The sequence below is a fragment of the Typopeltis vanoorti genome, chromosome 3 (genome assembly GCF_054136105.1).
Source record: "Typopeltis vanoorti isolate ZY-2024b chromosome 3, IOZ_Tvanoo_1.0, whole genome shotgun sequence".
Classification (NCBI taxonomy): domain Eukaryota; kingdom Metazoa; phylum Arthropoda; class Arachnida; order Uropygi; family Thelyphonidae; genus Typopeltis; species Typopeltis vanoorti.
This window is the reverse complement of record NC_143551.1, coordinates 152,683,256-153,259,971: the sequence shown is the minus strand read 5'-3', so window position 1 is coordinate 153,259,971 and position 576,716 is coordinate 152,683,256. Positions and strand designations below refer to the sequence as shown.

The 576,716-nt window shown below is 34.8% G+C and overlaps 3 protein-coding genes and 1 long non-coding RNA gene across 5 annotated transcripts; 3 read left to right on the top strand and 1 right to left on the bottom strand.

The window, feature by feature from the left end:
* The first annotated feature begins 56,396 nt into the window (after positions 1-56,396).
* Dab (DAB adaptor protein) lies at positions 56,397-256,021 on the top strand. Its single transcript, XM_090390499.1, has 11 exons — positions 56,397-56,574; positions 65,162-65,286; positions 77,489-77,578; positions 109,940-110,071; positions 133,309-133,449; positions 156,960-157,049; positions 161,486-161,629; positions 204,620-204,730; positions 227,292-229,142; positions 249,637-249,694; positions 254,935-256,021. The coding sequence occupies exons 1-10, from the start codon at positions 56,397-56,399 to the stop codon at positions 249,679-249,681; spliced, it is 2,907 nt and encodes a 968-aa protein (XP_090246625.1). The 3' UTR covers positions 249,682-249,694; positions 254,935-256,021.
* Positions 256,022-290,547: 34,526 nt separating this feature from the next.
* On the top strand, positions 290,548-313,534 carry LOC150108666 (uncharacterized). The gene is made up of 4 exons (XM_090416141.1): positions 290,548-290,660; positions 299,860-299,894; positions 308,087-308,329; positions 311,263-313,534. Exons 1-4 carry the CDS (start codon positions 290,657-290,659, stop codon positions 311,359-311,361), a joined length of 381 nt encoding a protein of 126 aa, XP_090272267.1. The 5' UTR covers positions 290,548-290,656; the 3' UTR covers positions 311,362-313,534.
* Positions 310,120-555,792, bottom strand: LOC150108664 (uncharacterized). 2 transcript variants are annotated; one of them, XR_016550676.1, is made up of 3 exons: positions 555,598-555,792; positions 356,670-356,826; positions 310,120-310,479 (listed from the first exon to the last, which is right to left on the bottom strand). It is a non-coding gene; the product is annotated as an uncharacterized LOC150108664 (long non-coding RNA). The 2 variants fall into 2 exon arrangements; XR_016550677.1 differs by lacking the exons at positions 310,120-310,479; positions 356,670-356,826 and adding an exon at positions 510,627-510,862.
* Positions 423,509-424,946, top strand: LOC150108665 (transcription factor Jun-like). Its single transcript, XM_090416140.1, has one exon. It carries the CDS (start codon positions 423,642-423,644, stop codon positions 424,584-424,586), a length of 945 nt encoding a protein of 314 aa, XP_090272266.1. The 5' UTR covers positions 423,509-423,641; the 3' UTR covers positions 424,587-424,946.
* Positions 555,793-576,716: the final 20,924 nt, after the last annotated feature.

Genomic DNA, 576,716 nt, shown 5'->3' with positions numbered 1-576,716 from the left:
AGTTTGGGGTTGGTTTACCTGGAAGAGCAAGCACTGGTAGCGAAATTCTTGGAAATGAAATATCTTTGCTGTCTAGTGCAGAAAAAAATATTACCTGGACATTATCCAAATAACAGTACTTAAAAATGCACGATTAGTGCTCAACTTTTTATGGGCGGGATTTCGAATTTAAAAGATATATCGTTTCAAACATCAGTCAAATTTTTCTGAACCTGTGAGATAAGCTGACCATATTTTGATTTTCCCATACCGGGACGCTTCTATACAAGGCAATATCTGGTATGATAAATATATTACTATTGACTTCAAACTTTAAATTGTTTATTTGGCATCAAAATAATTGTACATTTAAAAACGGTTCTTCCAAGAAAAGTAAACAAAACAGGTTTACTATTAAATTTTTTTAAAAAAAGTGTTTTATTAATTATTGATGTTTTAAATGCCTATTTTGTTTTCTGGAAAAAACTTTTAAGGCTAAAAACGGCCTCGCCTACTCCCTATACTGGAATAAAAAGGCGATAGCGTTTTTTTTTTAACAGTTTAATTTTAAAACTAGTTTTTAGTCTATGAATGTTGATGAGATTAATGATTATTTTAAACAATGTTCGTAATATTTTTATCCACCGTCTTTATTCCTTCTGAGATGTGGTATACCACTCATATTTATCACTTGAGTGAACCTTCTATAAAAATTGTGTTTTTTTTTTTTTTTTTTTTCCTAGAAGTGCAGGTGAGTTCAATATTAATTTTACAATACAACAAACTTTTAACAGTTGATTCCAATATTACACTTTTTTTTTGACGACACATTGTTCATCACTGAAAGTATTCTTTCGACTTGAACAGAATTACCAGGAAAGCAGAATATGTATTCTATGACACGAGAGAGGTTACACAAAATTATCTTTTGGCTCTTGAAATGGGAGAACAATCCAACCCACTTTTCTTCACTGCTCAAGTTTTCTTCTCTTTGGCTCCTATTTTCTTTTAAAAAATTCTTAGCAATCACCAACTCATCAAAAAGATTATCCAAATCTATAGTTTCAAACCCAACTGCCCTCATTAACTTTTTTCTGCAGACTTTTCTACATCACGTCATGATAACGTGTTATTGTTGACCCAACAACGGATTTCCAGTTGCATTCGTTGTCTTTATAGCCAAAATGGTTTCATTGAAGATTTGCAGCTGTCGATGCACAAACCACAGGTACATTTCTTTACACTCCCTGCTGAATAAAATTACTTATAATCACTGGACGGTGCTCTAGTGAGCAGAGGTATGATTACAGACCTTCATACATAACAAGAAGTCGTTCAATAGCTGGAAGGAGGGATAAGAATCTTGTATTTCCATGCTTCTGTAATTTCCTATATTTCACTTGCGCAAAGTGACAAAATTCTTCAGCTGAGTTACGCGAAAGGTATAAATGTAAAAATACTTGTACACTTTAAAGATGAAAGCTTCAATGTCTATTAGAAGAACATCTACTGCAGTTTGTAGACAATTGTGGACAATGTTCCCCACAGCCAACATCAACCATATTTCACTCCAAGTCTTCATGCGAAAACATTATTTTTCACCTTGGCATTTTACACCTCCAAAGTTGGTGTTGCAATTATCGCCACAGAATCCGACAATTTTAGTAGACAGTTTGTGTTTCTTAATGACAGCGTTAAGTGATTCCGTCGCTATTTCCGATGTCTCACCAGGGAGTGTTTCAACATCCAGAAGTTTAACCTTTATTCCATATTCGGGCATGAAGTACCTTACAACGACTGGCAGAAATTTAATTTCTTTCCTGTTTGATGTGTTGTCTATTGTAATTGTGACGAAATTACATTTCTCAAAGTCCTCATATCGAGCTGATTAATTACGTTCAAGACGATAGCCTCACATTTTGTCCTGGCAAGTGCAAATTTTGGTTCAAAAAGTTTCGAAATCAGTTTAGAAGAACAATCAGAGTTTCTGAAACTTACATCATGTGAAACGGAATGGAATGCAAATGTTGCTTCTTTAGCTGCGATTGCTGGATACTTTTCTGCAGGATCACTGTTTTTGAAATACAAATATAAATAATGAAGAACAACCTGCCGCCGCTAACAAACTAGCTTTATGCTTAGCACTTTTCAAGTGGTCTTTAATATCTCCCGCCATGCGCTACAGAGAAAACTAAGGAACAGTGATCGCATCCGATCAACTTCATTACAATACATCTTAAGAAAAGGAAAGACCTTTTGTTGTTCGTGAACTTACAATTCCTTTTAGGCATGACAGGGATAGGAATAAAGCAGAATTTTAACATAAACTAAAACAAAACACTCTTGGCAGCACACGTCAAGTTGGCGTCGTGAATTGCACTTCAATCACTACTAGAATGGACGAACACCGTTTAAACACGCACGACGCTATATCATGGACACGTGATTTGCATGCCTGTATAGATTCTGCGTGCGCATAGTTTCATAGTTAGTAGTGCAAACAATCCATTGCTTCTTTACGTTTTTTATTTATGAAATGGAAGAAATGAAGAAAGCAGTAGAGATTCAAATATTAATGATGCAGCTCAGTGGATGTGGCGTTTGCACACAACAGCGCTTGACCGCACGAAGGAAGACTTTGTTTCGAATCAAGTTGGCGACTAGAAGACATTTTTCTAAGCCTTTTTTCGACTGGTTCCTGAGTTAGTCGATCTCTGGCACGGGAAAGCGGGTTTTTTCTCCCGGAAACTAGGGTTTTTCGTGCCGTAAACTCAAGAAAATCGACCGTAGAATCCACATTATTTCAGACATTAAATATATTGTGTTAGAGTTAGGGACCACGAGATAGCGGCACTTGTTGAGCCATCTCTCTTCACTGCGTGCCGCTTAATTAGTGATAACCTTGGGCCAGCTATTTCTGATTGGGTACCAGTGAAGATTGAACTGCCCACTCAGTCTCCAAAAATTAGTTGGGCTGAAACGGCCTCACCTACTCCCTATATGGAAATAAAAAAGGCGTTAGATTATTTTTCTCTCTTTTTTTTTTAGAAGCGTTAGATATCTAGAGTCTGTAGATAATTGTTGAAGTTAAATTCACTTATAATAAGATCCAGGATTAGCGATTTAGAGTAACTTCATTTAGCATCAGACATGGATTCTTTTTAGAAAGTTACATGCGTAAAAAATTGCTATGGACTCTTTAATATGTGAAATCCAGGTGACTTTGCCCCAGTCAACTGTCGAATTAGTAGTTAAAATGTGAAAACAGGCACAGCTTTCAAGGAACATGTCTCCAACATCCTTGTTCCTTAATTCAAAACTTTGATATGTCTGGCTTACATAGGCTATACAACAGAAACTTAGTATTATATAAGCACTTGGCTAACTGTAGAAAAGAATACTCCTAATTCCTAATTTACGCTCACGTGCAGACCTACACTTTTTACTGTATAGGCATTCGGAACCGAAATCCTACAATATAGACTGGTTACTCCTTATTCCTGGAGGTATCCTATGTCTGTAGAGGGGTGTGTTCACGGGGACGGCTGCTTGCGAGAGAAAAACCCCAGATAAACGGGAGAAAACCCTGTGGTTCACGCCAAAGACCGACTACCGTGGCTATGTCTGAGAAAGATCCTAAGCTTCTCACGTCGGGACAGGAATCTCACGCAGGACACTCCTTTCCCAGGCATATGGTTGCGAAGCGCATAACCACTCGGCTAACCGCGCAGACAGAAAAGAACACTATCCTTCGGAAATCTGAATAGGCTACGAATAGTTCGGATTGGCTTGAAATCTACCTGAATGCTATTATCCTTGAGCACGGTAGCAATTTTGATGGAATAGAGTGGAAATTATCCCCTCTTTATTGATATTCAGTATAGAGGAGATTATCTGAAAAATAATATCCTATTGTCTGTATTTTGGAGCAGCTGTTAGTTGCAAAAATGTAAGACTTGAAGTGTTTTTTTCCCCATTAATTCTATCCTATTCCCTATATGAGAATAAAAGATGTTAGATGATTTTGATTTGATTCATTCTCTAGAATGGAGATGGCCCAGGTTCTTACCAAAAAAAAAAAAAATTCCTAGTTTTTTGGTAAGAATGGTTATGGGATGTAGCACAAACCTCGTTCACTATGGATGAATAATATTCACCTATACTTAACCCATAATACGCAATTATCTGGCTACTTAGTGTCTAGATCATCCAGAAAATAGTGCTTAACTTCTTTCTCTAACTGTAATATGAATTTTAAGTTAGGACGAAACAAATTGAGTCGATATTACCTTTTACTCTCCCAACGAAGTAGAAGAGGATTTAAGGGATGAAACATCCAATTTTTCGGAGGAAAAAACACTTGCCCGTACAGAATTTGTCTAACTCGAGAATGTCGAAAACAATATTTTCTCAAATCGACGACTAGAATCGAACTTTGCTCTCTCTCCTTCCTGACACCTAACATTATGAATGATAATGTCATTTCCAACTACACAGAACCTAAGTTATGGATAGTTTTGCAATTCGTGATCAGTGATCAATGTCAACACAACCATTACTGCTTCTTGTTTTTCGTGCCCCAAAACGTACATACTCACCTCTACATTTATTTTGCCATGCTGGCCTGGTTAGCCAAGTATTTTGCATATCCTCTCTCCAAATCAAAAGCTACGGGTTTGAATCCCGCTGGGGGCATGTATGTTTTTGATTGTCTGTGAAAATACTGGTGTTGGTAGGCAGTAGATGGTGTTGATTATGTGGTTCACTGTAGTTGGTGGATTGAGTGACAACGATTAAGATGGAGACGTAGAGTAGGTGCCCTTTCTCGATGGGTCTCCTTGGAGGTTTCACGTAATAACAATATTATTATTACTTGACACCGCCAGGGAATTCCAGACTCATCGAGGGAGGGCATCTACTCTACAACTCTCTGTCTCAACCACTGAATTCACCAAACCACATCATATACATCAATGCCATTTACTGCTCACCACCACTGCAACTAGTATTTTCACAGATAATTACAAACATCTATGGCCATCGCGGGATTCGAATCGCAGCCTTTTGGCTGGAGAGTGGATACACTAACCACTCAGCCAACCAGGCCGATATAATAATAAAACCTTCTAATCGACGATGATTTTCAATATCACTAATTTTTGAGCATCAGAAATTCATTTACAATCGTCCATAATGTATGCGATGATGCGAGAAATTCAACTATGATCGTACAATGTATGCTGTGTGTGTGTGTGTGTGTGTGTGTGTGTGTGTGTGTGTGTGTGTGTGTGTGTGTGTGTGTGTGTGTGTGTGTGTGTGTGTCGTGTGTGTTTTCTTTCTTTCTTTCTCTCTCTAGTAATGACTGTTATCTTTGGCTAGAAATTTTATTATTACTTATTGCGTATTATTACTTATTGTGTAACGCCTTCAAAAAGCTCAGGTACTCATCAAGAAAAGATATATTAGCGAAATTGGAAGAACGACGGTACGTTGCGCCCTTCGATTAGAAAAGGCCCGAGTTCGATTCTTGTCGTGACTGGAGGAATCTTTATATGGACTTTTTTAATTGAATGTGAGTTAGCCGATCTGATACGGAGGTACAGGGTTTTTTCTCTCGGTAACTTGGGTTTTTCATCCCGCATACAGAAAAATTGCCCCTTTAGAACACACGCAATTTACAGACAAGAAATATTAGTTGTGGTAGTGGGCGGTGGATGGCGTTGATGTAGATGACTGGTAGTAGCTGTTCAGTGTAGTAATAGTGAAGACAGAGAGCTGTGCAGTAGGTGTCCTCCCATGATGAGTCTATGGACACCTTGGAGATGTCACGAATAATAAATAAATAATAAATATTGAAGTTTACTGCACACAGCTCACCATCTTCACTGCTTACTTAATCTACTAACCACACACAAGGGCATCTACTGCCCGCCAGAATAGAATTTTTTTCCTCTAAGGTGCGTGTGTTGTCTTTGCCGATTTGCTTTTATGTGGGATGAAGAAAAATCGACTTTGAGGAGAAAAACAGCCTACTACCTCCGCATGATATCGGCTGACTCACCTTCAATTGAAAAGAAGCCCATATAGAGATTCTTCCAGTCTAGGGTAGGGCATAGAGTGTACTGGCCACCAGTACACTCTATTCCCTACTCTTACGAGAGAGAGGATAGTGAATTGTAGTGTCGTTTTTTTGGGGTGAAGGATGCGAGGTTAAAAACACGAGTGTCATGGAGGAGAAGAAAAAAGTTTACTAGTTCGCACCATTGATAAACTCGGGAACCAGCCAAAGAAAAACTTAATGTGGCCTACGAGTCTGTAGCAGTCTTTCTTCCATACAACTGCAAAGGCTTATAATATATTACTGTGTATGTTATGTTATGTTATATTGTAATATTTTAATCATAGTGCTACCTGTTAATTTTCATTGCAGCTACTGAATGGTTAGATCCGGGTCATTCAACTGTATGGAGGCGTGGTATTCTTGGTAGCATTGTCGTGCTCTGATTCGCGGCGCTGGTGTAGACGTATGTCAACAATTTTTATGTTATGATCGTTGGTTTTGTTGTGCATTGTAAATACCGGTCGTGTGGTTAAAAGCTTTCGAACTGCAATATGTGATAGAATAGTTATTAGACTATTGTAGTTAGTGTTTATCATGATGTATATATAAAGATAACCGTGCAAGTAAGTGAAAGAATAACATTTAATAAGGTGTACCGCGTTATGACTTTGTTTCATTCACAAAAGGTTACTGCAAGGTTACACATGCCAAAGCGAATTAATTGTTAATTAGAACATCTGAATGTAGAATGTTTCGAAGGAATCGACTGTATATTGCTGTTCACTGTTCGAAAACCCAATCGAACAGTTTTGTCGAAATATTTCACATTTATTAAAATTTAGACAAAGTTTGGACGTAGGAAATAATTTTATGTATTCTTTCTCTTGGAATAATTTCTTGTAAATATCAACACATCTGTTCATGGTTGTAGGGACTGGGATGGAGACGGGATCGTGAAGAGCAGTGTTTAGAAATAGCTTCATATTTTATTATTACGTGACATCTCCAAGAATTCAAGGACTCATGGAAGTCTAAAATATGTAATGTGGAAGAAAGCAAAATGAACTGATTGTAAAAATCAAAGAGAAACATAAGCTTGAGAGCATATATCACATGCAAAAGTAGATGACTTGTAAATTTTGGAAGCTAATACAATTCACCATTTTTTTTAAAAAAACATATGGAATATATTGACCAAGAGTTAAATATGTTTTTAAGAGTAAGATTATTTTTCTGAACAACGAGGGTCAAATTACCACTCAGTTTGCAGTTGCGTGTATTTGTGTCGCTTTCCAGTTATAAAAATCATTTTAAATAACATGGGATGTTATATGATAATAAAGTATTTTTTGAGAAACAGATTTCTTAAAACACAGTTTACTTAGAGAAATGCCTTATGCTGTAATCGAAGCACCATACATAAGCTTCTAGTCATCAATACTTATCAATTGGCCTACTGGAACATTTCCAGTAATGCCAGGAATTCTCCAGGGGTGACTCTCTTGTTTAATTTTCTTGCTTTTATTTTAGCATTTAATAAAATTGGAATTAAAAAAATATAATAAAATATAAACTTCTATTATGGCTGTATCCATCTCTGTGAAAGTTGTTGTAATATCAGATGCCATCTTTGGATCCATTTGCAACTTCTTCAACATGGACAAAATGATGTGTGTGTGTGTGTGTGTGCGCAGGAAGTGGTCAGGCGACCAAATGCTGAATGAGGGAAAAGCTCCTTTTTCAGTTCCTTGATTTTTTTTTTTTTTTCATCTAAACTACTGTCTGCATTCTGGCTGTGCCTGATTCGAGGAGTGCTGTTTTTGAGTACCATGAGTTAGAAAATACTTCAGAAAAACTGCATTCATTTGCCATAGTTATTGAGGAATATACACTGCTTGGAAAGGTCAATGGGCACAATAGTGTGAGGAACAAACAGCCATGGCACCAACCTTAATGAGATATAGGCCTTCCTTTTGCTGCAGTGACACTACAAAATCCTACAGGGCATATTTTCCACAAGCATACAATAGCGATCAATGGGAATTTTGGACCATTGTAATGAGCTCCTGGATTGTTGTAGGGTGGATGTCCCATGACCTCACCCAATGCTCCAGTTCATCCCATTGATGTTCAGTAGGGTTGAGATCAGGGCTCTGTGGAGGCCACTCAAGTGTGGTGATGTTCATGTCCACAAACCACACAGATATAACATAGCTTTATAATAAAGTGTATTGTCTTACTGAAAGAGACACTGGTCGTTTCCATAGAAATGCCACAAAGCAAGAAGCATTGCATGGTCCAGAATGTTCAGATACCTCTCAGAGTTCAATGTTTGTGGCACACAGAGGTCTGAGGCCAAAACAGGACCATACCTTCACACTGCCACCTCCAAATTTCATTAGGTGGGGTTACACACTCTGGTAAGAGATGTTCACCAGGAATCTGCCACACCTATCCATCCTGCTTGGTAGCGGGTGTAGCATGATTTCTCATTCCCTAACACAGCTTTCCAAGCCTCTGTGTTCCACTATACATGCTCTTTGCACTACTGAAGAAACTATGCTGCATGTTGATACTGGTAATATGGGGCTTGCATATTGTGGTCCCATCATGGAAGCTTGTGTTGTGAGCCACGGTGCTGAATGATTTTGTTCTGGTTCGTGTTCCAGTCGATTCCCGGAACTCTCCATTCAATGTGTTGGCTGAGAAAGGGCAGTTTTAACATATTGTTCTTCATAGCATTCTACAGTCATATTCAGTAAGTGTGGTGGTTGTCCACTGCAGGTTGCAATTGCATTTGATCCCCTATGCTTCCATCTGATTATGGTATCACTGGCTGTTGACCTGGGATGGCCCAATTAGTTAACAATTCAGAACAGATAGGCCTGCAACATGGCATTCTATCAAAATGCCTCTTTCAAACTCCGTCATTTCCTATCTCACAGCGATTTCACCCAAGTCAGTGCAGCTCTGTACAGTGGCGCATCCAGGGAGGGGGCTTAGGGGGCCCTGGTCCCCCCAAAAGAAAAAGGAAATAGACACTTGAAAATTTTCCAAAAATCTTTTCCTAATTAAAATTTTTATTTTATTTTTTTATTAATGTTGTGTCTTCTATTTCTATACTACTTGTCATGTATTGGCAATTACTGCAGATGCTCAGTCATAGGTTGTATGCAATGCGTAGTGTGTATTATTTGTAAATCGTCTACTCAACTCACCCTCCCCCAAGATTAAATCTTGAGTGCTCGGGCCCCCCTCCAAGATTAAATCCTGAGTGTGCCACTGGCTCTGTACAACAAGTTGCACTGACTTGGCAGCTCATACAGAGGTGAAAGGGTTTTTTTGCTATTTGAGGCTAGAAAAAAAACATGCACTGGCCTTATGGCTTTAGTTGCTTCAACTGTAATTTCAAACAACAGAAACATCATCCAGTTTGATTAGTGTGTTTGGTTGTTTAAATTGCATGTGTTTCATCATCGATAACAGTTTGTTCAAAGATATCATTCGCAAGAAGTGTTGAATAATTCTCTATAGATATGATTTTACTATGATTAGCATGATTTTACTCTTATTCTGGTGCTAGTTTCTATGGAACATATCGCAGCTTTGTTGGAAGCTTTTCCCAATTGGTTATACTATAAATTAAAGATACCAAGAAATTATATGCTTGGTCTAATCCTTTATCCAAGTGCAAGCAAACAAGTTTGCTCCTGAACTATTTTCAGGAGTGGGGCAACTCGTATATAGAAGCTAATGACTTCACGTCACTTGTCTTAATCCCACACTGCAAAGCACCCATCATTATGGGTATGCATAATGCTATGCGTTATGGGAAGGGTCACTACCTAGACCGGTTTCCCTGTTTATGTGCAGGGGGTTACCTCTCCAGAAACTTGCAAAATCCCTAAGATCACCCAACAATGAGCGACCATTTAACTTAGCAGTGGCTCTGACAGGTTTCCCTACCACCAAGCAGAACCGCTCATATTCCAGGGGAAAGCATCTGCCAAGGTAGCCCTAATACAAGCCACTCCAACAGACCCAAATCCCTGGATACCCAAAAGCTCCCCAAGGCAAAACCTTAAGAGAACAAAAAAATCTGCTCCCCCAAATGAAGCTGCCCAGTTTCGACCTTTATTGAGGTGCTCTTTAAGTAAAGATCTCTCTAAATATTAGGCGGTCCCCCAGACCACTCCCTACAAGTGACCAAAGGACCTTCCAACTCGGCAGTGGCCCCACTCAGAGACAGGCAAAAACCTACCCCCAAGCAGAGCCTCTCACATTTCAGGGAAACCACTTCTGCACAAAAGCACATCAGTGGGAGCCTGACCCAGAGGTGATACAAAGGTTGAAGTAATGCAGAAGTCATATTTTCATATACAAGGAGCCAAAAGGTGTCACACCTTATTATTAAAATACTCTGGATCTAAACACACTGGCTAATGAAATTCATCAACTACCTAAAGGTAATTCACAAAACATCCATATCCATGGTGGCCTGCAGCCTGTTGGTTGAATTGCAGATATGGTAACCACTCATCTAATGTGGTCTGCCTTGTATTTCCACACTCCATGAAGTGATTAATCTCATTACAATAGGTCTGTTCACTCAGCCTTGTATGTTGCCTATCACACCTTGCTGTGAACCAGAGGTTCCCATGTTTTCATACCATGCATCCCCACCTCAAAAAATAAAATAAAATAAAAATAATGCAATTGTCATGCTGTTCCCCTTTCAGAGTATACAAATAAAAAGATTCAACTTAAATGAGCTAGAAATATACGTTTCAAAATATACATTTTTCGGAGTACTGTATGAAGTATGGCTGTAAAGAGTTGGCTTCTTGGGTTTTATATTGTTGGCAAATTTAAAAAACATGTTTTTAAATTTTAAATGAAATGTATTTTTAATATATTTTAAAAGCATATTAAATATATATTTACAGTGTTTATAAGAGCATGTATTGTCATTTATTTTTTAGAATTATCAGGCCCCATGAGTTTGAATTCTACATGTATGACATCTAACCTCAGTCAATCAAAGGATTTTAAAAATGTTTCTCTATATGTTTTCAGTTGAAGGTTTTTTCAGTTATTATTAGCACCTCCAGTGGGAGGACACAATACTCCATTATACCCAACTCACTGTTTCCCCTACTTCATTCCTACCATCAACACATAGTTACATAGTTGCATTTACCACCCACCACCACTACAGATAGTATCTTTTTTTTGTTTGTAAATTGCATGTGTTCTCACAGCTGATTTGCCTGTGTATGTGAGATGAATAATCTGAGTTTCAGAGAGAAAAAATCCTGTTACTTTTGTATGAGTTCGGCTAACTCACCTTCAATTGAAAAATCTCATGTAAAGATTCCTCTCATCATGACAAGAATTGAACTTTGGTCGTTTCCAATCAGAGGGCTCAGTGCCCTGTTGTTCTTCCAGTTGCACTATAGAGGCGCTCAGCTGAAGGTGAGTTTGCTTATCTCATATAGCAGGAGCAGAGTTTTTCATCCGCATAATAATATAGACACAAATTGGCAAGAGTACACATGAAATGTAGAGATACAAAATGCAGTTAGTGGGCAGTTGATGACATTGTGTGTAAATGTCATCAACTATTTTATTATAATAATAAAATAGTTGAAGTTTTATACAGTGCCATTTATTTATCTGATTTTCATAGTTTCTATACTGTTTCTTCTCCACTTGTAGTGGTCTGACTGTTAGCACATTCAGGTTCCAAGTGATACTTTTATCATTCATTCTTCTACTTCATTGTGTAATACTATAATTATTCAGTTCTATTTGTGAACATTTTATCTTATTAATTTGTTTATTTATTTCTCTTTTGATTTTCTTATATTATGTGAATTCTCTTATATTTTTCTTTTCTTTTACATTATTAAATGCATAATATTTTATGCTAGAAATCATCATCAACATATTCAATTATTCTTTGTTTTGTTTTTTAATTTATATTCTACATTTTAAATATTGTTTACTTTTTATACTATATTATTTTACCAATCATTACATTATATAAGTTGAGATTTAATGAAGTTGCTTTCTCACTCGTGAGTATTAAGGCTAAGTGCTGGTTTATTATTATTCTTGGTTTATATTATTAACATTTAACTGACATTGTCAGCATCCAGGAATGCGTTAGCAGAGCTAATCTTAGGTGGTATGGTCATTTAAACAGAATGGGCGAGGAAAGATTATCAAAACAAGTGTTCTCTGCCAGGTTGGCAGGAAAACGACCCAGAGGAAGACCAAGATATAGGTGGATTGATACGGTACAAAGTGCTTTAGATGACAGAAATATAAGATCTGATAATATTGGAGTCTTGACAAGTAACAGACTGATCTGGAGGAAAGTTGTAGATAGGAAGTTAGTAATGATGTAAATTTTTCATGTAGTACTATCATATCCTGCACAGGAATTTGATGATGACATCTAACTTACATGGAGTCAGACTCATTGTGGGAGGTACACACTATCACCCACAAAGCTTATGCAGCCATCAACTGATTCAGTGTGTCTACATTTGCAATACACTCAGGCAATGCATTCCACTCACCAACCACTCTCCATACTAAGAACTTGCTTATCACTCCTCTGCTCACACCTTTCTTACATAGTTTCCAGGGATGGCCTCTTGTTCTACCTCCCCATTTCCCATTCTATGAAAAATCTCTTCCATGTCAACCTGATACCAACTCCCGACTAGCATATGTCTCAATCATATCAACCCCCCCCCCCCCACACACACACTCCTATCCATGAGGTTTTGCAATTTACATTCTTCAAATCTGTCTTCATACTCCACATTCCAAAGACCACTGACCATCTTTGTGAATCTTCTATGGACCTTTCTAACATATCCTCATTAGGCTGACAATTAAGCCATTCTCTACACTTGAGTTTCTCATGATTTCACCCTGATGAGAATGGAACACCCTTATAAATAGATCTGAACACCTCAACAATGTCTTCTGCAGCAGTTACCATTCTACCATTTTCATTCATCAACATTACATTGCTATAGTCATTCTTCTTTCTACTTGCCACATATCTAAAAAACTGTAGGGTTTTTCTTGGCCTGATTTGTTAATTTCTTCTCATACTCCACTTTTGTTGTCCTTGCTGTGAGTCCCTCTCTTGGCTTGCTCTTTATACTCTTAATGCAACTGATTGTTATCATTATTCATCTTTTGCTGCCTCCAAAGTGCCTTCTTCCAGATTTCCCCTCATTCATCAATTTTACACCTATCTTAATCAGCCTTTTGACCTTTGGAATACATTCACACACATTGATGCTGTTATGTATTTCTTTGTTAGTTCTCAAGCAGCATTCATTTCCTTACTGGTTCAACTGTTTGTAGAGAGCTCCTGAAAAGATAAGTATTATTTTAAGTAATAATTGGTAAACTTTCTTGAATCTTACGTAGTATTGTTTACTTTTCGTATCTTAGCATGTCTGTGTGATTTTTGTATGTTTTCTGAGTTATTTCAATTAGTAATTTGATAGATACGCTTAATAGCGTGCACATGGCGCTGATAAGAAGGAATACAATGGCGTCCAGATCGCCATCTTTGTTTAAAAATTTTAATATAAAGGAGTTTATTCAGTGTACCATTTGTGAGATGTATGCTTTGAGGAGAGCGGTTGGAGTCTGGTTAGACAATGATAGTGGAGTGAATGTGTGCAGAAAGTGTAAGGAATGTGAGAATTTAAAGTGTGATTCAGGTCGTGAGAGTGATGTTGTTGTTGAAAGTCAGAATGTAGAAAATAGTGATATGAGAGGTATGAATAGTGATATTTGCGAGGTAGTACCAGATAGCTGTGAGAGTGGCATTGAAAGTGAGAATGAAGGTAAAAATACAGAACGAATGAATGGATTAATGGATAATAAAAATGATGAGACGGATGCAATGAGTGAGATCGCAAGGTTGCGCAGAGGGATACATAGGGCGAATCGGCAGCTGGAACGTTGGCAAAAATGTTTACCATATGATAAGAAAAATAAGAGTATGATTGTGAGTGTAAACAAAATGAAAGAGCCAGTGTTGTACGGAAATTCTTTAGTAAGAGGTGACAGATGATAGTTTGACAAAATCGTACCAACCTGGTGCGAATATTAAGGATGTAAGCAAGTCTATTAGAGCGCAAAAGCAGAGGGTGAAAGAATTGATAGTAGTAGTAGCAACGAATGATTTGAAAGGAGACAAAATGGCTATGAGAGAGGATTTGAAGGAATTACTTGAGGTAGCAAAAGAGAAGAGTGAGAGAGTTAGGATGGTGAGTCTGTTACCGTGGTATGACAGTGAAGAGTATAGAAGGAGGGCCATAATTGCTAATTACTTTATGCGTGGATTATGCAGGAGGAGTGGTGTGGAGTGAGTTCGATGGGAGAAAGGATTTATATAAGATGGATAGTTTGCATTTGAATGGATTTGGTGTACGGAGACTTGAAAAGGTGTTGTTGAATGAAGTGGAAGTGGATGTGCAGAATCAGGGAAACTAGAGTTATTAAGGGGGGGGGGAGTAGATATTCAGACTTTAGGGAGACATTTCAGTGTATGAATGTGTGTAATATGCCCGAGCGAGTATGAAGGACAACAAATCAGAATGGGATATAATATAAGTTATATCCCATTCTGATTTGTAAGTGATTTATAAGTATAATATAATATAAGTTAATATAAGGCATCAAAATAGGGATGGGACAAATGGGCTTCTGCAATTCATGTATACTAATGCCAGAAGTATTAGGAACAACAAGGAAGAATTTTTGGCCTTGGTTGGCACTTCCAGGCCACAGGTTATTGGTATTAGTGAAACATGGCTGACAGAAGATGATATAGCTAGTGGGATTGAATGTGAGGGGGGGTATAGTGTGTTCAGGAGTGACAGGGAGAATAAAATGGGGGAGGAGTGTTATTGATGATAGCTGATGAGCTGCAGCCAATGTGATTTTTTAAAGAATTTTTCGATATGTTGCAGGATAGAGAAAAGAGCACATTTGATGTGAGATTGAGGCTAGCAGAAAAAAATATACAATTGGGTGCTGCTATAGACCAGGTGATGGAATAGATGTTGGAGATAGTATGCATAAGCAAATAGAAGAAATGAGTGGAAGGAGGGTAATTATTTTGGGAGATTTCAAATATGGTAACATTGATTGGAGGGAGGAAGGAATTGGATTTTATGCAGTTATTAAGGGATAACTATCTGCGATAGCATGTAATGGAAAATACTAGGGGTCAGAGAGTGCGTTACCTAGTAATTGCATCTCAGAATTTGGCTGTAACGAATATGACCACGTTGCCACCAATTGGTGGGAGTGATCATAGGGTCTTGACTTGGGAGGTGGCTAAAGGTGTGGAATTTACAATTAAGACAGGGTACATGTGGAATTATTGGGCTGGTAAGTATGAAAGCCTAGGAGTTTGATTGGTTCAGTGCCATGGCATGTACAACTGCAAGGGCTGGATGATGGTAGTGCATGGGAGGTGGTTAAGAAGTGTTTGCAGGAGGCAATGGCTGACTGTATACCTAGAGTCCGAATAATAAATCAAGTAGGGGTTAAATGGATGAATAACACCATTAAGCTTGAGCTGCAAAAAAAGAAACAACTCTGGAGGGAATTTAAGGAGAAAGGTGACTGGCACGCACATGAATGGTATAAAGCACAGGCCAGAAGGGTAATGAGTGTGGTGAGAAAAGTGGATTATGAAAGAACATTAGCCATGCAAGCTAAAGAGAATCCCAAACAGTTTTTTCGATATGTTGCAAGTAAAAGAAAAAATGTATACGGCAGAATGATTTCAAAGAATGCCGATGGTAGGGAGGTAACCGAATCAGTTCATATAGTAGAATTACTGAATGAGCACTTTGCAAGAGTATATCATCCAGGTGGTGACATTGCAGGAATGAAAGAACCAACAGCTTATACGGGAATTGTGGTGAATGAAGTGGAGGTGAATGGTCTATTACAAAATCTCAATGTCAATACATTCTGTGGGATTGGATGGTATACCAGCTCATGTCGTACATGAAGCGGCTAAAGAATTGTCAGTGCCCTTGACCATTTTGTTTAATTTGAGTCTCGAGTCTGGGTTAGTCCCAAGGGGTGGAAAGAGGGGAAAATAGTTCCACTGCATAAAGCAGGTTCCAAGACTGCTGTTGTAAATTATCGACCGATCAGCATATCAGGAATCGTTGTCAAGGTCTTAGAGAAAATAGTCAAGAGGAAAATACAGGATTGGATAGATGAAAATGGGATACTGTATGGGGGACAACATGGTTTTGTGAAGGGTAGATCATGCCTCAGTAACTTGCTCACATTTTATAACACAGTGATGGCTGAAATGGATAAGGGTAATGGGTTTACAGTGATTCTACTGGACCTTGCTGAGGCCTTCACATGGAATTCTAATCAGTAAACTGCAGCATATGAGGATGGATATAGGGTTGGTAAGATGGATAGAATGGTGGTTGATGGAGAGATATCAGAGAGTGGTTTATTTAGGAGTAGAGTCCAAAAGACGGCTTGTGACTAGTGGTGTGCCGCAGGGTTCTGTTCTTTCACCACTACTGTTCAGTTTTTTCATTAACAATATAGGAAAGGATCTGAGAGGAACTGTTCATTTGTTTGCTGATGATGCAAAGTTTGGTAGAGCAATAGTGAGTGCACAGGATATCAAAATTTTGCAGGATCATTTGGATAGTTTGGAGGACTGGGCTAAGGAGAATGGATGTCAATTTAATGTGGCAAAATGTAAGGTTATGCATTTTGGGGTGAAAAGATTAGCAGCAGTAAACCACATGGGTGGAACTGTACTCCAAGAGATTCATGAGGCCAGGGATTTGGGAGTGTTGGTGGATAGGGAGTTGAAGTTTAGGGGATACATTGCAAAAGTGGTGAAATCATCTCATCAAATCACTTGGTTGCTGAAAAATACTTTAACAAGCAGAGACAAACAGGTTATTGTTCCTCTGTATCAAGCCTTGATAAGACCCCATCTAGACTACTGTACCCAGATATGGGTGCCAGGGTTTCTTATGGATGGGGAGGAGGTGGAGAGAATCCAGAGACCAGTAACCAAGATGATAGCAGGTCTATGGAATGAACCTTATGAGAACAGGTTGAAGATTTGTTGGTTGCAGAAATTGGTGGATAGGCAGAAAAGAGGTGATATGATTGAGACATTTAGATTACTGAAGGGTTTCTATAACATTAATTCAGAAGATATTTTTGAGAATAGGACTGGTGGTGTGAAAACTAGGGGCCATACATGGAAGCTGGGCAAGAGTGTGGTTAGCAAGGGTATTAGAGCTAGGTTTTTTTATGTGGAGAGTGGTGAATGAGTGGAATAAGCTGCCAGAGTCTGTTGTGGGTGCCATGGCTATAAATGAGTTCTAGGCGAAGTATGATAGATACTGTGTGAATGTCGAATAGTTGTTCTTGACATGATGTTAAGGCCTCCCTTGATGAGTCTATCGACTCCTTGGAGTTGCCCGTAATAATAAAAAAAAAAACTCCTTGTTCCATGCTGTAGCTCCAAGCTGTCTCCTAAGCTTGTCATAATCACCAGCCTTGCACCTTTGCTCGCAGAAGTGCTTGTACTTCCACATATATCCTTTCCTCACAGAAGTGTGCATATGGCTAGCAACAACCCAAGTGATCACTTCATGATCACTCTCACCAACTGGAGGGAAGTGCAAAACCCAACTCACAATTACATCCTCTGATGAAATGATCAGATCTAAAACTCTCGATCCTCATATGCCCTCCTGTACATGATGTTTGAGATTGTTGTCTCTCAAGAAATTCATTTTCCTTATTTCCAAATGCTGTGTCTTCATTCTAGTCAATACTGCCATAATTAAAATTGTCCAAATAATCACCCTTCCATTGTTTACTATCCCAAGTTGTTTACTTCATCACCACCCTCCACATTCCCTGGCAATGTGGGAGGTCCTGTCAACTTCTACCTCACACCTTTGTCGCTATGCCTCAAAACCATTGTCACTAGTTCTGTCTTTCATGTCTACCTCATGTGAACATAATTCTCCTGCCACCATCAGCAGCACTCCTCCTCCACCCATCTTGTCCTTTCTATTCTCACAAAATACACTGTACCTGTCTATTTCTATTCCTGTTAGGATATCATCTTCATTCAACCATGTTTCACTTATTCCAATGTTTTGCGGTGAATAAACTCAGTGAAACCATTTCATCTCCCTTATTTCTGATACTCCTGGCATTTGTAAATAAACACAGCAGTTCACTTTTAGGTCTATAACCAGTCCTACCCAAGCCATTTGTTGGTTGTGATTTCCCCACCAGACCTGCCCTTGCCCAGTCACCTTTATCACTGTTTATCACATATGTCTGCTCAGGCACTCAACTACCCCGCTCACATCCAATCTGTTCCATTTCTATGCTGATCATCCCCATATATACATACACACATTCACTACTACTTCCAATATCTGCTCACCATGTCTCCCTGTCCACCCAGGCTCCCCTCATTTTCCTGTTCTGCTTGCTTTCCCATTCTCTCTTTATTTCCCACACTACTCCTACTACTGTTTCCATTGCCAAGCACTTCAGTCTCTTCAATACCACTCTGTTCTTTCACTTTATCACTTACTTCTGATCTCTTGCTTGCATCACACACTGCATTTCCATCTAGCAAGAGTTTCTCCATTTCACTCACTCCGAAGTCATTCAAATGCACTCAATCACATCTGTATTATTCCATTCTTCACTCAGACACATGCCATACATCCACACACAGCACTCCCTTCTTCTCACACAGTTCCAAGTGTTCTGGAATTCCTATTTTTTCTTAAGATTTTCCATAGAATATCCTAGCTAACACAATCAGAAGCCTTTGTATAATTCACAAAGCACAGATACATAGGGATGTTGAATTCGTGTTTTTTCTATTTTCATGGAGAAATGAATACAGCATAGAGAAATAATTAAACATGGGTGTAGTAGTTCCAACAGTTTGTCTCTTTCACAGAGACATCTTTTGGGATACAATATAAAAATTGTAATACCACACACAAAAAACAAAACAATTAGTAATGTTATACTAAAAGCTTCAAGTCCTAATTAGACAAAACAATTTTCCTTTTGGTTCCTTCCGTAATTCTTTTAGTTACTTTAATTTCTTCAGTTTGTCCTTGTTCTTTATTATTTAGAAATGTTTTGTGTGTGCAGTGGTGCACCCCCAAAGAAAAAGGGAAAAAAAAACACTAGAAAATTTTCCAAAAATCTTTTCCTAATTAAAATTCAATTTTTTTATTTATGTTGTGCCATGTCTTCTATTTCTATACTACTTATAAATTAGCAGTCATTGCAGATGCTCAGTCATATGCAATGCGTGGTGTGTATTCTCAAATCGTCTACTCAATTCCCCCCCCCCCCCCCCCACACACACACTCTCTCAAGATTAAATCCTGAGTGTGCCACTGTGTTCTTCAGGGGCAAATATTCAGGATGTTCTAGGTATGCAGTGCATATCTATGGAATAGCAATATCACTAATATTATATTTTTGAATTTATTCTCATTAAAGACTGTCATAATTGCTTCCTGGCTTCGCGTGATTCCTAAAAATAAACGCAATATATTAATGCTTCATTAAGAGGACACATTTTGATGCAAAAACATTGCATCACATTCATGTTAATAACCTGGATGTGCAGTCACAAATGCATACAACTTTGAGCCCTTTGAACAGACATAGAGATGGGTCAAATTCTTAGCATTCCAGCGGTTTTAAGCTGCACAGAAGGTGAGGCAGTGTGAGCACTGAGACAATAGCACCTAGAAATCAGTGGCTGTGATTGGTTATTTTGTCAGCCAATACAATTGAACATTGTAATTTGTCATAAGTTACTATTTTTGTTTTCTGAGTTTCATCTGTTTTACGTTGAGTGAAGTATGAATTGATGTGTTTAGGACACTGATATAGACAAGTAAATTTTTATAAATAAATTATACCCTTTTGTGCCCATATTTACAGTGGGAAACAATGTTGATGATCTATTGAATGCCCTGTTTTCTGCCAGAGCTTTTGCAGATTGTATGATTGATTATAGTTGCAGGTTGGAACTTGTGTGTAAATAAATAAGTAAAATTAGTTATTTCAGCCTTTCTTTGGTTCAATCTGGAAAAGTAATTTCGCAAGCAATTACTTTTTCTGAATTCTGTGCTTATTATATAGCTGTATTTAAATATCATATCAAAATTCGATTTTTTTTTTTTATTTTGGTTTAACCAATAAGAATACAATTTGGTCGGCTAAATCCCAAATTGCCAGCCCATCCTCGTTCGTTCAGTATCAAAGTAGATACCCAACAGGGTGCACCACGAGAAGGTGAGGATTGGACATTAGGTCAGAAGCCCTGGTCGGTTCTCCGCATTCCTTTAAAGGCTATGTGGAGGTCTCCTCTCAGTTATACAGCTTTGACCCTTAAGCACCTCTTCACTTTACGACAAATAGTCGAGAAAGCATGGGAATATAACAAAGATCTGTATTTAAGTTTTGTCGATTTGGAAAAGGCATATGACAAGGTGCCAAGAGAGAAGCTATTCAATACGCTGCAGTTGTATGGTGTCAATGGGGCATTATATCAAGCAATACTTAGTCTTTATTTGAGTTGTGAGTCAGCAGTTAGAATTGAAGGAAGTACAGGAAGATGGTTTAATGTTAAATCTGGTGTGAGACAAGGATGTACATTATCCCCTTTGTTATTCATTATCTATATGGATCACATTATGAAGGAATGTGGTATTAAACCTGATATCAAAATTGGAGATGTTAATGTCAGCTCTTTGCTTTATGCGGATGATGTTATACTTCTAAATAAATCCGCTACAAGTCTGCAAGATTCTCTGACTAAATTGAATAGCTGTTGTAATAGATATGGTATGAAGGTCAGCAATAAAAAGACAAAGACAATGAAAATAGGCAGAATCATTGAAAATGTCAACTGTGTTGTGAATGGAGAACCTGTGGAACAAGTAAAACATTTCAGCTACTTAGGCACAATTTTTACTGAAGATGGTAAATTAAATATAGAAATAGACAACAGAATCAGCAAAGCTGGTATCGTGGGAAGTCAATTGAATAAATTCATATGGAATAAGAAAGAAATTAGTCGGAACACTAAATTAGCTGTATACAAGACTGTGTTCAAACCAATTTTAACTTATGGATCTGAGAGCTGGGTCAGGAGTAAAACACTTGACCAAAGACTAGAGACCGCAGATATGAGAGTCCTGAGAAAGATTAGAGGCGTGAACAGATGGCATCAATGGCAATATCATATTAAAAATGAGGATATTAGGAAAGAACCTGACATCGTCAGCATCCAGGAATGCGTTAGCAGAGCTAATCTCAGATGGTATGGTCACTTAAATAGAATGGGAGAGGAAAGATTAGCAAAACAAGTGTTCTCTGCCAGGTTGGCAGGAAAACGACCCAGAGGAAGACCAAGATATAGGTGGATTGATACGGTACAAAGTGCCTTAGACGATAGAAATATAAGATCTGATAATGTTGGAGTCTTGACAAGTAACAGACTGATTTGGAGGAAAATTGTAGATAGGAAGTTAGTAATGATGTAATTTTTTCATGTAGTACTGTCATATCCTGTACACCCCTTGAGGGTACATGGCAGGAATTTGATGATGATGATGATGATGATGATGATCAAAATTCGAATTATCCATGTCTCACCCTAGTATTTGCCAATAATAATCTAATCTCACCAAGAAGCATAAATCCTTTGTGCTTCTCACATTAATGGCATGCCTGAAGCATAGCTGTTGTTCATTTGAACTTTATGCGTTCCATATTTAAAATTGTGTTAATTGATAAATTAAAGTATTCAAAGTTATCCTACAATCAATTGCATTGGACCAATTAAGATAAGTGCTGATGCACTCTTAAAACTTTCATATATCAATAAAAATGCAATCATACGGTTCAAACTGGCATTAATTTTGTAGCATGAGTTGCATAAGCCACGACAACACATCCATGTTTGGTATATTTGAATTACTCAAAGGTGTAAAATTTGGAAGAGGAGGGCGAGGCTTACCTCCTTTGACTACAGTACTGTTTCCCATTGTAAATATGGGCAAAAAAAAGTTATAAATTTACTGAAATGGGCATGCAATGCCACTGATATATATATATATATATATATATATATATATGTGAATGGCATCACGTGCCCTAAAATTATGCTACAAAATTCACGTCAATTTGACCATATGATTGCATTTTTATTGATGTATGAAAGTTTTAAGAGTGCATCAGTGCTCATCTTAATTGGTCCAATGCAATTAATTGTAGGTTAACTTTGAATACTTTAATTTATCAATTAATTGTAACCAAATCTATGCATAGTGGGGGATAATGTGTTTGTTTTAAGGTACTGTATATTAGAAACTATAATGAAGGAGAATGCTATATTTGGTTGGTATATTTGAATTACTTAAAGGTGTAAAATTTGAAAGAGGAGGGCAAGGCCTACTTCCTTCGACTACAGTACTGTTTCCCATTGTAAATATGGGCAAAAAAAAAGTTATAAATTTATCGAAAATTATACATTAAAAACTTGTCTATATTATATATAAAAACTTGCCACCACGTCAATTAACATTTCACACATGCAAAACAAATGAATCTCAGAAAACAAAAACAGCAGCTAGCTCATAACAAATGACACTGCTCAATTGGATTGGTTGACACAATAACCAATCACAGCCTCTAGGTGCTATTGTTTCAGAGTTGACCCTGCCTTGCCTTCTGAGCGGTTTAAAACTACTAGAATGCTAAGAATTTGACCCGTTGCACCATCTATACATCTTTTCAAACGGCTCAAAGATGAATGTGTTTTTGAACGCACATCCAGGCTATTAATGCGAATATGATGCAATGTTTACGCATAGAAAAGTACACTAATACCTCTTTGTGAAGTATTAGTGTACTGTGTTTACTTTTAGGAATGATGCATAGTCTGGAAACAATTAGGGGAGTTTTTAACAGGAATAAATGCAAAAATATAATATAGGTGATATTGTTATTCGGTGGACGAGCACTGCACACCTGGAACATTCACCCCTGATACACACACACACACACACCTTAATTACTATTTTTCTCATGTATAACTGTTTTGATTTTCTGATATACCATCACCTACAGACATCATCACTCACCTAACTTCATGTTTTTAAAACCCTAAATTACAGCTACAACAACACAGTTGTCCAGTTATGCTCTCTGTCATCCTTCTGCCACAAGGGTGGTACATGTGCTTTGTTGTAGTCTGATATTCCTTGCCACAGGTTACCAAATTTCTTTATTGGTTTTTTGCTGGCTTAAGTTTCCTTGCTTCATTATTTTTATTTATTTGCTGTTTCTTTTCTACCATTCCTGTAACTAAAAATCACTCTGCAGTCCATCTCCCTAAATAGTGAAGTAATTTGCCTTGGTTTGGTGCCTTTAATAATAATTTCAACTGGCTATTTTTCAGTTCTGTTTACCAAACTGGAAGTGAATCTGAAGTATTTGCTGTAAGTGTTAACCTAAAACAAATTGTTCATTTATCAACTAGAATATCAGACAGCCTCTTCACTCATTGAGTGCTAGTGCTAAATTTGAATCCCTCTGTACAGGTAGTTGTGCATTTGTTAAAACAATTTCCCAAACTTTTGGGATCGTATGGCAATTGTTATAATTAAGGTTTGGGCTATGAAGTAGAGCTTCAGTACTTTTTTTTTGAATAGCCTTTCATATCTGTACCTAGATCTGTGTAAAAGATTTTGTTTTCCCATTGGATCCTATTTTTTGTGTTGTTCTTTTGAATCCATTTAGTAGACCTGTTTGTTTAATGGTTTCCAATCTTGTTTGAGCAGCTCTCGGAAGAACATATCCTATCTTTTGTTTCTTCCTCTGTCTTACAGCTGTACTCTGCCCCACTTTTGCTATGCCCGTATCACTAATGTCATTCCCACTACCATCAAGGCCTTTTCCGCCAGATCACTTGCTCACTTTTTTTTCATTACTTTCTTACTGCTCTTTCAATTATCTTTCTTTGCTATCAGATGAGCACTCATTCATCTTCTTTTTCTTACATTCTCACTACTCACATTCAATCATTGATTCATCATTGCCTGTCAACTCTTCAAGTTGCACTTTGTGCACACTCTCCTGCCATTGCTTTAAAAATTCACAACTTATCCACATAATCCAATGAATACATATAGCTTTTTATTACTTCATATTTTATAAAACTGAAATCCAAATATAATTCAGTAATACAGTACAAAGCAGAATACATTTAGAATACTTTTTGTGTGATAGCAGCTTTAGAAACTGAAGTTTCCTTCCTCACTACAGGCAGTCTAAAAATAACATTATAGATAACATGATTTTTATTATTTTTATTTATTTTCATCTTCTGAGTTTCTTTAGAGAATTCTAGAGCTATTCCTATTAGTATCGATTGTGATATGGACACTTAACTTTCTGAAGCTAACTTTTCCCAACTTGGTCTCCCGAACATTGCTGAAATCCATATTGCGTATTTAATTGAGATGTGTAAGTTGAGAGTAACTATAAAATGGACACTAGAGATGGTTTTTTTTTTTTTTTTTTTTGCATGGTGAATATGTGGAACGTATTGCCTGGAGGGTTGGAGGAGTGTATTGGGAGGGGGGGGGTCTGGAAAGTTCTGATAAACAACTAGAACAAAAGTTAATTAATTTTATGTCTTCATATATATATATCCTAAAAGAAAAAAAAAACAAATGATTACAATGAAAGATGGGGATCAAAGGGTTTTAAGATATTATTATTATTACTATTATTCAGGCCTCCATGGAGTCAAAAGACTCATCGCTGGAGGTCCTTCCTAAGAAACACAAAGTCTATCAAGACTTATCATGAGAGGTCCCTCCTAGGAAACAAAGTCTATCATACCACTCCTTAAACTCATTGACTGTTCTTGTCTCACCAATGCATTCCATGGTTCAACCAACCTCCATGCAATGAAACCACTCCTCACCCTCTTGCTCACAGTGTCCTTCCGTAACTTCCAGGGATGGCCCTTATCATCACTCCTTCCTGCTGTTCAACCAAGTGAAAAAACTCCCTAGTGTCAACCCTGTAACCACCTCTCAACAGTTTAAGTCTCAATCATATCACCTCTCCTTTTTCTATTTACCAAACTCTGCAGTCCATATTCTCTCAGCTGATCCTCTTAACTAACATTGTACAGTCCTGAAACCATCTTTGTACCCTTTCCAGGTTAATTTATCCCCTTCAAATCCTGGGGACCAAATCTGAGAGCAATAGTCTAAGTGCAGTCTGATGAAAGTCATATACAACGGAATGATAACTGTTTTATCTCTGCAGGTCAGTGTCCTTCTCATTATTGCAGCAATCCTCTGTGTTACTTTCACCACCTTTGCAATATGTCCCCTAAATTTCAGATTTCTATCAATCATCAACCCCAGATCTCTTGTCTCTGCTACTTCCTCCAGTATAGCTCCTCCCATAGAGTATGCAGCATCCCATTGATGTGTCCCACACCTCAAGACCTTACATTTTGCTGCATTAAACCGACACCCCCATTCATTTGCCATCTGTCTAGCTTATTAAAATCCTCTTGCAGGGCTACCACATCTGCACTATTACTAATAACCCTTCCCAGCTCCACATCATCTGCAAACAACTGAATATCCCCCTGCAGTCCACTGACAATGTCATTGATATAAAGGTTAAACAGTATAGGTCCTAGTACTGAGCCCTGTGGGACCCCACTTGGTGCCACAAGATACTCTCTGATACCTATCGGACAGCTAATCCTGAATCCATTTGACCAACCTGACATACAGACCCATGTGCTGCAACTTAAATATTGCCAAGAAAATGGCAGTATATGCCTTTCCCTCATCTACTGCTCTTGTGACTTTATTATAAAAGGCTAGCATATTACTAAAACAAGAGTACCCCTTTACAAATTTATGTTGACTCTCGCAGATGACATTACCATCATCTGCCTAATGCTGTATACGGTCCTTCACTAATTTCTCCAAGATCTTAACAACTACTGATGACACACAAACTGGCCTATAATTAGACACTTCCAGTCTGCTACCACCCTTATGCAATGGCACTATCTTACCTTCTTTCTGTTCCTTGGGCACCTTTCTTGCAGCCAGACTTTCATTGAAAAGCCAGGTCAAAGACGCTGTCAGTTCTTTAACACACATTCTCTCAAAACTTGCGGTTGAATACCATCCAGTACCACTGCTTTACTCTCATCCAGAGTACTCAATATTTGGAACACACTCTCCTCCTGCACCTCTAAACCTCAAACCTGCCGTATCCAAAAAGAACATCTCACCCAACGTAGAGCGAGTCTTATGATCTTTCTTGTGGTTATATGAGTTGCTTTAATATCATTTTTATTTATCAGAACTTTCCAGACTTCCCCCTCATAGATGATAAATGAGTTTCAGATGTAGTATTTTTTGTAACTTTTTCAGATGTAACTTTTTTTATCCCTTGGGCAGAACTCCAGCAGTCAATCCATAGCGATCTTTTAATAATAAATTGTTTTCTTGAAAAATCAAATGGATTAAATGCTAGAAAAAAACTTTCATTTTGTACTATACTGTACTGAATTATCTTTTTTTACAAAGTGACATTACCTCTTTATATATTCACTTTTTGTTTACCAAAAAAAAAGCCATACATTTGCTAGATGCTTTTCCGTTTTATAAAAAATAAAGTTTTATAAGCTTACAGACTGAACACTAAGAGAAATGCTACATATGTATGTATGCAAAAAAAAAAAGCCAGGAAATAACTTATGTCTCTATACAAATGCAAGCAGCATCAAAAACAGAGCGATAGTTTGTAGCCTTGGTTGTTTTGTCATCAGATTATTAGCATTAGTGAAACGTGGCTATCAGAGTCAGAGGAAGTAACTGGAATTGGGTGTAAAGAGTATCGTATTTTTGGGAAGGACAGAAGAGATAGACACTAATGATATCAGATAATTTGTGTCTAGTTAGGGTAGAAACTCCTGAAGGTAATAATAAATGGTGGGGTATTGCTACAGGTCTCGTGGTTCAGCTGCTGGAGATGATAAAATGCATCGTTAATTTACCCTGATGGGTACCAAGCAAATAATCATTATGAGTGACTTAAATTATCCAAATATTGATTATGTAAATGAGAAATCTCATGATAAGAATTAAGCTGAATTTATTGAGTTGATCCAGAACAACTTCTTTATCAAACAGCATGTGAAATGAGGCAAAGAGTGCTAAATTTGATCATAACATCAGAAGGGGTCTCAGTTAAGAATGTGAATGTTTTGCCACCAGCTGGTGACAGTGATCATGCCTTCTGTCCTGGGAAGTAGCTAATTATATGGATATTCCAATTAGGACTGGTTACATGTTGAACTACAAAGCTGGAAATTATGACAAACTCAGGAGAATGCTATGCTATATTTAGTTTGATGTATCAATTACTGAATAGGGAAGATATCAGCAATGCATGGGAAGCATCAAAAAGGTGCTTAAATGAGGCAGTTTCTGAGTGTGTCCCTAGAGTTCGAAGAACAAATAGGGTGGGAATGAAATGAATGTGCAATCTTATTTAGCAAGGGATCTATAAAAAGATTATGTGAAAGGAATATCATAAGAATAAGAGTGGGGGGAGTTTATATATATCATAAGCACAGGTCAGAAAAATTACAAATATTGTGTAGCTAAATCCAAGTATGAAAAGAAATTGGCTGTGCAGGGTAAAAGCAATCCAAAAGAATTTTATCATTGTGCTGCGAATAAAAGAAAAAATGAATGTGGAAGAATAACTTTAATGAATGCACACGGTACGCTTATGTCAGAAGCAGATGAGATTATTATTATTATTATTGACACCTCCAAGGAGTCCGAAGACTCATCAAGGGAAGGAACCTACCCTACAACTCTTCGTCTCCACCACTTCATCCACCAACTACACCAAATGACTACTACCATCATCTACACCAATGCCACTGCTCACCACCACCACTAGTATTTTCACAGACAATCACAAACATCAATGCCCATGGCGGGAATTGAACCCACAACCTTTTGCTTGGAGCGGATACGCTAACCACTTGGCCGGCCAGCCAGAACAGCAAAAAACTGAGGTTATCATTGAGTAAATTTTTTGTTATTAGAAGGTGGGGAGAGGACAAGAGGGCATCTGTGGAAGTTAATTTTGCATGTGGTGAAGACAGCTGTGAGAGTTAGATTTTTCTCTCACAGAGCAGTGAGTAAGTGGAATAATTTGCCTGTTGAAGTGTGATTGTGTTTAAGAGAAGGTATGACATCTGGTGTAGTTGGTTACAGCCTCCCTTGATGAGTCCTTGACTCCCTGGAGGTTTCTGATGATAATATGAGGACAGTCTGAAAAGTTCTCGGCCTAACAATGAAAAAACGAATTTATAATTTCAAAATTATTTTTATTTTTCAACATAATCTCCCTTAAGGCTAATACATTTTCTCCAGTGCCATTATCCCGCCCCTGTAGTGGTTCTCAGTAAGATCTACAAAATACCCCTCTACAGCTGCAATCACCTCTTGATTCAAAGAAAAAAGTTGACCAGTGAGGAAGAGTTTTAATTTTTTGGAAGAGATAGAAGTCAGAGAGAGCCAAATTTGGGGAACTTCTGCAAACCAGGTCTTTTCTCACGAATTTTTTCTTCTAGTCTGGTTAAAAGATGGAAATAATATTCCCTGGTTATTGTTTTACCCTTTTCAAGATAATTAATAAACAAAATGCCTTTAGCATCCCAAAACATCGATGCCATGATCTTTCCTGCTGAAAAACCAACTGTCTTCTTTGGTGCTGAACAAACGGCTTCTGTCCACTGTTTTGACTGCTGTTTGGATTCTGGTGTGTAATGGTGAATCCAGGTTTCATCTGTAGTAATAAATCAACACACAAAATCAGTTTTATTCTTGATAAAACGCTCCAAGCACTATTCCCGAGATTTTCATGCGAGTGTGTTTTTGATCTGCTGTGAGCAAGCGATGCACCAATCTTGCGCAAAGCTTTTTCACTTGCAATTTCTTTGCAAAATATATTATTATTATTATTCAGGCCTCCATGGAATCAAAAGACTCATTGTGGGAGGTTCTTCCTAAGAAATGCAAAGTCTATCAAGACTCATCAAGGGGAGGTCCCCCCCCCTAAGAAACACAAAGTCTATCATACCACTCCTTGAACTCATTGACCGGTCTCGCTCTCACCACTCCATCAGGCAATGCATTCCATAGTTCAACCACCCTCCATGCAAAGAAACCACTCCTCACTCTCTTACTCACAGTTTCCTTTCGTAACTTCCAGGGATGGCCTCTTGTCATCACTCCTTCCCACTGTTCAACCAAGTGAAAGAACTTCCCAGTGTCAATCCTGTAACCACCTCTCAACAGTTTAAAAGTCTCAATCATATCACCTCTTCTTCTTCTATCCACCAAACTCTGCAGTCCACATTCCTTCAGCCGATTCTCATAACTATCGTACAGTCCTGAAACCATCTTTGTTTTCCACCTTTGTACCCTTTCCACAGTTAATTTATCCCCTTCAAATCCTGGGGACCAAATCTGAGAACAATAGTCCAAGTGTGGTCTGGACAGGGTCTACAAAGGAATGATAACTGTTTTATCTCTGCAGGTCAGTGCCCTTCTCATTATTGCAGCAATCCTCTGTGTTATCTTTGCCACCTTTGCAATATGTCCCTTAAATTTCAGATTTCTATCAATCATCAACCCCCAGATCTCTTGTCTCCCCTACTTCCTCCAGTATAACTCCTCCCAAAGAGTATCCATAACCTACACATTCTTTTGAAATGCCTATAGGCTCAGCAATTTCATGCACTTTGACTTGCTGGTCATCCAATACCACGGTCATAGGGTCTTGACTTGGGAAGTGGCTAAAGGTGTAGAATTTTCATTTAAGACAGGGTACATGTGGAATTATCGGGCTGGAAAGTATGACAAGCTTAGGAGTTTGATTGGCTCAGTGCCATGGCATGTACAACTGTAAGGACTAGAAGTTGATAGTGCATGGGAGGTAGTTAAGAAGTGCTTGCATGAAGCAATGGCTGACTGTATACCTAGAGTCCGAATAATAAATCAAGTAGGGATTAAATGGATGAATAACACCATTAAGCTTGAGCTGCAAAAAAAGAAACAACTATGGAGGGAATTTAAGGAGAAAGGTGACCGGCAGGCACATGAATGGTATAAAGCGCAGGCCAGAAGGGTGACGAGTGTGGTAAGAAAAGCAAAAAAGGATTACGAAAGAACATTGGCCATGCAGGCTAAAGAGAATCCTAAACAGTTTTTTAGATATGTAGCAAGTAAAAGGAAAAATGTACATGGCAGAATGATTTTAAAGAATGCCAGTGGTAGGGAGGTAACTGAATCAGTTGAGATAGCTGAGTTACTGAGTGAGCACTTTGCAAGAATATATCATCCAGGTGGTGACATTGCAGAAACGAATAAACCAGTAGATTATACGGGAATTGTGGTGAATGAAGTGGAGGTGAGTAGTCTATTGCATAACCTCAATGTCAATACATTTGTGGGATTGGATGGTATACCAGCTCGTGTAGTACGAGAAGCAGCTAAAGAATTGTCAGTACCCTTGACCATTTTGTTTAATTTGAGTCTCGGGTCTGGGTTAGTCCCGAGCGGGTGGAAGGAGGGGAAAATAGTTCCACTGCATAAAGGTGGTTCCAAGACTGCTGTTGTAAATTACCGACCGATTAGCATATCAGGAATCATTGTCAAGGTCTTAGAGAAATTAGTCAAGAAAAGAATACAGGATTGGATAGATGAAAATGGGATATTGTATGGGGGACAACATGGTTTTGTGAAGGGTAGATCATGCCTCAGTAACTTGCTCACGTTTTATAACACAGTGACGGCTGAACTGGATAGGGGTAATGGGTTTACAGTGATACTACTGGACCTTGCCAAGGCCTTTGACAGGATACCACATGGAACCCTAATCAGTAAACTGGAGCAGATGGGGATAGATATAAGGTTGGTAAGATGGATAGAAGGGTGGTTGAAGGAGAGATACCAGAGAGTGGTTTATTCAGGAGTGGAGTCAAAAAGACGTCTTGTGACTAGTGGAGTGCCGCAGGGTTCTGTTCTTGGACCACTGCTTTTCAATTTGTTCATCAATGATATTGGAAAGGATTTGAGAGGAAGTGTTCACTTGTTTGCTGATGATGCAAAGTTGGGTAGAGCAATTGTGAGTGCACAGGATGTCAAAATTTTACAGGATGATTTGGATAGTTTGGAGGACTGGGCTAGGAAAAATGGATGTCAATTTAATGTGGCAAAGTGTAAGGTTATGCACTTTGGGGTGAAAAGAACAGCAGCAGTATATCGCATTGCTAGGAGATTGATGAGGCCAGGGATTTGGGAGTGCTGGTGGATAGGGAGTTGAAGTTTAGGGGGCACATTGCAAAAGTGACTAAAACAGCCCACCAAATCACTTGGCTTATGAAAAATACTTTAACATGCAGAGACATAAAAGTTGTTGTTCCTCTGTATGGAGCCTTGATAAGAACCCATCTGGACTTCTGTGCCCAGTTATGGGCACCAGGGTTTCTTTGTGATGGGGAGGAAGTGGAGAGGGTCCAGAGACGAGTGACCAAGATGATAGCAGGTTTGTGGAATGAACCTTATGAGAATAGGTTGAGGATTTGTGGGTTGCAGAAATTGGACGATAGGCGAAGGAGGGGTGATATGATTGAGACATTCAAATTACTAAAGGGTTTTTATAAGATTGATCCAGAAGATATTTTTGAAAATATGACTGGTGGTGGGAGGACTAGGGGCCATGCATGGAAGCTGGGCAAGAGCGTGGTTGACAAGGGTGTTAGAGCTAGGTTTTTTACTTGGAGAGTGGTGAATGAGTGGAATAAGCTTCCAGAGTCTGTTGTGGGTGCTACGACCGTGAATGAGTTCAAGGCAAGATATGATAGATACTGTGTGAATGTTGAATAGTTGTTCCAGACATGATGTTAGGGCCTCCCTCGATGAGTCTGTCGACTCCTTGGAGTTTCCCGGAACAACAATAATAATAATAATAATATCGTGATCAATGGTTTCTGGTGGTGTTACACTTTTTGGGCGTGCTTCACGTGGATCATCTTCAAGGCTAGTACGGCCATGTTTAAACTCAGCAGCCCATTTCTTAATTGTCGAAAATGAAGGAGAAGAGTGCCCATAAACTTTTATGAACTTCGAATGAATTTCTTTTGGCATTAAATCTTTGTTTACAAAGAATTTTATAACCACACGATACTCAATTTTATATATTTCAAGGAATACATACAACACTTTTGCTTCAGACAGCTGTATAAAACAAACTGCCTGATAGAATGACTTGTAATTTCACATGGATGCTTATGACAGATGTACGAACTTAGAAAAATAAAATCGTGCCGATAGTGTTGCCATTTATGATCGAGGCCGAGAACTTTTCAGTCCACCCTCGTATTTGAGATTTTTGTTCCAGTTACTTCTGCAGAAAAGTAAGATATGAAATAGAATAAAATCTGCAGTATGGTGACTTATGCCCAGAAATGCAAACCAAATTAATGACAGTAGTTCAGTCCTATGGTCTAGACTTTTTTTGGAAAGGCAGAGGTTGTGCTGTTTGCAAAACATTTAATTTTAACTTCTCTTGTTGGATTAATATAATTGATTTTTTGCAAATAATATTAATAGCTTACTTTTCATTTATATTATCATTTAGAAATATATATATACTAAATGATAATATACTGGGATAGCAGCCCAGTATTAACGAGAAACCTAAATTGGATTCACCTCAATAACATATGCTCTCCCTCCCTCCCTCCTTTGGTCTTAATCACACTTTCCATCTTGATGGAATTTTTCATTTTATGGAACGTGGGGAAAAGATGAGAGGGCATTCGTGGAAGCTGAGAGTGAATGCTGTCAAGAAAGGGATGAGATATAGATTTTTCTCACATAGAGTGGTGCATGATTGGAATGGATTGCCATTGGATGTTGTGTGTGCAAGTAGTGTGAATGAATTCGAGAACAAATATGACAGCTGATTAATGTAGTATGTGGCCTCCCTCGATGAGTCTCTGGCTCCCTGGAGGCCTCTCTCAATAACAATAATAATAATAATGAGTCTGATATTTTAGACCATTCTTCTGTCATCATAGCCACCAGTTCATATGTCACTCTTGGACTCTAACCAGCAGACAGCTTTCCAGATCTTCCATAAAGAACATTCTGTTGAGTTAAAATCATGACTGTGTAAAGGTTAGTCAAGTTTTTTCCTTATTTTCCTTAATGTCACAGTAAACCCTTCTGGTATGACACGTACATTATTGTTTTGAAAGAGCTATGGGTCTATTCCATAAAACTGCTTCAATTTAAGATGTAATGCGTTATCCAAAATTATTGCATGTTCACTGGCATTCATTGTTGGCAAGCATTACAGCCAACAAGTCTAAAGTCCACACCAGGATAGACAACTCCAGACCATTACACCTCTACCACCATATTTCAGTTTGGGTGATGTGTTGTATTTAGATGCCTCTTAATCATCTTCCACGACTATGCTTGCCCATTTAATTTGAAAAGGGCATAGCATAATTTGTTGCTTTATTCTCCTAGAATTCCATACTCTGCAAACTAGTCTTGAATTTTCATATTCCATTGTTGTCTTTGCTGTTGATCGTGATTGTTCATGTTCAGATTATGTGTCCTCCAACCAATCTGACGAAACCAATTAAAATGTCCGAAAACTGATTGATTCAATAGATGGGAGAAAAAGGGAAAATATTCTGACAGTCATCAGAAGAAGACAGATGAAATGGTTCGGACATGTGGAGAGGGCTAATGGCATTCCAAAGCAAGCACTAGAAGGAATCATTCCTAGATCAAGGGTTAGGGTCCGACCTCGATTAAAATGGATTGATAACATCAAAAAATGGACAAATTCCTCCCTTTCTCAACTGACATCAAGAAAAAGAGACCAAGATGATTGGAGGAGGCTAACAAAGAATTACCTACCAGCCATGAATGACCCAATGGTCCATTTAGGACTACGGGAGAGAAAGGAGAAAGAACCAATCTGAATTCTTGTAATCTCTGAACTCATCATTTCTACATCAGAATGCTGAGATTTCCATACTGCCTCCCAACTATCTTTGGTCTCTTTGGCATTAGCTTCTTAAGTGCATTTCTTGGTTTAGATGGCACCATCACATTCTATTGGCTGATAATGTGTTCGTGATAAAAGTTTAATGGAGTGAAACAGCCCTAGGAAATTATTAAAAATAATATTTAATGCTTCCAGTATATCATCTCAGTTACAGAAACATTGTCAGGGAATACAAAATGAGACTTGTAACATACACACAATGGCAGCACAAAACTAACTGAAACATGTGGATGAAAGACTAAGAGTCCTAACTAGGTGGGGCACCCTTTACGGACACCAATCAGCACCCTAGGATGTAAACCGGGATATTTCCCATATTTTAGGAAGTTCTATCCAACCATGTTTATTCAAATTAGACTGATTTTTAAGAGCAGCAGCAGATTCTAAAACAGTCTTTCTCTTCTAAATTTATTGCGATGGAACATGATGGTCTTTTTCCAATTGATTCTGTGAGCCGTATCCAAAGCATGGTTTGCATGGACAGATTGGCTATAGTCATAACTGCAGATGTATTTTTTATGTTCTTCGATTCAGATGGTAGCCAATCTTCCTCTGTCCTCAGTAGGCCAACTTGCAGGAATAAGGGACGCTATATACACTTGAAACTGAGATAAGAGAAAGTAGAGAAGAAAAGGTTAGCTAGTTTTAAGTGGGGCTTGAAAGTGGTGCAAAGATTGTATTTCTCCAAGATTCTTGATATTTTTTTCTGATGTGCCTCAGACATAGGGAATGGTTATAGCATTACTAAAATCTTCAGAAAGATTTTAGTAATGCCATGATCATTCCCCATGTCTGAGGCACATCAGAAACACACAGGCTGATAATGGTTATAGTTAATTTTGGGTGATGCACCAAAATTAACTGTACAGATGGCCCGTTGATGTGGCATTGTATATAGCAGGGATCAGCAACCTTTTCAGGCTCGCGGGCCACATTCAACTTTTATTTTTTAATAATAATCGGACTGTAAACTTTTAATTAAGAGAAAATAATGAGTGAAAAAATTACTTAAGTTATCAATTTTTATTATATTAATCTTTAAAAAACACAGAAATATTTAAAATACGAGATGTGAAACAAGCATGAAAATGAAACTCAATGAAAATTATTATCACGTAAAAACAAAGTAATAGAGTTTGTGCATCACGATATGTGTGTCTCCCTGCTTAATGTGACTTTTGTGATTGTTTTTCCTTAGCCAGATTATCTATATCTACTTTATAACCTGAGGTACAAATTCGAATCGAAGCATGCAAATGTTCATCAGTCAGTTGAGAAGAAAATTTATTTTTTCTAAAACTCATGGCAGAAAATGCTTGTTCGCAAATGTATGTGCTTCGAAATTTTGACTATCATCTTCTTTGTGATACTAATTAATCCTTCAAATTTTTTTGGTAAGCATTGATAAAATTTATGGATGTTTTCTAACAAAAATGCGTTCTTTAATGTTTCATTGTGTTGTAATTCCAAAACTTCCATCTGTAATTGGTTTATTACGTCATCAATGTCGACATTAAAAGGGTTCAAAAATAATCACATTTTGATGCTATTTTTATGAAAATCCAGAAATCTTGTTGAAAATTCCATTTGTAAATCTTCAATGACACCAACAAAAGTTTCCTTTTGTGTTTGTCATCCAACTGTAGATGCAGATTTGCAACATATACAATGATTTAGATTTTCTTCTATTATATGTTTCTTCAACAGACATAGTTTGCCTTCAAAAGCTTTTATGTCAGAAAACAGTTCTGCTAGTAATTTACCTTGGCCCTGCAGGTTCAAATTAAGTTGATTAAGGTACATTGTAATATCTACCATAAATGCAAGAGACATAATACATTTTTTATCAGATAGTTGTGTAATGTCCTTATACTCAACCGATTCATTATGAATACTTTGCTTCTTAAATAGGTTTTGCTGAGCAATCAAAGAAGCTTCTAATTTATTAATGATTTTTTCTAGGTTCACAGTTCAAACCCCTGTATCGGCTTTCATGTTCATTCTCGTAATGACGTCTGATATTATATTCTTTCATAACAGCAACACTTTTATGAGAAATAAGACAAAGGGGCTTACCCCCATTTTCAATAAAGAAGTACTTGCTGTTACATTCATTATTAAACCTTCTTCCTTCATCTGCAATTTTACATTTTCTTGAACCCATTTTTGAAATTATTTTTAACAAATATATAAGACGGATCAGGGAACGCGACTGCAAAAGTGCGCCAAACTCTCGGTTGTCGTCAGATGAAGTCGCCTTTGTTATCCCCACTCATGTTGACGGGCACGGTTGACTCGTGCCAAGTTGCAGGGTGATATCACGAAGTATTGGTATCAAATTATTCTTAATTTATTATTCATATTATAAAATGTATTATTTAAATAATTCAACATATGGGCCACATGCGATGTAAGTATGGTCAACCTTTTATGGGCCGCCGACCCTTGGTATATAGCATTTCCTTTAAAGCCAGCAAGTTTTCTTCATGCTATTGACAGTGTTTGTTTGTTTGTTTTATGTAGCATTACAAGCAACATGCAACATCAGGAATGCACATATCATTGTAACAAGGTTTTGTCTGCCTGGTCAGAAAGTATATTAGCATTTTTTTTTCATAAACAGGGTTAGCACCAGGGGGAGAGTGTTCTCCTATAGGTTGTGGATCTCACTGTCATCACAATGTTTTCGAATGCTTTTTTTTATTATTAGTACCAGACCCTCAACAGAGTCAAAAGACTCATCACAGGAGGTCCCCATTGTCACTCAAAAAATTCTTCACACTGCCTTAAACTCATTGTACATTACTACTCTCATCACACTCTCAGGCAGTGCATTCCACTTGCCACCTACTCTCCATGCAAAGAACCTGCTCTTCACCCCCTTTTCTCACAAAGTTTCCAGAGATGGCATCTTGTTCTACCTTTGTCTCCTTCTGTTCTATGAAAAATCTCTTCCACATTAGCCCTTACCAACTTGTTTCTCAATTCTATCTGCTTCCTCCAACTCACAAGTCTCTGCAAATGGCACTTCTTTAATTTGGTCTCATATCCCTCATTCCAAAGACCAGAAATCACCTTAATCGGTCATCTCTGGATCCTTTCCAGTATATTCTCATAACATTCTTGTAAGACATTTGGTGATGTGTCAAGTCCTGTCGCTCACTCTCCATTGGTCAATTTCCATTCTTTTACACTCAAGCTTTTCATAATGTCATGCTTATAAGGATAAAACATCGTGATAATTGCTCACTTGAATACCTTGATTATATCCTCTGCAGCAGTTATCAGTCTACTATTTTCATCCATTAATATTCACATTGGCAATAATCATTTTCTTCTACATGCCACAAATCAAAAGAACTCTTTAGGGTTTTTCTTGCCCTGACTGGATAATTTTTGCTCATACTGTACATTTACTATTCTTACCTTGCTAGCCTGCTCTTTGTACTCTTAATACAACTGATTATCAGTATTCAACTTGTGTTGCCTCCACCATGTCTTCCTCTTCCAGATTGTATGCCTAATCTCTTCATTTGTCCATTTTACACTTATCTTATTCAGCCTTTTGACCTTTGAAATGCTTTCACATATTGTTGCTGTTAAATGGCTCTTAATCAGTTCTCAGGTAGTATTAATCTCCTTTTCACTTAGTCTCTTATTCCATGCAATTGCTCCTGGCTCATCCTAAGTATTTCATAATCACTAGGCTTGTAGTTTTGCATTATATTCTTTACTCACAGATATCGTCTTATGGCTCTTTTTTTTTTAAAATAAATAACAAGTAAAGACATTTAAAATAAAAATAAGTGATTCCAGTAATAATAATTTACAAATGATTACTCTTGTGCCATTCAGATGTGATAACCTATTGACATCCTCTGATTATATAAGATTTAAGACTTGATCCTTGTGTGCCTCTGTTGCATAAGAGTTCTCTCAAGAACTCAAAAAAAAAAAAAAAATCACATTCCCTATTCCCAGATGACTTCTCTTCATTTCTATCTATATTACCATAATTAAAATCACCCATAATGATACCCTTCTCTTTTTCACTAATCCAAATTCAACTTGCCTTTCCATTTCTTAAATCACAACTTTCCACATTCTCTTCTATAGTGTGAATGAATTTAAGGGAAATTATGATAGCTGGTTTGGGTGATTTATAGCCTTCCTCAATGAGTCCTTGACTTCCTGGAGGTCTCAGATAATAATAATAAATATCTCTTCCCATCAACTTCCACCTCACACATGTTATACTGACTCAGAACCACTATTTTCTCTTTGCATCTCCACCTTTATGGACTTAATTCTCCTTCGTGTACTTCCTATCCTCACAAAAAAGATTGTACCCTCCATTTCTATTCCCATTAGTGTATCATCCTTGCTCGACCATGTTTCTCTTATTCCAACAATCTTTGGCACATTAACGCAAAATTTGTCATCCATATTTTTGATGCTCCTGGCATCATAAATACAAATACAATATATCACTTATAGTTATATAACTAGCCCAACCCATGTTACCTCTCATCCGTGATTTCTTTCACAGTTTTGGAAGTCGTATTGTATTAGAAAATGTGTTAAGAACATTTGGGGTAGGTGATTTTCATAATCTAGTGCGAGACTGCCATCATGTTATTGAAGCCTGATTATCTAATCCTTAACATACCAGATAAGAAACGAATAGCACTTAGTTAATCTTTTATGGGTGGATTGACATAAAAAAAAATCATCATCCCCCTTCATCTCCAAATTAACAGAAATTATGCAGTTTAAATTTGCCAGCAAAGGTTGGTAGAGCGTCTGCTACTAATGGCTCACGAAAAAAGTTAAGCGTGGTTAGTAGTTGGAAGGGATGATCGTTCGATGCTGTTGGGACACTCTCCCTCGACGAGTCTTTGGACTCCTTGGATTCCAAATAATATTAATAATACTTTTTTTCTGGCATTATACTAGTTCCACCTTTGACATAGTTGAAGTGACAATCATTTCAAAACCGGGAGTACCCCCCCCCCAAAAAAAAGAGGTGCTAAGTCACATCATTCGTTTCAGTATTATTGATCTTGCTAAATGGTTTCCGCTAGCTCGACGCTAGTACCTTTTCACTATTCGTTTGTTATGATTATCACTGAATTATTATGCATTTTTAATGAAGAAGGATTACTTGGTATGAATTTTATTGAAAGGGAGAATAAAATGCCAATTTTATATTCCAGATACATTAACAGTATTTGCTTCGAAACATTCACCCCCCCCCCTTTTTTTTTCCAGATTAAAAAAAAAAAAAAAAATCGGAATGAGTTCAGAATGAGAGGCCCAGCAATTCGTCTTAACATTTCTTTAAAGCTAGTACAGTACTTGTAAAATAGTAATAATTTAATAATAGCTGTCCGAAGTTTTTTCTTTTTTTTCTGTTAAGGAAAAATCATAATATTCTTATGATTTTTCTACCGATTCAGAACTTATTAATAGCAGTGTATTAAATAACTGCTATTTTAACATTGCGTTAACAAAAAATTATCACCATCCCTCTTTCATTTTTTATGGATTATTTTTGGTGGTTTTATCGTAGGATAATTAAAGTTAAGGCTACTTAAATTGTTTTAGGTTGTGCGAAGTAATATTTTACGTCTTAGCCTTTCATTCATAATTTTAATAAAACTATGAATACAGTAGCGTCTGACGCGCATGCTTGAAGAAAACGCGTAGTAAATTTGGTTATTATTGGAAAAGTAAGTGTTTTGTGGATAAAAAGATGTTTCATTTAAACAGACCGTATTAATCTGCTCTCTGCTTTTTATTACGAAATATGTATATAAAGTTGCGTAAGAATCCTTTAAAGTGTAAAACTTAACTTTGAGTTCTTGTTTAATATATCTGCAAAATTGTGTAAAATATATTATTTTTACATGTGTGCGAAGTTTACAAAGTGTTCACTTAACACGAGTGAGCAAGAACTTGATTAGTTTGTTTCTTTCGTTTATAATTGGAAGAAGTCAGTTCTGAACTGCTGCGTAAGTTCAAGTGGGTTACTTGTGCAAGTACGTGATATTGTTTCATTCTCCCTCTACTTATCCAAATGGTATGATGTTTTTTCTTTGTGTATAATTTTCAGCTCAGATATGTTGCTAAAAATAAATAACAAAAAAGTTCTTGCTTATAAATTTATTGGAACTTTCTATTTTTGTTATATAATATATAAGCGTAAATATAATAAGTGAATTTCGCATCATAATTTCCCTAAACTTCTCACTGAAAATTATTATTATTATTATCATCATTGAATATCCCTGTAACAAAAAACCTATATCTTTTTCTGATTATTGCATTTGAATTAATCGTGGTGGGGGGTATTGCACATTGTTTTATTCCAGACCATGTCACTTTTTCTTTTTTTTAAAAAAAAAAGCTTTGGGACCATGGGTGCCCTGAAGTGTCATAAAAACTTGAAAGGCACCAATTGTACCATTTACTACCAAGCCAACTCCCTCCTTGATCATAGTTGTCTTGTTCGTATTCACGAGGTGGGATTATTTAAAACAATTGCGCGTGGATATCATTATCATCATCAGATCTCCATGGAGTCAAAAGACTAAGTGTAAATCACAATGATGTATTTTACGTATTTCTTAATTAACTTAACCAAAGGCTCATCTCTTTTTCTAATAATTAAATTTTTGAGTTAATCATTAAAAAAAAGGGGGGGGGGAAAGGGAACTGCATATGTATGGTCTGGAATAAATCCAGACTGGAAAACTTTTTAAAACTGTGGGGCCATAACTTCTCTGAAGTTTCAGAAAAACTTTGAAGGTGCATCAGTTGTGCCATTTAATGCCCAACCATCTCCCTCCTTGATCATAGTTGTCTTGGTTGTATTCATGAGTTGGGGGATTAGTTAAAGCAACTGTGCTTGGATATGTAAATCATAGTGATTTGTTGCTGTTTGTTATTTAACCTCTTCTGCTGCAGGCTACATCCTGTGAGCTGCAAATCTGGTATACATTTGTAAACGTTTGGTTTAAAGATTTTTTTTTTTTTAAATTCAAAGATATCAAATTGATTTGTTTTTTCTTTTATGGTTCCAATTTTGAAGAACATTTATTATACAGCTAAGGATATAGAAAAAAATAGCACGATTTATATCAAACCCCGCCTTAACTTATTCACAAACACTGCACATTCATTTTACACTTGTTTACTAGTTTAGCAAAAAAAAAAAAAACTCTCTCCTGAAATCCTTGTTGACTACACATTCTTAGCCAATTTCCAGGGATGACCTCTATTCCCCCCCTCCCAAAAAAAAACATTGAAAAATTTCATAACATAAAATCAATACATTTATTTATTGATTTTACTGATATTTTTCTGGATTTCTAATCAGTATTACAGAGTACAAAATTGCAGATGTGGTAGACATCGCTTAATTAGATAGCTGCAGAAGAATTCAGATTGTAACTGAAAAGGAACTGTCCCTAGAGGGCACCGTCTAGGGGGACCAGGTAAAAATCAAAGTTAATTCAGAAAAGTCAGTCTGAATATCTTAGAATGACAGTTTCCCAGATCTTTGGAAAATGAATGAAGGTACATTTGTTGAGGTTCACGGAGTGCTTTACAGGTGATGCTGAATCTAAAAATAATCTTTCTACCTGTAGTGACTTTTATGCAGACAATTTTTTTTGTTTGTTTGTTTTTATTTCCATTAATCCTGTTATGAAGGAATGTCCAGAGTATGGTCTGCCAGTCCAGACTTGCCATTTAGATGATTCTGGACATAGCTTTTGTGTTCTTCAAGGCAGATGTTGACAGATTTACTAGGCCATTCAAAATAGGCTAAATTGCAAACACAAGGAACTTTTTACACTAAAGAATGTGTAAAACAATGAAGTTGATCCTTAGAAGGATGGATGAAGGTTGCCTGCTTGACGTATAGCGTGACAGCTGTATGGAGATTATATTACAGAGAACTTGAGCTGTCTTTGTCTGAAATACCTTGAATATAAGAGACCAGAATAGTTTTTGATGCGATTGCTCACCCATGGGTTTACAAAATTCAATGTACCAGTAACTTACCTTACATAGGGTGCACATTACAAACAAACAGGAAGCACCATCCCAATCAAAAAAGATTGACACAAATGGCACATTAAATACCTCCACAATTGTGAAACAGGCCTATCAGACCATGCACTCCAAACATAACACAGAATTGACTGGAAAGGCACTAAGTCCCTACACCACACCAAAACCTAGTTTGAAAGAAAATTCAAAGAAGCTTAACTCCTCCGTAGCGCAATTGGAAGAACGACGGCACATTGTGCCCTTCGATTGGAATAGGCCTAAGTTCGATTCTTGTCATGACAGGAGGAATCTTTATGCGGACTTTTTCAATCGAAGGTGAGTTAGCCAATCTCATACAGAGGTAGCAGGGTTTTCCTTCCGGAAACTCAGGTTTTTCATCCCTCATACAGACAAATCTTCCCTTCAGAACACATGCAATTTACAAACAAAAAAATACTAGTTGTGGTGGTGGGCGGTAGATGGCGTTGATGCAGATGAGTGGTGATAGAGGTTCGGTGTAGTGGTGGTGACAGTTGTATGGTAGGTGTCCTCCCGCGATGAGTCTTCGGACTCCTTGGAGGTGTCACGAATAATAATAATAATAATAAGCTTGTGAAATGCTGAAACACCATCCAAATCTGAACAAAAATGATGCATTAATTATTCCAAGAATGTGGAGGACCCATCTTTAACCCATATAGCAATCGGAACAACATCAGAAGGAAGAAAATCTCAATACGAAAGGACTGTAGAAATTGTTTAATGTAGTTCTGTTTTTTTTTTTTTTTCTTTCCTCACTAGAAATCAGGCTAGGATAAATGATTAACAAACATTTAGATTCATTTTACTTTTGTATAATGCAGCAGCATGTAGCTTGTATGTTGTACATATGTATGTTTTTCTGATGATACAGAGGTCAAAACGTTGATTGTTACTTGCTTAATGTTAAGTAATTATTCAAACGTGTGTTGTGTCTCCATAAATTCTTCACTATTAAGCAGTCATATGTTGGTAAATGATGTAAATAGAGCATTTAGTTACATCAGATATGCAAATGAAAAATTTAGAATAATTTTTTCAAATGGAAAAGTCATTCTGAATAGCTTGACTTAGGGAAGAACACATCACCCAGTATAATCATCAATTTATACACCGTTAAAAGTTTTTTTCCATTTTGACAATAAGATTGTCATATTTACATATAATTGTAGTATTAACTATTGTAGCACTTTTCACTTTATCTTTATTTTGAAGAACTATAACAACAGTAGTGCAATTAGTTTAGCCTGCAGCCTGTCTGTGTTCAGTACATCATTGTCACTAAATTTAATCATTTAATCGTAGCATGTAATGCAACAGGTTTACCGATCTTTTTTTTCACTAGAGCAACAGCACCCTTACTTTGACTTTTATCTGCCATTATTATCATCAACAATAAAATCATATAATAGTTGCAAACAGTATTTAAATTAAGGGGATATTAAATCCCAAATTGTTTTAAAACCAAATAAGAAACTCAAAGATTGGAATCAGAGAGTTTCATGCCGAATATATAGTAAACTATAAAAGTATCGGCGATTACTAGCGTGAGCTAATGCAAGTAGTCGTAGTACAATCTTGGGCCTATTTGCCTATTTATTGGCCTGAAGCTTATTGGCTCTTTATATTTAAGTAGTTATAAACAGTTTATAATTCACAGGAAAACACCAAAACACAGAGATGTAGCAAGCAACAATGTCATAAATAAGCTGAGTTCACAAATACTGTGTCAGTTAATTCACAGAAGCAGCATCATGTTGTTATGAATATGAAATTTTCATATGAGTGTGTATTTCATAGTTTGTCTTCTACCTTTTACAATTGGGTCACTTCCAATTTCTCTACTAGTACTCCAGGGCTCTGTACTTTTCAGCCACTTTCTTCCTGCTATGTGCTGGTTACCTCTCACTAACCTCAAATCCTATCCATAGCTATACTGATCATAATACAGTCTATTCCTCATCATTTGACAAACCTTGTAGTGCACAGTCATCAGAAGCTTCAATCCTTTCTTTTAGTGTTACACAGTGAACAGCATTCATTTCGATAAATTATGGAGACTACAACCATGTTGGGAATAATTACTTTAATTTCCCAATGTTTTGACCTTCATATTAAGGTCATCATCTGCTTGCTGCAGTGAGCAAGCGCTTAACACATGAATTATAAGTTATCAGCAATACCTTCCTGAAAAATGGCTGCAGCAAAAATACTATCAATAAAATTCTTCAAGACTCCACTTAAAAACAAACTAGATTAAAATAATATTGTAGCTATTCCATACATTAAAGGAATATCAGATAAAATAAACAGAGTACCACAGAAATACAACCTTAATGTCACCTTTAAACCTGTAAAATTGAAGAACTTATTCAACTCATCCAAGGATCCACTTCTTCCACTAGCCCACCTTGGAATATACTGTATTCATTGCACCCTTAATTTACCATATATTGGTGAAACAGGTTGCTCAATTCCTAATGGATAAAGGAACATAAATGGCACATTAAATTTAATAACTATAGTGAATGTAGCCTTTCTGATCATACTGTGAATACTCTACATAGAATTGAGTGGAAAGGCACCTGTTGTTTACATCACACCAAAACATGGTATGAGCATAAATTTAGAGACCTGTGAAATTCTTACCAACCATCCTAATCTTAATAATAATGGTGAAGGTCTAAAAAAATCTCAAGAATATGGATGGCACATATTTTGCCCACATAACCTTTGGTCTAAGAGTTAATTATAGTTAGCACTGTAGTAATCTATGATCTTAGCTTTAATGTAACAAACACTTGTTAAATTATTGATTGGGCTTCCAATTTTGCTCTATTAAAAGTATTTATATGAATTTGTTCTCTGATGTTGTTATAAATAGGATATAACTTTGATGTTTTTTTTTTTGTTTTTTTTTTCACTAGAGGTCAGGCCAAATAAAATAACAGTTGATCAAATCATTGTCACTTTGGCATGCTGTTTGAAATGTAATATAGCTTGTCTTTGTATATATGTATATATGTGTGTGTATACTCCAGATGATGACCTTAATATGAAGGTCAAAACATTGGGAAATTAAAGTAATTATTCTTAACACAGTTGTAGTTTACATAATTTACAGAAATGAATTAAAATCCCCAGGATCTGTCATAACTAATTTTAAACTGATGTTGCTATCCTTCGGTGGGACAAGGATAACCTTGGAAATTTCAGTGCTACTGAAACACAGTCCTGTCTTCTCTCTCTCTCTCGCTCTTTTAAAAGAAAGATTTCACTTCCCTTTACTCTTAATAATACCCAGATCTCGAAAAGAAAAAATAAATATATATATATATATATATATATATATATATATATATATATATATAAGATTTCTCTTCTTGAGCTGACTTACTCCTCTAACCTCCGTGACACAGATATCTCAGCCCTTTTTCAGCACTCAAAAAAAATAAAGTTGGTATAACTTTTCTACTCAAGACTCCTCTGAACCTGTGCAGCTGGTAACACTATAAATCCCAAAATTGTTGACACATTTTACTTAAAACATCCCTAAAGGTGCTTCATACTATCTAGAAGAAGGCAGTTTAATTAATTGATGATTCCTCACTCACATGTTCACTCTCATAAGATTTTCTGTTTTCTGCCTTGTCTCTTCTGTAAGCATTTACATGGACATATTTTTCCCAAACTGGCTGCTATTGTTCTTCCACCTTTTTTTCAATTCTGATCCATGACTGATCTCTTAGCCTACATCGCCCACCTCCAGACATGTGCCATGGAATGGTTTAGAGAAATATGTGTTGTTATGTTTGACATTTTTAGAAATTTCAGTCATGTTTGTCATCAAGGGCTCCTTTTCAAATTGCGCTTCTTCGGTCTACTTGCCACTCTCTGTAACTGGATAGACAGCTTTCTCTCTCATCATTCACTGAATGTCGTGGGTGGTACCTGCTCTTTGAGTTTTGATACCAATGCAGGAATACTTCAGCGCTCTGTTCTGTCACATATCCCCCCCCCCTCTTATATGTAAACCACCTACTCTCAATCACCACCAAATTTATCCACAGCTTTGATATAACACTCCATTTCTCATGCTCCTTTGACAAACCATGTAGTTTTCAGAAATCCCCTAACATCGGAATCTTCTTCAACCAGTGCCTTAAACAATGATCTCCATATCACCTGTAAGTGGGGCAAGGATAACATGGTCATCAATGCTGCCAAAACACAGTCCTGCTTTTTTTCTTATAAAGGGGACCTCAGCTCACAATCCCTTATTCTCAGTAATACACACATCACCAAATAGGATGAACTCTCTCTCCTTGGACTGACAACATTTACCTTCAGCCTCTCCTGGCAGACACATAACATCAATAGTTTTTTGAGCAATCTTTCCTGCTCAAGAAGCTATTTACATCCAACCAGCTACTAATACTATATAAATCCCAAATCCACCCATCACTAGAATACCATTCACACATCTAGGGTGGTGCACCTAAAATCTCTAAACATTTTGATGCTGTCCAGAAGAGAGCAATTTGGCTCATAGGTGATCCTTCCCTCACAAGCTCACTTCAACCTCTGTCTCACAGATGCAATGTTTTAACTCTGTCTCTTCTATAGGTATTTCCATGGTAACTTCTCCAGCAAATTGACAAACATTCCTACACTTTCTGTTGGACCTGTTAAAACAAGAACAGCTTCCCAACATCCTTTTTCAGTACAAATGCAAATATATCAAACCTGCTTCTCCTCGTCCTCATTTATTCCATCTGCCTCTGGAACAGTCTTCTTCATATTGAGTTTTTCAACAACTTCAACCTGCAGCTCCTTATGAAAAATGTCAATAGATTTCTTCTTTCTCAGTCCTTATCTGCATGCACCTCAGATGTTACCTCTCGTGTGGGATAAATATTTAATAATAATACAGGTCTGTAATTGCTATCTGTTTTCAAATTTCCTTTAAATGGAATAATCTTGTCCTCCTACTCTCATGGGATCCTGCCAGTGCTGAGATTTAAACAGACTGTTCACAGGTACAGTGTCAATTATTACATTTTCTCATAATACAGACCTATTTACATAATACAGTATTCTATTTAATCTCCCATATCTATATCACATTGTCCCGTTCTTCCCTCTCAGGTGTCATATCCATCCAGGAGATTGACTATTATGGATCTCTTCCATCTTACAGTTAATATCCTGTGGCTGTAGATGTGTGTTCATGGGGCCGGTTTGCATGTTTTGAGGGATGAAAAAATCCATGTTTCCGGTAGATAAACCCCCTTCACCCCATATGAGACCAGCTAACACACACACCTTTGAGTGAAAAGCCCTGATAAAGGTTCTTTGAGTCATAGATGGGATTTGAATCCAAGTCTTTCCAACCACAGGGCTCCATCGAAACCCACTGAACTACAACACGTCTGTATATTACATTAAGATTCTAAAATATCCTAAGCATCTCTTGTTCATCTACCTCTGATGCAACAGAGGCTGGTATACAAAGAATTACTGCATTATGTTCACCTGAATGATAGCTGCTCACAGAGTGATCATTCAGTAATCAAACTATTTCTTCTATTCCATTACCTTCTTTCCATCTGTGTTCATTAAAGTTTTCCTTACTTAATCATTCATCCTTTTACTCACAACATAGACACTGTGATCATCCAGAAAGGAAATCCTGGTAGTCCTTCACTACTTTTGTCTCTGCTTCAGCAAGATGGATGGTTCTGGATGGCCCAACTAGGATCATTCAGCTTTGGGCTTACCTACAAAGGTCAACAGCTGTGGCGTATTTAGGTATAGGCCCAGGCCTATAGTGGCAAATTTTGAGGGGTGGCAGAAATTTCTGGGCTCTCATTTTTGTAATTATATTTATATTACGAATTTACGATATAAATAGGTTATGCATGTAAATCAACATGTTCATTGCGGGAAATACCTAAATACGACAGTGGTGCAGTAAGTCTCTTACTCCATGGTCCAGGGCTGCAGCTGAAGGCTGTGGTGTCATTATAGTGTCCAGGGTAGCCCTGCCATTCCATCACAGAGCACTGTCATTGCTTGTTGGTCAGTGGGTGTTCATATTTGGTTCCGTGGTGGGTTGGGAGCTCTTCCACCTAACAAAAATCTCTTGAGGATGAAGAATTCAGTCTCAGATGTTTTTGACGATGAAACATCTATGGTGTAATACCATAGATGCATCATTTGATCACTGGAGTAAGAAACAAAAGACATGATGCCAATATGAATGTACTGGTTTTTCTCATCATCCATGCAATAGGTGAAAAGCCAATAGGGAAAATGTCACCCTTTTTTATTCAGAAGGGTTTAGAAAGACTGGCAGGTTCTCCCAAAGGTTAAAAAATTACACAAAGTGGAAAGAGAAAGATGAAAAAGAAATGCAAAACATTCAGACAAACAAAATACCATATTAGGATGTAAAAAAGAAGTTAGTCACCACCACACCTCTCTTGAGATCTTCTTATGCTGAGGTGGCAGTTAAGAAAATGTCAACAGCAACTCAAACTCGTATGTATATTCCACCATCTGATAATTTCACTATAACTGAACTTTATGATCATGAGAGCTTCTCTGTTGAGTGCATCAGTTGCACACCCTACAGTTTCACTCCAGAAATGGTTCTGTTCAATGAGAACCCACTTGTCAAAAAATTAATGGCAGGCAAGGATATCACTTAAAGTAAACCACCAGACACCTCCACAGACAAAATAGATAATTCAGCATCCACTGAAAAGAAATTGAACTTACCAAATGATCTTGACACACCATATTTTTCCAGAGGAACTGATGGACACTGGCTGTCCATACTTCCCAAAATCAATTGATAAATATAAACCTGACAAAGGGAAGCCCTCAACCTCCCAGAAATTGGAGAAGTCTACAAAGTCAAAACAATAGGAAAATTTTTACAGCGTAACTGTCATGGGTTTCACCAGAATATTAAATATCGACAGTATTAAGATTTTGCTGGAAAAAGCATAAGCCTTTCTGTTTCTATCTGCAGGAGAAACATTTAAAATGCATTGAGGACCCTACCTTAAGGAATTTCACTGTGGTATGCAAGGACAGAACTGGAGATGATCCTGCTTATGGTGGAGTAACTATTGTACTGGGCACTCATACTCTTTCCATCATATCCAGCTTAATACTGCTCTGGAAGCAGTAGCAGTTTGTCTGTCTATGGGATTTCTTATTACAGTATGTTCAATTTATTTATCACTGGGTGCCGAGTTAAATGAAATCAAGATAAGAGCCTTATCTTGCAACCTTCTGAGCCATACTTCTTATGGGTGACTTTAACGGGCACAATTAGGTAGTGCCAAAAGAAATGGATGAGGTCATATCATTGAATGAATCCTTGACAATAATGACTTCTCCCTTTTGAATAATAAATTCACTACTTTCTTTTATTCAGTGAAACCTAACATACCTTCTGGCATATATCTAATTCTGCTCCCATGCTATTTTTCCACTGTTCACATGGAATGTTGAATAGAACATATACAGAAGCAGTCATTTTTCTGGTATTTGCACTCTGTCTTCACAGGAACCATGTTCTCCTACACAGATACCCATGTGAAAATGAACCAGGCTGGAATTTTCCCATCTTGTAAAATTTAATGCTGAAACAGTTAAACACCTACTAACGAAGCACTAAAGCACGCAACAAATTGTATTGTGTGGGCAATAACGGTCTCAATTCCAAAAACATCGTCTTGATTTCCACTGTGTCCAAAGCCTTCTTGGAACTCAGAGTGTCAGGCAGCCATTTTAGTGTATGAAATTTAATAACTTTAAGTGTGCTTGAGCCAAAGACATTATGCAAGATTGAATAATATATGCATGTAAACACAAGAAAGATATTTAATTAACCAAATATTTTGGTCTGGAAATAGCAGACCATCTTAGAAGTAGAACAATTAGTTTTGGCTCTTCTGATAAGACATTTATGATTCTTGTTTTTTGACAAGGATGATGGGCTGATTCTTTAAGAATATAACGACCTGTGAACGTTGGTTTCCTGTAAACTGTAGTTGTAAGAGTATTTGAAGGTGACCGGATGAGGAGAAAAACTTAAAGAATTAAGATGATGGGCTGATTCTTTAAGAATTAAGATGATGGGCTGATTCTTTAAGAATCAGCCCATCATCTTAATTCCCAAACTTAATTCTTTAAGTTTTTCTCCTCATCCGGTCACCTTCAAATACTCTTACAACTACAGTTTACAGGAAACCAACGTTCACAGGTCGTTATATTCTTAAAGAATCAGCCCATCATCCTTGTCAAAAAAACAGGAATCATAAATGTCTTATCAGAAGAGCCAAAACTAATTGTTTTACTTCTAATTTTCTACAGAAAGAACTTTCTACCATCCAACAGCACATGAAACTCAATGGCTTTTCCGAAAAGAGTACTCAACATCTTCTCGATTCTTATAATCCACCACAAAACAACGAAGATTCAATATGTCGAGTTCCAATTCCTTACATCTCTGGGATTTCAGAACCTATCACAAGAATTCTGAAGAAATATGAGTTAACTGCTACGTATTCACCTATTAACAAATTATCTTCCCATTTTCCTTCTCCTAAAGACTATAGCTCAACTATATCTCTTCCTGGAGTTTATCAAATTCCCTGTAACTGTAATCTCTCTCCTATTTTGGACAAACTGGACGTTCTCTTGAAAAAAGAATCCAAGAACATCAATCCTCCATTCACCACAACAAACCTGAAAAATCTGGATTAGCTCAGCATGGGATTGAAACTAACCACAACATCCTTTGGTCATAAACTCGCCTCTTACATAGACCCCATTATAAATTTGAACATTTATTCAAAGAAAGTGTAGAGGCCTTACTCCATCATCCTAACCTGAATCGGAATGACTGTATATCTATATTAAAAATCTGGGAAAGTCTAGTCAGGATAACTCATTAATTTATATTAATTTTATGTTATTTAATATTATTAATTAATATCTTTATTTCAATCATGTCTCTACTTAAAAATATTCCCTTTAATACTTAGTGATATAACATCATGCAGCTTGTTCTATTTTTAAATGATCTATTGTTAGTATTCCACCTTGTATTTTTAAAAAATTTTTTTTTAAACTGTTCTTGTAGTGCCACTGAAGATGGTCTGCTATTTCCAGACCGAAATATTTGGTTAATTAAATATCTTTCTTGTGTTTACATGCATATATTATTCAGTCTTTATGTAACAAGTATCCTTAAAACATCAAATTATGTGAGATGTCAGAGTCAAAACAATCTTGGATCCAATTTACATCATTGATTAATCAAACAACCAATACACAAAATTGTATGGGATAAAATCTGGAAAATTAAAGGAAGATAGAGAGCACGCTGTTTGTCTACCTTGGACAACAATGGATGTGTTGTTGCTGATTCCCAACCTACTGTTGTACACACTGGGAGAAAATTTTGCCAAAATCTCAGCAACAGCTTCCTATCCTTCTGAATTTTTGATATTGAAAGAGCAATAGCAACTAAATTTTTCTGCCAGTGGGCTTGAGCTATACAATCAGCCATTTGTTAAGAACTGAAAAGAACTCTTTTATTGTCTCACCCCTGTTCAGTAGTGTCCTGATAACATCCATTATGAGATAAAACATCTTCACTCATCATCATCCATGGATCTTCTCTTAATATACAACAGAATACTTACATAGGAAAAATTTCTGGATTCTCGGCATAAGTCAGTTGTTATTGCCATCCCAAAACCAGGAAATGGTCCAACGCAAGCAAACAATTATCGACTTGTTGCTCTGAGCAGCTGTTTTTGTAAAATATTGGAGAAAATGGTTAATGCCAGACTTCTCTGGTATTTAAAAAGCAATAATCTTCTCTCCAATACACAACTTGGCTTTCTTAGACATCATTTGAATTTGGACCATTTGGTATGCTTAGAAACATGCAAGAGATGCATTCCAGAAACAAGAACATTTGTTTTGGTGACATGGAAATAGCTTATGATAGGAGCTGGAGATATGGCATATTAAAAGACCTCTATAACCTAGGTCTCAGAGGACACCTTCCTGTATTTATTAAAAACTTTCTGTCTAGCCAAGTCTTCCAAGTGTAAGTGGAAAGCATGCTAACTCAGCCATATCATCAAGAACAGGTGTTCCCTGAAGCTCTGTCTTAATTGTCACACTGTTTGCTATCAAAATTAACTCAATCATTGCACAGCTTCCTCCCACTGTAGACAATGCTGTGTATACACACTAGTAGATGATTTCACAATTTACTGTCACTTTTGTAACACGAGGGTAATTGAAAGACAACTTCAGCAAGCTGTTGATCGTATATCTCCATATGTTGAGGTTTTCAGCAGAAAAAATGTGTCTTTGTACATTTCTGCCGAAAATTCACCCTTTACCTGGATTAAGAATGTGACAAACTGGTATTCCATTTGCAGCAGAACCCAAGTTCTTGGAACTCATCATTGACAGAAAACTTACATTTGTTGCACATATTTGTCAACTTAGAGAAAAGTGTAAGAGAGCATTAAAACTGCTTCACACCATCTTCTACAGAATGAGGTGTGGGCCAGTCTTCTTTGCTTTGTCTTGATCATACACCGATACATTCAAAACTGGATTATGGGGCTCAAGTCCATGGTTCTGCAAGGCAGAGTAGCTTGCAGTGGTTGGATTCCATTGTCAAAGCATACAGATAACTGTTTGTGCCTTTCCCACATTGCCCAGCCAAAGGCTTTATGTTGAAGCAAATGAACCAGCTCTATCACCTAGACAGAAATAGTTCTCTCTCTTAACTATGCACTAAAATAATGTCCCTTCCAGGGCATCCTACCTGGACTAGTCTTTTCTCTACATTGGGAGTCTCGATATCACATATGTCAAACTGCTATATGTCCTTTTGGTATAGTGTGTGTTAAGAAGATTATGCAAACTATTGGCATGAATGTTGACATTACTTGCACCAAACATAACAGCATTCCTCCGCAGCAGGTTTGCACTCCATCCTGCAACCTGTCACTTTGTCAACTATAGAATCTCATATTCCATCTGTCCACCTGCAGTTGTTTAATGCACACACAGAGTAGCCCACTCTCATATCTTTCCCATCTATAATGAGTGGTCAAGATCTAAGACCTCATTTGGCTGTGCTTCTGCATTCCATGATATTACTATATCCAACCAGATCCCACTTGATTGGAGTAATTATATGGTAGAGTTGGATACCATTCAGCTTGCCCTTGTACATATAAAAAAGAGCTGCTACCAAAAGTTTATAATTTATACAGATTCATTAAGTTCTTTACAGGCCATCTCTTCTCCTGTGTATAATCCACATCCAATGCTTTTTGAAGTTTTATAACTGTTGTACAAAATTAAGACTTAATTTTGTTATTTGGTTTTGCTGGATTCCCAACCATATTGGAATTAAGGGAAATGAGACTGCAGCTCTGAGATCAGCTCATAGTTTTAGATTTAGAATGCACTGTTTGACAGTCCAACATACAATCTATAGACATATTGAAATAATGTGGGATTTAATTTAATATCCCCTTTATTTAAATAATAGTCTATAGACAGTTTATAAGATCAAAGCTAATTGCCCAGTGGGAGTCATCATGGCATTAAGCTCTGACAAACAGGGGATTAAGCTTGAAGTTAAGCACTGGTAGTCTAGCCAACAATGAAACAGAAGAGAGGAAATTGTTCTTCCTGGGTTCTGCATAGGCCATCATTGTACACATTCATATTTACTGAAGGCTTATGACCCACCTGTGTGTGTGAATAGTGGAACACATCTCAGCATTTGTGATGTTCTGGTGAAGTGCCAGCACTTCACTCGAAAAAGGAATGAATTTTTTACTAATCTGTCTGAACCATATACTTTCAGGCAGATTAAGTTAAACTGCATGAAGGAATAGCCATTGGTTCGCTGCTTTCTCCACTCATGGCCAGCTACTTCATGGAGACCTTCGAAGAGAAAGCCTTAAACTTTGCCTATATAAGCCCACTGTTTAGCTACGCTATGTGTTCTCCATTTGGCCTCATGACATGGATGCTCTCAACATTTTCTTAACGCGTCTAAACAATCATCCCAGAATCCAGTTCACCTTAGGCAAATAACAGCTGTCTCCTTTTCTTAGACACTGATCACACACAAACCTGATGAATCCCTGGCTTTTGCCTTTTACATACCACACATACACTAGTAGATACATTCACCAAGTTAGCCCCCCAACAATATGGGATTATAAAACTCTGTATAATAGGGCAAAATCAATCAGTGCCAACAACAACACTTCCCTAACTGCTCAATGACCACATTCTCAACACTTGCTTAGCCAATGGTTATAATCACCACCAAATCCAAAAAAAAATTATTAAAACCCCATAACCACAACTTCCTCCCATCCCTCCAGAACAGACTACACAAAATCGATCACCATTTCATATATCCAGGACACATCCAAAAAATTAACAAAAATCCTAAAAAAAATAAAACCTTGCAACCACTTACAGAGCACATAAAAAAGTTGGCATCTCTTATCTGCTCCACCAAAGACCAGCCACAATCCCTAGACCTGCCAGGTATTTACCAGGTTCCTTGCAATTGCAAGCTACTATGACAGCTAATATCAGAATTTCTGAACTTCTGGTTCAGAAATTCAGACTACATCTGGTTCTGCCATTGCAGCTATTCTGGACTTGCTGACCATGCTTTGGACACCTACTGTAGGATTCACTGGAAGAAGGCCACTCTACTCCACTGCAGCAAGTACAAATATGTGAGGCTATTCCTGGAATCTGCCTCAGCCCTGAAAAACTTTCCAGGCTCCAACAAATTTGGGTGCATGAAACCACCCCAAATTTTGGAAGTGCTCATCCTCCGGGGATGCCATTCAGGACTCTGTACCCTGCTTCAGTTGGCTGTCATCAAAATGTCTGCATGCACATGTTATTGTTCTGTGTTCCCTGGTGATGGCAATTTGACTTTTTTAATATTATTTCCAATTTTTAATGTTGTTATAATTAATATTCAGTGTAATACTTGCCTATCTGTTTAACTCCCACCTTTTTTCTCTTTACTCTGGATGCATTCTGCTTCCCTCAAACAAGCCTTGACTGTTTCTCATGCACTGCTAATGGCCATCCTTTGTAGTTTCACATGTTTTCTTATGTCACAGTCTTAACTTTGGAAGTTAAATTTAAGCATATGAAATTTTCAGTTATATGGAACTACGCGGTAGATGATTATGATAGACTTAGGAAGTAGCAGCAGTTCCATATATCTGAAAATTTCATATGCTGAAATTTAACCTCTGAAGTTAAGACTTTGTGATTATTCTCCTCAGTCAGGGACAAATGTAAGGGTTATAGACAAATCATCTAATGTTTTCTCTGGATCCAGCAGTTTGGAAACCAGTGATTTGATTTTATTTTTCTGATAATTTTTGTGCTTTGATTTGCTATTCTGTCAGGCAGTAATAGTTCAATATTTCATAACTAATATCCATACTTTTTTTTGTTTACTTTGAGTTCTTTATTCCTGTAATAATTTTTTATACATTCTTGAATTAGCAGTAATTTAAATTGCAAAATGTTTTGTCTAAATCTGAAACCTAAATATAAAACAAAGAAGTGAAACTCTGAAATTTAACTTGTGCCTAGGACCCAAAAAGCTTAATTATAGTCGGTGACTGCAAATAGTTTATGCATATATTAAATGGTTAATCACTAAATAGCATTTTAAATACTAAGGGTTATCTCTTTATATACACTGATTATTGATACTTGCATGATTGGACCTATGCTTTGTATAATTTTATTTCTTTTTAGTTATAGATTTAATTGCAAGATTTCTATAATCATTATAATGAAAACTAATAAAGAAATACTCAAAAATGTTGAAGATAGGAAGGAACAGGATACTTGTAAAGAACAAATGCAGAAAAAGGATGTCAGTGGATATAAAGACAAAAAGCTCAGAATAAGACTTTATAAGGAACAACGGGATTCAAAACTATCAAGGAAATCAAGAAATAGCAAGAAAGGTAAACTGAATAAAAAATATAGGGTTAAATTTATATTTTATCATATTTCCTTTGTTGATATAAAATGAAACTTGCATTTTAGTGATATCAATATTCTAAATTAATTTCATTTAATCTCAATTAATCTTAGTTTTTAGTGGCAATTACCCATGAACATTAAGAAATCTATACAAGACCCAGTTGTTTTGTAAGCCAAACACTATAGTTTAAGTGTCGTTGTAGGCATCAAGTAATTATGAAAGGTGTTAGTATCATATGAAGCAAAGAAAATATCTTCCACTGACTTCCATGCTACAGTGCAGTATTAGGTTGATGTATCACCATTTTGCCATGTTTTCATTTTATTTATTTATTATTATATTTTTTTTAATGACTTCCATCCATGAAAGGTTGTACATTAGTACTGTAGGTGGACTGTGAATTTTTTTTTACCAATTTAATTAATTTTTATAATTTTCTTGTATTTTTTAATTCACGTTCTCTGTTCAGAAACCTTGTTCGAGAGACCAAACTTGGAACTTTTTGAAACTACTTCAGGCCTCCAGTAAGTGGGATGGCAGGCTTACACCGAACAGTAAAATTTATCTACTACCTAATGAAAATTACATACATTCATGTTCACCACAGGATTCGAATCTGCAGCCTGTTGGCTGGAGAGTGGCAATGCTAACTGCTTGACCAGCAGTTATGAGGATGAATGGAGCTATTAATAGTTATAGTATTTATTTTCTTGTATAAATGTAATATTTATATAAGAAACAGGGAAAAGCAAAGTAACTGATCTATACTTGATATCAATTTGATTGAATGGGAAAGCATCTTCTGGCAGTGATGTAGACATGTTTCAAAATGAAGAATTGATCAGTGCTTTCAGGTGACCAGATCTGTGTATGGTAATCCATATGAGGCCTGATCAAGACCTTGTACAATGGAACCATAACTTTATTTCTGCACATCAATTTGTTGACATCACAACGTGCAGTGTGAGTCCTCAACTTCAGATCCTCATCCACCACCACTCCCAGATCTCTTGTCTTCTCAATCTCCTTCGAAATTTTTCCACTAGATATACTCTTCACATCCCATCATTGCCTACTAAATCTCAGAACCTTACAATTTTCATCATTAAACTGATAGGTTTCACTCACCTGCTTACTCGTACAATCTATTCAGATCCTCCTGTAAGGTCACAAGATGTACTTGATTCTTCATCATTCTTCCCATCTTTGCATGATCTGCAAACACTTTCATATCTCCAGTTAAACTCACTCCAATGTCATTCATATGAGAGTTAAACAGCAATGGCACCAAAACAGATCCCTGTGACACATCACTAGTGACTTTCCTATTTCAATACCCCAATACACAACTTTGCTGATACCTATCTGATAGTCTGTCATCTGTCCAATCCTCTAATCTAGTATCCATTCTCATCCATTGCAATTTAGTTACCAGCTTGCTGTGTGACATTTATCAAAACCCTTTACAAAATCTACGTACACCATTGTATATTCATCTTCCTTGTCTAGTGTATTTGTCACCTTGTTATAGTACATAAATAAATTGGTAAAACATGATTTTCCTTTAACAAACCCATGCTGACAATCACAGGGAATACTGCTATCAACCTACTTCTGCATCTTAGCTCTCACCAATCTCTCCAACACCTTAACTACAACTCCAGATATACATATTTGCCTATAATGTGTAACCTCAGCCTGATCACTACTTTAAGTTGAAAATTTTACTTTCCTTCTACTCCTTTGTGGCTTGGACTGTTGCAAGACTCTTGTCAGACAGGTAAGCTGAGGCTAACACTTCTCTGGACATTCCACTATGACATGTGGTGATTCTGTTGCCTTATTGACATCAAGCTTAACTTCTCATATGTCCCTTGCTTACCCATCAGTAAGTCATCTTCTCCCATTTTTTCCACACTTGAGCTTCTCATGATCTGATGTGGCTCAACATGAAATCATAAGAAGCTCAAGAAACACTTTGAATTATTCACTGAATGCCTTCACTGGCAAAGCAGTTACCAATCTGCCATTTTCATATATATCATCCTTGCCATAATCATTCTTCCTTCTACTGGCACATGTTGAAAAAACTATTTTTCTTGAACTGATTTGCTAATTTCTGCACATACTGCACTTTTACAGTCTTAACCAACTTAGTTAGACTTGCTCTTTAGAATCTTTATGCAACTGATTATTACCATTATTCATCTTGTGTCACTACCACTGTGCCTTCTTCCAGATTTCATGCTATCTTCTCATTTGTCTATTGACACTTACCTTGTTCAACCTTTAGACTTTCAGAATATATTCATACATTGATGCTGTTAAATATTTCGTAGTAAGTGCTCAAGCAGCATTTATCTCCTTCCCACTTAATTTCTCATTCCATGCTATAGCTCTAAGCTATCTTTATAGTTTTTCATAATCACTGGCCTTGTAGTTCCACATATATCCTTTCCTTACAGAAGTCTTCATATGGCTAGTCACCACCACCTAGGTGATCACTTCGTGATCACTCTCACCATCTGAAGCAAAATGTGACCTTCCCCACACTCAATCACATCTGTGATGAAGTGATCAAATCTAAGAGTTGATCTTTGTCTGTCCTCCTTTACGTGCTGTTTGAGATAGTTGTCTCTCAATAAATTCATTTTTGTTATTTCCAAATACTATTCCTTCATTCCTGGGATAGTCTATATTACCATAATTAAAATCACTACATTCCCTGGTCCATAGCAACATCAACTAAATATCTCTTCCCGTCAACCTCTACCTCTTACCATACTGCCTCAAAATCATTACCACTATTTCCCTGTTGCACATCCATCTTTTCTTTCTTTCTTTCTTCTTAAGTAGCTTCCTCAATTTGGAAGTTAGCAATTATTCTACACCACAATGTCCATTCTTCTGCCATTCTTTTGATCTCATAATAGCTCTTGTTACCCATTCATTTCTTTACATCATCATCAACCCAAGAAATTCTTGATCTACCAGCTCCTCTTCCAATATTTCCAGAGACATTTTTCCCACTGATTCTCTTAATGTGTCCTACCATCTTGCACTTTCTCTTTGTAAGGTCTTCCACAAGTTCTCTTTTGGTTCCCATTAACTTCAATACCTCTTAATTTTTTTTTTTTTTTCTCTCCTTCCAAGAAATCTTCATTGCTTGCTTATAGTACCACATCTCAAAGGCCTGCAATTTCCTGATTATGGATTTGTATATATCCATGTCTTGCATCCATAATTCATTGGGGACCATACGTAGGATTTTATTATTCATATTTTAGTCTATTTATTTACCACAGAGGTTGTTAATTGGTTATTCCAAAATGCTTTTTTTTTTTTGCCTTAGCTATTCTTGATTTTATTTCCATAATTGTTGTTCCATTTGCTGTACTCATTACTCCTAAACAATTATAAGCCTTTACGTTTTGAATGAATCATGTCGATACTCTTAAATTTGTATTTTGTTGCTGTTGTTTGCTTATTACCATATACTTGGGTTTAGTTGTATTTAATACTAAGCCATAATTCTGACTCTTTTTGATTAGTATTTCAACCATATTTTGTAAATGGAGATTTGATTTTGCTGTGAACACCAAATCATCAGCAAATCTATTGCCATTTATTTTTATTCTCATTTCAGTTTCTTCATGTTCTTTCATTGTCATTTTGCTTTTCATGGAGATAGAAAGGACAGATAATGATGTTGATGATGGTATAATGAAGGCCACATATAATGAAAAGTATAGGGGATATTATACACCATTGTCTCACTCCTTTTTTTGATCTCTATTGTTTCATTACTAATTTCATTTATAATTTGTGCCTTCTGATTCCAGTATAATTCTGTTGTTATTATTATTCTGAGGTCTTTTGTATCAATTTGAATGTTCTTTTAATATTTCTATTTACTTTTCAGTGCTTACCTGTGTCAAATGCTTCTTGAAGGTCTATAAAACATAGATATGCTATTATTTATTTCTATTGATCTTTCATTAACAGTTTTTAAATGTAAATTGTATTGATTTTACTTTTTCCTGACATGAATATTTTTTGTTGTTCACTTATATGGCATTTAATTCTAGAAAGCATTCTATTTTTTATTGTTTTCATAGTATTTTTAAAGCATGAGATACGATACTAATTGTACTAAAAACTTGGCATTCTGCTGCATTATTCTTTTTTGGTATCAGAATGCAAACAGATTTTATGAAGTCCTCTCGCTCTGTGTGTGTGTGGGTGGGGTGCGTAACACACACACACACACACACACATACATCCATCTTTATGTGGGTGTAATTCCCCTGCCATCATCAGCATCATTATCTGTCCTTTCTATACCCATGAAAAGCATCGTAACCTTCCATTTCTGTTCCTGTTTGAATATCATCTTCATTCAATTACATTTTACTAATTCCAACAATTTTGGGGCAAATAAATCAATCATTGAAAAAATTTCTTCTACTCTTGACATTTGAAAATAAACTGCAGTTCATTTTACCCATGCTATGCTGCCTGTTGATTGTGATTTCCTCACACCTGCTCATGTCCATTTTCCTTTATCACCACTTGTCCTATAGTGGTGATGAAAATATCTCTTTAGACTCAACTATCCCCATTACATTCCAGCCATCTCATTGTTATCATGACCATCCCTGCGTTCGCACGTGCACATACACACTACTGCTACCAATATCCACTCTCTTTATTCATTATCTTCCTGTGTGTCTTCCCCCCCCCCCCCCCCCCCCATTCCCTCTCCATCTTGCACTGCTCTTCTCTCATAATGTATTTCATTTTGATAAATACATAGAAAATAAATGTCATGAAGGTGGCAAATATTCTGGAGGCTATTGATAAAGCTCAGAAATGGAGGAAAGTGTACTGTAAAATTAATCAAAAATAATAAAAGTAACATGAAAACTAAATATAAGGATATACTAGATGCCTATAGTGATTACTTGGAAAGATTACTAAATGAAACACAGTGATAGAAAATATTCAGTAGGAATGCAATCAGAAATATATACAGGGTGTCTGGGCTAAGGTATCCAATAGATAAAGCTAGAGATTTAGGGGGTGGTGGTAGACAGAGAGTTAAAGTTTAGAGGACATGTTGCTAAGGTAGCTCATAAGATTACTTAGCTATTGAAGAACATATTAACAAGTAGAGATAAGGAAATTGTAATTCCTCTTTATAAGGCCTTGATATGCCCTCATCTGGATTAATGTGCTCAAGTCTGATCTCCTGGGTTTCTTGGGGATGAGGAGGTGGTGGAGAGGATTGAGAGGCAAGTGACCAAGATGGTCTGTGGAATGTTCCCTATGAGGATAGATTGAAGGTGTGTAGATTGCAGAAGTTGGTTGATAGGAGAAAAAAGAGGGGGATATGATAGAAACATTTAAGTTGCTTAAGGGATTTTATAGGATTGATGCAAGGGAAATGTTTCAGTACTTGGACATTTTTGCTTTTTGAGATTTTTGCTTGGAGAGTTGTGAACGAGTGGAATGGGTTGCCAGAGTCAGTTGTGAGTGCTTTGTCTGTTAATGGATTCAAGGAGAGGTATGTTAGATTGGGTCTCTCACAATGAGTCTACAGACTCCATGGAGGTTCCCGTATAATAATAATAAATTAATGCTTGAAATATCCCAGTTAAAACAATTTATTAAACAGTCAATGAGAGAACTAGAAAAAGTCAAGAAATATTTAAAGAAACTCGGACAGTACAAGAAACATTAGTGGACCAAGAAGAAGGGAAAATATTGTAGCAAGTAAGCTAATAATGAATAATTTTACTGACAGTAAGGTAAGTCAGCCAGAATATAAGAAAAAATTAAGTAATGTGGTACTGTGATTTGATCATGAAATTTGCACTTGCTGAAGGAGTCTTTAATTTTTTGCTTTAATTAGCAAAAAATTAAAGATATAGAAAATGCAATAGAGAAACAGAAAAGTAAAGAAGATGGTAAGACTTGTTGGAATTAATGATTTAGTAGTGATAAATATAGCATGAAAGAGAATATGAAAGATTTATTGGAAGAAGCAAGAAAACAAAGTGAGAGAATAAAAATTGTTAGCTTATTACATAGATATTACAGAGCTGAGTTAAGAAGGAGGACTCTTAAAGCAAGTGATTCAATGTGTAGGCCATGTAGAAGAAATAGATGTGAGCTTTGGATGTGTGAAGTGAGTTTGATGGTAGAAAAGATTTGTATAAGAGAGACAGCCTGCACTTGAATGGATTTGGCATCAGGTGCCAAGAGAAATTATTAATTGGGTTGAGACCTAATGCAGAGTCAGGGAAACTAGTTCTTCATGGAGGAAAATGATGAGAATGGGTGGGTGTGTGTGAATGCAAAAGAGAAAGGTTCCCACCCGAACAGAGCAGACTGCATGTAAGTATATGAAAAAACCAAGAGATAACTTATGTATATACATCAGCAGTTTTCAACTTTCTTTATCTTACAGCACACTAAAACTAATTACAAAAATTCTACAGGGCACCATTCAAGTCTTAAGACATATATTGACTATTTCAAATAAAGACCCAAACCCATCGCAATCCTCTTTGAAACTACTTCACTTTCATCTAATTTTCGTTTTTTTTAATTAGAAACTTGTCCATGTTAATGGATTCTTATTAAAAATAAATAAATAAAAAAAAATCAAAGTCTAAAAAAAAAAAAAATAATAAAGCATTAACTCTTACCAATTAAAAGAAAATACGGATATCACTTGAAATTACTGGTCTTGTATCGTTTTAAAAGCGCAGCACTCATAGTTTTTACTAAAATCCAACACTGCTGAAACACAACAAAAAACAGATCTTACAGAAATGAAACCGATTCAGCTGTCAACAAAAAAAATGCTCAAAAGATTTCAGTTGTTCACTGATTAAACCTGTCCTCGTCTTTATATGGTGCCGACACTACAGCATAAGTGAAGCATATGCTTATTATTGTCACAGCAACTGCGAGAAACCTGTAAACACACAACGATGCATATCTTTAATAACAGATATAATAAATCTATATTATACCAATATAATCATAAATTTTATTAACTCTTAACAATTCCCTTCGATGCAATATAAACATTATGCTTCCTCATATACTTTGTAGGTAAAATGCACAAAAAACCTTCTTTTATATCAATTTTTATTCCTTTATTTTTATTACCTTTATTATCAAGATCTTGCGCCACACCAGTTGAAAATCACTGCTATACATAAATGCCAGAAACGTTAGAAAAAAGGGGTACAGTTTATTCTGTTGCCTTGGTAAATATATTTTGGCCTAAGATTATTGGCATTAGTGAAACCTGGTTATCAGAGTTAAATGTATTAATTGAAATTAAGTGTAAAGGATATACTATTTTTAGGAAGGACAGAAGAGGTGGGGATACTGCTACTTATAATATCCAAAGATTTGTATTCAGTTAGGGTAGAAACTGGTGAAAGCAGTGTTAATGTCCCATGTAGCAGTGAGTTTGAAGCTATCTGGTCTGAAGTTGAAACTAACAAGATGAACTATATAACATGTAACAAGATGTAACTATGTAACAAGATGGTTACAGACCTGGCAGTCCAGCAGCTGGACTGCCAGGTCTGTAACCACACTAATGAAATGCATTGCCAATTACTCCTCTACCCTAACATTGATTGGGTAGAAGAGAAATTTCATGATAACAATGGACAATTTATGGACCTGTTGCGAGACAGCTGCTTTCTCAAGCAGCATGTTACAGAAGGAACTTGGGATCAAAGACTGTTAGATTTGATCATAGCATCAGAAGGAGTCTCAGTTAAGAATGAGAATGTTTTGCCACCAGCAAAACATTCACATTTTTAACTCACCTCTGAATTTATTGAGCATGTTGTTGACATTATTTTGGTAATGTCTTATTTTCTAAAAATTTATTAACTTGTTTAAATCCAATCCACATTTCATGTTCACCATCTCTCGATATTGTTTCTCACTGTTCATCCAAAGTCAGATTCTGATGATTTCATTAGTTGTCTGATATTTCCTGAATGATTTCGTTACATGGCATTTGCATTGGCAAGAAACCATAGTCCATATCCTTTCATGATTTGAGGAATTGTATTAAGCCTTTTCTAGTCTGCTGTGTTAATTAATTTTAAGCAGAAACAAATTTTTCCACAAAACAATTCTGATTAATATCAGTTGGCATGGTTGAAACTACTAGCACCTTAAATTCTTAAATTTCACTAAGAAATAAAAGTCCTTGGTTAAAACATTCCAGTGAAAATCTTCTGTTTATAATAAAATATAATATATTATAGACAGACACCAAGACACAGACACTAAAAGAAAACTAGGTGGCCTACTTGATGTACCTTCATTGAAAAAGTTTCAAGTACTACTGTCAAACATGGCAAGCAGGACAAGTTTTATTTGTTGTGTATAGCTAGCAAAAGAGGACAGATTATTTTTATTATACGAAATATTTATAAAATATTGACTTCACGATTTAGTCTTCTTTAAGAGGTATTAATTCCTCTTGCAGTTCCTTCTCCACTTCTTTATTAATCTCATTACAGAAAAAACCGATGTTTCTAGATTTTCTGGAGAGGGAATCAGTTTCAAGGCTAAACTTATCGGAATTGATACAGTAAATGATGCAAGAGGAGACAAAATGTGTCAGGAATCATTACAGCGATTAAAAGTAAGTTGATATTTTATCATGACATAGAATTGAAAAGTAACATGAAACTTTCATTTTATTGTTATTATTATTTGACACCTCCAGGGAGTCCAAGGACTCATCAAGGGAGGGCACCTGCTTTACAACTCCGCCTCCACCATTCAATCACCAACTCCATCTACTGCCGACCACCATTGGTATTTCCACAGACAATCGCAAACATCCATGCCCACGGTGGGATTTGAACCGGCAGCTTTTTGGATGGAGAGCAGATATACTATCCACTCGTTCAACCAGGCCGGATTATTAGGCAATCCATATTATTTGTAAACATTCAATACAATGGATATTATTTCAACCTCTCTGCAAGTATCTGAAGTCATACTATGTATCAACTTCCTGCAGGCCCCTTCATGTAGAGCATATGTTCATGATGGAGACCTTCCAAAGAAAGTGCTGATCCTTTTTAGTTTCTGAACTTTCTATCCCATATTCTTCACTCTCTCCTGAGTTTATTTTAATTTCATATTTTTCAGCCCACCATCACTGGAATCTATTGTTCTTCTCCCACTATGCTTTTCATGTAGTGTGGCCCATGGACTTCTGGAAAAAGCAATCCTCTTGATGTGCACGAACTGCTTTGACAAGATGGGCAATCCTGGATAGCTGCCTAGCAAGGTTGGTTGGTGAGTTTTCCTATAAGTATCATTGGTGTCACAGTAAGTCTCCATTCTGTGGTTTGGGAATAGGGTCCAATGTTTGGTGTGGTTTCTACATCATTGCTCGCTAGATTGTGGGCATCCAGGTGTGGCTCTAGGGTTGGGAGTTTGGTACCGAACCTAAAATTATCAGGGCTTTCACTAGGCTCAGACCAAGTTCTGTTACAATAGAAATGCCAACTGACATAACAAGAAAAAAAAAGCATCAGAAACATGCTAACATACCATTTATTTTGAATCATATAGTCAATGTCCTATTGGGAAAATGTTACCTTTCTGGAGATCCTAAATAAAAATAAAATAAATAAATAAAACTCCATTCAGGGAGAAATGCTTGTCAAAACATCTTCCAAGTTCCTGTGTACAACATCCAGGGAGTGGCAACTGTAATGGACAAATCCTTATATTGGAGAAGATAATCTTGTAACAACCAGGAATATCATTATTACAGCCCCTAAACCTTCAGTATCATTAAAAACAGGCTATTTCATTTGCCTTGCCTAGATGTACATCCTGAATCCTCTGAGATGCTTCAAGCACCAGACACAGTCATGCTCATCTGAACATCACAACTGTCTGCCTTGGCTCTGCCATCTATACCCAGTGCATCAGTAAACAGCGTGGAATCAGGGACTGCATGTGCAAAAATACCTAAATGTGTTTTTAAGTGATCACGTTCATCTTAAATTCCCAAACATATCAAAGGTGGAAGAATGAGAAAGGGATCCAGAAGAACAGAGCAGAATATCCCACACTAGGAGACTAGCAGCAAGTTTATCACAACCACATATAATGGTCAATCTTCTCACAGTTATGTCATTCCCGAAGATTATATCAGTTTAGTCTGCTTTTTATCAGAACAGATCAAGGAGTCTAGTGAGTATGACCTCACACCAGAAAACATAACAAAAATGATTCCTTTGAAAATCCTTTAGTTAAAGAAATAATGGCATAAGCAAAAAATTATGACATAGGTATCACTATGTCTAACTACACATCCCTAACTACACAAATTAATCAGTAGAAAAATGAATACTTCTATATTCACAGAAGAATCCAGAATTATTAAAATTACAAGCATCCTGTATGGAATTCCATATGATGATATCTTGGATATATTTCCTTAAAAGGAAGATATGGACTTTGGCCTTCCACATGTCCTCAGAAAGGAAAAGTTCCAAGATTGAGAAAAGTGAAACCCACAAAATCAGAAGCCAGATGGTTCCAGCAAACTAAAAATAATGAGTGCATTTCTACAGTCTTAGATTCCATCACAACAGTGATAACATCCACATCTTCTTTGCATTCAAAAGCATAAGTTTAATGTGGTTTTGTGTGCATGGGACATCTAATACCTGGTGAGTATCCTGTGTTATGGTATGTCACTATTATCTTAAGAACAACATAATAGATGGACCTATTTACAGAGAAGTCGCTCTTTGTGGACCACCATATTGCATAACTACCAACATAAAGGCAGTAGCATGAACTTCTCAGTAGGCTCCATTATCAATTTGCTGCATCTATTTATCACCTCGTGTAGATATATCCCAGGATGACCCTGATGATCTTGTTTTGGAGTTTGCATCCTCTGTACTCACTATGGAATGAGGGATTTAAATGGCTACAACATGCGTGTGTTGTGCAAATGCTAATATTAGGTGATAGGTTTTTGAACACGTGTGACCACAGTGACTTCTCACTCCTAAACTCAAAGTAGCACTTTCTTCCACATGTCCATCTGAACATCAATCTATTCTTCACTTCCCTTTCCACTGCTTTAGTGGGAAGTAGAAAATTACATCTATAGTAGTGATCACTTTACTGTGATACAACTCTTTTACATGGGCATCTGTGTATGCCATTATGGATATTACAATGAGAAACAGCTGAAGCTGAATAGCACATATTCTCATCCTTAGCAGAATTTGATTCTGCAATGTCAGTTTCTCACTTATCAAAGAAATAGCAGATCAAGCTTCCATAATTGTATTACACTAAACATCAAGTTGGTTTCCACTTTTAACTATGCCATGGTGAAATGCAGATTTCACGGTAGTAAAGGAAGCTTAAAACAAAGTTTGGTTTGTCTTCCTCGTATATTTCAGTACATAAAGTTTAATTGCTGTTAAATGTGCTTGAATATGATGTATCCACTGTCAGATGAAAAGGACTTGTGGATTTAATTTATATCTTCTATATCCAAATCAGCCAACATCTCAAAGTGGTTTGGGACAAAATCAAAAAAATGAAGGACAGGTACGTCACCTACCCACTTTTGATCCTCGAGTACAACTCCACCAATACAGTATATAGTCTTACATCTCTGCATTCTAAAGTGTAACACCTTGCATTTATTAATATTAAAACTACAACCCCACTCATTTGTCGAAGCTAAAAGTTTGCATCAGCAGTACTGCTGATAATTCTACCTAACTTTGCATCATCAACAAATATTTGAAGATCTCTAGTCAATCCACATGAAATATCATTAACAAATAAATTAAACAGTATGGGCCCAAGAACTTGCATGCCTCAAGAAACCTTGAGGCATGCCAGTGTCACCTTTCTTTTCTGAGACTGCTCCATCACACACACATCTTGCTGCTGTATTTCAGAAAGCCAATATTCGAACCATCTAACCAATCTGTTATCTAATGTCATCTTCAGCTTATACACCAATCAGTCATATGGTAATCTACCAAATGCCCTTGCAAAGTCCATGAAAATCACTGTATATAAACCCCCTCCCCTTATCCGACACATTCGTCACCTTATCATAAAATGTAAGCAGATTGCTGAAGCAAGACCTGTCCTTCACATACCCATTCTGACCATTATAGAGAATCTTATTTCCATCAATACAATCATGTATTCTATTCTATTCTATTCTATTCCTAACCAATTTCTGTAACACTTTCACCACAACTGCAAATATACAGACTGGTCTATAATTTGAAACTTCTGTCTTAGAACTTGTGGAGAGGTACTAGTTTGCCTCCTTTCCACTCCTTAGGAACCTTCCCTGCTGCAAGACCCTCATTAAATAACCTGTTCAATGGCATGGCTAACTCTTTTGCATATTCTTTAAAACTATATGGTGATATGTCATCCATTCCCACAGATTTATTAATGTCTAACCCAAGCAACACTTGATACACCTTTAATTTTCCTAATACTTGCCTCCCTTCTGCATGTTGCACAGCATTATTCATACCAGTATGATATACATTGATGAAGTGTTCATTAAATAATTCCACTATATCATTTTCTATGGTTACTCTACTACCATAACTCATCAACCTTCCATAATTATTTTTCCTCTTGCTTGCCTGTAACATAGCAGAAAAATTCCCTTGGATTATCTTTGACCTCACTGGCTAATCTTTTCATATACTCTACTTTTTCCTTTTTAATCATGCTGGTCACTTTTCTGGCCTGCAGTTTATATTCTTTGTGTATCTGCTTGCTTAATTTCACTCTTCATCCATCTCACCCACTACTCTGTTTATTCACTTAGCTCTTGGTAAAGTTATGCATTGGTTGTGTCAGATACTGCCTTGCACTATCAACATCTTTTCTGCACAACTCATCAACCCAGTGTATTGATGCTAGTTGACTACAGAGCTTCTCATAATCACCTGCCTTATAGTTCCACATGTATCCATTCTTGATAACAACCTTTTCCTGTTTGAATACCTTCCAAACCAATACTTCATGATCTCTTTCACCAACAGGTGGCAGTGCTGATACCTCATTTACAACCACATCCTGTGATGATATCACCAGATCCAACACTTGAAAATCTCATGTTGCTTCCATCTGCTTCTTAAAATTGTTATCCCACAAAAACTCAATACTCTCCACATTCCTTGGCCTATAACAACATCCTATGAGATATACTATTTGATCTCAACTTCACACCAAATAGCTTCAAAATCTTCACACATACTATTGTTTTCCACTTCCACTCTTGAACGACACATTTCTTCTGCTATCATTAACAGTACTCTCCCTCCTCTCTTCATCTTCCTATCCTTCCAGGAAATTCTACATCCTACCATTTCTAGTCATGACAATATATCATCTTCAGACAACCAAGTTTCATTTACCAATTTGGGCATTTTGACTTGATCATTGCTATAAACTCAGTCCCTTTATTTCTGATACTCCTTACATTAGTTTATAAACATAATTCTCTACTCTTTGATGCCATCCGAGCAACATCTCTGTACACTCTCTCTATTCTAGTACATTTCCTGACTATCTCCATTTCCTTGGTCTTGACTCTGATTTTCATTTATATAATTAACATCCCCACCTTTTTTGCACTTCATCACTCTGCCCTGCCATAATTACTTCCTCAGCATTGTATCCATCTTCCTGTCCTTCCAAAACCTTCTTCTCAACTTTTCTCTGACTCTTCACAGTATTAATTTTGTATGAACCCTGTGTAGCAAACAGCAATCGCTTCAAATGTCTAATGCTAAACTCATTCAAATGCAGTCTGTCAGCTTTAAACCATTTTAACGTCCCTTCAACTTCACTCCATACAAATTGAACACTCTTTGCCTGACACAATTCAGCCATCCTGTCATTCAATATCATTGCTCTCCTTCTCAGTTCATTACTGTTATATCTGAGCAATAAACTAACCACTTTCCCAATGACATTATTATTCTTCGCTTCCTGCAACAACTTCTTCAAATCCCTTTCCACATTCTTTGGAGAAATTTATTGCCTGCTTGGTTGGTCAAGTGGTTAGCTGATCTGAATGTCTTTAGGCGGAAGCTGAATTCATCACCTGGTGAGAAACAACCATTCTACTTATTGGCAACCTCAAGTGGCTCGAGAAAAGTTTCCATGTTTGGCCCTCTAGAACAGATTTTCTGGATTATATAGCCCTTAGCTCACCTAAAGTACTATTACTCATGTGCTATAGGCTAACAGTTTTCTGTAGGTGGATTCATGATAAAAAAAATTCCTCAGAACCTATTTGAATAATTTTTTATGGAACAAGAAATAGAAATCAATCACTGAAAAGACCAAGCAAGTTGTTAGTACAAGAAAGTGTTCACACCAATTTTAGAATATATATATATTTCAAACACTGGGTTAGAAAATTAAGTCTGGAGACTACAGATATGAAGTGATCTGAGGGAAATAGGAGAGTCAAAAGAGAAATAAGGAGAGTCAGCATGATATCAATAATAGAACCATATTGAAAATGAACATATCAGGAAATTAGTGGACATTTTATTACATATTCAAAGATTAGCAAGTGAAAATGATTATGGAAATGGCAATGGCCTACCTTTTTCCAAAAAAGAGAGGAACATCTGATAACATTCAAGAGTGGAAACAATAGATCGGAGATTGATTTTCTTAGCTAGAAGAAAAGCATGAAAGGATTATAAAAATTGCGAAGTCATACATGGAGAATGTCTTGTGGCCCAGCATAGGTTGTTGGTGATGGATATAGTGCTTAAAAGCTAAAATAATAGTATTAAACCATTAACAAAGGCAAAAATAAAATGGTAGAAATTAAAGGGGTAAAAAAAACTGAGTTTAGAGAGAAATTGTCAATAAATGTAAGGTGGAACTGGGATATGGAAATTAATGAAATGTGGGTGCAGATGGTCAAGGTATTACTTTATGTGCAAAAGAAGTTGTTGGAGAAACAAAGGGGAAACAAAGAAAAGACGACGTCAAAGGGAAACATGGCGATGGTGGTAGAGCAAGGCTGATCGAGAGGCAATTAAAAAGAAAAGATGTACTTTCAAACATTGGCAGAGAACTAAAAATGAGACAGACTTTGAAAGATATAAAATAGCTAAGAAGAAATCTGAAAAGGCTCTGAGTGAAGCAAACTTTAACAAGTTTGATGAATTACATAATAGACTAGAAACCCAACCATATGCCTGGGGAAGGAGTGTCCTAGGTTCGATTCCCGTCGGTGACGTGAGGAGCTGAAGGATCTTCCTTAGCCATAGCCAAGTTAGCCAGTCTGGGCGTGGACAGCAGGGTTTTTTCCCCAGTTTATTCTGGGGTTTTTCATCCCACAAAGCAGGCAAACTGGGAAGCCTTGAGAACTCAACACTACAGGCCATAGGATACACCGGGGCATAAGGCTGACCACCTTATCCTGTAAATGGAGTGAGGTCCGATGATCAATGGACCCTTGACACCGCAAGGTAAAAGAGGGTATAAGGAAGATGATGATGATGACTAGAAACCCAAGAAGGAGAGAAGGATATATAGAGATTGGCAAAAGCAAGAGAAAGCAAGACGAGGGACATCCAGCATTATAAATGCATCAAAGATGAAAACGCTTATAAGAAAGGAGGATATAAAGAGTAGGTGGAGAAGGTATTGAATGAGGAGTTTCCAAGAGAACAAGTGGAACAGGAAAAACCTGATATGGGAGTAATTAACAAAGTGTCAGCACTTGAAGTAGAGGCAGCCTTAAAGAAAATGAAACCTCATAAGTCTGTGGGGCCATATGGTGTCATGGCAGAAGTTTGGAAGATGATAGGAAAGACAGGAATTGATTTGTTGAACTTCTTAATAGAATATTAAAAGAAGGAAATATACCAAATTTGTGAAGATAAAGCTACTTGATACCAAATTTTAAAAATATATATCCATGATTGTACAAACTACAGTGGTATCAATCTCATGAGTCACACGATGAAGGTTTGGGAGAAAGTCAAAGAGAAAAGAATTAGGATGGAAACTTCAATATCAGAAATTGTTTGGCTTTATGCCTGGAAGGTCAACAACTGAACCAATTTTTGCATACGACAACTAATGAAGAAGTATAGAGAAAGAAGAAAAGACCTGTACATGATATTCATACAAGGTGTAACAATTTAATTCCCGAAATGTAGTGTCACCCATGTGGTGATTTGGTTGGAGTCACATGAGTAATTGTCTTTGTATATGTTTTAAATAATGTGTGCGTAAACCTCAAGCCGATAAGAGCCGTTTGCTAGTTAGCTATTGCAAAAACAATAGAGATCTGTATGTAAACTTTGGCTTAACAATGTGTGATCGAAATTTAGAGTAGCATGTTAACATCAAATTTTGTGTGAAATCAGCAAAACTGATACTGAGACGTTGGAGCTGTTGAAAGTGGCATATGGTGTGGATGCTCAGAAAAAGTCAAGTGTCTTTGAGTAGCATAAGAGATTCAAACGTGGGAAAGAAAATGTGAACAACGACCCTTGAAGTGGGCAGCCAAAAAGCAAAAATGATGGACGCAAATGTGAACAGTGTGACATTTGGTATGGTCTGACAGACGATTAAGTGTGCAGTTAATGGCTGATGAATTGCAAATGAATCAAAACAATCAGGGTAATTTTAACTGAAGAATTGGGTATGTGAAAGATTTCTGTTTCTGCGAAGTTTGTGCCTCAGATCTTGACGGATGAACAGAAGCAGCGGCGGCTTTAAGTTATGACTGATCTTTTTGTAAATAAGCATGTGTTTCTGAGAGTAATTATTGGTGACAAAACCTTATGCTTCCAGTAAGATCCGGAAACAAAACACCAGAGCATGCAGTGGAAAACCCCGAGTTTTGCACGTCAAAAAAAAAAAAAAAAAGCATGCATGTCATGTTCTCAGTTCAAGACCATGTTGGTGTGTTTCTTTGATCACAAGGGGATAGTGCATTATGAATTCATTGAACATGGACAAATGGTCAACCAACAATGCTATTTAGAGGTGCTGAAAAGATTATGAGATTCTGTTTGGAGAAAAAGACCTGAATTGTGGCCTGACGAGTGGGTCATCCATCACAACAATGCACCAAGCCATAGTGCGCTCATTGTGAGATGGTTTCTGGCCAAAAAATCGATTACTGAATTAGGTCATCCTGCTTATTCACCCGACTTAGCTCCCTATGATTTCTGTCCGTTTCCAAAATTAAAGACTGCTAAAAGAACGAAGATTTTCTGGCATTGCTGATATCCAACATAATGTGATATAAAGGAACTTAACAGTATTTAGGAAAAAGAGTTCCAGGCCTGTTTCCAAAAATGGGAACACCGTCTAAACCAGTGTATGGATGCACAAGGGGACTACTTCGAGGGCGACAGTAGCCACTAATGTATAGTTCTGAACGTAGGTTTTTTACAGGTGCATTTGGGAATTAAATTGTCACACCTCGTAGATCTTGAGAAAGAATATAATAGATGATCTTACTGAATTGGTGCGGGGAGAGGCACCATGATGTATGATATTTGCAGACTATGTAGTTTTGATTGAGCATACAAAAGAGAAGGATAACTCAAGATTGGAAGAGTGGAGGAAGTGAAGTGAAGGCCTTGGAATGTAATAGATTAAGAAAAAAACAGAATATATGGAGTGCTGTTTTAGTGGAGAAAGAAATGAAGAGAATACCTCAGTAATAATCAAAAACTATATTTTTGAGGGAAAAGAAAAGTAGGTATTTAGGCTCAGTATTACAAAGAGATGTTGAGATTGATGAAGAGGTGACTGGTAGAATTAGCACAAAATGGTTAAAGTTGAGACAAGCTAGCACTGTTTTGTGTGACAAGCGTGTGTCCCGATTCATCTAAATGGGAAGTTCTATAAGTCAGTTGTGAGGCCTGCCATGTTGTATGGATCAGAATGTTTTGCTGTTAAGAAAATACATGAGCAAAGGATGAGGAAATGTGGCAGAGATGAGAATGTTAAGGCAGATGTGTGGAATAATGAGAAAGGATAAAATTGGAAATGAATTTATCAGAGGTAGTTTGGGAGTGGTACCTATAGTTTAAAAAATTGGGAAAAACAGGTTAAGATGGTTTGGACATGTTGAACGGGGCTCAGCAGCTGAAAGTATAAACAGGACTGTGGATGAGAAGAGACATGGAACAGTGTGGAGTAACTGAAGAAGTGGCACAAGATAGAAAAGAATGGAATGAAGTTAAGATTTGCTTTAGATCAAGCGTGGCCAACTTCATTCTATATGAGGGCCAATACGTGATGAGTGGTAGCGTCACGGGCTGCACACTTTTAGACAGAACTTAAATAAAAATAAACTGTGCATTTTTTCAAGACAATAGTTATATGTATTGACAGCAGCTGAAAGTATAAACAGGACTGTGGATGAGAAGAGACATGGAACAGTGTGGAGTAACTGAAGAAGTGGCACAAGATAGAAAAGAATGGAATGAAGTTAAGATTTGCTTTAGATCAAGCGTGGCCAACTTCATTCTATACGAGGGCCAATACGTGATGAGTGGTAGCGTCACGGGCTGCACACTTTTAGACAGAACTTAAATAAAAATAAACTGTGCATTTTTTCAAGACAATAGTTATATGTATTGAATTATTATATTTGTTAAATCATTTTGCTACTGGGAGAACAATACAAAATACTTGATTGATTTAAATATAAGTTGTTAAATTAAATTTAATTACATATTTCTGATTTTTTTTTTACATGTAACACAACTTAATAGAACACCGTGGGCGTTCATGTGTGACAACAAGTTCATCAAAGTCGATTTTCAACGATGGTGACGATATTCATAACAAATCCTGAAGTGGTCATTATTCGGCTTCTTTGTGACAATTTAACCCCTCATAGTTGAGAAAGTGCATTCACATATGTATGTGCTTCCAAACATAGATGCAATTCTCAAGCTGAAATCACTCAATGCAGGATATTTTTCCCTTGGTACCAGTTTCCAAAAGTCAATGCCTGTCTCTACCCTTCACTGGAAAAAGGAGTCGCTTTGAAGGTCACACAACTCCAATTGAATAGTCATGCTGCTCTGAAATGTCACATTTCATTGGGTTGTTAAATAATGTCAGTTGTGGTTGCATTTCACTGAAGTCAGAAAATCGCTTACTGAATTGCTCCAAAAGTTGGTCTTCCATAGAAAACTTGATTGTACCAAGTTTCCTCTGACTAGGATGAATTTAAAAACCTTCAGTCGACTTATGAACCCATCTATGTGTCCATCTAAATCTGAGATTGTTTGGTTATGTCCTTGTAACTTCACGTTGAGTTCATTCATGTGGTGTGTGATGTCTGTTAGAAAGGCAAGTAAGCTGTTAAAATGAGGATCACATAGTTTTGTGTTAGTTCTTTGTTTGTCTTGTGTTCCTTTAAAAACTGTTTTATTTCCTTTCTCAAAGCAAAAAACCGTTTCAAACAGTTCCCTCTGCTTAGCCAACGTACTTCTGTGTACAACACTAAATCGTCATATTCTGCCTCCATTTCTGTTAGAAAAGAAAGAAACTTGCAGCGTGTCAAAGCCCGATTTCAGCCCTTAATTAGATTCACACACTTCATTGCAGTTTTCATAACATTCTCTATTTCCAGAATTTTACCATACAAAGCCTCCTGATGTATAATGCAGTGCAATACAGGGCAATTGATTCCAGCCTTCCTTAGTAAGCCTACTAAGCCTGTTTGAGTACCATTCATTGATTTGGCTGCATCTGTCACAATAGCTGTGGGATTGTTGATGTCACCAGTACCATTTACAACCTGCATAACTGCATCATAAATGTCTTGACCTTTAGCTGTGTTATGCAATGACTCTAATTCTAGTAGCTCTTCATTAATAACAAAGTCTTCGGAAACAGTTTGAATGAAAATTAGAAGTTGAGCTGTATCTGTTGTGTCAGTTGATTCGTTCAGGGCCAATGAGAAGTAAGCTGAATCTGTAATAACACTTTTTAATTTATTTAATATGTGAGAACCTATTTCCTCGACTCTTTGTTACAGTTTGTTTTGATAGTGGGATGCTTTCAAACTCGCTGGCAATTTTATCTTCTCCAAATGCATGTGCCATTTTCACAGAACAGTGTTTTACAAATTCACCATCAGATAATGATTTTTTTGCTTTTGCTATCTCTGCACTTACAACAAACGATGCCAAGAGTGAGCTTTTTTGTGTTGATGTTGGTTTAGTAAAAATAGATTTCCGAGCACTAATCTTTCTCTTCAAATTACATACAATTTTAGTATGTACTTGTCCAACTTATTCTTGGTATTTAGCGGCATGGTGTAGTGATGTTTGAGGTTATATTTCTTGTGTACAGACAATACTTGTAAATACACAAGGCACTGTGGTTTGTTGTCGTTATTGTTTATAAACAGAAATTCATTTTCTCATTTCTCCTGAAATGACCTGTTTTCTTCACAAATCTTACGTTTCTTACTCATAGTACACAAAGGCTGAAGTAACTGACCAGGGGATGCAAACTGCAAAAAAGTTTTTTTATTAGACTATCATATCTGGTATATATCTTCAAGGTTTATATTAGAAAATGATTTGTTTAACTTGGGGATAGAAGATCCACTTGCTGTCTACATCCATTGGAATGTTTATAGGAGTTCTCTTTGTTTATGGTTGTAGCACAGAGTTTCTGCTATAACTATAAGCATTACATTATTATACCAAAGTTACACTATAGTTGAAATAATATTTCAGATTGTGATTTACTTTTTGCATTGAAGGTGTGTTACTTTTATTTTATAGGCTGCAGTTAAAAGCTCTGGGGAGCATAAATTGAAGATTACCTTAAATATATCTTTGGATGGAATTAAAATTACAGATGATAAAAGCACTGTAAGTTAGTTAATTTCTTCCTTAAATGGTGAGATTTTTCTTATTTAGCCATTGTGTTTCATATGCTTCGTACCATCATATCACACGTAATCACTGTCAAAGGATATAAGTAATAATTACACTACTTTACAATGTAATACATTCAGCTAATGTGTCATTTTAGTCTAACTCAGGTTTGTCTTGTATCCAAAACTTTTTAATTTTGATTTATGGAATTGTTTCCTCTCAAAATATATATCTGAATGCAAGCTCATTAATTGAGATTGCAGATAAGGACTTCAATGTTGATAACATAATGTTACAAAAAAGAAATTAACACTGGATTTAATAGGTTGTAATAGATTTAATCAAACCTACTAATTTCACCACATATGCTAGTGGCTTTTTCTGGGTTAGGAAGAACAAACAAATATACAATAAGCAATAAACATGACCCATTACATAACTAAAAGTTGAATATGTAAGAACCGTTACACAAAAATAATAAACAGAAACGTTGAGCATGGAAGCTGTCACAGGTCAGTCATTGTTCAGCAGGTGTGCATGATAGTTGGCAGAAAAGTTAATCTGATATGTTGAAAGATCTAATAAGTAACTTCCAAATGTCGCATAAAATCATTCCTTGGTTTCCATTGATAATGCTTTGTGAGTGGATTACCATTGTAGCCTCATTGATGTTGTGAGTGCTGAAGTTGTCTTCTGTGTAAGGCATGGAGCTCTTGTCCCATTCAGTATTGTGGTGAGCGTGTGGGAGAAATGGAACGCCATATCTGAACTGTCTTCTCTCTTCATCTCTTGTAAAAGAAGAATCACATTTTGTTCTCCAACTATTGGTGAGCAATTGATATCCTAACAATCTCTACTCCTTCTCCACAACAGATCGGTAATATTCACTACAATGCCTCAGTTTCCATCCCTTATATTGGCAAACTTTCTCTTAAAATCACCAATTTCCTGAAATCTCATAACATAAGAGTAGCCTTAAATCCATTGTGTCTGTACAATGGATCTATGGACCACAACCCTTTTAACAAACATAGTCTAATTGACAATATTCTTGTGGTCTTGCCAACAGTTCAGGCCTGCTGGCATTCTGTTTCTCCCACATTCACCACAATATTGAATGGGATATGAGCTCCAACCCTTACATAGAAGACAACTTCAGTGCCCGCACATCAAAGTGCTATGTTGGTAATCCACTCACAAACAAGGCACTCTCAACAGAAACCAAGGAATGATTTTATGTGACATTTGAAGTCACTGATTAGATCTTTCTACAGATCAGACTTTAACTTTTCTGCCAGTTATCACTCACACCTGATGAACAATGACTGACCCATGCCAGCTTCCATGCTCTACATGTTTTTATTTTCCATTTTTGTGTATCATCATCAGTGACTTTTTAAACAGGCACTTAAGCACCCATGGCCTTTCAAGTATCCTTGGACTTCACAACCATAATATGAGGATAAGGCTGTTACCCTTATGCCTCTAAGTATTCTTGTCTGTAAATTGTGTGTGTTCTACTGGCCGGTTTGTCTGTTTTGAGGGACGAAAAAGGTTTTTCGAAGGGTTTTTTCTCCTGAGTTTCCAGGAGAAAAAACCCTTCACCTCTGTACTGTACATCCCTGTCTCACAAATCTGGTGTGAGACAGGGATGTACATTATCTCCTCTGTTATTCATTATCTATATGGATCACATTATGAAGGAAAGTGGTATTAAACATGATATCAAAATTGGAGATGTTAATGTCAGCTCTTTGCTTTATGCGGATGATGTTATACTTCTAAATAAATCTGCTACAAGTCTACAAGATTCTCTGACTAAATTGAATTGCTGTTGTAATAGATATGGTATGAAGGTCAGCAATAAAAAGACAAAGACAATGAAAATAGGCAGAATCATTGAAAATGTCAACTGTATTGTGAACGGAGAACCTGTGGAACAAGTGAAACATTTCAGCTACTTAGGCACGATTTTTAATGAAGATGGTAAATTAAATATAGAAATAGACAACAGAATCAGCAAAGCTGGTATGGTATGAAGTCACTGTGTATACAAGACAGTGTTCAAACCAGTTTTAACTTATGGATCTGAGAGCTGGGCCAGAAGTAAAACACTTGACCAAAGACTAGAGACGGCAGATATGAGAGTCTTGAGAAAGATTATAGGTGTGAACAGATAGCATCAATGGCAGTATCATATTAAAAACGAGGATATTAGGAAAGAACTTGACATTGTCAACATCCAGGAATGTGTTAGCAGAGCTAATCTCAGGTGGTATGGTCACTTAAACAGAATGGGCGAAGAAAGATTAGCAAAACAATTGTTCTCTGCCAGGTTGGCAGCAAAATGACCCAGAGGAAGACCAAGATATTGGTGGATTGATACGGTACAAAGTGCCTTAGACGATAGAAATATAAGATCTGATAATGTTGGAGTCTTGACAAGTAACAGACTGATTTGAAGGAAAATTATAAATAGGAAGTTAGTAATGATGTAATTTTTTTCATGTAGTACTATCATATCCTGTACACCCCTTTAGGGTACATGGCAGGAATTTGATGATGATGAGTGCCAAATCGTTTTGCTAATAAAATATTTATCCAAAAACTAGTTGAACCAAATTTACTGCACTAAGACATATCCACAAGACTGATGTAGCTCTCTTATGATTGTTTATGTTCTATGCAACATGAAATGTTTTAGAATTTAATTTTAACATGTTGATATTTCTAATATACAAGTACAGGCAGCCCTTCGTTTACGCCTCATTTCCGTTCCTGAAACAAACGGGCATAAAATGAACCCAATTTTAATGGTACAAAGTTATGTTCTGCACAGTCAAAAAATATGCACATGAAGTATATGTAACATTATTATATTTAAAGCTTTGGTAATACATACATATATATTTGTTAAAAAATAAAATTATTAATAACGACAACAAAACAAAATTATATACAAAAAATATGAAACTTCGAAAAGATATTACATATTTCTATGTTTTGAAGTTCGTTGTTTCGGATCACCTGCATTTTTTTTGAAAAAAGTATCCAGTGTTAACTGCCTAGATTTTCTTCTTCTTTCTTTAAGGAGTTCATTGTAAGGTCAAATAGATGTGATTACACTTTTTACGTTCTCACTCCATTCCCAATTGTGGTCTATTTTGCAGAGTTCATCAGTCAATGTTTCAATGCTTGCAAGGATATGCTGTAAATCGACCATTTTTATATCTTTCAGATGACCACCTTCGTTTTCTTTCTCCTTCTTTGGATGTTGACTTAATTGTTTGGCTAATTCTTTTAAGTCTTCATTGGAAAGCGGTTTTTCATGGCTCTCTAAGACTTTTGTCACATCTTCAGCTGTAATATCATCCAATCCCACCTCGTGCAAGCTTGGTAACATCTTCACTAGCATTCTCCTCTTGCTCTAATTTTTCGAAGTCATGCATAAATGCTTGAAGAAGTTTTCACCATGCTCCTTTTATACACTTTGACATTCCAAGCTGCCTTGATGTTGTTAATTTCCTTCAAAATATCTAATGACCACCACTAGTCTTTAATAATGTTTCCTGAAGTGTCCAAGATGCTTACGATTGATATAATCCCCTGATCCGATGCAAAAGCAATGTTGTGTTTTGGGGGCATGTAAACAACCTTGACATCCAATGGTGTTCTTACTTCAGCAAGGTTTTTAGGGTATCCAGGAGCATTAATCAAGAGAAGCAATGCCTTGGCTGGCAAATAATTTTCTTTACAGAAGCGAAGCACGGTAGGACAAAAATAATTTGTGTACCAATCTATGAAAATGTCTTGTGTAGCCCAAGCTTTCATGTTCCATTTCCAATAAACTAGGATCTTGGCTTTTAGACCTTTGAAGGCACGTGGTGTCTGTGAATGGTACACCAACATTGGTTTTAGCTTCAAAGTTCCGGAGACTTTTGCAGCTTTAAAACCTGGAGCAGAAAGTTCGTCACAGGAAATGAAGGTGCATGATGGCAATTTTTTACCAGTAGAGCCCAATCTCATCAACATTAAAAATGAGATCAGGAGGATAACTTCCTTGTTCTACACGGTCTTGAAATTCTTTAGGAAAAGCAGCCGCTCCCTCACCACATAATTTGACACAATGGCACTTACTTCGAGACTTAAATCTCACGAACCAACCTTTGCTTCCTAAAAATGTTTGTTCTCCTCCATCTGTCTTTTTAAGATCCTCAAAAATTGTTTTTGCTTTCTCAGTTATAACAGCCTGCGTCACAGGAATGTTTTTCTGATTCAAGTCATCCACCCATAATGATAATAATTTTTCTATTTTTTTATGACGTTTACCCTTGCTATAATTTACATATTTTGCATTTAGTACCACTGTAGATTGTTGCACAGACTGTTTTATTCGATCTGCATTTTTAATAATTGTAGTAACAGTCGATAGAGGTAAGTTCATACTTCTACAGACATTAGCACATGTCTGTCCATCTTCCATTCTTCGAATCGCATCCATCTTCTTTTCAAGTGTGATTGATTTCTGCGCCTTCTTCACACCAAGTTCTGCTAGCTTTTCTTTACTTCTTTTATCAGACATTGTATACAATTACATACTTTATCAATTTAAATACATATGTTCTCGTGGAAAGGCTTAGACGTTAGTTATACATGCTTACTAAATAGCTTAAGGAAATTATAATACAATAGAATATATATTAAAATAAATTTTAATACACTTCCAATATTTCGGCAACGTCAAGTTGCCATTTTCACAGGAACTTAGAAACAAGACACATGCATGCAAGCACAATACACAGCAAATGAGGACGAAGCAGGAAACTATTCTTTCTCCTAAAAGTCCTGATGGTGCCCCTTAGCTGTTTGGGCTGATTGTCTTCTGATGTAGGTTTCCCAAATTTGGGGCAGTCTCATGCAACCAAATTTGTTGAGGTTTCGATTGTTTCTTATGGCTGAGGCTGATTCCATGAATAGCCTTTCATATTTGAATTTACTATGGTGTATTATCATGGCCTTCTTCCACCGTATTCTATGGCAGGTATCCAGAGCATGGTCTGCAAGACCGGAGCAGCTATATTAGTGAAACTGGATGTAGTCCTTATGTTCTGAAATTCTGATATTAGCTGTCCTGCCTGTTTGGCCAAAGTAGGACAGCTTACAGCTGCAAGGGATCTGGTATACACCAGGTAGGTCTAGGTGACGAGGTTGGTCTTTAGTGGAGCAGATAAGGGATGCCAATTTTCTATATGGTCTGTAACAAGAAGTCAAGTCATGTTTTTTTAGGATTTTTGTAATTTTTTTCGAGGTGCCTCGGATATAGGGAATGGTGATGGATTTAGAGTAATCCTTGTTGTGAACGGGGGGGGGGTATTCGTTTCAATGTTTTTTGGATTTTTTGGGGGGGGGGGATAGCAATTGGCTGAGAAAGTGTTGAGAATCTGGTTTAGTTCTGTAGTTAGGGCATTGTCATTTGAACAGATAAGTTTAGCCCTGCTGTGTAGCGTCTTAATGACTCCATATTGTTGTGTGTGTGTTGGGGGGGGGGAATTGTTGGTGGATGTATCTGCCTGTGTTGGTGGGTTTTCTATAAACTGAGATGAGATAACCAAGGCTCCATCAGGCTCGCAGGTGACTAGTGTGTCTAAGAAGGGAAGGCAATTGTTTTTTTTCTTCTTCCATGGTGAACTTGATTCTGGGGTGTTGGTTGTTTAAGTGTGTTAGGAAGGATGCATCAGAGCTATGTGGCCAAATAGCGAACACATAATCAACATAGCGAAGCCATATGATTGGTTTTTGTGGGTAAGAGTTTAAGGCTTTCTCTTCAAAAGTCTCCATAAAAAAGTTGGCGAAGGGTGGGGAGAGTGGTGAACCCATGGCTGTCCCCTCTATTTGTTTGTAGACTTTTCCTTGCCAAACAAAATAGTCTGAGTTCATTGTGAACTGAAATAGGGCTGTGATATCAGGAGGGAATTTAGCTTAGATTAGTTCTAAGGATTCTTTGAGTGGGACACTAAAGACCAACCTCCTACCTGGTGTATACCAGGTCCCTTGCAGCTGTAAGCTGTTCTATTTCAGCCAAACAGGCAGGACAGCTAATATCAGAAGAATTTCAGAACACAAGGAATACATCCGGTTTCACCAATATAGCCGCTTTGGTCTTGCAGACCATGCTCTGGATACCTGCCATAGAATACGGTGGAAGAAAGCCACGATAATACACCGTAGTAAATTCAAATACGAAAGGCTATTCATGGAATAGCCCCTAAGAAAAAATCCAAACCTCAACAAATCCTTCAGCCCAAACGGCCAAGAATACCTACATTGCCCGCGAGGGGGCATCATCTGGACGTTTAGGAGAAAGAATAGCTTCCTGCTTCGTCCTCATTTACTGTGTATTGTGCTTGTGTGCACGTGTCTTGTTTCTAAGTTCCTGTAAAAATGGCAATGTGACATTGCCGAAATATTGGAAGGTTATTAAAATTTATTTTAATGTATATTCTATTGTACGTTGAAATTTCCTTAAGCTATTTAGGTAGCATAAATATACATGTATGTAAAAAAAATATAATAGAATAATTAGGTAGATTCAACAGTAAAACTAGGTTTGATACATATACGTCGTAGTAGCTGGTAAACACTCAAACACTAGAGTGCCTGCTAGCATCGTTTCTCAGTCAGACCACACTACAGTTAGAAAGCATGCGCAGGCATCTGCCATTATTGTGAATCGCCGTAAATTGAACCATCGTAAACCGAGGGCTGCCTGTACTGTTGTCACATCTGAGACAAATTTATGATATATTTATGATTATCTCACACATCCACCATCCAATATTTATGCTATATAAATATTGGATGGTAATATTTTTGTAAATAAAAATGAAAAAACTCAACTTTATCAAAGTTAGAGCATAGTTCAGAAAACTTCCATCTAATTTTATGGCTTTGTATATTTATAGATATTATTTTGGTCTCCCTGATTTTGCCACTGCAAATCTAATTCACATTAAATTTGAAATAATTTGACAAGTTGTATAGAGATTCTAAATATTAAAGTTCATCAAGTATATGGAATTATATTGATTTGATTTGCAGTGCTGATAAAAATCCATTTGCAACCAAAATTCAACCGTATGGATATACTTGCACTTGTTTACATCTGAAATATCATCTTTTAGATGCAGACATCTAACACATCCAGCTAGCTTGCAATTATTGCAATACACAATTTTTATGTTTTCACTCTTTGTCCCCCCTCCCAAATGGTCTAATTCAGGGATCTTCAGCGCATGGTCCACGGAGCTCTTTGCCATGGCCTGCCGGCCATTTTGAAAAAATAACTACTTAACATTAAAACGTGATTAAATAAAAATTAATTTTAATGAAGCCCGCAGGCCACTAAGCTATACTGCGGTATTTAGAATTGTAAGATGTTTTCCAGATTCACAAGAAACACTGTGCATTTGATACTTTACATAAAATCCTATAAAAATAAATATTAAATAGACATGCTTCTTCAGCCATCTACCAGCACCAAGTGGTACTTAAGTACTGGTATTAATGTCGCAGGTAGATGGCTGAAGCAGTATTTCATTCGAGTGCACTGTCTAGTGCCTTCCCTTCCAGGTACATCTCGAAGGTTCTCGATACTTTGTTATTTTCATATAAATACAAGAGAATCTCATCCAGTCAGTCAGTCAGTCATGAACAATGTGATATTCATATATAAGCGCATGCAGGTTCATCCTGTCAGCCATAGCCCTTTGTGGTTTTATGTTGCCAAGCTTTTTTCATTAGTGTGAGACATATTCAGTGGATAATAACCGTTACATGGCCATTTTGGATTATGCTTTGGGTTCACCTTCCATCGCTATGGCATCTACAAGTAAAAAGCAATTCTTGTCAGGTTTTTAATAAAAAATGGATCAATTTGTACTTTTTTTGTGCCGATCGATGGTAAGCCAGTGTGTTTAATTTGTCGTGAGTCAGTGTCAAAAGAATACAATATAAAACGACACTATGAGACAAAGCATATGTCATTTCAATCACCTTCAAGGGTGGGTTCGTGTGGACAAAGTGAACAGTCTCCTAATTTATTTAAAATGCCAGCAGGATACGTTTAAACGGCAGAGGGAAGAGAGCAAAGCATGTATTAAAGTAAGTTATGTAATAGCTGAAGAAATTGCTAAAAAAATCAAAAGCCTTCTTTGACGGTGAGTTTGTGAAAGAGTGTCTCATCGCTGCTAGGGATATTCTGTGCCCACATAATAAGGAAGTGTTTAAAAAACCGAGTTTGTCTGTGATAGCTGTAGCACGACATGTCAAAGAACTTGCCAATGACATTGAAGGAACTTTAAAAATAAATGGTAGTCTGAATTTACGTCATCATATTCACTTGCTTTAGATGTGAAGGATACAGCACAACTAGCTATCTTTGTCCGTGTCATTCATCAACAATTCAATGTGACAGAAGAACTGTTAGCGCTCGTACCTATGAAGGGAACGACAAAAGGCACTGATATTCTTGAAGCCGCCAAGAAAACCCTCCAGCGTTTCAACCTCAGCTTAACTAACCTCAAGGATGTGGTAATTGATTGTGCCCCTGGTATGGTGGGAAAGAACAAAGGGTTTGTTGCACTGCTACAGAAAGAACCACAACTAGAAGGAAAAGATTTCGTCCATTACCACTGTTTAATCCACCAGGAGAATTTGTGCTCAAAAACTATTAGATTTGACAATATCATGCAAGTTATTGTGACTGTTGTCAACATTATTAGGGCAAGAGGATTGAATCATTGTCAATTCCAAGAGTTTTTGACCCAAGAGTTCGAAGCGGATCATGGTGATGTGATTTATTATAGTGATGTGCATTGGTTGAGCAGAGGGAAGGTTCTTAAAGGTCTTTGACTTAAGGAGCGAAATACAGCAGTTCATGCAAACTAAGGGGAATCCGATTGCAGAATTTAACGATCCAAAGTGGATGACAGACTTTGCCTTTGTGACTGACATCTCGTTGCATATGAATGACCTAAATACGTGGTTACAATCGAAAGATCAACTGGTGCATACTCTGTTTGATCACATCAAAGCTTTTGTGGCCAAGCTCAAACAACTCGCAAAAAAAGACAACTCATTTTCAGCTTCTCACTAAGTCCAACTTTCGTCTCTTGATGAATATGCTATAAAAATTAGCCGTGTTGCAAAGTGAATTTGAAGAGAGAGATTTAGTGATTTTCATAACCAACAGTCTTCTTTAGATTTATTTTCAATGCCATTCAGTGTCAGTGCTGCTGAAATTCCAGACTCAGTACAAATGGAGCTACTTGAACTCCAAAACAACTCTTCTTTGAGAGAAAAATTATTCAATGTGCCCTTGCTTACATTTTACAAAGACTACATTTCTGAGGATGCATTCCCTAATCTTCACCGGCATGCTTTGAAGATGTGCACTTTGTTAGGAAGCACATACTTAGGTGAGCAGTTCTTCTCCAGAATGAAGCATGTGAAGTCCAAGACAAGAATTCAGATTATGGACCAACATCTCGAGAATACTCTGTGCATAGCGACTTGCAACATTGATGCCAACATCGACAAGCCGGTCAAGGAAAAACATTGCCAAGTTGCCCATTGACATTGTAAAAAATGAATGTTTTCTTCATTAAATTATATTTTTTCAAGTATTGTTATATTTACTTATCATGAACTCGACTCCTATCTATCTATCTAAGAGCATAGATAGGAGTCGAGTCATGAACTCGACTCCTATCTATGCTCTTAAAGCCGAGTTTGTTTATTTTTATAGGATTTTATGTAAAGTATCAAATGCACAGCGTCCCTTGTGAATCTGGAAAACATCTTACAATTCTAAATACCGCAATATAGCTTAGTGGCCCATGGGCTTCATTGAAATTTTTAATTCGTCTGAAAGGTTGAAACAAAACTTGAGAGTCCTGTAGGTTTTTGTTAAGATTCTAAATACTAAATTTCAATAAAATCCATTCAGCTAGAGTCTCATTAACTTATGTAAGACAGATAGATAAAATGAATCTGATAAGTGCATGTGCATTGTTAGGTAATGCAACCTTCATAATAAATAAATTGGTTTGCAACAGTATTAAAGGATAAAAATATTATAATAAATACATTTACTAGTACTTTTTAAAGGGATTTCTACAAAGTAAAAATTTTGAAAGCTGAATAAAATTCTAGAAATGTTAAAATATTTTGAGATAAGAACATTACTTGAAATTATTTTTCAAATTTTTTTTTTTTTCTTATCTAATTATATGTCAACTTTTATGTTTTGTTGATTAAAAGCTTAATTTCTACTCTAGTTAGTTTGATGCATACAGAATTTTAACAAAACTTAACATTCTTCATGAGGTAAATTCACTTCAACATTTAGTTTTTGTTCTAGGAATATTGATAAAATTACAAAAGATACATAATATTATCAAATTCTTGTCCTGAAAGAATTTTCAGTGATATGTTGCAAAGCCGGCCTAGTTGGCTAAATGAAAAGCAGTTATACTCTCTATCCAGTAGATTGTGGTCATTGTCCAGCATGAGAAGTAGACTGAAAAAAGTACCATATTTGGTCTCCAGAGTAGCGATTCCAGATTATGATTATATAACTCTTACCTAGCCGCAGTAAGAGTTATATAATCATAATCTGGAAATCCAGCCTTACAGCCACACTGTAGCTCAGTCAGTATAGATTAAGCCCTTTGGTCAGAAAGCCCTGGGTTTGATTCCTGTCAGTGACGTGAGGAACCTTTATCTGTTCTCATATGGAGGTGGAGGGTTTCTTCTCTAACTCAGGTTTTTCATCTTTCAAAACAGGCAAACCAGTCATATGACCACATGGCTACAGTCATAAAATATACTATGGCAGGGAAGGCAGTGGGGAAAACCACCTTACTCATAATCATCTTCATAGTCTGGTAGCATGTAGCTATCCCCACCATCCATATGGCTGAGGGAATAGGATAGGGCAGGACCCAGCCACAGGAGATAGGTCTGCAATCTTTCATGGATGGAATTCACATAAAACGGTGCCAAACAAAACTATATATATTTGGGATTCAAGGTAAATCATGGAAGGATGTGTATTTAGAGTGCTGCTGAAAGTTAAGTAATTTGTTCATTTTCAAATTTCAGTTAATAATATCAAGTTAAATTGCTGTAGTTTATTGTTTTATATGAGCATGTGATAGATTTAGATGTTTGGATTTAAGAAAAAACTTGTATATTTGTATTCAAGTAGATGTTGTCAATATGTCATCAATGCATAGTAAAACAGTGACCTCCAAGACATGTTTGTTTGATCTGCAATAAGTGTAAGATGTATTTGTCATGAAAGCAGAAAGATTTATGGGATGAAAGTAAGACTGATGAGCTTGTATGTAAGAAATGTTTTGAGAGTAAATGCTAATTGTGTGGATTGAGTAAAAGTGCATGATAGGAGTAGAGAATATTGACAGAAGTCCAGAAAATGTTAGTGTTTGGATTATTGTTGAAAGTTCAGAGATAGAAGGTCAGGAGAATGAAGGAGAGCGTCTTGGGAAAAAAAAAAAAAAGTGTGCTTACATAGAGTTATTCACAGGACAAAGCACAATCAAAAGATTGCAAAAATGTCGGGCAACTGGCATAGCTGAGAAGAGAAAAAAAGCAAGAGGGTAAGAAACAAGAACATGATGAAGCAAGAGGGGGGTAAGGAGAAAATTTTTTACAATAATTCTATGATAAGAATAGTACTTAATGAGAGTGCAACTAAATCTTGTTTCTCCTGATGCACAAATTAATGATTACACTGGCCAACAAAAAAAAAATTTTTTTAGCTGATTATGATCTGACACTTGTTTTTCACTAATTTGGGTGCGCTGATTTCAAATATCAAACCCATTTTTCTCTATCACGTCAGGTTTTTCCTCTATGGCATTTTCTTTTTGCTAATTTGTAAGTTTTTGATAGTTTTAAGAAGGCAGTACTATTTAGAGGATCAAAAAAATCGATTTTTTAATATTATTTTCTGAAAGTATGTACTTTTAAAAATCTGTTCCTAACTTTTTATCAAGAAATTCGAAAAATTCCTGAAGATATAGCCTATTATTCAAAGGGGTGCGCAGATCAGAATCGGAGCGCTCACCGCTCTCACTTGTTAGTAAACGAATAAATGCGTAAGAACCTGCAACGGCACGTACTGGCGCTTTGAATGCGAGAGAGGCCGATAACCGACCTAATACATTTAGGTGATGAAAAGTAGGCGATGACAACTGCCTAAAACAAATGAATGCTATATGCGTCATAGCGGACAAAGAACGATCGAAATCAGTCAATCGTTAATCGATCGTGAAAGTATGATGAGCACTTATAACATTTCAATAAAGTCTCTGGTTTTTTTTGTCTTGTTAATTGCATGTTAGTCGGCAGTGAAGAAAATACATCATGTCTACTACTCAAAATTGTGTCAATAGTGTAGATTCCTTCTGCTACATTTGTGGCTGCTTTACTGTTCCCAGTCAAAGGACAAATATCACTGATTTCGTTAAGAAAGTGTACTTTGCATACTTTGACGTAAAAATTGCAGATCAGGACAAGTCATGGGCTCCAAATAAAGTGTGTAAGTCGTGTAGAAAATTTACGACAGTGGAGCAAGGGAAAATGCCAAAAATTAGCTTTTGGCATTCCAATGATTTGGCGTGAACCGAAAAATCACGTAGATGATTGCTATTTTTGTTTAGTTCAGACTTCTGGTTATAATAAGAAGAATAAGAAAAATTTTGTGTATCCAAATCTCGACTCAGCAATTCGGCCAGTTGCTCATTCCAATGAAATAGCCGTGCCAATTTATAAAGGACTTCCTTTACTTGAGAACGAGCATGATCGGGATGTGCCAGATGTTCTTGAGGAGCAAGACCTGGATGTTGATTTAGACAATGAAAATTTAATTTCTAGTTCTGGACCGCAACGTTTTACTCAACCGAAATTGAATGACTTAGTAAGAGATTTGGGCCTATAAAAGGAGTCATCAGAATTGTTAGCTTCAAGATTAAATGAAAAAAACTTACTGGAGCAAGATACGAAAATAACTTTTTATCATAGCAGGGAAAGTAATCTTGTACAATATTTTAAACACGAGTGTGGGTTTGTTTACTGTAACAATGTGTCAGGTTTACTAACTGAAATGAGTGTTGTACAATATCATCCAAATGAGTGACGTTTATTTATTATTATTATTATTATTTTCGGGCTACTCCAGGGAGTCCTTAGACTCATCGAGAGAGACCCTAAACATCATGTCCACACAATTATACGACATTCTCACAGTATCTATCATACCTTGCCTTGAACTCGCTCACTGTCATAGCACCCACAACAGACGCTGGCAACTTATTCCACTCATTTACCACTCTAAAAGTAAAGAACCCAGCTCTAACACCACTGCGAACCGCACGCTTGCCCAGCTTCCATAGGTGACCCCTAGTTCTCCCACCTGATCCTGATCTCAAAAATATCCTCTGAATTAATCTTATAGAATCCTTTTAGCAATTTGAATGTCTCAATCATATCTCAACTTTTCCACCTATCAACCAGTTTCTGCAACCCACAAATCTTCAACCTGTTCTCATATGGTTCATTCCATAGACCTGCTATCATATTAGTCACTCGCCTCTGGATCCTCTCCACCTCCTCCCCATCAAGAAGGAACCGAGGTGACCAAATCTGGGCACAGTAGTCAAGATGAGGTCTTATCAAGGCTCGGTACAGAGGTACAATAACTTGCTTGTCTCTGCTCGTTAAGTTATTTTTCAACAACCAAGTGAGTTGATGAGCTGATTTAGCTACTTTTGCAATGTGTCCCCTAAACTTCATATCCCTATCCACCAACATCCCCAAGTCCCTGGCCTCATCAATCTCTTGGAGTACAGTTCCACCCATGTGGTTTACTGCTGCTAATCTTTTCACCCCAAAATTACATTTTGTCACATTAAATTGACATCCATTCTCCTTAGCCCAGAACTCCAATCTATCTAAGTCATCCTGCAAGACTGACATCTTCTGCATTCACTATCGCCCTCCCAAACTTTGCATCATCAGCGAACAAATGAACTGTTCCACTTAGATCCTTCCCTATATCATTAATGAGCAGATTAAACAGCAGTGGTCCAAGAACAGAACCCTGCGGCACCCCACTAGTCACAGGCCGTCTTTTGAGCTCCACTCCTGAATAAATCACTCTTTGATATCTCTAAATCAACACACCTATCCATCTCACCAACCCTATATCCATTCCCATATGTTGTAGTTTACGGATTAGAATTGAATAAATCACTGTAAACCCATTTCCCTTATTCAGTTCAGCCGTCACCAGCAAGTTACTCAGGCATGATCTACCCTTTACAAAGCCATGCTGTCCGACCTGTACAGTATCTCATTTTCATCAAGCCATTCCTGTATTTTTCTCTTGACTACTTTCTCCAAGACCTTGACAACAACTCCTGATATACTGATTGGTCGGTAATTTGCAACCATAGTCTTGGATCCTCCTTTATGCAGTGAAACTATTTTCCCCTCTTTCCATGCCTTCGGGACTAAACCAGACCCGAGACTCAGATTAAACAACATGGTCAAGGGCACTGATAATTCCTTAGCCGCTTCACGCAAGACCCGTGCCGGTATACCATCCAAGCCCACAGATATATTCACATTAAGGTTCTGTAATAGACTATTCACCTCCACTTCATTCATCACAATTCCCGTATAAACTAATGGCTCCTTCATTTTTTCAATGTCACCACCTGGATGATATGCTTTGCAAAGTGCACGCTCAGTAACTCCACTATATCGACTGGTTCAGTGACCTCCTTACCATCGTCATTCCTTAAAATCATTTTGCCATGTGCAGTTTTTTCTTGCTTGCAGCATATTGAAAGAACTGTTTGGGATTCTCTTTTGCTTGCATAGCTAGTTTCCTTTCATAATCGGCTTTTGCTGTTTTTACCACATTCGTTACCCTTCTGGCCTGCACTTTATACCGTTCATATGCCTGCAGGTCACCCCTTTCTTTAAATTCCCTCCACAGTTGTTTCTTTTTTTGCATCTCAAGCTTAATGGTGTTATTCAGCCATTTAACCCCTACTTGTTTTACTATTCGGACCCTAGGTATACAATCAGCCATAACCTCCTGTAAATGCTCCTTGACCACTTACCATGCTGTATCGACGTCCAGCCCTTGCAGTTGTACATGCCATGGCACTGATCCAAGCAATCTCCTAAGCTTGTCATACTTGCCAGCACGGTAATTCCACATATACCCTGTCTTAATCAAAAATTCCACACCTTTAGCCACCTCCTAGGTCAAGACCTTATGATCACTCTCACCAATACGTGGCAACATGGTCATATTCATTACAGTCAAATTGTGAGATGCTAGTACCAGGTCAAGCACTCTCACACTCCTAGTATTTTCAATTACATGCTGTCTCAGATAGTTATCCCTTAATAATTGAATAAAATCCATTTCCTTCCTCACATGTGTCCTCTCCTCCTTCCAATCAATGTTACCATAATTAAAATCCCCCATAATAATAACCCTCCTTCCACTCATTCCATCAATTTGTTTATGCATATTATCTCCACCATCTATTCCATCACCTGGTCTATAGCAGCACCCAACTGTATATTTTATTCTGCCAGTCTCAATCTCACACCAAATAGCCTCAAATGAGCTGCTTTCACTATCCTGCAATACAACTTCAATTCTCCTTGGCTGCAGTTCATCAGCTATCATCAATAACACCCCTCCCCCCATTTTATTCTCTCTGTCCCTCCTAAACATACTATAACCTACACATTCTATCCCACTAACTATATCATCTTTCGTCAGCCGTGTTTCACTAATGCCAATAACCTGTAGCCAGGAAGAGCCAATCAAGGCCAAAAATTCTTCCTTCTTGTTCCTAATACTCCTGGCATTAGTATACATGAAATGCAGTGATCCCTTTGTCCCACCCCTATCTTGATGCGTTATTCTAAATGTCCCATTCCCATTTTTTGTCCTTAGTGCTGGTTCAGGTACATTATATACATTTTTACACTCAACTGTCTCACTGATGTCTGCATACCCCCCCCCCCCCATCCTTGGTAGTTCTAGTTTCCCTGGCTCTGCACATCCATTTTCACTTCATTCAGCAACGCTTTTTCCAGTCTTCGCACACCAAGTCCATTGAAATGCAGGCCATCCATCTTGTATAAGTCCTTTCGCCCATCAAACTCATTCCACACGTCCACGAATTCCAAACCACGCCATCTGCATAACCTGCACATAATATCATTTGCGATTATGGCCCTTCTTCGAAACTCCTCTCTGTCATACTACGGCAACAGACTCACCATTCTAACTCTGTCACTCTTTTCTTTCGCTACCTTTAACAATACTTTCAAGTCCTCTCTCATAAAAAATTTATCACCTTTCAATTCATTCGTACCTGCCACAATTATTAATTCTTTCACCCTCTGTTTTTGCACTCTAATACTCTCACTTACATCCTTAAATTTCGCACCCGGTAAGTACGATTTAGTTACACTCCCATCTATCACTCCTCTTAATAATGAGTCACCATACAACACTCTTTCCTTCATTTCAGAAACTCGCCCACTCTTACACTGGTTATTTACGTTAGCCGAATCACTCTGGAAAGAGTTTTGCAGGTGCTCTAATTGCCGCTGCGCATTTTGTATCACTGCACGCAACCTAGCGATCTCACTTCCTACAAATAATTCCTCATTTTTTTTATCATTCAAACCATTTTCTCTCTCTGTATAGTTGCTCTCACTCTTTCTTAGATCACCGTTCTCGTTGCCGTCTTGTACATCGCAATTCCCTATCAAGCCACTATTTTCACTCACATTCTGGCTTTCTTCAACCGTAGCTGTCTCACAACCTGACACATAATTCAACTCCTCACTTTGCTTACACTTTCTGCACATTCTCCCACCACTATCACTTTCAATCCAAACTCCAGCCTCATTCGGGAATGCATACGTTCCACACACATCACATTGAACAAAATCTCTCACATTATAGTTTTTGAACAATGGCGTCGTATTTTTGGACGCCATTATCTTACGTCGCATTGGCGCCATATTCAAATCTATGAAACGTATCGTTAAATATTAAATTAAATAACGGAATTTACACCAAAATCACACAGACACCACAAGCTACCAAAATTAGACAATATTACGTTATGATTTTAACCTATATTCTAATTTTCATTCAAAATTATACTTAGCTTTCGGGAGCTCCCTGAAAACACGACCAACCGTCTGGCCCTCCAATTTATCGACAGTTCAAGCAGAAGTCTCAAGTGTGTCTTACTACACAATGGGAATGTATATGGCTCAATTCCTATTGGCTATTCAGTCCACTTAAAGGAAACATATGAAGACATTAAAAAGGTTCTGAAGTTATTAAAATATACAGACCATAACTGGATCATCTGTGTAGATCTTAAAATGGTGAACTTTTTACTTGACTTTCAAAGAGGATATACAAAGTTTCCGTGTTTTCTATGCTTCTGGGATAGTCGAGCTAGAAACCAACACTGGAGTCAGAAACATTGGCCTCTTAGAATATCCTTAAATGTTGGAGAACAGAATGTTATAAATCAAGCTTTAATCGACAGAAAAAAAATCATTTTTCTACCTCTACACGTCAAACTAGGTCTTATGAAGCAGTATGTTAAAGCTTTAGATTTACAAGGTGACTGTTTCCAATACATATGTGAAAAATTTCCATGACTTAGTTATGAAAAAATTAAAGCCGGTGTATTTGATGGACTGCAAATTAGAACTTTAATGAGAGACCCAAATTTCATCAACTCTATGAATGAAATTGAGAAAGAGGCCTGGACTTCGTTTACGATGGTTGCAAATAATTTTCTTGGAAACAAAAAAGTGTGCAATTACAAAAATCTAGTGGAAACAATGCTTGAAAATTTCCAGCACCTAGGTTGCAACATGAGCATAAAGCTTCATTTCCTATACAGTTATCTTGATAGATTTCCAGAGAATTTAGGTATTGTAAGTGATGAACAAGGCGAAAGATTTCATCAAGACTTAAAAACTATGGAAGATCGGTACCAAGGAAGATGGGATTCTCACATGATGGCCGACTACTGTTGGAGTATTCAAAGGGATTGCCAAAACAGAACACACAACAGAAATTGCTACAAACAAAAATTTATTCCCTGAAACTCATGTGTAAGTAAAATTGTTATTTTTTTATATATATTCTTGTAATTTTTAATGAATATTGTTAAGTAGTTATGTATCTAATTATCAGCCTCTCTTGCATTCAAAGCGCCAGTACGTGCCATTGCAGGTTCTTACGCATTTATTTGTTTACTAACAAGCGAGAGCGGTGAGCGCTCTGATTCTGATCTGCGCACCGCTTTGAATAATAGGCTATATCTTCGGGAATTTTTCGAAATTCTTGATAAAAATTTAGGAACAGATTTTTAAAAGTACATACTTTCAGAAAATAATATTAAAAAATCGATTTTTTTGATTCCTCTAAATAGTACTTCCTCCTTAAAACTATCAAAAACTTACAAATTAGCAAAAAGAAAATGCCATAGAGGAAAAACCTGATGTGATAGAGAAAAATGGGTTTGATATTTGAAATCAGCGCACCCAAATTAGTAAAAAGCAAGTCTCATATAAAAGTCAGCAAAAATTGTGTTGGACTGTGTTATTAAACAATATATTCAAACAATGAAGACCATAAAGCGAAAGAGATTGCGTCAATGTTTAACACTAAATATGACAAGAAAATTCTTGAATTGAAAGACATTTCTAACGGAATGATGTAGACAAACTTCAAAATGAGAAACTGGACGATGCGAGAACGAACATTCTCAGGGGAATTTTTGAGTCATTATCAAGGACGACTGACATAAAGAAAAAGGAAAAACTAATCCTGAGACACTTTTGGAAGAAATAGAAATAGAGAAGTAACTTAAGGAATGGTTTTGATAAAATGGCAGAAATTAATTTTTTTGTCTCAGTGACTATTCCTTACTAGCATCCTGTTCCAGCACAAAGCTGACATAAATTTTCGATGGAATAGTTGTTGACATAGAAATATTTAAATAGATCAGAACAAAGGGCGTGTATGGGGATATAGAATAAAAATATCATCACAACTGTCAGCAAGATAAATATTAAAATTACAGTATGAAAAACGTAAGAAATTAAAAAAATAAAAATAATCAAGAAAGAATTAACTTGGACATCTTTGATTGAAATGCAGAAAGTCAAATGTGAAAACGAAAATACATACAGCAATCAGACAAAAGTTCCAACATTCTCCAGTTCCATGCTTCAAAAGTCATGGGATAAACGATGTCTTTTAATTTAATTGCATTTACTTCTGAAGCAGTAGAAAAGAAAAAAAAAACGTGTCGCTTAAGAATATATTAAAAAGAAAGCATTTATGAATAGTTAGAAATTGTATCCTTCATTATATTAACTTTATTTTATTAAAAGAAATTAAAATGAATGTGTTGATTATACATGAATTCATTATTGCTTTTGTACAGGGCAGAGTTATGTACTTAAGACATAACTTATTCAGAAAGAAGAATATTTAAATAGGAAATAATTCAATTACAATAATCTACATAAGTAATGAGTTAAGAGCCCGTTCGCAACCCCATTAAAAGTTTAAATAAGTAGTTATTATAGATATCATTAGTTGTGCCGAAGTCCCTGCGAGACATAAATTTATTCACTGGAAATTTAATACAGCCATCCACATTGAACTAAGTTAGTATCTTTAATTGCCAGAAAAGAGACTTAAATACTTCCTCTTTGATGGAAGGGTAAAATATCTATATTTCTCATCCGAGTACATAAACTCTCATCTACACTAAGAAATCAAAGTTTCTGAAACTGTAAGCATCACGAGAGTTTGAATTTGTACAACAAAATTGGAACATTCATCTGAATGTTCAAATAGATGTAATAACAATACACTGGCATCAAAAGAAAAAAGGAAAAGTATTACAACCCCTTCCCCTCTGATATGACTACAAAATCTAAACTTTTTTAGCTTTCTTGCATCCAAAAAATAAAAATATAAAATAAATTCATTTATCCTGAAAACTTTATGGAAGCCACAAATTATCCATTGCATTGCAAGCCAATCTCGAGAGCTTCGGATATTCACTTTGATGGACACCAATCCGTACGCAGAAGAAGACAAAAATCGGGATCTCGAATACAATAGTATCTGTTAAAGAAGATCTTTTACGAATGAGACATAATTTTGATGTTTGAAAGAATTAAATTGTGAAAATTGAGCAAATTTGAATTGAAGGCAAAAATCGACGTTAAAAAATGTTAAAAATGTACATTTATTTTTCTTAAAAATGGTTTTAGTCCGAAGATCGTGAGTCAAGGATTTAATATTTTATTTTGTAAAAGAAAATAGGCCTACGTATCAAGTATAGTTGTGATCTCAGGGAATTCTCGAAACTCTTGAGGACTGTGGCATCAGTCTTGAGTGATACCAATTCCCATTCCTAGTAATTAATACTTATATAAATAGTAAATTTGCGACACAATGCAAGTTATGTGTCTCGGGTATTACTGTCAGTGCACAATTCAGTGATTTGTTCTGATTAATTTAATAACAATGATATTTTGTATTTATTAAATTACTCCATAATGAGTAAAAAGTCAAGTCAGAAAATCACACTCTTAAGTTATTTTAAGAAAGATGAAACCGATAAGCATAGTAGCGAAGACACCAAAACAACAACAGAATCGTCGATTTCTGCAGAGGCTCTTTCAAATGTTCAAATGTAAAACATGCGTCTAAACATCGCTTATCGAGTATTAACAGTGAATGGTTTAAAAAATTCCATTGGTTAGTGGTGAAAGATAATGGAATGATGTGTTCCACATGTATGAAATACGAAAAGAGATGACCCACAAACAAGGAAGTGACTTGGGTAACTATGCCATGCACAAGACTTCTAGAAGAAAGCTTGGTTGACCATGAACAAAGCAAGTTACATGCTAATCTTGTTCAGATATAATTGAAAAACGTATACTAGAAGAAACTGGAATAGGGAAAATTGAAAAATCAATTTTAATTTTGAATAACTTGCAGAGAGATGCTTTTCTGGGAGCTTTAAGATCTACGTATTGGTTAGCAAAAAATGAGTTACCACATACTACATTATTTGAAAAATTGCTTGAGCATTGCAAAACTGCTCAAAGATAAAACAGAATGACTCATGATCAGCTGTCAATTGTGTAAACCACTAACTGGCTCTTGCTAGTGCCCAAGCAGCTGCTGAAGTGCCTTATTTAGTCATGTTTAATGAAATCTTAAGGCATTTGTTTTTCTTCTTCCAAAATTCCTCAGTCAGGATGGCTGGTTTAAACCAAATCCAATATATACTGAACAGTCCTCAGATTAAACTTAAAATGGCTAGTGACACTAGATGGCTGTCTCATGATTCTGCAATACAGTCTCTAAGTGAATGCATGGTGAGTGTTATAGCAGCATTGGAAAGAGAGGCTACCGAACGAAATGATATCACAGCTGAAGGTTTAAGTAAATATATCAGAACATACATTTTGTAGCTTCACTAATGATGCTTTCAGATATGTTACCGCATTTATCTAACTTGTCTAGATAATGGCAAAGGCAAGATGTTGACTTAACTGAAATAGAGCCAGTCTTAGAAGCCAGAAAACTATCCATCATGGAATTGAAAGACACTCCTGGCAGTCATTTTCAAAATCTTCATCAGCATCTTTCAGGTGAATGATCAGACCTTCACATTGATTATTCAGATTCTAATGTTATTACGTTTAAGACTACAATATGTGATAAATACATAGGCACAGTTATTAAACACCTAGAAGCAAGATTTCCATATATCCCAATCATTTCCTGCTTTTCAAGACTTTTCAATGCAGAACATGATGATCAACATCAGGCTTCTGAGATTCTTTTTGATTATTATTCTACAAATGGAAGTCCTGAAGTTTTAAATTATGAAAGTACTAAACTAGAATGGGCAGTTGCATCAAAAATGATTAATGGACAGTCATACAAAAATCTAGATCCAAGACAAATACTGCTGAAATTAGCAACAACATCTGAGCTCAAAGAGTTGTTTCCAAATTTAGCAAAACTAGCTGCTGTTTGACTGACCATACCTGTGAGCATAGCTGAATGTGCAAGGGGTTTCTCTGCATTAAAAATGATAAACACCTATATGAGGAATCGCATCAGTCAGAACGCTCTAAATAATCTAATGCTGATTTCATTGGAGGGACCAGATCCAACAGATTTTAATTACGAAAAAGCTGCTGACAACTGGACTTCTAAGAAGAAGAGAAGAATTAATGTATAGAATTTTAAGCTGAGGATTACAAGGTTTTTCATACTTAATGAGAAAATAAGAAAAATCCTAGGCTTGTTTGTTATAATTACTATATAAAATATTATCCTTGTTTGAAGTAATTTCTAATAAAATTACTATTTTAATTTGTTATGAAAAAGGGTCTTTCTTAACTCATTCAAAATTTTTGTACACCCAGCTAATGCTTCATTCCACCCAGCTGGTAAAAATTTCTGGGGAGAACACTATGTATATATAATAGATTCAGAGCTGAGTCGGATCAAGAAAATGACTATAGTGATACTGCTGAATTTTGCAAAGATATTTGATGGGATATCACATGGAACTCTGTTACACAAATTGGAACAAATGGGGATGAATGTGAAACTGGTAATATGGATGCTAAGGTGACTGATAGAAAGATACCAAACAGTAGTGTTTATGGAGGAACAGAATCCAGGACAGAGCATATCTAGCAGTGTACCACAAAGATCTGTGTCTGGATCACTATGTTTAATTTGTACATAAATAATATAGGGAGATTTGATGGGCAATATTGAATTGTTTGCTGAGATGCAAAATTGGGTATTGTAATAGTTAATCAAGGGAAGTAGAGAATTTGCAAGATAATTTAAATAGGCTGAGAGTATGGGCATGAGATAATGGGTGCCAATTGAATGTGGAAAAGTGTAAAGTTGGGATAAAAAGATTACAAGCTTTGTACCACGTTGATGGAACAGTACTCCAAGAAATTGATGAAGATAGGGATTTGGATGTGTTGATAAATAGGGTTGAAGTTCAGAGGGCATACATATTGCTAAGTTTGCCAAGGTAGTTCTTAGGATTACTTGGTTAATGAGGAACACACAAGCAGAGATAGGGAAGTTATCATGTCTGGATTACTGTGCTGTCTGGTCATCTGTGTTTCTTGGAGATGAGGAAATGGAGAGAATCCAGATTCATGCAACCAAGATGAGTAGTCTGTGAAATGCTCCCCTTGATGATAGATTGAAGGTGTTTTAAAAAAGTTGGTTGCTAGGTGGAAAAAAGGAACTGTGATAGAAACATTTAAGTTACTAAAAGGGTTTTATAGGATTGATGGAGAAGAAATATTTCAACACTTGACTAGAGTGGACAGAACAAGAGGTAATCACTGGAAATTAAGTTGATTGTGGTTAGCAAGGGTGTGAAAACTAGATTTTTCTTGGAAAATTGTGAATGTGTGAATAGGTTTTCAGAGTCAGTTGAGAGTATTTTCTTTGTCAGTGAGTTCAAGGAGAGGTATGAGATATTGTGTGGATAGTTTGGGTCTCCCATGATGAATTTTCAGACTCTATGGAGGTACCAGTGCAATAGTAATTTATTTATTTATTCATATGAAGTTTCCTCCCTTTTCTCCCCCATCCCTATTGGGGTAAGTTGAGCCCCCTCATGAGGGTTAAGTTAAGTATTTATGGCTGTAGATCCGTGTGTGTTCACAGGGCCGGTTTGCCTACTTGCAGGATGAAAAACCCCAGGTAAACTGGGGGGGAAAACCCTGCTGTCCATGCCCACGACCGGCTAACTTAGCTATAGCTGAAGAAGATCCTTAAGCTCCTCACGTCGGCGATGGGAATCGAACCCAGGACACTCCTTCCCCGGGCATATGGTTGCGAAGCGCTGAGCCCCTAGGCTAACCGTGCAGACAATGCAATAGTAATAATAATATTTCAGTACTTGAAAATATTCACTTATACTGAATGTGCTTGAAACATATGCATGTTTCAGAAATTTGGCTGGATAGATTATATAAAACCTGTTAAAAAATTCCAATTTTTTTTGTTTCACTCAGATCATTTTCTGAAGAACAAAAGAGTCAAACATGTGAAAGCTATATACTGCAATTACTCTACTCTAGTTGAGTGAAATTTAATGAAATCTAGGACTGTATAGTCTGGAAACCTCATAGTTCAGTTTTAAATTCAGTTTGCATATTTGGCAGAATTGACAAAAATATTCAAACTAATTCCATGTGAACTAGTTGGATGCTAATGAAATTTATCATCTAGGATCTCTCTCTTTTAATAGGTTCCTAAATGAAATCCAAAGAAACGATGAAGTGGCAATAGTATTTAGCACTCAGCATGAAGATAAACTTCTTGATGCAAGGCTGTTTTAAGTCAGATAATGTGGACAAATTGGAAATTGGACACTAATTTGTTGCATAGAAGGTTTTAGTGTTTAAAAAAAAAAATCCATTTGTAATATGTATGTGTGGTAGGGGAGAATAGCTGATGTAATGAAAAATGAAAAGCTGTTTTTTATGGGAGAACTAAGCAACAGAGTGGCAAACGAACTCCAAATGTAATGTTGGAGAAAAGTACAGTCTGGTATTAGAAGGTGCACAAGGTCTGTTTTCCAGGAGGGAGGATGAGCAGGGTGATATATGCTTTGCATATTAGAAGTAAGCAAATGAGGTAGTTAGTGGTGGCACTAGGAATGAATTATTTGGTCAGACATGGGGAGAATGTGAGGATGGCTGTCAGGAGTTTATTGAAGAGAGTGAAAGATAACAGTCTAGTGGGAAAGGATAGTTGGTGTGTTGCCTGTTTATGACAGTGATGAGTTGAGACATTGAGTGAGAATCATGAATGGCATGCTAGCAATATGCGTGAGGAAAAAGGATTGTAGTTTGTTGATTGTGGAATGCATTTGAGAAGTGAATGGAATTGTATAAAAGAGATGGATTTGGTGTGAATCATCTGGAGAGACTGTTGCTAGAAGGTAGGATAATGAGTGATGTGAAGAAGGAATCAAAAGAAGTCAGAGGTGATGTGAACAAGCAGGAGAGTGTATCAGATGAGACTGAAGTATTTATGAATGGGATGAGAATGTGAGAACGGAATACAAGCTGAACAGGGAAGCAGGAGAGTGAGGGGTAGAGTCAGGTGATACAGTTGAGTGCATTCTGAAAGCAATAACGACTGTATGTATGTATGGGAATAATCAGCATGAAAGTGGGATGGCCTGAGATGCATGTTGAGTAGTTGAATTTGAGGAGTGATGAGGTAAAGAGTTATTTGTAGTGGGCTAAGGCTATTTTTTGTTCTATTTTTACCAATTTTATATATATATATATTTTTTTTTTTTACATAGTCTGGAAACCCTGCTCTAGAGACCAAACATATGGAACTTTTTCAAGCCACTTCAGGGCTCCAGTAAGTGGACACTGGTCTTACACCTCGCAATGAAATTCATCTCCCACCTAAAGACAATCACAAACATCCATGCCTGAATTCTAATTCTCAGCCTGTTAGTTGGGTACGCTAACCACTTGGCTAACTAGACCAGCAGTTACGAAAGCCAGAAGTATCAGGAATGAATAAAAAGAGATAAAATTGTTGCATGGATGAAAATGGTATGGATGACTATAATGCTTTCGTGAGGATAAGGAGGGCAAAAGAGGAAGGAATAGCAGCGCTGATGATGATACCAGATGAATTATGTCTGTACAAGGTTGAGATACAAGGAGAAATAGTGGCAGTAGTTTTGAAGCAGTATGGTGTGAGGCAGAAATGTGAAAGGTATTGACAAAGAAATTGTATAGATAAGTTGGCTTAGTGAGTGAAGAGTGATTTTAATTATGGTCCATATTACTAGTCCATAGTGGCCATGTCCTCTTGAAGAGGTAATAGAGCTCATCTCTTATTTTATAAAATGTTTCATTATCATGTTTATCTGCAGTAGTTATACACAGTAAAACCTCCTTATACGAACCTCCAATTATGAAGAAATCGTTTTACGAACTTTTCCATTAAAAAATAATTGTACCAATTGGCGAACGTGAGCCGGCATTATCTCTGCAGTGGTTGATCAGTTCGCGTCAGTGCATGTGAATTCAAGTGCTGTGAATCCACTCTTCAGTATGTATCATAATTTTGATAAATGTACTCTCTAATTAAAAGTGGTTTTTTTTTTTTCAGTTGTGGTGTTTATTTAATAATTAGTTAATACGGCTCTTAAAAAGTGCAGTGATAAAAATAAACAGAAAAAGAGAGTACCCAGACCAACTATTAAAACTCTAGGTGGTAAAATGGAACTCATATTTTTGAACTTCCTAAAAATTATAACATGGCAAAATCAACAATTTGTACTGTTATTAAAAATAGAGACGCAATTAAAAAGGCTGATGAGTCAAAATAAGTGAAAACTTTGTATCCTAAAAGATCTCTGCTTGTTGAGGAAATGAAGAAACTTTTCTTAGTGTGGATTAATGATAAACAAATGGCAAGTGATAGTATTTCGGAGGCAATAATTTGCAAAAAAAAGCTAAGCAACCTTAAGCGTTCAACCCCGCAATCTAGTGACGATTTTAAAGAGAACTGGGATCCATAGTATAGTAAGGCATGGAGCGGCTGTCAGTGCTAACAAAGAGGCTGCTAATCAATTTGCGGATGAATGTAAAACTTGTGTATAGGAGGAGGATTTATTCCTCAGCAAGTGTTTAATTGTGGCGAGACAGGACTTTTCTGGAGAAAAATGCCTCCAGAAAGAAGTGAAAGCACTGCTAGGACACAAACCAATGAAGAAACTGTTAACTCTCTTGTGTACCCAACATTTCTATGGAGAGTGACTAACCTTGAAAACAATTTCCTCCCTCCTCCCCCTCCCTATATATCTTCAGTAAAGGTAAGGTTCATGTTATACAATATTCTGATTTTTATTTTATTATTTTATTTTAATTATGATAATAGGTGAAAATTTTTCATGTGGAACGGATTAATTTATTTTACATTAATTACTGTGGTAAAAATAGTTTCTTATTATGAACTTTTCGTTATATGAACAGCCTTCTGGAACGAATTAAGTTTGCAAAATGAAATTTTACTGTATATATAAATTATCTTTAGTTTTACTGATTCGTCTTTTATTTACATTGGTATACTTATCCAGAACATGAAATAAAGTTCTGGGATATTTGTTGTTCACAACAGTTGAATTTCCTGACAATTTTTGTGGCACTTTCAGTAAATGTTTTTCATCAGTTTCGTGAAAGTGTTCAGAATCTGATTTATCTGACTCTTTGGTATCTCATTTCAAGTATGTGCATTATTAGTGTCTTTGTATCATATGTAATATTTCTTAGCTCACTGAGATAAAGGATGTCTGAATGCTATGTAGCCTGACATCCTTTATCAGGCTAGGTTACATCTTCACTTATTGTTTGATTAGAGTACTAATCAAATTGTCATTTGCTGCCATGGAGTACTTAAAGAACTGCTGCACTCTTGCAAACATGTGAATTAATCTATTCTGTTTTTCAGGTTATCTTGGAAGTAGCAGAATAAGCAACATTTCCGGCTTTTCTTACCATTCGAACTATAGGCTTATGCTGCATAAAATTGTTACTTAAATTTCTTACGTTATCACATCGTGTGATACTTTGTATATAATTATTTTACTACTTCTTTTCTTGCCAATGCTAGAATTATGTTTCATACCATTAAATGGTTACAGGGAATTTTTTTTTGGAAAATGCAATTATCTATTATGTGGTCTCTGCCAACCACTGACTTTACCCTAAACATGGCGGAGATGACTGGTGGTGTTGGCTCTTGTATTTCCACTCATGGTAGTCCTAAATTAGTAACGCATCCTAAAGGCAAACCTCTGAGAAACACTGAAAAGCCCATCATACTAAATGTTTATGCTCGTTTACGGACGAGAAATCCTGATGAAACAGCGGGCAATATTGTGAAGCAAACAGCAGAACTGTCGCCAGTATGCTGCATGTAAAAGGAACTGACCACGACAGGATAACTGTGTATGCTGGGGAAGAAGAGGCCTAGCGACATAGGACTACACACATGCTCGGTGAAATACGACTTAACGCTGTCAGCAATTCATCAGAAAGTGCACGATTTTTTCCAAAAGAACGAAATTCCTATGATATATAAAGTAATGACTTCTGTAAACAGTGAAGATCTCCCTCACATTTCATTAACAACAACTTTACCGTTGTTAAAGGACCTTGGTTTCCTGACAGAATGCAAATACTGGCGTCACCAGTATTTGCATTCTGTCAGGAAATCGTCACAATTGATGAAAAATTTATTATACAGAATCCAGGGTGAATGCCAGTCATACCTGCACTAAAGTTCTCCAGGACATGACAGTAAAAATTGCTCGTCAAGCATTTTTGTTGATCTTAATGACAGGCCTGAAAGCACTGAGTGGAAAGGGATCTCGTATAATCATAACGCATGCTGGCAGCAAAGACGGATTTATACCAGGGCGCCATTGAAATTTTAAGCACAGAAATCACAAGGCGATTATCATAAGGAAATGAATGGAAAGCACTATGAACATTGGTTCATGAACATGTTTTTGCCAAACATTGATCCTGACAGCTGTTATGGACAATGCACCTTACCATTCTGTCCATTTGGGAAATGTTAAGTTTTGAATTTAGCTGAAAATTAATTAATTTACGTTTCCTTCAGACTTAACGTGTTTGCACTTTTGAACATATATTGACATATCAGATGTGCTAAATTACTTGTGACTTACCAGAAACATTACTAAATTCAGGTTATTTATCCATAATTCATTTTGGAATAGAAATATTGTGAATTGTTTGTGATTTAAGCTATGTTACTTTTGTGTAAATACTTGTAAATTTGCTGGGAAAAAAGTTAATCGGATTAGGTGCAATGGCCTGAAGCTGAACATGTGAAATAAGTATGCGTGCACCAAGAACAGCAAGCACGCAGATCCCCCCCCCCTACACACACTCACATCGAGGAGCACTCTAGGGAGAGTGTGTCGCTACGTACTAGGAGATGTAGGGTGACTCAGACAAAGGGGAGGGGGGAAAGCAATCTCATAGAAAGAAAGGATGGCACGCAATTTAAAAAAGGTAGTAGTGCCTAAGAGAGGGCTTTTTTGGTCGCTTTTCGTTAGGTTTTGGAACCTCCTTGTGGCACCTTCTCACCCCATGTTTCGACGAGGTCATCGAGACAAAGACTGAAGGAGCATGCCGTGATGTTCATGAAAGCTTGCCGGTCAACGTTTAGCCCAGCGGAAGGCGGTTTCCGATTCCCCAGGAAATAGCTGAGCCGTGTTGAACCAGTTGACGAGAAAGCAACGGGCAATTATTTTCGGCAGTGGAGATATGTCCTGTCCGGACAACCAGTAGAACACTACAGATAACATAGAATGAGCCTGGAATCAAGAAGAGAAAGTTCAGTCGTGATGAATGAGATGGCCAAGAATAGTCCCCCAGCAAATGGTAATGTAAACCGTATGTCTTGTTAAGTAACTGTGTTATGGGAGAAAGATTGTAAATTTAGGAAGGACATTAATTTTTTTTTGAGGTTATTAATTATGCTAAGGACTTGAGAGATAGTTAGATTTTGAAGTAGCGATAATATATGAAAATTTGAAGGAATTAGTGCAGAAGCATGTGGAGGTTACTTTGTGATTTGATAAGTGATTAATCCTTAGCCTTGAAGTGAAATGTATAAAAGTGCATGGCTGTTCATAGATAGAATTGCATACTTGAATTGTGTTGCATGCTGTGAGAAATCTAGAAGGTTTTGATTATTATATTCATTCTTTGATATTAGTGAAATTATATGTCAGTGTCTATTTATAATGTGTATATGTCTGAATTGAAATTAAATGTTCTTTTCTTTAAGTTTAACTAGTGTCTTGCCTGATTTTATATTTCTATTGCACCTTCTCATAAAATTCGAACCAAAGCAGGAGATAAATTGATAAGGGAGGCTATGACTGCAAAATAAGCTTAAGTGATTTAAGATAGTATACTAAACTGAGTTCTGGTTCCTTGATTTTGTGCTATTCAATAATATAGGATTCAGGGTGGTGCGGTATAATAGAAATTTTCCCTGAATCCGAAGAAGGAATCAGAACCAGTACTGAAACAAAAGGGATCAGCATTGTCCAGTAGTAACCCCTTTATCTTCAAAAACCATGTACACCATTCTTAAGAGTACGGCCCTGAGTGCATCTTAAGAAGGATAGAAAATTAGAGCATATTATATTGATGAAACTAAACCAAGAGATTTAAGAAAAGAATTAAGTAAGAGTTATTCAAAGAAATTAAGTAAAAGTAATTAAAGTAAATAACATATATTAAAAATAAACCATATATTTAACAATGGAGTAAATATAAACCTAACAAAAATGTGCCATCTCAGGCTACATGCAAAAAGGACATTCAGAAGTGGCTGAAGGAAAAAGGAATTGATTTTAGTTCTGATATGGTGAAAACAGAACTCTTGAACTTGGTGACAAATGTCAAGAGTCAGTTTCAAAAATATTACATTGACAGTATTGGCGAACAGAAAGGATACATGCAGTTATTTGTTTTCCATCATACCATTGTGAACTGAACCCCCATCGAACTCATCTGGGCACAAATTAAGGGGCATGTTGCAGCTAAAAATACAACTTTCAAAATTTCAGATGTTGAAAGACTGGTCATGGAAGGATTTCAAAAAAATTACTGAGTGCACATGGAACAGTTGCATAACCCATGTTATTGAAGAAGAAAAATTCTGGGCCCTTGATTGAATGATAGATGAGGTGGTGGAAACGTGTGCTTCACGGTAGATGACAGCTATGAATCTTTATTTAGTGAAGATGCACAATCTGATGATACTACCCACAGCCCGAGTGGTGTTGAGGAGCTTCTTCATTAAATTAATGGAGGGATAAGAGTGTTTATGTATATATTATTATAATAAAATGTCATGTTGGGAAATGTGCGTTGTGGCAAGTGTAGTAACGTAAACAATCGCTGCTTATCTTAAGCCAGTTTATAATAAACTATATGACATCTACTTTGTTACAGCCTATCAATTCCAGAAAATCCAAAGGCACACACGTATAGAGTCATCTTAGCCGTGCAATTTCATATTAGCATGTCATACATAAAATTACATTACACATAATGTAATGTCATACATAAAATAGTGTGATTCAGGCAATGATGGCTTTTAGGGGATTTTCTATGCACCTGTTTAGTTACAAATGCGACGTGCTTCACTGTTGCCATAGTAACAGCGAACTAATATCCCACTGCCTTCGGAAGCGGTACGGCTTGTAGTATATTTCTTTACTTCCAAGATAACCTGAAAAAGAATATAGTCGTATTGCGTCTTCAGCTATCAAGAGGTGGCCCCTGGTAGCTGTAATTTGCTACTATTACTGACAGCTTCTATTTTCCTCATGACATTCAAGTCTGCTATTACAAGATCAGCATCCATGGTATAGAGAACTTTGGAACAAAGTTCAGAAACAAATGTGAATTTCTTTAGGATATAATTTTCATGGAAAGCTTAAAAAGGAGAGCTGTTTCAAAGAATGGAAGTGAATGAACATTTATCAAAGTTAGTGTTGTCAGCTATAAGGAAGCAAGCCAGGAATGTGTAATATTATACTAGATAGAAGACTAGTATTTATTGTAGGGTTGACCTGTACATAATGAAGAACTGGTTCAAGAAAGAGAACAAGTTGGTGTGAAAGAAAAATTTTCTTTATTTTGGTTTATTAGTCAGATACAAATGTAGGTTTTTGCATGAAAAGGGGAGAAAAAAAGAATTATGGTTAAACCTCTTAGATATATGTGCAGTTTTTAATAGACTTTTGTTACAGTCATCTCTCACTGAATTATAAATAAATAAATAAACTGATGAAGATAAAAGTTAGTGGAGAGTTTGCAATAATGAATTTTCTATAGACTATGGAATATATTGAATGAACATTGACTATAGGATTGTGACTGCAATTTTTCAGTAGTTTGCTATATTGATTGTTCACAATGTCATTTGCTAAAGTGAGAAGTGATTGTATGTACTCACATTGATATATGTAAGAAATATGCATATTCACATATCTTGATTAAATATTTTTATAGGAAATCCATCACCATCCTGTTCACAAAATATCATTCATTTCTCAAGACATAAGTGATGCCAGAGCATTTGGCTACGTATATGGTTGTCCACAAACAGGCCATCAGTTCTTTGGAATAAAAACCGAAAGGGCTGTATGTACCAAGTTTATTGTGTCAATAATAAAAATAGGAAGGAAATCAAAAGTCAGAATTTCTGAAATTTGGTTTCTAGTTTTTAATATTTTCTCATTTTTCTGAAATTATTTAGTATTATTTTATTATTATTTTAACATGAATTTTCTGCTTAAAAAAGGAGAAAGATCCATCTTATTTTATAATCCTATATCAAAAAAAAGTCAGTGTTAAACAAGTGGTGTTTGATAATATGTTAAATCAGGTTTATGTTAATGTTTTAATAAAAGCTTCACAAACCATTGCTTGTTTCATTTGCAGCTCTAGTTTTGATATGACTACACTAATTTCTTATATTGTGTTTTTTGTGAATTAAAGCACTGAAGATTTTTTAATATGTTTTAATGTGCTATGCTATTAGCTAGTCATCTGATGAAATGTTTTATAACTGGCTCATGTTTTTTTCAGTGCCACTTTCTTCATTAGTTCTAGTTTCTATTCTTTAGCTGTATAAGAATAATCAGTATGCTTTCTCTTACTTTCCTTTGTAGATTTACAAAAGGCATATGATTTTGTAAATTGCATAAAAGTATATGAAAAGTACTCAAGAGAGAAGCTATTTAAAACACTATAGTAGAAAGAATTTGGAGTGGGGTGTGGAACGAAGCCTTCTTTCCAGCAAGAGTAATTTCTGTAACTTGAACAGGCCAAGTACTTGGACAAGGGAGTGGAAAGAGTATTCTGACTATGAAAGAAAGAGAAGTCATGGAGATTGTTCCACTTGGTAGTGATAAGATTCCATAGGGCATGAGGTCAGAGATTGGCTGAGAGAATGGCACACTATAGAAAGAAACTTGCACAAAACTTGTATGAGTTGCTGAGAAGAGGTCACCTCTTCTCAGTAACTCATACAAATTTTCCTTCCGAGTAGACTGTAGACGCCACGTCCAGTCTACTGAGAAGGAAAATTTGATAAGAAAACATTTAGTTCTGAGAGAGTAGGAAAGTATTCTAGTTGATACTTGAACAATATGTGTGATTTCTTACAGCCAACGTCTCTTCTTTTTCTTCTTATGATGATCTGGTCATTAGAAAAGGGAAAATGACTTCACTATTTCTTTAGTTCTAATGTAGAGAGTGAAGAAAATCAAGCTTCACTGATAGGAAGTTAGGGAAAATGAGTTTTCAGTATTATAGATTTCATTATCTGGCATGTCATATCAGGCTACACAGAGGCATAAATCCTTAAGGCAGAAGGAATTATGTTGAGTGGTTTGATTCAAGATCTATAATAACTGTAGCAGCTGTTTGATGTTCAATCAAATACAAGAAATTAGGCCTAGTTGTATGTAATAACTCGTGGTTGTATTGTATATCATTCATGTTTGCATTTATGCTGTAAATGTTGAAGTTTTGATTTTAAGTGATGAGATTTATTTTGAGGAGGTATTTTTTTTAACTGTAGTGACACATAATTGTTTTTCTTCCTTATTTGTAAATCCCACCCAGGAATGGGCTAAGGGTTAGATAATCCAGAAACCCTACTCTGTTGAAGAAACAATGAAGCTTTTCATGCTTCCATGAAGCACAGAGAGGGGCTTATTCTGAGTGATTCGGTTTATATAACTCTTAAAGACATTTACCAAACATCCACTTAGGGATAGACAATATATTGGTTGGATCATAGATTGGCTCTCTAAACGATACCAACACAGGTTGTGTATGATGGAACAGTGTCTCAAAAAAAGAAGGGTAACCAGTGGTTTGCCCCAGGGTTCTGTTCTTGAAGAACCCTGCTGTTTAACTTGTTTGTAAACAATATATCATGTGGACTGATTGGGGATCTTCAGTTATTTGCTGATGATGCAAAGTTGGGAAGAATTATAAGTAGCACTGCTGATGCTGAATCCCTTCAGGAAGATTTAAATAGACTTTTTACTTGGACAAAAGAGTGGGGTTGTAGTTTTAATATCAATAAGTGCAAGGTGTTGCATTTTGGAAATTTTACATTTTGCAGAAATGTAATTCTGTATACTATATCGATGGTGCTGTACTGCAGGAAGTGGATGAGATTAGAGATTTGGGAGTGATGGTTGACAGTAGACTGAAGTTTAGAGGGCATATTGCTAGGGTTGCAAAGGTTGCACATCGTAGTACTGCTATGATAAGAAGTACTCTAACATGCAAGGATAAGGAAGTGGGTGTGCCACTGTATAAGGCACTGATCAGACCATTTTCCCATTCATGTGTCGTCTCCTATTTAGGAGGCTGACTACCATGATGTGACTCGTCGTTACGCCCATAGTTAACCATATGTGGTGAGGATCCTATCTCTTCCACATATTCTTTTAAGTATTCATGACTGTAATCCGTGTATGTTCATGGGGGGGTGTAGCTTGCCTGTTCTGAGGGACGAAAACCCTTTACCTCCGTATGAGACTGGCTAACTAATCTTTAGTTGCAAGAGACCAGATAAAGGTTCCTCACGTCATAGACGGGAATCGAACCCAGGTCTTTGCGACCAAAGGGCTTCATCTATACCGACTGAGCTACTGGTCAGACCACACTTGGACTATTGTGCTGAGATCTGGTCACCTGTTTTTCAATGTGATGTGGAGACATTGGAGAGGGTTCAGAGATGAGTGACTAAGATCAGGACTTTGGAATGCTGTCTATGGGGAGAGGTTGAAGAGATGTGGATTGCAGAGTTTGGTGGATAGGACGAAGAGAGGTGATATGATACAGATGTTTAAGTTAGTGACAGGATTAATCCAGAGGAGATTATAAAAAGTGTAGAAGGTGAGAGGGGAAGTTCCAAAGGTCATTCCTGAAGTTGTGTAAAAGTGCGGTGAGGAATAGATTTTTTACATGGGGAATTGTCAGTGAATGGAATGCATTGTCAGAATGTGTTGTTAATGCAAGGGTGTTAAGGACTTTAAGATTCTATATGATAAATATGTTGTCAGTTGAATGTACCTCCTACGATGAGTCTGTCGACTCCATGGAGGGTGCAATAATAATAATTACTGTGGATTAAGCATGTATTTAGACTTAAGTGCTGATTGAAGCTCATATGTTATGCTTTAACGAAATAAAGACTTGTTCTGATCAGAAATCATTCTTGCTGGAATGAATCCTTTATTCCACACACACTACTCAAAATTTCTTCTGCTCTCCTTTTGGTTTTCCAGCAACAGATATCTGTGCCAGTTGATGGCAGTGGAGTCTTTGAACATCTTTAGGTGGTAGATAAATTTGCATGGTTTAGATCAATTAAATTGCTTACTAGAGATCTAAAGTAGTTCTGTATTTGGTTTCCAGATTATATAATCCTTATCTTATCCACAGTGATAATGTGTGATAGTTCATAATTTTTCATAGGTGACATTGACATAAAAAAAATTTGACTTCTAGTGTCACTAAAAGGCAACTGGACTCCAATGACAGAAAAAGAAACCAATCAGCAGAGAGAGAGAGAGAGAGAGAGAGAGAAACAGATCAGCAGGGGTTAAACTCCACTGATCTGTTTTTCTCTCTCTCTCTCTCTCTCTGTCATCCAGATGTTATTATAACAACATGTAAGTTGACCTCCTGGCATTATTCTTTTCCTGTAAACCCTGCATGGAGGACCAATGGCAAATCAGTCCTTACTATATCAGAAACAGTGCACCACCTCAAGCAGCCTTTCACTGGAAAGAAATTGGAGGATATTAAATAACCTAAATGTGAAAAGTCTTCCAGTCCACCTCCACCACTACTAAAACTGTAGTTTGTGTGGGCACATGGTTAGAGAAAAAACAGAAATCTGTTAATATGTTTCTTGAAGAACTGAGGGTTCTGATCATTGGGGAAAACAGTGTGGGGAAGACTGTTCCAAAGAGCAAAGGTATAGATAATGAATGTGGAAGATGAGAAGTCAGTTTGATAAGTTTGAACTAAATCATACTGTGTATGGGCATTAACTAGCAGCTGCTTGTGTTTGTACATGAATTTAGGAATGTGGAGTGCTGTTAGTGGCCAGTTCAGTGAAGCATTGCCCATGGATGTAGAAACACCATTTATGAGAAAACACTAGAGGAAATCATTGGGAGGGGGAGAGAGAGAGAGAGAGAGAGAGAAAGGTTATTAGTTAAGTGAATAGCTCTCTTCTAAATATATTCAAGCATTCTGATCAAAGTCTTGGGTGCACCACCCCAAATGTGATAACCTTATTCTAAGGTCAGACAGATCTGAGATTTATAAGTGTTAACAAAATTATATTACTTATGGGAATATCATATTGTATTCCTAAGGTTTAGGAACATAAATAGGAGTGAAAAGAGTGAATCATGAAATTATGCTGGAGCTTCTGAGAAGGAGGATGTTATGGAGTAGATGTAAAGAACAGATTACTCATTAGCAGCATGAGAATTATAAGGTACAGGTTAGGAAGGAGATTGGCTGAATCAGTAAAGCAATCCCTGGAGAATTCTAGGTATGTTGCTAATAGAAAAAAGGACGGTGAATATGGAAGACTGACCGCTCGTGATTGACTTCGTTACTGGAGATGAAACATGAAAAGCTCACATCTGCTGATGTAGTGGAAATCTTCAATGAATATTTCATTAGTGTATTTAAGTAGGGGATTGTGAGTACTGTTGAATAACAATAGGAAAGATGACTGAGGACTGACAGGTAAAAAAATGGAAAGTTGTTCAGAATAAATAGCAAGTAACTTTGATGTTAATAAGGCTGCAGGATTGGATGAATTATCGGCATGTATATTACATGAATATGTGAAAGAGCTGGCAGTGCCTTTGATTTGGTAACAGGAGTCCAGCACTAGGAACAGTCCCTCAAATTGTGGAACAGAGGAAAGGGAAGAATCCAAGTCAGTGGTGTCAAATTATTGGCCTGTATATCAAGTATTGTGGTGAAGGTATTAGAGAGGCTGGTTACACACAGAATACAAACAAACCTTGGATTAATGAGAATGGAAATTATTTGAGAGAGCAGCACGGGTTTGTTGAGTAGAAGCCTTGCTTCGGTAACTTGGTTATGCTTTTTAATAGTGTGACTAGTGTATTGGAGACAGCAGATACTTAATCATTTTGCTGGACTTTGATCAATCATTTAATAGGTACCACATGATTATATATTGTTCAAATTGAGCATGAGGATCGATAGTCATTTGATTCAAAAACACAAGAAAATAAGTAAATAATATTTACTTAAAAGCCATATATTTCAGCCTGAATATTACAGGCCATCATCATCAGTGACAACCTTAGTTAATTATAAGGTAGAATACAAACAGTGGATTGATTTGAAACAGTGAGAGCTGCAGAATGTTATACATAAAACAATGCAAGGGAACTGTATTATGAAACAAAAAAAAACCTTTAATGATGTTTGATTAGATTGACTCTCCTATACCTTATATAGTGAGAGGCAGTTGTTCCAATTTAAGCTCAGATGATGAAGTAAGGCTTCAGTGCTTTCTTTAAATAAACGTTCAAATTTATAATCTTTAAAGGTACCTGTGGCATGACTATAAACAACAACATCGTATGATAACCACAGTAATTAACTTTAATGAAATGAAAGTACAGATATTTCATACTGAAAATAACAGTACATCATCAGTGCATAGAAAAGAAGCAAATCAAACAAACAGGAATACAGGGCATATACAATAATCAGTTTACCAATTAAAAATTGTTGCCATTTGCTAGAAATTAATATATTAATAAATAATGTTATTAGGGATGCTTTAGGGTCAAAGCTGTATAACTGAGAGGAGACCTCCACATAGCCTTTAAAGGAATGCGGAGAACCGACCAGGGCTTCTGACCTAATGTCCAATCCTCACCTTCTCGTGGTGCACCCTGATGGGTATCTACACGGATGCTGAACGAATGAGGATGGGCTGGCAATTTGGTATTAAGCTGACCAAATTGTATTCATATTGGTTAAACCAAAATACAAAATGATGGTACAACATGACAAAATTTCATGCCGGCTGGGGCATTGCCCGGTTAAACAAGGCCCCCGTTGTTTTTGCCAGGGAACCAGGGTGAACAGCGAAAAGTCAGCTACTGGAACAAATCTGAAAACAATACCCAAATCAGCATCACCAGAGTTAAAGATCGGTATTATCAACATAAGAAGCCTGAATGGCAAAGAAATGGAGCTAGCTGAGGAATTAGATAAGTACCAGATCGACATAATAGGGGTGACTGAAACAAAAAAAGACAAAAACTGGTGAGATCTTTCTGAGCAATAAATACAAAATGTTATATATTCAGACAATGACAATCAAGGAAAGGAAGGAGTAGCCATAGTATTCAACACAAAATACAAGGCTAATCTTCTTGAATGGCAGGCAGTGTCAAGTAAAGTGATTTGGGCAAATATGAAAATGGGGAACCTGGACAATGAGACTTATTTGTGCCTATGGTCCCACAGAAGGTTCTACTAAGGTAGAAGTGGAGGAATTTTTTGAGGCTCTAGAGAAAGCTACTGACACAATGAAAAAGGAAAAGTTGGTCCTTGTTGGGGATCTAAATAGCAGAGTAAGAAGTGATTGTCAGACATACAAAAATGTTTTGGGAAAATTTGGAGAATAGAGCAAAGCTAATAATAATGGCAAATACCTGTTGGATTTCTGCTCAGGACATGGACTGGTTATTACCAATACTATGTTACAACATAAAAATGTGCACAAATTCACATGGAGAGAAGAGGCAAGGAATAAGAAAAGTCTCATTGACTATGTTATTGTTGATAGTGATGTTTTCTCCCTGTTGCAGGACACCAGAGTGTACAGAGGATTTGAAAGTGAAAGCAATCACTATTTAGTCTTGAGCAGGATAAAATTGAATTTCATATTGAAAAGAATAACATGTAAGAAAGTTTTAAAGGTAATAAAAGTTGAGCAGCTCTCAGATGTGAACTGTAGACTAAAATACACAAAGATTATTGAAGGAAAAATGAAAGAGTTTTGAGAACAGGAACCAAACCTTTGAGATTCACTGGCAAGCCTTGAAGAAAACCCTGATTGATTCAACAGGAGAGGCATGTGGTGAAGTTGCCTGCAAGGATAGAAAAATTAGAACTCCATGGTGGACACAGGAAGTTAAAGAGGCAGTGAATGAAAAGAAGAGAGCATATCGAAAGTTCCTGGGAAATAAGTCAGCTTGTGCTCTTAGAGAATACAGAGACAAATGTAAGAAAGCTAAACAAAAGTCATGGGAGGACTTTGGCAAGAACATAGAAAATAAATATCAAGAAGGTGGCAAAATATTCTGGAGGTTGTTGAAGAAGCTTAGGAATGGAGGAAAGAGTGCTGTAAAAGGAGTTAGAGATGATAAAGGTGAAACGAAAACAGGAGAAAAAGATATCCTTGAAGTATGCAGTAAATACTTTGAAAAACTGCTAAATGAAAGAAGCAGTGATGACAGCACCGTCTTAAAAAAGCACTGACCATGCATGCAGTCAGGATTACATATCCATACTTGAAGTAGAAAAAAGCCATCAAAGGCTTGAAATGTGGAAAGGCAGCAGGAGTAGATTATATTCGACCAGAAATGCTTAAGTATGGCGGTATAAAAGTCTTACAGTGGCTGCACTGCATAGTTCAGAATGCGTGGACAGAGGGACGAATTCCCAATGATTGGAGTAGAGCTATCATGGTACCTATATATATAAAAAGGGAAATAAAACTGAATGTGAGAATTACAGAGGTATATCCCTACTGATTGTTCATGGTAAGATCTATGCAAGTATACTTGAAACGGTTGAGAAGAATTGTGGAAGAAAAGTTTGGTGAAGAACAAGCTGGATTCAGGTCAAATAGAGGCTGTCAGGATCAGATCTTCACTTTACGACAGATAGTGGAGAAATCATGGGAATATAACAAAGATCTGTATTTAAGTTTTGTAGATTTGGAAAAGGCATATGACAAGGTGCCAAGACAGAAGCTATTCAATACGCTACAGTTATATGGTGTCAATGGGGCATTATATCAAGCAATACTTAGTCTTTATTTGAGTTGTAAGTCAGCAGTTAGAATTGAAAGAAGTACAGGAAGATGGTTTAATGTTAAATCTGGTGTGAGACAAGGATGTACATTATCCCCTCTGTTATTCATTATCTATATGGATCACATTATGAAGGAAGGTGGTATTAAACATGATATCAAAATTGGAGATGTTAATGTCAGCTCTTTGCTTTATGTGGACAATGTTATACTTCTAAATAAATCTGCTACAAGTCTGCAAGATTCTTTGACTAAATTGAATAACTGTTTTAATAGATATGGTATGAAGGCCAGTAATACAAAGACAATGAAAATAACGCAGAATTATTGACAATGTCAACTGTGTTGTGAATGGAGAACCTGTGGAACAAGTAAAACATTTCAGCTACTTAGGCATAATTTTTACTGAAGATGGTAAATTAAATATATAAAAAGACAACAGAATCAGCAAAACTGGTATGGTAGGAAGTCAATTGAATAAATTCATATGGAATAAGAGAGAAATTAGTCGGAACACTAAATTAGCTGTATACAAGACAGTGTTCAAATCAGTTTTAATTTATTGATCTGAGAGCTGGTTCAGAAGTAAAACACTTGACCAAAGACTAGAGACCACAGATATGAGAGTCCTGAATAAGATTATGAGATTGGAAAGATTGGCAAAACAAGTGTTCTCTGCCAAGTTGGCAGGAAAACGACCCAGAGGAAGACCAAGATATAGGTGGATTGATACAGTACAAAGTGCCTTAGAGGACAGAAATCTAAGATCTGATAATGTTGCAGTCTTGACAAGTAACAGACTGATTTGGAGGAAAATTGTAGATAGGAAGTTAGTGATGATGTAAATTTTTCATGTAGTACTATCATATCCTGTACACCCTTTGAGGGTACATAGCAGGAATTTGATGATGATGGTGATAATATTATTAAAACTATTTTTGATGGTTACATAAAATTTTGTTACCATCAAAAATAGTTTTAATATTATTATTTATTAATATGTTAATTTATCGTGTTATTATTGCATAATTTTGGTGTTCAAATTTATAGTAACAAAGATAAAGTAAGTGCATTTCAGACCATAGGATATCATGGTCCATTTCTATTCCTTGCTGTGCCATGCTAGATTTCTTGGATTTCCTGTTGCAGATGTAAGACTGGTGTTCTTGTATTATCATTTTCCACTGAGCGTCCAGTTTGTCTGAGGCAAGAATGGTGACAGTTGTAAGCAACTTGGTAGATGCCAGGAACAGCCAGATGGGAGCATTTATCTTTAGAAGATGGAAACCATAATAATTTATTGACAGGAATAAATGTAGTCACTAAATGTATTTCTTAAGAATTCTGGAAATTGGTTCTGAGATGTCAGAAATGTACGGGATAGGAACTCTACATATTGTTTCCTTGTTATTTGAGCTAGGATTATAGGAATCAAAAAAATATATGGTTCTTTCTAAGAAGCTATTGAATTTCATATATCATTTGATGTTTAAGAGTTCTTGCTGTAATTGTTTAAGCATAGAAAGATTTCTTAAGAATTCTGGAAATTGGTTCTGAGATGTCAGAAATGTACGGGATAGGAACTCTACATATTGTTTCCTTGTTATTTGAGCTAGGATTATAGGAATCAAAAAAATATATGGTTCTTTCTAAGAAGCTATTGAATTTCATATATCATTTGATGTTTAAGAGTTCTTGCTGTAATTGTTTAAGCATAGACCATATAGTGTGAGCACATTGCACTAAAGTTTTTATAATTCCAGTCTTTGGTGAGGGATGTTGAACATGTCGTTGAATATAGCATCCAGTGGAAGTAGGTTTTTGATAAATGGAAGTAATTAGTTCATGTGATTATGATGATGAGCAGAGATGCAGAATATCTAAGAAGGATAATTTGTTGCTAAATTTAATTTGTGGATGTAGTTATGTATATTAAATAAAAAAGCTAGGCAATATTTTTTCTTCGTTATGGGGCCAGATCACAAAACATCATATATATAGCAAACCCAAACTGAAGGCTAATGGTATGGATGAGAACAGGATGTCTTCTAAATGTTATAAAGAGAGAAGGTGGTGAGAGTGGGCTTCCTATGGCAGTTTCCTCAACTTGACTAAAAGTTATTTTGATAAAGAAAATATCCGGAGTGAATAACAAAGTCAAATTTCGTTATATATTGTGGAAAGACTTCTGTAAGAAGATGTAGTGTATTTTCTAGTGGTACATTTGTGGGGGGGGGGGAGAGAGAGAGAGAGAGATGCTATATCAAAGCTAACCATTAAATGAGTGCATTGGAGGGAAACATTTTTCACTTTATTTAGAAAATCAGATGAATTTTTGATGGAGTGGGAATTACCAATCTGAGCTTTTAATAAATGTGCTGAAAATTTGGCTATGTTGTAAGTAGGCAAATCTGTACAGTTGACAATTGGACAAAGAGGATTCTAGAAAATTACGTTTTCAGTTTTTCAGTGTTGTCTGTTGTGATAGGGTTGTGATCCAATTCCTGGTACTTAGATCTATCCCACAGTAAAAGAGAGATTTTTTTGTTTATAACTTGTAGTATCCATAACCACTGTGGCTTCCCCTCAGCTCTTGTAATAATATGATTGTTTCATGTAATGTACCTCTAGAAGATACACAAGATATGCTACATCTGCTTTCACAAGCCTCTCCACAGGATATATAGTGAAATTATTAGACTTTTATTCACTCCAGATATTTTCTTTGTCAAAATAAGTTTTACAGTCAAGTTGAAGGAACAGTCATGGGAAATCCACTCTCACCACCTTCTCTTTAGAACATTTAGAAGACATCATGTTCCCATCCATACACCATCAGCCTTCATTTTGGGTTTGCTATATATACAACATTTTGTAATTGGTTCCATAATGAAGAAAAAACATTACCTGTCTTTTTTATTTAATATAAATAACTACATCCACAAATTAAATTTACCAACAAATTATCCTTCTTAAATATTCTTCTGTCTGCATGGTTAGCCTAGTGGCTTTGCGCTTTGCAACCATATGCCTTGGGAAGGAGTGTTCTATGTTCGATTCCCATCAACGATGTGAGGAGCTTAAGGCTCTTCCTCAGCCATAGCCAAGTTAGCCGGTCTTGGGTGCGGACAGCAGGGTTTTTTTCACCAGTTTATCGGGGGTTTTTCATCCTTCAAGCAGGCAAACCAGCCCTGTGAACACACACGAATTACAGTCATGAACACTACCCATAGGGGATGCAGCAAGGAGTGACGAATCGACCGCATGAATTTCATCGTGAACCCCTCATTACGGGAACTCTACCCATCCTAAAGGGTTGGGTGAGATCAATCAATCAAATATTCTTCTCTGCTCATCTTCACATGAACTAATTACAGTGGTACCTTGAGATACGAGTGCCCCAACATACGAGTTTTTTGAGATATGAGCAGTCACTAGGTCGATTTTTTGCCTTGAGATACGAGCCTGCTTCGGTGACGTCGCAACCACCACTCTGCTCAGATTTCCGAGTCTTGCGCATCATTCAGTTCACATGTTTACCTCACCACAGAAGCATTTCTGTCGTGTTGAGTTTTAATTTTTTTTTTTTTTTTTTTTTTTTTTTTTGTATGTACATTTATTTAGCTAATTTTTTTTGTATAGCCATGAGTCCAAAGATGGTGATAAAAGGAAAAAGGTGATATCAATGGAATTAAAGTGAGATAATAGACAAACATGAGCAATGCGTAAGAATGATAGACTTGGCAACGCAGTACGATCGCACTAGTTCTAAGATATGTACTATTCTGAAGCAGAAGGACTCAATAAAGGCTATAACTCCAGCTAAGGGCTGGAGTTATAGCCTTTATCGAGTCCTTTGAAATATAAAATTATTTTATAGCTACACAACTCTGTCCATGAAAAGATGGAGAACCTGGTGATTTTTTGGTTGACAGGGAAGCAACTCGCAGGAGACACTGTGACAGAGACTATAATTTGCGAGAAAGCACGAGCCATTTACCCAGATTTGCTGCAGCAGACCCCAGATACTTCAGCACAGGAGGCTTCACAAGAGAGCTCTGATTCTAAGGCAGCTGAGGAATTTGTAAAAACCTTTTCTGAATTGATAGAAGCCAAAGGATACATTCCCCAACAAGTTTTCAACTGTGACGAGACAGGGCTCTTCTGGAAGAAGATGCCAAGCAAAACTTACATAACAGCAGAAGAAAAGAAGACGCCAGGTCACAAGCCCATGAAGGATAGGTTGACCTTCTCACTGTGTGCAAATGCGAGTGGCGACTGCAAGATCAAGCCGCTGCTCATATACCTCTCAGAAAACCCCAGAGCCTTCAAGACACATAAGGTTTTAAAAGAAAAACTGCAAGTTATGTGGAGGGCAAACCCAAAGGCATGGGTTACTAGGCAGTTTTTTGTGCAGTGGGTCAACTTGGTCTTTGGTCCTGCCGTTATGGAATACCTCGAGGTCAATGACTTACCCCTGCAAGCCCTTCTCGTCCTCGACAATGCTCCTGCCCACCCACCAAAACCTTGAGGACGACATCCTCAAGGAGTTCAGCATTATAAAGGTTCTCTACTTTCCACCCAACACCACCCCTATCCTACAGCCCATGGACCAACAGGTAATCTCCAATTTCAAGAAACTTTTTACCAAACACATGTTCCGACGCTGCTTTGAGGTTACGGAGAGCACAAACCTCACCCTTCGAGAGTTCTGGAAGGACCACTACAACATTGCCAAATGCCTCAAAATTATTGATATGGCCTGGTAGGGTGTTACAAAAAGGAACTTGACCTCTGCATGGAAAAAGCTGTGGCTGAAAGGGACTTTGAAGGATTTAGACCTGAACAGGAAGTGCTGGAGGAGATTGTGTCCCTCAGAAAGTCCATCAGCCAGGAGGTGGATGAGGGAGACATCAAAGACCTTGTCCCCGCACATTCCGAGGAACTGACGACAGAGGAGTTGACGGAACTACACACGCAGCAACATACAGAGGTTCTGCAGGAGATTGGTACAACTGCAGAGGAGGTTATCTCCTCAAGTGAGATAAAGAAAGTATTGGCAATGTGGGAAAAAGTTTCGGACTTTATTGAAAAGAAACACCCTGAAAAAGTTGCAACTGGTCGTGCAGCGTCGCTATTTAATGACACTTGCCTAACTCATTTCAGAAACATTCTAAAGGGTAGGAAGAAGAAATGCTCCTTGGACAGGTTTCTATTGAAACGCCCTGTGGATGAAAGTGACGAAAGCGTGGCAAAAAAGAAAAAACTAGTGAAGAAGAAAATTAAGTTAAGCAAAAGTGAAGTGAAAGAAAAAATTAATACCATACGCTAATTGGCTCCGCCAACATCTGTTTATTTCTTTAGATTCTCTTTTATATGTTTGTATACAATATTTGTTCATTATAAATACATTATTATAAAAAAATTGGAGTGGTTTTTTGGGAGCTGGTACGAATTAATCTCATTTTAATTAATTTCAATGGGGAAAATTGATTTGAGATAAGAGCATTTTGACTTACGAGCTCGGTCATGGAATGAATTAAACTCGTATCTCAAGGTACTACTGTACTTCCATTTATCAAAAGCCTACTTCTACTGGACACTACATTCAACAACAATCTGCTCACCGAAGACTGAAATTATCAAACCTTTAGTGCAATGTGCTCACACTATGTTATATGCCTCAGCAATTACAGCAAGAACTCTTAAACAATGAGCAATATGTGACACTGAATGGCTTCTCAGAAAGGACATACAACATTTTTGATTCTTATAATCCTAGCTCAAGTAACAAGGAAACAATATGTAGAGTTCTTATCTTTTCAGAACCAGTTTCCAGAATGCCTAAGAAATACAATTATGAGCTACGTTTATTCCTGTCAACGAATTATCATCATGGTTTCCATCTTCTAAAGATAAAGCTCCTATCTAGCTGTTCCTGGCATCTACCAAGTTCCTTGTGACTGTCACAATTCTTACCTCAGACACACTGTATGCTCATTGGAAATGAGAATACAAGAACACCAGTCTTACATTAGCAACAGGAAATGTGATAAATCTAGCTAGGCACAGCCAGAAATAGATATGGACCACAATATCCTATAGCCTGAAATGTGCTTACTTCATCTTTGTCACTATAAATTTGAATGTTTATTTAAAGAAAGCACTGAAGCCTTATTTCAGCATCTGAAGTTAAGTCGAAACAGTTGCCTCTCAACTTCTGAAATATGGGAGAAGACATCTGTGGAGCAGACAAGCTTTAAATATTCAGTTGGATATAAAGCTCGTATTCTCTATAGATGTAGGTTTAAATATGAACACCTTTGCAAAGAAAGTTGCGAAGCCCTTTTACATCGGCCAAATCTGAATTGGAACGATTCTCTCTCTCCCCCCCCCCAAAAAAAAGTTTGGGAGATTCTTATCTTATGTAACCATCAAAAATAGTTTTTAATAATATTATTTACACCTAAACCTCTTTTTATGTGAATTTTTTTACGCGATTGGATACCAAAAATATTTTTTTACGTGATTTTTATTATTCACTTTTACGCGACCAACCTAAAGTCTAAGTTAGGAAAAAAATCCGTAATTCAAGAAAATTCTGAGAATTTTGTAGAATTGCATTCTCGTTTCAATTAAGAAAATACTAAATTCTTACGAATTTCATTTATAGGGAATTCCCCGAATTACATAACTTACTGCGCATAAAACAGCAGTTCTTAGCAGTTTGAATTTGATGTTTGAGTAGACCACACAGTTACTGCATTTTTTGCATTTGCATTTTTTAAGTGGAATCAAAATAAAAATCGCATTATAAAATTAATAATTTTGCCAAGAAATTATAAATGGTAAGCTATATGTAATTTTCAAACTTTCATTTCATTAACCGAAGATTTTAATCCAGCCCTCACATGATGTTGCCGATAACCCAAAAAAAAAAAAAGTAAAGCCTTTCCCTTGGATATAAAAATTCAAATTTTAGATCGTCTTCAAGCGGGTGAAGGTGCGACGTACGTGAATCAACTGTCAGATCTATAAAGAAAAATGAAGAGGCTCTTAGAAAAGTAGTATGTTCTGGTACAAAATCGAGTGCGAAATTATCATCATACACAAGAGATGTTGTTCTAGAAAAGGCCGAAAAAGCTTTAGTGATGTGGATAGAAGATAATGTACAAAAAAGAATTCCAATTGACGGAAATTCCATCAAGCAATCAGCATTGAGATTTTATGAACAGATTAAAAAACTGCAGCCAGATACCTCATCTCAATCAAGGAAAAAATATGAATTTCATGCAAGCAATGGTTGGCTGGCTAAGTTTATTAAAAGACATGCTCTTCATAATATAAAAATTAAAGATGAAATGGCTTCTGCTGATGAAACAGCTGTTAAAGCATTTCCACAAAAACTTGCTAAAATAATTGAAGATGGAGGTTACACTCGTAAACAAGTTTGGAATATGGATGAAATCGGCCTTTTCTGGAAAAAAATGCCAAACAGAACTTACGTATTAAAAAATGCAAAAAACTGTTGGTGGGTTCAAATCAGCAAAGGATCGCATAACACTCCTATTTTGTTCGAACGCTTTAGGAGATCGGATGTTAAAACCACTGCTCATAAATCGATCATTAAGACCACGGCCAATGAAAGGCGTAGATTTTCAAAAATTGCCAGTTCATTGAATGGCCAACAAAAAAAAAGCTTGAGTGACCATTGATATTTTCACTGAGTGGTTCCACAAACATTTTGTGCCAGAAGTTAGACGCTATTTGAATGACAAGGGTCTCGAATTTAAAGTGTTTTTGATTCTGGATAATGCACCTGATCATCTTACCATAGAACACCCAAATGTGCAATTTTTTTTTCTGCCACCCAATACCACAGCATTGCTACCATCTCTGAATCAGGGTATAATTGCAACTTTTAAAACATATTATGTCAGACGAATTTCAGTATGTTTTGAACAAGCTAAATGATGATGTCAGTTATGGATGTGTGGAAAAAATTTTCGATTATGGATTGTATTGATCAGGTTCGATTATCGTTATCTGAATTGAGACCAGAAACTATGAATGCATGATGGAAAGCTATTTGGCCCGCACATGTTAAAGAGAATGCTCCTGTTCCCTTCAATCATACTGCAGAATTCTCCAATATAATAAGTTTGGCGTGTGAAATTGGCAGAGAAGGATTCGATGATCTTACATTGGCAGATATCGAAGAATTATTAATTGATAAACCTCTTAGTGAAGACAATTTAGGCAATTATTTTGCCCGACGTGATCCAAATGAAGAACGTGCTGGGAAGTGTTCACATGAGCTTAAGTTGTTAATGTCTTCATACAGAGAATTATATCGCCACATATCTAAAGCATCAACACAGCGATTAATAACTGAGTTCATGCCTGAAACTACTGAAACAACCAGTGGTACTTTTGTTCAAGACATGACAAAAAGAATTCCACAAGTTGAGGCGGAAGTCGATGACGATAATACCATATCTAGTAGGTCTAGTGATATTACAGTCTCACAAAAATGAAAGCTTTCGCATTTATTGTCAGAAACTGATAGCGAATAACATAATTTTTTTATAGAATCCTTAGCAAACAACTGAAATTAATTACTTAAATATAAAGAGCCAATAGGCTTCATTTCGGCGATATAAACATCGTTTAAATTAAAGGGTTATTACATCCTACATTGTTTTAAAACCGAATACGAAACTCAAAGATTGGAAGCAGAGATTCCAATCTTTGAGTTTCAAAACTGAATATGAAATGAATTGGAAAGTTAATCAGAATTAACTGATTCTGATCATTTAATTCTGAATCAGAGATTCCAATCTTTGGGTTTCATATTCGGTTTTAAAACAATGTGGGATTTAATATCCCATTAATTTAAATGATATTTATATCGCCGAAATGAAGCCTATTGGCTCTTTATATTTAAGTAACTTAATGGGTGCACCTGTTTGACAACTCGTATAGCAGAGTATATAGGTTCTTTTTGCTATACCCTTTGGTATTAATTTGGTCTAGCTACTCACTGATGAAGCCTCAAAAAAGGCTGAAACTGGTCTGGGTAGTCACCTCCCGCCATAATGTAATAACAGCATACATTTCCTAGGAAATGTGTTTTTACATTATGGAAAATACCAAGAATAGCGATCAGAACTTTACCACCTTTGCTGCGAGTTGCCTGGTATTGTACTACGTACTAGGACTACTTGCATTAGCTTACACTAGTAATCGCCAATACTTTTATAGTTTACTATATTCGGCATGAAACTCTCTGATTCCAATCTTTGAGTTTCGTATTTGGTTTTAAAACAATGTGGGATTTAATATCCCCTTAATTTAAATGAAACTGAAATGAATATGTTTTTTTTTTTTTTAAGTTATTAAAATTCATTATATGTATGTGTGTTCTCCATGAAATGTAAATAAAAATCTTATGATCCTAACGAATTTAATGTGTTTTTTTTTTCATTATTTTGCTTATATTTTAGGTTTGGAACCAATTTTCACTTTTTCTATGGAGTCAGTAGTTCTTTTTACGCGCATTCTATTTACGCGTAATTTTTAGGAACATATCTATCGCGTAAAAAGAGGTTTAGGTGTATTAATATTAATTTCTAGCAATCAATCAAATATTCTTCTTCTCTGCTCATCTTTACACGTACTAATTACTTCCATTTATCAAAAGCCTACTTCTACTGTACAACAGTTTTTAATTGGTAAACCACTGACTGTTGTATGTACTTTGCAATCCAGTTCCTTTGCTTTCTTGTTTCTACACACTGATGATGTACTATTATTTTCAGTATGAAATATCTGTAGTTTCATTTCATTAAAGTTAATTACTGTGGTTATCGTGTAATTTATTGTTTATGTCTTTACAGTCTCCAGAAAATATGGGTATTGGTTCAAATTTAAAGAAGGTTTATAATTGTAATGTATCAGGATATGCTATCTGCAGTAGTTCAAAATTGTGACATTCTCCAATCTGATACAGAATTTATGGATAGGGTGATGTTTCATCAGTTTAGGAATGGATTAAAATGGGAGTTAAGAAAGGCTGTTTCTTGTACATAAAGGGATAAACATAATGAGACATGCACTTAAGACAGGGAGAATCTTTCACACAACTTAAGATTTTTTTTTTTTTCTGATTCATACCTTTAGAAAGTATGTTCATTAATACATGTTATAGTAATGGTGATAAAACTAATGAATACCCTTACAAAACTTTGCTGAATAGAGTTTTAGAGAATTTAAGTTCAAATCTACAAAAATATGAGCTTTATGAGTTTATGAAAAGCTGTTTAAAAAATTCCACGTATGCTTTAGAGAGGGAATAAGGGAAACTTGCTTCTCTCCAACAAATATGCTTGCACATTCTGTTATTATAAAAACAAATAAGCTAGTTTATATTAAACAATATCAAACACCATTAAAATATACAGAAACGCTTAAACTTTTGCAGCATTATTTGGAAACAGGTATAATTGAGCATTCACAATCATTTAAACAGTCCTTTCCTCCTATTAGAGAAGCATTTTGGAGAAACAAATGGAGACGTGCATTTTTTGTTTAATGCCAGGTAATAAGATCAGTTTTCTGATTTTCCTTTGAGCAGCATAGAGAAATTCCTAGCTACTTTAAAATGGTGCTAAGTCATTCTCAAAGATTGATCTCAATTCTGTTTACTACCAGATATTCCTGAAAAAGGAACAGAGACTATTTTGCATTTACTACATAGTGGCAAAATTCCATTTAACCTGAATGCCACAGGACACACGCATTTCTGCACAGAGTTTTTAAGCTTTAATGAACAGTGTTTTGTCTAATTTGTTAGGAAATGGCATTCCGACTTTTCAAGATGAGTTGCTGATATATTTTGCAGAATTTCATTTTGAAATCTAGTTTTCTCTATAGGTTATAATTAAGAATTATAATATAATAAAAAGAGCAAATAGTTTGCAAAACTAATATATTTAAATAAATTAGTAGTGGCTATGATATGCCACTACTAATTAGTGATATAATTATTGTGATATAATCATTCTTCCCAATTTTTGTCCATATTTTGTTTTTTATTAAATTTGACAGTAATGAATAATATGACATGCTCCTTTGCTAACCACACTTAGGTCCTCCATCTTGAATTTCTGATTGCATGCTATTACCGAGCAGTTGATTGGTAAATACACTGGTGTCCAAAACCTAAGGACAAACACTATTTCTGAAGATTGCAACTGCAAATTCAGATTAATCAGTTTTGTGGCAATTTGTATAACTGACAATTTTGAGTGAATGCTGGTACACGTTCAAATTTTTGGATCACGTGCAAATGGGTCAACAGTGGTAGCACTCAACAGGATAAAAGGCCAAGCGAATTATGTTTGAAGGAAGCTCTTTTCATGAAATAATAAAGTTACCAACATGGATGTTTTGTAATGTCTCAAAGACATCATCTAGATGATTTCACATGGGAAAGACTTATTGGAAAGCTAGAAGGCTGCATAATTACTGATATTGCCAGAGACTTTGGAATCTCACATGGCATTGTATCCACTCTCTGGACAGTGTTTCAAACCAGTGGAATGTGTTGCAGACATTTGCTAAGAGGTCGCCCTTGCTCTACCCCATAGCATGAAAACAGATACAGTTTGGTTATAACAGCAAAATGTAATTGATGCACCATGGCAGGTCAGCTTACAAGTCAGCTCCATTCAAGCACAGGTACAAGGATATCTCAACAAACTGTGGCAAGACGTCTGCACCAAATAGGCCTATATGCCCAAAGCCCTGTAGTCTGTGTCCTTTATCAACAGCTCATCATAGAGCATGTTTTTGGTGACATTGTATCCATGAAAATTGGACAAGACATCAATAGACTAATGTACTCTTTACAGATGAGTCATTTTAGTTTTTCCCCCGATTCTAGATGGCATTTGATCTGTCATGAAAGTGGTACTGCTTACCATCCTGAGAATGTTCCTCTTGAAAGGGATAGATTGGTAGTGCTAAGGTCATAGTGTGGGGGAGTCATTATGCTTATGGACGCACCGAACTACAACTGCTGGAAAAAGGGACTATCACTGGTGAACAATATTGCAATGAAGTTCTTCAACATCATCATCTATTGTTCCATGGTGCTGTAGGCCAAGAATTCATTTTTATGGATGACAATGCCACACTGCATCATACACAATCAGCGCAGATACTTCTGGAGACAGAGGATATTAATCAAATTGAGTGGCCAACATTCTTCCCAGATCTCAACTGGAAATAGAACACGTTTGGGATGCAATAGGGAGATGCATTGTTGCTTGAAATTCCCCTCTAGAAAACATTCAAGGCCTTATCCTTGCCCTGAAAGAGAAGTAGGAGAAATGAAGAACTTTTGAATCACTTGGTGCTAAGTATGGTGCGACGTTGTGAGAGCTGCATCGCAGTTCGGACAAGACATATTCCATACTGAAATGTCTCTCTGCATAGTAAGCACTGTACATTAATTCCTTAACTTCATCTTTAAGAAAGTTGTAACTTTTGCTAAAAATGTATTGCACTTTTATTTTTATGAAATTTATAACACATTTTTGTGTAATATGATTTATGTCCACATTTGGCTGTAGTCATGAAAGTTTTTTCATATACAGGTAAAAAATGTAGTTCGTCCTTAATCTTTGGGGGGGATGTGTTGCAGAGTCTGCTTGCAAACAGTAAGAGATGATGTTGAGAGCTTTGGTATAAAAGGAGAGAGAGAGTTAAAGAAATACAGGGGAGAAAAAAAGATATGGCAAAGATTGTATAAATATAATTTATTACATTATTTACACTATACTATAATATTATACTAATGAAACTTCATTAATAAAGAATGTAGGAAGTTTCTTTCTTCTGATAATTTAGATGTTGCTTTAATATCTAACGTAGTTTGCTAAATAGAATTTGACATGTTGCCAAATAGAAAGAACATTGTTCTTTTACCAAACAGTTGTCTAAAAGGACTTGATAGGAGTGTCAAACTTCTCTGAAGAAAATATAAGCTTTATTACTTTTGGATATCAAACCTTTAATTCAAGGTACTCAAGTGGAAATTTTTTTCTCTGCTGATTATTTTGAGGTTGAACGAGGACAGATGATAGAAAGGGGGATGGTAAATCCCTTTATGTTTTAATAGCCGGGTACAAAACTTGGATCGAAATCCATAGAGTTCCATGCCGAAAAAAACTATCGGCAGGCCCAAGTATAAATGATCACTTGAGTAGTACAACACCAGGGCAACTCCATGCAAAGGTGGAGCAAGTTCCTTCACTAACTTTAATATTCTATCATAATGTAAAACCCAGCTCCTAAGAGATGTATATATATTGTTTTACATTATGAGAAGAGGTCACTACCCAGACCGGTTTCAACCTTTTTTTTTTTTTGAGGTCTCATCAGTGAGTAGGCAGACCTGGAATATCAAGGTTTTAAGTGAACATGAACTTGCATACCTCTACTATCGAATTGCCAAAGTGGTGTACTCCTATATTTAATGTTAATTACTAATTTAATAAGCCGAAAGGATATTTTACCAGCTTATTAAATTAGTAATTAACATTAAATATAGGAGTACACCACTTCCACAATTCGATAGTAGAGGTATGTAAGTTCATGTTCACTTAAAACCTTGATATTCCAGGTCTACCTACTCACTGATGAGACCTCAAAAAAGGTTGAAACTGGTCTGGGTAGTGACCTCTTCTCATAATGTAAAACAATATATATATATATACATCTCTTAGGAGCTGGGTTTTACATTATGATAGAATCTTAAAGTTAGTGAGGGAGCTTGCTCCACCTTTGCATGGAGTTGCCCTGGTGTTGTACTACCCAAGTGATCATTTATACTTGGGCCTGCCGATAGTTTTTTTCGGCATGAAACTCTATGGATTTCGATCCAAGTTTCATACCCGGCTATTAAAACATAAAGGGATTTACCATCCCCCCTTTCTATTAACATGTTCGCTGGTAAAATAGCCTTTCGCTTATTAAATTAGAGGACAGATGATTGTTTGAGAAAAGAAGATATTGGATCCCTTATTAGTGAATATTCTAATATATTCAAACAGCATAAGTAATCAAGTGAAATGTATAGGCATTTATGCACTTGATTATATTTTAAATTTTTGAATGAAAGAGTGAGTGCAACTTTGGATGGCATTTTAAACCATATAGACAAAAAAAAAAAAAAAAGTTCAATTAACCTTATTTTGGTTGGGGGTGGAAGGGGAAGATTTAGGTGAGGAACTGGAACATTCTTTTTAATGATTTCAGTTAATAAATGGGATTTCATAACTGGTTGGATTGCAAAGCTGTTTCATTCCAACAATCAACCAAACAATTTTCTAAACAAGGAAACTGATTAGTTGGATGTTATTTCCTTAAAGATTGAAATCAGTTTATAATCTAAACATCTCAATTGGTAATTTATTCATTGTTTTCAGAATTTCTAATGATTATTTTAAAATGACAATGTGATTGTTTGGAAACATATTCTGTAGAATTTATTTTCATAATTTTGTACACACACACACACACACATGCATGCTTAATGTTTACTGAAATTTTATGTATAAATATTTTTTTTGATTCACATAAAGTTTGGTAACTTATTTCTTAACAAAGTTGATGATTTGAAGATGAGGTTAAATTTTAGCTTTTTTTCAGTCTCAATGTTTATGTATTTTCTAAACCAGATTTAAAAAAAAAAAAAAAAGATAAGATGCATGCTGGTTTTTAAGTGGCATTTTATTTAGGCACTAAATGCATAGTTCACTAATATGTAATATACATAGTTCACTAATAATATATTGAGAGTTGACTACATTTTTTCTTAATTATAAATAACATATAGTTTACTGAACAAACATGGATTTCTTAAACACTAACATGTAATCCAGTAACATGTTAAAACTTTCACCGTAGTGTAGGAACAATCAGCGTACCTCTTGGAAGCAGGTTTAGCTGTTTTGCAAAAATGGAATTTATATGTCACTCTCTTGTATACAAATCTCACTTTGCATGCATTAGTTATTATTAGTGTTTGAAAAATGACAATAATAGTGATATGCATTTTATGCTAAAATGTTTATTGCTTACACATAACTTGCTAATCAATGTTCAAGTATTTTATTTATATTGGCACTGACTCTCTGCCCCCCCCCCCCCCCCCACCATTCTTTACCAGGCTTCACAGGTAGTAATTGCATTAAGAGATCTCTTTCAAGTAGTATTAGAAATGAAAAAGCAAGAAATTGAAAAAGTAATTCAGCTTCAAAAGGATTGGCAGAATGAACTAAAAGAAATTAAAGAAATGAATGAAGGAAAGGTATATGTGAAATAATTTTCAGATTTTTTTTTCTTTTTCTTTTTTCTATTACTGAAGGATTAATAGTATTATTTTTATGTATTATTATATCAGTGTAAGTAAGCTATAAAAAAAATTTTTTATGCCAATTAATATATAATTCTAGAAAATTGATGGGATTAAAGAAAATGTGTTCTGGTGTTCAAAAGTTAAAAATTAATTGAGGACATAGATATACAAAAGGCATATGATTTTGTAAATTGTATAAAAGCATATGAAAAGTATTCAAGAGAAAAGTTGTTTAAAACACTACAGTTATATGGCAGAACTATAGAATTAAAGAAAATGTGTTCTGGTGTTCAAAAGTTAAAAAGTAATTGAGGACATAGATTTACAAAAGGCATACGATTTTGTAAATTGCATAAAAGCATATGATATGAGAAAGGCATTTTATTTGTATTTGAATTGTACTAATGATAAGTGGATATACAGTTTGAGCTAATTCCTAAACTGAAATAATGTTGTGAAGATACACGAATTCTGAAAGTTTGGGCAATAAGTGAATACTTTGGGCAGTCTGTTTCAGTAGGAGACATGAAAACATCAGATCAAGATCGGGAAAACCACCACAAATGTTGCAGCTGTCCAGAAAGACATATGCATTCCAAAAATAAAATTAAAAAAATAATAATAATAAAATATGAGGAAGACAGTGATTTAAGGATTTATAGATTTCCAAGACATTGCTCCATCAGATTATGAACATGAAATAGAAAATAATAATAATAATATTGGATTGTATCCATGCAAAGTGCAAAATCATGTCGAAACCCTTTTTCTACCTTTAATACTAAAATGAAATGTACTTAACTGTAAGTACATCTCATTATTATTAGAGTACTTCAGTATTACAATTCTAGCACTGTTCTGTTGCTACTTATCTTATTTATTAATTTTTTAAAATAATTCAAAATATCTTCAGTTTTGGTCATTTATTTCACACAATTCCTTTTATGATGCTCTTTTCCTCACTTCTTGTTTAGTTACTTTTCCACATAACTTGCTGAGTTATATATTACCTCTTTTCAGAAAATAAAAGTTGTCATCATCACCATTGAATTCCTGACATGTACCCTCTAGGGGTGTACAGAATATGATAGTACTACATGAAAAATTTACATCATTACTAACTTCCTATCTACAATTTTCCTCCAAATCAGTCTGTTCCTTGTCAAGACTCCATCATTATCAGATCTTAGATTTCTATCGTCTAAGTCACTTTGTACCGTATCAATCCACCTATATCTTGGTCTTCCTCTGGGTCGTTTTCCTGCCAACCTGGCAGAGAACACTTGTTTTGCTAATCTTTCCTTGCCCATTCTGTTTAAGTGACCATACCACCTGAGATGAGCTCTGCTAACTCATTCCTGGCTGCTGACAATGTCAAGTTCTTTCCTAATATCCTCGTTTTTAATATGATATTCCCATTGATGCCATCTGTTCACGCCTCTAATCTTTCTCAGGACTCTCATATCTGCGGTCTCTAGTCTTTGGTCAAGTGTTTTACTTCTGACCCAGCACTCAGATCCATAGGTTAAAACTCGTTTGAACATTGTCTTGTATACAGCTAATTTAGTTTTCCGACTAATTTCTCTCTTATTCCATATGAATTTATTCAATTGGCTGCCTACCATACCAGCTTCGTTGATTCTGTTGTCTATTTCCATATTTAATTTACCATCGTCACTAAAAATCGTGCCTAAGTAGCTGAAATGTTTTACTTGTTCCACAGGTTCCCCGTTCACAACACAGTTGACATTTTCAACAATTCTACCTATTTTCATTGTCTTTGTCTTTTTAATGCTGACCTTCATACCATATCTATTATAGTTATTCAATTTAGTCAGAGAATCTTGCAAGCTTGTAGCAGATTTATTTAGAAGTATAACATCGTCCTCATAAAGCAAAAGGCTGACATTAACATCTCCAATTCTGAAAACATGTTTAATACCTCTTTCCTTCATAATGTGATCCATATAGATAATGAATAACAGAGGGGATAATGTACATCCTTGTCTCACACCAGATTTAACATTAAACCATCTTCCTGTACTTTCTTCAATTCTAACTGCTGACTTACAACTCAAATAAAGACTAAGTATTGCTTGATATAATGCCCCATTGACACCATATAACTGTAGCGTATTGAATAGCTTCTCTCTTGGCACCATATCATATGCCTTTTCCAGATCGACAAAACTTAAATACAGATTTTTGTTATATTCCCATGCTTCAACTATTTGTCGTAAAGTGAAGATCTGATCCTGACAGCATCTATTTGGCCTGAATCCAGCTTTTGTTCTTCACCAAGCTTTTCTTCCACAATTCTTCTCAACCATTTCTCAAGTATACTTGCATAGATTTTGCCAGGAACACTCAGTAGGGAAATACCTCTGTAATTCTCACATTCAGTTTTATTTCCCTTTTTATATATGGGTACTATGAGAGCTCTACTCCAATCATCGGGAATTCGTCCCTCTGTCCAGGCATTCTGACCTATGCAGTGCAGCCACTGTAAGACTTTTATACCACCATGCTTCAGCATTTCTGGTCGAATATCATCTACTCCTGCTGCCTTTCCACATTTCAAACCTTTGATGACTTTTTCTACTTCAAGTATGGATATGTATTCCTGCCTGCATGCCTGGTCAGTGTTTTTTACCACTGTGTTGTCATCACTGCTTGTTTCATTTAGCAGTTTTTCAAATTAATTACTCCATACTTCAAGGATATCTTTTTCTCCAGTTTTCATGTCACCTTTATCATCTCTAACTCCTTTTCCTCTTTCCTCCATTCCTAAGCTTCTTCAACAACCTCCAGAATATTTTGCCACCTTCTTGATATTTATTTTCTATGTTCTTGCCAAAGTCCTCCCATGACTTTTGTTTAGCTAGTTTTACACAGTGTTTAGCTTTCTTATATTAGTCTCTGTATTCTCTAAGAGCACAAGCTGACTTATTTGTCAGGAACTTTTGATATGTTTTCTTCTTTTCATTCACTGCCTCTTTAACTTCCTGTGTCCACCATGGAGTTCTGATTTTTCTATCCTTGCAGACATCCTCACCGCATGCCTCTTTGGCTGAATCAATCAGAATTTTTTTCAAGGCTTGCCACTGAATCTCCAAGGTTTGGTTCCTATTCTCAAACTCTTTCATTTTTTCTTCAATAATCTTTGTGTATTTTAGTCTACAGTTCACATCTGAGAGCTGCTCAACTTTAATTCGCTTTAAAACTTTCTTTCATGTTATTCTTATCAATATGAAATTCAGTTTTATCCTGCTCAAGACTAAATAGTGATTGCTTTCACTTTCAAATCCTCTGTACACTCTGGTGTCCTGCACCAGGTAGAAAACATCACTATCAACAATAACATAGTTAATGAGACTTTTCTTATTCCTTGCATCTTCTTTCCATGTGAATTTGTGTACATTTTTATGTTGGAACATGGTGTTAGTAATAACCAGTCCATGTCCTAAGCAGAAATCCAACAGGTGTTTACCATTATTATTAGCTTTGCTCTTTTCTCCAAATTTTCCCAAAATATTTTTGTATGTCTGACAATCTTTTCCTACTCTGCTATTTAGATCCCCAACAAGGACTAACTTTTCCTTTTTTATTCTGTCAGTTGCTTTTTCTAAAGCATCAAAAAATTCCTCCACTTCTATCTTAGTAGAACCTTCTGTGGGACCATAGGCACAAATAGGTCTCATTGTCCAGTTCCCCATTCTCATATTGGCCCTCATCACTCTACTTGAGACTGAATGCCATTGCTTAGAAAGATCTCACCAGTTTTTGTCTTTTTTGTTTCAGTCACCCCTATTATGTCGATCTGGTACTTATCTGATTATTCAGCTAGCTCCATTTCTTTGCCATTCAGCCTTCTTATGTTGATAGTACCGATCTTTAACTCTGGTGATGTTGAGTTGGGGTGTGTTTTCAGATTTGTTCCAGTAGCTGACTTTTCGTTGTTCACCCTTGTTCCCTGGCAAAAACAACGGGGACCTTGTTTAACCTAGCGACGCCCCTGCCAGCATGAAATTTTGTCATGTTGTACCATCATTTTCTATATTGGTTTAAGCCAATAAGAATACAATTTGGTCGGCTAAATTCCAAATTGTAAGCCTATCCTTCCTCGTTCGTTCATTATCCAGGTAGATACCCAACAGGGTGCACCACGAGACAGTGAGGATTGGACATTAGGTCAGAAGCTGTGGTCGGTTCTCTGCATTCCTTTAAAGGCTATGTGGAGGTCTCCTCTCAGTTATACAGCTTTGACCCTTAAGCACCCCCATAAAAGGTGTTAGCATATTTATTTGATATGCAATATAGATATTTTATTATTATTATTTTATATCAATCACTTAAGCACATTGATCACAAACAGGCTAAATTATTAAGAAACTATTACACATAGAATAAATCTAGGATGGTGTACTATGACCAAACTTACAAATATATGGCAAAAATAACTTAAAATCTTGTCACTGGTACCCCACTGTTCCTTTGTGGTGCTGAGACTTGAGTTTTCAAAGAGAAAGAATAACAAAGATTGACAGGCTTTGAAAACAAGTGTCCAAGGGAAATAAAACATCATAGACTGAATTGAAGACCAGTCAGGGAATCAGAGAAAAACTGCACTACAATATTTCAATAATAACGAGAAACAGAGAAGAATAGTTACATTAGTATTGTAACCGTTCTTCTCTGATCGACTCGTACAGAATGCTTACAACCAGGTTTCCTGAAATTCCCCAAAATGGAAAAGAAGAAGTAAAAGATACTGTTGAAACGACCATGAAGGAAATTGATAATAAACATCAATAATATAAGTAGCCTGAACTCTTATAGACATTTAAATAATAAATAACCTGGTTGCTGATAAATTGGACTGAAAAGTTATTGTTCATGGTAGTCTCAATCCATCTTAGATGGATGAGGAAAATGGTGATTATTATTTTATTATTATTCCCCTCTTCCAACCCTTGCACTACTTTTTTAACTACTTGAGTCCACCATCATGTTATGATTTTCGTATCCTTACTGAGAATGTCACCTCATGCTTCCTAGTCATATTTCCCTAAATCAGTCATATTTTATTCAGATTTTCCCACTTTCAGCTCTCTCTCTCTCCCTCATTTGGTTCTTGTGTTCAGACACTATTATTCCAGTGATATTTGAATTGTGTATCTACAGTGAACTGTAGACTCAGATATACAAATATACACATCTGAGAGTTGAGAAGAATTGTGGAAGAAAAGCTTGGTGAAGAACAAGCTGGACTCAGGTCAAATAGATGCTGTCGTTATCAGATCTTCACTTTACGACAGATAGTGGAGAAATCATGGGAATATAACAAAGATCTGTATTTAAGTTTTGTCGATTTGGAAAAGGCATATGACAAGGTACCAAGAGAGAAGCTATTCAGTACGCTACAGTTATATGGTGTCAATGGGGCATTATATCAAGCAATACTTAGTCTTTATTTGAGTTGTAAGTCAGCAGTTAGAATTCAAGAAAGTACAGGAAGATGGTTTAATGTTAAATCTGGTGTGAGACAAGGATGTACATTATCCCCTCTGTTATTCATTATCTATATGGATCACATTATGAAGGAAAGTGGTATTAAACATGATATCAAACTTGGAGATGTTAATGTCAGCTCTTTGCTTTATGCGGATGATGTTATACTTCTAAATAAATCCGCTACAAGTCTGCAAGATTCTCTGACTAAATTGAATAGCTGTTGTAATAGATATGGTATGAAAGTCAGCAATAAAAAGACAAAGACAATTAAATAGGCAGAATCATTGAAAATGTCAACTGTGTTGTGAATGGAGAACCTGTGGAACAAGTGAAACATTTCAGCTACTTAGGCATGATTTTTACTGAAGATGGCAAATTAAATATATAAAAAGACAACAGAATCAGCAAAACTGGTATGGTAGGAAGTCAATTGAATAAATTCATTTGGAATAAGAGAGAAATTAGTCAGAACACTAAATTAGCTGTATACAAGACAGTGTTCAAACCAGTTTTAACTTATGGATCTGAGAGCTGGGTCAGAAGTAAAACACTTGACCAAAGACTAGAGGCCACAGATATGCGAGTCCTGAGAAAGATTATAGGCGTGAACAGATGGCATCAATGGCAATATCATATTAAAAACTAGGATATTAGGAAAGAACTTGACATTGTCAACATCCAGGAATGCATTAGCAGAGCTAATCTCGGGTGGTATGGTCACTTAACAGAATGGGGGAAGAAAGATTAGCAAAACAAGTGTTCTCTGCCAGGTTGGCAGCAAAACGACCCAGAGGAAGACCAAGATATATTTGGATTGATACGGTACAAATTGCCTTAGACGATAGAAATATAAGGTCTGATAAAGTTGGAGTCTTGACAAATAACAGACTGATTTGGAGGAAAATTGTAGATAGGAAGTTAGTAATGATGTAATTTTTTTCATGTAGTACTATCATATCCTGTACACTTCTTGAGGGTACATGGCAAGAATTTGATGATGATGATAATATCATCAATTGCTTTCGGATAACATGCCCTTGATCAGTATTAGGATACACATAGCAAGATTTGGATTACATTATTATGTGGCACCTCCAAGGACTCATCCTGGCAGGGCACCCTACTCCACATTTCTAATACTGTCATTTTTGAATAAAGCAAATAAAGACCTCTAATGGAAACAATTTAGAAACAAAGTCGACTGAAGTGGTTGTGTCACCAAATTAGGTATCCACCCTTATTTGTGTTCCAGCACCCTCTCTCTCTGTAGACCAGATAATGGACACAAAAGAGGAAGGTCAAGAAAATAATTTTGTAATACATAAATAAAATTATTTTTGAAGATGAGACTTATGAACCATCTTATATTTACTAATTGGCACATTATAGAGTGGTTTGTCCCATCTTCATTTAATGGACTTCACCTCCATGAGTTGTTGATATATGCATATTTCTGTATATACAGTATATTTCTCTATCCGTATAAACTTACTAAACTTTGAATATTCATGCACTGGTCTTATAGTCTTGCTTCAGCCATAATTCAAAATAGCCCAACCCAGGTTCCTTGTCATCTTTGTAACATGAATTACGTCAGCATGGTGTTTCTGTAATTCCTCTGCTAGCTTTTTACATTGATGCAACTTATACTGATGGTACTTATCATTAGTTCTGTCATGGTTTGAGGTTGTTTTAGTAGCTGACTTTTGGCTTCAACCTGATGAAAACTGCAGGGGGGGGGGGGATTGTATTACTTTAACCATGCCTTGCCTGGTTAAAGTAATATTCCTGAATAACTGAATAACTACATCATATGTTACGGAGTAAATGGGTGTTGGGGTTCGCTACTGTTTTTTGCGCCATTCGATATTTTACCATTGTTCTTGTGAGTTAACTGATGTAAAATATATTTTGGCCAGCTAGATTCCAAATTTCCACTCCATCCTTATTTCTTTAATATTCAGGTGAATACTTAATGATAGGTTAGACATTGGATTAGAAGCACAGATCATTTCTCCCCATTCCTTCCAGGTTTTGTACAGATTTATTTATTGAGGTAAGATTTAATGCAATGAGTCATGGAAACTAAATCATCTTGGGTGGAATGCTAATATCAGAATATTTGAGCCCATTTAGGGTAGAAATTTGTTAAAACAAAAGTAACAATGTCCTGAGGCTATCTGTTGTGAAGAGGATGTTAACAGGATGAAATATGTGGTGGGGTGTTTACAGACCTGGCAGTTCACTTGCAATGAAATGCATTGCCAAATTATGGGGGACTTAAATTATCTGAACAGTGTTACCAGAGAAAACTCAAAAATGAAGGATAATTTATTAAACTGTTGCAAGACTGCTTTCTTAAGCAGCATGTGAAAGAAGCAGTTAGAGGCCAAAGAGTGTTTGATTTGATCATAGAAGTAGGAGTGGAAAGAGTATATGATAATCCCATTGCACAAGGCTGATGTGTCTAACTGTTGACCTTTCAGTATCTCTAGTGTGATTGTGAGGATTTTAGAGAAGTTGGTAAGGACTCGCATACAGAAATGGGTGGACAAACAAGGTATACTTGGCAAGAAAAAACATGAATTTACTAAAGGTTGATCATGTATGAGCAATTTGCTCATATTTTATAATAATGTTATGGATGAGTTGGATAAAAGGAATGGATACACTGATGTTATTGGACTTTAAGTTCTTTATAAGCTACCACATGAAGGGCCATTGCTTAAACTGGAGAATATGGGATATTGGAATATATGCTGTTTGTTTGGATAAGTGGGTAGCAAATGGACAAGTATCAGAAAGTGGTATCTGGGGGATCTGAATCTGCCAGATTTAATGTGACCAGTGCTGTGTACCCCCCTGGAATCAGTCCTTGTAGCACTGTTATTTTATCTATATATTAATGATATTGGGAAGAGTCTCACAGGGGATCTTCGACTCTTTGCTGATAATGCAAAGATAAGCAGGACAGTCAGAGTTGCTACTAATACAAGGGTGGTCTGAAAAGTTCTTGGCCTCGACCATAGATGGCAACACTATCGGTAAGATTTTTTTTTCTAAGTTGGTACATCTGTTATAAGCATCCATGTGAAATTGCAAGTCATTCTATCAAGTAGTTTTTTTTATACAGCTGTCTGAAGCAAAAGTGTTGTCTGTATTCCTTGAAATGGATAAAATTGAGTATCGTGCAGTTATAAAATTATTTGTAAAAGAAGGTTTAACGGCAAAAGAAATTCATTCAAAGTTCATAAAAGTTTATGGGCACTCTTCTCCTTCATTTTCGACAATTACAAAATGGGCTGCTGAGTTTAAACGTGGCCATACCAGCCTTGAAGATGATCCACGTGAATGATCTCTAAAAAGTGTAAGAATACCAGAAATCATTGATCAAGTGCACGATATGGTATTGGATGACTGGTGAGTCAAAGTGCATGAAATTGCTGAGACTATAGGTATTTCAAAAGAACGTGTGGGCTATATTTTGCATGAAGAATTGCAAATGAAAAAAATTTTGTGCGAGATGTGTCCGATGCTTGCTCACAGCAAATCAAAAACACACTCACATGAAAATCTCTGAACAGTGCTTGGAGCATTTTAACAAAAATAAAACTGATTTTGTGCATCGATTTCTTACTATGGATGAGACTTGGATTCACCATTACACACACACACACCAGAATACAAACAGCAGTCAAAACAGTGGACAGAAGCCGGTTATTCAGCGTCAAAGAAGACAAAATCAATTCCATTAGCATGAAAGGTCATGGCATCGGTGTTTGGGGGTGCTAAAGGCATTTTCTTTTATTAATTATCTTGAATAGGGTAAAACAATAAACAGGGAATATTAATCCAATCTTTTAACCACACTAGAAGAAAAAATTCATGAAATAAGACCCAGTTTGTAGAAGAAAAAAATCATCTTTCATCAGGACAATGCACCTGCCCACAAAGGTGTTTTGGCAACGGGAAAAGTAAGGGATCTGCACTATGAATTGTTGGAACATCCACCCTATTCCCCAGATTTGGCTCTTTCTGACTTCTATCTCTTCTCAAAACTAAAAATCTTCCTCTCTGGTCAGCGTTTTTCTTCGAATCAAGAGGTGATTGCATTGCTGTAGAGGGGTATTTTGCAGATCCTACTGGGAACCACTACAGTGACGAGATAATGGCGTTGGAGCATCGCTGGAATAAATGTATTAGTCTTAAGGGAGATTATGTTGAAAAATAAAAATAATTTTGAAATTATAAATTCATTTTTTCATTATTAGGCCGAGAGCTTTTCAGACCACCTTCGCATATAGCAGTTACAGGTTAATTTAAATAGGCTGAAAGGTGTGGGCAAATGATAATGACTGTTAACACGTTCATTGTCAAGCTGAAAATTGGAATTTCGTGTGGAGGCCAAATTTTTTTAACTTGATAGCGACGCGATAACGCGTGATCGGCCGTTTGGCTAGAACTCGCAGCACGCGATATCGCGTGGTTGGCAATGAACGTGTTAATTCAGTGTTAGTAAGTTCGAAGTAAATGCTGAATAGGCTATATAGAATAGGTGTTCATTCTGGGATGCAAAGGGTGATTCAGGATAGAAGGATACCATCTGTACCAGGTAACACACTAATTGAAAATTTTTCTGATGTCTTTCTGGTGAATGGTCAAAGGAGCCAAACAGTTTACTGTTCATGGTATATTTGGGAAGTGATTTTCCATAGTCCTACCAAATTGGGAAGGAGGAAATGGAAATGACAGATGCCTTATCTTTGAGTGATGCTGATGCCATCTTCATGTGAAAAGCAAAAGAAGTGTTGAGTAGTCTTTGGCAGCAAAATGTCTGCATTTGGTCCTAAAGTCTGATTTGGATTTCTCGATGTTTTATGCAGATGTTGCAGGCTATATTGTAGACTGAGTGCAGAGCTGTGCTTTTGATCTGAGGCATCTAATAATTGCCAAATTTTTATCATGGTCAGTTTTGGCACACTTATTGGAGAACCAGGGATAGAGGTTTTGTGTGGGGGGAAGGACAAAGGTCCTCATTGCAGCAAGTGCTTTAATTATTCTTGACAGAATAATTGAAGATCAGAGGATTAATCAAACCATTGAAAAGAGATGCAGAAATTATGGAAATCATCCTGTTTAGTAGCATTGATATATCAGAAGATAAGGACTGGGATTGGCTGCATGATGGCTGATTTTTAGAAAAGGAAACATGAACAAGGTTATGGTTGAAGTTATTAGTGAAGACATGACATCTTCAATGTGTTTGTAAGGAGAGCTGGTTAAGAAAGGGTTAGGATGATTAGGATTATTTGGTATTCTGATTAGACACAGTTCTTGTTGTTTCAGTGATACTTGTGCTATAAAGTTTCACAAATTAACACAGTAACATACGGAAAAGAATGTGTAATATATTTAGTAGCTATATTTCAGCCTGAAAATTACATGTCATCATCAGTGGCATCGGACAATTTGAATACAAAGTAGAACATAAGCAGCGAATTATTTAAAATAGTAAGAGCTGTGTGATTTTGTACATTGAATAATGCAAAGATAACAGGAAATATAATATTATTATTTAAAAAAAAAAATGTTAATGTTGTGCAATTAGAATAAGACTCCCACATTTTTGATAGTTAGAAGCCATCTCAGGTTCGAATTCCAGTTCAGGTTTGAATGGGGAAGTAAGGCTAAGGTGCTTTCTTTCTGTTGTAGTTGATATCAACTCCATGTTATTGAATGCCAAATTCTCAGATTTCTGAGAATTTGTGAGGTGATGTAAAATTGGTGTTTTTGTGCTCTTGTTTCTTCTGAATGTTCAGTTTGTCTGAAATAAGAAAGGTGATAGTCACAAGGAACTTGGTAGATGCCAAGAAGAGCCAGAAGGAATTGTTTATCTTTAGAAGATCGGAACCATAAGGATAATTTATTCCATTAAATTCCTCTCTCATTCTATTTCCTATTTTTATTAATCTTTTTTATTTTTGCTAATAACATAGATGGAAGGTTGTGCAGCCTTTACTAACATTAGTACCATGTATGGGCAGATAGTTGATGAGTTAATGGAACTTAATGTTAGATTTGAAAACCTATACTATTGAATAGCTGCTGTTGCATTTGTTTTAACAGATTTAGTAGAGAGTGGGAGAATTATTCAGTGCCAATTTTAAGGAATTGTGTAACTTTGGAAAATATTGATAGACAATGCATGCAACAAAGGCAATGTCTGTATGAGAGTAAAGTAGATCAGTACAAGATAGGAGATGAGTCAGTTACAAATTTAATCGTTCTCTTCTGTATTTTTAGGGAGCACTTAAAAATACCTTTCCAAATGCAAGAACAGTATTTAATGATGGACAGATTTTTTGATTTGTATAGAATTCATAGCTGTTTGGTGCTAAAGTCTTGGAAAGAGAAATCCTAATTTTCTGGATGCCAAAGAGACATTATTTCTGATATATTCATGCCAAGGGAGATGAAAGGTGGAAATCTCATCATCTTTGTCTAGAGACTAGGATATTGTCAATAGTAAGGCTGAAGAATAAAAATTTTTGCATGAAATAAAACAGGATTGAGTTTTACTAGCATTGAAATTAACAAAGTTATTACCTCCCCTCCCCCCCATTAAGTAATGGTCTGGAGATCAGAATATAGGGTTGTAAAGTGTTGATTTCTGTTTGCATGATTTGCAAATGAGAAAGTGGAATACAGTGTACTCTCATCAGAAAATTGGATTAGTAATCAGTAATAGGTCATTGATATTAAAAGTGAGAAAAGATGAATGAAGATGGATTTACCACAATCACACATAACTTGTAATTGGAGAGAATTCTATTAACCCAGTTGCAGAAGCCAGAAGACCTTTGTACCAAACTTGATCAAATACCTCAGAGATCAGCTATTAGAGACTCTCCAAACTTTTGTGTTTGGAGTGAGTGCCATAAGAATGAAGGTCCTCTGTTGATTGACAGTTGCATCATCTATACTGGCAATCATTAAGCAGTCGAGAAGCTTCAAACTAGCATAAATGTTGAATTTTAATGGTGTTCTCTATTACTTTTAGAAACAGTTTCCCAAAGTGGATACATATATTACTGAATATATATGAAAGATCTTTAGGGGTCCTCATGTTGGAGGCTTAATGGATTTTTTACAACACTCACAAAGGATTAAAACAGAATTTAATACTTCCTATATTTCCTCTCAGTCACTGAGACATCTTCAGGGATTACAAAAAAACTAATGTAACATAAACACAAATAACAAACAATACTAAGCCCAACCACATGGGTGACACTAAAGTCCTATCTAGGTGGAGCACCCTCTAAGGGCAGTTGTAGGTGGCCTGGAATGTAGGGTGGGACCTCTGGTGATAAGTGTTTCCCAAATCTTAGGAAGCTTAATGCAACCGAGTTTATTGAGATTTGGTTGATTTCTGAGAGCTGCTGCTGATTCTAAGAATAGTCTCTCTTTTTTGAATTTGCTGTGGTGGAGCATGGTGTTTTTTTTTTTTCCATGAGATCCTATGGGTTGTATCCAAGACATGGTCAAAGAATGAAGGTTCTCTGGCCATAGTCGTGGTTGCAGATGTATGACTTGTGTTCCTCAAGGTGGATGGTTGCTGATCTACCTGTCTGTCCAAAGTACGCCAACTTACAGGAACGGGGTACTATATAAACTCCAGGCACTGAGAGAGAAGGGGGGGGGGCTGATCTTTTGTAGAACGGATAAGGGTAGCAAGTTTGCGGTGGGGCTTAAATTCTGTGTGTAGGTTGTACTTGTTTAAAATCTTGGTTATTTTTTTGGATGTGCTACGGATGTAGGGTATGGTGATGGCATTTCTAAACTCTTTCTGACGAGAAGACTGACCGAGGAATGAGGGAGGAACTGATTATTTTTTTGATAATGTGATCGCTGTAGCCATTGGAGAGGAAAGGGTTGTGTATGTGGTCAAGTTCAGTAGTAAGGGCATTTCCACTGGAACAGAGATTGTCGGTTCTCTTGGTAAGAGTTTTAATAATGCCATATTGTTGAGCAGGGTGGTGGTGGGAGAGTTTGTGAATGTATCTGCCTGTGTGCGTGGGTTTTCTATATACAGTGAAGGAAAGTGTACTGTTAGGAAGGCGTGTAACTAAGGTGTCTAGGATGGATAAACAGTTGTTCTTTTCCCTTTCCATCGTAAACTGGATTCTTGGATGTAGGCTGTTGAGGTGACTGAGGAAGTAGTCTGTGTTTTTTGGCTATGCAAAAAACACATTCAGCCCCTCTCAAACCTTCTATCTTAGCCAGATAGAAGGTTTTTGAGAGGGGCTGAATCTATGGCTCGTTTTTAAAAATTTTCCATATAAAATTTGGCAAGAGGGGGTGAGAGGGGGGGGGACCCATGGCGGTTCCCTCTATCTGCTTGTAGATTTTGTTCTTCCAAAAAAAATACCCATCTATTTCAATGGTGAATTTTGAGACTAGGTTTGTAACACGCCAACAGATGGCAGCACAAGGCTGCACGCACAGGGAGCACCTACCTTCATAAGTCAGTGTGCCAAAAGACATCGTCCTGTGTACATTGGGAGCTGTGCAACTGATACTATTCTGACCACCTACGTTACCACATCTGCGATTTCATCGGGGACAGCAAGTTAGAACAAAGAGCAAATGTTAAATTTTGCATGAAACTGAGCAAATCTGCCACAGAGACGTTTGACATGATTCGGCAAGTTTACGGCGATGCTGCAATGAGTCGTTCAAGGTGTTTTGAGTGGCATGTGTGCTTCAAGAGCGGAAGAACATCACTGGAAGACGATGAGAGATCAGGAAGACTTTCAACGAGCTCAACCCCCAAAAATTATTATTATTATTCAGGCCTCCATGGAGTCAAAAGACTCATCGTGGGAGGTCTTTCCTAAGAAACACAAAGTCTATCAAGACTCATCGAGGGGAGGTCCCCCCCCCCCACCCAAGAAACACAAAGTCTATCATACCACTCCTTGAACTCATTGACTGTTCTCGCTCTCACCACTCCATCAGGCAATGCATTCCATGGTTCAACCACCCTCCATGCAAAGAAACCACTCCTCACCCTCTTGCTCACAGTTTCCTTTCGTAACTTCCAGGGGATGGCCTCTTGTCATCACTCATTCCCACTGTTCAACCAAGCGAAAGAACTCCCCGGTGTCAACCCTGTAACCTCCTCTCAACAGTTTAAAAGTCTCAATCATATCACCTCTCCTCCTTCTATCCACCAAACTTTGCAGTCCACATTCCCTCAGCCAATCCTCATAACTATCATTGTACAGTCCTGAAACCATCTTTGTTATCCTCTTTTGTACTCTTTCCACAGTTAATTTATCCCCTTCAAATCCTGGGGACCAAATCTGAGAACAATAGTCCAAGTGTGGTCTGATCAGGGTCTTATACAATGGAATGATAACTGTTTTATCTCTGCAGGTCAGTGTCCTTCTCATTTGCAGCAATCCTCTGTGTTACCTTCACCACCTTTTGCAGTATGTCCCCTAAATTTCAGGTTTCTATCAATCATCAACCTCAGCTCTCTTGTCTCCCCTTCTTCCTCCAGTATAACTCCTCCCATTGAGTATGCAGTGTCCCATCGAGTCTTTTTTCGGCATTGTGCATCGAGAATTCGTCCTCAGGGGCCAGACCATCAATAGCGAGTTCTACTGCCAGGTTTTAAGGCTTCTGAGGGAGGACATTTGGCGAAATCAACCAGATATGGCACGCGAAAAACTGGATGCTCCATGATGACAATGCACCCTGTCACCGAGCTCTCACATGTGAGTTTCTTGCCAGAAATAACATGATCTCACTTCCGCACCCACCTTACTCGCCAGATTTGGCTCCAGCAGACTTTGACCTCTCCCGAAGATGAAGATCCAGCTCAAAGTTCACCGTTTTGACACCATTGCGGAGATCCAGCGCTAATCGCAGAAGGTGCTTGACATGCTTTGAAAAGAAGACTTCCAGGACACATTCCAGAAGTGGCAAGAATTCTGGGAGCGCTGTATTGATATGGAAAGGGACTATTTTGTAAACGTAGATAAATAAAGTAATTTCTCGTAAACAGAGCTAGTCTCGAAACCTTTTGATACTACCTCATATGTATGTATATTCCAGCTTTGTCCCTTAACAAAATTATGGCATAACATGAGAGTTTCATGCTTAGCTCTGACGTCACCACATTAAACAAGGCTCCCACTGTTTTCATGATGAAAATCAGCTACTAGAACAAACTCTGACTCATCGTCAGCAGAGTTCAAGATTGGTGCCATCAACATAAGAATCATCATTGGAAAAGAAATGGAACTAACAGGAGAATTGGGTAAGTACTTTATGTTGGAGGTTTAATGGATTTTTTACAACACTCAGAAAGAATTAAATTAGAATTTAATACTCCTATATTTCGTCCTAGTCACTAGGACATCTACGGGGATTACAAAAACAATTAATGTAACATGCACACAAAAACTTACAATACTAAGCCCAACCACGTGGGTGACAATAAAGTCCTATCTAGGTGGAGCGCCCTCTAAGGGCGGTAGTAGGTGGCCTGGAATGTAAGGTGGGACCTCTGGTGATGAGTGTTTCCCAAATCTTCGGAAGCTTAATGCAACCGTATTTGTTAAGATTTGGTTGGTTTCTGAGAGCTGCTGCTGCTTCTAAGAAAAGTCTCTCTTTCTTGAATTTGCTGTGGTGGAGCATGGTGGTTTTCTTCCATGATACTATGAGTATCATGGAAGAAAACCACCATGCTCCACCACAGCAAATTCAAGAAAGAGAGACTTTTCTTAGAAGCAGCAGCAGCTCTCAGAAACCAACCAAATCTTAACAAATACGGTTGCATTAAGCTTCCGAAGATTTGGGAAACACTCATCACCAGAGGTCCCACCTTACATTCCAGGCCACCTACTACCGCCCTTAGAGGGCGCTCCACCTAGATAGGACTTTATTGTCACCCACGTGGTTGGGCTTAGTATTGTAAGTTTTTGTGTGCATGTTACATTAATTGTTTTTGTAATCCCCGTAGATGTCCTAGTGACTAGGACGAAATATAGGAGTATTAAATTCTAATTTAATTCTTTCTGAGTGTTGTAAAAAATCCATTCAACCTCCAACATAATGTCCTCACAGCACTTAAGCCTCTACACAAGAATGGGTAAGTACTGTTGCGTCCCTTTTTCATTAATTACTTTGTTAATTATGCTCTATATGTTATGTTCGCCATATGGTGTCACATGGTACTGTCTAAGTATAAAGGAATTGCCTCGAGGTTGAGCCAAAATCCAAATGAAACAAAGCTTCTGAGGTTCTTCTTCTCTTAAGGTCCTAAGACATTCTTTTGTTAATGCTGTGCCACTTAGGACAATTAGTTTAAAAGAGGAAATCTTAAACAAGAAGAGGATACTCAGATATACCTCAATGACTAACAACTTTGCAATTGTGACCATAAATTGACTACTTAAATCTCCTGCCTAGGTTCGTATATTTAACAAGTGGTGCATCGGATAGTACATACAGACAACTGAATTAGAAGAAACAAAAGGTTTATTCAACATACTAACATTTATACGGTGCATGGAAATTTGGTAAAATTCAATTCGATACTACAAGATATTGTGTAAATATTATCAACAAATGTTAGCGTTAAATCACGTAACTCATATAGGATTGACAATCGTGCTGCTCCAAACTATATCACACACAAAGTCTTCAAATTCCTCTCTAATAAAATCTAGTTAACATGCATAAGCTCCTTATAGACACACATCCTTAGTTTAACTCTCTTAAATTTACACTTGTTTCCTTTCACAGTTTATAATATGCTACAGTCCTATTCTATCTCTGTTTAAGCCCTCAGATCTTGAATTACATATCATTCGTTCACATTAATTAACAAGAAAATTTCACGATACCGTTTTTTAGTGGGTTCCTGCGCTTGTTTCTTTCTTTACTCGTCTCTGGATCCTTGAAATGATTTCTTCTTGCTGGGGAAAGTATCTGGGATTTCTTGATCATGTACAGGCCTACTCGTTTCCAGTAGGTCATGCATTTTCTCCTTTGATGTGAAGCATTCTACATAGACTCTGAGCTTTTCCGGAATAATGTTATTTTCCTCGGGTTTGCAATACATAACCCTTCCTATAGATAAGTGGCGCTTTCCGTTCTCTTCTGCTGGGAATTGGGGAGAGATTCCCCTCCCATTCTGGAACTGTACCTCCACTCGCGAAGTCCACACACCGAAGAAAATAACTGAAAAGGCCCTGTGTGTGGGGGGGGTCCTAACCCTTTTATCACCTCATCCTATCAGCACCTTCCGTAACCTCCTTCCTCCCCCCGATGCATAGACAGCCCTCAACATGGTGTCTTTTGGTGGCGGTTTTCTTCTCTTTTTGCTTATTCATCGTGTGCCATGTGCACACGATATGCTTGCGGCAACGTCTTTTGATCCTGTGCTTTGGCCTTGGATCAAGCCCTAATTCTCGCTATCAAAATGTGAGTCATTTAGCCATGCGTTGTCTATCTAAATTTTAGAAATTTTATACTATTTCAATTGTACATTAACGTTCTTTTCCTAGAAATTTCACAGCCAATTCAACTAGCTCAAGTATCCTATTTATATAATGGGATAACAATCTTTTCTTATACATTTTCACAATTATTTTCTCTTTGCTTAAAATATCCTAATTTTGTTCACATATATAATTTACACACTTTGATGCAAGCAATTTTCTTTTATAGGGTCATTGCTTGTTAAATTATGAAGGAATAAATTCTCTTAAGAACTTTATTAATCACAATTTAACAGTACCAATTTGACATAATAGTGGTTGCTGAAACAAAGAAAACAAAAACTGGTACGATGCTTCTAAGTAACAAACATAAGATGTTATTACATTTAGACAGTAATCACTGAAAAGAAGTAGCTAGAGTATATCAAAATGAGAAATTACACAATGTGACTTATTTTTTCTTGTGGTCCTACAGAAGGATCTGAGAAAGAATGGGAGGAATTTTTTTGAGGCATTTAGAAAAGGAAAAGGGAAAGTTGGTCGTAGGAGATCTAAACAGCAGAGTAGGAAATGATTATCAGACATACAAGGGTGGTTTGAAAAGTTTGGCAAAAAAATAAATTAAACACATTTTTTTAGAAAAAATCACCTTGATTTCTCAACATAGTCTCCATCGAGGTCTACACATTTGATACAGCGAGTTTCCAATTTTTTCATCCCATCTAAAAAGTAGGATTTGTCAAATTGTGCAAAACAGTCATTGTGACAGCCTTGATGACATCTTCGTTTGAAGAAAATTTTTTCCCACTGAGCCAAATTTTTAAGTTTGGAACAAGAAGTCACATGGGGCCAAGTCCGAGAATGCCGTGGATGTGGAACCAATTCGAACCTCAATTCATGCAATTTTGCCATTGCGACGGCTGATGTGTGAGACTGTGCATTGTCTTTTTCTACCTTAAATGTTGGTATGTAATCTCAATTGCATTTCACTTGAATGTTTTCTAGCAATTTTTCAAAGCAATTACTCCACACATCTAGAATATCTTTACTTTTCAAGTTATATTTATTATCTAAATGCTTTTACACTTTTCCCCAATATCTACACTTATTGAACAGCCTACAGAATGTTTTGCTACCTTCCCGATATTTATTTTCTCTGTTCTTACCAGTCTTCTCTTCCCATAACTTTTGTCTAGTTTTTTTTACGCACTGCTTCACTGGCTTAAGTTTTTCTCTGTAATCTCTCAGAGCATATGTTGACTTACTTCCCAGAAACTTTCAATATGTGTTCCTTTTTGTGACTGCATCTTTAATTTCCTAAGTCTACCATGGCTTTCTGATTTTTGTATCCTTGCAGACAACCTCATTGCATACCTCTCTCTCTCTCTCCACGTGAATTAATCAATGTTTCCTTCAAGATCAGAAAGTGAATCTCTAAGTTTTGGTTCTTGTTTTCAAATGCTTTCATTTTTTCTTAAACAATATTTGTGTATTTGAGTCTGAAATTCATCTATGAATCTACCTGAGTTTCTTTTTAAAACTTTTTTTGCACACTTTTGAAATAGGCAGTGATTAAAATTGATCACTTCCTATTTCAAATCCTCAATATACTCTTGTGTCCTGAACTGGTGTGAAGATATAGCTATCAACAATAATATAGTCAATGAGACTTTTATTATTTCTTGTGTCTTCTCTTTATGTGTGCATTTTTGCACATCTTATGTTGAAACATGGTGTTAGTTCATGTCTTGAAAAGAAATCCAGCAGGATCTTAGCTCTGCTCATTTCTCAAAATTTCTATACGAGGGTTGTTTGAAAAGTTTGGTAAATTTCCAATAGACAGCAACACGGTTTGCTCATTCATACCAGTGTTGGCACGTATCATCTTTTTCATGACCTCTGGCAAAATTTTAGCCATGTGCAATGTGCAGTTCTCGTGTGGCAAACATTTAAAATTACCATGTTCGCATTTTTCTTAAAAATGGAGAAAAACGAGTTTTGTGCAGTGATAAAATACTTTTATTTAAAGAAGTGGACAGCTCTATACAGATCAAAGCTGAGTTAGATGCAGTTTATGGGGACTCTGCACCAGTATTAAAGACTATTTATTTTTGGATAAATGAGTTTAAATGCAGTCGTAAGTCCATCTAAGATGAAGCACGCTCCGGACGCCCAACTGAGGTTACTACGAAGGAAATGATTGACAAAATCCATTGTATCATTATGGAAGACTTCCGAGTGAAAGAGCATGAGATTGCTGAGACTGTAGGCATCTCAACTGGATAGGAGTATAATATCCTGCATGAAAAATTGCACATGAAAAACCCGTGTATGCGATGGGTGCCATGATTGTTGACTGCTGATCAAAAATGCATGCGAAAAGACATTTCAAAGCAGTGTTTGGTGATGTTTAATTGCAATTCGCAGGAGTTTTTGCATCGATTCGTAACTGTAGACAAAACTTGGATCCAACACTACACACCTGAGTCCAAGCAGCAGTCAAAACAATGGACAATGCCCGGTGAAAGAGCACTGAAAAAAGTGAAGACCGTTTTGTCAGCTGGGAAGGTGATGGCCACTGTTTTTTTTTTGGGATTCCCAAGGAATTATCATGATAGACTATTTGGAAAAGGGCAAGACAATAACAGGAGTCTATTATGCGTCATTGTCGGAGAGTTTATACCAACATTTAAGGTAGAAAAAGCCGTCATAAGCCTTAAATATGGAAAGGCAGCTAGAGAAGGTTATATTTGACCACAAATACTCAAATTTTGAGGTATAAAAGTTTTATAGTGGCTGCATTGCATAATTCAGAAAACTGGTCAGAAAGTCAAATTCCATATGACTGGAGTCTATAAAAAGGGAAATAAATCAGAATGTGATAATTATACAGGAATTTCCATGTTGAGTGTTTCTAGTTAGATTTATGCAAGCATACTTGAGAAAAGGCTGAGAATAATTGTGGAAGTAAAACTTGGAGAAGAACATTCTGGGCTTAGGCCAAAAGGTTGTTAGGATTAGATTTTGGCTTTAAGATAAATAATTGAGAAATCATGATAATGTAACAATTTGTAGATCTGGGAAAGGCATTATGACAAAGTGCAAGTTCCTGGGAAGTAAGTTAACATGTTCTCTGAGAGAATACATAGAAAAGTGTAAGCCAGTGAAGCAGTATGTAATCCAGACAAAAGTTATGGATAGATTTTTATAAGAATATAGAAAATAAATATCAGGAAGGTAACATGTTCTGGAGGCTATTGCAAAATATTAAAAATAGAGGAATGAGTACTGTGAAAGGAATCACAAATGATAAAGACAACACAAAAAGTGAAGATAAAGATATTCTAGATGTCTGGAATAATTACTTTGAAAAATTGCTAAATCTAACAAGCAGTGACAGTATGATGACACAATTATCAAAATCATAAAAAAGGAATGCAATTAGGAGTATATCTCAGTATGTGAGATAGAAAAAGCCATCATAAACCAGAAATATGGAAAGGCAACTAAAGTGATATTTGATTGCAAATAATCAAAACTGAAGGTTTTACAGTGGCTACACTGCATAATTCAGAAGCCTGATCAGAGCGTGGAATTCCAGGTGACTGGAGTAGTTCTCACAATACCTATCTATAAAAATAGAAATAAAACTGAGTGTGAGAATTACAGAGAAATTTTTATGCTGAGTGTTTCTGGTAAGATTTAATCAGGATCATGTTTTCACTTGAAGACAAAGTTGAGATATCATGGAATATATCAAGGATCCGTATTTGAGTTTTGTAGATCTGGATAATGCATATGACAAGAAGCAGAGAGAGAGAGAGAAATGGTCATTGGTGTAAATGGGTCATTATACACAATGAATGTAAATGGGCCAAGTAATATATAGTCTGTATTTGAGTTGTACATCAGCAGTTAGAATTGCAGGAAGTATGCTGGTTTCATGTTAAATCAGGTGGAGACAGGTACTCATTATCTCCACTGTAATTCATCATTTGTATAGATCACATTATGATGGAAAGTGGCATTAGGTCTGATATCAAAATTAATATATTCAATTTAGTTTTTTACTTTATGCAAATGATGTTATACTCTTAAATAAATCTAGCAGAAGTTTGTATGATTCCTTAACTAAATTGAGTTACTGCTGTATTAATTTTTTATGAAAATCTGCAATATAAAAGACAGACCATGAAAACAGGCAGGAACATTGAAGACGTCAACTGCATCCTGAATGGGAAAAACTATAGAACAAGTAAAACATTTCATCTATTTAGATGAAATTTTTAGTGAATATGTCAAATGAAATATGTAAATAGCAGAATTAGGAAAGCTGTATGATAGGAAGTGAACTGAATAAATTTATATGGAATAAAAAAGAAACTACTGAAAACATTGAACTAGCTGTTTATGAGAGTAGTCAAACCAAATTTACCTTGTGGATCTTAGAAATTGGTTAAAAAATAAAAAAACTTGATCAAAGAGTGGAGACTTCGAATGTAAGAGTTCTAAGAATAAGAGAGTGATCAGATTGCATCAGTGGCTGTATCATATTAAAAATAAGGATATTAGGATGGAACTTGATATTGATAGCATTCAGGAGTATGAGCAAAACTAACCTCATAGTATTGTCAGTTAAACAATATATATATATATATATATATATAATTGTAATAATTCTTTCTTGACTCTCTCCAGCATTTTACATGTTCTTGTTGGATATGAAATAATCTAATTAACACAGTCCGTAGCATTTATTTTAGGTTACTTTATTTATAGCACACTTGAGCCCTCTCTAAAGATAAAATGGTGTGTGTGTGTATTCCATTATCACAAAATAAGTGATGATTAACTGAAACTCCTCTGCTGTTTTTTTTTTTCATCATCCAAAAATTCTCACTCATTATGGATGAGCACTTTTTTTTTTTTTTTCAAATACCGATTATTAGTATTGCATATGAGTTGAGTGTTGGTTAATCCTGCTGTAGAGACCAACAGAAATCTTTTTCAAACTGTTTTAAGCCTCCAGTAACCACAGTGGTGGTGGTGGTCACAAAATGGACAGTGAAATTCATCTCCCACTTAAAGACCTTCACAAAGCACCCATGCCTATGGTAGAATGATTTGAACCTGTAGCCTGTTGGTTGGAGAGAAAGCATGCTATACATTCTCAACATACTGTGGGCTCAAATTATCCAACTTGAAGAGCTGGATAATGATCAGCCCTTGATTATTAAAAATTTTAGTCAAGAAAGTTTTGATTACATCTTTTTTTCACAGAGTATTTCAGATTTCAACCCATCATAGAATTAACTGATTCTATTATTTATTTATATATGTATTCATAGACAGAACTTTTACAGTGTATGTTACATACAATTTTGTATATAACATACACTGTAAAAGTCAGTCATTTATGTTTCCTTTCAGGTTAATTCATTTGAAAACAGAATTGTCACCTTTAATGAAGAAATTGCTACAGAAAAGGATCTAAAAATATCAGAAGAACCAATTTATTCTGTAAGTAATAGGTATTGCACTTTAAAAAAAAAAAGTGTGTGTATATATATATAAGTCAGATATTAAGTTTCTAGACCCTTTTCTCTTTAGGTGATAAGTTTTTATTTATAATGCAAATTCAATTTGCATAACATAACATTTTACACAGACACACACAATACAATAAATTGACCTAATATTAATTGGTTGTAAATAAAGATATTATTTTTGAATTTTGTTTGTCTCACTCAACCTCTTAAATTGATTAATTCTATAATATCTCAGATCCGAATCTATGATAGTAACAAAAGGTTTAGTAAACTACTCAGGTACATACAACTCTGGTATATAATGATAACTGGGGATAAGACATATATATGATGAGAATCTCCCAAACTTTCAGGCAGTCATTCTGACTAAGATTAGGATGGTGTAAGAGGGCTTCAGAACTTTCATTGAAAAGACATTCATATTTAAAATTGCTTCTATGGAGAATTCAAGCATTATTCCAGAGAATACTGTGTATTCTCTGGAATAATGCTTGAATACTCTATACTCAAAAGTCAATACAAGACTTGATTTTTGAGTATAGAGCTGAAAGAACAATTAAGTCCATGTATATAATGTAATTGATGTATTTCTTCGAGAGAAACACCAATTTTTTTATCTGCCCTTCCACCACACGAGATCCCAAGACTTTGTACTTTACTACAGATAATATTATGGTTTACTCTCTCTCCTTCTCCCTCCTTCCCTCCCTCCAAGTTTGAAGATGAAATTAGCATATATTGAGTAGTGCAAATACTGTATTCAGTTCTTTATGTGGCATTCAAAAAATGCCTATATATTTTTAATGAATATGTATATAGCAACATCAAAATTATTTTGAATTTTTGTTATTACTAAAAATATATAGGCATTTTTTGAATGACATATCAAGAATTATTCTATATGCTGTCTCTTACCAAACCACTATGCAAGGGTTGTGCTTGATTTTGTGCATCATCTTGTTGTACTGTAGAATCAGTGCTTACACTCCATGAGGTCACTTGTGTGGGAATTCTTTGATCTATGTTTTTATTGTATGAAAATAATAATAATAATGAAATAATATTTCATCATAGTCAAGCATATCAAAGAAACTTCTATAAAGCTGCTTCTTTTTCCTTGAGGCAAACATAAAAATTTGCAAATTGCAAAATGCTGTTGCAAAAAATCACTGTGTATAGCATAATAGTCATATCCAATCAAAATGCCATAGTAGCTGATTAAATTCTATCAAAACCTCTGTTTTGTATATCTAAGTATCAGTACCAAGTGCAGGCTAGAGAGGAAGACTATTTTTGGTCACCTGTAGGTTGTAATATTTGAGAAATACTACATATGCAATTCTATTCTAGAAAATAGAGGTAGACTGGAGGAAAGAGGAAGTAAATTGGTTTGTAATTGTTGGACTGTGTTTTGGGTACTGACCAACTACTGCTCATGTTTTTATAGGCCTAGAGGAATGTGGAAGAATGGCAGATGCTCATTCAGAAGAACAGTATCAGGAACTTTTAGGGAGGTTTTTGCACAACATTCCAAATATATAAGATAAAATATTCTAATAGGCAGATCTGGGTTTTGTTTTACTGTAGAGGTAAGAGGAAATGTCTTTAGTAGAAAAGGAAAGCATATTTTTAGAAGCTGAGATGGATGTTATGTTTGTTTTGTCAGAGAGAGAGAGAGAGAGACAGTGATATTTTTCTTTAACAAGAGATAAGACATGACTGCTTCATTATGTATCTAATAATGACATTAGATGGATGTTATTTACATTTTTTTGCAAGAGATAAGACATGATGTTAAATTGTGAATGAAGAATTTTATGATTATTAATACTTCATTCATGATTTAACATGAATTGTATTTCCTGAGCTAAGTTTGCTCCTAAGTAAATTGTAATTTAAACACTTACTGTTACTTTTTCATTGAAATAATAATTGTAAAAAAAAAAAAAAATCAGCTAACGCCTTTTATTCCCTTATAGGGAGTAGGCGAGGCCTTTTAACCCTATCTAGCTTTTGGAGACTGAGTGGGCAGTTCAATCTCCACCAGTAGCCAATCAGAGATAGTTGGCCCATGTCTATCACTAATTATAGCAGCCATCGATGAAGAGGGTGGCAAACAAGTGCTGCCATCTCTTGGTACCTAACCCTAACAAGATATGTCACTGTCTGAAATAATGTGGGTACCATGGCCGATTTTATTGAGTTTACGGGAGGAAAAACCTGCTTGCCCGTGCCAGAGATCGACTAACTCGGGAATCGGTCGAAGAAAGGCTTAGAAAAAGTTCCTCCAGTCGGCGACTAGACTTGAACTTAAGTCTGACTTCAAGCGACCAAGCGCAGAGGACGCAAGCGCCACTTCCACTGAGCTACACAGGCCTAATAATGATTGTAATTTTTTTTTTTTGTTTTTTTACAGTTCACTTAGGATACATTTACAAGTTATATAAAGAATTTATATAGAATAAATTTAAAAAAAAAAATTGTAATTTTTTTTATTTATTTATTCTATATAAATTCTTTATATAACTTGTAAATGTAACCTAAGTGAACTGTAATATATGCATTTTATTTGTTGTTACTGAAAGTGAAAGTAATTCTAACAGACTCTGCTAATGTGATTTGATTGGTTGCTGTCAGAAAACTAAGTTATTTTTAGATAGCACGTGCCTTAGCATGGGGAACTGTACAACGATCACGTGGGAATTTCATTGTAAACTAAACGAGTGGAGAAAAAACAAGTTTGGGCAGATAAAGGCAGAAGAATTAGGGAATAGAGGAAAAAAGAACCAGAAGGAAAATGGAGAGAGTGTAGGAAGGTCGTGAGATGTGATCTAACCTGGGATCATACGACATAATAAAGATTTGGAAACTTGTTCCGATTTTAATGGATCTTACTTCAAACTCATATTTATTTATAGTTTCCTGTCATCTTGTAAAGGAATTTACCCGAGTGAAAGGATAATAATATGATCGAGATTTATCATAAGATAAGTTATTACAAGTAAGAAAATATATTTTTCCAATCTTAACAAATAAGTTATTGAACTCAGGAATACCATAAGTTTTGTGTTGCCTATAGTGGAAGATTATTGAGTGCTTAGAAGTGTTGTAAGATTTTTCCATAATGTGCAAGCTATTATGATCATACCAGTAAGAATATCTATTCTATAACTAACGTGTGATAGTGTTACTTGTGTCTGGAAAACTTGGATCAAATTTCATGTTGCTGGAGCCAGCTAGTCAAGCTTGAATGAGTGATATTATAAAACATTTCCTTGTGAAACTAATGTGAGAAACTTCATTGAAGAATTAGTTCGTGTTTGAATGTGTTATCTCACTACGTATATGTAAAGTCAAGACTCAGCTTTTTAAGAACTATTTTAATCCTCTGATAAATATTGATGATGCTTGTTAAGTGTTTGATAAATTGAAGTTTACGAATATTTCACTGAGACTAAAAAGAACTATCTTTTGAATGTTTTGCTGAATATTGATATTGTTTAAAGTGAAACTAAGTTGAAATCCTAACGGATGTGAATTGTGAAAGTCATATAAGTTCTAGCAGTAAATGATGCACTCAGCTGAGTAGAATCTTAATACTTTATTGAATGTATAAATTATTTTCTAATTGTATTGATCTTAATAGAGTTCTTGTTTCTTATGTAAGAATAATTTTGTGAGAGAATTAAATATCTTGTTTAACTTGATTTTTCCTTGCCTAATTTCAGTTTCATTCCACTGCTCATTAAAATACGAATCTTGCGGGAAACCTTAACTATAGTTAAGAAATTATCGGCCTGTAGTGCTATTTGATGCTTGATTCCTTCACAATAATTGTGTAATTTCAAACATAGAGTGCTGCAGTATAATAAAAATTTTCTTTTGAAAGTTATAGTGTTGATGACAATATAACTTTATAGCAAATATGAAGTTATTTTGTCTTCAGAACCAGAAGTCATTTTTCAGTATTTAAAATTCAAAATTCTTATATCTTTTTTGATGAAAGACCAAAGGAGATGCATTGCACTGCTTTTATTATGTGAGAAATGATTTTTCTGGATCCTTTAGCACGAATCGAAGGAAAAGAATGATTTGAAGGAGAAAGTTTTCTCTTTAAGAGGTGTTATGATGATGAACCTACGTGGATGCGAGATAAAACATGAGATACAAATGGAAGCATATGTGTGTAAAAATGTGTCTAATTGCCTTTCTAAAGGAGTAGAAGATAGAAGACAGGACCTGTTTTGCAGTCACCTCTCAAGAAAGATTTCTGAACTTTCAAAATGATTCTTGGAAGTTATCATTATTGTTTTCATTCTTTAGAATTTATCTTTTTTTTATTTTCCTTTGAAGAGAGGAATAAAGAAGAGAATTATGTTGTATTAATCATTTCTCTTGTTTTTGTAGGATGTAATATGGAAAATAGATGATCATAAGGCATTGGAAGACGAAGACAAATACGTTCCTGCAGAACATGCTCCAGTACTCAGTGACAGCATGAGCATTGGAAATCTTTTAGATTTACAAGTTGAAATGGATACATTGCAACAGGTATATTTCAGATCTACAGTATCTGCATAATTTGATAATATTCTTAAATATTTTCATTTTAATAAAAGTGTTATACTCTGGTTTTATTTATATTTCATATGAAAAAAAGTCATCCACATATTATCCACAGAAACCTGTAAGATAAAAAAAAATAAAAACCAGCAATAACTTTTTTATATATATGCACAGACACATAAAGGAATGAAACCCACACCCACTTACCAAAATTGTCTTCTTCCTGCTAAGCTTCTTGCTTTGCTTCAGGTCTGATATTCACATTTCACAAAATAATGTAAATTTAATTTCCACATGCTAACCAGCTACTGAATGGATAACATCTCTACTTTCAATCCTATATTTGTTCCCAGTGTTAAATCTGGAACGAACACTAAAATTGTAATTTGGTATTTTATTCAGATTTAACATAAATGCAAAATTTCCCTAAAGAGAATTACTTGTAAATAGATAATATTAGAAATCCTTGTACATATAGTAATAATAGTCCATATAATTTTTCTATGTGAGTATTTTGTAAATGGTCCTTAAATAACTAACAAGAAATAAAGTAATGTAGAGGTGATATTGTAACAAGAAGGTCAGAGTTTAGAATAAACTATTGTAATCTGATTATCAACATGACCTCGGGCAGTTGTTATATGAACCGAAGGGACGTGCAGGCTGCCCACGCAGGAACGCAGTGAGAGGAGAAGGTGCAGTGTGCAAGGAGAATTAATTGGCGTGCAAATCGGTGAGGTATTAGAGAGAACAGACACGGAGCATATAAAAGTCTTAGTGATGTGAGTTCGCAGTCTTTTTTTTTGCCTTTTTCATTCCTAGTTCAGGTTTTGCTGTTTTCCGTGTGATGGGTCGTAGCTTCGAGGCAACGGAGTCCAGCAGGAGTTGTTTAGCGGGTAATATGGTCAAATAACTGGCTTGTCCGAATAGCTATACAAATTCTTGGATATAAGGTAAAGAAGTGATCCATGATTGAGGTCACAAAAATGTCAAGGGAAGGAACAACAGCTCGATAAATAAGGAGATGACCTGAATGAACCCTACAAGAAGACACGATGAAAGTATTTCCTAATGAATTCATCTGGTTGGTAACATAAAGCTTTATTTCTTATTATATTTGTGTAATTCTTAGGCCAGAGTGAGCTACCGTGTAATATTTCCTGTGGATCAGACTTGTTAAGACAGATTTTAGGACTTTAGTACCTATTTCTCTAACAAGGATCTTTGTAGTTATGGAAGGGTAGTGTTAGAAGAATGTCATTAGTTTAAGGTTAGTTTGAATTCGATGTGTTGTATGTGCAATAATTGAGGAAGAAATAAGGCATTCGTCTACATATTTGTGTTATAATCGGCTTTAGGACAGTTTGGATTTGTTAATATCACCTGATGAGAGATACCTATTGTGAACTAGATCTTGTTTGTTAATTTGTGCATAATTGATTTTAGGGACCTTCATTTAGCTTAGTTTTGATTAACATGTATTGTATTTTAGAATGAATAAATTTCTTTGTTTCTTAACCCAAAATATGTATATGATTTTTCAAGCCAATGCACCACCTACTAAAAATATCGAACCTGTATAAGTAAAAATGTGGGAAACGGTTACGACTGCTGTTTAGAATAATTAAGGGCTTGTTTAACGTTGATATTTATTGGAATCGTGATAATCTGTAGGTCAAATCCCTGACAAGAGGTTCTCTCTTGAATAGAAATCAAGATAACACAGCTAAACAAATAAATTTTCTTGATTCCGAAAAGGACTTGACCCCAGAATTTATAGATCAGGGAGAATTCTCCTTGTTTGAAGACTTTGCACATGATTGAAGAAGAAGCCACAAAAGATTACAAAAAAGGTGCAACAAAGCAAGACAAGATTCAGGATTGAAAGAATTTTAAGAGTAGTTAATAATACGAGAAATATAGAATAACACATTAAATAGAAAAACAACGATATAGCACCAGCCTATGGAGGTGGTGCTAGCCTAGTGCAGAGCAAAAGCTGTGTGTTGCATGTGTCTATAGATCAGTCTATTATTTATGTTGATATTAGTAATTTTACAAATTATTTTTAGTTATATTTTAGTTTAGATGGTAAAGTTGAGTGTGTACCAATGCATGTAAGGAAAATGGCATCCGTAGCATGAGGGATCTAGTACGATGTAGTGTATGTTTTTTATATATATATATGCATTACCAAGAGTGAATGGGTTGTGGTACATAATGTGAATAGCAAGAGAATTTGTCGTAAATGTGTTGTGTACTAGGTCAAGAAATGCAAGTCATATGGAAATCAGGAAAATGAATTGACAAATGTTAATGATGTAAGGAAGGATAGCAAAATGGTCTGCCGAAAGCTGGAGTTGTGAATGATAATGCTTGGAATTAGGGTGTGCAAACTTTGTTTGCTTACACCTGGATAACAGATTAAGCCAAATATATAATTTCATCATCATCATCATCATCAAATTCCTGACAGGTACCCTCAAGGAGTGTACAGGATATGATAGTACTACATGAAAAATTTACATCATTACTAATCAGTCTGTTACTTGTCAAGACTCCAACATTATCAGACCTTATATTTCTATCGTCTAAGTCACTTTGTACCGTATCAATCCACCTATATCTTGGTCTTTCTCTGGATCGTTTTCCTGCCAACCTGGCAGAGAACACTTGTTTTGCTAATTTTTCCTCGCCCATTCTGTTTAAGTGACCATACTACCTGAGATTAGCTCTGCTAACACATTCCTGGATGCTGACGATGTCAAGTTCTTTCCTAATATCCTCTTTTTATATGAAATTCCCATTGATGCCATCTGTTCACGCCTCTAATCTTCCTCAGGACTCACATATCTGCGGTTTCTAGTCTTTGGTCAAGTGTTTTACTTCTGACCCAGCACTCAGATCCATATTTTAAAATTGGTTTGAACACTGTCTTGTATACAGCTAATTTAGTGTTCTGACTAATTTCTCTCTTATTCCATATGAATTTATTCAATTGACTTCCTATCATACCAGCTTTGATGATTCTGTTATCTATTTCCATATTTAATTTACCATCTTCGCTAAAAATAGTAGCTGAAATGTTTTACTTGTTCCACAGGTTCTCTGTTCACAACGCAGTTGACCGATTCTACCTATTTTCATTATCTTTGTCTTTTTATTGCTGACCTTCATGCCATATCTATTTAAACAGTTGTTCAATTTAGTCAGGTAATCTTGCAGACTTGTGGCGGATTTATTTAGAAGTATAACATCGTCCGCATAAAGCAAAGAGCTGACATTAACATCTCCAATTCTGATATCATTTTTAATACCACTTTCCTTCATAATGTGATCCATATAGATAATGAATAACAGAGAGGATAATGTATATCCTTGTCTCACACCAGATTTAAAATTAAACCATCTTCCTGTATTTCATACAATTCTAACTGCTGATTTACAACTCAAATAAAGACTAAGTAATGCCTCATTGACACCATATTACAGTAAAGTATTGAATAGCTTCTCTCTTGGCACCTTTTCCAGATCGACAAAACTTAAATACGGATCTTTGTTATATTCACATACTTTCTCAACTATTTGTCAAAATGTGGAGATCTGATCCTGACAGCCTCTATTTGGCCTGAATTTCTGGTTGAATTTCAGTTTGTTCTTCGCCAAGCTTTTCTTTCACAATTCTTCTCAACCGTTTCTCAAGTATACTTGCATATATCTTACCAGAAACACTCAGTAGAGAAATACCTCTGTAATTCTCACATTCAGTTTTATTTCCCTTTTTATATATGGGTGCTATGTGAGCTTTACTCCAATCATCGGGAATTTTATGTTCCTCAGTCCAGGCCTTTTGAACTGTGGTTCATCCCACAGCGCCAGTTCTGCTTACCAAAAGTGGCTCACTGGGCACTCGCATCCTTTCGTCCAGGCTTCGAGTCAAGCAAGCAGGACTTCTCACCCATTTAAAGTAAGTCTTTTATAAGACCATTCGTCAGCATTTCTGGTCGAATATCATCTACTCCTGCTGCCTTTCCACATTTCAAGCCTTTGATGGCTTTTTCTACTTCAAGTATGGATATGTATTCCTGACTGTGTGCTATCACTGTTTGCTTCATTTAGCAATTTTTCGAAGTAGTTACTCCATACTTAAAGGATATCTTTTTCTCCCATTTTCATGTCACCTTTATCATCTCTAACTCCTTTTACAGCACTCTTTACTCTATTTCTAAGCTGCTTCAACAACCTCCAAAATATTTTGCCACCATCTTGATATTTATTTTCTATGTTCTTGCCAAAGTCCTCCCATGACTTTTGTTTAGGGGTGCTTAAGGGTCAAAGCTGTATAACTGAGAGGAGACCTCCACATAGCCTTTTTAGGAATGTGGAGAACCGACCAGGGCTTCTGACCTAATGTCCATTCCTCACATTCTCGTGGTGCACCCTGTTGGGTATCTACTTGGATACCGAACGAATGAGGTCGGACTGGCAATTTGGAATTTAGCCGACCAAATTCTATTCTTATTGGTTAAACCAAAATAAAAAAACGATAGTACAACATGACAAAATTTCATGCCGGCTGGGGCGTCGCCTCGTTAAACAAGGCCCCCGTTGTTTTCGCCAGGGAACCAGGGCGAACAGCGAAAAGTCAGCTACTGGAACAAATCTGAAAACAAACCCCAACTCAACATCACCACCGTTAAAGATCGGTACTATCAATGTAAGAAGCCTGAATTGCAAAGAAATGGAGCTAGCTGAGAAATTAGATAAGTACCAGATCGACATAATAGGGATGATTGAAACAAAAAAGACCAAAACTGGTGAGATCTTTCTGAGCAATAAATACAAACTGCTATATTCAGGCAGTGACAATCAAGGAAAAGAAGGAGTAGCCATAGTATCCAACACAAAATACGATTCTAATCTTCTTGAATGGCAGTCAGTCTCAAGTAGAGTAATGTGGGCAAATATGAGAATGGGGAACTAGACAATGAGACTTATTTGTGCCTATGGTCCCACAGAAGGTTCTACTAAGGTAGAAGTGGAGGAACTTTTTGAGGCTTTAGGAAAAGCAACTGACACAATGAAAAAGAAAAAGTTGGTCCTTGTTGGGGATCTAAATAGCAGAGTAGGAAATGATTGTCAGATATACAAAATATTTTGGGAAAATTTGGAGAAAAGAGCAAAGCTAATAACAATGGCAAAAATCTGTTGGATTTCTGCTCAGGACATGGACTGGTTATTACTAACACCATGTTCCAACATAAAAATGTGCACAAATTCACATGGAGAGAAGACGCTAGGAATAAGAAAAGTCTCATTGACTATGTTATTGTTGATAGTGATGTTTTCTCCCTGGTGCAGGACACTAGAGTGTACAGATGATTTGAAATTGGAAGTGATAACTGTTTACTCTTGAGCAGGATAAAATTGCATTTCATATTGAAAAGAATAACATGTAAGAAAGTTTTAAAGCGAATTAAAGTTGAGCAGCTCTCAGATGTGAACTGTAGACTAAAATACACAAAGATTATTGAAGAAAAAATGAAAGAGTTTGAGAACAGGAACCAAACCTTGGAGATTCAGTGGCAAGCCTTGAAAAAAAATTCTGGTTGATTCAGAAAGAGAGGCATGTGGTGAGGTTGTCTGCAAGGATAGAAAAATCAGAACTCCCTGGTGGACACAGGAAGTTAAAGAGGCAGTGAAGGAAAAGAAGAAAGCATATCAAAAGTTCCTGTCAAATAAGTCAGCTTGTGCTCTTAGAGAATATAGAGACAAATGCAAGAATGCTAAACACTAGCTAAACAAACGTCATGGGAGGACTTTGGCAAGAATATAGAAAATAAATATCAACAAGGTGGCAAAATATTCTGGAGGTTGTTGAAGAAGCTTAGGAATGGAGGAAAGAGTGCTGTAAAAGGAGTTAGAGACGATAAAGGTGACATGAATCATCTTTGCTAAACACTAGCTAAACAAAAGTCATGGGAGGACTTTGGCAAGAATATAGAAAATAAATATCAAGAAGGTGGCAAAATATTCTGGAGGTTGTTGAAGAAGCTTAGGAATGGAGGAAAGAGTGCTCTAAAAGGAGTTAGAGATGATAAAGGTGACATGAAAACTGGAGAAAAAGATATCCTTGAAGTATGGAGTAATTAATTTGAAAAACTGCTAAATGAAACAAGCAGTGATGACAACACAGTGGTAAAAAACACTGACCAGGCATGCAGGCAGGAATACATCTCCATACTTGAAGTAGAAAAAGCCATCAAAGGCTTGAAATGTGGAAAGGCAGCTGGAGTAGATGATATGCAACCAGAAATGCTGAAGTATCGTGGTACAAAGGTCTTACAGTGGCTGCACTGCATAGTTCAGAAAGCCTGGACAGAGGGACGAATTCCCGATGATTGGAGTAGAGCTCTCATAGTATCCATATATAAAAAGGGAAATAAAACTGAATGTGAGAATTACAGAGGTATTTCCCTATTAAGTGTTCCTGGCAAGATCTATGCAAGTATACTTGAGAAACGGTTGAGAAGAATTGTGGAAGAAAAGCTTGGTGAAGAACAAGTTGGATTCAGGCCAAACAGAGGCTGTCAGGATCAGATCTTCACTTTATAACAAATAGTTGAGAAAGCATGGGAATATAACAAAGATCTGTATTTAAGTTTTGTCTATTTGGAAAAGGCATATGATAAGGTCCCAAGAGAGAAGCTATTCAATACGCTACAGTTATATGGTGTCAATGGGGCATTATATTAAGCAATACTTCGTCTTTATTTGAGTTGTAAGTCAGCAGTTAGAATTGATGGAAGTACAGGAAGATGGTTTAATGTTAAATCTGGTGTGAGACAAGGATGTACATTATCCCCTCTGTTATTCATTATCTATATGGATCACATTATGAAGGAAAGAGGTATTAAACATGATATCAAAATTGGAGATTTTAATGTCAGCCCTTTGCTTTATGCAGATGATGTTATACTTCAAAATAAATCCGCTACGTCTGCAAGATTCTCTTACTAAATTGAATAGCTGTTGTAATAGATATGGTATGAAGGTTGGCAATAAAAAGACAAAGACAATGAAAATAGGCAGAATCATTGAAAATGTCAACTGTGTTGTGAATGGAGAACCTGTGGAACAAGTAAAACATTTCAGCTACTTAGGCACGATTTTTACTAAAGATGTTAAATTAAATATAGAAATAGACAACAGAATCAGCAAAGCTGGTATGGTAGGAAATCAATTGAATAAATTCATATGGAATAAGAGAGAAATTAGTCGGAAAACTAAATTAGTTGTATACAAGACAGCGTTCAAACCTGTTTTAACTTATGGATCTGAGAGCTGGGTCAGAAGTAAAACACTTGACCAAAGACTAGAGGCCGCAGATATGCAAGTCCTGAGAAAGATTATAGGCGTGAACAGATGGCATCAATGGCAATATCATATTAAAAATAGGATATTTGAAAAGAACTTGACATTGTCAGCATCCAGGAATGTGTTAGCAGAGCTAATCTCAGGTGGTATGGTCACCTAAAAGAATGGGCGAGGAAAGATTGGCAAAACAAGTGTTCTCTGAAGTATCCAGGTTGGCAGCAAAACGACCTAGAGGAAGACCAAGATATAGGTGGATTGATATGGTACAAAGTGCCTTAGACGATAGAAATATAAGATCTGATAATGTTGGAGTCTTGACAAGTAACAGACTGATTTGGAGGAAAATTGTAGATAAGAAGTTAGTAATGATATAATTTTTTCACATAGTACTATCATATCCTGTACACCCCTTCTGGATACATGCAGAAATTTGATGATGATGATGAGTTTTACACAGTGTTTAGCTTTCTTACTTTTAATATGCTTTCTTCTTTTTCTTCACCGCCTCTTTAACTTCCTGTGTCCACCATGGAGTTCTGATTTTTCTACCCTTGCAGACAACCTTCCCACATGCCTCTCTGGCTGAATCAATCAGGGTTTTCTTCAAGGCTTGCCACTGAATCTCCAAGGTTTGGTTCCTGTTCTCAAACCCTTTCATTTTTTCTTCAATAAGCTTTGTGTATTTTAGTCTACAGTTCACATCTGAGAGCTGCTCAACTTTTATTCGCTTTAAAACTTTCTTACATGTTATTCTTTTTGATTTGAAATTCAATTTTATCCTGCTCAATACTAAATAGTGACCACTTCCAATTTCAGATCCTCTGGACACACTAGTGTCCTGCACCAGGGAGAAAACATCACTATGAACAATAACATAGTCAATGAGACTTTTCTTATTCCTAGCCTCTTCTCTCCATGTAAAATTGTGCACATTTTTATGTTGAAACATGGTGTTTGTAATAACCAGTCCATGTCCTGAGCAGAAATCTAACAGGTATATGCCATTATTATTAGGTTTGCTCTTTTCTCCAAATTTTTCCAAAATATTTTTGTATGTTTGACAATCATTTCCTACTCTGCTATTTAGATCCCCGACAAGGACCAACTTTTCCTTTTTCATTGTGTCAGTTGCTTTTTCTAAAGCATGAAAAATTACCTCCACTTCTACCTTAGTAGATCCTTCTTTGGGACCATAGGCACAAATAAGTCTCTTTGTCCAATTCCCATTCTGATATTTGCCCACATCACTCTAACATTTTATATTTTATATAACATTTTGTATTTATTGCTCAGAAAGATCTCACCAGTTTTTGTCTTTTTTGTTTCAGTCACCCCTATTATGTTGATCTGGTACTTATCTAATTCCTCAGCTAGCTCCATTTCTTTGCCATTAAGGCTTCTTATGTTGATAGTACCAATCTTTAACTCTGGTGATGTTGAGTTCGGGTGTGCCTTCAGATTTGTTCCAGTAGCTGACTTTTCGCTGTTCACTCTGGTTTCCTGGCGAAAACAACGGGGGCCTTTTGTTTACCGGGTGATGCCCCAGTGAGCATGAAATTTTGTCATGTTGTACCATCATTTTGTAAATTGGTTTAAGCCAATAAGAATACAGTTTGGTCGGCTAAATCCCAATTTTCCAGCCCGTCCTTGTTCGTTCTGTATCCAGGTAGGTACCCAACAGGGTGCACCACGAGAAGGTGAGGATTGGACATTAAGTCAGAAGCCCTGGTCAGTTTTCCGCATTCCTTTAAAGGCTATGGGAGGTCTGCTCTCAGTTATACAGCTTTGACCTTTAAGCACCCCCATATATAATTTCTTGGTATCTTTAATTTATAGTACAATCAAGTGGAAAAACTTCCAACAACTATCTCTAATCCATAGTATTTTAATAGTAAGTTGTGATACCTTTTGGCTACTTGTATGTGAAAATATGACTTCTGCATTACTTCAACCTTAGTATGACTTTTTGGTTTGGCTCCCATTGATGAGACCTCAATAAACGTCAAAAGCGGTCTGGGTAGTTACCCTTCCCATAATGCATAACATTATATATCTGTAAGGATATGTGCTTTGCATTATGGCAGTGGTTTCCAAACTTTTCATGTTGGTGACACACTTTTTAGACAAACATAATTTCGTGGCACAGTAATTCAGTCTGATTTGCCTCTCATCGGTCACGTGGCCAGATCAGATGTAGTTTAAGTATATGCTTTTACAATTATATTTTGTATAACTTTTAGAAGGTGTATTTAAAAATCTCTTCCTGTTCATCTGATACTGGGTTAATAAAAATTCACTATTTATAGTAAGTGATTAATCACTTACTACTTTTAAAACTGATCCCATCATTACTGTTACAAGCAACTCCTTTTGATATTTGATAAGATCAAATATATCATATAACTCCTTTAAAGGTTGCCTGATATAGTTAGACTATACTCTTGTCATGAGGGCACGACAACCTATCTCATGAAAACTTTTCATTTTTATTAAAAATATATAATACAGTATGATCGAATAAAAAAACACGTCAAGTGAGCTGAAATGATTCTCTCTTCTTAATTTTTCAATGTAGTTAATATATTCATGTTGGTGACACACTTTTTAGACAAACATAATTTCGTGGCACAGTAATTCAGTCTGATTTGCCTCTCATCGGTCACGTGGCCAGATCAGATGTAGTTTAAGTATATGCTTTTACAATTATATTTTGTATAACTTTTAGAAGGTGTATTTAAAAATCTCTTCCTGTTCATCTGATACTGGGTTAATAAAAATTCACTATTTATAGTAAGTGATTAATCACTTACTACTTTTAAAACTGATCCCATCATTACTGTTACAAGCAACTCCTTTTGATATTTGATAAGATCAAATATATCATATAACTCCTTTAAAGGTTGCCTGATATAGTTAGACTATACTCTTGTCATGAGGGCACGACAACCTATCTCATGAAAACTTTTCATTTTTATTAAAAATATATAATACAGTATGATCGAATAAAAAAACACATCAAGTGAGCTGAAATGATTCTCTCTTCTTAATTTTTCAATGTAGTTAATATAGGGAAAAGAGATTTCATAGCTCGTTTGTTGAGTTTTTTCGATCATACTGTATTTTTATATATAATAAAATATACAAAATAAAAATATATAATATATTTATATTTATTTCCAGGATTAATGTCATTGTTATAAGAAATATATAATAATAGAATTTTAATGAGATATATGAGCTTCATGGGATGAACACAGCTTTTCAATATTTGGTGGAATAGTAGACAAAGACACTCACATTTCGTCATCAAGCATTCTTAAGCTTCCACGTTTCAATTTCTTCAAGTTTGCCATCGTTGAAAAGGATACTTCACACATGTATGTAGTGGAAAACCGCAAAAGAATTTTTAACGCTTTTTTACCTATGTTTGGATGCATTTTTGAAATACGAATCCAAAAGTTGTCTAAATCACTCTCTTCATACATCATTAACAGACTTCGATCATTTTTTATTTCAGCTAATTCTTCTTCTTCAATAAGTGACAAGTTAATTTGCAGTTGAAAAAAATGGATTTCTGATCCAATCATAGCCTTGTATTTAAATATTTGGGAAGTCGTGATGAATTTTTTCTCTGAGCATTGTTAAACGTTCAACAATTAGCGAGCTGATATCACATTTTAGTTCACAATTTGCAGTTTTGGAAAACATTTCAAAATTTCCTTCTTTCACTTTCTTTTTCCAAATTTCTATCTTGTCTCTCATAGCACAAATTTTATCCACAGCTGTTAAGATATTTTCTCCTTTTCCTTGCATACTGGTGTTTATTTTATTCAAGTGTTCAAATATGTCAGCAAGATGCCAATTTTGTGCACCATAATTTGTTTTGAATTAGATCGCAGAATTCATTTTGTTGTATTTCCTCAAAAATTTTAAGCATCATTTCCCTCAATTCATATACACGATAAAGCACTCGATCTCTTGACAGCCAATGAACTTCTGAGTGTAGTATAAGTTTTTAAATTTTGCCCCCATATCTTCACAAATTTTAGCAAATAATCTTGATTTAAGAGGTCTACTTTTAATGTAATTGACCATTTGAACAACTTTGTCCATAACCTTTTTTAATTCATTACCAGTGATTTGCACGACTAGTGCTTTGCAATGTAAAATGCAATGAGTAATTATAATATTTTCATTCTCTTTCTTTGCTAAAGCTTTGAAACCTTTTGTTGAACCAACCATTGAAGGAGTGCCATCTATGCATATTCCTACACAATTTAACCATAGCAAATTATTTTCCTTCATGAAGCAATCTACTGTTTTAAATATATCTTCTCCTCTAGTTTTCATTGGGAGTTCTAGACAACACAAGAATTGCTCAATAATTCTGTTAGTATGAATGAAACGTATAAAAACGAGTAATTGCGTTAACTCACTGACATCTCTTGATTCATCTAACTGCAATGTAAAAATCATATTATCGTCTTGAAAATCTCTTTTATTTGTCAGCAGACATGTCTTGAATACGTCTTTGAATAGTGTAATCTGCCAAAGGGATTTTATTAACTTTTATCTCAAATTTGGACCTAAACATTGTTCGAACAACAGCACAGCAAGATTCCTTTATAGTAGTTTCGGCAGTAGTGTGTGGCTCCTTGTTTTTGGCAATTATTTGAGTAACCAAGTAACTTGCCTTTTGAGCTTTCTCTGATGTCTTCATTCTCTTGGTGAGCGATGTAGACTGCTTCTTTATAGATTTTGAAAGTTCAATAAATTATTCTACTGGCTTTTCTGACAAATGACTGTGTTTCGAGGTAAAATGGCGCTTTAATTTGTTTGGTACCATACTTTCATTTGCAAGTATCACCCCACAAACTAAACACTGGGGACAAGGATGGTTTTCATTACCAGAAAATGTGAACCCCAATTTCATATAATCTTTATTCTATAAACGAAGCGTTGGAAAATTTTTCTTTAAACTTCTTCTGTATTAATGCAGCCCATTCAACATTCTTGCGTAGTTTCCTCTATAGTCGATACATTTTGTTCATCACAAACGTCACCTTCAACTTTTCTTTTATTAATTAGAAACATCCATTTTACGGATAATTCAACACCAATTTGATAAATAAAACTGTGCAAATTTATTGTAAAACTTTAACAGTAACTAAACATAAAATAAAAGCACCAGCTCTTCGTTTATTCATTGCAGTTAGAATAAACATCAATAATAACATTTGTATGAATAAGTGGGGCGCTTTATTTTTATTGGTCGAACAATAATAAAACCGAGCGACTACTACGTGATAAAACCACAGGGATGAATTCGGCTGCATGTATTCTCCATTATTTATCGAAATATATTGATATGAAATATTCTTAAAGGTTAAAAATAATTGAAAGATAGTTTGTATATATAATTTTGAAAGTGAAATTTAAATTCTAGAATGTAAAACATCTTGCAATTACATTCTATTTAAAGTAAAGTATTTTTGGGACTCCTTAGTGCGACTCTGTACAATTTAGCATCTTCTACATTTACTGTCACTCATACTTGAATGAACTATAGAAAACCCCAATGAAACTGATGGTGATGGTTGCATGCAAGTCGGTATAGACTCAGGGAGGGGATTCTGAGCGGTTGACCAAATATCTTCTTTAACGGCGCTAACTAAAAGTCGTACCGGTACTTTGCGAAATGGATTCCGCTGTGGAAATTTTCAGCGATTATTCTGTTTAATGTTTTATGTTCGTGCGACACACCTTCACACTGCAGCCGACACACAGTTTGGAAAGCTCTGCATTATGGGATACTAAGTCAAGTGATGTGAAGTCATTAGCCTCTATATATGAGTTGCCCCAGTCCTGAAAATAGTTCAGGCACACACTTTGTTTGCTTACACTTGGATAAAGGATTAAACCAAGTATATAATTTCTTGGTATCTTTTTATGGATGTCATGTCAGCCTGTTTACTGCATGAATGTGCAAAAAAACGGGCATTGCCCCTAATGAAGTTTTTCAATCTAAGTCTCAACTCTAGGTGGATTCCAGAGGGGTGGAAAGAGGGTAAGATAATTCCATTGCATAAAGATGGCTCCTACTTTTCCATTACGTCAAAGTATTGGATAAGTCGGTTAAAGGTAAAATCCATGATTTGATGGATAGGGATATGATACTCTACAGTGGGCAGAACTTATTTGTAAAGGGCAAGTCCTGTCTTAATAATTTATTCACATTTTATAATAAAGTGATGACAGCAGAATTGGATAAAGGAATGGCTACACCATGATATTGCTGAATTTTGCAAAAACATTTGAAAGAATATCACATGGAAAACTATTACAAAAGTTGGAGCAAATGAGAATGGATATGAAGCTAGTAGCATTGAATGGGGAGTGACTATCAGACAGATGCCAGAGAGTAGTATATGGTGAAGTCGAATCCTAGGAGAATGAGGATGACTAGTGAAGTATCTCAACAGCCCATAACTCTTTAATCTTTACCTATATCAGTAATAAGAATTTAAGTAAGGATTTAAGAGGGAATATTCAGTTTTTTTTTTTTTTTTTTTTTTTTTTTTTTTTTCTGATGATGCAAAACTGGAGGGGGGGGGAGCAATAGCTGGTAAAGGTAATGTAGATATCCTGAGAGATGATTTAAATAAATTGGCATCCTTTAAATGGGCATTATCCTTTGTCCATTTAAATAAATGGGCAAAGGATAATGATTGTGAATTTAATCTTTCAAAATGTAAGGTTATGATGAACTTCAGGTTGAAAAGGTTGTATACAGTGTATCATATTACTGGTACTGGATTGATACAAGAAATTGATGAGGCTAGGGACTTGGGGATATTGGTGGACAGATAATTGAAGTTCAGAGTTTATTGCAAAAGTCGATAAAATGACTCAAAGGATTACTTGGATATTGATAAACATGCTAAAAGTAAAGATAGGGAAGTTATTATCCCTCTTTATGTTTGGCTGCATCTTGACTACTTTGCACAGATTTGGTCACCTTGGTTTCTTAGGGACCAGGAGGTGATAGAGAAAATTAGAGACAAGCGACTAAACTGGTGACAGGTCTGTGGAATGCTCCCTACGAGAGAGCATTCCACAGGTATGATAGGTCGAACGTTTGTGAGTTACAGAGTTTAGTTGATATGTGGAAAAGAGGGGACGTGAAAGAAACTTTGAAGATATTAAAGGAGATTTATAAAATTGATGCATGGGAAAATTTTCAGTGTATGACAAGTAGTAAGAGAACTAGTAGCCATCCATGGAGGTTAAGAGTGTGGTTAGTATGGGTGTGCGGACCAGATTTTTTGCATTCAGACTGGAGAATGAATAGATGGCCAGAATTAGTTGTTAGTTCCCGGACAGTGAATGAGTTTTAGAAGTATGGTGATTGGTTTTGTGTGTGTGTGTGTAATAGTTAGTTTGGGTCTCCCATGATTAGTGTCCAGACTCCATAGAGATACTGTATAATATTAATAGATTGGTACAAATTTCACTGCAGCTTGGATGTTCTTAAAAGCCAGAGGTTTCATCAGCTCATGTGAGGCTACATTCTGTTATTGGAGGCCTGAAGTGGTTTGAAATACAGTTCCATGTTTAGTCTTTAGAACAAGATTCTTTATTATTATTATCACCAAACCTCCATGGAGTCAAGAAACTCATCATGGGAGGTCCCACTCTCACATGCACAGCTCATCATATATACATTGGCTTAAATAAATTATGTATCTTTGTACTCACCACACTCTCAGGCAATGCATTCCAATCACCCATCATTCTCCATATAAAAAATCTACTCTCACACCCACTTTCTCCAGATATTCTATGAAAAAAGGACTAAACACACACACATGTAACCACAGTAGTAAGATTTTTAATAAGTAAATATTTCATCCTAAGTATCATAGGACATCTTCAGTACGGTTAATTCAAACAATACTAGGAATTACATACAGTTTGGGCTCATGCTTACAATGGGATCCCTCTATGCATGTTGTAGAATTAAATTAAAATATATCTGGATTTAAAAAAAAAAATTACTGCATTTTTTCGATAGATAACACGAGTTATCTATAAAAAAATCATTATCATCATCATCAAATTCCTATCATGTACCCTCAAGGGATGTACAGGATATGATAGTACTACATGAAAAATTTACATCATTACTAACTTCCTATCTACAATTTTCCTCCAAATCAGTCTGTTACTTGTCAAGACTCCAACATTATCAGATCTTATATTTCTATCGTCTAAGGCACTTCGTACCGTATCAATCCACCTATATCTTGGTCTTCCTCGGGGTCGTTTTCCTGCCAACTTGGCAGAGAACACTTGTTTTGCTAATCTTTCCTCGCCCATTCTGTTTAAGTGACCATACCACCTGAGATTAGCTCTGCTAACGCATTCCTGGATGCTGACAATGTCAAGTTCTTTCCTAATATTCTTGTTTTTAATATGATATTGCCATTGATGCCATCTGTTCATGCCTCTAATCAGGACTCTCATATCTGCGGTTTCTAGTCAAGTATTTTACTTCTGACCCAGCTCTCAGATCCATAAGTTAAAACTGGTTTGAACACTGTCTTGTATACAACTAATTTAGTGTTCCGACTAATTTCTCTATTATTCCATGTAAATTTATTTAATTGACTTCCTACTATACCAGCTTTGTTGATTCTGTTGTCTATTTCCATATTTAGTTTACCATCTTCACTAAAAATCGTGCCTAAATAGGTGAAATGTTTTACTTGTTCCACAGATTTTCCGTTCAAAATGCAGTTGACATTTTCAACAATTCTGCCTATTTTCATTGTCTTTGTCTTTTTATTGCTGACCTTCATACCATATCTATTACAACAGTTATTCAGTTTAGTCAATCAATCTTGCAGACTCGTAACAGATTTATTGATGCGTATAACATCGTCCACATAAAGCAAAGAGCTGACATTAACATCTCCAATTTTGATATCATGTTTAATACCACTTTCCTTCATAATGTGATCCATATAGATAATGAATAACAGAGGGGATAATGTACATCCTTGTCTCACACCAGATTTAACATTAAACCATCTTCCTGTACTTCCTTCAATTCTAACTGCTGCCTTACAACTCAAATAAAGACTAAGTATTGCTTGATATAATGCCCCATTGACACCATATAACTGTAGCGTATTGAATAGCTTCTGTCTTGGCACCTTGTCATATGCCTTTTCCAAATCGACAAAACTTAAATACAGATCTTTGTTATATTCCCATGCTTTCTCAACTATTTGTTATAAAGTGAAGATCTGATCCTGACAGCCTCTATTTGACCTGAATCCAGCTTGTTCTTCACCAAGCTTTTCTTCCACAATTCTTCTCAATCGTTTCTCAAGTATACTTGCATAGATCTTGCCAGGAATATATACTTCCATAGATCTTTCTCTCAGTAGGGAAATACCTCTGTAATTCTCACATTCAGTTTTATTTCCCTTTTTATATATGGATACTATGAGAGCTCTACTCCAATCGTCTGGAATTTGTCCCTCTGTCCATGCATTCTGAACTATGCAGTGCAGCCACTGTAAGACCTTTGTACCACGATACTTCAGCATTTCTGGTTGCATATCATCTACTCCAGCTGCCTTTCCACATTTCAAGCCTTTGATGGCTTTTTCTACTTCAAGTATGGATATGTATTCCTGCCTGCCTGGTCAGTGTTTTTTACCACTGTGTTGTCATCACTGCTTGTTTCATTTAGCAGTTTTTCAAATTAATTACTCCATACTTCAAGGATATCTTTTTCTCCAGTTTTCATGTCACCTTTATCATCTCTAACTCCTTTTACAACACTCTTTCCTCCATTCTTAAGCTTCTTCAACGACCTCCAGAATATTTTGCCACCTTCTTGATATTTATTTTCTATATTCTTGCCAAAGTCCTCCCATGACTTTTGTTTAGCTAGTGTTTAGCATTCTTGCATTTGTCTCTATATTCTCTAAGAGCACAAGCTGACTTATTTGACAGGAACTTTTGATATGCTTTCTTCTTTTCCTTCACTGCCTCTTTAACTTCCTGTGTCCACCAGGGAGTTCTGATTTTTCTATCCTTGCAGACAACCTCACCACATGCCTCTCTGGCTGAATTAATCAGGGTTTTCTTAAAGGCTTGCCACTAAATCTCCAAGGTTTGGTTCCTGTTCTCAAACTTTTTCAGTTTTCCTTCAATAATCTTTGTGTATTTTAGTCTACAGTTCACATCTGAGAGCTGCTCACCTTTTATTCGCTTTAAAACTTTCTTACATGTCATTCTTTTCGATATGAAAATCAATTTTATCCTGCTCAAGACTAAATAGTGACCACTTCCAATTTCAAATCCTCTGTACACTTGGTGTCGTGCACCAGGGAGGAAACATCACTATCAACAATAACCTAGTCAATGAGACTTTTCTTATTCCTTGCCTCTTCTCTCCATGTGAATTTGTGCACATTTTTAATGTTGGAACAAGGTGTTAGTAATAACCAGTCCATATCCTTAGCAGAAATCCAACAGGTATTTGCCATACAAAAAATCTAAATCGTTAAAAATGAACATGCGCAGTATACATTTGAAAGGTATGAGAGGTAAATCAAATGTAATGACAAAACTAATGTAGAAGTATTACTTAATATTTATTGAACATTACTCTATTCAAATCCAAAAAATTCATCAGACGCAATATTGAAAGAATCAGTTGCATTAAAAATTTCGTTTGGTATTTCTTCAGCTTCATAATCATTGTCACTGGACACCACTGCATTCCCTTGTGCTTTAACGAAACCATTTCTAACACAGTTTTCACTTACAGCAGCCCAACTTTCTACAATCCACGTAACTATATCTTTATATGATGTTCTTTTTATCTGCCCTGTTTTGTTATATTTATGGACCATTCATCATCCACTCTTCCCATTTAGCCCGCAATTTTCTTTGAATGGTTTATTTACTGCAAGATGAAATAGTGAGTTTTTTTGTTAAACTACCTGCAATGACGGCCAGTTTGGAATACTTACAATTGTTTAACTTTTGCTGTCGTGTGTGCCCTACTCGAATCCAACACTAACAAAGATTTTGGGTTGAAAAATGCCATTTTTCTCTTTCGCCACATATTCTCCAACAAAAATTTCATAACCTCGGAATTTATCCAACCTTTATCATTAGCAGTAACAATAATATCTTTGGAATCACAACCTTTTGGAACAGTCTTTCTTTTGAAAATGACCATCGGTGGCAGTTTGGAACCATCTGCAGTTATGCAGAGAACCACAGTAAAGTTAGACCTTTCAATCCCTGTTGTAGCAACTGAAACCTCTTTTGCTCCCTTCATATTCACAGTCCTAGAACTAGGCATGTCAAAACTTACGGGAACCTCATTCCCAAAGTGACAAGCATCAACCCCACACAAGTTTTCTCTCAGAAAGAAATGAAATTTAGCTACTTTCGCTTCCCAGTCACACAGCAAATTTTGTCCAACACTAGTGGAGGAGTGCACACTTAAATTGTTTCTCTCCATAAATTCAAAAATCCAAGATGGGTAGGCCTTGAAATCCTTTATATTATTGTTTTGCGCAATTCTTTTCGATTCCTGCAACACACGGACAGTAGATATTCTCATACCTTTTAGCTCTTTCATTAACAAGCCAATCAATCAGTTTTTTTCCCTATGGTTGGCCACAAGCACCTTCTAAACCTCATAGCACGTTTCCTCGTATGTATACATTTCAGGACTGTTTCAGCCTTATGCTATTCACGAACACTACTCTCTCCAACATTGTACAATCTACCAGCTTCACGATTCCCTTTTTCCTTTGCTACTTCTACCACTTCAAGCTTGAACTGCTCTGTGTAGGATTTTCTCTGAGAAGTACTTTTGTCTTCCATGGGTAATTCAAATCTAATAACAATGCAACTAGTTACAATAGAATGATCACTAGCAATGCACGTGCTTATAAAGAATTCCTCCGTCCTCTGTCTGTACTTTCTAACTCTACTGCTATTGGCACATGTGCATTATCTATACATCAAAAGGAGTGATGAAAATGTTGGGGGTGTGCGTTATCTATCGAAAAATACGGTACATTAAAATGAGATAACATATATAAATATCATTTTACACAATTTAGGATGACAATTTCCTAGACTTTAGGGATAGTAAGAACATTATCACGGTTCAAATTAGGTCTATGGCGTAGGTCTTCAGCACTTTCTTTATATAAACGTTCATGTTTATATGAAGATCTATGTAGAAGTTTGGTTTTCTTCCAATGGATCCTATGGTTTGGGTTTTCAATTCCGTGTTGTGCGAGGCCAGATTTCTGTGGTTTGATAAGACGGATATGGTCTTGATCCGAAATGCGTTTGCTAATGGATCTACCTGTCTGTCCATAGTAGGACAATTTACAGGAGCATGCGACCTCGTACATGCCAGGTAGCATCAGAGGTAAGAGTTTGTCTTTAGGAGAAGGTAACCAATTGTAGATTTGGTTGATTGGTTTGTAGGTAGCAGCCAATTTATATTTCTTCTTGATTTTTGAAAAACATTCGGAGATGCCTTTGATGTAAGGTATGGGAATCCTATGGGTTTGTTCTTGTCTAGGTTGGTGTGTGGGGAAATGGCTAATGATTTTTGGAGTTGTTTTTGGATTGTATCCATTTTGTATGGCCGTATTTTTGATTGTATCCATTTTGTATGGCCGTATTTTTGATTATTTCCAATTCTTGGTTTAAAGATTCTTCGGAGGAGCAGAATCTGTGTGTTCTGGTTACTAATGAAATAATGATGCCAGATTTTTGAGAAGGATGATGAGCTGAAGAATTGTGAATGTAGCGTCCTGAAAAAGTCGGCTTACGATAGACAGAATTGGAGATGGAACTGTCTTCTTTTCTTTGGATGTATATATCCAGGAAGGAGATTAGACAACAAATTCTATGAAAAATCTCTGCCATGTTAATCTTGTAATTACTCCTTACTTATGTCTCTATCATGTCTCCCCTCTTACTTCTATCCACTAGGCTCTGTAATTTACATTCTTTCAATCTGTTGTAATAGGTTTCACGGTATAATATGAACACAGATAGTTAAGAAAATAACTATTTATTAACTTAAAAGCTAATATTTCGCTGGTATTATATCCAGCATCTTCAGAGCACACAACACAAAGTTTGTTACAAAGGCAAGACAACCACAATCCGGTGTAACAGTGGGGCTAGTAAAAGTGATTGCAGCATTCAACCCAAGACTAAAGTCCTAATATGGTGCCATCTAGGTTTTAAAAAAAAAAAAAAAAAAATCAAAGTTTTGAAATAGTAGTCCAAATGATAGTCTTAAAAAGTTTGAAAGTATAAATTAAAAAATAAAAGTAATAAATATTAATTTGGTCTTAGGATGACTGTCTCCCAAATCTTTGGTAGATTAAGGTTTGGAGTATGTTTTAAGGCTTTTGTTGATTCCAGGAATAACCTCTCTGACTTGTAGAAGCTTCTGTGCATTACTTTTGTTTCTTTCCAATTGATCCTGTGTGCAGGGGTATCCAAAGCATGGTCTGCCAGACCTGACTTACCATAGCGAGAGTGTCGGATATATTTTTTGTCTTCACTGAGGCAGATATCCACATTTCTTCCTGTCTGTCCATAGTTGGCTTGATGGCAAGAACCGGGCACTTCATAGACACCTGGATGTGATAAAGGAGTGCATTTGTCCTTAGGTGAACGGATGAGAGTTGCTTATTTTATATAAGGTTTAAATACTGTGTAGTTGGTGTTTGTTAAGCACCCTAGATATCTTTTCAGATGTGCCTTTAATGTATGGGATGGTAATGGTTTTGTTGTATTCTTCTGTGGTAGATGGAGGGGATTTATGGGTAACATTTAGTATGTTATCTATTTTACGGGGATTATAACCATTGATTAAGAAGGTTTGACGTAGGTGAGAGAGTTCAGCAGTGAGAGCAATGTCATTGAAACAGATTGCTCTAGCTCTATGGGTTAGTGTTTTTAAGATACCATATTGTTGAGAAGGGTGATGGTGTGATTGTTTGTGTAAGTATCTCCCTGTATGTGTGGGTTTTCTGTAAACCGAAAATGATAAGGAACCTTCTGGAAGACATGTGATCAGTGTGTCCAATAAGGGCAAGAGTCATTGGCTTCTAGTTCCATTGTAAAGTGGATTTTAGGGTGCTGGCTATTTAGATGCACTAAAAATGTATTCAATGTGTCTGGGCCATGTGGCCAAATAGCAAACACATCAGCAACATAGCGTAGCCAGAGACTAGGTTTGAGAGTGGCTGTGTTGATAGCTAATTTTTCCAGATGTTCTATGTAGAAGTTGGCTTGGGGGGGGGGAGAAAGGGGTGAACCCATAGCTGTCCCATCTAATTGTTTGTATGTTTTCCCTTTCCATGTAAAATAACCTGCCTGTACTGTGAATTTAAATAGCTGGAATATATCTGGGGGAAATTGTGAATTTAGTAAATTAAGTGTTTCAATCAGTGGTACATTAGTGAATAATGAGGTGATATCAAAACTCACCATTAGGTCTGAACTATTTAAGGTGTGGTTTTCTAAAATACTTTTTAGGTGGGTAGAATTTTTAACAAAAGAGGGAGAATTGTTTGTGTAAGTGGTTAGTAATTTTGCTAAATGTTTAGCTAGTTTATATGTAGGGCTGTTTATACTATCTACAATAGGATGCAAAGGTGTGCCTTGTTTGTGTATTTTAGGAGCACCATATATTCTGGGTGCTTTAACGTGCATGGGTTTGAGTTTTTTGACAATTTCTTTAGGCCAGGAAGTGATTTTGTTCAGTAACTTGCACACCTTATTCTTTTGTGAGTTGGTGGGATCTCGATCTATGATTTGATATGTAGACTGGTCTTGGAGCAGTGCATGCATTTTGCTTTCATATTCTGTTGTATCCATTACTATAGTGGTGTTTCCTTTGTCTGATTTGGTTATTGTAATGTGGTTATTATTGCGTAGTTCTTTTAGAGCTATTATTTCTTTATGTGGGATATTATTTTTGGGAGGCTTAGAATGGATAAGGATATTGGCGACGTCTAACCTAATATTATTGGCTATGGCTGGAGGCAAGTGGTAAATCCCTCTTGCCTCCAGCCATATTCAACAGAAGCCATTATTTTGGTTTTAGGCACGTCTTTTGGAGTAACGGCAAAATTGTGTCTAAGACTTAATGCACTCGTGGCCTCTTTGGATAAGGTTGTCGATGATAGGTTCACAACGACGCCATCTTGATGAAATTGCGGCCGCTGTGTAACATTTCTTTGCTGGAGGATTTCAAATTTTTTCCGGTGTCGGTTTTTAACTTTAGCAAATTCTTTATTGACTGCTGAGTCGGAGATTCTATCCAAAATATCCCATAGCTGCGGGTTCAAATTTTTTTTTTTTTTTAACTTAGATGGTGCCATATTAGGACTTTAGTCTTGTGTTGCACGCTCAATCACTTTTACTAGCCCCACTGTTACACCGGATTGTGGTTGTCTTGCCTTTGTAACAAACTTTGTGTTGTGTGCTCTGAAGATGCTGGATATAATACCAGCGAAATATTAGCTTTTAAGTTAATAAATAGTTATTTTCTTAACCATCTGTGTTCTTATTATACCGTGAAACCTATTACAACATGTCTGACGAACACATAAGCCTATCCACACGTATTCTTTCAATCTATCCTCATATTCCACGTTACAGAGACCAGAAACCGAGGTAGTCAGTTTTCATCATCCTTTTGAAAATTAAGTGACCAAATCTGTGCATAGTAATCCATATGCAATATGATCAAAGTCTTTTATAATGGAATCATTACATCCTTTCTATATGTCAGTGTTCTCTGCATCATTCCCATAATCTGCTGTGTTGTCCTCACAATTTTAGCAAAAATGTCCACAAAATTTCATGTTCCTATCCACTGTCACCCTCAAATCTTTCAACTCCTCTAAAATATCCCCACCAATCCTCTGCATCCCATCTTTGCTTCCCAAATTTTAAAACCTTATTCTTTGCTACATTAAATTGACAACCCCCACTCTCACCCATTCAGTCAGTCTATTTAGGTTATTATTGTTATTATTATTTAACACGTCCAGGGAGGTTCTCTTGTAAAGCTACATCTACTTTACTTCTCATAACTCTCCCCAACTTTGCATCGGCTGCAACAACTGTATATCACCATTTAATCCCTTTCAAATGTCAGTCAACAACAACCATAGGTTCATTGCCTGTAGGTATCTGATGCCAGAATGTCATTTACATACAAATTAAATAACAACGGCCCTAGAACAGACCCCTGGCGGACACCACTAGTGACTTTCCTCTTCTGGGATATTACTCCAACATATACAACTGCTGATACCTATCAGACAACCATTCTCCACTCCAGTACACTAATCTACTTTCCAACCCAATCTGTTCCAGTTTAACTACTAGTTTGTTATGTGGCAATCTATCAAAAGCCTTTGCAAAATCTAAATATATTACTGGATGTGCATTCCCCTTGTCCATTGTTACTCCTCATCTGGTTATAATAAGTATGCAGATTGATGAAATGTGATCTTTCTAAATTTAGCAAACCCATGCTGTCCATTAAAGAGCATTCTGCTACTGTCAACCCAGTTCTGAATCCTTGTTCTCACTAGCTTCTCCAGCACCTTGACCATAACTTCAGACAAGTTGATTATTGGCCTATAATATTCTTCAATTATCTATTCCTTGACCTACCAATGGTACTAAGTGTTATAGGTTTCGAGCCTTTTCTGAGTAAAATTATCATGTAAAAACATGAAAAAGAATAACAGTATATAGGCTTCCTTAAATGTTTCTTTAATTTTACATTTTTCAGAATTCAAAGATGAATCTATGGCAGCAAGTGAGCTCCACTCTAAGAAGATTTTTGTAAACAAAACTATTTTGAAATAAAGATTAATAGAGGATTAAACATTTTTATTACACATGTAGCCCTCCAAAGTATTTTGACAAACTAATATTTGACCTATGCATCTTCAGTCTAGTTGTAAACAGCTCATCAGTTATATTAGTAGTTTGATTGGAAAGACATTGCAAATATGTATGCTTCCAAAAAAAACTCAGTTTTCATTATTTGTTGGGGTCATCATTATTTTAACAAGTAATTATTAACACATTTTATTAAAAAAAAATATTATTAATAAAGATTGGTAAAGGCTAATTATTATAAGCAGCTAATAATAATTAGTTATAGTTATTAATATTATAAGTAACTGATTATTATTAAAAGAATTTATTTGTTTATTCTTGTAGTTATAATTAATATAAGTATTAATCATTAATAGCCATGCAGAAGTCCAAAGAATACTCTGCAGACTTGAAAGAAGCTGCAGTTCGTGCTTTGCCAAAATTATCTATCACATTTGCTTATGTGATAGATAAGCAAATGTTGCACAAATGATTTTGGCATATTGCTACAATTTTAAATGTTTAGAATTGACTTTATAAGACTAGAGGAGGTATAAAAAATATAATTAAATATGGGCATCTACAAAATACAAAGGCTGGAAAAGAAAGACCTATTAATATCTACAAAATACAAAGGCTGGAAAAGAAAGACCTATCTAAACAACATCCTCAAAAGTCTGCTACAGCTATTAAAGAATTAAATTATGTGAAAATTTTTGGACTAGAATATATGTTTCAACTTAAAATTACATCTGAAAGAACAGGGTTTATTGGTTTTTCAACCTAACAAGAAGTTACTCATTTCTGCAAGGTAGGGAAAGGCCCAATTTAGCTTTGCTAGAGATAGAAATGGTTAGGAAATTTGCCTTCTGGTTATTCTCTTCATCTCCTGAAGACTTGTAACTGGATAGGCTATCAAATGGTCAAAGATCCTGAGTGGGCAGTCCAATCTCCACTGGTAGCCAATCAGAGATAGCTGGCCCAAGGCTATCACTAATTAAGCGGCACGCAGCGAAGAGGTGGCTCAACAATTGCTGCCATCTTGTGGTCCATAACCCTAACACAATATTTTTAATGTCTGAAATAGTGTGGGTTCTACAGTTGATTTTCTTGAGTTTACGGGACAAAGATCCGAGTTTCCGGGAGAAAAACCCGCTTGCCCGTGCCAGAGATCGACTAACTTGGGAACCAGTTGAAAAATGGCTTAGAAAAATTTCCTCTAGTTGCCGACTAGATTCGAAAGCAAGTCTTCCCTCGTGTGGTCAAGCATCATGGTGTGCAAATGCCACATCCACTGAGCACACAGGCTTTCTATATTTTGGCAAAAGCAAATTTAATTTGATTTCATCTGACTGGATGAAGTATGTTAGAAATCCCAGATATCAGGTGCCTACAAAAGTACGGAGGAGGAAATGAAGAATGGGGATGCTTTCTCGTAAAGGGGGTGGATCTATTGCAACTTATCGAAGCCATTATGGATTGTTTTGTTTATCATGAAATCTTAGATAAGAAAATGCTACCTCATGCAAAAAAGAAATATGTTCAAAGACTGAATTTTCAGCAAGATAATAACCTGAAACAATAAGTGAAGAAAATAAGACTTAGAGTGGCCTAGTCTAGGTCCTGACCTGAATTCTATAGAGCGTTTGTAGGAAGAACTAGTGAGATTTGTGAGACAATTTAAATTCTCAAAAACTTGTATTTAAACATGGCGGCTACCTGTTGTGCCAGCATGCTTTCATCTAAATCAAAACTTTCAAGGTTTGCGTTGCAAATAAATTGGAGAAAATATTATATGTGAGGTTAGTGATTAACATGTTTATTCCTGTTTTTTTATAGACAGGAAACCTTTATGCTGATACTAGTTTTTTTATTTTAATTGTTCTATCCATATACACACTATGTATTAGTATGTTACCAGTAAATATTATTTTGTTTATAGTACTTAATTAGAGTAAATAACTACTAATAACTCGATTGTCTTTAAACAGTTGAAACATAATGTCATTGGAGTGTTTATATGCAAAAAAAAATTAGTTGTGTCCAAGGATTTCTCACATAATTATAAGTTACGAAAATTGTTCTATCTGCTAGCCTGGTTGGCCGAATAGTTAGTGTATCCACTCTCCAGCCAAAAAAGGATATGGGTTTGAATCCCGGCATGGGCATGGATGTTTGTGATTGTCTGTGAAAATACCAGTGGTGGTGGTGGGCAGTAAATTGCATTGATGTAGATGATGCTTGTGGAAAGGCTTAGACGTTGGTTATGCATTTTTTACTAAATAATTTAAGGAAATTACAATGTAAAGTAGGATATACATTAAAATAAATTTTAATATACTTCAATTTTTCGGCAACGTCACGTTGCCATTTTCAAGGAACTTAAGAACAAGACACGTGCACGCAAGCACAACAAACAGTAAGTGAGGAAACAGCAGTAAGCTCTTATTTCTCCTAAAGTCCTGATGGGATGGTGCCCCCTAGCGGGCAATGTTGGTATTCTTGGGCGATTGGACTGAAGGTCTTCTGATGTAGGTTTCCCAAATTTGAGGCAGTCTCGTGCAGCCAAATTTGTTGAGGTTTGGATTGTTTCTTAGGGCTGAAGCTGATTCCATGAAAAACCTTTGATATTTATATTTATTATGGTGTATTATTGTGGCTTTCTTCCACCGTATTCTATGGCAGGTATCCAGCGCATGGTCAGCAAGACCAGAGTGGCTGTATTAGTGAAACCGGGTGTAGTCCTTGTGTTCTGAAATTCTGATATTTGCTGTCCTGCCTGTTTGGCCAAAGTAGGACAGCTTACAGCTGCAAGGGACCTGGTATATACCAGGTAGGTCGGGGGGGGTCTTTAGTAGAGCAGATAAGGGATGCTAATTTTTTATATAGTCTGTAACAAGAAGTTAAATCGTGTTTTTTTAGAATTTTTGTAATTTTTTCCGAGGTGCCTCAGATATAGGGTATGGTGATGGATTTAGAGTAATCCTTGTTGTGGAGGGGTGGGGGGTTGTGGTTTACTGGTTTCAATATTTTTTGGATTTTTTGGGGGGGGGGGGGGTAGCCATTGGCTGAGAAAGTGTTGAGAATGTGGTTTAGTTCTGTGGTTAGGGTATTGTCATTTGAACAGATAAGTTTAGCCCTGTTTTGTAGTGTCTTAATGACTCCATATTGTTGCGAGAGGGGTGATGGGATTGTTGGTGAATGTATCTGCCTGTATGGGTGGGTTTTCTATAGACTGAGAAAACCAAGGTTCCATCAAGCTGGCGGGTGACTAGTGTGTCTGAGAAAGTAAGGTAGTTGTTTTTTTCCTCTTCCAGGGTGAATTTGATTCTGGGGTGTTGGTTGTTTAAATGTGTTAGGAAGGAGAGGAGTGCATCGGAGCCATGTGGCCAAATAGCGAATACATCATCAACATAGCCAAATGGTTGGTTTTTGTGGGACAGAGTTTAAGGCTTTCTCTTCAAAAGTCTCCATATAAAAGTTGGCCAAGGATCGGGAGAGTGGAGAACCCATGGCTGTCCCCTGTATTTGTTTGTAGAATTTTCCTTGCCAAACAAAATAGCCTGAGTTCATTGTGAACTGAAATAGGACTGTGATATCGAGAGGAAATTTAGCTTGTATTAGCTCTAAGGATTCTTTGAGTAAGACATTTGTGAATAAGGAGGAGACATCAAAACTGACCATTATGTCAGTGTGATTGAGTGTAAGGTTCTGTTGTTTCAAGGATACTTGCGACATAAGACTGAATGATATAATCACATAATCACAAGAAAGATATTTATTTAACCAAATATTTCGGTCTGGAAATAGCAGACCATCGTCAGTGGTAATACAAGAACAGTTTAAAAATACAAGCTAGAATACTAACAATAGATCGTTAAAATTATAACACGCTGCGTGATGTTAAATCACTAAGTATGAAATGGAATATTTTGAAGTACAAACATGATTGAATTTGCTATTTAAAAAAAAAAAAATTAATTAATGAGTAATCTTGATTAGACTTTCCCAGATTTTTGATATAGATATACAGTCATTACGATTCAGGTTGGGGCGATGGAGCAAGGCCTCCACAGTTTCCTTGAACAAACGTTCGAACCTATAACAAGATCTATGTAAGAGGCGAGTCTTGGACCAAAGGATGCTGTGGTTAGTTTCAATCCCGTGTTGAGCCAATCCAGACTTTCCAGGTTTGTTGTGAAGAATGGATGATTGATGTTCTTGGATTCTTTTTTCAAGAGAATGTCCAGTTTGTCCAAAATAAAAGAGATCACTGTTGTATGGAATTTGATAAACTCCAGGAAGAGATAAAGTTGAGCTTTTGTCTTTAGGAGAAGGAAAATGAGAAGACAATTTGTTAATAGGTGAATACGTAGTTAAATCATATTTCTTTAAAATTCTCGCGATAGGTTCTGAAATACCAGATATATAAGGAATAGGCACTCGACGTGTTGAAACTTTGTTGTTTTGTAGAGGATTATAAGAATTGAGAAGACGTTGAGTACTTTTTTCAGAAATGCCATCGAGTTTCATGTGTTGTTGGAAAGAAAGAACTTTCTACTATTCAACAACACATGAAACTCAATGGCTTTTCTGAAAAAAGTACTCAACGTCGTCTCAATTCTTATAATCCTCTACAAAACAACAAAGTTTCAACACGTCGAGTGCCTATTCCTTATATATCCAGTATTTCAGAACCTATCGCGAGAATTTTAAAGAAATATGATTTAACAACTACGTATTCACCTATTAACAAATTGTCATCTCATTTTCCTTCTCCTAAAGACAAACGCTCAACTTTATCTCTTCCTGGAGTTTATCAAATTCCATGCAACTGTGATCTCTTTTATTTTGGACAAACTGGACGTTCTCTTGAAAAAAGAATCCAAGAAAATCAATCATCCATTCTTCACAACAAACCTGAAAAGTCTGGATTGGCTCAACACAGGATTGAAACTAACCACAGCATCCTTTGGTCCAAGACTTGCCTCTTACATAGATCCCGTTATAGGTTCGAACGTTTGTTCAAGGAAAGCGTGGAGGCCTTGCTCCATTGCCCCAACCTGAATCGTAATGACTGTATATGTATATCAAAAATCTGGGAAAGTCTAATCAAGATTACTCATTAATTAATTTTTTTTTTTTTTTTTTTTTTTTAATAGCAAATTCAATCATGTTTGTACTTCAAAATATTCCATTTCATACTTAGTGATTTAACATCACGCAGCGTGTTATAATTTTAACGATCTATTGTTGGTATTCTAGCTTGTATTTTTAAACTGTTCTTGTATTACCACTGACAATGGTCAGCTATTTCCAGACTGAAATATTTGGTTAAATAAATATCTTTCTTGTGATTACGTGATTATATCATTCTGAGTGTAAGGTTTTCTATGCTGGCTTTGAAGTGGGCTGAGTTTTTTTATGTTTGAAGGTGTGTTGCCAGTATAGTGTGAGAGATCTTTGGCCAAATGTTTAGCTAGTTTGTATGTGGGGGAATCAATGCCATCCACTATGGGACGTAATGGCACATTTTCCTTATGGGGGGGTATGGAGTTAAATGGTTTTAATTTGTTAGTGATTTCCACGGGCCAAGAAGTGACCTTCTTAAGGAGCCTGTGGGGTTTTCTAATTTGTGAGTTGGTGGGATTGTACTCGATAGGGAGGTAAGTAGTCTGATCTAACAATAGAGCTTTCAGCTTACCTGTGTAATCCTTTTGGTTAAGCAATACTGTGGCGTTCCCTTTATCAGCTTTGGTGATTATTATTTTCTTGTTTTTCTTTAATTCTAGTAGAGATTTAATTTTCTTACTGGGCATGTTGACTTTTGGTTGTTTAGCTTTGGTCAGAACACAGGCCACATCCAGTCTAATATCGTTGGCAACGTGGTTTGGAAGGTGTCGTATCCCACATTCAATTCGTATCATAATATCTTCAGCAGGTATTCTTCTGGGCACAATGGCGAAGTTGTGGCCATGTGTGAGGGTGTCGAGTGCTTCAGGTTTCACACTAAATGACGAAAGGTTGACTACCGTTTCAGTAGGAAGTTGTGGTTTCGAGATCGAATTCTTTTTTAAATTTTCAAATTTTTTGATGTGTCGATCTCATACTTTTTTTTAATTTTCTCCGCTGCAGTGCACGAGATGTCTTATAAAATAGACCAAATTTCGTGGCTTAAGGTGCTTAAAAGGTCATCTTCGAGTGCCCGGATAGCTAAGTTAGCATCATTCAGGAAACGGCGAGTCATGGCGAATTGTTCCCTGAGCAAGGCTTGGCTGGCACGGTTATAAATACGAAGAGCCTTTTGTAAAGAGAAATGGTGCTTGAATTTGACATGGTTAGGAATAACCAGGAGTTACCTGGTTATTCCGGTAGCGTTTTAGGAAGGCGAGACGATTCAGTTGTCTTGATAGCTTTAACTTCATTTTACCGTAATGGCGTGCTTTACGTGTGATATCATCTCCATGGATTATCGTAATTCTCGTGGAAAGACTTAGACGTTGGTTATGCATTTTTTACTAAATAATTTAAGGAAATTACAACGTAACGTAGGATATACATTAAAATAAATTTTAATATACTTCAATATTTTGGCAATGTCACGTTCCCATTTTCAAGGAACTTAAGAACAAGACACGTGCACGCAGGTACAACAAACAGTAAGTGAGGAAGAAGCAGGAAGCTATTATTTCTCCTAAAGTCCTGATGGTGCCTCTTAGCAGGCAATGTTGGTATTCTTGGGCGATTGGGCTGAAGGTCTTCTGATGTAGGTTTCCCAAATTTGAGGCAGTCTCATGCAGCCAAATTTGTTGAAGTTTGGATTGTTTCTTAGGGCTGAAGCTGATTCCATGAAAAACCTTTCATATTTGTATTTACTACGGTGTATGATTGTGGCTTTCTTCCACTGTATTCTATGGCAGGTATCCAGCGCATGGCCAGCAAGACCAGAGTGGCTGTATTGGCGAAACCGGATGTAGTCCTTGTGTTCTGAAATTCTGATATTTGCTGTCCTGCCTGTTTGGCTAAAGTAGGACAGATGTAGATGATGATGGTAGTTGTGGTTCATTGTAGTTGGTGGATTGAGTGACGGAGACAGAGTTGTAGAGTTAGGTGTTTCACTCTCCAGCCAAAAGGCAACAGGTTCGAATCCCGCCATGGGCATGGATGTTCATGATTGTGAAAATACCAGTGGTGGTGGGCAGTAGATGGTGTTGATGTAGATGATGATGGTAGTCATGGTTCATTGTAGTTGGTGGATTGAGCGATGGAGACAGAGTTGTGGAGTAGGTGGATGAGTCCTTTGACTCCCTGGAAGCATTAAGTAATAATAATAATAATGACCAATTCTTTGATGCTTGGAGCAAAGAAAAAAAAAATTGCTCAACTGCATTGCTGAGTTGAATGACCCAATGCCTAAATACTGTACATCTGTGCCAATGGTTATGTTACAAAATATTGATATTCTAGATGATATTGCTTAAAGAATTTTTGTTTCTTAAATAATAAGTGTTATTATGGTGATTCATATTTGTAAATCTTTTTGGTTGCTTTCCAAAGATGATAATGTATTCATACAAAAACAAAACAGTGAAAATTGTTGGTTGTTATTATAAATAATCAACAGAAATTAATAAACATATAAATAATAATAATAATAAACAGAAATATTTCTCTGTTTCTGTTTTCATATTTCATGTTTCAATATTTGAGTAGAAAAGAAAATATTTCTGTTTTCATTTATATGTATAAAATTTTGAAGATATTACAATAAATAAAGTGTAGTACAAAAATCTGTTTGTCAAAATACTTTTGAACACTGCTGTATACTTGAGGAACTGGGTATAAGTGCATTGGATATTATTTAGACATAATGTGGAAATGTATTTCTAAATATTATATATTGATATTTCATCATTGCCAATGTCCATGGGCCCAATGCCTGTTGGGATCTGATGTAGTTTTCACTGTTTTCTGCCATTGCAAGCAGTACAACTCTTGCAACCTCTCTTTCCACCACTCACATCTTGACTGTCCTCTTCTGTTTATGCCATCCATTCTACTAAATTTCAAAGTTTTGATCTTTCGGCCATCGTGCAGGTAGGTCCAAAAAAAAGGTTTTTTTCTTTTAATTATCTTCTCCATTGGATTCTCATTCCAATTTACTTTTCTGTAGCATTCACTATAGCATGGTCTTTCAAATGGCACTATTCACCTCACAGTCTTTGGCCATCATCCATTCTTCACATCCATAGAGAGTACTTATGAATATGCAGATTTCAAGTATCTCTTAGCTTTGTATCATGGTTCATTGCTTTACCTTTCCATATCTTATTGAAGATATGGAAAGATCTTATTTCCTTTTTACAGTATGAATCATGCATCATGTTGCTCCCTAGGTACGTGAAGCTCCTAACCTCTTCCAGCTCATATCCATTGACCCTTATTTTCTTCATCATTCTCTTTTCTCCATATACTAGCATAAGAGCTTATCCTGGTGACCTAAGAGACTTTTTTGAGGCAGATCCTTCAGCTCTTGAACTACACTTAAAATTTTTAGTGATTTTTTTACCTGTTTGTTTATGTACACTACCTGTCTCATTTCTATTGTCTGCACAAATATGTATTTATATATTTTGATGTCATGTATCTTTTTTTATTATGCCATACACTAAATAAATCTTCATATATCATTGTATTTTTTTTAAAAAAAAGTTCATTCATTCATTATCAGCCCATATCTCTTTCTTTCTTCACTTCAGTATTGTTCATCTTCTTCAATACGTCATCTGCAAATCTTAAATTATTGATTCTTGTACATTGAACTGAAATTTCCCTTATATTTTCTTTTATAACATCCATTGTTCTTTCCAAGATCTTAATAAAGATGATTGGAAATATTTGATCTCCTTGTCTCTTGCCTCTCATCCGGAACCATTTTCCTCTTTTTTATTTCTCATAGCTGCCACCCAATTATTGTTATTTCACAATATATATCAGGTTCCTGATCATTTATATGATTCAAGTATAGCCCATTCACTTTCTGATCTATCTTGCTGAATGCTTTCTGAAAGTCACCAAAGCAAACACAAATATTTGAAGAACAGTAATCCTGCCTCTTTTAAATTCTGCTTGCTCATCTTCTAGATTTTCTTCTATTAGTTTCCTTATTCTTTCTGTTAATATCATCATAAGTACTTTTCCCACATGACTTATTGGGATGATTGTTCTGTAATTTCTACATTGCATTTTGCTTCCTTTCTTTTGTAAATATGTATTGGAATTGATCTTGTCCATGCTTTTTGTACTTTTCCTTCATCCCATGCAATGTTACACAACCAGTCTAGTTTGTCTATCATCATCATCATCTCTTCATCATTCCTGATGCTTCTTCAAATGCTTTACTGCCTTTTACAACCAACTCATCTCTTTCTCTGTGTGTGTGCTCATGTGCACTTGGTTGTAATATTTCCTTCATATCATCAGTTAACCTCTTTTCGACGTCAGCATATTTCTCAATGCATTATATAACTGTTTAGCATCTTTGTTTCTTTTATTTTCTCTGTTTCTTTTATTTTCATCATGATTTCACTCTTTTCATCTTTTGTAGTTCTCTGCTTTGGGCTCCATTTCTGATCATCTTGTATGCTTTTTTTATTCTGTATTCACTGTAGTATTTATTGATATTCTCATACTGCTTCTTTAGTCACTTTGATTTGTCCCTTCTGACAGTTTTCTTTACTACATTGCATTTCACTTCATGCTCATTTTTCATTTCCACAGAAACATCTCTCCTGATCTTTAATGGTCATTTTGTTAATTAGCTTTAATGTCTCTTGCAAAATTAACCCTTTTTCTCTAGCTTCTCTTCTCTGGTACTGTTTTTTTTTCTCTGACCATTTTGTTGTTCTTATAGTTATTTTTCAATAATGGATTTCAGTTCTTCAAATACTTTACTTACATTTTCTTATGAGTATCATGGCTACCATGATACTCATATTAGTTACAGCCAAATCCTCAGATGCAATTACTAGGTCAAGCACTCTCTGACCCCTAGTATTTTCCATTACATGCTGTCGCAGATAGTTATCCCTTAATAACCACATAAAATCCAATTCCTTCCTCCCGTGTGTCCTCTCCTCACTCCAATCAATGCTACCATAGTTGAAATCTCATAATAATTATCCTACTTCCACTCATTTCTTCTATTTGCCTGTGCATACTATCTCCACCATCTTTTCCATCATCAACTGGTCTATAGCAGCACCCAATTGTATATTTTGTTCTGTTAGCTGCAATCTCACACCAAATGGCCTCAAATATGCTCTTTTCTCTATCCTGCAATTCAACTTTTATTCTCCTTGGCTGCAGCTCATCAGCTATCATCAACAATACTCCTCCCCCCATTTTATTCTCCCTGTCATTCCTGAACACACTATACCCATCACATTCAATCCCACTAGCTATATCATCTACAGTCAGCCATGTTTCACTAATGCCAATAACCTGTGGTCTGGAAGTGCCAACCAAGGCCAAAAATTCTTCCTTCTTGTTCCTAATACTCCTAGCATTAATGTACGTGAATTGCAGACCCCCGTTAGCCCCATCTCTACCTTGATGCCTTATACTAACTATCCCATTCTGATTTGTTGTCCTTATTCGCTTGGGCATATTATACTCATTCACACAATTAACTGCCTCCCTAAGGTCTGCATATCTACTCTCCCCCCCCCCTCTTAATAAATCTGGTTTCCCTGATTCTGCACATCCACTTCATTCAACAACACTTTTTCAAGTCTCCTTACACCGAATCCATTCAAATGCAAACCATCCATCTTATATAGATCCTTTCACTCATCGAACTCACTCCACACATCCACAAATTCCACACCACTCATCATGCATAACCCACGCATAAAGTCATTTGCAATTATAGTCCTCCTTCTAAACACTTCACTGTCGTACCACAGCAAAAGACTAATCATCATAACTTTCTCACTCTTCTTTTGCTACCTCAAACAATTCATTCAGGTCTATCATTTCCATTTTATCTCCTTTCAAATCATTCATACCTGCCACAACTATCATTTCTTTCACCCTTTCCTTTTGCTCTCTAATAGACTCACTTACGTCCTTGATAGTCGCACCAGATTGGTACAATTTTGTCAAATTCTCTACTAACACACCTCGTACTAGCGAATCTCCATATAGCACTCGCCTCTTCATTTTGTTTACATTCACAAACATACTCTTATTTTTCCTATCATACTTTTTATTATTGGCTGGTACACTCAGTAGACATTTGTGCATACACTCTAGCTGCTGTTTTGCTCTATGTATCGTGAGATCGCTCTGCCCAACAACGCGATCTCACTCATTGCATCTAACTCATCTTTTTTATTAACTGTTAAACCATTAATTTCCTCTGTATTAATACCATCCTTCACACTTTCTACATTCACGCCCTCACAGTTCTCTGGTACAACCTTGCAATTTCTTATCATATTGCTATTATCTTCATTCTGAAATTTGACAAAACTATCACACTCACGACCTGAAATACACTTTAATTCCTCATTTTCCTTACATTTTCTACACATATTCACTCCATTATCATCATCTAATAATACTTCAACTGTATGGTTCTACTAAGGAAGAGGTGGAGGAGTTTTCCTTGTTGGAGAGCTTAACTCATCTTTTTTATTAACTGTTAAACCATTAATTTCCTCTGTATTAATACCATCCTTCACACTTTCTACATTCACGCCCTCACAGTTCTCTGGTACAACCTTGCAATTTCTTATCATATTGCTATTATCTTCATTCTGAAATTTGACAAAACTATCACACTCACGACCTGAAATACACTTTAATTCCTCATTTTCCTTACATTTTCTACACATATTCACTCCATTATCATCATCTAATAATACTTCAACTGTATGGTTCTACTAAGGAAGAGGTGGAGGAGTTTTCCTTGTTGGAGAGCTTAACTGCAGAGTAGGAAATGAATACCAAACATATAAAAAAAAATGTTTTGGGAAAACTTGGTGAAAAGAGCAAAAATAATAATGATAAGTACAAGTACCTGTTGGAGTTCTGTTCCAGACATGCATTAGTCATTGTTAATACATTTTCCTGCATAAAGATGTACACAAATTCATGTCAACACAAGAAATAAGAAAATCTCCTTGAGTAGGTTATTGTTGATAGTTTGATGTTATACTGTGAATTTCCCCATAAGAAATAATAGAAACTCAGATGATTCGTTCCAAAACTCAAAAAATTCATATAAAAATGATTAATATAAAATACATAAAGTAATTGAATTTATTAATTACATTACAATTACATATTACAGTAATTGTATTGGGTAGGACGACTTTCATTGTCACTAACGGAATCACTGCTATCTGTTGACTCTTTTTCTTTTTGTGCGACTTTAACAAGGAACCTATCCAATGACACTTGCTTTTGCCTCCTTTTGAGGATTTCATGGAAATATGACATTGCATTGTCGTTAAACAGATTCATCGCTCGCACTCCACAGCCTTACTCGAGTGGTGCTTTTCTACAAAATTTTGCACCGTTTCCCACATTTTACACACCTCCCTAGACTTCTAGATGTAGATTTCTTATAAAATCTTGCAATGGCGGCCATTGCATGCCTTGTTCGTGCTTCCCGATGAGACCTTAACTTCCACCGTAATCATCTCGAAAGTTTATTCTTCACTTGGTTAGAGTATAATAAATTTAGTTTAATCCTTTATCCAAGTGTGAGCAAACAAAGTTTGCGCCTGAAAGTATCTTCAGGACTGGGTTAAGGTGGTACATACCAGGGCAACTCGTTGCAAAGGTGGAGCAAGCTACCAACACTCCTATCTCAGTATCTCCTATAATGCAAAACACATCTCCTTGCGGATATGTCTAATGTTATGCATTAAGGGAAGGGCCACTACCCAGACTAGTAGAGATGACCTGCTAATGCTTCTGCCTGATATCTCCACTTGGGCCTGGCTCCCACTGAAGAGACCTCAATAAAGGTCGAAACTAGTCTGGGTAGTGGCCCTTCCCTTAATGCATAACATTAGACATATCCGCAAGGAGATGTGTTTTGCATTATAGGAGATACTGAGATAGGAGTGTTGGTAGCTTGCTCCACCTTTGCAACGAGTTGCCCTGGTATGTACCACCTTAACCCAGTCCTGAAGATACTTTCAGGCGCAAACTTTGTTTGCTCACACTTGGATAAAGGATTAAACTAAATTTATCGTAATCATCTCCTTCTTCTTACCGCCTTCCTTTTCAACCCTTTTCTTCATTGGGGGCCATTGTCGTAGTACAGTTAATAAAGAACAGTCACTACATTTGGACACAAAATAAAAAACTGCTTTACACACACACGTGGTCACAATGCTAGCACGAATGTTGACTATATGAATGAGGTATGCCAACTGAGACCATGCATGTGAGACGATTACTCACAATCCCGAGCGACTTGTGATCATGTGACGCTCGGCAGTAAAAGCGTATAGGTAATACAGTACTTGTATTGCAAGACGTTGCTCGTTTATCAAGTTAAAATTTATTAAAAATTTTTGCTTCTCTTGCAAAACACTCGCAGACCAAGTTACTCGCAATCCAAGGTACCACTGTATACAAATTAATTTCAAGAAAAAGTTAAAAAGTTTGAAGATAAGAAACCATGGAGTCTAATTTGCAAACTAACTCTTAAGAAAACATTGACTGATTCAGCCAGAGAAGCATGTGCTATATTGCATGCCTGTAAGGACAGAAAAATCAGAACTATATGATGTACTCAGAATGTTAAAGGGACAATTGTGGTAAAGAAGAAAGCATGTTGAAAGTTTTTCTAGCAAGTAAATCAGCATGACTTACATGCTGATTTACTTGCTAGAATTTACTGCATCAGCATGCACTCTTTTAAGAGTGCATGCTGATGCAGAGGAAAATGTAAGAAAAAAAGCAGTTAAACAAATCTCATTGTGGTGAGAAGACATTAGTAAGAATATAGAAGATAAATATCAGAAGGTGACAAGACTACTTTTACAAAGAGGTTTCTTCTGAAGTAGATGAAATTTGGCCAGAAATACTCATATATAGAGGTATAAAAGTTTTCCAGTTACTGCACTATATAATTCATAAAGAATTGTCAGAAGGTAAAATTTTCAATATTTTGCATAGAGTTCTTATAGTATTCATCTGTGAGAAAGGAAAAACATTGTGAGAATTAGAGTAATTTCTCTGCTCAATGTTTCTGGAAAAATTTATGCAAGCACCATTGAGAAAAGGCTTAGTTCATTCATACTATGGGTGGGCTAAGGTAACTAGAGTTGCCAAAAGAAAAGCTGTTCAGAATGCTATATATGGTGTTTAATGGGACACCACGTTGAGCAATGCATTCTATATATTTGAGTTGTAGGGTAGGTCAGCAGTTAAAATTAAAGGAGGTACAGGAAGATGGTTTGATGTTAAATCATCTGTGTGTCAAGGGTGCATACCATCTCCACTGTTATTCTTCGTCTGTATGAATCGCATCATTATGAAGGAAAGTGGCATTAGGCCACTGATATCAGAATTAGAAATATTCAGTTCATCTTTTTGTACTTTATGCAGGTGATGTTATACTCTTAAATAAATCCCATACAAGTCAGCAGGATCCCCTAACTAAATTCAATAACTTCTGTAATAAATTTGGTATGAAAATCAGTAATAAAAAGACAGACATTGAAAATCAGCTGCATCCTTAATTAGATAACCTATAAACTAAGTAAAACATTTCAATTATTTATGCAAACTTTTTAGTAGAGTTGCTGAATTAAATGGAAATATACAACAGAATTAACAGGCCTGGTATAGTAGGGAATCAGCTGTGAATACATTTATATTGAAAAAGAGAGAAATTTGTCAAAACACTAGCTGTATACATGACATTGTTCAAAACAATTTTAACTTATGAATCTGATGTTGGGTTAGAAAAAAAGCCTTAATCGAAGACTGGAGACTACAAATATGATTATTCTGAGAAAAATTGAGGTTTCGAGTGAACTGATATTCATGCTATCTGTTCACTCCATACTGTATCGTAGTTTGGAGTAAACAGAATTTCTATGCTATGATGAAAGTTTTTACCATAGCATAGAAATTCTAGAGAGAGTCATCCAGAGATGAATAACTAAGGAACAATCAAGACTCTGGAATGTTGGTTATGCGAGATATTGAGGAAATGTAAATTGCAAATTTTGTTGGATAAACAAAAAAGAGGTATATGATAGAAACATTTAAATTACTGAGTAGATGTTATTAGTTAATATAAAGAAGATTATAAAAAGAGTGAAAGGTGAGAGGTCATCTCTGAAAGTTGTTTAAAGCTGGCGAAGGTGGAGGGGGGTAGAACTTTTATGGTAGGCAGGAGCATAAATTATTGAGTCTGATGACTCCATGGAGGTTTCTGGGATAATAATTAACAAATACTAACAGTCATTAAAAGTCTAAAATTTATATTATGCAGCAAAAAAAAATAATAATAATAAAATTGACAGTGCACGTGAAGCAAGCAAGCAACATTGCTTGCTTCATCTTGGTTTTTGAATGAAGTGATGGCCTAGTGGTTAGTGTATCATATCCGTTTGGTCTCTAGAACAGGGTTTTCAGACTATGTAAATTTAAAAAGATACAAAAACATATATAAAATTGATGAAAAAATTAATTTAAAAAAAAAATCCATAGCCTGCCCACAGTACAAATGTACTTATAGTGGTGCATATAACCTTTCATGAGTGGGAGCTACATGAAGAAAAATTTAAAAATTTATCATTTGTGATTAATCTGCATCTTTTTTGGTATTTATATAGGCAATATACAATGTATTATACATGCAATTTTGCATGTACTGTTCATTATAATCTCTCTCTGAAATTGTGTTAATTGATATATTCACACAACTAGCATATGATGAATGACTGTTCTCTAACACGATCTTGTGAAAGAAATTTTATGTATATTCTGACAACACAATAGCTTTCTATGTATAAGCATATTTTTGAAATATTAAAAGCCTTTTAAAATTTTTCATGATATCAGGCAAAAAATATTTTCCCTTCTGGTTAACCCACTTTCCTGGTGGGACTGTATTCAAACCATTCATTGCTTTCATTTATGCTTTCAAAAGGATGAATATACCAAGTTTGATGGCTATCACTTTTACCATTTAGGAGATTACTCATAAATATACCTTTGAGGAATGTACACTCACATAACATTACAGTATAACTACCTGCCTAAGCATAAATACCTGTACCTACTGTGGTATTGATTCACACTGTCTGATATATCACCTGTAAGGCATCTCGTAACATGTTTCACAACATTCTACAGCTGTTAGACTGAGTTGAAACCCAGTGAATTTGCTGGCTATTAAAGATGGATAATGTATTCTTTGTACCTTCATCATCATAACCCTAATTACGGGTATAGACCGTATCCATCCAATATCCTTTTTTGAGGTCTACTCTGCCTTCTCTTTCCATTTGGCTTATTACCTTCTTGTAATATTGGCTTATAATCTTTGCACCTTCCTTGATCTAATTCCTTGCACCATGAATCTGTAACATGGTGCATTATCACCATGACCGAGATGAGGGTATGTGCACTATTGCAGAGTCCATGTTATTGTTACAAGCTACCAGTAGGCCCATTGATCATTCATTGGTGCCATTATGTATACAACAGCAATCTTTCTGACCATTAAAACATGCCATGCTATGATGCTGTCTTTACTGCCCCAGATGCTTAAACCATGAATGTAAAGTCTATTGATTTGTGTTGTTGTTGTTGTTTGCCCCATATTGTAGCTCTGTCTGCATGGTTCAGCAGACCCTTAATTTGCATGCTACTAACATCTCAGTACATATGCAAAGGAGATGACATCATCATAGACACCTTGCTAAATTTATTCCAGGACGTATGGAACACAGAGACTTGGCTTTCTGTCCTTGTACCTATTCCTGAAAAGGGAAACAGTGATAGATGTAGCAACTATAGAACAATAAGACTTATTAGTCATCCAAGCAAAATACTTTTGTCAAGAATCGAAAAAAAAATAGAAAGCAGACTATCAGATGAACAAGCAGGTTTCCAGAAGTACAATTGACCATATTTTTACAATACACATACTAGGCAAAAAATACATTGAACATAACAAAACAATCTGTCACAACGTTTTAGACCTTCAAAAAGCTTTTGACTCAATATAGCACGAGGCATTATGGAAAATTTTAGAACATTATGGTATTGACAACAAAATCATTAGGATTATTAAATCTCTTTATTCCTCATCTGATATGAGAATTGAAATTAAAATTTTCAGCAGTGAACCATTCTGGGCAGAACGGGGGGTAAGACAGGGATGCATCTTGTCCTCTCTTCTTTTTAATTGTTTTCTGGAATATGATATAGATGAAGCTCTTTATGAATAGGACACTGGAATAGTAGTTGGCGGATTAAGAATAAATAACTTACGTTTTGCTGACGATATCGTTCTTCTGGCAGAAAGTGAAGAAGAATTACAAGAGATAACCAGCCGTGTTTTCGGAACATTAAAAAAATATGGATTGTACATAAACCTACAAAAAAAAAAAAACAATGATACCTCAAAATCAGACATTGAATTCTTAAAGATACAAATTGGCAATAAGCAAATTGAGAATGCAAAGAAGTTCACTTATCTAGGAAGCACGGTGAGTCAAGGCGGTTGTTCAAAAATCGACATTAAATGCCAGATTGCTAAGTCAACCGTGTCCCAAAATAAGTTAAAACCATTGTGGGGAGATAACAGAATAGTAATCACAACCAGACTAAGACTAATTGACACCTTGGTGAATTCTGTCCTCTTGTATGGCCTGGACTTTATTGAAGGAAGATGAGAGGAGACTCCTGTCTTTCGAAATGAAAACTTAAAGAAGACTTTTGAAAATTCCCTATATCGCTCATGAAACCAATGAAAATATTCAAAAACTGATTGATTCAATAGATGGGAGAAAAAGGGAAAATATTCTGACAGTCATCAGAAGAAGACAGATGAAATGGTTCGGACATGTGGAGAGGGCTAATGGCATTCCAAAGTAAGCACTAGAAGGAATCATTCCAGGATCAAGGGTTAGGGGCCGACCTCGATTAAAATGGACAAATTCCTCCCTTTCTCAACTGACAAGACAACTGGAGGAGGCTAGCAAAGAGTATCACCTACCAGCCATGAATGACCCAACGGTTTATTTAGGACTACGGGAGAAGAAGAAACATCTCAGTAACCACTTTCAGCAGTGGTCTTATTTGAGGACGAATGTCTTTATGGACCTTTAACACTGGAATACCATATGTGAAAGTGCATTGTTATCTGGGATACTTTTCTTATTCATGTTTTATTTTAAAGCTGGCTGTGGTAATATCTCCTGTCAGTTGTCTATAATTGGATTAGCACTCTTCATTACTTGTAATGTTCGTATAATCTTATGTTCAATATACTCACTAATTGAATTAAATTATTGTTTCTCATTCTTTAGAGTTTTAAGAGTTATAAAAATGTCCTTTTTAATCCAGGGTATTGAGCAAATGGACAACAGTATAGCTGCCTCAGCATCATATGGAATCTCATTTCCTGAAGAAAATGTTTTTTCAAGTGACAGTTCAGTTGTTTTAGCACCATACAAGGTAAATGTGCACTTTATAATTTCATCCACCATAATAAATGTGATGCTTATGATAATATAATGGATGTTATATTATCAAAATGGTGATTATATTATACCTTGATTTAATTGAATGTTGTTGAGGACACCAAGAAACCTTTTATACATCTTGATTTATACAAGAATGCAGTCTTAACTTTGTATGATGATTTCTCATATTTTGAAGAATTATTAACTATCCAATGATCTCAAATACAATTTATTTGAGATTTGGAGTGCTTTTTAACACATTAGAAAAAAACTTCTTGTTGGCTACATAAAATAGACTTGAGTTGCATTTGGCTTTGCATGATTGGTACATATTTACAAAAAGATAAATTGTATCCTTCCTTAAATAGTTTTCTTTCATTTGTTATAAGTAAATCTGTTAATTGTGTTGTGAAATGCTTCAGATTTTCAGAATGCATTTAGCTAGCTTCTTTTATTGTAATCCCATACTCACAAAGTATTGGAAACTTGATATACTAATGTATATTATTCATAATATACATTTATATATAATGTATATTATTAATGTATATAATGTTCCAGGAGTGGTATATTGTTGTTCACTTGGCATTAAATTCCATATAACCAGTGCCATTTTAAGCTCAGTATTTCTAAAGTAGTTCTAAACAAATGTCATGGAAATCCTTTGGTAAGAACATTGAAAATAAATATCAAGAAGATGGTATAATGTTCTGGAGGCTATTGATAAAGCTGAAAAATGGAGGAAAGAGTATGTTAAAAGCAATCAGATAATAAAGGTGACATGAAAAATGAAGATAAAAATATTCTAAATGTCTGGAGCAATTACTTTAAAAGCTTGCTAAATGTAACAAGCAGTAACAGCATGGTTGTAGAAAACATGCAACAGGAATGCAATCAGGAATATATATATATATATATGTATGTATATGTCTGTACTTGAAGTAGAAAAAGCTATCAAAAACCTGAAATGTGGAAAGGCAGCTTTCCACATTTCAGGTTTTTATTTACAACCAAAAATGTTCAAATATGGAGTATTGTAAATGGGAGCGGTGTATATACTTTTACTATTTTATCTTATCCTTTTTCTTTCAATCTTATATTCTTTTTATCTCAGTATCGTTATCCTTGTATACTGTTATCTTTCTTTATCTCATCATCATCAAATTCCTGACATGCACCCTCAAGAGATGTACAGGATATGATAGTACTACTTGAAAAATTTACATCATTACTAACTTCCTATCTACAATTTTCCTCCAGATCAGTCTGTTACTTGTCAAGACTCCAATATTATCAGATCTTATATTTCTGTTGTCTAAGGCTGCTTCCCCCTTGGGACCGTAGGTTTTGTTGGGGGGGGGGATAATGAAAACGAATTTAAAATCTTTTAAGACTAAGTCGTTTTTTTTATCTTAAAAGAAACAGATTTAATTTTTATTATTTCTTTTTTGTTATTTTTTATATTTTAATGGGAAAAAATAACACTTTAGTGCGTGTTCACAAATTTTGCTTCCTGCATATTTCAGAGCTAAATGAATATTAGTAAATATATACTTATTCATATAAGTTTCATTTCAAAGCAGAAATCTAAGAATTGCAGTTACAAATATTTCACCTGATATTGGTGTAGCAGTATTGAAATACATCCATCACATTAAATTGTTATTAAACTTCTTTTATGTTTTTTTTTAATTCTTTCTTTATTACTAATCATTTTACGTTTCATGTGGTTGTACTGGAAATGTACAATAATAATAATATTTCTGTCTATATAAAAATATGAGATAATGTGCCATGTAAGATGCTAAAAATGTAATATTTGCATTTGATTTTTGCGATATTCACTTTTTATGTTTTGTATTGAAATTAAATACAATAAATATTATAATAATATATGCCGATCTTAAGATTTTTTTCGAGGAGGACCATGAAATATTTTAATTTTTCGAAAGGGGGGCCCTGATATCCAGAAGTTTGGGAAGCACTGGTCTAAGGCACTTTTGTACTGTATCAATCCACCTATATCTTGATCTTCCTCTGAGTCATTTCCTGCCAACCTGGTAGAGAACACTTGTTTTGCCAATCTCTCCTCGTCCATTCTGTTTAAATGACCATACCACCTGAGATTAGCTCTGCTAAAGTATTCCTGGATGCTGACAATGCCAAGTTTTTTCCTAATATCCTCATTTTTAATATGATATTGCCATTGATGCCATCTGTTCATGCTTTTAATTTTTTTCAGGATTCTCATATCTGTGGTCTCTAGTCTTTGGTCAAATGTTTTACTTCTGACCCAGCTCTCAGATCCATAAGTTAAAACTGGTTTGAACACTGTCTTGTATACAGCTAATTTAGTGTTCTGACTAATTTCCCTCTTATTCCATAAGAATTTATTCAATTGACTTCCTACTATACCAGCTTTGTTGATTCTGTTGTCTATTTCCATATTTAGTTTACCATCTTCACTAAAAATCGTGCCTAAGTAGGTGAAATGTTTTACTTGTTCCACAGATTCTCCGTTCAAAATGCAGTTGACATTTTCAACAATTCTGCATATTTTCATTGTCTTTGTCTTTTTATTGCTGACCTTCATACCATATCTATTACAACAGTTATTCAATTTAGCCAATCAATCTTACAGACTCGTAGCAGATTTATTGATGCGTATAACATCATCCGCATAAAGCAAAGAGCTGACATTAACATCTCCAATTTTGATATCATGTTTAATACCGCTTTCCTTCATAATGTGATCCATATAGATCATGAATAACAGAGGGGATAATGTACGTCCTTGTCTCACACCAGATTTAACATTAAACCATCTTCCTGTACTTCCTTCAATTCTAACTGCTGACTTACAACTCAAATAAAGACTAAGTATTGCTTGATATAATGCCCCATTGACACCATATAACTGTAGCGTATTGAATAGCTTCTGTCTTGGCACCTTGTCATATGCCTTTTCCAAATCGACAAAACTTAAATACAGATCTTTGTTATATTCCCATTATTTCTCCACTATCTGTCGTAAAGTGAAGATCTGATCCTGACAGCCTCTCTTTGACCTGAATCCAGCTTGTTCTTCACCAAGCTTTTCTTCTACAATTCTTCTCAACCATTTCTCAAGTAAACTTGCATATATCTTACCAGGAACACTCAGTAGGGAAATTCCTCTGTATTTCTCACAATCAGTTTTATTTCCCTTTTTATATATGGGTACTATGAGAGCTCTACTCCAATCATCGGGAATTCGTCCCTCTGTCCAGACTTCCTGTACTATGCAGTGCAGCCACTGCAAGACTTTTATACCACCATACTTCAATATTTCTGGTTGAATATCATCTACTCCTGCTGCCTTTCCACATTTTCAGCCTTTGATAGTATTTTCCACTTCAAGTATGGATATGTATGCCTGTTGAGTGTTTTTTACCACTGTGCTATCACTGCTTGTTTCAATTAGCAATTTCTCGAAGTAATTACTCCATTCTTCAAGGATATCTTTTTCTCTCGTTTTCATGACACCTTTATCATCTCTAACTCCTTTTACAGCACTCTTTCCTCCATTTCTAAGCTTCTTCAACAACCTCCAGAATATCTTACCACCTTCTTGATATTTATTTTCTATGTTCTTGCCAAAGTTCTCCCATGACTTTTGTTTAGCTAGTTTTACACAGTGTTTAGCTTTCTTACATTTGTCTCTGTATTCTCTAAGAGCAAAAGCTGACTTATTTGCCAGGAACTTTCAATATGCTTTCTTCTTTTCCTTCACTGCCTCTTTAACTTCCTGCGTCCAGCATGGAGTTCTGATTTTTCTATCCTTGCAGACAACCTCACCACATTCCTCTCTGGCTGAATCAATCAAGGTTTTCTTCAAGGCTTGCCACTGAATCTCTAAAGTTTGGTTCCTGTTCTCAAACTCTTTCATTTTTTCTTCAATAATCTTTGCGTATTTTAGTCTACAAATCACATCTGAGAGCTGCTCAACTTTTATTCGCTTTAAAACTTTCTTACATGTTATTCTTTTCAATATGGAATTCAATTTGATCCTGCTCAAGACTAAATAGTGATCACTTTCAATTTCAAATCCTCTGTACACTCTGGTGTCCTGCACCAGGGAGAAAACATCACTATCAACAATAACATAGTCAAGGAGACTTTTCTTATTCCTTGCTTCTTCTCTCCATGTGAATTTGTGCACATTTTTATGTTGGAACATGGTGTTAGTAATAATCAGTCCATATCCTGAGCAGAAATCCAGCAGGTATTTGCCATTATTATTAGCTTTGCTCTTTTCTCCAAATTTTCCTAAAATATTTTTGTATGTCTGGCAATCATTTCCTACTCTGCTATTTAGATCCCCAACATGGACCAACTTTTCCTTTTTCATTGTGTCAGTTGCTTTTTCTAAAGCATCAAAAACTTCTTCCACTTCTACGTTAGTAGAACCTTCTGTGTGACCATAGGCACAAATAAGTCTCATTGTCCAATTCCCCATTCTGATATTTGCCGACATCACTCTACTTGAGACTGCCTGCCATTCAAGAAGATTAGCCTCGTTTTTTTGTGTTGAATACTATGGCTACTCCTTTTTTTCCTTGATTGTCATTTCCTGAGTATACCATTTTTGTGTTTATTGCTCAGAAAGATCTCACCAGTTTTTGTCTTTTTTTGTTTCAGTCACCCCTATTATGTCGATCTGGTACTTATCTAATTCCTCAGCTAGCTCCATTTCTTTGTCTTTCAGGCTTCTTATGTTGATTATAGTGATCTTTAACTCTGGTGATGTTGAGTTGGGGTGTTTTTTCAGATTTGTTCCAGTAGCTGACTTTTCGCTGTTCACCCTGGTTCTCTGGTGAAAACATCGGGGACCTTGATTAACCGGGCGACGCCCTTGCCGACATGAAATTTTGTCATCTTTAAGTTTTTGGTTTAAGCCAATAAGAATTACAATTTGGTCGGCTAAATCCCAAATTGCCAGCCCATCCTCGTAGCTACCCAACAGGGTGCACCACGAGAAGGTGAGGGTTGGATATTAGATCAGTAACCCTGGTCCGTTCTCTGCACTCCTTTAAAGGCTATGTAGAGGTTTCCTCTCAGTTATACAGCTCTGACTCTTATTATTTAAATTGTTATCATTTAAAATCATGGAACCAGCAACAAAACAAAGAAAGTATGAATCGTGATTTAAAATAAGGGTAAAATGGCAAAGCAAACTAATAACATAACTGAGAAGATGGTAAGAGAATGGAGGAAGAAAGAAGATATTTTTAAAAAATTGCCAAAAACAAAATGTGCAATGAGAATGGGGATCACCCGATGGCCGCAACTGGAAAATCACGTTGCAGAATGGGTATTCAAACAAAAGCAGAATGGTTATCTTGTTACAAGAAATATGATTAGAGCATATGCACTAAAATGGTCAAGATTGAATCCGGGTGAAGGTATAGAATTTAAAGCTACTTAAGGATGGTGTAATCGTTTTATGAACAAACAAAATCTGGTAATACAACAAAAAACGAAAATTGCTCAAAAACTTACCAGCAAATCTTGACCACAAACTTATCAATTTCCATAAATTTATTATTCAGTTGAGACAAGAACATAAATTTCTATTGTCAAATATTGGAAATATGGATGAAACTCCTATGAGCTTGTGATATGATAAGCAATAAAACAGTGGAGTCTAAAGGTAGTAAAAGTGTGCTCGTTCGAAGTACAGGTCATGAAAAAACAAGGTTTACAGTTGTGTTGTCATGTTTGACTGATGGAACCAAGTTAAAAGCAATGATCATCTTCAAACGTAAAACCAAACCTAAGATAAAATTTCCTTCAGGTGTTTTTGTACATTTTCCCGAAAAGGGATGGATGGATGAAAATGGTGTGAAATAAATAATGTGTGGAACACGCGACCAGATGGTATAATGAAGAAACACAGTTTATTAGTATGGGATATGTTTCGTAATCATTTAACTGAGAATACTAAAAGTCTTCTAGAAAAAAATAGCACAAAAATTGCTGTTATACCAGGTGATTTAACTTCTATATTGCAACCACTAGACGTCTGCTTGAACAAACCAATTAAAGACACGTGAGAAGAGTGGAATAATTGGATGTTGACTGGTGATAAATCATTTACAAACAGTGGATCTACATGCGCTGCATCACTTGATATGTTGTGCAGTTTTGGCATGGAATAAAGTAAAAGTAGAGACTGTAATAAAATCATTTAAAAAGTGTGGTATCTCTAATCTTATGGATGGTACAGAAGATGATCTGTTGTGGGACACTGATGATGAAAATGAAATCAATTCACCAGATTCGAACTGGGATCCATATGACTATCATTTAAACAATGAATCTGAAGAACTATTTTCAACAGATGATGAAGAAAATTAACTTGAAAATTGAGAACTAGCTAAACAAAAGTCATGGGAGGACTTTGGCAAGAACATAGAAAATAAATATCAAGAAGGTGGTAAGATATTCTGGAGGTTGTTGAAGAAGCTTAGAAATGGAGGAAAGAGTGCTGTAAAAGGAGTTAGAGATGATAAAGGTTACATGAAAACAAGAGAAAAAGATATCCTTGAAGTATGGAGTAATTACTTTGAGAAATTGCTAAATGAAACCAGCAGTGATAGCACAGTGGTAAAAAACATTCAACAGGCATACAGTCAGGAATACATATCAATACTTGAAGTAGAAAAATCCATCAAAGGCTTGAAATGTGGAAAGGCAGCAGGAGTAGATGATATTCGACCAGAAATGCTGAAGTATGGTGGTATAAAAGTCTTGCAGTGGCTGCACTGCATAGTTCAGAAAGCCTGGACAGAGGGACGAATTCCCGATGATTGGAGTAGAGCTCTAATAGTACCCATATATAAAAAGGGAAATGCAACTGAATGTGAGAATTACAGAGGTATTTCCCTACTGAGTGTTCCTGGCAAGATCTGTGCAAGCATACTTGAGAAACGGTTGAGAAGAATTGTGGAAGAAAAGCTTGGTGAAGAACAAGCTGGATTCAGGCGAAATGGAGGCTGTCAGGATCAGATCTTCACTTTACGCCAAATAGTTGAGAAAGCATGGGAATATAACAAAGATCTGTATTTAAGTTTTGTCAATCTGGAAAAGGCATATGACAAGGTGCCAAGACAGAAGCTATTCAATACGCTACAGTTATGTGGCGTCAATGGGGCATTATATTAAACAATACTTAGTCTGTATTTGAGTTGTAAGTCGGCAGTTAGAATTGAAGGAAGTACAGGAAGATGTTTTAATGTTAAATCTGGTGTGAGACAAGGATGTACATTATCCCCTCTGTTATTCATTATCTATATGGATCACATTATGAAGGAAAGCGGTATTAAACATGATATCAGAGTTGGAGATGTTAATGTCAGCTCTTTGCTTTATGCGGATGATGTTATACTTCTAAATAAATCCGCTACAAGTTTTCAAGAGGCCCTGACTAAATTGAATAACTGTTGTAATAGATATGGTATGAATGTCAGTATTCATATGAATGACAATATAAAAAGACAAAGACAATGAAAATAGGTAGAATTGTTGAAAATGTCAATTGTGTTGTGAACGGATAACCTGTGGAACAAGTAAAACATTTCAGCTTCTTAGCACGATTTTTACTGAAGATGGCAAATTAAATATGGAAATAGACAACAGAATCAACAAAGCTGGTATGGTAGGAAGTCAATTGAATAAATTCATATGGAATAAGAGAGAAATTAGTCGGAACACTAAATTAGCCGTATACAAGACGGTGTTCAAACCAGTTTTAACTTATGGATCCGAGAGCTGGGTCAGAAGTAAAACACTTGACCACAGACTAGAGATCTGAGAATGAGAGTTCTGAGAAAGATTAGAGGCGTGAACAGATGGCATCAATGGCAATATCATATTAAAAACGAAGATATTAAAAAAGAACTTGGCATTGTCGGCTTCCAGGAATGCATTAGCAGAGCTAATCTCAGGTGGTATGGTCACTTAAACAGAATGGGCGAGGAAAGATTAGCAAAACAAGTGTTCTCTGCCAGGTTGGCAGGAAAACGACCCAGAGGAAGACCAAGATATAGGTGGATTGATATGGTACAATGTGCCTTAGACGATAGAAATATAAGATCTGATAATGATAATATTAGAGTCTTGACAAGTAATAGACTGATTTCGAGGAAAATTGTAGATAGGAAGTTAATAATGATGTAAATTTTTCATGTAGTACTATCATATCCTGTACACCCCTTGAGGGTACATGTCAGGAATTTGATGGTGATGATGATGTAACAAAAAATTAATCTGATTTGTTTATAAACACTGCCTATTTTCTTATATAATGATGTATTGTAACTACCTAAATGTTCATCCAAGAAATTAAGCTTCCCTTTTAATACTCGCCGTATAAAAAGACCCATGATTTCAAGGGGTTTTCCTGTAGTATTTGAGAGTCCTCTTATACGCCGACATATACTGTAATTCTGGTTGATTCTGGTAGATAGGCTTATACGTTGCTTACTCATAACTAGTTTTCATTATTATATTTCAGGAAATAACAATGTATACTAAAATATTAATTATAAAAACCAATTAAATTGGACTAGAAATAAAGCTCTTCAACAAAAACTGGAGACCACAAATATGAGAGTCCTGAGAAAGATTAGGTGTCTGAACAGATGACACCAGTGGCAGTATGATATTAAAAATGATGAAATTAGGAAAGAATTTGACATTGTCAGCATTCTGGAATGTGTTAGCAGAGCCAGTCTCAGGTGGTATGGCCACTTAAACATAATGGAGAGGAAAGGTTAGCCAAAACAAGTGATCCTTGCCAGGATACCAGGGAAAAGACCCAGGGGAAGACCAAGATCTAGGTGGATTGATATAGTAAAAAGTGCTTTAGAAGACAGAAATATAAGATTTAATAATTGTTGGAAGTTTTTCAACTTGGTTATACTCTAAATTAAAGATGACAAGAAATTATATTCTTGGTTTAATCCTTTATCCAAGCAAACAAAGTTTGCATCTGAAGTATTTTCAGGACTGGGCAACTGGTATATAGAGGTTAATGACTTCACATCACTTGCCTTAGTATCCTATAATGCAAAGCTCATATCCTTACGGGCATGTATGATGCTATGCATTATAGCAGGGCTTACTGGGTAGTAATCTTTTACTATTTATTAATTAATTAATAAATGTATTAGGTGACTTTAACAGCCACAGTGTTAACCCCTTAACAAAGAGACGTCTGTGACACGTCTATTGATTTTGAATTTTGGTTTCACATATAAATACAACCGAATATTGATGCTAGACAATCTTGTGCCTATTTCCTTTCAGCCAAGAAAAGTTGTCAACGGCATGTATCGGCTATTTCATTTGCACAAATTCATCATTATTTTTCAAATAATGATGAATTTGATCCAGCAAATCACCCTCACCCAAAAATTGGCAGAAAAACGACCGTTTTCTGATTTTTAATTGGTACGTTAAGGGGTTAACTAGGGTTACACAAAGTCCAACGAAGATGGAGAACTTGTTGAAAATGAGCAAAAACCTTTCTCTAAACCTGATACATAATCCAAAACTCCCTGCATCTTTCAACAGTGACAGATGGAAACAAGGCTATAACCCTGACCTCATATTTGTTAGCTCAAAAATATGCAACATTTGCATTAAAAAGGTCTTAAATCTGATTCCACATACTCAACATAGACCTATAATGCTTCAGTTCAACTCAGCAATTATACCTAACACAGTCCCTTACAGACAACGATTTAATTTCCAAAAAGCTCATTTGAAGGGTTTCATGGAAGATCTCGACCGCTCCATAGAACAAGTCCCTCCAAACCCTCAAGAGTATCCTGAATTCATAAAAATACTGTGGAAAATCTCCACCAAACACATTCCCTGAGGATGCCTCACAATCTACATTCCAGGCCTTTCCAGTGACATGCAAGCCCAGTATGCTGATTATTTACAACTTTACAATACCAACCCCTTCTCAGAAGAGACTATCGAAGTGGGAGAAAAATTATGCTCCAGGATGGCTGAGGAAAGGCATTCCTCATTGAAAAAAGAAATAGAAGTCCTTGATATGACCCATAGCAGCAGAAAGGCATGGAACTTTATCAACAGAATTAGGAAGGATTTCACTAAGCCATATGAGCATCCGCAGGTAACAACTAATAAAATTGCTCACTAGCTGCTGCTGAATAGAAAATTCCCTAAAAAGCACACAAAAAAGAAAAGACTTAGAACCCCAAGTGAGGAACAAAATATGATTAACTCAGATTTCACCATCACTGAACTCAACACTGCCATAAACCTATTAAAACCTAGAAAATCTGCAGGCCTTGATGATGTCTGTAATGAACAAATTAAACATTTTGGAACCAGTACTAAAGAGTGGTTATTAAACCTATACAACACTTGCCTCAGAACCCTATGGATACCAACTATCTGGAGGCACGCCAAAGTGGTGGCCTTTCTGAAACCAGGGAAAACTCCAACAGAAGCAAAAAATTACAGACCTATATCGCTACTCAGCAACCTCTTTAAGCTGTACGGACGATTAATTTTAAATAGGCTACAAACCCTAATCGAACCCCATCTTATAGCTGAGCAGGCTGGCTTTAGACCAGGCAAATCCTGCACATTACAAATTCTCAAACTCTCTCAATGCGTAGAAAATGGTTATGAGCGAAAACTAGCTACAGGAGCAGTCTTTGTAGACCTAACTGCAGCATATGATACCATAAACCATCTCACACTCAGAAATAAAATATACAGAATAACTAGAGACTATCGCCTTGTCCTCCTGATCCAAATACTCTTGGAAAACAGACGCTTTTACGTGGACCTGCGGGGTAGGAAGAGCCGCTGGCACCTCCAAAAAAATGGCCTCCCCCAGGGAAGTGTGTTATCACTGTTACTTTTCAACATCTATGTCAATGATCTCCCCATTTTTCCAGGAACTAAAAATTTTATCTATGCTGATGACCTTGCCATAACTAGTCAATCAAAAAATTTCAAGTCCATTGAAACTACTCTATCACTTGCCTTAAATAGTCTAACCACTTATTATAGCAGTAAACAATTAAAACCAAACCCCTTGAAATCCCGGACTGGCCTTTTCCACCTTAACAATAAGGAAGCCAATGGGAAGCTATAGATTTCTTGGGAAGAACAAAATAGAACATTCCTGGAACCCAATCTACCTCGGTGTGACTCTCGATTGCACCCTCTCAGCTAAAACCCACATAGAAAAAACATAGTCAAAAGTGAATGCAAGAAACAATATACTAAAAAAGCATACCTCTTCCAAATGGGGTGCAGACCCTAACACACTGAGATCTTCTACCTTGGCCCTTTGCTATTCTTCTGCTGAATACGCCTGCCCAGTATGGTCCAGATCCTGCCATGCTGAAAAACTTGATCCAGCATTGAATGAAAGCTGCCGCTTAATTACAGGATGCCTGTAACCCACACCTAAAAGACCTGGATACTTTGGCTGGTATTGCACCCCCTTCAATTCGAAGATCTGCATTCTCAGCTGATGAAAGAAGCAGACAAATGAATAATGAACGCCACCCACTATTCGGTCAGACCGCAGTGCCCCAAAGACTAAGATCCCGACATAGCTTCCTGGCAACTGCTGAAAACCACCTAAAACCACCAGAGACAACACTTCAACAATGTCTTACACTATATCCTGAAAATAATACTGGTATTCCAACAGCTGAACATCTTCCACGTGGTGCCCACTTAGACTGGAATATACTTGGAAATACATGGAAGCCTCAACAGACTGCGAACGACAGGATGCTGCAAACAAAACATCAAATGGGGCTACCTCACTGGCACAGACAATTGTGAGTGTGGGACAACCCAGTCCATGGAACACCTTCTTTCTTGCCCATTTCTTTCATCAGCTTCCACAAAAGAGAACCTTATATCCTGTGCAAAAAGAGCAGTTGATTGTGTGAGATACTGGAGGAACATCTGACCATATTGATTGTATATAAGTTATGTATAGTTTCCTTTTTTTTCATATTTAATTATTATTTCCCTGTATAATTCACCTACTAAATCTAAACTGATCTCATTGTAATGTATCCTAATTTGTTGTAAATCATGTTCTACCACTTACTTACTAATGTACCACTTGTGTTTGGATATGAAATTAAAAAAAAAAAACTATTTAGTCCTCTACACTGAATCAACTGCGCTGTCTCACAAAGCATGCTACACTACGATGTTATTTCCCCTATCTTCCTGCTCTTGCCCTTTGTTCCTACTACACATTTAGCATACTCTAAATATTTATTTAGAGTATGCTAAATGTGTAGTAGGAACTTATTGCCAGCTATATGATTGCAGTTTATTCAATTTCTGACACTCTTTGGTCTGACAAATTTATTTGATTTATGACATCCCCATTCAGACTGAATAATAGAGAGTGAGGAATCGAAAAATGGATTAAAGGCAGTATCTAGTCAAATTTCTCTTAACCATATAGTAGGTCATGGCAATATCTAATTAACACACAGGTTCGTAATTTTTTCAAGATAGTGCATTGGCAATGATCAGATCAGAATGTTGTTCAACAAAGCATTTATTCTAACTAGAACATTGTAATTACATACTAGACAAATAATGGAGAATAACTGTTTCTCCCAGCATAGCTAACTTCAGAAAAATACATTGCACAATAAAACATATACATTTCTGCCTGCATGCAACTCTAACACACTACTCAGTATTTTACAAAATTAGGAGAGACTCTCGACTGACAAATACATACAGTTATACATATTCACAATCCAAGAACATCGATATGATGTGGTTATTTACAGTTTTTTCTTTATAACCAGTCCTTTACCGTGAACAAATCACATAGCAATGGATACTTCTTTCTTTAACTTGAACGTTTCGCTACACTATATACTGTCGTGGTTGTCCTGGTCCAAGTAGCAAACGATTTCCTTCCTTCTTTTTTCTTTCTTCCTCTGTCGGCAGCTGCCTGTTGCTTACACTAGTAGATAACTGGGGAGGCTGTGATTTTGCCTTCGATGTTTATCCATTGGATCCCAGTCAGTTGTGCTTGAGATCGCAGGGAGCACAGCCTGCTATACTGCAGGGTACATCGGCGGACGTGCCTTCGGAACTTCAGGGAGAAGGACTTCGAAAATCTCCAACAATAAACCATGAGTGTACTCTCAGTGTCAAGAGATACAAGCTACAAAACTTCCAGCCAAGAACTCCTAATCCTCTCCGGTTTTTTTTTTTTTTTTTTTTTTTTTTTTTTCCCTCGTCACCCCTTAAAAGTCCTCCTCTTTCTTTGTTTTCTCTCCAAAGTGTCTGCAATCACCCTCCGGCATGATGATGTCACCTGTGTTCTCTTTGCCGAAAGTCTTTGTTTTAGGTGCGTAAATGTTCTCAAGTTGTTGCAAACCTTTCCTTTTTGATGTGGTTATCTTATTTCTTCTTTAATCTAGCCAGCTTAATATCGTTTTTTTTTTTTTTTTTCTGCTGACTGACTATACTAATAAGGCATTATCCCTTTCTTCTGTTTTTAAATACTACAGTTACACAGGTAATATCGAATACATTACACAAAGTAGTTAATTCATATCTTACAAAAAGAAAACAGTATTTCCTATAATATTTTGATTTGACACCCTTGTAAAACCGAGCTCAATAAGTTAACTAAATTAACTGATCGTGCGAGATTTTACAGTGTCCTTCCACCCTTTCTCTTCAACTCCTAAATGAATTCCAGGGAGAAATTTTCCCTTTGACATTCATTGTTTTCCTTTTAAATATTATATAAGGAGTCAACTTTCTTCCATCTGCAGTAATTGCAATTATGATTGTGTATTGTGTTTTTTCAGTTCCAGTTGTGTGCAATATCACACTTTTTTTTTACCATTTTCTGTTGTTTGTTGTGGCATGTTGAAACTGAGGTGTGTTTGATCGGCATTGGCTATTTGTAATAACATATAGTTATTGTTCTTCCTAAGTTGAATCACATAGCAATGAAAATCCATCACTCAAAAATGCTCGAAATCTTATGGCCAATGATTGTTAAGTTGAAATGCTGATTCTCTTCAACCGAATTCACTTTAAGAAACATTCACTGTTTCTTAAAGTTTTAACCTTTTTTTTTTTTTCTGTGCAAGGTATATACGAAACTTTTTAATTTATTTTTTCGTAAAGTAAAATCAGGGATGTGAGATATACATGAAGGCAAGTTATATTTGAGTAAATACGGTAAATGACCTGCTCTCACAGACTTCATGTCCTATCCATGGCTTTGTTCATGACAGTACACTCCATTCCTCCTTTTTCATTTGACAAACCTTGTAATGCTCAACTGTTAAAATCCTGAAGATCCACCATGACTAATATCCTGAACTACAAGATATCCTAGCTATATTTCAATGGGGCAAGGACAACCTTGTAGACTTCAATGCGACCAAAACTTAGTTCTGCATGATCACTCGCAAGAAAGAGCTCACATGCCTTCCACTAACTTTCAGTGATACCCAGATATATAAACACAATCAGATTTCCCTTCTTGGACCAATCTATACCTTCAACCTTTCCTGGCACAAACACATCTCAACCATATCTTCTGCAGCCACCAAAAACTTGGTGTTTTTTTTTTTTTCCATAAGACACTATTTAATACTCTCACAGCTGCTAATGCTATACAAATCCCAAATCCACCCAACCATAGAATATTGGTCACATATTTGGAGCAGTGTACCAAAAGCGTCTCTAAGTTTGCTCGTTTCTATCCTGAAGAGAGAGCAGTGTAGTCAATTAATGATCCCTCTCTCTCATAGACATTCAGTTTTTGCCTTATGCCTCTTCTACTGATACTTATCTGTAGAAGCGGCATGACAACGCATGGATGCAATCATATATCTAGCCCATTCCAAAAAAAAGAGAGTGAAATGGAAGTCTACCATCAAAGCACTGACCAATTACCATCACCACAATCCTCTTCAAAATAATGAAAGAAGTCATCAGTAGTTAATTTCTTCACTACTTTAGAGGCCCACTAAACTAATGACCATCAGCATGGATTCCACTATTCAAGGTCCATGGCTAGCCTCTTAGCCTGCATCTCCCACCACTGGACACGCATACCATGGAAAGATTTGAAGATACATACTGTCGATTTTGATAATCCCAGTGTTTTTGATTACGTCTGGCTTCTTGGCCTGCTAAACAAATTGCAATCCTTTGTTCTTCCTGCTACTCTCCATAATTGGGTAGCCAGCTTTCTCTCTGGGCATTCATTGTGTGTCGGGTGGATGGTTCCCTCTCTCTCTCTATCTCTGAGCTTTTTTACCATTGCAGTAGTGTCTCAGGGCTTTACTCTGTAACCTGTCCTCTTTCTCCTGTATAAAAATGATCTACTCAGAGAGTAGATTGAGAAAAGGCAAGAGTTCAGTTCAATCTTAATTCATAGCTTTGCTGATGATAGTGTATTCATTGTACTCATTTGACAAATCATGCATTACTCAGACATCCCAAGCTTCAAGCTCATCTCCATCCAGGTGCTCTAACATTGGTCTCCATACCATCCTTCAGCGGGCAAGGTTAATCTGTTCATCTTCAATACCACCAAACTGAAATCTTGCCTTTTCTTACAAAAGGATCTCAACTCACTTACCCTCAGTAATACTCAAATCACCATACAGGATTAGATTTCTCTGCTTGGTCTAACAATTACCTCCAGCCTCTCCTGACATAAACACGTGACATCAGTTGCTTCCTCAGCATCTAAAAAACTAGACATTCTCTTCCTCTTGAGATGCTGTTTTTCACTCACCCAGCTAGTCACTACACAAAATCCAGTCCACTTATTCATAGAATACTGCTGACATGTTTGAGGTGGTGCACCTAAAACCTTCAAAATTCTTGATGCTGTCTAGAGAAGAGCATTGGCCCATAGATGATCCCTTCCTTTCAGGCTCACTTCAACTTCTGTTTCTCATATGCAGTGTTTCAGCATTATGTGTTTTAAGGTATTTCCATGGTCACTATTCCATTGAAATGGCAATGAACATTCTCCCATTTTCTCTTGGGCCTGCTAAAACAAGAACAGCAGCAATTGCTTAAACATCCCTTTTCAGTCCAATTGCAAACACACCAAACTTGCTTCTCCTATTCCTCATGAAGTATTTCCAAACAACAGTAGTCTGCAACTCTTCAGAAGAAATGTCAGTAAACATCTTCATTCTCAGTTGTCACCTTCACCTTGCATTTGAATGTGCTGGATTTCAGTTCATGAAAAACTAGCCATGAATTCATTAATAATTATGTGACATGAACTGAAATCCAGTTCAAATTCACTTGGAAAAAAAACAACAAAAATTAAAAATAAGAAAAATCTCATTGATTGTATTATTGTTGATAAGCAATGGCCTGATGCTGGTTCATGATACAAAAGTATATTGCAAATTTGAAATAGAAAGTGATTACCATTTAATTTTCGGCAGGATAAAAATTATTATATCTAATTGAAAAATATGTAAGAAAGTTTTTAAAAGAATCATAACTTGGATGCTACCAAATAAAGATAAAGAAGTTGTTATCCCTCCTTATAAGACTAGAATTTGGCAACATCTTGACTACTATGCACAGATTTCATCACCTGAGTTTCTTAGGTATCTGGAGGTGATAGAAAAGATTCAGAGATGAGTGACTAAGCTGGTGACAGGTCTGTGGAATTCACCCTATGAGGATAGGTTGAAGGTTTGTAGGTTACAAAGTTTAGTTGATAGATAGAAAAGAGGGGACATGATAGAAACTTTTAAGATTAAAGGGGATTTATAAAATTGATGCAAAGGAAATTTTTCAGTATATGACAAATAGTTAAAGAACTAGGAGCCATCCATGGAAGTTGTGTAAGAGCATGGTTAGTGTAGACTAGATTGTTTGCATGGAGAGTGGTGAATAAGTGGAATAGATTACCAAAGTTAGTTGTGTGTTCCCTGGCAGTGAATGAGTTTTAGGAGAGGCATGATAGGTTTGGTGTGTATAATAGTTAGTTTGAATCTCCCATGATGAGTCTCTGGACTCCATGGTGATACCATATTATAATAATAATAATCTTTTGTGAGTACATATCAGAAATCTGATGATGATAATCTAGTAAATAGCGACAACCCTATCTTATACATAATTTAACTTGTATAGCCTTCACTTGTAACTGCTGATTTACAAATAATTTATGGTCTGTGTTGTTCCATATACAGTTTCACTTCATATTTCCATATAGATTTGGTGTTTTGAACAGTTTTTCACACAGGTACCTCATCATCAAATTCCTGATGTGTATCCTCAAGGGGTGTACAGAATGTTTTGATAGTACTACATGAAAAAGTTATATAACTACTAACTTCCTATTGGAAATTTTTCTCCAAATTAATCTGTTATCTGGCAAGACAGCAGATTAATTTGGAGGAAAATTATCTGTCTCGAGTACAGTGTTATCAGATGTTATTTTATTTAATTTAATTTTATTTTTTTGGAACTTTTCATTGCATCAATTCACCACCTATATCTTGGTCTTACTCTGGGTCTTTTTCTTGTCATCCTGTCACAGAACACTTGTTTTGCTAACATTTACTCTCTCATTCTGTTAAAGTGCCCATACCACCTAAGATTAGTTCTTGCTAACAATGGCAAGGTTCTTTCCTCGTATCCTCATTCTTAATATGATACTGCCATTGATGTCATCTGTTCACCCCTGTCTTTGTCAAAACTCTCATATCTGTGGTCTCCAGTCTTTGATCAAGTGTTTTATTACTAACCCAGCTCTCAGATGCATAAATTAAACCTTGTTTGAATAACACTGTCTTATATAGTGTTTAGTGTTTGGCCTAATTTCTTTCTTATTCCATATAAATTTATTCATTTAACTTACTCCCATACCAGCTTGGCTACTCCTGCTGTCTGTTTCATATTTAATTTGCCATCTTCACTAAAACTTGTGCCTAAATAGCTGAAATGGTTTAGTTCTATAGGTTCACTATTCAGGGTGCATTTGATATTTTCAATGTTTCTACCTATTTTCATTGTCTTTGTCTTTTTATTGCTTATTTTCAGACCAGATTTATTATAACAGCTATTCAATTTAGTCAGGGAATCTTGCAGACTTGTACTGGATTTATTTTGAAATATCTTTATAAAGTAAAGAGCTGAGATTAACATCCAATTTTAATATCAGTTTAAATTGCTTTCCTTTGTTATCTGATCTATATAAATGATGAATGACAGTGGCGATGATGCACACTCTTGTTTCATTGTTTTGAATGACTTCTCTCTTATCACATTCTCATATGCCTTTTCCAGATCTACAAAAGATAGATAGTTGAGAAATCATGGAAATATAACAAGAATCTGTATTTAAGTAAACATTTGATCCTGGCAATCTTTGTTTACCCCAAATCCAGCCTGTTCTTCTCCAGGCTTCCCTTCAACAATTTGTCTTAGCTGTTTCTCAAGTATACTTGCATAATTCTTACCAGGAACACTCAATAGGGAAATTCCTTTGTAATTCTCACATTCAATTTTATTTCCCTTTTTATAGATGGGTACTAAGAACTCTACTCCAAACATCTGGAATTCAATTTTCTGAATAACTTCTGAATTATTATTTATTTTATTATTATTACGGGTATCTCCATGGAGTCAGTAGACTCATCGCGGGAGACCCAAACTAGTAAAACAATATCTTTATTATGCAGTGCAAAACTTTTGTACTTACATATTTGAGCATTTCTGGTGAAATATCATCTATCCCAGCCCTTTCCACATTTCAGGTGTTTTTTCTATTTCAAGTATTAATCTGTATTCCTGATTTTATTCTTGTTGAGTGTTTTCTACCACTAGGTTTTTTTGTTCCTGCTTGTTACATTTAGCAATCTTTTGAAGTTATCACTCCAGGCATCTAGAATATCTTTATTTTCAGTTTTCATGGTACGTCTGTTATCTTTCTTTCATTTTAAAGCATTCTTTTCTTCATTTTTGAGAGTTTCAATAGCCTCAAGAATATTTTACCACCATCCTGATATTTATTTTCTGTTCTTACCAAAGCCTTCCCATGACTTTTATTTAGCTTGTTTGACACATTGCTTTGCTCTCTTACAATTTTATCTCTCAGAGGACAGCTACTTACCTGCCAGGAACATTTGATAACCTTGATTCGTTTTAAAACTTTCTTACATATTCTTTTCAATGTGATGTTAAATTTTATCCTGTTCAAGACAATATGGTGATCACTTCCAATTTTAAATCCTCCCTCTACTGGTGTCCAGCATGTGAAGGTATTGCTATCAACAACAACAATAACATGGTCAATGAGATTTCTTATTTCTGATCCTTTTTTTTTTTTTTTTTCCATGTGAATTTGTGACAGGGGGTGCAGAGTCCCCCTAGTGTGTGTGTGTGTGTGTGTGTGTGTGTGTGTGTGTGTGTGTGTGTGTGTGTGTGTGTGTGTGTGTGTGTGTGTGTGTGTATAAAAGATGATGTACACAATGAACCTGTCCATGGTTTGGGTGTAACATGACAGTAACATGCAATGCATAGTCTGAATAACTGGTAAGTAGGTATTGTAATTATATAGCAATTGTAAGTTATTTGGTAATCTAGTAGTGTTCTTTAGAACACTACTAGATTACCAAAATAATTGAAGCACTTTTGAAGCAGACTTTTAGGGTAACAGTTTTTCTTGTTATTGTTATATGTTACTGCTAGATTTTGCATAGTCATTTGTCAGGATACTACATGGAATTCTGGTATGCAAATTAGAACAAATGGGGATGGTTATGAAGCTGATAATATGGATACGAGAGTAGTAGCTGATGGTTGGATACCAAAGAGTATATGGATGAGAATTAAGCAGGTGACTAACATTGTGCCACAAGGTGTACTGTTAGTCTTCTAGGCTTGGACTACTACTTTAAAATTTTTATGTAAATGATATATGACTCATGTTGTGCAGTGGAAGCTTAAATCTAATAATTAATTAACTGAATTTGCTTAGCTAATTAGATTAATAAGCCAATATTTTGCCTTTTCACCAAGGCATCTTCATTGGCATAAAGAAATATATTGAGCGTGTACATGTCCTATATATTGAGCATGTACATATCATGCTCAATATACCATGTTTTTCTGTGTATAAGACAATCCTTTTTTTTCTAAAATTTTTAGACCAAAAATTGGGGGTTGTCTTATATACGGGGGGGGGGGGGGTAACCGGTTGAGGGACCCATGGTTGCCATGGCGAAACTGCCGGTACCTTGTCTCCGCTGACAGGCTTCTGCCAATCACTAGTCTTTGTTAACTCTGTCGATTGATGTCATTAGCAGCTAATTCTGAATAAACCAATCAGAACTCTGAAAAGCATTCATACATCTGCAACTTATTGGCAAGGTAAGTTAATGCATTAACAATATTTTGACCACTACCCCATAAAAATGTCCAAAAATAAAAACGATGAATAAAATGATATGCCCAGAACTTAGAATGATTCATAATTTCTTAGTATGCATCTTAAAAATATTAGCTATTTACTAAATATACTTTTAATATTTAAAAAAATATCAAATGTGTTCTGTTTTATGTTTAAAATATTGATTTTTTAATTTTGCGTTCAAAAACGTAGGGTTCATCTTATACACGAAAAATACAGTATATTTCTTTATGCCACTGAAGATGCCTTGGTGACCAAGGCAAAATATTGGCTTATTAATCTAATTAAATAAATTTAGTTAACTATTAACTTCAGGTGTCTGATATTCCACTAAACAATGAGTAATAATAATCAACATCCAAGCATCCATACCAAAACATAAATAATATAGGAAATATTTGTTTGTCTGATGTTACAAAATTGGATAGTTTAATGGTTAATCAAAGTGATGTAGAGAGCTTGCAGGATGATTTAAATAGGCTAGCTAGCAATATGGAAGAAAGATAATGGTGCCAGCTTAATATGGAAATGTGCAAAGTTATGCATTATGGGATGAAGAGATTACAATCTGTATACCAAGTTGATGGAAACTATACTCCAGGAAATTTATGAAGCTAGGGATTTTAGGGTTGGTAGAGAGTTGAAGTTCAGAGAGCATGTTGCTGAGGTTGTGGAAGTAACTTATAGGCAGGGACAAATTCTCCATGCTTGCTGTGCAAACTCATTACTTGAGAAAGAAGTAATATTTCTTTCTGCAGCACTGTGATTTCATACTTGCACATAGCCATTTCCACTCCATTCACATCATCTTACTCTGTTGCTTAAACACAGGCCATATGCAGTCAAAGTAGCTCTAGATAGTGAGCTTCAGCACCAGCCTTTACAAGTGTGTGTGTGTTGCTTGGGAAAATTAAGTTACAACCAACTTTTTATGATGATGTTATTGACCAGTTCATAAAGAAGAACCGTAGGGTAGAATTTGTATTCAAGTATTTGTATGATTAAATGTACATACATTTCTAAATATATAGTTTAAAATGGTCGGTAATTCATTATTCTACTAATCAGACTTCAATCACACCTCTCCCTCCCTCCCTGAATGATACAAGAGCTTGAATTTCAAGACCAGCATTTGTCCCTGCTTATAGGATTACTTGTTTATTGAAGAGTACACTAACAAGCAGAGATAAGTGACTTATCATTCTTATTTATAATGCCTTGATATGTCCAAATCTGGACTACTGTGCTTAGGTCTGGTCACTTGTGTTTCTTTGGGATGAGAAACTGGTGAAGAGAATCCAGACACAAGTTCCCAAGATGAGTGGTCTATGAAATTCTCTCTTAATTGAGGGTTTGTGGGATAAAAAAAAAAAGTTGGTTGATAGGTGGGAAAAAGGAAATAAGATAGAAACATTTAATTTATTAAAAAGATTTTATAGGGTTGAAGCAGAAGAGATACTTCTTGTCTAGTGGGACAGATAGGAGACAACCCTGGAAATTGGATTACAGTATGGTTAGTAAGGTTGATTTTTTTTTCTTGGAGAGTGGTTAATGATTGAAATTGGCTGATCAGAGTCTGTCTTGAGTACTTTGTTTGTCAATGGAGATCTCTGCAATAATAATAAAAAGCATATGGTCTGCCAGTCTACTTTTTCCATATGAGTTCACAATTATATGAGGATGACAGGGAGACTATCAACCATTTACATCTACAGAAGTACCAGCTGCCTTTGATTGCACTCAGAAAGTGCATTTAAAATATTTGAGCACTTTCTTTGATTTTTTCAAAAATCAAAAACTATTTCTTTCTTCATTGATAATATCAATCTATCTCTTGTTTGATATTTCTCATATTTTTTATCTGGTTAATGAAAGAAAAGAAATCAGAACAAAGGTAGTTAGAAATCTTAAATTTTAATTTTGATATCATTATACTAACAGAAATACATATAGCAAGTTTCTCCTTCTTAATAATTTTCAGAATTATTATTTTACCATTATATTAATTCTTATAAGTGATTAATTTATTTTTCCTTTATAGATGGAATCTGTATCATCATCCTTACAAGAGGCTGTATTATCATCACCATCACAAAAATCTTCAGTTTCAGAGCACTATACAACTTCAGAATCCAAACAAGACTTAGATAGTTTACAGTCATCCTCTGTAACAGAAGCAGTGTCACCACCACCGACTTCTTTGAGCAGTTCTGTGCAAGACAAATATGCAGTTTTTGCTGATGTTAATTCCCTATCCAGTGTGTTTGAAAATCCACTGGTGGTAGATTTTAAATTGCCAAGTTTTTCTGATGAACATTCTCCTGAAAATTCAGTGTGTCCAGAAGACAATATGTTATTAAATATAACATATATCAGTATGAATGATAAATCAGTTGATTTATCAGTATTTGCTGAACTGGATCCACTTGGGAAGGATCATCCATATGTTGATAAAAAGGACTTCTTCCATGAAATCAAAAATCCTCCAAAAAAAGTTCTAAAAGATTTAATTGATAATAATATAGGAAAGCAAGAGAGTTGTTCAGGTACAGATGTGTTTAACTTATCAAGTAATGATGAAAAGAAATTCACAGAAGTATCAGGAAGTTTTCCTCCTATATCTTTCCCTCCTCAGCTTCCTCCTAAACAATGCACAAATCTGTCCTCACAGCCTGCCTCACCTGATCTAAACGAAGCATCTGAAAGAAGTACTTTTAGCAATGATAAATATTCAGCAGACACGCTTGTGACACAAAATCCATTCAATCCATTTAATTCTAATATAAATGATTTAGAATCTCTTAATTCTCCTCCTCCAACACCTCCTAGACTACCAGTGAGAGGGACAGAAATAATGTTTAATCAGCCTCCATCTCCTCCACCCAGACCTCCTAGCAGAACTTGTGCAACACCAACTCCTCCTTTGCCTAGAAGAAAACCTCCATTAGTAACAACTGGAAAAGCGTGGTTCTCATTTGATCAAGATGCTTCTAATCATTGGCATACTGTCTCCATTCATAATGAAATTAAATCTCGGAACTCCAGTCCTCCGCTTCCAGCACCTGCAAGGAGACCACCTTTTCCTAATAGGTGTGAATCGCCATCCTGTATTAGTATCAGTGCCAATAGTAGCCCATTTGTTATCCGACGCCACCTGGAAAAACATCTTTTGAATCCTTCTGAATCAAATCATCATGAGCTTTTTCCACAGTCATTTAAGTCAGAAGATCCAAACAAAATAGCTGTTCCTGTTCTTAATGAAAAGACAAATCCATGGAATGATAATTCATTTAACTTAGATTCTGATGCAAATCATGAAATTACTGCACATAGGAGTAATATACCTCCTAATTTATCATCCTCATTAAATTCATTTGCATGTTTTCCTTCTCCGCCACTTCCGCCAAAATCTAATTTCACTCTTCGATCCAGAGCCACTAATAAACCAGTTTCTGCATCTTGTGATGTTTTTTCTTCAGAACCAACTGTTCAAAATTCAATTGCAGTGATTAGTTCAGAATTTCATACATCTGAGGTATTTATTGAAGGAAACGCCCACACAGAAACTAGATTACCAGTAACAAGTAATGGAAATAGTGATATGAATCTGTTTCCCACTGGTGATGGTCAGGAACACTTATCTCCATGTGAACAAAAAAAGGATATTGGCACAGAATCTGTAAAAGTTGAAAAATCAACAGTGATTAGCCCAACTAGTCCAAACACCATATTTCGGCGCAAGAGTGATCCTTTTGCTGATGATTTTTTCATTTCACTGCCAAAGAAATCTTTGGATTCCAATAATTCTTCATTTGTAGAAAAAACAAACTATTCGGATATTCATCAAAATGGCTTCTTAAATGGGTTTGAAGTAAACTGGCCAAAGTCAAAGGTCTGTATTGTCCCTTCCCCTCCCCCCCTCACCACTTTCCCTAAACTGTAAAGCCTGTTTAAAAATAGATTGAAGCTTTTTAAAATAAGCAGTTTCTATTGAAAGTCTCAATCTCATACCTTCTAACCTCTCCTGTCATCTTTATTTTAAAACAGTTTCGTGTTTCATATGAACTATTTAATTATCATAAGCACAAATTCATGAAATGTACCTTCAAGAAGTATATTTAGATTAATGAGATGTTTTAAAAGTAAGTGTATGTATCAGTGGCATCACATGCCCATTTTGGTTGGGTGTGCTGTCGTGGCTTATGCAATCCACATCAGTTTGACAGTATGATTGCATTTTATTAATGTATGAAAGTTTTAAGAGTGTATAGGCATCAATGCTCATCTTAATTGGCCTAATGCAATTAATTGTAGGATAACTTTGAATAAATACTTTAATTTGCCAATTAATTGTAATCAAATCTGCACAGGGTGGAGGGACAGTGTGTTTTAAGATAAGAGATTTTAAGATAAAAGAGATTTTTTTAAGATAAGAAATGTTTTAAGATCGTATAGTAGAAAACAGTAATGAAGAAGAATGCTATATTTGGTTGGTATATTTGAATTACTGAAAGGTGTAAAATTTGGAAAAGGAGGACGAGACTTACCTCCTTCAACTGCAATACTGCTTCCCATTGTAAATATGGGCAAAAAAGTTATAAATTTATCAAAAATTATATATTATAAACTTGTCTATATTATATATAAAAACTTGTCTACCATGTCAGTTCACACTTCATGCATACAAAACTCAGAAAACAAAAAACAGCAACTCGTGACAATATTCATTTGGATTAATTGACATAATAACCAATCTCAGCTGCTAGGTGCTATTATTTCAGGGCTCACCTTCTGAGTGGTTTTAAAACTACTAGAATGCTAAGAATTTGAGCAGTTGCGCTATCTATACACATCTTTTCAAAGGGTTCAAAGGTGTATGTATCTTGAATGCACACCCAAGCTATTAACGTGAATGTGATGCAATGTTTACCTGTCAAAAAGTGTCCTCTTCATGAAGCATTAGTATATTGTGTCTACTTTTAGGAATCAAGCAAAGTCTGGAAACAATTAGGGAGTCTTTAACAGGAATAAATGCAAACATATATATCAGTGATATTGCTATTCTGTGTAAAATGGCTTTGTTTACTATTGTCAGATCAATGAAGCTGCTTCCTCTGGTATTTTCAAATTATGGGGTATTACTATTGTCAGTTAGTATGTGTAGGGAATTTGATGCTAAAAACCTCTAAATTTATACCTCTTTTTTTGTGTGCTCTCGTTAAACCGTAAAACAAAATGGGCATTGTGAGATTATGAGAGTTATTATTCTCATAATAATTACTATTGTGAGAATTAGACTGATTGATGGTAAAATCCATGATGTTTCCCATTTTTTCTTTGTCTAGATCAGTGGTCGCCAAAGTGGTCGATATCGACCCCCAGGTGTCGATATAACATTATTAGGGGTCAATTGAAAAATATAAAACATCATTGTACGGGTAATGTTTAATTCAGTTAACTTGGATTACCTCCATCCTGAATGACAACACAATTAAGAGTGAATCGTGGGAACAGTGACATTAAATAGGACCTGTAAGATGGAGCAAGGTCATGAAAATAGTTATGGAGGCCAATCAAGTAGGCCAAAATGATGTATTTACCAATAAATGGATTTGAGTGGTTCCCGCGCGGCGGGAGCGAGATTGAATACGTGTAAGTATAAGTAAATAAGAACCGCACACGTGTTGATCCCAGTCTCATTTTTGCGCATCGACATACAAGTGAGTGTTAATGTTCTAAAATTCATCAACATACATATTATAATTCAATTGTTATCCATTAACGAGCTAAACTTCTCTATGTTGAAGAGTTCAGCAGGGCTGATAGTAATAGTAGTAGTAAAAGTAATATAATAATACATACTATATTATACATACAATAAACACTGTAACTATAAAATAAACAATCTAAAAACTCACATAAGCATCTTCTTTGCTTGTCCTATTATAATTACGTAATAGTAAAATAGAGGGGGGTCGATAAAAAGTCAAGGAACTCTTGAAGGGGTCGATGGTCAAAGAAGTTTCGCGACCCTTGGTCTAGATGCATGTTCATTGCAAAAGTTTTGATTCCATAGTACATAAATTCAATATGCACCTAGTCCTTGTTGCTGTGCTGAGAAATTAATATTATCTTGATTTCCACTTATTTGAACTTCAGACCACAAGTACTGTAGCTAAAGATTTTCTTAAGAAAATATTTTATAATTAGTTGGAAAGCGACTTTTTGTTGTTGATGTTGTAAGGTTTTCTTGTATTAATGCTAATCCTCTGTTTCTTCTGTTTATGAATTATGTTATTTACAACCTTGATAGAGTGTTGAAGATTTATTTAAAAGCATGCGAAAGAAGTGCTGTTTCTGCCAACTTTATTATTGCTTTCCATAATCGATGTTTTGAATTTTGAGCTGTCTATAGTAGAAGAATGTCGAGCAGTCTTTGCTTAGTGCCATGTGTTTGCAGTCACTTTTGGTTTTGCCATACTTATGATTTTGGCAGTTTACACATTTCGTTTCAGACTCATTTTGTGGGTGCGTGCTGAGCTTGTGTTCCTTAGAGCAGAACAACAAATGTTTTTTTTTTGTTTGTTTGTTTTGTTTTTTTTTCCCTCTACAGCCTCGTGTTTGATGGTGAAACTTATTGCAGTTCGAGCACCTCAAAATGCTTATATAGTCTATGCAATGTCAAATTCTCCACAACATTTTAACACCGGTTTTCAGAAATTTTATCCTCACCATTGGATTGATTTCAATAATTAAGTTTCTCTTATTCGTTTTTTTATTTGTCATGATGAATTTTTGTGTAATCTTAGTGCCCTCCCCCACTGAAGAGTGCTTTGTTCTACAAGTGTATCGAGTCAATTGCATTGTTTGTATCGATTTCACTGAGAATATCATATATAATTAGCCTTGGAAGATATTTCTTTCTGGGATTTGCTACTAACATGTCCTTTCATTCCTTAGAAATTTCGTCATGTAGAAAGTCAATGTCAGTATTTTCTTTGGATTCGATTAAGACCCCTCCATTATTAATGCCTTTCATTTTTTGATTCTGATTTTGATTTTTCTTGGGTCTATTTTTTCTTTTTTGATATTTTTGGTTTCTTTGCTGTTTAGTTGAGTTATTGGTTTCACTATTAATTTAAAGCCAGGATTATTTTCAGATTCCTCTTTGTTTTTAGCATTGTTTTTAATGTCTTGTGAGTATAACTGAGTAGGCTGATCTAAATTAGCCTGCACCTTCTTGGTTGTAGTGGGCTGTAACTTTTTTGATACTTATGTATCATTTTTCATTTTATTGAATACCTTTTGTTAGTTTGTTCACTGCAGTTAGTGTCCTTTTTTAAATAATTTCTTAAATTACCGCTCACTTTGGCAATATTATGCAGCAAATCGTGGGCTTTTTCGAACTTGATTTTGTCCCATGCTGCCATCTTGGTGTTAATCAAAGTTGTAATACTATAATTTTCCACTTGAGCTGCTAAGTTTCTGTAAGGTACACTTAAAAGTGACACTTCCATTGACTTGAACTTCAGAGGACTGTTGCTTATGACCTTTGTCCCTCCCAGAGGTAACAGTGGGGGAGGGGCTTCTGGCCGTGTCTATAGCAGCTAATCCTATGGTGAGAGGGCTGTCATCATTGAACAATAGATACAGGTTCACTGGTTGTATTCAAGCCAAAAGGGCAGAATAAGAAATCAGTCATATGCTCTTAGAATTATGATAATGGAGAGTAAATTACTCACTGTTAGAAAAGACACTGTACAAGCTGTTAGTTGGTACTAGATTCATCCAGTTTCCCTGTTCATACTGCACAAAATCAGGCTGAAAAGGAGTGATCACAGGCTCGTCTGAGCACTTGAGCTGTTGTGCGTGTGTGTGCGACATTCAGAAGAATTCATCCAATATATCTCCTCTTCCCTTTTTTTTTAATGCTTCATCTTGAAACTCATAACTGAAATTCGATATTTTTTATATATATAGCATTAATACCATGTGTTATAAGTTATTCAGGTAGGGCTTAAGGATAGAGAAAAAATATCCTGACCCAGAAATGATGAGCTAATACCTTTTTTAAAAAAATGAAATTCTCTAAAACAGATTCATTTGGTTTCTTTTTTGTATTTGAAAACTTTTTATTAGGCATTTCAACTTGTGAATTGTCTTCATCATTATTTCCTACTGTGTCTGTGTATCCTTAATGATTATATAGAACATATGATAGGCCAATGTAATTAATTTTGATGTTCATATACTTCATTCAACTCTTACTTTCTCTTGTCTTCTCAGATGTCATCTTTCTCCAGAGGTCAACTATCATTAGCTTCCACCATGTACAGTTTTGTGCTTCTCTTTTACATTCTTCATAAGACAGAAAAAGTCCAGTCCTTAATATTTCCAATCCAATCTGTTCTTTGTTTCCTGTTGTTCTTTTTCCTTGTATCATTCCTTCTAGAAATATTTTTTGTAGAGATTCATTCCTTAATATGTGTGACCAAGGTGGGTGGTTTTCCTTTTCTTAATGGTTCTCAACAGAGTCCTATCTTCTCCAATCATCTCTAAATTAGTTTTTTTGGCAGTCCATGAGACTAAGGATTCTTCTGAGGATTCACATTTCAAATGCTTTTAGTATATTTTTACAATATTTTGATATTGTCCAGGTTTCTGCTTCATATAGCAGTGTTGACCATACATAACATTTGGACAGCCTAATTCTTGTATTTGTGTAAATTTCCCTTGAGGTCAGAATGTTTTTTGTGCTAATGAAGCACAAAAAGCAATTTCTATCCTTCTTAATATTTCCTTATCACACTTTCCATAAGTACCAGATCGACATAATAGGGGTGACTGAAACAAAAAAGATCAAAACTGGTGAGATCTTTCTGAGCAATAAATACAAAATGTTATATTCAGGCAATGACAATCAAGGAAAAGAAGGAGTAGCCATAGTATTCAACACAAAATACGAGGCTAATCTTCTTGAATGGCAGTCAGTCTCAAGTAGAGTAATGTGGGCAAATATGAGAATGGGGAACTGGACAATGAGACTTATTTGTGCCTATGGTCCCACAGAAGGTTCTACTAAGGTAGAAGTGGAGGAATTTTTTGAGGCTTTAGAAAAAGCAACTGACACAATGAAAAAGGAAAAGTTGGTCCTTGTTGGGGATCTAAATAGTAGAGTAGGAAATGATTGTGAGACATACAAAAATATTTTGGGAAAATTTGGAGAAAAGAGCAAAGCTAATAATAATGGCAAATATCTGTTGGATTTCTGCTCAGGACATGGACTGGTTATTACTAACACCATGTTCCAACATAAAAATGTGCACAAATTCACATGGAGAGAAGAGGCTAGGAATAAGAAAAGTCTCATTGACTATGTTATTGTTGATAGTGATGTTTTCTCCCTGGTGCAGGACACCAGAGTGTACAGAGGATTTGAAATTGGAAGTGATCACTATTTAGTCTTGAGCAGGATAAAATTGAATTTCATATTGAAAAGAATAACATGTAAGAAAGTTTTAAAGCGAATAAAAGTTGAGCAGCTCTCAGATGTGAACTGTAGACTAAAATACAGAAATATTATTGAAAAGAAAATGAAAGAGTTTGAGAACAGGAATCAAACCTTGGAGATTCAGTGGCAAACTCTGAAGGAAACATTGATTGATTCTGCCAGAGAGGCATGTGGTGAGGTTGTGTGCAAGGATAAAAAAATCAGAACTCCCTGGTGGACACAGGAAGTTAAAGAGGTAGTGAAGGAAAAGAAGAAAGCATATCAAAAGTTCCTGGCAAATAAGTCAGCTTTTACTCTTACAGAATACAGAGACAAATGTAAGAAAGCTAAACAGTGTGTAAAACTAGCTAAACAAAAGTCATGGGAGGACTTTGGCAAGAATATAGAAAATAAATATCAAGAAGGTGGCAAAATATTCTGGAGGTTGTTGAAGAAGCTTAGGAATGGAGGAAAGAGTGCTGTAAAAGGAATTAGAGATGATAAAGGTGAAATGAAAACAGGAGAAAAAGATATCCTTGAAGTATGGAGTAATTACTTTGAAAAACTGCTAAATGAAACAAGCAGTGATGACAGCACAGTGATAAAAAACACTGACCAGGCATGCAGTCAGGAATACATATCCATACTGGAAGTAGAAGAAGCCATCAAAGGCTTGAAATGTGGAAAGGCAGCAGGACTAGATGATATTCGACCAGAAATGCTGAAGTATGGTGGTATAAGAGTCTTACAGTGGCTGCACTGCATAGTTCAGAAAGCCTGGACAGAGGGACGAATTCCCGATGATTGGAGTAGAGCTCTCATAGTACCTATATATAAAAAGGGAAATAAAACTGAATGTGAGAATTACAGAGGTATTTCCCTACTGAGTGTTCCTGGCAAGATCTATGCAAGTATACTTGAGAAACGGTTGAGAAGAATTGTGGAAGAAAAGCTTGGTGAAGAACAAGCTGGATTCAGGCCAAATAGAGGCTGTCAGGATCAGATCTTCACTTTACGACAAATAGTCGAGAAAGCATGGGAATATAACAAAGATCTGTATTTAAGTTTTGTCGATTTGGAAAAGGCATATGACAAGGTGCCAAGAGAGAAGCTATTCAATACGCTGCAGTTATATGGTGTCAATGGGGCATTATATCAAGCAATACTTAGTCTTTATTTGAGTTGTGAGTCAGCAGTTAGAATTGAAGGAAGTACAGGAAGATGGTTTAATGTTAAATCTGGTGTGAGACAAGGATGTACATTATCCCCTCTGTTATTCATTATCTATATGGATCACATTATGAAGGAATGTGGTATTAAACCTGATATCAAAATTGGAGATGTTAATGTCAGCTCTTTGCTTTATGCGGATGATGTTATGCTTCTAAATAAATCCGCTACAAATCTGCAAGATTCTCTGACTAAATTGAATAGCTGTTGTAATAGATATGGTATGAAGGTCAGCAATAAAAAGACAAAGACAATGAAAATAGGCAGAATCTTTGAAAATGTCAACTGTGTTGTGAATGGAGAACCTGTGGAACAAGTAAAACATTTCAGCTACTTAGGCACAATTTTTACTGAAGATGGTAAATTAAATATAGAAATAGACAACAGAATCAGCAAAGCTGGTATGGTGGGAAGTCAATTGAATAAATTCATATGGAATAAGAAAGAAATTAGTCGGAACACTAAATTAGCTGTATACAAGACTGTGTTCAAACCAATTTTAACTTATGGATCTGAGAGCTGGGTCAGAAGTAAAACACTTGACCAAAGACTAGAGACCGCAGATATGAGAGTCCTGAGAAAGATTAGAGGCGTGAACAGATGGCATCAATGGCAATATCATATTAAAAATGAGGATATTAGGAAAGAACTTGACATTGTCAGCATCCAGGAATGCGTTAGCAGAGCTAATCTCAGATGGTATGGTCACTTAAATAGAATGGGAGAGGAAAGATTAGCAAAACAAGTGTTCTCTGCCAGGTTGGCAGGAAAACGACCCAGAGGAAGACCAAGATATAGGTGGATTGATACGGTACAAAGTGCCTTAGACGATAGAAATTTAAGATCTGATAATGTTGGAGTCTTGACAAGTAACAGACTGATTTGGAGGAAAATTGTAGATAGGAAGTTAGTAATGATGTAATTTTTTCATGTAGTACTGTCATATCCTGTACACCCCTTGAGGGTACATGGCAGGAATTTGATGATGATGATGATGATGATGACTTTCCATTCTCTGTAATTAGTTGACCCAAATATATACTTGATCTAAGGTATTTCCTCTGATCTTAATATTTATATCGGGTATTTTCTCTTGTTACCAGCATGATTTTGATTTTTTTGAAGTTGAAATTAAGTCCATATTTTTCACTAAGTTTCAGCATCTCTTCTAGTAGGTTTTGAAGATCTTTTTTATTTTCAGCCAGCAGTACCGCACCATCTGCATATCTTAAGTTATTTATATTTCTGCCTACTATGCTGACTCCTTTAAATTCTTCTAATTGTTGGAAGGTATTTTCAGTATAGAGGTTAAACAATATAGGAGAAAGAACACAGCCTTGTCCGACACCCTTCTTTACTGGGAATTTCTCCAAGGTTTCTCCTGATATTTTTATTGAGGCAGTTTGCTCCCAATATCGATTTATCAGTAATCTGGTATCTTTACCATCTACTCCTAATTTTTTGATGCAGTCTGTTAATTATTCATGTTGTATATTGTCAAAGGCCTTTGTGTAGTCAATAAAACATACTTAGACTTCTTTCTGCTTCTCCAGATATCTTTCTATAATAGTTCTAATGTTGAAATGTCCTTCTCTAGTTCCTTTATTTTCCTGAAAACCAGATTGTGTTTCATTAATTTCCAATTAATGAATGAAATTTGAAAGAAAAAAATTAATAAAATTTGATTTTATGTTTATTTCTTTTTAGGATGGTATATAGCAGGGGTGTTCAACCCGTCGATCGTGGAGCGATTTTTGGTCGATCTCTTGTATATTCCTCCTTGCTTACAAATTTAATTAAAACTGAAAACATAATATTTTACTTATCATTATTTTGTATTATTTTTAATTCGCTTTAAGTGTATTGCTATTGTTTATTTATTTTTCGTTAAAATTGTCAAATCAGTAATTTTCTTATAAGTCCGGGAAAATGAATTAATTTGGATCAGTCAAACAGCGAGCCAAGTGAATACAATTATAAGCAAAGTGTAAAACCTCGATTGTAGCTTAAATATTAAATATTCCAAAGCACATTATATCGATTTTTTACTTAGGTTAAGTCCCATGTGAATATTGTAAAAAAATAAACTTTGTTTGCCTCGGTATAGTTTGTATTAGATGTTTTTGTAAATAACTCTTTTGAAGCTAACTGTATATACTGCTTTAATAAGAATATGTTAGAGTGTTATAAACAAAAGCAATGTTTTTGTCACCGAAGCTGTACATGGCGGCATTAGAAAGATTGTTATTGAAACTTGTATGTATGTATGAGAAAGGCTTGCATGCTCTAAGTAAACATCTCCGAAGTCAGTCAGAAAGAGTTCAAACAACTTTCTGTTGGCCGGCAACTTACAATCAAAAGAAAGCGGAGGAGAACAAAAGGCATGCCGAACTTGAAACTTAAGATGAAAGACCGATTCTTTGGGGGTTGCCAAACTTTATGCAAGGCCTCATTTATCCACAATTGAGTGATAAAAGATGGTTGTTACACTTATCATTTTTAGTAGATTTCTGTACGAAATTAAGCAATCTAAATTTGGAGTTAGAAGGTAGAGATAAAAATTTAATTGACATGTTAAGTTCAATTAAATTTTTATCTTTGGTCGGAATTGCCCAGTAAAAACTTTCCAACAATACTTACTTTTATTAAAGAAAAATATAAATGACCGCGAATTTAGACATCTCCCATATTTATTAACATTTTTTGAACAAAATCAAGAAATGCTTCGCTATGATTTAAAAGAATTTATTCATGAAATAGCATTAGTTGAGGAAGAAATAAATTCAAGATTTAAATATACAATCATTTCAGTTTTAATAAAACTGAAATGATTGTATCTTTTATCAATAATCCATTTCAAGAAAACTTGAACATCACAGAAATTTCAAATAAAATTAGTGGGCTGTTTGATATAAACCAAGCTGAAGTAGAACTTGAGATAATAAATATTCAGAATAGTTTACATTTAAAATCAATAAACAATGAAGTCATTTGGAAGTACGCACATGAGAAATTCCCAATATTAACTGATATTGCGCGAAAAATTCTGTCGTGTTTCAGATCGACATACTTGTCAGAATCCGCTTTTTCAAATATGACCGTCATAAAAAATCAATTAAGAAACCAAATTACAAATGATCATTTGGATGATTGTTTGCAATTGGCCACTTCTTCATATCAACTTGACTATGAAAATATTGCGAAGTATTTATCTTGCATAGAAATACAGGAGACTTTTTTGTGTCTAATTTGGACAGTATTTTTCGGATCTCATCCTGGCAAAAGGATATGGGGGCATTTACCATTGTCAGTTATGCATGCATTTGAAGCAAAGTATGAGGGAAAATTGGCTTTTTCTGTGGGTGATGATGCAGTAGAGTCATCGAGGTGGGAATAGTGTTTGGCAGAAATTACAGCTTTGGCGAGAGACCAAAAGGCTCTGCTGCTGTTTGGACAGGCTGCTGTTTCCTGCTTTTTGCTCTTTCGAACTCCGTTTTGGAATTGTTGATTGTTTTTTTTTGCATTGATTACGGGCTTCGGTGTAAGCTTTGAAGGAGGATGGGGTTCTTGATTTCAGCCAGTTGTGCTATGTCTGGTGTTTCATCTCTACAGCCTTTGCACATCTTTTGGAGAACCAGGGTTTCATTAGGGAATAGCAGTTCAGGGTGCTGTGTGGAATGTATGTATTCATGCCGGTGAGAATTACTTTGGTAATGAGCTCGGTGCATATGTTTGGGTTGGAAGGCCGGAAGCAATAGTCCAACCATGGGAATCCGGCTTGAAAGTTGTGGAGGCTCTCCCACTTGGCAGTGTTATAGTGCCAAACTACTCTTGTGTGGGAATGTCTGTGTAAACACTGTTGCAAGGGGGAGGAGATGAGCACTAGGTTTTGGTCAGAATTACCCATGGGGGCTAACTACTTTCACTGTGTATTTGGAGGGGTCATTGGTGAGGAAGAGATCTAGGGTGTTTGGGGAGTGGTTTGGGTTATCTGGTATTCTGGTTGGCATCTGGACTAGTTGTGTAAGGTCATTAGTGATGGCAAATGTTTCGGCATCTCTGCCTGCAAGATCTGTACAGCTGGAGGAGAAAAGCCAGCTAGTGTTGTGGACGTTAAAATCTCCTAGGAGAATGATTTCGCTGTTGGGAAAGTGGGATTGGAGAAAATCTATTTTTAGGAAGAGGAAATTAAAGAGCTCAGGGTAGTGATAGAGACAGCAGATGAATTGGACTGAGTGGGGAAGGGATATTTTCAACCAAAGGAGGTCAATGTTGGGTGATTCTAGGTTGGGTGCTCTCTGGCAAGGTATGTCAGAGTGGATGTATGCACAGACACCACCCTTAGGACGAAAGTTGTTGAAGAGTGAGTAGTTTGGAAGGTTTAAGTGGTGTTGCTGGGAGGTGAGATTTGTGTTTCTGCCAGGAAGAGTATGTGGGGTTTGGTAGACTGTAGGTGGTAATGGACACTACTCAGGTTGGAGTTTAGGCCAGGGATGTTGGTGAAGTGGATGTGTAGGGTTTTGTGTGTCGTATGTTGGACCGCATGGCCCTTGCACATTTCCTCTGCGGTGCCTGTATGCTGGTCTCTTTGGTGGCTGCTAGTGGCATCAATTGGTATTTTTTCACCAGTTTATCTTGTCTGTAGTCGATGGTCCAGTTGTTGTCACCATTTTGACGTTTTTCTTCGTGTTGTCTTTGAATCTGGTGTCTTTGTTCCCTTTGTGCAAATGATAGGTCTTGTTGTGCACGTATGTGCGATTGGGGCAGGTGTCTTTGAAATTGTTGTTGATTGCTATTATTTTTGATGAGGTTGTCGGCGTGTCGCAAGTCACTTTTACTAGGCGCGGGAAGTTCGTGACGTCCTTCCTTTTATTTATAGGCCCGAAATAGTAACACCTGACGATATTCTTAGGATCGATGTCGCATTCTTCAGCGAGTTTGTTGATGTCCTCTTGTAACGATTTTCCATCAGGAAATTCAAAATGATGCCGTTGAGTTTTTTTGTTTAGCCTCCATCAAGTCGTTTACCGTTGCTGCGATTAGATCATGAAGTTCTTTTGCTGGCGGAGTGGAGCTTGCATTGTACTGGTTTTCAATTTGTTCTAGCTTAGTTTCGACTGCCCATAATTTGGTGGTAAAAGTTTCATTTAAAGCATTGATGTGCTGTTCGAGGTTTTCAACACGTTTACCTACATTCAGTAGTTGTTTTACCGAAGGGAGGCACAGTGAACAGAAGAACGGCTGGTTAAGTTCGATAAGTAATTTTTTGCGCAGCTTCATCAGTTTTCGTACAGGAAGCGTGCAACCAATGGCAACAGAACTTGCAGAATATGCCCTTTTTTCTGTCTGTGACACCAGTTTTGCATCTGCAGCACATAGTAGGTATGTCAGTGGCGGTCGAAGGCACTGAGCTGGCGAGACTCGTGGTGCTCGTTCGCCGTTGGCTTTTGATTCCGCTATCTTTGCTGCATACAGTAGGCATCGTGTGAGCTTACATGTGGCTGATTTAATGGGTGCGCTTACACATGTCTACTTGGGTAATTTCTTCTCATAATCTGAATGTCTCACTTACTAGCCATTATTCTAGCATGTGCTTTGTACTGCTTACTGAACTGGTTCATCACATTTCTCCTTATATTTATTCCATGGTATTTTTTTTATTCAGCTTCTGCTTAATTATGTTACTCATCCATATAATTCCCACCTGATTTATCCTTCTAATTCTAGGAATCCAATGTGATATTGCTTCTCTTAAGTATCCCTTGGATGTTTCTCTTGTACTACTTTCATCTTTGAGTTTGAGTTTGCTATATCATAATTACATACTCTTTAATTTCACATATATTTCTTTTGAGCTAAAAAAATCCACATTCTTGGCCACTTCCCAGGTTAAGACTGCATGATTGCTTTTCCTAGTAAGTGGCATAATAGCTCTTGGTTATGAAACATTATCTGATGCTGTACCGCATCCAGCGCACTGAACCTTTTGTATTCCTTCCTTCGTATGATATTTAGGTAATTAATTCTCAGCAGCTACATGAATTCCTTTTCCTTTCTTATGTGCCCTTTCCTCTTTCCAGTCTGTGATGCATTTCCTTTACATCCCAAGGCCTATAATCGCAATTGAATATATATTTTGTCCTGTCAGTCTCTATGTTTATTTGCCAGCCTGTTTGACTGAGTGGATAGCATCTCTCCAGCCAACAGGCTGCAGATTTAAATCTTGTTGAGGCATGGATGTTATGGGTATCTTCAGATAATAAACAGGTTTTGTTACCTGGTATGAGACCAACCACCACACTGCTTATTGAGTTTTTTATTTTTCTAACTTTGCGCTGAAATCAGTGTTATATACTCTCTATATCAAGCCTTGATAAGACCCCCATCTAGACTACTGTGCCCAGATATGGGCACCAGGGGTTTCTTCTTGATGGGGGAGGAGGTGGAGAGGATCCAGAGACGAGTGACCAAGATGATAGCAGGTCTATGGAATGAACCTTATGAGAACAGGTTGAAGATTTGTGGGTTGCAGAAATTGGTTGATAGGCGGAAAACGGGGTGATATGATTGAGACATTCAAATTACTGAAGGGTTTCTATAAGATTAATTCAAAAGATATTTTTGAGAATAGGACTGGTGGTGGGAGGACTAGGGGGCCATACATGGAAGCTGGGCAAGAGTGTGGTTAGCAAGGGTGTTAAAGCTAGGTTTTTTACTTGGAGAGTGGTGAATGAGTGGAATAAGCTGCCAGAGTTTGTTGTGGGTGCCATGACTGTGAATGAGTTCAAGGCGAGGTATGATAGATACTGTGTGAATGTCGAATAGTTGTTCTTGACATGATGTTAGGGCCTCCCTCGATGAGTCTATCGACTCCTTGGAGTTGTAATAATAATAATATCGTGGTCCCACATTAGACCAGAAAAGGCCTAACCCCCCAACAATATCCTCTACTATCTAATGCCAGACCTGGGAATTCGAGAAGCCATTTTCTGGTAAGTCAATCTGTTGATGATAGAAGAATAGCAAGTGAAAGAGGCAGTTGAGAAAAACAAGAAATTGCATTGAAAGCATGTATCCTTAGAGAAAACAAAGAGTATTTTAAATTAGCCTGAGAGAGTCTAAAGCTTAGAAAGTTCATATAACTTTGCTGACCTCATACACCTTTGAAGGATACAATTGTAGAGGTAAATTTGGTATGGTGTTCTTCCTTAAGTAACCACACCAAGTCTTGGTTTTCAGTACAGTAGGCAGCTTTCTTGTGATTGAGGGTAATGAATGGTTGCCTAATATCCACACCTTACATGTCAGTGATGACTAATTTATCTTCTCTCTTTACTACAAAGTCAAGCTTCCTTAATCCAATGTTAGTCTTATAATAAGGTTCTACTGTTGTCATCCAATCTTTGTTCTTCCTGTTATCTGTAATTAACCTGTTCAACTATTTTTCTCTAATCCTCACAATTGCATTGTCTCGTCTGACATGTGTATTGCACACATAGAGTAGCATGCAATAGCAACATGAGCCAAAGATTTTATACTCTGCCTTCTCTGCAGTTCTTGTCATTACTTTTTCTCTAAGTTGTATGAGCCTGAGTCAGCAGAGCATTCATTCTTGTCCTAATTAAATCTATATATTTAGATCTAAGCAGAAAGTGGATTCCATCCCAGAGATCCATTTGTGTTGAGAGGGAACGTGTTATGCAGCTTTGTTGACTGAATGGTGCAACATTTAAGTCCATCTCCTTTGTTCAGCTGAGGCAGTCACGATCAGTGTCCTTCCATCAAGTACCCATCTAGAGATACATTGATAATCATCCTTAATACATGAAGTCCTAGAGGTAGCAAGACATAATTCTGAACTGAAGAGAAAATTTCTGTAATCTGAATAGATGTAATCTAGGCACTAATCATCACAATGAGGGGATCCCAAAACCTCCATGGTTTACAGTGGCACAGATATGCTAATAGCATATCATGAAGAAGGCATAACCACGAATGGACTGCTGAGCAAATGGAATCCATCTGAGCCTTTACCTAGGACTAAAGTCTGGAAAGAAGGAAGTAATCCAGAATGAAGAGCTTCTATTGAGGTTTAAGTGTGACTTTGGAGGGAAGAGAGAAAAGATTCTGGAGTGGATGGGAAGAGGAGTGACTCACCAGAAGAAGAAATTGCCATACAGGGAAAACTGCAAGTTTTCCACCTGTAGGAATTCCTGCAAGCCTTCTGTAGTAGAAGCTATGAGTATAAGATCATCAGCAAATGCCATAGCATTAACCTCCCTACCAGCCAATGTGCATGAAATAGTGACACCAAATTGCACTTCTTATCCATGTTATTCATTGGGTTTTAGAGCTTCGTATCCAGATTTATCTCGACGTCTATAGACGTCGTGGCCGGTTGGGGGTTAATGGTTGTGTCAAGTAAGCATCCACTGGCTCGGAAGAAAGCGAAAAACTTATCGATGACACAATGAATAAAATAGTAGACAAAGTTTTCTTGGTACTGCAAAGTAAATCTCTGATATTTAAGTGAAAAAGCAACTGGACGTCCTGCAATAGATATTACTTGAAGTGTAGCTTGAAGGGAGAGAGACACTGTTAAAGGCCCTCTGGAGGTCTAGGGGTGCCATAAAAAGAAGCCAGAGTTGTCATTGAGATTCAGAGAGAAAGGAATGAAGATGTTCTCAGCACAGCTATCCACAAGGATGAAAGCTGTCTAAAATCATGTTGGATGTATCACTTGGAGACTTTTAACTAACACTTTTTGAAAGATACTTGGGCAATAGTCACAGGGTGCATCATTCCTTTTTTGGAATGAACACAGTCCTTGACTGGCAAAGATGGGATGGTGTACATATAGTAAACAGAACTAGGTCAGTTAAATCTTGCAAGATAGACATAGGGACTTACCAAAGCTCTGCTGATGATGGTTTGAAATGAAGGCTTTATTTCATCAAAAGAAGATGAATGGAATGGAATGGACCTAGAGATCGAGAGTAGGACTAGATCAGTAGAAAGGCATACCTCCAAAAGCTGACAAACTCCCTATGCATCTCCAATAGAGGAGGAGGAGATGCTCTATCCAGTATTGTTCTAGCACAAACACTTCTGTTCTTCTTATATAATGCCTTCATTTAGGCATAAGAATACTTTCTCTCTTTCCACTTGGATCAAACAGATGATGCAGGATGATATTCTACTAACTGGAAAGGAGAACATTGTCTGGAAAATTCCATCTCCAAATAATGATTCAGGTGTCAGTGTCATTGAGTGACATTCTAATAATTTTCTTTAAAACCCTGCAACTATATTATGAGAGATGAGGATGATTCCTAGATGTTGAGACGTACTTGAAGAAGCATTGCAATTGTACGCACCTTACTTCTCTCTTGAGATGACAGCAGTGAAGCAGGAGATGCAGAGGTGGGTATTACCTGCCCTTGTTGGATCTTCTAACATAGATTTCTGCATTTGCATCACTAGTTCTCTGTAGAATGGTAATTTACATTGTGATCTGATTATAGCTATTGTCTGCCTAGGTAGAACCTTTGCCAAAACTTCATTAATATGGGTTATACCTTCTGTAGCTAATGAGGCTTCACTGAAGGTGAGAAGATGTCGATGTTTGATGACAAAACTACCACATTTGGTCTCAAGAGCAGGGGAACCAGTTTGTTTAACTATTGCATCATCAGTGGTACTTGATGTATGATATGTTTACAACTATTCTCATCATCAATACCCCTCTCCCCATCCTTTTTCTTCATCTTCCATGAAAATACAATATCCCTTCCTTGTCTTTTATCCCTAAGATCATATTCTCCTCCACCAACCTAGTCTCACTAAAACCCATAATTTTTGGTCAAGTTGAACTGATCACTTCCAGAAACTCCACTTTCTTATTCCTGATGCTTCTGATATCGTAAACAAGCATTTCAGTGTTCCTTTATGGCCACAGGTACACCTTTGCAACTCAAATGATCATCCCATTTCAGTTAATCTGAGATGTTAATAAATGATACTTGACACAAACTATATTATTGTTTTTATACTAGCATGAGTAAACAAACTTTGCACAAAAGTAACTTCATGACTTGGTTCTTTTATGTAGAGGCAGTTGATTTCACATCAATTTGCCCCAGTATACCATAATGAACAGCACACTTTCTTTTTGGGTATGTATATTGCCATGCATTATGGAAAGGGTCACTACTGGTTTCAATCTTTATTGAGGTCTTATCAGTGAGAGCAAGACTTGTTAAGATACTAAGGGCTAAGTATTTAGGAGAAGTCATTTTTCACATACAATCCCAGTAAAATATCACTATTTTAGTAAAATACCGATGGAGAGATAGTTGCAGAAGTTTGTTCATTTGTGTTAGAAAATAAATTTAGCAAAATGTCTGTCATATTTAACCTTAAACTCATTTTATTCCCAGCATTTACAACACATTTTGACCATGCATTCCATTCACTTGTTATTTTCTAAAAAAAATAAAAAATCTCCTCCTCACAACTCTCTTCACCGCACCTTTACAAACCTCCCAGTGTTGGCTGCTTTTTTTTATTACTATTATGTGACACCTCCAAGGAGTCTCTTTAATCATGGGAGGGCATACTGTATTCCCTGGACCCTCTCCACTACTTTATAGACCAAAGTCTGTAAATTGTGTATATTTTCTTGGTCAGTATGCATGTGGGATGAAAAACCCAAGTTTATGGAATAAAAAAAAAAAAATTCTGCTACCTCTGTCTAAAATCATCTAACTCACCTTCAGTTGAAAAGCCCATATTAAGATTCTTATTATTATAATGAGAATTGAACTCAGGTCTTTTCCAATCAAAGAGGGCAATGTCCTGTTTTTTCTATTGTGCTATGAAGGCCCTTTACCTACTTTTTTAATCCCATTTCTATTAATCTGTTGAAATCCCCTCACTAACCTAAATGTCTATATCATATCACATGTTTTTTCTCTGTCTACCATATTGCAATTTATATTCCCTGCACCCTCTCCACTATTTCCACATCACAATGAAAACTGAGTAACCAAATTTGAGCACTATGTTCCACATATAGTCTGACCAGTGCTTTATATAGTAGCTCAATCACCATCTTATCGCTACTTGTCAGTGTACTCCTTATCATAGCAGCAATATAATGTGCAATCTTTTCACCACTTGCAGTGTCTCCTACACTTCAGTCAACAGTTATCCCCAGATCTTGAATTTTCTCCACTTTCTGAATCATAGTGCCAGCAATATAGCACTCAGCCTTACATTCTGGCTTTTATCCTTGACCCAAGCTCACACATGGGTAAAAGATAAAAACAAAATGACCACCAGTTTGGATTGGTAGATACTAATTAATTGAGTCACAACTGATCTCTTGATTAAATTATCAAGCTTTTTTGACACAAATGATGGAAAGGTTTAGAGAAATATATGATGGTATCATAGCTGATGACATCAGGCCTGTTCTAGAACCCTACTCGCCAAACCATTATGTTATAATCTGTTTGCCTTTCACCACATAACAGAATAGATGGTTCTGTCTTTTGATTTCTCTACCAGCATCAGAGTAACCAAAACTCTGTAGTTTTGTCCATGCCCTCTCTGCTATACATAAATGACCTTCTCTTATTGACCTCAAATCATGTCCATAAATTTGCTGACGAATTTGATTCCCCGTCTTCACATGATAAACACTGGTGCCTAAATGTTCCTGGCTGCAGTATCTTCCATAAGAATGTAAACACCAATCTCCTTACCATTCTCCATTGGGGCAGGAGCAGTCTTGACTTCCCTGTTACCAATCCTGCTTCTTGGTCAGATTTTTCTTCTTCTTGAGATGACTTAAATCTCTAGTACAAACATATCCCTAGCCATCTCAAAAAACTTCATGTGTTTTTTCTCTTCAAGACACTACTTCTCATCTATACAATTACTAACACTGTACAAAACTCCCACATCCTCTTAGCCTGTTCTTACATTTGGGATAGTGCACCAAAAACTTCTCTAAGAATGGTTAATACTATACTGAAAAGGGTGGCCCACTTAATAGATAAACTGTCTCATAGATTCCCTGTAATTACTTTCCCCACTTTGCACGACATTCCATTTCTGCTTTAGACTTTTTAATAGGTATTTTTATGGGTACTTTTCTAATGAACCAGCCCTCCTCCATATTTAAAGACAGTAAAAACACGAGCAGCTACTGGACATCATCTAGGACATTTCAGCTTCAAACTTAAATTATTTTTCATCTACTTACTATCTTTCCCATAATGACTGACTTCCAGTCTTTAAGACACACATCAACAGGCTTCTTCTTTCTCTTTAACTACTTGCTCACACATAGTACTGTTACATTATAGGTTCTGTACCTGTCACATGTAATTCTATTATATATATAAATTTGTCTTCACAGTTCACACCATTCCTTCTGCACAGCTGTTCTCAACCTATTTATATCATAATGTGGCAAATAATTCATAATCTTAGTTCTCTCTCTTTTTTTTTTATTTTTTCAGCAATACCTTTTTTACTTTTATAGCTTTTCTCATACTGTATGAATGATTTTTCTCCCTTTAAGTCATTTATTCCTATTGACACAGTGATCTCTTTCACTTACTCTGTCTCATGACTTCATTCGTGTCATAAATCTTTCCTTCTGGAGAAGCTGAAAACATCCTTTTGTCAATTGTTCTTCCAGCACACCCATGATCACTGAATCTTCATATTGTACCGTAACATTTCTCTTATGCTTACATGCCATTCTTTTTTTTTTATTCTTCTTCTTTCTTCTTTCTCTTCTTTTCTATCAAACCATTTCAAGATGACTTTCCCTTTTTCTCTGTCTCTACTTAGTCTAGTGGTAAAACCTCTATAACCTTCTATCTCTTATATGTCTTCTGTTTTACTCTTCTTGTGCTACAGTTCCCTCTTTTTGCTTCACTTTACTGTCTTCCTTTCCTTTGTTTTTATTTCATTTTTATTTGCATTCTTTCATACCATTCAACTCAAGATCTTTCATATGATTTAGCTAAACCATGAACTTCCTGCATATTCTCTCCTCTTTTTCCCCATATATCCAACAGTCCAGTTGCTATTGTTTGCCATTCATATGTTATAACTAACAAATTTTAATCTAGTTATTTTATTAACATGAAATCAGCTTATGCATATATATGCAATTACTCTCTATGTAAATAAAGAAACTAAAGTTGATTTGTTTCTTTATTCATGATTCTCACATTGTTCATTGCTTTTTTCTATACTGTCCTTATAAAGGTTTTTTTTTTTATCGCTAGGTTTTATTCTATGTTAATGTTGTCAAAGAATCTTTCACTACAAATAGTTGCATCTTCCAAGAACCCAGCCATCAACAATGGATGACATATGTCAAAACCACCTTACATTTTGTATCCATGTTTTTTAATATATGCACACTATCACACATTGTGACCTGTATAGTGGTTAAGTGGCAGAGAAGCCTGTCTCTCTGCCAGCTACAACTGTTATGATATTTAAAAAAAAAAATTTAAAAAAAATGAAGTTTTTAAGTCACTTATAAATGTCATTTTGTTATATTAGGGTAATACTGCTAGCAGTATTTTCAATTTTGTGAACTATTATTTATGTGTTTTTTCCTCATTCTTATATATAGGAAACTTATTCCAAGATGAACAAAATAATGGATGAAGAAACATAACGCTTAGCTAACAGTAAGATAAAGATTACCTTGTATCCCACATTACTCAAGGAAGTCACCTGTATATTAATTGTGTTTCAAGGAACAACATGGAAATGTTATATTTTCAGAATTTGTTTGTGTAAATATATATATGTGTGTGTGTGTTAACAAAGATCTGATCTGATATGATTCTGACATTAATTTTATATATATATTTATATATATAAACACATATACACACACACACACACATATATATATATATATATATATATATATATATATATATATATATATATATAAAATCAAGGTATAAATATTTGACTATTCAAATATTATGTAGTATGAATCTGATAACTGAGACCTAATATAGAAAATCATAGTTTATCTTTGTCTTCCAGATTAGTTGATAAGTTATAAACTGTTGATACTGAATCCTACTGATAGTATCATCAAGTTGAGCTCAAGCCCAGGCCTAATTCAAGTTGAGCTTGGGCTTTGAAGAAGTGACTTATAGTTAGCTATTATTTGTGAAAATTTAGGTTCTGTTACTTGAACTAAAGAACCTAGTCGACATGAATAAACTGTGGATCTCAGTACATCTTCAAAATAAGCTGAGATCATTGGACAGTTCGAATTGGAAAAAAAATAATAAAAATAAAATATTTCGAGTGTTCATGTGCACACTACTAGGGCTGGTTTTTAACTCATTCACAGCATTTCAGAATCTATAGCACATTGGTGCTGTGTGCAGAACAAATAATCATAAAAATGAACATCAGCTGTCTCTATCTATATATAGAGAGAGAAATGCGAAAAAAATAAGTGAATATATGTGTGTGTGTGTGTGTAACAACTAGATCCATGGATCACTAGCCTCATGCTGAGCAGCATGAAGTGTTATCTATAATATGTGTGTGGTAAATAGAATAATAAGAAATTATTAAAACATAATAACATGAATAGTACGTAAAGTTGTTCTGATTAGAATAACCTTATAAAATAACCAATTTTTAAATGAGAAAGAAAGAAAAAAAAAACTCAGAAAATGTGAAAAGTACTGATAGTAACTTGAATAAGCCTCAGATTACAGGCATTAAAAACTATACTGATTTTTTTTTTTTTTTTTTTTTTTTTTTTGACACTTCCAATGTACCAAACACTGTGCAGTTATTGGATACATAAAAATTTCATGAAACAGTCAGATATCTGATCAGATATGACTGTGTGCAGAGCCTTTAATCATATCTGCTAGAGTGAGAAGTCATTGACTATTTTATTTTATATTCATGATTATTTTACAATATAAAGTTTGGTGATTAAAAAAGAAAATGAATAAATTTTTCAGTTACTAGCTACCCAAACTCATGAGTTTCTCTCTCTCTCCCCTAAATAACTAAAATGCAAGATGAATTATTTTATAAGAAGGTATGAAAATGTCACACTTAGACTGGCTTTTGCTGATGGCTAAGAGTTACCCAACAAATGAGCACTGATGTGGTAGCAGGAGAGTGAAATGGCAGTCATCGGTTGTAACTTTTTTGTTTTGCTGTGACTTCTATTACTGTTTTAGATTAAAAAAAAATATAAATAAAAAAAAAGGTTACTCACTCAATTTGCTATCAGTCATGCGTATTAATTTTGTTTCTCTTTTTTTTTTTTTTTTTTTTTTTTTTTTTTTTGCATCCCTCCTTTATGAGCCTTTATTACACTTTATCAAGGATGAAGCCTTTCAGGACAGTGTTATTTTCAGAGTTTAATTGCAGTTTATGATTTAGTAATTTATATTATTACTTATCTTTTCTTCTCTGTATTAAAAATTAAATCAGCTTATTATAGAGAGAAAAACAAACTTCTGCCATTCTGCAGCCTGTATTTTAAATTAATTAGTATAAGCACATCATGGCCTGAAACAGCAGATTGTTATTATTATTATTATTTATTATTGTTCCGGGCAACTCCAAGGAGTCGACAGACTCATCGAGGGAGGCCCTATCATCATGTCAAGAACAACTATTCGACATTGACACAGTATCTATCATACCTTGCCTTGAACTCATTCACGGTCATAGCACCCACAACAGACTCTGGAAGCTTATTCCACTCATTCACCACTCTCCAAGTAAAAAACCTAGCTCTAACTCCCTTGTCAACCATGCTCTTGCCCAGCTTCCATGCATGGCCTCTAGTCCTCCCACCACCAGTCATATTTTCAAAAATATCTTCTGGATCAATCTTATAGAAACCCTTCAGTAATTTGAATGTCTCAATCATATCACCCCTCCTTCGCCTATCGTCCAATCTCTGCAACCCACAAATCTTCAGCCTATTCTCATGAGGTTCATTCCACAGACCTTCTATCATCTTGGTCACTCGTCTCTGGATTCTCTCCACTTCCTCCCCATCACGAAGAAACCCTGGTGCCCATAACTGGGCACAGTAATCCAGATGGGGTGTTATCAAGGCTCGATACAGAGGAACAACAACTTGTTTGTCTCTGCATGTTAAAGTATTTTTCAGAAGCCAAGTGATGAGCTGATTTAGTCACTTTTGCAATGTGCCCCCTAAACTTCAATTCCCTATCCCCCAACACTCCCAAATCACTGGCCTCATCAATCTCCTGGAGTACGGTTCCACCAGTGTGATATACTGCTGCTATTCTTTTCACCCCAAAGTGCATAACCTTACACTTTGCCACATTAAATTGACATCCATTTTTCCTAGCCCAGTCCTCCATCTTATCTTATCTGGAGTTTTCATGAACACTACACACTACGAAACCCTCTAGCGGCGACTTCCCGACATAGATTATGTTATAAAACACTTTAGTACACTAACACAACTAATAAAACTACAATAATATACTAAAATTACACAATTAAATCTAACAAAATATTAATAAATCAACAAAAATGACATCTTTCAGGAGCTCTCCGACAGTACGTCCTTTCACCAAGTAGCCTCGACACCAGAATTCCTTGTCTTCTTCAACCTGGATCGATCCACTGCTGGAAGAAGTCCATTCCCTTATCAGTAAAACAGTGATAAACTTAAGTTTATCACTGTTTTACTGATTTTTTTTTTTACATAACATCTCATGCTAGGTATATTAATGGTATTCAGTTTCTGGTGAAATTTTGACCTCGGGCCACATGAAAATGGTGTTCTTTTCCTTTGTATGTGAGAGACTGGTGGTTTTTCTCATAGAAACCTAGGGGAGGATTTCCCTCATGATAGACAAAACTGGCCAGAAAACACATGTAATTGACACACCATAACAGATATAATTAGCTTGCCCTGTGACAGAATTTAAGTAGATTTCTGTACAACCAAGTAACTTGGCTGTGATGACAAACCAAAGCCTAATGCATAAAAATATGAGATGAATAATCTTGCAAATGTCATGATTTGTGTTTTGAAAACAGTTTTGGTTAGTCAGTAATATGTTGAAATACAAATAAATCATTCTTGTGAGGCTTCCTTTTTTTTGCAGCTTGTTGCATATAGGCTGCTTTCTTCAATGGCGCTAAGTGTTCAGTTAAAAAGATTTGAGATTTATTTAGCTATTTCCCACATCAAAAGATGTGAGAAGAATTTTAGCTTAATCACATCTTATAAGGCCATTACTCAGCAGTCATAGTTTAAAAATTAGTATGATTTCACTACTCATATGGTTGGATGAGAAACTTTCCCTAGTAGGAAAGTTCTCGCTTGTTATCTTGCCACACTGAACCAGTTAGTTTATTTTGTTGATCACTGATATACTTCAATGTCACTGATCCAAAATATTAGTGTCTGTTGTTATTAATCATTACAATGGGTTAAAATATAATATAGAAATAATAATTATATTATTTAAAAAATAAAAAAAAGTTTAATAGTTAAAATGATGATAATATGGTAAAAAAGGAGAGAGAGCAGTGGAAGGGGGGGGGATGATATGAATATAAAGAACTAAACATAATTATTATTAATAATAATAATACCAAGTACCTCAGTGGAGTCAAAGACTAGGAGGTCCTTTTATCACACACACACATCTCATCATACTATGCCTTAAACACTCTCAGGTAAGGCATTCCAATCATTACAACTCTGCATGCAAAAAACCTGCTTCTCACTTCCCTGCTCACACCCTCCTTATGCAGCTTCCAGAGATGAGCTCTGGTTCTCCCCTGATTTCCCATTGTTTTCTGTAGAACACCCCTCCAACATTGATCCGATATCAACCCCTTACTTAATGTAATCTTAATTTTGTTTCATTAAATTACTACTGAATATTGTTTCCTTGGTTAACTCTTTCAGCAGAAAAAACTGTAAACTCATGACTGTAATGAGTAGTTCAGCTTACAGTTTGCCTCATAGAACAGATAATTCCATCTTTTATTATATGCCTGGCAAGATAGAGCTGAGGAAAGATTTATAATTTCATTTAGATGTTTTGAAATGCCTAGGTTTTGTGATTATTCATAGTAGTGCTTCACAGTGTCAACACCACAAGAACAAAATAAATGTATTGTTTATTTTGCTGGATTTCAAACTAGAATCTTTAGAGCACAAACATATACTTGTTACAAAACACAGAGCACTCAACTAGGCTGTTGAAATAATTGAAATCGTAACGGGGGGGGGGAGGAACTAACATCCTATCATAGTTGTCCTCTAGGGTAGACAAAAGGAAAATAATTCAGACGAGAGCAGTCTTAAAGTGACTTGTCTCCCAAATCTTGGGTAAATTAATGCAGCCATGTGTGTGTGTGTGGAGGTTAGGGGAGTGCTTCCTAGCTGATTCTGATCCTATAAAATAATCCTTTAGAGCCGAATATATGTAGAAACTTCAGAAGTTTCGAAAATTTGACAAGAGAGCTTATGAGAATACAGTCTTTGGCATCGGAGTTGCCTTAGCTTGTGTCACCAATATGAAGCTGTGTGACTCTTTGATAATCCTTCAAGCTTCTAGCAACTTATGTAGTACAATAGTCTTCTTCTATTTCACCCTGTATGATGGATTATCCAAAGCATGGTCTGGCAGTCTTTGCAGATTCCATTATCATAATGATCTGGGTTTAACATATTTTTCAAAATAATACTCACTAAGATCTCATCCCCAATTGTTTTTAATGATACAAGGGGACACTGAAAAGTTCTGATAAACACCTAGAACAAAAATAATATTAAAGAAATGATATAACCCAAGAAAGAACATATCTTAAAACTCTTTAATCCCCATGTTTCATCAAAGTGTAATAATTTGTTCTTTTTTTCTTTTAGGATATATAAGAAATGTCAGAGGCTTTAAAGAAATTCAGAGAGTGTAGGTCCTCATCAAGTTTTTTGTGCTGCAAGAAAAGTCTGCAACTGAGATTTACCAAACTTTATGTGAGACTTTAGGGGACTGTGCACCAACATATCTAACAGTTGCCAGATGAGTGGCCAAGTTTAAAACTGGGAAACCTGAGACAGCATGCCCCAGATCAGGAAGACCTTCCACAGTGATCGCACTTGAAAACATTGATGCAGTGTATTCCATGATCCTTGATGATAGATGGCCAAAAACATTGCAAAGACTCTGGGGATATCGAGGGAATGAGTTAGGGTCGTTATCCACCAACATCTAGACATGCAGAAGCTCTCAGCAAAGTGGCTCCCCAAATGTTTAAATGCCAACCAAAAAAAAAAGAATGTGTGCTGTCATATCAAGGGATTTTGGGTAATTTTGAGAAATCGTGTACAAATTTTTTGGCTCGTATTGTGACTGTTTATGAAACATGGCTTCGTCGCTATGACCTAGAGACCAAACAACAGTTAGTGGAGTGGAGACACAAAGGTTCTCCATGGCCAAAGAAGTTCTTAACCCAAAAGTCAGCAGGGAAAGTTCTTGCCATTGTCTTTTGACATATGAATGGTGTATTCCTTACCAAGTACCTCAAAAAAGGTGAAACAGTTACAGCAGCGGTTTATTCAACAGCTCTGAAGGAATTGATGGAAAAACATCATGGGAAACTGAGCAGAGATATGTTGCTTTTGCAAGACAATGCACCTGCTCACACTGCTCATGAAACCCAACAGACAATACACAACTTGAGCCTTCAGTGTCTGCTTCACTTGCCCTATTTGCCAAACTATTTCCTATTCCCAAATTTAAAGAAACACTTAAAAGGAATAAAATTCACCACAGATGAGGAGTGCTTCTGGAAAGACTTTTTTTTTTCTTAGAGGATTGCAAATAATGCAGCAGCATCGTAACAAGTGTATAACTCTTTATGGGGAATATGTAGAATAATGTGTAAGTTGCATAGTTCTACCTCAATTCCTTCATGGTGATTGTCACAATTTATCAGCACACCTTTGTATGTTTCAGTTAAGTCAATAGGAGTTCTATAAAGTGATAAGTGGTGCTTTGTTATTGTTTGGAAGCCATTTCCACTGTGTGAGAACCATTCTGAGAAGGTGAAGTCAATAAATAATAAGAATATGAAAAACAGTAAAGACAACATTGATTTTTTTTTTTTTTTTTTTGAAAAATATAATTTGTTGGATTAATTTTGTTATTAGTGTGATACATAATAGAATATATTATGTATATTCGTCTTTTCTTAAATTTGAAAGAAAATGTTGACAAAGTTATCTTTTATTAAACAACAACAAATATATATATATATATATATATATATATATATATATATATATATATATATATATATATATATATATATATATATATATATATATATATATATATATATATATATATATATATTCTATTTTGTGCGGTCTGCAGCTGCTCACCAACTGGCAAAATCTACTCACCATAGACGAGTGTATTTGTTAACCCTGATAATTGGTATAAAATGTAGTTTTTTATTCTTAAAGTGGTTGTGTCTACCAGTGTGTCCATATCTAAGTTGCAGTCATATGGAACTTCATACATTACAAGATGCATAATGATATGCATAGATGAAGCTTGTCTTTATGAAATACTAGTATTAGTATAGTTCGACCACAGGTGAGAGAACCCTAGACACTTTTGTGCATGGCAGAAGAAGGCAAACCCATTTCAATAATAGAGTAATCAATCAGTTTCATGGGATGAGTGTTTATTATTACACATTGGAAAATTAGCTTTTCTTTTATGAACATGGCAGTTGGAAAATTTTACATATAAAGCATGTGATTTCACATGTTAGTGATGACTTCATACATTCGTTATTCTTTTTTCCCCTTCAACATGAACTGACTCTTCTTGGCATGCTGCCAGCTATGGTGCTCTCAACTATAGGCAGACTATATAAATCACATAGCTACCTAACAACCTTCATCCATTTCCCCAAAGAAAAAAGCTTCATCCATTTACACATCCTGAAGTTGATAAAGTTCTATGTGCCTGCAGTTTATCCTTTGGACAGATCAGTGGATGTCCACCTTGAAGAACAGAAACTATATTTGCTGTCATGATTATGGGAAGTCATTATAGCAAATTATGTTTTAGATGCCCAGGGATGAGAGTGGATTTGGAATCCTGGTGAAAGTTTTGGTCCCCCCCCCCCCAAGAAAGTGTGGACAGAAAGATAATAATATAAGTTTTTGCCTTTCTTGGTAGTGTAGTGTCTAGGTCATGGTAATTGTATTCCTCTTGTTGGCCCTGTTGATACCTTATCAGACAAGATTAAATAGAAGCAAACTCCTGTAATTCATTGAAGTTGCTACAGTGCTGAGAGACTAATTTTTAAAACAGCAATAAGAATGACTGCATTAGTTTACCAAGATTTAGAAGACAGTCATTTTAAGACCACTCTAGTCCAACTTCTCATCCTTTTATCTATACTAGAGGACACTCTGATAGGACATTAGTTTCTTCTTTTTCTTTTTTTTTCGATTAAAATTGTTTCTGCAACTATTTAGTTAAATGCTCTGCATTCTTTGCATTCTGCTCTGCTTTGAAGATGATAGTTGGAAATTAAAACATTAGGAACTTAATACATTTATTTTGTAGTTTATATGGTATTGCACCAAAATAAAAATAAAAAAGTACTGAACTTCGACACCCATTTACTATAATAATCATTGTAGTTATTCAGTACCTTTTTTTTGTGTACCATACTGTACTATGAAGTCCTATTATGCATAATTTCATTTATTTGACCTGTCTGGAGGCTTTATAACTGTCTATTTATATTCCAACATTAATGAGAATTAAACATAAGTTGATACATAATACTGCTGTATTTTAGAAAAACGAATTTAACTAATGAGTTATGACATGGTTAAATTTGACACAGGTGCAGGACTTTCATATTGTGTATGGTGCCATGGCTATGAAACATCCATGTCATGTGATAAGCTTTATACATAAGCTTGTATATTTACAAAATCTGCTTTTTTTAAATATACACTTGCATGGCACATTTGTAATAAGTGTAAAATTAATTTAAAAGCTTTCATATGCAAAATGTATAGCAATAATGATATTTAGTTGAATTTTTAGTGGAAGTGTGCTTATTAAGCAGAGTATTGCGTGCCAATCCAAAAGTTTTATTTAACTAGGATTGATTTCTCTTTTTTATGTAACAATACAAAACATCAAGTTTGAGAAAATGTGTAAAACTACTACTGTACTGTTTATTTGTTATTTTTTTAATCAAATACTACAGGTTGTCTTATATTTATTCTTTCTTTTTTAAAAAAAAAAAAAAAATGTAACATCCAGAGAAAGTTAGCAAAACACTTAAGTAGAGAGAGAGAGAGGGGGGGAGCCACTGTTCTGCAGTTACCCTTCTTTGAATATGGAATATTCAAATCTAGAGCTTACAACATTTGCTTTTCTCAAGAAACATGAAAAATAAATCCAAACCAGAAATCAAGCAAACATCCCTTCTCAATGGCTACAGTTTAAAAATTATATATATATATATGTATATATCAAATCTGAAGTGGTTCTCTCTCTACATCTTTCAGAAGCAAGATTAAATTTTCAGATATCCCATTCCATATACAAAAGGGCACCTCAAAACATCTTTCCAAGTTTTGTAAGAAATTTCAGCTTCCAATTAAATTTGTCAGCACTTGCCTTTTCCTAAAAACAGGCTTTCTTCATTGCTGCTATCTGGTGTCAGTCTATTAGGTTCCATATTTCTGTAACTTATCCTTCTTCAGTGAGTTAAATGCACGGTATATCTGAACATCATCATTATGTTCTATTAAATAAATCTTTTTAAGTCTGAATTAGCCCAACATGGAATTGATGCTAGCCACAGAATTCTCTGGAATAATACCAGGTTGCTTCATAGTGAAAATGCTAAGACTTTGTGTTCTTGTTCATTCCCAAAATCTAGGAAATTATAATTGAAAACTTTTTTTTAAGGACCCTATTAATGTTAAGTTTTAAACCTATTATATGCATAACTGCATCTAAAAGAGTTAACCATTGTTATAGTGTATAGTTATAATCTGTTAAATTTAACTTGGATTCAGCCATTATTTTTCCTTATACATTGGTGATCTTATATAAGACAATATTTCATAGTAGCACCTCACAGTATAAACAACACCAAGAGAGGAAAAAAAAATTATTAACCTTACTAATATTTCACTGGTTTTCTCTGAAGATGCTGGGTAGAAAATCAGTGAAATGTTATTATTATTATATCATCTCTCCTGGAACCAAAGACTCATCGAGGGAGGGAGGTGGGGGTTATATAACAATTAAAAATATATAAGAAATATACATTATATTACATTACAGTGTGAATAAGTATACATGTATTACACAAGTCCACAGACTTATGGAAAATCTCTCCTGCCTGTAACATATCTATCATACTGAAGCTTAAACTCATTCACACTCTTAGCATTCACAACATACTCAGACAATGCATTCCACTCGCCCACCACTCTCGTTGTAAAAAAAAAAATACTTCTCACCCTCTTATTCACCACTTCCTTGTGCAGTTTTTTGGGATAGCCTCTAGTTCTCACCGCTTCCTTATTTTCCACCATCTGAAAAATCTCTCTTGTATCCATCCAGTGCTGCTCTCTCTCTACTCAGCACTACTCTTAATCACCATCCCCAGCTTCACATCATCTGCAAACAATTGAATATCTCCTTGAATTTCAGTGATAATATCATTGATATAAAGGTTGAAAAGTAGTGGTCCCAGCACAGAGCCCTGTGGAATTCTGCTAGTAACTTTCCTTTTCCCCAATATTACCCCTGCATACACAACCCTTTGATATCTATAAGACAACCAATTGCCAGTCCAGTCCACCAACTTAATATCCAAACCCATATGTTGCAGCTTAAATATCAGTTTATTTTGTGGTACCCTATCAAATGCCTTTGCAAAATCTATATTAGTAAGATTAATAAAGGTATTTTTTCCTTTCTTGGTATTTATACCACGAAGAGCTATTATGAATTTCCATACATACACAATATTTGTTAAAGTAATTAATTAAATGATTTCACTGTGATTATGTGTTCTTCAGATTAATCTAGTATATATCCATGCATAACATTCCTTGGGTGTGTATAATAGATCGTTCTTGTTTCCTTAAAACACACACACACATACACACATATATATATATATATATATATATAAAGTTAATTTTAAACATTATCCAAGAATCTGGGTATTTCTTGCCTGATTATTCTTTTACTAGTCATTAAAATAAAATTGGTGTGCTATGATATGCTATACTTATCTCTTGCTTAACTCAGGGATTTTAAATACTCTGATTTGCATTTATATGTATTATTATCTCTTTGCATCTCATTTTCAGGAATTAGCATTACTTGAATTAAGCTTGTACCTTGTGCTATGAATTTACTTTGAAAATCATTCATTGGATATATGGCTATAAAAGATTATTGTTTCTCATGAATCCTTATTGGATCTTCATTCTTTGTCTGTTTCCTTTCATGTCCATTCCATTATTACCATCTTTTTTTCTGAAATGTATTCTCTAAAATTGTACAGAAACAGATTCTTTCATTAGTAGTGGCCTATCAACAATTTTCTTCCAATTAGTTCGTTAGTTCTCTAACTGATCAGCTCTTTTAATTGTTTGTATCCTTTTATATTTTAATCTTTCTCTGACCCTTTATCAGATACTGTGATAAAGACTGACATCAGAGTTTTGAGTCTTTGATCGGTTGTTTCATTTCTTACCTGAACTATTGCTTCTGTAATTAGTTGTATTAAAAGAAAGACTAACTGACTGTTAAAAACTGTGTTTAAAGTAGTAAAACTGTGTTTGCCTTTGATACAAAGTTTTGAAACACAACAGGAACTTATGACTAGTGCATTACCATGCCTTAGTATATTGGAGTACTTAAAAAAAAAACTGAACTCAGGATCCTATATAATATATTTGCTCTTTGTTAGCTTTTGATTGATTTCACTAGTCTGACCATATTTCAAACAAAGCAGAAACCTTACATGGACAAAAACCTTCTTGCTTATAATGGAATCCCATGTTTGAAAGTTGTATTTTTCATAAATTAACCCTCTGTTGAAGCATAAAACAAATTTACAAGGATAGTGCTAAAAGGCTTCATTTAGTATCAAGAATTATTAAAGGATAAATAAATATCCATTATTATTTTATAGCCATGTATTAAAACAGCATTGGCTTTGAAACTTTTTACTGCCAAATGAAAGGCTTCATGTCATTTACTCAACTCATTTCAGTCTCTTAACTATTTTCAATTCTTTTTTCAAAACATAATCTTTCCAACACATCAGTGATAATTAATAATTCTATCTAATATTCCTTTATTTCCATTTCTGTAATGTTCATTCTTGATGCAGCTCCCAACCAACAAAGCATTCTCATTTTTTCTCTTCTTTTGGACATTCATTCCAAAGTTGAAGAGACCTTGGCTTAAATCCCATCCAGGATGCTAGGAACTTGTTATTATGGCTTTTCACCAGAAGATGATTAGACAACAGAGTTTTTCCTTAAAGAAACTGGTTTCTTTACCCTGAAAAATAAGCAGACCAGTGAGAGAATACACAAACAGATGTAATATACAGGCCTCAAATCCATAGTTTTACCATAATTCTAATCAAACCAAGACCTTTTTTTTTTCACTCTTCATGTCACTGCTGAATATAGTTAATATAATTAGATACAGTACACTTGTGACCCTGCTCTCTCTTCGTTCTGATCTATGTTTTTCACAAGGTTTCTTACTCGTATCTTCCTGGGTAGCAGATCTGATTTGCTAACTTTCCTGGACTTTTTCTTCAAACCGTGATGTTTTTTTTTCCTCATCTTCTCTGAGCTTGTGGTTATCTTTGCTTCTGCCACCTCCTAAATCTCTTTTCATAATTTATCTGTTATGTCTTTTCTAATTCAGATCATATACAAAAATAGATTCTTTCAATGTCTGTTTCCTTTTTTTTTTTTTTTTAATCTGCAATATATCACTCTGATAATACTGTATTCTCTTTCTCTGACCTTACTGCACTCTTTAAATCTAAGCATATTGTCTCTTAGAAATATATACACTTTAGCACAAGAATAATGTTTAATTTGCCAAATATTTTGGTTTGAATATTACAGACCATCTTCAGTGGCTACATAGGAATAGTTTCAAAAAAAAAAAAAAGTGGAATACGAACAATTGATCAAACGCGGCGCGTGATGTCATATCGCTAAGTGTTAGAAGTAAACATTTAAAAAAAAAAACATAATTAAAGATATTAATTCAGAAATTCATATAATTTCTGAATTAATATGGCTTCTCCGAAAAGAGTACACAACATCTTTTCGATTCTTACAAACCAACACAGAACAACCAAGATTCAATACGTCGAGTTCCAATTCCTTACATTTCCGGGATCTCAGAACCAATTTCAAGAATTCTAAAGAAATATGATCTAACAGCCACTTATACACCTATTAACAAATTATCCACCCAGTTTCCTTCATCTAAAGATAAACGTTTAACCTTGTATCTACCTGGTGTGTATCAAGTTCCTTGTAATTGTAATCTTTCTTACTTTGGACAAACTGGACGTTCCATAGAAAAAAGAATTCAAGAGCATCAGTCATCAGTTCAACACAACCTGAGAAATCTGGATTAGCTCAGCATGGATTAGAAACAAATCACCACATCCTTTGGTCCAAGACTCTCCTCCTACACAGATGTTGCTACAAATTTGAACGTTTATTTAAAGAAAGTGTAGAGGCCTTACTTCAACGTCCTAACTTGAATCGTAATGACTGTATATCTATATCAAAAGTTTGGGAAAGTTTAATCAGGATAATACATTATTTTTTTATTTTTTTTTTATCAGTATAATGTTATTTAAGATTATTATATGAATTTCTGAATTAATATCTTTAATTATGTTTTTATTTTTAATAGCGATATGACATCACGCAGCGCGTTCTATGTATGAATGATTAATTGTTCGTATTCCACTTTGTTTTGTAAAACTATTCCTATGTAGCCACTGAAGATGGTCTGCAATATTCAGACCGAAATATTTGGCAAATTAAACATTATTCTTCTGCTAACGTGTATATATTTCCAATCATTGTGTCACAAGTATCGTTAAAAAATCATATTGTCTCTTAACTGATTTATATTTCAGTGCTGAATGTGTCTGGACTCATAGCTTCATCCTGCAATTCAGGATGTCACTAATCTTGAACTGTTTAAGAGCTTTTATTAGAAAAGCATTTAAACCCACAGAGTATATTTGATTTTGTAAGCTGGAATAAAATGAGTGCAGTGGATAAATATATCTTAGTAAGTATGCACTTGAATACTTAATGAAGTGGTTCTTCCAAGAATAAATTGGCAGTTAAAACTTATATGACAGAATTGTTTGTATTGGCTCCTCATGCTTAATAGTACACTTAATCAGAATTTTCTATACATTAAGACAGCATTTTAATGTCAAAGATTATATATAGATATTGTTCTGATCTGCACTTCATCCATCATTGATAACATGACCAGTCTTTATGGTTTAGTGGATAAACTCTGCTTTGCACCATGCCCAGTATTTGATATTCATCTCCTAAGCCTTTTGGTATGTATGAACAGTTGAAGTTGCATATCCTAGATGTATGCCAGAATTTTTAAACGGTGCATATTATGATATGTCTTCTGTCATACTTCCTTTGTCATTGAACTTACTCAAATTTTAATAGTTTCTGAACTATGAAAACTTGGATTTTAAAAGTTTTAATAACTTAAGACTTTGCATCATCCTTTATAGTTCTGTCTAAATAATTAGATGCTAGAAGAAATATTACATAAAAATGCTTATAAATTGCAACTGCACATCATTATGATACTAGGCTTAATGGAAAATAAATATCATTATATATAACAATATAAAGTAGACTGACATTAGGTTTACTAATGTTTGTGAATGTTTTAGAGATAAAAGATCATTTTATCTATGTTATATTATATCTAATAAAATTATTGGATGATATATGTTAGGATCCTTCCCTTTGTTTTCATGAAGACCATCTGCTTGTTTTCACATACTGTCATAAGCAGTTCATTAAAACTTCCTCTGGTGTAAAGTATATTTTCTTCTAACTTGATTTTTAGATTTTCTTTATGGTTTAATATTTAAACAAACTGGAGAGAAATATCATTGAGCTTATGAAATTTTCATAAGCTCAATGAAATGTTTTATTGAGAAGACTGACCAAAGATGATTTTATATTATCTTTGAGATTAATAGACACATGAGTTTTTCATGCAGTTTTTATAAATATTATTCAACAGCGTATTAACTATTATCATTCAATTTTTTTTCATCTAGAGATTTTTTTTTTTTATTAACACTGATTTATAATTTATTTTATTAACTCTTGTTAAATGAATGTTGATAATAGCTTAAAATTCAGTGTCGTTTTTTAATGTATACAAAGTATTGGCAGATGGTCATGTGAATTTCAAGGTGATCAGAAGTTCATACTGAAGAGTGATGTAATGGGCAGTTAATCCTTGTTACTTTCTTTGTTGACATAGTTTAGACAATTTGAAATGTGATATTTTTTTTTTTTTTTTTTTTTTTTTTTTTTTTGGTACTGATTTCCACTTTGCATATGTTACAAATATATTAACAGTGATCTCTCAATTATCCAAACCTACAGTTAATCAATCCTTGAATGGGTTTGCATATGACTGTACTGTTAACTGACTAGCAAATTGATTTCACACTATGATTGAATAATTGAAAAAGTACTATAGAGCCATTGTTTGAAATACTGTTTGAAACTTGTAAAAATAAGAGCCTCTCAGTTGTTGATTTCATTATCTAATGTATTTGAAAACAACTAAATTCTATATGCAGTTATTTATTACTGTCTTTTGTTCAGGTTGTGTTGTTTGAGGGAAAGAATGATTTCATTCATTAATTTAAAAAATTCCTTCAATTTGCTCACACATGAATGATATGGAATGTAATGGCAGTTTATATATATATACCCAACTGCACAAGAAGTCTGTTTTACTGATAAAAGATATTCAAAGACTTAAGCTTGTGAAATGCTGAAAGCACTTTCATTTTATAAGTGTTATGAATAATCCTTTGATGTGTGCGCATTATATAAATTTATTTTTGCTATGTATAAAATATGGACAGGACACAAAGATAATATGTATAAAATATAAACCTTGTTAACCTGTGAGGCCTAACCGTACAAGAAGTTTATATATTAACTAGGCATAACAGACAACTCACAGTATCCTGCTAAATTAAAAACTGGTTGTCATATAAGGTTGTTATTTTAGAATGTCCATTATACAGCTGTTGAGATTTTGTTATAGTAGCATTTTATTTCTCAGTTAATATGTTATCTACAGTTTATTTATGCTTTGCAAGGTAATGCCATAGTAAATAAGAAGTATTTGACATTTTTAAAGCTTTATTTTGTAATGTATATAGTGTATTGTATTATGTCTGCGACTACTGAGAAAATTTTCTCAGTTATTGATGGTGCTTTTCTTCCTGCTAGAATATTCAAGTAAATTAGTTTATTGAAAACTGTTCTCGCTTAGGGGAATAGCATGTATTGCATGTTCCATCAGTATGGTTTTAAATCCTTTGTAATTTCTCCTTATTATATTAAGCTATAAAAATAAAAAAGCAAAGCAAGTATTGAAAATTAATTGCTACTTATTTATTTCTGTTAGGTTTTTGCATGTTACATGACATTGGCTGAGATTAACAACTAGCTTTATTAGTGTAGCTTAAGCTATATGAACTCACTACAACTATGTAATTGTGCTCATAAAAATAAACCTCTGTAGTGTTTTTATTTTTTCATAATTTTTGTGTATATAAAATGTAGAAATACCTTTAAATATATCAATATGTAGACTTACATTTATAGTTATTTCTTAGCAAAGGCTGCTTTAATAGGAAAAGTAAGTGCTGCATTACTAAAATGTCTTTTGCTTATGGTCACTTGTTCCTTTTTTTAAAAAAAAAATTATCTTATTTCCAAGGAAAAAAATATTTTAAAGTCTGATTTTGATAAGTCCTAGGATATTAGCGACTTACAGGGCAACAGTACCATATAGTGTCATTTTGATTATTTTCTGTGGTTGTGTTTTTAAAATAAATTCACATTAGTGATTTCCAATTAACGGATTAATTTTGATATGCTATTACAATGATCTCTCAATTATATCTATTCATTAAATCAACTTGAATCTCATTTAAATAGATCTTAAAAAAAAAAAAAAAAATGAGGGTATCATGTACTCCTGTAACAAACCTTTAACTAGCCAGCAAATAATTTTCTCAGTGTGACTGAATAATTGAGAGGTTACTGTATAAATCAGTTTGTTTTGCCTTCTCCAGACTTTTTCTTTTCTGTAAGTGCAGCTTTCTACAAAAGAATCTCATGAAACCATGAAAAGCATTAACTCTTTGTTTTTTTGTGATGCTTTCGAAATGTACAAAGAAAAATAAAGAGTTTACATAAAACTGATTGTCGTCTTATAAAATCTTTCATTCTAAATCATAGTACCATATTTCACAATGATGTGTTTCTTTTCCAATACTGTAGTAAACAAGATTACAAGTGAATGAAAATAAGTTATGCATTTTCTGATGTACTTTTGTGTCTATTATCATTGTTAATAAGATTCTATTATTAATCCATTCACTTCCCTGATTTTCCTTAGGATCTCATATCAGTAAGTCTTAAAACTGTTTTATTTCTAACCCAACTTTCATATCCCAATAAAGTTAATTGAAAATCTGGAATAAGGAATTAACCAAAACACTACCTACTAGTAGTAATGTTTTGGTTAATTCCTTATTCCAGAGGACACTAGAGATGCATCAGCAGATTAGTGCAATGAATGCAAGTTGAATAATTATGCGAGACTTCAGCTTTGGAGAGGTTAGAAGAAAAGTTCACAAGGCAGGAAAGAAATAGAATTTATACACCTACTTGAGAGATAATTACTCAAGCAGAAGGTGACTCAGATACAAGTGTTGAATCTAGTTATAGGATCAGAAGACCTACTCATAACTAAAGGGTTACATTGCCTCGAATGGGGGAAAATGATTATGTGGACTTGGGGTACATGTGGAACTACAAGGCAAGTGATTATGATACACTTAGGAGTCAGCTTGAATCAGTACCATGGCATAAAGATCTGCAAGGGAAAGATGTTCACGGTATATGGGAGATAGTCGAGAGATATCTGGAAGAAGCAGTATACCCAAGTTCATGAGGATAAATAGGTTTGGAGTTAGATGGATGAGTAGTATCATTAAGCATGAGTTTCAAAAAAGAATGCTGAAGGATCATAAAGAGTAGAGTCAGGCAAGAAAGGTGACTTGCATGATAAATAAGGCAAAATCAAATTATGAGAATTTATTAGCTGAGGAGGAGTCAACTTGAAGCAGTACCATGGCATAAAGATCTGCGAGGGAAAGATGTTCCCAGTATATGGGAGATAGTCAAGAGATATCTGGAAGAAGCAATATTACACTGTATACCCAAGGTCACAAGGATAAATAGGTTTGGAGTTAGATGGATGAGTAGTATCATTAACCATGCTACCGGCCAAGACGTCAAGTTTATCATGGATACGAAGTGCATATTAAAATTGAAATACCATTAATATTACATTGAAATACAGGGTGTTCGGGATAAATTTGACATATTTATAATTAATTATATTTTTCCGTAAGTTACATGTGTTAACACACACTTCTCTTCATTTAAAAGTTTGGACCCTTCTTCATTCATATACAAGATGTCAGAAAGGATGGATAGCTGGAACCCACCTGAATCATGGAAGAGAATAACTTGTATCATGATGATTCGTGCCCGCCATCAAAATAAGGATATTACGACTGCTGCCCAATGCTCCCTGAATACAGTAAAAACAATCAGGCATGAACTAGAGACTTGCAATGGTGACTACGAGGATGTAGCAAGAAGAAAGATCCCTAGCAGACGATCTGATTGCGTTCGTACAGCAGAATTCCTCGCAAATCTGCAGGAACAGGTGTTGAAGAACCCTGGCATTGGAATTCGGGCTTTGTTCGTGGAGTTGCTAACTGTAGTCAAGCCCTGGATAACAAGGGTAGCCAATGGTAGGCCGTATGTATGGCAGCAGGATTCGGTCCCTTGCCACACCTCTGGGAAAAGTCAAAAATGGTTGTCTGAAAATTTCTACGACTTCACCAGTCCAAATGTTTGGCCTCCAAACTCCCCAGACCTTAACCCCATGGATTATTTTGTATGGGGCGCAGTTGAAAAAGACACCAATCGCACTTCCAGTAATACAAAAGCCCAGTTAATGGATAAAATTAAAACAGTTTTTGCGGCCCTTCCCAGGGAGACTGTAGCATCAGCTTGTTCGAGGTTCCGAAGCAGAATTGAAGCTGTGATCGATGCTAATGGTGGTTATTTTGAGTAAATCTTGTTGATAGTATTGTAATTAACTCTGCCTGTAATGTTTTTTTGTCAATTCATTAAATTTAATAGATACAAAGAAGATTTTCTTTTTCCTTACGAAACTGTCAAATTTATCCCGAACACCCTGTATATGATGGATACGAAGTGCATATTAAAATTGAAATACCATTAATATTACATTGAAATATATGATGGATACGAAGTGCATATTAAAATTGAAATACCATTAATATTACATTGAAATATATGATGGATACGAAGTGCATATTAAAATTGAAATACCATTAATATTACATTGAAATATATGATGGATACGAAGCATATGAGAATGTGTATTTGATCATAATGGCCAGTGAGGTGGTTAAGCATGAGTTTCAAAAAAGAATGCTGAAGGATCATAAAGAGTATAAGAGTCAGGCTAGAAAGGTGACTCGCATGATAAGTAAGGCAAAATCAAATTATGAGAATTTATTAGCTGAGGAGGCAAAAGGAAATCCCAAAGTTTTTTTTATTATATGTCAAGTAGGAAGAAGAATGACTATGGAAGGAGTGAAGAAGTAATAACAGATACAGGTGAAATTGAGCTACTGAGTGACCACTTTGCAAGGATATATCATCCAAGTGAAGATATTGTTATTCCAGAAGTGATGGAATGATGTGGGAACAAAGATTGATGAATTGGAAGTACTTAGGATATTGCAAAATATGAATGCAGATATAGATGTGATATCAGTTCACGTTTTAAAAGAATGAGCAAGGGAACTAGCTATGTGGAAGGAGGACAAATTAATTCCTTTGCATAAAGGAGGATCTAAGTCTGTGGTAGCAAATTATAGACCAATCAGTATCTTGAGAGTTTTTTTGAAAAGTTGGTTAACACGTTCATTGCCAAAACGGCCGATCACGCGTTATCGCGTGGACGTCGCTAACTAAATAAAAAAAATTGCCCACCACGCGAAATTCCAATCTTCAGCTTGGCAATGAAAGTGTTAAAAGGGAAATTCAGGAATGGGTGAATAAGAATACGAAGCTCTATGAGGGACAGCATGGCTTTGTGAAGGGTTGGTCATGCCTTAGTAATCTAACTTTATAATAGTGACAGCTGAGTTTGATAAAGAGAATGGACATGCGATACTGCTGGAATTTAATGTGGAAAAGTGTAATTTTATGGGTTGCAAAAGTTAGGGAATATGACAGAAACATTTAAGTTACTTAAAGGATTTTATAGTATTGAAGCAGGGGAAATGTTTCAGCACTTGACTAGAGGAGGAAGAACAAGAGGTCATCCCTGGAAGTTGAGTAAGAGTGTGGTTAGGAAAGTGTCAGGATGATTTTTCGATTTGAGAGTAGTTAGAAGATATGATGGCACTTCAAACTGAATTTATGACCGCCCTGCAGGTATGAGGGGCCTCCATAGCTCAGTTGATATATTCGAAGACCTGAGTTCGATTCCCGTCCGGTCTCATACGAAGGTAGGGGTTTTTTCACCTGGAAACTCAGGTTTTTCATCCTCCCCAGAACAGGCAAACCATCCCCATGAACACGCGCATCTACAGAAATAGGATGCACTGGTATGAGGGCTAACCATCTTATCCTCGAGTTGTGGTTGCAAAGTCCAAGTATAGTTGGAAAGGTGCAAACAATTAAGAGCCTGTTAGGACCATTGATGATGCAGGTATGAGGAGGCCTAGCTGGTTTGTTTGGGGGGAAGGAAGTAATTTCGTTGCCCCCTATTTGTGGAGAGGGGAGGAAGTGGTTGGATGAGAGGTACATGTTCATTGCCCTTGAGTGTTTCCCCTGTCATGTGTGGGGAGGGTTTTATTATCTCTTAGTTTTGGGGGATTCCATGGTGGGTGCATCTATTTTTGTGGGATGGTGTAGATAGATTTCTATATGTATAATATAATATTTTTTGTGTGGTGGGGGAAATAGTTGGGTTGTTGTTTCTTTATATTGTGGTTTGTTCTTGTTTTTTGTGATGGCAATGGTTAGGTAATTTTGTTTGTACATATATTTTTGTTTTTTACTTATTTTAATGCTCAGATTGCATTGATGTTTTGGATTAACAAATATCATTCTGGGGTTTTCATTTCTTGTAGAAGATCGGTTAGTTATTTCAGATTCTCATTGATTTCTTGAGGATTTAAAGAATTTTCTATATGTTGACTTGAATATTGGTAAGGCTGTAATTGAATTATAAGTTTTATTTTATTGATGCTCAGATGCACTGTTGTGTAATTCTTGAGGATTTAATGATTTTTCTATTGTAGCATCGATTGCCTGACTTAAACAAGAAATGACAGTGAGAAATACAGAATGAAATTCAAATCACCACATGATGAAAGAAACACACACAAGAAACAAAATCATCAAATAAACATTTTTCTTACTGTTTCACACGGGAAGGTGATGAGTAGTTACGTTTCGGGTTAGGTATCCATTAACCTCTTCACAAAACAATACATTTAAAATAAACCACCTGGCATAAATACGGAAGTTGTCAACCAAGTAAAAGAAAATTAAATTTTAAAATCTACATACAAACAAAAAAAAAAAAATCATCTTTAAAAAAAATAAAAGAAAACCACGACCACCGATCGATTGCCATACTTAAACAGGAGATGACACAGTGAGAAAACATAACCAAGTTACTATAATTAAAAAGCATGCATGAGGCAGAAAAGAGAGCAAGTGTAATATAGAGAACTTGTTTATTTCCAAACAGATCAATTAAAACGGTCCTCATTAAAATGTTTAGTTCAGATAGCATTTGTCACCATGGCAATATAAAATCTGAAAACGACTGAACTTACTTTGTAACTGGTTCACTTTAATTAACTCCATAAGGTCCTTTACAAGTTCAAACAGGGGAAACTGTCCAGCTGTAATGTTGAAAAATCAAGCAAAAAGGCTTCTTGGTCGAACTGAATGAATGCCTTTAGGTCTTGTCGCTCCGTAGAAGTTTGTAGATAACTTACAATTACTCGACTCATTATTCTGAAACATGGACTTTCCAATTCTAAGAGCAGAAGGAAAGATTATATGGGCTGTAACTTTGATGAAAGTCGAGTTGTTTCATCATTGCTCAGGATAAATTTTTTGGATCCCTACCTTGTACTGCTTCAATGGAGAAGACATTCGTATTACAAACATCTACATAATGTTCGTGAGCAATTCCGTGTTGTAAGCGGTTTCTGTATATCCTTCCATATTTGACAAATAGCGTTCCACTGTTCATGAGATACCGTAACTACTGTGAAATTGTCTTGGAGGATAACAACTGGCACCTAGTTTTTTAACTCCACATGTAGAGTTTTCGTTTGCGGAAATCTTTAAAAGAATGTGCACTTTAAAGCTTTCTGTCCCTCTGCCATCGTAATCACTACTCAGAAACTGATTTCTGTACACTTATTGTAATGACTGATGGTAAAAGCTACCTTTCCGTATTGCTGTCTTTGTCTGAAGTGATCAGTAATATACCCTGTGGTGAGCTATGGAAATTTTAACGAAGGGCTCGCATCGTCAAGCAAAAGAAAAAAAAAAAAATTTCACACCAAAACTTTTATTAATACAGCTTGTGTACAAATTCCAATCAAAACGTATGAGAGGACAATCAACCTCTGAAGGCTATCATTTTTAAACAAATATTTCATGATTTAAACATGAAATATTTGCACACAATCAACTGTGTTAATTTATCTTACATAAGAAAAATATTTTTCATCATCATCATCATCATCATCATCAAATTCCTGTCATGTACCCTCAAGGGGTGTACAGGATATGACAGTACTACATGAAAAAAATTACATCATTACTAACTTCCTATCTACAATTTTCCTCCAAATCAGTCTGTTACTTGTCAAGACTCCAACATTATCAGATCTTATATTTCTATCGTCTAAGGCACTTTGTACCGTATCAATCCACCTATATCTTGGTCTTCCTCTGGGTCGTTTTCCTGCCAACCTGGCAGAGAACACTTGTTTTGCTAATCTTTCCTCTCCCATTCTATTTAAGTGACCATACCATCTGAGATTAGCTCTGCTAACGCATTCCTGGATGCTGACAATGTCAAGTTCTTTCTTTGAAAAATATTTTTTAACTATCAAAATATGATAAGAATGAAATCTTTTATAAAACATTTGATTGGCTACTGGTTTTACCATACGATTGGCTATGAGAAGGGTAAAGATAGCGCATGCGATTATCTTATTTTCAAACTTGGGCGCATTCGTTATAGAGGAGTTGAAACAATAATTCCAGATAATCTATATACTGCCGAATAGACTCATTTTTGTTTGGTTACCGTGTGAGTTTATCACTTAATATATTTCAAAAAAAATTTTTTTTTTTCTTTTGAAAAAATAAAAAAGTGAACAAGGGGCTCGCAAATTTGAGAAAAATTTATAGCTCACCACTGAATACACCTGAGAAATGTGAAGGCGCTTGTATGGTTTGATTACCTTACTCACCAACCCTGTCACGTTTGTTCATGTTTCTGCATGCTTTTTTTTAGGTTGGAAGGAGAGGTACTGTCCAAGTGTTTATTTACCCCTCATGTGGGTAGTTTCTTTCTGAATTGACTCTGCTGTGTTCAGGAAGAGCACACGATTTTTATTGTCTTTTTTATTACCAATGAAAATGACACCATAGAGAAAGTTGTGCTCCTATTTTAACTTAATTTTTAACATTTCTTTGTGTTAAAATAGCTGATGTAATAGGGGTATCATCCAATCACAAGTGTGGGCAGATTCCCACCAGCTGTGAGCTGTTACCATCCAGTTACATGTAAACTTACATGTAAAAATTATCATGAGACTAAGGGATACAAAAAACATCCCCCTCCCTCCCCGCACAAGGGCAAGGAACAGGTGCCTCTTTCATCCCACCACTTCCTTTCCCCAACATCTTTCTGCTCTCCCTTTTTCCCCATTGCTGATCCTTCCCCTCTCCCTACACACACGACTGGCGTGGTCCTCCTCATACTCTCACTGGATCATAAATTCCGTTTGGAGTGCCACCATATCTTCTGTAGTGAATGTAGTCAGTTGTTAGTGCTTTGTCCGTTAATCTTTTCAAGGATAGGTATGATCGGAGCAAGCAGATTTTTTTTTTATCTCAATCAGAGACAACACAACTTTGATGCATAATACGTTTATTTCAAATAAATAATAATTTTTATTTCATCAAACATTTCATAACACAAATAGTAAAACAATCAGGTACTCAATACACACTCTGTATTGAATTGCTGCATTTCTTTGTGGGAAGCACAGGCGTAATTCAATTATTAATTTTGAAGATTTGAAAGAAACATGATTACTCTGAAAATGAGAAAAAATCTCGATCCATTTCACGTAAATTTTAGTTTTATTCTCGGACCATTGTTGATTTTATCAGCTATTACAAATCTTTTTTAAATACGATATTTTATCGAATAATTTGTTATCACATAACTCTTCTTCTTCGAAATATTTTCTTGCAAAATTACGTTTTCCTCCATGTCTTTCCATTCTACCATATTTTTCAAGATGATACATGTACGAAACGCAATTGGAATAGAAATCAAAAAATTCTTTCCCAAACCATTCTTTTTGTGGACCACCATTACAAGAAAGTTTATTTATGAAAGATTGATTTTACAAAGCGAGGAACAAATTCACAGGCAATCATTTCTTTGTACTCAAAAATTAAATTATCAATTTCTTCTGAAATTTTCATTACTGTTCATTTTTTTCCCCTTGATCTTTTGTATTGCTTGAAAGAATACTGACGACTAGTTTATGCAAAAAAAGCAGCCAAGTTCAACTTGTTCATTCGAGAAGACATTTTTTAAAATAATAGGACATTTTTCACAAGAAAAAAAAAATCTTGAGTGGCACAAATAATTTTAGTATTTTTTCGACTGCTGGTAGCAATGCCAACCACTTTGTTCTTCCAACACCCTTCAATCCATGATATTCAATTTCGGCATCTATGCAAAATTGCCTCAGTTTTCCAGTCGAACTATGTAAATATAGAAATGAGAATTAATTTCAGCAGTTATACTTTCAGCGTCCATTGGAAACATGTCTGCAGCTATTTGAATGGCGTTGTGGATAAATATGAGCAGCGTAAGCAACTCCAATAACCGATCGTTTTAATTGATCAGTTACATGATAGCCAGTGCTTTTTTTTTTTCTGGAACCTTTTTTCTTAAGTTTTTAAAAATTTGTGATTTATTGACAGCAAAATGTATTATAAAAATTCCGGTAGGTGGTACTGTGTTCACGAATTGAATTTTCAGTTCTGATTACTCATAAGTTGGTACCCTGCTTTCCTGTTTCATAGATTGGTACGTAACCGGAAACAGGAAGTTGTGTTCACTTCCGATTGCTTCCAATATAGGTTTATCAATTCTATATTCACTCTGCAACAGGCAGGTGTTCACGTGAGTTTTGAATTAATTTAAGCTAAATCAGTGCAATCATTGTTCAAAATGAGTAAAATAAGTAGTTATTTTATGCCAATGAGAGAAAAAAAGTAAGGCTGAAGAAGCAGAAATTGTTGAATCTTGTGATCCTGTAAAACAGAAAACTAGCACAGAAAATACACTTGGTGAAGAGGATCACGAAACCAAGACGAAGATTCACGTGATCAAAAGGAAACAGCTTCTGATAATGATTGGCCCGAATGTGGGACATTTTTGCGAGAGTAACGAATGGCTGTATGTCAAGAATAAAATTTTGGGCTGCAAAGCGTGTTGTGATGTCGGAAGTCTTGTCGTCGATAAACACATGGGAACGAAAATTTCAGCGGAGTGGTCAAATGGTAAAATCAGTCATTTTGTAGAATCTCTCAAACAACAGTTATTGTCATTAAGAAAAAAGATTTACGCTTAAGGAGAGAGCAGCGCACAAAGCATGCCAACAAAGAGAGACGACAAGAGTATATCGGAGGATATGTTAAAAGTGTGGAAGTTGCTGTAATAACATCTTCATGGTGAGTATCTGCACCTTTTTTTCCAGAAAAAAAGCACTCATGATTGAAAACCACCAAAATTGGAGTTAGTATTGTCAGTGAAATATTCTATTATTTTTTTCGTCAAGCCGTTCGTCTGAATATTCCCAAAATAGAATTTGAAATCATTTCTGATTTTTCTCCGGGAAGGGAAACTAAATCCAAAACTTTGATTTGGATTCCATGTCGTTGGTCAAAATATCTTATGGGATAAGGAAACAACTTGACATCTTTGTAGTTTGAAGCATCAAGCATCTGAATACAGGGAAATAAATCGAACATTGTCGAGTGTGGTCTTTAATTGACAAAGAGAATAGGCTCAGGATAACGTTTTTCATAATTGCTTCAGTTTTTGCGCGAGCGCAGGAAAATTTTTGTTCGAACAACAATTTTATAATTTTAGATGTACAGTCCATTGACCGGAACGAATGACTGTGATACATGGAGTGGAAAGAAAAGACTTCAGCTAATGTACCTTTCTCTCTTCATCATTAAAAGTTTTTATACGAATAAATTTAAGAATATTTGTACCTGCAGCTGATTGTCTAGCTAACTTATGTCTGTCTTTCCACCAGAAGAAATCGAAAATTCTGAATTACAGATCGTACACTGAATATATGAATCCAATTTCACTTTTTTTTTTTTAATAAATGGAAATTCTTTCGAAAGTTCTTCATAAAATTTACAAGCTCTTTTCTTAGAAGCCATTTCTGAAATTATTTAAATTAGGGGGTGGGGGAATGAAAACTCAAATTATTAACATTTACTCGATTACGTTTTAAGATTTTTAAAGTACCATTTTAAATAATTGAAATAGAAAAAGAAAGGAAAAACATAATTACAATAATAAAATAGAAAGTTCTATAAAATCATCATCCTTCCGTTGCGTAATTAAAATAAGATTTCGTCACGGTGCGTGGAGTACGAAAACTTCACTTTTAAATAGTGCGGTCTGAATAAATAAATTTTAAAAAAATCAGCTAACGCCTATTTGTTCTCTGAATAAATAATTTATATTTTCTAAATAAATAAAAAAACGCCATTTGACGGCAGCACCCACACAAAAGAGAATACAAATAAGCTGTCAATTGGCGTCGTCCGCAGTGAAAGAGTTAAGGAAGGCCAATTTTTACAATAGTCGAATATTTATTAGGCTGTTTATTTGATGATTGTAAAGGCAGGCCTAAATAAGTAAACAAAAGCTTATCGATAAATCCACGTTACAGCACTACTGAAATAAACGTCGAAATTGTGAACACAAAAGCGCGCCTAAATTATGTGGAATATATTCAGAGACGTCTAATTGGAACACTGCGGCATGGTACTAGGAAAATTCACGTCGACTACTTACAAAATCTGAGACTATTTACAGAATCCGGGAAATAAACAAGACTAAAATCCAGGACTGTACGCATGATCCGTGACGCCTGGTCAGCCTATGCGTGATAGATATTATGTTGATATTTTGGGCCTTCGACTGTGAGTCCGTGAAGTGCATGTGCAATAATAATATAAATTTATTTCCCGTTATTATTATTACATGACATCTCCAAGGATTCGTGAAGGGAGGGCACCCTACAACATACAGCTCCCTGTCTTTACTGGTTAATCCCTCAACTACACAGAACATCACTACCGTCATCTACACCAGAGTGGTGTGTGTGTGTGTGTGTATATATATATATATATATATATATATATAATAGGTAATGGACGAGCCGCTGTACGAATGTATCGTGAAAGGCACCCAAACAGACGAATACCGTATCACCAAATGTTTGCTCATTTGCATCAGAATTTGTGTGACTATGGATCATTCAAGGATTGCAGGCACGATCGACGCGAAATCTCGCCATGGAAGAGGAGGTGTTGCATGTAATGGACAATATTCCAGAGACACATGTTGCATGTGATGGACAATATTCCAGAGATACTCCTATAGCAGAGGCACACGTGCCGTTGCCTCTGCTATAGGAGTATCTCGATCCAGTGTTTTGCACTCTGAGTCCTTACATCCATTTCATCTGCAACGGGTCCAGTTACTGATGGAGGAAGATTATCCTCGACGTGGAATTCGCGCAGTGGTTTCTGAAGAAAAGTGCCGTAGACCCGGATTTTCCAACTTGTGGTTTGTTCACGGATGAAGCTTCATTTACCCGCGAAGGAGTCTTCAATCACCAAATGCTCCTGTGTGGGCCCCATGAGAACCCACAAACTGTGCGATCACATGCTGCACAACAACGCTTCACCATTAATCAGGGATCGTCGCTGACTGTTTAGTCGGCCCATACCTGTTACCACTCCGACTGGACTCCCAGAAGTATCGAACCTTTCGGGAAGAAGTTCTGCCGGAATTACTGAACAATGTTCCAATGACTGTGTGTCGGCAGATGTGGTTCCAACACGACAGGGCTCCAGTCCATTTTGGAATTTCTGTGCGTCAGTATTTGGACAGGTCCTTTGGGACTCGATGGATTGGGCGTGGTGGACCCGTCGCATGATCCCCCCCCCCCCCACGCTCACCTGATTTATCGAGCATTGCTTTCTTTCTGTGGGAGACCCTTAAAGCCATGGTGTACGAAACGCCTGTTGCCTCTGACATGGACCGTGGCAAGATCGCCAACGCCGCTGCTAATATCCGGGAAACTCCAGGTATTTTCGAAAAATATACGGCAATCGATGCGTCGTCGTTGTCAGGCATGCATCACTGCTAATGGTTGTAACTTTGAGCACCTGATGTGAAACCATATTATGTATCCAACTACTATTGAACTGTTCAGTTACGCCTAATAAAGTTTTTTTACACTACTCACTGCCTTGTGTTATTTCTGTATATTTGTGTCCCTGTTAGTACCTTACAGTGGCGTTTCCGGTCATACTTTCCTACGTGAATATAGTTGATTTTGATGTTCTCTACTTCCCCTCCAAGTTTGTACGTGTAATTTTGAACCACCCTGTATATATAATAATTTCTATGAAGGAGTTCTTTGAGAACAAGAAAATAATTTCAAGTGATCCTGCAGGATAAAAAGATTGAGAAGGGCTGATCTATACAAAATGTCATCTACTAGTTGTTGTTTTTTCCCGTCTTCTAAAAATTGTACTTAAATATATTACATCATGAAATTCCTGATATACGAGGGTGGTCTGAAACGTTCTCGGCCTCGACTATAGATGGCAATACTATCTTCAAGAGTTTTTCTTTCTGAGTTGGTACATCTGTCTTAAGCATCCATGTGAAATTGCAAGTCATTGTATCAATTGTTTTGTTTTATACAGCTGTCTGAAGCAAAATTGTTGTCTGTATCCCTTGAAATGGATAAAATTGAGTATCGTGCGGTTATAAAATTCTTTGTAAAAGATGGTTTATCGCCAAAAGAAATTTATTCGAAGTTCATAAACGTTTATGGGCACTCTTGTCCTTCATTTCGACAATTACGAAATGGGCTGCCGAGTTTAAACGTGGCCGTACCAGCTTTGAAGATGATCCACGTGAAGGACGTCCAAAAAGTGAAACAACACCAGAAATCATAGATCAAGTGCGCGATATGGTATTAGATAACCAGCGAGCCCAAGTGCTTCAAATTGCCAAATTGCTGAGACTATAGGCATTTCAAAAGAACGTGTAGGATATATTTTTCATGAAGAATTGCATATGAAAAAGCTTTTCATAAGACGGGTGCCATGCTTGCTCACAGCAGATCAAAAACGCACTCTCATGAAAATCTTTGAACAGTGCTTGGAATGTTTTGACAAGAATCAAGTGAACTTGAGCGTTGATTTATTACTATGGATGAGACTTGGATTCACCATTACACACCAGAATCCAAACAGCAGTCAAAACAGTGGACAGAAGCCGGATGTTCAGCCCCAAAGTAGACAAAGTCTGTTCCATCAGCAGAAAAAGTCATGGCATCGGTGTTTTGGGATGCTAAAAGCATTTTGTTTATTAATTATCTTGAAAAGGGTAAAACAATAACCAGGGAATATTATTCCAATCTTTTAACCAGATTAGACAAAATTTTTTTGTCTAATCCGGTTAAAAAATCGTTTAAAAGACCCGGTTTGCAGAAGAAAAAAATAATCTTTCATCAGAAAAATGCACCTTCCAAAAAATGTGTTTTGGCAATGGGAAAATTAAGGGATCTGCACTATGAATTCTTGGAACATCCATCCCATTCCCCAGATTTGGCTCCCTCTGACTTCTATCACTTCCCAAACTAAAACTCTTCCTCGCTGGTCAGCTTTTTTCTTTGAATCAACAGGTGATTGCAGCTGTAGAAGGGTATTAGATCTTACTGAGAACCACTACAGGGACGTGATAATGGCGCTGGAGCATCGCTAAAATAAATGTATTAGTCTTAATACATTTATAATAATTTTGAAATTATAAATTCGTTTTTTCATTGTTAGGCCGAGAACTTTTCAGACCACACTGGTATATCATCAGGGTATGTTATAGGATATGAGAGTAATGTGTGAAAGATTTACATCATTGCCAACTTTCATCCAAATTAATCTGTCATTAATCCAAAATCATCCGATCTTATACAGCATATTCGGCATTCTACCTTACCGAATCCTTCTTACCGAAATCCAGTGTCGCCCTTAGCCCTGGCAAGAGGAGTTCTGCCCTGCCGCGACATTTTAGAGGGTTCTCGCATGTCATGAATAAAAAATATTATTAAGAAAATATGAAATTCAAATCACATGAAATAATTGTTAAGAATGACATACACAACCAAGTGAACATCGCTTGTATGAATTATGGGAATGAAAAATAGAACTCTTGATAGCACCCAATTCTTCCAGCATACATTCACGTAGGTCTCTCTGCTCGATAAGAAATACTAGCGCCTCTATCACTCGGAATGAAAAGTAACGTGAAAAATTTTTGAATATAATATTTTTTTTGAATACAAAATTTTTGAATACAATACTTTGAATACAAATTACATTTTATTTTTTATTTTATTTTCAATCCTTTAGATCAGTATTTCACAAACGTTCAGTACCTACATATCCCTTTTTAAAATTTCGCTTTAAAAAAGAAACGTCGCTTACACGTAAAAAAAGCATACAATTAACAGAACTGACAAAAAATATAAAAGCAGTCTTGACTATACAAAAATCTATAGTTTTCAACACTGACAGTAGATGCCGATGTGGAATGGCGTGATGTTCTTAAAAGAATATTTTCTTTTATAATTTAGTATCGTCGACGGTAGTTGCGCCCTTCAATTGGAAAAGGCCTAAGTTCAAGTCACGTCATGACGGGAGGAAACTTTATATGGACTTTTTCAATCGAAGGTGAGTTAGCTGATCTCATACGAAGATAGCAGGGTTTTCCCTCCGGAAACTCGGGTTTTTCATCCTGCATTCAGACAAATCAGCCCTTCAGAACGCACACAATTTACAGACAAAAAATACTAGCTGTGGTGGTGGTGGTGGTGGGCAGTAGATGGACTGAGTTAACCACAGTTTCGACATATGTTTTTAAGACGAATCTTGCATTGAATCAGGTCCTAAAAGAGTGGAAAGAAGGCAAAATTGTTGTGCTTCATAAAGGAAGTGAAAAGAGCAAGGCTTTGAATTCTAGGCCAACCTGTGTGTCAGCAGTTATGGTCAAAGTATTAAAGACGGTCATAGCGAAGATTCAAAATTGGGTTGCCAATAGGTATCCTCTTTGGAAGATCGTGTTTTAGTAATCTCCTTACTTATTACAACAATGTAACAAACGCATTGGCTAAGGGTGATATATACATAGTGGTATATTTATTAATAGATTTTTTGATAGATTGCTACATGATAGGCAATTAATTTGGAAAGGATGGGGAGTTATATTAGAGATTAGTGCGCTGGATTAGAGATTGGTTATCTAGGTACCAGGAAACTGTCTATGGAGGAGCGATATCCCAGAAGAGGAAAGTCATTAGTGGTACAAAATCTTGTAAAAGCAAGATAACTGACCACAGGATTCACTCTATTTCAGATAATAAATTTCAGACTTAATATGTGCGCTAATGTAATATTTCTCACATATATGTTGCCCTTTTTTCGTCTAGCTATAATCTATAACGTTGAGAACACTGAGTTAATTCGCTTAAATCTACGTAGCTACTTAAAATCCACCACCGTTTGCACGAGTTCAAGTGACTGTCGTGTCCAGAGAGCAGATACTCTACAACTTGCTGACGTCAGCGTCAGTTCACCCACATGGAGCAGGCTAAAAACAACCAATTAGAATGTATTAAGTTGGTATGGGTTAGAAATATTGGAGTAAAGAGATTGGAGAAATTACTAAATAAAATAAGTGACAAGTATGATTTATCATATAATTCGTTTTATGGTACATGGTATATGGGGTGGTATGATATATGGAGTTTTATGGTATATGGGGGTGGAAGGGATGGTGAAGCGCAATACATAGCCTCTCCCACTCAAATGTCAACCTCACTTTCCCGTGGTCCATCCTGTTCTAAAAGTACAAACGAGGCACTGGCGACCGAGTATGGGCGATATAACCTTAACACCCTAACAGAGTAAATGCTGTTAGATCTGCCTGTCCAGAGGCGTTAGGTAGCAGCCCTACCACTGGACTTACCCAGCGACAAGGTTAGTAACCTGCCCTGGGGAAATTCAAAATACTTTCAAGTTTCATGCAAAGAAAAGCCTGACGGACTGTCAGGGAAAAGACCACAACCCAGGAAACGGTAAACGAAATTGGAAAAAGGAACACATAATGAAGATTGCAACATGGAATGTGAGAAGCATTGCACACAAAGAAGAAGAACTTGATAAACAACTAAACCAAACTAACATAAAGATATGTATAGTAACAGAAACAAAGAAAAAACAAAAAGGTACAAAAGAAACAAACAACTGTATACAAATCTACAGTGGGGTAAAAAAAGAAGAAAGAGCAAACACATGTATAATGATTATGGTACATAAATCCCTAAAGAACAATATTGTATATTACAACTATTTGAATGAAAGACTAATAGAAATTAGACTCAAGACATTAAGAGGCCACATAACAATAATTAGTGCATATGCTCCAGAAGAGGGAAAAGAAGAAGACAGTAATATATTTTATAAAGAATTACAGACTGCCATAGATAAAACAAACAAAACTGACTATTTACTGCTAGCAGGAGATTTAAATGCCAGAATAGGAAACAAAAAATACAAAACAAACATAGGTAAATTTGGCGAAGATACATGCAATCAAAATGGTCGCAGATTACGCGATTTTGTCATTTATAATAATATGAGAATAATGAATTCAATGTTTAAACACAAGGAAATACATAAATATACTTGGTCAGCCGGAGGATACAAATCAGTAATTGACTACGTTATCACAAATTTTAAATTAGCGGAGTTAATTTTAGACGTAAGAGCATATCGAGGCTTTGAATTAAACTCTGATCATTATATGGTATCAGCAAAAATTCGTTTTAAACCAAAGTGGCTAAAAACACATAGAATTGAAAATTCTTACCAGCCAAACTGCAAAATTTCTTCATTACAGGATCCTCAAGTTAGACTACAATATCAAAAATGCACAAACTTAAAAACAGAAACTATACATGAATCAAGTGACATAGAAGATGAATGGGAAAATTTGAAACAAATTCACACAAAAGCAGCAACAGAAACCGTAGGAATAAAGCACAAATGGATTAGAAAAAGAGGACTACGAGACGGGAACAAAGAAATAGAAAATATAATAAAAACCAAAAAGGACAGTTACCAGAAATGGCTAAATTCCAAAACAATAGAAGCAGAAATAGAGTATAAAAGAAATAGTGCAATTGCAAAACGAGAAGTAAGGAAAAAACATAGAGAAAGATGGAACAATTTCGTAACAGAACTAGAAAAGGATTTATTTAAGCCACAACCATAAACCTATAAAGTAATAAAATACATGAATAAAGAAATAAAAGAAAAGATAAAAATACAAATAATAGATTTAGAAAAATGGGTGACCTATTTCCAAAATCTCTGGACAGATGAGAACAATGAATTAAAATTTTATAAGACAAAGAATGACCTAATAGAAAATATCACAATGTTAGAACTGAAAAATATAATAAAGAAGATGAAAAATAGGAAAACGCCAGGAGAAGACAATATAAATATAGAACTATACAAAAATGCAGGTGAAAAATTTAATGAAAGACTTTTGAAATTTTTTAATATGGTTTGGATATCCGGAAAAACCCCTAACTCTTGGAAAAAAGCACTGGTCATCCCAATCTATAAAAAAGGAAATAAAGACAATTGCAATAATTATAGGAGATATATGCAGGAATATTAAAAGAGAAACTAAGCAGCATTGTAGAAAACAAATTACTAAAAGAACAAAATGACTTCCGAAAAGGCCGATCCTGCATAGATCCAATTTTTACTTTAAAATTATTAATAGAAAAGAGAAGAGAATTTCAAAAAGAAACACATATGGTTTATTGATTATGAAAAAGCGTTTGACAAAATTAGTAGACAAAAATTATTTAAAATATTAACCAATTTAAACATACCAAACCAACTTTTACAATCTATTCAAGAAATATATACAGGAAATAAAATAGCAGTTAAATTAGAACACACCTCAGAATGGAAAGATATATCAAGAGGAGTACGACAAGGATGTACCCTCTCACCTCTGCTTTTCAATATATATATAAATGAAATATTAACAATCTGGAAACAGCATAACCCATTTGGTATACAAATGACCCCGCAAATGAAGATAGATACATTACTATTTGCAGATGATCAAATAATATTAGCTACATCAGAAGATGACTTACAAAGATCATTAAAATCATTAAATGATATCTCAAAGCAATATAATATGACAATATCTAAAGAAAAAACAAAAATAATGGCATTCAAAGGAGAAACCCAATAAGAAGTAAAATAGTGATAGATAATAAAATACTAGAACAAGTAAACACTTTCAGATACTTGGGATGTGATCTATCATACGAAGAAGAAAAAGACATAGACACTAAAATATCAAACTTTGTCAAAGTAAATGGCATAATAAATAATATATTTAAGCCATCCCTGGTACAAAAACACACTAGAATCAGACTATATAATGTCTTGTCAAAACCAACTCTACTATACGGAAGCGAAACATGGACCATGAAAAGGAAAGATGAAAAACGAATTCAAACAGCAGAAATGAAGTTCTTCAGAAAAACAGCTGGATATACCAAGTGGGACCACAAAACAAATGAAGAAATCTTACAATCCCTAAAAATAAAACCAATTAATTGGTTTTATTTTTAGGGATTGTATTTATTAATTACTACATAAGACAATATAAACAAATATGGCTAGAACATTTAAATCGAATGGACAACAGCAGACTACCAAAAATATTATACAGATACAAAATAAGTGGAAAAAGAAGAATCGGAAGACCAAGAAAGAGATGGCATGAGACCGGAACAGGCCACATGGCCTATATTCCATGTTAGGAAGAAGAAGAAGAGAAGAATAGCTGACAAGTATGATTTATCATATAATTCCTTTTATGGTACATTTTCAAAAATTATAGACTGTTAATTAGAAATTAAGAAATATCTTTCTTTTTGACCAGTATGGATGTGCACACTCGCACAACTTAAGGGAACGCTGGTGTTAGGGATGGGGACCACGAGAAGGGGCCGTTTTCTGCTGTCCTCTCCTTCCTGGATGTCACATAGATTACTGATAGCATTAGGCCGGCTATCTGTGAATGGCTAAAAGTGGAGCCAAACTGCCCACTTGTCTTCAAAAGTTAGGACTAAATGGCTGCGCTTGCTCCCTTTGGAAATCAAAAGGCATTAATAGATTCATTTATTTTCGTTTTTTTTTTTTTTTTGTCTTTATTTTATTACTCATCCAAACATCGCCAGCTCATCAACAGAGCACCAATACATTGCACAATAATCATTTAATTCAATCGCTTGATATTTTGCCGACTTTCAGTCATATAAAAAACCATAACTTCGCAAATATTTTTCGATTTTATCCTTATGAAGGTATATTTGTCAAAGTAAGAGGAAAAGAAAAAAACACTGTTAAATAAAATAGGTTCTCTCCTGGGAACATATTTTATTTAACGGTGTTTTTTTTATTTCGATTTATAACTTTTAAAACTTTAGGACGGGGGGGCTACGTTGGCTGGGGACCCCTGTCGGTAAAATTTACGGGGCTCCTAAAATTTTTCTACATTTGGAAATGATGACGACATTTCTTTTGAAGCCTGGTATATATGTGTGACAATATTGAATTTGTCTTTATCTTCTTTTAAAAATAGTAGAACTGTTCCAGTTCACCATCAAAATGAGTAATATCTATATCGTTATTAAAGATCTCTTTTAATTTTTCCACATAGCTCGCGGCTCCTGCCGGAAGCCAAGTCCGACACCCGCTTGATCCGCTTCTGATTTAGCTATATGTTATGGGACCTTCGTGTGTACATACTTTCCTCTGGCAGTGAAAATGTTAGGAGTGATATTCAGTATACCAATTTTTCCATGTATAAGATTATTCTTAGAACTCTGGTCTGTACAGTGAATATACAATTGGACCACTTTGTTTTTAGCATGAAATTTTCTTATCTCTGATCTTCTTTACATAATTTCTACATATGACTCGAAATTTTAGCAAACTAAATATGCATAAATATTCTGGATATCCTTGAACATGTGTTATCTAAAAGTTGATATCTGGGTCAGTTATTTTTTTTCTCAATGTTATCTCTTCCGAGTAATAAAACTCTGCTGTTTTATTATTTGGTTGAAAATTACTCATGGTTTCGGGAAATGAATTGTAGCGTAGAGTAAAAACAAAGCAAAAAAAAAGTCAGAGATAATTGGAAAGGAATAGTTTCAAAACTAGGAGTGCAAAATGCACTACCGGAAAAAGAAATTGTTCTCACAAGTCTTGTCTATTTGGCACAACTTCAGCATCATTGGCGATGTTTGTGCTGGCTAACTGGAAGAAACCATCCTACGCCACGCTTTCAGAATGAGAGAGAGAGAGAGAGAGAGAGAGAGAGGTTCCACTAACGAAGAGTAATCAATCAAGATTGAGAAGTCACTTGACACAATGTATTAAATTATCTCTTCAACTTGTTTGTTGTTTTTCCGAAACGAAGGAGAAAATAAATTTTCTCGCGACATCTATAAATAGATAAATCTTTAAACATCTTTTATTTCTGAAAGGAAATAGGTGGAGCTCCTTTCTCCCTAAGTTTTTTTCATCAAGACCTTTCACTCAGTGCATAAATCTTGAACGTTTGTATTTTGATACGCTGTCTCTGTCACTTTCGGACTTTTTAAAGATCCAAACATTTACTTTGCTATTAAATAATAATGAATATTTATTATCACATCCTTTAATCAGCTTCCTTGCTAACATGAAGCTTTTTTAAACTCTTTCTTCGATTATTGTGATTCATATACCCATTGAAAATTCACATATGAAAATTACCAGAATGTTTCAAAAAATAAAATGCATCACACAACCCAATAGATAACTCCATGTGGAAATTTGTAAAATTTCCCTGCCCCAACGGCATTACCGATAGAATAATAAAGCTACTCCCAAGGAAAGCCATAATTCATCTAGTTAATATCACCAATTCCATTTTAAGATTCCAGTACTTTCCCACAGATTGGAAAATTGCGGACATTATACCTCTGAAAAAGCCTGGTAATAACCCACAACTTCCCCAAAGCTACAGGCCCATCAGTCTTCTTTCCTGCCTCGGCAAAGTAACAGAAAAGGTCATCCTATCAAGACTACAATCAGCAGTGGACAAACAGAAAATAATTCCAAATGAGCAATTTGGGTTTCGCAAAGCTCACAACACAGTGCAACAAATTCACCGACTAACAAAACATATCACGCTGGTTTTAACTGGCACTGCTGCTGTATTTTTAGATGTTGCCAATGTCTTTGATAAGGTTTGGTATCAAGGCCTTATCTTCAAACTAATTGAAAACAATATCCCAATTAAACTAGTTAAACTTATATACTCATACATTAGTGAAAGATACATGCAAGTAAAACTCAACGGAATTGTGTCGTCAAGGCGCAAAATCCTGGCTGGAGTACCTCAGGGCTCTCTCCTAGCCCCAATACTTTTCACAACTATCAGACATCCCTCTTAACTCAAGAACAACCATTACGCCCCTCTATGCCGACGACACCGCTATTCTGGCAAGGTCTCTCAGCCCACGCCTAGCAATCACTAGACTCCAAGGAAGTATCAACACGCTAGAAAACTGGTTCACCAATTGGAGGATTCAGGTAAACCCCCTCAAAAGCTCAGCTTTGCTGTTCTCAAGAAGAAAGGTCTGCATTAAAGAAGACATCTTGCTCTCTGGTCAAAAGATTCCATGGCAATCAGAGACCAAATACCTTGGGTATTGTTGGACAAGAAACTCCTTTTTAGCAAACACATCAATCTCATTGGCTCCACGATTTCCAAAGTCATTGCACAGCGCTACCCAATGATCAACCGCAAGAGTAAATTAAACTTACAAAATAAATTACTACTTTTCCATATAGTCATACCTCCAGTTATTACCTACTCCTCACCAACATGGAGTCACACTTCACGATCAAACATTTCAAAACTACAAAGAATCCAGAATAAATGCCTGAGGATGATTCTGGACGCCCCGTGGTTTATCAGAAATTCACAGATTCATCGAGAAACCGGCATTCCATACATTTCTTCTCACATCTGCGATCTCGCAGAAAAATTCTTCGTCAAGTCAAGTTCACATTCAAACCCGCTGATCGTACAAGCTGTCAATTACAATGAAACAGATTACTACAAATATAAAAGACCGAAGGCTATTCTACTCCCAACTGATCATACCTAATACAACTTCCCCCAGAGTGCGAGTTTAATCGCTCACAAAACTCCCTTTCTCAAATAACTCTCATCACAGACAAAGGGGAATACGAAAAGCACTTTTGCTTCACCCATCCTGCAGTAGCGTTAATGGTTAAATACATCACACATGAAAAGTCATTTGCAGGAAGGGTGAATAGATAAAGAGAGCAGTTGGATTATCTGTTTGCTTATACGAATGTCAGATGGAATCACAATGTCACATGACTGCATTTTCAGGTGCAAGATGGTAAGTCTATTGCAAACATGCTTATACGTATAGTGTTCATCGTGATTCGATTTCTGTATGTTAAGCGAACCTTACTGGTAGAAGTCGTTAGCTGGTAGAAGGTGCAGAGTAACGCCATGTTTCGGAAACAGGTTTGAATTTCGTGTAATGTTTTCATAATGGCAGATTCTTGACTACCTACCTCCAACGAAGGAGGTGAAACTCTGGCAAGTTATTTTCCTTTGTTTTATTCTTTTTATTCTTCAACCAACGTTATTTTCGCGGTTTCTTTTACGCCGAGATGGATGCTGTGGCATTACGATGGGGAAAACGCATAGACATATTTCGAGATGTGTACCAAAGTCAATTATATGTATATAAAAAAAAATAAAAAAATATAAAATAAAAAATATAAAAAAATCTCAGTCCGACCACAATTCGAAACAGTGTTGATTAAAAAAATAAAATAAAATAAAATGAAAAATAAAAAACACACGCAAACAAAACAAGCATTTACGATCCTCTTGAGAGCATTGATTCCCAAAGGTCTTTAAGGGGTACGAGGCTTTAATTATCTTATTTATTTATTTATTTTAGTCATCATATTTTCACAGATAAGTGCAGATCTATTTTATAACTAATTTTTCAGCAACTAAAAGATCCCAAATGAAATTTTAAACAAAATGTGTGTCTTAATTGAGTGACCTCCTTCAGGGATCTGCCTGACAGTGCGATCGCGTTCTAACAGCGTGGTTCGATTGTTTGCATTAATGTTTAAATTCAAATAGTTCAAACCACGTAGTTGGAACTCTGAACTAAATTTCAGAATCATTCGCATCTTAAGTTGTAACAGCACTCAGCGATTATTTTACCACTTTACACTCATCTATACATGTTTATGCAACGAGTTCTCATGTTGACGTGGAGCCCCATCAAAGGTTATGTATAACAATATGTATAGCACCGGATTTCACCAAAATAGCTTCTTCCCAACAGAAACAATTTTATTCGTCTCCTTAAACATTTTTTTTTAATATTGATTTATTTAATTATATTTTTTATTTTTTATTTTTCATAAATTAAAACTTTAAAAGGGGTATGCGGGTACCGAAAGCTTGGGAAATAATGTCTTAGAGTTTGCAACACTCAAGTATTGCAATATAAAGGAATCATGTTGAAGATTTGTATTTTCTCAGTCTTTTTCGAAAATTTTAAATATTCCGACTACACTGCTTACTTAGCTATAAAACAAGTATTTATTATACTTTCTTTTAAAAAGTTGCTTGATTATTTACTAAATGACATTAGAGTACAAAACTAAGTTTTAAGATTTAGCCTACTGTGAACTATATATTACATAAGATGAAAAGATAATAACGAAACAAATCAGGTTTCATACAAAATTCAGTGCAACTTCACGATAAAAGAAAAGCGAAGGATAATACAGCAAGCTTTGAAATGAAAGTATTTAGAATAGCCTTGAATTAGGAGGTGTTCAGATCTATTGAGATTCGAGATTAACTGATCCGTTGAAGAAGATTACTTTTCCTTTAAAAAATCCTTTTCCTTTAAGGAAACGTGTGTGCAAAAGTCAACTCTCCACAGAGGAAAAGCAATCGATGCAGAAAATTTTCATTTTTTTTTTTTTCGTTCTTCCCTCCCCCTCTTCTGTTAGTGGTATAGCTGCATACTTGCCATCTTGCTTACAAAGTAGTTATGGAAAGGGACCAAGGGCGTTTTTCCCACTATGAGTTAAAACCGGTTTCTTGTCTACCGGAAGGTCATTTCCCCATACACAGAAGAAAGACTCAGCCATGTAAGGTGTACAGCGTCATCGAAAGAAGGAGATACACCACGTCACTAGTTCCCATAGACCGGATGTGTCAAACTCGGACTGTTCACAAGTTAAGAGACTAACAATGGGTAAGTTCGCTGAAAAATTGATTATATTCGTGTTAAAATTTATAGAAATATTAAAACATCGGAATTAGTATTATTGGTATTACATATTCAAGTCATAAAAACCATACAAATGCTCGCAACTTCTGTATACGCTTCTATTCCATTCTAATTCCTGTATATCAGTCCACTATTTCAAAAGTTAAGTATTCAGGCCTAAGAAATTAGCACTCTTCTTGTACCTACAAATATCTAACATTACGTTAAAGGGCAAAGAGTACATAATTTTTCTTTTTATCATACGCCACTGGTTATCGTTGGAAACCTCCATGGAGTAATTTCATCTGTACTAATGCAAAGAAAAGTGTTACGCGATAAATTGTCTACGGAATAAAAACAAATTGCTTTCCTAAAGGAACCAAAGTTTGTTCCTTTGGAAATGAAATATAATTTTTAAATTTCATTTCTTCCAGATTTAATCGTTCATATAACTGTCACCAACCGATCAAGTATTTTGAATACATCAGCTAATAATTATTACAACCGTACAGATTGTTAAAATATTAACTTTCAAGGTATATAAAATGGATTTTCAGTTGCTTGCGTGTATGAAGCCATACCTAATGAAAAGTTGCAGCAGATCTCACTCACCCACCCACCCACCCACACACACACAGAGTTCGCAAAAAAGTTCTCTGATTCCATGTCGGCTTTTATAATATTTGTCCTCTTTTTAAGTAATGATATCATATTCATCTTGGTAGGATGGGCTACATAAAAATTTGAATGTTCCACAGAAAATAGTACTGGTCCTGTGCCATCTTCTGCCAAAACTAGGAGTGCAAAATGCACCACCAGAATAAGAAATTATTCTCCAAGTCTTGTCTATTTGGCACAACTCCAGCATCACTCGCGATGTTTGTGCTGGCTAACTGGAAGAAACCATCCTTTGCCACACTTTTAAAGAGAGAGAGAGATTTTTCAAGTTGAAGTTCTTTCAATTGTGGATATATTAATGAACAATATCGTTTTTATCTATATTAACATAAGAGTGATATATACACAGTTAATATACCATAATAAATGGTATAAATGAGTTCGTTATTAAACAGCACCAGACATTCCTTCAGAAAATCGCCGCTGATGATGCAATGTCGACTGCAGCTAATGTATCCAGTATTCGTTTTTGTATCCGATAGTAGGATGAAAATGATTTGACTGAAGTCATTCTGCTTTGCTAAGAAAATAGTTCTTGAATACTGAAGGTATATGGAAGGTTTTTTTTTTTTTTTTTTGCTTTTTTGTAAGGAATGTATAATTTTTGAGTTGTGTTCTGACTGTATTGACATAAGAGAGAGAGAGAGAGCGTATGGACAACGATTTTATGGAATTTGCCAAGAAAAGTTTTAAAGAATCAAACGATAGTGCAACATTCAGGAATTACAATTTAAAGTATGTCTGTCTATTGCTTCATTAATTAATCTGGTTATCTCAATTCGTATATGCATTTATATTACGGACATTAATAACTCAGCCAGATTCTATTAGTCCCTAGTTAGAAAGCATAATTACAAATCTCTTTCAGTATGCGAACAATTCTTATCAAGGCTTTTCAGTGGAAGATGAGTTGGCTGTCAAGAGAAGGTGGCAAGGTTTTTCCTCCTGAAAACTTGAGTTTTTCATTTCACAAACCTGTCAGCATAACACACACATATATTTCGAGTGAAACTAACCACCTTAACCTAAAATTATGGTTACGAAAGTAATCTGAATTGGATGTGGTCCTTAAGGGCGTATAAATGGATTATTATTATAATATATTATGCATTTATATTATAGGCAAGAAATTTTGCAGGAAACTATACTGTGAAAATTACTGAAATATTAAAAGGGGAAAAATTAGATTTCGCGGTCTTAAAATTGGCGTATATAATGAAATCTTTAAAGATCAAAGTAACACTGGATCAATTTACATTTATCAACTGTTTTTATATATACACATTTTTTTTCTTTAACAAATGAACTTTAGGAAAACATCTAAAGAACATCAGAATTATTAAAATTTTAACTTCAGAGTGTTTGTTATCATTTGATACTCTTGAGATATTAATATAACGAATATAAATTTACATAAAATTGCATTGGGATGATCAAATCACTGCAAATTGCAATTTCATGTCCACAGACGATGTGCAACAGAGAAGGTACCAGACAAAAATTTTGCTTAGCTCTAATGCAGTTGCAGAGTACACTTCTGTGTTTATAAATAAACATACATAATACCATCTATTTTACTGTCTCAATTCATTAACATTCAAATGAACTCATCATACTCGAGAAAAATTCATTCACTCTGTCCTAACATTCTTTTATGTAAACAAAATATTTCATTGCTACAGCTAAAGAGGTGTAATAATGAAAGTTCATTTTATGCTGATTTTTTTTTTTTTTTTCAAAATTATCCAGCAAATATTCTACGAATCATGCTTTTCAAAATGCCAGCTGCATTCATCCAGCCAGGTGCAAGTTGTATTGTCTGAAATAGCCTTGGCCAACACCTTAAAATAAAGTCATGACTATGTAACCTTGAGTGATCGTGCAAAAACTTTTGAAGTAGGGAGGTGGGGATTTAATTCTGAATTCCTTTCAAACAGTGTTTGTAATTAATCTTAGTCTACCAGCATTTGAAATTTCTGTGATTCTACTGAAATTCTTGAAAGTTCTGGTGTGATTTTAGTCGAATATGATAAAATTTTGACATTAATTTGTCCTTTATGGAGGACAAATTATTTGTCCTCCATAAAGTTTACTCTATTATTATTTTTTCATTTGTAAAGTTGTATTATATCATTCTTCTAAGAAAAAAATGAAACTATGGAAACTCGAGTTTGCATTAATTTTAAAATGATTATGAGACGTAAATGTATTAATATTTGATAATACCTGGAAATAAACTTAATGATAACTAACTACAGTTATACGAAAAGATGAATTGATAACGAGTAATTTTAAATTAAAAACGTTTGGTGTCTTAAAAATGTTGTAAATATAGACAGAAACATTTTTCATCTTATAGTATAATAAATGGATTATTGAGAACATTAGGGAACAAAAAAGGGACATTAATATTCACTTTGAAAATCTACAGTTTGTGCATTTTTAGGAAAGATGTAAGAAGGCGCTATGTTGCAAATAAATAAATAAATAAAAGAGATGAAGAAAGAACCAAGACATTGTTCTGTGAGAAAAAGTAAACTGGGAATGGGCGATGGTGTGATTGATGTTTCTTACCTGGTTTAAAATTTCTGCCGAAAATAATACCTCCATTACACGAGTATATGATGAAAATAATCAGAAATTCAATCTATCAGAGAGAGAGAAGTAAATTGGCAAACGAGAATAGGATGACGTTAATCAATACACGTATCCCTATCTTTCATGGAACCAAAATGTTTTGAGAACTTTTACAAGAATTGTTTCGTGTGAGAACGCATTTAGAACTACTACGGAATTAATAGCTATTCAGAAGAAACTTTTGTTGGTTACCTGCCCTCTCGTATATTCTCTTGTTGTCATGAAATTTGTCTACAGACTCTTAACAGCCTCATTCTACTCACTTATGTGGTATCTACAAAACAGACTTGAGAAATATAGTAGGACTATTAAACCTGTATAAAGAAGCCTAATGGATTGTGAATTCTGATGTAATTTTGAGATAATTATTTCTGAATTATTGTCACCTTTCTTCAGTCCTCTTCATCTCTTATTAAATTAACAAACTTTGAAATATGTATTTTAAGATATTTTCAAATTTATTTTTCTACGTTTTTAAAACGATTTCTTGAATAAAAAGTAACATCCCTGAAGGGAAAAAAAAAACATTTATAAACAACTCAATTACAAAAGAATTTTTTAGGCAACATACAATCCCAGCATATTTCAGTACAATCATTGGAAAAGCAACTGTTCTTCTTTTTATTATTCATTTGTTTATTTTGATATATCACCTCTGGAAAGTATACAGAACTGATTGTATCCTACAAAATTCAATATCAAGACTGTTATTAAAGTATTCATCTTTCTGTTTCAAATCGTATATTATGAGATTAAGTATGTTTAAACTATAAAACATTCAACTTTCCTAATTAAAAGAAACACAAGTATTAACCACAGTGAAAATTATTTAATTGTAAATATTTCATCCTAAGTATCTTAGGACATCATCAGTACAGTAGTTTAAAACAATAATAGGAATAACATACAGTTAGGGCGCATGATTACAATAGAATCTCATTAAACGTGCATAACGTGTTATAAAAAAAATAAAATAAAATAAAATAAAAATTAATTATTTAACACAATTTTGTATGACAATTTCCCATACTTTTGGAATAGTAAGAACGTCGTTGCGGTTTAAGTTTGGTCTGTGTAGTAGGACTTCAGAACTTTCTTTGTATAAACGTTCATGTTTATATAAAGATCTATGTAAAAGTTTAGACTTTTCCCAATGGATCCTATGGTTTGGATTTTCAATTCCATGTTGAGAGAGGCCAGATTTCTCCGGTTTAAAAAGACGAATGTGGTCTTGATGTTCCGAGATGCGTTTCTGAACAGACCTACCTGTCTGTCCAAAGTAAGACAATTTCATCCTAAGATACTTAGGATGAAATATTTACAATTAAATAATTTTCACTGTGGTTAATACGTGTGTTTCTTTTAATTATGATCGCACCACAGGTTTCGTTATTTAAAAAAAAAATCAACTTTCCGAAATACATATAATTAGGCGGATTAAAGATAACGTGATTTATAGTAGCTGACATTGCAAAGACTATTAAAGCTACAAAGAAGCAATTGCTGAGTAATACTTTTTCTTGGAGCTGAATAATCGATTCAAAAGCAGTGAAGAAGTAGCAGTAGCAACATCCTTCCCTGATTTTAAATACACTTGGTAGAGCAACGCCCAAGTAATTTGATATGCCTAACATGCAACACCTCCTACACTTTTTGATTGTTATAGAACCAAAATGTTTAAACTATAAAACATTTAACTTTTTGTTGGTGACTTACGAGCTGTGACTAATCTGCATCGATTTGCCACTTCACTGACAGCTAATTGATTGAAAATCTTGATTATTGTTAAGATTTCCAATTTCGTCAATCGTTATACATTTTTGTACAACCTTCTTTTCCAGAAACTTTCGCTATACTGTGATATATAAATGTATGTCTTTGATGAATTTCTGTGTCTGCTGCATCTTCAACTCGCAAACTCGAATGACTACTATTGTTCTTTCTTGTATTTATTCATCGCATCGGCCAAGCTCATGTTAATTCAGTAAGGCAACAAGTGATTAGTTGTCAAGATGATATTCATTTATGTAACAATCGACTTCCTGTTTACAACTATGTACATTCAACAGGTACTAATAAAATAAAACAAAATAAGGTTAAATAAAGCATTGCAAATTCTTTCTTACTTGATCTCGTAATAGGAATGCATCAAGTAAATTTAATTCGTTTCAGCAATAGGAATGGGAAGACTTCATCTGATTGAAATAAGTATTTTACTGTTTTTTAGTGGATGTGCAAGAGCTGTGATCATGATCGGAACATCATAAAGCCTTATAAATTACTTTGGGTTGCATGGAGTACGACTTTCCAAATATTTCAGTAAACGAAAGAAAAAATCCTCTTCTTCCTTAAAAGGTTATCGACCTCTGATCTAAGCAAGTGGAAAACTCTTACCTCCGTTTGGGTTTCTCTCTTTGCAAAGTTAATTTAAATATACCTGTAATATATTTGAATTTAATATATTTGGTGCTTCGTTAGGCACTAGCACGTAAAGTTTTATTATGTTACTAGACTTAGTAACATAACTTTATTATGTTACTAGAAATAGGCTGACAAGAAATGGTGCTTAGTTATGCAAATATCGGAACTAGTTTAAAAAAAAAAAAACATACAGACAAATCGGCCCTTCAGAACACACGCAATTTACACACAAAAAATACTAGTTGTGGTGGTGGGCGGTAGATGGCGTTGATGGAGATGATTCGTAGTAGAGGTTCGGTGTAGTGGTTGAGACAGTTGTAGGTGTCCTCCCGCGATGAGTCTTCGGACTCCTTGGAAGTATCAGGAATAATAATAATAATAAAATAATCGAGCGAGATTTATCTTTCGCATTGGAAAAGAATTGATGGCGCAAATCGGAATATTATTTAATAAAGTTTTAAATCACCCAAAACTGCAATATGAATTTAAAAAGTAAATTCCTGAATCATGTATCATCTGAGACTTTGGAACACTTAAACCCATTAACACAAAAAAAAAAAAAAAAAAAAAAAAGAGATGTGAGGAGGTTGCTCTAGTAGGATTGATTATTTATTTATTTTGTAATATTCGCCTTATGGATATCTTTCTTTCCTGTTCTGTTTTCCGCTATGAATAAATAGTCATATTTGAACTATTTCATTATTTAAATAAAAGAAGAAGTTGTAGGGTTTCAATACTTTTTGATACTTTTCCACTTCACGTATTATTATAAAGCATCGTAAAAAGAGGGCGCAGAAAGACAGTCTTTGATAATATTTAATCTTAATTCCAAATTATAATAATAGACCACTCGTATTAATGGGAAAGATGTCTTTCTTAAATATCCATTTTTAATTCATTAGATAATTACCTACAAAGAAAGAAAAGAATGTGAGTAAAGTCCAAAACAACTTCAAATTGATATTGTGAATGCTTAAAGTATTTAATCGCTAACAATATTTTAGTGTTTAATTGCTAATAATGTTTAAAAGTGCTTAATCGCTATCACGTTGACTTATCCACTTAAAAGTTTCTAAAACTCAGCGAATTTCTCTAGTAAAGTCCCCATAACAAAACACTCTCTACATGGGTAATTCATATTATAGTATAGGTTGTTAATATTTTGGTGGTTTTTTATATGCAAATGAAAACTAATTTAATTATACTGACATTTACAACGTTCTAAGTTTTATGGCAGAAATTTTCTTCCAGTAAAATAAATGCGTGACATAATCCTTAAAGATTAACACTTTACAAGTTTTCTTTATACTTACCGAATGTCTGATTTCATTATAATTAATCTGTTTGGTTTTTTATAAGAAAAAAAAAAGTTTAATATTTTTGCTATTCATCAGTTCTAAACCTGAATGTTCTGTAATAATAATTTCAAAACTAGTTGTTTTTATCGCCCACGTACACACATACACATATATTGACCTACTTAAAGCCGCTGTAAATGTAATGTTAAAACCCACACTTGAATTTAAATTCTTGGAGTTAGACATTTCACAAAAAGATTTTACAATAAGAAGGCATGATTACATTTAGATTATTGAAATATCAATAGCCAATATCAGACCACGCTGTGTCATCTGTTGATACTAACAATGCACCATCAAAGTTATATTTGTATCCTATTTGCTGATACTTTGAATCAAAGCCACATTACGTAAATTTTGTATCATTCGTAATTATTTTTGCTTCTTTCCAAAAAAAAAAAAAATAATAATAATAATAAGACTACTTTAGCACACCGAGAGTGACAGCATCTCAATGGACAAAATTCTAACGATGCAGCAGGAAGGTCTTTGCTGTCTTTCTGTTTCCTTGCCAGGAATCAGTAACATTTTATTACTGCATTACGATCTGTCAAATGTAATGATTTTTTTTTTTTCAGCGTAAGCTTTTGCTGTTAACGTATCTGTTACATTCATTACTTCACGTCACAAGCACACAATAATAGTGATACCAGAACTAGTCCAGTGCTGTTCTAATTGATTTCTCTATATGACAGTTGACTATTAACAGACTTTTAGCATTCTGCATTAGTATAGTTATAAAGCAACGAATGCTCATAAGCTATTTATACTTCATTCTGGAAACGACACATGGTTTATGCTACTTTAAGCCTCCAGTTAGCATGTTGATAATAGGTATCTCTATTTTGACCACTGTAAGCCTTCAGAAGAGATTCAATGCGTTAGAAAATCGATTTCAGGAGATTCTAAATACTACAGGCATCCTGCATTCATTATATCCAAGCGGATATGATGAAATCGTACTGTAAATTGCTAGGTAAAACAAAACATCTTCCTCTTACATACAGTATTGCTTTATTTCAGCATAAAGGAATAGCTTATATTTTCTTTTAATATATATTAAGCTTTCGTATCATCGAATATAAAATAAAAATATACCTTTTAATAAATTTATATATTTATATCCTTAAAGATTACTGCATTATATCGGTAAGTATGATATTTAACTAGAAAGAAAACTGCCATGAATAGTTAGACTAGTAATCCAAAAACATTCTATTCCCATTTATTTGAGTACTACTGAGTTGTGATTTCTAAGTAATTTCACAGCTATAGGAGCGCTTGTTGAGAAATTTTAATTAATACAGACATCACGAATTATTAATTTATAAAATTACATTAATATTTCATTGAAATGAACTAAGACAAACCATGAAAATTAGTTGTCGGGGATACTCAGTTATGCTAAATACTATCGTTTTCTCAGTTTATTATTTCACGTTAAACGTATCAAATAGCACACCGTATGTATATATATATATATATATATATGTGTGTGTGTGTGTGTGTGTGTGTGTGTGTGTGTGTGTGTGTGTGTGTGTGTGTGTGTGTGTGTGTGTGTGTGTAGAAAGTATTTTACCTTGGGTATAATAAATGTTAAAGATACCAAGCTATTTTAAACCTGGTTTTTACTCCATTTCCCAAGTAAGCAAACAGACAAACAAGTCAAGCTTGCGCCTGCAAGTGATGCAAGTCTAGCTGACCCTGCACGTAGTGCAAGACCAAGGCAACTCATGGTAAAAGTAGAACAAGCTCTGATCACTAATCTTAATATTTACCCATAATGCAAAGCACATCTCCTGGAGAAGATGTGTGATGCTTTGTATTAAAGGCAAGGGGCCACTACCCAGACCGGTTTCAACCTTTATTGAGATCTCATCAGTGGGAGCCAGGCTAGAAATACCATAATAACTTTATATATATATATATATATATATATATATATATATTAAGGAGACTGTATATTTAGCAGGTACTATAATCCGAAGTTTCAGTTTATGCTTAACTATTATAACAGCATTTAATAGTAAATAGTACTGACACCTTTTGTTGTTATTCTTATTATTATTGTTTTATTTTTTTTTTTTCAGATCATCTCGGAATAAAAGCATTTTTAGTTATTTTGGTAAGTAAAGTTTACTAATACTCAGTTTATTTAGTTCAGAAAAATTCTATTTGTTGTCTTTAATTTATGGTGTCTGGTAGATGCTTTTTGGTAATATAATACCTGGTGCCTACTTAGTGTTCAACCGGCAATTTAAAGCAAAAATGGTCGTTTTGCCTCCTTTGAAAAGCGCCAACTGCTAAAATGAATTCTATGAATACTTATTTCCCAACCATAAATAATTACATTAAATGTAATTATATATGCTGGAAGCCTGAAGTGGCTTGAAATGTTTGGTCTCTAGACTAGTCACCGGATTATGTAAAATAATATAAAAATAAATCATAAAATCCAGCTATTCACGGTATTTGTTCCAAAAGTTATTTTGGCGGAGCAATAATGAAAAACAGTTGAATAGCAAGCTGAATTTTGACCAAATAGGAGTTGCCCATCCAAGTTCGGCTTCTAATTACACTTTCTTGAATATTAACAAATTAAATGATTTTGTGATGTCTTCATTTTAGTGTAATGACGACACTGGCATCATCATTTCACTTCCCTAGTTTTTCTCATGTCTGTGATCTCCATTCTTCGACTCTGTTTTATCTCTAATCTAATTCTCTAATTCATATGTTTTTTTATTTTATATTCTAATTTCAAATTTAATTGCCATCTTCAATAAAGACTGTGCCTAAAATATTCAAATATGTTACCTATAAAACAGATAGCATATCTATCTAAAATATGCCTTCCCCCCCTATTTTCTAGGTTCACTACCGGAATGCAGTAGATATTTTCTGTTTCTCTATTTTCATAATTATTTTTTTCTCTTTTATTGCTTTTTTTTTTAATTTTTTTTTCTTTTTATTGCTGATTTCTACATTATATTTGTCACAGCCGTTATTTATTTTAGCCAGAAATTTTCAGAAATTCATATCATCTACAATGAGCAAAAATAACTAAGCTTCCAATTTTTAATACAACATTTAATTTAAAATGTAGTCCATATAGATCACAAATATGGTAGCTCTCGATTCTAATTACAATTTGCTACTAAGTCAGGAAGCCATTTTTTCTGATTTATTTTTAAAATTGTTCCTCTTATGGGGATTTCAGAAAGAAGCATGCTCTTAGCATGCTTCCTTCTGATATCAACTTTCCGATATGAATCCTAGTTATACTCATGATTTATCGACTATATATCATAAGAAATCCGGTTCCTGCTAACTCCTTTGGTCAATTCAGCTTATTCTTCGGCTTTTGTGTGTGTTATACCAATTTGTAGAATTTTCTTGAGTGCTTGCGTAAATCTTTCCTGCACCACCCGATAGAGATATTCTTCTATTTTTATAAATTGATACAATTAGGACTCTAGGCTACTGATAATTGGAATTGACTAATTAGCTAAATTTCTTAATATGCAGTTAGTCACCGTAAACTTTTTATATCACCACATTTCAACTCGGATAGAATATCATGAAAATAAGAGTGGAGGAGTTATGATATATATAAAGCTCAGGCCAGAAAAATAATGAGTATTTGTGCGGAAAGCTAAATCAGAGTATGAAAAACGTTGACCATGCAAGCTAAAGGTGATCCAAAAGAATTTTATCGTTATGTCGCAAGCAAAAGAAAGAATGGATGAATGTGAAAGAATAACTTTATCGAATGCAGATGGTGCTCGAGTGATTGTCGGAAGCTAATGAGATTGTTCAGTTAATGAGCTCACTTTGCTAAGATATATCAACCAGGTGTATGCAATAACATAGTGCACAGTGCTACTGCTACATTGGATGAAGAGTTAGAGGTTCATGAAGATGAGGTTGAAGGCTGTTACATAACCTGGATAAGAATTTATCTATAGGGACAGATGGAATATCAGCCCGTTTGGTAAAGGAATGTTCACTCGAATTGGCTAGGCCTTTCACATGTTTGTGAAAGGCCTAGCCAATATTGATGAGTCTAATGAGTCTCAGCTCATGAATGATACCACAGGAATGGAAGGAATGTATGATAGTTCCATTGCACAAGGGTGGTGCAAAAACTGATGTGTCTAACTACCGACCTATCAGTATCTCTGGTGTGGTAGTGAAGAGTTTAGAGAAGTTGGTAAGAACTCGCATACAGAAATGGGTAGACAAACAAGATATAATCTGCAAGAAGCAGCATAATGTTGGATTTTTCTAAGGCATTTGATAGGATAAAACACGAAAGGCTGTTACATAAACTGGAGAATATGGGATTGGAATATAAACTCTTGACTTGGATCTGGGGAAAGTGGACAGACAGATATCAAAAAGTGGTATACAGTGGGTGTGAATCTACCAGATTTAAGGTGATCAGTGGCGTACCTCAGGATTCAGTCCTTGGGCCATTATTGTTTAAGCTATACATTAATGACATCAGGAAGGATCTAAAATTCAGATGTGCAATTGTCTGCCGATGATGCGAAGATAGGCAGGGCAATCAGGGATGCTACTGATATTCAGCACTTACAAAATGATTTGAATAGGCTGGAAATTTGGAAAAACGAAAATGGCTATCACTTTAATGTTAATAAGTGTAAAGTTGTGCACTTTGACGTTCCAGCGGCATATTATATTGTCGGGGTTATGCGACAAGAAACTAAAGAGGCAAGGGATCTTGGTGTATTGGTGGATAAGAATTTAAAGTTCAAAGGTCACATAGCAAAAGTTGCAAATACAACTCAGAGGATAACTATGATGATGAAGCAAACCTTGACATGTAAGGATAAGGAAGTCATTTTGCTTCTTTATAAGGCTTTGATAAGACCACACCTTGATTATTGTGCACGGATTTGATCTCCCGGGTTCCAAGGGGATAAAGAAGTTGTGGAAAGAGTGCAAAGAAGGGTCACAAAGATTATATCCGGATTATGGGATTTAGATTATAAGGACAGATTGCGAGTATGTGGATTGCAGATTCTGGTTAACAGGAGAAAGAGGGGGTGATATGATAGATGTCTATATACTTTTAAATGGATATTGTAGGATAGCTTTTGATGAAATTTTTCGTTATATGGAAGGTGGGGAGAGAACACGGGGACATCCATGGAAGTTAAATTTATTTGCAGTCAAGAAAGGGGTAAGAGCTAGGTTTTTCTCCCAGAGAGTAGTGAGTGAGTGGAATAGTTTGCCTTTAAGAGAAGAGAAGGTATGACAGCTGGTCTCTCTCTCTCTCTCTCTCTCTCTCTCTGTGTGTGTGTGTGTGTGTGTGTGTGTGTGTGTGTGTGTGTGTGTGTGTGTGTGTGTGTGTGTGTGTGTGTGTGTGTGTGTGTGTGTGTGTGTGAGAGAGAGAGAGAGAGAGATTTATAGCCTCCCTCAATGAGTCTTTGACTACCTGTAGGTCTTTGATGATAAAATAATAATAATAATAATGTATGCGCTCTCTTTTCTTGTTTTATTTGTTTTCTCCTTTCTAAGCGACTTTATGCATTATTTAAAGGAATTCAAACGCCAGTTCTTTACAGTCGAAGGCAACAGGTAGGATATAGTACAATATCCTATACTAATATCCTTAGTAATCCCTATAAGAGGAGGAGAAAGAATAAGAAGAATTAAGAAAAAATGCATCCTTGTTGACATAGTCGTTTGCTGATTCTTTCAAAACCATCTTCTCTTCACTTAAATTGTCTTTAGTGTTTACCTTAGTTAATACATGCATTCTAATATTTAGCTTAATTCTAAGAAACTCTTGAGATTTTTGTTTATTCAGATTATGAAAAACCCCTCTTTTCCCAAAAAAGTTTATCTAAAAAAGGATCAACGTTTTACAGAGGTCTTTTATCAATTTCTGCTTTCTAAATATCCTTTGTATACGACTTGAGGCTATTGATCTATAAGCTTTCTCTTAAATTCTTGATAATGATTCAGAGTGAGGTTAGCAATACTCGTAATATAATACCTGGTGCCTACTTAGTGTTCAACGGGAAGTTTATAGTAAAAATGCTCGTTTTGTTTCCTTTGAAAAGCGCCATTTGTCGAATATATCCCAAGGCACGAGTTCTTGCCGCATCAACGATATGTTCAAGAAAGCAATGATCTGGCTATGCTATGGCATGAACAAAGAATAAATATAATGATATCGTAAGAAGCGAGATATTCATCCAAAGACGCGGAGTACATTATTTATAACAGCTTATGCTTGTATTTAAAGGTTTTAATTTTTCACTGTTCGATTTTTAAATAATGAATAAATAATCTCTTACACATCTATTTTCATAATGTGAATTAAAAATGAAGTACACTAGTCTCTATTGCTTGAAAATTACTAATGGAATGAATGAGATTGCTTTGTATTCAATCAATAACATTATTTCGCAATCTCTAAACGATCAGAGCTGCTTGGATTGAGTTGATTAGAATTAGTGCCGTTGCAAGGTCAGAGGAGCGTAAATCGCTTTAAAGATTGAACTGACTAAAATTACAGAAATTGCATAAATATCCCTGGCTAAAAGGCTAAATTATGTCCTTGAATTGCATTCATAAGATTTTTTTTCTTGTCCTAATTGTGTAACTAGGAAGTGAACTAGAAATTCATATTATACAACAGCACCATGTGAACAGTTAAAAAAGCAGTCGTAATTAAATAGACATGATGAAATGTATAAAGCTGTTAGAATGAAACTCTGAAATATTCCGCTGCTTCTAGTAGCAGAATATAATTGGATGTAAATAACACACCCTTAATTTATACTGAGACTTAAGTTTTTCATACGTTAAATATTTCTTTCATGACTTAAAGAGATATTTAACACACGCGCACTCAATAATTGTATAAAATTACAGGAATGGTGAATTTCATAATATTTGCACTGAACTTTCATGGGTAAAAAAGATCTTTTAATTAACCTTTAGAAACGAAAGAATAGCTTTTCATAATACTTGATTATACAGTTAACATGATTAGGTTTGTGAAAGAGGCGTAGTTAGAAACCTGCCTTAAAACCACCTTACCGACCATTATGGATCAAATACGCATCCTCATACGCTTCGTATCCATCATATATTTCAGTGTAATATCAATGGTATTACAATTTTAATATGCACTTCGCATCCATGATAACATTGATGTCTATAGACGTCTTGGCCGGTAGCGTGGTTAGATAAGAGGAAGTTTTTTATACTATTAGTAACAAAAAAATCAAATACGATGTTGAAATTCGCTAAAATAACTACGACGCATCGTTGTGTAGTGATCATTTGCATAGCAGCTAAAATACATAGAAACAAAGCCGAATCAAAGCATTTTTGATACTCCATAGAGGATCTAAATTTGAACTTATCCATGTCATATTCAATTTGGTCATTTCATATAAAATGTAATCATTACATTCAGCTGTTTTATTATTATTATTATTATTATTATTATTATTATTATTATTATTATTATTATTATTATTATATAGGGAGTCAGACTCATCGAGGGAGGCCACATACTACACACACCAGCTATCACATACTTATTCTTGAATTCATTCACACTGCTTGCACTCACAACATCCAATGGCAATCCATTCCAATCACGCACCACCCTCTGAGAGAAAAATCTAGCCCCCATTCTTGGCTACCTTCATTCTCAGCTTCTAAGGATGCCCTCTTGTCCTTTCCCCACCCTCCATAAAGGGTCATACAGGACTTCAAATGACCCTTTCAGAAGTTTCTAAGTCTCAATCATATCACCTCTCTTTCTCCTGTTTATGTTTACTAGTGTCTGCAGTCTACAAATTATCAATGTCTTCATAATCAGTATCCACAATCCGGTTATCATTTTTAACACTCTCCTTGTACTCTCTCCAATATATCAGAATCACAACGGTAACCAGGAGACCAGACCTGCGCACAATAGTCCAAGTGAGGTCTTATCATGGCCTTGTAAAGAGGCAAAATAACATTCTTATCTTTACATGTGAACGTTCGTTTCAGCATTACAATTATCTTTTGATTTTTGTAATGCTATTTTAATTGTAATGCTATTTTGTAATTTGCAATCTTTGCCACATGGCCCCTAAACTTCAACTTCTTATCTATTAACACTCCAAGATCCCTAGCCTCATCAGTTTCTTATATCCTAATCCCACCAATATAATACGACATTGAATATCTAATCATGCCGAAGTGAATGTCTTTACATTTACTTTACATTTATCAACAGGTAGTCATCACATTCATGCTTTTGTTTCGTTCTCTTGTTACATATTTTTTTTAATATTTTTTCTCCAGTCGTTCAGTAAAATCTCCTAACACTATGTATGAGCTATAGGATCTTGTGGTATCGTATATATATATATATATATATATATATACATACAGGGTGTCCCAAAATTCACGCAAGATTTAAATTTAGCGCCATTTGTGCGGTAAAGTGTTGCTAACGAGAAAAAAAAAAGACAGCGTGACAGCTGACAGTTCAGGGTTATTAAAAATGGAGCGCTACACGAAAGAACAACGCATTTTCATTGTTGAGCAATATTTTAAAAATAATGAAGGTTTGGCAGCTACAGTTCGCATTCGTACAAAATATGGTCGGAATAGTGATTTAACTTCATCAACTGTGAAAAGATTAATTAAAAAATTCAAGGAAACTGGATCAATTAGTGATCTTATACACTCTGGCCGTCCTTCAACAAGTCGTTCAACAGAAAACATCGAAGCAGTTCGTGAGAGTGTTGCTGAGAGTGCAGGAACATCAATTCGGCACCGTGGTCTTGAATTGGGCATTTCGAGAAGCTCTCTACAGCATATTCTCACGAAAGATTTGCATCTTTATGCTTACAAAGTTCAATTGACCCAAGAACTGAAGCCTACACAGCACACACAGCGAAGAGAGTTCGTTGAATGGATTATGGAACAACAACAAGTGTTCGAACAAAATCATCTTCAGCGATGAGGCTCATTTTCATCTTGATGGCTTCGTTAATCGACAAAATTTTCGCATTTGGGGTTCAGAAAATCCACGAGTGATTGTTGAGAAACAAATGCATCCACAATGTGTCACTGTTTGGTGCGGATTTTGGGCTGGAGGCATCATCGGTCCATTCTTCTTCGAAAATGCGGCTGGTAAGGCAATAACAGTTAATGGTGCTGGCTATCGCGACATGATAATCCAGGTTTTTTGTGCCTAAATTGCAAGATATGGATGTGGACGACATATGGTTTCAACAAGACGGTGCCACATGCCATACAGCCCGAGAAACAATTCAATTACTGCATGAGTCATTTCCTGGTCGTGTAATTTCCCGTTTTGGTGATCAGAATTGACCGCCCAGATCATGTGACTTAACGCCGTTGGACTTTTTTCTTTGGGGTTTTTTGAAGTCTAAGGTTTATGCCAACAAGCCCACGACCACCCACGCCTTGAAAGAGGAAATTGAGCGCTGTATCAACGAAATTCAGCCACATTTATGCAAAACGGTCATGGAAAATTTCGACAAAAGAGTGCGTATGTGCCAGCAAAGCTGTGGAGGCCATTTACCCGATATGCTATTCCATGCATAACCCTATACTGTATACTTTATGAATCAATAAGAAATTACAATTTTTAATTAAAAACCTGTGTTTTCTATCAAATTTACTTCTTGCGTGAATTTTGGGACACCCTGTACATACATTTGTCTAATTTCAATTACGTATTTTTCTCTTTGATATTTGTACTAAATATGGTATCGGATCTGATATTCTTACATGCTTAGGCATTTATTTTGAAGACTTATTTTCTTAACAATAGTAATTATTAATTATATTTAAAAATATTTTTAGAATTACTATATATTTATACAGGGTGACCCATAAGCCACGAAGGAGTTTAAACATTTAATAACGTTTTTATTTATTACTTATTTTTTTTTTTTTTTTATTGTAATGAAATACAAAACCTGGAGTTTTTTTATTAGTTTAAGTTATTGTCATTTTAAATCCCTTCGTCGCTTATGGGCCACTCTATATTACTCGACCAAGTACTCCTGTTAGGAAAATCAAACCATCGTAAATGGGACTATCGCTATAAATTCGGTAACACACACACACACACACACACACACACACACACACACACACTAACACACACACACACTCACACACACACACACACACACACACACACACACACACACACACACACACACACACACACACACACACACACAAAATATTCTTAGTTTAATATTGCTTATTAAAATTTTTTTTTCTGTTTAGGTGTTCGCGTTGGTGGGAGCAGATATGATGCGTAAAAGCATAGTCTTTGACTTAAAGACTCCGAAGGTATTCTACTGTCCTCAAGACAAACCGAAGAACTTAGAAAAAATGATTGTCAAAGCCCGGCCTATCGAAAAATTGTGCGAGTTCGATGGAAAAGGACTACCCAAGGAATATAAATCAGACTGCTATAATGATATTGATGAGAGTGAGTACGCCTGCGAAGAAAAAGACAGAATTATGGTAAGTCAGAGTGATGCTTATATTGAAATACTCATTGTGGTTTTTGCAGATGTCATCCTTTGTCTCGCAGTTTTTAGATTTATTTTAAAGAGTAGAGTTTTTATTTCTAAGCAAAACCTGACGTTTTTATTTTTTTAATTTTTCAATACAACTAAACCGCATTTTCGTTTATATTGTGTTAAATTGTGTTGCATGCTTCTAGATGTTTTCTCGTTTACATTGCGTAGTTACATAACCAGTACCGAATTGATGACTTGATTGTATAAAAGTAACTTCTGAACGCACATCGGAATTTTGTTCACAATTTTGTTCGCAATTGTAATGAAATATTCCAACCAATATCTTCGTGTCTTGCGCATAAATTTTTAACGCCTGAGGGAGGGCTAGTGGTTATTATTATTATTATTATTCGTGACACCTCCAAGGAGTCCGAAGACTCATCGCGGGAGGACACCTACTATACAACCGTCTCCACCACTACACCGAACCTCTACTACCAATCATCTCAATCCACCGCCCACCACCACCACCACAACTAGTATTGTTTTTCTGTAAATTGCGTGTGTTCTGAAGCGCCGATTTGTCTGAATGCAGGATGAAAAACCCGAGTTTCCAGGAGAAAAAAAACCTGCTATCTCCGTATGATAGCAGGAAGGCTAACTCACCTTCAATTGAAGAAGTCCACATAAAGATTCCTCCCGTCACGACGAGAATCGAAATTAGGCCTATTCCAGTCGAAGAGCGTAATGTACCATCGTTCTTCCAATTGCGCTACGGAAGCGTAACTTAGGGGGTTATGCAATAATAAGCAGGAACTGAGCCTAGACATGTACATGTAATAGAATGACTTCTCAAAAATTCTTCAAAATTCAAAAAAAAAAAAAAAATTCCCACATTTGGTTTATGATAGTTTCACTACACTTGAATTTGTATGTGAGCAATAACTGGTCTACATAGTTTTTATCTAAAGTGTCTTTAGACCTTAAAATCTGAAATAGTTACTGTTTTACTTTCATTTTGCATTTAAGCTAATACGAGTTATCTCGTATTAGCTTAATATCTCGTAGTTATCTGTTTCGAATAAAAACAGGAAAAAAAATCTTAATTCTTTCAAGAAATGATTTAATAATTAATATTAAATCAACCAAGAGCTTTTTGAATCGTATGTCTTTAATACAATTTCTTATTTTAACTTTCATCTAAATATACCTTTTCTTTTATACCAACGGCGATTTAACTTTTTTTTTCCAAATATATAAGTCGAAATATTCAAATATGAATAATTTTCCAGTCTTTTCAGTGAAATAAATACTACAATCTCTTAAAAATAATAAAACTAACTGGAAAATATATTAACATATTTTATGACATGTCAAAAGACATCAGATGGGCAGCATTTTAACGTATCACGAAAAGATTTCACAGACCGTATTAGGCCTACGGTTTGCTTGTTGTTGTTGTCATGAGCGCAATATGCTTATTGACTCTATACAATAACTGGTTTTCCTTTTAATTGCGCACTGAGCCTTTCGTGGCTGAAGATTCATTCGCTGTTGTAGTTTATCTCTATATGTTCGTTCTAATAGGAAAGCAAGTTATATTTTGCTTGACATCTGATAGTTTTAGTTATTTTATCTGTTATCTTTTTTTAATAATAATTTGCTCTGTATCTAATATGACTGATTTAATTGATTAATTTAATGTTTTGTGTTGTTTCTTAAAATCAATCTTGGATTATATGTTTATTGTATGTTAGTGAAGTGTCGAAATAATGAAATCAAACCACTTACTGAAATGGAATGCTAAATTTAATTTCTCACGTTCAGTTTTTTTTTTTCTGAATAATCAGTAATAAAAATAAATACAATAATCTTATGAACATTCACATAAGTATAACACAGCTGAGTGCAAATATTTATTAGAAAGTACACTGGCAACCTCGGAGATTCTGAACATAAGTCAAGCTGTTGGAGATTCATGGTGTTGACAGAAGTTTTGGACGTAAGTGTTGATTTCTTTACACCATATTTCTATGACGTCACATTCATGTTAACATCTATTTACATGAAGTTCTATACCGAGAATTCTTGATTAGATTTCTTTGTAATCCATCTTATGCGAAGAAAAGTAACTGCTTGTAGTCTGAATCCCTAAGTAGGCAAGAAAATAAGAGTGTTATTTTCTTGACATTTGCATTTCCATTTATTATTACTTAATAATTACAGGTAATATTCACAGTGTTTATTCACAGTGTTTGCAAATTTATATTATCATTATTATTATTATACAGAATCAGGTCGCAGTTCCAAAAACTCATATGTCTGAGTGAAAAATAGTAGGAAACTGAAACGAACTGCATATTATTGGTTAAATAACAGACAATTTGTTGAGGTACAAGTCGTACAAGTTGTTCAGATGCAACACCTATAGCAACACAGAACAGGTTGTTCAGGAACAAGTTGTAGGAACGCAGAGAACAAGTTTTCTTGTGTGTTGTCTTAGCGTTATGCGGCAACAGCAGACATGTACAGCAGTTCTTCCCATACAAATATGAGCATGCTATCGGTTACAGAGGCAACAAAGCGCGCTTAAAATCCCTTCAAGGTTTGTAGCAGGGCAAGCCGATACATTATCAGTTTCTGCATTATTATGTCATTATCCTTGACACGACTGCATAGGAAAAAAACATCTGCTGGGATTAAACAGTCAAGCAGAGAAATGCTAGTTAAAACTATGTATAAATGCACACAAGCAACATTTCACTTCCTGTGAAATCTGTCGTTGTTGTTCTGAAAGATGTTATCGATGCTCCCACACTGCCAGTGCGAGAACTTTCTTGTGTGTGTGTTTAGATAGAATTTTATATATTATAATAATTTAATAATTAATTAAATAATAATTATCACTTTTTTTTTTCTTTTCCTTTTCTTCAGTTGCGTATCCATCCACCGAACGATACAGAGACAACGACTTTCGCTCCAACCACTCCAGCTTCTAAGCGAGGATACAAGAAGAAAACACACTGGTCATAGATGGCGCTAGTTGTTATACCGGCGAAAGGCGGATATATAAATGCAGAGAAATCTAGATTTAATCAGATAAGAAGCTTTTCAGTTTGATCTGGAATTTTATTTCGTGTAAGTCTTATGACCGGTGTCTTGCATCGTTTTCGCTAATGAAAGACATTTAATATTTGCATACTACCAGATTAACTGCTTTAGACTATTCTATTTATTAAAATCATAGTGATAATATATATATGCATATTTAGAACAAGGTTATTGGTTAAAATCTTAAGAAGGTTAGCAGTAATGGTTTGCTGTAAAGGAACAATAAACTTCCTCTTTTGTAAGAAGGTTGTAATGTGTCCGGTGTTACTTAAACCACCGACATTCATTTTGAATTCACTCTAACAAGACGATGTTGGTCAAGTAGTCTTATGCTTGTTTCGCTTATTGTTTTGTGTATTCTAAATAATAACTTATACTAATTTCTTTGCAAAAAATATGCTTTTTTTTTCACTGTAATGAATACCTCATAAAATTTTCATTAATTTTAAAATCATTTATATATAAACATTTGGAACTAGAAGAGCTGGACGATTTAAAATTTATTCTGCAACAAGAATAATATGAGAAGTTTGCAATGATCTCGTGACTGTGTACAATGAAAATGCTGTTGTGATTGGACAGTCCCCCACCTCTCTCATTCAACTACACAAAAATTAAGATGCAAACGAAACATTCGGAAAAATAATTGCCCTATCATATTACTACCAAAATCTAATAAGGCTCTTCGATACAATTGTTGCTAAGTAGCAAACTTAGCAATGCCCTAGCAAAATTTATGAATTATCAATTTTAATTCATCATATAAGAAATACGGAGACATTTTATATCACTGGGTGTTTAATTTCTCATGCTGGAGAGGGTGAACCTATTTCATTATCTGACGAATGTCTTAAAATAGTTTCAACAATTTCAGTCAGTATTGACAGCACCCTTTGATTGAGGAAACCCGCGATTCGAATCATTTACCAGAACTTTTCAACTGAAAGTGAGTTAGTTGATCTCATACAGATATGATAAAGTTTAATCCTCTCGTGTAACTCTGTTTTTTTTAATCCGCAAATCAGATAAACCGGCTAGAGAACATACCTAGTTGATAGATATGTTGGACCAGTTTCATCTTCGCTGTTTCGGCATTTTCCTTATAAGTTCCCCATATTTAATCTCCCTTATGCAATTGTCCCCCCTCTATCCGTTAAGGATAGTCCAGAGAATCTGGACTATCCTTAACAAGCCCCTTGTACTTACACTTTTTATTGAGGACCCGATTTATGTCGCGATTTAAGACTGAATTTCTTTTTGTATGTTTTCAAGCCGGCTGGTCTCTTCTGAATGAAAAATCCAAATAATCCTAGAGAATAATTCTTATATTTCCAAGAAATTAATATAGCTAAGAGAACAATATGTAATTTTTTTTTACCAACCAAAGGTCACATGTGGCGTCATTCTACATAGTCTGTTAGGTATGTCAGTTGAGCATCCTCTGTAGAACAGTTACCAGGATTAACTGTCCTATCATAGCGTTAATTAGGTTTATATGAAGCAAAGTTAATTGGCCGTGACAGGCCATTCAGTCCGATATACTAAGTGGAAGATGAGATAAGTCCTCATTCCGTATGAGCATGGGGAAAAATATTACATTAATAAAAGTAATAAAGAATAAGCATAATCATTAGTAATAATAAAAACACCGTGCTCGGTTGAGCTTGAAAATATGTTGCATATGAGCAAATAGAAAAAAATCACTCAAACGCCCAGCTCTATACCGATAAATATACAAACCGCCCATATTCATTTATTATTTTGTCTCTTTCGTAATGATATCATTTTCCTCAGTAGATAGTGTTGCAACTAACAACATTATGGTGCAGTTATTTAAAGTATCATCCATTATTTCGAAGTATTATCATCCTGCTTCATATCAGAAGTACGTGATATTAAGTTGATCTTCCTGAATATTGGTGCTAATTGAATATTGCTGTTAATTTTGGACCAGATTTTGCAAACTATTTATCTGAGAATAAACATGATTTTGAGCATTATTTTTGTGGCAGCTATTAGATCTATTAATATCAGGGATATCACAAATCTAGTTTTAGTCGGTGATGTTCTGTTGTATTTAGCAAATCTAGTAAATAAAGTGATAACTGAACTGTTTCAATGTTTATTTGTTTGAACATACAACAAACACTCAAATATTTTTGTGGTTCAACAACGACAATCCAATATAATGTGTGTTTTCAGAGCATCTGGGCAATAACAAAAACAAGAGATTGGCCATTTCGATCTTTTGTTCCAGATCATTCGACAATGATCTGGAAAAAATTCAATACTTTTTAAATATAAAATTTATATTCAATACAAAACATATACACAGCAAATATTGAAAAATCAAATGTAAATATTAAATTTTTAGCATCTTACATACACGTTTGACATGGCACATTATCTCATATTTTTATATAGATAGATATATTGTTATTGTACATTTGCAGTACAAGCACATGAAACGTAAAACGATTACTAATAAAGAAAGAATTAAAAAATATTTCAGTAAAATTTTTTAGTAGAAAAAGTAAAAACTTTCAGTAAAAAATATTTTCAGTAAAAGAAGTTTAATAACAATTTAATGTAATGGATGTGTTTCAATACTGCTACACCAATATCAGGTGAAATATTTGAAACTGCGATTCTTAGATTTCTACTTTGAAATGAAACTTATATGAATAAGCATATATTTACTAATATTCATTAAGCGCCGAAATACACAGGAAGCAAAATTTGTGAACCCGCACCAATGTGTGATTTTTTCCATTAAAATATACAAATTAACGAAAAATAAATAATAAAAATTAAATACGTTTCTTTTAAGATAAAAAAAATCTACTTAGTCTTAAAAGAATTTAAATTTGTTTTCATTATTTCACGGCCCCCCTCAGCAAAACCTACGGCCCCCAAGGGGGCCTCTGCCCACAGTTTGGGAAGTGCTGGTCTATGACTCAAGGAACCTTAGGATTTTTCAAGTGAAGGTGAGTTAGCCAGTTTTATTATTATTATTCGTGACACCTCCAAGGAGTCCGAAGACTCATCGCGGGAGGACACCTATTGTACAACTCTCCGTCTTCACCTCTACCACCAATCATTAACATCAACGTCATCTACTGGCCACTATCACAACAACAGCTAGTATTTTGTTGTCAGTAAATTGCGTGTGTTCTGAAGGGCCGATTTGTCTGTATGCGGGATGAAAAACCCGAGTTTCCAGGAGAAAAAACCCTGCTATCTCCGTATGAGATCGGCTAACTCACCTTCGATTGAAAACATCCATATAAAGATTCCTTCCGTCATGATGAGAATCGAACTTAGGCCTTTTCCAATCGAAGGGCGAACGTACCGTCGTTCTTCCAATTGCGCTACGGAGGCGCTTATATGGAGGTTAAAGTTTTCCTCAAAAACTGGGATCTTTCACTTTATCAAAGAGGGAAGCCAGTTGGAGCACATAATTCACAGATGTAATATACTGTGCTGCCTCCCTCCCCCTCCCCAGCCTAAGTTGCTTTAGCCATAATTCTAAACAACCCAATAATTTAAATTCAGGTTATTATGGTGAAAACGTTGTCTCTGAGTTGGTGGCGGTAGGGAAAAAAAAAAAAAATATATATATATATATATATACAGTATATTATTATTATTATTATTATTATTATTATTATTATTATTGTTATTAAATTGTGATCTACACTGGAAACCAAATTTCTAATGTAGATCACGAAAAATGCTCAATCCTTAATCCATTCGCTCTACGACTTGAGGATCCGAATTCCATCTTGGACATGAATATTTGTGATGGTCTTCACGAATTAGATCAAGTTCATCGTCCGTTGTTGTTTGAAATTGTTGCAGAAGCAGCTTAAACTATGAAGGTAGTATATTACTGTGTAGATTGCGTGTGCTTTTCTTGGCCAGCTTTCTTGTTTTGGGGGATATAAAACCAGTGTGATATTTCCACCACTAACTGGAGGCCTGAAGTTGTCTCAATTTCGGATTATGTAATCCTTCGCACCTCCTCTGTAGCAAATGTACTATAGGTGGGATTCACATAAAAAAAATCAAACCTGAAAAGGTTTGATTTTTCAGTTCAATTTCATTCAGTTTAGAAAAAAACTTCCAATTAGTTTTTACAAAGGTATAAAAATTAAAGAAAAATTTAAACTTTAAAGAAACCTTAATAGCTCTTTGATATCTACCCTATAATGTAAAATGATAAGCTTTTTTTGTAATGTTTTTGTGTCACGTTTTTTGTCAAGTTATTTGAAACGTTTTGAAACTCAGGGGATACCCTGAGTGTCGAGTCTTCAAAATTCGAGACATCAGAATTCAAGGAGAACCGGCCTACCAGTCCAGAACGCAGGGGTTTGGGCGCCTAAGGCGCCATGCGGGGGTCTGAACCCCCCTTTCAAGTCTTCAAAATTCGAGTAATCAGAATTCAAGTCCGGAACTCGGGGGGGGGCGCCGTAGGCGTCAGGGGGTTGGAGCCCCCTAGTATAAAATATTACATTTGTTTGTGTAATATATTTTTTCTCTCTCTCTCTCTCACTCACACACACACACACACACACACACATACAAATGTTAGGGTCTTTCTCATAATCCTTACCACAGACCCTTCCGCTACGTCATTTCCCTAAGTGTAGCTATCACCTGCCAACCAAAGGTCGTCATCACCTGTCTTCCACGTCACACAGTTGTTAAACTAGTCTTCACTGTGTGCAATTTGCAAGGAAAATCTCGACTAGAACGAAGCGAAGCGCTGATAATTTTTGGAATTCTTTCACCCATCTGACCAGTTTCATATATTTAAACTTATTTCATGGGAGGATTAATAAGGATTAAATTGTAGATCTAGCTTTTCACAAAAATGAAATTTAATTATTGGATAGCTTTCATACAAGAAAACTGGTTTGTCTTTTTCTTTCACTCACAGATGGCAGCACCATATAAATCATTTCCGAAATGATTACGTAGCCAACATACTGTTGTGTTACATAATTGCTGAATAATTCTTGTTGAACAGACGTGCTATCAGTCATGTGAGGCGAGGTGGTTATACGTGTCTAAGTATGTCGCGTCTAAAGGTCTAGAGACCATTAGACATTTTATTAAAATAACTAAAGATATTTTAATAAAAATGCGCACCTTAGTCGATTTCGAAATCGAGTGGGTGTTTACTCTAAGGGCAAAATGAAAACCACAACTAGTTCACTTACGTTTTCAGTTCAACAAGTTACTACGCAACAGCTCCAGAGTAAATGTTCATAGAAACACACCAAAACGTGATAATGTTACAGCACATCAAAACTAGACGGCCAAAATCCGAATGAATAAATCAAAATTTTTTATGCAATTTTTTTGATTCTCTGGTATCTGTAATAATCGTTTAAAGAATTGTTTACAAAATGAAAAGTAATTTTGATATATGAATAAATGGAATTAAATTTTATGCAAATATACATATATTATTTTCAAGGGTGGGCGGAGCGCTTTTTTTTGTAGGGTGGGAAAAGATGAAAAAGGGGGCTGAAAATGGAAGCTGTTTTTTAGAGGAAGGGGGAGGGTTTATGGGAAAAGGGGGCCGGGGAGAGGGTTGTATTTAAAGAGAGAGGGTTGAGAGGGTAAAGAGGGTTGTTCCCATAAACCCTTCTTCCCCCTTCCTCTGAAAAACAGCTTCTAGTTTCAGCCCCTTTTTTCATCTTTTCCCACCCTACAAGAAAAGCGCTCCGCCCACCCTTAAAAATAATATATGTATATATTATATAAAAAAAAACGGGTTTTCTCAAATTAATTCTCCCACATTGCCTAAGCCCCCACCACTCCCCTTTCAAGACCAAAACAACAGAAGTATGCACACTGCAGAAAGAAGATAGGAACAACATCCAAGAAAAGCAGTGGCGCACCCAGGGAGGGAGCCAAGGGCCCCCCCCCCCCCAGAAAAAGGAAAGATGCTCAGTCATCGGTCGTATGTGATGCATAGCGTGTATGCTCAAATCACCTACTCAACTCGCCCCCCCCCCCCTAAGATTAAATCCTGAGTGCGCTACTGAAAAAAAGGTATGTGCGAATTTTCTTCCACTATGCTACATATACTTGTCTCTAAAATATATCAGCAATGTCCTAAGAATTCTTGAGTAAAAAGCCAATCACATTAAAAAAGGGGCACTCCTAAACAAAAGCAGGCAAAATAGCAGTAAAAATAACAGTTTTTAAGAGGAGTAACATGGGAGTTTTCCCAGAAATAATATATATATATAAAGGTTGTTTAATTTAAATCAAAACCATTTCGCTATAAATGATAATATGAAATAAGCTCAATTGGAATTTAAGAACCATTGAATTTGCTATTTGGGTCCAACGTAATTATCCATTCAAAATTTAATTTATAATCTATTTATAATAATAATTTTTTCACTTAAAAAACAAAACAAAACAATTAACTCCTTATTTGGCATGTTATATTGCTAATATTAGTGGTTAACCTGGAGTGGTTAGCGAATGCACTTTCCAACTAACAGGCTATGGGTTCGCTGTGAACATGGATGATTGCGATTGGTTTTAGGTGAGGAAATGAATTTTATCGTCTGGTGTGAGACTACACCTTCGCTTAGTGGAGGATGGAAATACTTTGGAAAAAATTCCGTGTTTGATCTCTAAAAGAAGGGTTCCTATAGTTAAAAATGAATTTTAAAAAATACAAAAAATTTATCAATTTAATAATATATATATATATATATATCCTTAGGTCACCCATGATACCAATGTACTGTAACTTTATAATCTTTCCTGTATGGGGGAGGGGGGTCAAATAAAAAACAAGTCGTGATAATTTTATTGAGGTTTCAAGTAATTAAAACGTTTTTTTTGAAAGATTCTCAACCATCTACAAATTTAACTAAAAATAAAGACGATATCTACAGTTATGGACGCCTTTAGGTATATATAAAGGAAACGCTCGAGAGATTAACAATAAATATATAAATTAAAAGAATAAATACATAAATTAAAAGTAAACGTTCGTCTCCTGATAAAATGCTTATGAAGTGAGACGCTTTCATTAACATGACAATTGAAATCTGGGACCATTTGGACAGAACTGAAGATATACAGTTTTCTTTTGATTAATTCTACCAACAGAAATGATTCAACCCACAATTGAATTCGATCATTTTTAGTGGAAACTTGACCATTAATTATATAGGAAATGATCCAATGGGAAATGTTCAGTTATCTACTGGTGATCTCAAAACTAATGATGATGTAAGAAATCTTGAAAGGACTGCCAGTATAGGTAAAAAAAAGAATTTCTATCGGTTTAAATGTGAGAAAGTGTAAGGTTATAAATTTGGGGATAAAAAGGTTGCGAGTTGTGCACTACATTGATGTAGTGCACAGCTCGCAAGGGCTGGATTTGAGGGTATTGGTGGAATGAGTGATCGTTCAGAGGTCCTATTGCAAAATTAGCTAAAAATGTTCAGATTATCTGATTAATGAAGAACACACTGACAAATAGAGGTAAGGTTATTATACTTCTTAAAAATTGCTTGATAAGGCCCTCATCTAGAGTATTGCACAGAGGTCTAGCCATCTGGGTTTCTTAGAAATGTGAGGTGGATACAGAGGAGAGTGACCAAGATAGTGACAGTTTTGTAAGCGATGCTCCTTATGATGACAGATTCAAGATTTGTGGGTTCTAATAAGAAATAAGTTACATAACGGTTTTTATAAGATTGATACAGAGGACTATGGGTCATCCTCGGAATTTGAATAAGAGTATGGTAGTAAAGATGTGAGGACTAGATTTTTTTTTTACTTGGTGAGTGGCGAATAAGTGGAACGGGTTGGTGAGTGATTTGTCAGTGAATGAGTTCAAATCAAGGTATGATAGATACGGTGCAAATGATGGTACGTGTTTGGTGAAATGTTGGTAGACAGTCCTTGATTTGAACTCATTCACTGACAAAGCACTCACCAACCCGTTCCACTTATTCGCCACTCACCAAGTAAAAAAAAAATCTAGTCCTCACATCTTTACTACCATACTCTTATTCAAATTCCGAGGATGACCCATAGTCCTCTCACTAGTGATGTACAAAAAAAAAAAGTCCTCTGTATCAATCTTATAAAAACCGTTATGTAACTTATTTCTTATTAGAACCCACAAATCTTGAATCTATCATCATAAGGAGCATCGCTTACAAAACTGTCACTATCTTGGTCTTTATCCTTTCCATCTCATCCACATTTCTAAGAAACCCATGTGACTAGATAGTAATAATAATAATATCATAAATATCAAATTTTATTAAATTACATCTGGCTAGAGCGGAATTGTTGACTTTTTCTCCTTTTGTAATTTCGAAACGGTTTGCGAAATTTTTCCTCTAATAAAACTGATCAAACGAAAATTTTGTGAGGATTGCAATTACCGAATTTCGATAAAATTCGGCTACCTGGAGCAGAAGATATGGATGTTATCTTCTGTAGCAGAAGATAACATCCATGCGTTTTAATGTACGTATCTTTGTTTTCTTCGGCCACAGAACAGGCGAATCTAACATGTGCTTACCCATTTAGAGAAACTCACAAATTAATAGTAAATTCACTACGGCAAAGCCATAATTATCTTAAAGAGTGTATCTGATATATCTGTACTGTTTAACATATGTGCTAAACTATAATAACTTAAAGTATTTAAATAAAATTAAACCATTGCCTGATTAATTGTAATCTATGTTTTATCTCTACGAAAATTCTTCGTGAGCAGTGGAATAAGTGAAGGGAATTTACGCTTTCAACACCAGATGGCAGCACACTGGAATACTTCATCCCATTTTGAGTAACATGAAAGTTATACATAATATATATATATATATATATTGACTTGTTTGTCTGTTTGCTTACTTGGGATATGGAGTAAAACCAGGTTTAAAATAGCTTGGTATCTTTAACATTTATTATACCCAAGGTAAAATACTTTCTACATATATATATATATATATATATACATATTCATAAATATTCATAAATATATATATACATAAAAAAAATTCTCTAATTTCTTGAAGTGTAAGAAGATTTTCATATGTTATAATTATTATTATATTAGTTTTTTGTGTGAATTAAGTATCTATATACTTTTTTGTAGTATAATGCAAATTCACAATCAGATAAGTAATATTAGTGAAAAGTTGAAACAACTTTTATTAATAAAATAGTAATGATTAATAATAATTAATAATGTTAGAAAAACTAATTCATTAACTAAATTCCCTCTTAATAGCGCTCATTATCCCTCTCAATGTTAGTGAGAATCCACCGCTGAATAAAAATTATTTTGCTAAATATTTATGTGGTAAAGGTAACGAAAAGTCCCAAATGAAATAAAATTGTGAAAACATTTGTTCAATCCAATATAATAAACATATACAATGTGTATTGTTAAGAATTAAATACCATGGTATGAGATTTTATACCACGAAATGCAATTAAGTATATTGTGGATGACAACTCCTTTCACATTACAAACTGCTAGAAATAATAATGTATACGCATTTTTTTTTTTTTTTTGTAAGACACTTTCTTGTGATTTTCTTATTTCTTGCATGATGAAACAAATATATGTATATATATATATATATATATATATATATTTTTTTTTTTTTTTTTTTCCCTCCAGGATGTTTAGTAACAGGAAGTTGAAATTATACACCAAGAAATAAGTGAAAATGCACTACTTTTTCACAAAATCTCCAAATCGATTGATGCACTTGTCCCAACGATAGATCATTTTAACAATAACAGTACTGAAAAAGTCCTTGCCCATACTCAGTAACGAACATCGTACCGCCTGATGAACTGCCTCATCCGTAGTGAAATGCCTTCCTTGAGGGAGCCGAAAACAAAAGGAAGTTTGAAGGCGCTAAATCTGGGCTGTAGGGGTGGATGGTCAGAGTTTTCCCAACAATTACAGCACAACCACTTACGAGTGGTGTGCGCAGTTTGCGAAGTAGCGTTGTCGTGCACCAAAATCATGCCGCTTATCAGGAGTCCTGTCGTTGAAAAGCCAATGCCGAATGTTGGGTTTCAGTTTGTCCAGCGTTGTACAGTAAAGCTCTGCACTGATTGTTCCTTACTTCAGCAAGAAGTCCACCAACAGAATGCCTTCGCAATCCCAAAACTGTCCCTCCTCACTGTCCGAAAAGTCATAGCCACGTGACTTTTCGGACAGTACGAACAATTTTGAATTTTTTGCGCATAGGAGATTGTTAATGTTTCCAGGTCATTGAGTCTTGTTTGCTCTTTGGAGTGAGGTGGTGAGACCACGTTTCGTCTTCTGTGACAAGGCGGACGAGAAAATCATAGTCTTTGTCTCTGTATTGCAACAGATTCTCCAGACATGTCCCCATGCGTGCTACATTGTGCTCCTCTGACAATTGTTAGGATACTTAACGGGAGTACGCCTTTCGAAAGCCAAGGGCATCATGAACATTTCGTAAACAGTGGACTTCACTCAAGTTCACCACTTTTGCAATTTCACGCGGTTTCGCTCGCCGGTCTTCAAGAACGATGTCCTTAATCGCGAAATGTCTTCTGTCTTGCTCGATGACGGCCTGCTCGCCAGATGTCGATCTTCAATGTCACCACGGCCCGCTTTAAATTCATTGCACCAAAAACACTCCTGCTTCTTTGACACCAGCTTTTCGCCATTCACAGAAACCAGTTCGTTGTGAATGTCACTTGGGGAAGTCCCTTTTGCTTGCAAAAGTCGAATAATTTCATGGACATCTGTTTTGGACCACACTCGCACACGCCGGCCTGGTAAGTCGAGTGGAGAGCCTACTCACTCTCCAGCCAAGGGGAAGGGGGGGGGGGGGTTTCGAATCCCGCCAGAGGCATGGATGTTTGTGATCGTACTACTAACCGTTTACCATATGTACTACTGTAACCTGTGTCCTGGTGCAGTATGACCCCTTGATGGTGCGCCATAAAAAAAAAAAATAAAAGTAAAAAAAATGTGTTGCCTTACATTTCGGAAATCCCTCGTGTGTGTGTGTGTGTGTGTGTGTGTGTGTGTGTGTGTGTGTGTGTGTGTGTGTGTGTGTGTGTGTGTGTGTGTGTGTGTGTGTGTGTGTGTGTGTGTGTGTGTTCTTAAAAAATAAGTGGAAGGACATGATAATTGGTTCTTTTGCATTGATCGAAATTTTAAAAAAAATAAATAAAGCTACATTCGATGGACCCTCTTCACGAACAGCTGCGTGTAGATACTGGCAACATTTGTTGGTCCGATTGGCTGAGTGGGTAGAGTACCTTCTCTTCAACCAACAAGCTTCAAGTTTGAATCTCATCGTTTGCATGCATTCTGTAAACGTCTTTAAGTGATATATGAGATGGCCGTGGTCTCACATCAATCTCGTCATCCAGTATGAGACCACAGCCCGCTTTACTGGATGCCTGAAGTTACTTGAAAAATTCTACGTTCGGTTTTTGAGCAGGTTTCCGAATTATCTAACCTTTAGCACAACAAAGGTAATAGGGGTTATGTAATAACATACGATAGCTTACTATCTTCCTTGAGGGGAAGTCACATTAAAAAAATCAACTTTTCCTGCCACCAATTAAGAAGCTGACAGAAATCCGCCCAGAGATTCGATAATCGCTTTCACAACCACCAAAATTCCAAAATTTTATTCTTAATGATCCTCGGAATAAGACCGTGAAAATTGTTAAAAGGGTGGCTCTCAATTCTCATGGGACCACTTCAATATTTGAAATCCATTTGTAATTGCTGCATCATAGATTGCATAGGTCGTATCATTAACGTAATTGGCTGCTCCCCTTTTAAGACTTAGCCAAATTTATCAACAGAAGACTGGGTGCATATTTTCCAGGTATGTAAAGTAAAGCCTAACACCGTTTGTAAACCCGTCTTAGAAACCCTAACATGCGAATACGCAATAAATGAAGTGGTTGTAGAGGGCTGATGGATGCAGTATGATACTTGCTAATTTTCCTTCGGATTAAAAGCCCTTATGAATATTCCTCTCTTTCCAGCTAAAGATGATTGACTTGAAAGAAATATTAAAAAGTTGAAAGTCAAAGAAGTCGATTGATACTATTCTCCATGTAGTGATGGGCGGCATTACAGCAATCGAAAATCGACCGACTGGAATGCACATTTTTTTTTAGTAGCGAGCTAATGAAACTTAATTTCACTGGTGATTTTTTGTGTTTTTAGATGAGAGATAAAATGCATTTACGTCTTTCTTTTTTTCAAGGCGGGGAGGGAGTGGAAGTGGAACTTACGACTGTTCTGTTGCTGAACCCATTGTAATTACTTTTAGCGCTTCTTGGGAACAGTGTAGATTCACATGAATAATAATTAAACAAAATAGATAATAGCAGATCCACATTTCATTTTGACTGATGCGTTTTTTTAAAGATTTTTAAAACGAAATGAACCATCTGAAGTAACTTTTTCCTATTTGAGAATCTTTACTGGTGTGCCTACACTGGGGATACAGAGGATGCAGCTGAGGTAGCGCGCTTAAACGATGCTCAAGCTCGTCACACATAGGGAATGTGACACTTGAAAATGATGTCACGTAACAAAAATGGACCTTTTTTAAAAAAATAAAAGTTTGAAGTTTGTATTTTACATATTAGAACTCACTGATTTCCAATAGTAGTCGTTGGTATTTTGCATATAACTATTGAAGTTGCAAAAACCAAATAAGTTTTTGGGAATAGGTTAAAAACAACACATCATATATTCCCCCCCCCCCCTTACCTTTTAGCTTTTGATGAAACAGTTTGAAAGAAGGGAAGGCAACTAAAGTTTTTTGATAGATGTAGGGAGGATAATATTGCAGTGCGACATATTTTAAATAGTAACCGTACATTTTATGTCTGTATATGTTTAGGCGAGCGCAATCAACTCCCAACAGCAGTTTTTTTTTTTTTTTTTAATACGATTTTGTTACGTCAATGAGTCAGCCAAAAATTCATAAATTTAGCTGTCATCAGGAAACGAAATCAAAAATGTAGTTTTTTTTTTTTTTTCAATACATACTGCCAGGAAAGAAAGTAAATTTTTTTGATAAGAAATGTTATTCTTATTTTCATCCATATTTGACCCAAATATGAGGAAACGAAATGTTGCATTTGAAATATTTTCTCGACTAGGCTACTTGAGTAACAGAGGCAACTAAAGCAACTTCATATCAAATTGCCATAGTAAACTCATAATGCACAGCACTAATGAAAAATGTCACCATAGAAGTCTTTCCAGTGAGATTTAAACCTGTGAAGATGAAAAGAGTTAAATCAACAGCAGAAGTCATATTATACATTTAATTCGTCGATTCACAGCAGCTCTTGTAGCAATATGGTGCTCATTAGCACAAACATGAAAGAGATTGAGATCATTTGAAACGAAACTGTAAGCACAGGGAAGTTATAATGGCACCATAACAGAATTTATATTAGAAAAAGCACTATAATTTTCAGTTGTTATCTTGCACATGCAATATGCAATATTGTGTGTGTGTGTGTGTGTGTGTGTACACACACGCAATATTTAATATTATCCTTGAAGCGGTCTTTGATTAATTATCCTGTAATTTTTCATGCCGCTGAGCGAATATTAATTTAAAAATAATAGGACAATGATTGTTAATAAAGATGCAAATACACTGCAGCGTACTCATTTAAGGGACTGATCCGCTGAATTGCATATTTTGCTCTATAAACAATTTCATCTCTGAGTACCAAACAACGGGAATTTATTAGATTCAAGACTGTCAAAATCGTCGCAATAATACTCACACCAATATTTTAAAATCATAAGACAATATTTGGATTCAGTTTGTACTCAAAAGTTTTTGAATTATTTTTAAAATTATTTTAAGATCTTTGAAATATCATAAGTTACTATGAAAATCTAAAAATCTTCAAAGGAAATATTCTACATAATATAGTCAATTTTACATGATTTCCAGGACGATACTGATTTGAAAAATCCTCATTGACTGCTTCTTCGCTAGCGCATTACTTCGTTGGGTTGAGCATGAAAATATTAATGCTCAACCCAACGAAGTTTATTATCACAACGTACCACAGTTGTTCGAATGCGATGGTGGAAAAAAAATCTCATTTCCATTTTCTGCTCTGGAAGCATACAAAGAAGTTTCCATTAGTGGTCTTTATATCTCGATTTATGAAAATGAAAGAGAAAGCAAAGATTTGCGTGTGTCTTTTAAGTACACAGAAAATAAGACTGGGACGGATGACAAAATATTGTCATTTTGTATAAAAATACCACTCCAGTTTCTTTTAAATGAGTTAATGAATAACTTCTATTGGTTTAGGTTACATAATTCCACAACTATTAGTTACGAGTCCAGAAATAGTGTATGCTACACTAGTGTACATTTCTGAGAAAATCTATCATAAATTCATGCTCTCAACTTCTGTACCAAGGAAACAAAAACCCCTGAGAATAAGAAGATTCATAGCTTTGAGTCTCGGGTTCTTGCATTTCTCCTGAATTTGAGCGAACTAATTTTCTCATTAGATCATTTAAATAGCTTTGTACGAACTGCTATGATTCATTCTCAGTTACAGGCTGGTAAGAGTCACTTTCATCACTTATATAAGTGATGATATCGCACTCAAAATCGGTGTGTTTGTTTAGATTTACGAAAGAAACAACTCACGGGCTCTGAGGTCAATGTATTATGTCTTAATTGCGTGTGTTCTAATGACCGGTTTGCCTGCTTTGCGGGATGTAAATCCAGAGTTTCTGGGAGAAAAAACCCTCTACCTCCGTATGAGACCAACTAACTCACCCTCAACTGAAAAACCCTGGTAAAGGTTCTTCGAACCCAAGCCTTTCCAACCAAAGGGCATCGTCGAAACCGATTGAGCTACGGAGACTCTTCCAAATCGGTTCAAACAGTTCAACAATTTTGGTGTTGAATGTATGTATAGTTAGGTGCATGTGCCACACGCCTTATAACAGGTTTGAATAAGACATCTCTTTACTATTAGTGATGTGAACTAATACATTGGCTAGGAATAAATAGTAATCCTCTCTATGGTTTTTGGGATCATGTCATAATTTCCTAACTTTGAATCCATTTTCTGAAATTCTCAGTACATGTGGCAAAGTTTATGTATTGCCTGTGATTTAACTTAATCTCATTCCCAACTTTTATCGAAAGTATGCATAACACGCATTTTTTTTTTTTTTTTTCAAATTTAATCATGATGCTGCTTTTTCAGTACAAAACTCTCACGGATATATCAAAATTACTCTGAAATTTTACACAAGTATTTGATGACGTAATCCGCAAGTGAGGATTAAATACATAAAATAAAACAAACGCACATTGGTTTGAGACATACTACCGGTATCGTGATACTTATATAATCAAGTCAACTGTTGTTTTTGAATACTATTTGAATCTTATGATTTATGTACACGAACACGCTATGTGTCTGTGTGGGTATAAATCACGACAAAAATGACAATAATTTTTAATCAAAGGGCTCATTAAGTCTAGAATTTTTTCTACCGTAATGATTCTTAACATCGCTTCTACAGTAATAATAATAATAATAATATAGTTATTATTATTTTAATTCTGTAATGTTTTGTCGCTCTGTTGTAGATATATTATACTTGTGGCACAACACGTGATAGAGAGAACAGTTTTATTTTATTTTTTATTTTTTTAATTAATTTAATTTAATTTAATTTATTTAATTTAATTTATTTAATTTAATTTAATTTATTTAATTTAATTTAATTTATTTAATTTTATTTAATTTATTTTTATTTTTTATTTTGTACCCAGAACATTTAAATTACTAAATAAAACAAAAAACAAATCTGGTAACGCCTATAATGACACCTTAACAAAATTATTAAACTATGTAGGACAGTGTTATTATTTTTCTGACTGGATAAAATCCAAATGGAAGGGGGAGCCAACATGTTCTTCAATACATTTAAATCGGACAGCTGGGCTCACAACTATCATTAGGCTTTATGAACTTCTCGCTCTTCTGGGAAATTAAGTGGAAGATGACGTCAATGCTAATTTCATTAACTTTTATTTTTTATTTTTGGCTACTTAACAATTTGTTAGAAATAAGCATATTTCTCAGAGACAATATATTTAAAAAATAGAATTAGGTCAATGAAAATAAAAATTATCTCTAATTAAGTGAACGTCTTTAATCAATAGAAAATAATATGAAAAAAAATCATTAATACAATAAATTAAACAAAGTTATCATAACTAAACTGCTTGCAGAAAAGACTGAATAATTTAATAAAAAAGCAAATAGCTATTAGAGAAAGTTGTTTTTCATCTTAATCCCACCCCTACATTCCAGCATATATTTGTATACGTTTGCATCCAATGCTATTTTGAATCTTATGATTTATATACACACGCACGCTATGTGTCTGTGTGGGTATAAATCACGACAAAAATGACAATCATATTTAAAGAAAAAAAAGATGAGAACTTAATTTAAAAAAATAAATAATTTGAACTAACAAGAGTTCAAGGAACGGTGCATAACCAGCTTAGGCGAACTTGAGACAATGACCTTGATTCCCGATCAAAGGGCGAATTTACCGCCTATTTACTGCGCCCAGCTAAACCAACTTGTCCAACGACGTGACTCTCTGATTAGATGTGTTTTAATTATGTAATTAATAATCAGAGACTGAATGACTGTATCTACTTTGTCATCGTGATTTGCTTAGTATTTGCAGTTGCTGAAAATGAATCACTGATTGATTTTTAACTGGATTTACTTTCTTTGTTAGCGAAATATCGCTCGTTAAAATTATTAAAAAGTTCAAATTAAACTGTTGTTTTAAGCGAATTGTTAAAATATATAAACATTAAGGGGAATGTTGTTTGACCATGTGCGATTACCGCGTGCGTGTGTTTCACTACACCTCATTGAATAAGAGTTCTTTAGGGTTTTAAAAATTCATAGAATAATTCGATTGTTCAGGATCGAACGCAATCCACGATTGGATTGCTTTCGATCCTCTTCAAAACTTTATGTAGACTTTTTTTCTATTAAAGATGAATTAGCCGATCTCATATGGATTTAGCAGGGTTGTCCTCCAGAAACGCATTTTTTTTTTTTTTTTTTTTTTTGTCCCAGAAAAGACAAATCAGCCAGAAAACACACGCGATCAACAGGCAAAACTCTTATTAGCGGGCGATAGATAGTGATAGGTGGCTCAGAGTGGCGTCCTGCGATGAGTCTTGTGACTTCTTGGCGGTATCATGTAATAATGAGATGACACCGCCATTTGTTCAAACGAAGTTTGAACAAATTGCGGATGTGACGTCGGTAAATTTTAAATGTACTACTCCCAAACATTCTTCGTTTGAGTTAAGCTTACACTCCAAATATTCTTATGACAGGGAAAAAAGAAAAAAAAAAAATATATATATATATATATATTTTTTTTTTTTTTTTTTTTTTCAAAGCCTTTTCAAAGAAAGGGAAAAAAACATATTTCTTAACCAAATAAAACAAACTGATATTAGAGCTAAGGTGATGACATTAATGAAAGCATACAGGGCTCAAACCGTATATTGCAGTGATGGCGAACCTTTTTACCCAGGTGTGTCAAACATCTTTTTTTTTTTTTTTTAAATATTGACGTTGTTGATGTGCCACTTGCATACATGCATTATAAATTTAACTACTTAATCATAGAAGGTGACGTATCATATTAGACTATTTATTTAATAGGACATTGATATACAATCTATGAATTCATATTATACAATTAATTTAATAAACTGAAATTACTGAAATTAGTTTTTTCATCAGAATATCAATATTTTTCAACATCCAAGGTGTGCACCTGAAACCCTCAAGTGTGTCAGTGCTGACACGCGTGTCATAGGTTCGTCATCACTGGTATATTGAGTTATTTCACTGTCGCACTATTTGGAATTGTATTTTCTTTTAAGTAGTGTTTTTGTAAAAATTCACTGCTCTGAGGTTTTGAATCCAAATTTTCTCAAAACTAATGAAAGGATTAAAGAAAGATTGAAATACGGTCCCTACAGAAATCAGGTCTTTCGAATAGTATCAATACCAAGGCAATTCATGGCAAAAATGGATCAGCGGATCAGCTATGCTTTCACGAATGCTACCACCAATGGAAATTTCAATTTCTTAAAACATAAATATGTTAATTTGCTTCTTTAAGAAATAGAGATTTTTTAAAAAATATTTTTAGTGAATACGTTGCATTCATTAATTGCAAGTCTTGAGAGTGAATTTTAACTCAAGAATTTTAAAATCTTGAGTGTGAATTTTTTTACAATCTTTGACCTAAGTCCAGAATTGATATGTTATTGTATGTTACTATTCAATAAGAAATGTATACAGTACTTACTTTGTTATGAGAATCTATGATTGAATGTAACATGGAGTAAAACTGAAGTGAAAGTTTCAATGCAGATGTCAGTTTTGAAATTCATTAAAATTAACTGTAATAAGTAGAACGGATATAAATAATCCAAAATAAATTGTACCTCTCATGAATAACAATTTAAGTTTTTATCATCCTAGATATCTTCCAGTGAGTGAAAACAATAATAATAATATAAAAAATTGACTCTAAAACCTATATTAGAATATTTTAGAGCAGTTCATCATCTACAATTTAAAAACTGTCAGCGTCACGTTATTTTTCCGACACGATGGTGATCCACACCGAGCTTAGATGCACATTGTGTGGACATGTCTTAACAGTGTTTTTCAATCCGTGGGTTGCGACCCATTAGTGAGTCGTGAAATTAGTTTAGCAGGTAGCAACCAACATTTTTTTTTTAATTAAATATAATAGGAAATAGAGTTTAACTTACAGATTTCGTAGCTTTAACATGTTTCCACCAGACGGTGTCATATTCCACGTTCAGCTTCCAGAGGAATTCTCTTGAAGGTATATTATGTCCATTCCCCTTTCGGGCGCATTTTTTACAAAGTTTTAAATATATGCGGCATGCTAGTTTGAAAGCTTTCGATTAAATTTTAATTCTAAAATAAGTAATGATAATGTCTGTGAGAGAGGAGTGTTTATCATAATGCAGAGTCAGGTTGCTTTCATTCCAGATGTTTATTGTAATTGTCGCTTTACATAATACACAGACTCTAATTGTGTCATGACTGTATTTAGTGGTATAATAAACTTACTAGTTTTTCTTGCATGTTAGCGTATGGAAGTATCTAGGATATGGAAGTATTGGCATTTGGATCCGAGATGAGGTATTGGTCAGAAGTTACTACTTTCTAGTCGGGGCCAGTTCAGGCTACCATCATTCCCCGAAGCGTTCCATGTCTGTAGATCAGTGTGTTCACGAGGACGGTTTGCCTGTTTTTAAGGGATTTAAAATCCCAGATTCCGGGAAGAAGAAAAAACTTCCACTTCCGTAAGAGACCGGCTAACTCACCTTTAGTCGAAAACACCTGATAAAGGTTCCTCACGTCATAGACGGGAATTGAACCAGGTCCTTCGCCCAAAGGGCTTCGTTTATACTAATTGAGCTATGGAGGCTCCAATCCTTCTATATTTTATAGCATAGGTGGGCCAACAGCAGGCCCATAACGTGATTTTGTGCGGCCCGCGGTAGGATAAAAACTATATTAAATTATATGTATTATCAATTAAGCTATTAGTTTCGACCACAAATTTTCTGATTGATATACTAGTTATATTCATTATTTCTGATAATGGAAACAATTTATATTCTCAACACGGAATCAAAATTGCTTTAAAAAGATTACTCAATTTATAAAATCTACTGATTCTCTGTGCGAGTTGTAGAAGTGGGAGTGGTAGATTTCTATGCGCTCCAGAGTAACGCATCATTGAAAGTCACTTGCTCTGCTCTTGTTACAGTGATCAGTTTCAGAGACTCAGTTTCACAGTTAATAGTGTTATTGTTGCAGTTTTTGTTCCCTGGTCAGTTATTTCAGCCTTTGTGTACTATGAGTAAGAAAAGCAAGATCTGTGAAGTAAAAAGGTCATTTCAGGAGAAATGGGAAAATGAATTCTAAACAATAACGACAACAAACCACAGTGCCTTATGTGGTTGCAAGTGTTGTCTGTGCACAAGGCATATAACCTCAAATGCCACTACATACAGCACCATGCCGCTAAATACCAAGAATACGTTGGACAAGTACGTACTAAAATTGTACGTAATTTGAAGAGAAAGGATAGTGCTCAGAAATTTATTTTTACTAAATCAAATCAATACAAAAAAGTTCACTCTTGGCATCGTTTGTTGTAAGCGCAGAGATAGCAAAAGCAAAAAAAAAAAAAAAATCATTATCTGATGGTGAATTTGTAAAACACTGTTCTGTGAAAATGGCACTTGCATTTGGGGAAGATAAAATTGTCAGTGAGTTTGAAAGCGTCCCACTATCAAAACAAACTGCAACAAAAAAGAATCGAGGAAATAGAACCTATTTCCTCGACTCTTCACATATTAAATAAATTAAAAAGTGTTAATTACAGATTCATCTTACTTCTGATTGGCTCTGGGTGAATCAACTGACATAACAGATACAGCTGAACTTCTAATTTTCATTCGAACTGTTTCCAAAGATTTTGTTATTAATGAAGAGCTACTAGCATTAGAGTCATTGCATAACACAGCCAAAAGTCAAGACATTTATGATCCAGTTATGAAGGTTGTAAATAGTATTGGTGACATCAACAATCTCACAGCTATTAGTGACAGATGGCGCCAAATCAATGCGTGGTACTCAAACAGGCTTAGTAGGCTTACTAAGGAAGGCTGGAATCAATTGCCCTGTATTCCACTGCATTATACATCAGGAGGCTCTGTATGGTAAAATTCTGGAGATAGAGGATGTTATGAAAATTGTAATGAAGTGTGTGAATCTAATTAAGGGCCGAAATCGGGCTTTGACACGCCACAAGTTTCTTTCTTTTCTAACAGAAATGGAGGCAGAATATGACGATTTAGTGTTGTGCACAGAAGTAAGTTGGCTAAGCAGAGGGAACTGTTTAGAACGGTTTTTTGCTTTGAGAAAGGAAATAAAACAGTTTTTAGAGGAACACGACAAGACAAACAAAGAACTAAGCACAAAACTATGTGATCCTCATTTTAACAGCTTACTCGTCTTTCTGATAGACATACACACCACATGAACTCAGCGTGAAGTTACAGGGACGTAACCAATAAGGGACGTATTCATAAGTCGACTGAAGGTTTTTAAACTCACCCTAGTCAGAGGAAACTTGGTGCATTTCCCTTCCTGCAGGGAGTTGATGGAGAAGAGCCATGACATTGACTTCAAGTTTTCTGTGCCAATGTTAGACCAACTTTTGGAGCAATTGAGTGAGCGATTTTCTGACTTCAGTGAAATGCAGCCACAACTGACATTATTTAATAAAACAATGAAATTCAACATTTCAGAGCAGCATGACACTATTCAATTGGAGTTGTGTGACCTTCAAAGTGGCCCCTTTTTCCAGTGAAGGGCGGATTAGGCATTGATTTTTGAAAACTGTACCAAAAAAAAATAATATCCTGCATTGAGTGATTTTAGCTTGAGAATTGCATCTATGTTTGGAAGCACATACATATGTGAATGCACTTTCTCAACGATGAGGGCGGTTAAATCGTCACAAAGAAGCCGACTGACTGATGACCACCTTCAGGATTTTGTTATGAATATCGTCATCATCGTTGGAAATCGACTTTGATGAACTTCTTGCCGCACATGATCGCCCACAGTGTTTTCATTAAGTTGTGTTACATGTAAAAAAAAAAAAAAAAACAGAAATATGTAATTAAATTTAATTTAACAACTTATATTTAAATCAATCAAGTATTTGATATTGTTCTCCCAGTAGTAAAATGATTTTAAAAATATAGTAATTCAGGTATAGTTTCTGGGAAAATTCCCGTGCTACTCCTCTTAAACACTATTATTATAATAACGGCTATTATAGCCCCTCCCCTGCCCCAGTTGTAAACCCTTCCCCTTCTCTCCTCCCCCCCCCACAAAATGCGCCCCTAAACACAATACTATATATATATATATATATATTTATATATATATTATTAATACATAACCCGGGTTTCCAAATTTATATTCCCACGTCAAAACATACCCCCAAGCTCCCTTCCTCCTTCTCCCCCCCCCTTTATAAACAACCTTCAGCAGGATCATGAAATTGGAAGACATCCTAGAATCAAAACAAGGTATGTACAAAATTTTTCCACCTCTTTTATTCTGCTATAATTGCCTTCTATACTCACCCATAATGCCCTAAAATATATATATATATATATATATCCCTTTTTTGAGTAATAATAGCCGATGTATTTAAAATAAGGGACAGATCAGATTAGAAATAAGATCCTAAACAAAAACAGGCTATAATAGCCGTTATTATAATATATAGTAATTCAATATATATAACTATTGCCTTGAAAAAATGCAGAGTTTATTTTTATTTAAGTTCTGTCTAAAAGTGTGCGGCCCATGACACCACCACTCATTATATATTGGTCCTCGTATAGAATGAAGTTGGCCACGCTTGTTTTATAGCAAGCACATGCAGTAAGTTGAACGCACTTCGCTGCCTTCCGAAAATCAATTTAATATCTTGGAGGTTAATGGGGCCAGTATCAGATATTAAGCTGATAAGAATAGGTGTTACATTTTTTTGCTTTTTGGCTAAGATAAGAATGTAATATCTGATACTGGCCACAATATATTAAACCGATTTTTGGAAGGCGGTGAAGTACGTGGGATTTCAACCATCTTTGCCTTGAGTTGCCTGATATTGTTAATGTCACCCCTCGGAATATCACTTCTCGGTCTCATATATACACATTGTATATGTGCTGGATCGAGATGTCGTATATATATATATATATATGTGTGTGTGTGTGTGCGTCCGACCCAAATATATATATATATATATATATATATATATATATATATGGGTCGGAGTCAAAAAAAGTTTTAAAAACACTGTCCAGGCCGGTGGGACATGATGATCCAATCGCATGACTCTCACGGCCAGTGGTCATTATCTTACTGGACTTCTCTTGTAGGAAACGTTTAAGGAGTTGAACTGACTTGGCGCTGCTATCAATGTTAACTCAGGCATGATAAACGAATCAAATGAAGCTTAAGAGGAAAAAAAATCGTTAAAAAATGTAATAAAATTTGAGCGATGTACTGTACTTCATGATGCATTAAACATATAATTTTTATTATAATTAGATTTATTCAATTTCAAAGTTCCCCACGGATTTTATGAATACAGAATAGGAAATAATCATAAAAAGTCGTTCCCCCACGGGAGTGATGTGGGTGAACGACTGGACCACTGCAGTATCAGGAAAAGAAATGCAGTCATGCATTAATTTAATTTTATTTATGATTAAAAATAATCAAATTAATCATTGGATTCGAGTGGATAATCTCGGCTGTGGTAGATCAAGGTAGATTAAATTAATTTTTATTGTATAAATTACTATAGCTTGTACTACCTTTTTGAAACATCATTTTTGTTGATGTCGACTCCATAATAACAATAATAATAATAATAATAATATTTTTTATTGATTTCTGAAATATTTAAATTACAATAATCGTCTTTAGTGACATTCCAGCTTGTAATTTTTACAAAATTCATCGCTAAGTACTGCATATGTGATTCGTTTTCTACATATTTATATATGGGAGTAAGGATTAACCATGATATCCTGTTGGATTTCGTTCCTAACACTGCACGATGAAGTGTGGGTCTACACGTGAGCAAAAATCAGAAGGGAGTGATATTTAATATTATTTATAATAAAAATGGTCCGAATAAAATGCCATTGTGATTAAAAGATTTGGCAAATTGATCGGGGTACATTAACGTAGAACCATCCATTATAGCCTATTTGTCCTTGTATAGTGAACTTTTAGAAGAAAATATATTTTCTCAATTATGTTATTATAATTAGAACATAAGGATGATCACAACGGTACAATTTCTTTGTAATGGGTTTTCTTGAAGATTTACGCCATATTTTTTTTATCTTTCAAAATTTCATTTATTATTTATTTTATTTATTTATTTTTTATTTTTTATTTTTTTTGTATTCAAAGAGAAAGGTCGGAAATTGTTGATACACGTATTTTTTTATATTTTTAAAGGATGCTTTTCAATTCAAATGATCGAAATTGAATATTTTCGTTAATTTGAATATATTAAATTTATCACAATATAAGGGCGACAAAGCAGTATTAGTTACTTTTCCCTTAAAGATTTTCACATAAGTCTATTACCTGGACAAGCTAGCATATACTATACATATTGTTTATTATTATTCTGTCATACAGCGATGTCGTAGTTTTGAAATCACTATAACATCTAGAAGGTACCTCTCCCTTTCATAATTACTTTCATAGTAACATAAAAGGGTGGGCGGGAAAAGACGTTGAGGAAAGACCAGACGGGAAAAAAAAACTCAACACTCTTACCAATACCACCAACCTTTAGTTAATATTTATTTTGCAATCACCTCTCAAACAATAGATGTAAACTTGAAAAGATGGCTTTTATAAATTCATGTGTTGGTTTTTGCTTCGAATGTGTATTTGCTATATAACAGCAATAACAACACAAATTAGGAACTTTTAGATAACAATTAGGAATTAAGATTAGAACTAGGAACAATGTCAATATTTACACAACAACAAAAACTTAAAGCAAAAAATGATGATAGTGCTTTTATGTCTGTAAATCGCAATGACAAAAGTTTTATATTACTTTTCATATATATATATATATATATATCATCTTATTATCCCCACGATTCACGCTACGTTATATAATAGGCATATCTTTCTATAGAGACCAAACATAGAACTTTTTCTTTTCAAGCCACTTTGTGCGCAGGACGTGCTTGTATGTTAACAAATCAAGCTACTACTACTATTGTCAAGTGCCATTTTCCCCACTTCTCATCCTTACTGGCATGCATGTACATTTCTCTTCCTATAATCCCATAAAATATAAGGCAATATTTCTCTTAATGTAGAGTGAGAAAAGATGGAACAAACCAACAGTCATATTCCAAAGAACTACTTTCGAATTAGTAACACATTAGAACACCATTTTTCTCTCGGTTCTACTTCGATATCTTATCTCTATATGAGATCTTTTTCGATGGATCCGATTAAAAACTTTCGTGCAGGAAATACTGAAACGCCGTTTTAGAACTTCCTCTTGTTATAAACCGAAAGTATCTCCCCTGTCTACGTGCACGGGAATAAAGTGTAGTTATTCAAATTACAAGTTCACCTTCAAAAGGAAAAGGTGAGGGAAGAGCGCGTTAATTAAAAAGCCTACACATAATTACACGTTCTCAGGACATGCAACTCCATTTCAGTGCAAATTATGGATCCCATTTACCATAACAAAATATTTCTATTTGTGCAAGAGTCTCCATTTCTCTCTCTCTCTCTCTCTCTCTCTCTCTCTCTCTGTCTGTGTGTGTGTGTGTGTGTGTGTGTGTGTGTGTGTGTGTGTGTGTGTGTGTGTGTGTGTGTGTGTGTGTGTGTGTGTGTGTGTGTGTGTGTGTGTGTGTGTGTGTGTGTGTGTGTGTGTGTGTGTCAGTCTATCCCCGCCCCTCAACCAATGGATGGTGGAATAATAACGATACCTTAATTGAGAATTATTATAGAATTAAGCAGTCCCCCATTGTCTTCCTTGTCCAATAGTATCCAATGCCTAGAGAGTTTGTGTGTTCACTGGGCCGGTTTGTCTGTTTTGAGCGACGATTCCGATAGAAACCCTTCCATATGAGACCAGCTAACTCACCTTTGATTGAAAAGCTTTGATAAAAGTTACTCACGTCATAGACGGGATTTCAGCTCAAGCCCTTCCAAACAAAGGAAATTTCAAACCATCTGAGCTAAGAGAATCCTCAGAGTCTATAGAGTATTCACTTTTGAATTAAGCTCAATGGACCTGCCACAACCAAGTAACATGGTTTCTTAGAAACCTGATACTACTTATATAATAGGACAGTTAATCCTATCTGCATTGTCTACCTTTGCCGTAAACTGCGTGCGTTTTTTTCCTGTTTGCCTGTTTTGTGGGATGAAAAATCCAAGTTTCCGGATATTAAAATCCTAGTGCCACCATATGAGACCGGCTAGCTTACCTTTTTGCGTCCTAGACAGGATTCGAACCCGTGTCTTTCCGACCAAAGAGCATCGTCAATACCAGCTTAGCTACGGAGCCTCATTCTCATGCTTATTTAGACAAAAAAAAAAAAAGACTATATTTAAGTAGAAACTTTGGATGTCTAATCTTGTCAACATACTTGCAAGTTATTTTGTTATAACCTTCAAACAGAATAAGTTGGTCTGCGGTCATTAAAGCTTGAGAAATTTAGACTTGTGCTATGTGGTATTTGACAATATTGGCATTTTTATGTTAAGAAAATAAAGGTCACTATAACATAATTTCCTTATTATTCAAGCGTTAAACAAAAGAAGAAATAAAGCAGTTGCAAAATACTATGAATGGGAAAGAAAGAACAAGAAAGAGGAAAATAAGAAACAAATAAAAAGTAATAATAATATGAAGATAAATGCAAGAGTATGAAAGTGAAGATAGAGAGAAAAAAAAGAAGAATGAAATAAACGTGAAAAATGTAGAAATAGAGAACCGAAGAGTAGAAGCAAGCACGAAATCTTTCTGCTTAGCTAAGTAGAAAGAAAGGGTGTTTAAGCCCTACCAGCATATCTGTAATTCCGTCAAAAGCATGCCCCACTCTGTTCTAGAATTAAGTATTTCGCTGCATCAGGCAAGTATTCTAATTACACGACGTTAATTTGTTCGTTGTTGCAATGTTCCGTGCCATTAAGGACTGCGTAAAGCCACTGCTTGCAATCTTTCTTCTGTTGACAGGTGCGCTCAGTCCTTCAAAATGAACTCCACCTCGTTCTTTTCTCTCGCCCTGTCGGCTAGCATCAAAGGTTTTTTTTTTTTTTTTGCCTTCCCCTGTTTTTCTCTTGAGGTCACGTGATCCACCCAAAGCGACCGAACTGGGCGACCAAAAATCGGGCTTCGGCTGTCAGCTCTCTCTCTCTCTCTCTCTCTCTCTCTCTCTCTCTCTCTCTCTCTACTATTTCTAATCAGCTAGCGTCGTCAAGGAGACACGTGCCTGTCCTACATATGCAAGATCTACAAAGGAAGCGCCGAGTTGTACACAGATAGAAGATGCGATGAACTATCAGAGCTCAAGTTTCAGTTGTACGGTTAACGGCCTTTGCAAAACACGTAAAAAAATCACAGAGACGTCAGTGGACGGGTTGAATGTAGTATCGACACATTCTTTATAAGATTACTCTTGGACCATCAACACTATAACAATTTCCACATTTCAACTGAGTAGTGTTAACATTTTAAATGGCGAAGAGAGAAAAATATATCAAAATGTAAGACTGTTCATAACCAGCGCAAACATTTACTATTGTTACCAATTCAGAGTATGCAGTGAATAAGAATTCTTATTAGGATTCTTACAATTCCGTCGTTTCTTCTCACATCCAACGCCAAACTAAATTCTATAAGTTATTATCTTCTATTATCTGTTTCATGAGCCTCCCTATAATGATCAACTCCGAAATGAACATTCATCTTAGTAGCTAATCCAGACAAACTCAGTAACGATGACCTTTGGCTGGTAAAACCTAGATTCGAATCTCATCTAGGATACAAAGAACTTTTACGAGGACTTTTCAACTGAAAATAAAGTAGCCGGGCTCATACAGAAGGGGAAAGGCTTTTTCCTTCCGATGACTCCGGTTTCTCATCCAGCAAATCAAACAAACCGGAAGAACGCACGCAGTTGACAGACGTCATGCATTGGCCTCATAGCCTTAGTTGTTTCGACCGTAATCCAAAAACTCAATTCCATTCTGGATATATTTCCTCTATTCATTAAATGAATTTATAGCTGATAAAATATCGAGTTATTTAGCGTGTTTATATTCTTGGTTTATAACCGGTTCGTTTATTTTGCTTAAAAGACGGTGTTGTGCATGGAATATATCAACTGCTTATTATTTTCCGAATTTTCTGGAAACGTTTATAGTCAGAATCTTATTTCGCATTTAATTTAAATAAAAAAAAATTAAAAAGAAAACACGTGAAGAGTTGGAATGTGGAGTACGGCATGATCTTTCAATGGATGAATTTCCAGAATTTTTGAAAGATGACGTACAACATGATGAATACAAACTAAGTCTTGAATATTTGTAAAGTAGAGTATATTCTCTTAGTGGTTTGTTGTCGTCACCACATAAAAGATTTGAAGAAAATTATAGCTGAATTTTAGGGTGAGGAGAGCGAGAGAGAAAGGATCGCAGACAAAACTTAAATCTTCAGGTTTTGTTGATAACACGAACACCAGAATCTGCAAAAGATAAACATGAACAGCATATGAACTGCATTCTATGCAAGATTTTCATTTTTATTTATTTATTTATTTCGTTAAGATTAGTTAGAATGCAACAGAGGTAATCCTTATGACTGGACAGAACAGAAATCATGAGATTGGTTAATTCAGTAGTAAGCAATAAAAATAATGACCGCCATTATTTATTCTCGATAGTTCTGAAGATCAGCATCACCGAGTTTGTCATTATATTTTTAGATATTTTTTCCACTGATAAGCAAATATTCAGATGGTGAATAATTATCGGTATCCGCTTTCAAGCCAATAAGCCTCCGGTCGAATCATTCATCACACACACACACACACACACACACACACACACACACACACACACACACACACACACACACACACACACGCGCGCGCGCGCGCATCCGTGTGTGTGAAATGGATGATGTGTGTGTGTGGTTGTTTAGCTAGTAGATGATTTTCATCGCCCGGTGTGAGACCGCCTTACCACTTATTGGAGGGAAGTCACTTGTAAAAAAGTTCCATGTTTGGTCTCTAGAATTCCGAACTATGTAAAAAATCAATAAAAATACAAAAATTATAAAAATGAATAAAAAAAATAGAAAAATTCCTTATCCTACCTATGGCATTAATGCACTGTAGGTACATTGGTGCGGTACTGTAGGTGCATTTACAACCATTCATGAGTCGGGATCGCATAAAAAAAAAATTGCTGTTCTGTGGCAGATACTGATTTTTTTTTATAAAACATTGTATAAACTTCAAAAAATTGTTTAGAAATAAATAGCGATCAGATATAGAGTCGAACTAAATAATGGAGACGGATGAACAGAGTTAGTTGGCACAGCATGTGCCACAATATTAGAAGTTGAAAATTTATGTATTTCCCCTCATTTTTTTTACTATTTGATCTTTAAAAGTACTCACTATCTTACTTCTGAAACGTTTCATGCTATTCTATACATGTCCATCCTGCCGAGGTGTCCAAATCACCGGATTTGAATTTCCTCGATTCTTTCTTTCAAATGCTTGACACGAAGATTGTCTTCTTTCTTAATTTGGTCTCTTCTTGTCTTTCAGAGGAAGAGACAAATTAAGAATGCATTACCCAAGAAGACCACTCTTAAGTAATGCACTGAGTGATCTGAATTTGATCATGGAAATTCATTACGTCTACGATGTTGACTGGTCATTTGCCCATGTTTTACTTGATTATCAAAGTAAGAATATAAGTGGAGCGATAAACAGATTACTTTGTTTTCCCATTTAAGCTTACTCATGTAATGCATTTTCAATGCGTTACATGAGTAAGTCTGACTTTTTCAATGCATTACATGAGTAAGTACATGTTACACCTACCAGCTATTGCTGGAGATTTTGCCAGCAATAGCTGGTAAAATATCCCAGCTATTGCTTCCACTCTTACATTCTGCTGCTTTCATACTTCCATTTTGAGTTTTCACTGACCACAGTATTTGAAACTTTGTACCTCCGCTAGACTTTATTGCTTCAGAAATAAGTCGTATCGCTTTTCTGTCATTGAAAATGATTCCTATACGCGTTTTATCGAATACTATTAAAGTAACGAAGACAAAACAAAACTGATAAGATGTAAGATAGAAGAGTCTAGCATTTCTTTCCGAAGTTTTTCAAACAGGATTGAACTGGGTTTAGAATTACGAGCAAAACAACTAAGGGTTATGAGGCCAGTGTGTTTGTCCCTTAACTATGTGTTCTTGTTGCCGGTTTGTCTGTTTTTCAGAATGAAAAAAAAAAAAACAACAACTTGTGTCTATTTGATCAAATAAGATGAAATCTTGTTATTGCAATATGTACAAACTATCCCATTTAGTCGTGTGGATTGGCAGCACCGTTCGAAATCTGAAATATATCATCGTATTATTACTTTATTATTCTTGTTATTATTATTATTAATTTATGTCTATAGCCTAAGCATGAACCTTGTATTCCTTTTTTTTTAAGCATAAATCCATTTTTATAAATTTACAAACCGAGTTGTGCCAGTTATCTCCAGTTTTTTCTAATTGGCCAAATTTTGATATTATTCTGGCGTAACAACGGTATTACAAGCCTTCGCTTTAGATATTTCTAGAGACCAAAGAAAATTATTATTTGCTTGTCAGGTATTCCAACTGACAGTAAGATAAAAGGTATAAATTTATGCTTTTCAAAATATGGATGGAATACAGTTGACGAGAGGATATGTTGAACTAGTTTGATGAACTGTAAATGAAGGGAAAAGTTAGAAGCCACTACATTAATCTAACAATCTCTTGTTTTAGCAAGTATATCCTCTAAACTGTACATTCCCTTTCAGTATTAAAAATGTTAGTCATCATTTCAATGCAGTCACGAGAATAAATTTAAGCTTATTTGTTATGACAAAAGTGGAATTAGATTGATTAAAACCAATAGTGTCAAACTTCTCTATCATGAAGCCATCAAGGGGGAAGCTCCAAAAGCTACCACGAGCCTAAATAAAGCTTTAGTTAGGGGGAAGATTTCTATAAAGACACAATGCACATAACGAAAGTCTGATTCGGTATTGGAGAGGAAAGTATTGAGGTCGAAATTACGATAGAGGCAACTAAAGTCATAAGCGTACTGACACTGTTATGTTTGTTGATTGCCATGTACTCAGGCCAGCTGTTTGGCGAAAGAAAACATCTTAAGTTCCTAGCGTAAAAACCACACTACTATCTCTATACGACTCGGTTCGTTTTTAATACTGAAAGGGAATGTACAGTTTAGAGGATATACTCCTCTAACTCGCTTTCAGTAGAAAAGTTCTTATAAAGGTTCTACACGTTCCCGACAGGATTCAACTCTTTCCAACTAAAAGGCATCGTAGCTACCGATTAACTTATGGAGAAGGATTTAAAAATCGTAGCTTGAACTGAAAAATAGATTAATAATCTGAAAATATTAAAAAATCTGTAATTATAAGATCTGTCGACTTGTGATAAATTAAGTTATCCACAGACTATTTCATAGCTTTCGTTTTGAATTTCAAAAATACAAAGAAGAGTAAATGTGCATGTAGAAAGGAAAGTTCCTTCCTCCAGACATAATTCCTGTCTAATTTCCTTTCAGGAAGTTAGAAAGGATTTAAAATGAAACGCACAGTCAACCATCTCGCTCTAATCGCAAGCGTACAAATTACGCGAAATGTATTTTTGAATAAGTGCAGTTTGAATAATGAAATTTGAATAAGTGCAGTTAATATCTCATGAATATACTCATTTTGAGTGAGGATAGGATATTATGACTGTTGGTTTCATTAATGTATTAAAACTGATATAAGAATAAAAATTCCAAAATATAAAGTGGTTCTGATGTGGGATGTAAGAGATTTCCGATAGACGAATAGAGAAGAATGGATAATTCCTAACTATTTATAATTAATTCAAACTTCATAAAGGTGAAAAGTCAACATTAGACAGTTCGCCTTTATAATGTTTGTGCATGAAAATTCACTTTTATAATGTTTAACATGACCAGATGACAGGGAGCTATTTCATCGGATCATTCCAATTAGTTTCAATGACATTTAACAACAGCGATCACAGATTGGGCATCCAGAACGCATCAAAATTAGACTCCGTCAGCGTCCAACCGCACCAATTACATCCAAACAAGGAACATCTGGCGGCAAAGCAAATCTTCTGCTCAGTTTCATATCAGTCCCAGTGGTGAACATCAAAGATTGAAAACAGCAGCCTCTCCCCCCCCCCCTCTTTCTTCCCACTCCCAGAGAAGCCTGTTTCCCTCGCGATGTGTTTCGGGAGGGTATTCTAAAATATGGCGATAATTACCAGGATTTCGGTGGTAAGGAAGGTAAGAAAGCCGCACGAAAAAACCGGCAGCTTCTTTCGTGTCGAGTGTACGCTGAGAATAATCCACTTCTCCATCTCATCACAGAGATGATTTAGGGATGTCGGATGCTGCAACTTCCTGGCCTTCAGGACATAATTTTCTGCGTGCCTGCTTTCATTACTATTCACTGCTGTCCCTAGAGAATGGACTGTCCGAGGGGAAAGAGAAAAGGGGGGGGGGGAGAATGACGGCTGCAATTACAGGAACGACGCCAACGAATCGCTAATAATAATCAATACGCTCCGAAGCAGGCGCAGCTGAGCCCTCCCATTCTCTGAACCCGTCGCAGGATGGGCACAGACACGAGCGTCGGCCCACTCGTACCGATGGCGTTTTCTGATAATAATACATTAGGCAGGCGGCACGTGCCCTGCCTTGGCGAAGATAGATGTATGTTTTTTTGATATATACGGGTCGGCGGTTGTTCCCACAACTACTTACACTATTACTGTGTTCGGTCTGTGCAATTGGAACAAAAGCGAATCCCGTTACGAATTTATAAAACGAGATGCCGTTCTTTTAACCGTTTTTGTGTAAAAATTTTCGTTGGTTTAAATCCCGGTGTCGTAAACGCGACATTAAAGTAGAACACCGAAGAAGAGAACGTGTGTTTCAAGCTGCTTATCACGTACATCGTCTGCCATGAAACCCTTAATCACGGTTGTCCATCACAGACGTCACGTGACACGAAAGGTCGTGCGTGTTTATGATCGGCGAACTTCTAATATGAGAAGTTCGCCGCTGTACTTCAGTGCGTGAGGGAAGAAAAAACTTCACACAAAAGTAATGAGATCCAGAATCAATAAACTTTCTGAACCAATGCAGAACGAAAAGCAGGATATTCATAATTCTGCTCTCATACTCACAATCGGTTACCTATTTCTGAATAGAAAATAGCCGAACGGGATGGCTAGAACTTGGGGAAAATTCTAGCACCTCTCCATCCAAAAAGGACGTTCAGAAACTGTTCATTGTTGAACCTGAATAACTATCAGAATTTAAAAGAAATAATTTCGGCAAGATATGATAAATTTACACAATCGAACGATATAAACTTATTACAGGAGAGTTCTTTGCATACTCGCTGTCTCGGGGTAATTCTAAAGAGCAACACCAAAGAAAATACTGAAATTTTGTTCTTTAGAATTTTCAGAGGCATAATAATGCCATAAGTCAACTATATAGTTGACTTTTATAGTAGACTCCTGTGTGAACTTGACGCAGTAAGTTTTATTCACTTGAATGTTTACATATTGTGAATGTGGATAGAGCCGCGCTTAATTTTGATTCTAACTCACTGACTATTAGTCAGAGACTCAATATTCTTGCTTTAAATATCCTGTGTATGCATTAGATGCATCAGATAATTATTTCACGAGCTTTTTTTTAACTTCAGATCGTGTTTTTTGTATGTGTTTCATAAATAAAAATGTAAGCACCTATTACATCAATTTTTATATGTGAAACTACTCACCAAAGTCTGTTACCTAGAGTACTTTTGGCTGCTAAGTTACATAATCCGTAAACTTTGTTCCGGAAATAGAAATTTCCGAATAATTCGGACTCCTATTTGGATAACTGTCCGGACAACAGGACAGATCGGTAAACTGAATCAGGAAGCCATCAAAAATCACAAGAAGGAAAGTAAAATGTTTAGAATTATTACAGTATGATATTATATTCCAAAAAATGAACTTGTTAATTATAACATTTTTGCATTTTTGAATTTTTAAGACAGTTTATTCCAGAGATGCATAGTTTTCTTGGAGACAAAACATGCTAAAGCTTAAAGGAAGAAGAAGAGATGGTAAAATATCCCAAGTAATTCATGGTAAACGAGCCTGGCTGCTAGAATCGCAGAACAACTTTGCTATTTCATAAGGAAGATAATAACATATACGTGAAGATTCACTTGGAAACGAACTATTTTTTATACTAAGTTAAGTATTTTCCTCATTTCATAATAAGGGGAAGAGTTCTTCACTCATTCGTTACATTTTCTATCTATTTATATTTGTTAACATTATTTATTGGAAATCTCTTGTAACAATGTAAATATACAACTGATGGTTATTGACCATTCTGAACATATCATACAAGACCGATAGCAAATAATGAAGTAGGACAGCATGTTGCTTGTTATTACCAGGAGGCATAGCGAACTCCAATTTCTATTTTTATATATAATTTACAGCACTTCTGATGTCTGATAGGATACCCTTTTTCCCCCAACAAAGTTCCATTAAAAATGAGGCGAGAGAGAGACAGAGAGAGCTTTCCGGTTTCATACAAAGCCATAATGTCTATCTAATATCGGATACCATCTCTGTAGGGAGAGGGGGAAGATAGACACACATACATACACACACACACACACACACAGAGAGAGAGAGAGAGAGAGAGAGAGAGACGCTTGTCACGTGCGAGATAACGCGAAATGAGCTGCAGGCCAATTCGCTCGCCAGGACCTGACAAGGCAGTCTGTGCTCTGATGCATTTTACATGATGTACCTACCCCCCCCTTCACCCGACCCAACTTCTATCATTAGACAGAGCTTGACTCCATCACGAAGATCAATCTTCTTTTCGGTCCTACTGTCTTCCTAAATTTAATCACCACTCCGATCTCTGAACTCCCCAATTCTCCTTGTCCAGAGATGAGATTGGTTGAATGATGCAAAAGTGGCATCCGAGTCGATGTTGGTCTAACTGTGCTTGTATTTGACTCGCTTTTACGGGTGCTACACATGAAAACACTAATTAAGAATACTTCCGATAGAGGGGAGATCATTGAATAAAACATTGATTTTTAGTTCCTGAATTGACTTTTGTATGTTTAGCATTAGAACTTGGGATAAAAGTTTTCGTGTTTCGGTGCACACGCACAAAAAAAGGAAACGCTTTCATATATTAAATTTATGTATTTTGTTAATTACTTCATAGCCCTCAGACATCTTGCTCACAATCCATAGTATTCGTCTTTAACGAATTATTGGGAATCTAATAGCAATTAAAAGTTGTAGCATTTAGCAATAACCTGAGTTCACCATGGTAACTGACATTGTTGCACAAGATTTAAAATAATTTGATACAAACTCTTGATTTCAGGTAATTTTGAACTATTTTGAGATCTAATTTATCGTTTCAGTTTTTTAACTATCAATGATTTAATTAAAATATGACTTTGTTGCTTCATTCAGAACATCTAAAGAATGATATGTCCGAGGGTTGTCTGATTAATAAAACTCTTTATTAGGGCTTTTGTTTACCACAGAGAAGAAATAATCAACAACAAATAGTGCGATATACGTTTAACTATAAGATATTTTATAGTGATCAGCAATAGATGGCTACGGAATATCTGATCTCACTACCGAGTCACGGAATAATATTGGATATTGAAGACCAAAAGAATATTTCATTGCAAATATCCTTTGAATAGATAAGTCAGTTCTTTTCACTTGTCAACATGGAGAAAAGGATTTCAGAATATCCCAATCAAAATATGAAGTAACTATAAATATGTCATCCAAGATTTCAGCTAAGGATATTAGAAAGGGTATCTGACAAACCTGCTGTTACTTCATATGGTCAGTAGTTTCAAATTAAAGACGGCACAGTTTCAGTCATTGGGGTTTATGTTTTAGCTCTTTAGCCATTCAAGAAGCATCAAGAACTGTTCAAGCAACAAAGGTAATTCATCCTTTAGAGGCATTTTTTGTATTCATAGAAATCAATAAGTGCCATAATATCAGGAGATTTTGATCTCCACTTGGGAAGATTCAGTTAATAATGCATTCTTCTCAGTAGATATTTAACCGATTCCAACTTCCTTGTGCAAATCGAAAACTGATACCGCAAGCGATCAATGAGCAGTTGATTAATCAGAAAATTTGCTGCTAAATTGTGCTAAACTAACTTTTGGCAAAATGCATGGACACTTCGATTTTGATTTGTTTCTCAAATTTGATAAGTGAGGTATAGATGAGTCCCCAGAGTTTGTGCGACTGCTCTATTTTGTGGTTCGCGTAATACACCCTCTATATGGATACAAGTGAAGAGTTAAGTGAAAGGGTAATATTCTAAGGAATCATGTTTTGTGACACTTTACAAGCATTTCACGCCAAGGTCGCTGGATGTTCTTCACGTGTCACCGAAGTTCTTAACTACTGCTCTCCCACTTATGCAGGTATCACACGATCCATCCACACACACACACACACACACACACACACACACACACACACACACACACACACACACACACACACACACACACACAACACTTCTGCCATGCCTTGTAAAACCAGACTGCAATGCTTCTAGCACACTAAATGTGTTAATATTCTTTTAACAATGAGGATGTGCTTTTCGTGATATTAAATGAATCATCACTTCGCACCACTTCATTTCACTCTTATTAATCTTATGAAAATACGACAGTCATATTTGTAATTCTTCAGGCATCCTAGTTAAAAACGCAAACATTCTAGCATATTATATAAATTTAGTAGGTGTGGCACAGACTACAAACGTAACAGTGTGAAAAAACAAACAAACAAACATTGAATCTCAAAGTTTGTTTAGACAATTGCAACAGTGAAACGCAATAGTGAGATGCCACTGATGCAATGTTATTATAAAATGGAAAACAATCATGTGAAATTATATATATTTCTCGTGTCCTAGATGGAAGAAATTTATCCCAAGGAAGAAAATTCTAAAACGCGCAATACAGAGACGTAATGTATTCCCTGAGCAGCTTTACGTTGCTTTGCATAATCTAAACAGCCGGCTAATCAACCTAATGAAGTAAAAATACCGCTTACTAAGTAACATATTTTAGTATATTGGAAACGTATCTTTCCATTCTTATGGGATTATCATTTCTGATGAGACGTTTTGATCCACAACGTCATATCTTTTTTGAAATCGCCTTTCATTGCAGTTTTAATCTGTTAGCGACAATCATTTCATTCTTAGGATAAAGAGTGCAGAAAACTCTGAGGGCTGACCATATTTAATGAAATATAAATACAATGGACTTCCATAACAACTGTGATCTGGAATGGTTTAAATTCATAATCTCAAAGAATGCTCATGCGTTATTTCGATGAAAGTGATCATCTCTCTCTCTCTCTCTCGAAAACCCAAGGAGCAAGACACTCTATGCATTGTTTCCTGACATCACAACGATAGTTCATCAAGATTAGTTTTTGAGAAGCATCTGTAGCTCAGTCGGTATCGACGATGCCCTCTATTTGATTATTTCGAATGATTTTTTTCTTCTGTCGCAGAGTTATCTTTCTCATCTCACAAAACAGGAAAATCTGCCCGAAGAAGACACGCAATATACAGAAAAAAATACGCTTGGTTCATAACCTTAGTTGCTTTTCAGTAAATCCAAACAACAAAGAAACAAACAATTAGTGAATGTCTTCTGAGAACAAAGTCCATATACCGTTTTTTTATCTAAACCGCAATCTAAACTTCACAATGCGAGTTAGTAATCTTAACAAGAATAAAACATGTACGTGCACACTAGAAAAACCTGCCAAACTCACACCACTTGAATTGATTAAGTACTTCTTACTTGATCCCATTGTTGGAAGGATCTTCGTGAGTTCCTAATGAAGATTAAACGAGGTGTGTAAAGATAAAATGAAAAAGAATATGAGTCATGAAAAATTACGATTAGTTTTTCGGGCATGATGAGAATCTCTAAAAGGTGGCCAACAAAACAAACACTTGCGGCAGATTGCCCTGTGTCGGTTTGAAGAAGGACACACACACACACACACACACACACACACACACACACACACACACACACACACACACACACACACACACACACACACACACACACACACACACACACACACACACACACACACACACACACACACACACATTGCCAATTATAACAAACAAAACGTGTTTCTATCGCAATTTAAGAGTACCAAATCCTCGAATGCCAACAACAAAAGACTTTCCTAAAAGTGACACATTAGAAAGAAGCAACAAGATAAAAAGGGGCTAAACTAAAATCAGGAAAAGAAGTTGAGGAAGGAGACAAAAGGAAAGTGAAAAAGGTGACCCAGGAAGGAGACAAAAAAACTTTCCATCCTAAGGAAGAATAGTACAAAGCAAATTAAGAACAAAGGCAATCAAAATATAAAATCAAAAGTATCAAAGAATCATGAGACCTAAAATTTCTCCTCGTTTACTGGATAAGTTTTAAACTCTCTCCTAATAAGGAAAGAAAAAAATATGAAAATGAAAGGAGAAAATGCATCTAAAGTGAAAGAAATGATAGTTGAAAAAACAAAAACCAAATCTGATATGAAAGAAAAATAAAAGGAATAAAAAAATGATATCATCAGCGCAACACAAAAAAGTGACAGGGTTTCTAACATGAATGTTGTGTATGGCTACTTCAGCCATCCCCTTAATGATGCTACTTCACTTTATTCTCACACACACACTGAAGAGTGAGGTTGACATTCATATTTTTCTTCACCTGCCACTAACTTCAAGAGCCGCCAATCTGTCACAAGGCACAGTGACATCACTCCAACAAGGATACTTAGAAAACATAACAGCTGCTTGACCCCTACAGCTTCAGCACTTAATATAAGACTACATAAAGAGCAAAAAGAAGAGACGGCAGACTTTAAAAATGTATACTTACACTTTTCGAGTACTTCTCATTATTTATTTCTTTTTATTTTCTAACTCTGTGAATTTTTCGCTTGATGCATCAAACGAAAAAAAAAAAAACACTGCACGGTCATTTCAGGTATAAAATTTAACCAAAAGAATTTGTTTTACAATTGTATTAAATCATTTTGTTTTCTTATTCTGAATGATGACTTTCTTTATCCATTTATCAGAGTTTTTCAGTCAAAGGTGAGTTAGCCGGTCTCTCATACGGAAGTGGAGGATTTTCCTCCAGGAAACAGGGTTTTTCGTCCCTCAAAACAGACAAACCAGCCTTATGAACACGCATATCTACAAACAAATTACTATTAGACATGGAAGGCAACTAGAAACCACCTTGTTCTGCATTTTATGTAACAGTTAAAAATTCATTGGTTGGTTATTATTCGTACGTGATTCAACAAGGAAATACGATACACCACGGTTTTTTCTTTTTTTTTTTAAATAAAACAAACAGAAAAAAGAGTAGAGCGATTGATTCTTGGAAATATTGTATTAACTTGTACTTCAAATAGACATTCCAGTTAGGAAATGTTTCCAAGCATAACTAAGTACTAGTTAACGACTTAGTAACTAGCGACAGGATTACAGGTAATAAATATTAAAAGAAACATCTGTTAATGTTTGTTGTCAGTCGATAAATCAATCTCCAGAGCGAAAAATATGCTAAGAATGTGATATATGCTAGAATGTAGACCTTAATACAGTTCACCCTTCTTCTCAAACAACTTTGAACTAGTTTACGCATGACGATTATTTCTACGTAACTAATCTCAGAGCTTCGAAACGCTGTCTTTCTTCATTAATCCCATTGCCCTTTGCTTGTTACACAGAGAACAACGAGCCATTTTCTATAAACAAGAAACATAAAGTACTGTATAAAGTTAAACTGCTAGGAAAGCAGCTGTGTGTGAAATGAACAAAACGAAATAAAACTAAACGAACTTTAAAATGAAAGAATCGAACTTAAGTCAAAGCGAAAGAATCGATTTTTTTGCTTCCATTCTTGAAATGTAACACTTTGGATTGTGATAATATTTTAGTAAAATCAAAGCTGGAAGCTTTTTTTTTTCCAGTATGGTATTCATGCAAAAAGTTACGTGCATAGTTTGGAGCTGTTCCAATTGTGAATACAAGAATAAATATTTACACAAACCATTATTCAAACAGTAAATTAAAAACTCACACTGCACAAGTCCAAGGCTCGTGTAAAGTTAGTACATTATATGATTAATCAGGAATGATGTTAAACAAACACAGCGTTAGCATTAAATGACTGAATTTACACGTTCTTTATTCCGTGTGTTGACTTTATGTTAGAGGTTTAATGGAATATGCCTTATAATAGGACGTTCTTTATTATTTCCACCGTTACGGTTTTCTTTCTAATTTTGGAGTTTAATTTTAAGCAGAACATTTCTTAGAGATTCGATCTATTTATCATGATTTTAGATCAAGTTTGTATTCAATAACAAACATTGAAGGATAACAGGTTTTTGCAGGTAAAATTGCAGAACTTTACAGTAGATACTACTCGAAATACAGCAAAATACTTTAAATGTTAATAATTTAATATTTTAAACAATTTGATAACAATTATGTAGCTAAATAAATGAAGATAAATGAAGGAAACCAAATATTTAAGATTTGTAGTACTAGAATGAAGTGTAGATCGAAATGAAAAGTGGAGGCCATCTAGTTGAGAGGGTGGATACTACAACTACTACTAGGTAGGTAGCCTTTGATTAATGGGACATCGAATGAGAAAAACAACCTTGGTAGGGAGTTCAGCTTATGAACAAACAGCTATTCGAGGCATGAATACAATGTCTAGTTGGAAAAGACTAGAATAAAAATGTTCATCATTTATAACTCCTGTTTATTTTCACTGTACAAGATAGAAAAGCCCGCGGTTGGGCGAATGAGGACCAGAAAACCGTTAAAAAATAGGTTGTCAGAATGTGAAGTTGTGATAGTGAACTCAGTGAAATACAACAAAACATCCTAAGGTAAAATAAGTAGCGTTCGCTCATTAAATTTTAATTGTTTGGATAAACAGTGTGGATCTTGGAATTGCAGATGGAGTAAAAGTTGTGTGGAGTAGTATTTACATTTTTTGTTTACCGAATTTTAAAAATTTGTAATTATTTTTCGTTAAACTACGTAGAGTTTAATTTTATGTAAACTTTATAAATTTAACGCTATAAAATTCGGAAAATTTCTGATTTTTTTCTTTTTTTCTTTCTTTTTTTTTTTTTTTTTTGAGGCGGAGGGAAATGGATAGTGTCCAACTGATATAACTTAGCTCATAATTAAACTAATAACTGACAGCTGTTGATATAACTAAGCTTAACTGATCAACTCAACAATTCTCGTAGAATAAAGCGTTCCCGAATTTTCAAAAAGCATGTAAAAAATGGGGGTTTTCAGAAATACCAGGATACAAGTATCCATGACCCCAATGCTAGTTTTCTGTCTATAAAAGCATAAAGAGGTATACAGTTACCACGACCTACTGGATAGAATGAAGGTCCTGGTAAGAAATGTAGGGACTCTATACTAACTTCTCTATCTTGCATCATCTTTGAGAATAGAGGATAGGAAGTGCGTTCGTCTTTCATCAATGATACAAATGGTCATTTTCAGAGTCCTTCGTTTGGCAGATTGACCCTCTTCCCTGCGGGGAGGAAATACCTCCCTTGAACTTTGTAGTGAGTGATGCCAAATATTAGTTACTTATTAGGTCATGAAGGAAAAAAGATGAGCTTGCTAAAACAGCTTTTTATGTATTCTTCGAGAATTTCTAATAGCGATTGAAAAAGAGGAAGAATGCTTTTAAAAAAAGTATTAGAATATTCCTTCAAATCAGTGGGTTCTCGAAGAAGAAAGTAGCATCGTCATATAGGTAAGAATACTTGAAAGAAAAATCTGATAGAAAGTTTTGATCCTTAGATTTGAAAATTGTAAATCGTGAAAAATAGTTAATTTGATTGATTTGAGTTTATTTTTATAATACGTTAAAGGGAAAAGACACTCACAAGGAACCCGAACTAAGTTCTAAAATAATTTAACTTCAATTCGTACACTTAATTTAGAATTTTTCTTCATTTAAAAAAAATCGATTTTACCAAATTTCAAAAAAGGAAGGAAAATGTTGAGATCATTCTCTGATTTTTTTCTGGATTTTAAAAGCAAGAATAAAGATGTAAGATGTTGCAAGGATTTTAAGTTTAAAGATGTTTTAGTAAATGAAGGCGAATAAAATTCTCTAAATATCAACTTGTTCGAAAACTATTCAAAATATCCTGGATAGTTTTGTAGCGATACTGCTAACAGTATCGATATGACAATCATGCAGAATACTTGACAATATCTCATGAAACCTGTCTGAAAAGAAGATGTCCAGTTAACTCCTCCGTTCGTAAGTTGATCTACAAGCATTTTCTTCCTTAAACGTATTGTGAAATCGATGTTAGAGAGAGAGCAATCAGACTATCCAAAGAATAGTTATCCTATGTCGTCGAGGGATGCGGTTCGTCAGAAACGACTTGCTTCCTTGTTTCTATACCATGACAATGCACATGCCATGCAACTCTAGATGTACAGAAATTCTTAGCCATCAGAAGAACCATACTTTGAAGAAGAATAATGTTTCTTAAATTCACTAAAAATCTGTTCTAGAAATTCTTGATTAACTATCGTATAAAACATGAAACTGTTATGGAGAAAATATCATACACCGTGTCATCTGCACTGCGCAATCGGCAGGAAGATCATCACGTTTGCTCTTCGCTTAATAAGACTTCGGTTATAATTCGTGTGAGGTGAGAGAAACTTATATAACAGCTTTTTTGGTTGAAGATAATTTAGACAGTTATCATGCAAAGATGACAGGCTTTTTATTCCCGGAAACTAGGGGATTTTTTTCACCACTCAAACAACTAAAGAGGACCAGAGAACATGCGCAATTAGTAGACATAAATACATTAGCCTCATGGCTTAACTCGCTTTCATTGTAATCCGAACCAAGAAACAGGCAATCTACGAGTATCTCAAAAAGTAGACTTTTCAAACCTTTTCAAATCTTTTGAACGCTATGAAGATTAGTTCCTCTCAAGACGGCGATTTTTTTTTTTGTTGGGGGAGGGGGACGTCAGCCTTCTTAAAAAGAAAGCAAAAATTTTTCATGAAATAGATTTCTGAGATGAAATTTTTATTATAGAATTGCAAATGTTTGTGTAACTAGCTTGATACAAAGCAATGTTCTCACACAATTTTATAGAAAGTGTAATTGTAAAAGTGTAATTCACCAGACACGAATTGATTTTTTTTTTCACTATATGAATAACAAATGATCAATCCATAAGTCAGAAATCATAAATTAATTTAATCGGCTTGCCATACCATTCCAGTTGAAAATAAAGAAAAAAACTACGTTCAAGTAAAAATAAGAAATAATTAGAAACAAAAATTATGAATATTTACAAAAATTTTGGAAACAAAACTACACAACTGTAATAATTTCTTTAATAATAACAACATGCAATCAATTTGATTTATATAATTGAGTTAAATTAAAGTTAAATCATTTTCCATAATTAAGAATAGTATTGTTTCCAGGCATACGAATGCAATTAAATGACTAGTTTGAGCTAGTAAGTTAAACAAGGACACTATTATGATCCAATAAAATATACATGTCATTATTTTTTTTTTTAAGTTTTCGTCATCTATACTCAAGAGTTTGATATCGTTTAACCGAGAAGCGCATTGCTGTTTACAAAATATCAGATAGTATTAAACATATCTCGATATGTAAATAAAATATGCCAGGTACTGGATTCACCATTCGAATTCTGCAAGACAAGTCCATTGAATACAGCAATCTATTAAAAAGTGGAAGACCAAAATACTATTTCATTCTGGAACCGGAGTTTCAACCTGTCAAATCTACGCCTTGATGATTCTTATAACAAAAATAAATCAATAGTGATTGATATAGGAGTCATTCTCACGATTCGTATTCTAAACTATTTACTCTCTACAAGTCCCAGATATTTTCTCCCGTATAATCAGAATCTTCGATCTGGTATTGAAAATATATATCTGTTTGTACATCACAGAATTAGTAGAAAACACACACACTCCCTCGTTTCTTTTCCTGTCCCAATATCGGAGGTTATTACCTCTGATAGTTACCTCTGATATTGGGAAATAACTGACCTCTCTGTGGTCGCGCCAAGTGATGTCTAAACCGGTCCGATCAGAGTGGAAAACACGTTAGTGGGAATGAAGTAGAGTATAACTCTTTTTAGTGTGTTAAATCCTCCCACTGTCTGCTAGCAATACTTAAACGTGTGGATGTGTTTGATTAGAAATACCTACTTAGAAAACACTTTAATATTTTTATCTTGCTATGATTAATTTATTCACTTTCATTACATATATACTGTTGGAGTTTGTTCCCAAATTATTGATTAATTTGAATAGATAAACAATCTCAAGAATATGTGGGTTGATTCGTTGCTCAGTAGACGGAGCAGTTTAGGAATAAACATTGGTGCCTTTTTTTTTCAAAATATCGACACAAAAAGGCCTTGCATGACATGGTTATGATACTGTTTCAAAATATGTTACTGTTAGAAAGGTTAAATGCAGACCTCTAACCTAATACATCTGGTGTTCTAGTGATTACAATTTCCAGAGAGCCTTGAGAAACACTTGCTACCGGGAAATAAAGCACTTATCCAGATTTTTTTTTTTTTTTTTTGTATTTTCCAGGCACTCCTCGTAATGTTTTTATTAATTTGTGTTCGTGTGTGGTTTTTCACTCTCACGAAATGTCAAACAACAGTAAGTTTTCATATCGCGCTGAATCTCAGATTTCCCACTTACAGAGGAGTGTTTCTAGCAAGCAGCGTGGGACATTTTGTGTGACGTATCACGCGTCTATTTATGGAGATAATTAAAATAATTTCATTTGGATTTCTGAAATTCTGTTTAGCATAGGATAGAAACAATGGAATATAGAAATTTACATAATGAGAAATCAATTACCTCTATAGATGATAAGAATTACACAGTAACTCTGAAGAAGTATTCCTCATTGATGCATCTTCCGATGACTAACTTGAACTTATTAACAGTTGGTCATCATTTTATTCCATCTCCCTCATACCGGTTGGAAACATTCGCGCTGAGAGTATTCGCCATTCTAAAAATACAAAAAATATACGGGCAAATTATAAATATATATAAAATGATACTGAATATGCCAGTTCTAGCATGTCATTAACTAATTCTGTAATAGTCATTGATCATTTAATCAGTCGGTCTTTATGGGTAATATTCCGAGATAAGGTATTGTACAAGTATTGATAATCGACAATATTTTTGAAATGGACCTCCCACGATGGGTTTACAGACTCCATGGATACTAATATGTAATAATAATAATAATAATAATAATAATAATAATAATAATAATGAACTGAGACTATCATTAAGAAAAAAGAATGCAAAGATAGCATTTTTCTACAGTAATGTCGTTCATTACCATAGTAATGGTACTCAATAAGCAGTTTTTGGCTTATTTTATATTATTTTATGTATTTAAAATTAAAATTAAAAATTAAAATTAAAAATTAAAATTTAAAATTTAATGCGTATAGACAGATAAAGAAAACGAATCTTAGAAATCTTAGAATTCTATGTTGTTTGCGAAACACTTAAAGATGAAAAAATAAACGGCAGAGCACACAGGTATTTCATGTGTCAAAAAAAGGGGGTGGGGAAGAAATATGTAGATGAAGTTATTTTTTTAAGAGAAGTCAAGATACTGATTACTTTTTTTTCACATGACAAACTGGTACTCTTCTACTTGTTTCTTTGAATAAAATTTGGTGTTTTCATGGGCTTTTTTAAAGCCCTGTCCAAAAAGTTTGTTCCGAAAGTTTGCCTTTGTACTAAGTCCACACTGAAATCAGCTCGCTTTTAATGAAAGACTGAAGAAATATTTTATGGCATTTCCACGCATGAAACGCGAGGAAGATATAGTTACACGTTAATACACTCGTGATTTAAAGTTAGATAAAGCAGAACCCTTGTCTAGACAAACGAATCTTTTTTTTTTTCACTAACTTAGGCCTTCAATAAGCAAAAGTAAAAGCAAAACCATAATCATCCTCATTTCCTGAATTGTATCATCGAAGTGTATACAGGATAGGTTAGGTTACATGTACTGACACATTCCTGAATGTCAATTGATGATGTCAATTGTCTTCGTTTTTAATATATTTAGTCCCTTGCCTTAGCATTTGCTCCATTTAAATGACTTTTCCAAGAAAAAGTTTTTCCATTGGCACCTTACATATTCCTTTCCTGATTTACAAAACTTAAATACAGATCTCTGTTATATTCCCGTAATTTATTCCCTATTATTTAACTTCACTTCTCCTCCTCCTCCTCCAACTTTCACTTCCCTAATTTTTTTTTACATCTTCTCAAGAAGGCTTGCATGAATATTACTTGGACCACTCAGTAAGGAAATTTCTCTACCATTCCCGTATTCATATTTATTTTATTTTCTACATAAAAGTACCACAACAATTCTAATCCAATCATTCAAAATTCTGCTATCTGATATATGCAGTGTTAGCTACTGGACATACCTCTATACCTCCATATCTGAGCATTTCCAGTCGGATCTCATCTACTCTACCTCCTTTAGACATTTCTGGTTTTAGATGGCTTTTTCTGCTTAGCTTCTTGATATATGCTCCTGATTATATTCCGGAGCATTTGTAGATCAGTTGGTTTCGAAGTAACCCTTTGGTTGGAAGGACCTGGGTTCTAATCACGTCTTTGGGCACTAGGAGCGCTTATCAGAGCTTTTCAATTAAGTTGAGTCAACCCGTCTCATACGGAGGTGGAGAGGTTTTCTCCCAGATCCTCGGTTTTTTGTCAATATACATATCTAAAAGCATAAAATACTTGCCCTTAAGGAGATGTAAAAGAGGAGTGGCAAGCTGGCTGCATTAATTGTCTAAACCCGTCTCGGGAAGACAAGAATTGGGGAATGGGATTATATATTCCTCTTGACTATTTTCGGCCGCTGTTTTGTCAGTACTTATTTTAATAATTTTTCAAAGTAGTTATTCCAGACATCCAGAATAAACCTTATCTCCAGTTTTAGTATTAATCATCATTTCTGGTTCCTCAAACACTCTTTTCTCCCATTTAACGTTTTTTAGAAACCACTGGGTCATTTTTCTTTTTTCATGATATTTTTCCCAAAAATTTCTCATGAATTATGTTTGACCACTTTATGCATATCTTACCCTTCTTACTGATATTAAATGCAAAAATAAATTCAAAAATAATCTGGTTAAATAATTTTACTTTTTTAAAAAAAAAATAAAGTAACCGTGTATAGACAGAATACTTTTTAAGGAAATCAATGCTTGTATTATCGACTGTTTTGGGACAAAAAAAAAAAAGAACAAAGTTTTGATTGAAAAACTGTTTTATGTAGTAATGTCTCATCTTCTGACACTTGCGGACATTTTCCTAGCCTTTCGTTCATGTTCAAGTATGAAATTTATCCATTAAAATCAGCATTAAGTTCCAGATGCTTTAAATAGGTGAACCACTGTAAAAAAATCAATCAACGAAGCACGGATCCTGTCAACTCATGTGGAAACAAAATATTTATTGCATTATTTCACAGCAGATTTACCAAACTGCTACAGAGAAACTAAATGCTCACTTCATCCACTGAAATGCGATATTTCATATCCATTAATCGCAAACTGGGGGATGGTAACGGGTGTATTTGACGACTGCAGGATGATCGCTGGACCATAAACTTCTGTCAGAATGAAGCATGAAAAGCACAGCTTGAGAAGCCATAAATATTCAAAACATTAGTCCCTCTTACGTTACTTTGCTCCTATTTTAAGAAATCGTATGCTGCTTGATTGCCTTTTCGTTTTTGTGGAATATCGGTAGTCATGCTCTTTAGCTATAGATCTGTTTCTGGATACATTCACGTGTTTTTTCTTTCATCAGAATTCTCATCGGTCATGCTGACTTTTCAAATCATACCCGAATGTTTTAATCCCCACAACTTCTTTCCGATAAGAAAAGGGAAATTTTCGATTGCACATCCCTGTCGTAACGCCTTTATTAACTTTCTTTTAATACAGTCTATGGGAGGCTTCAATATTCGTCGTTAAGAAGTATACAACTTTGATACGACAAAAGACACCAACTGGTACTGTATTCATCTTTATCTGTCATATACACATAAAGTGTCATGGAAAGGAGGGGGGTTTTTGACGGGTTCTAAGAAAGAGATTGCGCAATAGGACAAGATGCTACCGTGCCAGGACATTCCAAGCTTTCATTTACAAGTAAACACTAACTTCCTGTGTTGCACTGCTTACTGTTTCAGCATAACAGGTTGACAACAACATAACGTTCATAGGCTCAAGGTTTATTTCCTTTAAGTGACTTATCTGTTTTCAGTAGGATTGAATACTATAGTTCATCACTCTTCGTCATTGTCAAGTGTTAAATGTATATGTACATACGATACACAGAGTTCTCCTCCCTGTCTCTGTCATTTTTTTTCTTTTTTCCTGCTTTTATGTATTACAACTAAACAACAAAATATTATGAAATAGATCTACTCGAACTTTGAACAAATTTAAATACATCTTAATTTAACATTTTAATATGTTTTTTAATGTGACTGTTATGGCAAGTAATTTGGGTTTTTCGAAACCAGTTTGAGTAATGATATGATGGCTAATATATATTACTGCATAGTTTGCAATATCTTTTAATGCATTAATTTGTTTGTTTTATCAGGAGGAAAACTTTGCTACACGAGCATGAGAATGGCTAATACCTTAAGGTGAAACCTGTCACAGTTAAGTCGCATTCTTTAGGATTCGAATCCTAGTTCTTGCAACCTAAATTCAGCATTGTTATTCACTGCGCTATGGAAGTGTACAGTAAGTTATACTGCTATATAAATATCAGCATTTCAGTTATGTAATTTACTGTTTCTATGACTTGTTTCCAAGCTTTTTTAAGTGCATAGGTACTGTTATTTTGATAACTAAATTTGGACGCTTCAAAATAGAAACTTTCAGGTTCAGATGTTTCATAATATAGATGACAATGTTTGTCACAATTAAAACAATCATCACTAGCAAAGATCTGCAGAAGCATAAAAGATATCGGTTTTTTTGTTTGTTTGTTTTTTTTACAGAAATTCTATACAAAAGACAAAATCGTGAAACCCTCACACATTAATGCTTTGGCTTGCCTAGAAAGAGAAAAGGACTTATGTACGACTTGTTAGAAATCAGATACGTATCGCATATCAAGAATCATTTTTTCTTTCTATACTATGTATCAGGTGAAGCATAAGCGAAGGACAGTGAAAACAGGTACTAAATGAACTTATTTCTAGCCAAGGGTGTTACCGTTCGACGAGTATATCCTGTGTGACAGCTATTTGAAACTTTCTTGATAATATTGCGAAAGTTACCGCGAGGTGTGCCTGGAAAACACCTACTTCCGATTTTTGATGGTTGTTCCACCTACACGGCTCATCAACAATGTTTTTACATTAGTAGTGACTCTTGGTGGGGGGTGGGAGATCTGTTAGAGTGAATACTTATAGTTTTAGCAAGGTCATGTTTTATTTTTAACACTGAGCTTATAGTAAAATCCTCCGACCACATAAGTTGGCCATCAGCACGCTGAGAGTCAGTGGACTAAAAACAACCTATTAATTGAAGAGTTAGTATAATTATCTCGTGTGAGATGTGCATAATGTACATGCAGTGTACATACTCTATTAATGAGAACCTTCCATTACACCCTACTGCATTGGCTCCTTTTTCACATCATGTGTTTATTCTATCTTAAGCATCTTCTTAAACCCATCCGCCCCCTGATTTGGGGGCGGATGAATGAATGTAGCCTGCGCGTCACTCCTCTGCTGCACTCCCTACAGATATATAAGTACTCGTCCTTATATCTGTAGATCAGCATATTCGCAGGGCAGGTTTGTCATGTGTTAAGGAACGAAAAACCCGAATTTCAGGGTGAAAGCCCTTCACCTCCGTATGGTATCTGCTAACTCACTTTTGATTGAAAGCCCTCATAAAGGTTATTTGTCATAGACGGGTGTCGAACTCGAGGCTTTCGAAAGGTCTAGTCTATTCCAATTGCGCTACTTAAACTCCCATCTTAGGTAGTTAGTTAAATCTTCTTCTTCTTCCCTTCCCGTATTAGGCGGCCTGTTACGGGGCTATCCTTAGCCCTTCTAAGCCGTACCCGTCCCGAGGATATTTATTATATTTTAGTTATAGGGTGGCTGGTTAAATCTTATTGTTTTATTTTATTTTAATTTATTTTTCAGGTAAACTCCGAGTTGAACCAGACTAAGCAAAATAACGCTTTAGCTGATTATGAAGATTTTAACTATTACATAGTCTGGCTGTCGAATATATATATATATATATATTATGTGTTTGTGTGGCCGCGCTCTCGCTGGCTTGTGTATTTTAGTTATTGTTTATTTATTTATTTATCTATTTTTATATGACTTCCACCACGGAAGGTTTCTATAAACCTATAGTACATTTATCGTGGGTGGGCTATGGATCTATTTTGGGGGGGGGGGGGGGGGAAGGAACAATTCTTTATCGCCATTGAGACCAGTTGGAACACTATCAGAGTATTTAGTTTCCCATATTGGTATGAAACAAATAGTTTACGAGTTGGAGTGATCTCTACATTAAGTTGAAATGATTTAATTCATACTGAGCGGTCGAATAGCTATTCTACCTGAAAGTTCTCTTTAAAACACTGCAACTCTTTGAGTCCTCTTGTGTCGCACTAACGATACAGACTTTCTGGAAGTGGTGTTAGCTTTTCGCGCATTCGGGATGTATTAAGGTCTTACGGTAACTTTGTAAACATGTCTATCTTAGATGATCCTTTAGTCTCCTGACAATTCCTCATAAACAAATAATCTGATGTAAAATAAGACAGGGTTTCTAATTTTCGGGTAAGCCAATATACACGGCAGAAAATATACCATGCTTATGAAATGCAGTTTTCACTAACACAAAAATAATAGCTTTCGTATATGGATAACAAAGTACTTTATTTACAGCAAACACTCCCCCCAAGGCCTAAACGATATTATTGGGGTTTAGGCAGACATACATTAAAATATATTTTAGCGGCATCCACATCTTTCCTCTCTCCTCTTACTTCCCATCCGAATAAAACCTATCAAACATCCATATGGTCTTCAGCTATAAAGTTTTGAAAATAAACGAAGTACATGTATTGTCTTAAAATTAGAACACGCCTTTGCACTTGCATTTCACATTCAGTAATTAAAATAGTTTTGAACTTGTCATACTTGACCTCAGGTTCACTTAATTGTGTGAGGGTGGTTCATGTGTCGGATATGTCAGAACCGGTGTGTTAGGAAACATAACTGTGTCTGTGCGCGCGCACAATCTTACTTGTAGAATATAATGCATTATTTTTATGTTATTAAAACATAACTTTGACATGAAAAGGGTTAAAAATAGTTAATGATTCATTCTAAAGAAAACAAGTTAATACGTTAAAAAGTAATCCATTATAACAAACGCTATAAATAAATGCCTTCTCAGATAATTAAGTTATAGTTAAAAGTATGTGAGATTGGTCTATAGAAAGAATGCAAAAGTAATCAGGAATTAAATATTTGATTACAAACCAAAAGGGAAATTGAGTGATAAAAGGGTAACAGTTGAACAAGTAACTAAATAAATATAGCCAACCTTTATTTGCAAAGAGAAGAGTTGCTTGATTCGTTTAATACTTGGAACAATTTTGTTTTTGATTTCGTGATTTTTAAAATGCCACGGGGGAATTCAGTTCCTTCAACATCTTGCTTAGTAATACTTGTGCTGCCACCTGTTTAAAAACGCTAATATTATGCTGATTCCAACATCTGTTACTGTCATAGTATGACACTAATGTCCTGTAAAACTTCTGCAAAGTGACTGATAGCTATCTTAAGTGATGTTATGAGGTACTGGAAAGGTTTCTTTCTTTCTTTTTTTTTTCTGTCTTGTTGTCATTATTTTATCATGGATTGTAGTAAAAGCTACTACATAAACAATGCTAAAAACGTCATTAAGGGTTCAAACACTGCTACAAAAAGAATAATGAAGTCTAAATGCAGAAAATTTTAGTTTTACAACTCTGTCATAAAAATTTCACAAAGAAATATTTCAAATTACTTCGCGCGCGTGTGTGTGTGTGTGTGTGTGTGTGTGTGTGTGTGTGTGTGTGTGTGTGTGTGTGTGTGTGTGTGTGTGTGTGTGTGTGTGTGTGTGTGTGTGTGTGTGTGTGTGTGTGTGTGTGTGTGTGTGTGTGTGTGTGTGTGTGTGACTGAAGCAGTACAGTATAATGTAATATTCCATATGTGATACAGATAAAAGAGTATAATTCCTGTCAATTTAACTCCTGAGGCTAAACTACAGGGGATAAAATTTAAGTGTGCTTTACTGCGAAGTTTTAGTCCCAAACAAATGTCATTTTTGGTATTTTTGATAGCATACTTTTGTGTATACAACCTTTGAAATGAAGAATACTCGTATTATAATTTTTAGACGCCATATTTTTAAGATTTTGAGGAACCAAGCCTAAAGGTCATTGAAGTGTCCATTTTGTACTAAAAATTTAAGGGCAAAAAAAAGTCATGCGACACAAAATTCGTATCTCATGAGAAATGATCCTCAATTGTAGAATAAATAGGAAACTGAATAATATTGAATTAACATGATATCGAGATATTAACTATACATAAATGGTGAATCCAAGTCTACATCCAGTCACGCTGCATTTTAAGTGAGTTTGAATCCCATTTATCACAAAAAACGTTTATAAGGACTTTGTAAGTGGTATTAACCAACAAGGAGGTTGCAGGTATTTCCTCCCTTAAGCTAGGATTCCCTCACCTCAATATATAAAACTACTCGGAGAATAGTATGCACGCAAATGGTAAACAAAATACATTTCCCTCGGGGCATTATCTTCCCTTAGCCTAATCCTAAACATTTTTAAGTCATCTCTTTCGGAGCTCACCCTATCCATTTTTTTAAATATTTTTTTCCTTTAGTAGCATTTTCCCCTACGAAGTCTTAACTTAACTTAACAGCACACACACACACACACACACACACACACGCACGCACGCACACACACACACACACACACACACACACACACACACACACACACACACACACACACACACACACACACACACACACACACACACACAGGGCAGTCGCCAGGTTAGATCGCGCACTGAGGCAAACAATTAAATATCGCCCCTGATAGATTATAAGACAAAAATAAAGAAAATCACCAATTGCTATTTTGTTTTCATTACAAGAGAAATATTAATGCAAAACAATTTCGTAATAATATTAATTAAATGTTTGCTGTACGGGGGACATCGCACAATAAAACTGTTTATAAGCTGTTCTAAATTTAAATTAGAACAGCTTATAAATAGAAGCTCTGTTCGCCGCTATCGATATAGTTGCTAGACCGACCAATCTTTCTTGGGTCATTGCTGTTTGCAAATTATTTTTAATCAGTTTAAGCTTGGAAAAACTTCTTTCCGCACTTGCTATGCTAACAGGAATTGTTAGCGTAGCGACGGTGCCTACCGCAATATGGCTGAACGAGCGCCCTTATTAAGCCGCGCCGTGAGGCAGACTGCCTCTATGCTACACCCTGTCGATGGTACTGCACACACACACACACACACACACACACACACACACACACACACACACACACACACACACACACACACACACACACACACACACACATTCTCCCAGGAACTGGTTTAAACCTTGCACCTCAAGAAAAATCGATTTTAGAACTGACACTGTTTCAGGCAATAATATATAATTTTATGATAGAGTAGCGAGATGGCATATATATATATATATATATATATATATATATATATATATATATATATATATATATATATATATATATATATATATATTAAGATAAGTGTGTATAAAGTGTAAATAATAATTATAAATTAAGTAAACAGATGGAGAAAGGTCCATTTGTTTAAACAGGCTTCCTACTAGAAGTGTCTTGTTCTTCAAGCAATACAGTTTCAATAGATTGTGTTGTGACCACAAATATTTCGTAAGGTGTTGCTAGTAATAAATTAATAAGTTCTCTTAGAAAAACACACACACACACGCACACACATACACGAAAGAGACAGAGAGAGAGAGCGAGAGTGACGTCAATCAAAATAGCTGCATGACTTTCTTCTAACTCCCAGCCTCCTTCTTCAACCGCCCTACTTTAGGAATTCTTCATTATGATAATACGGAAGTTGTGTGACATTAAAGTTACATATCTCTTCTAAGCTAAAAAAAAAGACGCAACCGATCGTTGTGGTAATACTTCCAGCGCCTGTCCGGGTTTATCAGTAGCTGCAAAGAGAGGGCTGCGCGAATTTCTTCCTTCGACCGACAGTAAAATCGCAAAACAGGTTTCGAAAGACGAGGAGCTTTACCCCCTGCCAACGTACGTAAGAGTTGCACGCCCATGAGTGAAGGTTTGGTGTGGCGAGCTCATTTTTAACCAGTGACAGAAGGCGAGAACGAGTCAGGAAAAACAAGCGCTGCCTCCAGGTCCTCGTTAACTATAGAAATGTGTTATTTCTTAATTCTTCTGACAATCAGTTAGGTGGGGACCGGAAGTTTCGATGTGTATGGAATACTAAATAGCTGTGTCCGGGAGCAGGGACTTTATTAAGTTTATTATTATTATTATTATTATTATTATTATTATTATTATTATTATTATTATTATTATTATTATTACGTTTTATTTGAAAATTGAGATACAAAGTACGTATTAGTATTCGTTTCTGAACTTTAATTTCACATTTCTAGATGTTGGGGAAAGTCAAAAGCTCGTCTTCGATGCTATTAATTGATGTGAAAGAACAAACTTCACTATTACGTATACTTACAATAGTTCAACTTCTTGTATTTTAACTTCATGTATTTACTTCTCTCCATCAAAAAATTGAGAGAAGTAAATACAATCAGAAGTAAAATAGTAATAAATAATAAAATAATTGAGCAAGTTAATAATTTCAAATACCTAGGCTGTAAACTGTCTTACATAAATGAAATAGATATTGATTTTAAGATGACAAACTTTATAAAAATCACTGAAGTAATTAACAGAACATTTAAAACTGACTACGTACAGAAACATGCAAGACTCAGAGTCTACAAAACAATAGCCAAATCTACACTGTTATATTGAAGTGAGATCTGGACTTTCGGAGAAAGAGATATACAGAGAATTCAGTCAGAAGAAATGAAATTCCTTAGAAAAACAGAAAAACTAACTCGATTAGATAAAAAAAAAATAGTGAAATAATTAAAAATCTTAAAATTAATTCCATAACAGACTCAGTGATTAAATATAGGAAAAACTGGCTAGACCATATAGCAAGAATGCAATGAGAAAGATTACCAAAAAAGATCTTAACATATAAGCCTAGAGGAACAAGAAATAGAGTATGACCAAGAAGAAGATGGACTGAGTCCGGAACAGGCCACTTGGCCTAGAACCTGGCTAGGAAGAAGAAGAAGATGATGATGATGATGAAGACAATAGTTTAACTGTGAAATTATAATTCAAGCACGAAAATGATAGCCTACATTTTCACATAACATATTCTTCATAAAATATTGTCGACCTTTTTATATAATTCAATAAAATCCTTAGAATAACATGTTCTTTTATTTTCTGTTGTATTTAAGAGCCATGAATTATGAATGTATCGAGTATGTTTGATAGAAGACCCTTCGGAACTTAACAAGGACAATAACAAGAAACACGTGCCCCCCCCCCCTTTCCCACAAAAGTGGGGTGAGACTGTCTTAAGTGCTAGCGATATCGCTATCCTGAGTACTGTCTTCTGTTTAAGTATTTAGATGTTTGTTTTATTTTTTGTGTGTTTAATTCTCAGACACTTTTTTGTTATATCTGGGTTGGCGTTTGTAATGACAAGAAGAAACGGAACAATCAGTAATATCAAAAATGCGTATTATGCATACCGTCAAAGGAAGTGTGGAGATCAAAATAAACTGTGGACACTACATAAGGGTGGTCACACGTGTTAAAATGAACTCAAGATAACAAGAACATACCTGGTTTTCTCTTTCAGTCGTTTCCGACCGTAGGTAACTTTGTAGGCATTGCCCACAAAGTATTCCTGGTGAGATTTTTACAGGGTAGTTCACCACTGTTTTCCCCCTACCCCCATTTTACCCGAACTCGGGACCGGCATATGGCTGGGACGTATTCATGACTGTAATCCATGTGTTCACGGGGGTTGGTTTGCCTGTTCAGGGGACGAAAAACCTGAGTTTCTGGGTGAAAAAACCCTACCCTCCGTATGAGACCGTCTAACTCACCTTTCGTCGAAAGAGACCAGATACAGTTTCCTCATGTCACTGAAGGGAATCGAATCCAGGTCTTTCTGACCAAAAGAGCTTCGTCCATACTGACTGAGCTGAGGTGGCTCAACAAGAACATCTCTTCCTTTTATTATTCCGATAGCATTGCGTGAACCAAAAAGCTACCACGTATATTGCCTTTTTTTTTTTTTTTTGTCTAATGGGCGAATCTATAGTAGGAAAAAAAATAAAAAAAAAACATTTCGTTTCTTTTTCGTTTAATACAGTTGTTTCATTCGATTCGCAATGTGAAGTTAACATAAATGTTAACTTCACAATGTTAACAGTTAACTGAAAATCACTCTTTTCAGCTTATAACTGAGAGGGAACCAACGTTCAAACCAATCGAGAGATCTGAGTCCATCAAAGGATTCTGCTCAGATCGAGAATCAAAGTAACGACTTATATGATTTGTTTTCTTGGCACAGAAATCGTGAAAATGAATTCATGTTTTTCTAAGGAAGGTTTACTAGTAGACTGTATCGATATTGCTGTAATTGTAACTAATTTAATTAAAGAAATATACAACTCAAACCAACAGAAGGTGTTCATTGATTAATCTAAAAGAAATTTAAAAAGAATTGTGCGTAAAATAAAAAAAAAAAAAAAATAGGGAGGCAGTTTGTGAAAACATAGTGAAAAGCAGTGAATACTTTATGTGGTTTTGCTACAAATTTCGATGTGTTTCATATGTCAAATTCAAATAATATATTTCTGTGGGACTAGATATAAGTATTTAACTGCAGACCAGCAGTATGAAGAAACAACAATTACAACTGAAAAATAAACATGTATTTGTTTCAAATATATAATAGCAAAACTAGGTGGGAATAACAAAGATCATAATTTCAAAAGCATAGTTTAAAGCATGTTGAAAAAATGTTCAAAAATTAGTTAAGTTGAAGGTTCATTCATTTTACTTAGAATAATTTCCAATATTCTATCCGATTTTTTTTTTTTTATCATTTCTGAAAGAATTGCTCACTTTTTCAAATACAATCTAATATTAGCACGGGAAAGAAATATATATTGATTATTGAGGAGTTTTAATTTGTCATGAATTTCAAATGTAGTCTTTGATATCAAATAGAAACCATTAAATATAAAAATTTAAAGTTTTTATTCTAATATATGTATATTGTAATATAAAATTTAATTTAAAAAAAAATATGATGTCTAATATTTGCAATTGACAAATAGAAATAAATACTTTCATAGACTTAATATTCTTAGAAATTTATAAATTAAGCATAGAGAATAAGACGCTTATAAGAACAAAAAGGCACGTGCATCTTTCTTAAAATCAACTCCAAACATTAAGCGCACCCGCTGCATGTAAAGAGAAAGAAATATTGTAATTATTGCTTGTGATTGAAAAATTTATAAATGCCATCAGAGTTAATTTAAATAGTTAAAATTAATTTATTTGATGAATTGCCACCACTACTACTACTAATAATAATAAATAAATTATTACTATTATAATATACAACCATATTTTATAATAATAAGTATTACAAATAATTTTCTTATTAAATAAATTAGGGCATTTAATTTTATATTATCAAACCAAAATTTAAAATCATATTATTGGCTTTTTTTTTTTTTTTTTTTTTTTTTACTGTATCGCCTACAAAATATTGGATATCTATAGTAGGCTATACCTTCAGGATATGCTTCGAATGTCACTTGACACCGTACAACGGATATTGTCTATTACCTAAAGACATTCACAAAAATGCCACCGTGGGATTCGAACACCAAGCTGGAGTATACTGTATAGACGCTTTAGGTGGGTAATTAAATCATGCGACCGTGTGACAGACTGAAAGGAAGGAGAAGAAAATCTAAAAAAATCTGGAAAACAGCGTTGCACACTGTCTTTTAATGGATTTATGTGGGTTCCAACCCCTTATAAATGAAAATATTCATTAATAACAAATATTTTACGAATTTTCATGCAGGCATTGCCCACAAAGTGTTCCTGGTGAGATTTAAAAAAAATTTTTTTTTTTATTTTTACAGGATAGTTCACCATTGCTTTTCCCAACCCCGAGTTTTATCCGGTCCTGAGCCCCGATAAAACTGGGACCGATATGCCTGTTCCGGGGGACGAAAAACTCGAGTTTCCGGGTGAACCCCTCCCCACCACCACCACCTCCGTATGAGACCGGCTAATTCACCTTTCGTCGAAAGAGACCAGATAAAACTTCCTCACTTAATAACTTACGGGAATCGAACCCAGGTCTTTCCGACCAAAGGTCTTCGTCTAAACTGACTGAGCTGGGAGACTCTTTTCATGCAGAGGGAGGGATAAAAAATTAAAATGGCTAGTTGATGATATTATTAGTTCTCAGGTCTTTCCAATCAAAGGGCATCGTCCAAACCGACTGAACTACGCAGGCTTTATCTAATAATAGGCAAAGGAATATCAAAAATACAAATATCTATCAAGGAATATCCAGTCATCAGAGCGAAAAACGGAGGTAGCAAGTCTTATTCGGAAATCAGGTTTTTTTTCCTCCTTTTTTTTTTTAATCCCGCAACTAGGGAAACCAGTAGAACACTTAATGTACACACAAAAAATATATTTAGGCGTAATACTAACCACTTTATCATAAAACTTACGAAATGAATCTGAGATGATCGTGGGAATTATTGTTGTTAGATGCATTTCGCAAAATGCGTTTTTATTTTGGAATTACCTCAGAAACAACTAAAGGCTGAGGCCAATACATTGTGTATGTTATTCAGGACTGATGAAACCGTCCTGAATAACAAAGGAGAGGGGAGATTTACCACCTTTGGCTAACTCACATTCATTTGAAAATAACTCATGACGTCCAGGTGCTACATGGGATACGAACCCATGCCTTTCCAAACAAAAGGCAATTGTTGTGACATCATGACTGCTCTCTATAGAGGCTTATTAATTACATTTATATATTTTAATTTTGAAGAATTTTTAAATATTTTAGAATACACTTATTCTTAAAAGAGAGATTCCTTATAGTTATGAATGGGCAAATTATTTCAGTCAATCATTTAAACTTAGCAAGTAATTATTATTTTAATTTTGAAATAGTACTAAGACCATGCAGAGGTAGACAGAGTGACGAACTATGCAGGGCAGTCATAAATATAATTGAATTATGTCGTGGGTGTAGCGTGCCAGATAGGTTAAACAGATAATAACAATGTAGGATAATAATAGTAAAAAAAAAAAAAAAAATATATATATATATATATAGTTCAACATAATTATAATTTAGGTGTGAATTCTAAGGATTCGATTGACCTCCCTTGACCCGACCCTCGGACTGCATATCCATGGACGACTTGGTAGTGCTCTTTGTATTCTGACAGAGTTCTGCATATTTGGTTTATTTAGACAGACACACGGAGAGAGTAAACGGTATAATTATCCTCCGAACCGCGTGAGTCAACGAATGTAGCAACTTCTTTCGGCTCACCCGTCAACAAACTTGACAGGTGAAGGAGAAGTTTACCACATTAATATCTGTTACAGCTGCGAACCTGCATCCGATCACCACGGAGTACGGAGTGTGTGTTTTTTTGTTGCCATACCTTTCTTATCTTCCTGGTTATTTAAACAGGTCTGTAGGTCTAGACTGAAATCTCCGCTGACAAAATCCCCTGTGCTGGTGAAACGCTCTACTTAAAATATTAAGGCGCTGGATATTGTGAACTCCAGCAATTAGACTAACTAGGAAAGAGTTTCAAAATCTAATTCCACATTGGCAAGTGACGGATAGAAAAATACTCTCTCTAATAACACCAATTGACTCTGCTTAAGCCTTTGAAATGTTTGTATGAGTTGCGGTTGTTGTTGCCTGTGAATTTCGTAATCTTTCCGTTTATGGATCAATTTCCTCATGTGACTACATTTCACTATAACAACTGCATATCCTGTCTTTAATTCTATGGAGTGGAGCTTAACTGATAGCAATTCTCAATGTTTTTCAGCGTACAAGGACCGCTGATAAGCTATATCGACAAAACAATTCAATAGAAATACTATAAAAAAACATCCGCACAAGGAGTTTGCACAGGTGTGTTCTCTTGATTGTATTTTGAAATAAATTATACAACAGCTTTAACAATAAATCGGCCTCTAAATGTTAAGGTTAAAAATGTTCAGTACCTTGTTAATTGCAATGATTATAACGTAATCATAGTCTTTTTAAATATGTAAAATTATTAAATTTTAATAGTGATTTTTGCAACATGTGCAGTCAGCTTCAGCTAAAACTAAGAATGGCTTTCACATTTTAATAGAATAACTACGCAGCATTACAAGTATAAATATCGAAAATATTGCAAGGGAAAAAAATGATTGTAGATAATCATAAAAAAATACTTGTGATGGCGTTGTTGTATAGTGACGTCATTTATTACCATAACAACTAAACTCAGCGCCATCTTGGGCTAATTCTATTATATTATAGATATATAATTTTGTTTTACGTAATTTTTTCATCAATATGCTCCTGTTAGAATTACGCGACAAAGATTAGCTGTTATTATCATTTAAATTTTTTGCCAATAAAACGAAAATTTCATATTGTTTGCATACAGTACAAACTGGAATTATGTATAGCAGAATTTTTGCTTTTTAATATTTCTGTTTTTAGCGAGAACTATTATGATATCTCCATGATATCATGATAGTTCATGGTTTGACTGACTCGCCTGATTTTGCAGAAAATCAGGCGAGTCAGTCAAAAAAGTATAACGTTTCATTCATCTTTGACCCATTTTTGACTAATGCCCATTTTGCATTTGACTAATGCCCAGAATGGACTAATGATATTAGCCCATTCTGCACATATCATTTTGTTTCCTCTAATTTACCCTTCCAACTGATCCGACTAAATTTAAAGTTGAAATACTTCGATAAATTTTAATAGAAATCCTAAATACCACATTTCATACTAAATACGGAATTTTTAATATAATTCCAAATCGCTTTGCAAAATTTTGCCGATAAAAATTTTGCCGATTGAAATGAAAATTGAATATTGTAAACCACTTTTGTATACCCTAAACTTTATAATTTAAATGCAGTTCGGCTACATTTACATTTACGTGAAACAAAAATCCTCTGCTGCACCCTAAGGGCAAATATTTATGGCTGTAGAGTCAGTATTGTTCACGGGTCCGGTTTGCCTGTTTTGAGGGACGAAAACCCTCCGCCTCGTATGTAAGTGGCTAACTCACCATTCGATTGAAAACGCCTATTAATTATTCCTCACGTCATAGACGAGTTCACACTCGAATCTTTCCAACCAAAGGGTTCGTCTATGCCAACTGAGCCACAGAGGCTGCGTCACTTCACTATTTATGCGAAAAAATATTCTGTTGAATATTTGTTTGAATTATAATTAAGAATTTATTTATTTATTCATAAATTATATTCAGAAATTTACGATTGTTTTTTTTTCTTTTTATCATTAAAATTTCCAATCAAGAATATTTTTATTTGGGTAGCAAAATCACGCTTTACGTGATGGTAATTAAGTAACGTATGTTTAACGTAAATAGCTATTTATTCTAAATAAGAGATTCCAAACATGCTAAAGAAGAAGTCTGTGTAATTAGTTTTGTGTGCTAATAAACAATTTCTTGTGATGAAGTTAAAAAAATGCTTTTAAGTTTTATTCAGCTTATTCATTCATACTTTATTCGTGAGATTCATATGGCAAAGTGTTGTAGCTGGCAACTGAAGGAAAACCTGAATTACCTGGAGAGACGGGAGGGGGATCCTGTTATCATCCAATAAGACCAGCTAACTTCCCTGCATAAGAGTACCTCAAGAATTCCTCTCTCTTCACATACGAGGCTTAAACCTAGCTCTGTTTCCAGGAAAGTCACACCTGGACAGCCGCACAGCTAAAGAGACGTTCCAAAAAAAGTAATTTTACTCTAGGAATGTTTTTTTTTTCCTTCCATTCAGCACCCTACTTTGAAATTACATTTCTTAAATGACTATTTCCGGAACGATTCCAAGAGCAATATTATTTTCAAGAAATATAAGTATGTTTTAACTGTCTTTAAAAATGAATTTAAATTAAAAAAATTGGAAACTACTGTGGAAATTTTTCGAGTGCGGCTTCATAATATAAGTAGGACACTACTAATCAACTAAATACCAGAACTGAGTTGAGTTGGTTAAAATCATGTTCAAAGCAACTGAAAGAAATGTATTTTCTGTTAGTCACTTTTGTTCTCTGGCAATTTTTTCACTTTTCTGAATGAAAAACGCTAGTATTTGAGAAGAAAACCCCTGACACTTCATGTGAGGCCAATTAACTAAGCTTCGTTGAAAAGCCTATTTTGATCGGTTAAAAATACCTGGGAATAGAACCTAAGTATTTCTAACCGAAGGTCAAATATTGTGATGTCCTCTGAGAAAAGACAGAAAAAAAAAGCTTCATAAAAAGCTGAACTACTATCCTCAAGATAACATATGTGAGAGGAAAGCAAACATGAAGGCAATATTTATATTTACATGGAAGAACGATCTATTAAACAAATATTTCGTGTGCATGCATGTCTGTGTGTGTGAAACGGGGAAAAAAAATCCCAGTCCTAGAAAAGTAGGAGATTGGTTGCAGTCTAAAAGTGTGCAATTATTTTATTAGTTTTAATGGGGATAATGTTTTTACTGCTACTGCTTTTCTGCCTGAAATATCAGAGAGGAATTTATATTCCCAACAGTTAAAGCAATGTCAATCATTGCTTTAGCTGTGGGAGATATTCTTTATTTTTCAGAGGATATTGATAAACCAGTCATTGAAAAACTGGTCTAAATCATTTGAAAGATGTGGTCTACAAAGATGCTTGCGGAGGAAGAGGGGGGGGGGCAAGAAAAAGAAAAAGAAGGGAAAAACTTGTTTCCTGATGTTTGCAAAAGTCTTCTAGATCTTATTATTAATTATATTTAACTTCAAATTTGGCAAGCTATATCCTGTTGAATAAAAGTAGACTATCAAAAATATTCAGTCTAGAATAGCAGTTACCAGCGAGTCGAACTTGAGCTCTAAAATGCTCTATAATAAAAGTAGTCGTTACTTTTTACAGTTATCAGCTTAATGATAATTAACATGACTCTTACAATATGTTAGAAGGCACTTACAGAGTTATCACATTTACTATATAATTGAGCAACTCCAAATGCCTCTTCTTAGCTGTCGGTGCTCATTGAACCATGCAATTGAAGTGATTTAATATCAGCTTCCCTTTCTAAAGTCGCTATGTATTAATATTCGATTTTTGTGGTACGAATCTATTATGCCCTTCGAGATCACTACAGTAATATTAGTAAAATATAGTGGAAGAAACTATGCAAATAGGTGGAATGGTTCACAAGGGAAACTGAAACTGAAATCTTCTATTTATAGCAAACCGAGATTGCTATCGAAAGGTGTTATGTTGCATTGTGATAATGATTATTGCAAAATAACAAATAATAACAAATAATGTAGTTGAAACAATTCAAGAGAATTTTCAAATTCTTTGTTGTCCATCCTATACTCTGGATATCGCGTCAAGTGATGAAATCTTTTTGGTCTTCTTAAAGGGGGAAAAAACAATAAAAACTACTTTTCACGAACTGAATTAAGAAATGTTTGGGGAAGAAGGGAAGGGAAGTATGTTGAAAGAGTTAAACGCTTTTTCAGCATAGTTCTTGCTAATGGATTGTTCATTTTACTTTTCTAGATTTCATAATTATATTTTACCCTCTGGCTATCCACTTATCGGTTCCCTTTGGTAATCCTACAAGGACTGAACTCAGTTGCGCAAGTTTACCAAATAAAGCAATGGAGCTTAACTGCTAGTAGTGAAACATACTCAGCTAGATTAATTGCATATCTTCTGATCTACATTATCTAATCTTTCAGATCATCATCAGGCTAAATTGTATCGTTTCCCTAGTAACCGGGTGTGGCGTAAGACCTCTTAATCTAGCATACAGTTGGCCATTTCTGCTAGCTTTACTCGAAATGGAACAGCAAACACAAACTATTCGCACTATCCAGCCAACAGCGGTGATAATTAAAGAAACGTTATCTCTCATCACCTGGAAACTGTGGCGAAAAAAAAAACAGCCTTCCAGTTACTTTCTGTTGAGTAATGCGGTCATAGTACAGTAAATTTCTACGTATTCACTAGATAAACTCCAATGACAGGTCCGATATGAGAAAGTTAAACAGAATAAATGGAAAAAACGATAAAAATGCAAAATAAACACGATTGAGGGTTTATACACAACTTATACAAGGATTTTTATGAAAGAGAATTTACTTTTCAACGAAGCAACTAAATTCAAAAATCCTTTTTACTTTAATTTTCTTTTTCTTTTTTATTTTTTTGTTCTAATGACACAATAACAACAGTAGAACAAAAAAAGAAGCAATTGACTCATCAGTAACTCCAGGATGAAATATAAAATAAATTTATGATTTTATTCTTTTGATAGACGAATAATAATCATACCTTGCTCGAATAGAAAATGGATAAAATTTTCGAATTTTAATTTATTCAGTTAGTATAGTACTAGCACTGACACCTATGAGTACTAACACCACACAGCGGCATAAGGGATTGTTGTTTTGAATTCCAAGAATTATAAATAAAGAAATAACAGGAAGTATAAAGGCTTCCTTGTGCTTTGTACATCTAAGAGATATTATCTTTCTTTAAATTTTTCCAACTCCAGAAATGAATCTACAGCACTTTCGCTTTTTGAGCTCAAAGTTAAGAATATTAATAATTAAGATTTTAAATTCGATTTGTGAATATTAAGAATGAAAATCTTTGGGTTATTCGTCAACAAATATGTTCTTTTGAAGAAAAAATAATCGGTGTTTGTATGAAGAAAAATGTTATTTGTTTCGTTTGTTTTGCCGTTCTTTTCATTATAAATCTCTCTCTCTCTCTCTCTCTCTCTCTCTCTCTCTCTCTCTCTCTCTCTCTCTCGACTCAATTATTCCAGATAGAGTTTTTTACAGAAATGATCGATGGTTTGCATACTTATGTTGTGGAAGATGTAATCCTTGGAGAGTATTTTACGAGAAGGCTATTTTAGGAAGACATGACAACCTCGCATGATGTAAAACGATAATAAAATAATAAACTTTTGAATTTTAATTGCATTTAACGAAAGAAATGGATTATTAGAATTCCTGTGCATTTTTTGTTTCTAGATATTGAATAAGATTAGAACTTTTCTTATCGAATCCAAACAGCATGTAGCTGAAAAAAAAAAAGCACGATTTTCTTGTGTACAATCAGATTGAAAAACAAAACTATGTTTGCGTGTGACTACAATATACTCTTTCCTCTTTTTATTTCTAGAGTGTAATTCGTGGTTAATAATGCATTCACTGTAAATCTTTATTCATCGCATACGTGTGAAGTGAACGTAAATTTGTAACTTGGCAACCTACAATTTGCCGTAATAAATGACCACTAATCCCGATGTTTAGCTAATTTCCATTATACCTTATCATTAAATCGCCATGTTCTGTGATGAATTTTGTGGATTCATTTAAATTACTCTACTTTAAAAAAAAATGTTCACGTGTCATAATAGAACAAAGAAACTAGTATGTTTCTTTGTTATAATATACAGCAATATTGTACTAAAGCGTAACTGAAAAATGATGACTTGTGTCCTAACCTCATGCACTTGTTTGCAGAAAAATGTAGGCAATTTATTCTTCGTTAATTTTGCTGTATGAAATTAGTGAGGATAAAGCGATGAAAAAAATAAAAGTCAAATTTGCTTTCACTTCATGTTTGGCAACTTTATTCAGAATCTTATCATGTGCTGCAGGCCAACAGAACAAAAAAGATGATCTTGAACAAATTACCTCAGTGGTCATATTTTATGGAAGAAGAACACATTTGAATTATTCGTCAAACGAAACTAAATTTCATGTTAAAGTTAGGGGAACAACTAAAATCAGACGCAAATACTCAGAACAGGCCTACCAGTCCGGAAACCCCTGAGTTCCGGACTGGCAAGCCTGTTTTCCTTGAATTCTGATGACTTGAATTTTGAAGACTCGACACTCAGGGTAGCCCTGAGTTTCAAAACATTTCAAATAACTTGACAAAAAACGTGACATAATTCTGGTATGTGGTAGGTCTTCCTTTTTTTCCCCAAGAGAGAGAGAGAGAGAGAGAGGAGTGAGCCAGCTGGGTCTATTAATGTGGAAGAGATAAATCTCCCATTCGCGTAATGTCATCTTATGGTTAACGGGATTTACAAAACAAGATCACAAGATAAGTAGGGAAAAGCTGGTATTAACTGCATATTGGATGATATCAGTTCTTGCAAAACGGCTCCGAAAATGGAAGTAAATTGATCATTGAAAAATCAACTTTGGAGGATTACTTGTTGGTTTGGTTCTTTGATTTGAATTAAGGCCGGAGTAAACTAAAGCTGTGAAGTTAATTGCATTCTTCTGACTGGTTTGTCTGTTGAGGGATGAAAAACTCGAGTTTCCTGGAGGTATAGCCCTTGTCACTTCCATATGGGGTCAGCTAATTCACCGTTAGTTGAAAGCCATTATACAGTGTCTTTGCATCTTAATTTTAACGAATATTGTCCTAAAACCTCTTTGAAGACTTTGAGGAGGCATTTTGTTTCATGGCAACTGCCACGATAAAATCTTTCTAAATGATACTTATTTAATTAGACTATATAATGAAAAAAAAAAGGAATCAAAAGGTTATATTTTCTAATCTGCCTATTCTTAATTGACACATAAGGACGCTACAGTAAATTTTACGAAATTTCACTAGCTTGTTGAAGTAACGAATGTCTGAATATGGAAGAGAAGTGTCGTGTGAGAAATTTTATAAAAAAACAAAGACACGATTCAGAATCTATTCAGAATTCAGAATTCTAAATAAATACGCTGTTTTTAGAAGTTTGTAATCATGCAAAATAGTGTGTAAATTTATTACAATCAAGAATTTATTTTCACTTGTGCTGTCAGAATTAATTAAAACAGACTAATTCTTTATCGTTTAAAGCCCACTAATTTTATCATGATCATAATCGTAATAAATATTAGCTGTGATACTTTTTTATTGTTATTATCAATCATCTCTCTCTCTCTCTCTCTCTCTCTCTCTCTCTCTCTCTCTCTCTCTCTCTCTCTCTCTCTCTCTCTCTCCCTCATTTTAAGTTAATCTTTTTCGATCGTTTCTGTATGTTTTATGAAGTTTTTCACACGACACGCCGCTGCCATCTTCAAACTTCTCATTGCTTATATAACGTCGTCAGAAATTTGGAGAAAAAAGAAGATATTTGTTAACATTTGATTTGAATATGCGTGAATTGTATTCCTTTATGGAAGTAGGGGGGGCTTCTCCCCACTGACGCCTAGGGCGCCAACCCCCGAGTTCCAGATTGGTAGGCCGGTTCTCCTTGAATTGTGATGACTTGAATTTTGAAAACTCGAAAGGTGGTTCCGCCCCTGGCGCCTATGGCGCCCAACCTCCGAGTTCCGGACTGGTAGGCCGGTTCTCCTTGAATTCTGATAACTCGAATTTTGAAGACTCGAAAAGGGGGGCTCCCCCTGGCGCCTATGGCGCCCAAACCCCGAGTTCCGGACTGGTAGGCCGGTTCTCCTTGAATTCTGATGACTCGAGGGGGGTTCCCCCTCCCCACGGCGCTTAACCCCCCCTGAGTTCCAGACTGGTAGGCCTGTTCTCCTTGAATTCTGATGACTCGAATTTTGAAGACTCGACACTCAGGGTAGCCCTGAGTTTCAAAACATATCAAATAACTTGACAAAAAACGTGACACAAAAACGTTACAAAAAAGCCTTATCATTTTATATTATAGAGTAGATAAGAGCCTGTTCCAAAGTTCATCAAAAGTCATGATTATAATTGTAATTGGCTGTGATACGTTTTACTATTATTATGAATCACGTGGCTGCTTAAGCATTTTTTTAATGATCGAGAAATTGTGCAGCCTATGCAGTATATCAGTTCTGTGGGTGAGTGAAAATTGAAGAGAAAGAAAATACTAAACTTTATCATAGACGATAGCACGTTACATAAGAGAAAATCTTCAATAATAAATGATGAGAAACCTAAAATGGAGAAGACGGAGAAAATTAGTTTTTTTTTTTTTTGATTTTTTTTTTTCATATAAGTACTAACTGGAGTCATCCTATATAGATTCAAACAGCCCTATTAAAAAGTCAAACCAACTTAAGTGATTTACGGACTGTATTAAATAAACTGAAACCCTTTCTGAAATTTAAAACTAATTCAGATCCTAATTTTAGATTATATTTTACACATTATATGAAAAATTAAAAATTCCGCATGTGTAAACTATAAAAATATTAAGAAAAATCGTTTCGGGAATAAATACATCTCAATCCGTCAGCGAGTTACTTATAGAGGAGGAAAATAGAAAGACAGAATTCATAAAAGGGAAAAAAAAGAAGAAGCTTTAAAAAATATTAAATAAATAACAGTTTAAAAATTATCTGCGAGTTCTTTGGCTTGCTTGGAATTACAATTAAAGCAACTAAAGCCAATAAAGTCAGCATATTCTGTCTGTTCTGCATATATTCTCCGACCACTTTCCCTGTTTTCATTAATGAAAAGTTTGCTAAAATATTAAGAATAATAAGAATTGTGTTGTTTGCTTTTAAAATCAAATGTTTTCAAATGACCTGAAAAGAACCACAAATGATTTGAAAAGCAAATACCATAGTCCCCAATATTTTTATTCAGCTGACGAATCACTTGACCTATTTAAGCTTATATATATTTTTCCATTTTGCTAATAATAAACAACATTTTGCAGATTCAAAAAATATACTTAAAAAAGCAAACGATTTTTGAAAGGGTGAAAAATACACCTCCGTGATGCTTTGCATAAAAGTGCGCACATTGGGTTCGATGTTTCCAGATAACATAAAGGATCGTTCACTTTTGATATTTACTTTTCTGTATCAGCACAATCATTTATCAATTTCTCTTAATAGCTCTTACCCTTGATATTTGCACACACATGTTTATGTTTTCAACCAAGGCCTGTTTGATAACGTGAGATAATACTGCACCCGTTTTTAAATATAGTGCAAACATTAACGAATAACTGATAATATTCAAAAGTTTTCGGGTTATTTTTACATAAAAGTATGCATGAAGCTGTTTTTATTATTTTAGGGGCAATTTATGTGATTAATCAGAAATAATCAAAATATATTTCGAATTCTAAGTTGTTGGACCAGAATTCTGAATCTAAAGTGTTAGAGCAAATTTCTGAATTTAAGTTGTTAGAGCAAAATGGATCTGTATGAATAAGCTCTAATATTTTGAAGAAAAGAATGACGATCTTGGCGAGTTGTTTTTCACAATTCACCAACAGAAAAACGAAATGAACTGCCCTGTGAAGCAGCGAGCAGAATTGTCAGTATGACCACCTATTACTACGCATATCGGCCATTGAATTATAAACTTTTATGCAGATACGCGTAAACGTCACTTACGCAGCGTATATGCAAAATACTTGGTCACCACGTGTTATAGGCAACTATTTAAGAATGGTGCTTGCCAGTTATCGTCAATAGTGTTGATCACAATGGGAAAAACAAAGGATCTTTCGGAGTTCGATAAAGGGCTTATGTGGGTGCCAGTCTGGCTGGAGCCATGATTTTGAAAACAGCAGAACCGGTTGGTTTCTCAAAAGGTAAAATATCCCGGGTGTTTAATAAGTGGAAAAAGAATCGATATTCCTTGTCTAAGAAGCCTAATGTGGTTCTAAGACCGCTTGTCAATAACGAGATCGCCGTCGTCTGAGTATGCAGCAAGTGACCGAAGCATTTAATAAAGGCTGTTCCCAGTCCATATCTCACCGGACTATGCGCAGGGAATTGAAGAGGATCGGTATTGGCAATCGCATACCTATAAGGAAACACGCTATTGAATAACAGTTTCTAATTCGGTGACTATATGTGTAGTTTAGCAGTTAGCAAATTTCAGAAAATTAATTTTCTGATTTCCTGCTATTTAAGGAAATTAGAAAATTTACCTATTAGAAAAGTGAAGCATGGAATGATCTTATGTTCCTAGAAAATGAAGAAAATCAATATAACTACCTTTTTAAAAGTAAAAAAAAATTGAACGACTATATTTATCATTTAGTTAAAACACTTTTTATTATTTTTTTAGGAAAATGAGTAGCAAAAATGAATACAATAGAAATTTATAGGATTATTATTCTTTAAAAATAGATGGCTATGCTACTATGAACCAATAGAGCAATATAAATATTTAAAAAAAAACATTAACTAAAACTATACATAAAAAATAAACCCAACTCTCGTCAAGAATTCATGCAACGCAATAAAAAAACTGTACCAGTTTGACTGTTGCTTTTAAACAGAATGGTAATTACAACGGAAAAATCAAAGAAGTCAACTTAGTGACTAATTATGAGTCCCTCTTAGAGACGAACTTATTACTAAATCATTTCAGTTACTCATAAAACATCATAGCTCAGTTTTGGAACAAATATACATCATCCTTCCATCATACTCATTATATTTTTGCAAAGATGTGTCTTCTAATAGCGATAAGCTTTATATCCATCATAGCATTTACACAGTTTATTGTTAACTACTTTTATCAAAGATTTTATCGATTTAAGATAACTCTATAATTAGCCCACTAATTATACGTTGCTTCTAAGAGCTTATAATTTAAGAGCTATTAAGACAGTATCATTTGCTTATCTCAGTAGGACACGCACATAAGTAATCCAGTATAACAACTTCCTCCGTTGAATACAAAATGAATCTAACGGATTGGTTGCAACGTGTTCTCAAACCTTGCAGATCCACCATAAGTTAAAAACACTTCCAGATTACGCCACTAATGCCTTGTTAATCCCAGAGAAACTGTTATAAAGGAACGACACGCACTTCTACTTCTATGACACGAAGTGCTAATGAGATCTAGTTCTCTAACAAACCAGGAAACAACTACTTAAAAGAAAACACAACCCCATTCATCACACTTATCAATTGATAATTCGAACTTCAAATACTGGACAGGCAATTAAGTAAAGGTTGTAATTATATTGGATTGTTAACTGCTTTATAAATAAATCGAGAAAAATAAAATAAAATTATATTATTAATCTATAACCCTTAAAACTCAAATAAAACTTAGAAGTTCTTTGCTCAATATGCTCCATTAAGTATCTATTCTTAAGTCTATGCAAACAAGGCGTCTAGGTCCAGATAAGGACATCTTCAAGCTTGTAAAATGTATTTTTTTGCTGATTTATATTTATTTTATTTAACTCAATCTACGAAAGGTTGTAAACCTGTGGCACATTTTAAATCACTTTTTATGTTTATTTTATATCTTTTATTTACTTATATTTTTACATAATCCAGAAATCCATCCCACTTTAGAAACTAAACATGGACCTTTTTCAAGTCACTTCAAGCCTCCTGCGGTGGTTTCACACGGGGCGATGAAAGTCATACATTTGTAGCATATGTATTGCAAAAATATGTATTTTACTTGAAATAAAAACATTGAAGTTTATGGTATAAAATGTAATTTTAAGCATTTTACAAAAAACATTCCGATTCCATTTTTACTTTTTTTTTTTCCATTGAAATCAAAAATCCCAAAATGTGTTTAGGATTTGGGTGCAATAAAAGATATAATTGATATAATAAAAGATATAATAAAAGATTAAATTGTCCTAACTATGAATGAATAGTTAGGACAATTTAATTAGTAGTTGCACAAATACAGACCTTCATTGTTTTTTTTACATTATTATGCAGACCTATTTTTTTTATTTCTAGATAAATCAAGGAATCTATGGCAGTAATTCAATCACATGACTCCCTTAACTGTAACCAATGGTTTATTCTAAACAATGTCAGGAAATTACTAATCAAATCTTTTGTCATATCGGACTTGAATTTCTCCAACAATTACCAACAAACTCTAAAGAGAGACAGTTAACACGTGTCACGCGTCATTGTAGTCATATTTAATTTGTTTTGAATTATACTCTTCTAACGATTTATTTAGCTTTTTTTTTAACATCATTGTTTCCTTCATTTCTTCCATAAAAAGTTCTGATGAAGCAACCAAATTAAATTATAGGCGTTTGCATTTGCAAGCGAATTTCGTTATTGAAAAAAAAATGCATAGATACACAGAAGGAAACGAAATAAACACATCATTTTACTCTCTGTCTCTCCTGTCTTTGTTGGAGGCTGTGAAAAACTATACTTATATCCTCTCTCTCTCTCTCTCTCTCTCTCTCCCCGTCAGTTTTTCAAAAAAAACTTTCTCGGGAGAAAGTGAGTGTGTCGCAGTGATACTTTTTTCTCTTCAATACTTTTGTGTTACGATATTCTAATTCTTTTAAAAGCTCGGCGAAGTGTACAGTGACCCCGACCGTATCTAATGACCAAGTGTTTGCGCAGGATTGACTTGACACTCCCCGAACTTGTTTCCGTCAGGCGGTGGTACGAAAGCCTAGGAAATTATTATTATCTGCTACAGTAATTAACGTGTTTATTAGCGACCAGAGACGAAGTAGAGCACGAGGCAGAATTTCCTTCACTAATCGTGAAAATTATGCTGGCGATATCACCTGCTTATTGATGTGAAGAGGAGAGTGCATCTTGAAAGGGGGTGATGTCAGCGACTATCAGGTCCAGTTAAGTTATTACCATAATCCAGTGTTTTCATTCACGCTTCTATACCTTCAGATGTTTCGCACGTCTCCGATGCAGTCAACTAGCTGCTTTCCTGTCATTTAACTTTCTCGCAACCCTTTGAATACCAAATCCTGAAAGAACTTTCGATGTGGAATTGGAACAACAACAACAAAAAAAAAAAAAAAATCTGAAATTTCCATACGTTTTTTATTTTATTTTATTTTAGAAAACAAATTGATAAGCTATTGCTTTTTTAGGTTATTCGGCACTCTATATATTGACAAAGTTTGCTAACCCTTGGAAATGAGAACTACGATACAAATTCTATTGTAGCTGTTTTTAAGCAGGAAGGGGTTAACCTTGATTTCACTATACTTTGCATGATTAAGAGAAAGATAAAGAAACGCATTGTACTTCGTACTTCGCTATTTACTTGGCTCCGAAACGTCCTTGTTAAGAATTAAATGTTAGTCACCGACTTTTCAGTCTATTTCCACCTTGCAATTCAACCCTCAGTAATAATAATATATCCAAACAAAGGTCATTTTAAGTTTGTGTTTCCCAAAGTATCTAAAACATTGGTTTTTATCATTTGTTTCAAATGAACAAATATGTGAGAATAGGTTTTTATTAATTTCTTTGAAAGAAAACAGACTCGCGTGACTGATATTCTGCTTGATTAATCCACTGGTCTGTGCGGCAATCGAGCCTTTGAGAATACTTAAAAGACAAACTTGAACACGTAGAAAGGTCACCAGTTATAGCACGAATTTCAAAGTAGTGAACCACATGCAGTCTCTTATTTCATTATTTTATATATATATATATATAAAGAGAGTCTTTTTGATGGGATGATTATGATAAATAGTACTGCGTACGATCTACCATCATATGAATAATACGAGTTCGAAATCCTTGGATTATATGGAAAATGTTTTCATATTGGTTTGTGGATATCATTTTAGAAGTATCCAGTTTTCATTTAGAGCGTATCCAATACTTGTTTAGTGCATTCACTTCTTATGTATAATCCTCAGATATCTAGGGAAAGTTGTTCAGACACGGTGTAAATCCAAGTTCCTTTAACAGCTTCAAATCCATGTTTCACCTTCAGAGTCTACAGCCTCAGCTCTACCTTTCAGAACGGACACAAATCAAATCACTTTTCAGGAACTCGTTCTCCACGCTGTTTTTGCTGTCATTTATTACCGTGTGGGGGTACTCTTCAATTTGTTTATTTTCTGGATGAAAACCTGTTTTTCGAGAGGAGGAGAAGAAATTCTACCAATCTTCACATACGATTAATTTGCTTTCAACTGAAAACTATCTTTTACTTCAGACGTTACGTCCCTAGCGAGAAGCGAAGTTAGATCTTTTCCAACCAAAGGGCAGAAGTCACTTTCTTTTTCTTAATTTTTCAGATGTACTGTGGAGGTACTATCTTTCATATCTATCTCTTAAGATCCAGAGATAGGTCAAGTTACTTAGTTATTAAATCATATGACTTAGTACCTTAAATCCTGATACTCAAAATACAACATTATGAAATAAAATAAGAAGGAAACCCGTTGGATTAAATCCACAAGAAAAGTGACTCCGCTTTTAGAAAGTCGCATTGGATACAATCAAGAATTAACGAAAGAAATTGGGAAAGTTCAGAATTATGGGCATATAAGTAAAATTATTAGATTTAATGAGAAGAGTCTATTATTGACAATGCATTTAGAGAACATAATGGGTAACAAATGATGAGTAATGTTACCAGAAACGGAGATAGTTGATTTAATTTAGGAAAAGCAGGAGTGATTTTGAAGATCGGAGGTGGAAACGGACATTAACTACTTTAGAACTGAAATTATGTATGTTGGAAATACCTAGACATTATACGTTTTTTAATTCATTATATTCTTTACTCTGCATCAAGCCTTAGGCATTTGTCTGCTCTGGATTCGCTAATCTTTCTATCTTGCAGCTGGTCTTCCTCTCTTTGTCTTTCCATTTAGTCCATAATTATCCACTTCTTTTGGTAGCCGATATCTTTCCATCCTTTTTTAATGCTCTTTCTATTTATTTCTATGTCGCTTGATCTTTTTTATTTAAGTTGTAATTATCTTTCTTCTAATGTCTGCTTATATATATATATTTTTTTTTAAATGTTGTGCATCCTTTAATTATTCTTAAAAATCTAATTTCTACTGCCTGTATTTTGTTCTGATATTTCCTTTTAATAGTTCATATTTCAGAACCATATAATAGAGTTGAAATGTCCATTACTTTATAAAATTTAAGTTGGATTTCTCGTATTTTTTTAAAAAATTCAGTATCCTTTTAATTGTTCCACAGATTTTCTGAAATTTCTTTATTTTTTCCCATTTATATCTTTATCTTTTAGATATGTTAATTATGCAGCCTGAATAATTCAACTGTGTCACCCTACTGTTGTATCTTCTATATCTATTGTTGATCTCGACTGTTAAATGCAATGTTTTTTTTTTCTTTTGCAAAATCTTTAAATTGTGTTGCTGGCAGGGTGACCACATCTAGTACTTTCGTACTAGATCTAGTACGTTTTATAAATTTTTAGTGTTCTGGTACGTTCTCCAACAAATCTACTACTTTTTTCCTTCCGAATGATGATAATAATAATAACAACATGAGAGTTAGACATATTGTCACATTCAGTGACACAAGAATGTGATTTCTCTTTTTTTCCTACCCCTCTCACTGTTGCTAGTCTTCTCTCTTTCCCCCCACGATCCCGTACTCAGGCAATACGACTGGCATTAGCCAATGAAAATATATTCTTCGTTGTTCAAACACTTCTCGCGCATTATAAGAAGTCCAGTGTTTTTATTAATTTTATTAACCAAAACTTGTTTAATTCTTCATCGAAAATATTATTATTTAGATTTTACTTTTAAACATGGCCAAGTGACAAGAAATCGTTCTAAATTTAAATTTGATTCTAAATCTCAAGAGAAAATGTGTAGTGTATGAATCAGTAAAGTACATAAACGAGCTATTGAAAGTAAAGATATCAATGCAAGCCCTTCCAACTCACAAGAAACCACTTCTCACACAGGTAATTCAGATAAAAGAGAAAGTGATGCTAGTTATGATTCAAATTCAGGTTTGCAAGGCTCATCTAAAAAGATGAAAAAATCATATAAGCAAAAATTCAAAGAAGAATGGTTGAGGATCCCTTTCTTAAATCCTGGATTTATTCAGGTAAAAGTAAAGAACACACTGCTTATTGTAAATTTTGTGATATAAGCGTTAATGGTAGCAAATGTCTATTGATTCGTTATGCAAACACTCCAAAACACTAGCGGAATGTAGAATCTAAAAGAAGCTCACCAGGTATAATGTCGTTGTTTAAATCCAGTTCCAAATATCAGTCGGAAAAATAAATTAAAGAGGCAGAATTAAGATTATGTGCATATGATGCAGACAGGTCCCTTCCGTATAGGGGTGCAAAGAACCCGGGCGGCACAATTTAGGGGCGATTAATCGAACACGTTCATAAAAAAATAGGGAATAAATAATACACTGAACTGTTTGTTCATATTTATCGCCATCGAATGTGAGAGATTTCAATGAGGGGCTGAGTCGCTGGGTAGTTAAATAAATGGTACGAGCTTCAACACAACTTACTTTAATCACTGCTCTCAGCACACTGAACAAACATTCTAGGAATTTTTTGAGTTTTCTTCTGATGGACCTATGTTCACTCAGGATTTCTCCATGAGTGCAGGTCACAAAGATGCCTCCAACGATGTAGATCTCTCTTCCATGTTATCCCCATAGATTTCACTAGTGGGTCTTCTCATCTTATAGGTGGTCTTCCTGGTTTTCTCTTTATTCGTGTTGCCAGTTGAATATTCCATATGTCCATCTGTTATTCCTGAGTCTGGCGATGTGACCTGCCTATCTCATCCTGCTTTCATATACTGCAGTTACCATATCTTTTATGCCTGATCTCTTTCTTAGTTCCGTGATTCTAACATGTTCCATTTTGTTGACGTTACAAATCCTACGTTCCATTGCACGCTAAGTTATTATGAGAGTCTCTTCTTCTTTTCTTGTCGTGTTACATTACAGTAGTATGTTTGTTTATTATATAAAAATAAGTTGTTGTTTTTTTTACTATTTGTATTTTTTCTTTATTTTAATATACATTCCTCTTAATGTGCAGTATATTAAAATGATTCGTAATGTTATTGTACTTCGGAATCCTTTAATTTTTAATGAAAAGGGGGGGCACAAAAATTTTGCACTCAGGAGTCGCAAACCAACGGAACGGCCCTGGATGCCGAACCAATTTGCTTTTGTGGCTTATGGATTTTCTTCCAACTCTATTGAAAACAATTACTCCTGATAGTGAAATTGCTAAGAAAATACAGTGTGGACGCACTAAATGTAACTAACTTCTAAAAAATGCGTTGGCTGTAGATTCACGCAATGAAATCTCAAAAAAAAAAAACCCTCCTTTGATGAATGGACTCTTTTTGACAAAAGAAAAATTGAAACATTCATCAGCCACAGATTTTACTGTTTCTGAAGAGTTTATTAACATAACAAAATCTGATAAAAAATAATGAATAAATACTTCCAGTGTTTATCTTGTGGATGGGAATCCCTGTATATATGTAAATAGCATAATAAATAACTGAAATTTAATATTACATTATTTTAAACACTAAAATGAGACTAAAAATTATATGGTAAATTAATACACATGTGAAGTGATAGAGTTACAATTGAGACTTCTATTATGATGATTGACAACTGCAGCTCTTGGACTCATAGATGACCGACTACAGTGAGGTGAGTTTTGACTTTTTTTCTTTTTCATGTTTGTTATACATGTGTTAATTTAGCGGTTTTACATTGAGTTCATCTATGATAATAAGTTAATAATACCGTAAAATGCCCTAAATAGAGTGAATGAAACGAAAGCAAATAAAAATTTAGTACTTTTTTTTGAGATCTAGTACCTTTTTCCTGCATAAGTTAGTACGAAATATTTTTGCTGAGTAGTCACCCTGTTTTATTTAATTCAGGAACTGATTTTTGAAGGTCATCATTGTCTTGTAATATAATGCGATCATTTGCATACAGCACTAAATTGATAACAGTTCTTTAATATGTAATAACAATATTTATAAGGCAAGTTATCCGCCTTGTTTTATTGTTGTTTTTCATATGTTTATAATTTGATCGATACATACATTGAATAGAGTTGGAGAAAAGTTACATTCTTGTCTTACTACCTTGTCTTACTACCTTGATTATCATTACTCTTTTTTTATGTTTTTTATAGTCTTTAGTGCTTTATTTAAGAATTTAGCCTTAAAATATCTATTTTGCAGGCAATATGATATGAATAATACTCCTTATGCTTCGAGTAATGTTAAGTTGAAACCAAACATGTGTAATAGTAATCCACATGTATAATAAAAATCATACAAGAAAAAATTTCCGCTTTATGCATTCCAGACGAATCAGTTTGGCTGTCCAGATTGGTTAGCAGATCGTACTTTGCACGTTCAATGTGGATAATCTGTGCCATGCTGCTTCTTGACAGCACGGTACAATGATCAAAGTATGGGTCAAGGCGATGTTTCTCTGATGGTTGTTTCCTACTGTTAAGCACATTCCCTTCATTGTTTGTTTTGCAGAGGAGGGAGGGGGCGGGATTTGGATAGAAATAAACACTCAGGTGTACTTCGGTGCAAACACTGAGGTATGGACAAGGTTCTTTGTTTCAAAATGATAGGTGAGAATAAGGGAATATTTTATTCATTCTTATGAATTATTCATATTTCGGTTCACAATAAACTATGAAGGTTATATAAAAACTCCAGCTTGGAAGCGCTTTTATATTTAAATCCAGTGCGTTATCATAACATTTTCTCATTGAAATGTTAAGGAGAAAACTTGAAGGAGAAAATCAGTGCTTTATCATAACATTCTCATGAATCCATCTTGAAGGAGAAAACTACAATAAAAATAATTCTAATAGAAACGTGCTATTTAGTTGGAAAGATCTAGGTTCGAATTCCGTTTTAGAATACGAAAAACAATTATAAAGTATTTTATTAGTACACATATTTAATACTTGTACATGACTCGTGAATTCAGTTGCCTTGCTGTAATATTAACCAATCACAACCAATTGAGACTGGGATTAGCCGGCTTTGTTAGCTGAGTGGTTAGCATATCTGCTTCACAACCAACAGGCTGAGCGCTCGAATCCCACCTTAAGTATGGATGTTTGTGATTGTGATTTGTGATTAGATGAGAGATGAATTTCAACGCTGGTGTGAGAACACCTCCCCGCTTATATGAAATAGCTTGAAAAAGTTTCGATTTCTAGATTAGGACTTAACCTTTAGTTCACCTAGACACTAATGTTCTACAAGATAACATCGTTTGGTGGATAGAATTCACATAAAAAATATCATACAGTTTTAATATTAGTTAGACTAGAGCACGCTATGCTAGCAGAAAAAAGATTATTAGAATTTTTCCCGTAAATAAAAATTTCAACTGTTACATGGCGCTTCGTCATATGAGCAATCTATAAGAACAGTACTCGCTAATATGCTAATAAGAAATGCAAAACTAAACAGAGGCAACATAATGAAATGACTTTTTTTTTTCAGTTTATGCATAATTTAACTTCTATAAAATCTTCTCGCGCCGTCTTATACCCCCTGTCTTCTAATAGACAACTGTCAATGCACTCTTTATCCTCTGCGCTATCCAAAAGGACACGTGTGACACTGGAAGACGAAGAACTTTGCACTTTAAATTCTACTCCGAATACCGATGTGATAAAGAGGACAGGTAGCAAAGGCTAATGTTCAGATGCGGCGCTAATACGCAAGTCTTCTGTACAGCAGTGCAGATTTACATCCACCAAATAAAGCAGTGACCCAAGTTGGCATAATAAATTTTTCATTCGAGAAAAGAGGGGAGGGATAGATGTAATATTTAAGTTGGGAAAAGTAACAGAATAGTTTCCAAATAGTCCTGGGATGTTTTCTGAAAATATTTTCCAACGAATTTCGGTTTTCCACTTTACAGGAGTGTTTATATGAGTTCCGAGAATAAAAGAATGGAATTGTCCTAATATATATCTGTAAATAAAAAAATTTGTTTCAGCATGGTCATCTTCGATTTTTCGAATCAGCTACGAGTGAATTTTCAGTGCCGTTTACTCTTTCGAAACAGCTGTGGAAATCTTTCAAGCCGTTTAAAATAGCTATCACCATTTTTCTGGCTGTCACTTCAAGACTAAAAATATAATCCTTAGGATATTTTTCTAAAATTATTACAAAACAGACAATGTGAGGACAATTCAAATGGATTTTCAAGTATTCTAGCGTGGCAATCTTACTTTTATCTTTCTTTCTTTTTTTTTTTTTTTTTCCTTTTTGAACAATATTCCTTAAGAAAATGTTTCTCGAAAAAGACAAAACTAAATTATTTCTAACATTCAGACGGTTTAAACAAATATTGTTTCGTAATTTTATAGATTTTAATTCAATATAATGCTATTGGACATCTACATCATTTGCCGTCCTAGCCAGTTTCACTGGTGTGCTGCACGTGGACATTGTATTATCTCCATTATTGCATTGCATCAACACGATTAAGCATTTCAATAAATAACGATGAAAAATCCCAAATTTCGCTATAACACTGATAACCATTCAATACACTCGTGTCTTGTCTTAAGCTTTTCACGAACAACTGAGGTTCTTTAGCTGTGGAACGGTCGCGGTCTTCACAACCGCGACCGTCTCGAGGATGCCTAGCGCTGTGTTCTATATCTGTCAATGCGTGTGTGTTCACGGGGCCGTTTTGCCTGCGTGTGTGTTCACGGGGACGAAAAACCCGAGTTTCCGGGTGAAAAAAAATCCCTACCTCTATAAGACCAGATAACTCTCCTTTAGTTGTTAAAACAATGGTCAGTAATGTTATGTTGAATTTTTTCTTGACAATTATTCATAAGACTATTACACTTTTTTATAAAATCTTTATCAAGTAGCTTTATTTTTATCCTCCTACATGTTTCGCCAATCTGTTTCTATTGGCATCCTCAGGGAATACAAATCAGTAAGCACAAAATGAAGGTTACAGACTAGGTTATAACCGATGGTTCTAAATCATACAAAAATTGGTATTGTGCGTGACAATGTGCGTGTCTCGTTAACGTGATTTATTCGTGATGACTCATGACGTAATTTTTATGAAAGTTCATTTCTTTGATGTTTAATGATCTGACAAAAGTTTTCCAAATTTCTGGTAAAATTAGACCTTGATTCTTGTTTAGGTTTTCAGTTTTACGGGCGACTGTAGCTAAAATAAAGCTACTTGATAAAGATTTTATAAAAAAGTGTAATAGTCTAATGGTCAGTAATATTGTTTATTTTCAAGCATAATCCCATCATGTAATTGACATTAATAAAAAAAAAATATTTAACGAAATGGTTGGGCTTGTTCTTCTTGCGTCCCTTACGTTTTTCAGAAAAACGTAGGAGACAAGAGGAGGAGCGTATGTTTAAAAAGTTTGTAAACCACTGACCCAAGCTATTAATTAGTTTTTCAGAAAAAAATTACATTTTTCAGAAAAGTGTAGGAGACAAGAGGAGGAGCGTATGTTTAAAAAGTTTGTAAACCACTGACCCAAGCGATTAATCTATGAGGCCTTTAGAAATCTATTACGCACACAACCTTCACTTAGAGATAGACGACCTATTACTCTTATTGTTGTTGTAGTGCTAGGGTTTCGTAACAAAACTCCAGCACAATTCACTGCCTTCGCTTTCTTCAGGGGATTAAAAGTGTCTGTCTCGTGCATCTTTTGTTCAAGTCACTCGTGTTTCATGGAGAAGAAATATTGCCATAAGCGCTGTGTTGAGGAAACGTAAAACGAAAATGATACTTAAATATAACATGATCTTTATCTAATAATGTAACCTTTGATATTGACTACTGATCTATAATAATGATTGAATATTTTAGTTAACGTTTACCCCTTTATTTTCTTTATTCAGGGAGACTAGATCTCATTCTAATCGCGTTTTTCTTTTCACTCAGCAGTAATTGCGAGTATCATGGAATCGTATCCATGAATGAATTAAGGCTCAGATAATTTCAATAAGTAGGGTGATGGTCTCAGACGATCATTAAAATCCACTACCATTTAAAATACCATCTAAAATATTGTAACGGATTATATTAAAAATGATGAACTCGACGTTGGACGTGCGTCTGTCTGTCTGTCTCCACTGTTTTTATATCTGGATTATTATTCTGATATGAAATACTTCCTAGTCCCTACTCTGATATCGTGTACCACAATGATCATCTAATGTTTAACTCTAGTTCATTTCACAAAATAGAAATTTTTTAAATTTCTTTAAGCTACCATCAAATGGTTTCCTATCTAGGTATTGTCTGCCGAAATATTTTTAAACACACTTGGAAATCACTCCCTGAATCCTCAGATAGGAAGACCCGAGCGAGTTGATATTTTAATTTCTTATGATTCTTCTCTCCTTAAGCGAATCAATAATTAAATTCGGACAAATCCATGTCCACAAGCTACTTTAACTGTTTTCATAACTGCTTACTTCACAAGAAGTTTGCGATGGTAACTATAAATATATATATATACTGTATATATATATATATATATATATATATATATATATATATATATATATATATATATATATATATATATATATATATATATATATATATATATATATATATATATATATCTTTTTAATGTTATTTTGAATTCTTCCGTCAGCTTGCCCGTATGCCAGAGATTTTCTAATTAATATTAGAAACTCTTATCACTCTTATCGGAAGCATTTTTTTGAATTATAACACAAATTTTTTTTTTTTTTTTTTCTTATGGTTCCTTCCACCCATTTTAAGACTCGGCGATCACTGAATGGGTGCTTTTATCTTCTTATTCACCTTTTTTCTGTTTATAGATCAGGCTTTTATACATGTTTTCCGGCTTCTCCCTTTACTACCACGTCACCTTGAGTCTTGATTAGCATCTGTATCGTTTTGGGTGGTGCATTGACCTTTTCCCAGAAATTTGTTTCTTCCAAGACTGACAATATATCTCTCCATTTGTTTCTATTTTCTTTAATTTTTCAGTTCAAATAACTGAATTTCAATTCATTTGTTTCAGTAACTGAGGAATTAAAGAATTTCAGATGTATACTCTTTCTTTCCTTATTCGTTCTTCCATGAAACTCAATTTATGAACCTGAATTTAATTTCTTATACGTTTGGAGTTTTTTTCCTTATAAAGAGAAGAGAAGAGAGGCTGATTTAAAATGGCGTTAAAACATTGCAAGTGCTCAAAGAAAGGAATAAAAATTCAAATGAAAATAAAGCAGAAAAAGCATAACAGTGTCCCCTACGTAGATACTCGTATTCCTCGTATAAATCCTTCTGCATTGCAAAAAATGACACTTAACTCGATAAGAATCTACAAGGACTTCATACAGAACCGGCCAAATATCTATTTCGGCGCACGTACTTTCATATAATAAACACCAATAAACAAAGATTTTTAGGGAATAAATTAATCGTAACAAGTCATGGCTGACTAGCGGAGGCGAACCGAATTCGATCTATGATTGTGATACTGATTGTTTTAATGCACACACGCCTTCATGCAGAAGTTCACTCCAGTCTACCTAATCATCATCATAAGTTTCTTCTTGCTAAGTTAATTGTTTTGTTTTTAAATTTCGCGATATCTTTCAATATTTTTTAAGTGAATGTCTTTAACTGAATGAGAGTTTAAATATACAAAATTTCCTTCAAAAAGGAGATTAACCAAAGGAGGCGAACTACGAACTCACCACAATTGTATTTCGAAGTGTCTACTTTTGTTTGTTTTTTTTATGTTGCTCCCACCCACGTAAGGTTGTTTTTCATATCTCAAGGTAGAGAATACGCATTAACAGATTATAGCAGACTAGAAATGAGGCCAATTATTCCATTCTGTCTGATTCGTTTCGAAAGCATTTAGTCCTAAGCAAGCGTAAAGTGATCATATGATGCTTACCTTCAAGACTTAAAAATATTTTTATGTAATCGAAACTACTCATTGAAAAATTCAAAATATAATTATGAACAAAAAGAACAGAAGGAACAGCTGAAATTCATAACTTTATCATCAAGAAAAGGCGTAAATAAAAATAATCATACTTCTGTTATTATATTTAATGAGAAATTATCACCTGTAGAGATCGATATTATAAATGGTCACTGTTTACCACTAGCCTATCCATACAAGTATTAAACACTATTTCCAGAAGCCAATTTAGTTTCGTACACGATTGAAAATTTATTCAAAATAAGGGATAAACATTTAAATACCACTAACAAACTACAAACGCAGTGAATATAATGAAAAGAAATGTTTGTTGTTATTTTTTCCCCCCGAAACTTGGGTTAATTTGATCCATGAAATCTAAAAAAATTAAAAAAAACTGAAATTGATAGCTGACACACTGAAGAAAGCTGAAAATGGAACCGAAAGTATATCCTTTGCAATAAACATTATACTTTCTTGTACTCTCCATGGAGTTTTTCTCTTCTATAAAAAGTATTTAGTTGTCAGTTTAAAATTAGCTAACGTACGAGTCCTTCGATGTTATGAGCTGATCGTATAATATAAATAAAAATGGAGTATGTTTTAAATTTATTTTATTTTATTTATTTTTTTTTTGTTATCTGAATGTATTAAAATTACAAACGGGTCTCGTGACAATCGCTTTCAGACAACTGAAATTCGTTATCTGTGCCAATCTAATCTAACTGTATTGAAATCGAAATATGCGCTATAATCTAATCTAACCTAATCTAAAGAAAAACTTTAATCTAATCTATGAATTCGGAGAATGTCACCTGACGTCAAATTGGCACTTTTTAGTTTGCGATAATACAAATAAAAAAATAGTTGCTAGGCCTTCAACTGCTGCTGTGTTTCTACTATTGACAGTATTGCATTATTAATGAGATAGTATTATTTCTCTTTTGCTGTGTTGCATCTTTGCCAAGGACAAAAAAAAAATTAAACTGATATGCAAAGGCAATTAGATAAAAATATTTTTAAGTCTGAAATATTGATTATCTTTTAAAAAATTGAAGGTCAGAATAATTTTTATATATCGTTCAGATTTCATGTTTGAAATCTGAACGATATGTGGCATTCTTTAGTTTACTGACCGTAAACTAAAGAATGCTAATTAGAAGTTAATTGTCTCAAATTAAGTTTAGCGTGTATAATTGGAATAAGAAGGTTACCAAATGAATGCATTGAGTTATGTAAAATATATAACTGAAAAAAAAAACAAAGCCTATTCTGATGAGATTCCTTTTCCCTTATTTTCATTTTAAGTATAATCTATACAAAGTCTGGAATATATAAATGTTATACTACTATTTAGTCACAATTTCTCTCTCTCTCTCTCTCTCTCTCTCTCTCTGTCTCTAACTAACCAAGACCATGGTTGTGCAAATAGTATGCAATTAGGAGAGGAACAGGCCAGGTTACTTGCTAAACTTTTTTCTTCGAAAGTATAGCAATTTGCAATTTATGAATTTACATTATTTTGTTTAAGTGTGAGGTGTGTTACTATTTAATAAGGTGCCACCACTGGGATGCAAATGCAACTATTACATTATGAGTAACAGTTGAATCCGCAAAATCGGTGCTGGGATGAAACGCACGGTAAGGCTGTCTTATTAGTGGAAACAGCTGCATTTCCCAATCTTGATGTTAAAGATAAAGAGAACAAGAATCTCCCCGTTTCAATGCATTTTAATATTCTTAACGTCATCGTTTTTTTTTTTTTTAAATATTTCACTTAGAGATTTTTTGAACCGTTTATGCACATTTAAAGACACTTGGATCGATAAAAAAAAATCAAAATACGTCTTATGATTAGACGTATTTTGATATTTTTAAAAAGTGGCATGCGAACCTAAAAATGATCAAAAATTGGATTCCTACAATAACCAGTACAGGACTGTCCAAATATACTACTCTTCTATTGTGTTCTTGTTCGACCTTTAACAGCTCTCGAAGGTTTACGAGCATATTCGAAATCTTATCGTAGAAAAAGCCTTGAGAAAACAACACTGTCAATCATTTTTGTCCTCTGTTTGTGAAGTAAACCGACCAAGATAGTAGCTGCGACACGGAGACAAGTTTCCTTCTTTGTGATACGTATGGAATTTCCGATACTTAATCTGTGCTCTTTAGGCTGGCTTATCGTTCCTGATATAGAATGGCCGGCAGACCAGTGGTGGCACGCGCTGGCGGAAGTTGTCATACCATACCTTAAAGACGTGTAACCGGATATTGATATTTATGTTCAAATGTCATATAGTGGAGAAGAGTACTGAGGCTAAATGGGAGTAAACAGGTTAGCAATTTGTCCTGAAAAAAAAAAAAAAAACGTGTGTGTGTGTGTGTGTGTGAGGGGACAGGGGAAGGAAATAACTTGAGCAAATTAACAAGTTCAACTAAGTCACGGATAGGAATAATAAAAATGCTATAAACCTAAAATGTAATCTCTGGGAATACAAGAGTCGACTCACATTCACGCATCTCAATTATACCACTCGTCTCTAATTAGATACATATTAACATAACTTAATAACACTACGAATATGTTACCCAAAGATTAACCACCCTGTTCTGGGAACATTAAACTTCCTGGCTCACAAAGTAATAAGCATAAGTAACTAATGCATACCAGTCCCTTTAGGCAAGTAATTGGAACCATTAACCTGCACATTACTCCTGAATGATATACGTCAGGGGTGGTCAACCGCTTGTAGTTCAAGCATCAATTTTTTTAAATTTTTTAGTTAAGATACGCCATACAAACTTATACCACTTTTCAGACCTTTTAAAATATGGTAATATGGATATATTTAACAGTTATGCATAAATGATTTATTATATATATGGTAATATAGACACTTTTAGCAGTTTTAAATAAATGGATTTCATATGAAGACAAGATAAACATTAATTATTTTATTGAGACTTTTGAAATTGCTTTGCTTTTGCTAAGCTTGTAATGTTTGGAGTTAAATCAGTTTCAGAAAGTATCAAACAGTTTTTCAAATTTGAATCAGTCAGTCCCGACCGTAGTTTGTTGTTAATCAATTTCATTGATGAAAATGCTTGTTTGCATCTGTATGTAGTTCCAAAACAACAGATATAACTCTGAGTAAATTTTCTCAGTTCTGGAAAATGTTCACAGGGCAACGATCGCCATAAATTAATTATATCAGAAGCATCTGGGAGTGATGGAAGTTCATTAAATTTCATTTTCAATAAAGAATTGGTTTTGAGTAATAAATAAGTTCAATAAGTTCCATTTGTATGTTACTATGCATCGTCAAGATATTTTGTTCAGTAAGTGAAAAGGAATTTATAAATGCAAGTATGCAGTCTTCTTCTTCGGCAAAATCGCTAAAACGACTGTTAAAGGACTCTTGCAATAATCTGAGTTTCTCGGTATATTCTGTAAAGTTGCCATTATCTTCAACAGATTCACTATGTTCTTTTATGTGGAAATTGTGGAAATTGACTTAAATCCCCGTTTTCTAACTGGGAGATGAACCGTTTTAATTTCATATTGAATGCACTGATGTCATTTACTAAGCTAGGAAACAATTTGTTCTTGCCCTGTAGTTCCAAATTTAGATTATTGAGGTGGCTGAATCAACTAAAAAAGCTAAATCAAATAGCCATTTCTCATCACACAACAGGGCTTTTTCCTCATGCAGCTTATCCTTCTCTTCCAGAAAATTACGAACACTTTCTTTCAGTTTCCAAAATCTACTGAGAACTTGTCCTTTATAAAGCCAGCGCACCTCACAATGAAGGATGAGATCACCATATTCCATATATAGCAGTTCACAATATTCTCTGAATTCTCTTCTGTTTAACACTCTTGCTCTAATTTTATTCACATACTTTACAAGTGGTATCATAACATGCTTCAAATTTAGAGTTTTTCCACACAGAGTTTCTTCATGTATAATACAGTGATACTTTAGTAGAGAACGACCAAAAATACTTTCAAGTAAAGTTACAGTTCCAGAAACTCAACCTGCCATTGACGGTGCTCCATCAGTGCAAACACTGATGGGCATACTAGAATCTAGTTGTCGATTTTCTAGACATGACTTTACTTTGTCAAATATGCTGACCCTCTGGTTTTTCCATGAAGTGACTCAAGACTGATAAGTTCTTCAAAGATGCTAAAATTACCATCAATTTCTCTTATAAAAATGCATAATTGGGCTACATCACATATGTCAGCGGATTCGTCCAAGGTTAAAGAAAAGAAAGAACAAGCATGAACATGGCAATAACATCATGGGAAAGTTCTTTGATCGTCTTGTAATTGTTTGCTTGGACGGAGCAATTTGGTTTACTTTTCTTTCAACATTCTTATCACCAAGACATTTTGCAAAATTTTCGAGACAGGGCTTAACAACTTCCTCTCCATCAGAGAAAGGCTTGTGTTTTTTAGCCAACACAAAGGCAATTTCATAAGACGCCTCCAGCATTGTCTTTCGTTTCACAAATATATTTTGTCTCTTTTTTATTTCTTCCTTTTTCTTAACCACCTATTCTTTCCGCAACTCAGACCCAGGAACTAACTTCAGTTTTTCTTCTAATTCAGCTTGATGTTTTCTATAGTGTCTGTTAAGATCATGTCTTCTATTATCTGAGAGAGTGCTTTCACAAACAATGCACAACGGTTTTCCTGAAGGACCCGCAATAAATAAGAACTCATTTTCCCACAGTTGATTAAACTGGCGCTTGCTATCACCTTCTGCTTTTCTTCTGCTCATTTTCTTTTGCAGAGTAATAGGTAACTGACTGTAAAAAAAATTATTTCAAAAAGTAAATCTTATTATTAAATAATTTATTTAAATTATTTTATCGTTTTAAACATTATGAACATTCAAAAACAGTTCTACAAGTTTAAAATAAGATTCCTGTTTTCATGAAAGCCTAATACAGTTCTATAAGTTTAAAAATCATATATATAATTTTTTTTTCATAGAGAGTTTTCGTCTCTCTCTCTCGTAATATATTATGTCCAATGAAATATGAGATCGCTTCCTGCCATAATCAGCTGGCAATCACACACACAACCCAAACATCCTCATTACGAAAGCTTTGCTGATGATCAGTTCAATTTTAGGAATAAACCTACTATACGTAAATCAAAAGGAAAGATATTGTATAAAAAAACATATAAACACACACATACAAATACACCGAATAATTGCAAGTTTCAGTAATCAGCAAATTAGGGGAGCGGGCAAGAACTTGACATACGCGTTCAAAATGAAAAAAATTATTTTTAAATTTACAGAACTATATTAAGCCTTCATGAAAACAGAAATCTTATCTTATACTTAAAGAACTGTTAATAAAAACATATAAGTTCGAAAATACAGAATTTTTCACTCACATCGAATCAGAAGTTCATCGAATGTTTTGACACGAGAGCCAGCTGTAAACTGATTGAGTAACTGGTGACGCATGTCAGCATTTGCCGGTGCCTGTTGCTTCAAGATCAAACAAGTATAATAAGTGCGCACTCTAGAATTCAGACGTAGGTTAATTGTGTGTTTATATATATATATGTGTAAATCGTATACAATTTTTTTTTTAAATTTTTCTCTGGGGTTCAGTGCGCCACTTCTAATCATGCAATGCGCCATAGGTTGGCCACCCCTGATATACGTAATAGAATTTTATTTCTTCTCTAGTTTGAATTTGAAATAGGACGTTAGGTGGATAGTGTGTGAGTCATGTTGTATGTAATTCACACACACACACACACACACAAAAAAAAAGGTTCAATTAAACTCAATCAAGTAACAGTCAAATGAGACAAGCAATCATCATATTATCGTTAAATGTAGTGATTATTACTAATAAAGAAATACAAATTAGTAAATTATGTATAAAAATATTACAAACAAAATATATTTCAACAGTGTACAAAACAACTGACGTCACAAACGAAGTCGGTCTAATAAATACATTTTTCATCCTAATCAGAATACATTTGGAGAAAACCTTTATGCAATCTTTTGACCTTTTGTGGAAAAGACGTACGAAGGTGACACGGTTTTTCATTCCATAAAACCAGCAAACCAATCACAGAACACTCCTAATCTACACCTTGACCAATGACAAACATTCATTGTCTCGCCATGGAAAGATCTGGATTCGAATTCCATCTTGGACGCGAACAACCTTTATGAGGGCTTTTCAAATGAAGATGATTTAGCTGGTTTCATACAGAGTTTTTCCTCGTGGGAAACCAGAAGAACATGCACAAATTATAAACATAATTTGTGCATTAGTCTCATAGCCTTACCGGATTTCGCCGTGATTTCATACAGATCATATTCTACATTTTGCGGATGCGAATAAACAAAACAAAAATAATAATAATAATAATAAATAATAAATAATGCATTTTTTATTTATTTTTGAACTATTTGTTCTTGCATTGCCAAAAGTTTTTAGGTTGCTAATGCAACGAGTTTATGGAGAGGAAAATGCTGCTTGTAGATAGACAACAATTTAAAAAATAAAATAAAATAAAATAAAAATACGAATCTCATCCATGAAAAGTTTGAATTTTTGAGTTTTCAACATGATATATACTATACATTTTTTCTAAAAAAAAATGACTGCTTAAAACCGCCTTAGATAACATTATTAGCTACATTTATGAGGCAGTGTATTACAGACATAATACTTAGGAGCCTTCGTAGCTCAATCTGTTTCAACAAACTCTTTTGTCAGGAAAGACCTGCGTTAGTGAAGTGAAGACCTCTGTCTACCAATTACCCAAAATTTTGAGCCACATATTCCCTTTAGGGAATGAAAGGCATTTTACAAGTGTGGGTTTACAAGAAAAAAAAATAATGAAGCATGTGTATTATCAACATGCAGCAAAGATCTGAATAATGAAATACTCTTTACTGCCTGCCTTCATAGAACGTTTTCCAATGCATACATTTGGAATAGCGCTTTAAATCGTTACTGCCTCCTCCCTTCCTCAAATCCTCCCAAATTACTATATTCTTGATCAATTCTTATAACTGCTTATACAATATAAAATACTGGATAAGTAGTTGAAAGAACATTCTAATTTAGACCACTGACTGGAAGGAAGGCAACCAGTCAACAGCACCTGTCATCGGCTCACTGTGAAACACAACTCATTGTGATCTTAATAAGAAAAACAACCATTCAGTCCAACAACAAGCTCGCTCCAAAAGCGGCAGACTGCGTGTGTGTTTGTCGTATAATGTAGTGTCGAATCCGCAGCTTACACTTTCGTATCCTCCTCACGTTATGAAGGTCACGGTCGATCCACTGACTGCCGTAAGATAACCGTGACATTACATAGAGATCATACAGCGCAATTCTTTGGTGACCCTGCAGCCAACAGAGGGCAATCTCAAGGATATTTCTGCAGAACAAAGGGTACAAGTTCCTATAAAGAGACTAGAGATCGCCACCCGATCTTATTTGGTTTTGAAACGTCACAATAATGCTTTTATGCTGTTGTTCAAATATCAGACTGGTGCGGATAGTAACGATGAAAAAGAAGAAATAGTGCGAAATGGCTCTTAAGACTTTATTAAGACTCAGACTAAAACTCTTTTGTAAAAATTGTAATATCTTTATTAAAATCTAATAAATCATAACTACACTTCTGATACTAAAATCATTTTATTAGAAATATTTTATTGATAATTTTAAGTCGTTATTTTAATCTTTAAAACAGAATAGTTACAAATGTGTAACACTTATTACATTAATTTCACCACCAGTATCTGTAGCATGTTATTCCGTGCTAATAAAACCCAATCCTGCCTTATTTCTCACTAAAAAGAAATCTGTTTACATTTTTCACCAATACCTTGAAGGTATTACTTCACCTCTAAACAACTATTAAATCTGTACCAATTATAAATCGGTCTAACTACTCAATATTATCCCGAGTTTAGGTATGGTGTCCCTAAGAGTCCCTAAAATACTTGACTCAGTACAAGACAAGAGAGAAGACCAATTAGGCTGATTAATGACCCTTCTCTCACTAATTTCCTCGACTCTTTCACAATCGACATTCCATTTTTGCTATTTGCATTTTCTATAAATATTTCCTTGGACGTTGTTCATCAGAATTGGCATTCAATAATTCCCCCCACTCCCCTCTAAATGTTTTAAAACACGCGAGGCATCTATTCAATACTCTTTCACAGTTCAACTCGCTGAACAATTCCCCAACCCCCTTCATTCATTCCTTCTACTGCTGTCTTTTTTGGAACAGTCTTTCCGCTTATGTATTCCCTAAAGAGTTCGATCTATAGGTCTTCAAATCCAACGGTAACGAATCACTTTCTGCCCATCTCTAGTAATGATGTTCACGAGAGTTTGGACACCCTCTGTGGACGGAATTACTAATTCCTTCCCCCGCTTTGACTGAACACATTTCATTGAAATTTATTTTCGTGATGTTTACGAAAATTCGTATAATTTTTGTTTAAATTGAACCTTTTTTTAACTATAAAATCAAACCAAATCAAAAAAAAATTATTAGTTACGAATGATCTAAGAGTACATTTGGGAACAAAAACCGCCCTCTAGTTTCATTTATTGTAATGATACTACAACAATGATCGTGCAGAAGACAATTTTTTATAACTGTAGCTAAATATTTCCATATTTTTCTCCTTTCTATTTGAAGGACTAAATTTTTTCATGTATTCATCCCGTCTTTTCTTTATTCCAGGTAACAAATTTAGAGTGCTATGCATGTTTTGTTTATAACTAATTTTTAATTTTTTTATCATTTCATGCTTTCAAATAACCTTATTTTTTAAATATTCCACGGAGTTTAAGTTGATTCATTGATTCTTACTTTCTTTTTTTTTTTTTTTTTCTTGATTTGTTTCACTGCAGCTACCACGGTCGCTAAGGTTTTTCACTTCGGCTTCATAACTAATTATATTCCTTACTCTTCTAACGCCCTTTTTGTATTTTTTGGTCAAGCTATTGCCAGTCGTGGTTACAAGTAAATTAAAGTAAAGTGAGAATTAAAGGTAGGGCGTGAATTCAAAATATTAAAGGCCTAATATACAACCGTAAATGGATGAATGTAGGTAGGTGATAAATGGGTGTATGGCAAGTAGATATTTCAAATGACGGGAATATCGTTTGCACCTTTCTAATGCCAATGTGCTCTCAAGGCAGGTCAAGGAAATGGGAGGGGGAAAAGAGTGAAAACTCGTTCTGACCATTTCCGTTTATGTCCACATTGATCACGCCTTGGTTATCAATTCTAACAGTAACGATTTTATGGAGCTAATATACGCATTACTGAGCTTACCAGAGTAACTAGAGACGTCATTACTGCTTGTATACTTTATTCCAAATAAATTTTTGTTTGTGGTCGACAAATATATACATTGTTCCTTTGTCCTATCAACCATAAAGGAGAAAATGAAATATTTACGACATTATTCATAATATAATGTAATCTATGTTCAAGTAATGAGAGTTCAAGTAATATAGGTCTCCATTCACGAACAATACCATAACCAGTTCTTTGCCTTTCAACGAAACTGGAATAACGACTGCATTGTGCAAATATACTGTACCTTTTTTTCAACAAAGTACTGTTATTTTGTATTCAATGCATTAAAAAATCAGGGATCGTTTTAAATATCTCTAGCATGCAGATATCAAATTGAAATTAAACACCATGCCACTGGCCGGATATGCAACACTACATTATAAAACCAAACATCGGTTGCATTTAGTTGTGAAATTTGTCCGTTTTATCTATCGCACCACCTACTGCGACTTTCGTTAATAATAGTATATACAACGCTGAATAACTGTCGACTGATTTTATGTTAAGTACAGGAATACAAAAAAAAAAAAAAAAGCGGACGGTATAGTATTCTAATTGCAAATATGCAAAATATGAGGATGGGGGCTAAATTTTGCAGTAACTTCTTTTTTTTTTATTTATTCTTAAACAATAATAATAATAAACATTTATTCTTTCTTACTTTTAAACACTAACTGATTTGAATAAAAATCAGCACGTTTCTCCAAAGAGGTAATCCTTCTACCACAATCAATTTTCTAACATTCGGTACTGTATATTGAAGTCAACTTTATTTGTAGATTTGTCAAACTTAAATTTCATCAGACTCGGTGAGTTGTAAACGAATATGATATCGTATATGTTTTCGTATATTATAAACAATAACAAAAAATCAGAATTACTGATATATCTTTCTTTGTTAGTAATTCCTTCTAAATTTGCAACGTAACGTTATAGAAAACAAACAGCAGTTACTCTTTCTCTCCACTCTTGGCACAAAAAGAGCACGTGGCAGGAAATGATCACGTTGCTAATGATATCACCATTTGATAAATTCATTCAGATAATATATATATATATAAGAAACAAACAAAGTTAAGTTCGGTAACATTGCAAAACGACGGTCTTGAAAAATACACCCTTCCTTATTTAAAAAAAAAATAAAATAAATAAATAAAAAAAAAAAAGAAGAAGAAGCCCTACTCGCTATCTTACTTTTTTTTGTCATAAAATGCAATGATATACTTTAAAGCACAGGTATATGGGTAAGTTATACCACAGATGCATAAAAATTATAAAATAAAATAGATACCACCGTACAGCCAATCATGTTACTAGTTGCCAACTATGGTATACGAGGATCATTTAAAAGCGCTGCACACTGAGCATGGGCGGCCAGTGAGATGATGTGATAGTTTCCATTTTCACTTTCACAACTTTCATAGTTATAAGCTATAAGTGAACAAAAAAAAAAAAAAGGTTGCTCCTTTCTGTTTCTGGTGTTTTTGCTCCGCTAAATAATACTTCAAAAAAATGGACGAAGATTCTGACACAAGTCGGGTATCACACAATGACTAGTGTTTGTGCATTATAACTAAAATCTTAGGTGAAAACAAAAATCAAAGTGAGATTTACGATTTTTCAGTATGAGATTCACGAAATAATCACTCCGTTTTTTATTATTATTATTATTATTATTATTATTATTATTATTATTAAGTAACGAGAGCCAGTACTAAAGTAAAGATAAAGAATTAATCCTTGTATAGTACGCCCACAGATACGAGACCCTTCGACACTTCTGCGCATGTCAACAGAAGAAGAATCCATTCCGATAATAGGGCAATCAATCCATATTGTGGGATGAGTTGTTTATTATTACACGTCGGAAAATTAATTTCCCTTTTATGATCATTGTAGTTTTTAAAGTGATAACTATTTTGCTTGTATAACAGTTGGAAAATTTTACCTATAAAGCACGTGATTTCGCGTATTGTTGACCAATTCGTTCATCGCCTTATTTCTTTCTCCCCTTCAACATGAATTGACTCTTCTTGGCAGTCTTCCAGCTAGAGCTCTCGCTTATGTGATCGAACTTATAAAAGCCATCGTTAAATACTTGATATTTTCTGAGGGTAAAAAAAAATAGAAGACATTACGTTCTCACCACCCCTCGTAATAAGCCAGAAAGATTATATTAAAGATATGTGAATGTATTTTGTTAAATAAATGTTAACCAATCTGTGTATAAATTAAGTTCAGAACTCTGGAGAGAGTTCTGGACTCCAGTACTAAAAGTTATCTCAGCCTTCTACTAGATCTCAACTGATAGCATCATTTAAAAATATTGAGAAAAACGTACATTGAATGACTTGAAATTATATAATATTAAAAAGTGATCGAACTCTCTCTCTCTCTTTCTCTCTCTCTCTCTCTCTCTCTCTCTCTCTCTTTCTTTCTCTATGTGACTTAAGTTGCTGGATTTTCTGAATATTATTAATTCTTATGAGCACCACTTTTTCATCAAAAATTGCATGATTTTGACAACAGAAATTTGTTGTTTTGGATTTAATAATCCATCACATGTTTATTGTGAGCATATGAACTTATCCTTGTAACAAGTAAAATATTAATAATAAATTAATATTTTGCTTGTTTTATTTTATGATAATATGGTTTTGTGCATAGTCCTTGATGCTCATTGTGTTAGAAAACAAATGTGCTAACTAATTTTCGGAGTTGGTTCACATATGCATGTTAGCGTGTCATAAGCGAATGTGCTATCATGAACGCATGTTGGCTATCGTTAATGGGGTGTGTGTGTGTGTGTGTCCATAAACCTACCAGCAGTCGTGATTCACTAAATTTAACCTAATTCGGCTCTGATGTTCCGGTTTATTGGAGAATGCAGATGTATTGTTATTTTCGAGTTGAAAATAATTATAGCCGCATAAATGTTGCGATGTTGTTTTTGTACCAAACATTTTCTGTTGTGAACTTAATATTAATATAATTAAAATGATTCAAAACTCCAGCAGTTTAGAAAGAGTACGGTTTACATTATATTACCGTTCAAGCAAATTTGTGTGTGTGTGTGTGTGTGTGTGTGTGTGTGGCTGGAGGGGGTGGGGTATCAATTTTGCTTTGCTTCTAGTTGCGTGCTTTTTGCTTAGGAAATTGAGTGATTAGCAATCAACATTCTCATCCTTGTTCTTTTAACTCTCAGAGGCCGATATAATGAGTTTATTAACCCACGGACTTATAAAACAAACATTATTTTCCTTAATTTCTGTTTCTAGTTCGAATGTCCAACATAAAGAAATCGTCAGGATGATGGTCTTGTATGTTTGCAAATCGAGCTTGTACAATGACGTGAGTAGATCAGGATCGGACATTGGAGAGAACATAGGAGAGTCTGTACCGATAGAACAGTCGCTGCTGCTAGACTATATCTTTGTGATATCACAAAACCAAACTCCCAGGCCAACATGGCTATCCCTCATAAATATGAAATAGTCCCAGTTCTCTGTGACACTCAAGTTCCCTCTCACGATCTCTCATCCGGGGGATCTCTCTCTCTCTCTCTCTCGCTCAGATCTGAATAGAATACTGCTGTTAAAAAATATTTCTTTCAGAATTCAGGATTGATTTGTATTCATTTCAAGTGTATATTCGAATATAGTGAAACAAATTAACTGAACTCATTTTATTAACAGATTAATAAAATGAGTTCAGTGAGCGTCTGTAAGTCTGACTGTTCTCTGTAACTTAACTTCATAACCCTGGTTGCTTGTATCGCTTTCCCAACTACTCACCATCACAAGCCATCTATACTTCGGCTTGAGAGGAATTCCTTTTTATGGAGAAGGCGAATAGAGTCACAGACATGAAAGATTGTATTCGACTTCCATGAGTGCACATCTCCGATTCTTATTAGCTGGTGACGTGTGATGGACAGCTAATAAAAACTAATAAAAATGGGCATATAAAAGTAAAGCGCTCTTTTCATCGCGCTTACCTTGTCACGACAATGAATGTATTCCAAGTTAAAGAACGGCATTATATATTAACAGGAAAAGTAATTCGACGAAAAGTAAACAGATAGGTAAGTAAACGGCTAATAGATATCACTCCAAGAAAGATATTTTTCCCACATGCAAATTTAATAAAGGCGCTGATCTACATACACTTTAAAAAAAAAAAAAAAAATTTGATTCCTTTCCATTAAAGGTAAATCTAAACATAAAACTATCGTGCCCTCAAGGTCATTATGCTTACCACGTAGATAAGTATAATAGATAAACATATATAAATATTTTTCGGTTACCGATGGTTTTTGTGTTCGTGCAGATGATGGATAGATTTTAGTTTTGCTTTCAATTTACAATATTAATGAACAAATGTGCTATTAATTTTGGGATTATTGTCCTAAAAATCTGATCTATCTGGAAACCATTATTTACAATAGACTGAAAAGTGTTTTTCATTGCAATGGTCGACATCTTTTACCCGATGCAATTTTGAAAGAGTTCAAGAACTTGACTCTGAAATCTTCCTCACCTACCCTACAGTCCGGCCTCGTCCAAAGTAATTATCACTTTTTGGTTTTCTTAAAAATATATTTCATCAAATCAAAAAATACGGGTGCATATTGGCTATAGGAAATCGGAAATGCTCTTCTCAGACAGCATTTAAAAGCTTGCGGGCCAATTTATCAAATGCTTAGTAAGACAACGGTACTACTACGAGATAACTTTAAAGTTTTTACATTTTAACAGCTTTAATAAATATTAAACTGTCTTTACTTTTTGATTTATTCCCATAGTTTAAACTATGCCTGGATTCGCAATGCCATTACATTCAAAACGAATACAATTTGTATAATCTTGATAGAATTAATAAAAGTTCATTTTATAATTTCTCTGAACAACAGCATGCGAAATCAGCTTGAGCTCTTACTCGGGGTCCCTTTATTTGCAATAAACGGCAGTGTTTCAAGAACCCTCAAAGAAGCGCTGCGAATTTGGCGTTGCATTAAGGAGATTATTACTGTGCTTTTATTCCCTGGGACATGTATTGAGAATAAAAGGTTGTCATCTTGTCTTGCATGATCATCTGGGTTACCTAAGTGGACCATCTATTTCTATCATTTCGAATGATGTTCAGAACATAGTGAAAACAAAACCAAACACATAAAAACATGACATAACAAGACCATAAATGTCAGAGGCGCGCTTCCTAATACTACAATAAAATTCATTAATAAAGACAAGAAAGTGGCGCACCTTTATTCATTAGCCTAGGAACCTTACATCATTACTATCTACACGTTTACCCAATTTCCAATGAAGACTGTTGTTCTTTCCCCTCCTTCCATATACTGAAAATTTTCTCCTACATTTAGTCTGTAAAAACCCTTTTATCAGCTCATGTGTTTATGTTTGTCACATTTCCGCCCATCCATCTATCAATTTTTGCAACCCATAAATCTTCAACCTATCCTGATAAATATTCCACAGACCTGAAACCATCTTGACCGCCTGCCTCTGAATCCTCTCAACCACTTCCACATCCTCAAGAAATCCAGGCGACCAAATCTAAGCACAATAGTTAAAATGTATCCCCCCCCCATTAGTCAACGTATTTCTAAGCATCCAGTTGATCCGCTGTTAACCCCATCCTCCTAAATCCCTGGTCTAATTACTAGAAGTGAATCCCCATCAATGTAATATAAAAATCGAAACCTTTTCAATTCAAAGTGCATAACTCTACATTTTGTCACATTGAAAGAAAAACAATTATTCGAGTCGTCCTGAAGGTTCTCTACATCTCTTATTTACCATTGCCCTCCCGAACTTAGCATTATCAGCAAACAACTGATTATTACTCATTAAATTGCATTAATACAGATATTAAGCAACAATGAAACAGATATTAATGGCAGTAGTATTAATGCATTAGTATAATTCATCCATTGATGAAGAAACAACTTAAACATATGTACAGGTATGAACTGTATATCAAAATTAACGAAATTCATCGTACAACATTTGTTATCCCATGCATATAATATCTCAAACTATTCTTTGTATTGCTCGTCACTTAATTACCGTAGTAATTCAATAGTTAATTCTACTTTTTTTTTCTGACACAAAACTACGCCGTGGAAAGGTGGGGGGGGGGGGGACAAGATTCGACAAGAATTTTTTTATCACACGTTAACATGATGACTCGATGAATCATTTGTTTAAAAATAAATTTTTGGTGTTGCCGAACTACCTTCATTTCTGATAGGTTGTCCCTCAAGGTCTTTACGCAGCAATCTCGTGAATTCGATAATCACACGTAAACATAGTTACATAGAGATGAAAATCAGATAGTCTCTGTTTCATAAATATTAGCAAACAAGGAACAAATTACATCATTTATAATGAGAAATAATTCATCTAAGAATGATATTTATGTGATCGTTTAATGAGTGTAATGTGTACACATGCCATTGTTCTTTCATATACAAAGTTTAAACATTTGCATTAGTTAAAAACGTGAAGTGTCAACAAATAAATAATTCCCTTGGTCATTAAGGTAAAGCTAATCAAAAATAAAAACAGAATTAGTGATTTACCACCCTAACAAAAGGTAGGAAGTTATGGGACAACTGTACATACGGGCAAATTCTCTTTATTGACATAAGTTAACAGCGTGCTGACAATTAACAGCAATTACTACAGCTCTTGGCTATAATAACTGCCTTCAAGTCGTTATGGAAGACTTCCTACTAATTTCAAGTAGAAAGTTGATTGAGCCCCACTTTAAAGCATTGGTAAATGTTTATAATTAAAATTTTCTTAATGGAAAGAGCTGTCTTGGCCTGTCCATGAAGTTTCTACTGTCCTGGCCAAATGTTATTCTCATCAAACCACGTGATTACGAGTATAATCAGTTTGTACCGTGGAGCAACAACGTGTATTCGTTGTTAATAAACCCCTGTTATTCACCTAATTGGTTGTATCTTAGGCCGTGTCCCCCCCCCCCTCCTCCGGTATATTCTTCAGCACGTTACAACTATGGTCTTGAAAATATTAAATCCTACGTAATAGCATACAACATTTTCCTCAAATTTCTAGGCTATTTCGTATGGTTTTTGAGGCTCTGACTGCATGTATTGAAGAGCTCAAAGCTTTCAACTACATAGCGTTTTACAATATGATAGATCTCTCTCTTTCCTTCTTAATCCTTATATAAAATGTATTTTTACGCCTGAGGAGAAATGCTAATTACTTGTCCCTCCTCCAGCTAAAAACCAATTTCTAGTTTTTATTTTTAATTTAGAAGCAATTTTTTTCAAAAGCAATATGTATTTAAAAAACAGACGTTATTTATTTGTAAAGATCGTTGCTCTTGTACATTTGCCGTACCCTGAGCAAGTGCTTCGCTCAGGTCACTGCGCTGCTTAAAGAATAGGCCTCTCTGATAAAGTACTAAGAGTACATATTTACAAAAGTTGTGTTTGTCCCTCTTGGTATGGGAAATATTTATTAAAGTCCATAAATACATTAAAAGATTATGACCTGCCTGTGAGCCTGGCCTTCCGTTCGTCGGTAATATAGTGTCAAAACATAAACCATCGTATGTGCTGATGCCATGAATTGTAGGGAGAGAAGAAATTATCCACATATATGGCTTAGCTAAGCTAAGAATTTCTTACAGCATATTTTATGCTTAACACGAACAACATGAAAAGCCAAATACAAATAAATAAATGGCATGCAAAATAAAAAATAAATGCAAACTATTTTATAAAAGAAAACTACTTTATGAAATATGCGTGACTTCAGTGCTAACTATGCTGTCCATTTCTAATTGGTTGTATCTTAGGCCGTGTCTCTTCCCCCCCCCCCTCCTCCGGTATATTCTTCAGCACGTTACAACTATGGTCTTGAAAATATTAAATCCTACGTAATAGCATACAACATTTTCCTTAAATTTCTAGGCTATTCCGTATGGTTTTTGAGGCTCTGACTGCATGTATTGAAGAGCTCAAAGCTTCATTCATTGAACTTTTCTCCTCAAATATGACATTTGTACATATAATGTATGTCTACTCATTTATTGTTTATACAATTCTCCCAGTGCAAAAATCATTCTGATTTTTTTTTATTTCTTTAAAATTTATTTGCTGCAGTCCCGTTTTCCTAATAGTGAATTTACTTGCAGATTTCGATGTATGAATACGTAACTTCAACTAGCTTCCTTTCCAGGCTGTACTGACCAATAAGAAGAAACTCCAAGGCATTTATCATCCCAACACAAACCTATTAGAAAGTAATAGACAATCTTGATCACTCACGAAACATCCTTGATCTCTTTCTCACCAATAATCTTTCTAAGTACACTGTGAATGTTGTTAGTCCTCCATACAATTCACAACATAATGTAATATTGATTTTTTTCTACACATAGGAACTCCTCTTTGGCAGTATTTCCTCTTTGGTCCACTGCTTTCACCTTTTGATCCAAATATTTGAAGAAAGTGCATCAATTAAATACGTTTTATAAATATGAAAATGTTTATTCCCCATTTCACTAAATTCTGGTAACTATAACTTGTCTAAGAATGTGACCCCAACTGTTCAAGACAAGAATAAATCAATCCCGTTGTTAGTGGATGTCATCTAAAATTCGAACTTCCTTTCTCACCCATATTTAAGCTCATAGTAGTTGCAAAGAAATTATAATCACGTGGAAAACTAATTATGAAAGGGACAAAAAGCAGGAAATGATTTGAATTTTATTCTAGTGGTAGTTATCTTTTCTATAATCTCTTGTCTGAACAAGTGGTCACCACTTTTTTGTCTATCCCAATATATTTTCACCTCCATTCAAATAATTCTATTCCATCACTGCCTACAAAAAAAAAAATAATAATAAAATAAAATAAAAAACTTCCGGCTTTCATTTTGCCTCCAACTTCTGTTCTGATGATATACATAAACGCAACACAGAATTATGACTAAATATTGGAAAATATATTGGTACTGATTCCATTAGATGTCGAATGATATCCGTGTGGATTTTCATCCATGATATCTGCAAGGCACCCTACAGTTCTTGATGGAAGAGGATGCGATGTCTATACCTCTCAGAGCGCGTTCAGAACACTGTACATCTATTCGAACGGATTAAAATCCTATAAATTTGCCAAACATTTACTATGACTTAGGTCCTTAGTGGTCCGTGTACCAATTCCTTGCAGTTAAATGATGAATTATCGTCCTAGTAGACTATCCATTCGGTATGGTCTGCAATGAACTGCCGGTAGTCCACAGCGGCCATACGCTGGTCAATATGCAAATGGCAGCTTAATTCCGATCAGCAGGGCTTACCATAGTACCACCGAACCAAACTGGATGGTGGATACCATATATGAGAAATTAGACCCGTATTGTTTATGCCATGTGAACAATACGGTTCTAATCCATCGGTATGGTTCATTTGAAACAATTTATAAGAGCAACGTATGGCTGGTCATCAGTTGCTTCCGACGGAGACCTTCGGTAAGGAGATGGTCTCTATGCCTTCTGCTGTAGAACCCATATGTCAAAGAACGACGTCGGATGGGATATTGTTCCTACACTACACTCCCCATCTTGTTTTCTTACCTCATCTGATAACGTCATTTGTCGTTTAGTCTATACGAGTCTCTGCATGCACCTTTTACCCATGGGCATACAACTTTTTTTTCCCCCCTTCAGTGTTTCGTTGACGTATCTCGCCTGTTTGCGCCAGATGATCATACTCTTTTTGAATTATGTGATACCTTTACAATTTCCTATGACTGAAATGTAACACTTTGGTTTACAGCGCATATCCCCAACTACATTATGGTTTTATTCTACGGTAGCCTGGCCGTCTTCCGCTCTGGATAAGGATAATCACAATTTAATTTTGCAAGAGAGAGGGTTAATGTTCTCCCATCCAAACACCTAATGTATAATGTCTCATTTGACTTATTTTTTTTGTATCACAAAGAGATAAGAACCTTGGCCAATCTTGATATCAAAATCTTCTATGCCTGATGAAATTTCTCCTGATGTTCTGAGGGTTGGTTTTGCTGTGAATGACTTTTGTTTTTGTCGCTTTTTTATACTGTCTGTTTCATTAATATCTACCCTAGTAAATACACACACACACACACAAAAAAAAAAAACTAAATACGTACTACACTGATATGAATATGTGGTTAGTCTTTAGGGACTAACTACATATTAAGGTGTGTGTGTGTGTGAGAGAGAGAGAAACTGTTCGAGTTTAGAAATTGTAAACACTTTTCCCCATCGCACACACGGACAAGTACATCCTTATACTGGGCCGTAAAGTAAGAACGAGAGAGAGAGAGAGAGAGAGAGAGAGAGACGGACAATTCTGGATGGAGTGAGAATTTCCCCATCTCACAGTGCGTGCACTACGACGTCGCTTTATTGGAAGTAAAGGAAGTGCATCGAAATAAAACGGTTATTGCATTTACTAGCAGATTATGAGCCGCACCGTTTGAATTCAATAACAAGTTACTGCCACAATTCGGTCTTACTCCAGCACAATTTCAGTCTGGAGATTAAGATTATGGTGTTATAAAAAAAATACAAAGTAAAGGGCTTGGGTTATTCAAAATCTCTGTCGTATACCGTTTCGTAGTACTGTCGAAGAGCAGCACATACTTGCATTTGAAAGAGCCTCCATGATGCCCTCGCGGGAATGATAGACTGCTCTTTGGTTAGAAATATGGGGATTTGAATCCCATCTAAGAGGTGAGGAACTTTTGTAGATGAATTTCAATGAAAGTGAGATACCGATTTCATAGTGATGGCAAGATTTTTCACCATCTCGGAAACTTGGGATTTTCATCCCGCAAAATAAGCAAACCAGCCGGAGAACCCACATAATTAACAGGCATAATATTACTAACCCCACAGTTAGCGCTTCAGTATAATTCTTAACCAGTCTTTGGTTTAAATACCTAGATTGGAAAGTCTGAGGTGAGGAACATTTATGAGTCATTCGCTCAAGAGTAAATTAGTCATTTTCATACGAAGATGACGCAGATTTTCTTTCCGGAAAAGAAACAAATTGCATACCGAACACACTCGATATATAATAACAACTCACCTCGCTCGTAGTTCGAACACTATTAATGTGCCACTTCAGGATCTTGTTACCGAACGCGGTAAGCAGGTATGAAATTCATATATTGGTTAGATTTTTTTTTTCTTTTGTATACTCGTAATAAATTTTCAGAGACAGTTTTAGACACATTTATGGTGACGTAGTGGGATTCGAACCCGCAGCCTATCTGAAGGTGTAAAAGCGAATGACAATGTAACTAATCCTTCTGAGCTTTAAGATGCTGTTGCATTTAACTTGTAATAATACTTATTGTAATAAATCCAAAAGTTTTTTTTAAATATTGTAAATGCTCTGCGATTTATATTTTCAAATGAACATTAGATTTGTTGAAATGTTGCGTGAAATAAAAGTATAGAGTCTTACATCAATTTCTTTCAGTCGCTCAATATGAAAGCAAACTCACTCATTTATCTCCTTGATTTTATGTTTAGCGAAGTACTGTGTATTATACTGTATATTATGCAAAAGTTTTGCAACCGTTATGCTCCAAATATTTCACTGAAAAGAGGAAAATGTCATTAAAGCAGCTCTTCAGTAATCTTCAATAACAGAATGATGGAACAATGGCAGTCACCAGGAATGGATTTAGATAATTACCAGTTTTTGGGAAGAATACGCTTGCGACCATAATCATCCAATGGAAAGGGAAGTAAGGATAATAATTCTGCTGTTGCTGCTGCTGCTGTAGAACTACTCCATCCATTACGGACTAGTTGCGGTCTTTTCTGTTGACATGAAAGAAAGAAAATGTGAAACAACATTGCTTCACAATTTCTTCCGGAGTCATGTCATGAAAACAGATTATTTTAGGCAAGCTGACTTAAAAAAAAAAAAAAAAAGAGCCGCACCGACACTTTGACGGACATCTAAAGTAACGCTAGCAACTGTGATGATCCGACTAAACTAGTTGTCAAGAAACCATCATCAAGAGCTGTAAGATGTGGCGGTCTCTTTTTCTCACTCCAGAGTGTTTTGCTTAGCTGAAAATGTAACTGTCACATCATAAATATTTTTCGGAATTTTGGGATGTTTTAAAAAAATTAACATAAATATGTAACATCGAGTTGACCGCCGATCCGCTAAAAAGGTAACCATTAATCCCCTCAATGAAATGAAATTGTAAACTAACACTCATAAACTATATCAATCGATAGCACAGACAATATAATTAATTTATTGATTTTTGTATGTAATTTAATTACAATTAGAAAATTATAGTAGTGAATAAATAAATAATAATATTTTTAAAAAAATTGCTAACAATATTTCTCTAGCTACAGCGAAAACGTGCTTTGATTAGTGAACTTAACAGCCAATGAGCTCACAGCCAATTATGCTGGGAAAACAACAATCAAAATAGTCCTTTTCTGGAAGTTACTTTTCGCCTGATTCTAAAAAAAAATTGAATAAAATCTCAAAATGACAAAAAATAGCTTGGGATAAGAAATGAATTTGTCCATATTTTTATAATAACAAAAATGTTTTTAAAAAACGACAGGAATCCTTTTAATTTCCTACAGTAGATGTGTTTCCTTTGAATGCGTCTAAAAGTTCCTAAACTGAAAGAGGAATTCATAATCAATTGTTATAAAGGAACACATTTGTAATAGGCCAAGGAATAAAACATTGCCTCAATAAAACACTTATCTCTACTGCAAAACAAACCCGCGGTGATTTAATTAAAAATATTGACTCATGCAGTTCCATTTCCCAACGTGCGTCACTTCGCTAGTATTGCTTGTGTGGTGTAGCACTTTCACGTGTGTACTACATACATGACATGATGTTAATATACTTGCTGGAATAGGAAAATAAGTCGCAAAACATAACATACTTTTACCAATTGCAATGAAGATTCTACGATCTTCTATGAATAAATGTGACTGAAAAAACTGGACTAAAAGAAAAAATTTCATATCTTCTCATTATGTGAAGAGATTATTGTGTATATTCCGATACACAATAAAAACACAATTTGTGTGGGCAAAACCATTCTATTTTTTTTTTTTGTTTGTTTGTTTTGTTATTGTTGTCCAAGTCATCACGATTATTGCATTCAACTCATTCAATTATTGTTAAAATATATATTTCGCATTTTCATTTTTATTTATTTGGGGAGTGTACCAGTCATCGTTTAAAAATTTGTCCAAGTATCTTAAATATGTATGCATTTATTTTTTATTAAAGTTTTATTTACTTTTTTTTTTTCCAATTAAAATCCTCAGCTTGCTAGAAACTAAGCAGTATGTTTCTTAATCTTTCTTTAGTTGCGGAGTTCTTTTACCCAAAATTGTTTACAGAACTTTCGTAACCCCGGGGAGTCATGAATATACAGAGCAAAGTTTGCTAATCCCCTGTATACAACCCTCAGGATCCAAAACTCATTCAGTCCTCTGGAGCATTCTAAATTGATTCGTCGTTACTTCAAGACAATCCCGAAGACGTCATAATTTCGCAGCACCGTGACAGTTTTATCCAAGCAACTGGAAGTTAGGCTTAAGCTGCTGAACTGGCATTGTCAAGCTGGGATATGTCGCGGCGTGTTAGTACTGCCGTAACATTTGTCTAGCGCCTTTAAATCGATTAGTACTTTAACAAGTGTACTACATACATGACACGTAAACAGAAAATAAGCCTCAATGTTAGCTTCGTGCGCACTGTCGTAATAATAAAAATACATTAACTCGGAAGAGTCCATATTTTACGGACTCCTACTTTACGGAGTCCGTATTAATACTTTTTGAGGTCTCTACTAGCATTAATAAAAGGCGAGTATACGGGCTCTTCGGAGTTTGTGCGTCTTTTAAAATTAAAATCGCGTGCCGAAGATCATAAATGTTTGCCATTGCAAGGTCGCATAAATGCCATCACTGTTTTACTTTATTATTTAAACCAATAGATGGATTATTCATATTCAGAGATGGGTGTAAGATCGTGCGGAGTTTGATCTGATGGGAATATAATGATCTATACCTGAAAGAAAATATTTGTCCATTATTGCAAGATACTTAAAATATCTGTTGCTATTACATGTATTATTCAAATCTGATCAGTCTAATCAAAAGAATCCAGACTGATTTTATTGTTGGAAAAGTTCAATGTTTGGTCTCTGCATTTAATGATCACATATTTAAAAAGTTTTTGATCGTCAGTATACCAACGAAAGAACGTCAAGTATACAAACCCAAAGTGATCTGGGTTATTTTATTTTATTTTTTCGATTACTTTTAATTCATAAGACCTTTTGTAATAGATGGATTTATTCCCTCTGAATAATATCTGTTACGCAATATCCGGAAAATGCAATAAAAGTTGATATTCAGAGAATGAAAACTTCAGTCATGACAACGCTCCTGAATCTTGAGCATAACGTATGATGCAATATTTGGACAAATACTGCATCTCTCACTACATTGAGACACTTTCTGTACTCATCAGATTTCAATATTAAATTACGGTAATAGTTCCCTGTGCTTTTATTCTCCAACTTAGAGACCCTTATAATGTAAAGAATTTAGAGGTGTTGATAGCAGAACCACCGCAACGCCAAACCATGTAATGGGGAGAATGGCGATAAAAATACTCTTTGATCCTTAAAAGCTTGTCATGGGAAGAGTCCTTTGATTGCGATTTATTTCCGTGGTGCAGAGTATCGATAAAGAGGATGACGGGCTTTTAGCGATACCGAAAATAATAGCGGGAATGCTATTATTGAACATACTGTGGGAACCTATTTTGAAGGTGAACCTTGCCCTCACCCGCCCTCTCTTAGACCGGGTTGATACAACACTCTGGTTTTTCATACTTCTTTTGATGCTCATTTGATCTAATGCCGCAAGCCACAATATGCCCCTTGTAAAAAAAAAATTAATTATCTGCTGTCCATAACTCTATATATCATTCATATTGCAACATGTATTGTCTTATCACAGTTACCTTGAAATAAGGTCGGCAAACTGTAAGCAGTTATCTCATCTGATAAACTACTCCTCACGATTCTAATTTCAGTCACTGATCACGTACAAGAACCATAAGTTTCACATTTCCCTCCCCTCCAATAACAATTAGTATCAGCGACTAAGATCTCTCTCACGTGCACACAATATTCAGATCCTTAGGAAGAAAAGAGACAAAGATTGTCTACTACTAATTTGACCAGAATACTCCTACCTCCGCATCATATAGAGCACCTTATACTTACATTACAATTCGTTGATCCATCGAGAACAATAACATCAACACAATATTCTAGATGATATGTTTTAAATTAGGTATAATAGAATTAGCAGCCTGTTGGGAGAGCGCGTATCCGCTCTCCTAACAACATATCGTGAATTCGAATCCAAGTGTGGTGCATATGTCTAAATTTCTTTACTTGACAGACTATTTTTCTCATCCCGGTATGAAATCATCATCACCACCACCATTCTACTTACTGAAGCCTGAAGAAAAGGGCCATACTTGGTCTGTATTCAATATTCCAGAATCCACCATTACAACAGATTTACAGTGTTAATGGATAACATTAACAATCTTATGCACTTGTGACATTCGATTAAACGAACATCAAAAGAAGCATAAAAAATGAGAGAGAGAGAGAGAGATGGTGTGATGAAGAAACCCCAATAAACACTCACCCTTCGTATGGAAGAGTGATTATGTAGACAAGAAAATATTCCTTTTGATTAAATTAAATTAATGTTAAAAAAACTATCCTCCTTTGGTCATTTCCGGATATTAATGGATCTTTACTAATATCAGAACTGAACACTTTTCCTCAAACATATTTTTTTCCTTTTTTTTTATCCCCCAAGTGATGATCTAGTGAAACCCGTCTATTAAATATTAATTATCAAACGATTAATGGAGGTTCCGATTATCTGGTAATCGGAACCTCCATTTCTTGGTTGGTGGGGTTGGGAAGACTTGGGTTTGATCCTGTGTATGACGCTAAAACCTTTATCAGGACTTTTCGAATAAAGGCAAGTTAGTCGGTCTCATAATGAGGTTGAGAGTTTTTTTGTTTCGTTTTTTCTCCCAGAAACTCGGGTTTTTCATCCCACAAAAGAAAAAAAAAAAAAAAAAAAGCGACGTCGCAGTCACACACAGTCTATAGATATGGAATTCTGTTGGACAAGGACGGGAAAAAGCAACACACAATTACAAAAACTTCATTTCAGCCTCCGAAGATTTTTCTTTTCGAGAAATAACAATTCGAAAGTTATATTCTACCGCTAAAGTATGTTTGCTTTTTTTAGGGGGGGGGGAACGAGATGTCATTAAAGAAGAGAAAAGCTTTAGTTAACTTTAAAGAATTAAATTCAAGGATAAAAACGACATGAAAGAAAACATAATATTATGGTAGCTCCTTACACTGCACTAAAATGTTTCGATAGCCAAACCTGTATCAGTGTGGAAACTTTGGCACGTGAATCAAATGTAGTATGAACTGATTTTTATTATGATGTGGACTTTAAACCACAACTAAACTTTATACAGGGATGTTTAAGGATCTCCAAGGTCTTCTGCTGGAATATAATATACACTTGTCAGTTCACGCTGCTAGTTCAAATATTTATATCGCACTTTGTACTCTTAGATCCGGCTTAGAATCTCCACGAAGCTATTGTTAACTGTACTGCTTATGACAACGAAGAAAAGAATTCGAAGCCACTTTTTATATACATTAATTTATACATAATTTTTTAAAACTTATTCTTTTAGTAACACTTTTGACTATGTTTTTATGATTGATATTTAACTTTTCTCAGGATGAGCCAATGACGTTAACCATATCGCTGCCTAACTCCCCCCAATAAGACAGGTGGCCCCGTTCCATACAGGGGGGTTTCACAGCATGGGATCCCTTGATTTTTAAGTAATGGTTGTCATTTTCGAAAAAAACTTCTTGAGATTACCATGAATTAATAATTATCAACTCGCGTGATTGATATCAACAACACATACATCGCCAAGAGAACAGACCTGCCAATCAAGCAAGGTTAGGAGCACGATAAATCCGGAGTATGTGCAATAATAAGAAAATTGTAATTAAACGCAGCAAATGAATCACGAGAAAGAATTCATAGGAGAACTTAGTGCAGTTCCTCCACAACAAATCTAATACTGTACCTAACGTGTCAGAGTATATATGTCATTAAGAGAAATTAATAAGCCGTTTCGAATGCTTCAAAGTGATTTTAGAAATTAATATAATAATGAATTATAATTCGAGTCAAGTCCCAATTGTTGCAGATGTGGGGACGTCCCTTTAATAATAAGTAGTCACTTATAACTAAATTGGAGAACAAACGATTAAGTTATAAAAATGTATAATAGCGAGCACAAAAAAAAAAAAAAATCGTTTCCGTTTATGATTACACTTTCAGTGTTTCCGTATAACCCTACGGCTGAAATTCAGAGAAAATGCCAGTCTTTCTCCTTAACGCGAGAGCCGCGAATACTAACGAAGCGTAGTTTAGCCATCAGCCCACACACACACAAAAAAAACTAGTCAAGGACAACTTTATACCTCTTTCCGGTCTCCCTAGCGCAAGGATACAGGTCTAGTAAAGCCTGCTACGCCCCCATGATTGCTGCACCCACCGGAAGTAGTGGTTGGAGCATAGGTTGCAACGTCACTGTTCTGAGTAACTGCGGTGCTCCGGAACTTAACCTTGAGTGACGTTGCACTGGCTGTCAGCCAGTGAAACGAGGGGTAGGTGACATCATTCCCTCCAGCGTGATGAGTCACTATATAAGGAAGCCAGCTAGGCCAATGAGTCATACCCACAGTCGGCAAAAGCGAAGCAAGTCTCAGTGACGACGTCGGTCGGTGGCGTTCCTAGCCAGCGTGTGTTTATTGACAAGAGCGGCCAGTGAGTCACCACAGTGCATGTGCTAGTCGCGAAGTTCGGGCCACCTCCTACACGCGTTAGTCAAATGATGGATACAACGTTTTACGACGACTCGCACTTTCCGAGTAGGGAAGAAATTCGACATCTAAAGAACACCATGACTTTGGATCTGAACTCGAGTACGGTGTCCAGCAATAAGCAAAGTTTCAACGCTCTCCTTACGTCTCCAGATGTGAATATGCTGAAAATAGGAACACCGGAGTTGGAGCGGATAATCATCTCGCAAAGCGGTCTCGTCACGACCACTCCGACGCCGACGGAAACTCATTTTCCCTTTCCCAGGTCGGCCACCGAAGAACAGGAACAATACGCCCGAGGATTCGTGGACGCTTTAGCACAGTTACACCAAAACTGCGACCCAAACCAGGTGATGGTCATCGCTCAGGCCCTTTCTAATGACAATATTCAGCAAAACCCCATTGGGTCTCACCCCATAGTGAGTACGAGCACTACTTCGTGTTCCGTCCTACCTTGTCAGCCACCGCCCGTTTCTCAACACGGACGAGTTGCTTTTCCCCAGCAACACATGCCGTCCACCGCAGTCCCTGTCCTCAACACTCTGCCTCCGGTGACATCGTCTGTGTGCAGCAGCAGCGTTCCAGTGACCTCCTCGGTTGGAGGCGGCGGTTATCAGCCCATCACAAACGGCTATCTACCGATAAAGGAAGAACCTCAGACGGTACCGAGTGTCGTTGTCAGTCCACCCCTTTCTCCCATCGATATGGAAGATCAGGAGAGGATAAAGTTAGAGAGAAAGCGGTTGAGGAATCGAATCGCGGCCAGCAAGTGTCGGCGAAGGAAACTGGAAAGGATATCCCGCTTGGAGACAAAGGTGAAGCTGTTAAAAGGAGAAAACACGAGTCTCGTTGCCCACGCTACGAAACTGAGGGAACAGGTGTGCAGCCTGAAACAGGAAGTTTTAACACACGCCAGATGGGGATGTCAGATCATGCTAACCCAAGCTCTATGACCAGGTGACGGTCGGAGTAGAAGAACTTCAGGTGTTTAAGAAACGCTTCGAACAACTTCGTAGCTGCCAACTATGGAAACTGTCCAGGGTTCGACTAAGTGCCGTTTATCCACTAGCTGGTGTCACTGTCGGTGGTCCTGAAACCCGCAGTGCTCTAGAAGAGCGACTAAGCAACGAGAGATATGAAGTGTAGCAGTCTGTGATGTGAACAAATGTAACACAATGTTCAGGTGATTGTTTTATTATTTTTTTAATGAACTGTATGTGTATGAATGAGAATATAAGTAACAGCAAGCCTGTCAGAACAAAAGCGAGGGAGCTGTGCGCACTTTGATATTTGTGCCAGTTAGATCTGTAAGATAGTCTTTTACAAGCTCAAATTAGTGTACATTTTCATTAGAGAATCTAGATTTAGTCGATTACTTAAAGGATGCTAACACGTCCCTTTTTTCACCCAAAATTTTGAGAGTATCAATCGAGAATATATTACCAGGCATTCTGAGAGTAAAAATTAATAATAAAAAACGTATTTCTTTAGATAACGTAAATTAAAATCACATTCTTTTAAGAGGACTTACTATTAAAATAGTACTCGAAGAAAAAAATGATAAAAGCTGCATCATTACAGCTGTTAATTTATCCTTGTGTAAATAAGTACAAGTTAATATTCTCTTCATACTCCACTGACAATTACTCCTTCATAATACTAGGAAAAATGTAATTGGGAGGCATGTCAATATATCGCACATTAAATATTGCGTTCAATAATTGCATAAAACCTTAAAGAACAAAGCAATAAATTTTGCACATTAGAGGATTGCATTATTCTTGATATGAAAAAATATTAATGTCCAGTTTCCTATCGAAGCAATGAAATTAAGTTTAATTTGTACATGATAGTGAAAGCTATGGTGGATTTTATTATTGAAATAAATTTAGCATTCTTAAAACTTACATAATAAACATCTGAAGAATGAGAATTCGCTAGTCTAGCATTTTCAGAATTAGGTACAAACGCGGGTGAGGTTTACAAAGCATTACAGTGATTGACTGCTCAATTCTTGTACTGAATTTGCTGGCAAATAATCTGCAGAATTTTATGATTGTACATACAACGAATTTAGTGTTTAACTCAAAGCTCCTCAGATTTGCATGAGATGTAAGGTATACTGAGCCGTGTCTGAGAATTACAAGTTTTGAATGACAAATTGTATGTCATTCAAACCTCTTAGTTTAGCAACTGCTTTAAGTTACGCAAGCAGATGAAGGCTAACAAAATAATGAATCTACTGTTTATTGCTAGGCTTTGTAAACCTCTGCCAGGATTTACATTTAAAGAAAACGTGTTTGGTCGATTCAAACTTCCTTGCTGTTATAATTATAGATTCTAACAGCAACATGACTAAGGAGAAGGAACGAGATAAACTTCCGAGTAGTGACAACAATATTTGACCAGTCACGTGAAAGATAAAGGACATGCTTTTTTCGGATACAGCACAAGTATGGGCGACATTAGAAAACATAACAGTATTATTTCCAGACGCTAGGCAGTACTTGATACAGATCAAAGGTGACCGCCAACTGCTGTATATTCCCCACATCCTACTAACGTTGCCTTGGCAAAATCCCAATTCTTCCATGCTATGCCTCTCTTGGAATAATACCCCTTCCCCTTTTCTCTAAGATGTTTCTTGCTAATCCTATGCAAACTACATCTTGAAATCTTATCCGCACAAGTTGAATCATAAAAAAATGCAATGCTGAAGTATTTTAGGCTTCCCTGTAGTATTACATATAATAGACTTTGAAGTAAAGTATTTTGACATTAGGATTCAGAAATGAAAGTTGCTTTTGCACCAGTACTTGCAAAAGTATCTTCATTAAATTCTACAAGTGATATTAAAGTGATGGAAGATAGACAAATATATATTTTTATTATATGGATGTGCAATGTGTGTATGTATAAATATAAGCATTATGGCATAAGACAATCTCTAAAAATTAGCAATATTAATTTTGATGATAGCTGTTCTTGAAATTTTGTTTTACAAATTAAAATGCAATGTTTTAAAATATTTTTCCTTGTAAAAAAAGTATTGTATAAATAAGTAGAGCACCTGTTAGCTTCTGAGTATGTTCTGCATCTGCAAATACTTTGTCCGTGTTACACTTACCTACGTGCTTAAGTTTTATAAGTGCAATATTTTTTTTTCTTTTGTGACTCGTTGATAATTAGCTTACAAATGAAAACTTGTTTTCATTATAATACTTGATCTTCAGTATAAAGATCAAACATATTGGTCACATGTGTATAGATGAATAAGTATATTGCATTAAGAGATACAAAGAAAGGCAGCTTATGATAGGGTGAATAGTATAATGTGGACAAGTTTTTAATTTTGAACTCACCCAGAGGTATTTGTTTCGTTAATACTTTGGCGTTAACATTTTAGAGCTAGAATGAGAACTAAAACTCATATGCAACGGAATCTCAACTAAATTTATTACCCAATATTTAAATATCAGTCAGGTGTGTTATCTATCCAAAAAACTATGTTTAAAATACGCGGAAAATTCTTTCAAATTTGTATTTAGAAAATTACCCCATCCCCCTAAATGTCTTGTACTTCGAATCCTTTTAACTTGCGTAACTTTGATTTTCGAAAGTCCAGTCCTTTCTTCCCACTCACTTTATATGAATGTATACTGTTTAATGTTCATTGAAAGTAAATGAGTGCTTTTTTGTATTTATAGTTGTGGCCAAAATGTTGTGGTCTCCAATATAGCAGAGATCATTAAATAATGTAAGATCTGATTCACTGATCGCGCATCTTATGTCCAATGATGTGTATGTATTGCGGTTAGCAGGGTAGACCTTGGCTGTTTAAGGACTGCATAACGATTCACAAATATTTTTGTGACAAAATATTTTCTATACCCTGTAAGTTATTGAAAAGCTGTATTTTTATAAATGCTCTGTTTTAGGCTTGTTTCTTCTATGACAAAGACCGCCCAAGATCTTGCTTAATAGTAAGATAGTATAAAATTTCTATATTTATGGAGCTCTTTGACCATTCTGAAAATGGTGCAGCTGTGGTTTGCTCATGAAATAAGCTAGGTTCTTATTATTTTTGTTTCTTATAGAATAAGATTTGTCTTAGATGTACAGTCATTTTTGGACATATTTTTATACCATGTGAAGGTAGATTACTTGTTCCTGTAAAGAAAAGACAGTACTTAAATTATGCTTGTATTTTTCATGATATCATCTGTCAACATACAATTTCATTTGAGTAGCGAATTGCTCTAGAATCTAAGTCATTCTCAGCTGATCTACTTGTCATATGCTTTGTAAATAAACTATTTTTGACACTTGAAAGAGTTATTTTTCGTTCTTTTTTATAATTAATAATCTTTTATATAAACGTGTTTAAAAAAAAAAAAAACGGATCCAATGTTATCAGCAACAGGCCAATTTATTCATCGCTTTAGAATAAACATTGGAAAGAATTCATTCTACCATATTTACGTTTAACCAAATGTTACTTATTTAGCTCTCAATGTTAAGGCACGAAACCTGTTTCGTACGAATTGCTTTGCTATATATTCACGAACAGAAATGTATGTGAAGGGGATAAGTTTAAAAGAACTCTTATGCAGTCTTATCCTAATCACGCTATACGTACAGTCTCATTTTTAAAACATATATCGCTATACACACACACTTCTGCGGACAAAAAAAAAAGTGAATAATTAACTCCAAAATCGTAAATCGCATAAGTATTGCATAAAAGATTCAATCTCTATATTTAGTACAATTCATCGTCAAAACTGCGATAATCAAATTTTTTTTTTTTTATCGAAAAATTGAATACAAATTCAGTACCAAATTTTCAATGCTCACTTCATATGAAATACCATGGTGAAACTTAAGGTTCTACAACATTTCTTAATCTTTTCCTATACGAATATTGTCTTTGTGACCAGTCTCCAGCAAAATGTACACAGGTTTAATTTGCAAGGAACGCATCCTTGGAACTATTTAAGATGTTATTTTAGGTTCATTCCATAGCTCGAGAAGCCCAGGACTTGCAGCAGTACTGAAAGTTAACATTACCATTTAAAAATTAACACTAAAAGGCAAAGAACAAAAGGTGAAAATTTCACTCCTTTCGCATTTAAAATTAGATATCTATTGAGGAGAATGATGTAACTATATATCTAGCTTTTAGATGAGTTGCTTTCACTGAAACAATTTGACTTCCTCACACAAAATCATGCCACGCCAGAACCATCCTGTATAATATAATATGCCTAATATTTAAATCAAGAAATTTCTATGCATTTCTTTAGAATTAAGAACAGCTGAAACGTGATAAACATTGATAAAATATCTCAGCACTTTCAATAAGCCAGTGATCTGTGACTGAGTTTAAAAGGTAAAAAAAGTAAGCAAAACTATGCAAGTATTTGTTTACTGTCTTTAACACGCATTATCGGTAGTCTAAAATAGTTGTTTCAAACTAAAAGCCATATGGGCAAAAAACTTTTACTCATTTGGAGATGTTCTGAAATTACTCTCAAATAAATGTCACATTTGGAATATGCAACAATGCAATTGAAGATGTAAGCATATCAACGGCTAGTTAGTTAGTTACTTAACACAAAAGATAAACAAAAGAGCATTGGTATAAAATGACTAGCCTTAATTTCATTCCTCACGAATCTGAATGCATATGTACACCATTTCCGCACACATACGTCATACATATATATCTCTCATCCTTCCTTCCTTTTTCCAAATAAATTCACGGCGACTTGTGGCTCTGAATGTAGAAATGTCAATATGTTATGTTTCCCAAAGGAATATGATATATTGAAAGTTTTATATGTAAAGAACGATAGCTGCAGTTATTAAGTGGGGTGTCCTTCATACGTTTTATTGCAACAATATTAAGCTTGTTAAATCCATTACACAACATTGGCTCTCCATCTCATAAACTTAGAATTCATAAACAGCGCATTCTGATTGGCGTGCTACAAGAGTTTCCGATTTATATCAGTGAACATACTATAGAGCGTGCAGGAGGTTTCAAATAGTTTTGTTCCTGCAAACAGTTAAAATTTATTTTACACCTGTAGATTGACCTAAAAATCTGAAGCAACTTTTTTGGGGGGTGACTTATGATAGCTATCTATCTCCTCATAGTTCTCAGATTTTATGGTTGAGATATTTTATCACTGCATTTTTATGAGGTCTAAGTAGCTGAAATGAAAGCACTGGCTCTCCAACTGTACGATGTGGGCTCCCTGGAATGGATGTTTGTAAATGTCGGTAGATTGTAGTTGAATTTCATTGCTTGGTATGAAACCATCATACGGAGGCCTGAGGTGGCTTCAAGTTTCATCTTTAGTCCAAGGTTTCCGGATTATCCAACCCTAGGTTGTCCACAGTCATACCATATAATCTAATATGATCACCGTTATATTTCTGTCTTCGTTCTTAATTGCATCGATCCACCTGGGTGTTGATCTTTCTCTAGGCGTTTGTTTCTCCTGTCACTTTTGTTTCAAACAAATTTTCATTTTTATCTTCCCATCTCTTTAGATAACCACACCACTGTAGACCAGCACTACTTAAACATTTTTGAATGCTAAGTAATGAAAATTTCATTTCTAAAGGTATTCATTTTTTACTACAGTTTGTCATTGATATCATTTGTTCACTTGGCTAATTTTCCTTACAACGAGAGAAAAATCTTTCTCCTAACAATCTTCGATCAAATTATTTTTCAAACGAAACTTTCAACTCCATACGTTAAAATAAGTTTCAAATTTCTTGTGTGCTGTTAGTTTGAGATTGTTTAGTTGTTCTCTTGCATGTACATTCATTGGACTAGCACCCAATCATGTCAGATTTGCTTATTCTGTTATATGTCCATATTTAAGTTTCCATTTTATAAATATCAAAAATGTTTTTGAATTAATGGTTACCATTGAAAATGCAGTGATGTCTTCGATTTCCTGTTTGTTTTCATAAGTTTCGTCTTTGTATTGACAATTTCCATGACATGTTTTTAAAAACTTAATGTAATTGAGTTTGAAGATTTGTAGAAGAGGATTTTCATTTACATATAGTAAATAACTGACCTTAATATTTCTGATTTTGACATCAGGATTATCACTTTCCTTAATAATCTGACCCATATTGAAACGATTTCTTCAGGTCAACTTTAAAACGGTTGAAACTAAGTGAATGCCATATCATTTGGGAAAATTGTTTAATTGGCTTGGATTTTTATCACTAGTTGATAAATGATAGTGAAAAAAGGTAATGTTAATACCTTTGCTAATAAAAACAAAAATATAATTAATAATGGAGAATGGCTTTTAATTCTACACGATATCATTGAACAATGTATACAAATTTCGATTTTGTGTGTTATAGTTTAATAAGAATAAATCTATCAAATATCATTAGCATTTTATTATATAGTTTAAAAAAATGAAGAAAGAATGCGTTAGAGAGAGAGAGAGACCATAGGAAGTTTTCTATTATCAGCTTTGCTGATAAAGCACACCTAAAAACAATATAAATAACTGATACCAGCATGTACTTGTAAAAATATAATCTACAGGCAATCAATTTTATGTTATCTTCTAAACTAGCACATATCCAAGTGAGTGAGTTAGATGTTGAACAATTTTTTTGTGCTTCCTATGGTGGTGCAATAATCGTGGATAGCTTTCATTACTTTGGCTGGAAGTATTCATGAAAGAATAAAAAAAAAAATAATTTTTCTCGAAACAGTGAAAAATATTCACTGTTCTACCAAAATTAGTATTATGCAGTAAAAAGAAAAAAAGATCAATTTCGAAATCTTACTTGCAGTACAGTTGTTAATATTTGGGAAAGCTAGTACAACTTTCAATAAAATATTTAATTCTTCTGCACCAGATGGCAGCTGGGATAAATAAAAAAAAATAGCTGTCATAAAATCTATCTATAATGAGAAATGTACACTATACAGTACAGAGTATATTTCCCATCACAGCTGAATTTAGATAGATTTACGTCCGATAAAAAACAATAAATAAACAAATAAATAATAAAATAAATGTATTTTGGTAACAAAACTAGTTATAACAATAATATTATCGCTGTGTATCAGCAAAAAAAATATATGTAGATTTATATCTGTATAATATTACCGGTTCTTGGAGTAATTAAAGCTCAAGAAGGTATTGGTTTTCGAAAATAGTGAATTGTTACGTGATTTTATTTAGTTTATTTATTTATTCGTATGGAGTTTTCTCCTTTTTTCTCCCCCGTTCCTATTGGGGCGAGTTGATCCCCCTCATGGGGGGTTAAGTATTTATGACTGTAGATCCTTGTGTGTTCACGGGGCCTGCTTGCGGGATGAAAAACGCCAGATAAACTGGCGGAAAAAACCCTACTGCCCGCGCCCAAGACCGGCTAACGCTATGTCTGAGGAAAATCCTCAAATTCCTCACGTCTTCGACGGGAATCGAACCTGGGACACTCCTTCCCTAGTCATATGGTTGCAAAGCGCACAGCCACTAGGCTAACCGCGCGGATATTTTATTTAGTAGAACCATATTTCCAATTTCATGGATCTTTATCGATAATCAAGAAACAAGATATAAAATTACTAACACAATAACACAACAACAAGTTTTGATGTATTATGTTTTTTAAAAAAAACATAATACATCAAAACCATCAAAACATGCTATTAAAATATTAAAGTCTAAAAATGTTGCACTGAATCTTTTGTTTTTAAAAAGATACTGTTTGCATATCGTAAAGGATAAAAAAATAATCATTAAATAATACAATACATAAAAATAATTCATTTTAATACTCTTTACTTAATGAAAAATGATGCTAAAAGTATTCCAGACAGTTTGCTGTAACTGTAAATCGCTTTATTCATTAGAAATAATTTTTTGCAATCCGTTTTTAAGCTGATTCAATCAAGTGTGAGAAACTGGAATATCACACATGGAATCTGGGTTAAATATTATGACGGTACTTTATAAAAACATTACCCGTATTTACCAGCACAAGTAATAAGAGATGACAGTTATAAAGCACATGTTTTTTCTTTAAGCATTGAATTATCCTATCTTTGAACATCCTTTTAAAAAAAGTGGATCATTAGTGAAGAAATATTGATTCAAAATATCAGTATTTACATAGGAAATTCAGTCTTTTAGAGACGTGAGTACACATTTTAATAAATATAGGAAAATATTTTGATAAATTACAAGACGTTACTGTAATAGCAATTATTCTTCTTTCGTAGACCTAATAATCGTCCGAAATTTATATCATTTATATTTCTGATTCAGAAATTTATATCTTAGCTTGAAGAAAAGTTTGAACTGAATTCTGATCAATTGGAATTGCGTCGCAACAAGAGGGGCATTTATAAGGTATTTCTCCGTATCAGATCAGATAACTTGGGGAAGTGGTTGGGGTTTTATTTCTAGCAGCTCAGATTTTTTTCCTCCGTACAAAGCAAACAAACCAGTCTGAGAGTATGTGCAGTTAATCTACGAAAATACCTTTAATCAGCGAAGTAGAATGAGAGAAGTAGTTTCCTGCAATGAATCTTGGGAGACTATGAAGATGACAAATAATAATAACAATACTGTTCTTACTACATAACAACTGTGGATCAAGTTATGCGTAGTGAGTTTTGGTTAGTAACTTTGTGTATATATATAGAGAGGGAGTTAGCATTCTGATGGAAGGAACTACGTCATAAGTATTAACAAAATTATGAAGAAATTTTAATTACTACTTTATAAATGAAAGCACAATACGCTAATAGTACGAAAGTAAATTTGAAACGGGCGGACATAATTCTAAGTACAACCACTAATGCGGTTGTACATAGAATCTGAAGCGCAATGGAAGATGAAATGAGAATGGAACGATTCAGTAGGTGCCTACTTATCATCTCTTATTAGCATCCGAGGGTTCGTTCATTGACCTACATTAATTGGCAGTGCATGGCCTACTGTAGAGAACTTGTAATTACTGATGGTGCAATGAACGATGTTCGTTAATAGGTATTTATTAGCATCACGTGAGCTAGACACGTGTTATTATTATTATTATTATTATTATTTTAATTTGTTATTAGGTGATCGTGAGATCAACGTTCCAAAAGATTATTCAGAAAATAGAGGTGCCCTCCTGTAGTGAAGAGAAAGCTGATTTTAATGATAATGATGTGTGCTTGTTTAATACCGCTTAGGACATGGCTCGTTCCGCGGAGAGACGTCGCTAGGGTGTAATGCTCTATTTCGCCACACCTTTTTTTTTTTGTTGTAACTGCAGACAAACAGTTTTAATAAAAGGATATATATGCAGCCCTGTTAATTAGAATAGTACGATGTGACCTGTGATAAAAATCACACTTTAGCGCTGTGCTAATATAGAATATGGTAATATGCTCCACTGACATTAACTGAATACGTAAAGCTCAGTAGGACAGGAACGAACAAAGACTAGTAGTATTAGGGTTGCAGGTGACTCCGATGGTTTTTTTGTAATTGCTATATAGTGATGTAGAATGCGGACCTTAATTTAACAGGCGGCATACTTATATTTAATTATATAATTAAGACCAATCTAATCTTATTTAATCTTCGAAAATGATATATAATCATATACATTTCCTCTTTTGAAAATAATGAAAGGCTGAAAATTAGCAGATGTTTTCGAAGCTCTCGGATAAAAAAAAGTACTTTTGAGAAAATAAAATAATACTTTTTTTTTCTGTGAGATGAAAAGAGATTAATCAGCTTGTGCCTTCCTTAGGTCACTTGATAAATGCACGTTCCATCTGTCATATTGACATATTTACAGTCTGTTCTTTGAGCGTATATAAAAAAAAAACTTTGAATGAACATGCCACCTTATCTTTAAAAGGAAATTAAAAGTAAGATAAGATTGGCGCTTTCAGTGGTACTCGAGGGCTATCATCCATAGAGTTCATACTGGTTTTTGTTTGGTTTTTACAGAAAAGATTACCGGAGAAGTCTGCGAGGTTGGTATCATGTCAAGCTTATAATACGTAAATAAATAAAATAAACATCGTTTGATCAATATATCCTATACGTAAGGAAAAAGTGGAGTGAATCTCATAATTTTTTAATATATGATTCATCAAGTAATCAAAATTTGTTTTTCTCCGGCACTGGGGTTCTATATCATATACTACGGTATCGTTTATTTCGAGGTGTTCATGTCTACCAATAACGCATTTTTGATAGTAATGTTACATATAAATTTTAGTGTAACATTGCTATCAAAATGCGAAATGTGTTATCTATCTGAACTGGACAACACATTTTCAGCTATTTGTGCATTTTTCAAAGCTATCTCTGTGAAAGGACAATTTTTCATTGTTTACAAAAACCAGATGATTTGTATTTTCTACGTTTTCTAAATGGTCTTTAATTTTCCAAAACATTTGGCAAAAAGGACCATGTTGCTCGTCAACATTTCCGGTGGTTAATAAGTGTTTCACATTGTAGCTAATTTGATACGAGGGCGTTGTCATTAGTTAGTGGAGCAAACAATGCATAAATATGTTTTCTCTTGAATTTAGCTGTTCCCTAAATCGTTTAAATTTACTAAATAATTAAATATTTGATAAGTAAAATAATGCTAAATTCTAATAAGAATCGCATAATAATGAAAATAAAAAAACAACAAGTTATTTATTCGAGAAATGAATGTAATGTAGTACATACTAAATACTTATAGTGAGTTGAACCTGACGTAATCCTATAACTTTCTTCGGAGAATCTCTCCTAAAGAGTCTATTCTCCTTAGTTGTACACCGTGTTCTCAAATTTTGTCTGGCTACATTAAAATAACGTTATGACTCTTAATTAATGCGCGACGCTACATTAATGCAAAATTATTATTATTCCATGAGGGAATTAAGGACTCATCCAGGAGGTAACACATCACTCACATCAACTGTCAGACCGTCTCTTAAACTCATTCACACTGGATGCACATACCACTTGAACGAAGAAAAAAATCTAACTCTAACCTTTCTTAACCGCACACAAACTTAACTTCCACGGATGCTCTTTTGTTCTATCTCCACCTTCCATATAATGAAAATGTTCTACAACTCGTACTACTTAATAGCCTCTCAGAAGTTTATAGGCCTCTATCATATCACTCTTCCTTCTCCCATCTATCAGTGTCAGAAGTAGACATACTTTCGATCTAATATCATAATATACATTCCATAATCCTGATATAATCTTTTAAACTCTACTTTCACCCTTTCTGCGGCTTCTTTATCCCTTCGGAACTCAGGAGATCAAACCTGCGCACAGTAGTCTAGATGCATTCGTATCAAGGCCTAAAACAGGCAAAATAATTTCTTATTCTTATACGTCAATGTTCGTTTCAGCATGGCAATTATCCTCCGAATTGTGTTTGCATCTTTTGCTATGTGACCATCAGTTTCTTTAAGCATAATTCCACCATTATAATATGCCACTGGAAATTTCATCGCCCAAAGTGCACACCTTTGCACTTATTAACATTGAATTGACAGGGATTATCATTTGTTATAGTTCCACCCTATTCGAATCATTAAGAAAGTACTGCATATCAGTAGAATTCCTGATTACCATGCCTAACTTTGAATCATCAGCAAAAGTAAACAGTTGAACATCTTCTCTCAAGTCCTTCCCAATATCATTAATGTAGAGGTTGGACAGCACTGGTTCAAAGACTAATCCTTGGAGCACACCACCAGGCATCTTAAATCTGGCAGATTCACTCCCCTATATACTACATTCTGATACCTGTCCACCAGCTACATATTTTAACTGAGACCCCATATGACCCTACTATGGTTAAATGTAATATTCTTTGGTCTCAAGTTCCCTTTCACATGCTGCTTTCTTAAGAAGCATATGTCCCCCAGCAACTGAAATCTGTAACAATCTGTAACAATATCTGAAATCTGTAACAATATCTCACCATATACTTTATCCTGTTAACCTGGACTTCACATCAGATAGTCTCAAACTCATTATTACAATGGAAATTATTACTATTATTGCTTTCATGTGTTTCTACACTAAATGGGCTCATCTGATATCATTAACAGTATCCCTCTTCTCCTCATTACTAAAGATTCTATACCTTTTCACTCGATTAAAATTCCTACGTCTACGAGAGCCAGGTTTCACTAATATGAACAAGCTTAGGCCACGTCACATTCACTTAGTATTCACTGCTTAGTAGATAACTTTCTTTTTCCGGTCCCCACACACATTCAGAAGATTACAGGTTCATTCCCGTTCATCAGATTCATAAACATGTTCATTGATATTTGTATCATTATCATATATGCATACCATAGCTGAACTTACTCTCTCTCTCTCTCTCTCTCTCTCTCTCTCTCTCTCTCTCTCTCTCACACACCATTCCTCTCATGATGATCTCGTTTCCCTGACTCTATGCATTAGCTCTCACCGCTGTAAATAATTTCACCAGGCTTTACACAAGTCTTTTCTACAATCACACTCATTCCATATATTCAAAAACCCACATCCATCTTTTCTACGCAAAATGCGCACTGAAGCATTTGCTATCGGTATCATATTTCGGCAATAGACAATTTTCTAAAACTCTAAAGACTAACTTCTAAACATCCTTTCATATAATAGTGATAATAATATTGCCATTATTTAGTTATATTACCGTACTTCAGGTATGTTATATATAACGAAAGTTACGAAATTAAAACGCAATAAGCTGTGTTTTAAAGGAAACGGATTTTTACACGGTCACTTTAGACCGGTTATAAAGTGATGCCATCAAACTGGGTTAATTTCAGGACCTCCTTCTTTTCCTCCAAACGAATGAATTTTTTTCTTCTGCTTATCTTATCAAAATCTTTTTATACTATTAATTTCCGATCCAATCAATATTTATAGTATTTTAATTTTCTCATCTAAACTACAATTTTTTTTTTAAATCGTTCCTTTTGATGTTTAGAAGAAATTGTAAATTTGCAATGTTTGAAGCTCGTCTACCACGTGCGCCACTAACCCACTTTTGAAACATTTGAAAGACACTGGCTGTTTCAGCAGAACTAATTTAAAATTTTAAACTTTTTGAAAGTGGGCATAGCTGAACTCTAAGGAAGGAAACTTCAGAAAGATCACTTGATATACCATCTTAATAACACATTCATTTCGTAAATGTTTGGAACTTCCTCTTGCTTTTTTTTTTCTTTCTGCGTCCGCTGTTTTTCAATATCCTCCCTGGCTCCATATATTTTCTTTATCAATCCTTGCATCTTGTGGTTTAGTGAGCGGAGCAACAGTTTTGCTTTTCATAACGACTACCATTAAGTGTAGCAATAACAGCATTCATGTTATCACATTAAGGTGACTGTTGAGATTATCAGCAAAGGACGAAGAGGCAAATAAAACTGTGAACAAATAGGGCCTTTTTGAACGTCATTCAAGACCGCACCATAAACGAAATCGCGCAAGGGGAAACACTAATCTTAAAGCATCAGTTTTTTTTTTTTTTCAACTACCGCTATCAGATTTCTTATTGAGATTTCTTAGAAATTTGTAATGACCGAAATACTTGCTATAATCTGTTACAGAATTCTTATGAGATTTCTTGAGTGATCGTTGATAATTTTTAGTTATCAGTGGAATATCGTTTGTGTGGTTTTGTGATTCAAATAGCAGTAAACTTGAAACCAAATGGAAAGAGATTTAGAAATATTCTGCCCCCCCCCCCCCCCAGACACACACACAGATCATTTTAAGACTCAACGACAGACACAACCATCTTGTACAGACTCAAAATTTAATTAACTGCTATTGACTTGACAACATAATAACTTACTGTGACGTCTCAACAGCTGCGTAATGGGATAACTATCACCGTATAAGCTACTAACTACCAAAAGTTGTGAACTAATGAGGTTCTTACGTCACGATAATATTATAGGGCAAGTTTAAAGACCCTTTATTATACGATGTCACTCACTCTTTTTATATGCCGTTGAAAACTGATTGGCACAAATCATGATGTTGGCATGCTGAGGCTTCGCGCGTTGATGGACTTTTTTTTGTTACTAAATGTCATGCCGTTCGTTGTGGTAATCATTACTAATACGACAAACATGTGTAGCTATCGCAGTAATATTCTTTCTCTCAAGTGTACTTCTGCTAGCGAAATAAACTGCATTTTATGACACTGAAACATAACGTAGCCAATAGAAATAAAATAATTGAAAATTATAGTCCAACAGCTGTTTCCGAGTCTCAACGGATTAAGTAGGAAATTCGAATATTCTTTAGGAAACCAAATTATGTATTAATGTTTTCCAAATAACTTATTAATTAAAAACGACAAGGGAAAAAATAAAATTTAATTTATTTTAAGCCATATTTTATTAACATAATATATAATGTCTTTAATCGATACTGCAGATGTGTATCAAAGGGAAGTCCCCATTTGCAACCTCTTTATAGAGACTGTATCAACGCTTCTTGAGCGTCAGGTAATTGGCACTTAAAAAGAAAAAGGATTATAAGCGTGAAAAAGTTCATCAATCAATGAAGAGGAAAACATGTAACGTTTTATAACTTGCGATGCATACTCTGAAAACTGACATTGCAATTCAGAAAGTGTCACTGAAAAAAAAAAAAAAAAAAGAAAGAAAGAAAGAAAGGGCGTGAAGATAAGATGAAAATTTATCAAGCTACATTTTATCCGTAGTTAATTGCGTTTCGAATCCAATATGAACAAGATAGACAATTAGCTATATCATAGATTAGTTTGTCTGCATTAGGGAAGAAAACCCAACTGACAAATAAACAAAAATTACATCTTCATATAGCACTAGCTAACTCAGACTTGCCTAAAAGTTACCGTGATTTCCCAGAACCACATGCATATGAATCCAGATCGCCTCCAGAAGGTGCACAAAAAACTATTCACTTCAATGAGGCATTTGATCAAAAAGTATGAGATTCAAATGCTATCATTACCGCCACCGTTTTCAGTACATGCCCTTAAGGGACGTACCAAATATTACGACATTCCAACGCAAATAAAATTTCATCGTTAGTTTATGGAAGATGGAAGATTTAGGTGGGAGATAAATTTCATCATCCAGTGATGCAACATAAAAAAAAGTTTCAACTAACAACTTTCTTCAAAATTATATATTATACGCCACAAAGGTTGGTCGATTGGTAGAGCTTCTGCTATTAATGGCTAGCAAAAAAGTTAAGCAAGTTTGAGCGCGGTTAGTAATTGGAAGGGGTTCAATCTTTCGATGCTGTTGGCACCCTCTCCCTCAATGAGTCTTTGGACTCCCTGGAGGTGTCACATAATAATAATAATATGTTCGGTCTATGATTTGATGTGCTCTTTCTAAAGCATTTCAATCCACATAATATCTCGGTCATGTTTCTTTTTTTTTAAATTTTGATAGCAATTCTAATCTTTCATTTCATATCCTTCAAAGTGATCATACCGTCATGTATTAGCTCTGCATACATATTTTTTTGAAAATTGATATCTTCAAGTTCTTTTCTGATATCTTCATTTTTAATATGGTCTGCCCATGATGCTATCTGTTCGTTATCCTAATTTTTCTCAGCACTCTAGCATTTATAATCTCTATTTTTGATCAGCTATTTTATTTCTGACACAAATGTCAGATCCACATTTTAAAAGTGATTTGAACAATGTCTTATAGACTGCTAACATGGTAATTTAGCTGATTTCTCTCTTATTTCATATAAATTTCTTCACCTGACTTAGCAGTATATCAGCTTTACTTATTTTATTCTCTATTTTTATATTTAATTTATTACCTTCATTTTAAAAATTGTACCCAAATAGCTAAAATATGTAACTTATAGGTTACCTTGAAAATGCTGTTTCATGTTTATTGTTTTGTTGTGTACTTTCATAGTTTTATTTATTTATTGCTGATTTTCATGCCAAATTTAACTCAGCAATAATTTGGAGCCGGCCAGGTTGGCCGAGTGGTTAGCGTATCCGCACTCCAGCCCCAAGAGGCTGCGGGTTCGAATCCCACCTAGGCATGGATGTTTGCGATTGCCTTCCACATTCATTCATCCAAGTATATACACACTCTCCCAAGATGGACTGGGTCACCATGGGAGAAGTAGATCCAACCCTCACGCAATGGGAGAGGCCTTCACCCTGTAGTGGGTGGAAAACAGGCTGATCATCATCAAAGACGCTTGAAGACTTGTAGCAGGTTTAAGTAATAGGATTATAGGTAACATACATAAAAAACTAAATTTAAGTTTATTATCAGATCTAATCTAATCTCATCTTCTCAACATATAACGTACGGACACTCAAGGAGACTGGAAAGCTTTTGAGCTACCTAGAGGAGCAGTAAAAGTCAACATAGATAGTATATTTATACAAGTGTCTGAAAGAATTCTTCTCATAGCCATAAGTACCAACCCAAAACTGACAACAATATCCACATATGCTCCTACAGAATGTGCTTCACTAGAAGAGACAAAGACACCTATTATAAACATTTTTCTGAAGCTTTCATGAACATCCCAGTCCATTACGTCACTCATTAGTGGCGAGTTTAATGCCCCAATTGTAAAGACATTGCGAGTAATACTAAAAATGTAGATAAATACATTTATCATGAAACCACAAATAACAATGGACATTTTCTTATGAACATTGCAATAGCCATATGAGGCCAGCAATTTCCCCATCCAAAAGGAAGATTATGGACCTGGGAACATCAAAATGGTTTTCATTCCCAAATAGACCACATTCTAATCAATGGAAAGTGGATCAGATCACTCAAGAACTGTCGAGCATATAATACGGTTGAACTAAACTCTGAACACAGAATAATCAGTGTCCACATTAAACTTTCACTAAAAGCCTCTAAAAATAACAGGCTTAAAAATAAACAATACAACTGAGACAAACTAAATAACCCACAAATTGCAGTGTCTTTCCATAGCACATTAGAAGACAATATGGAAAACATTCTTAAAGATCCAGTTAATGAAAAGTATAAGGGTGTCATTGAAGCAATAAACATAACATCCAACAAAATTCTTGGAAACAGCAATAAAAAAGTCTCGGAAAAATGGATTACCCCTGAAACTGAAAAATATATAGATGAAAGAAATAAAGCAAGGAAACTCTACCGCTTAACAGGAATGAAATAAATAAAGATAAACTAGACATTTTAAATAACAAGACAAGATCAATGGACTAATGATCAGAGACAAAAAAAAATCAAATAAATAAATACTGCGAGGAACTTGAAAATTATAATAAAACTGGGATACTAGAAACACTTTTCAAATGATAAACGATATCTGTCATCACAAAACAAAAAGAAGTGAAATGTTGCCACACATTATCATTAAATTCGAACTTGATGAAAGAATGGAGAAACTACTTTCAAGAATTATTGAATGTTGATAATCCTCAACATTCAAGTCAGCTGGCGGACTTGCATCTAACCACCGCTCTACCAATAAATTATGAAGACTTCACTGAAAAGGAACTAAAAATAACAATAGATCAAACAAAAGCAGGAAAATACCCAGGGATTGATGGAATCAGAGCAGAAGCTTTCAAAAATGCTGGATATAGCACATATTCCAAACTCCTTGCCATAACGAATCAAGTATTAAACACTGAAACAATACCTCAACAATGGAAACAAGGCCTTATCGTCCCAATACCCAAAAAAGGGCAGTTTTAATAGAATGGATAATTACAGAGGTATTACTTCGCTATAATTCACAGTTAAAATCTATAATAGGATGATACTCAATAGAATAGAACCTTACTGGACACCACTTTTATGGAAAACCCAAGCTGGATTTCTAAAAATAAAAAAAAAATGTACAATGAAATAGATACATTGCATCAGGAGAATCATAGAAGGTTCACGTGAAAAAAAAAAACTACAACTAATTTTAACCTTTATAGACTTAAAAAAAAGCTTTTGACTCCATTAATAGAGAAACAATGTTTAAAATACTCAGCTTCTGTGGTCTACCCTCAAAAATCATACAAGCAATCTCATATAAAGATTATAATGCTACAGTAATCTTTAAAACATAAACATCTGAATCCTTTCCAGTGACAACAGGAGTTCTGCAAGGTGATGTACTAGCACCTTATTTGTTCTTGGTATGCTTGGACTACATCTTCCGGACCATCATTAGAACATCCACCCACAACGTGCAAAATAACTGATCTTAGCTTTGCTGACGGCGTTGTACTTATTGATACAGCAACCAACAAATGCACAAAAAACATCTCAGTCTATTAGAGGCACGGGATAAACTTATTGGTCTGCAGATCAACAGCCAAAGTATTCTCAATAGGTTGTGGAAACTTTATACTTCATATCAACAATAAACCCTTAGAAAGAGAAAAGGACTTTCAATATCTTGTATCGTACATCAGCAATGCAGAAAATGATATTAAATATAATTAAATATTAAATCAAATGATGACCCTTTTGGGGGGGGGGGAGGAAATCACTGCAACAAGCAGAAAATAGAAATTTAAGTCTCAAATAATACTACTTTGGATATTTTATAAACATCGTGTGTTTAATATTCTGTAGACTTCTTAAAATATTCCTACATTTGAAGAAATATCTTCTTTGAATTTCGCTTCGGTGCACTGCTTTACTGAATGTGAGGAATGTTACAAGCCTGATATTCGGTTCGGGCCTGAGAGGGACAAGAAAGAAAACCAAATTCTGGTATATCTGATTGACTATATCGTGGTATTGACTATATATTGGCATGATAACGACTATATCGTTATCATGCCAATCAACAATCAATGGACTACACCGATTCTAATAAGCAAGGGTGATGGGAACCTTGGCCATTTTCGCAAGAACTCTTAGAACGTCTGCTCCTTATTCCAGTAAAAACGAAAGTTTTTGGCACCCACAATTATCTGAATTGCAATATCATGGATAAAAGTTCCCGCAGTTGGTCTTTTTGTTGTTCTTGTTCAAATAAGTAACTAGACAAAGACAGAATCACATTGTGAATGCGGTTAATGCTGTCGAATTGTCAAATCTAAATGAATGAACGTAGCAAAGTCTACCATAGTAGTTCACTTGGCAGCAATTCTTCTCTCTCTCTCTCTCTCTCTCTCTCTCTCTCTCTCTCTCTCTGTGTGTGTGTGTGTGTGTGTGTGTGTGTGTGTGTGTGTGTGTGTGTGTGTGTGTGTGTGTGTGTGTGTGTGTGTGTGTGTGTGTGTGTGTGTGTGTGTGTGTGTGTGTGTGTGTGTGTGTGTGATCACACACACACACACACAGGAGTGGATCACGAGTGCATACAAAGAGGTCGAGAGACAATGATGAGCATTCTTTGCTAACTAAATTATGCTAATTTGAATCACTCCAGCTGAACTTAATGCAGAAGACGATAAAAAATGAAAATATTTAATTTTTGTATATATTATTCTAAGCATGAAAGCGCTTTTTTTTTTTAATAAATAGAGGGATGAATGAATGAATGATATCGACCATTTTATGTTGTTTTCGAATTTGTTATATCAAAACAAATGAATATAAAGAAAATATCACATTATTTGACCCATTCTTTTTTGGATTGTTTTGTTTATTAATCATTCATCTACTATTCAATATATTCATGGAAATTAAGTCACTCTCTTCTTTATTAAAGTATACTCTACTTAAGTGAAACGCAGTTTTTTAGTATGGACATATTGAAACCCTTATGTTTGATTTTGTATGCGGCAACAATCTAATTTTTTTTACACCTGATTAATATAAAAATAAAGCTGAGATTATCATAAAAAAGTAGATCTTTTATTGGCTAAAATACTAATAAATGACTAAATGAAGCTCTGTTATCTCACCATCAAATAAATGATTTCACTTTTGCCAAATCACTGAATATTGGTATTTTTAAACTACTTTTCTCTTTTACTTAAGGTTTTAGTTGACTCCGTAATGCTAGGAAACACTGAAGATATCAAATACATTTTACTAATATCCTGAATTAAATAAATCAAGTATCAGGCATTACAGAAAATTAGGAATAAAGCTATAGTAAGCCCCGGATTTTTCACACTAAAAATAATACAAGCACATGCGCACACGTGTGTGTGTGTGTGTGTGTGTGTGTGTGTGTGTGTGTGTGTGTGTGTGTGTGTGTGTGTGTGTGTGTGTGTGTGTGTGTGTGTGTGTGTGTGTGTGTGTGCGCGCGCGCGCGTGCGTGCTGCACAGGCATACGCTAAACTCGATCAGGTATTTGACAGTGATTTGTTATCCAAATAATGTTCCTCATATCTTTCAGCACGATCGCTTACTCTAAAGTTTATTTGGGTCATGTTAACCCTCCCCTTTTCACAGTGCGGATGAAATACATTAAATTATTTTTTTTATTACTCAAGTTCGAGCAAATATAGTGCGTGGTGTCTCTCAAAGAGACAAATGAATTTCTTATCGATATTTTCATCTCTCTTAGCTATGGCACCTTCAAGAGATCGTTAAACAAAAGTCAGACAAGATGAACTAGTGTTTGAATATACAAAAACCCATATCGTTTACATTTATGGCTCGGTTTCCTTTAACATGATTTATGGTTTCCTTTGAAAATTATAGGAAAAAAAAAAAAGAAAAAACCTTACCCGAACGAATCACGTTATTTTGTACAAGCAGACTTGGCTGAAACAAGTGGAACCAAAACAAGAGAAGTCGATGACCCTGAATAAAAGAGCCAAGGGAAAAAAATATTCCTGAACGAAGGGTGGTATACTTCCACATGTGTTAAAAAAAAAAAAAAAAAAAAAAAAAAACTCCAACCTAACATACAGTCTATACCAATTTCCTCAATGCTTTTTTACGTAATCCTGTATTAAAATGTTCTCTGAATTTATTTAATCATCTTATCTTCACAACGATCTTTTATTTAAATGATATAATAAAGCAGACACGTCAATTTCTGTTCTAAAAAAATAAAAAAAAAACATCCTTGAAGCAGAGGTCTGATGCAATTAGTCTCTTTAAATGCTTGTTCTTCGAAGTCTGGAATAACAAAGAAACTCCATATAATATTTATGTTTAGTTTTGGGCTTCACGGATATAGAAAACAATTGGTTCCTGAGACCTTATAAAATAATAATGAACTGACATATACTTTTACGAGTCTCCATAGCCCACTCGCTTTCGAGGAGATCCTCTGAAAGACCTAGCTGCGAATTCCATCTAGGATACAAAAGAACATTAATCATGAATTTTTTAATGAAGGCGAGTTAGACGATTTCGCACAGAGGAGAAGGAAGAGGTCAGTTTTCCTCCTATTCACTTTGTTTTCGCTCCACCTACTAGGAGAATATAATGTAAACATTGTTTACATTGTTTACATTATGCAATTTACACACAAAAATATCTGTCTAGCTTACTCATAAGACTAACCATCTTATCCTAAAACTGTAGTTGCGAAAACCAAGGATACTTGGCAGGTTTTGGGTATTAAGGGATTGTGAGAACCTCGGATTATTATTATTATCATCATTAAACTTGTGCGAGTAATTCAACACCTTTTATTGCACTTCAACGATTAGTTTGAATATTTTATCCTAATAAGGGAAAATAGAAAATCTTTTAACCAGACCAAAACGTCTGGTTAAAATAACAAAGTAGTGAATAACAAAACTTATTCACTATTAGATCACCCATGTTTAAGAGAAAAGTATATTAAACAAAAAGTCATTAAAATAATCGACTAAGGATTCCAATTGGAAAGGATTTTATCTTATGTCTAACATCAGCCTAAAGTCACTGATTTCTTCTTCTTCTTCTCTCTCTCTCTCTCTCTCTGTTTCTTATTCAATCTCCATTGTTTGCTTAATTTGCGACTTTTTGTTGTACAGACAACATAATATTTGTAGTTTCATTTCGAATGGATGAGGAACTTTTAGTTAGCTGGGAGTTTCTGAAAAAGTTTGAACGCGACTTTCAAGTTACTCTTTTCGAATATTATGGCAGTCATTGAGATTACGAATTCTGCAAGATAAGTACACACTAAGCAATAAAGTTATTTGTTCGGTGCGCCTCTTTGGGTACAGACAATCTATCATTTTTCTGGTTTATTAATTCACAAATGTGTCTTTTATCACTCTCCTCTTTCCACAGCAGATCTTCATCGTATTTAAGAGACAATATTTATATCAGCGTTCGAATGATCCTCACTTTCTGTGCAGACTGAAGGCATTATTTGCAAACATCTCTCTCTCTCTCTGGAAGAGTCAACTTCCCGTTAAAAGATAACGTTGCATTTGATTGCTTTTCTACAAGGACATCTGAAAAAAGAATTGTGTACTTCTGATTTAAAGTATATTGCATTTTTTGTTGGATATTATTTATATTCACTCATGATCCAAAATATTATACCCACCGAGCCTATTTCTCGCCAACCAGACTGTTCGGTTGGCCAGAAACCAGGCCGATGGTGGGGATATCTCGATATTGGGATTACTCTCACGGAGATCACTGGATACTGTTATCCCCACTGGATAACAGTATCCAGTGATCCTCCACTATGATCCATCGCCACCGCTAATTTTTACCCGGGGATTGTTTCAGACTAAGTATTGTTCCAAACAGTATCAATGTAGCCCGATGAATATAAGTTGTTCCAGCAAAACAATGCTCCAATGCACAAGGCTCATGCTGTGCAAGCATGGTTCGAATATCGTATCCAAGCATTTCGTATGCTCTCCTGGTTGCCTAATTCTCCTAATTTGAATCTCCCATCGAACATTTGTGGGATGATGGGAAACGAAGCATCCACCTGTCGATGGCAGTGTCTCGCTAGGTCGCTGACCTCCAGGATGTTATTCTGTCTAGTTTGTCCAGATTATCTCAAGACATCTTCTGTGTCTAGTGGAGTCAACTCCGAGACAAATACATGCAGTTATCTCAGCCTAATGAGGCCCTGACACGCTAGTAGTAGGTTGTCATAATGTTTTTGGTTCATTCGTGTATTTCAAGAATTGGCACATCTTCCATGCTCTATTGGTTTCCATGGCTTCCATGCTCATTCCTAATAAATTATTCACCAAGTATTTTCATTTTCAGCTTTCAGTAATTTACGGATTGTTGATCTTCTCAAATAATTTTCCTTGCAGATAAATATTTATTATCGTTTATCTTATTTATTTAGTTTGCCTTCTGCATTTCTCTTCTGTTTGTGAATCTAAATCATTTTAAAATCAGTTTAAATATTTTGCACTTAACGTATAGAAGACTAACTTCCTTTTATTTATTTATTTAATATTTTATTTTATAAGAAAAAGTGAGTAGAAAATCTAAATCGAATTGAATGGGGAAAATATCTACACTTGTTCATTTAGTATGTGTTTATGTGTAGACAATGATTCAAAATTATTGTACATACAAAATAAACAGAAAAAAAGAAGAGTTGAAGGACCAGGAAATCAACGGCATATCTAAAACAAAGTAAGTCGGTATATCTCAGCAAATCATCGAAATGACATTTTTTTTTCTAATAGTTAACGTGACTCGTCCCACGCATCTCCTCGGTTATCAAGAGCGACATTCTTTTAATTACGTACTAATCAGCCTTTGGCAATTCATACAAACAATAACCACTACTAAGTACAGGATTTCACAGCGCAATGAGAACTTAACACTGATCTCATTCGTATTCATACAAGCAACCAACCCTATTGGCACTAAAATCTCATCGATTTTTCTTTAGGCATAACGACATGCAATTATTGAACATGTTCCTCTACAGTAGGCGATGAGTAGGGGAAAGAACATTACCCAGTTGGAGGTAATGTTTGTCCCTCCGTCACCATCTCCCACGTGATGGAACTGCTGGCATCCTTTATGTTAGCTCCGGGAATTGTAGTCTCTTTCTGACGATACTGATGCATTACCGATTGAAGTGTTAATGGGTGAAGTGGGCATCGAATTCTCCTCTTCCTGTTTCCAATTTGCTATATTATACGGCGAGAGGTACAGCGTGGTAGATGTTGTGTGTGTCGCGTTGGTCTCTAGTAGACAATAAATAGTTACTGAATTCATTTTTCGATCGGTTTATTTAGAACGATGTGCTAGCCAAGGTAAAAGTGTTTCCTCTTATCAAGAGCAGCAGCTTGAAGCTCAGATAAAAAAAAAATTATGCGTTAGAGTGGCGTAGAAACCTGATAATTTTATTTATTCTGAGGGATGCTGAATAGATAGGATATAAAATGTTTCGTGAGCGTTGGTTAGATTTCCTTTAATAAAAATTAACGAATAACCTATGGGTCATCCGTAAATGATGTCACAATTCTAGGAGAGGAGAAATTCAGAAAATAGGACGTTACGTGACAAGGGAGGGATATATCTAGAATGATGTAACCTCACAAAGTAGAAGTAATCATTGCATTAAAGTTTTTGATTTTTTTTTCAAATTACAAACATAAAACTTTTCATATTTTAAAAATTACTTAAATTATTTTTAAAATTCTGAATATAAATAGATTCAGCATTCACACTTTACGGTAATTAATGAAGTTACGAAAAAAATTATCTGAAATTTGAAGAGCAAAACTTTAGATATCTCCTTTTTTTAATGTGTCGAGAGATTTTAATGTGTTTAATGCCGAGAGAAAAATAACAGCGCGAGGCGGTAATGAAATTAGCAGGAGTTTCATCATCAGTAAAGAAATAAATGACAGACTCACAGTGTAATAGAAACAAATCTCACTTCACCAGCTACACGCAACAGAACAAGGTCTGGATATTGATGAAAATAACAGTACTTAATTAGCATTTGGAGAGAATTATTAATGCACAGTTCAGAGAAGACCGAACAGGAATAGAAAAAAAAAGGGGAAGGCATTAATTTTTGGTCAGAGAAATTATGAAGGACAATGATTATTTGATTTCTGCATCATAAATTATCCCAAAATCGGAAACTCCTGGTTTGAGAGAAGACAAGCCACAGCGTTACAAAATATATTTGGCATGGTGAGCAAAAATCGAGAATAGATTATCTCACCCTTGATAAATAATGGAGTAGTGACGTCATGGATCAAAGTTTTGCCATCTGTAACCTTAGATGGAGATCATTGGATTCTTATAGCCTCCTTTAAGGTGTGTATGGAAAGTAAGTGTGCAAGAAAAAAAGAGATAGAAAGATCAAGTTATGGATGTTGAAACAGGAAGTAAAAGCAAAAGTTTGAGTCTAGATTCACGTCCAAATCTCATGAGTTAATTACAGATAATGTAAATGAAAAATGGGAGAAATTTCAAGATCTGATAGTTGGTAAGTACGATAAGTGCGGTGTGGAAGAAGAAATGAATAGGGAGCACATTGGTGGAAAGAAAGAATCACTTGAGTCAAACAATATGTTTTTTCATAAGGACTTAATCAAATGATTATAGAATTGTTTATAATGAGAGAAAGAGTCATACAAAAAAATAATAAAAGGGAAAAAGGTAAAAAGTTGGTTTGAATTTGCACATGAATTAGAAGAAGGCAATGAGAACCAGAAAATGTTATATGGATTCATGAAGAGTAGTAGAAGAAGAAGTAATGAGAAACTAGGATTTTAATAAATGGAGAAGGAAAGTAATCGAAATCCCTACTCTGACTACCAGAGGAGTTTGGATGACTTGTTAAAGTAATTTTGGAGATTTATTAAATAAAGATGAAAGCCATAGGGAAATAAAGTGGAATGAATGGAGAGGAGAGGGGGGGGGGAGAGAATGAGTCTTACAGAGCTGGAAGAATGAAGGAGCATTTAGGAAGAGATGAAGAATGGAAAATCCACTGGGCTGAAATGATTTGCCTATGAATTGCTCAGAGCTTCGGGATTGAGATGGTTGTGTAACATCTTTGGACTGATCTACAGAAGGAAAATGATACTGTCTTTCTAATGTTTATTGTGTGCATCTCAAGCAAAATAATTATTGTCTCAATATATAAAGAAGGCCAAAGGAGGAAGTTTAGTATCAGCAAAACCAGTAATATTATCGCGCCATTTTGCAAAGATTTATGAAAAGATAACAGAAACAAGAAATTAAAAGAAGATAGTTTGTTTTTAGAGAAAGGATATCAACTTTTGATTTGATTTTTTTGCTGTGAGGGAAATGATTGAGAGAAAGTGGAGATTTCAAAAAAAAACTTCTTTATGTTTTGCTGATTTGAGAAAAGCCTTCGATTGACTTCAACGAGAAACGTCTGAGAAAGTTTGAAGAAGATAGGTATAGGAAAAGACGAAATAGCTATGCTGTTCCAGAATATTATGCTAAATGTGAGAAAACTGTGTGAAGACTAAATCAGGCAATTCGGAATAGTTTACCTTAATAATGGACTGCGACAAGGAGGTGTCTTTCATAGGTGTGCATTTTGTTAATGAACAGTGTCTTAGATTGTGTTGCAGATGATGTGATGATTTGGGCACATTCAAAAGAAGAGCTATTGGCGAAACTGGAGAAATGCAAATATGAACACACAACTATGGATTACATATTAACAACAAGAAGAGTAAGAGCATAGTTTTAAATCGTAGAGAAACTGTAAAAGTTAGCGTTGTTAGACTCAATGGCCAAGCCTTGAAGAGTATTAAAAGCTTCAAATAATGCATGTATGTGGGGGGGGGGGTATTCTTTCTGGTGATAGAAGTTTAGTCAGGAGTTATCGAGGAGACTTCACTGGGTCAAGGCCTGTAAAAGTGTAAGTAGAGTACTTCGGGACAGTCATGATTGTAAGCTTTTGATAAATAGACATTATTATTTGTCATTTGAGACATAGAAACTAACAAAAATAGACATAAGTATGGAAAACAAAGTTTTCAGAAATTGAGAAATTTTGGCAAAAATAAGGAAAGATGTGTGACAAGAAATATGAATATCAGGAATGTTTTAGGACCAAAAAGTGTTCAAGAAATACTTGTGAACTCCCATTTGAAGTGGTTTGGACTTATAATAAGAATGAATACCAAGAAGAATTCAGGAAATAAATATTGAGAAGGGAAAAGCCAAAACGTAGACCACGGAGAAGAGAGAGAGAGAGAGAGAGAGAGAGAGAGAGAGAGAGAGAGAGAGAGAGAGAGAGAATATTTACAAAAAAAAAAAAAAATTGAGCCAGAATATGGGAAGATAGAAGAAGTAGGGACCTTCGATCGCTGATCTGATAGTTTCTTTCGGAGCAATTGAAGAGATGACATTAACGAAAGAGGATCTGAAACGCTTTTGGATCCCTCTCCCCAGCTGACACTTTGTTACAGCTGGAACTGGAAAATTTCCTAATCATGAAATCATCAAAATTTGTTCGTTAGTTGGTTGGCTGATACAATCCCGAATTTCTGGAGAAAAAATCTCATCAACTCTGTATAATATCGGTTAACTCACTTGAATTAAACAATGCTCCTTGCATTCCAGATGAGATTAGAATATCATGAGAATAAATGGTGCGCATTGATTTTTTTTTTTTTAAATTCAGTTTAATGCATTGCTGTTAAAACTTAAAAAAAAAACAGATCAATGCGCACCATTTATTCTCAAGATATTCTAATCTCATTTAGAATGCAAGGAGCATTGTTTAATTGAAAATTGCTCCTAAAAATCGGCAATTGATCCTAATTTTTTTTATAATTTCTCGAACTGTGTAGATTTTATCGGTTTGGTAATGATGTGAAACACAAGCCAAATATCAATGAGTCCTCTCTTTTCAACCTTCTACAGTAGACTACTAATGTATTACAAGTTTAAATTCATATTCTTAATAATAATAATAATTACACTTGATAGTCTTTTAAAAGATGCTTTTAATCTCAAAGCGCAATGAATTGGACATTCTTCCGAAATAAACGTCGTAGCAGAAAGGAAATATAATAAAACAAAACAAAAAAAAAACGATTAGTTTATTGATGTTTAATATTTTTCTTATCAAAAGATTTTCAGCCAACTTTTCATGAGGAAAATAAGCTTCTGAGGCTGACTTGCTGTCGACATGTGTTCATTTCTCCGCTCGCACCCACCCTTCTCTTCTCCTCAAGAACTTTCGAGTCTTTGAGTCATTTCTGGATTGATCTTCTAGAGCAGGGTCTCCAAACTACGGCCCGCGATATGATTTTATCCGGCCCGACAATTGGACTAATTTTTCAATAAGAATCCGCAAAAAGAAAAACACGGGGTGTTGATAGATTTCAAATGCATTAATTAAAATTGTGTTCAAAATATATTCCCGAATAGCAAAAAGTAACCGTAATCCAAATTACGGTCTTTCTGACTGTAAAAGGTGGATTAAAATGGACTAACGAAGAAAAAAAATTTAAAAGAATTCAAAACGAAAAAAAAAGTTACATCCGAATAAACTTTTTTATCAACAAAAAAAAAAAGAACATTTAAAAAAGTTGGTAAAAACACGGTTAAAATGAACCAACGAGCAAAAAACGAAATAAAAACAAAATTTCCCGATCTGTATTCATTGACAAAAAAAACTCGAAGTTATACGAAATTAAAAAAAGTTACACATGTAAATTGTCGGTGTATATTCGGTTGAAAAACAAACGACTAGCAAACATTTAAACAAATTGTTTCCCGAATGGGAAAAAATGAATTCGGCTATTTCAAAAAAAAAAAAAAAGTATCAGTTCGGACGTAGAAATTGTCGTGATAAGATTTTTTTTGGTAATTTTTACAAAAAAATTTTTAAATTAAAAAAAAAATTAATTAAAAAAAAATTTTTTTTTCTTCTTTTTTGGATATTTCGGGTAAGTTATTATTAACCGAAATATCAAAATTATTACGTTGCACCACTTGCAGTGGTGCAATGTAACACTACAATAAAACTCATATATCTAGTTCTAGAGTTTTTTTTTTACTACGGCCCGCTGAAGAGTGCTGAAGTACCCAATGAAGTACCCTCACGGCGAAAAGTTTGGAGATCACTGTTCTAGAGGATATGTACATATATATCCGATCTTCAGCAAAAGAACAAGTTGCGGATTCATACCCCACCTTGGGCACGGATGTTTGTGATTTCTTCAGGTGAGAGATAAATTTCTCCCGATACCCCCTCCCCTCCCGCCAATTGGAGGCCAGGAATGGCTCATAAAATTTCATATTTGGTCTCTAGAGCAAAGTTTCCGCACCAGATACAAATGAATAGAAATATAATTCCACTTATTCGAGCCCTACCCAAGGATCTGTGAGTTGTGCAAATACCTTCTGAAAATGAATGCTGTGCCGAACAAACCGGCCTTTTGCAACTGTCTGATTTTTAATCCATCTAACTCGAGTGCTTCTAGATGTTTCTTCGAGGTTTTGGGGATGGCGCCTAAAGTACCTATTACTTTATGGGAACAACTTTCATTTTCTTTTGCCAAATTCGTTCAACTTCGACTTGCAACTCGCGATACTTTGTAATATTTTCAGTTTCTTTTTCATCAATTCGACTATCTCTTGGTACTGATATTTCGATAAAATGAACCCTTGTTTTCACCTTTTTTTAACCACTAACTATCGAGTGTATTACATTTCAAGCTTTTGTCAGTCTGGATTTAGAAATCCCAAAGTATTTTAGCTTTTTCATTCTCAATCACTTTTTAGTCAACTTTATGTTTCCAATAGTCTTTAGATATTTTAAACCAGTACCTTTTACATAAATACCAGTGAATTATCTTAGCTACATTATCGTGCCTTTTACGGTACCCAATTTGTGCGATTTTGCTGCGCCCACTTATAATGTGGTCTACCGTTTCTTCTCTCTCTTTGTACAATCTGCACTTACTATCTTGTGCATGGCCGTTCTCACACTCATGTTTAGCAGAAAGAACCGATTTCGTCATACACACAACAAATCATGAGCAGTACTACGAAAAAATCCTAAATCACAAAAAGGTGATATGGGTATACACGCCTGTTCTTTTGAAATACTTTTCAGTTAGAATTCATTTTTAAGTACACGTGTACTTAACAACGAATAAATGTATGCCTTACGAGATAGTCCCATATCTGCTCGTTGTTTACATCGATAGAGAGGATAATTGCATAAGCATGTTTCCTGAAAGGAATATGCTAAAAACGTGATTCTGGAAACATCTGTATCGTTAGCAGAGCTGCCTCTTTTCAGATGTCAAATGGATAGCTTAACCTCAAAAGCAGATGTTTCATAGATAGCACAATTTTGTGTGTTCCTGTTTTGAATTTTACTACACCCTAAGTCGGGTAAGCACATGTAGGAACTGCGTCAATAGTACAACTACAGACCGAAAGTAGGTTCTGTTTTTGAAGAGGAGTTACGTTTTCTTCAGCTTTACTTTTTCAACTATAAACACTTAAGTAAATTAACTTTTAGATTAGATTTTTTTTTTCCTTTGTGGAATGTTTTAGTTTTTATTATTCATAGTCTTACAATGCAAATTGCTTTTCTCTGATTTTTTTCAATTGCCGATTTTAACGGTCTGTCTTATGATTTTAGAAAATATATACTTTCCTTTAAAAAAAATACATAATAAATAAAAAAATTCGTCTTCTAACATTACTGGAATACGATAGACAATGAACCCTTTTTGATATATTTCCAAAGGATTTAACAAGGAACATGATAACTATGTTGCAAGACGGTGCCTTGTTAAAAATATACTAAAAAAAATCGCTTTTAAATTTCTTTCAGAGAAAAAAAAATAAAATTTTAAAGAAAAAAATTAGGACACTGCATAACAAGATTTAGGATTTTATAAAACAAAAGCATGTCTTTTTAGCCTATCTTTGTATTTGTATTCAGTCTATCTTTGTAACTCTATCTTTCTGTTAAAGAAACTGTGAGTCTTGACTTGTATAATACAGTCCCTTAGTTGAATTTTTATTCCTTTGTTTGTTCGTGTGTGCGAGTCAATCCTGTATTGCCTGAGGCTGTCTATTACAGCCAAGCGTAACTAATCTCCGGCTTACATAACCTTTGCTATATTTATTCCTAATACCAACATCCCTCATCCCACACAATAAGGATATAAGTCGTCAACTGACTTAAAATTTGGTTATTGATTCCATAAGTTAAAACAGGGCTTTCTAATTTGGGTTTTATATTTTAAAATTTATAAACTTTTTGCTTGACATGTGCTAAACATGTGCTTTATATATTATAAACTAACGGCTAAATTATTCTTATTAAAAATGAATAAATAAATCACAAGAAGGAAACGTCCTCAAACACCAAAATTAATATGTCGTATACTGGAAATATTACGATTCCTCTACATTTACTATAGTGTTTATAATTGTTTGTGCGTTATAATTCACGCATCTAAAACTGAAATGGTGTCTAATACATACCGAAACAACTCATGGTAAAGGTGGAGCGATATTTGCTTGTGTGTTATTAATAACTTCGGTTTTCAGTGTGAAAACCGAACGTTCGTTTGCCTTTAAAAAAAAAAAAAAAACCTACAGATCTTTTATTGGTCCATGACATAGAATACAAAACATTACATTGTTGAATCTGGGAGTAAACACTAAAAACATTGGAGATGGGGAAGAGAGAACAATGCGAACAGAAATTGGAAAAAATCTTGCTGTCAAACATCAACGAAACGAAACAAATGGTAAAAAAAAACTTGTTTACATCTGCGTATTTTAAAGCATAGCACAAATATGGCTTAACCAGGAGCTATGGAGAATGCCGGAAGTATTCCATAGCTGAGCAAATATGGAGATCACGTTATCCTATCAAGACAGATTATAGTTTTGTGTACCGAGCGAAGAAGTATCGCTTTTTTACTGAAACAATCTTTTAAATCAGGACGCAAACAAAGAACTGCGAAATAATATTTTGTTTGTTCAATTTTTTTTTCCAAAAAGATCACTACAGAAGTGTTATTTTTAGGAAGGTAGCCATCCTGCCTTCAGTATAGGAAGTGGGGGGGGAAGCTATCAGTAGACTTCTCATAGCACACAACAAAACTGTCATTGTTTCTAAATTTCACGTTTCCTTTTGCTTTTCTCGGAAAAATAAACCAGTGATGAGGTCAAGGTACTGTCTCCGACCTCAGTTGTCATATTTTGTAATCTCTATCCTCTACAAAGTATAACTAAAGTCAGTAACCTGTTGAATTGTCTGTTCTGTAGGTTGTTGACTACAATAACTGTCAATGCAGAAGTGTTCAGTTAAGTAATATGAGATGATCAAACACCTGTAGTTGATGCAAAGTTAGCAAATAAAGGTTGCTGACACTTGAGGGGGGGGGGGATCATAGACATAAATATCAAAGACCTTTATTATAATTTTGTCAGTGTCACAGTAAGATTTCACGAAATCTAGAGTGTACTCATTGGTTCTTGTTGTTGTAGTAGTAGTAGTAGTACATATGGTGACTAATGAAATTGGATAATAATAAATATATGATTCAGACATACATTCAGAATTACTTTCGAAAATATGTTGCAAAAGAAATTGTAACGGGCGGAAGAAAAAAAGAAAATAAAACTTGCCTTCTCCGTATGAAATAGGCTACTTCCCTTTCAAGTTTAGTATAATGCTAAGACATTTTTATAAGCTAGTTGAATTTTATCGAATAACTGATGTTTGTCTTGAAACTCCAGTTGCTTTAATATAAATTTGCTGTTTACTGTTTTCCAGTGGAATATAATACACTTGTTCTTACGGTTACTGAGACTTTTTTCCCTTATAAAGCAGTATTTAATAGGTGGAATATTGAATTATTTTCATGAAGAGCATCCTCGGTGTTACTCACCAACATGTTTTTTAAATTTGTCATTTCATAATTTCTATATCTAATTAGAATACCTAGACACCTGTTTTTCATTCTCTTTTGAATATTTGGATCCTGAAAAGGATTTCCAATTGAGTGAAGTATCAAATAAATTCTCGTTTTTGAAACAAGAGCATCTAAACAGTAGAATACGAGGTCTTTTAAACTTCTAAATGGATTAGTATATTTTTTTTCTGCAGAGAAAATTTCAAGAAAAAATTCTTCACAGCTGGATGCGAAAATAGGATACTATCTACTATGAGTTACCTTGTGAAACTGGTTATTTCATAAAGCTTCACTCAGCACAAATTAGCAGTACTTGCTAAGCAATTTTAGTAATTGTTTTGTTATTATATTACACTTTCCGTATTTCGGTCTCCTGATGAAGAGGTTGGAGAGGAAATATCGAGAGAGGACGCACTCATACCGACTTTTGCAAATTCTAAACTAAACACTCAACTTTGTTGAATCCTGTGATGCTATTATTCCTTTTTGCATTTTCTACATACTCTTTTCTGAAATCTTTAAAACTTGTATATAAATCCAATCCACTTCAAGGTTTTTGTGTTTATTTTTTATTGTTCTTTATGTCTATGGCTTAGCCAGGTTCAATAAGCATTTAAATGTGCATTCATATCCGTAATATACAAGGAATATATACAGGCTTTTAAAATGTACATTTATCTGGCTCATTATTATTTTACAATATCTTTTTAAATACTGCTGATTGCTAACAAAGAGTTGTTTACTTCAGGTGTTCAATAGCGATTTAAATATGAACTGTTGTTATTGAGTTGAATCCCCAAGGTAAATGTAAAAATGTATTGCACCACAGCCTCATTAAGTCATTCACCATTAAAATGCTGTGGAATAAACAAGTTCTCTCTGCCACCTATAGATTGCGCAAATAAATGCTTCACGCTCCTGATATTGGAATATAACTGTCTAAATGTTACGGTCACAAAATATGCAATACAAATAGACAAAACTGACTCGTAATTAAAACTTTTGCACTTGGAGCGTGATGATAATGTAGCTACAGTGTGTGCTGTTGCTTTTCCTTACTAATTAGCAATTATAATTACGAGAGTCATTATATAAAATGTTTAATAAAATGGACACTTCTTTTAATGAAGCTGAATGAAAAACAAAAGGTAAAGAAATACTCAATATTGGCTAAAATTTATTTAGTCGATAAATCATTATCAAAATGTATCGGCTATTTGGCCAATAAAATTTAGCAAGAATTCATAAAGGGATTATTATATAAAGGGATCAATATTTATTGATCTAACAAAAGCGTCTGACACACTAACACACAAAACCTTGTTGAACAAACTAGCACATATCGGAATCGGAGGTTCGAAACATACATGAAAAACAGAAAGCACATCACACGTCTAGGATCAGCGCACAGCAAACAAATCACTAACCTGTAGAGTACCACAGGAAGCTGTTCTTTCTCCCATTCTGTTCAGCATACTCGTATATACACACACGATATTAATCATCTTCCCCTAAAAAGTAATATCTTCCAATACGCAGACAACCCAGCCATAGTATCCATTCACAACAACGCAAATATCGCTTACACAAATATGCAACACGACATCAATCAAATCACTAACTGGTTAACCGAAAACATATATATATAAACCAGGCATATAAACCATATGCCTGGTTTATATATATGCCTGGTTTATATAAACCATAGGCATATATATAAACCCTTGAAAAACAAAGCTAATTATATTTTAAAAAAAACCAGATCCTACCCATAGAAATTAAATATCTCACTGTCCGACATCCATCCTCCTATACACAAAGCGCTGATCCTAAAACCACATATCACACAGGTGAAAAAACACAACACGTTATCTAACTTCACTTCGATGCTGATCAAAGTTGGAATAGCCATACAAATTATTTACACAATAAACTCAGGATAACAGCAAGCAATCTATATTGATTAAAAGACATTGCTCCGACACACATAAAAATATTAATCTATAAATCACTATGTGAAAACATTTTAAGATACACAATTACATCGTAGGCATTCTGTGCAGACTACAAACTTAACAAATTACAATCGTTGCAAAAAAAATGGTAAAACTGATATACTGGGAACAAAGAGAACAGCCCACACTTATACGGGCAGCAAGGAGAAAACACAAAATGTTTAAGGTGGAACACTTATGCCACTACACAGTCATGCTAAAACATTACTTCAATCCAATATTTACAGAGTAACCAGAACAACATATCAGATAACAAGACCATAGTTAACAAACTACATAATGTATAAGACAATAATTACTACGGAAAAGCCACCACCAGAAGCTTCTAGATACCTGACATGATCAAGAAACTGCCGTTCGGAGATAGAAACTAAGCGACCTACAAAGAGCTGAAACAGGCGCTATATAGATATTATAGCAAGACTGAAAATTAAAGAGAAATCACACACACACACACACACACACACACACACACACACACACACACACACACACACACACACACACACACACACACACACACACACACACACACACACACACACACACACAGCAGAAAACGGGAGAGTGGATCAGCTGACTAAAGAAACGTCTAGAAACAAGTTACCAAAAGTACTCGAAATCTGCTATAAAAACACTTGCAGAAGAAAGAAACCTAGACTTGTGGGAAGAAGAATGGTAAACATCAAAAAACGGATCAACAACAAAAAATTCTTGCCAAGCATCAAAAGCAGACTCTGGCTGAAAAAACATGCCATTTCTCCAGGTTTAACCACGCTACTAACGGGACATGGAAAACTAAGACACTACTTACGCAGATTCCATATCCTAGAATCACCATAATGCATTTGTAGTCCACCTTCAACAGACTGTTGACCACATACTTTACGACTGTCAGCCACTGGATTCCATCCGGATTCCCCCTAGCACAACAGGTCATCACTTCCGGAGACAAGTGGCCAATGTCAAAACAGACACTTATCGAAAAGTATTACACAAAATTAATTAAATTTGCCAATAAAATCAACTTCCAGTCTTTGTTCTATTCTATTCCATCAGCCATTCGGCTGGTGGGGGGTAGCTATATGCTGCCATACTAGGGAAACGATTATGAGCAAGGTGGTTTCCCGTTGCCTTCCATGCCGTACTATATCCTATCACTATAGCTTGTGTGTTCACCGGGCCAGTTTGCCTGCTTGCGGGATGAAAAACCCCAGATAAACTGGTGTGAAAAAAAACCTGCTGTCCACACCCAAGGCCGGCTAACTTGGCTTTGGCTGAGGAAAATCCTTAAGCTCCTCACGTCGTCGACGGGAATCGAACCTAGGACCATCCTTTCTCAGGCATATAGTTCCGAAGTCTAGGCTTCGGAACCACATGCCACTAGACTAACCGCGCGGACCAGCTGTTGTAACGTAACATAAATTACTGATATTGTATGAATTATGCAGTGTAAATATATCTACTCTATAATATAAAATGATAAGCCTTTTTTGTAACGTTTTCATGTCACGTTTTTTGTCAAGTTATATGAAGCGTTTTGAAATATGAGCGTTTCGACATTCAGGGGCTACCCTGAGTGTCGAGTCTTCAAAATTCGAGTCATCAGAATTCAAGGAGAACTGGCCTTCCAGTCCGCAACTCGGGGGTTGGGCACCATAGGCTCCGGAGGGGAGGACCCCCCCTTTCGAGTTTTCAAAATTCGAGTCATCAGAATTCAAGGAGAACTGGCCTTCTAGTCCGCAACTCGGGGGGTTGGGCGCCGTAGGCGTCAGGGGGAGGAGCCCCCTAGTGTATATATAAAAATATAAATATGAATGTAAAGGTCTGAATGTGTACACATAGATGTAAAAATATAAATGTGAATACGAATATTGATACAAAATTGGAAATATAAATGTAAATTTAAATTATACATATTTGGTCATAAAATACTTAAAAAACGAGAGTTTTTGTGGTTATGAGACCATAGGTTCTTTAATTAATATAATCCCGCCTACTAGTTTCGCTAGCGACTGTCTAGCTTTGTCAAGGCTCGAACGGTACATACACAAAATATGAGAGAATACAGAAACGTTGCCAACTGTTGGGCAGTTAAGTTTGAACATATGCGTGACCATGCGTGCATGTGTTGAGAAGCTTCAGTCAGTATCATGGATACGTGTTGTATGCACACGCTTAACATAATTTTTCGCGTATTGTAGTTCCGTTAAACTGAGTGAGTTGATTACGTTTTTCTATATATCTTTCAGTATGGCACCCTGATTTCTGTTGAGGTTGTTACCCGTTCTTAATACCACTGCCGCTTCCTTGAAAATGCACGCATTGTCACGCATATGTTCAAACTTTATTGCCTAACAGTTAGCAACGTTTCTGTATTCTCTCATATTTTTTTGTATGTACCGTTCGAGCCTTGACAAAGCTAGACAGTCGCTAGCGAAACTAGTAGGCGGAATTATATTAATTAAAGAACCTATGGTCTCATAACCATAAATGTAAATACAAAATTGGAAATATAAATGTTAATCAGGGCTTGTGAGCTACATGTAATATAGATATTGTATGCAATGGATCATGTAGGAATAAATTACCTCCTGGTGGGGGACACACACACAAACCTATAACGAATCCTCTCAAAAATCCCCATTAGAACAGTCAGAAATACATACCATATAACAAGACCTCAGACAACTAATTATATCACATATAAATACAATACTCACTACGGAAAGGCCACGCGAAATTTCTACATCCCAGACATGATAAACAAATTGCCTTTTGAATACAGAAACCTTACAAACTACAATAGCCTGAAAAGAGCTCTAAGGACATACTATGAACAAGAAACACGCACCCAAAATACCATACAAAGTTAATGAAACACAATATATTCGTTCAGGCTTCCAGTTCATCAATACATTCCAAGTTATTGTGTGTGTGTGTGTGTGTGTGTGTGTGTGTGTGTGTGTGTGTGTGTGTGTGTGTGTGTGTGTGTGTGTGTGTGTGTGTGTGTGTGTGTGTGTGTGTGTGTGTGTGTGTGTGTGTGTGTGTGTGTGTGTGTGTGTGTGTGTGTGCGTGCGTGCGTGCGTGCGCGTGTGCGCGCGCGCGAATTTCTCAATCATAGATTTCGTAGCTTCCCAACACAGCAAAAAAAAAAAACAATAAATAATAACCAACCGGTATCAACCTCAGATAAGCTTACATATAAGCTTCTAGGATGAAAGCAGAGAAATTAGTTCTCATCCAAGATGTATCATATGTAACCAAATGCATGTAATGTACGTATCACATGTAAACAAATGTAAGTAATGTATCATATGTAAACAAATGTAAGTAATGTATCATATGTAATCAAATGTATGTAATAACTGTAACAAAAGTATGCAATATAGAGTGGTTATATCCATTGATATTGTATATATAGAGTGTAAAATTGCAAAGAAACATCTGTAATAATCATTATGAATATTATAATAATATACGTTGTAAACAGTTATTGTTATTATTATTATTTAAAAAAACTTTATGTACGAGAAAGTATTTGTTATGCATAATTGTGTTCCTATAATGTATGTAATTTATCTGAGAAATAATAAAAATGTTAAAAAAAACATTATTATTATTATTACTATTATTATTATTATTATTTAAAATAACATTATGTACGAGTAAGTATCTGTTATGCACAATTGTGTTCACGTAATGTATGTAATTTATCTGAGAAAGAATAAAATGTTTAAAAAAATTATTATCATTATTATTATTATTATTATTACTATTGAACTGTGTGTTGTATTACTGCATTGTACAGTAATACAACACACATGAATTGTATGCAATCCATGCCAATTCATATGTAAATACGATGGATAAATATTTAAAATAAACATTTTTTAGACTAACGTTTAAAAAATGTATAATTATATTCCTAAAGAATTAAGTATTCTGCAATTTTGCTGAATCTTTGTACTGTACAGAAAACTTGTCTTATTGTATATATATGTAAATACTCTGTATGATAATAAACCTTGTCATTGTCAAAAAAAGTATTATTATTATTATTATTATTAGTTACTCATTATACAAAAAATTCTGTATAATTTTCATAAGGATATGTATTGTAAATACATAATATAGAGGAAAAATGTATTATTAAAAATTTTAATCGAAATCTAATGTAGAAAATGAACCAAATATGCAGAACTTAGTGCTGAAATTTGTAAAATTATATGTTGGAATGTCACCCAAGATGATTATTGTATATGTGTAAATATTTTAGAAATCAATAAAAAATATTATTATTATTATTATTATTTTATTCACATAATTGATACATAGTCAAAACAAGATGTTTGCATAAATAAAAATGCTTATTAATGTACACTAGTGGCCAAAATTGTGGCGATCTTTTGGAAAAAGTGTATTTCTGAGGTTTGATGGCTCATAACACCACTTTTTTTTTTTTTTTTTTTTGAGTAATACCGTAAAATCCCTTTACGATCCACTCTCTGCACTAACCGTCTATCACTTACTACTTATATTTGTTGATTGTGTGTTCTTTGGCCGATTTCCCTGCTTGGTGGGTCCAGAAATCAGAGTTTCCTTAATAAAACATTCTGCTACTCTCTCATGAGATCGACTAGCTCATCTTCAATTGAGAAAAGCTAATGCAGAGCTCCAAACTCATGAGAGTCCAACTCAGATCTTTTTGTAGTCCTACGGCGCATGTCCCTTCGTTTTTCCAACTACGCTCGTGTTTACTGCTATCGTTCATCTGTACGACTTAAGAAAATTCACATAATCGGCTAATTAGTGTTCTGAAAACAATATGATCGGTAGCAAGGCATTAAGAATTGTGCCTATGTTTTATCATTTCAGCTTTCTGCATTTGTTCTAATATTATATTTGAAATGTCCGAATAAATAAATAAACAAAAATTTCATCCCCCATTTTAGTTTGACTACTTATTCGTATACGAGTACATACCACTGATATACAGTGGTATTAAGCTACCAGAGATTTAAAGAGTTGCAAGAAAACATGCCCGATTCATAAGTTTCCAGAGTTCATTAGAAAATAAAAGTATCTGCTCTATTAGTTTATTCCATATATTTTTGTTGGATTTAAAATGAGTACAATAGCAGAACAGTAACGGAAATAATGTTGCTCCAGTGACTGACCTGTATTCTATTCTGTAAGCAGAGAAATATGATCGTGGTTTGAGATTAGGAAGGTACCGAAAATAAACGCAGAAGTTTTTATTTTATTTTATTTCTAGAAATAAATTAAGATAGTAGTTTTACACTAAACGAAATCAAAAAGGTTGTTAATACTTCATTAAAGCAATGGAGCATATTTTACTCTAACCACTCCGGTTATCAGCATATATGAAGCAAGTGATTAATTATATTAAATTTATTTTTCTTGTAGTGAAAATTTGGTCGAGAAAGAGAGGTTTATTGTACTGGAGCAGTAAATTGCGATTTGGATTTGTAAGAAGAAAGACTCACACATACAGAACAAAAAGATTAAATGAAATTTAAAAAAAAATCACTGTGTTATGCAGGAATAATTTAATAATCTCCTAAAAGGGTTAAGCTCTGTAATTTGAGTTCAATGATTATTCGTTATCATGTGCAAAATTGGTAACTTAATTGCAAAAGGCTGAAGATTCCATCATGTTGGAGCATACTTAGCAAGGCATTAAGACCTTTATGTAAGACCCTATCGAACTCCCTACTGATATCACGAGCAATTGCCTGAAGTTCTCTAAACGTTTCCATGACATTTGTCCAATGGTAGATAAAATGCAACGAATCTTCTGGATTGATAGCAGTGGATTTTAGGTTGACAACAAGTTGACTGTTGACCGTTTTCTTCATCAAAATTGGTTTCCATTTAGGTATTATGCAGATTAGCCATTTACAAATAAGTATCTTTATCTTTTCTAAACTTGATTTATACTAGAATGGAACGGTTAATCCTCTTTCATTAGGCTATCATATTCAACTGAGTGTGATCTCCGCTTGTTGGTCTATTTTGTGGGTGGGATAGGGAAAATGAACACTTTTTCGCTTCCAAAGAAGTCCACTCAAGTCTTCTGTAGTCGAAATTGTTCTCATAAATATTTCTTGCATCCCAGATGGAACTGAGATCATTTCAACCAAATGGCATCTCAAGTTCTGACTACGTTACGGATAAACAATAAGAATTTGATGATAAAACCTCTCCTTCACAGGAAATGACCGAATGTGGGCGAATTTCCAAGTTACGGAATAAATGACAGTAGATTAGGAGAGTGTAAAAAGGAAACACAAAATAGGAGTTAATTTTGGAGCTTAGGTTTTAAGAACAATTGGAAAGATGCCATAAAGACAAGGAGACTCACTGTTATCAAGATTCTTCTGATTTTTTACTGGCAAAATATCAAAGGCTCATTGTGTGTGATATGTATGTGTGGTATGATAGGAGGGGATTTGCCTTAGATCGTGAATGCGAGAGATGATTTAGCAATCAGAGAAGTCCAGTCGGCTATCATTTGGCAATGATGTATATTTTTTTTTTCTTTTCGAAATTAAGGTTTGGGTTTATTAATAATTGGAATAGCCATAATGAAATTGTTGTTAGCATCTATGTTGGTTTAAAAATTCTTTTCTCATTATTCTCTTATCAAAACCTCAATAGCTTAGTGAGTAATGCTGATGCTCTTTAATTGAAAAAAGTATTCCGGATTGGAATCCTGAGACACGATTGAACTTTATGTAACCTTTTTTTTATGCAAAAAAAGGTGGTAGTGTTTTTCCTTCATGATACGTTTCCCTCAAGACAGACAAAGAATGTATGCAGTCGACTTGCATACCAGAATGTGCTGTTACGATTAATCTTCCCATCATTAATCGCCCCATATCATTAACCTAATTAATGATACTGAGAAGGCAAGTTCTTTGATTCAGAACAGATGATAGTGCCATTGAGTTTAACACTTTTAGAAGATTATTAAATTATTCTCATATACATCATACACACCGAGCCATTATTTTCTGCATACATGAAATGCCCGACTTGATTTAAGAATGCGCATAAATCGAGGTTTTTGGTATTTTGTTTAGAACCAATTGGAGTTTTTGCACGTGTAAATTTTGTGAGTATAAATTTTGTAAATTTGTGAGTTTTTGTAAGTATAATTACTCCAGTTTTTGTAAGTATAAAAAATAGGTAACGGAATTTTTTCATAACAGGATAAGCAAAGAAAACACCACCCATAATGTAGTGCTTCCCAAACTTATGGATGTAAAGGCCCCCCTTTGGAAAAATTAAAATATTTCACGGTCCCCATCGAAAAAAAAAATCGTAATACAGACATATATTATTATAACATTTATTGTATTTATATTCAATACAATATATATTCAAGATTTTGTGTTCGTAAGCTTTTTTGCGCTTCTTATCAATACCTTTGAAATGAAACTTATATGAATAAGCATATATTTACTAATATTCATTAAGCACAGAAATACGCTGGAAGCAAAATTTGTCAGCGAACACCAATGTGTGATTTTTTTCATTAAAATATTAAAAAATAACATAAAAGAAATAATAAATAATAAAAATTAAATGCATTTCTTTTAAGATTAAAAAAAAAAGAACTACTTAGTCTTAAAACATTTTAAATTTGTTTTCATTATGTCACGGCTCCCTCAACAAAACTTGCTGCCCCCAAGGGGGCCGTGGCCCGCAGTTTGGGAAGCGCTGTCATAATGCATCGATAGCCAACTGAATTTAACGAAACTGTTGCACCTCAGCCAAAATTGAGCTTATTTGTCAAAACTTCCATGCGATAACAAAACACCAGTTATTTACAACTGAAAGTTCAAGAAAACCGGATGCATAAGTCTGTCAGCAATCCTAAATTTCACTTTGAAGGATTCTATTTCAGTTGACTGCAATTCAATAAGCTTTATCATGTAATAGATTTGTACTTGATCCAGTAAAGTGGATCAAGCACAAGTCGATATTGTACGACATCCAATCTCATCAGAAGTTCATATAGTTGAAGTAACAAGCTTGCTATCATTAAATCTCAAAATAGATAGTAAACCAGTACAGCTCATATTCACCCGCTGAAAATTATTTCGTACAGGAAACAGAGAGAGGATTACTGCCAACTGTTTTCACGACTGGCACCAACATTGATGACCTACCTTGAACCTCTTCTAGACTTTCTAGAAAAAAGAAATTTTTCTTTCGAAACATGCGAAAGAGCTCCACAGTACGTGAACAGTTTCGACAGCTGCTTGGAGCCACTTTTATCTTGTCAAAATTAATCTTTACCACGCTAAGTTTCTGATTTAGGTCATTCTTCCATTTACAATCCTGAGTTTTCGCAAGCATTTCTCCGATATACTGAAAACGAAGCCGTGAAGGTAAGGAGATTTGGGTCAGGGCTTGTAAGCAATTCACTTACACACTTTTTCTTCCAGTGATGTTACTGAGGCTCGGCTAAAGAATGTGAGGGTTGGAAATCATTGCGAATTATTTGGCGTGAGTCTGAAGGTAGTTTTAATGGTTACCATTCGTGACAGTGTCAAGGAGATTAGTTAGTTGCATTATTTAAAGTTACTTTTCAGGAAAATAATGGAGAATTACTGACAAAATGTTATTAACGTCTAACGTGGGTTTGTTCGTATAATTACATGGTTAGTAGTAATATTCGCATAGAAACTTACACAAAGGAAACTTTATTGTGTGCGGTCTAAAAGGACTAAGACATGCAATTATACAATCTGTCAAGGAGCATAGAACATCCATTCTAATATATGTAGTTTGTATGATATCAAGAATGTAAGATTACCACAATTATAATGTTAAATAATAGCGAAGTCAGTCAATGCTTCTTCCAACTTCAGACTGCCATTTCGAAGTTTGGCTCTTATTTTTAAAGTCTTTCACTTTTTTTGTCCAATAAACTATGCATATTTGGGTCTAGTCTGTAGCTCACATCGGAGAACTATTCAACCGATACTATTTCAATCTTTGGAACACTTTTTTGTTCTCTACAAGATACTCATTTTGTTATGCTAAACTCTATGGTCACTTCCTATTCCAAATCCCCTGTATATTTGAAGATATCGCTATAAACGTTGATGTAATCCATGTAATCTTTTCTTCTTTTATTTTTGTGTGTGTGTCTTCTCTTCACGCTAATTTATGTATTTTTTATGTAAGAATATAGTGTCACTAATTATCCGTGTCCTGAACATTGGTACTTTTATAAAAATCAACAGGCTTGTCAAAATATACAAATATTCCAAATATACAAATTTAATAGAAGTTCTAAACACTAAATTTCGTTAAATTCAAACCAGCCATTATTAATTATTATTTATATTAATAAGCAGTGAATAAGACCAAAATTGAAGACACGACGAGTTGCTAGTTCGATAAAAACAAAGATTGGACTGGTGAAATCTTTTTTTATAATGATTTGTAAAGCATCAAAGTTGAATAAAATCTCGTCAATTTGCTGAAATAATATGTCTATGAATGCATTAAGAAAAAAGACAATTGCAGCAATCATGTGTGCTGACGAACTGCATTCAAACTTCATATAAAATATGTATAATGAATACAGTTATATACGTATTCCTTACCGTGGAAGTAATACTTTTTAAACAGTATTGATTGAATTTAGAAAATAAAGCTAACCTCAGTATTCAGAATGGAAAAAAAAATTATGCTTCGTATATTTACTAAATGGGTGAGGAAAGAAATTAAGCATTGACTGTTTTAGGTTTGGAAGTGATATTTCTTTGGTTATTATTGAAAAAAATATTATTCTAGATGTGTGCTTTTCCATTAGTTAGTTCATAAGTTTGTTGAAAGTTTTTTTTAACACTAATACTGACAGAGTTATTATAGAATATCCCCAAAAAAATCTTAACATGCTCAAAGTACTCTCCGAGACTGTACCTATTCAAATACGAATTTATTTAGTTAGTAAGGAAAAAAGAACCTCATTTTTTTATAAATAACAAAATCCGGAAAATGTAGTGCCCTCCCCTTATCTGGGATCGCATCCATTTTCAAGTAAAGGAAATTCTTTTTCTTTAATAAGTAAACAAATATCACTAATCAAAACATTTAGCGTTTTTTATGGATTTTCTATTTGATTTTTTTTCCAAAAACTAAAATAAGTTTCGATTTGTCGGATTTATATATATATATATATATTAGTGCCATCCCCTAGTCCCTGCAAATTATTTGTTTTTACTATACTTGTGTGGGAGTAAAATGATAGCCTCTGTGGGCATACATTACTGTCGTACGCCTCCTCTTATATAACGAACGAGTTATTCTGGAAACAAAGGCAGACAGAAACGGTTTCTGGCAGTAAGAAGAGTCTAATTTTTATCTCTGACGTATCTTAAACAGTCTCAGTTAACATTCTAATATGATAGATAGAAAAGATTAGAAAATAAATGTCATCTCATTCAGACAAAATAATTAAATGGAACACAAAGAAAATAAACTAATTATTTTACTGAAATGAACAACTGAATCGTATTCTATGAATGAATAAAATAGTGTGAGCTATACTAATTTATTAATTCAAATCGATGGTTAAATTTCAGAATTTAAAATTCTAAAACCTAATAACTGATTTACATTGATTTTATTCGTTTTCTTTTCTGTCTTCTTTTTCTGTTAAATACGTTGCTCTCTCGATACAAGCTATCTTTTCCCTTTTTTTCTTATCCTAATTCAATTATTTTCCAAATTTCTTTCATAATTATTAAAGAAGTGATACGACAAGCATTCTCCTCAAATCTAGATTTCAAATTCTCAAAGACTGAAATCCTGATTTCCGACAAACACATGGCTGCTTGGCAATTTTTTATAAATGATTTTAAGCACGTAATTAAATGTCAGTTGAATATTCCCATGAAATCCTTAATGAAAAATCTTGAAGGTAACTTAGGCATTTGAAAGATGGAGTAATCTTAAGCTGTTTATCCCACCCTTGACAATTATCCTTAGTAATTATATACTATAGAACGAACTCCTGCTTTTTTCGCGCATGTAGGTACGGAGGGGATTTTGACTTTAATTTGTCCATTTTCCAGTTCCTCAATATAGTTGTATTGAGTTTTATCGATGTGACTCTTCACAGTGATTGTAAAAAATTCCTAGCAATATGACTTCAGAAGTCTGGCTGGAGAAATCTGGCACTGCACTTGTGTTTGATTACACAAATAACAAAGAATACTATTATTTTCAGCATTTTTCTCTATACAAAAAAAAAAAATATCGCTTTGGTCTAGTAATAGTAACTATACACGCTAATTTTTATTGATGATATAGGGAAGTTTGAATTTATTTTATTCTGATATAATCAGTTGTTCTAAATGAAGAATAGTTTGATTGGGAAATCGCTGAGAAAAGCAACACTAATAAAACAGGAAGATTGTTTTCGCTAAATAGCACCATGAAAGTGAAACAATCGTAGAAGTCTAAGTGCCACTTCCCGGAACTTTTTGGCAGGCTGTGATGTATTCGGAGCATTCTTAGGATGCAAACTTAGGACATGTTCATCCTAAATGTAGACACAGATTCCCAATTCCTGTGACATCTCCCTCTACTTAGGCGAAATAATAGTGTTTTTTTTTTCTTCTTCTTACTGAAAAATTTCACCAACTGCTATTATAAAGTCTATTTTTCAGAAAATAAAAATAGAAATGATTGGGGGAGGGGGAGAAGTTGATCAAATTTCTTTTTTTTATTCATATAATGAAATAATTCAATAATTTGTTGAAAAATATATAATTAATAACATTATTATGTATAAAACTCATTCAACAAGCATCCTGTGTTTAAAGTTCTAAACATTTTACCGCCCAGGATTTTATTTGTAGCGCAGTGATTTTACGGGTTTTTGCCCTTTTCATGGCTGACCGATTTCAGAATAAATATTTTCCTCGATACAGCTTGTTTCATATTTTCACTGTTGTTCAAATGAAAATAAGGGGCTTGATTTTTTATGTGACTCTTAACAATTAAAAGTATAGTGTATTAGTACCATGGGTGAACTAAAGATTTATTATTTTTTATTAATATTTTATATAGATTTTTATGTTTGTTTTTATTTGTACATAATCCAGGAATCCTGCTCTAGAGACCAAACACGGAAGTACATTTTCAAGCCATTTCAGGCCTTCAACGTCCGGTAGCATCCTCTAGCAAGAGGGTTTCAGCAGATGAGCAGCTTTTCTCCATTTTTCTGTCTGTCGCTTCCATCATTCTTAAACCAGTCCATTCCACGATGTCATTAAACCACTCTCTCGTTGGTTTTCCACGTCTTCTCTTCCTCTCAACTTTCCCTTGTAATATAGTTCTTGTCAGGTGTCCCGAAGAACCTCTCAGAAGATGTCCTGAGATTTTTTATTAATATTTTATATAGATTTTTATGTTTGTTTTTATTTGTATTTGTATATATTTTATTTGTATATATATATATATGTGTGTGTGTGTGTGTGTGTGTACTTTTCTCGGCTGATCCTAATGATGAAAACCCAAGTCATACAGTCCACTGGGACAGATCTACTAACATCTTTCGTTGCCATGATGAATTGGAGAGAAAAATAGTAGAATATAGGGAAATCATCCTCAAGCCTAAACATCTAAATAATAATTTGAGCTACAACCTCCCAGATAGTCATTCAGCTGTAATCATGTGCTGGCGTTCGCGTGATGCTGCAAGCACGCACTCTCCCACCAATGCAACCTTTAAATACAACTACACCGTTTTCATGCTAATTATGTATAGAGATTCTCTATGTTGTTCATATTTTTTTTAACCTTCAGTGTTTAGTGTTTTTGCTTTTCTTTTATAATGTCACCTGATGAAGGCTGTTATATAAAAGCCGAAACTAGTCGTGTTTTACTATTAATATATATATATATATATATATATATATATATATATATATATATATATATATATATATATATATATATATATATATATATATATATATATATATATATATATATATATATATATTACATAAAAAATATATATATCACATAAAATCTTGTACACTCCTGGAAACTGAATTGGAAGATAGAAAGGGAGATAGTAAATCCCTTTATGTTTTTATAGCCGGGTACGAAACTCGGATATGTTTTTATAGCCGGGTACGAAACTCGGATATGTTTTTATAGCCGGGTACGAAACTCGGATATGTTTTTATAGCGGGTACGAAACTCGGATCGAAATCCATAGAGTTTCATGCCGATAGAGTTTCAACTATCGGCGAGCCCAAGTGTAAATGCTCACTTGGGTAGTACAACTCCAGGCAACTCCATGCAAAGGTAGAGCAAGCTCCGTCACTAACTTTAAAATTCCTTTATGTTTTTATAGCCGGGTACGAAACTCGGATGGAAATCCATAGAGTTTCATGCCGAAAAAACTATCGGCGAGCCCAAGTGTAAATGCTCACTTGGGTAGTACAACACCAGGGCAACTCCATGCAAAGGTGGGGCAAGCTCCGTCACTAACTTTAATATTCTCTCATAATGTAAAACCCAGCTCCTAAGAGATGTATATATATTGTTTTACATTATGAGAAGAGGTCACTACCCAGACCGGTTTCAACCTTTTTTGAGGTCTCATCAGTGAGTAGGTAGACCCGGAATATCAATTTACACTTGGGCTCGCCAATAGTCTTTTTCGGCATGAAACTCTATGGATTTCGATCCGAGTTTCGTACCCGGCTATAAAAACATAAAGAGATTTACTATCCCCCCTTTCTATTAACATGTTCGCCGGTAAAATAGCCTTTCGGCTTATTAAATTAGTGAATTGGAAGATATTTCTCTTTAGGTTTACTAAGTATTGAACGAAGTTTTGGGAGTGTAGTGAAGCAAGTTCTGAAGTTAAACCTTGAGAATTTTTGCCAGTTTTGGTGAAAGAGAGCTGGTGTAAGGCAAAGAGATGAAGGCTCTGGGGGGAAGAGGGATCTTCAGAAGTAGTGGAGTGACTGGAGGAAAGAAATTTGTCAATTTTTTAGGAGAGAAACCATTATTAATAAAAGTTTTTTTTAAGAAAAAGGAGTTCATTTTAAATTTCTGCTTCTTCTGTAAGTAAAGATTTGGTTCGGTAGCTAAGGTGGAAATAATACCAAATTTTTGTTGGGGGTAGTGATGGGAGGAAGCACGAAGGTATCTATCAGTGTGAGTAGGCTTTCTAAAAATTGAGATTTTAATACTCTCAACACATCTGGTAAGTTTCAGGTCTAGAAAGGGGAAGCAGTCATCGGATTCAACTTCGAAGGTAAAAGAGATTTTTTCATGACACTTGTTTAGGTGGTCTAAAAATGAATTGAGGTTGTTGACACCATCTTCGCAGATGAGGAAAATATCATCAATATAACGATACCAAAATTTTGGTTTAAGGGGGAAGGAGTTAATAGTTTTTTCTTCAAAATCGTTGAGAAATATATCTGCGAGAATCGGGGACAGTGGGCTGCCTATGGCCAGACCTGAGTTTTGTAAGTAGATCTTATTGTCATATTTGAAGTATCCTGACTTTATGCAATGGGAGAGTAAAGCAAACAGTTTTTTTTTTGATAATTTGTTCTTGATAAGATCGAGGACTTCTTGAGCAGGCACATTTGTAAAGAGAGAAACAATATCGAAACTGGCCATTGAATCAGTATTTTTAAGTTTGATATCCTTGATTATTACCACACAAAGAAGCCAACCTGGAGGTTGGCTTCTTTGAGTGGTAATAAAGATGCAGCCTTTTCTATCTTTGTTAAGAGATGTTCTTTAGGAATTTAAAAATAAAATCAACCTCATTAGAAAATATGATTCTCTTAAATATATACAGGATAGCAAAACTTCTCATTTTGACTCTACCTATTGAAAAAAAGTTGTTATCAATAAGTCTTCCCATCAACTATCTTTGGCAGAAGAAAGCATACTTGCTAAAGGTCTCAACTTTGTCACTGCTCCTACATCCATTCCTAAAGAACATGTTATTTTTTAGGAATGATGTTCTTTAGGAATGGAAGATGTTGATAAATTCAACGAAACTAGTAAACTAGTAGTATCTTTTCAAATATACCATATCATCTTTTTATCTCTCGGTATCAGTCATTAAAACGTTTTAATATATATATATATATATATATATATATATGACTTTGGATATTTCCCGGAGCTTTCATGCCGTTTGCCACTCTAGACAGATAATAATAATAATAATAATAATAATAATAATAATAATAATAATAATAATAATAATAATAATAATAATAAATACTTTCAAAACCAGCCCTTCTGTTCTGAAAATATGTCATAAAAATGACTTCTTTTGTTTATAAAGACAGTCCCAGAAGTGCCCAACGCGAGACCCATTTCTGATCATTTTGCTTTGGATCCCTTATTTATTAAGATAATTAAATATCAGCAATATATTACATTAAACAGTATTAAAATTAGATAGTATATTTATTTATTATATGTTTACAAAAGAAAAAAAAAGAGAAGAACCTAATTATACTCGTAAATATTTTTTCTTCCTTTTATGTTCAGCAAAGTATTCCAAAATGTTTGCTACAAGGCATTGGACCATCGCTCCAATCGACTTAAAGCTGGCACTGCCTAATAAAGATGTTTTTAATGTATTTATTTATTTTTATTGCAAATATAAATGGTACAGATAAGAAATGCAAGCACATCTTTTAAGGTAATTTTTTTCACATATTTGTTCATTGTTATAATGGTAGACCAAAATTGAAATGATCGTTCTAATTCTCCTGATAAATGCTACCTTCACGGATGCTTCTTTATGTCTGAAAAGTAGAAATCCGACTCTAGTCTGGACCTCAGTCATTCAGGTTGTGGATATGAACGGCTGGCATGCAGCAACAACACTTTTTTTTTTTTTACTTTCTTGTTCTGTTTCATTATAAGGAACGAAATTTTTACAGAGCAATTGAAATGGCTCTGAAAAAAAAATTACGGCTACATATATCACTGACGATCCTTATGACAAGAATCATTTGAGACAAAAATGACTGCTGCAACTCCAGTTGCAAGTTAAATTGTCCTTCTGTCACGATATTATTCGACAGAGACAATCAATAGGAGCATAGACCTGCAAATTTGAACCGTTAAATCCAATACATCTTTTTCTCCTAGTACACCTCTAGGTGTCCATTATGGAATATAGTTGTTTTTTATGTTGCTTGAATGTAAGATTAATCGGGAGAGACTGTTTTCTTTCAGGTTGCATTGTTCAACCGTTTCCAATCAAATTTTTGAAATATCGCTAACACTTCGGGACAATCGAACCAAATTGGGGTGTAATAAAGGAGGGAGAGAAGGAAAGTGCTGTAGACAAGTCGTATAGCGTTGTGTATAGCACCGTTATAGTTCACATACTGCTATGTGAACTATAACGGTGCTGTAGACCTAATCGATCAGTTATCAATTGTTTTACTTACTTCATCTAAAAAATAAGTGGGAGTGTTTAAAAAAACTCTCATGTGTAAAAAAATGTGCTAAAAAGAAGAAGACCAAAGTGGGCGCAATTTAAAAAGTAATATCAGTAAAGTAGCCATTTTTAAATTGCAGCCAACTTCAGGTTTTCTTAACACTTGACTCATTTTATAAGATATTATTTTTTTGAGATTATGAGATATCGGAATACTGGATAGAACATAAAATTGCAAGTTGTCTTAACGACTGCAGCACAACTCTAACTCCTGATGATTCAAGAAATTGAAAGGTAGAAAGAACATAAAAAGAGGGGGGGGAGTCAAGTGAAGAATCAGGCATGATTAATTGTGCTTCAACAATTCGTTGTTCAGACATCTAATGGATTCATGAAATCTATCATACCTCCGAATAAGTAACACTATAAGTAACACCTCACCTCTATCGTATGAAACTTTGCCAATACTAATCATTCGCTTCGTCATTTTAACATAACGAGGTAAGGCGACTGCACTGATTCAGTACACATTCATTTCATTTCCATGAAAATTTAAATCATTTGAAGAATTTGATTAACCCTCCTACCTATACTAGGTGCACAGGTACACAGTGACTAAAATAGAACTGCGATTATTTCTCCAAAGATGGGCGAAATAAAACAATAGTACTTGGGAGAGTTACTAATTAGAAAAATGCAAAACGCAGTAGTGGTTGAAATGTAGAACTTAATATTAAAGAGCGTCCAACTAAATCATTGAATCTAGAATACTGAACTTTAGACAGTTTAGTTTAAAATTTTCTGACGCAGCTAAAATTCTCAAACAATGTAAGTGATTTTTTACATAATAAAAGAGTTTGGTTTGTTCGTTTTTTTAAGAGGGATAGAGATAATACTTTCATATTTCCATGGGAACGATAAATTACTTCATCAAGAACGAAATACACTATCCTTTTGGAATACTTGGAGGACTTCTGTAAAGTTTGAGTAATTTTAAAGCTCCAAATAGGACATTTTCGATGAACTACCTGGAATGCATTGAAAAAATAGTATATGATCTCTCTCTCTCTTTCTTGATACGATTTATTTCATTTTTTTATTTAACTTTAAGGAAGTTAAATAAAAAAATGAAAAAAATGTGGCCTTATCATAAACAAACATCGCGGCATTCACATTCTGATATAGCTTTTAAAACATAATCACAGAATGGCAAAATAACATACTGAAATGCGGAACTTCAGTAATAAGTTAAGAAATATTGTTTATAGCTTACAGGATTACATTTATGACTGCTTAACGCGTTTCTTTATTGTTCAAATAAAGAGGAAAGACCATTAGTTTCCATCAGAATATGGTCATAATTGCTTTAATCGCGTAAGTCTCTGTTGGTCTGCATTCTCTCTTTTACCGCAGTTTTCTACACTTCACCTGCATAAACCTTGCGTGACTGAACTCTAAACCGCCAAATCATCTGCTGTTCTGTGCCACGTTCTCCCCATAGCTAGACGCTGTATTTTGTGACCATATCATAAACAAACATTAATGACATTCAATTTTAATCTCACGCAACTCTGGTCCTGACGGCTTACGAGTACGCATTTAACCCTCGCGTTCCGTAGTGCCAGGGAAGCATCGCTTCACTGAGTCTGACACCTGCCGTGCGCTTACCACACATGACTGCTTGTGACAATTTGTAATAAGTCACTCGTGTCCAGATGATCCACAAGTGGCTCGCCGGTCAGCACAGGTTTTAGTGCCACAAACTTACACGTGCACTGACAGCCACCATCATGCAAACATACCAGTAGTGAGAACAAAGGCCAAGCCCATTCTGTCACGCTATATGTTACGCTTAGTGGATGTATACATACATTGAATCTGCAAAAATGACAGTTATTTCAATATAACTATTTGTGTGTGCGCCCGCGCCCACAATGAAACTATTTCTTGCTTCATTTTTATTTCCAAATAAATTTCATTGCAGTGGATACCTTGAGAACGCGTAGCGATTGCATTGGCTCCGATTTTTTTAAAAAAAATAATTTGATGTGATACTTGTAAAAAGTTTTTAACTTGGGTATATTATGTATTCAAAATATCAAGTAATTTTATATAAACTTGGTTTTTAATCCTATTTCCCAAGTAAGCAAACAGGCAAGTACGTCAATGTTGATGTGATACTGTTTATAATTTCCAGTGGCGGCCCGTACATAAGCACTGCAGCACCCCCAAGGAAAAAATGAAAATTTTAAATTTTGTTTGTGTTTATAAATAAAACAATGCTTGCAACATTATATAAATGCAGTACAACATGTTAAAGGTTACAGCTTATGTTTCGACATTGATTGAATAGTTAATAATTGGAATTGTTCGATCATTGCCTTTAGATTACGAAACAGATGCACTGATCTAACGCCGATATTCGTTTGCGCTTGTCATTGCACGTTACGTCATTCCCACACTGCCCAAACAGCAGTGTATTTTTAGTATCCTTACACGCGTTATTTCTGCGAGATATGAAACGTCTATTATTGGTGCGTGTGCGCGGTGAACTATTTTTTGTCGATATTATTTTATTTTGTGAAAATAACATATAATTATTTATTTATTAGGCTGAATGTCACTGTTGAAAATATGAAAAGAATTATATTTTTTCAATTATCGTTACACGAAACAAATGCACTGCGATCTAACGCCGATATTCGTTTGCGCTTGTCATTGCTATTGATAGGAAACTTTTATTATTGGTGTTTGTTCGTGGTGAGGATGAAATATTTTTAATATGTAAATTTATTTATTAATAAATTCGTTGCTGATTTTTTTTTTTTTTTTCACCGGCCGCCACTGATAATTTCATTAACTAATGTAGTAGAAGAGATTTCAAAATTAATATCTTGTTAAAATAGTCAAGAGATATTTGCGAACTGATGCACTGATAAGCTATTTCACTCTGGTGCTCACTAGCATTTATTTCTCTCAAAATTTAGAATTCTTACCAATAGTTTCTACTTTTATTATTATTTGTATGAAAAGCAAAACGCGATTCGGGTCTTCAGGTACTTGCATAATAACTGACTTTTTAAGCCAGTCAAAAGCACCACGCCTATTCTAAACCGTTAAAAACAAAATTCGAGCTATTTCATAATAATTATGAAATACCTCGCGATAACTTAGTACTATCAATACGCTAGTAGAATGAAGCAATCTATCGGTACATCACCAGAAAGCTTTCGCTTTTAACAGAAGTGAAAAAAAAAAAAAAAACACTATTACATAATCGATCGTAACTTTTTGTGGCCTGCCTTTTGGTAGTAAATGTTGTCTCACATAGGACAATGAAAATCATCATTCGGTGTGAGAATCAAAGTGGATCGAAAAAGTTCCAGGTCTGGACTCCAGAAAACGTTTCCGTATTATCTGATCCTTATCTCATCCACAATATATTATTTTATTTAGTTTGAAATCTTTCATGGGTAGAATTGTCATAAAAAGAAAGCATGGCAGTTTCTTTGAAATAATTTTTATTGTCAGTATGGGCTGTTAAATCAATGTTGCGTGTCATGAAAAAATAAATAGAAGGAAAAAAACAATTGCCTCTCTCATGTGGGTGCAAATATACCTCCTGCCAGTTTTCGAATCATAACTGAAAAAAAAAAAGAAAACAGAAACAAAACAAACAACAAAAAAAAAAAGCAATTATTTTAACCTGTAGAATCTTAACAGCATTTGAGTGAACACTCATGTATAAATTCGGCCTATTAAAAGTGCCCACTTCCCTGAATTTAGCCTATAAGTAAAAGTCGTATTACATTTTGGAAACTTACTCATTGCTTGCTTTGTCTGATTAGAAATTAAATCTTGAAACTGAAGTGGAGAAACAAATATTTCATGTAGAAAAGTAACAAATAACCACGGAGAACATAGAGGCAACACTTCCACTCCTTTGATTTTGAACTCCAGTTCTTTGAAAACTACCACACACGCACTTGCCGTACGTCACACACACCGGAAAAAGGAAACGCATCACTGTCTGTCATAGGATTTCTTATACACGGAGAAATATGCGATACCATTTTGAATTTATTGAAATCTCCTCGATAAAATGATTATTTTTATGTATAGTTTGAGCTAATGATTCATCTTTATGAATCACTACCACAATAGAAGCTTTGAGTATCGAAACTATATATAATGTAAAAATGAAAATTTTCAGAAATTATAGACAAGAGTGATAATTTGCTGGGTTGCAGCCGGTTTTGAAATTCAACGTTCAATAGTCTATACATTGGTTTACAAATTTTCACTGAATCATTTCAATAGAATCTAACAGGATATCATTTTGTTTGAAATTTTGCCTAATACCACGCATTATATATGAACACTTTATAACGTTCTCGATTTAATAACATTTCATTGACTATCATCAGTAAGCGAATAATGTATTTCCGGTGATTATTATATTAATTAAAAGATAATTTTAATTAAAATTATTTAATTAAAATTATCGCACGCACGCACACACACACACACACACACACACACATGAGCGGACTAAGAATTAAATACCCTCCTATGACAAAACATTGGATCCTTTGGATATGCCACGTAATAATAATAATAATAATAATAATAATAATAATAATAATAATAATAATCTGGAAGCCTGTTCTAGAGACCAAAAAATTGATATTTTTTCAAGGCACCTTCGATCTCCAATAGAACGCACGATGGTCTTATACAATGCGATGAAATTCTACTATTACTTCAATGCTTTTGCTACGACTTTCTTGAGTTTTAACAATTTGATTTGGATATGAAGTATGCATCACAATCTAGCAATGTTATATTGGTAGCGCTGAAAACAAATTTTATATAAAAATATCGCAAATATATTCATTACATATGAAGAAAATCGATGCATTTCAGCTCATGTTGAAAAGTACATTGTGTATGTGTGAATAAATAAACCATTGTGGTTCATACATCTCGTATAATAGAAATAGATACAACACTCTAACCATGATTTATCGTTTTACCTATGAATATATCATATAAAAGCATACGAAGTAAATCCCACAGAATAATGTACTAAGTACATTATTTGAACAGCACAAATAATTTCTAACTCACAAAAAAGCATGCCATGTACTGATCAACGACCATAACGAAAAGAGGTAATTGTTTAATCCTGCAGAGATCGCAGCTGATCTGACAGATACATGTAAATTGTTTATATAAATATTCTTACACATATCCAGTGTATAGGTTGGAGGTCATGAGTAGCTGTGCATTCATATATTGCGAGTGATATTCCACACACTTTACGCAGTCAATTTTGGTTTAACACGTGTTATGTAAAGAATTGTGATATTTCATAGTAAATTGTATCTGAGAGATACCGCGACCTCCGATGCCAGTATAGTATTGGTTTAGTGTTTTTTTTTTCTTCTTCTTTGTTTCTTTGTTCAATAATTTGTAGATTGTAACTGAAAATAAATAAACCATCATATATTATATTTGCAGTGTTTTTTTTTTCCTAAGTTTTATCGCATTTTAGCACATAATACTAATGAATGTAATTCTCAGATACACGCGATCTACGCTGCAATTTTTTTGATTGCTACCTCCGCAGGGTTAAGAGCTAATTGTCGTATCTGTGGGCATCATCGAATCGAAGAGGTATTTGATAAATTACTGCGCTGATACGAACAACTACTACCATTCGCTGTAAGTAAAATTTCAATTGCCTATGTTAAAACTTGTGTTGGTCCATTAGTTTGTTCAACTAGAGCAGGGGGTCGGCAACCTTTTTTGGAGTGAAGAGCCATTTTTAAAATTATATCTGTTAAAAAAGAAAATAGGGAGCAGCACATTTTTTTTTTTTTTTACAGTAACACGTGTTATCATACTTGTAAAACACAACACAGGGGTGACATGTCACATGAAATTATGATATTTTAAAATATTAAATAATAAAACAAAGATTTCCTTCTCCTTACAAAAGCATATGTATAAAATCCAATAACATACCTATATCTTTAATTTTTTTAATTTAAAATATCTTCTTAGTGAGACTTTTGCTGTTGAACTTCTTCGGATAGTTTCTCAATATGCGGCGAATACGCCGTAATTTTCATTTTCAAACATGATGAAAGACTCACGTTGTTTAGTTGGTTTCTCAACTTACTTTTAATAAAATTCATATTAGAAAATATTTGCTCACACAAATATGTCGATCCGAAAAGCGATAGAAGTCCAAATGAGTATGTTTTTAACTGAATGTAAGTGTCCGGTAAACAATTCCACGTGTCAAATACAATCTGATCTTGCTTTTTAAGATCGTCTCTTTCAGACCATTTGTGTTGTATTGCAAGGGTAGATTTTTGTCTTTCCAACTCCTCCAGGTCAGCTTTAAGATTTCTAAATTTTGAATTCCACAAATCCTTGGTTTTCAGGTCCTCTAACTCAAGTTGAAATGAAGCCTCATCAATTCCAGCAAAAGGTGAAAAATTTAATTCGGTAGGATTAATTTCAAGTGGTCGCAATAAAAATGACATAGTTGCCTTGTTCTTTCCTAGACACACTGACCGCTTAAAAAAAGAAATAAAATAATATAAAAACATTACCAATGAGGTCATTTTGCTGAGGAGCAATTCTTGGAAGTGTTCAGACATTTTGAGATCGCAATTTTCTTCATTAAATAATTATCTAGAATTTAAAATATATAAATGTCAGTCAGCCGACACTGCGAAAGAATGAGCTAACGATGTGAACAAGGTTAATAACGCAAAACTAAAAATCTCTCAGTTTTTATGTGCGTTTTTTAATAAAAATGATCACCTATTCGATTATTTTTGTCTTTTTGTTCTCACACATATAACATGTCTACTACGGCTAAACAGATTTTGATGAAATTTCGTATTTAGGAGCTCTACCAAAATATATCAAGTCATTTGTACAGTTTTGGGTGGTGAAATTGATCAAAGCGATTCAAAATAAATTATTTTTTAACAAACAAAAAATTGTCTGCAAGTACGTAAGCATCAAACTATTCTAAGTTCAATTGTTGTTATTATTAATAAATGACGTCATAGTAGAAGAGCACTAAATGAAACGCACCTTTTTATGATTGTTTCTGATTATTTCTATTATTTTTGTAAACCGTGATGTACTTGAGGTTAATTTTAGATGAGAATGCAGAGCCAAAGGATACTTTGGTTATTGTTATTAATTTGTACTTAGCAGAAAGTCTCAAATCCAAAGAACCACACAGGAAGAATATGTTGAACACTACTAACAAACGTGCACCTTTTTTTTTTTTCAATGAATATGCTGTTTATTATTTTTTTCATAGTCGTGTAAACTTATTATCTTTATATTACCAAAGAAACATGAACGGCCTATATTTTGCCTCTATAGAAGGATAACCAGTAAAATTCTGAAAGGTCTTAAATATATAAAATTTATACCCTCAGATTAACTTTTTCTGTGCATTTTCAGGCAATTTTTTTTTATATAAATTACAGAACGAGGGGAGAAATCAGAGCAGGCTTTGACAGGAAAACAAATAACTTCACACTTCAATTCCTCCATCCCTTTTGCTTGTATTACAATTTATTTTGTTCTTGGATATTTTCCGTTGCTTAGTTTCCTGTATCAGATTTCAAGGCGGTTCGACCAAGGTGCTCTTATTTATATTTAACTGTCAGTTAATCCGCAGTTATCGATGACGTGGGGTAAGTTTTTATATGCTGCTAGGGTGGAGTATGTCATGGCCAGCCATCTGTTACGCCTACGTGAAAGGGAGAAGGAAACAGGATCATTCACAATATTTTATGATTCTTCTTAAATCTTCTTCTCAATAATAAGATGAAATTATTCTGCATTTCCTGGATTAAGTTTTGAGAGGCTCACCATCAGAGTGAAATTTGACAAATACTTATCTGCTCTCCGACCGCGGGCTCAAATCCCGCTAAGGGCATGGATTAGCTTTAGGTGGGAGATGAATTTCATTACCAGGTGTGAGACCACTGCCTCGCTTATTGGAGGCCTGAAGAAGCTAAAAAAGTCCCATGTTTGGTCTCAAGAACGGGATTTGCGGACTATGCAAAAATAAATAAAAAATTACAAATATATAAAATTGATAAAAAAAAATTTAAAAAAAGGGAGAAAAAGTCTTAGCCCACCCACGGTATAAATGTACTATAGGTTTTTCTAATAACCTTTCGTGGCGGGAACCACATAAAAAATTCGGGCTAAGTGCAAGAAGATAAAATCTAAACTATAATACAAATACCCTAAACGTTACTGGAAATATTTGCATATTGTTTTCAGGTGGAGAGTCGTCCACTCTTCTTGGGATTCCATTTCTCTCTCTCTCTCTCTCTCTCTCTCTCTCTCTCTTGCTTATGTACTGCTTGTTCATTGGGATATATTATATAACCACTTTATTTTTGAAATTTAGGAGATGCAGTGGTATGATTTTGGAAATATTTGCATATTTCTCACATTTCTTACATAATATTTAAAGAATTTATTGTATAAAATTTTATTATCTTTTAGCAGAGATTTTTAAACATTCCTTCTTGTATTTTTCTTTTTCTTCGACCAGTATGGCCAAGTGTTTAGTGTATCTGCTCTCCAGCCAACTGGCTGCGGCTTCGAAACCCACCGTGGGCATGAAAGCACGTGAGTGTTTTTAGGTGAGTGATGAATTTCATTGCCCGGTGTGAGAGCACCGCTTTGCTTGCTGGAGGCCTATGGCTTTAAAAAAAAAGTATATGTTTGGTTCCCAGAACAGAATTTCCGGAATATCTAACCCTTACTCCACATACAGTATACTACTACTAATTTTTCACAGCCTTTTTGCAGATGGGATTCACATTTAAAAAAAAAAGGACGCTGCAATCAAGCAGTTTATATCAGCATTCTGTCTTCTAAATGAATATTTAAGCTTTTGGAGTAAGAAGTACTTCTTATTTTTTACTTTTGATGTCTCTTCACTACTCCATATAGAGAAGATTTGGGAAGAATTAATGTAACATCGTATTAATAATGATTATTCAACGGTTTAATGATTTAAGAATGATAAATATCGTAATAGGTGGCATCATTTGCTTTTTAAGACTGCTATATCCAGAGATTTATATCCAGAGACTCTTTTAACCTCAATGATTTTTTCCTGTGGTCAATGAGCATTTATTATTAATTTTATTTCAAAGCATGATCTGGAGAGTACACTGCAGGTGTACTTTCTTTTTCGATTTAGTTCTACGCATAACTTATATCTACAGATTTTATGCAATTTGTACAATAATTTTGGACAGTTCTAACAAGATTATATAAAATGAACGAATTAATTTGCACCTTTCTAAAACTATATGCTATATTTCGCTACAACCTACTGAAAAGTCTATAATCAATGTTTACACGAACTTGAAGAACTCTTGATCTTCCAAAGTTTTTTTTTATTTATTTTCTTTTATTTTTTTACCCGAAGATATCATCTGGCACTCTTTTAAATGCTTTTAAATTTCTTACATAGCTTAACGATATATTTATCTCCTCTATACTGCTATTTACATTATAATGACTTTTGGGCAATTATTAAAAAACTGCAATGTTGCGGTTCAAAGCGAAGACATTTATGTAACAGTATTGAATGTGAACAAAGGGACACTGCAATCAAGCAGTTTATATTAGCATTCTGTCTTCTAAATGATAAGCTTTTGGAGTAAGAAGTACTTCTTATTTTTTATTTTTTGTGTTTCTTCACTTCTCCAAACAGAGAGGATTTGGGAAGGATGAATGTAACATCGTTAATAAATGATTATTCAAAGTATAAACGATTTAATGATTTTAGTTTGTGTGCACTGCACGCAAACTAAAACAACACGAGTTAATATCTACCGAAAGTAGAAAATTCTAGGGATTCTTCCAAGAAAACTGCTCAAAGAAAAAAAGCAGTACATCAGAAGCTCTGAGGATTCCACGCTAAAGATGGTGCAACAACTTACTACAACGAAATCGCTGTATTTGAATCCTGTGTGCTTTTCTTGCAATCAGAATCGTAGGGTAACAAGCTAATTCAGAGTTCATAATATCGCAGCTGTAGTGTTTGGTACTGAAATATCCGGAAGAAGTTGTAATCGTTGTTTTAAATGTCTAATCTTGCTTTTCAGCCAAAGAGACAAGAAATGATTTCACACTACTCCTCAACGCTTTTAAACAATGCGATTCCAAACACAAATAATAAAACCAAAGTCATGATAAGACAAACTCCTCTCTTAACACATAATCCTCTCTTTTTCTAGTTTTCTTTTCTGTCCTAGGGTTTAAAAAAAAAAAGACTAATTCCTACTTGTATCTCTGTCTAATTTGCAGTTCTTTCTTCCTCAACAGACGAAAAGTTAAGCATTCTTCGGGCCTAATGTAAAACAAAAACCATTTAGTTTCCTGATGTTTTTACTTAATTGCCATATTTGAACTAGAAGTGGAAAAGAGAAAATAAAAAGAGGACTGGAGTGTGTGGGGGAGAGGGGGGGGGATCTTACCTGAGATTAGGAGCAATGCGCTTGAAACGGACCGGAACGGCATTTTAGCTAAAACAAAATACCCAGTTCAAAGTAAAAATAATTAACCTGCCGTTAGTTAAAAATAAAATAAATAAAATAAAACCGAACTAAACATTGCATGGTAGCAGAGTTCATAAAATATTTATTATAAGAATAATTTGGTCATTAATAAAATAAAATATTTATTTAACTTAAAATATTTTTGAGCGTTAATAAATAATTTAAATTCATTAATTTAATTTTATCTTTTTCTCAGTATTGCTTGTATTATTCCCACCGGCTTTGCTTTCAATAAAAGTATCTTTCACTTTCCATATTTGCACTTTTGCTATTAAAATGAAAGTTTTTTCCTCTTTGTTTTTGTAGTTTTCTAAACTACAGTTACTCATCTGACTTTTTTTTTTCCCTATGTAACGCCACCTTTCAGCAGTTTTAATTTCCGTTTCAAGCAATTTGTGAATGCTGAAGCATATTGTGAACTGGAGGCTGATATGTGGATTTTGTAAACTCGATACGTTTATGTACATTTTAAAAGTTTAATCAATGGCCTGTGCTATATTCAGAAGTAGCTGATTGAATATTCAGGACTAAGGAAAATGTAATATTTTATTCAAATTCTAACATAGCTTGTATGCTAATCACTAGACTTAAAGACAGAGTAGTTCGATATAACCAATTCGATACTTTTTTTTTTTTTTTTTTGAACTGGGAGAGGATGGGGAGAGAGAGAGAGAGAGAGAGAGAGAGAAGGAAAATGGGAGTAAATACAACGGTTTGCCCTTGGCGCAGCTTGCTAACCACTACTGTTATTAGTCACGTGCTTGTCGGTTAGGGAAAGTGCGCTAGAAATTTCGATCACCTATCCTGGTCGACCCGTTGTTCCGCCCTCAATAATCCCACTTTAATAGCTCTGTAATAGATGGAAATCCTCGGCGACTGTTCTTGACTCGGTTGCGAAAATGAACGTTGGGAAACGAGGAGCCAGAGGGCGAACAAGGAAAGATGATGATTTCGTTTGCCGAGGCAGGCGCGCATACAGGCTCCAAGTCCGGAAGGACTCCCCTGCCAAGCGTACGCGTCCGGCAGAAGCGCGACAACTTTGCATACAAAGCGATGGACCGTCTCAAATCAGGTTACACGCAGTCGGTCCGAAGCAGGCACAAGAGTAGGGTAAGGGGGGTGACTCATCGGAGTTTTCCCGTCTCGGCAGGCTGCTTCGTCCGTCGCCGTTCATTATTCACCGATTACTGGATTAATGGAAGACTGATGGATGGTAGCATTTTCAGCTTTTGACCGGTCACGGGGAGGTCTACAAGTCACGTGGAATACTTGAGAAAATGGCACGCGAATGTCACACGTCAATGCATCCAGCTACAGCCAACACATCAGCAAGTCTTTTCCGGCGAACACAGTCAACTTGCAGTGACGTCCGATGGCATGTGACTTCCCAATCGGCTCCATTTAATCAGCGAAGTTTACGAAGGGCACATTTCAAACAATGAGAAGCGTGTTTGCTCAGAAAACCAGCAGTCTCACTAGTTTGGTTTTTATTAAACAAAGTTCCTTAAAATACGTATGATAAAGGTAGACACGGTTAATAAGAAACCCTTGTCCTTGAAGAGAATAAATTACTTGTCAGGGCCAATTATTGCAAGTTGTTTTATATTTAGGATTTCAGTTATGCAACCGCAACCACTTATATACGCCCCTTCCAAAAATAATGTAATTAATTTGGCCTGGAAGGTTAAGCTAGTTGCGTTGAGCATTATTGGACTAAATTACTGCACACAGTAAAAGTTTGTGCAACGACTTCCGCTAAATTCACACATACAATATTTAGTACAGTCTTTACACGGAGTGATTATATGTTGTTATTGCAGTAGGTCGGTTATTGCACGGCTATAGTATTTGTGTAAGAGAAGAAATTATGGCTACGTGTCTCCTAGGGTTCTTAGGTTTTTTTTTCCTTTGCACACATGCACATCCTAGAAATGTTTTTTTTTTTCCTTTGCACACATGCACAACCTAGAAATGTTTTTTTTTTCCTTTGCACACATGCACAACCTAGAAATGTTTTTTTTTTTCCTCTTTTCATTCCAGGCAAATTGGTTTTCCTCTTCTCGTAGAAAGAGATAACACCTTAAAACAACAACTAGAAATAAAAACGACAACTAGAAATTCCGGTTCTAGGGTAGAATTTGGCTCGCAACCAGCAACTGTACCTAAACACAAGAAGATAAAATATTATTCTGCTACGAACTGTTTCATTTAGTTAACGTTTTATTATAGCTTTCTACATGCTTGATTTGAAGTAACTCATTCATGACTGACACAGATCTGATAAATGAACTGACAATTTAAAGTAATACACTAAAAAGAAAATTTTTGGTTCAGGTATATAATAACGCTGATAGCAACAATACTTTCCGGCCTAGAGGCTATACGTATATTCCATTGTAACATATTTGTAAATGCCTGTAGGCAGTGCCGTAGCTAGAGCTTTTGTCGCCCGAGGAGGGTCCCTGAGTTTGCTGCCCCTATCAATACACACCAAAAATACAACAAAAAGTCAAAACGATATATAGGGAAATAAATTAAAACACTACGTTTATTTTTGAAGTAAAACTTTAATTCCAACATTCTAAAATGTTATATTTCTTGCTTTTCCGTTAGCAAAATCGTCGGTGACATTGTCGAAGTCTATTTCATCACTCAGTTATTGTTCTATAGACAGTACGGCAAGATTTCTTAAACGCAAAATGCCGCCCGGGGAGGACCCCCCCCAGCTACGCCCATGCCTGCAGGCGATAAATAGTACATGAGTTTCATCAGTCGTGTGAGATCTTTACTCTGCTTACAATAGGCCTCAACTCGCTTGAAAAATGTTTAATGTTTGGATTGGTTACTAGAGATGGGTTTCCGGATTATCTAGTCCTTTGTACATAGTCCACTCTTGTGGACTAAGAGTTAAATAATACAGTAATTCAGCTTTTTCAAACTACTTCAGGCCTCAAATAAGCAAGTTGTGGTTGTCGGTGGTATCATTTACATTAGCTTAGTTTTAATTGTTTCTTTCCAGAGAAACGTAAGTTAACTATCAGCTGAATATGGCAATGGACAATGGAGCATTTCGTAAGTTTGGACCAATTTATTTAATATTTTCTCTTAAATTATGAGGATAATCGTTTGAGATGTATGTTCTTTCTCTCCATACTGACTTTCTTCTCTTTTTAGAGAGAGATTTGTGCTATCGATTATGATAAAACTATTCCTCTCTACATCCTATTCTATATGTGATTATTCACAATCATTTCCACTTTTATTCAAAGAGTGCCCAATACTCTGTTACGTATTCTTTCTGTGTCCTCACTTCTGAAAAATTTAACCACTATGAAGTGATTGGTAATGAGGAAAGAATTCAGCGTGCCTTGATAAAATTAGGGAAAATGCGAGACTTAGCAAGCTGAAAGAGGTTCATCTTGGCATTCGGTGTTCTGAACGTATAGAAAACCCTCCTAATGTTTTTTTTTTTTTTTCAAAAAAATCTCAAAGAAGTCTATTTAAATATATAAATAGAAGTCTCTTTATTTATTTTTTTAATTTTAATTTTTTTTTTTTTTGAAATCTACAACAAATCCATCGATATACTCTTTGGCATCATATAACTGATTAAATTTTAAAATTATAAATTAATTTTAAAATCGTATTTATATTCAAATATGTTTCTGAATTACGATAATGAAAGAATAAACTTTATTACAATTTTTATAATTAAATAAACTTTTATGTGTAAGCTCATTAAAGCGTTTAAATTTTAATCATAAAAATTGCCTTACTGTTATGACGAAAGAAGACTTGCTACCAACCGATTTCCAAAAGTTAAGATTTTACTAGTGTTGCTTACTCCTTTTGGGAAAAAAAAAAATCAGTTGGCTAAAATATATTTTATAATTATTAAGAGAGAATAAGCATGAAAATTAAAACAACTTCAAAGAGAGAAAAGAAGCGAGATGAAAATGTCTGGGAGCATTTGCCAAATAAATAAATAAAGATAATTCATTTTTTTTTCTATTCTTCCTTTTTTCTTTTTTCGTTTTCAGTCTTTCTTTCTTTTATTTATTTTTTTTTTCCAGAAGAAAGTATAAAGGAATTACCTTTAAAAATTAGACAGACTGACCCCTTTAGAACAGAATTTACAGAAACCAGACACATCACAGCCTTAGTTTATTTTTCCACTGATCTAAAAAATTGAATCCTATTCCGTTCTTTTTATGACACGCATAAAAGCGAGAGACTTTCACGTGTTATTCATATAAAGCAATAAATGTCCAGCGGAGGGCTATCTGAGTCAAAATATAGATCCATACACGCGCAAATGCAGGCCTCTTTGGTTTGACATAGTTCAATAAATGTGACGTCTGTGTTAATGGAATGCATAGAAAAGGCTAAAGAAAAAAAGTTGTACATAAAACTTAGTGAGATGTTTACATGCCATGAACTGCGTCATTGTACATCTGATCTTTCATTTTTTTTTTCTTATTATTATTATGGTGTGAAATTTCGTCTTGCAGCATATTGCGGTTTCCATGGCCATTACTATATATCTACTGATGGAACAAGACAGTAGTTTTTCCAGACTTTTTTTGTAGGGCATGATCCTTCTTAGAAACATTTTAATTGTATCTCCCATATTTTTGTTCCACAATTTTAACATATTAATTCTAATCAACTGAACCCTCTATAACTCAGTCGCAAAATAGTCGTTCAAAAATGTTGGAAAAGACCTAAGTTAAAATCAAATAATTGTAAACGTTCTAGAGTGCGTACACACACACACACTGCTTTATTCATACGTACTGTATAACTTACATAGCTGTGTGTGTCACAGATTAATTATACATCATGTCACAAATTAATTATTTACTACTTCATAATTATTTAACAGTATTACTTAAATTAGTAATAAATTAATCAGTTATTATACCCCCCCCCGATATAGCGTTATCTTTTAGGGAGAAGAGCATGCTTAAAGTTTAAAACCGTTGAAAACGAGAATGCAACGCTTTGTTTATGAAAGCAGAAGAATATCTAGCTATAGTTGATCACAAATTAGCGGTCAAAAGGCAGTATTTCACTAGTTTTTATATTTTGAAAATTTAAAAAAAATATCGAATATCGCGAATGCTTCATCATTGGTCTTTTTTTTGCTAGAAACAAAAGCGAATTATAAGGCTCATCAGGTAAAAATTTAGGTCTACGCCCATCTGCTAGTAATTCAAGAGAAGAGATTATTTATTTTATTCTACTTTATTATCCAGCCACTGCAACATGGCACTTAATGATACAAAATGGCAACTAACAGGTTACAGTATGTTTGAACATGTTTGGGACATGTGCACAACACATATCGTTCACCACATGTATATCGGAACCAATAGTTCCCGATATACGTGTGATTACGTATTTCGGAAACTATTGCGTTATACGCAATAGTTTCCGAAATACTATATTGTGATATACTATATCCGATATACTATATTTTTATATTATATTGCGTATAACGTATGCATGCAGTAACCAAATAATGAGAAAAACCCAACCGAAAGGAATTGTACTCTGGACTATTAGACTGGTTTATTATCGTTGCATGCAAAACTTTTCATGTATAAATAATAAGAATAAATATAATACTTAAGTATTATTAATGTATGCCAAAAGTTTGATTTTGCTTCTTTTATCTTTAAGTGCTACGAAGAGTTCAGCGACATCCATAAAAAGCCCATCGACATCTACTATTTTTGCATATTATTTTTATTGCCATTAAATGCATCCCGTTTCTAGCACATTTAAGTGCATACTTAAACTGCTGCTGATATTCACTTGGTTAAGCTATAATTTTATGGCTAAGCAGTTTGTTGTATATATATATCTGTGGCAAAAACCCATTGAAGTTTTTTTTAAAATACGTTTTGAGAATGATGACACTAAAAGAAAGGACTTCTATGCTTATTGAAGAAACAGTTACATCTTAAAAATTACTTACATCAGCGAAAGACTGCAAATCTATATAAGAAATTTTATAAAGAAGTCGGGTTTTTCATCCAGCATATAGGCAAATGGGCCAAGAGAACACACGTAATTTACAGAAGAAAAATACTATTGGTGGTAGTCGTGGCGGTAGATGGCGTGTATGTTGGTGGTAGTGGTGTTGTTGTAGAAGGGGAGACGGTGAGTTGTGTGAAGTGAGGTAGCGTGCCACTCTCACGATGTCCTTGAAGGTGTCACGTAATAATAATAAACTATTACAAGCTAGTAGCATGGTTCTCTAAGAATATCTCACAGTTCAGAAAAATATTTTTCCAAAATTCTAAATTAATTTTTTTTTCTTATTTGAAGAGAATCCAGAGTTTTTAACATTATTTCGAAGAGAAATAATGTTAAAAAGAAAAAACGTTTTTAACAAAAACTCTTGTCATTTATAACAGATAGAGTGCTCTATAGTTAGCTTATAAAATGAAGAGAAATTATTACATGTGATATGCATTCCAAATCTTAAAAAACGGAAAAATTGTAAGTTACAACCCCTTAATCAATCTTGGAAAGTGCACAGTGAAATTAATATTACTTAAGAGACTGTTTGATCGTATCGTTATTCAGGCGTGACTCGATGCCCACACAGAAAATTCATAATACTGCAGCAAAAATACCTGTATTTTGTTTATCAAATATTTGATACTTTTCTTGGAAGTGAGAAACTCTAAAGTATCTGAGGGCTATTTATGTGGGCGAGGTAACAAAATACAACCGAGAACCTTGAACCTTGTTTACCGATCAGTGCCACATCCTGGAACAAGTTTTTTCGCGAGACATCGACTTTTCCTTCCCTTCCACATTCCATTAGTTATTTTTAAGATCAAGGCTGACGAAAACTTCGTGCTAATTGACTATTAATTATTGAGAACAAAAAAAGGTTCTTTAGTTTTACGTCTACTTAGATGATTTGCACAACACACTAAGTTTTCCTTGCAAGACTTTGGAGATGAGGAAACTTTTTCCACCAACTCCCTTAAGAAACGTCAATCGGTGATGACGGTGTAGTGAAGAATCTAAGTCAAGTGAAAACTTCCCTTTGGGACAATTTCGTAGTTTAACCTTCGACTTTGTGGTCTAATTAAGTTTTAATTTTACTTCATTTCTTAATACTGTGGTTGAAAATTATTTCGCTGTAACTAGAATTTTGTATCTCTGTTATCTCACGTACGATGGCATTAATGTTGTCTATAGTACAATTCTTTGATTTCGTTTAGTTTAAATTACCAACTAGACAACAACTAACATTGCGAGGCTAGCATATTATATTGGTTAATTGCATATGATCTCTGGCTGGTATAAATGGCTAGTATGTCGGTTTCGAAGTACAAAAAAACGGAGTTTCTGGGAAGAATGATCCTCTTGTGAGACAGGCTAAGTCACATTTAGTTGAAAACCCCTTGTGATGGTTCCTCTATATCCAAGACAGAATTCGATCCCATCTTTCAGATTGAAAACACACGTCTCATCTTCCTTCCAACAGTACAATGAAGGGCATCGTTAGGTAGGAAAATATTTATTTTCCTAATTTCAAAAATCGTCTTGTAGTATTCAGAATTGAGAGCTAGAATTCCTTAAGAAGCATCTGCCTCAATTATATTGTCTGAAATAAAATAAAATATACACGGTAATAACTGACCTTGGAGAGACAAATTTATATTTAGCATACTTCAAGGTTGAAAAGCTGAAAACCGGATAAAATGGTTAATGTTCAAATGTGGCCAGTATGCATTTGTTGCAAAAATGTGCCACCAGCTGATATGCGCATGACATTGTTGAAATAGATTGCTTGACATTGCTCGTATAGTTTCATTCTAAAGTACATTTAGTTAAGTGATGAAAAAATCTCTTTGCAACTACTACCATATGGAAGCAGATCGTTATAGATTAAAAATAAAAATTGCAGTAAAAGGAATGTTTGGAAGCTATATCGTTTAACCAACTACTGAAGAGCTTTAAACACTGTCCAATAAAAATAATTCGATGTAAGATGAAATTATCTGTGAAATTGATGAACTTTAAAATGACGCATAAAGTTATAAAGACCAGCCAAAAAAATGTATTTGAAGGTTTTGTAAGTTGTAACAGCAGTCTGGCAAGCATTTCGCTAAGTTCAAAGTGTTTAACAAGATTTGTGATCAGATGAAAAGTTGGCATCTTTTGAATGTGTCGAGTGACGAGAGGGAAAACGACCGAAGAAATGCCGAGGTTGCTATTTTGTGTCCCTTTTGCTTGAAGGTTGCAAAGGTGCCTGCGTAACTTCAATGGCGATGCTAAGTTTCAGGGATAAAATAGAGTACATGAATAGGGGAACGAGTGATCAATTATTTCAGCTGTCGGCAACGATTCTTTGAAATCTCAGGAAAATAAATAAATAAATAAATACTACAGGAGCTTGCAAATCAACATTTCGCAATTCTCGTATTTGCATGGATGCGATCGAATAACCTTGAAGAACAGAATAGGCCTTTATATAACAGCGCCTCCTAGGATGGAAATATTTTCATTGCCGCGTTATCGTATAAATATTTTAATAGAGTCCCCATTATTTCTATGAACTGATTTTTATAGATCAAAGTATTTTAATTATTTAAATTTAATGAATTAATATACATTTCATTAAATACATTTCATGACTACGATTTTATAAAGATATATAAATGAGAAGAAGCATAAAAATCATTAATAAAAATAATAAAAATAAATAATAAAAAAATAATACATGACGTATCTCGAATATATATATATATATATATATATATATATATATATATATATATATATATATATATATATATATAGATTTACACTTGTTTAAAAATATATTAGTAATTAACATGATGGAACTTTTTTTTTTTTGTCCCAGCGCAAATCAACATTTGTGGTAGAAATAGTGTCAATTCACTAGTTAAGAAGAACATCAAAATATCATTCTAATCCTCTTCGTTTTGTAAATTTACACAAGCCGCATCAACGTTGCGCTAATCTGCAACATAACTGAAATTGTTTCTTAGAAATTACATCGTTTTCCTTTATACAGCGTCATACCTATTCAAGAGGAACATTTATTATTCTATTACTATTACTACATGTATTACTATTTATTATTCTAGAAACTACTAGAATAATAAATAATTATTTATGACCAGGAGAGGCTCGTGCATAGGCACTGCGGAACTGCAGCACCCCCAATTTTTCCCGATATATAAATATATTTATTAATTTATTTATATTTCCTTGTAATATTTAATTTTATCATCAACAATTCTCTTATTTTGTACAAAAAATAATAAAAATCCATCTTTTAGCACTTAGGAGGGCGTAGCAGCACTGTATTTACCACAGTGTCATATTGCTACGCGCGCAAGCATATGCACGTCATAGTGAGATGCGAGCTATTAGTGTAATGCGGCACTGTCCGTGGCGCAATTCCACTGTTGTTTATATGCAGTGCAGTTTGCACAAGTAGTAGAGTGTTCGTAGTGCTTATCGTGTTTACTCCAGTCTCTTTAAATATTTGGACATTACAATTAAAGGAATGGATTTTATTTTTAAGTAATTTTGAATTATACTAAACTGTATAATTTTATCGATAATAAACAATATTTTTCATGAAACAAAACAAGAAGAATATACAGGTAGCCCTCGGTTTACGCCAGTTCAATTTACGCAGATTCACAATAACGCCGGTTGCCTGCGCGTGCTTTCTTACTGTAGTGTGGCTGACTGAGAAACGACGCTAGCAGGCACTCTAGTGTTTGAGTGTTTACCAAGCTACTACGACGTATATGTATCAAACCGAGTTTTAATGTTGAATCTACCTAATTTTTCTATTTACTTTTTTTTTTACGTACATACGTATTTAAATTGATAAAGTACATAATTACGTACCATGTCTGATAATAGAGTGCAGAAAAATTAGCAGAACTTGGTGTTAAGAAGGCGCGGAAATCAATCACACTTGAAAAGAAGATGGAGGTGATTCGAAGAATGGAAGATGGGCAGACACGTGCTAATGTCTGTAGAAGTATGAACTTACCTCCATCGACTGTTACTACAATTATGAAAAATGCAGGTAGAATAAAACAGTCTGCGCAACAATCTACGGCAGCACTAAATGCAGAACATATACGTTATAGCAGGGGAACACTTCATGAAAAAATTATTATCATTATGGGTGGATGACTTGAATCAGAAAAACATTCCTCTGACGCAGGTTGTTATAACTGAGAAAGCCAACACAATTTTTGAGGATCTTAAAAAGACAGATGGAGGCAAAGAAACATTTTTAGAAAGCAAAAGTTGGTTCATGAGATTTAAGTCTCGAAGTAAGTGCCACAGTGTCAAATTATGTGATGAGGCGGCAAGTGCAGATGTTGCGGCAGCGGCTGCTTTTCCTAAAGAATTTCAAGACTGTGTAGAACAAGGAAGCTATCCTCCTGATCTCATTTTTAATGTTGATGAGACTGGGCTCTACTGGAAAAAATTGCCATCACGCATCTTCATTTCCTGTGAAGAACGTTCCTCTTCAGGTTTTAAAGCTGCAAAAGATAGACACGCTTTTGTTGGGTGCAAATGTCTCCGGAACTTTGAAGTTTAAACCAATGTTGGTGTACCATTCACAGACACCACGTGCCTTCAAGGGTCTAAGAGCCATGCTGCCAGTCTATTGGAAATGGAACAAGAAAGCTTGGGTAACACAAGACGTTTTTATAGATTGGTACACAAATTATTTTTGTCCTACCGTGCTTCGCTTCTGTAAAGAAAATTATTTGCCAGCCAAGGCATTGCTTCTTCTCTTGGATAATGCCCCTGGACATCCTCAAAACCTTGCTGAAGTAAGAACACCATTGGCTGTTCAAGGTTGTTTACATGCCCCCAAACACAACATCGCTTTTGCAACCGATGGATCAGGGGATTATATCAATCTTCAAAGCCTACCTTAGTATAACATTTATGGAAATGGTAAGAGTCTTGGAAGTCTTGAATTTATGCACGACTTCGAGGAATTAGAGCAAGAGGAGAATGTTATTGAAGATGTTACCAAGCTTGCGCGAGAGGTAGGATTGTACGATTGTAATATCGTACAATCCCACCTGAAGATGTGACAGAAGTCTTAGAGAGCTATGATAAACTGCTTTCCAATGAAGACTTAAAAGAATTAGCCGAACAATTAAGTCAACATCCAAAGGAGAAGAAAGAAAACGAAGAAGGTCCTCTGAGAGATATGAAAACGGCCGATTTACCGCGTATCTTTGCAAGCATAGAGACATTGACTGATGAACTCTGCGAAATGGACCACGATTGGTAACGGAGCGCGAACGTAAAAAGGAGTGTAATCGCATCTATTCGCCCTTACAATGAACTCCTTAAAGAAAGAAAAAGAAAATCTAGGCAGTTAACACTGGATACTCTTTTTTAAAAAAATGCAGGGGATCCGAAACCAGGAACTTCAAGACAGAAATATGTAATATCTTTTCGAAGTTTCATGTTTTTTGTATATAATTTTGTTTTGTTGTCGTTATTAATAATTTTATTTTAACAAATATATATGTATGTATTATCAAAGCTTTAAATATAATAATGTTACACATACTTCATGTGCATATTTTTTGATGCGCGGAACATAACTTCATACCTCCCATTAAAATTGGGTTCGTTTTACGCCGATTCAGTTTACGCCCGTTTTTTCAGGAACGGAACTGCGGCGTAAACCAAGGGCTGCCTGTATTTTATTTTTAGTAATTTTGAATTATACCAAACTGTATAATTTTATCGATAATAAACAATTGTTTTCATGTTTAATTTTTTTTTTAATTTTACCATAATTTGGATATTTTATCCAAACACGTATACACTGTACTTACAGTGTGTATGTATATTTCGGAAGTTGCAGCACCCCCACGATTTCAAGCCACGAGCTGCCACTGTTTATGACTTGACTTCTTATATAATAACATTTTAAACTATCCTAAACATTTTGGAATATTAATATAAATTTCTATAGATGTATGATTTGAAGCGGGGGGGAAGTAGTTTCGCTTAGATAAAGGAAAAACGGGAGGAGGGAGAATATTTAGAGTAATTTGTTCAACTTCAAAGACTGATGAGAACAAACTGTTGGATTCTGATTATGTAGAAGTAGAATAAATGTTATTTGATTCAGAATCCAACATGAATTTCCGTCACAAGAACTATATTTGTAAATATTATTTAATGTAAATAACATAAATTATAATTGATATCATATAATTACCTTAATTATGTCAAATATTTAATTGCTTAATCAAAGAAATGTGTTAATGGTAAATAGATTCTGTATTAAATGTTATTAAGCTGTTTTATTTATTGTTATGTCAATATTGTAAGAACTTATATTTGTAGTTTAACTGCGCATTTATTGAAATGCGATCATTCTATTTATTCTTTTTGTGAAAGCTTAATGTTATGTAATAACTCAATGTAGTTGTATAGCCTAATGTAACATTCGCGAGAATGTTTACGTTTATCGGTTGTCATAGAGACGCGTGAAATAAACAAGCGCGTGTGAAGGGAGCGTGGACAGAATAAGAAGAGAAAATATAGACGTAGAGAGAGTCGGAACGGAACTTTGGAACTAAATGGTAGCAAGGAGGAAAACTGAAGAAGTAGAAGTAAATAAAAGGTTCTTAAGGGCAGGAGTTAAGCGGATATTTTTTTTATATAAGTGAATCTTATAGTTGGCTGAAAGCAAAGTCAGCCGTGGTAATAAAAGGAAATTAATGCCGTAGTCGGACAATTTAGAGAACTGGACATTCAACGAAGAATTCTGAATAAATCCAGTCAGTCTACAATTACGACTTATTTCTGTGCTACCAAAAAAGGAATTGTACGGAGTTAAACTAGTTGATGAATGAAAAATAAGAATAATCAATACATTAATACCTTATAGTTGTTATCTGGAGTTTTTGAAGCGCGATTAGTAATGTTTTAGTTATTTGGTATCTCGCAAGTGTGATAAATACAATTTGAAAGTGTGCTCACAAAATATTGGAAGTACTGAAGATTATTTCTGGTAAGGACAGTCATATTAGTTTATTTCAGTGTATGAAGATTTAAGTATTAGTTCCGTTGCGCTGTTTCTAACATTAACTGTAGCATACCATCGAGGCTGAGAGTTGAAAATATAGACATTGAAATGATATCTGCCGTGGTTAGTGCCTGTTATGAGTCAATCGTAGAGTGTAGTTGAGAGATACAAGGAAACTGATTAATTAAGAATTTCTATTGTAATAAGTTGGGTATGGGAACTTTGTGATTCTGAAACTGTGAATTTGTATGTGAAAGTTTGGAAGATTGGATTAATATGAATGACTTGACTTGATATGCTAACTTGACTGGTTTGTCATATTTAGAAGTGGAATTTATGTAATTGTTATATAACCATATATTAAATGTTTTGTTTGTTAATTTAAATATTGTGTTTGCCTGAATTTCTTTTTACTGCACCGTTCACAAAAATTCGGATCTAGCGGGAATCCCAGAAGGAAAGAAAATAAATACCATCGGCCTGAATGAGTGAAAAGACTGCTAACTAATTTTGAATTAATCCTACTAATTCATATAGACTTATCTAAGGATAGAGTGGCGCAGTATAATAGAAATTTCTCTACCCTTAGATCAGTGATTAATTTGCAATTAGTTTTCCTTATTTGATGAAAGTGACTTCTAGCAAGATGGCGGATTCGAACGTCAAGAGAACACGTCACGACAAAACCACATTGATTTATTTTCTAGTCATATTAACAATGCTAATTCTTACTGCATATTCATCCTACAATTCTTGCTGCTTATCAGCAAATAAATACCCCTGGAAAAAAATATACTAAACGTATGTTTTTTTTTTTTTTTTTTTTTTTGTAATACAAAGCAAAACATGACGTCTGTAAAGGATAGACAGATAACGATGACATAAATTCAAATATTCACTATTTATAGTTTATTTTATTAATAAATTATTTAATTATAAATTAATTCTACAGACCTTCTCATCTGCAAATTGCGATATATGAATTCATCTTCATTATTGCAGTACATAAATTTTCCTTAATTGAAAGAATAGCGAAGATTGTCGATTACAAAAACAGCCCACCTGTGTGTGTGTGTGTGTGTGTGTGTGTGTGTGTGTGTGTGTGTGTGTGTGTGTGTGTGTGTGTGTGTGTGTGTGTGTGTGTGTGTGTGTGTGTGTGTGTGTGTGTGTGTGTGTGTGTGTGTGTGTGTGTGTGTGTGTGTGTGTGTGTGTGATATTATAGAAGTCCAAAATAATACTATTTTTTTAGATGCATCAACAGAAACATTATTTGTATTTTAGTCATAGGCGCTGGATTTGTCCAAATTGTCCCCACAGTAGGCTTTGACTATCTGCATTAATTCACTGTAATAATCATATGTAATAATAACTCATCATCATCATCACGCGTATCAAGGATTTAGGCCTAGCATGGCCTATTCCGGCTTTAGAAGTCATCGTTTAAGAGGACGTCCTGGTTTTCTTTTCCCCAATGACTTGTACTTTAAGGCTTGTTTTGGTAACCTTTCTGTTTTCATTCTTTGAACGTGTTCCATCCATTTATGTTTATATTTTTTACTTTTTTCCATTACTGGTTCTTGGTTTAATTCTTTCATAATTTCTTCGTTTCTTTTGTGATCAAATAGGGTATACTTTGCAGTTTTTCTCATAAACCTCATTTCTGCTGTTATTAATCTTTGTTTGTCTTTTTGTTTTATTGTCCAGATTTCGCTTCCATACATTAAGACTGGTAGAGCTAATGTATTGTATACTTTTAGTCTGGTTTGTTTTTGAACTAGGTTTGGTTTAAATATAGAGTTAATTACACCTGTTATTTTTAAATATTTTGCGATTTTTAGATTTATATCTTTTTCATTTTCATATGTGATCATACATTCTAGGTAGTTAAATGAATTCACCTGTTCTAAGATCTTGTTATCTATTACTATTTTAGTTCTTGCTGGATCTTGTCCTTTAGAGGCCATAGTTTTTGATTTTTCTGTTGATATTATCATACCATAATCTTTGGCTATCTCATTTAGATCTAAAATGGCTTTCTGTAAGTTATCTTCAGAATTTGTAATTATTATTTGTTCGTCGGCAAAAAGGAGGGTGTTTAAGTTCACTGTAGGAGGAAGTTTAATTCCTTGATGTATATTTTTATTCCATTTTATTATTATTTCATTTAAGTAAATATTAAAAAAGAGTTGCTGAGAGGGGACATCCCTGTCGGACCCCTTGGTTTATCTCTCTCGTATATGATAGCTCGTGATTTAATCTTATTTGTATTGGATTATTTTCATAATATACTTGTGACAGCTTTTAGGATATTATTTGGTATTTGTCTTTCTTTTAATATGTTAAATAATATGTTTCTTTTAACTTTGTCAAATGCTTTTTCAAAGTCAATAAATGCAATATGTGTTTCTAAATTGTATTCTCTTCTTTTCTCTATTATTAATTTTAGGCAAAAGGGTCTATACATGTTCGTCCTTTTCTAAATCCATTCTGTACTTCTAAAATAAAGTTTTCGAAATATTTCATTAGTTTGCTATTTAAGATTCTGCTATATATTTTGTAACAGGAATTTAGTATACTGATACCCTATAGTTTTTAGGGTTATCTCTATTACCTTTTTAAAAGATAGGAATCACAATTGCTTTTTTCCATTCTATTGGGGGGATACCAGTTGAATAAATTTTATTTAATAAGAGTCTTTCTTTGAATCTTGTTCCTGCGTATTTATATAGTTCTGAACCTAGCTTATCTTCTCCAGGTGATTTTCCGTTTCTTGTTTCTTTCAGGCTGATTTCTAATTCTTACTTAGTTATTTCCTTTTCATTTTCGTTAATTGTTTGCCAGTTGTCTTTTTTTAAATATTTGTCTGTCCACAATTCTGTGTAGTAATTTAGAAATTCTTCTAATTTCAATTCGGTGTTTTATTTTATGTTTTCTTTGGTATCTGCATTTAAGTGTTTCAAAATCTTGTATACATTGGGTCTTATTTTATATAACGCATGTTCTAAATTAGAAACAAATTTGTTCCATGATTCTCTATGTCTTTTTTTTTTTACTTCTCTTTTAGCTATGGCTCTTATTCTTTTATATTCTATTTCATCTTCTAATCTTTTACTGCTTAACCACTTGTGATAGGCTTCTTTTTTCTTTTTGATTATTTCTTTGATTGTATCATCCCAGATCTTCAGTTTTTTTCTTTTTATTGAATTTTTTGGTCTTTCCTAAGCTTTCATTTGCTGCTGCATTTAGTATCGTTTTTATATTAAGCCATTCTATTTCTATTTCTTCATTTTGTTTTTTTTAATCTAAATATTGGTTAATTCTTTGTTCATATAGCCATTGTACATTTGTGTCATTCAATAGTCTAGTTTTATAAACAAATGTTTCAAATTTTCTTTCTGTTCTTGTTACTTGTAGCCATTTAGGTGGTAATCTTAATTTTATTTTAAAAAGGAAGTAGTCACTGCTTATTTCATATCCTCTGTGAACTCTAACATCTAGTGAAAATTTTGATGTCTTTTCATTTAATATAAAATAATCTAATATTGATTTCCATCCTCTTGCTGCCCAAGTATATTTATGTATGTCTTTATGTTTATAGAAGGAATTCATTATTTTTAGTTATTATAAACTACAAAGTCAATCAATTTTTTACCATTCCTGTTTAGAGTATGTTCTCCATGTATTCTTTTATTCCATAGTTATTCCATATGTAATAACTTTAAGCTTTAATTTCTGATTTATTAAAACACAGACATAATTTTCTCTATATATCTAAATAGTGAAATTATTATGAATTTAAGCAGCAAAATATTTGTAATATTTAATTTAGATCGTATGTCGCAATTTACATTGTAAATCTATATTATCTTTTCTGCAGTTGTAAAACTATATATTGTAAACCTATGGTTTTTTCTTATATATAATATGTAATATCTCTTTATCTTTATACTTTATTCTTAATTCTTTATAGCCTTACTCTAATGCGCTTTTTCTTTCTTATCCTTTCTCATTTACTCTACTGCGTACTATGTTTATCTACTCTTCGCACTAAGAGTCTTATGCCTAAGATACTAGAAAATTTATTTAATTTAGACTGCGCCACTAATATCATTTAATTAGCATAAAACTCAATAATGCGGCAGGCATATTTCTCTCTCTAACGAATTCCTTCAATAAAACTTTACACAAACAGTCGTGGTCTATTCTTTTACTTAACTTTACGCTTCGGCTATCTCACTTAGTTTCCTACTCACATGTCCGATTTATTTACGAACAGTGCAGTTGTAAAAATAAACAATCAGGCAGCACTCCTTAACAAAAAAATCAAAACACATTTTATTTATTACTATGAAATATACATGAATTAAACAATAAGGAGATTGCTTTCTTTATCCATTTATAAAATCTTTAGCATGAAATTAGAACCCTTTTACTTCAACATTAAATAATCTCTTTAACTCAAAAATTTATGTACTCTACGCTTACAATTCCAAGTTATTAAACTTCTAGTATACTTGCAAAGAGGTTAGCTAACTCTCCGTTAAGTTAATTTTACAAATTTTATATCAACTTCCAACATGCCAATTCATTCTCTTAAAGACATTTCTTATTACTATTGAACAATCTCTTAAAAGTCCATCTACAACCTATTATGAGAGGGAATATGCAAAAAGTTTGAACTTACAAAAGACTCTGCATCACACATTCAGTCAAAAGTCTTTCACTACTGTCTTATTATATTTCTTTCATCTCAGATCTCGAGTTTCCTTCAGGAATGTCAGGCATTCCGCAGTATCTCATCGGGAAAATAGTGGGCTGTGGACTGCAACCGGCAAAAGGTTGTTCTCCCACGGCGAAAAAAAAAGAAAATCTTCCGAGCGAAGTTGCTTCGGGTAATTTACATTGCCTTTTCTCCTCTGCTTTGGCTCGCCGAAAATGCCTGAACGACTGCCGCCTCCAATGACCGTAATTGCCGCCAACTCTCTTATGGACTCCGAATCTGTTCCCTCTCTCTGGCGATGACTGGAAGCCTTTCCTTCTTCGGCAACGTCTGGAAGCCCTCTCTCTGGCCTGGAAGTCCTCTCTCTCTCTCTCTCTCTCTCTCTAGCGACGTCTCGAACCGGGAAGCCCCCTATGTTTGGCTCTGTCCCTTTTTATTATGCCTTCTCTGAGACCTCGCACGTAGTTTGTAACCCCCAAAGAACTCGGCATGACTCTTTCATCTTCTTTCAAGTTCGGCCCGCTTTCTGTTCTCCTCCGCTTTCTTTTTCTTGTAAGTTGCCGGCCATCGGAAAGTTGTTTGAACCTTTCTGACTGACTTCTTTACGTGTAGAGCTTGCAAGCCTTTCACATACACACAAAATTTCATAAACAACCTTTCTTATGCCGCTATGTAGATCTATTACATAAAGTTCCTGCGGCAAAACTTGCCTTGTTTTTTAACACTCTGATATATTCTTATTAAAGGAGTATATACAGTTAACTTCCAAAGGGTTATTTACAAAAATATCTAGTACAAAATATACAGAGACAAACAAGTTATTTTTACAACATTCTCATGGGACTTGACCTAAGTAAAAAATCGATGTAATGTGCTTTGATATTTTTAAGCTACATCAAGTTTTTACAACATCTATCCCAATGTTTATTTCGCCTTATATTTTGTTCACTTTTTTATATAAAATATTTGCATCTTGGAAGAGATAGAATATCAAAAATAGTAATTAACAATCAATGCGACTAAGACACAACGTCCTTTACACCGGAGACTGTTCAAGTATGCTGCTTGGCACCATGCATTCTGTGGAGTAAAGCGTGCAACTGCAACATTACTGTACTCAGTCTAACCACACACTTGGCCGTGGACACCAGCTTATTTATTTCTCCTTTATTTCTTCCTACTTATTTCTCCCTTGTATATATATATAAAACTTGTTATGTGAGAGATGGTCATCTTCCCTTCTTTTTCACGAGTAATTCAGGGACCAGCTACCATAAAAAAAAGTGTCCGTAGACCGAGGCAACTATCGTAAAAATGAGATGAGCGCATTAGATCGCCATGTAAGGAATCTTATTTAGCTACCTCATAGCTATAACGAGTCCAGAGATCCCTTCATAGAACTAAAGCGTGTGTGTGTGAAGAACAGCTGAGATGAATCAGTTCAATGACCTCTCCTCCTCTTAATATTAAATAACTTATTTGCATGAAGAGATTCTAGATAACTAAAACTAACTGTAAGAATCATTCTGTTCAGTGTCTACGTTTATTAATAAAGACTGATGTTTCGGAAACTTCACTTCTTAACGCATTGCGTGAAGCAAAAACCGTAGAACGAATAGTAAAACAAAAACAAACGCCTTTCTGAAGCCTAGGGTTCCGTAGATAATAGTGCTCAGCAACATTTAAAATTATAATAAAAATAATGTGGTAAACGAAACAAAAAAATAATAAAACAGAAAACTGCACTATCATGATTATAAGAATTTGACGGGAAGTTAAACGTGCCACATTTTTCTGGTGCGGGAGCACTTGCACGCGAAAGCAAAACTGAAAGGAAAAAGAACGTTTGACGACACATACAAGTTCCGCCTTCTATCTGCTGCCGTAAATGGAGTCATCGACTGAAAACTCGGGAAGGAAGGGGAGACGCACTCACAGAGGAGCATCCGTTTTTGTTGTAGTCATAATAGACCTCGAGCTGAAAGGAAATGACCTACATGTTTAGTGATCTTTGTTCGGCTAAAGAAAGGTAGGGAGGGAGCGTATGTTTATGGTCACGAGCTAGCTGTTAGTCCTTAATAAGTGACTTGTGATAAAAGAAAGCTCGATGAACATAAAACATTTCGGGGGGAAATGTAAAGTTTAGCATATCTCATTAATAGTTGACATGTTTAATGAACAGTTATTTGTGTTCGATTTTTGTTGAATTTTTATCATTATTAATGATCATTTAGCAGCATTAGAACAGTGATTCAGAGCAGGTATTCTTCAGAGAAGTGAGTTTTGGGGAGGAGAGATTAAAATACTACAGTAATGCATTATTTAGTATTAATATTAAATCAGACGCAAAGACGACAAAACATGAACAAAATCCTCAAGAACCAAATACCATCGATGATCTCAGGCATTCATTCACAGTAAAGGCATTATTTAGTAAAAGAAATTCATTCACTAAATAAATAAAATATAACAGCGCTTTTTTTTACTTAGTGAAACCACAGTTCAACTCTCCAGATGGACTTCCATTTTGTAGTACATTTAATTAGCAATTATTATTATATGTATGTCATAACAAATAATTATTTGTAGTATGTTGAATTTATTATTATGCCCTCTTGGTTTTCGAGTGGATAGCGTCTCTGTTGTCCAACCGTAGGTTCGAATTGTACTGTGAGCATTGATGTCTGTAATTATCTTTAGTTGGGAGATGAATTTCATCACCTGGTGTGAGACCGCCCCGTTTTTTTTGGATGCCTGAAGTGGTTTGAAATTTGAAAAAAAAAAGTGCCATGTATTGTCCCTAGAGCATTGTTTCCGGAATGTGTAAAAAAATACAAATATTTAACAAAATAATAAAAAATACATGACATGAGAAACCTTTATCTGGTCTCTTTCGACTAAAGGTGAGTTAACCGGTCTCACACGGAAGTGGAGGTTTTTTTCTCGGTAAGTCTGGTTTTTCATCCCTGAAAATAGGCAAACCGTCACGTGAACACATACGGCTACAGTCATAAATATACATAGGGCAAGGAAGGCAACGGGAAACCACCTTGCTCATAATCAGCTGCAACCCTCTCAGGATTAGGATTAGGAATAAAAAATAGCAAAAAATTATCAGAGTACTAATGTGGTATAGATTTACAACATTTCGTGAATGAGAATCACAAGAAAGAATGTAATTAGTAATTATGCAAATAAAAAAGTCTACACATTTACATAAATGTGTAAAAAAAACTGTCTAAAATCAGCAGATGTTATATGTTATCTGCAGATACATTATACTGTATTATAATTTAATCGTCACAATTTCAAAACTCAAAAAAGTCGCTGTAAAGAAATAACTGATGCTTTTTTTCTTTTTAAATTACAATAACATTTTTACCTTTCCATCTCTAGACTGACTTCGTTTATAATCTAAAGGGCAACATGAAGGACCATATACGTACTGTCGCCGATGTTGCTCCCTAGAGTTTATTTTTGGGCAACACAAACATTGCGCTAAGTAATTTATTTTGGAAATCAAATAAACCGAAGTGTTTACATTAGGAATTCTGAAACATTTCCAGTAGACCACCACACTGAAAATAACTTTGTGCATTTTTTCAACTCGAAAACTTCGAAGAAAAATCCATATGTGAACTACCATTAAAATCAAGTTATCTGAAATCTTCTCTACCATTCCTCTTTCTCGGTCAGTACAATTCTCAATCGTCAGTTCTGAAAGTAATATTATTTTACTATTGATGAGGTAAAAATTTTATATTCTTACTTGATGCAAGATATTATTGTTAGACTATATTCGTGTGATACAGTAAATGCTTGTTTGTTCGGTTCTCATCGAATTCTAGGGAAGCCTAAGAACAAAACTTTTGGACCATTGAGAGACCATCGGTTATCATATTATCACAGAATCTGAAGAAAATTAATAATAAGAATTAGGCATAGGATAAAATCTCTCTCTCTCTCTCTCTCTCTCTCTCTCTCTCTCTCTCTCTCTCGTGTGTGTGTGTGTGTGTGTTAGAAAGAGATAGAAGCGTCTAAAAGTGGTAATATTAATTTCAATCACGATTTCAATGAACCGTATTTTTAAAACCATCAATTTATTTTTTATTTTATTTTTTACGGAACGCAACATAGAACTTATCTAACACAATATCAAAGACAACGGCGGAACTAAAAACTGTTGTTCTTCATTAAAATATTTTCTTAACACTCTTTCTAATTTACTTATATATATATATATATTTTTTTTTTTTTTTCTAAAATTAGAACTCAGGCGCTTTTGGAACTTGTGACGAAACTAAATTAGAAAAAGTGTTATCACTTAACACGTTTTCTAATTTAGTTTCGTCTTAAGTTTCTGAGCGAAATGAACGCAGTTAAATTTGCTAGTCTGAGTGCTTTAGGTCGAAATTTTTAATGTCCAGGATGCCTGCCTAAGAGATAAAAATAAGTTTAATTTCTCATACATAGGAAATGTTTAAATGAAGGTCAGTTAATCAAAATTGATACGATCTGAAAAAGGAACTAGTTACTTCGGATAACGAAATCGTTTCAAGAAGCACTTTATTTTTTACGTTTTTTAGAAAACACTTTCTAAAAAACGTAATTTGATCAGTTTTGAGAATAGTTAAGGGTTTCAGTATTTTACGATTTCTCTACATGCTTTTCTAAAGTTGACAATTCAGTATTTTGAACAGTGGATTCATAAAGAAAAAGGTGCTAAGAGATTTACTAAAACATAATTTTTGCTTATGAATTATTTACACGAAAACATGAGGATGGACCTCCCGCGATGAGGACTGGAGTGTCCATATGATTAATAATAATAATAATAATAATAATAATAATAATAATAATAATAATAATTACTTAAATTAAGGGGATATTAAACCCCACATAGTTTTAAAACCGAATAAGAAACTCAAAGATTGGAATCAGAGAGTTTCTGAACTTCCTCCACCTTTGCAACGAGTTGCCCGGTATTGTACTATGTACTAGGATCACTTGCATTGGCTAACGCTAGTGTCGCCGATACTTTATAGTTTACTATATTCGGCAAGAAACTCTCTGATTCCAATCTTTGAGTTTCTTATTCGGTTTTAAAACTATGTGGGATTTAATATCCCCTTAATTTAAGTAATGTTTTCATTGCCGAAATGAAGCTTATTAGCTCTTTATACTTAAATTTATACTTAAATAATAATAATAATAATAATAATAATGTGCTTATGTTTCATAATATGTTCTCTCGTGTAGTGGCACCATTCATTGTTAAAAAATGGAATTTGAAGACAATTTTATTTTACCTAAAATGGTCCAATCGAAGTTATAAACTTTAGTATGTATTATTATTATTATTATTATTATTATTATTAGTCCTAAATATGAAATCTCATTAAAGACTAAATACGGAATCTCAATGAATTGTTTGTTAGTAAAAATTGTACAATTATAGTGGAAAAAATACTATTCTCATTCCCAAACGTTTTTCAAAATTATAATAACGGGTGGGGGATATCATTCATTAACCAGTCTGGAACTTAAAGCTAGTTGAATAACAAAAATTGCCGTCTTTCAATATATTCATTATAATCAAATAAAGATAGGCTTAGCAGGATCTGAATGATTGTTTATGTACAGTTGGATAGTTTCGGGTTGAATTTTCGATCGTTGAGATATTTTCCGCTTTTTTTTTTTTTTTGAAAGACCTATTATGAAATATATGAGAAATTACATTATTCAAAAAGTTCTAGCGAGTGGTGGCACCTTTGTAAAAATTAGACGAGTATGTCGAAAGCTAACAGCATGTTTATTAAAGGTTGACCTATTTGTGGTTTATGTACTCTAGATACACATATACTTTTGTTTTGCCTTATTTTGCCACTATGAATGGCCTTATTGAAATCAACTGGAATGACTAGACAATTTTAAATAGATCTAGGTTCTAAAATAATAAATTTCATCCAGCCACTGTGAAATTGCTAATATAAGTATGATTTTTTACCCAATTCTGCCTATACAAATGAATCGCTCACAATCCAAACTGAAATATGTGGACTTCTTGTGTACATCGAAAATCCCGAAAAACATTGCATTCCATCTAGTCAACTAGATTGGAGTTATTTCGAAATATGTAAATACAACATGTTCTAATCATTTATGCATAATTGGAAATCGGGTACGATTGGAAAAATAACATTGAAATAACTGGAAAAACATTTAGAAAGATTTTAGCCGTCCTGGTTGGTCGAATGGTTAGTTTACCTGCTCTCCAACCAACAAGCTTCACTTCCACCTTGCATATGAATGTTTGTGACTGTCTTTAGATGGGAGATGAATTTCATCGTCGGGTGTGAGACTACTGCCGCTTATCGGAGGCCTGAAATAGCTTCAAAAGTCCAAGTTTGGTCGCTTCACGGACTATGTAAAAAAAAATTAAAATACAAAAAATATAATTAATAAAAAAGTAAAAAATAATCCTTAGCCCATTCAACCATAAGAATATACTAAATTTCACAAAAAACCTTTCGTGGGTGAAAATAATATTTAAAAAAATACAAAATGTCAATAAAGATCCAGACAACGTCCCAAAACGAATAAAATAGCTGGTTTACTGCTCTGAAACATCACGAAAGGATGACATTGACTTCGACACTTTGACTGTACATTCATTCATTCATCACAATCGTAAATATTTGACTTACAGAACATGGACATTTTTAGTGCAAAGTATAATGAAATAACATAAAGGAAATACAAACATGGCATTTTCGCCTCCTTTAATTGGAAACACCTGCGGTTCAAATCCGGTCTAGGACATCACTCGTTCGTACAGTGGCGCACTCAGGATTTAATCTTGGAGGGGTACGAGCACTCGTGATTTAATCTTGGGGGGGGGGACAGAGTTGAGTAGACGATTTGAGAATACACACTACGCATTGCCTACGACCTATGACTGAGCATCTGCAGTGATCGCCAATACATGATACCCGTGATCCCTGGCCCGGCTCGGGCAAACAAAGTGTCGCCCGAGCACTACTTCGTTTGCCCTGCGTTCACAACGGCCGTGATTCCCGAGAGCCAGAGGATATTCCCACCTTGGAAAAGGTGGATATTCCCAGAGGATATTCCAAGAGGATATTCCCACCTCGGAAAACTGAGGATATACTACTAATGAATTAGCGGTCACTGTGTGACCGCTAATTCATTAGTAGTATAGAAATAGAAGACACGACACAACATAAATTTAAAAAAAAAAAAATTTAATTAGGAAAAGATTTTTGGAAAAGTTTCTAGTCTTTTTCCCCTTTTTCTTTTTTTTGGGGAGGAGGCAGGGGCCCCCTCCCTGGGTGCGCCAATGCGTTCGTATATGAAGGTAGCGATATTTTCCCCCAGAAATTCTTTCGCTTCCTCAAAACAGACAAACCGACTGAAAATCATATTCATTTAGCTTCATAAATTAGTTGCTTTGATATAATTATAAATAACACAATGCTGTGAAAGTGCCTCATAATCCAGTTCATTATAGTTTAACAGTAGTAAAATCATCAAAGTGACGCTGCAATTGATAGAACAAAGAAAAGTTCGACATAACTGTCTCGGGAGGTCGCGCGCAAGCACACACACATGAATATAATAAGTGTTTCTAGCAATGGAAAATACTGGAAATGACCAAATGGTGAACACTAAATTAGTATAAAGCTTGACAGAGGCGAAATTTTCGGACGCCGTTAAAATAGCTCTATTTCTAGCCTGCTGTCCGCTTCCTCCTTAGACTCTGCATGTAACTTGCTGACTACGTCTATGCTGATGTCCACTTTTCACCTAGCACGCAGCGTTAGGTGTAAACTAACCTGAATATTTCGAAAAACTAAGGAGGGGCATGTATCTTAGGCTGGTTGTAGAATGTCATTAAAATTCGAAATTACTATTTATTCCGAGGAAATACTGGCATCTAACAGGACACATACCTTCAGAAGCTACAATAAGGAGTGGCTGGAGGGAGTAGTACGCAATCACAGGGTTGGGTTAGGTAAAATAAGTGGAAGTTGAATTACCTCAAAACCTATATATGCAATGGCCTAGTTCTTAAATATACTGGTGTGTAGTCTGGCATTGGCACTTCGAAACAGTATTGTCATCTGATCAACTGCGCAACTTAACTGTTCAGTAGAGTTTTACACCTAGATCTGAATATCAATTACTGTCTGCCTTATTATTCATTCTCGCTATTATTTGTGAATTTATCACTTTTTTAAAAAAACATGGTTGGTTTATAACGAGTAAATTCATTCCAGGGTGCTTACGTTACTGCGAGTGTGATATTTAGAAACTGGAAACATATAACCGACATTTATTGATAGTAACTTGTTGAATAATGATCTATAAACGACAGAAAGCATTCGATTTCATGATAGACTGCTCACGAAAAAAAAAAAAAAAAATCTCGTTTGGTAGAGGCTTCACAATGGTATACTAAGCAAGAACATCTCTGTGTTAGATCTAGGTTCTATCCTATTAAGGGTATGAGATTTTTTGTTCTTGTTGTCTTTATCAAGTCTCAGCCAAAGATTACAGGTCCCCCCCGTTGGGAAATAAGTTCTTTCCTCTTTATAGCGAAACTAGACTGAGTATATTTATACACTATAGACATAACACTATCGTGCCTCGTAGCTTTATAATGTTTCATTTCGTCTGCAGTCACTGGAAGAAATTACTTTGTTGAGGATTTTTCAAACAATAAAGCTTTATTTTTTTTTTTCAGTCGAAAATAATCTCGTCTATTGATTGTTTTCGACCAAAAAAAAAAAGTACAAGAAGTGCGATAATAATAGTGAACACAATACAGAGGAGCTCAGAACATTTATGAATGCAAAAAAAAAAAAAAAAAAATCATGATCTTAAGATTATCATTTAAATAAAAAGTGCTGCTTGATTTCACTCATTTGTTATCTAGAATTGAAAAAGTTATGATCTAGATAATTAATTGTCCTTGAGGCTGTGTTTTAGAGTCTGTGAGTCTGATAACTCTATATCGCTGTCCATTTTTGAGATTTCAATGTAGTTTCAAAATATTGAAAATTATATATTTTAGAAAAAGATGTCACATTTTAAGACATCGCATTAAAATTAAGATTTTTTAACGAGGTATAGATATAGACACATTACCAGAATCAATTAAAAAAAACAATCAGAATTTTTAAATTACAACTTTAGGCTGTTAATTGAACAATAAAAACATTATTTAAAAGAATATTAAACGATAAATGTTTTAGTAGCAAAATGTTCAAATCTAGCTCAGAAAATTAAACGTATAAATTTTGCAGTAATACTCCTCAACAGAATTTTTACATTTTTCTTTCTTTCTTTCTTTCCTTTTTCTTCCTGTGTGTGTGCTTTCCTTGTTCTTCTTTCTTTCTGTCTTTTGTTTTCTTTTTCTTCCTTTCTTTCTTTGTGTCGCTTTTCTCCTTTTTTATTTGTCTTTCTTTCATTCTTTTCCACCCCCGTAGCAATACAGCCTTTATTGGGTAGTAGGCTATGCATTATATTAATTTTACAAACCGTAAAAACATTGATTTTCCAGCTATTATTGACATTATATATTGGACAATGATATAGTAATTATTTGATTAAGTTATGACAGACTCAAGACTTAGGATATCATTACAGAATTTCAAAACTTATATCTTGATGTCCAAAGAATCGGTAGCTGGCTTTCATAAACAAGATCGATAAGGTTTTTTTTTTTTTTTAATGCGTCCTGGTTGGTTCAATAAGAATTAGAAATTGACCAGTGCAGGTATATTCACCAGGGGTAATTGCCGCAGGGTATCAGATAATTTTGTTCATCGGCTCTACATGCATGTAGTTAACATGAAATTTAAGTCGTTTACTAACCTTGAAGAGAATGCAACTAAGTACCACTCACATCTGGTTGACGCACTTCTATGCTAATGATAAAATCATGTTTCAGAAAGTGACCATTTTCCATAACTGTCCATTTCAGTAAACCATCCCTGAATGCATAAAATATTATACGGAAAGAAATTTATACTTTAAGAGAATTGCCTTAAGGATATGAATACTGAAATAAAAAAAATAAAAATAAAAAACTAGGGGTCATCAACCTATGAAAATAAAACTACGAAGAAAAACAGGAAAGAAATGTACTCATTTGGAAACACTAATACGCCACAAAGACGCATTAGTGTACGAGCAATACAACCCAATGACAATCCCATTACACTCAACCTATGATAACAATATGCCAGCGGAAATGTAATGCTTCTGTTGTTTTTGGTAAAGCACTTATTGTGACATTGCAAAGTCCGCAACCACCCTGTGATCATTTTTCTCTCTTTTTTTGCTTCTTGTCAAGAGTATACCAGAACATTTTTCAGCTTGATAAATGACTAAAAGGTCAATGCGACCTTCATTCGCTAACCCGTATCTTTCATCAACAACTATAGTTAAATTTATAACAAGTTGATACACGAACCAATTCTGCTCCAGTTGCTATGATTCCCCACGGGTTTTGTTATGGAAACTTTGCGAAAAAATTGGCGCGAAGCCACTCTCCTTCTGAGAAAGCAAAAATAAACATCTGCCATTGCCTGACCTCCTTGACATACTGCTTATGTAGATTGGCCAAATAGCTGGTATGTAGCCAGCTGAGGATAGCGAACGGAACGGAAGGGATAGAGGGGGGGGGGGAATCCTATTAATTCTTGGGAGGTGATGTCGAGAACTCTAAATTACATTCTTAAAGCAGTAAATGACAATCATTCTAGGAAAAAGTACTTTCCCGTAAAAATAATCAATCATCATTCAGTTAGATTCCACATGTTGATTTATAAATAAAACAATAAAATGCAAATCCAAAAATGTGTTCATAATTACTACAACACGCATAGATATTTATTTATAAATTTGTATTCAAATAAGTATTCATTCTAGGAAAAAGTACTTTCCCGTAAAAATAATCAATCATCATTCAGTTAGATTCCACATGTTGATTTATAAATAAAACAATAAAATGCAAATCCAAAAATGTGTTCATAATTACTACAACACGCATAGATATTTATTTATAAATTTGTATTCAAATAAGTATTCATTTCTAGAATATTTAAATCTAATACATACTATTAACGAAGTTGAGTATGCCTATCAAAACAAAACTTGGACTTCAGAAGTTCGCGCATGCCTGATAGTGTTTACTGCACAATGTTATGCTCACGTATCATTAACTCGCTTGACACGTGGCACTCCCTACGTCATTAATCTTATAACCATAGTAACCATTTGCACTCGGATATTTAAATTGTTGTTAATCGACAGCAGATTCTGCATAATTAAAACAGTATAAGTTACCTGAAGCAAGTGAAGCTAGAATTGTGTCAAAACCGTTTTGCATCCATGAATATAAATTCATGCAGCAATATAGAAATCACTATAAAAATAATTTTGAGATTAAATAACCTGCACATTAGTGTGAGTTTTCTTCATTTACATTCTTAGAGTTAAACCATTATTAAACAATCGTTTGTTCAATAAAAAAAACAGTCCGATTAGAACTAAAATTGCTTTTTATTGTATCGAAACGTTTTGCCAAATTTAGCGCCTAAATTTATCCACTGAGACAAAAATCGGGATGGCTTGACACATTTTTGTACGGATTCCAAATATCGAATTTCAGTAAACGCCATCCAGCCAGAACCGAAGAATAACTTCCGTATTTAAGAAAGAATAAGACGAATCTAACAGGTTCTTAAGCATTTAGTGAAAACTCATCTAAAAAGAGTCCATTTTTGTCCTTTAGATTGTCGAACAAATTCCTGCTGTTCTGGATTGAGAGTATATCTCCAACATTACATATTACCGTAAGGTGACATCTCAATGGTGAGTGCTTGTGTATCAATATTCTAAAATATTTTCAGGTCGGCTACATCAACCAGAATGTTACTGTAGTAATATTCTGGTTGATGTAGCCGTGTTGTTTATTACTGTAGCAAACACTCTCGGTATATTCTCACGTGTTCATGAGTTCGTTTACCCCCTTTTACCGGTAAACTCATTTGCTGGATGAGAATGACGAAATTCATGCGTTAAAAACAAGTACAAAAGAAGATAAACTGATATAATATAATGAAAACAACAGTTTTTAGCGATTATGAAAGTACTTCCCAAAGATTGACATAGTTTTTTATATTTTTATATCATCTTTATCTTTTGCTATCATTTCACTATTTTTATTTCATTTATTTTTGCTATATTCCCCCATATAGTTCTAAAATTTTAGTATTTACTGATCAAACTTTAGATAAATTTCGATGTAAACACGAATGCTGAACAAGGGATTTTTTTTTTTTTTTTGTTGTTGTTGTTGTTGTTGTCGACGAAGGCAGCGAAGTCTGACGTCACAATGAGTATTATACATATTCATAAAGTGTTCAGGGACAATGGTGTAACACAGAAAAATAAATTGCGTTGTTGATATATACGCATATCAACAACACACTTTTTCTCATTTTCAGTATGATTTCCTAGCCTTAGAATAATAAATCGGTCAAGCCGTCTAAATTTGTGATTTTTTTAACTTGATCTTGATCGAATAGAGCCTTTTCATTAGCTAATCATAAAAGCAAATACATTTTTAAATGATCTAAGATTGATATATTGAAATGGAATTGATATGTTGAACTCTGAAAAAATTAAAACGGATTCTAATCACTGCCATCTAAACATATCTCAGTTATAATTATAATTTGTATGTTCTAGAATAAAAATAAAACTGTTATTAATCACTGTATAATAGAAATGTTATATCACAAACATCGACACTCACTACTCGAATTTGAATCTACAATCTATTTGATGGGACAGCGGATACGCTAACCACTGCGCCAACCGGGCCGGCAATTAAGTTCATTTCAATTACACCACAATAATTTGATATTGATTTAAACAGCATGTTCTTCTTACTAACAATTTACAACCGACTTATATATAGCAATGCACACTTATCTCTGTTTCATTCAACTGCCTTTTATTATTGAACACTTTTGACATATCTTACACTATGCAACAAAACTTATTTCGTACAGCATGCCACGTTAAAATAATAAAAAATCAATCTCAGATGGATGATATCCGGCGAATAATTTCGGCAAGCAAATGATGAACAAACCCGAAGAGTAAAACTGGGAAATAAAAAAAAAATAATAAATAAATAAAAAAATTTTTAAATAAAACTTTTCACTCCATAAACATGAATACACACACACACACGAATAAACATAAGTCCGTACAGTTTTCATGCGACAAATGACTATGCGATATTACACAACTAGAGATAACGACAGAAATTATCCGCTATAATGAAATAGCGTTTTCGATGCAACCGAAGAATAACATTATTTCATTGACTCTGCATAATGGAAAAAAAATAATAATAAAAACTGACTTAAAAATCTAAATCGGGTTTTACTGTACAAATCATCTTACTCTGAGGAAAGTGAATGAGTGCTACTGAGCAAAAGCATCAAACCTGAGCAATAACATTCTCTAATGTCTGAAGACTAAGAATTCGAAAATCATGTCGTCTTACCTTTTGTAAAATTTTTAAGTACCTATTTATTTATTAAGTTTATTTATTTATTTATTTATTTATTTTTGCATGGCATTTGGACTACTTTCAGATGTCAAATTACGCGAATATTTCTATAATGTACAAAGTACTAATTGTACTCTCTGAATGGATGGAATTTAATAAAAGTTGGAATTTAGATGATTTGGTGCATCACATCAGATTCCTGTGCTTGGACTAACATTTACCTTCAGTCTCTCTCCTGGCATAGACACATCATATTAATAGCTTCCTGAGCATCAAAAAAACTCTTAACTCTAAACAACAAATCCCAAAATCCTCCCATCCTTAGAATGATGCTCACATGTTTGGGGTGATGCACCTAAAACTTTCCTAAAAATTCTTGATGCTGTCCAAAAGAGAGCAATTCAACTTATAGACGATTCCTCTCTTACAGATTCAATCCAACCTTTATTCAGAGACGCAATGCTTCGGCTCTGTGTCTATTCTACAGGTACTTCAATGGTCATTGCTCCACTGAACTAGCAACCATCATTTCTTCACTTTCTGTTGCACATGTTAATGTTAATATAAAAATAATAGCTGCCCAGAGTCCCTTTTCAGTGTAACTGTAAAAACTTAACCTGCTTCTTCTCCTTGTACTCGTTTATTACATCTGTCTCTATCCTCTGTAACAGCCTTCCTCATGAAGTATTCCCACACAACCAGAATCTGAAACTCTTAAACAATTAATAATAAATTTCTATCTCAATCATTACTTCTCCTACAGACGACGCTAATGTGTTTATAGGTACTTTGACCACTCGTGTATGGGATCAATCCAAATTTGACTTAAACTGGAATATTTTAGCTCAAAATTAGGCAACGATTCCGAAGGATACAAAATATAAGCTATTTCATGAATGACAATAGAGGAACTGTTTCAAAAGCAGCTTTAGATTCATCTGTTATTGCAATAAATTACCCACCGTCTTTTAAGGTTTTGGTGGAAGAGGGAACTGACTAGAAGCTTATATAAGGTTCAGTAAGAAAAAATTAATATTAACGCTCATTTAAAATTGAGTTTAATGAAAATGGCTTTATATTAAAACAATTATATTGTACTATAATAATATGCAAATAGCAATCAGAAAGAATTTATTGTGATGCATGCAAAGAATCAATGTCGGACCTACTTGAAATTCTATTTTCCTGTAATGTATGCATGTGCCGTGGAGCAAGTAAACCTCGTTCATCATGTGAAATAACTTTTATCACAGATAATATGAATTTGATTCATAAAACAGTCTTTGTCATATTTTCATTTATGTTAATAAATAATCAGGAATCAAATGTATTTTATAGTATTTGCCACGAAGCATTATTTCTGAGATTAGATATAAAGAACCCTATATCACAAAACAATTATGAATGTACGGGTCTCATTTTCATGAACGCATGCGTCCCAAAGAAGTTCGGAATATATACCTATGGTCACCAAACACGGATATAAATTAAGCTTTTTTGTGACTGCCTTGGATCATTTGCCTACTTGTTTGTATATTACTAGTATACTTAATAACTTTATTGGCATTTTCTACAAGGTAATCTGATAATTCAATACAAATAAATCAAATTATTTTACCAAGTAAATTGCAAGATTTTTGTTTTGGATATACAGAAAAACTACCATCCTATTGCAATAAAAATTAATTAATATTATTCGACATCCTGATGTCGAATAATATTAATTAACTATTATATCAAAATAATATAATTAAATTGAGTTGGACCTTTCTTTCAAAAATCTGAGTAATATGAGTATGTATTCGTGTATATAAACATCCGTGCTCAAGAAAAATAATGATTACAGAACTCGATGGAAACCATAACTGAAATCGAATTACCACTACAGAGACATTTAAGAAACGAATTTAAGCTTAAGTATTAAAAAAGAGACCAGTCTTGAGCATGAGATATGATTCAAATGTATGCTTAATTTACTCAAGCTTTAAAATCTTCTATGAACAATGTCTTAAACAACGATCCACTTACCATTCTTTGGTGGGATGAGAATCTAGTGAACTTTAACGATGTTAAAATATATAGTACTGTCTTATTTCTCTAGTAAGATTGATCTCATTTAGCTTCCCCTTGCTGTTGATAATGGTCTGGTCTGCTGGTTTCCGTTGTGATTCTGATATAGTCGAAAGAGTGCAAAGGAGACTGTTAAGAATGATATCAGGATTGTAGAATACTGATTATGAAGAAAGATTGAGAATTTGTAGATTGCAAACACTAGTAAACAGGAGAAAGAGGGTTGATATGATTGAGACTTACAAACTTCTGAAAGGGTCATACAGGATTTCAACTGATGGAATTTTTTCAATTTGTGGAGAAAGGACAAGAGGGCATTCTTAAAAGCTGAGAATGATGTCAAGAAGAGGGGGGGGGACTAGCTGGTGCATGTAGTATGTGGCCTCCCTCGATGAGTCCCGACTCCCTGAAGGTATCTCTTAATAATAATAATAATAATAATAATAATAATAATAATAATAATAATAATAATAATAATAATTTTTTTTTCAAATTACTAACATTCGTTTATTTAACAAATCATTTAAAAACGCAATTCATTGTATAGTTAAATGATATATTTTTTTAATTCAATGATTTTTATTATTAAAATTATGATTGCATATCATGCATTTACAAAACATGCTGTTCTAGGTTTTTTTTTTAAACAATGAATTTCATACAAATTTTCCTTTTTTTTGTATAATATGTTAATAATAGTTACTATAGATGGTAATTTATAGTTTACAATTGAATAAGATTACATATTAACAGCATTTATAGTATAACAATATATTATATTTTACGATTTTTGCTTTTAATATATTTTAGCGCTGTAACTACAGCACTTCAATGTAATAAATGGATATTTTTTCTTTCTGTTGATCTCGGTTGAGATGTAGTGTCTCAGCTTGCATCCTCGAAGCTTTTTAATAAGCTTATCTGAGGATGACACCGGTTAGATATTCTTTTATTGATTTGATTGCTGTGTTGGAAATAGGCTGATGTTTAAGAGGTCAAATGAATGATCTGAAAAGTCTGATCAAAGTGAAATTGCCGATACATTCTGGTGTTATTACATTTGTCTTGATGGTTCACATTCATTTTTGTTGTGGTCTTCTTTTTGAACTAATTAGGAGACTTTTCACTGTGGCAGTCTTTCTATCTCTTCTGAGCTTTTGATTTGTATCGGCTTTGAAGTTTGTAACTTCCTCAAGAATATCTTGGCATCTCTGATCCACAAAAATTGGTAATTTTTTTCTGTTTTTGCTTTTCTTGCTTGATACAACAGATTCTGGTTGAAATATTCAGATAGGAAGATTGGTGTGTTCTCTTGAAATGCGTTCAAGTCCTTGGCAACTGGTTTTTTCTTGCTGGCTTTTATGAGATTGTCTCTTGTGGACTTGCTTGTAAGACGAACTATGACGGTGGATGTCGTGGTAAGCCTTGTTTTTGCTCTTCCTGGGAATCCGATTTACGGTCTCAATATCGTTAAGCTGTAGGGGATATCGATTGCATGGCTTAATTTTAAAACTACGTCTCTGAGGTTTTCTGTAGGTGCAGTTTCAGGAAGACCATTTATGACAAGATCTTCTTTTAGTTGTTGCTGATTTAAATGTTCGTATTTTAGTTTTAGGGAATCAAGTTCTTGATTCCCTAAAAGTGAGGAAAGAGACATCCTCACCTAAGAGTGAGGATGTCTCCTTCATCAAATTGTGTTGCTGTCAGTTAGTGCGTTAATTCTGATTTTAATGTATTTTACCGTTTGCAACACTTCTATCACTGCTAAATTATTATGTTTGACCAAATCATCATATTCGCTAGATTTTTTTTGTTATTTGTTCGTTCTGTTTGTCAAAGAGTTCTTGCACAAGATCTACCAAGTTGGCTTTTGTAGTCTCTAGACCATTTTCTATTAAGGAGTTCAAATTATAGGACTCACCTGTATTTTTTTGTCTGTTCAGTTCGTCGTCTGATTTTGCCTCCGGTATAATCGACTGCGCCGTAGGTGGCTGGCTGCCTTAGATGCGTTTCTTTGTTCTCCTGGCAGAGTAGGCACTTCCATTCCTCGCGTGTTGCACTGGATTTACGTTGCCAGGTTGTTTCTGAAAGTGTGGCACATTTAAACTGTAGAATCCTACTGCATTTCCTACAAGTTATATGATTTCCTTCGGATGATAAATCCTTCAGGCTTTTGATGCACTTCATGACTCACCTTTCTTCCCTTGAGCAACTGTAGTGTGATTGTAAAGATGGCGACGTCCTTTATTCTTCGCTCGTTGTTGACCACAGTCCTCTCTGTTCACTTTTTAGAACTTCAAAATTTGGTCTCTTCTTAGCCGATTTCGGTGAATTTTATATCACTGTCTTCAGCGTAAAAAGTAGAGTTACTTGGGAACACTTTAAAATTAAAAACAGGAGTTGGAACCACTTTAAAACTATAAAAAACGGGAGCAGCGATATCACGTGTGCATAATGCTAATAATAATAATAATAATAAACAGAACATTAGAACCTCCAAAAACCTAGGTGTCCTCTGTTGGTTGAAGACAATACTTCTCGTCATAACATATACATATAAGACACTTTATAAATCCGAAATCCACTCAATCTTAAAAATACTGTTCTACCAAGAATAGCAGAGAACAATCTGTTTAATAGATGACCGCTTTCTTACAGAATCGCTCCAGTTACTTTCTCATAGATGTTTTTCTGCATTGTCCTTTCTAGAGTATTTGAATGAGCGCTGCTCCACTGAACTGACCATTGCCATCACTTTCACCTAAACGTGTAAAAACATGAGCAACTGCTTCTCCCCATCCATTACAGTTCATCTTAAAACATATTAAACCAACTTTTCATCGTCCCTTTATTTTCATCTATATTTATTCTTTGAAATAGCCTTCTCTATATCGTTTTTCTCTAGGCCTCCGACGAGAGAGAGTGAGAGAGAGAGAGAGAGAGAGAGAAAGAAAGAAAAGAAGAAGAATGATCAAAATATGATAAAAACTAATCCTAGTAAGAATCTTTGTAACTCAACTGACTTTCAACGAAGACCTGGAAATGTTGGACGCCAAGGACTTTTATTGGAGCTTTTCAAGTGAAGGTTAGTTAGATGTCTCATGAGGAGATGATAAGGTTTTCCTCCCTGACACAGGTTTTTCGTCCCGAAATCATTCTCTCCGACCAGGGTAAAACATGCAGTTTACGCATCAAAATATGTTTGTAATTGTGGGTAAAATCATTTCAAGATAATATAATTTAACATGAAATGATGATTAGGAAAGCTAAAGATGCTTGACAGGTCTCAGGCCTTAAAAGGACTGTGGATTATTATTATTATTATTATTATTATTATTATTATTATTATTATTATTATTATTATTATTATTATTATTAATCCCAATAAAGAAAATCATTTCTTCTCGTTGCAGTTACTTCAAACTGAAAAAAAAGTAAAGGGTTGAGAAAGTGGTATGTTCTCTGTTTATATCGAGTAATATCCTCCTCCAAAAAAAGTAATAGCTTCTCCCAAACTTTATAACAGTCCTTCTAGCAGTCCAACTTAAAGACCTATTTTAATGTTTTTAATCAGCATCGGTCATTTTAGTTCGAGCAACCAAGAGGGAATTTTTTTTCTTTATTCATGTTTATAAGTGAAAGAATACCTGTAATATATTTTAAAAAAGTTATTGGACAAAAGTAGGCAGAAAACGTTACACATTGCAATAATCAAAAGCACACGCAAAGGCTTTATTTCGGCGATGTTAAATAGATAGAAATAGGAGATAGTAAAGATCCATCCTTATTTCCCCTCTTTATATCTAGTTGCATTTATAGTTACATTTACATTCACATTTATATTTATCTTTTATATTACAAAAACGATCGAATTAATTACACAGAAAATTCCCACACTTCTCTCTTTACTTGCTCGCATATCAGCTTTATATATTATTGCGTGATTCTGAGTTTCTACTTTTCAGTGTTAGTTTTATCACTCAGTTTTTATTATAAATTTTCGCGTTAATTTTTATTATACATTATATTTGTATACATTTGTATCTATTAATATTACGCAGCGAAACATTACTTAAGGCAATTATTTTTAATTGCTGTGACAAGGGTGAGATACAATTATATCAAGAATTCCGTTAATACTAACTAATATTTTCAACTAAATTCTTTGGAAGACGTTAATCTGCTTTTCTCTGCACAGCCCTTCGTGTGATTAATACTTTTTTCAACGATAAAATGAGAAACTTTATGACAGTTTCATACCTAAAAATATCTTTGAAAATAGGTGTAAAGTGTTTTTCAACTATTTATAAGCATGAGTGAGAGAAGAGTGTCTTTAAAATAGATTTTTGAAAAGGCCTCATTATATTCGAGGAAAGGTCATAATGATTTCTCAGAGGAATCTCCAATTATAGTGAGTCCGCCTGCATAAATGTATCAACAATTCTCATACAACGTAACTCTTCATACATATAGTGTTCCTCATAAATAGCTTTACATTAACGCACATTAACTAATCCTAATGTGTCATATAGGGTTGTCGCAATAAATACTGCTGGCTGGCCAAGTGTACAAGATTTTTCGTTTTTAGTCTTATTATATATTTTTATTTTTCCATTTATTCCATAATCATAATTCATTGGATTATGCTTTTATTCTCGTTATTACATCATCATTAAATTCTTGATATGTATCTCTGCAGTGTACGGTATATTAATCTTGTACACTCCAGAAGAAAGAATGAGAAGAAAATGATGATAGTCCTACACAGAAACGTTACATCATAAAAGAACTTCTCATCGACAATGTTCCTCCCAGTTATTCTATTATCTGTCATGACTCGAATGATATCTTCCTCTGGGGTCTTTTTTTCTGCCCTCCTTACAAAAAAGGAAAAAAAAAAACAAAAAAAAAAACTTGTTTTATTAATCTTTCCTCTATACTTCTGTTTAAGTGACCACCTAAGATTAACTCTGCTAACACATTTCTGGATGCTAACAACATCAAGTTCTTTCCTAATTTCCTCGTTTTTAATATGATATTGCCATTGATGCCATCTGTTCACGTCTCTAAGCTTTCTCTGGACTCTCATATCTGCGGTCTCTAGTCTTTGGTCAAGTGTTTTACTTCTAACCCAGCTCTCAGAGCCATAAATTAAAATCGGTTTGAACACTGTCTTGTATACAGCTAATTTAGTTTTTTGGCTAATTTCTCTCTTATTCCATATACATTTATTCAGCTGACTTCCTACCATACCAGCTTTGTTAATTCTGCTGTCTATTTCCATATTTAATTTGCCATCTTCACTAAAATTTGTTATTAAAAAGCTTTACTTGTTCTATAGGTTCTCCATTCAGGATGCAGTGAATGTTTCAATGTTTCTGTCTATTTTCAAGTCTTCGTCTTTTATTGCTGATTTCGATGCCTTGTTTGTTGCAGCAGTTATTCAGTTTTGTTAGGAAATCGTGCAAACTTGTATTATAATTATATGAGGGTATGACATCATCTGGAGAAAGTAAAGAGTTCAGATTAACATCTCCAGATGATGTCATACCCTCATATAATTATAATACAAGTTTGCACGATTTCCTAACTGCTTAGTTCTCTAACTGCTGACTTACAATTGAAATATAACAACTATGTACAGCTGGATATAATATCTCATTTATATCATAAAAACTGTAGTATTTTGAACAGCTTTGCCACACTTAAATACAGATCCTTGTTATATTCCCACGATTTCTCAACTATTGGTCTTAAAGTGAAAATCTGATCCTTACAACTTCTCTTTATCCTGAATCCAGCATATTCCTCTCCAAGTTTTCTCTTCCATAATTTTTCTTAGCCTTTTTTTCAAGTATATTTGCATATACTGAAATTTTCCTAACGAGTGGTTTCTAACCAGAAACCACTCGTTAGGAAAATTCCTCTGTAATTATCACATTGTTTTATTTCCCTTCTTATTATTCCGTGTTTCTAGAGTTCTTGGTTCATCACATTCCCAATCATATCGCACTATAACTTATTTTATGTAATTCAGTTAGAAGATTTCATAAAATGACTAAGGTTTTTTTCTTTCAAGAATATTTATCTGTGTTTCCACTTTAATGCGTTTTTCGAAATAAATTTGAATGTGTTCAAATTTTAAATTATTATATAAATTTATCAGCCTTACAGGATGGTAAAATTGTAGTCGCTCCATTTCGAATTAAGCGCTGTATACAAATATTATTATTTAAAATAGTAGATGCTTGTAATTAGGTTTCAGAAAGCTAGCTAATCATTGGACGCAGATTACCATTTAGGTGGCAGTGTTCAAACCTTCTTTCAAAAAAATGAATTTATCGCTTGATTTGTACTATTAAACTTGACCTTCGAATTACATAACTGTTCTTCGTGAGGAATAACGATGGCGAATCATCTAAGTAAAATTATGTTCCTTACAAGTTGATTAAAAGATCATCTTTTAATTCTAATCTAATGTAAAATCTTGAATTCTAATAAAATATTACAATTCAAGATTATATTCTATACGTTTTGCAAGTCTAATGGTGTCCTATATTCCACTTTGAAGTCTGACTTAATACCTGGTAAAACAACAACAAAGAAATCGCTCTGCTATGTCTTTCTAAGAAGTCTTCCTTTATTGACCTTCATTTCAGTTATTTTTCTTATTATCTTAACGCAAAACAGTATTAAGAAAACATCTACAGTAGGCATAAGAATTGACTAATATTTTACATTCTAACATCAAACTTAATATTTTCAATAGAAGCCAAAGAAATACTTTTGTAAAATTTTAAAAGAAAAGTAGTTAAAAACATAACACAATCAACCATACTTTCCACTCAAAGAATATTTATTTCAAGAGATGACTGTGATTAGATTTTGGGTAAACATTTTGGATCTATCAATAAAAAAAAAAGAAACGTAAATGAAACAGAGATATGAAAATAGAATTAGAAACCTTGAATTTGAAGATATATGGATGAATACATGTACACCGAAAAAGTGCGTGTGCGTGTGTGTGTGTGTAAAAGTTAGGACATACTTGAAAGTTTTGTTATATTTTATATTATCTGTCCATCTGTATTCTTTAGATTTTGAAGGCATTTGATTGGTCTACAACAGAAATCAATTTGGCAAACATAGTCACTCAAATCCATAATTTTGCTAATGCTAATGATAGTACGGTATAATCCATTGCTTCTCTTCGGTTGATAAACTCTCAAATATTTCAAGCCTCAAGATCTTTATAATCAATGCCTTTATTATCCAATGGAAGTGTGTGAAGATCAATCTCGTTAACGTCTAACCCCCAGAACAAAGTCCTGTCTTATTCCTGATAATAAATGATCCAGCTTCACTTCTTCTTATCTTTGGTAATATTCATATTTTCTATCAAGAGCAGATTTATTTTCCCGAGCTGACAGTCACCTTTAACTTTCCATAGAGCAAAGATATAGCACCTGTATCTTTCATAACAAAAAACGTTTTCTCATTTCTCAAGATATTACTTTTCATTTGAAATATTCTAAGGTTCAGCGTATCAATTTCGGTACCCTGAACCTTAGAATATATACAGTTCTTACATTAGAATATAAATACAGTTCTTACATTAGAATATAAATACAGTTCTTACATTTGGCGTAGTGCACACTAAAATCCTACCTTAAAATGCTTGATGCTTTCCAGAAAAATAAAATACTTTTTTCATATTCCGAAAGACTCACTCAACCAGTTGCTCGCAAGAGACCCCTTTCTATCTTATGTATTTTAAATTGATATATAGGCATTTGCAGGAGTTCTGTTCTGTTGAATTAGCATCCATCATTCCCCAATTTCTTCAATGTCTGTGAAACGAACATTGTTACACAACATTAATTCGCAGTCTAACTGTAAATCATATGAGCTGTCTCCTCCACCTCTTCCAAAGTTCTTCGGGACAGCCTTCCTCACAAAGTGTTATCTTAAGACCAGATCCTTCAGCTGTTCAAGAAATCAATAAAAAAATCAGTAAGTTCTCCTCTTAATCTTCCGCCTACACTGCATCAATATGCTTTAGGTTCTGTAGCCTGTCGTATGACAGAAAAGTTTCTTTTGTTTGATTAACTAAGAGGAAAACGTGACCTTATGCTTCCATGTTTTCATCAAAACAATACGTACTTCGCTTCCTTATACATAGGCGAGTCTATGGCTTAACTGCGACGTCACTTATCTAAGTTATAACGTATTCTTATAACCACTGTGTTATAAGAATAACTCGGGGAAATAAGAGTTGGAAACTTCCAGTACCCCCTGTGAAATTACTTTGAATTGGATATTCCAGCATTATGCATACCGAATATGCTCCAGTTCATTAAAAAATAAGCTCTTTGTGGCAATCATTCAGCAACCGCTAAATTAAAACTAAACAAAGTATACACGATAACAAATAAATGAATAAAGACACTAAAAACTAAATTATAATTAAAATTTGCTTTGTCCCGACTTACTTTTGGATTTTTCGATATACTCATCAACGATCTCCTGCAATATAGTAATAAGCTGAAATATTCATTACACTTACATTCAGAGTATAAAAAAAATCTGTTTATATGGCATGATATGTTATCTACTAAATGATGCTATTTTAATATTATGGGCTCGAATAGTCGTTAAAAAAATTGTGTTATGTGATGATTATTTTTTCCTCTAAATGTTTTGGAGCAGAGCATATATAGCAAATTTTAATTGCTGTTTTATGAGATTCTCCTAAAAATTCCAGCAGTAGCCATAAGTGCTGTCTCGTTCAAATTTGTATAAAGGTTCGTTCGTGTGTTGCTAACCTCCGCTTCCAACCCATCCATTCTTTTTGTCTACACTAAACTACTCAGTAACTCTTTTTATTGATCAGAATTAGACAAACGGAAGTCGATTAGTACCAAAATAAAATACAATTGGATTTGTATCGAAAAATCAAGAACTTTTTGATAGATCGAAGTCAGTCCTTAGCGAAGAGGACAGAATACATAAAAAGAAATTAAAACAGCATTCTTCTAAATTGGTTCCTTGCATGTTTTATCTGATTGGAAACCCTAGTACCCGCTTACGAGTTTTTCTTCTAATTAGGAGGATATCGACCTGTTAAGAAATAGCAGTTGAAGAAAATCATTTATTATAGCGTTAGATAGACAGCTAGTGGCTGCTTGGAGCCGGAACTGCCCCAAGCCAGAATAGCGCAGGTCATTAACATTGAAAACCAAATGATAATTAGACAGTTATTATTGTCTTTTTTTTCTTCAAAAAACTAAGTTTCATTAGAATATTTTAACTCCGAATGAAAACTAAGATACAAATAAATGGATTATTAATAGTTTTTTTTTAATTCGAGTTTTTTTACTCTAATATTTGATGAATTCTAAATCATTTTATTATGATACAGAAATATCAGACTGCAATTTAATTCAATGACAAAATCTTCTTGTATGATTCTCGTAGAAACAGACTATGCATCATAAGTCGGTAGTCACGCTTCAAGAAATAAAAAGGTGCGATTATACCAGGTTTAAAACAAAAACTTTCGAATGTTTCGTTTTAGGTAACTCCATAAACTACATAACTATAGTAAATGACGATTGCTCAGTGATGTTGATTTCAAATTCTCATGAAACAGAAGACTTTATTTCAACAATACTCCTAATTTTTTTCTTTGTTTCTTTGCAATTATTAACTGAGTTAAATCCATGCTTTGAATTTCACACAACTTTTGGAAAGAAAGCAATATTTGTACAGTAACAAATTAACTCCCTTGCTAATATGTCTTTGTTGCAATAGTGCTAGAAAGTCTGGCATCATAACTTTAGCTGCTTCCGCTGTGGTTCAAAACAACCCAACACTAGAAAGTTGACAAACCAGTGAACTAAATACTTGATACGCGTTGGCCTGTTTATATGGCAATATGAAATATGAAGTAGCACGTGTATTAAATACACGTGTCATGATAATATATGATTATGTCAGAGTGATGTGTGTATTCTTTAACAATGAAAATATTCATTTACGAGTATAATGAATAATTGTTAATAAAAATGCATATTAGTTTATATAAATTGTGACAAAAGTTATTTATTCAGAAAAATAACAACACACACACACACACAAATAGCGGAATGGAAGGATGCGTGTACATCGCTTAAATTGCTCCAAATAATATGACATTTGTAATGCATTACCGTTACAACCAATGTAGTAACGGTAATGGATTGTATTTTATGATTATACATCGTTAACATAAATTTGAAAATGCAATTATTGTGATAGTGTGTATTGCCTCTAGAATATCAAGTCATACACAACGAAAAGTGGTTTTTGTTCTATATGTATTTTCATTGTTTTAAAAAAAAATGCTAAAAATCATCAAAAAATCTTAAACCAAATTTCTGATTATGTCACCATCTGTTGGATTTGTTACATTTTGTTTTATAAGCTCAGTAAATCAACTCTAGTATTCATTCTCATAAGAAATTCGTCTTTTGTGTACAATTTGGGACTGAAGATTTCTACAAATAGTGATACAAACACAGCCATTACTGCTCACAACTAAGGACTAATAACCGAAATACTTCGCACACTACAAGACTTACTCATGATCATATGAGTGAACTAATCTGTAAAGAACGTTGGAAGATTTTCTGTATTATTTGCATAAACTACTAATCGGCACTGTTCTCATGAATAAATTGTCGGTTTCCAGCTAGTTCATTTTCACAAAGCCGAAAAAACTTTAGAATTCTAATCTTGTCTTTGGTTCTTTCTCTTTACGTCCGTTAAGATTGTTTTAAGAGAACAAGTTTAACTCTTTGTGGAATAGGCGAATACTGGATTAGCTCAGTCAGTATAGATCCTTTGGTCGGAAAGACCTGGGTTCGATTCGCGTCAGTGACGGGAGGAACCTTTATCTGGTTTCTTTCGACTAAAAGTGAGTTAACTGTTCTCGTACGGAGGTGGAGGGTTTCCCTCCTCCTGGTAACTCGGGTTTTTCATCCCTCACAACAAGCAAACCGTTCCCGTGAACACACACGACTACAATCATAAATACTTACGGCAACGGGAAACCACCTTGCTCATAATCATCTCTTATTATGGTAGCATAAAGCTACCCCCACCACTGTATGGCTGAGGGAATAGGATAGGATTTACCCTGTGGGAAGTGATCTAAAGGGAACAGAATTCTTAGGACTTATGCTAAAGTACTCACTCCGCTTATGGTAGTAATATTTTCTTCTGTTCCCACGTGATTCTTTGTAGCCACTCTGTGCGCTCACTTTCTACGGGTTACAAAAATATTATGGATAGCCGAAAATGCAATTCCAGATAGAATAAGATTTTTTATTAAAATATGATTTCAACCTCAGTAAGTGGATTTTTTTCGACTTTAATAACTAATTCTGAGGTACCACACTGACTGTGTTTTTTTTCATATATTAATTTCTTCTCCGAAAGAACAACATGCACAACCGCAACAAAAATCCCATGTTTCAACTATTTCTTCCTCCACTTTTGTTATAGAAAACAATTTTGTTAACGACAAAAATTATAATGCCGAAATATTAATCTTAACTTACGGGATTGTCTTCATGCATTTAGTTTTCAGATCAATTTTTGGAACTTGTATGAGGTAGGTAGAAAAAAGAATATTGTTCGAGAAAATTTTAAATCTCATCTCATTTTCCGTTCACAGGATAAGATGGTCAGCCCTACGCCCCGGTGTATATCCTATGTCCTGCAGTGTTGAGTTCTCAAGGCTGGTTTGCCTGCTTTGCTGGATGAAAAACCCCAAGATAAACTGGGGAAAAAACCCTATTGTCCACGCACAAGACCGGCTAACTTGGCTATGGCTGAGGAAGATCCTTGATCTCCTCATGTCGGCGATGGGAGTCGAACCCAGGACACTCCTTCCCCAGGCATATGGTTGCGAAGCGCAAAGCCACTAGGCTAACCACGCGGATTAAATTAAATAGAAAACAATTTTTTTACCTCTCGTAACTGTTTTCCAATGCGTGTGTTATTTTCGAAAACATCCAAATGAAGATATTTCTTCACCACATTATAGTATATGTGCTTATATTTCTCGCATTGTATTTATGAAGTAAAAAAGGGACAATTCATTATATTCGTACGAAATATCTCAAATTCTGATTATTAGTAGAATTTGATATAGTTATATTCGATATTACAGTTAATTGGCATTTTCTAGTTTATTTCCTTTTTTGTTTAGATATTTCGATAGTTGCTTAAATGTCGTATCTGTTTATATGTATTCAACTAGCGGTAATTTCATAGGCAGAAGAGCATTATAATGCTCGTCTTCTTATTATTAAAAAAGGAACAAAAAAGAAAACATCCTGGTTTACAGATACAATGTTTTTCAAAGCCTGGTTCTAGGCTACATCTGGTGCATTGTTGAATACAATTACTGAAGTACTATTTAAACTGCAAACGATTTTGCAAAGGATCCTGTCCTATTTCATTGTCCATATCTTTTGATTGTTACATCATTCAGTGTATAGTAATCTGTAAGTTACATACCTAACGGTCTTATCATAAGCAAACTTTTCAGGTCCTATTAGTAATGTTTAATCAGCAATATGATTCTACTTAGCTCACATACATCTATGAGATGTCAACCGTTAGACTGAAGAAGACTTCGATCGAATAAATAGTATTTTGAATTGCCAATCTGAGGGACAGGTTTCATTTTCATATGTGTTAGTGTCACGTAGGTATTTTGGAATGAGAGATGGGCGATGAGTGAGTTAGATTTTAACTGAACGGCACACTGTTGTAGAGAGAATGAATGCAAGGAGAATTGGAGGAAGCACACCATTATTCCTACACAAAGTGTCGTGTAGTTGAAACATGGAGCATCCATCACACAGAAAAGCTCATCAACGGTGTAGGATGGGATTGGCGTATGGAAAAGTCTGGCTGATGGGCGAAAAATGAGGCAGAATAACTGAATCCTGAGGATGTGCGATGTGCGATGTGCGATGGGGACGCAGATATTTGCCCGTTAGGAGGGGGAGGAAACGGTGCACTGACTGTTTTTCACTGGTGTTCTTCCGTGTGGGTAATCTCCATCTGAGAGATCGGGTTTGAATAATCGAAATTTCTTTTTCTCTGTTTAGGTTTCCGAATACTCCGAGAAAACTGTAGATCAAGACAAAAACCGATTGTCGTCATCTTCTGTCCAACGTTGTAAGGAAGCATGTTTTCTTACTAGAACTGGAGATATTTTACATAAAGGAATTGGAAGATCCTGCACTACGAAACCAAATATGACCTGCGTGTACTGCAAAGATCGACAAACACCCCTTGGTTGGAAGAACTTTGTTCAAATCCCACCAAGGATGGGAAGGCCATTTTTTCACGTGCTTTCAACTGAAGCTGAGTTCGTCTAAGATGGTGGTAGTAGGGTTTTTTTCCTCTCGGAAATTCGGTTTTTTTCCCTTCCACTAAACATACAGAAATAGCCTCTTCAGTACATGCATAATGAATAGATGTAACAGAGACATACTGCATATTTGTGACGCACGAAGAATGGAGTTTCCTCATTCTCCGTGAAGTAGCTGCTAAAGAAAAAAAAAAAAAGGAAGAGCATTTTATTGCTTTTAGAAGATTACAGTGATTGTTTAATCTTTTAAGATCCATAACTCTGAGGATATGTGTATCAAACTCATGGCGAAAATAAAGCACATTATCAATTTATAAATGAGTGTTATTAGTCGAAACCAATACATTTTTATTGTCATTTATACGCCCATTAAGTAGATAAATGAATAGAAAAGTGTTTATCGAAGAATCTTTTTTTATATAAATGGATGACAATATAAGTGCATCAATTCCAAAAGTTTAGTTTGTTAATTGTTAAACTAATTAAATAAATAAAGATATGGAGGCTAAAAAATAACAACTTAAGAGCGGTTAATAATGCGAGTTAGCAGATTTGGGGGGAGGGGGGGGCGTCTTTAAAGGAAAAAGCAGTGTTGGAATTTACGTAGCGAGTATTGCATATTACAAATAATATAATAATATAGAGTAGTAGGTCGATTAGTATTAACTTACTTTTTAAAAATCTCAAAATCACGTGGTTTCATTCTTCATTTTAAAACTATTCGGTAAATAAAACCTTATAAAGCTTTTTTTTTTCTCCTCTCTTTGGCAAAGCGAAGCGAGGGCATTAGACAGAAAATATGGATACTAGTGAGTTGTTATTAGCCCAAACTTATATTCTACCTTTTAACAATAATAATAATAAAAATAATAAACCATACGTTAGAATTTTCATTATGAAGACAAGAAATATTTTATCTCTATTAAAATAACTTTTTCGTTTTATATATTTACTTCATCTTTCACTCTTTTCGTTGGCTTTTTCTCTTCCTCTTCTTCCTTCCCGCAATAAGATTTAACTACATCTAACAAGTTTTCAGTACTTGTAGAATGAGCCTTTATTAATCTCAAATGGAATGTTATATACACCGATAGTTTTAATTTCAATGCACAAGGCTCATCATCGAAATTGTGCACAGGATCGTATCGAAATAATTGCAGAGGCTCTTAGATGAGGAATGCGAAAGCAGTGGTCCACTGAAAGGAAAATTGGAAGTACGTTGAGAATGACTGAGGGAAAAGCGTTTTGTGGAAGTGGAAACTTGCACTATGTTATGGTATGAGTTATCGAGAGGAGACCGCTACATTATATTTGGAAGGTGAACTGATTACGCAAATATCGTGGAGTAGACAGTGGAGAGGATATCCGGTATGCTGGATGGTAGACCGACTATCTGCATTAGATTATTGCTTACAACAAATACTCAACTTTTCAGCTTAGTCTGTGAAATTGAGAAAGGGAAGACAGTTAGAGTTATGTCATTATAATCACCTAACGTTATTATAATCACTTAACCATAAGCAGACAACACTGTTTGAGCAGTTGAACTGCAAATAGTCAACTCCACAGATAAAAAAGGGGAAAAGGTTAGGATAATTTTCAGAATTTGGAGACAGTAGATTATTATAAGTAAATGGAAACGGAAACCTTAAGCTAGAGAAAATCAAAATCAGAGAATTCTTGGGTTAGCATTTTCGCGCATGTGATATCGGATCACACGAAGACATAAGTGCCGCCATTATGGCGAAAAAGAAGCAGTTCAGTTTGGATAATCACGTTATGCGCTTGTTGTTAAGGTTGATATTTCAGAATCAATCAGAATGAAATGGATCTCAGTAAGTTCTAATATACTTCATTTATGCATGTGTATATGTCCAGAATCTTTTTGTTCGGTAATTATTTTAGTAGGATTAGTTTGTGTTCTTTATGATTGTTGTCTTATTCTTTGAAGGTAATTTTTCAATCTTAGTAAACAGTATGATTGTTTTTTATTCTGTTCATGGTTCACTGTACTTGAAAGAAAGTAGGGAAGAAACAGACTGAAGAGTGAAAGAAATAAACCCACAAAGAGAGAGAGAGAGAGAGAGAGAGCACAGACTCTTTTTCCATAGTAAGACTCGACAGTATATCCCCCCCCCCGTACACCGCTTGAACTTCCCTCCATGCACGATCTGGCAGAGTATGTGGTAAGAGTATCACACACCAGCTGAATGGGAACCCTCCTGATACGCTACAAATTCTGCCCTGTGCATTATCTGGCCGCTGGCCTGTCCTGCACCCTCGAATGGATTTGGTTTTGGACTTCCACAGTGTGTTTTGCATGTTCGCCATTCAAGAGTGTGCAGTGTATATAGAAGAGAGGAAAGAGATCGGATTGTTATAAAGCGCGAGCGCCAGCGCGCGCGCGAGCGCACACACACACACACACACACACACACACACACACACGCCTTCTTGTTACTGATCACCCATTCCTCCCTAAATTTAATGACAGAATCCTTGCCAGAAGGAAACTTATTCTCTCATAGTGCATATTTCTTCACCACGCTCTTCTAATACCCTATTGATCTGATTGAGTTTAAATATTATTTATCGATATTCTAATGACAGAAGTCTCTTCTAATTTCAGAAGTACCGAATTTGTAAGATATAAACAAAATTTCGTTTTACTTAAATCTTACGATGTATAAACAAACAACACCGTACGAATAGCTAAAACTGATTACCTTAAATGCCAATCAATATTTAAAGAGTTATTTCCACTTAAAGAGAAAAGATGACCTACTCGATCTTTAATACTTAAAAAACTTATTGTGCTATGGATGTTTATAAATGTCTTTAGATGGATAACGATATTCATCGCCTGGTGTGAGACCGCTACTGTGCATTTTATGAAGCCTGAAGTGACTTGAAAAAGTTTCATGTTTGGTCTCCAGAGTAGGTTTCCAGTGCTAACTAAATCTTAGCCCAGACATTGTACTAATGCACGATAGGCTTTCAAACTTTCGTAGGAGAAAATGTAATATAAAAATTCTCCCTCCACCCACCCAGAAAAAAATTCTATTACACCTCATCTTACTTTTGATAATGGATTATCACTCGAAAAGATATTTTTATCTTTGTAATAACAACAATTTCGTACTTCCTTGTCTTAAACATATAATATCTTACAGCTGTTTCAGCATTCGAAAAAAAAAAAAATATATATATATATATATATATATATATTTCTCTTCCTCTCCAGATGCTACTTCTAACCGGCGGAACATATTTACCGTTTAATTTCAGATCCTCTCAGTCATAAAATACTTTCACTTCTTTGAGCGTCTTCCAAAACATTAAAAATCCCAGATGTTTGACATCTAAGCATGTCTTTGCACCACGTATTTATAAACTGAATTTATAAACGATTCAGCCTATCAAGTTCTGCTTTATACCTCTTCTACAGCTGCTTCTATAGGTTCCTTTGCGCTTACATCAATCATCCAGTTATTCCACCCCCCCCAAATCCTATAAAAACTACATTCCGTATAATCCATACAGACCAACTTCAGTGTTATCGTGCTAACTTTTCCACCATCGGTCATCTCTGCTGGTTTGTACTATCGAACAAACTTTCTCCATCCGAATTTTCGAGAACATACAACCTGCATACAAATAATGCCCAGAATGTTCTACTTTTATTTTGCCTCCTTAGCCACCCTCACCTATGGTCCTAGTGTACAATAGGCTGTCAATCTCCCGTGATTATAATATTCCTAATAATGATGATTAATAAAGCTTTGACATTACAATAACACCGCTAATGAATCGTTTGTGATTGGCGGATAAACCAGATTACGTTACTTAGTACCTGATAACTCGCCGTGAACTGACCCTATTTCACTTTGCATGTTGACCTCCTACTATATTTCTCAACAATGCTTTTGAACCCTACGTCTATTCACTTACAAGAACTCGATAGTTCGCGCTTTCATGGTACAAAGACTGACATGATCTTTGCTCTTGACCTGGAGATTACTTGATCAATAGGTCAAGTAATCTGTAGGTGGACGAGACGTATTTTGTCCTATCCAAAGTCACATTTCAAAACTGCGCCACTGCATAAATGAGAATGTGATCACTGGGCGGGAGCTAACGACTTGATTGGTCCATTCTTTCTTTTGAGGAACCGAAAATACAAGTACCCAAAACGTCGTAGGAATTGCTGAGCAACATCGCTCACTACACATGTTCTACCTGTCCTACAAGAACATCAAATGTCAGGCATAATGGTTTATAAACATTCAAAACTCGATTCATTCACCCATTAGTTGTGAAAGGAAAACGGGTTCGCTAGGAACATTTCTATTAGTAGTTTTTTCTGTCCCATTTCAATTTCTTCACCATCCGCATTTTAATGAATTTCGCTCCCATATTTTCAGTGAAATTCAAAGATTGTCAGATAGGCAGCAAGCATTCCAGGTGAAGTACATTGGAGTTCCTCCATGAGTTATTGTGAATATGCAGTTCATCTTAAAAGTAAAATCAAATTATGAATTGGTACGTCGAGTACAAATTTATATAAATCATCTGCTTTGAAATTACGATATTACAGCTCTGTATACTTTACTTTGTTAATGTGGACTTGCCTTAATCACTTCTCGAAGAAATTCTCATGGATGGTAGGCATTGTACAGAGTTTAACATTTCACAGTTTAATCGTCCAACCTACATACTCGACTATCACATCTTAAAGAGATACACTTCGTGTTACCCCACACGTGGTGACAAAAACTTAGAAGTATTTGAGATGTTTATCATACACATAGAACTACCGTTCTTGTATCCTGTCTGATATAATCTCAAAATGCGTAAGTGCATAAATAGGAGAGATTTAATATATCCCTAGAAATCTGATTTTTTTTTTTTTTTTTTTTTTAATCCTTAATGTTCTGTTTCGGAACCCCCCCCCCCCACACACATACAAATCTAGGTCCACATATCTCTGTTTTCGTGTTATGTATCACTTTAGAAAGTGATCCGGCACTTCCATAGCTGAATCAGAAGGATTCAAATGTGCCATTTGGTTAGAAAGACCTGGGTTCAAATCTCGTCTAGGTGACATTTATAAAGGTTTTCAAATAAAAGTGAAATAAGTCGTCTCTTAAGGATGAGTAAAGGTTTCATAAATTCACACGATAACACAATGAAACGTTATGGGCCAAGTATCTCCAAAACAATAATAAGGGCTTTATTTTTCTCCTGCATAAAAAAAAAAAAAACTTCAGAGAATAAACGTAATTAAAAGACAATATACTAGTCGCAAGGCCTTAGTTGCCTTACTAATCCCATCGTTCTTTCCTCCAGCCAAAAATATCACGATGTCCAAATGTCCCGGATTTTTGTGATATTTTCCTTATATAAATTCGATTGTCGCAACCATCTGTTCATCAAAAATAAAAATGAATCTGTTAAAAAAAATAAAATAGCTGCTTATTTTGTAATCATAAAAATAAACAAGCTCTCGGTTGACCTGAGACGTTTTTAAGCGCATTCACAACAGCTTTTTTCACTTAATATATTCTGCTTCATCAAAATTATAAGATAAATAGGTCCGTCTTTTTAAAGAAATAAACATTCGACAGTCATTCATTTTAATCCACAATTTCAACACCAAAAATTCAAATGTTGCTCAATGTACGAGTATAACAAAAATGTAGTTTTACTGTAGTCGTAAATTTAAAAAGTGAGAGAAAAGGGGCCGTTTTCTTTATATCAATCCTGTATACAGATGAATGCATTAGATTGTAAACTAGTACTGGCAATATAAAAATTACACGCATATTTAAATTGAAATAACTGAAATGAAAATAATTTGTGAGTTTCATTTAAGAAAATAAAGTATTAAAATCTGCTCAAAAAGTAAATGAGACCATTTTGATGAGAGGTACAAATTTGTAATGTATTACCAATGTGCTTACATTTGGAAATAAAGTTGATAAAAATTTGACGCAAGTAAGAATAGTTTAATTATTTCACTTCCGTTATTTCACTTCCGTTATTTTCATAATCTGAATATTATTATATTCAGATTATGAAAATGTATTATTATGTGCTTTATTTACAGATAACTAAGACAAATACTATTTAAAATAAGAATAAATGAAAAGGACTTGGAATGTAAACACTGTTATGTATATTTTATTTATTTATTTGTAAACGTTTGGTGTCGCTGTTTAGAGAAATATATATCGTTGTTTCCACATTTCACAAAAATGAATATCGCATAATAATGAAATCAACTGGCATTTATCTGGCAGCATGTGTTAAAGTGCCTCTGTATAATCAAGTGGAAATGAAAGTCTTCTTCTGTAATACACGGAAACTTTTGCTAGACCCATGTTTCTATGTTTCTGGGCTTGCTAGGGAGAACATGAGAACATCTCGGAATATTCCCTCTCCTGACGAGATGGCGAAGGTGTTCAGAGTAGAAAGTTCTCAACATGTTCATTTTGATCTATCAAATAACCACAGGTGATCGTAGAGAGACTATTAAATGTAGGAGTTTATAAAAAAACGAATAAATAAGTAAAATAACAGTTTGTTATCTATCTTTGGTTATTACATCGATCCTATTCGAACAGACAATTTGAAAGTAGTATTGAGAGATAATTAGTTTATTTTACTGTTAGATTATATTTCGTACAATTTCCCCCATTTCGTTTTGAATATTTTTATACAGAAGATTTCGGACCTGCATGGCATGTTTAGATTTCTTTGTCAAAACTAAAATGCAAATATCTTTTTTAAGGGGGACACGATTTTGATTCCATTGTAGTACGAGAGGAAGATTTATAAGGGCTCTTCAAGTAAAAGTCATTTAACCAATATCATATGGAAGTAGCACTTTTTTTTTTCTTTTCAGAATATCAGGGTGTTTTATGCCGCATATCATGCAACTCGGCGAGATGGATGGATGGTTGATTGGTTGTTTCGATTACACCCAAGCAACGAACTATGAGGTGAATGTGTATGATGTCCGTATATTGCGAATGTTCTCTGAGGATTTGCAACTAAGATTCTGGAAAGAAAACCCTACTGCCTCTATGAGTCTGCTGACTCACCTTTATAAATATTCCTGTACCATAAAGAGATGCGAATCCAGGTCTTTTCACGAGCTGATAGTTGTTGCTAATGCTGATGTGCTTGCAAACTGGCCAGAGAATGTAATTTAAAACAATAAACCGACAGTTTTTTTTTTTTTTTGGGGGGGGGGTAGGGGGGAGAGTTGGATGGGAGGAATCGAGGCAAAAAAAAAAAAAAATTTCGACATATTTATGCCGTCATTTATCGTATAAATAACAACTTTAATATTAGGAAATGGGAAATCGTGATGGATTTTGAAATTGGCAGAAACAGCATATAAAACAATAAAATGTTATTTTCAAATTGGCGATATTTATAATTGAAGAGCATCCAGTACTCTAAAGCAAGTTATTTATTTATTCTATGTTGGAATGGAAAAGGGGAATGATTTAATAGTGCCCTCACACACGATGTTAACTTCTCTACTTTAAATTCGGGATTCGCATTTAATGTGCATAGCAATATATGCAAATTTTTTGCATGTCATTATATGTAAAGAATGAAATACTGTGACACTCTTTCCAGAGATATTTGCTTTTCGTACTTCTTAAGAGGTCAGCGTTTAATAATACTGTAAACATCATTTAATCATAATACTTTAATAATGTTACTCTCAATCCATTCGGAGAATATTCAACCTCATTCCACAATAACAGTGTAACGGTTTTTATAATGAAATGATAGATTCTCGTTTGCTCTCAATTCCAGATGCCCCATAATTAGCAATGCATCACACACACACACACACACACACACACACACACACACACACACACACACACACACACACACACACACACACACACACACACACACACACACACACACAAACACACACACAAATAACTTTTAACATAAATTTAATCAAGTTTTGGGTAGCATTTTAGTGGCAGTACAATAAAAATCTACCCTCAAGAAAAACGCAACTATTAATGTAGGTCCGTCAGATAACTTGAGACAGCTCACATATTACAAAGATGATTTACTGTTTGACCTATTGGATATCAGTTGATGTTAGTGGGTCGTTGGGAGAAAATTGACCACATAAAATAGCTAAAGGCATCTGTACGGTGATTGCAAAATTCTCGATTGGTGACACTGAGGCTACAATAGCACATAACAGATTCCATGGCTGGTACGGCGCCACTTTACTTAACTTTCCAGTCACACCTGCTGTCAACTCATAAATCATCGTTTTCACTCTGCCCATGATCATTGTTGGTTGAAGTCCAACCTGCAAAATTTAACTACTATGAATTTATTCTAGAATTATGTATACTTAAATATCCTTCACTATTTAGAGAAGTTTACTCAACTCTTTTTACCTTTTCTCAGGCTTGCAGTATCTCCCAGAGCCGAACTTTGATCTCTTAAATGTTCCAAACAATTCGTAAATGTTTGCCTTTCTGCAGACAAGCACGGGAGGGGGGGGGGGGGGGCGTACGATTTCCAGTGTGTCATTAGTAATAGTTGATTTTTGCTGTACGAACACCACCACCTTATTTAACCTTACTAAAATATTCAACATTATGGATATTCATCCATAATGGAACTTTTCTCAATGTTGTTTATTTAAAAAAAAAAAAAGTTTTTTTTTTTCTTCTGGTACACTTTTTTAGGTAAAAATTTATAATTTATTATTTAGAGAAAAACACGAGAGACCTTGTTAAAAAATCTAAAATAATATATAACTTAAGAACTATTTTTATTAAAGTATTTGAGAATTTAAGGTGTTTGTAAATAAAAGTTAAATCGTATACCTCTTTTCTATCTTAAACTACCCGGGCACCTCACAGTATTTATCACTTTGAAATTCTAATAGGAATGTAAATTAACAATATATCAATCAAGATTTCGGTATGCAAAACGTGAGTGAAAATTGAGTGAAACTGCGACGTGAAATAGAGTTGGAAGAATACTAGCGCGATGGTATTTCTTTAAGGCATGCCTTGATTTATAGTGATCAGTGACATTATATGGCATTTCAGCTGAAGGTGAGTTAGCCAGTTTCATACGGGTGGAAGAGTTTTTTCCTCCTGGAAACTTGGGATTTTCTTGTCCGCAACCAGACAAACCGGACAGTAGAACACACGTAATACTTAAAGGCATAGGGCTAACCACCCTATCTTTGAATTACGGTTACGAAGTCCATACATACTTGGAAGTTCATGGGCGCTTAAGTGTCTGTTAGAACTACTGATGATGATGATGATGATAATCTCTTTCATCATCATAATTATCATCACTGATGATGATGATTAAAGACATTATATCCAAAATCTCTTTGGCATTGTTGCAAAATAAAGAAACTATTTATTTTATTTATTTTTTTATTTGTCAATCCCGTCTACAATTGCTTAGAAACGATTATCACAGTTAATTACAACAGTTACAGGGGTAGGGCAAAGATTAAATAACCAGAGCCTAATAACATTAACTTATAAATTAAGGAATAACAGAAAATGTATAGGTTTCCTTCAAACAGCTATTAAGTCGATATAAGGAAAATAAATTTTCCTTTTATCGACTTCTCATTCGCATTTAACTCTGTCCAAACTCTAAAATCTAATCAAAGGCAGCATCTTGGCTAAAAGTTGAGAATATTAGCAAAGGAATCCATTTTGAAATAAGACTAGTTTAAGAATAAAACATTTTCTTTATATGCAACTGAAGGTATAATTATTAGTATCTCACGAGTAAGACTTCAATGGAAGTCAATTAAGTATAATATGGAAATGTTTTTCTCTAAATAAAATATACTGATATTTCCCAAAATAAAAATAAAAAAAGATCTCTATTAAATTAATTAATAATGTATAAATTTTATATGTTATGATTTCATCTGCCTTCTTCAACCATATATCGGGGTCTCTGGAATATTACTTGCAGAGAGGTCCACTTCCTCTGATAACTGATTGGAATCATGAAGTATTCATCCAATGGACCCCCCCCCTCCTTTTTTTTTTGTAATATTCTTTCTGTATTAGAAACAATTATGAATCATTTTAATATTTTTAATTGACCAACATTTTGTATTGAAATGAAACTAAACTGATCTCTATACATTAAAATGTGTGCATATATATTTACTTAAAGGTTTTCACTACGTCATTCGCAAGCAAGAAAATACAACAATTGAATCTTTGATTGAAAATAGACTTAAAATCTCTACCTTAAAAACAGCTTGTTTTCTCGTCTTCTGTTTTAATGCAAAGATCACGTTTTATTGATACACGCTATCAAGTTCTCTGTAAATGAAAAAAATTGCCCCGTGGTTAATTTAGGCCATCTGGAATTCGCATTTATCTCTGAATTAACTCATCATAAGACAACGTCTTCCTCCCACTAAAGTAGACAAGCAGATATACACCAAGAGCAGAATGAATACACCGTGATTACATTATATAATATATTAAATATATATATAAACCCTTAGTTTAGCTGGTGATGGCATTGCGCTTACGATTAAGAAGTTTATGGACTACCAACTAACGTCTTACCTTGCATAATAAGTAACTTAAACTGTCGCTAAAAGGTGTCGCGTGATTAAAAAAAGTCCGGTTAGGTTTGCGTGTCTGAAGTTTATTATTTCATTGCCTGGCATTGGTGGATGTCGAATTTTTTTAATATATTTTTCGTTGGAGTATTACTGGGTAAACAGTCTGTGATCGTAAAATATAATGGCCGTGCAGGCTATCGTCATAAATATTGCATGAGAGAAGTGAAGTCAACCACTTAGTGTGTTTGTCAGTGGGGAAACATCACTTCAAAAACATATTTAAAAAGAGAACAATGCTTATGTTTAAATAAGGAGGCAAGGGAATATGGCTCCAACAAAGGTCAGCGCTTTTTATCCATAAAATATTTAAATCTTAAATTTCCATATGTAATATTGGGTATTTCTTCTAGTGCCTTAAAATAAATAAATAAATACAATCTGCAAGTAATCTTTCACTGTGCATCTATTCTCTTTTCATCCCCCAGGTGGCGCCACATTCAGAAGGGAAGTCTGCTATTGTGTAGAATGATCAATGGGTTTGACATCACTCTGAAAATGCTGCTGTCAAATTAAATAATCTAAGTACTGTAGTTGAATAAACATTTTTAGTATTATAATTAATTTTTGTTAAATTAATTCTCAAGTTCTTCAGCCTTTAGGCTGAACAACACATAATAATTAATCACTAGATACAGCTGACATGTTATTATGAAAACTGCTGAAATAATAATACTAGGTGCATTTAATGGAGTGACTGACGGTCGCTCTCACTTATTTCAAGAAAAATTTGTGGATAAGCAATTATTATTACTACTTCCAAATTAGTTCTTTCAATTCGTCTCTTACGCAGTATCTTCAGCTATTAAATTTATTTTATTTGAATGTCTTTCGGTCTCAGTTTGAATTATTTACGCCTTTTCTTTCTTTTTTTTTTTAATAGTCTCAAAAAGAGAGACAAAAAACTATAGCACATTTAGTTCCTTGGCACATTTAGTTCGGGAACTCTACTGTGAAGGTCAAATACAGAACCTTTTCAAGCTACTCAAGATGTTCAATAAGCAGGGTGGTGGTGTCATACCTTCCGATGAAAATCAACAATGTCCCGTATGAAAAGCTATTATGAACGACTTGGGAGGGGGGAGCATTAATTGTTCCTCTTGATTTAGACCAGTGGTCGCCAAAGTGGTCGATATCGACCCCCTGGGGTCGATATAATATTATTAGGGGTCGATAGAAAAATATAAGACATTGTACGGGTAATATCTGATCCGGTTAACTTGGATTACCTCCATCCTGAATGACAACGCAATTAAGAGTGAATCGTGGGAATAGAGCCCCACTCATGGAGGTAAAGTATTTATTAGCTGTAGATCCGTGTATGTTCACAAATTTTTTTTAGAAAAAATTTACACGACTAGTTGCTGAACTACTACCATTTTCAAGTCTCCTTGTTATGCAAATGAAATTATTACTAATATACTATTATATTTCGCATATATGTGCCAAATTTAACCGATGAATCTGAAATATAATAATGAAATGAACATTCCTATACATTTATTCGAACGCGAGTAATACAATACAATACAAGCAAAACCATTTGTTCGTTATTTTTTAAAAAAATATTTCTTTGTTTATAGATGAGATTCGGAAAATTACATGTATAACAGATTCAACAACATTTATGCATTACTGTTGGCATTGTTTCGATTTCAGGAAGTAATCAAACATTTTTTAATTGTCATTTAAAATATGCACGAATATTACGTACAAATAATCCCCCGCATGCAATTAAAACATTTTTATGCACAATGCAGCCGCCTAGACGCCCTTCGGAAGGCGCCATTGGACACTGCCCACGCCTGGATTGGCCAGAAGGAAAGAAATTAATCATGAGTACCCTAGCATTCTTTGCTTTGAGGATTAGTGAAAGCTCCCATGTTGACTGTTTTAATCGTTTCCGCTAGGTGGAGCATCGTACAACTAAGCACATTCTTTTGAAAACAACAAGAAACTTCCATCTTGGTATATTAGCAGAGAAAAGACGCATTGTCCAAAATATATTCATTTATTTCTTCATTTTTATATCTGAATTAGAAGATGGATTTAAAATTCGTTAAATATCAACACGGTGCAGTGTATACAGATAGTTGGGATGACATGCAAGCTACGAATTGCTTGACAATAATTATTCAAAAATAGTATCGCTGAACTAATTCCGTCGCTATCAATGAAATAGATATTTGTGAATCGAAGATCAAAGTAGATGCTCAGAGTATGAATCGTTCAAAAACAAATAGGTTCAGTTTTCTACTCCTACTTTTTTTGTAATTTTCTATTTCTTTAATAATGCATATGAGTTCATTTGTAATATCTGATCAAGATCCTGTCTGTTAATTTAAATTATAAACTTAGGCTCACGAATTTGCTATTTCACAAATTCGCACGCGTGCACGCTCTCTCTCTCTCTATTTCAGTCAACATCAGATAAGGTAGAAGGAACAAGAAAAATCGGTTATAACCTATTCCAAAGATAAAGCTTGGTATGCACTCTCCTTCACCTCTGCTACTCCCTATTTGCGTATCAGCTTTGTTGAGACATTGTGTTTGTCCTTCACTCTACCAATCAGTGGCCAGCCGAAGTAAATAGTACTTTCCCAACAGCACGTGTTCGAAATGGCAGCCACACAACTACGCAGTTTTTGTGCGGCTTCAGCAGCCAGCAGGTGGGTCCGACGATAAACATAACCAAGCCAGTTATATTTCAGCCACTCTAATTATACCCCGCTGTAGGTTCGGTAACTGTCCTTGGTCTGGACGTATATTTAGCTGCAGATATTCTGGGGATCTACTGTTTTAGCTGGCTTTTCTATGTGTTTATATATGAGTGTTTCAAAGTACGTTTGTCATTCATAGTAGGGGAGAGATCCCCCTCTACATAATAGCTTTACTTTTTCTTTGTCATTACTCGAATGCTTCTAGTGTCATGGAGCAATTGTTAACGACATTTCATTTTAACCTCTAAATAACGACCGTCATATCGGTCCCTCTGAAGGAAATTCATTCCTCACTAATTGTTGACTTATTTTTTAATCTATCACCGGATATACACGTACAGTTTAGACAAAGAATGTTAAGTTAAATCTTCCTGCAGTTAAATCTTCGCTAGAGGGGGGATTCATTGTTACAAATGACTTTGATTACCGTGTCCATAAATTTTTGGTCAACGGCGATAAAATTGTCTTACGCGGTATAATAACATTATTAGCTGTACTAGCCCATATATTAGGCAATTATTCAAGTTCTATGACTTGAAAGTCCACAGAAAGAAGCCTGAAGAGAGAAAAAAAATCAGGCGGTTAGCTACGCATAATTGGGTATGGAAAATGAAAGAATAGTTCATGAGTTAATGGCGCCCTTGAACTGGGACCTACATAATGCGTGAAGTGTTTAGATGTACGAAGTAATACTTCTATAATCACCCCTCCTTATCTCCTCTCCTCTCCTCTGAACTCGGGAGTTACTTTATACAACAGATGAACATCTTTAAAAACGGAATATAAGCAGGCAAAGATAACCCACGTTGTTACTGCTAAATGCCTAGCAATTATATAACATTTTGTTTGTTTTCGTACGGCATTGAAATATCTGTCTTCTTAGAGTACTCCTTATTGATGTTATTTTTAAATATTTAAATTTAGCACAGACTGTGCTAAATTAAAATTCTTGCAACAGAAATTACTATCGGTGATAGAGATGGTATATTGTTAAGACTCTACCATTTCACAGAGATGCGTTTGCTAATATGGAAATTTTAGTGCTTCTTAATAGCAACTTTCCATTCTGAAAGCAGCGAAATAAAATTAAACCCCTAGTTTAGTGTTGATAACGTTCCAAACTTTGTCAGTAACAACGTTTTTCATATATCTACGTACATTTGAAACTACATTCAGTATTATATATATGACAGAATGATCATTGACTCTCGGTTCTAGTCATTCAATTTTTTTCATAAAACTATATATATATATATATATATATATATATATATATATATATATATATATATATATATATATATATATATATATATATATATATATATATATATCCGAATTCTTTTTAAGACTACAAATGATTGTAAAGGTATTCTTTCCTCTTGAATTTTATGCCTTTTTTTTTAAATTTTATACTGTCGCGTAAATCTTTTTTTTTTTAATTTGATAATATGCAGTTTTATGAAATAAAACTTTGAACAACGACTCAAAAGCTTGTATCCAATTGTTGAATCTCCATCCATAATTATTGACCATTGCAGTTTCTTAACCTATTACTTACTTTGTTATCAAACTACAAATATTAGACATCTGACATTTGCAGCTTAATAATTAACACCATAATAGAATGAACTGATGGACTCATATAAAACTACATTTCAGCTTTCCTAGACTAATTTAATTTCATTGAATGAAGCTCGTGTCATTTCATAATTTAGTTGTCCTTTGTAATTCCGTGCTGGAATAAAATAATAAATAAATAAATAAAACGAACAGATATTGATTAGGTACGGTTCAGTAGTAACAGCTGATACTTAATAGAGGGTTTTATAAAATACTCGTCTATTTCATTGTATATAACAGTTTTATTCATTTTTATTGCAGATCACCAAGAGGATAAATGTGCAAGAATGTGTAATGGTGGTAACCTTGCGGATCAAAGATATAAAGAAAGGGAGAAGTTAAGACAGGTTCAACAAAAAAGACAATATTCAATTTGTTGAATAAATTCAGATTGACGGATCTGTTGATGATGGACCAAGATTTGGATATCCACACGTCTCAGATCATGCCACAAATATAAACTTTCTTTTATACTGGAGTTACGAAAGAACCATGTCAATTCGTGGCGAATCCCGTAAATCCAGGCGCCCAGTTCAACTAACTACAAAATGCTGACATCATATTTGTATTAAATATTCAATAAATGTACACCTTCTATCGTTTAGTTGCTGAATTTGACAAAATTGTTTTATTTCCCTGAAATAGATAGGAATTTTATAAATATTCTATTAGGCCGATTTTATTGCATTTCATGGTTGACAAAATAGCTTTTATTTGTCGATTAAAAAAAAACAACAACGTATTTTGAAAAGTAAATTTAAACTAAAATGCATTCTATAATTAGTTCAAAAGTTATTACCATCTCGTACCGATGAGTTATTATAATAATAATAACGCATCCATCTTCATGACGTCATGAATACACATATGTTTTACTTTAAAGAAAAATGATCTTGTGCTTTTTTTTTTCTTTTTATCGTGCATAGATACAAATTACATGAAAACAAATTAAAAGAAAAGAAAATACGTTTCTTTTTTTTTTTTTATTTCAAAGAAAAAATCTTTAGGTAAGCTGACGAGTCAGTAGAGTCCTAAATCAAAACAAGATATAAAAGATTTTCGCTTTTATAAAATAAATACAAATTCTTCAAAAAGCATGTCTTTTTAATTATGCAATATCAAAACAAATCCTGCCGAATGTCACGCAAGTTCATATATTACCGATTGCTATTCGAAACTTTTTTGAGTTTCAATAACTCAAACGTGAACACACGCAGCCAGACATAGGACACACCGGGAGGCATAGGGCTAGCCACCTCATCCTCGGGACGGGTACGATTTAGAAGGGCTAAGGATAGCTCCGTAACAGGCCACTAGGCCTAATACCTGAAGGGAAGTAAGCAAACCATACACCATACAAAGCAAGCAAACATTAGTTTGCTTACTTTGTATAGTTAATGTCATCCTTTCTTTCATAATGAACGATCTGTGTTATTATTTCATTTGCATTTTCTTTGCCTGGGAATTTATTTAACTGAAATTATATTAATATCAATTAAAACTTGTTCGTGAATCAACTTTAAACCTTTTTTCTTTATCTAACTTTGCTTTTCCATTTAGAGGATTCAAATGTATACCAACTCGTTAGCTCTCAAACATAAGGAAGAGCCCAAGTTGTCTAGCATAAGAATGAAAACAATGTTGCAACTTGCTTCCGTTTAAACTTTAACTTTGTTTTAATATAAATAAAAGTAGTTGCGAAGGGGATTATTAACAGTCCAAAGTTCAGTAAAAAAATGCAGATGTAGAAAGGTAACCTCTCAGTCATATGGTATTCGTTCTCAGCCCTTGGAAATACAAATTATTGCAATTTCCGTTCATTTTTGCTCATTTGACGTCACCTGACTGTCAGTAACATTCCTTCATTAAATTCTATCCTCCTACCCGCAGTTTGTTACAACATATTCGACTTTTGAACAAGCCTTATAACATCCAAATAGACAAATTCGTAAAATATACTTATCTCCTATGCTGTGCTGTGCTTCAGTGAGATTAATAATTTTGGAAAAATGTGTTATTTCTGGGAAAGTTTTGAGTTCAAGTAATTCCAAAAAGTCTTAGTTCGCTAAAATAATAATAATAATAATAATAATAATAATAATAATAATAATAATAATAATAATATTTTTACTTTTCATCTGAGCCTCCGTAGATCAGTCGGTTTCGAAGATGCCCTTTGGTCTGAAAGATCTGCATTTCAAATCCCCCCCCCCCCCCCCACTGGGATGCGAAGATCTTTGAATCAAGGCTGTTTTTAACTGAGATTGAGTTACCGAGTCTCGCACAGAAGCGAGAACATGAGTAAAAAAAAAGTAAATGAGCCTCCATCTGAGTTTTTTCATCCATCAAAACAGGCAAACCCAGAATAACACCCACAATATACAGACTTAGGACACCATGGAAATAAGCTTCATTTATCTTATTCCATTGAAAATGGTTTCGAATGTTTGCATTGTATGCATAAGCATAAAAACACAACAGAACTCTTTTACTGAAAACAGTGTAAAACATCGTACCATTTTTTTCTTTGTTGTATAGGGCAGTATTTCCCAAATTTAAAACATTCAGTACCTCAGTCTTATCAAAAACACTGTCTCTTCTAATGTTGTAACCATATCTAGTTTTTTTTTTTTTTTTTTTTTTCAAGAATTCTAAAATGCAACTCTTATACACATATCATCATTTTTCCAATATGTACTCGCAAGGGATGTTCGGGTTACTATAATAGCACTACATGATTAAGTTTATATTATTATTAATCTCTCATCCACAATTTTCCTCCAAATTAGTCTATTACTTATAAGCCCTCCGATATTGTCATATCTAAGATTTCGTGCTTCTAAGGTACTACTGACCAAAATAAACCGCCTGCACCTTGGTCTTCCTCTGGGTCTCTTTCCTGCCATCTTCACTTCAAACATCTGTTTTACTAAGCTTTCTTCATCCATTCTATTTAAGTGGCTAATACCACCTCAGATTAGCTCAGCTTATACATTCTTGAATGCTAATAATGTCAAATTCCTTTCTAATATCTTCATTTTTAATATTATTCTGCAACTGATGTCATCTGTTCAGACTCCTAATTTTTCTCAGAACCCTCATATCTGTGGTCTCTAGTCCTTGATCAAATGCTTAATTTCTAATCCAACTCTCGGATCCATAACTTAAAACTGGTTTGAATACAGTCTTGTATACTGCTAGTTTGGTGTTTTGGCTAATTTCTCTCTTATTCCATATAAATTTATTCAACTGGCTATCCATTCGATGTTCCTGCCTATTTTTTCATAGTTGTGGTTTTTTTATTGCTAATTTTCATGCCAAATTTGTTATAGCTGTTATTCAGTTAAGTTTGAGAATCCTGGAAACTTGCACTGGATTTACTAAGTAGTATAACATCATCTACACAAGGCAAACAGCTAAATTTGATATCTCTGATTCTAATATCAGGTTTCATTTCCATTCTCCAAAACTACTTTCTTTCACAATGCGATCCATATAGATGATGGATTAAAGTCGAGATAATGTTCCCTGTTATCTTAACCCATGATTTAACATCAAACCATTTTCCTGTATTTCTTTCAATTCTAGCTGCTTACTGACAACTTAAATATAGACTATGCATTACTCTGCATAATTTCCATTTATTCCATATAATTATAGTGTTTTGAAAAGCTTTTATTTGGACACCTTGTAGTATGCCTTTTCCAGATCCACAAAACCTAAATGCAGATCCATGTCATATTCTCACGATTTCTCAGCTATTTGTCTTAAAGTGAAAATCTGATCTTGACAATTTGCCAAAATCCAGCTTTTTTTCCAAGTTTCTCTTCTACAATTGTTCTCCGCCACTTTTCAAGTATGCTTGCATAAATCTTACAGGAAACACTCAGTAAAGAAATTCCTCTGTAATTCTCACATTCAATTTGATTCCCTTTTTTATAGACGAGTACTATGAGAGCTCTACTCCAATCATTGGGAATTCGACCTTCTGTCAAACATTTATACTCGATACTTAAACATTTCTGGTCGAATATCATCTACTCCAGCAGACTTTCCACGTTTCAAGTTTTTGATGGCTTTTTCTATCTCAAGTATTGATAGGCACTCCTCTTTGCATTTCTCTTGACATTTTTCTAGTATGGTTTTGTCACTGCTTGTTTTATTTAACAGTCCTTCAAAGTAATTTCTCCAAACATCTAGGACATCCTTATTTTCAATATTCATATCACTTTTCTTCCTTTTACAATACTCTTTCTTTCCTCTATTTCTGAGCTTCTTCAATAGCCTCCAGAGCATTTTGCCACCTTTCTGATATATTTTCTATATTCTTACCAACGTCTTCTCATGATTTTTGTTTAGCTACTTTTACACATAGCTTAGCTGCTTACATTTTTCTCTGTGTTCTTTTAGGACATCTGCCAACTTATTTACTAGGAACTTTTTATATGATTTCTTCTTTTCCAGGACTCTTCTTTAACTTCTTGTGTCCACCACGGTGTTTTTATTTTTCTATACTTGCAGACAACTTCACCACATACCTCCCTAGGTGAATCAATCAATGTCTTCTTCAAAGTTTTCCACTGAGACTTCAAGGTTTGGTTGTTGTTTTCGAACTGCATTAAATTTTCTCCAATAATGTTTGTATAGTCGAGTTTACAATTTACTTGTAAAAGCTGCTCAACTTTAATTATTTTTAAACTGTCTTGCATGCTGTTCTTTTCAATGTAATATCCATTTTTAATCCTGCTCATCACTAAGTAATGGTCACTTCCGATTTCAAATCCTCTGTATAGCCTTGTATCCTGAACCAGCATGAAGATATAGCTATCAGCAATGACGTGGTCAGTGAAGCTTTTCTTATCTCTTGTGTCTTCTCTCAACGTGAACTAGTATACATCTTTATGTTGGAAAATGGTGTTCGTGAGGATTACATGTCATATTTGGCATACTTGTAACAATTAATACTGAATATTGAGGGGAGCAATTTTAAATTCTATACATGAAAATACACAAAATCCACTTATTTTGATTATACTTTAAAAAAGCCTTGTTGACTAGTGTAATTAAAGAAATACGTAATTTTGAAATGTTATCGTCATTGAAGACATGAAAGAAACCTTAAAATGCGAAAAGAATACGATAGTACTGCTTTTAGTTCCTTCTACTAGTAGCAGGTTAGGCCTCGGTGTCAAAGTTTCTCTGTATTTTTTAGTTTCTTCTAATCACTCTTAAGAATTTTGCAAAAGTCAGATTATTCTGTTTCATCATATTATCTCATTAAATGTTCAAATTACGTACTGGACTTCCTAAGACTGTGCGTATGCAAGATATTATTTGGTATTAAGGCCGACGCAACAAAAGCTATGAGGTCAGTGTATTATGTCTGTTTATTGCGTTTCTGATGGCTGGTTTGCCTGTTCTGCGGGAAGAAAATCACGAATTTTTCAGAAGAAAAGACCCATCGTCTCATGGGTCTTTTCTTCTGATGACACCGGCTAACTTAAATTCATTTAAAAACTCTAATGAAGGTTCTTCGTGCCCTGAATAGGATTCGAACCAAGATCTTTTCACCAAAAAAGTACTTTTTTTTTTCACTTACTATGAATAACATTTCTTCATTTTATAACATCCCAACGAATTTAATTCTTAACCCATTTCAAAGAAAGAAGCTTCGATTTTAATTGAAGTTGTTTTGCTTATATTTAAATAATGTAAAAACTTATTTAAAGAATTTCAATTTTTTAAAATATATTAACAGAATATAATAAAAAATAGATTAAATAAAAATAACACAGAAATTCTATAAAATAATATATATATAATAAACAATCAAATGAAACTATAATTCAAATATATTTCTTTTTTAAACCAAAAAGGAAATATGAAAATAAAGAAAGATAATTTGAAATGTACACTTTACATAATTTGTAAATTAATTTAAAATATTACACATGATAAATAAGTTTGATTTTTAATTTTAAATATAGAGATAAATCAAGAAAACACCAACCGAGTCTCCTTTTATTATTAATTATTAAGCTTCAGAAGTTGACATTATGTTATGAAGGTATGAACTTCCATGAAATAATAATAATAATAATAATAATAATAATAATAATAATAATAATAATAAAGTTAGATGTGAGTGTCATATTACTTTAAAAAATTAAAGGCTAACTGAATAAATGAACATTTTTATTAATTATTTTTTTCTACATTTTGATGAACATAAACTGTAAGTTTATTATTAAAAATCCCCCCTATAAAGACTATTCTTAGTGTAAAGAGCATTTTCATAATTGTTAATTCAGTAAATATTCTTTAAGCTAATTTCAATGCATTTAATTAACTGATGTTCGCAACTGGAGTATTTCGTAACTTTTGCACATGCTCAGTTATAATGAAATAATACTACGCATGAGTATATAGTTATTAACAGTCAAATATCACCGCGCATGCGTGTAGGAGATTCACAATGGCGTGAGTAAATGTTAGCGGTAACTTATATAATAGTTTAGCTTAATTATTTAATGAATATTTAACTTATTTGTAATTAGATGTTGCGATACATTAATCATTTCAAACTTTAAAAAAAACTAATTTATACTGTATACAAAAAAGAGAAGGAAACAGACAGAGAAATGAAATAATTTTCATTATATTTCAGTGTAAAATATATCACTAACAACTGCCTTCATTATAACTTCTAGCAGTCGTTATTCTCAGCAATGCCTTGAAAGTATTGCACTGTGACTAAAGATTGGCGCCAATACACACAAATATTCTTATATTCGCAAGTCTATGAATAAGATTTTTTGCATTAAGCTGATTCCACCATTTGTTACGAGTCATCTACTTATTATCATTTTCATTCATTCCTAACAAAAACTTCCAGAATACGAATTTTACATTGCATTTTCTCGATATCATTATATGTAACGAACAGTCCATTACATAACCATCAGCTGGTGATTGTTAAGACGCATGCTTACTTTGCTAACCTTGACTTACCGTTCCCCGTGGCAACCCGTAGCATAAAGTAAAAGCGCATGTGGCATCCTACTAGTAAACATATCCTGTAGCAGGTTTGCATTTGAAGTGCACTCTTCATACACCCTGATCACTCTAGTGGCAACATTCTGAATGTGTAGAGCCAAGCTTTCTCGATCAAAACACATAAATTGTTCATCCGGGCAACTCGGTGACTCATCCAACATTCCGACAGTCATTTAAGGTAAGTGAGCCACCAGCAGGACTGGTAGGTAGACTTGGTCATCGCCTTGTTATCCACACTGACTGAGCTTCTATCAATAGTACGTGATTCACTGTAGCCGAGTTTGAAGTCAGCTGCAATCATACTGGCTCCAAGTGGTTTTTTTTTTTTTTTTTTTGTCATAGAAGAATGGCCTTTCATGCGCATAAGGGGGTAGCGATAGAGAAATATAGGAGCAAAAAAAGGCATGTGAAACTTATATTTACATGACGTGACGAGAGCGAACAACCATCATACATCTAAATCCGTCAATGAGTCAGGGATAGATAGTCATCAGATGTAGGAGTAACTGAAAGATTCAGAAGGAAAATATTCAACTGTTAAAAAAATAGTACGTAGAAATAAGATAGTGAAAAAAGAGAGAAAATAAGAAAGAAATAAAAATTGAGTGAAGAAAAACAAAGAGAAAGAGAGTTTGAAAAAGTGACAAAGGATAGAAAACAAGGAAAGGAAAATGTGACAAAGAAGAGAAGAGAAGACAAGAGGAGAGAGAGAGAAGAGAGAAAGAATAAAAAAAAGTGATAAAGAAAGAAAAAGAAAAATGATGGGAAAGGAAAGAGAGAAAAAAAGAAGAGAGAGAAAATAAAGAAAGTAAAAGAAAACAGAACACAAGAGAGAGAGAGAGAAAAAAAATAAAAAATCACAAAAAGAAAAAGAGAGAAAGAAAAAAAAACAGAAAAGAGAAAGAAGGAATAGAGAGGACAGAACTAGAAATCAAATACACCAGTCTTTATTTCAAAGAGCGAATAACGGCTGGACTTACATTATCCAAAAGTTAAAGACGTATGTAATTAATAGGTAATTGCTGATACTTAGTATTACCGAAAGCTTTTATTAACTAATTCTCACTGCAATATTTTTTATTCATGGTATATACGTTTCCATTGAATGATTTCTTCACCAATGCTCTGTGTATACGCAACTCTGCACATGCGCTAATACCACTTTACTGCTGGCATTTCGTCAACTATTTCGCTGAACCTACCGAGAGACAACCAAGTGCGAATCGGCCGCTTTAACTAAATCAAAATCTTGGTTGAAGACCGTAAGAAAAGTATGCTATGTTTCATCACACACGAAAGCGTCCAGCTAAAAATTAGTTTTGAAACGGTGTTGGCAGTGAAGGTCAAGCATTAAACACCAAATGCGTAGCAACTCGCATTTGTTCCATTTTGTTTTGAAATGCTGTGCATTGCCGCAGTCTGAGCAAAATGTAAAAAATTGCTCAGACTGCGGACAAATGTCAAGGAGAATTGACTATTATCCAAAACCCCATTCCGGAATGTACACATGCATATTCCTGGGAAGGACAAGAGCATAACTGACAACTTTTATGTATACTGTAATTGCATAAAGGATTAACGTTAATAGACATTCGCAGAATTTCCACCGACGCCTAACACTTTACTGTTACACTGAAGAATCGGATTTGAAACTCTCTTTAAACTTTCTACTAATTGAAAAGATATTCTTAGTTCATTAGCTAGATTTAAGTATAAGAATGGTTTGTTATTATTCTTATACTTAAATTTCCATTATTATTCTCTCTCTCTCTCTCTCTCTCTCTCTCTCTCTCTCTCTCTCTCTCTCTCTCTCTCTCTCTCTCTCTCTCTCTCACACACACACACACACACAGCGCACTAATACTTAACTATGTTGCCGTGAGCAAAAGGCCACAAGCAATTTGGCAATAGGCTTGTTCCGAAATGTCATTATCACTTTTAGCGCATGAAAGGATTACTTAAATACTTGTTATCTTAACTGTTTACTTAACTTAACTGTTTACTTTTTACATACTCCTTTACTTCTTGACTGTATACTTGCTTACTTGACTGTTTATTTGTGCATGTACCTTTTTACTTAATTGTTTAGTTTTGTATATATACTTCTTTACTTACGTTCGTTTGTTCAAAGAAAACATTAATTTCGACGGCATACAAAACTCGATGTGCTTCGCAGAAACAAAATGTTACATCTCTTTAAAACAAAGAAACAAGCCCTTTTTGTGTATATGGGTAGAATATGTACAAGAGCTTCACCGTGCGTAACGCGCAGTAGTTAAAATATTGCCTATTTCATAACATTGCTTATTGGTGATCTGGTGTTGCCGTATATAAATTTAGACAACTCTTCCACTTGGTATTTGAAAACGAACCTATGTCTAATACGGACACACTTAGAGTCGATCTATAAAATGTCCATAAAAATTGTTTATAATCGTTTCAGAAAAATTAGGAATACAGTTGGGAAAAAATGACTATTTTTTAATTGTGAAATCACCCATGAAAAGTATTTCAGTTCTTCCCCTGGTAAAATGTTTCAACGAACAAAAAGAATTTATTTTCAGTTAAAAATTGTTCATATTTAACTTTCGTAACCAATTACGTTCATCCAATGAACGTTAGTCTGGAGAAAGGTCGATGGCTTATTTGTTGACTCCATCTGTGCGACCGAACTTCTTGGATTGTTTTTAAAACTGAGTTAATGACGCTGTAAAATTAATTTCAACATGATTTATGTCCTCGTTTAGCATAATTTATGTGCACAAAAAGATCTCGTCAGTATAAGAAAAATAAATACCAAATCTGCTTTTAATATAACAGTCCAAAAAATGTAAATACCACCCAATACACAGTATGTTTTTTTTTTCTTTCTGATTTATTTACATCACATTAACCAAGCGGTTTGCTTGGCTGATGTAAATAAATGAAAAGTCATTTCAGACATCATCAAATCCAAGGATAGTATTTAATGCGTTTACAAATTTCTCTTAATGATGCACTGTAAGGATATCATGTCCGCGGGGTTAGCCTAGTGGCTATTCTCTTCTCAGCCATATGTCTGGGGAAGGAGTGTCCTAGGTTCGATTCCCGTCGCCGACCTGAGGAACTTAAGGATCTTCCTCGGCCATAGCCAAGTTAGTCGGTCTTGGGCGTAGACAGTAGGGTTTTTTTACCCAGTTTATTTGTGATTTTTCATTCCGCAAGCAGGCAAACCGGCCAGATGAACACACAGGCTACAGTCATAGGATAGCTCCAGGAATAAGGAGTAACCAATTATTCCGTAGGATTTCGGTTCCGAATGCGTACACTTTTTATCGTGTAGGTGAGCGTAAAATTAGGATAGGGAGGTTATCATCAACAAGATATTTTTACTACTTATCAGCGACTACTACCAACATCACATTTACTTAGTTCTTAACTCAGCAAAATACAATCTGTATTACGATCATTTGTTTACACATTACATAAAGCAATCCATGGTTTGAGATATCTATTTTACGGTAAAAGAAACCTAGAGTTTCTGTGAGATAAAACACTGTCAACACCGTATAAATCTGGCTACCTCACCTTCAGTTGAAATCACTTGTAAATATTCCTCACGTTCTAGATGGAATTAGAAACCAGAACTTTCCAAGAAAAGGGGCGTCATCGCTAGCACTTGACCTTCGAAGACTTTTTACAAAATATTGATAAATTCAAACAATATTTAGTTGCTAGTACAACTCGCAACTTAAATAAAATTGAACACGTAAGATTTCCGTACGATTTTCCATTAACTGAAGAGCTAAACAAAAATTGGATATGCATGAAGATTTTGAGCAGAGTATGGGAATTATAGCAGTCAGTTTAGTTAAACAACATCTCAAGAGCGTCTATAGAAGAAAAAGATAAAGAAAAAGAACAGAATCATTGATCAATCTGATCGTTCTATTGTGAATATAATGTAAGATTTTTAATATTAGATTTTGTTGCATAACAGTGTTCTATAGCAAGCCAATCGAGGATGTGAGGTAGATAATAGGATTTGTAATGTACGGTATAAATAGGTTGAGGAATTATAGTAAAGCTTGAGGAAGAAGAAAAATCTGGTTTAGTTTATTATGATCAATGTAACAAAGACTGTGCAGCTAGTATAATTGTCTGTTAATGCAAGCGTTCTAAGGACGGTTTGTCACTTTTGTAGGATGTGAGGGAAAAAATTCCTTATTAGACCAGTTAACTCATCTTAAGTTTTTAAAAAAAATCTTATATTAGTTGATCTTAAAAAAATATCAAATGGGCATAGACAGTTGTGAATGTCTTTCGATTGTACATGAGTGCCATTGCCGATATTGGATTGAAAAAAGTACTCAAGAGCAAGAGTTCAAATTACCTGACCACTCCACCCATAGTACTGATATACTATAATTATATGAGTGTGCAAAGGTGCGATTAATTCCACACAAAGGATTGATTCCGTTATGTAGACTAAATGTCCACATAGTGGAGCTACTAAGCATAATAATACCGCTTCCAGATTTTGCAGTAATCATTCTCATCAATTCGAAGTATACAAAGCAAGCACGATTCTGAAACGAATTTTAAAGAGGGATCTTGAAATTATCTTATTCAAGCCACTTTTTTTAAGACAAGGCCAAAATGACTGTTGGTTAGTAATCCTACATTGGACAACGAAGATGATTTATCATGTAAAGAATTTCACAAAATTCCATGCCGCAGTAGGATTCAACGTCACGGTTGTAGGCTAAAAAGCGGACATGTTCACTTGGTTGACCAAAGCTTGCTTCTAATCTGTATTTATTTAACCTCTGATTGCTATTTTTAGAAATAACATGCAGAATTTAGGTATCATTGCATTTATTTAGGGACGGAATTCACATGCAGGCTAATGTCTATTATATATATTTTTCTCAGAGAACTTTCGTTGCATTTTTTTTTTAAATAATATTATCATTATTAAAAAGCTACAGAGAAATGTTTAAGGATATCAATGGAAATTATGTACAATGATGATTTTGAAACGGGGAATAGGAAAGATAATAAACTACAAACTAAGTAGTAAATTGAAACGAATCTAATTATGACGTAACTCATTAGCGATATTATGTTTTTGTTTCCATGCCATTCTACAAAATTTTATAAGAAATTGTTGCAAAATGGCATTTTGTTTTATAAACATTTTCCTTAACTTTTCAAAATATATTCCTTAAAAAAATGCAGTGACAAAATTTCAAGAAAATGTAATCGAAATCAGGCTTTCTATATATTATTTTTTTGATTATATCGATGTACATATTGTACATAAAATTATTGATCTCAGAAGCATATTTGAGGTAATCAGACAACTAGGCAGAAATCTTCGTATATAACATTATTTTGGTTTAAATCTAGCGATTATCCTCGGAATAGGAAAGATAATAAACTACAAACTAAGTAGTAAACTTTTAAATCGAACCTGTATAAATAATTTCATGGCAATAGCTTGAAATAATTTGTATTCAATTATACATTGTTAGTGTTTTGGGATTATAGTGCTGTATAAGAATTGGATTATAATCTCCTAGACTAATCATGAACCCCCTATATTCTAGGAATAATGCTGTATATCCATCTTGACTTTACTTTGCTCATTTCGTAATTTCAACTTTGTGGGATATCATACTCATGTTCAATTTATCTGATTGAGTCACCTTCAACAAAGAGATGATGTTATTCATATGACTTAATAAGAAATCATTCGTCTGAAACTCTTTCTTGTAGAAAAGCTAAATAGTAGTCACCTAAACCAGTTGTCTTCATTAGGGAGATTTAAAATCATTATAACGTTACTATTTATATAAATACTCTCTTTACATACGCACACATGCCAAAATTTATGCTATGCAACCGGGTTTTTATTATTTGTTATCCTAGTAATGTATCAGTATAAAAAGCAACTGTGGATAATGACTAGTCTATTTAATCAAATATTTGACAAGAAACTGACGCAATTGTTCATAATGGATTTCAACTGACAGAATGATTAATTCTTATCTGAGTCACAGTTGAACAATTGGAACAATTAGCAACAGCTAATTGTTCCATTTGCGATAACAACTAATTGTTCTTACTCAGGAACACGTGCAGCTGTTTCTATTCATTAACATTTTTAATAAACGATATGCGGTTGTAAAATGATCTTTTTAATTGACTTAACGTTAGAGATAAATTTATAATTCGTACTGTAGTAAATGCTACAAATGACCAATGACCAATTTTTGAATAAAAACTTAAGTACTGTACTAATTAACACAATGGAAAAATTATTTGAAATTAAATTTATATAAATAGTTATTATTCAGATATTTCAGGACACATGATGTCCTGAATAATGTAATTTTCTCCTCCTCTTAGTTTTGCTGCTTACAATATGATAGCGTCAGTGTTTGCTTCATCATCCATTTTTTTTTTTTTTTTTTTTTTTTTAAGTCCGTGGTAGCGTCTGCAATACATAATGGTAATTGTTGTAACACTGCCTGAAATGCTAAATTGTGTTGACCTATATTACACTTTCATTTCATGTGTAAGTGTTATCTGTAGATGCTAATAAAAAGGGGGAGGGGGAATCCTAATAGCCTCTGTGTTACAAACCGCGTCTTTCTCATTACTGCATTTGTGCCAGAAACTTTTATTTTTATTTTGTGAAGACTGATAGTGAAGTAAATTATTATTTTATTTTCAATGAACTTTAGACACCGATAAACTAAATAAAAAATATTTTGAAGTTAGCAAATTGAATGGAAATTTAGGAACATAATGATACTGAATTAGTACTCTCAGCTGCAGATACGTATTTTAGAATTTATTTTACAAATCCTTTAATTAGTATGTATATCACAAGAAAAGAAAAGAAAAAAGAAAGAAAGAAAATAGCCTTTTTTCATTCCTATACGGAAGTAGGCGGTATCTTTTACCATTAACTTTTAACCATTAACTGTTGTAAATGGCTGAATGCATCCGTAGCTGAATCTTGATGACAGTGAGGTGTATACCATTCGCTTACAAACACCCGGATTCCTATTCCGTCTAGGAAGGAAAAAACATAAAATGGAAATCTTTATCAGAGTTTGGGAACCAAGCGTTAATTTAGCAGGTATCAAAAAGAGTAGTGGGGATTCTCCTATCGGAAACAAGAAATTTTCCTCCCTCGAAACGTACACATGCCGTCATTGAATTAGAAACCTTTATGTAGATATATGTAAACGTCACTTGTGCAGTGCACATGCAAAATACTTAGTCATTTGCGCCACCACGCGTTCTAGGCAACTATTTAAAAATGCTGCTGGTCAGTAATCGTCAATAGTGTTAATCACATTGGGAAAAAAACAAAGGACTTTCGGAGTTCGATAAAGGACTTATTGTGGGTACCCGTCTAGCTGGAGATGCGATTTTGAAGACTGCAGAACCAATTGGTTTCTCAAACAGTGAGATATCCTGATTGTTTAATCAGTGCGAAAATAACCCACATTGCTTGTCTAAGCGGCGTAACTGTGGGAGATGAAGTTCATCTCCCTTCTAAAGATAATCACAAAGATCTATGCCCACGGCGAGATTCGAACCAGCGATCTGTTTTTGAAGAATGGATACATGCTAACTACACGCCAACCAAGCCGGCAAATCTCTTTCTCGCTCTCTCTTTCTATCTAGCTATGGTTTGAATACATTCTCACCGCAGAGTAGATTAAAAAAAAAAATTTTTTTTTAAACTGTTCCAGATTCTTAGTAGTATTTATTTTGTAGGCATTTGCGTGTTCTGCTGTCAACTGTGATGGATTGTAAGATTAAAAAACAAGTTTCTTTCTGAAGAAAACCCTTACTTATCTGTGTCAAAGAAGCTTGACTAAATCTAGAATCCAATGAGGGAAAAAAACCTTAGGGGAAAAATTCCTCTAGTCGGAGACTAGAATATACATAACTTTCACAGATGAGAGGTCGCACAATCTGTAGAAAATTGAAAATTACTGCCACGTGCGTACAGGAATTAAAAGAGAGAGGAAACCTGCTAATGTTCTTTCTGACGAGCTGTAGGTTGCAGTCTTTGGGAAATACTTCACTAATACAATAACAGAGGTAGATGGCATGAAAGATGAATGAGGGTAGCATGTTCAGCAGGATAGTCGCTGAACTCTAAATGGATATTTGGCAGCAGACGTTGCTCTTATTATTGTAACTTTAGCAGAAATGTGGGCAATGTGAATGTGGATACCAGTTATGCTAAACAGCGCCCGTGGAAGTCTCTGTAAAAAAGACATAATCCAGAAACAGACAGTAGCTAGAAGGGGAGAGAGAGAGAGAGAGAGAGAGAGAGAGAGAGAGAGAGAGAGAGAGAGAGGGGGAGAGAGAGAGAGAGGGAGAGAGAAAAGAAAGATCATCAATTTGCTTAACTGCCCTCCTTTTTTGATAGCATCTGGAATAGAATCTGTAATAAAATTTATCTGGAATCGTTCCGAATTTGTAATGGCAAAATTAGGTAGAGCAGAATTATATGTATAAAAGTCAAAAATTGCTCGCAGTTTAATAAAATGCGTTGTCATTTTTGACACGCTCCATATTTCTTTTCACAAAAGTACCAGCCCTCTAATAGATTTCTCTTAACAGCATAAACATACTTATCATAGATATACTTATCCTGGCAATACTTACGAAATTAATAGGGATATTAACTATCGAAAATTCGGTTTCAAATTGTATTTTTGTTAACATTGATAAAAGCTAAGCTTTTACTTTAAACTTATCTCTACAGGATCATATGCATATGGTGCAGTGAATCAATTTTTGTTGTTCAACTAGAATTAAGTTCTTGACTCTATATAAGATATTTTGATAATTTTGATTTTAATAGAAAAAAATATTTGATATGTTAATATTTTTCTCTTTAGCTATAATTGATATTTTTTTAATTAATGGAATAAATTTTGGTATTTAAAATCCCTATTTAATCGGACCATCTTCGACAAACACAAAATTATGTCAACAGTTCACATGCCGAAAATAGCTTCCTATTTAATTGTTGACGTGATAATGATGAATGATGATAACTACACCAGAAATCTCTTACGAATTGCGCTTTTTATATGATTGTTCTGTAATAATTTCATGACTTGTTTCTGGAGAACATTTCACCAGGTATTACTTTTTTAATATGAAAGTCACTCACAAATGGCTTTTACATTACAGTATTAATTTTTACATTATTTTACATTACACTATACAAAGTCTATCTCCAAACATGGAACGTTTACACACGCTTGACGTCTTCGATAAGCAGGGTGATAGTCTCAGAATGAACGATGAAATTTATCTTTCATCTAAAGACATTCACAAATCATCGATGTCTATGGTGGAATTTAAAATATCGGTTTGAATCCCCCCCCCCCCTATTCAAGTTATCGGCTCGTTTGGAGAGCATATACACTAACTATGCAGCCATCTAAACCGACTACTTAAAACTAAAATAAAATACAACCAGAGAAAGATCACGTAGATAAGTAGTATTTATAACAAACTAACTTTGTTTATTAGATGTTGATTAAAGCATAAGGATCCGTAAATATATTTCTAACTAAATATTCAAGTTTCTGTTTTGATGAAATAAACATTTATTATTAAATGTCATACACCAAATATTAGCTTATAAAATATACCGTGCAGTTTAAATTAGTATTTTGGTGGCTGTAAATTGCATGTGTTCTTTGAATGATTTGCGTATTTTGAGGAATTCAATCTCTTTTGAATTCGGGGAAATGATGATCATATAGTTTTTTAGTTCAACCTAGAATTCTGTTTTATTAATGTTATCGTAAATATTTTTGTATAAAGGGTCTTACTGTCGAAAGCCAACTATTATTCATATGCATTAAATTATGCATCCATCCATTTCTCATTCCTCCAAGATCGGTTGATTCCCCTGATTATGAGCTTTAGGCAATTTTAACGCAGCCGGCTTCCATTCTTCTTCTGTATCCCTTTAGTGGTACGTATTCTGTCTGTAGAACTGTGTGTTCACAGGTAGGTTTGTCTGTTCTGAGGGACAAAAACCCGAGTTTCCGGGATGGTGGGGGGAACTATCGCCGTATGAGACTAGCTAACTCACCATTTGATTGAAAAGACCTGATAAAGGTTGCTCTCACCTCGTAAAAGGGATTCGAACTCTGATCTTTTCAACGGAAAGGTTCGTCTAAACCAACTTTTTCTTTATGTGTTTCCCACCCACGAAAGGTTATTAGTAAATCTATAGTGCATTTGTACCGTGTGTGAGCTAAGGATATTTTTTTCATTTTTATCAATTTTTTACAATTTTTTGTGATTTTTATTCATTTTTACATAATCAGGGCTCTAGAGACTAAACATTGAACTGTTTTCAATTAGTTCAGGCCTCCAATAAGAGTGGCGGTAGTCTCATACCGGGCGATGAAATTCATCTCCAACCTAAAACTGAACTAAGGAGGCTCCAAATTATGCATCCAGTATAAAATGACAAAGAAGATAGAATGCGACAGTAGCGAATAAAAAAAGGGTATTATCAGGAAAATCAAGTTTCCAGAATCAGAGAAAGAAGAGACTACTTTCTCTCTCTCTCTCTCTCTCTCTCTCTCTCTCTCTCTGAAAAAGTTTTTAACCATCCTAAACTCTTACCAAAGCAATACTGTTTGGTTCCTCCTTCTGTTATTATGAGCTGTGTTTTAATAATTCATATTATCTATTATTGTAGTTAGTGTGTATGCATAAAACACACACAGGAAAATCTAAATGTATTTTGATGTACGAAAACTTTCCATTTCGGTTAATGATAATTTTAGTAATAACATGCACTGTGCATAAATATGAACAACTTATTCAATCTACTAGAACTTAAGCAGTACAGGATTCCAAGCGGAGCTAGCAGGTTTTATAATTTTCTACATTATACAGTAGAAAACTGTGAAGTTTCTATGTATAATATGGAAAAGAAATATATCCCCTGTGTAATTAGTTTTACCTCAGATTTGATATTATTTCACGCACGAATCTCTTAAGAGCTAAGGTCATGCATTAGTTGAAATAGGATCCGTTTCTTCCATGATATAACATAATTAGGAAATCCCTGAATATTTACGTGAAAAAATAAATAAAAAATACATTTTGTAAAAATTAAAAAAAAACAAAAATGATGCTGACAGTTTTCGCATTTCGCCCACAATGCAAGATTAATATGGCTAATGCATCATGCCGTTTTACATGGTGGTATAATTCTCTTGGAATCCGTTGCTTATTATTACAGTCTTAAATTGTGGGCATACCTACTTCTTGTTGGAAAATATTTCTTTCCATAAAATAATAATAAAAAGAAACAGTTCGCTAATTAGCAAATGTGTTCACGCTAACACACTATAATAACACACTTTATTTGGAGCAAGATTAAGCTATCGCAATTTCTGGGTTTCTCTTCTCAGCGTTTGCTACATAAATCCATTAACCCACTTCCTGAGCATAGTCCAAACTACACAAAGAGTCTAGAAGTGGAAGGATTGGGGGGGGGGGGAACAAAATGCCCACTCACTTCATAAAAAAATAAGCATCTGTTGCACCCCGAATTTTAACAAAAAAAAAAAAAATCGTTATTCTAATTTCTATGCCATTGAAATAAATCAGTCATAAAAATCGATGGTTCCTGAAGGGCACAACTGTGCGTTGACTATTTCTAGTTTTACATTCCACTTATTGGAAATATAAATAATCTATTTATATAAAGCAAGTAGTTTGGGATTACAAAAGGCAATTTTGCAAATCCAAACAAAAGCTTTATGTTAATATAAGAAAAAGATTTATTTGTTCTTCTTTGAGTATGTAGTTTGCCCGAGTAACATTTATTCCTCTTGCAATTTCATAGATGACTTTTTCTCTTCAAGATTCCTAATGATTCTAGTCAGAAATAATTCTTTACAGGAAAATATACCTGAAACAGCTGTTTTAGTCTCCTGTAAAGGATGGGATGGTTCTCTGCATAGATTTTCTCCCCACTTTGAACAGAGATAACGGTTTCCCCTTAAAGCATGCATGACAATATCGAATCACTAAGATTATCTGCAATACATTCACATACTAAAAAGCATTCGTGTGTTGAACAGGAGCTTTTTTTAATGTTTTCATGGAATGAATATCATTATGGTAATGTTGTAAGAGAGAAAAGTTCTTAGATGTAGACTCTTTTTTTTTTTTTGCCTCAGAACGAATGAAAAATGCTGTTCTGCAAATGTACAGATAATCGAAAATGTATACCATTTTGTAAAATGTCTTTTTGTTTGTTTGCTTATTAGGATCTGATGATTCAGCAGTTTCTCTCCAAAAAATAATTGTCATCAAAATTCATCTACGAATTGCAAAGCCAAAACAATCTACCTCTGTGCGATACATACCACGCCACTATAATAGGTGTGCTTCTATGTTGCATTAAAATCTCATCCATATTACGAAAACCCAATTTTGGTAAAAAAAAAAAAAAAAAAAATTAAATAACCTTAGTATTCATGTTCAGGATAAAAATGTCTCCTTTTTCATGAATATTTAGCTTTCTTTACGAATTTCTTTTAAGACCAATAAACGATATTCCTTAATTTGAATATATTCTTATAAACCCAAATCCACTATTGATATTGTATTATCATATAACAGTCGGGTCCAAAATATGATTGGCTTCTATCCAGTTCATTGCACTACTGATTTTTTAATAAATAATTTTTGGAAATTTAATTTTTAACTTTACATGATTTAAAACCAATAAATATATTTTAAAATATTTTATTAAAATAATAATAATATATACGTTTATTACTTTAGTAAAACAAACAAAAATGCGTTTTGGAAAGGGAAAAAAAAAATATATATATATATATTTATACCCTAAGCCTTAAAAAATATGTAACATTCAGCTAACTCACATAATATTTATTTATACAAACCTTAATAATCTTAACACCGACTCTTTATAAAATGTTTCGTGTTTTTAAATTTATGAATAATTTTATAAATTAGTTAATAAAAGTAAGTTTAAAGCGTCATCAAAATTATATAATTTACAGTACAAGGACATGATGTGATTTCAGCCTATTTCATTGACGTTTTTGATCGAAAATGTAATTGTCAATGAAGAGATTTATTGATTAATATACATAATATGGAGCCATCTGGGATATCGAAGTGCATTGCTGTTATATATAAGCATTTCAAACTAAATACGCTGCAAGTTTTTTTTTTAAAGTTCTAATCAAAGAAAGATGTTTCTAAGAACAGAAAAAAGCATGGATAAATAAAGAGGACAAAGATAATGCTGTGCTTGAGATGGAAATCTCCTTAAATGGCTTCATCTCAGATCACTGAGATGAAGTCGTTTAAGGAGAACTGTGTTTTGGAAATAAATATTATTTCAAAAGTAAAAAAAACAAATCATTCGACTATGACAACCTGTTAGGTATTGGTAGCAGTTTTAAATCTTTGAAGCTTGTTATCAAACGCAACTGTTAAATTCTATGTCACACACACACACACACACACACACACACACACACACACACACACACACACACACACACACACACACACACACACACACACACACACACACACACACACACACACACACACACCACACACACACACACACACACACACACACACACACACACACACACACACACAGTCTCTCTCTCTCTCTCTGATAACAATACTTTCATCTGGTAAAAAAGAAAGACTCGTCATGAGAATCTTTCTCTAACCTTAAATTTTGAGAAATTTCAAGAAAAGTGTGACAGAATTTCTCCCAAACATCACTTGATAAGTGGTAAGCCTGTTGACAGGATAATCTCATCTTCACGTACAAAGGTTGATCATTTAACTCGTCAGACAATATTAAATTTTCCTGTGTGAAATAAGCTTAATATTTTACTTTTCTTCAAATAAATATAATACATTTGTAATTCCTTCATATCCAAAAATGGTCAGTTTTCTTTCTTTCTTCTTTATATCTCAATTGACAACTATTAATTCGGCGCAGCAGCTATTAATTCAGTCTCACTACAGAATATTTTATCCATATCTAAAGTATTCCATCCCACCAAAAACAACACTCATAACTTCACCTTTATTCATAAAAAAGTTTAATCGATACCTTTTCCCCTCGTTATTTCGTTCCATTCCTCAAACATCTTACTTTCTTATGTATTAACAGTCATATTTGGGACGGGTATAATAATATATAATTCTCCAACTTTATTCCACTTTCTCTAAAACTATTAAAATACTCACTTTATCCGGCTTACAGGAAAGTGGAAGACAATTACTATTCTTTCTTTAAATTCAAATTATCCTTTACTTTTCCTCATTCATCTGTGTACTTCCTTATTATTTGGCAAACCTTTCTCCATCCTCCTGAAAAATAGGCAAACCAAGCCAGAAGAGCATACGCAATTAACAGAAATAAATACACAAATAAATAAATAAACAGGCATAAATAGTGGCCTCACAGACTTAGTTGCTTCGGCTGTAATTCAAAATGAGCCCTATGTAATTGAAAATTAGCATTCGGTTCTTATATAAGAATGTTATATGATTAATGTGAAGAAAATATTTAAATACAAAGAGGCTTCTCGCTTAGCGTTACATAGGACTGAATTTTAGAAGATATTTACAAGCAATGGCGATGTATAAAAATATTGCACAGCAATACGAGCAAAATAAATATTAATTTATTCGTTTCGCTTATAAAAACTAAGTATGGATATTCTTATAAGGTTATGGAGACAAACTTTGCATATAAAAGTCGTATCTCCAATATGGAGAGAAATAATAATGTCACTCATTTGATTAAATTATTATTATTATTATTATTATTATTATTATTATTATTATTATTATTATTATTGAGACCTCCAGGGAGTCAAGGACTCGTCGAGGGAGGCTGTAAATTACCCAACCCAGCTATCATACCTTCCCTTAAATTCATTTACACTAGATGCACTCACTACCCCTAAGGGCAAATTATTCCACTCACTCACTGCTCTCTGGGGAAAAAAACCTAGCTCTTACCCCTTTCTTGACTGAGAACAACCTTAACTTCCATGGATGCCTCCGTGTTCTCTCCCCGCCCTCCATATAATGAAAAATGTCATCATTTGAAATGCTATAACACCCATTCAAAAGTTTATAGACCTCTATCATATCACCCCCTCTTTCTTCTGTTAACCAGAGTCTGCAATCCACATACTCACAATCTTTCTTCATAATCTAAATCCCATAATCCAGATATAATCTTTGTAACACTTCTTTGCATCCTTTCCACAGCTTCTTTATCCGCTTGGAAGCTGGGAGACCAAATCTGCGCACAGTACCTTATCCTTACATGGCAAGGTTCGCTTCGACATAGCAATTATCCTCTGAGTTGTATTTGCAACTCTTGCTATGTGACCTTTGAACTGGTGGATAAGAACTTTAAATTCTTATCCACCAATACACCAAGATCCCTTGCCTATTCAGTTTCTTGTCGCATAACTCCGACAATAGAATATGCCGCTGGAACTCTAATCACGCCAAAGTGCATAACTTTAAAACTTACTAACATTAAACTGAAGCCATTTTCATTTGCCCAGATTTTTAGTCTATTCAAATCATTTTGTAATTGCTGAATATCAGTAGCATCCCTGATTGCGCTGCCTATCTTCGCATCATCAGCAAACAATTGCAAATCTGATGATAGACCCTGCTTGATGTCATTAATGTATAGATTGAACAATAATGGCCCAAGGACTGAACCCTGAGGTATACCACCGGTTACCTTAAATCTGGCAGATTCACACCCACTGTATACCACATTTTGATATCTGTCTGTCAACCATCCCCTGATCCAAGTCAATAGATTATATTCCAATCCCATATTCTCCAGTTTATGCAACGGCCTATCGTGTGATATCCTATCAAATACCTTAGAAAAATGCAACATATCATAGTGTATCAATTCCTTTTATCCTACTCGGCTGTAACATTGTTATAAAATATGAGCAAATTGTTGAAAAATGACCTTCCTTTAGTAAACCCATGCTGTTCTCTGCAGAGTATAGAATGCTTGTCTACCCATTTCTATATGCGAGTTCTTACCAACTTCTTTAAAATCTTCACTACCACACCAGAGATACTAACAGGTCGGTAGTTAGACACATCAGTTTTTGCACCACCCTTGTGCAATAGAACTATCATACATTCCTTCCATTCCTGAGCTGAGACTCAAGTTACAGAAATGTGTGAAAAGTCTAACCCAGGGGTTGGCAATCTTTTTGGAATGAAGAGCATTTTTAAAATTATATCTGTTAAAAAAAAAATTAGGGAGCTGCATGTTTTTTTTTTTTTTTACAGTAACACATTATCATACTTGTAAAACACAACACAGGGGTAACATGTCACATGAAATTATGATATTTTAAAATATTAAATAATAAAACAAAGATTTCCTTCTCCTTACAAAAGCATATGTATAAAATCCAATAACATGCCTATTTCTTTAATTTTTTTAATTTAAAATATCTTCTTAGTGCGACTTTTGCTGTTGAACTTCTTCGGATAGTTTCTCAATATGCGGCGAATACGCCGTAATTTTCATTTTCAAACATGATGAAAGACTCACGTTGTTTAGTTGGTTTCTCAACTTACTTTTAATAAAATTCATATTAGAAAATATTTGCTCACACAAATATGTCGATCCGAAAATCGATAGAAGTCCAAATGCATATGTTTTTAACTGAATGTAAGTGTCCGGTAAACAATTCCACGTGTCAAATACAATCTGATCTTGCTTTTTAAGATCTTCTATTTCAGACCATTTGTGTTGTATTGCAAGGGTAGATTTTTGTCTTTCCAACTCCTCCAGGTCAGCTTTAAGATTTCTAAATTTTGAATTCCACAAATCCTTGGTTTTCAGGATCTCTAACTCAAGTTGAAATGAAGCCTCATCAATTCTAGCAAAAGGCGAAAAATTTAATTCGGAAGGATTAATTTTAAGTGGTCGCAATAAAAATGACATAGTTGCCTTGTTCTTTCTGAACTCCTCAAATCTCCTATTAAATTCAGATCGCATATTTACCACAATTTCTTTGAAAAAGGTTAAATTTATGGAATTATCAGCTTGTTCTTGTTGATATTTCTTCAACGTAGGAAAATGTAATAATGTGCCTTTCTCTAAGTCTGTCTCAAACAAATATAATTTTTGTTCAAACGAAATCACTTCTAAAAGTAAAACTGCTGTATTTCCCTTTCCCTGTAGTTTCTTATTTAGTCCGTTTAAATGGGAAGTCATATCCACCATAAAGTAGAATTTTTGTAACCAATGAGTATCTTCTAACTGTGCATATTCAAGGTCCTTTTGTCTTAGAAACAACTTAACCTCTCCAAGGCAGGTGGCAAATAGCATCAACACCGCACCTCTTGGAAAGCCATCTTATTCTGTTATGCAAAAGAAGATCGGAATATTTGCAATTGATTTCTTTAAGAAGTTCACAAAATTTCCGATGATGCAGTGGTATTGCCATTATTTTGTTAACAATTTCTACAACCAAATCCATCACTACTGTTTGGAAAAGTTTGTGCACAAAGTATCTCTTGATGGATTATGCAGTGAAAGGAAAACTCGGCATGCAAAATTTGTTTTTTAAATAAAGAAACAAAACCTTTTTTTTGTACCTTTCATGCTCGGCGCTCCATCGGTCGCAATGGATATTATTTTGTCAATATTAATACCCTTACTTTTCAACCAAGTGGTAACAGCAGATTCAATGTCTTCTCCACGAGTTTGTCCTGTAAGTGGCAGTATATCGAGTAATTCTTCCTGAGGTCCTTGAGAGTTTATGTATCTACAAATAAGTACAATCTGTGCAATGTCATCCACATCGCATGATTCGTCACAGGCAATGGAGAATCCTGGTGTTGAATTTAGATCTGTAACCTGCTGTTTGTTATATCTTCTGCGATTCGTATAGTTCTGTCCCTTACAGTCTTAGCAGATAATGGTATGTCTTTTATTTTTGTAATTATTTCCGCTTTGTTTTTAAAATCGCAGAAAAGATATTCAGACATTTTAATAAAACATTCTTTCACATATTCGCCGTCCGTAAAAGGTTTTCCTCGATTAACAACTTCTTGAGCGACCACAAAACTAGCAATAGTTGTATTTCTTGATGCTTTTATCCATTTGGAAAATGAACATTTAGTTAGGTTTACTTTGCCTTGCAGCTCTTCTACTGCCTTTTTTCTTTCATCTCCCCGTGGATATGCTTTGTCAAATGTATCGTGTTTATTTAAAAAAATGTTTTTGTATATTTGATTTTTTTATTGTTTGAAAGCTTTTCATGGCATATTAAACACTTTGGAAATCCTGCTGTATTTGCTACAAATGCGTAGGTTTCGGTCCATTCACTTTTAAACTCTCGATTTTCTTATTCTATCTTTCTCTTCTTTGCTGACATTTTAAATATTATAAAAATATTTTTATTCTGTTAATATTTAATTTAATGTTACAATATTCACGTTACCTAACACAATCACCAGTAAATAAAAGAACGGCAACGTCCACTACAAAACCTTTACTTATTTTAACAAAGTAAGCAGTTTACAGACCACACCTGCACTATATGCGAAGACAATGGGCACTTCAGACAGGCAAGCGCTACCGTAGCGGTACATGTGATAGCCAAGCGTGACGTCATAAATGTGTCCGAGCCAACTGCTCGATCGTAGCGCTACCGCAGCGATCGCCATTCGCTACAAATTAAATTAATTTGTAGCGATTAATTTTCGCTACAAAGTAGCGCTCGCATAGCGCTCTGCCTGGCTGATCGCGCCCAATGTAAACTGACGTTTTTTGAGTACCGACATATGGTTAGGGGTCATTTGACCTACAAAATATTTCTTTTTATTTCTATGTTTAGATAGATCGTTTAATAATGAAAAGAGCCGCAATTATTCATTCAAAGAGCCGCAGGTTGCCGACCCCTGGCCTAGCCAATTCAGCTGAACATTCCTTTAGCAAACATGCTGATATTCCATTTGCTCCTGTTGAGAAATTCTTATCCAGGTTATGCAAGAGCTCCTCAATCTCATTTTATAACGTAGCAGTAGCACTGTGCGCCATGCTACATACACCTGGTTGATTATCTTAGCAAAGTGAGCACTCATTAACTGAACAATCTACTTAGCTTCCGACACTCGTGTACCATCTGCATTCAATAAAGTTATTCTTCCACATTCATTCTTTCTTTTGCTTGCGTTCAGTTTAATTTTTATTAGTTTAATTAAGTTCAGTTTTTATTTGTTAATCGTATTTAAATATGAATTGTTACGTAATAATTATTAATTCTTATTCCTTTTTTCTCCTTCTAACGCTCTTTATACTCAACGAATTTTCATTGTTTATATCCTCCCCTTCCAAAAAAAAAAAAAAAAAAAAAAAAAAAGTACAAAGCAGTTTTTCAACAATTTAAAAAAAAATCCCTTTTCTTTTGGGTGTAACAAAAATAGAGGCCCAAACGCAATTATTATCCATCCCCACCCTAAAGAACTGTAAGTTAGCAACTTGGACAACCCTTGTGGGCGACATTAAGACTGGGTGGTTTGTTGTCGTTTATTTTATTTTATTTATTTATTTTTATTTTTTTTTGTCAAGGAGGAAAGTCAAAGCACCGCTCAAGATGGAGACCAAAAACTCGCATTAGTTATGTCAACTAGTGATTTTGTCAATGTGAAAGCTTAGTTCAGTTTAGTTGAATTTTTTTTCAATAATAAGTTCTTCATACATCTTTTTATTTTCTCAACTTTGTTGAGAAGATAGATTGCATCGTAACAGTTAAACGACCTCTGAAACACGAGGTCATGGAACATTGTGAAAGAGTTCATTTATCATTAATGCCATTGTCTAAATTTTTTTCTAGATCTGGGTGGCGCTGCTCATTATAAACTCTAGTTCGTAATGCCGTTCGTTACTAAACAGTTAAATAATCGAAATTATTTTGTTCATTTAAATCAGTTTTAAACACACAGCTAGGAAATAAAGCATTAAATTAAATGGCGATTAAATATGAATAAACTTTTCAAATAAAGCATTTATCGATTTAAATCAAGCTATAAACAATAATCTATGCAGAAGATGTATTTTTATTGTGTTAAGATGCAAACTGCAACTTTAACGAATTAAAAAAAAATAAATCACATCATATATTAAATATCATTTGTTTGTTTATCTGACGTCGTGACCTTTCACCTCTCTTTCTTTTTCTAATTCGAGTTTCATGTGCTACTAGTTATGACACTGCTTGACACAGTAAGATTTATACTGTAACTGTTAGAATATTTCATCTGGTCATTACTTATCCCAGTATGAAATAAATATATGGAAGACTCCGTTTACTTTCTGTTTATCTTAAGAGTGGGGAGAAGAGCTTAGATGAATGACATGACGTCATTGGATACGACAAACCATCCTTGTCAAAAAAGTTTTTCCTTAGCAAACAAAAACATTAACATCAAGGACACAGACGATGAATTTTTAAAAAAACTTTTATGCTGAAATAAATATGTAAAACTGGAGATTGTCCAGCATCAAACAAAATGAAAATTATATGTTTAAAATATTTACTCTACTTCTTTATTGCATTTGTAAGTATCGTTTAGCCAAACAGCTACCTAATACACGAACTTTAACTTTCATTTAATATATTTCATGTTGCACATGACATAATCTGAGTAGGTTCATAATGTAAACTGTAATTTTCTGTTTATTTTCCTCTAAATGACAAAATTAGGAGGAAAAGTCGACTTTATGCGTCTAACTAACGGCGAAAAATAATTACTACAAACAAAAAAGTTAATTTGATTGCGACAACTTTAATTAACTTCCTTCTCTATTATTTGTTATGGTTCAATGTTTTCCGGTTATTACTAAAATGAGTTCTGGGAGATGTAATTGAGTATTTTTTCGAAACACTAAGTGTCCAAAAAGAAAGAAAGAAATAGACAGCCTGTTA

Coding starts and splice junctions, on each gene's coding strand:
- Dab (XM_090390499.1), top strand. CDS start 56,397: ATGAAAACTAATAAAGAAATACTCAAAAATGTTGAAGATAGGAAGGAA. Junction 110,072..133,308: donor GAATAAAAACCGAAAGGGCT/GTATGTACCAAG, acceptor ATTCTTTACCAG/GCTTCACAGGTAGTAATTGC. Junction 133,450..156,959: donor AAGAAATGAATGAAGGAAAG/GTATATGTGAAA, acceptor GTTTCCTTTCAG/GTTAATTCATTTGAAAACAG.
- LOC150108666 (XM_090416141.1), top strand. Junction 299,895..308,086: donor AAGCATTTTTAGTTATTTTG/GTAAGTAAAGTT, acceptor TTTTCTGTTTAG/GTGTTCGCGTTGGTGGGAGC. Junction 308,330..311,262: donor AAGAAAAAGACAGAATTATG/GTAAGTCAGAGT, acceptor CCTTTTCTTCAG/TTGCGTATCCATCCACCGAA.
- LOC150108665 (XM_090416140.1), top strand. CDS start 423,642: ATGATGGATACAACGTTTTACGACGACTCGCACTTTCCGAGTAGGGAA.